We start from the raw sequence: 576,716 nt of genomic DNA, 5'->3' as shown, positions 1-576,716 counted from the left end.
TTAAAATTTAATAAACAGTTCTGTTTTTGTGCCATGTGTTAAAGAAAGCAATATAAATTGCAGTTTCCAGTTTAGCAATTCATTTGTTTGTAGTATCTATCCAACAGCATATAATAAATAAGACATTGCATATTCCCATCTCGAGTTAAAGGTGACCACAAAAAAAATCATTTGATAAAAAACTTAATTATAAAATGATTATAGAAAATATTATATGAATAGCCTACTGATAGACTCTGAAGAAAAAGATTTTAATTTATCTTTAAAAAGCAATCTTTAGCTCTTTATTCCCTATCCCCACCCTCATTTCCCCCACACCCTTTGCCTTTATTAAACACTGTCTTGGAATGATTGAAGAAAGAAACAGAGTGGTTTTTATCACCTACTCTACAAAATGGATAAACTGCCATGTAAACATTTGCTTTTGTTAATGGTTTAAAAAAAATGTTATAACAAAGGGAAAAAGAATTCGACGGTATTTTTGAAAGTGTATCCCTTAAGGCCACTACATATTCTTTTAAAAATCTGTGTAGTTACCATTAATGACACACACATATACATTTTTTTTTTAAGCATCAAAGCTTTGGCTGAAATCCTCTGAAAATTTTACAAAGGCAGCGCGTACAGGTCAGACTAACCTAAATGTTAATGTGTGAGTGCCATCTAGTGGCCATCTACAATGGCAGCTGGGAAACAAGGGCATTCACTCACATTGCTGCTTTCCACCTCCCTATTCTAGTAGGGATGGCATTTCTGCCTAAATAGCCAAGGACAATGAAAATATGTCTGAGGAAAAATATATATAAAAGGAACCTGGATCCTAAGAACGACTGGTTCAAAACTGTTCCCATATGACAATCTCTGCTCCAAGGCAATCCAATGGATGTACAGAGAAAAACAAATTATGGTAGAGATATGAAAGGTCAGCACCAAACGCCTCGTCCAAATCATGTGGAGAACTTTAAATGGGATTTTTCTTCAACACTACTATGCTCTGGCTGTCCCAAAGCTTCATTAAATTAAGTCACAGATCAAATGAAGAGGGGACTTGGGTTCCTAGATACTTCCTGGTCCTTGAAATCAAGCTCCATAAACTAGCCACTTGTGCCAATGATACCAGACTATTCCAGAAAGGATCTATAAAAGGGGAGGGGAGCTGTCAAGGCAAGCTGTAATCATATGTAGCACTGAAGAGTTTCAGGCACAATAATTACACAGTAAAGGTAATGGTCTGAACCAACAAAGAGTAACACTGTAGAAGATGGGAAACAATCTCATTTGAATATATAAACTTCTATCATCAATTCCACAAAATGGTATAAGTTTAAATTCTTGACCCACAAAGCAAAAATTTCACACACAGATTCCTTCATCGTTGGCTAACTACAAAATAAATTCCAGAGAAAGGTTCCTGACTCATCTCCTACAACAAAGAAGTTGCTTCCTAGAGTATTTATATTTATATTTGAGAAAATAAAGGAAATAGGGGAAACAAGGAAAGCTATAATGCTACTGGTGGCTGCTGATCTACCTTCATAATGAGTGGTGCTTTATACAAATGTAAAAAAAAAAATAAATGTTTCTTAAAATGTCGTTTCTGTCATATTAAATGACCCCTTTGGAGATACAACTGTCAACTCAGGTGCCACAGCCACAGCTACTGAAGGAAGACACAGAGAAAAACCATTTTTGCCACCAAGGTCCTTAGCATTGTCAAATGGTTCAACATCAGAAATTAATATGATTTCATTAATATCATTTCATTAATGAAAAAGCATTAACAGCTGCTTTGCTGCTCTACCTTAAGGATCATGGGACCCTTTCATTCGACTGGCAGCTGAAATCTTCCATTTCCATTGTCTCACTCATTTAAATGTGACCTCCTTGAGAAAAGGGACTCTTACTTTTTCTATTTGTATCTACAATGTTAAGCACAGTGCTCTGCACATATAAGCACTTAATTAATGTTTTGTGTATACATTCATGCTAACTATTGCAAAAATTTAGCACTCCCTCCGAATTAGCCCCAAAAAACTTTTGGGTAAAACTTCTATAGGCTTAGAGCCTACAAAGGAGAAAGATTTGGTCAACTGAAGCCTTCCAGATCAATTTCCTTCCTTGTTCTAATTTTTTGTGACTTGGTCAGACTTACCGAGTAATTCATTAGTTCACTTATGAGTCAACCCAACTCTATTACTTTAATTGCTCTATTAACAATTAGGCATTGTGTTAGGCGTTGTCCTCTCCCTAATTCTCTTAAAACATAATACTACTGGAAGGAGTAACATGCAGTCACTCACCCCTCAATGGGGTGACTTTTCTGGATGGTTTTCCTTAAGGGCAGAAGACTATTTGGTGCTTCGTATGAGGGCTGAGGTATATTGAATGGGATGCGAATAGAAGGAAGAAGGATGCCCACCTAACTACCAAGTTGCCCAGGGCTGGCTCTGTCTGTGAGAACATCAGACCTGATGATCATGAGAAAGGAAATGAAGGTAATAGTGATGATGATGCTATGACCAAAGGGAACAAGTAAATTAAATCTAAGCCATTGGTTTACTATAAGATTATTGGTGTACAGTAGGACTCTAGAGAATTGGACAAGTCTTCCTAGTCTAATAAAATCTTTCAAGAATGAAGAACTGTCAAGAATGTCAAGAGGAAGGAAGAGAAAAAAGACAGAATAGGAATTCAGTGACAAAGAAAATAATAATAGTAATGATAATATACCATGTAATACCTTATGCTTTGTAATTGGACCATAAATAATTACTGCCCTTATGTAATTTGCCCCAAATTGTTAGGATCATGATCAGGTTTGTGCATTTTCTAACCCTGTGCTTTTGTTTCCCACTAGTTCTGTTCATGTCCTTTGTTTCTGCATTTGTTATATATGAGACCTTTCTTTTTGCCTTTGAAGTCCTTGGGATATATACTCAATAGAAGGATCTCTGGATCCAAGGGTATATGATCCAACCCTACTCTTCAAACACTACTTTTACCATAGCACTTACCTCTTGAAAGCTCTTATTGGCTTCCCAATGCTTACAAAACAAAGTCCAAATGTCTTATCTTGGCATCCAAGGCCTTCTACAATCTGGTCCTAAGTCAAGTCAACAAGCCTCTACTAAGTTCCTCCTACATGCCAGGCACTATAGTAGGTACTGACCAACCTACTTGCGAAACAGTATCATATAGAAAATAGGGCCCTGGACTTGGGGTCAGGGAGATCTGTATTTAAATGCCACCTCAGATACTTACTTAGCTTAAGTAAGTAACTTAAGTGACTTAAAAAGTCACTTAACCACTGCAGGCCTCAGTTTCCTTTTCTATGAAATCAGAGAGTTGGTCTTAATGGCCTCCAAGGTCCCTTCTACCTCTAAATCTATGACCCTACTTCTCTCAAATTATATGTCCCTACTTCCCTACACAAACTCTATGCTTTTATCAAACTGTATCCTGACTAGAAACCTGCTTTCTTTTCCAGTGATAACAGCAATCACTGTCCAGGTTCCCCCAAGATATAGCCATAGGTTTAGATGATATAATATAGATATACACATATACATATATATTCTTTTATAAGAATTCACACATAGATGTGGTGAGGGGTTACATTTGAATAACACCTAAAAGATAGGTATTCAGCAGGTAGTCTACTCAAAATGTCACTCATAGTAACAGCAACCAGAGACAGTGACTGTGGCCTGAACAGACAAGATTCATAATAATACAAAAAACTATGGACTCATGCCGGGCCTGGAGTCAGGAAGGCTCGTCTTTCTGCATTCAAATTTGGCCTCAGACATTTAGTAGCTGTGTGACCCTAGGCAAATCACTTAATTTTGCCTCAGTTTCCTCATCTGTAAAATAAGAGGGAGAAGGAAATGGCAAATCACTCCAGTCTCTTAGCCAAGAAAACCCCAAATGGGGTCAGGAAGAGTCAAACACACTTAGAAGTACTGAACAACAAGATGGACATGTGTCTCCTGTGCCCTTAAACGATAGGGTGATAAGAGCAAAAAACAGTGTTGGGCTAACATTGGTCCAGCTGCTCCCCTTTCCCCTCCCTCCCCCACTTTGGAATACAGGATTCACTCAAAAAGATGTGGTATGAGCTCTCTGACAATGGGAAGGACAACAGCAGAAGATCAGTTCCTTTCCTTTTCTTTCCTTTAACCATAACATTGCCCCTTAGCGGGACTGAATCTCATTTCCCCACTTGCTTTAAAACGTCGCTATTAGGGATGAGAGACTAGTTCAGCTTGTACCAGGACTCCAACCACTCTTTCAAAACATAATGATACTTCTTTCCTTTTCCTCCCTCCCGCCCCAACACGTAACACCTTCCTTACAAAGACTCACATAGTTCTCTGCTACTATGCATTTTGGGGATGTCATTTAAGTATCTGCAAGGTGACTTACATTCTTTCAGAAACAGGGCCTGGAGCTAAGTCCTATCTTGCAGTACAAAAAAGGGGGTTCCAAGTGACTAAAACATTACTAAAGCTAGTTCCAGCCTATTGCTGTCTTAGGCCCAAACAACAAAGAGGAGCTATTAATAGTACAACAGCGAATGCAAGTGGAAAACTGAATTAAATTATGGGTTTTTTTTAATCCACTATTTAGTGCCTAGAAAAGGGACAGACTGTGCAGCATCTGTGCTAGAGGGGATGTGGAACCAATAAATAACTGCCATTTTTTACTATGCATAAGCAAAAAAATAGAGTCTATCAAAAGCCAAATACATTTGATGTCCCAAAACTATTTGTGTTTCAATTTGGGTATTTTGATTCAATTTGAAGTTTATGCCTCCAGCATACTATATGCTTACTGTATTAACCTATAATCCTATATTTCCTCTAATCACCAGACTTGAAGGGGAAAAAAATAAAGAAGTTTAAGTGACAGCTTAAAATATTAATAAAGCCTATAACTACACACGTGTAAAACAGATTCATTCCAAAGTGTACTGGCTCATGATTTGAGGGTACAAAACTGAGTAATACACAAAGCTAGCTTGAATAAAATGCTGTAATCCTAAAGCACTCTTTTTTTTACAAGCAGAAGAAGTTAGGCTGCTTAGCTTACCAACAAGACAAAGTAGGCTAACTTTCTAGTTTCAATGGCTAAAAGTAATGAGTATATGCAGGGTTTTTTTTTTCCACTGAGTTAATTTAACCAGAACATTAAGACATGTTTAAAGAGAGCCCTGATTTTTATACCATTAGCAAACATTCTTCTTCAATAAAGCCTAGACTAATAAGATTTCTCAATCTTTTGGCATGCTCAGCCTTCTTACCTGTCCACAAACCCATCATGAGTACAGTAAGACAAAGCTCCTAAGAGGCATACATGTAGATCATCTCATCAGATCATTCTCCTCACATACTCCTCACAGAAAAAAAGCCTGGCCCCCAAAACAAGACCTGTCAGTAATGTTGTTTTGGGACTCAAAGAACAATGAATCCTTAACCTCAATGTTTCTAAAAGCCTATACATTCTTATATAAAAATTGGGAGAAAAAAAATAAATCCAGGGCTTTTAGAAAGGCTGATACGTATGCGGAGCATTCTGAACAGTCAATTACTTTCAGATTTTTTGTCCCAGGACTTTAAAAGTTAAAGGCATAGCTTTGCCAATTGTGATATGCCCTCTCCAGCAGAGACCACCCACAACTACTGATTTTCCATCTGGTGAACAAAACAGACATCTCCCTAATTATTTTTAAAAAGGAATTTTTCCCCCCTAACATACTTTCTTTATTTGTCTGTGACCTGGAACTTAATGAAAACCTGGTAGATGCCAACTTCATTTCTTGTAATGAAACATCCCATTTTTACCATTTTAACTAGATTTGTTTAAAAGCTGTGAGATAGAAATCATTACTCCCACGACTCCCTAACAACCTAAACCACCCAAGACAATTCTGATGAGTGACTATTTTCTCCTGAAATACCCGGCACATCTTGTTTAAATATTAACCACTGAAGTTTTCTCTTACTACCAAGCAGGAGGGGAAATGATTTTCAGTCTCTTCAACTGGGCACCCATACTGCTAATGTCAAAATCTATGGCTTTTTCCAACAAGATGGCCACCACTGCCAACAGCATGCTCAGAAATGCCAATTGTAATTAAAATCTGGCACCTTTCATGGGCACCAAATTTGCTTCTAATATCTTCTCGCTGCAATGTGTCTCAGCTTACATGGGACATGAGATGCTTCCTGACCTCTGAACTTCTTAAAAGCTCCCCAAGTAGAGAAACTGATGGCTGTTATCCTGAAAAATGAAATTTTAACATCTTAACTATCATTACATTATCCCTTTCTTTCCTACCATTGATTTTTTAAAATTTAACGAGCCCCAAGAGAATCTGTACATATTCCTTTCGCATAATTCCTTCCATTTTGCTTCTATAAATCTTAGTAAAATTAAATTCTACCAAATAGAGATCAATATAGTGAAGCTAGCGATGTGACAATGACTACATTATATAGAATTATTGTGAAAGTAAGAGATAAACCTATGACATTTAGCATCCATTGCAAGGGTTCCCAGCAACTGAAACTATAAAACCAATTGTTTATTGATCATCATTTTAACCATCTCCCGTGATATATCCTGCCTTAGGGGATCATAACTCTCAAGCTAGAAGGCTAGAAGGGGATTGTTTCACCCTCTCATTTTATAGATGAGGAAACTAAAGGAGAAAAGTCAAGTGACCTACCCAGGGTAACACAGGGCAGTTAATGGCAACGTAGGGATTTAAACTTAGATTCTGTGATTCCATGCTCAGTACTCTTCCCATTGTAGCATGTTTCTTCCCAACTAAATCAATCTTCTCAGCATTGTGACCTGTCAGAAAGTTAGTGAGTTTATCTGTTTTTGAGATTGAGGGATTCCTAGGGTGTCTTATTAAGATAGAGTAACATTGCCCTAGATTTATATCATATAGGTATACAAATGGATCATCTTAGTGGCTCCTTAAGACCACCAGGATCAAATATAAAATCCATTTGGCATTCAAAGTGCTTCATAATTTGCCCTCCCCTGCACCTTTCCAGTCTTGTACCTTTCAATCCCTTTCCCCTCACCTCCCATACTCTTCCATCCAAGGACACTGGCCTCCATTCTGTTCTTTGAATAAGGCACTGTGTGTGTTTTCACTGGCTGTTTCCCCTGCCTCAAATGCTCTCCCTCCTCATTTCCTAGGTTCCCTGGCTTCCTTCATGTCCCAGCTAAAATCCCACCTTCTACAGGAAGTCTTTTCTCATCCTCATTAATTCTAACACCTCCCTCTGTTGATTATTTCCAATTTATCCTGTACATAGCTGGTTGGGCTTTTTGGAGTTTTTGTTTTTTCATATTGTCTCCCTCATTAGACTGTGAAAGCAGGGACTGTCTTTTGCCTTTCTTCTTATCCTGGCAATGAGCACAGGACTGGATGCATAGTATGCACTTAACTGATGCACTTAACAAATGTTTATTGACTGACTGCTATTGATAATTGTACTTAGGGCTAAGTTTGAATTGATGCAGAAAAGTGTGAATGATAAATGAATTCTGGTTTTGCCACTGATGGCTTGGGAAATAGGTGATGACAAGAGAGATGAGAAAGGGCACACAGGTATAACCATTCATGGTTATACAAATATCTCAGATGCAGAGGAAATCAAAGCACCAAATACACAGAGAACAAGGCTAGTAGGGTCAAGATGCCAACATTTGATGGCACTGAATGACTGCCTTCCATTAAGCTGGACCTACTAAAGAAAAGAGCCCTCTAAATTTGGAATCCAAAGTTTTAAAAACAAATGTTAAAAATTGTTGTCATATGCAACTGGGAAATAAGATATACAGGCAATGGGGTATAGAAATCTATCCTGCCCTACAGGAAAACTGAAGGGGAAGGGGATAAGAGAAGGAGGAAAGAAGGGAGGGCAGGTTAGAGGAAGGGGTATTCAGAATGCATGCTACCTTGGGGTGGGGGGAGGGACAAGATGGGGAGAAAATTCGGAACTCAAAATCTTGTGGAAGTGAATGTTGAAAACTAAAAATAAATTAATTAATAAAATCTGGAAAAAGAAAAAAGAAAAAGAAAAGGGCCCTCTAGTTAGATTTACCACTCTGTATTGCCTTGAGAACTTGGTATGTAAGTTGGTATAATTCTAGGGACTATTCGTGATACTATAAAATAACGAACCATTTCTAGGAAGTCTTGCTTTAATTGTCCTCGAGGAAGACATAAAATTCTTACAGGATAAAAAACTCAATTTTGAAAATAAAAGGCTGCATCACTTCTTTAGAAGGAGTTCTTTCCTAGCCTCTCTTTTGAGCTATTCAACAAGCATTTTGGGCTCCATCTTCATCTCAGATGGTTAGACTTCTTGTTATATGAAAGGTAGTCAGGGACATTAAAGGTACAATATACAGGGAGATATAGTGGAAAAAGTACCAGATTTGGTACTTTTTGGTACCTCAAGACCTGGGTTCGAATCCTAGTTTTCTTATTGCCTCATGACTTAAAGTCTCTGGGCCTTAGTTCCCTTATTTGGAAAACTAAGGGGTTGCATTTGATACTCTGTTTCCTTCTAGTTTTAGATCTATGATCCTATTATAAGAATTACAGAGAAAATATAGTAAGCGTCTCTGACTTAAGTTGACCAGAAAAAGCCTTAGGTAAGTTCTACATGCCCACGTTCATTTTCAGAATAAAAGTAACTAGTTTTTAGCATGACCTACATATCAGCTGCTAATGCAGCATAGATCCATCCTTAACTGAAATCTTTTTGCATTTAGCACGCAGGAATTCTCTGCTCTAGAACAGCAGACATTCTGCCTGTCCACCTTTCTCTGCACCTTCCGTTTATTTCCCAGGGTAAATTTTGTTCTTCAAATGCTTTGTTTTTTAATGTTTCCCCCTCAAGTATAAAGACTGTGCATAGGAACATAACAAACAGACTTAAGATGCCATGCATTTATGCTGTTAAATAATACAGAGATATAGGCAGTTTCCCAGTCAGGAAAGAGTTAAATTCATTTATTCATAACAACAATAATAATAACAATATTGATAATAACTAGCATTTATATAGTGTCTACTATGTTTCAGGCATTCCCAACAACTGTGGGAGGGAGGTTCTATTCTTATCCTCATTTTGAAGCTGTGAAAATTGAAGCAAACAGAAGTGCTTGCCCAGGATCATAGCTAGTAAGTTCTAAGGCAGGATTTGAACTCAGGGCTTCCTGACTCCAGGCCCAGAGCTCTATCCATTACATCACCAAACTTCTTTACTTGTAAGTCAATTGTGGACAAATGTTATAAAATGATAGCTAAGGTCCCAGGTTATTCCACAAAAGACCTACCCAATCTGTAAAGCACTTACATTATAGTATTAATAGTATAATTCAATTATACCTAATCAACATTTATAAAGCACCTTTAATTATAGTTAGGGACCCCAAGGGCAAATAATATCTCCCCAACTCAAAGGCATCAGGAAGAAAAAATTATGGCAATGAAGATGAAGGAAATGAGAAAAAGGAGGAAGAGGATGAGGAGAAAAAGAAGAAGGAGGAGGAGGAGGAAGAGAAGGATGAAGAAGAGGAGGAGGAGGAGGAAGGGGGGAAGAAAAGGAGAATGAGAAAGAGAAGGAGAAGGAAGAGGAGAATGAGAAAGAGGAAGAGGAAAAGGAGGAGGAGTAGGATGAGAAGGAGAAGAAGAAGGAGGAGGAGGAGGAAGAGGAGGTAGAGGAGAAGGAGAAGGAAAAGGAGAATGACCAGGAGGAAGAGAAGAAGGAAGAAGAGGAGAGGAGCACAAAGAAGAGGACAGAGAAGGAGGAGGAAGAACTAACAATTACAGAGTATTTTAAGGTTCATGAAATGCTTTACGTTTATTATCATTATTTCATTCTCAAATCAACCCTGTGAGGCAGATACTAAAATTATCCTTATTTTATGAGTGAAGAAACTGATGCTGAGAAAGTGTGACTGACTTGCCCAGGATCACACATGGAATCAAGTATCTAAGGCAAAACTTGAACTCGGGTCTCACTGACTCTAAATGTAGCACTCTATTTGTGCTGCTACCCAGCTGACTCTACCTTTCTCTTTTTTATGTAAAACAAGAAAACTCGAATAAAAGAAAAAAATGACAGAAAGTGAGAAATAAATAGCATGCTTCAGTCTGTATTTAATCAATATCAGTTGTTACTCTGGAGGCAGATGGTATGCTTCATCATTAGTCCTTTGGGATTGTCTTAGATCATTGTATTTCTCAGAATAGCTCAGAAAGGGCCCTCTCTCCCTCCTCACCTCCCTCCCCAAGATGGTGTGCAAGCTCATATAGGCTATACATATACATTCCTATTAAACCTATCTTCACATTAGTGATGTTGTAAGGAAGAATTAGAACCAGTAGCAGAAACCACAAGAAAGAGAAAACAAAACAAAACAGAAGAAAAAAATAGCAAATAGTATGCTTCAATCTCCATTCCAACTCCACAGTTCTTTCTTTGGATGTGGATAGCATTTTCTATCATGAGACCTTTGGAGATGTCTTAGATCCTTGCATTGCTGAGAAGGGCTAAATCTATCAAAGTTAGTCATTGCACAACACGGCTGTTACTGTGTCTAACCTTCTCCTGGTTCTGCTCACTTTACTCAGCATCAGTCCATACAAGTCTTTCTAGGTTTTTCTGAAGTCTGCCTGCTCATCATTTCTTACAGCACAATAGTATTCCATTGCATTCACATACCACAACTTGTTCAGCCATTCCCCAATTGATGGGCATCCTCTGAATTTCCAATTCTTTGCCACCACAAAAAGAGCTGCTGTAAGTATTTTTGTACATGTGGGTCCTTTGGTATCTCTTTTGGATACAACCCTAGAAGTGCTATTGCTGGGTCAAAGGGTATGCACATTTTTATAGCCCTTTGGGCATAGTTCCAAATTGCTCTCCAAAATGGTTTATTGAAGAAGGTTTTTTTAAGCTATATGTAAAGAAACAGAAAGAGTATTGAGATTTTGGAGACAATGTCTTACAAATAATAAAATGTAATGACTAAATGCAATTCTCAGTTCTCAAGCCTTCTCAGAGTGATCAATCTCTCAAAGAACAATGCAGGGTCACTAATGACCCTGTCACCTAAACCCCAGGCCATTGTAAATAAAATGGATGTGACTAATTTCTTCCACAGCCAATCTGACTGAACTAGTGATTTCATTGGCTGGGGAAATTTCTTGTACCAGTGCACCTGCACTGCAACTTAGCATCTTGGAAAATTTCCTGGGATACTTAAAGGTTAAGTGACTTGCCCAGGGTCACATGGCCCCTACCTATCAGAGGCTGGATTTTAACCTAGGTCTTCTGTCAGACTCTCAAAGATCTTATCATTTATTATGTCCCTGGAATAAGCCCACCATGGTACAATGCTTGGGGACTGAGATATGCTCAAAATTCAGCTCAAGCATCCTTTTTCTTTATCCTACAATTGCTAGTGTCCTCCCTCTCTCTCCAAATTACCAAATTAGCTGTATAAATTTTTATATGTCAATATAAGTACATACAAGAAGTAAACTTCTTAAGGACTCTTTGATTTTTCATTTCTGTTTTCGTCTAATTTACTTTTTGACTTTGTGTCCTCAGTGCCTACCACAAATTAAGTGCTTAAATGAATGACTGATCACTTGACTATAAGCTATACAAGAGAAGCACTGTCCCAGAGCCCAGTGTTCTACATAAAGAAGGCGTTTAATAAACATTTTCTGAAATGCACAAGTTGAACTGAAGTGTTGGACAAGAACCTCAATCTACATCCACTCAGGAAAATTGCTGAAAAAGCCTATTTCACCAAAGCATGGTGTCTATTGATTGACTGATTGATTAGAAGCAGAAGCTGAGTAACTACAGTCAGGTGGATAGCAACAGGACTAGGATGATTTAAAGATAAGTCAGAGCTGGAAAAAAGCCAGAAAAAAATTGTGTACAGAGTTCAAAGCTATCAGCAAAAATGATCATTTGCCATGTTGTTTAGCAGGGAACCACACTCTCTTATGCCTCTTAAAGGACTAGGGTGATCTGTCAGAAGTTAAGTTAGGGACCATTTAAAAATCACCAGTGCAGCGAGAAAGGCTAACCATAGGCCTATTCAAGACTGTAAACATGGGTATGCCCCTTCAGTAAAAATCATGCTTCTCATATCCAGATCACAAATGCAAACCAACTCAAGTTGGTGATAGCCAAGTCATTCACACTCAACAACTGTTATCACCTGTGAATGCAAGTTGAGGAGGCCTTGCCCTCATTTCACAGTAAAATGGAAGTACCTTGAGGGGAGGAGCTATTTTTCATTTCTCTATATCTCGAGCCTGATGAATTATCTGGCAAAATTGGGGCTTAATGAATGCCTGTTGAATTAACCTAAAAAAGGCAAGTATCCATTGTTTCTGAACTTCTTTTTGTTCTGTTTTGTTTTTTTTTTTGTTTTTGCTTTTTAGTGAGGCAATTGGGGTTAAGTGACTTGCCCAGAGTCACACAGCTAGGAAGTATTGTGCGTCTGAAGCCGGAATTGAACTCAGGTCCTCCTGACTCCAGGGCCTGTGCTCTGTTGACTGTGCCACCCAGCTGCCCCTTTTTTTGTTCTATTTTGTTTTTGTTTTGTTTCCAAACTTCTAATAACCGACTCAAAGAGCTAAGTGGTGCAGTGGATGGAGTGCTGGGCTGGAGTCAGGAAGAGTCCTCTTCCTGAGTTCAAATATGGCTTTAGACACGTCCTAGCTTATGTGACCCTGGGCAAGTCACTTAACCCTGTTTGCATCATTTTCCTTATCTGTAAAATGAGCTAGAGAAGGACATGGTAAACCACTCCAGTGTCTTTGCCAAGAAAATCCCAAATGGGGTCAAGAAGAATCAGACATTACTGAAATCGACTAAAAAACAACAACAAACAATAGACTCATTGCCATTTTCTCTGGATAAAGGTCAAAGCCAGTAGAGTTGTGATTGCCTCAAACAGTTCTCTGTTGAGAATAGTCCCAAATATTATCAGTACAATTTTCTTGGTTTCTGGGTGACTTTTTCACTGGGTGACATCTTTCACTAAAAATTTGCTGATAGAAACTATTAGTTTAAAAAATATATATAGAAGACAGACTCTCAGAATTCTCATACCTTTTCCTTAAAGGAAAATGTGCCAGTCTTGGCTATAACCTTCTTTGTCTTTAACTTCATATTTTTAAATAAAGGTGCATATGTGTATACATATGTGTATACACATATAGGTATATGTTGTTTATTAGTGTGTGTTCATATATATATGTGTGTTTGTTGTAGATTTAAGATATATGTGTATATATAAATATATATTTAAATTAAATATATGTATACATATAAATGCATATTTACTCATATATATATATTTTAACTGCAACAGATAATAGGAAGACAAGCAAACAACATTTTGACTTCAAAATCAATTCTCTTGATATTTAATTTTCTATGTTGAGAAAAAAGGAAAAATAAGGAAAAATAATACGGAAAAATTATATTCAAAATGTCTTCCATAAGACATATAGGAAGGAAATGTGCATGTCTGCCAAATTTTCCTATGTAACTATATAATTCTTTTCCCCTTTCAGATTATAATGAGCAACACTTCATATTTTTAAACTACCAAAAGCATTACATCGTTTGGGGTCCTAATAGCTATGATGACATATTATTGAAGGCTCTGAAGAAGTATCCTGGAAAAAAGACTTCCAGTAACTTCCAGAGGCTAACTCCAAGAGAACACACACACACACACACACACACACACACACACACACACAACACACACACTCACACAAGACAAAAATGTAGGTGTTGGATCATTTTTAAAAAACATTTTTTGCTCATTTTCATGCCCCATGGTTATCACCTAATGCAATAAATGCTGAAAAGATTTTAAAATTGAAATAAATTAAAACTAGTTGCAGGCATTTTCGCAGAAGCCCTACCCATAACAAAATAATTTTTTATTAATATGGAATGACAGTTTGGGTCCCTGTCTCCCCATATTGTATGTATGGCCATGTACCTCTCTATCTATGTATCTATCTATGTATCTATCTATGTATCTATGTATGTATGTATGTATGTATGTATGTATGTATGTATGTATGTATCTATCTATCTATCTATCTATCTATCTATCTATCTATCTATCTATCTATCTATCTATCTATCTATCTATCTATCTACATCATAAGCAATAAGGTCCTTCAGGCTTTCAGTAAATACAGGAGGGCAGGTAGTAGGGGAAAGGGGCAAAGGGTTATTGCCCATTAAATTATCAGTTCCAGGCCTTGCCTTTCTAATTGACATCTGCGGGGCCACTTTCATCACTTGTCAACTTCAAATCCACACTCAATTTTTTCCTTTTAGATGATGCCGCATCTGTACGATTCTGGTGTTTCTGACATACTGCAGCATGTACTTACTGCTTCCTAAGAAGTTTGCCTCAGTAACTTAGCTTAACTAGAGGACAGGAGAGGGGAAACCTGCTAAATGTATGTCTATGTGTATTTACATTTATCAATTACTCAAAAGAACTGCTAAGAAGAAAAAAATCAGATTTTATATTTTCAATATGGTATAGCTGATATCCTTACGCTGGCCTTAGCACTTATTCAAACTATTTTAATTAAGTAATTATGGGCAAATAAAACACAAAAGAGCATTTGGTACAATAAAAAATGGTTTAATTTTAAATATTAATTACTTAACGAATAAATTAATATCTATATATATTTTTAGAAAATATGCTAAAATAAATTTCATTTCAATCTAAGTGACTTAAAATGAACTAAAATCAGAATTAAAAAGAAGTAAATGTAAGACTCTGTCCTTCTATCAGATCTTTTTATGTGTAAAACACATCACAGGAGTTTAAGTAAGAAAGTACTTCAGGACTCTGTATTTTAAAGATCTCTACTTTTCTTTGGTGTGACCATCCTTCCCTCTTCTCCCCCTCGCCACAGGCTGCTATGCCTCTGTGACACAGTAAATGGCTTTTGAAAGTCACTGAGGTTGACAAACTCATTATCGTGTAGACAACCTGGAGATGAGCCTCTCCAAATTTAGCTAGGCTGGTACTCAGACAAGGCATAATCTATCACTAGCACCAAACCTACAGCTTTTCCAACTTTCTAACTGACAAATCTCCCCAGGCACCATTCTTCTCAGTGAACTAAATCTAAACCAACATTCTAAAAAATAAATTAAAGCCTATATTGCTTTGATAATAATAATAGTGATAATAGCTAGCATTTATATAGTGCTTTAAGGTGTTTTCACACCCCAGCTCCCAGCAGGGGTTGGAAGACTACAGCCAAATCCAGCCTGCTGCCTATTTTTGTATGGCTGGCAAGCTAAGAACAGTTTTTATATTTTAAAATAAAAGTTTTATTGGAACACAGCCATGCTCATTCATTTACATATTGTGTATGGTTGTTTTCATGCTGTAACAGGACAGTTGAGTAGATATGTCAGAAACCACACATGATGCTCTCCCACTGCTGCTCAGCCTGCTACAAATCCCAATGATGTAGTGTCTTATGTATGGCCTAATCATGATACTTTTTTTTTTATTACCAGTTCTGAAGAACTGCCCTCAGTCACTATTATTGAACATTAAACAGCTTTGGTAATTAACTTCTGCTGCAAACTTGATCATGTTTCTTAATGAATTCAACCTGAAATTAAAAAGCAAAACAGTGCTCGTAAGTGAGACTTATGCTGCGGTAAAATCAATTGAATAACAACTAAGGTTGTTTGAATAACCAGTAATGACAAGCTGCTTTTTACACTTCCTGTGTCATCAATAGTTAAAACAAGTGAGATCTCTATTCCCACACAAATTTGCAGTGGGATATATTTTTTGAGCTTAAACTACAGCGCCATTAGTGTTTTTCAGACCTTGATGCAAATGCTAAAGAAACTTCCATATTTCAAAATCCATTTAATTTTCAATTAAGAAGCTTTTATCTAATCTATTGGAAATGATTAAGTGGCAATGTAATGGCATGATAAAAAGCAAATATCAAAATTATACAAATGCCTTCCAAACAATGAATATGATCAACTAAAATCATATGCTCATGGACTGCTATCAACAGTTGGCACTACCTATTTGTGTGAAAAGACGTTTTCAAAGATAAAATACATAAAACCTCATTACAGATCAGCATTAACATATGAACATTTGCAATTAATTTTGATGATAGGGAACACAACACTGAAGCTCAATTAAGCAAAATGTTACTCCCAAAAAAGAATTCATTCTTCTGATTAGTAGACTGTATTGCAAAAAGCTGTACTCAATTGTTATTATTAAATGTTGAATCTTGTCAATAAAAATTCATGGAAATTTGTTATGTCACTTGTTCTATTAATAACTACATAACATCCTCGATTCTGCCTCTTGGCTCTTAAAGCCAAAAATATTTTCTATTTGGCCCTTTACAGAGAAAGTTTGCCCACCTTGTCTTAAAGTACTATGCATAAAGCACTTTGCAAAACTTACAATACTATATAAAAGTTATCTGGTATTATTTTTAGTGGATGAACTAACTACACAATCATCAGTTAACAAATGAGAAGGTTCTATCTTCTGTTCCCAGGCTAACGGTTTATTTAATTGTGTAAAAGATCTCTCAGCACTACAAATGGATTTGTTATTTAAAAAAAAGAATTAAAAAAGGCATTTAGTCTGGGAGGAAAGACACATGTTTATTTAAATTAAACACGAGTATAATTTATCAGACTGTCAGGCATAATTTTGGTGTGCTAACTGCCCCAATGGAGAGAATTAAATCAGTGACACAAACAATACAACAGGCATAATCTTTTAATTTTTTGAGAGTAGTTGTGACAGACATGATTACAAAACACCAACAAATATACACAGACTGCCTATAGGGATATGTACCCACATATAATGCCATATGTATATATGGAGTAGGTGAAAAAATAAAGCAATAATCTAGACTTACCAGGGGTCAGTTTGAAGTATTAAAAAGTCTGACAAATAATGCTGTTCTAATTATTGTACATACTTGAAAAACAATAGAACTTGGTTAAGTGTTGACTAGCAGTCAGTTCAGGTACAAATTGCAAAAGTGAATGGATAAGATTAATTCGTAATTACAGGATTCTGGATATATAAATGAATGTTCCCCAAATGATTGAAAACAGTTTGTTTTCTAAATACTTTAAACATTTTTACTATTTATATATTGACTTAGAATAGTAACAGTTTTGACTCACATAGAACTTAAAACACAAAGCCCTTTACATATATTTCTTCATTTGTTTCACAATAATGCTCAAAACACAAAAGATATAAAATCTAGTATATTATACAGCTCTGTCATTGTACATAATGAATTATTATTTCAGATGTAGAAACTTAGACTCCTGCAGTGGAATACTACTGTGCTATAAGAAATAACGAAAAGTTTCAAAGAAACCTGGGAAGACTTATATGAACAGTTACAAAGTGAAGTGAGCAGAACCAGAACAATTTATACAATAACAACATTGTAAAGACAAATAACTTTGAAAGATGTAGGAACTCTGATTAACTCAATATTCAATCACAACTTCAGAAGAGCGATGATGAAACATGCTCCCTACCTCACCCAGAGGAACTTACAGAACAGAATGACACATTTTTTTTGCATATTCAATATGGGAATTTGCTTTCCTTGACTATACATATTTGTCACAAGGGTTACAAAGTGAGAGCGCAACTCTGGATGAGCTGGCCACCTTGTTCAAATGATGGAAGTCTGCCTTAAAAACTACTCTACTGAGAACTCACACAAGACAGCACCCACATGGAGGTCAGAAAAAGTGATACAAGGACACTCTCAAGGTCTCTCTGAAGAACTTTCGTATCAATTGTGAGACATGGGAGACACTGGCAGAGGACCATCCTACAAGGTATGCCCGTATCAAAGAAGGCAGATTTTGGAGTAGCTCAAGACAAATGTGAGATGAGCAAGTTTAGAGACATCTCCTACCCAAATGTACATGTGGAGTATTTGTGCCCGACCTGGGGTAGAGCCTCCTGTTTTGATCAGCCACAGTCAGGTACACTGTACCTTGACCCCGACATAATGAAGTCATTTGGGGGGTTTGTTTTGTTTTTGTGTTTTCCCCAAGGGGACAGGAGAGGTGGGAGGAAGAGAAAACAGATCATTAATTGAAGAAAATAAAATTTAGTTTTAAAAAAGGAGCTTTGGGGAGCCAAGATGGCAGAGTGAAAGCAGTGACTTGCTTGAGCTCTCCCCCCAAACCCCTCCAAATACTCATAAAAAATGGCTCTAAACAAATTCTGAAGCAGCAGAACCCACAAAAAGACAGAGTGAAACAAATTTCCAGCCCAAGACAACCTGGATGATTGATCAGAAAGGTGTATCGCGCCGGACTGGGAGCGCAGCACAGCGTGGTGTGGGCGGGCAGGCCGCAGCAAACCTGGAGCAGGCCTCAGAGGACTGAATCTCGGGCAGCTGTGGAGGTTTCCAGACTCCTCAATCCACGAATGCCAAAGACAACTTAGAAGGTCGGTGGGAAAAGTCTGTTTCTGTCAGTGGTCAGAGAGGAAGGCGGGGTTTCAACTCCATTCCCCAAGAGCGTGGCCCTGGGAGGAGGGGCAGCTGCTTCCCGAGCTTCCGGCCCACAGACTGAGGGGGAATCCAGTGGCTGATCAGAGAGGGACTGCAGGGATCTCTTTGCCAGTGCTGAGGCAGGAATCTCTTGCTTTGTCCGTGCTTGGATCTGGGTCACAGTTCTGGGCGGCAGTGCTGGGGTGAGGAGGAGCGCTGGCGTGGTGGAGCTTGTAGTGGCTGTGGAGAGAAACTCCCCCTCACAGTTATGGGACAGAAAGGAATACTTGTGGTCACAGGCCAGGAAAGGAGTAAACACCTCACCCCTTATCATACCACCTTGGAAGAACTGAAAATTTACAGCTCCCTACAAGTATCTCTGAAAACAGCTACACAAACCCCTGAAGCTTGGGACAGTACACTCTCCACATTGGAAGCAGACTCTTACCTTAACAAAGAGTTTAAAACTCAAGTAATTGGCTGGGATCATGAGCAAGCAGCGTAAAAAGAGTCAGACTATATTATCTTACTTTGGTGAAAAAGAAGATCAAAATATACAACCAGAAGAAGACAACAAAATCAAAGCTCCTACATCCAAAGCCTCCAAGAAAAATATGAATCAGTCCCAGGCCTTGGAAGAGCTCAAAAGGGATTTTGAGAAGCAAGTAAGGGAAGTAGAGGAAAAACTGGGAAGAGAAATGAGAGTGATGCAAGAAAATCATGAAAAACAAGTCAACAGCTTGCTAAAGGAGACCCAAAAAAATACTGAAGAAAATAACACCTTAAAAAACAGCCTAACCCAAATGGCAAAAGAGGTCCAAAAAGCCAATGAGGAGAAAAATGCCCTAAAAAGAAAAATTGGCCAAATGGAAAAGGAAGTCCAAAAGATTACTGAAGAAAATACTTCCTTAAAAATTAGAATAGAGCAATTGGAAGACAGTGACTTTATGAGAAATCAAGACACTGTAAAACAAATCCAAAAGAATGAAAAATTAGAAAACAATGTGAAATATCTCATTGGAAAAACAACTGACCTGGAAAATAGATCCAGGAGAGAGAATTTAAAAATTATTGGACTATCTGAAAGCCATGATCAAAAAAAGAGCCTAGACATCATCTTTCAAGAAATTATCAAGGAAAACTGCCCTGATATAGTAGAACCAGAGGGCAAAATAGAAATTGAAAGAATCCACAGATCTCCTCCTGAAAGAGATCCCCAAAGGAAAACTCCTAGGAATATTGTAGCCAAATTCCAGAGTTCCCAGGTCAAGGAGAAAATATTACAAGCTGCCAGAAGGAAACAATTCAAGTACTGTGGAAACACAATCAGGATAACACAAGATTTAGCAGCTTCTACATTAAAGGACGCAGGGCATGGAATATAATATTCCAGAGGGCAAAGGAGATAGGATTACAACCAAGAATCACCTACCCAGCAAAACTGAGTATAATCCTTCAGGGGAAAAAATGGTCATTCAGTGAAATAGAGGACTTTCAAGCATTCCTGATGAAAAGACCAGAGCTAAACAGAAAATTTGACTTTCAAATACAGGACTCCAGTGGAACATGAAGAGGTAAACAGGAAAGAGAAATCATAAGAGACTTATTAAGATTGAACTGTTTACATTCCTGCATGGAAAGATGATATTTGTAACTCATGAGAACTTTGTCAGTATTAGGGTAGTTGAAGGAAAAAAATTGTATGTATGTATATATAGATAGATAGAGGGCACAGGATGAGTTGAAGATTAAGGGGTCATATCTGGAGAATAAAATTAAGGGATGAGAGAGGATGATACTGGAGAAGAAAGGGAGAGGTAGAATGGGGTAAATTATCTCACAAAAAAAACAGAAAAGAAAAGTCTCTCACAGTGGAGGGGAAACAGGGGAAGGTGAGAGGGAATGAGGGAATCTTATTCTCATAGGATTTGGCTTAAGGAGAGAATAACATACACATTCAATTGGGTATGGAAATCTGTCTTACCCTACAGGAAAATAGGGGGAGAAGGGGACAAGAGAGCAGGGGGTGATAGAGAGGAGGGCAGATTGGGAAAGAGGGTAATCAGAAGTAAATACTTCTGAGGGGGACAGGGTCAAAAGAAAGAATAGAATAAATGGGAGGGCAGGATAGGATTAAGGGAAATAGAGTTAGTTTTTCACAACATGTCTACTGTGGAAGTGTTTTGCATAACTGCACATGTACAACCTATATTGAGTTGCTTGCCTTTTCAATGAGGGTGGGTGGGGAGGGAGGAAGGGAGAAAATTTGGAACTCAAAGTTTTAAAAACACATGTTTTAAAAAAATGTTTTCACATGCAACTGGGAAATGAGAAATACAGGAAATGGGGTACAGAAGTCTATCCTGCTCTACAGGAAAATAGAAGGGGAAGGGGATAAGAGAAGAGAGGGGGGAGAGATAGAAGAGAAGGCAGAACAGGGGAAGGGGTATTCAGAATGCATGCCATCTTGGGGTGGGGGGAGGGGTGAGAAATTTGGAACTCAAAAACTTGTGGAAGTGAATATTGAAAACTAAAAATAAATAAATTTATAAAAAAGGAACTTTGGTCCAGTGAGGTGTAAAGCGGTTTGCCAAGTGCCATATTACTAGTAACAAATTGTTCTAGGAAGCTTCTGAATTCATGCAATGGCAGCTTTGGAATCTGAATTTTAACAACTGATTATCTGTGATAGGATGTGGCCCTCTCTCTCTCTCTCTCTCTCTCTCTCTCTCTCTCTCTCTCTCTCTCTCTCTCTTTCACTCTCTCTCTCTCTCTCTCTCTCAGTCTCTCTTTGGAGGCAATCGGAGTTAAGTGACTTGCCCAGGGTCACACAGCAAGTAAGTGTTATGTGTCTGACACCGTATTTGAATTCAGGTCCTCCTGATTACCAGACCCTCGCTCTATTCACTGGGCCACCTAGCTGCCCCTATGAAGATCATTTTGATTAATTCTCATAGAATACTATAGTTTCAAAAGAACTGAAGTTGAAGATCACCCAAAGATTAACACAGTTTGTTAAACAAGAGAAATAATGTAAAGGGTGTTATCAAAGACACCACAAAATCACAGAATTTGGATGTTGGAAGGGGCCTCTGTGACTATCTAGTCCATCATGGACCTGATAGGAATCCTTAGTATAACATCCAACAAGTGGTGATCTCACATCTGGTGTTTTAGTATCTGCATGAATAGGGAACCCATCACATTCCAAGGCAGTCTATTCCATTTTTAGACAAATCAAATTATTAGCAATTTTCCCCTAACATCAAGCAGAAATTTGTTTCTTTGCAACTTTTCAATATTCTTCCTGGTTCTGACTTCTGGGTCCCAACAGGACAAATCAAATCTTTCCTCTAAAAGACAGTTCTTCAGATATCTAAAGACAGTCCCCACAAACCCAATGAGCCTTCTCTTCCCAGAGCTAAAATGATAGTCAAGCCATATGTTCAGAAAAAGGAATAAGTGGTAGACACCTGGTGTGCCCCATAGTATCCATACAATGTCAAGGAAACAAGAAGAAGGCATTGAGCATTTTAGGAGGACCCACTAGGAGAAACTTATGGAAGGATCTGAACAAGAAAATCAGAGTAAGCATCCAAGGATAGACTGTGATCTGCATCATTCAAGTGGTACCAACATCCATGGCATCACAAATCTATTAGATTAATGATATTTTTATGCCTTTTCTTCTTTCCCTTTCATAACTGAGGAAATAAGAGTAGGACATCAGAGGTGACATTTGACTGAGTTGTCTTGGGACAGTGAATAAAATTGCCTGATATACTGCAGAAGAATTTCTGCTTTGGGAGGAAAGCAGCTTAAGGGAAGTCTATGTCTACTTCAACGTTTAGGTGAACATATTGCTGACTTTGGAACAATACTGTCACTTAGAAGGATGAAAGGATGGGACTGCCTGTTTGACTTAGTACCTGTTTCTAAGTTGCTGTTGTCACTATATTTGAATGGAGAAGAAAATTACAAAAATCTAGAGTTTTTTTTCTTCTTCTCACTAATAACACCAGCCCCCCCCCCAAAAAAAAGAACTACCACTATGGCAACAGAAGTAAAATCTATAGCCCATTTGCCTCACACTATGATAGCAAACTCATATGTTGAGATGACCTAAAAGTTTTCTGTTATTCCTTAGTTATACACTTGACCAAAAGTAGGGGATATGGCAATACAAAAACTCTTATGGCTAGAGAACAAAATATCATAATGAGGAGCAAGAAGGGGAAAGCTAAAGGGTTCAAATGGAGGACCTTAAAAGAGCAACTTAAGAGTTCCTATTTCATTTGGTAAATAATAATGAATCATCAAAGATTTTTCAGCAGAATGGTGACATGATCAGTGGAGTGCATCAGGAAACTTACTTTGGCAATGGTGCCAGGATTGGATTAGAGAGAGAAGGGTCAAGAAGACTAATTAGGAGGCTGTTTCAAGAGTTCAGTGAGAGGTGATGAGTGTTTAAAATAAGAGTAATGGATATAGGAGTAGCAAGGAAGAAACAGATGCGAAACATAATTTAGAGTTAGAATCAATAGAACATGACAACTGATTGAAGGTGAGAAATGAGGACAAAAGAAGAGTGAAGGATGACCTCATGGCTTCTGGCCTTGGTGGTGGGTAAATGGTGGTACCATAGACAGAAAATTGGGTTATGTCAGGAGAAGGGCAGATTTTGGAAGAAAGATCATGAGCTCTGTTTTGGATGTGCTGACTTTGAAGTGGCTCCAAGAAGCTGTAGCATGCATAGTGGCCACATTCCTAGTAAAGCATTGCAGCAGACAGGCTAGACCAGATTGAGGGTAACTGACAGGTCTCAAACCTGTAGGTGAATCAGGGAGATGTCTACCCCAAGCATGTGAAGACTTCCCCCAGCAGAATGGGGAGATGAGAACAATTTGTTCCAACAACCATGGAGCAGGTGTGGTGGAGTGCTTAGAGCTCGGTCAGACATTGAAGACAGCAAGGTCATCCACTGCACCCCAGGTCATCACCAATCATTCTGACTTTTGTCCTATCACTGGACTTCAATGACTGGAAGAAGGAGTGAGGCTGATAATTTTGCACACCTCTGCCTCACTTAAATCCAATTCATGCGCAAGTCAAGACATCACCCCATGGTGTCACTGGTCCTCTTCAAAAACAAAGGATAAACAACAATTTGACGGTGAGATAATGAGGATGAGATGTTTAGCAGGCAGCTGGAAATACAGGACTGGAGCTCAGGGATCAGTGGACATCAGTGATGGAGATACAGAGTTGAGAGCTACCCATATCAAAGTGATAATTAAAGTTGTGAGACTGGATGGTTACAAAGGTAGAAAAGGTGGAGAAAGAAAAGAAACTGAAGATCATACGCTTCCTGACTCTTGAGCACAGTGCAGGGCTGTGGATGATAGGGACACACGTTCCAACCAAGGAGACCTAGAAGGAGCAATCCGAGATAGGAGGAAAATCACAAGAGCATCATAGTAAGAGGCATTTGAGAAGAGTGTTTTAAGAAGGAAACTTGTCTAGACAAGCAGAACAACTTTGGAGATAACATGTTGAATGTATCATATACTTAGAAAAGCAAGTTGTTCCTAATACAGACTAGTGGCTTCATGAATGGTGCTTTTTTTTCTGTTCTGCTTTGTATGTAGAAATGCTTATCTTATTTGATGTTGGCTAAGTTCAGAATTTTTTTTAAAGAGGGAAGAAAAAAAGGTTTTCAACTGTATCAATTTCTTCAGAAGATTTGAGGTGGGTGAATATTGACAAGGAGCCATTAGATTTGGCAAATAGGTCACTAGTGATCAAGAGACAACATAGCTCAACATCATGAAAATGTTCATTCATAACACAGCATAACCAATTACACGTGATGCTCAATAATTCCTGAAGACAATTCAATCTACTTGTTCAATGACCCAGAGAATAGAAACATATTAAGCCTACTTTCTTTTTTGTTTGTTTTGTGTGTTTTATTTTTATTGATGTGTTTTGTTTTTACATTACATTCATTGCAGATTACTTCCACTTAGGAAGAGGTCTCTCATTACAAAGTAAAACAGTTAAGTAAAAATAATACAGTGATTTCATGCAACATTTCACATCTGTAATACCACACACACATACACCTATTTTTTAAAAATAGCAGAAATCTATTTTCTCTCCCTCTCACCCCCCTGTACCCTACTGGAGAAAAAAGTAAAGAAAAACAAATTTCATGTAATAAATATACTTGGTCAAGCAAAACAAATTCTCTAAACAGTTGTATACAAAAATATGTATACCTCATTCTGCACCCTAAATCTGTTACATCTTTGTAATATAAAGTATGTTTCATCATCAGTCCTCTGGAATCATGAATAGTCATTGTATTGATCATAGTTCTCACAGCTTTCAAAGTTGTTTTAATATAAATGTAATTATTATATAAATTATTCCCCTGGTTCTGCTCATTTCATTCTTCATCAGTTTATTAAAGTCTTCAAAATAGTTCATTTTTATGATATTGATGTTATAGTATAAACTGTTCTCCTGGTTCTGCTTACTTCATTCTGCATTAGTTCATGTAAGTCTTTCCATGTCTTTTTGAAATCATCTGTTTCCTCATTTCTGGAGCACAAAAGTATTCCATCATATTCATATACCACTATTCAGTCATTCTTCAATTGTTGGAAATTCTCTTAGTTTCCAGTTTTGTTTTGTTTGTTTGTTTTTTGCCACCTCAAAAAGAGCTGCTATAAGTACTTTTGCACATAAAGGACCTTTTTCTCTTTCTTTGATCTCATTTGAGTATAGCAGGGTCAAAGGACACAGACTGTTTAGAACACTTTCCTATATATAATTCTAGACTACTTTCTCCTCTATGCAAACTCTTTATGAGACTCATTTATATGTGAATCAATGGCATCTTCTATGAGGATGCTAGAAGGGAATAATGCTTTCACAAGTGACACTCCACAACAGACTATATGGTTGCCATTTCACAATTTACTGAAAGGTGTAGGGGACATCTTTAAGATTTCATTGTATTCCTTGCTAATTATGAAAAAAGAATTTGATTCATTAAAGCAAAATATTGCCTAAAAAGTCTCTCCTCCAACAAGGTATCTCATCCATAAACCAGAGTCATTCAAGAAAGACGTGGTAGAAATAATCCTGTTTGATGACCCTCTGATCCATAATAAAAACTAAGCAAGACATAAAACAGGGAGACGTTTATTTCTCATAGGTGTTCATCACTGTGATAGTCCATGAGTCCAAGTTGGAGAAGGATTCTCTGTGCATGGTGAGGTGGGATCTTCCTTAATGTTCCTTAATGACATAATGGCTTCATAATGCCCTAGAATATAATACAGCTTTCTGGAAGGGATTCATAACCACTCATAGAAGTTTTACCTGACCATCCACATGGGAAAGACTTCATGGATGAAAAATATCTGTTACTTAAATTAAGACATACAGTTGGATGGATGATATATAGCTTGTCCATCAGTATGTACATCTGGAATAAACAGCACAAATGGGCAGAATTGTAACCAGAACTGAACACTGTAGGCACTTAACAAATTTTTTGTAGAACTGGATTGAATTGAACCTCCTCACACTAGCAGAGATTATCTGGTCTGAACATCTTCCCACCATACTGGGTGACAAAAGAAACATGTTTATCTCTAGTAGGAACTTAATAAAATTTTGTAGGACTGAATTCAATCTCCTGGTACCTCAATTTTTTTATTTGCAAAATCTAAGCATTAATACCTGTCTTCATTATTTTAAGATTTTTTCAGAAAATAAAATTTGGAATAACTGATAAAAATTAAAGATATGAAAAACACTAAAAAATTTAAATTATATATTATACATATTTATACATATACATATATATGAGATTACAATTAATGTATTAAGCATGGTAATGGAGCAAGAGGTAAAAAAAATATAGGTAAGGGATTAGTAAATAAGGGGTGAGGGGAAGGATAAGGTGAAGCTCAGAATGGAGTGAGGAAGCAGGGCTGAAGTTTGGATGGTGACTAGGGAATTCATTGGAACGCTCATGAAGAAATTACCTCTATGCAGATTGGCAACTGTCAAGCAATTTATAATCTTAGAGAGTTGTCTGGGCACTGAAAAGTAAAATAACTTGCTCAGGACCACATGGCCAGCATGTACCAGAGGCCCAAGACTTGCCAGGTCAACACTCTCTCTACTCCTCCATTCTACCTCAAATAAAGCAAATGCACTGATGCATTTAGACTACTCTGAACTATATTTCATTTATTTGAAAAAAAAAGTGGTTGTACATGCATTTGCTAATTTAATTTACCAGATATTAATAATATTGCCCTTTGAAGATTTTTAATTTAACAAAGTACTATAACCTAGGTTACATATTAAATGATTTCTCTGACATTTACTGATGTGCAAAACTAAAAGCAAGTCATTTTTTTCCCTACCTTTATCAAATGTCAGGGGTGGAGGTGGCTTTGTTTTAATTTTTGTTGGTCTAAAATAGCCATGGTTGCAGTGGGAAGATAAACCTCAATTTTGCCAATGACAGTCACAAGTACTATCAGGTGGACAAGTTGTTTTTTGAAGGAATTAAAAGAAAAGATACAGATTTTGCTAAGTCAGCCTCTCTTGTCCTTTTTATCTATCTGGCAAAATCAAAAGGAATTGTGCCATTTCAACAAGCAGGAAGCAACTGACTGTTATATCAGCTTTTTATGGACATGTGTTTTATAGGGTTCTCCCCCCCCCAACCCTTAAAGGCACATTTGCAATTTGATAATCTAAGACTTTAAACGACATTACAAACTGGTTACCTTCTAGGGTATAAGTCTAGAGTTTACAAGCCTGTTCTGCCTTCCTACAGGCACTCTGTGCTTATAAATAGCACCTTCCAGTGTCCTTAAGTATGAAGGGCAGCTAGTCCAAATTCTCATGTCGCTAATGGCTTCGCATAAAATGAGGTCCATACAATTTTATTACTCTTTCGGTACAAGTTCACAGGTGAGGAACCACTAGGGAAAGGATGAGAACATGTCTCTCACGCCTGCTCTTCTGATTTTCCAGGTGCAAGGAAATTTTCCACTCAATTTTTAAATGATTACTTTAATTCTTGAGGCTAAAGACTAGTCCAAATAAACTCTAGTGTGTTACTTACACACTAAGTCATCAAAGAATTCCTCCAGGGAGAAAGTACCTAACTGATCAAGACTAGCTAACATGAAATAGAATTTTCAAAACACAGCTGCAAAACTAATTAAACCCAAATAATTGATACTTTATGCATTTTTATTTAAATACACACATAATTCATCTCTGTCATTACTCTAGGTTGAGCAATATCCAGAAAAAGAAAAAGAGTTAGATTTTCCTTTCCAACAAATTTATAAATCTACAGTTGTTTGAGCACCGATGACATTGTGGAAGCACTCTATACTTAGAAAAACGATCATCTTAGCAACACCAGGGGAAAAGCCCTGCTGGATTCTGTAAACTACAAATCAATGTACATCTGCAGTTGCATGAAAACATCATACACCATGCCATATAGGAGGATAACAAATTGCTTTTGAAAGAAAACAATTACTAGAAGCCTTTTCAATGGCTTTGACCAAATGATTTCTTATATATTAAAATATATGGAACTGATACTTTTACTCCAATTTGATCTTGACTAAACATATTTCTAAGTTTTCTGAGGCTATTGTTTTAGGCTATGTAGCCTTCTTACGTCATTTTGGGGTGATGAGTTATGATATTCCAAAACTATTTAACATGATTTCTAATGAGAAAATTTTAAATAATGCAGATAAACAATCTGGAAATCACAATTTCTCTATCTTAAAAATTTTCATGAGGGGATGTCATTTTATTAGTATCTTTTTAAGAAAATCTATATGGTAAAATAAAAAATGACCCAAATATAAAATTCAACAGAATTTAGCAAAGACATACATGATAAAAGAATTATAATACTGTCTCCTTCTTTTTAAATCACACTACCAAATAAATTAAAGTCCCAAAGACAAGCTACATTTTTTAGCCCCCAATATTGTTTCTCTCTCTCTCTCTCTCTCTTCTCTCTCTCTCCTCTCTCTCTCTTCTCCTCTCTCTCTCTCTCTCTCTCTCACATACACATACACATAAAATCTCACACCACATTCAAACAGGAGCCGGAAAAAAAAAAGAAACCTGAAACAGAGGAAGAAAGTCACAAAAAGAACATTTTCCGTTTTAGAACCAAAGATCTTCCTGGATCATTTGTCATAGTCTCAGAAGTGGTGAAAACTAAACCGCCTGCCAAAGGCACTTACTTTGTAGCACAAATGACTAAGGATGTAACACCCACTAACTGATCTGAACAGAAAATACGAGTTTAATTTATTCTGCTTGCATTTTGCCTCACTTTGAGGGAATATATACTTGCAAAACCAAGTCCCGACAGCTAATTCAAACCTTCTTTCACACTTTTATTTAAAACCTAAAAGGGGGATGGGGGAGTGAAGGTTGAGAAAGACAGCAAGACTCACACAGGGGAAAAGAGAAGGATGAAGAAAGGAGTAACATACTGTTTTAATTCAAGCCTTCTCATTCACAAATTTAATACTATCACATTAAATATGACTGAATGTGTGATAACAAAGCAACTCTACCATAAACTATTGTCACATCATTAACACTACTCTTTCTCTCTTTCTCCCTAAGAGCTTATGTCTACAAATCTAAATAATTCCAAACCTTAATATACCATCAGGATATTTTTATGCATATAGTAGCTTGGAAATCTTTTTTGCTCCAAAAGAAAGACAGAAAATATTGACAGCGTAAGATGAGTGAACAGAGATCTTTTAGCACCCAAGCTCCTAGAGAAAGCTATAATTGTACATATATAGTACTGAAAATGTAGCTACAACATAGCGTGACAGCTTGTTAGCATTGAAAATATATAAACTCTTTGTAATTGTGTCTCTGGAATGTCATCTGTCTTGAATTACACCCACCTGGAATCATGTTTCAATGACCAATATGGGCAGATTACTGAAACTTTAAAACCTCACTTTTTTCCCTTTCTCCCCCCTTTTTGGGGGGTAATTGACATTTAAACTGTTTGAAGTTTCTCATTAAGGTCTTTTAACAAATTCAGTGCAGATGTATAAAGCTAAGTGTACAGTACTAAGGGAAATTAAATCACCTGAAAGTTCAATATAAATCTATCTATTAACTGTTCAAATGTAGTAATAAGTACATTAACATATAAGGATGAATTGGATTATCTTTTATCCTGCAGTTTCATCGCTTTTTTTTTATTCTAGAAGAGTCTCCAGTGTAATTTAAATGAAAGCACATAAAGCTAAGAGGTTCAGCTAACCACCACCAAGAAGATTCTATATGGGACTAAAAGTGTCAGCTAGCCAGTGTGACCTGTAGAATTGACCGATTAGTTAGCTCAAAAAAAAAGCAAGAGATGGGTTACAGGTATCTCTGACTTAGAAGAATAGGATAACTATAGCAACTTTGGACTGTAAGACAAATGTCTTAAACAAATCATAAATCACATTTTTCTACCATGCATCATAAAATAGTGATGCATTCCAAAAGAAAAGTGTTTTGCTTCCATGGAAATAAAATTATATTTTGGAATGCAGCAAACTTTAAAATTATTTATTTAAACGAGAACTCTTTTACTGATGAAACTAATAATACACCAAAAATCAAGAGTTAGGAGGATAGGAAAAGAAATATGTTTATTTAAGAGGTTTTAAAAGAAAAAGGTCACTTTTAAATTACATAATCTAGGAAGGCATTCTAAATGAAAGTAGCTGAGAGTTACTGGTTTCTCTCTTGCTAATACCTTAATCTTGGAGGTCAGGCAATGGAAGGAAAAAGGGGGGACTTGTGAAAATCCTACTTCCCACTTTCCAATATTCCAAACTTTCTCTGCTTGCCTCAAGCCCTTACCTCCATTTCTATTCCCCTCCTTACTCAGGTCATCCTATATTACTAAAAAGATTCCTCATTCCTATTCCTCTATAGAAAGAGGGTTAACACCCTCTATCTATTCTTACCTCTCCTCCTCTGTTTCCTTCCAGTTTCAGAGGTTTTTCAAACCTGAAAGTCATCCCTTCTCTCTCCCCTCCCACATATGATCCAGAGCCAAGAATTGATTCCTCTTCCACTATTATCTGTTATTTGTCTCTTCCTTTCTATTCTCATAGCAAGAACCCTAGTGAAGGTCTTCATTACCTCTCACCTAAAGTACTGGAATTATCCTGAGAGATCTTTCAGCCACCAATTACTCTCATCCATCCCTCACAACACTGCTGAGGTAATCTTCATCACGCTTTTACATACCCTACTTTCCTTCAAAACTCATCTCAAATGTCACTTTCTATAAGAAGCCTTTCCTATTTGCTCTTGATGCCTTCCACCTCAAAACTCTGTGTGTGTATGTGTGTGTGTGTGTATGTGCATGCAGATACATATAAAATACACATTTTCTCTCTCTCTGTATACACATCCACACACACACACACGCACACACACCCACACACACACACACAGGTACTACATATGTGTGAGAGCTCTCTTTCTCTATGTGTGTGTGTACAGATACATATATACTGTATGGGTGTGCTCTATATACACATATATAGTATATACTTTTTAAATACATGTCTTCCTCAGCAGAATATAAGCTACTTGAGGGCAGAGACTGTTTCATTGTCTCTGTATCCTAGCACCAAGCATGGTGTCTGGCCAATATCACATACTTAATAGATGCTTTTTGAGTGACTGATGGACTGACTGCACCACTCTGGTCCTATAACCTCATAACTACTGAAAGAACTGCAGTGATTCCCCATTGACTACAGAACACATTCTTGCTGTTTAAAACCCCTCACAATTGGGCTCCAATCTACTTTTCCACCCTTTTTTTCTCACTCTATTCCTTCCCCTGACTCTACATTCTAGTCAATCTGAATGACCCATTACTTTGGTTCTCATCCTACCCAAATGGGCCACCAGATGACTTAGGGGTGGGGTTCATGGCACAAGATGGGGCTTTCAAAGAGGGCTTTCACAAGGGGGCTTTCACTTAAGTAACTAATGATCTAAGGAGAGAATTATGATACTAAATAGGGTTCTGACACACAGGAGCAGAAAGCCAGCAAATGGGATCAAACTTTAATATAAGGAAGGCCTATAGGAAAGGCCTTCATAATTTGAAGGTCATTGGAATGGTACCTTTCCTCCCTTCCTTAATATATCCCACATTGGCCATACTGATATAGGAAATTTTATAATTAGAGAGATAAATCTTGCATAAATGTAAATATCACTGAGAGGGGGTATTTGAATTACTGTCAGTCATTAATACCTTAATAATAATTATAGCTAGTATTTAAGGTTTCCAAAGTACTTGACAAATATTATCTCAATTGATCCTCATAACACTCTTATGAGGTAAATGCTATTGTTATCCTCATTTGACAGATGAAGAAACTGAATTAGGTTAAGTGATCTTCCCAGCTAGGATCACACAACAGGATTTCAACTCATCTCCCTGACTTCAAGTCCTACATTCTAGCCACTGTGCCACTTCCCAGACCCTTTCCAAAGAGTTGAAAATAGGATTTTATAGCTCAAGAAGGGAAACAAAACTAGAATGAGGCATTACTCTCCAGAGGTAATCCTGAATGTAATACCTTGGGCAGCTAAGAGGTGACATGAAGGTCTTTTGCTTTCTAAACTAAGTCTATTCACTTGATCTCATCTTACCTCCTGTTCTCCTTGTCAACCATTTTTCTCACTAATTCAAAAGGTATCCCCTGAACCTTACCCACAAAAATCTCAATACTTGTCTTCCCTTTGTTCTGAATACATGATGCCCTGCTATGTTTATTAGATTAGAAAGTGATATAACTGGAAACAGCTTCTGTTTTGTGTTTATGTTTGTTGTTGTGTGGGGGGAGGCAGGGATAGCGTTCCACAGCTGGCCAACCCTGGAAACATCCTAAGAATTTATGTGGTCTATTTTAGGGATGTAGATTGAATCTTGACCTCCAAGATGGAGGCTTTGAGGGTAGAAACCATGTCTTTATAAGGCCATAAAATACTCTATAGAGTTTAAAATACTATTGAAAGGTTGACATTTGGAAAGCTAAGTAAAGAATTAAAACATTTATCCAGGGCTAATAATACTGCATTATTTCAGGCTCTAGAGAGACACCATGTAGTAGTGGATAGGGTATCAGACTTGCAGTCACGAAAATTTAGATTAAAATCTTCCTTTGGCACAAGCTCTGATCTTTAGGCAACTCCCTAAGACTTATCTACTAAGTTATTGTGGCTTAACTTGGTGGAGAGAGTTCCTATATATTGAAATTCAACAGGCTCTAATAATTTACAGTTTGTGATCCTCCAGAGACTCTCACCAAGTGAAAAGATCAACATCTTTTCAACTTCCATGAATTTTCGAAATCCTAGTCTGCGAAGGCAACCAAGTCCAAATTCTAGAATTTTTTCAAAGCCAAGATGCAAGAAGTTTAAAATTTTTTTCAATATGCCTTTAGTCTCTGGCTCCAACAATTCTTGAACATCAATGAACTTTTTATATTTATGCCACATTATGTAAAGTAGGATTATCAGGGAATTATACTTTTTAAACTTTCTCTACTCATTCATTTGATCTTTTACTGTCCATTTATATTGTGGTTTAAAATATGCTCTGATGAAAATGCTCTAAGTCTCTGTTTTAAAACCTTGCTAATTTTGCACCTTAAAAATGCTCACTGGGGCAGCTAGGTGGCGAAGTGGATAGAACACCGGCCCTGAAGTCAGGAGGACCTGAGTTCAAATCCAGCCTCAGACAAAACACTTGACACTAGCTGTGTGACCCTGGGCAAGTCACCTAACCCCAACTGCCTAAAAAATAAAATTAAAATGCTCGCACTATAAAGTCCTCAACTAAAAGGAGCCTGCTCTTTCTGAAAGCACTTTGAATCAGAAGCTGTTGTAGCCAGGGAGAAGGGCATTCATTGCATTTACATTTCAGGTAATACATAGCCAGGAGTTAGCAGCTGGAAATACCCTATCTGAAGAAAGGAAAGGCCTTTCTTCTTTGAGACGGAAAAAGTTAGCTCTTTTTGATTTGAGAAAATTAGTAACAAAGGGGTTTCACACGGAAGCAAAGAGCTACTGTAATCTTATGCGACTGTAATCTTTCTCTTTCTTTTTCAGCCAAGTAGACCAAAGAGTCAGAAAGAACAGCAAAATTTGACTGGGAACTAATTTAATTAACTCAGCCGAACTAAGGGAGAGGATACATGGGGGATAACTGGTTCACCTGTAGATAGGGCAAAGAAGACTGAAAACTAACATGCATTAGGTTTTTTCATAGCCAACTGGCCTGGAGTCCCAAACTATGAATGAGTACAAGGCAAGAATTCTAGGTGAACTGGGAGAGTGGAGGTGGGGGCAGGGGGAAGCCATCAGGTCTAGAGATAAGAACAGATTAGTTGAAATTATAAAAGATGAGTGAAAAAGGTACCCAATTATAATGAGGTGCCTAATTATAATTTCTTTAAGTCTTGCACTGAATGTATTACTATATTGTAATATAAAAGGTATCTTCTTGATAGCTCTCCTCCCCTTACTCTCTCTCTCTCTCTCTCTCTCTCTCTCTCTCTCTCTCTCTCTCTCTCTTCCCACTTGTTGATCTGAAAAAAACAACAATTAAATCAATACTGCCAACACTACTCAAAAGGGCATGTCAATTAAGTGCTCTGTGATTTCCAAGATGGAAATATCTTACCCTGGCTACCACTGCCCTATAGGTACTGTCTTTCCCCTATTAGAATATAAGCACCTTGAAAGGAGAAAGAAAAGCATAAATGGGGGGGGGGGAAGGATGGAGAAAAAGACACAGGTAGTAATCATAACTGTGAATGTGAATGGAATTAACTCTTCCATAAAACAAAAGCGGATAGCAGAATGGAAAACCACAATCCTACAATATGTTGTTTACAGGAAACACATTTGAAAAACAGTGACACATACAGGGTAAAGGCAAAAGGCTGGAGCAGAATATATTATGCTTCAGCTGACATAAAAAAAGCAGGGGTAGCAATCCTGATCTCAGACAAAGCAAAAGCAAAACTACATCTTGCTACAAGAGACCACAGACAATGAAGTAATATCATTACTAAACATGTATGCACCAAATGGAAATGGCATAGTATCCAGATTCTTAGAGGAGAAGTTCAGGGAGTTACAGGAAGAAATAGACAGCAAAACTATACTAGTGGGGGACCTCAACCTCCCCACCTCTGTACTAGATAAATCTAACCACAAAATAAACAAGAAAGAAGTTAAGGAGGTGAACAGAACATTAAAAAAGTTAGGTATGACAGACCTCTGGAGAAAATTGAATGGGGATAGAATGGAATATACTTTTTTCTCAGTGGTACATGGCACATACACAAAAATTGACCATGTACTAGGGCATAAAAACCTCACAATCTAATGCAGAAAGGCAGAAATATTAAATGCATCCTTTTCAGATCATGATGCAATAAAAATTATATGTAATAAAGGGCCATGGAAAGATAGACTAAAAAATAATTGGAAACTAAATAATCTAATCCTAAAAAATGACTGGGTCAAACAACATCATAGAAACAATAATTTCATTCGAGAGAATGACAATAATGAGACAATATACCAAAACTTATGGGATGCAGTGAAAGCAGTTCTTAGGGGATGCTTTATATCTCTAAATGTTTACATAAATAAAATAGAAAAAGAGGAGATCAATGAATTGGGCATACAACTAAAAAAACTACAAAAAGAACAAATTAAAAATCCTCAATTAAACACTAAATTAGAAATACTGAAAACCAAAGGAAAAATTAATAAAATTGAAATTAAGAAAACTACTGAACTAATAAATAAAACTAAGAGCTGGTTTTATGAAAAAACCAACAAAAGAGATAAACCTTTGGTTAATTTAATTAAAAAAGAGAAAGAAGAAAACCAAATTACTAGTATCAAGAATGAAAAGGGCGAAGTTACCACCAAGGAAGAGGAAATTAAAACAATAATTAGGAGTTATTTTGCCCAACTATATGCCAACAAATTTGACAATCTTAGTGAAATGGATACATATTTACAAAAATATAAATTGCCCAGATTAACTGAAGAGGAAGTAAAATACTTAAATAACCCCATCTCAGAAAAAGAAATTGAATAAGCCATTGATGAACTCCCTGGGAAGAAATCTCCAGGGCCAGATGGATTTACATGTGAATTCTACCAAATATTTAAAGAACAATTAATTCTAATACTATATAGACTATTTGGGAAAATAGGGGAAGAAGGAGTCTTACCAAATTCTTTTTATGATACAAATATGGTGCTGATACCTAAACCAGGAAGAGTTAAAACAGAGAAAGAAAATTATAGACCAATTTCTCTAATGAATATAGATGCAAAAATTTTAAACAAAATATTAGCAAATAGATTACAGCAACTTATCACAAGAATAATACCCTATGACCAGGTAGGATTTATGCCAGGAATGCAGGGTTGGTTCAATATTAGGAAAACTATCAGCATCATTGAGCATATCAACACCAAAACCAACAGAAACCACATGATCATCTCAATAGATGCAGAAAAAGCTTTTGATAAAATACAACACCCATTCCTATTAAAAACACTAGAAAGCATAGGTATAAATGGAGTCTTCCTTAAAATAATAAATAGCATATCTAAAACCTTCAGCAAGCATTATATGTAATGGGGACAAGCTAGAAGCATTTCCAATAAGATGAAACAAGGATGTCCATTATCACCACTGTTATTCAATATTGTACTGGAAACTTAGCTTTAGCAATAAGAGAAGAAAAAGAAATTGAAGGCATTAGAATAGGCAAAGAAGAAACAAAGCTATCACTCTTTGCAGATGACATGATGATATACTTAGAGAATCCTAGAGAATCAAGTAAAAAACTACTTGAAATAATAAACAACTTTAGCAAAGTTGCAGGCTATAAAATAAACCCACATAAATCATCAGCATTTCTATATATTACCAACAAAGCCCAACAGCAAGAGATAGAAAGAGAAATCCCATTTAAACTTACTGTAGACATTATAAAATATTTAGGAGTCTACCTCCGAAAAAACCCAGGAACTCTATGAACACAATTACAAAACACTTTTCACACAAATAAAATCAGATCTAAATAATTGGAAAAACATCAGTTGCTCATGGGTAGGCCGAGCTAATATAATAAAAATGACAATCCTACCTAAGCTAATTTACTTATTCAGTGCCATACACAATCAAACTACCAAAAATTATTTTATAGAGTTAGAAAAAATAATAACAAGATTCATTTGGAAAAACAAAAGGTCCAGAATATCAAAGGAACTAATGAAAAGAAATGCAGGGGAAGGTGGCCTAGCAATTCCAGATCTTAAACTGTAATATAAAGCAGCAATCATCAAAACTACCTGGTACTGGCTAAGAAATAGGGAGGTGGATCAGTGGAATAGGTTAAATATGCAAGACACAGTAGTCAATGACTATAGTAATCTATTATTTGATAAACCCAAAGACCCCAGCTTCTGGGATAAGAACCCACTCTTTGAAAAAAACTGCTGGGAAAACTGGAAAAGAGTATGGCAGAAACTAAACATAGACCCAAATCTCACACCATATACCAAAATAAAGTCAAAATGGGTTCATGACTTAGATATAAAGGCTGATACCATAAGTAAACTGGGAGAACAAGGAATAGTTTACCTATCAGATCTATGGAGAACAGAAGAATTCATGACCAAACAGGAGATAGAGAACATTATGAAAAGCAAAATGGATAATTTTGATTACATTAAATTGAAAAGTTTTTGCACAAACAAAGCCAATGCAACTAAGATTAGAAGGAAGGTAGAAAATTGGGAAAGAATTTTTACAACCAGTCTCTCTGATAAAGGCCTCATTTCTAAAATATATAGAGAATTAAGACAAATTTATAAGAACACAAGCCATTCCCCAATTGATAAATGGTCAAAGGATGAACAGACAGTTCTCAGATGAAGAAATTAAAGCCATCTATAGTCATATGAAAAAATGCTCTAAATCATTATTGATTAGAGAAATGCAAATCAAAACAACTCTGAGGTACCACATCACACCTATCAGATTGGCCAACATGACAAAACAGGAAAATGATAAATGTTGGAGAAGATGTGGGAAAATTGGAACACTAATACATTGTTGGTGGAGTTGTGAAATGATCCAACCATTTTGGAGAACAATTTGGAACTATGCCCAAAGGGCTACAAAAATGTGCATACCCTTTGATCCAGCAATAGCACTTCTAGGGCTATATCCCAAAGAGATCAAACAAATGGGAAAAGGACCCACATGTACAAAAATATTCATAGCAGCTCTTTTGTGGTGGCAAAGAATTGGAAATTGAGAGGATGCCCATCAATTGGGAATGGCTGAGCAAGTTGTGGTATATGAATGTAAAATACTATTGTGCTATAAGAAATGATGAACATGCTGACTTCAGAAAAACCTGGGAAGACTTATATGGTCTGATGCTGAGTGAAGTGAGCAGAACCAAGAGGACTTTGTACACAATAACAGCTACATTGTGTGATGACTAATACTGATAAACTGAACCCTTCTCAGCATTACAAGGATCTAAGACATCTCCAGAGGCCTCAGGATGGAAAATGCTGTCCACATCCAAAGAAAGAACTATGGAAGTCGAATCGCTATCTTTTTTTTTTCCTCTTCTGTTGAGTTTTGTTTCCTCTTTCTGATGGTTCCTCCTATTGGTTTTAATTTTAACTTACAACATCACTAATGTGAAAACACGTTTAATATGAATGTAAATGTAAAGCCTATATCAGATTGTGTGTTGTCTTGGGGAGGGTGGGGGGGGGGAGGAAGGGGGAGAAAAACTTTCAACTCAAAAGCATATGGAAGTGATTGTTGATAAATCAAAATAAATTAATAAAATAAAAAAGAATATAAGCTCCTTGAGGACAAGTACTGTCTTCTTTTTGTATTCTTATTCCTAGGGTCTGGAATATAGTAAGTGGTTTGTTTTTTTTAAATAAATGCTTTTCATTTATTCATTCAGAGGCCTAGCCCTACTAACATCATTAACTGGTGTTGTAAAACATAACTATAGAGGAAATTTTATTGTAGTCATATCCATAGATAGTGGACCTAGGTAGCCAAAATTCAGTCAATCAATCGACAAGCATTTATCAAGCCCCTACTACATGCCAGATACCCTGCTAGGTTTTGGGAATACAAAGACAAAAATGCCAACAGTTCTTGTCTTAAAGAAGCTTATATTCTATTGGTGGAAGCAACACATATTTATATATACATATACAAGGTAATTTTGGGAAGAGAATACAATAATAGCTGAGGCTGTAAAAGGATCAGGAAAAGTTTCAGGTGGGAGGCGGCACTTAAGTATTGTTTTTAAGGAAACTAATAATTCTAAAAGACAGAGATGAAGATGGAGTATATTCGAGGCATGGGGACCGGTCAATGCGAAGGCAGAGATGGAGGAGATGTATTTTTGAGAAACAGCAACGACAGCTCAGTTGGACAGGAGAGAGTGGAAAGTGAGAAATGTATAATTCAAACCATAAAAGTTTAAAATAGGTCTTTTTTATAGAGGCTTGGGACTATCACAGAGAATGGGGAGAGAAGGGGCAGCTAGGTGGTGCAGTAGATAGAGTACGAGCCCTGGAGTCAGGAGGACCTGAGTTCAAATGTGACCTCAGACACTTGACACTAGCTGTGTGACCCTAGACAAGTCACTTAACCCCAACTGCCTCAAAAGAGAGAGAGAGAGAGAGAGAGAGAGAGAGAGAGAGAGAGAGAGAGAGACAGAGACAGAGACAGAGACAGAGAACACAATAACAGATCTGAGGTGTAGAAACCTAAGGCTCGAAGTCATTCAAAGCATCCCTGAAGTTTGCAGCTAGTGGCCAGATAATGGAAAGGGAGGAAATTTCATCTTAACATCTAAGGACAGAAGAACAGGGGCACCGAGGGGAGATGTCAACCAGTTCAAACCCCAACGGCAGACGTGAATGGGGTCTCTGGAAAGTGTACACTGAGTACGAGCAAGGGAAGTAAATAATCCCATGACACGGATTCACAGATTTAAAAGTAGAAGGAACCCAATCATCTACTCTAACTCCCTTATTTTACAGGTGAAGAAACTGAGTCCTAACCACTTGTATGTGGCTCAGAGTCACACAGCCAGTAATTAGCAGGGATGGCATGTGAACTCAGATTCTCTGACTCCAAATTCAGTGCTCTTTCCAAAATTCCATGTTAACTCTACATGGTCCTGGAAGGGGCCCAAGAAGAAGGACTAACCCTTTCACAGGATCATAGAGTGAAGAGCCTGAAGAGACCTAACAGATTTTGTACATAATGTCGATTTTATATTACAAGAGGGACTCAATGTTGACCTCCAAGTATATCCTAGGTGAGATGAGATGGTCTGTTTGTCATCATCATTAGCATTTGTGTATATTATCACCAAGCCTAGCAAGAAGTCTCACTTCTAAGATAAATAAGGAATAGATTCAAATTCACAAGATTAAGAGCCATTCCCTAATTTAAAAATGGTCAAAGGATAGAAACAAAGTAGTTTTTTAAAAGAAGAAATCTAAGGCATCAATAGGTAGGTGGTACAGTGGATAGAGCACTAGGCAGAGAACTGAATTCAGATTTGGCCTCGGACTCTGACTAGCTATTTGAGCCTGGGCAAGTCACTTAACTAACCTTTGTCTACCTCAGTTTCCTCAAATGTAAAATGGGGATGATAATAGCACCTATCTCCCGGGGATGCTATGAGAATAAAAAAAATAATATTTGTAAAATGACTTAGCTTTACAGTGCCTGACACATAGCAGGTGTTTAATAAATACTTATTTCTTTCCTCCCATACAAAAAAAATGCTCCAAATAACTAATAATAAGAGAAACATAAATTAAAGTAACTCTGATGTTCCACCTATCAGATTGGCAAAGCTGACAAAATAAGGAAATTGACAAATGTTACAGCAGCAGCCAGGAAACAGACATATTAGTATGCTGTTGGAGTACTGTGAATTGGTCCAGTCATTCTGGAAAGCAGCTAGGTATATTACTGAATGATACACACAGAAACTTTGTGATCCACTCATACCACCCCCAGGCCCAGGCTAAAGGCAAGTCTTTTTTTGCTATGACAAAGAACTGGAAAATAAAGGAGTGCCCAACATGAGAGAAATAAATGAACAAATTATGGCATATCAATGTAATGAAGTACTATCACACTCAACAACAACAAAAAAAAGGCAGGTTTCAGAAAAGACCAGGGAGACCAGTATAAACCAATACAATGTGAAATGAGCAGAATCAGGAGAATAATTTATGGTATAACAACAACATTGCGCAAACATAATTTTAGAAGACTTAAGAACTCTGATCACTTCAATGACCAACCATGACCCACAATGAATAACAGATAGCTGATGAACTAAATATGGAGAAGAAACATATTTTTGACAAGGTCAATGTACGTATTTGTTCTGTTTGATTATGCATATTTATTAAAAGAGTTTTGGTTTGCTGTATAGTGGCTGTTGTTTTCAGCAGTTGTGGGAGGGAGAAAAAATAAATGCTTTTAATTTTTAAATGATATTTTAAAAATTAATGCAATCTAGTTTACTCTCTTCTATTATTTCAATTGTGTCCAATATTTTTGTTTATTTGCCATGTCTTCCCCAGATGTACTATCTGTTAAATACATTTTTTTTGGTAAAAGCTAACTGAAGTTATTAAATGTAACTGGGCACTCATCACTGGCAACTAACAGTAAAGGCAGCCCAATTGGTGGGTATTGATGGCATTACAGAAGAAAAAAACCCTAACTCTTAGAGCAATCTCAGAACCCTGAGGGGAAGACATAGCTGGCCTCACCCTGGGAAAGTGAGCCATAATGTACTTGCTACATGTGGAGGCTCATTTGGGATAAAATGATCAGGTCCTCTGAATTTGCAGGACCCCTGGAAAAATCCTCTACCCAGGACTTCCTTTTTTAAATACATTGGTTTGTGGGATCATAAAGAATTTTTTTATTCTCAGTTGAGGCCACATGTGGCCTTCTAGGCCCTCAAGTACAGCCTTCTGATTGAATCCAAACTTCACAGAACAAAATCCCCTTAATAAAAGATTTGTTCTGTAAAACTTGTACTCAGTACAGAGAAAGAAAAGAGAGAGAGAGAGAGAGAGAGAGAGAGAGAGAGAGAGAGAGAGAGAGAGAAGAGAGGGGAGAGAGAGAGAGAGAGAGAGAAGAGAGAAAAAGAGAAAGAGGAGAGAAAGAGAGAAGAGAGAGGAGAGAAAGGGAGAGAGAGAGAGAGAGAGCTTTAAGTCCAAGTATGTAGGGTAAAGTTTGCCTGTGTGTCTAGAACCCTATATAATCGACCATTAGTACTTTATTCCTTTGGGAGGGGGAAGGGTACCTCACTTGTCTTTGAGCTTATGTGACCTTGTCTGATCTGAATCTGTTTGTCTTATGATTGGATGAGGTTTACAATTCCACTTGGATTGACCTTTCCATGGCAGGGGTCTACTAGAGGTAGTCAGTTGTTTCTGATATCAGGAATCTTACATTTTCTTCTATTTTTTTCAATTTTAAAATTTTGTTCTAATATTTCTTGCAGTCTCATGGAGTCATTAAATTGTTTGTCCTATTCTAGCTTTTCACTTCTTGGTAAAAAATTTTTTTACCATTTTTCTTCTAAGCTATATATTCTTCCAATTCTTCTCTCCAGGTCTTTTATTTTTATTTTTTTATCACTTGCTTCATTTTTTCTAAGTGTTCATGTAGTTTCTGTGGGAAAATCCACTATTTTCCCTTGAGTCTCTGTTTATAGTTGTTATGTAGTTAGATTTATAAACATTTTTTATATTGGTTGGTGTTTTATTTGATTTATTCATTTCTCCAGCCTTCGTGTCATAATTAGGGCTTTGTGCCAGGTCCAGGATCCAGCTCTACTCTACATCTGAGTGGGGTGATTGGCCTTGTTTGGTCAAAACCTGGGTCCTCTTGGTTCCGATAATAATAATAATAATAATAATAACAACAAAATAATAGCTAACATTTATATAACATTTACTATGTGCCAGGCATTGTGCTGAGCACTTCATAATTATTATCTCATTTGATCTTCACAACAATAGGTAGGCACTATTATTATTCCTATTTTACAGAAGAGGAAATTGAGACAGAGGTTAAGTGACTTGCCCCAGGGTCACACACCTTGTAAGTGTCTGAGGTCTTATTTGAACTCAGGTCTTCCTGACCCCAGCCCTAGGGCTCTATCCACTTAGCCACCCAGCTGCCCCATGGTAACACATGCTGCATGCATCTTTCATGAGTCTCACCATTGCCCTTTGGGTGATTTGTAACTTTAATTCTTTTAGAGACTGCAGTATTCCAGGACTTATTGCCTCCACAGCAACACCAGAAGAATACATCAAGAAAAAATATATATAATAAATATCTTCAGATGCTGGGCTCTGATATTCTACTTGTACTTGTGAAAACTCTCTCAAATGTACTAGAACATCAAGGAGCCTGAAAACAGTACTGGCTCATGTTCAAAAATTCATGCCAAGAAAAAAACCCTTTAAATTTGATACCTTAAATTAGCAAGAATGTTTAGACAAATCTATAATCTAGGGGAAAAAATACACCCACACATACACACACAATGTATGCCTTCTATCCTCTCATGTCAAAGATATTATTAGTAACGAATTTGTTTTATTTTGATCATATTATATATAAAATATTACTGTACTATCTTTCTAGGCAGCCTCCACTTTTCAGCACAATGCATTCCTAGAAACTACTTTGGGAAACAAAATGGTAAAAAAAAATGGATCGTTTTTGTTTATGTGTGTTATAAGCACTTCATAGCATTCACATTCAGTTACTCTCTTCTGCATCTAGATAGTACTTCTGTGTTAATGAGATAGAATGGGAATTTATTTTTTCCAATGAGGAAGGTAGGCAGATTCAGGATGCAGCACCTGACATTCAGCCACAAGTAGATCCAATTACTACCTGATATTTATGTATAACCAATCTCTCTTTCCTTATCCTGGGCCTACCTCTGATCAACAGTTCGATCACAGACCAATGACAGAGTTACATATAACCACTCACATTTGTATAAACATATATAAACACATCCAATCATCCCATGATACCAAAGAAATTAATAATAATAATAACAATAGCAAACATACAGTATAATTACTATGTGTCAGGCACTGTGCTAAGTGCTTTGCAATTATCATGTTAATAATAATAATAGCCATGCTGAAGGGAAGGAGAGAATTTGTAACTCAAGAATATTTTTAAATTAAGGTTTAAAATTATTAAATAATAACAATAGCTAATATTTATATAGCACTATGTATCTGGCACTATGCTAAGCACTTCACAATTATTATCTTAATAATAATAATAGTTAACATTTACATAGCAGTTACCGTGTACCAGGTACTGTGCTAAGGTCTTTATAATTATCCTAATACTTTATATTGCTCATTTTATTCTCACAACAACCTTGTGACATAGGTTACTATTATTATTATCCCCACTTTACAGATAAGGAAACTAAGCCAATGTGAGGTTAAGTGACTTGCCCAGGGTCACACGACTAGTAAGTGTCTGAGGCAGGATTAGAATTGAGGTCTTCCAGGGTGCTAGTCCATCCCTCCATCCACTAGCTGTCCCATGCGACTTTGGGCACTGTTTTTCCTGGTATTCTCCCCTATGAACCTTCACAGAACACCCATACACACACAGTACAGCACATTCCCTCATAGGCTAATTCCATTTAACAACCATACCTTAAGTATTTGCCATGTACAAAGCATCTTGCTAGGTGCTGAGAATACAAAGATGAAATGAGGCACAGACTCTGCCCACAGAAACTTACAATGTAATACACATGGACTAGACATGAAATCCTTATAAAAACTCCACTCTGATGCCCCATTGTGACATAGAGTGAGCCCTACCCCAGCCCGTTCCCAAATGCTGCGCAAGGGGAATATAAGCTTTAGCAGATGCTCCCAAGCACGTAATGACAACAGCAAAGACTGCACGTCTGAGGGGGGCTGAGTGTAAGAGAGAAAGAGACAGAGACAGAGACAGAGAGACAGAGAGGAAGAGAGAGAAAGCGAAGAAGAGAGAGGGAGAGACAGAGAGAGAAAGAGATAGAGATGGAAAGAAGAGGAGGAGAGAGAAAGAGAGAGATCCTTTCCACTGAAATTTTCAATTTTTTTTTGATAATGGTTATCTTTTTTAATGATTTAAATCATATTCTGAGAAGAGCTAAAAGAGTTTATCATATATACATAAAAATTAAGAACCCTGATCTAGAACCCTGATCTAGTCCAAGACCCTTATTTTGCAGAGGGGGAAATCTGGACTGAGAGAAGTTAGGAGACTTGTTTCAAGTCACATAACTAAAATTAGTGGCAGAACTAGGACTAGAACCCAGATTTCAAGGTCAAGTGTTTCTTTCTACTTTTCCATGCTATAAGAATTCCAAAGGGAATTATTCACAATAATGTTAGAGGTATTCCATTGAGGTTTTTAAACAAATTCCAACTCCTGAGAACAAAAGTTATTTCTTCTTTAATTAAGACAATAATCATTTCCCTAAAGGTGAGTCAAAATATCTTATCCATTGGAAAAACAAACAAACAAACTCATCAGGTTTGTTATTACCAATAGAATTTCACTAAGAAAATATTCAAAGACAAATTCAGCCAAGGATCAACCCTTAAACAATACACTTCTTTAGAAAGTATAAAATATGTATTATCTGAAGTGCGCCGTGGGCTCTTTACCTTTAAAAATGCTATTTAAATATCCTGGTTATCTTTAAAAGATTTTGAGGATAGCTGTCACAGACCAGATTTCCTTCCAATCTATGACTTTCATTTGTTTTTAACGTAACATTAGCATGGATACCAAATATAATTCTTTACTAAAATAAGGGTTGTGGTTTGTTGTTGTTGTTGTTTTTTAAAGAGGCATTTAAACTCCCAGGCCAGATTTAAGTCTCTCACTGCTTTAGCACCCTCCAGTGCTTCATCCATGAAACAGCATTTGGAATTAATTTTCTAAGACTCATTTCTGACAAGAAGGAAAGTAGAAATAGTTCCCTATTTGACAAAGAATATGGTGATATCAAGGAAGAAGAGTAAGTCAACTTAAAACCATAATACCATAATAAATTCCAAATGGACCATATAAAAAAGTTGCACTATTAAAAATTAGAAAATGGAGGGTTATATTCAAAACTATGGAAAAGGAAAGAATTCATAACCATACAAAGGACAGAAGAAATAAAAAAAAAATCTCTATTACATGAAACTTTTAAAGCTTTTGCATAAATGAAATTAATAGCCCTAAGATTGGGAGAAAAAATAAGGATTAGTGGGAAATTTTGCATCAAACAATTCTGATTTTTTAAAAATCTGACATATAAAATCTTCAGTGAGTTGACACAAACCTGCAAGATATTTAAGAGCCAAGTGGTCAAAGGACATGGAAAATTTTCAGAAGAAGAAATGCACACACTAATCAAAATGGCAGAAATGATAAGAGGCCTAAACAGAGTGGAAAGGACAGGCTGTCAATTGGTTCAACCGTTCTAGAAAACAATTTGTATCTATGCAAGAAAAGTGAACTAAACTGTTCAAACCATTTAAGCCAGAATTCCAGCTACTGTAGATCATGCTTCCAAAAGGACTAAAGCAGCAAGCAAAAGTCCAAATGCATAAAAATATTCATAGAAGCATTATTTATTATCATAAAAAGGTAGAAGCAAAATATATGCCCAGTGATTAGGTAGTAGTGGAATAAACTGTGGTATATGAATGTAACTGAATGCGTGATAAGGAATGACAAATATGTTGAAATCAGAGAAAGATGAGAAAATTTGTATAAAGTGATACATATTGAAGAAAGCAGAGTTCAAGAACATACACATAATTACAACAACAATGATAACAACAATAGCTAACATAGCACTTATGTGCCTGGCACTGTGTTATTATTATCTTCCCCACTGTACAGAGAAGGAAACTGAGGCAAACAGAGGTTAAGTGACTTGTCCAGGATCACACATTTATTATGCAATTAGTACAGCAGACAAGTATAAAGTGATATCAACTACTGATCACAATCACTTACTAGGTGGCCTTTCTCCACTGTTTTCAGAAAACATATTTTGGAATACAGCATATTTTGAATGATGGCTAAGAAGTGTCTGCCATTGTTTTAGAACAAAAGTTATTATAAATATTTTTAAAAGAAGAGTGAATCAAGCATAAGTAGTTATATTGAACAATGCATTATCCATATAAGTACAACATCCTTAATATACAAATTGCCAGACAAAACCACGAGTAGCCCATTTAAACTCTGATCGTTATCCTAAATTCTAATCTCATAGATGAGTTTTGATATAGAGCAAAGGCACAGGTTTCTAAGAGTTGGCAAAGTGGATGGAGTACTGGACCTGAAGTCAGGAAGACCTGAATTCATATCCGATCCCAGATATTACTAGCTGTGTGACCTCAGGCAAATCTAACCCTAACCTGCTTGCCTCAGTTTCCCTAACTGTAAAATGGGGATAAATAATAGCACCTACCTCACAGAGTTGTCATGAGGTTCAAATGACAGCATATTTGTGAAGTGCTCAGCACAGTGCCTGGCACACCGTAGGGACTATATAAACACTGATTCCCTTTCTTTCCCTTCATCTAGTCTGTCCTTTGCTCCTGATACAGACACCGACACCCGCCTCTGGACATAATGCACTAACTTTCAATTCAAACAACTTCATATAATTGGTGGAATAAAAAGAAAGAGGAAGAAAGGATAGCATCCTATCTTTGACACTCTTTATCTGTGTGACCTTGGACTTTCTGGGCTTTATCTCTGGGTTTCAGTTTCCTCATCTGTAAAATCAGAGGGCCTGTGAGGTCTCTTAGCAATAAATCTATGATTCCATGTTTCTAAAACCTTAAGGAGTTGAGGGTTGTAGATTCTAGCCCCTTTCTATGAAGCTGACTTAGGGACAACAGAAAAGTCATTAGACTTGGGGCAGGGGGCAGTTAAGGATGCTTGAATTCTGGTCCTAGTTATGAGGCTATCGACTAAGCCGTGTGCCTATTATATGGGCTCCTTTGCCTCTCTGGATCTCAATTTCCTCATAAGATCAGGAAGTTTAACTAGTCAACCTTAAATCCTATGTCACAGAACGTTAATGTTAGAAGGAAATATGAGAGATAAGTTTGTCCAATACCTTCATTTCCTAGACAGATGAGAAGCCTGTGCCCTCCAAATGTAGAGTCACTTGCTGTGGTTTACCAATTCCTGGAGTGGTGCCCTGTCTGTGGCTCCTCACTGACCCCATCATCTCTAATAGTCTCTAACAGGCTGGGTACAAGCAGGTATTACAGAAAAGTATACTCTAAGGAATCACAGTTCTATGGGGGGAAAGTAGAAAATAGAAGCTAAACAGAAGGAAAACCTTCCTGATGGGGTAATGGGACCTGGACCCCAAAATGCACAGACCATGTCTCTGGAAACAACACAGAATCTCAGCAAGCCCCTGGCAGAAAATTCTTTTCTTGTTACAGGACACAGAGACCTGACCCTGTAATTCCTCAGAAAAAAAGCTATCAGTGTAGGCACAGGGTGCCTGCCTAAGGACCACGCCTCTGGCAAACCTTTGTATAAACACAACTATCTCCCTGCAACAAAACTATCTCAGTTGACTCCCTGACTTTTCCCATACATTCCAGCAGCCCAGCACCCAGACTACTTGCATGTACTGACCACTCCCTAATCCCACCCCACCCTCCATCACATAATTAGCATACATGGCATTCTTTTCACTGTTCCTTTTCTTTTCTTTCTTTTTTTGGCTAGGCAATGGAGTTAAGTGACTTGCCCAGGGTCACACAGCTAGTTAAGTGTCAAGTAGTCTGAGGCCAAATTTGAACTCAAGCTCTTCTGCCTCCAGGGCCAGTGCTCCATCCACTATATTACCTAGCTGTCCTGGAAGTTCTTTATTCTTGCAGACATTTAGTTAGGATAGACTGGGGAAAGAGAGGAGGCTTGCCACCTAGGAATTCTGTGGGTCACTTCCAGGCTTAGTCTTTTTTTTTTTAATAGATTTATAATTGGGATAAACTTTTTCTTTTTAGATATTTTTGGTTTTGTTTTTTCACTTAATAGTACATTATTTTTTCCAGTTACATGTAATGATAGTTTTCAACATTCATTTTTATGAGATTTTTAGTTTCAAATTTTTTTCTCCCTTCCCCTCTTCCTTTCCTCCTCCCCAAGACGGCGTGCAATCTGATATATGCTATACATCATGTACAATCATATTGAACATATTTTCACATTAGTCATGTTGTGAAAGAAGAATCAGAACAAAAGTGGAAAACCACAAGAAAGAAAAAAAAAGGAGTGAGAGAAAATAGTATGCTTCAATTCGCAATTCAGACTCCATAGTTCTTTCTCTGGGTGTGGATAGCATTCTCCATCATGAGTCTTTTGGAATCATCTTAGACACTGTATTGCTAAGCTAAGTGTATCAAAGTTGGTCATTCCACAATGTTGCTGTTGCTATGTACAATGTTCTCCTGGTTCTGCTCACTGTACTCAGCATCAGTTCATGTAAGTCTTTCCAGGTTTTTCTGAAATCCTTGTGGCTTAGTCTTCATACAGCAGGGGTTAGCAGGCAAGTGGTGTGGTGGATAGAGCATTGGCCCTGGAGGCAAGAAGACCTGAGTTCAAATTAGGCCTCAGATGCTTACTAGTCATGTGACCTTGGGCAAGTCCCTTAACCCCAACTGCCTTCAAAACCAAACAAACAAAAAATAGAGTAGGGTTTACATTTTACTGCCAAGCACCCAGGAGCAGTCTATTTCCTCCAGAAGGTTGAATATCTTTGCTACTTAATGCCCTGTTGACATGATTCCAGTTCTCCCTTCCCAGCCTCTGGGGTCTGCTCACTCACACTCTCCCAAACTCTAGTAACCAAATAACTTTGCAGGATATCCATTAGAAATCAAATCCTGTATATTATTCTGGCCCTCATTACCTAGCTACTTGCCCTGCCTTTAATGCCACCTTCTTGCTTCTCAGGACACATTCTTTGTTCTTTGTTCAAAATGAAAACAAAATAAAGGAAATTATTAGAACATAGTTTACTGAATTATATGGTAAAAACAATAACTTAAGTGAAATGGATATTTACAAAAATGTAAGATTATCATTAGACATAGAGAATTTCCATATACCACTCTCAGAAGAAATTCAAAAAGCTATAAATGAACTTCCAAAGGAAAAAAACCAGTGAGACTTAAAGTTTATTGTTTATCAGACATTCAAAAAAACTATTAATTCCAATATTACATGAACTGTTTGCAAAAAACAGGGAAAGAAGGGATTCTACCAGATTTCTTTTGTTGAGAAAAACATGTTCCCAATAGTTAAATCAAGGAGTGGTAAAGAGACAGGAAACTATATTCCAATATCCCTGATAAATACTGTTGCAAAAAACTATCACCAAGGCAACAGCAATTGAAACTAGGCTGAATTTATGCCAGAGTTAGAAGACTGGTTCAATATTAGGAAAACTATGAACATAACAGACCACTTTAACAACAAACAATAATTGTTATTAACAACAAAAATTATAGGATTACATGAGTAAATGTAGCAAGATATTGTTAGAAAATGTAACACCTTTTTCTGTTAAAAAAAATATTAGAAAGCATGGGAATAAATGGATATTTCCCTAATATGAAAAATAGTATTTGTAAAACCAAAAGTTAGCATCATCTGTAATAAAGAAACACTAAACACCCTCCCAATAAGAGCAGGGGTCCACTGTTACTCCTATCGTTTGATATAGTTTTAGGAATCTGCCCTATTACAAAAAGACATGAAAAGGAAACTGAAGAAATAAGGATAAATAAAAAAGAAACTAAATTATACCTTTTTTTTCAGATGCTATAATGGTTTACTTATAGAACCCTAGAGATTCAACAGGGGCAGCTAAGTGGTGCAGTGGATAGGGCACTGTGCCTCCAGTCAGAAAGACCTGAATTCACACGTGACCTCAGACATTCACTAGCCATGTGACCTTGGGTAAATCATTTAACCCTGTTGGACTCAGTTTCCTCACCTGTAAAAGGAGTGGAGATGTCCATGGCAAACCACTCCAGGATCTTTGCCAAGAAAACCCCAAATGGGGTCACAAGGAGTCAGACATGAATGACCACCAACAAGAAAAGATTCAACTAAAAATTTAATAGAAACAATTATTAACTTTGGTACAGTATCTGGATGTAAAACAAACTCACAAATCATTAGTCTTTTTGTATGTTGCCAACAAAACCTTGTGAACAAGACAGAAAAAATTCCATTCAAAATAACTACAAAATGTATAAAATATCTTGGAATACACTCACCAAGACAGTCTCTGGAATTATATGAATAATACCACAAAACACTCCTCACAGTAATAAAGACAATGAATTAGAGCAGAATTAATTACTCATGGCTAAGCAATACTTATTAAAATATTAAGTTTTAAAATATTTTAAATTTTAAATATTGCTTATTAAAAATATTAAAAATGACAATACTACCTAATTTAATTTATAGATTCAGTGCTATGACAATTTAACTACTAAAGGATTTCTTTATAGAACTGGACAAAATTATAACAAAATTCATCTGGAGGAATAAAAGGTAACAGTCGCTGCCCTCTAGGAGCTAACAGGAGAGCTAAAAGGCAACATGATAGAGAGCTGTGGTTCTCAAACTTTTTAGTCTCACGACTCCTTTATACTCTTAAAAATTATTGATTATTGATAATTGATATTGATAATTTATAAATTATTATTATAGCTTGTTTTTAGGTTACATTTATCAATATTTACCATGTTAGAAATGGAAACATCTTAACATTATTATAAAAAATAGTTTTGACCTTGCAGATTATCCCTACACACACACACACACACACACAAGTCCTTAGACCATACTTTGGGAATTGCTGATTTTGAGAAGAACTCATATAGAGGAAAGAATGCTGAACATGGAGACAGAAAAACTGGATTCAAATCCTATCTTGAGTACTTACTAGTTGGATCATTCTGGGTAAGTCACGGAATCTTCCTGGGCTTCAATTTCCTTATTTATTAAATAAGGGAATTAAACTCAAAGACTTCTAAGGTCCCTTTCAACTCTAAATTCATTATTCAATGCACATTTCTATACATGTACAAAAAACATACAAGTATTGTTGTTCAATTATTCAGTCAACTGTTTGTGACTCTGGGGACCTGACTGTCTATGGGGTTTTCTTGCTAAGGATACTGGAATGGTTTAACATTTCCTTCTCCAGTGGATTAAGGCAAACAGATGTTAAGTGACTTGCCCAGAGTCACCCAGCTAGTTTGAGGCCAGATTTGAACTTGGGTCTTCCTGACTCCAGGTTTAGTACATCATCCACTAAGCCACCTTGTCGCTCAGTTGTGTTTGACTCTTTGGGACCCCATTTGGGGTTTTCCTGACAAAGATACTAGAATGGTTTGCCATTTCCTTCTCCAACTCATTTTACAGATGAGGGAACTAAAGCAAACAGAATTAAGTGACTTGCCCAGGGTCACATATGTCTGAGGCTGGATTTGAACAAAGGAAAATGAGTCTTCCTGATTGGAGGCACAGGACTGTATCCACTGTGCCACCTGGCTTCATTGATGAGAGGTAGTAGAAAGTTAATCCAAGATCAGGAAATAGGGGAACATGTTTGGGGCAGCCTTCTTTTTGGGAGCTCCCTCCTCCCAGGAAAAAGAGGCTCTCTACATCACAGCTTCTAGTTTAAGCTTATCTGCTAGTTTAGTGATCCAAAAGTAAATCTAAATCTCTATTATCTCCTCTTTAAAATGGGAGTAGTAGCATTCAGGGTTGCTTCCTGTACCCAGGCAAGAAAAAGCCAGGATCAACAGATAATAAATAGAAACGTGAGAACTCATCCATTTTAGAATAAGAGAAAATAGTATTCATTTGGTAGTCAATCCTACCTCTGACAACTTCCTAGCTGGTTGATTCTGGGCAAATCACTTAATCTTTCTGAGCCTCAGTTTCCTCATTTATAAAACTGGAACTACAGTACCTACCTCATGGTATTGTTGTGAAGATCAGCTCAGATAAAAATGAATGTTGAAATTGTTATTAGAGGCACATGAACAGATACGCATGCAGGATAAATTGAAAGGTAGGCTGCACGGTAGAAAAGTCAATACAATATGCAATTAATAAGCACCATCTCTGTCCAAGGCCCTACCTCATTATGGTGTGGCTTTGACCCTGGACTTTTGGAGGATTTGTCAATGAAGAACAATCTCTGGCAGAGTCTAAGAGGGCTTCACGTAGGGGGTAGCACGTAGGAGGTGAAGGATGAGAAGTATCTCAATAGGCAAGGATGAGGAAGGAGTACACCCTGCCACCCCAACGCATGGGAGACAACCCCCATGAACGCAAGAAAACTGGCCTGTACTGATCAAGTCGGTAGCTGTCACCTCAGCCCAGCCACTAGGGAAATGGAACCCAAACATTACATCAGAACAACGAGTGGGGAAGCTTTTCTCCATCTTAGAAGTGGAACTAGCCTTAAGAATCTGGTTCAAAAGTATGATTAAGACAGGCCAATTAGAACAGAAGGAGTGCACGGGGGTCCATGGTTGGGCCAAGGAGAAAACCAACACCAGAGAGATTGGATTTCCTGAGGCTAAGAATTAGAGGGAACTCCAATGAAGGATGGAGAAGGCATCTGTCCAAGCCCACAGCTGTGTTGCCTTCAGCTGAGTTGGGGAGGGGATGAAGCAAAAAAATGACAGGTTGACTATCTGCATGAAGTAAATCATCATTAATCAAAGCCCTACACTCCTCCCTTCATGTTTTCTTGACCTTGCTCTTTGCTCTCTTCCATCCCTCAGACAGGGTGATGAGTGTGGACCCTTTCCAGCAAGTTTGCTGACTCTCTCCTTGCCTTTTAATCATCCCCTAGCCCCTCCAGGGCCCATCCCTGAAGTATACGATAAGCATCTGCAAAAACAGCCCAGAAAAACTTGAGACTGAGGCAGTAACCTTGGGACTCAGATTTTTTTTAATCCTTTAGAGCTTACAATATGTTTTATTTTTAAAAAATGATCTTATTTTTTATTCTGAACCTAATCAACATTAAATAAGCATTTCTATATATAAATAAGCATTTATATATATAAATTTATCTATATCTATATCTATAAATAAGCATTTCTATATAGTTTCAAGAAAAAAAGAGTACATAAAACTATGAATCTACATAATGAACAGCTTGCTTTTATTTTTATGTATATAACAAATTCAACATGTTATTTTCAAAACTGTCTACCTTGTCTGTGTTTCCTACTTACCTTTGTTGTGTTATCTTTTATACAGTTTTTAAAAAGCAATTCAATGTATGGTCATTGCATTAATCAGTTCTAAAGTTCTTTAAAGCTGTTTTTCTTTACAATGTTATTGTATAAATTGTTCTCCAGGTTCTGCTCACCTTACTTTGCATCAGTTTATATGAATCTTCTCAGGTGTGTATGAAACAGTCCTTTTCATTATCTCTTAGTGTACAAAATATTCCATTACATTCATATGCCTGATTTGTTCAGTCATTCCCCAATTTGTGAGCACCTTCTTAGTTCCCAATTTTTGCCACCACAAAAAGAGATGCTATAAATATTGTGTGTGTGTATATATATATATATATATGTGTGTGTGTACATATATATATATATATGTGTGTGTGTACATATATATATATATATATATATATATATATATACACACACATATATATGACTCCTTTTCCTCTTTCTTTGAGCTCTGAGCTATAGGTCTAATAGTGGTATTGCTGGGTCAACAGGTATGTTCAGTTTTGTGACATTTAAGGCACAGTTTCAAATCACTCTTCATAGCTCCACTAGCAATGTATTAATGTTTCGCTTTCCTACAGCTGTTCCAACAGCTCTTTATTTTCTACTTTTGTCACTCCTGCAAATCTGATAGGTATGAGACAGAAACAGGGTTGTTTTAATTTGCATTTCTCTTGTTATTAGTGATTTGGAGAATTAAAAAATATATAGGGCTGTTGGATGCTTGGATTTTTTCCTTTGAGAACTATTTTTATTCATATACATCGCCCACTGGGGAAGAGCTCAGACTTTCCTCTACAAGGACCATGAACCAGAGTAAATCCAAAGAGGCAAAAAAATGATGACAGAGCTCAAGGACAGACTATCATGGCCACTAGAATCTGGTTTCCACCATTCCCACCACCTCTGTAACCCCAAAATGAAGATAACTATGGCCTATTTTTAACCTCACAATATTCAGAAGAGGACCCTCAAACTGTGCCCAGTAGCAGACTTTCTACAGATCCCAGATGAGGGAGTCATTTCATGGCACAAAGGCAAACTCCAGAAGGTGGCACTGGGTGATTTGGCACTGTGTCCCTTTCCTCTAGTGGGAGGCTCTTTGCCAGATACTTAACCCAGTTGATTAGGAAATTCCTGCCCATCATTAGGGCTGCCCATCTGTTTGCTCCCTCCCTCCAATGGTCTGAATTTCTGTTGTCCTTTTGAGGGAGATCTGTTGTCTCTACCCAGTCAATCCCTAATTTATGAGCACCCCCTCAGTTTCCAGTTTTTGCCACCACAAAAAAGAGATGGTATATTTTTGTACATATGGCTTATTTTCTTCTTTCTTCGACCTCTTTGAGGTATAGAGCTAATAGTGGTATTGCTGGGTCAACAGGTATGCACAGTTTTGTGACCTTTGCAGGCATAGTTTCAAGTCACTCTCCACAGTTCCACCAATAATGTACTAATGTCCCTGCATTCCTACAACTAGGAGATCCTACTCTTGTTATATTCTACTTGGCAACATACATTCAGACTCATCCCAGTAACCCCCAATGGAAAAAAACAACAGGTGGGTGTCTCTCCCACCCAAGGTTTTGTTGAGAGAGATGCTGTTCCTGCTACTCAAATAATGTATCCCCTGGCTCTTGTACAATCTTTGTAATCTCTTCTTTATTATTAAGGGTAGGGGGTGATGACTTTTCAATTTAATTCAACAAGCATTTATTAAACATGCACTCTGAGCCAGATACTGTGACAGTAGTTGAAGAAACTAAAACAAAAAGAGACAGGAGGTACCACCTGTGCTGAGCCTTATCAGGAGCTTGGGATGCAAAGAAGCAGAGGTGAAGAGGGAAAAGCATTTCAGGTATGGGAGACAGCCTATGAAAAGGCACAAAGGGAGAAACTGCAATGCTATGTACTGGGCCAGTTTAGTGGGAGTGTAGAGTCTATGAAAAGAGAATAATCGAAATCAGGGTGATGGATTCCTTGGGCTACTAGGCTAGACCTACTCATAATCTGTAGGCAGTGCTCACCTGGGGCAGTGGCTCTCCACTCTGGGCCAATTCAGGAGCATCCTCTTAGTTTTAGGAGTTCCCTCTCCTAGCAGGAGATCTTATCTTACTCTTCCAACACTGTGGAGTAGACAAGAATTTCCAAAGGGCTGTTAACAGATTCTTCATTTCGGTTTGTTTTGTTTGCATGAATATTGACTTCACTGTTTAGATTAATTCGCTGTCTCCTACCAAGTAATCACCTAATAGTCAGGAGCCATAAAGAGGCTATCTAACTTATTGACATTTACTATGTTCTGCCATTTTTAGGGGAGGGAATTACAAATTGACCTTGTATAGTTTTACTAGGCTGTTTCCTTTTATCCTGTTTTGATCCTCAGCCACAACTGGGTTTGAGGCAGCTAGGTAACACAGTGGACAAGAGTGTCAGACCTGGAGTCAGAAAGTTTCATCCTTGTGAATCTGACACTTACTAGCTGTGTGACCCTGGGCAAGTCACTTAACCCTGTTTGCCTTGGCTTCTTCATCTATAAAATGAGCTGGAAAAAGAAACAGCAAGCCAGTTATTATCTGCCAAGAAAACCCCAAATGACATCACAAAGAGTTAGACACAACAGAACTACAAATATCAGTTAAGAATTGTCCATTCATGCCATGTCTTCCCATTATCCAATGTGGTTTGAGTAACAGACTTTATGTTCAACCAGATGGGGTCTACCCTATTAAAGAAGGAAAACAATGGAGGTTCCAAAGAAAAGGCCAGCTATCACCTCCAGAAGGCTATTTCTCTAATCCTTCCCTACTGCTCCTGTATATCTACCTGGCATCCATTCTGTAAACAGGTGCTCCACTTAGAGCTACTCTCACAATTTGGGTATATCATTCATATAAACTCAGTAAGTAGTCTGTTGACAATCTCCTCTTGTTGATGGGCTGTGGAGTGATTCATCAGTATGTCTAAAACACAATATACTAATTTCTAACACCAATCTGGTCTCCTAATTCATTAAGCCAACTAAAATAGAAGTGTTTAATGCAGCAGATGAAAATCAAATCAATACAGAATCACAAGCCAATTGTAACAAGCAACTGTAGTCCAAAAAGAGTTCAGTTCTACTCTTTTCAATTATTTCAAGACAGACCAATCTACATAAATGTTAAGCTTATCTGCTACTTCTCCCCCACATTAATAGTAGTGTCTACATAGTTGACAAATACAGAATGACATGTAGCAATAAGTAGGCATTGTGAACACTGCGCCTGTCAAATATTGGATAAGTTTTCCCAAATTCTATTGATACAATACTAACAATTAAATAACTAGTTCTTCAAGCAAAGGAAAGAAAAATAAAATAAGAACATCTGACATTGATATAGTGATTCAAGGCTTAAAAAGTACATTATGTATATTACTAACTCAAGTTTCACACAATTTAGCTACTGAATTATCAAGACATGCCAGATGACTAAGGTCAGATCTTTCACTTTCCCAGTCTATTTTATAATATGTGGGGATGCCCTCCTGCACAAACATGGATCTAAACTTTTTTCCTCTCACTATTCATTACAGCTATTTTGTTTCTCTGCTTTTGTCCTGTTCTACCATTCAGATGCTTTTACTGGCCAACTCTAATCTCAAAATTCTAAGAACACATTTCAAGAAATATCCTAGAATTCCTAACCATTTCTCCAATAACACACAAATATGATCTTATTTTGCAATAGTTTTTCAAGGTAAAGTCCCCTAGAACCAGTTTAGAAACTTTTCAGTAATTCAGATTCAACTTTTTGTCAGAAGGGTCATATCAGGAAGGACCATAAAGATCCTCCAGAAGGCATGGTTACCTAATACAAAAATTACAAAATTAGGTGAATAGTTTTTTCAAATAAAATGGCCCTGGGGAGGGGCCAACTACCACTAATTATGACATTCACTGTTAAATTGGTTCCCCATAGGTCCAAAGGACTATAAAACTGTGCACACCCTTTGTCTCAGCACTATCACTACTAGGTCTGTATCCCAAAGAGATCAAAGAAAAAGGAAAAAGACCTATATGTATAGAAATATTTATAGCAGCTCTTTTTGTGGTGGCAAAGAATTGGAAATTGAGGGGATGCCATCAATTGGGGAATGGTTGAACAAATCAGGGCATGTGATTGTGTACTATAAGAAATGATGAGGGGGACAATTTCAGAAAAACAGCAAGACCCATATGAACTGATGCAAAGTGAAATGAGAAGAACCAAGAGATTATTATGTACAGTAACAGCAATCAATGTTGTAATGATGATCAACTGTGAGAGACTTGGCTACTCTGATCAATACAATGATCCAAGTCAATTCCAAAAGACTTATGATGAAAAAATGGTATCCACCTCAAGAGAGAGAACTGAAGAACTAATTGCAAACTGAAGCATAATTTTCTCACTTTCTTTTTCTTTCTTTTAAAAAAACAAATATGGTTAATATGGAAATAGTTTTTGCATGATTTCACATGTATAACTAATATCCTATTGTTTGCCTTCTCAGTGGGTGGGAGAGGAGGTGGGAGGGAGGAAAGAATTTGGAGTTCAAAATTTAAAAAGAAAAGAATGTTAAAACTAAATAAATAATAAATTAAAAAAAAACATTTAGTTCTCTCTCAGTCACAGCTCTGACATATTTAGATGGTATTACCAATTCTGACCCCTCATATACAATCACACATATACACAATCACACCTCTTCCCTATTATACAAAATAGGTCAATTTATGATAGTTATACCATCATACCAAAACTCAATTTCTATTCAATTGTAACATGCAATCCATCAAACTGTATTGAATAAATTCATGACTGTAAAAGAAATTAAAGGGGAAAACAAATCCTATTTTCATAGAGGAAGTTTAGAAAGCCAGATCCAAAGATCCTTTGATTACCTATATGGAAAGAAATTTTTCATATAAACTCATCCTGATCAATAAATATATCAAGTAAACCACCACTTTAGGCTGACCAAGTATAAATTGACTGAAATATTATAATTCTTCTAAGCAGTTACCAAACTTAGAAATGCCAAGTACCACTTGGCTGAGCAAAAGAAATAAATAAAACATAAATTATTTAAATCTACTGAGATACAGGACCGACTAATTCTATGATCTACCATGATCCAGTAAAAACAGCTGTAGCTCTGGGGTCAAAGGACTTGGATTCAAATACTGCTTCTGCCATTTACTTCCTCTGTGACTTTGGATAAGTCATTCAACCTCCTGAGGTTCAGTTTCTTCATTTATAAAATAAAAGTGATGACCCCTGAAATCCCTTCCATCACTGAATCTATGAACCAATGAACTGCGAAATTACTTAGTTCACAGCATTTTATCCTTCTACCTCTCCCTCTGTTAAAACTGATATATCTAAAACATAGATCTGAGTATGAAAATCCCCAACCAAAATTTTTTCCACCATTTCCAGTTGCTTCTAGGATAACATACAAAATCCTCAGCTCAACATTTAATGCTTGAATATAGCTCCCACCCAGACATACAGTCTTATTTCATGTTGTTCTCTTTCACATCACCTCCATGACAATCAAACCAGCCTACGAGCAGTTCCCCATACATGGCGTTCTAACCTCTGCCTCCACTAGTGCCTTTACACAAGGGGGCCCCCAAGTCTGGAATATTCTCCATCTTCACCTTTGCCTCTTAGAATTCCTAGCTTCATTCAAAGAACAGTTCAGCTGTTACCTCCAACACAAGATCTCCAGATGTCCTCCCAAGCTGTCAAGTGCCTTTCCCTCTTGAAATGTCTTTGCATATGGGTACAGCTTTGGAAAATGTTCTCTTGTTAGATTTTTCCTCTATATCTTCTCTACACCAAGAGGTGTAGAGGTGTTTGGGGAAGGGGATGACTCTGAGGGCAACCTAGGACATCCTAGCAAAGATGGTAATGAAGGACCAAGATACCTGAGATCTTAGAGATGCAAGGGAGAAGAATGAAGTAGCCAGAGACGCTAAATTTGAATAGCTACTACATACAGCTCCATAATAGCCAACTAACATTTACAGGGCAGCTCTAGTTCCCAGGTATAGTACTATGCCTATCTGAGTAATTCCTAGTACATGACCCCGGAATATCTAAGGATAGGTGATTAGGTTATGAGTCTGTGAAGAGTCTGGGCTACCTAAATGTGATTACCTCAACTTGGACTTCATTAAGTCTCCACCTGGGAGATAAACATGGAAAGACTTACAGGAAATAATGAAAAGTGAAATAAGCAGAATCAAAAGAATGGTGTATATAGTAACAGCAATATTGTTTGAAGAATAACTGTGAATAACATAATTATTCTGAATATTATAAATACTCAAATCAACCACAAAGGACCTATGAAGGAAGATGCTCTCCTGAGAAAGAACTGATAAATAGAAGTATGTATAGTATGGCTTTACATATATTTACAAATGTGTCAAATAGTTTAGAACTTAAAATGTAACAAAAAAAATTAATGTTTAAAAAAGTCTCAACCTGTGAAGGTTTCTTATCTGATATCTTTTTTGCTGAAACAGAATCTTGTTTTTTATTTCTAACTTTATTTCAAGCATGAGTGATTTCATTTATTCCCTGTACAAATGCAGTCTACAACTTTTCCATGTCTTAGCTAGGGATTTTGTGAGTTACTGGGGCAGGAAAAAACAAAAACAAAAACTCATCAACTCCATACCAGTTCAATGGAGATAAACTTTTTTTCATTTAAATTGGAGCTCGGAAGAATCTGCCAGAGTGTACACTTCATAGGCAGCCTCTGAAAGCACTGTTCACACCTTCACAGCACCCAAAGGTAGATTAGGCCTTTCATGGACCATCTATCTGACAATTGTTTGCGTGGATCACATAATTGATAACTGTCTGAGTTTGTTTTGCTTTCTGGCTTTTTAGGGTTCAGCTTCCCTAATTTTGGTGGGTCCTATTTCCAGGGCAAAAGACTCCTCATAATCATAGAATGGAGAAAGAGGCATGGGAAATGTCCATAAACTATAATAGCTAGAACACATAGGTAACATAATAGCTATAAAAAGTGCAATATCTCTAAACCTCATTCAGCCTCAGGGTCTCCTTCGGTAACATGATGGGCTTGGACTACAAGTCCTTGAAGGCCCCGTACTAGCAGTAGAGTTCCGCAAACGCCCATAATTGGATTTGAAGTAAGGAAGCAGGAAGAGTGTGTGGCTAGAAAGCCAAAGGCCAACAGAGCCAGGGGGCGCCCGGAGCAGGCAGAGCCGGAGGAGGAGCCTGCCAGGCTGGGGACACGCGGAAGGAGCTTTTTCGGGGAGGGGGGTGCCGGAAGACACGTGTGCGGAGAGCCAGGGCGGCTCTCTTTGCAAACTCGGGGAGCTGTCGAAAAGTGCAGCGAGGACTGGGAGGCGCGGGCGGCTGGGGGTGGGGGCAGAAACTCACACGTTGCGCAGGAGCCCCGCTCCACCTCCGGCTCCGGCTCCTGCTCGGGTTCCGGCTCTTGCAGCAGCAGCGGCGGCGGCGGCGGCGGCGGCGCGGCCGGCCCTCTTCAGCAGTCTTAGCGCCATCTTACCGTCAGGCTCTAGGCTCCAGCCCGGGCTCTCTCTCCTAGCGCTCGTGCCCCGGGCCTCCGACACCGTCCCCGCGCCGCCGCAGCTCAGCCTGCCCTGAGCTTCCCAGCTCGCGCCACCCTCCGCGCTGCTCCCGGGGCGCCGATTGGCCCGAGGGGGCGGCGCGGCGGGGCGCCCAGGCCAAGGTCGCGGGCACGGCCTCTGCCGTGGGAGCCGCCGCTCCCCGGGCACTTTTCAGGCCTTTTGTGTCTTTTCTGGCATTTTTTGTTGTTGGACTTCAGATAAGCCAGGCCACCGCCTGACACTGGTTGCTTCGGCACCAACTCGAATGGAAACTTTTTTTCTGAATTTGAAACATTTCTTTTCAGAATTTTTTCCGATATTTTGAACAGTTTTGCAGACTTTCCCCCTTTTACGTTTATTTGTATACTTTTTATTTTACATTTTTATATTATATATATATTTTAATTATATGGGTTAGTTCTCTGGAATGGAGAGAGAAATGTGTGAACTAAATCGAGAGTAAAATTTAGATTAAAAATAAAAGCTATGAGTAAATTGTAGTTTGAAAAATTTATTGGAACACATTTTTAGAATCGGCCTATATAAGTCTGTGTTGTGGATCGAGAAATCACACATATCTGTCTTCCCTGCCCAGGAATTTATTATTAAAATGCAACCCTTGCATTTTATTTTAATTTTATTTTACAGGCTTATCTTTAGCCCAGGTTGATTGTGTTTCAGAATTGGCTAACTGCTGAACCTAGGAGGAGATAGAATTTGCAGGGATGATTCTTTCCCAGAAAATGCTCCTAATAGCATAAGCAGGTGGTTTGTCTTCTAGATTTTTAAGAATGATAGCCCAAGAGACTTGAAGCTCTGGGTTGCTAATGCCACCTCTTCCTCCGCAGGAAAAGCAACAACAGCCTTCTGCTCTCCTGATCTGGGCTTCTAATTATAATCCAACTTAAAAAAAAAAAAGCTTGCCACCTTGAGCTGGTCTCATTTCTTCCTTTTCTCAGATTAAATTCATCATTTTAAAGGGCTGCACTAAACTGCACACTGCACAAGAAAGGGAAGAGATAGATGAATTTGTAATATAAATCACTTTTCCTGGCCACTTGGAGCTTACAGGCTTTTATGGAAATAGGATGGACATACAAATAACCAACAACAGACCCCATGGCAGAGGAAGCCCTGGGTTCAATTCTAGCCTCTGACTTACACAGACCTGGTGACCCCGGGAAAGTCACTTAACTTTTGTACTAGTCTGCATTTTTGTCTCTCCATAGAGACCCCATACAGAGCTGGCCTCCCTTTTAAGGAAGAAGTCCTGCTTTCAGCTCCAGCCTCTGACATGCACAGACTCTGGGGGAGTCACTTAATTTTTGTACACAGTCGTTTGCATGTTGTCACCCTCTTTAGACTGTAAGCTCAAGAGCAAGGCCAAGCTTTTGCCAATTTTTGTATCTCTGTTGCTTAGCAAAGTGCCTAGCACAGAGCAGTGGTTAAATGTTCTTTGACCAGCTGATGATGCTACAGATGTCAAACACACCAGCTCACAACACCCTCGAGTACTGTTGGAACCTCATCAAAATGCAATTAGAAAATGTTTTTTAAAAAATAAATAAAAATACAACAGAACATAGATAATATTAACATATGGTTTTCCAAGTCAATATGGGACCAGCAGAGATCTTATGTATGATTTGGTGGTCCTCTTTTCTACTTGCTAGGCACTTCTCTTAAACTAATAGGGGAAGTTCCTTCCCTATACTAATACAATCACAGGTCCAGTCCTTATACTCTAAATAATTATAATAGTGCTATTTGGAATCCAGGGGAGAAAGGTAGTTATGGTCTAGGGATAAAAAGGAGGGGGAGAATCAGAGAAGGCTTCCTGGGGACAATGTTTAGATTAGACATTAAGGGATGGGTAAATATTCAACCAACCATGGGGCTGTAAGGGGGACATTCCAGGCACTGGGGACAAAGAGCAAAGGCATGAAACAGAGAAGGTCAAAGCATTCTCTGGGGAATGAGATGAATGAAAAGCCTGAGAGATAGCATTTCTGTGTAATTAATAATCAATTTATTAATTAAGCTGTCAAATAATAAATTGATGGTCAGTGGTCTCTCTCTGTTACAAAAAATAAAACCATGGAGATCCCTCAATGCTTAAATACCTTTGGAAAAGAAAGTGCCCCTGGCAGGTAAAAATCAGCTCTGATTGGTGAACAATTGAAGAGGAGGTGTGTATATTAATGAGAAGGTGGGCCAAAAATCTTCAGATCCTTCTGCTGAGAACATGACTTGATGACATGACTCAGCCTACTTCAGCAATCTGGACAAAGGAGTCCACTCTATCCAGACCACTCTGGTTGGTTTTCTTTTTCATAAGCTAGGTTACCCTAAACTCCAGTGGGGGGGGGGGGGTTGCGGGGAGTCGCTACAAGGGCACATACTTACATCCTAAGGACAAGAATTAACTTAGATTAGATTCTGTTTGTAAGTTCTTCTAGTTGGATGGGGTCCTGCCCAAGAAGGCAGACCATGTACCCAGAGGATTTGGGCAATCACATCTATCAGCAATGTCCTTCAGATTCTTGCTGACTGATCTACAGGGACTGGTCCTTGAATGAGGAAATGAAGGAAAAACCTTAATCCTAATTTAGTAATTGGTTACTAATATAATAGAAAATACTCTGAGGTTGATGAGTTGCCCACTTGGCTATTCAAATTGTCAACATACTCATCACTCCAGTCAAAGTTTGGGTTGTGCCAGATTGTAGAAGTTTCCTATGTGCCAAGCAAAGAAGTCTGATGTGGTACAGTAGAAAGCCCATTAGATTTGGAGGCAAGGGTTCAAAAATCTCAGCTTCACCAGTAGTATCTATGTGGTACAGTAGAAAAAGAACAGGATAGGAAACCCCAAATGGGGTCATGAAGAGTCAGACATGGCTGAAATGACTGAACAACAACATGAAAGATTTTAGGCAGAAGAGAATCATGACTAGATTTATGCATAAGGAAAGTAAATGTGGCAATATGGTGAGGGATAGATTGGAAACATGAGAAAGGGGGAAAACAGGAAGACCTAAAAGAGGTCTATTGCAAGTACCTATGTATGGTCATGAGGAACTACATGAGGATGCTAGATGTGGAAATACAGCATCAGTAGGGCTTGATAACTGATAATATACAAGTTAAAGATAACACCAGAGTTTTCCAACATGGCAGACCAGGTGGTACCACTAATAGAAACAGTATAGTCAGGAGAAGTCAGGTTTAGGGGTCAAAGCTCAGTTTTCAATGTGTTGAGTTTGAAGTACTAGTAGGAAGTACAGGTAGAAAAATGTCCTGTGTTCTAGGAAGAGAGTTCAGGGTTGGAGACATGGACCTGGGGGTCATCTCTATGCAGATAGTCCTTAAAGGCATTGAAGTGAATGAAATTGCCAAGAGACATTGTGTAGAAAAGAAGAAGGCTAAAGGATAGACCCTTGGAGAACATGGAATTGGAAAGATAATGAGGAATCTGTGAAGAGAAAGGAGCCATTAGAAAGGTAAGAAGAGAGTGAGAAGACTCAAGGAAAGAGAGTTTATCCAAAAGGGCGGAAGGGCCAGTGGTTCAAATGCCAAGAAGGATGAGGGCTGAGAAAAGTCTATTAGCTATCCTCAAGATGGCGGCATGAGGGGCAGCTAGGTGGCGCAGTGGATAGAGCACTGGCCCTGGAGTCAGGAGGACCCGAGTGAAAATCCAGTCTCAGACCAGACACTTGACACTTACTAACTGTGTGACCCTGGGCAAGGCACTTAACCCTAATTCACACACACACACACACACACACACACACACACACACACACACACACCCCCCACAAAGATGGCAAAGTGAGCAGAAATTGAATAACCCAGTTTTCTCGAAATACTCCAACAAAATTTTAAAAAAGAAAGAAATCAGTAGAAATGATCAAGAAATCCAAGGATCTATATTATAAAATGACAGTCGTGAAAACAATCTGGTACTGGTAGATCAGTGGTATAGACTAGTTACACAAATCACAGTAGTAAATAGCCACAGTAATCTAGTGTTTGATAAACCCAAAGGGCCAAGCTTTTGTTGCAATAACTCACCATTTGACAAAAATTGCTGGGAACACTCAAAAGCAGTTTGGCAGAAACTAGGCAAAGACCAACACTGCATACCATATACCTAAAAAGGTCAACATGGATAAATTATTTAGATATAAAAGTTTTCATAAGAAAACTAGGGTAACATGGAAAATTTTACCTGTCAGATCTATGGTTAAGGGATCAGTTTATGACCAAACAAGAAATAGAGAGGATCATAGAAAATAAAATGGATCATTTTAGTGACATGAAATTAAATTAGAGATACTCTAAGCAAACTAGGAAACCAAGGAATAGTTTGCCTGTCAGATCTATAGAGAAGGAAAGAATGTATGACCAAACAAGAGATAGAGAACATTATGAAATGCAAAATGGGTAATTTTGGTTATGTTAAATTGGAAAAGTTTTTACACAAACAAAGCCCAATGTAACCAAGATTAGAAGGAAAGCAGAAAGCTGGGAAAGAAGTTTTACAGCCAGTATCTCTTATAAAGATCTCATTTCTAAAATGTATAGAGAACTGAGTCAAATTCATAAGAATACAAGTCATTCCCAATTGATAAATGGTCAAAGGATATGAACAGGCAATTTTCAGATGAAGAAACTAAAGCTATCTATAATCATATAAAAACAGAAGTTCTAAATCATTATGGCTTAGAGAAATGTACATCATACCTATAAGATTGGCTAATGTGACAAGACAAGAAAATGATAAATGTTGGAGAAGATGTGGGAAAATTGGAACACTAATGCTTTGTTGGTGGAGTTATAAACTGATCCAACCATTCTGGAGAACAATTTGGAACTATGCCCAGAGGCTATAAAACTGTACATACCCTTTGACCCAGAAATACCACTTCTAGGTCTGTATCCCAAAGAGATCATAAAAATGGGAAAAGGACCTACATGTACAAAAATATTTATAGCAGCTGTTTTTGTGGTAGCAAAGAATTGGAGATTGAGAGGATGCCCATCAGTTGGGGAATGGCTAAACAAATTGTGGGATATGAATGTAATGGAATACTATTGTGCTTTAAGAAATGATGAGCAGGCGGACTTCAGAAAAACCTGGAAAGAATTATATGAACTGATGCTGAGTGAAGTGAGCAGAACCAGAGAACATTGTGCAGAGTAACAACCACAATATGCGATAGCTAACTTTTGTAGACTTGGCTCTTCTTGGCATTGCGTGGATCTAAGACAACTCCAAAAGACTCATGGAAAATGCTGTCCTCATCCAGAGAAAGAACTTTGGAGTTTAAATGCAAACTGAAGCACACTATTTGCTTTCTTTTGTTGTTGTTGTTTTGTTTTGTTTCTTCTTTCTCGTGGTTCCTCTCGTTGGTCCTAATTCTTCTTTACACTAACATGAAAATATGTTTAATATGAATGTGCATGTACAGCCAATATCAGATTGCACGGGGGAGAAAGTTTAAAACTCAAAAGCTTATAGAAGTGAATGTTGAAAACTAAAAATCAATAAATAAATTTTAAAAAAAGAAAAGTATCTGGAAAGGTAGATGGTGGTAAATGGTTTTACAAAACAGCTCTTCAGTCTTTTTAATGATACTTTGGGAAAGCCTTCAGCAATAAACAAAAAATAAAACTAAAAAAAAAAAAGAAATTAAAAGTTTCTGCACAAACAAAACCAATTCAACCATAATTAGAAGGAAAGCAAGAAAGTAGGAGGGGAAATTTAAAGCAAGTTTCTTAGATAAAGCTCTCATTTCTCAAATATATGGGGAACTGAGCCAAATTTATAAAAACAAGAGTCATTCTCCAATTGATAAATGGTCAAAGGATATAAACAGGCAGTTTTCAGAAGAAGAAATCAAAGCTTGCGCGTGCCAATGACCCAGAGCAATGTGCTGGCAGGAGATGCTCCTGAGAACCTTAAAGCTCATAGTGATCATTACCAGGTCCACCGTCCCCCATAATATCCCAGATAGTATCAAAGAAAATTTCATTATTCCTTCTAGAAGTGCACAGAGGTTGACTCCCAACACAAAAGTTCCAATTCAAGAAGTAAGACTGGAAAAATGAATAAGCCCAAGCAAGTCTTTGGGAACCTCTGAGAAAGTAAAAGAACACACAAAGGGTTGAATGCAGCTAAAAAGTTTAGAGGGGCCATTGAACTTAACTCATACCAAGTAATATGGATTATCAGAGGACTGTGGGATTGAAATCGATTCCTTCAACAATTGTACATTATTTTCCTACCAATATTCAGTACTGACATCCTTGACATAGTTGAAATAAATTTCTAGATAAGCAAACAATGATACATTTATTTTAATTCCCACCTGTGGAATGAATGATCTCATAGACTAATGCTGTCTTCCTGAATTTGAGTCAGAGACTTTTTTGAATTCAACTTTCTCAGGAAATGGATAATTAAATACCTGTCCTCATTAATCTTAGGAATCTTTGGCTCCACAGCTATGCTTTTGACACATCAGTATGCTTAAAAGAGCCATTGGAGGAAAATGTCTAGTTAGCACCAACTTTCCTATAACTGTTTAAAAATTAAACAACTTTAAGCTCTTGGAAGCCAATAATTTTTGGGGGGCAAGCCACTAATGAATGACTGCATCATTCATCCATTGTAAGTACTCACTGTTAATACTATAAGCTATTTAGTATAGTCACTTTTTCCTTCCATATCATATTTACCTGCTCATAGTCTAAAACTGTCTTTTACAGCTGGTAACACCTGAGTTCATCTTTGCAAAGACGGAAAAGGGTGGCCTATAATGTTTATTGACTATGAAATTCAAAGCAGGGATCCCAAACCTGAGGCTAGGGCAGCATGGGGCTGCTGGTAGACACCCAAGGTATGTCATTATAGCCTTTTGGTGCTTTGTTCAGACAATATTTACCATTTTGGAAAAAGTCCACTTATTCCTATGCTTTTAATGTTTTTTAAAAAACATAAATAGGTATTGCATTTTGTTATATATGTTTATACATATGTTGTATATATATGTGTGTGTGTGTATATCAATTTTGTGATTCTTATTGTTTTTATTGTATAGTTTATTATGTTTCTAATTTACCTAATATTGAACAGACCCTATAATCCTGTTATAAAGTTCACCTGGTTAGAGTATGCAACTTTTAAAATATATTGCAGTGGTATCTTTTCTAATATGTTATTTTACTCAAAATCTTTGCATCAAAACTCATTAAAGATATCATTCTATAGTTTTCGTTCTAGGTCATATATGTCACAGAAGGAATTTGGTAAAATCTTTTCTTTCCCCATTTTTGTAAACAGTTTAAGTAATTGGAATTAATTAGCTCTGAGTAATCCTGGATTTTTTTGAAAGTTCATTTATGGCTCATTCAACTTATTTTTCTAAGATTGTACTATTTAAATTCTCTATTTCTTGTTCTGTTAATTTGGGTATTTTATAGATTTCGTAAATTTATTCTTCATTTCTTTTGGTTTTACCTCTTGATCTATAATCTTTCTTCATTGTGCTTGGTGTCTTCTTCTGTTTATCAATATTTGCAGACTCAGTTTCTGGTTCAAACACTCCTTCCCCCTCCTATACCCCTGGATGATGCGGTCTGAGTCCTCATTAGTCCTATCCTTGATTTTTCTCTGCTCCTACTTCCCTGGTATTTCTGCACTCAGTACACTGGTACTTTCTGTGTCCCTCTTGTGGCACAATGGATAGAGTACCAGGCCTGGGGTCAGAAAAATTCATCTTCCTGAGTTCAAATCTGGCCTCAGACACTTACTAGCTGGGCAAGTCACTTAACCCTATATGTCTCATTTTCCTCATCCGTAAACTGAGGTGGAGAAAGGAATAGCAAACTACTGCAATGTCTTTGCCAAGCAGGTCCCAAATGGGGTCATGAAGAGTCGGACACGACTAAAACGACCGGAGGACCACAAAGGATCATCCAGAGTCAGAGCTTTAGGTCTCCAGGCCCCTTTGAAGTCCCTTTGGTCAGAGAACTGTGGTTTTCAAGTCCCCTTGAATGCCTTTCTTCAAAGAACTGTGTTTTTTTTAAGCCTCTTCCAAGTATCTTAATCAGAGTACTGACAGCTTCCAGCCCCGCCATAGATTCCCCATTATAAACCTGTTGGTTCCTGACACCATGGAATCCTCCCAGTGGGAGTTCTGGAGGCTTCAGGTGCCCTCTCTTCTTCGGTTGCATCTGTGCTTAGAGCAACTGCAGGTCTATTTCTTTGTGTTCTTGCTGGCTCCCCTGGTGAGAGTCCTCCCTCAACACTCATAACCTCTGTTTTTATGGGATAAATGAATATACTTAATTTTTTTCCTGAGGATTTCTTGATCATTAGTCAAGCTAATCCCCTTTTTAGATATTTTCTGGAGTATAAATGGGAAGAAATATTTCATAATGTGTTACGTTTTGTGAGAGCAAGAATTTTGCTATTTTATGTGACAGAAATCTCTTCTGGGGTGTAAGGGCTTGAATTTCCATTGGGAGGATTCTTCGCATCTTCTCCCCCTTCCTGGGAAATCTGACAACTTGACTATATGGCAGCACCCAATGTGTTGTTACCCATTCCCTGTGCAAACACCCAGTTCACAAGAAGACAATGTTTATTTTTATGTCAAAGAAAAGAAGTAGAACTTATCAGAGCTCATAGGAAAATATCAACATCTGTCCATGAAGAGCCATTCTTCAGAGACCTCTGTGATCTCAGTCATTTACTTAGTAAGCATCCTAGCAGACCTAACTCTTCAGCACATGGCACCTGCTAAATCCTCTTCATGACTTCCAGAACTTGGTGCCTTTCCCTTTCCCTGTAAGAGAACTCCCTCTCAAGGCGGCAGTACTAGTATCATCTCTACTTTACGGACAAAGTGGCTTAGGGCTCAGAGAGTTTAAGTGACTTGCTAGTACAAGGTGTGTGCTGTGTAGTTATGTATGTCCATATAGGTTGTCTAAATGTGGCTCAGAGGGATGAACAGATAGGCATCTCTGGGCTCTTGCCAGCCCTTCCCCAAGAGGAGCTATGATTCCTGCCTTGAAAAGAGCTACCAGGTTGGTGTTCTTTCCTCTAGTCTCTGAGATGGGTAGAATTATGTCTGTTATACTCCTTAAATATTTCTGGTCTAAGGACACTATTTTTCAGTTCAGATCAAAAAAAACTTCTAGTTTTCTTGGTTACTGTTTCTAAAAAAAGGGTGGGGAGAGGAAACCGTTATTCTGAGCTTATATCATAGCCTTAACTCCCTGCAAAAAGACCATCAGAAATAGCAAATAATGAATAAAACCACTTATGCAAGCGAATAGCAAACAAAATTATACGGATTAGTTCTATAGATTTGAAAATACAAAGAGTGAATGAACCCTTTAAATGGGAGCAAAATATCTCAACTTAAACTAAGAAATATGCCTATTCTCAACCAAGGGGTTGAGATTCCCTTAAATCTCTAGGGAGACGAGCTGGAAAGGAGGGGCATGTTGAGAAGCCAGCCATGTCTGTGTTTCTAAAGTCTCTGTTTCTCTTCTGTCTCCGTCTGTCTTTGTCTCTTCTCTCTCTCTCTGTCTCTGTATGTCTGTCCCTGTCTCTGTCTCTCTGTCTCTCCTCTTTCTGTCTCCCTCTCCTCTCTGTCTCTCTCTCTCTTCTATATATCTAGAGTCAGTACTAGAAACACACTATGTATTTCCTCTTGAAGATGGCATACAGAAAATCTCTCCTCTCTAATGCTCTCCCAACAACTTCACCCCCTCATGAAGGCACATCAAAATTATCAATATTCTCTCCACCCATTTGGAGAGTCTTATGCAAAATGTCCTTAGCTCAAAACAAAACCCTGGTCACAATAGCAAGGGGTGGAACCAGGACTCAAATCAGGACAACAAGCATTTATGAAGTACTTCCTGGGTACCAGGCACTGTGCTAAGTGAACAAAAAAAATAAAAACAAAACAAAAACAGTTCCTGCTCTCAAGGTCCTCACTATCTAGCGAAAGAAACAACAGGCGAAACAACTACTTACAAATATGACATATTCAAGATATTTGGAGATAAGGAAAGGCATTAACATTAAAGAGGACTCAGAAAGGATTCTTGAAGAAAATGATATTTTAGCTGAGACTTGAAGGAAGCTAGAGAAGCTAGGAGAGAAGAGATGAATAGGAGACATTTCCAGGGCTGGAGGAGAGCCTACGAATTGAGTTAGGAAATGGAGTATCTTGTGCAGTGAACAGCAAGGAGGCCAGTGATACTGAGTCACAGACTATGTAGAAGGGAGTAAAGTGTAAGAAAACTGGACTCAAATCTCTGATTCCAAATCCAATGCAGTTAATTAGTTGTCTTTATATTAACTCTTTTCCTTTATTCTATAATCAGACACTTAGTAGCTGTGTGACCCTGGGCAAGTCACTTAACCTTGTTTGCCTCAGATTCCTCATCTACAAAATGAGCTTTAGAAGGAAATGGCAAACCGCTCCAGTATCTTTGCCAAGAAAACCCCAAACGGGGTCATAAAGAGTCAGATATGACTAAAAATGATGGAGCAACAACAGTTTTCATATACATATGTAAATGTTGCCTTCCCTAGCTGGATTGTAAGCACCTGAATGGTAAGGAACTGCTTCACTTGTCTTCATATCTCCACCACCTGACACTCAGTATACTCCTAATAAATCCTTGTTTGATTGAATATAATTGACTGGTGGGGTCTCTTGGCCTTTCTTATAAATTGGGTGGTTGGTAACACAATGTGACTATTTGACACAGGCTATTTAAAATCTCCCAGGTATTATGGAATCATCTTTAATGTGCCAGACAGGCTGTTAATGAGCCGTTTTACTGACAGTTTCTGATTCCAGTACCTGAGTAGATGTTCCGAGAATTATTAAGGTGCTGATAGGTCATTGAGAATCTTGGCAGTCTCTTTCAGAGAAAAACCAAATCTATGATTAGAATTTATTTATTGGTGAAAAGTAATATAAGCAAACCACTGCTTTGGAGGCATATATGCTCTGTAAGCTTTTTGAGAGAGGAAATAAATATTATAAGAGACTTGTTTATTTTTTAGTATCCTACAGGAATCAAACTATTCTCTTCAGGTCATTGAATTCTGATGATTTGAATATTTGGGGACTTTTAAAATTCTCTTTGTTTGTTTAACATCTAATTCATAAATGTTATGACCAACTCCCGCTCACCCTCACCCAATTCATGAACGTCCCAGATACATGCCAGGGTAGACAACGACATGTGCTATAATGGGGGTAAAGCAGTAAAGTGACAGTCTGGAAGCCTGGGTTTTGTTCTAGCTCTGTCACTACTTTAACTGTGTGACACTGGCCAAGTCAAGGGAAACAGAGGAGTATAGCGGAAACACTGCTAGATTTAGAATCAGGGAACCTGACTTTGAATCTTAGCTCTTCCACTTATTTTTGGTTGGTGTTAGGCCAATCCCTTAACCTCTCTGGGCCTCAGTTTCCTCATATGTAAAATGAATGGGTTGGTCTAGGTGGTCACTTTCAGATCTAAATCTATGATCTTATGATCTCTCTGGGCCTCAGTTTCCTCATATGTAAAATGAATGGGTTGGTCTAGGTGGTCACTTTCAGATCTAAATCTATGATCTTATGATCTCTCTGGGCCTCACTTTCCTCATATGTAAAATGAGGGAGGATGGTCTATATTAAATGATCTCTAAAGTCTCTTTCAGCTCTAAAATTGTATGATAGATAACAAGCCATTGTTTATGTATCACCATAATCTTTGGCCTTTTTAGTGTGGTCTAATAAAAAAGAGCATGGAATTTGATGTCCAAAGATCTAGGTTATAACCCTAGTTCTGCTATTTATTGTCTAAATGACTTTAAGTAAAGGCACTTAAGAGAATCGCAGTACCTTGGAGTTGGAAGGCCAACCTGAATGGTATCCTTCTACAATAACTCCAACAACAATTCTGACAAGTGGTCATTTAACTGTGCTTGAATTCCCAAATTTCCCATCATTGGTGAATTCAAGCTCAGATTAAAGCTCCAAGCTTGTTGTTCAGTCATTTTGTCAGCCATGTCCAGCTCTTCATGACCCTATTTGGGGGTTTCTTGGCAAAGATACTGGAGTGATTTGCCATTTCCTTCTCCAGCTCATTTTTACAGATGAGGAAACTGAGGCAAACACAGTTAAGTGATTTGCCTAGAGTCACACATCTAGCAAATATCTGAGGCCAGATTTGAAGTCAGGAAGATGAGTCTTCCTGACTCCAGGTCCAGCATTCTATCTACTGTGCAACCTAGCTGCCCCTAAAAGTTATAGATTCCTAGCTCCTTCAAAACTTGGAACATGTATCTCCTCATCTGAAAATAAGGTGGTTAGACTCTAGTCCTTTCCAGATCTCCTCCAGTAACAAATCTTCTGCTTATGAATATAAGCATAAAGATTTTTGTTTCCCTTCCTTTAATCTGAAATTAAATTATTAAAATTTTAATATCAATTAATAAATATCAATTTAATAAATTAATACTCCAAAAATGAAAATAAAGCTTCAGCTTCTCACTTTGCTCATTGACTGTCACAATTTCCCCAGTGAAATGCTCCCTAGGATATGGTTTCTAAAGCACTATGTTTAGAAAAAAAACCAAAGTTCAAATTAAAGCATACACCCTTTCAACATGGCAGAAACAAAAGCTATGTATAAAAACCTTCAAGACAAGACATGCCAAAAGTTTCAGGTCATGAAATTGAGTTTCTAAAAAATTAGAAATTCAGGTTCTTACTATCTGAAAACTTAAAAAAAAAATTCTCTGGCTAACTTTGAAGAGTATCTTTTACACCGTAAGTTTCTATATGAGAAGACATCTGAGCAGTTCTCCTATTTTATTCCATACTAAGCTAAAAGTTTGTGAAGTCTAGTTTTTGCTTCTTTTTTCCCAAAAAACCCTTTTAATTTAACTTATTGACCTTGGTATTTTAGCTCCATCCATTGCTAGGATCAAATCGTTACACTTTTCAAAAGCATTCCTTTAACCTAAGGTCGAATGAATGTGAAATTTGAAGAAGTTATAAAAGGACTTGAATCCAGAACAACTTTAACCCTGATGTACTTTACCCAAATTGTGATAGCTTTGAAGTATACTGAATGCAGAGCTTTTATTTTTTTGAGCCAGAGGGGGAAAAAAGAATAAAGAAAAGATCTTTCCCTTATTTCTTTAGTCAGTCCCTCAGCCCAAAAAAGGAAGTGGAGGGAGGTAGAGGGAGCCCAAGCGAATCCAACAAAAATAAACTGCTGCCACTATTTATTGATAGAAAGATTTCTTGAGATGTATTTCTTAGCCCAGTGGAACTTAGAAATCACAAAGAAGGTGCCTGACTCAAATCAATATATGTTGCTTTCATTTCCTCGAGGAAAGATTGTTTAAAAGATGTTTTATTTGTAGACACCACCAATAAGTATGCAAGGAAGCAGGCAAACAAAACACTCTTGGGTTTAAAAAAATTTTTTAAATTTTGTTTTGTTTTGTTTTGGTGTGAGTTGGCAGAGGAATCAGGATGGAAGAAGGGGTTTTACTGAGTTTTGATTATCGTGAGAATGCAATTTGAATGAATGAATAAAAAAAGCTTTTATGAAGCACTTATTTACCATGTGCCAGGCACGGTGCTAAGTCTGCTGCCTGTTAGCACTGAGCAGTCCCTTTCTGAGATATAAATCCCAATCCTCTGAGGCCCCCAGTGGTTTAGAATAGAGGTTTTATGTTAAAGAAGACTTCAGTGCTTCAAGGACTCTGCAATTTGTTGGTGTGCATTCCCTTCAAAGAAACAGATTGCTGCCCCTCCAGAAGATAGTCCTTAAGAAATACCGTGACGAAGAAGAACAGGCATAAAGACTCCACTGCAAAAAGCCAGGTGATAAAGATGGATCAATAGGATGGGACAAGATAAACACCAGGTGATAAAGATGGATCAATAGGATGGGACAAGATAAACACCAGGCAATTTAGACTTTATTCTGAGTGCAGTGAGACATTTTGTGTGAGGAAACTGATGTAATGAAAGTGGTCATTTTAGGAAGATTAACACGGTAGCAACAGACAAGACAGATTGGGGAAAATGGAGGCAAGGGTTACAGGATCACAGATTTAGAGCCAGAGGGAATCTCAGAGATCAGTCAGTCCAACTCCCTTATTTTCCAGATACCGTGTTCCCTCCAAGATATAATATAAAATTTTGTCTTTTAGAGCCCCTCATAACCTATCCCTTCCTACCTTCCAAGTCTTCTTACACCTTACTCTCCTCCACGTACTGAGATCCTGCAACACTGTCCTCCTTACTCTTCCTTACACATGATACCATCTCTCAGCTCCAGACATTTTTCCTGGTGGTTCCCCCATGCCTGGAAATGGCTTCCTTCTTATCTCCTCCTTCTGGTTTCCCCCCTTCTACAAGAAGCCCTTCCCAGTCCCCTTTGATACTAGTGTTTTCCTTCTAGGATTATCTCCATTTTATCCTGTTTGTATCTTATTTGTACATAGTTGTTTGCGTGTTGTCTCCTCCTTTGTACTGTGAGCACCTTGAGAGCAGGGACTGGGATTTCCCTCCATTTTTGTATGTTCAGCATTTAGCACAGTGCCTGGCATGTAATAGCTCTCAGCATATAGGATATGTCCTATGGACAGTAGAACCTGAGAGAGAAGTCAGGATGGGTGATAAATTGGAGGGTCAGCCACATGGAAGTCAAATCTGGCCATGGAAGTCAAAAAATGAAAGAGCTCTTCTGGAGAGATCTCAAGACAAGCAAACTTAAGCTTTGAGAGTAGGTGTGCCATTGGAGTGCTGATAAAGAACCTAGCAAGAGCCAAGAACTAAAGTAATGCCAAGTGACAGAAGTCAATGTAATGGCCAAGAATGTTATTTTTTTTTTAAAGGTTGTAAATAGCTAAGGGCCATCATTGGCCTCTATATCATCTCTCCTGGGCTCTACTCTTCCTTCCCAGCCTGTTGCCACACATGGGAGTATACCATATTTCCAAAGACATACGTTTCTCTCTATCCTGACTGTAAAGATTTTTTTTCCTTTTAGTTCTTCAAAAATGCAATTGGAGATTTTCTTTCTTTCTTTTTAAATAGATTTATTGCCTGGATGGACATCATTTTTTTAAAGACATTTTTGGTTTTTAAAATTTTTTTTCTACTTTATAGTATTTTATTTTTTCTAATTACACATAAAGATAGTTTTCAATATTCACTTTTATAAGATTCTGAGTTCCAATTTTTCACTCTCTCCCTTTCTTCCCCTCTCCCCAAGATGGCAAGCAATCTGATATAGGCTATATATGTACAATCATATTAAATATATTTCCACATTAGTCATGTTCTGAAAGAATAATCAGAACAAAAGGGAAAACCATGAGAAAGGGAACAAAGATCTGCATTCAGACTCCATAGTTCTTTCTCTGAATGTGGGTAGCATTTTCCATTGTGAGTCTTTTGGAATTGGCTTGGATCATGGCATTGCTGAGAAGAGCTAAGTCTATCAAAGTTAGTCATCACACAATGTTGCTGTTACTGTGTACAATGTTCTCCTGGTTCTGCTCACTTCACTCAGCTTCAGTTCATGTCAGTCTTTCCAGGTTTTTCTGAAGTCTGCCTGCTCATCATTTCTTATAGAACAATCGAATTTCAAATGTAGAATTGCCAAGGCTTGGTAACAGATTGGATATTAGGAGAGGGAAAGGATGAGAGGATTAGGGGATGAAACAAAGATTGTGATCCTAAGTGCCTGGAAGCATGGTGGTATCTCAACAGTAATAGGGAAGATAGGAAGGGGTGAAGTAGGAAAGATTTAGGGAGAAAGATAATGAAATCCATTTGGGACATGTTTAAGTTTAAAATGTCTACAAAATATTAAGTTTGAGATGTCTTATAGGCAATTAGAGGTATGACTAGAGATCAAGAAAGGTTTGGGGGGCAGCTAGGTGGCGCAGTAGATAGAGCACTGGCCCTGAAGTCAGGAGGACCTGAGTTCAAATCTGACCTCAGACCAAACACTTGACACTTACTAGCTGTGTGACCCTGGGCAAGTCACTTAACCTCAATTGCCTTTAAAAAGAAAAAAAGGTTTGGGTTGGGATAAATGGATCTGAGAATCATTTGGATAGAACAGGAGCTGGTGACATCACTAAGTGAAATAGTACAGATGGAGAAGAGGGCTCAAGACTGAGTCCTAAGGGACACCTATGATTAATAAGCATATCCTATGTGAAAATCTGGCAAGAAGCCCCAAAGAAAGGAGCTGTACAGGTAAGAGAAGAATCAGCAAAGGGCAGTGTTATGAAAACCTGTAGAAGGGAAAAGATTCAAGATAAGAGGGTGAATAACCAGAGAGATCAAAAAGGATAAGGAATAAGAAGGAATTATTAGATTTGGTAATTAAGAGATCATTCATGACTTTGGAAGGAGCAATTTCAGTCAAATGATTAGGTAAAAGCCAGATTATAGAGGTTTTAGAATCAAGTGAGAGGAAAGGCAGTGGAGGCCCAAGTATATAGAGAGTTCTTTCAAGAGGAGGAGAGACATGGTGATTGCTACAATAAGTGATAGGATCAATTGAGGGTTTTTTAAGATAGGGGAGATACAAATATGTTTATAGGCAGCAAGGAAGCAGCCAGTTGATATGGAGCAACTAAAGATTAGAGAGAGTGGGGCATGATAGCAGGGGCAAACTGCTGAAGAAGATGGGCTAGGCTGGGATCAAAGATACACGTAGAGTGGTTTGCCTTGGCAAGGTGAAGGCTCCTGTCTTTATGAAAGAGAGAGAGAGAGAGAGAGACAGAAAGAGATGACAGAAGAAAGTAGGGGAAGATGAGGAAGAAGGATGAAGAGAAAACTCTCAGAGAGTAGCTTTAATTTTTTCTGTGAAGTATGAGATGAAGTCTTCCGCTATACCATGACTCTGGTTCCTTTCAGTTCCAAAAGCCCATTATGCTAAGATAAGTTGTTTGGTCTGAAAAGCCCTGTAACCTATATACCAAGAATGTGATTGGAGCGATACAGAGGACCTTCCCAAAAGTAGCCCCACTTCCACTGGGATTTGGCAGCATCTCACTGATGAGTCAGATGTGTGCCCCGTCTATGTCAGCAGGAGGAAGTCACTCTAAAGGTGAGGTAAAGACAGATATTTCTGTAATTTGTAATGGAAGTAGATGCTGAAAGTTGCTAAAATAAAGAAAGGACAACGTGGTGACAAGATTCAGGCTGGAGGCTGGTGGTCCTTGTTCAGTATAGAAGAAGAAAAGATGGGAGTCAGGATGAATGAGAACATCTCCATAGCAACTGCTGACCTAACTGATTGAGTAGAGAACTCGGTTTCATTAAGAAGTAATGCAGATCCCTACAGGGGAAGGAGAGGAGGATCAGTCTACTAATAGCTTGGTGACACTATCCCTTTGTCCTGATGTCACATTTATCAAAAACATCCTGGTTTTATTTGAATTCTAAAATTCCCTCCTACTTAGGAGAGGAGGCACAGAACAGCTTCTTCCCAGATGAAGAATAGCTGACACTTCAATTTAATCTCCTCTATGGCCACATGACCTCCATGGCAGACGCCATTTTTCCTGGAGCCAGCCTATCTCTATCACATGAGCTCCCTCTGACAGTCAGTAAATAGATTCACTGCCCTTCTGTCTCAAAATTCATATTCCCTTTTGGGCTGCCTGCTAATTTCCTGTTTCCCACCAAAGGGACACCTCCGGCTGTTAGTTCATTTGCAGAACAGAGATGACTGATATGTCCTGAGCTCACTGAATAATTAAGTTAGCTCATGTTACACCTACTGACCATTTCCCTAGGTTCCCTTTGATATTAGGAAGGAGATATCATCACTCAGATATTTCTAAGGGAGGGGTGGAGATTTTCAGTAGGTCCTTTATTTACCTCCTTTCAGTACAAAATGTTTTAAACATTCAGGCCCTAGAACACGATTCCCAGAAAGAGTATAAGAGAGGACCATATTCAAAGACTCGAACGCATCTATGATCTTACTGATGTGGCTATTCCCACCAGTCATACAGATTTCAACCCATCCATGTCTGCCTATCCCCTGTATGACTCCTATCTCCATCCTACCAGTTTGCCACAGAGGGCCCGTAGGACATATGCTCCCTCACTTTCTCTTGACTTCACAAGGACACCAATGTAAGATATGAACTATCTAAAGGTTAATTCTTGCCTTTAGAGTCATATGACCAATCAATTTCCTTTTTTAGTTACATTTTGTTTTAATAGAGATAAGGATAGGATTGGATCTTCAGTTTAATTGGTATAGGGAATTCCTAGGTGAGGAAATTCCCTCTGCCAGTGCAGTTTGGCACCTTTCTGAAACTTAATCTCAGAGAGCTGCCTAGAGCATTGAGGTTAAGTAACTTATTCAGAGTCACACAGCCAATATGTGTCAGCATTAGGACTTGAACCCAGCACTTTCTGTCCCCCTGGCCAGCTCTCTGTCATCTTCTAATTCAATTCGTCTTCATAATTCTTTGTTTATTACATGTTGTAGCTGACTCAAACCCAATATGTATCTCTTAGTTGCCCTCAGGGTGATACCCACTTTCAGTTCTTCAGAGACTCTAATCTAGGATGCAGCTGAAATAGCAGACTTACTCTATTTTCTGAAGACCATTCTAGCTATGCATGGAGGACTCCATCATTGTTCATTCCTTTTTTTTTTTCAGAGGACCAATGACATCATGGGTGATGTCTTGACTTGCCTGTGAATTGGATTTAACTGAGGTAGAGTTTTGCCAAGTCATCAGTCTCATTCTCTGTTCTTCAGTCATTGAAGACCAGTGGCAGGACAGAAGTCAAGATGATCAGCAATGGCCCCAGGGGCCCGGGATGCAGTGGATGACGTTGGCATCTTCAATGTCTGACCTAGCTCTAAGCATTCCACAGCAACTGCTTGAATCACTTTCGTGGCTGGTGAAACAAATTGTCCTCATCCACCCATTCTATTACAGAGAGTCTTCACACGCTTGGGGTACACATCCCCAACAACTCACCAATGATTTTGAGACCTGTCAGTTACCCTTTCTCTGCCAAGATGGTTTTACCAGGGTATGGCCACATGCACAGCTTCTTGGAGCCACAAGTGAAAGTTGAGTGACGGGTGGACACCAAGGTGGATGAGCAGCCCTGAAAAGGTCTCAGCAAACCCTCCCACCAGAGATGCTAGTTGTCCCTAAATACACCTTACACCCTGGAGGATTCCATCACAAGTAGGCTGTCCACTTGATGAATTCTTTGGCCAAGGCAACCCATGAAATAAAGAAGAGGACCATTCCATTCCTGAAAATGAGCAATAAGGAAAGACCGCTGGATTTCTGCAGTATATAGAGCTACCTTAATTCACCAGTGTAAGCTGGTTATGCACCAGACAACTAAGAGAGTGCTCAGCTGTCTTTCGGTTCATGCTATATCATTGATCTTTCACCAGCAGCACTTACCTTAACCTAGTGGTAGCTTCTCACTCCTGAACAGAAGATCTCTCTGTCATGCCGAGAGGGTACTTCGCTGTCTGTGTCCCATAGAATTCTAGATTTTAGCTAAAGTTACTATCAAATACCTCTGATCAGAAAAGTAGCTTGGCTTAGTGCAAAGAGAAGTAGACTTATTTAGTTGGGAGACCAGGGTTCAAATCCTTCCTCTGTCATTTACAAGCTTTGTGATGTTGGCCAACTCACTTAACCTTTCTAGGCCTTATTTTTCTTCCCTGTAAAATAAAGGGGTTGAACGAGGTAGTCTCTGAGGCACCTTCCAGCTCTAAGTCTATAACTTAATAGAGGTGCTTGTGGCATGGCCCCCTAATTTAATGGGGACAGGACTCAGAATCACTAAATTTACTTCAAAAGGAGACCAAAAGAGAACTGTCTCCTGGGAATAGCTACTATTCATCTCTGATCCAGGTCAAATGGAAATTACTATCTTAGAAGTAAAAGGCTTTCTATTCCCCAAAGTAAGGTTTTTTTCTTTCTTTCTTTCAATAGATTCTCCATTATAGAACACATATTCTAGCTGACTAATAAAAGATCCCTGACATGCTATCCTCTAAGGCCAATTTGGCCAAGTTTTAATGGCTTGTCAAAGCTGGTATGTATGACTATCTTGATCATTGCAATTATCAACAGATATTTGGTGCCACCAACAAAGTACAAGAATCAACATTAGGCTCTTGTGAAATGACTAACAAGGTGAAGCCAAAGATGTGTGACCTAACACACTGAGCAGACGCTTTCATGTCAACACAAGGAGAACTGAAAAGAGGATCTAAGAAAGGGCATATGAGGGGCAGCTAGGTGGAGCCTTGGAGTCAGGAGGACCCGAGTTCAAATGCGGCCTCAGACACGTGACACTTACTAGCTGTGTGACCCTGGGCAAGGCACTTAACCCCGATTGCTTCACCAAAAAGGTAAAAAAAAAAAATTGTCATATACAGGCTCTTACCTATACCATGGCAGTAGCTTTCCGAGTGATCACATTGCCTCCAGTTCCCCCTCTTTCCCCAGTCCATCCTCCAATATACAACTACAGCACTCTTCTTACTGCCTCTGTCTAATCACATCACTCTAGTCCTCAAAAACTTAAATGACTCCCCATTGTCTAGTGTTTTTCCAGTCTTTTCTCAGAATATGTTCGGTGAATGTCTAGAGGTATGGCCGTGCCAAGTGCTATAGGAAAAGCACAGGCATACCCCATTTATACTGCTTTCGTGAAAATACAATAGAAACAATATCACAGGGGCTAGATAGTTCCACAGGGACTAGGTTTTAAAAGTAATAAGTGGACAATAGGGGAGACATTGCAGTGGGTTTTCACAACTTTGTGATTTAATTATAATCTAATAATAATGTTATTGGATCATAGACAGAGTTGGAATGAAATTTAGAGGCCACCTAATACAATCTCCTCTCCTTACAGATGGGGAAACGGAGGCCCAGAGAGATTAGATGGTTACATAGGTACTAATTGACTGAGGCAAGATTTTAACCCAGATCTTCTGACTCCAAATCCAATGTTCTTCTTTGGTTCTTTTCCACTGACTCTGGTTAAGTCAATGCTCTGAAAAGTATAATCCAAAACTATATAGTCCCTGCCCACTAGGACCTTATAGGCTATTATAAAAACAACAGTGAAAAATATCATTCAGAGTTTAAGGTGAGAGGACTGGAAGTAGGTGTATTGATTTCCCCGCCCCATCCTTACCCCAACATAATCTCCCCACTCCCATCTGTCACTTTGAGTTTGAGGGAGAGGAAGGAGAGGAGAAAAAGAATTAAAAAATAATTAGGAAAGGGTTCTCTAGAATAGTGTATATCCTTTGCAAAGTGAGAATGGGAGTAGGAAGAGAGAAATAGATTTAAGGAGGCTAGGATATAAGTTATGGACCACCTCACTTTCCACTTCTATCAAGAGGGGCATTTAATCCTAATATAAGTAGGGTAGGGAAGAAAGTTAAGATTTACTTCTAAAGTTGTTGATTTCTAAATTTGAGTAACTACTTGGCTGAATTTTTCCCCAGCAAGTGGATGAAGTTATATATGGAAAGTGGGAGGGAGAGAGCAGGAGGAGAACCAACAAAGTCATACAAAAGCTTCAGGGGGGCAGAAGATGGATAGAGAGAGGAGGGCAACAGGGAAAGGGACACATCAAGAGAAGTGTCCTCATTCTTCTAGCCAATTGTTCCATTACCCTTTAGAATGCTTCTCTTCTTTTTCACTTTCAATGCTTTTTTTTCCCTCAGTCCAACTTAAACAACTTAGGAGGCTCTTTGATCCAAAGCTAAAAGGTCATTCAAGAAGTTTCAAGAAAGACCCTGGGAAGAAAAGGGGCGATGGCCCCTGCATGACATGAATTGTGCAGATGATCTTTTTTCAGAACTGATCCTGCTATATGCTACAGTATCCCTTACTGTTAGCTAGATGTAGGAAAACATAGAAGAAAAGAACTTGAAAAATAAATGCTCAAGAAATATAGTTGATACCTGTGAACCACTGGGTTTTTTTGTTCACTAATATTAAGTTTAATTAATTTTATAACTTTAATAACTTCATAACTTTAATTATACATATGGAGAAGTAGAGGGGAAAAAAAGAATAATGCAGTGGAGAAAGGGGCTATACAGAAGATGTGGATTTAGATTCCCTAGAGGGAAGTTCATGCAGATGCTCCCAGGAGAGAACAAAAGAGGAAATCAGAGAAAAATTGGCTAGACATGTGCTGATTCAACCACCAGGTGGCACCGCTAGCCACTCACTGGTAGTCCCAAACTCACTGTGAAGATTTGCACGTGTCCCTCTGGAAGGAGAAGTGATGAGTAAGGTTGTGCTTTGTGTGATCACCAGAGAGTCCAAGACTTTCTATCTCTAATCTTTGGGCAACAACCACTTGTCTACAACTGTGCAAATTTGTGGATCTATCCAACAAGAACTTAGCTTCAAGCCCCCATACACCTGCTAGCCTATCTCTTTTTGAATATGCTCTCTTTTAACAAACACAGGCATGTGACCAGCTAAATGGCACAGTGGATAGAGTGTCAGCCTAGGGTCGGGAAGACTCATCTTCCTGAACTAGCTGTGACCCTGGACAAGTCACTTAACCTTGTTTACCTCAGTTTCCTCATTTGTAAAATGAGCCAGAGAAGGAAATGGCAATCCACTCCAGTATCTTTGCCGAGAAAATCCCAAATGGGGTCACAAAAAGTCAGATACAACTGAAACAATTAAACCGCAAAAGTCATGTGAGCGTGGTATAATGAAGTTGCTTCCCCACAGCAGTCACATTCTATACAGCTAGATAAAGCTTTTTTTTTTTTAACTCAGCACACAGTCAACAAGTCAACAGAAATAAATAATAACAAGGAGATGATATATAATAAAAATAGTAAACACCTACCTATAGAGCTGCTGCAAGCCCATCATTCTTTCAAACCACAGAAGGCCTCTCAGATACAGGATCAGTCTAGACCTAGGAGTTTTAGAAAACATACTATTTAAGCCTTCTCTCGAACAGGCAAAGGAGTGTAACAACACAGTTGTCATAGGATTTCCAATTCATACTTCTCATGGGACTGGTCTTCAAGTGGAGATGCAGAAACTCTAGAAACAGGTATAGCTCAGTTACGGCACGCAAGTGTGGAATACAAGAAGGAACTACCGTGACCAAATGGAATTCAGGAAAGTGTGAGCTATCTGGTTACTGGAAGGAGTCTTTGACCTTAACTGTTCAAAGCTAATGAACACGGTGAATAGAACTGGCATAAAGGTCTATCCAGTATCCATGACAGCATTCCTTGTTTTTGCATGCTTTTCAGATCTTCAGAGTAGTAGTATAAGGCTGGAAGACTGTAAAGATCTTGGTGCATCCACAGAGGGAAATATAATTGATTTGACTGTTTGTGGACTCAGGTACAAATCTTTTGCAGGGTTTTGGGTTTTATTTATTTATTATTATATATTATTAATTAAATTATATCACTAAATTAATTTGGTTTAATTATTAATCAATAACTGCTCTCCTGTAGTGGATGTTTTGTTAGCCCAAATGTTTGCATGAGCCTTTAGGGTCCTTTTTTTTCACTGAAAGACCAGACACAAGTCAAATTTCGATGTCACCAGGAGAAACGCTTGGTGGAGCAGGAGCCAAAGAGAGATTAAATTAGTCCATTCAAATCTAGAACTTAGTCTGGAATTATGAGTTACACCCTCCAAAAAGAGACTTTTTATAATTGGATATGTTGCTACTCTCCTAATTATTATATTGAAGCTGTTCTTTAACTCATCCTAGTTAGCTGGGCTTCCTGTTTGCCTCAGAACACTAAGAAAATTTAATCAAAAGCTACTTATGTTCTCCTGGTGTTAGAAGCCTGGGATGGCATTGAAGGACATCACAGACTGAATGCCTCATTGCAATGCTATAATGAAAATACAGCATCACAGCATTTTGTAATTATTCTTCTCATTTAAAACATTGTCTTCCTTGTTCTCATCCCTTCAAGCACGTGGCAGCCTACTCCTCTCTTTTCCCCCCAATCCAAACAAACGCCATGTGGAAGAAATATGCAAAACGTTGGCTCCAAAGGAAACAACAAAAGCAGCTTCAAGTAATGGCAAGTGGTTTAGCTTTAGATAATTAGGCCAAAGTTAAATAAAAAATAAAAATTACACAATCAGAAAATCATTGGGAGCAGGTGGTTTTATACACCTTTCAAAAAAAAGATTCAGCAAATGAGGAGGGGGAGAAAAGTAAAGGTAATGCTATATGGAGACTAAAGTTAGCAGCAGTGACAAAATCATGAAGTCTTAAGGAGCTACTTATAGAAAAAGAGAGATTGTAAAGGCGGCATGGTACAGGAGGAAGAATGTTGCATCTACTGTCTTTGGTTTTGTTCAGTTATTTTAGTCGTGTACAACTCTTCATGACCCCATTTGGGATTTTCTTCACAAAGATATTGGAGGGCTTTGCCATTTCCTTCTCCAGTTCATTTTACAGATGAGGAAACCAAGGCAAATAGGGTTAAGTGACTTGTCCAGGGTCATACAACTAATTAAGTGTCTGAGGCCACATCTGAACTGAGGGTAAGGAGTCTTCCTGACTCCAGGCCCTGCACTCTATCCACTGTGCCTCTTAGCTGCCCATTGTCATTGGACCTGGGTTCAAATTCCAGCTCTGCCACTTACTACCTGTGTACACTGGCAAATCACTTAACTTTTTCTGGCTCTGGTTTTCTCATCTGTAAAATTAAGAAGTTAGACTATAGGACCCCTAAGTTCGCATCCAGCTGTAAGTTTCCAATACAGATCACATTGTGGAAAATACTGATAACAACTATAAAGCACTTTTCAAGAGAATCATTTTACTCTACTGGCCCCAAATTCTTCTTTCATAGTATTAGGAATCATGAAGGCCCTCTCTGGAGGTAACAAGGTGATTCAGTAAATAGAGTGCTGGGCCTGGAATCAGAAAGACCTGAGTTCAAATCTAGCCTCAGACATTACTTAGCTGTATAACTTGGGTAAGTTACCTAGTCTTTGTTTGCCTCAGTTTCCTCATCAGTAAAATGGGAATAATGATTGTCTCTACCTCCAAGGGTTGTTGTGAGATTCAAATGATTTAATATCTATAAAGGGCTTTGAAAATCTTAAAGTATCATAAAATGCTAGTTATTATAATAATATTATTGTCTCTGTTCTAGAAGGTCTTTTGTAGAATTCTGGCCTAGCTCAGGAACCTAAAACTGAAAAAGAAATTGGTTTATGGCTTTTGTTTGCTTAAGTGGCTTTTTAATAATCTTTAATAATTAATATAATAATAATAATTAATAATTGATCTTTAATAATCTTTTAATAATCTTAGAAGGACCACGAGTAAGCAAGCTTTGAGGCTCTGCCTACTTGGGTTTGCCAGATTCTGTGACTGATTGATGAGATCTAGCTATTACCTTGGCTAATTTTTTTTCCACTAAATTGAAAGACTCTTTTAACATCCCATAGATATGTGAGCAGCTAGGTGGTGAGTGGATAGAATGCTGAGCCTGAAGTCAGGAAGACTCATATTCCTGAATTCGAATCTGGCTTCAGACACTTACTAGCTATGTGACCCTGGGCAAGTCACCTGTTTGCATCAGTGTCCTTATCTATAAAATGAGCTGGAGAAGGAAATGGTAAACTTTTCCAGTATCTTTGTCAAGAAAACCCCAGATGGGGTCATGAAGAGTCTGACATAACTAAAACAACTGAACAAGACATAACATGTAACCCCCAAAGTCAATGGAGTCATATGCCACTAATTTGATGACCCTTGCTCGATAAACTCCAGTTTATTACCTTCAGTATCAAACGTAAAATCTGTTGGGCATCTAAAGATTTCCATAATTTTGGCCCATTCCTTCCTTTCTAATCTTCTTACTCTTTTCTCCATACATTTTATCATATAGAGGCACTTAATGCCTCTTGATACCTAAGAAAAATTACTTTTAAGGGCTTTCCATAATTCTATAGTGTTTAGCAAGTTGAGACAGTAAGTATTTTGAATATCTGGTGTATGCTTAGTACCATGATGGCCATTGTGGGAAATATTAACAAGTATGAGGTATGGTTGGATACCTTGAAAAGCTGAACTTCTGGTTGGGGAGATAAAATATACATAGCCCCCCAAAAACCCCCAAATTTAAACTCCTAGAGAACGATATAACTCACTATATGATAAAATGCAAGAATACATATCTAGGAATTCAGAAAAAGGAAAAGTGCTTTTGATTTGCCTGGGAAAGCATCATGGCAAAAGCGACTTTTAAGGTTGGACTTTGATAAAGTACAGACTGGACAGGCAGAAAGAAAGGGAGATAAGGTATCTCCAGCCCAGAAAACAGCGTGAGCAAAGTTCATAGGGGCATAGATTCAGAACTAGAAAGGACCCTAGAGAGCTCATCCAGAGTTTCTTACCCTGGGGTCCACAGACCCTAAGAGGGCTATAATCATTTCAGAGGGCCTATGAACTTAGAAGAAAAAAAATTACATCTTTATTTTTACTAACTTCTAACTGAAATTTAGTACTTCCTTTAATATTATTCTAAGAAGGGTCCATAAACTTCACCACACTTCCAAAGGATTATATGACAGAAAAAAGATTAAGAAGTCTTGATCTAATCCAATCTCCTCATTTTATAGATTAGGGAACTGAAGTACAGGAAGGCCAAGGGTCAAGGTCACACAGCTAGTAATTGATAGTGCTTGGGTTTAAATGCTGGTCTTCTGAGTCCAGATCTAGTACCCTTTCCTGACACCAACAGATATCCATTCCATTCAATCTGACAAATGTTTATTAAGCCCAGTATAGCATATTTTTATAGTGACAAGATCTAGCTTTTATGCCACTGAGAGGTTGAGAACTGTCTAGTGCATGTTCCTACTATCCCACACCTTTCCATCCCCTACTTTAATAACTGGGAGTTAGCAATGTGAAGGAGAAAAGCCATTCCACATGTAGCTCTGAGACCCTTTCTTCCTCTCATAAGATCCCCAAATTCTTCTATACTCCTAGGCCTTTGTGTATATTGACATAGCATTTCATGACTCTGCATACATTCCAATACTAAAGCCCTTCTCTGATGCCTTATTGTGGTAGGGGGGTGACTTCCCAAAATCAGTGCCTGCAAACTCTGGCGAGTCTTACCAAACTTACAATACAAGTAGATAAGAAGGGGCAGATAGGATTCCTGAGCCACTACCAGAGATTTTTAACAGACTGTCAAGAATAGAAGCAGTACAGGTCTGGAGAAAGGCAGATGGTGACCTGACTTTTTTTTAAAAAGGGGGGGGCGGGGAGGAGAAGAGCATGTACTGTGAAAACTATCGACCAATGAATTTGACTTTAACTATAAAATTCAATAGCATATTATTCAAGTAATGGTGAATGAACATCTACAAAAGGAAGGGGTGATCACACACATCCAGAAGGGTTTCATCAAGAACAGGTCATACCAGACTAAACTCATTTCTGTTTTTTACAGTATTATCAGGTTGGTAGATTTCACTTTTTATTTTCAAAATTTTTTTTTAAATTCTGGACTTAAGAAATAAAACAAGCATCTCCATAACAGTAGAATAGGAAAAAAAAAGATTGCACATGAAACTACAGATCTATTATGTACAACTTGCTATTCCTTTTGAGTGTGTAATAAAGTTATCATGTAACTTTCTTATTTTCCTCTTCCTCCCCTCCCTAGAGATGGCTACTATTAGACCCAAATATGTGTGTATGTGTAAAACCATTCCATACATACTACTATTCATCAGTTCTTTATCTGGATGCAGATAGCATCTTACTTCATAAATCCTTTGTAGTTAATTTGGGTGTTTATAATAAGTCAAAATAACTTCACCACTCAAACTTGTTCTTAAAACAATATTGCTGTTACTGTATTCAGTGTCAGACTGGTAGATTTTAGCAAAACATTGCCATATTTTACATATGTTTGAACTGTGAACAGTGTGAATTCAAATAATGTGACCACTTCACTGGAACAGAGTGAACTGGAATAATTATGTCATTTCAGGGGAATTCATTATTTGTACTAATTGAGAGCTAGCTGTACCTAGTGTGAAAGTGTGAACCAGGATTATGTGTGGACTATGATGTATTTATTATTCCTTCATTTGCCTTATGTCAGTATGCATGATGTAATTATTATCACTTTGACCTTATTGTTGAGTAAAAGGTTATGTTTAAGATGGTAATAAGTGTCTGGGTTTGTGTAAACTGAAGTGCACTGATTATGAGCAGGGGGAATGTATTTTTCCCACGAAAGGATTAGCCCAAGTATCCTGATGAGGGGGTATCGAGGTGGTGAAGTAGACAGAACACAGGCCTAAAGTTGGGAAGACTCATCTTCCTGAGTTCAAATCTGGCCTCAGACACTAGCAAAATGACCCTAGACAAGTCACTTAACCCTGTTTGCCTCAGTTTTCTCATCTGTAAAATAAGCTGGAGAAGGAAATTGCAAACCACTCCAGTACCTTTGCCAAGAAAACTCCAAATGGGGTCTCAAAGAGTCGGATATGACTGAACAACAATAATATCCTGATAGAGTTTGAGTGTAGACACATGGTGATGATGCTTCTTTGGTTCCAAATTAAGGACAGGACCAAAAACTGAGAGTGGGGGTCCTTGCTAGAGGCATGTATGTAAGCAAGTCATAATAAAGTATAAATGACAACAGGCTTAATTTTCCTAGAGGAATTTACATTTTAAGAGAGGAACTTATTAACCAAAATATCTGGTAGAATATTTGTAAGATTTTTTTTTCTTTTGGTGAGGGAATCAGAGTTAAGTGACCACTTTCCCAGAGTCACGCAGCTACTAAGTGTCAAGTGTCTGAGGCCAGATTTGAACTCAGGTCTTCCTGACTCCAAGGCCAGAACTCTACACACTGCACCACCTGGCTGCCCCATGTTTGTAGGATTTTAGAAGTAAGCTGTCGTACCTCAACACCATAATCCCTGAAGAAAACAGGTCAAGTACTTGGTACCTTACTTCAGAAAGTTTGGGTCCCCATGGTACATGCCATAAATTTCTCACATTTTCCCAGTTAAAATGATTAGAAACCATCTGGGTAGCAGATCACTTTTGAACACCCTGGAGATATTTACTTGGGTGCTTTAATGGTATCCAGCGATGAAAAGGTACCCAGAAAGCAGGATATAACCTAGGATAGTAAAGGAACTTCAAAGAACTAAGGTAAAGGATGGCATCAGGGAAATGTGTTTGAGAAAAAGAAGATGGATAAGGGAAGGAGAAGGGACTAAGCATTTTTAAATGCCCATTATGTGCTAAGCTCTTTGCAAGCATTATCTCGCTTGATAACATGATAAAGTGGTCTGGTTTGGTAACCTCATTGTGTCAAGAAAAGCTGAGGGAAGGCCCTCAGCCCATTGGGCGGCTTCTTCTCGTGAACCTATGGGAGGCCATGGGAGAGTTGCACAGGATGGGCAGCCAGGCAGGCATGGGTGGACTTGGAGAGAATATCCCAAATCCATGAGAACACAGATCTACTGTAATGTTTAAAATGGTGCCTGGACTTGTGGAATAGGAAGACATAGCATAGCAAAAGGGTGCTCCTACCTCTCCCAGACCCTTCCACATTTATACCATAGATATTTGTGCTAGGAACAGCTCCTCCCTCTGTCTCTTCCCTGGAAGAAAAAAGCTGATGGCTCTTTTCCTTCTATTAGTGATAGTACTTATAGGGGAAATGATGGTCACCTTCCCCAACCACTCTTAATTCCCTTTTAATTATTTCCTATTTATCCTGTTTATAACTTGCTTTGAATATATTTGCTCCCATGTTGTCTTCCCCATTAGACTGTAAGCTCCTGGAGGGCAAGGAGTGTCTTTTGCCTTTTTTTGTGTCCCAAATGCTTAGCACAGAGCCTGGCACAAAGTGCGTGCTTAATAAATATTGATTGATTGACTTTTCCCTTTTATTTTCCAGTACTTCCTGATTTTCATGGAAAATTCCAGCAACCAGGGAAAAAGGCAAGGAATAGCTAGATGAGTGGGTAGTGAAAGAGCAGCACCTCTGAACCTCAAAACTCAGTAGGATATGCTCAGCAATTGGGAAAGAAGAGAGCACATTGGAAGAATTTATTCTTATTCAAGGGGAAGTAAAAATTCAGTACCTCTTCCCTTTTGCCCTCCCCATCCCCAATCTGGGGAATACCTTTGTTTCAGTGTGGATCTCTAGGCATGGAGAATTGTTATTGTGTCTCTCTTCAGGTTCTAGGGAAATGGTTCAGTATCCTAGAGGGGAGGGAGCATGTCACAGAGCATCTTCAGAAGTAAATAGCCCCGAGTCATTCTGGTTCCGGGAGAGAAGGAATCATCATTTGCTGGGAGAAGGAGCAAATGAATTCGTGGAAGGACAGCCAAACAGCAGTGAATGACAGGAAACAGAATCATGGCAGTAAATAACCAGAAAACATAATTATAGAGATGAGAACTGGAGCCCTACCCAAAGCAATATATGTTGATCCACACAGGGTCAACACTGCGCTTTGTTGTTGTCGTTCAGTCCTGTCCGACCCTTTGTGACTTCATTTGGGGTCTTCTTGGCAAAGATACTCGAGCGTTTTGTCATTTCCTTCTCCAGCTCATTTTACAGGTGAGGCAAACAGAGTTAAGTGACTTGCCCAGGGTCACATAGCTAGTAAGTATCTGAGGATGCATTTGAACTCAGGTCTTCCTAACTCTGGGCCCAGTGCTTTATCCGCTTTATCCACAGTACCACCTAGGTACCCAACACTGTGATGGAGGAAAGGAATCCTGGCTGTGAATTCTTTCTGTATTCTTCTCTCTCTGTGTTTCTGTGTTGTATAAATAAAGGCCATTCTATGTAAGATGTCTTGTTATCCTGGATACTTGTAAAAGGAAATGATGCCCCCCTCAGGAGGGGATGAGATCTCATGTAGCCTAGGGAGTGAGGTAGTTGGATGAGAAGATCTTGGCTGACCTTTTCAGTCCTATGGTTCTGTGAATAGTCAGCATGTGCCGAAACTGATGCTGCTGCTTGTATGAATTCAAACTTTCCTTTTTTCTAATTTCACTTTTTTCCTTCTTGTGATATTCGTAAAGTAAAGGTCTGACCATGTCATCCCCCTGTTCGAAAATCTCCAATAGCTCCCTTTTGCTTCTAGGATAAAGTACAAATGCTATTTGGCATTTAACACAGTCTGGCTCCAGCCTACGTATTACTCACCTTCAAATACTTTACATTCTGGAAAAAGCTGGCCCAGTTGCTATTCCTCATACAAAACCGTCTATCTACTGTTCTTGAGCTTTTACCAGTTGCCCCCATTCCAGGAATGTACTCCCTTCTCACCTGGGCCTCTCAGAAGCCCTTGCTCCCTTCAAAGCTCAGCCCTAATGCTACCGCCTACATGAAGCCTTTCCTAGCTGAAGCAGGGACTGTCTGACTGTTTTTATGTGTATCCCCAGCACTTAGCACGATGTTCTTTGCACACAGTAAGCACTGATTAAATGCTTTACTCATTCTTTTCCTAACTGATTCTTCCAGCTGATAGTACCCTCCACACACAATTGCTTCATATTTACTTAACATTTATTTTATGTTTTCTTATGTATGTATATATTATTTTCCACAACGAGAAGGGATCCGGTGCCTAGCACAGCTCTGGCACATAATAGCTGTTTAGCGAATAGTTGTTGATTGATTGGTCAGAAGAGACATAGACCTCATTGGAAAGGAGGGAGGGAGGAGGAAACAAGCATTTATTAAGTACCTGCTATGTGGGAGGCACTGTGCTATGCATTTTACAAACATCTCATTTGATCCTCACAACTCTCTGAAGTGGGTACTGGTAATATCCTCATTTTACAGTTAGGGAAACTGAGGCACATGGGTGATGTGACTTGCCCAGAGTCACACAGTTAGTAAGTGTCTGAGGCTGGATTTGAACTCGGGCAACTCCAGACCCAGTACACTATCCGCTGCACCATCTAGGTACCAGAGCTCTTTAAAGAATCACATTTGCCATGGGTCTATGCTCAACAGCGGTGAAAATGGATAGTAACCCATGTCTGCTCCTACATCTATCCTAGTTTGCCCAAAGAAGGTTAAGTCAGAGGCTCAGTTGCTTTCGTTCACTTCTCTCTAAACCACTGTTGTCTGGTTCAACCATAAGCAAAAGGCCACTACCTTTAAAAGGGCCTTTAAAACTGCCGGGAGCAGTTTTAAAAGTCATGCTCTAAACATAGAGATGATTCCCCTGGCTGTTCCATAGAGAGTCAGTGAGGTATGTAACGAGAACACTGTACTTGTTGTCAGGAAAGCCTGGGTTCCAATCCAGCCTTTGTCACTTATTAGTTGTAATTCCAATGGGAAAGTCATTTAACCTTTTTGTCTTAGTTTCCCCATCTGTAAAATGGGGATAATATTTTCATTATCTGCCCCTCATAAGGTCATTCTACAGATTAAATCAGAATTAAGCTGTAAATACAGCTTAAATGTATGTAAAGTGTTTTGCAAACCTCCAAATGTTGAACAAATAGCACCAATTGAGGCCGGATGGATACGGGGTACGCTTGTAAATGTTCAACATCAGGCTCCCTGGGGGAAAAAACATACACACTCCCTGAATTACTTTCTTAAATGCATGCAATCAATAAATCGAGCCCTGATTTGTAGCATTTGCTGATTTCTGAAGTGTAAATGCTCACACGAAAATTTAACAATTGGATCTCACTAGTGGTTACACCTGACTCCATGGTACCCCAAGTGGAGGGAAATATATGTTATTATGTAATTACCTTGGATTCTTGACGTTTCTGTCCTGGAAAAAAAAATGTTGTTTTCCTTCAATAAAACTTTTAAATTTCCGTACACATGAAAAATACTTACAACAGGGCCTCTAGGGACCTAATTAGACCAGGCAGCCTTCCTAAGGTAAACAGACTGGAAGTTACAGTGTCTGGGTCCCACCAAAGCCAAGCTTGCAGGCACCTCCATAGAGTCCCACAGAAAAGGCAAAAAAATTACAAAGAAAATCTTCCAGTCACCCTAGCTCAACAGATCAAAGGCCCCAGCCTGTCAGCAGGATGTCCTTTCATATCAGCCAAGTTGGTCACTTTGATCTGTTGCTTCCATAATGGGGGCCCGCGACACCCTTGGGGAGTTGCCAGGCAGGAGTGTAGGTTGAGGCTACATTCCATCAGCTATGACTTGGAGTTCCCCACAGGGCTTCTCCTCATATCCCACGCCAGGAGTTAGCTTCTGGAGTCACGCCTCTAACTGCTGAACTCATCAAATTCTGTTTGAAGACATGTGAATCAAGGAGGCTCGTGGGACAATTAATCTCTTCGAGGTCCTGTTGGACGATGAGAGATGGAAGGTTCGGAATCACTCAACAACAATGATGTATTAGGGCCTTTCCCTTTCAGCCTTCAAAGGACACTCACGGACTGCTGTTCATAGATTTCCGCCATCTCCGTTATGCAGACGGACAAACACTTGAGCATATTTTCTGTGGTATTTAAATAGGGCCCTGAGCCTCCAGTTCCATCATCACTTAAAGCAGAAGTTTGCTTTTTAAAGGGTTCACGCTTTCATGTGGTTGGCATGGTAGCAGGGAGTCAGGCACTTGGCTCTCCCTTGCTGGTGGAGCAGCTACTTTCATCCTTTTCCCTACCTTCTAACTTCCCACCCCATCCCCTCCATTAGGCTAAACTTTGTAGCCTTCTCTCTTCCTATAATTTTGGGTTTTCTGTTCATCAGACATTTAGAAAGTGATGCCAGGACTTTCCAGCTCATGATCTATCAGAGGATCTCTAATTGGTTGCTATAATAATAACAATAGCATTTACATAACATTTTAAGGCTTGTAAAACACTTTACAAATATTATTTCATTTCAGTCTCATAACAACTTTGGGAGGTAATAATGACAATAAGAATAATAGCTAACATTTATATAGTGCTTACCATGTGCCAGGCACTGTATTAAAATGATTATAATTATTATCTCATATATAATCATCTCATTATATATAATTATTATCATCAAAATAATACAAATTAATATAATAAAGATTTATAATTATTCTCTCATTTGATCATCACAACTCTGGGAAGTAGGTGTTATTATTATCCCCATTTTACAGATGAGGAAACTGAGGCAGACAGGTTAGGTGACTTGTCCAGGGTCATCTAGATAGTAAGTGTCTGAGGCTGGATTTGAAGTCACGATCTTCTGACTCCAAGTTCAATGGTCTACCCACTGTGCCACCTAGATGCCTAATTATTTCATCCCTCCTCCTCATTCTTAGGCCTAAGAGAATTTCACTTCTACTTTCCAATCAGCAGTTTGCACTTTCATAAAGAACTGCTGGGCTAGTTTGTGAGGTAGTTTAGAAAGTTGAAAGCTTATTGCCAATCATTCCCTTACCCTTTTTATTTTTTTTCCTTCCTTGCCCTCATAGGCTGTAGCTTGCATTAGGTAAATGAGGCTTTGCCCCAGGGAGCAGACTCATGTCTGAAAAAAAAGAATGCTTCCTGGGGGAAGAAGGGACTGCTATCACCTTAGCTTGCTCATGACCTTGATCAACCCGTGGAACAACCTCTCCCAGGCCACACACACACACACACACACACACACACACACACACACACACACACACACACACACATACACACACCCCATCCTATTAACGTGGCATATTCTCTAGGCCCATCCTCTCTCCTCCCTCAGATGCTGGGAAGGTGAAGATCTGGTAAAATTACGTCTCAAAATGAACTTTCCTCTGCACCCCTACCTATTGTCTCTCCCCATGGGGTGAAAACATCCCTGAGTCTATGTGAAAATGTTCCTAGGTAAGGATCATCACCCACCTAACCACCGTCCACCCCACCCCCCCTCTACTCAGCCATCCCAATTCCATGGACTTTCAGTCTCACAAAATTACTTCTGCCAAAAGACTTTGTGAATATCAGGAAAATATTAAGAACTGCTGGCCATATAGACTAGACAGCCTATAAGTTCAAGAAAGGAAAGAATGAAACAATTATGTTTCTGTATCTAGGACATCATGTTTCACAGAAGCAGTAGTGGTTTAATATATAAAAAAAGCATTTGTCCTCATTTCCCTGACTTATCTTTTCCTTATTTGGTGAAAGATTTTCATCCCATTTTACTTACATAATGAGAATATACACCTCAGAAAGCCAGTCAAGAAGCATTTATTAAGCACTTCTGTGTGCTAGGCTTTGATCTAGGCAGAAGAAATAAAACTAAGTTTTGTAAACTTTTTTTTTTATTACTTTGAACAAGGGCTCTATGTCCCGTAATAATATAGCTTCACACATACACTTATGCCATTATCATCTAGAAAAAAAAAAGGCTTTTAAATGAGTCAGTAAGACGTAGTGGAAAGGGACCTTGTGTTTTGTTAGTTCCTCCTTTTATTAGTGGGGGGATTGTTCTTTTTGTCCTCAGTTTTAGTTGTCAGCAGAGCTTTCCACCTGCTCTTGGGAGTTCAAGCCATGATGACAGAGCCAGGACTCTAAGGGGAATACTGTAGCCCACTATCAGGGCAGCCAGGGAAGCCCAAAAAAGCCTGAGTGCCTGGTTTTTGAGACCTGGAGTTTTGGACTTGCAACTAAGACTGCTCTACAGGAACTGAGCTGATCTATGAACCAGATCACCTTTCCCTCCCCGTGAAACTAAGGTGGTGCAAAAGCTGTGGGGGTGGGGGGTTATGTCTTCCAAGTGTTGTTGAGTAAGTTTGTACATTTGGGATTATCTCTTTTGTAGTATTTCTCTGTAAAAACTTAACTCTTCTGAGACTTTTTTCATCTGTAAGTGGGGATAGTAACTCATAGTACCAGTCTCATACAGTAATTATGAGGATCAAATGAGATAACATATTTGAAAGCACTAGATAAGTATAAGAGATGGGGAGAATGGCATTGATAGGCTTTTCAGCTCCCTTACATTCTAAAGCAACTTAACCTGCTGTTCCCTAAATTTACCAATCCATCATACTCCCTCCTCATACTCCTGCTCTGTCTCTTGGAGTCACTGGCTTCCTCCAAGGCTCAGGTTTGGATCTATCTCCTAAAGTCTTTTTTGACTTCTTTAGCTCTCTCTCTCTCTCTCTCTCTCTCTCTCTCTCTCTCTCCCCCTTTCTCTCTCCCTCTCTCCCCTCCCCATTCCACCCTTCTCTTCCCTTTCTCTCTCTTCTCCTGTTTGCTCCTTTCTTCTCTTCTCTTCTCCTCCCTCTTTTTGTCTCTCTCCCCTCCCAATCCCATCCCTCTCTTCCCTTTCTCTCTCTTCTCCTGTTTGCTCCTTTCTTCTCTTCCCTTCCCTTCTCCTCCCTCTTTTTGTCTCTCTCCCCTCCCAATCCCATCCCTCTCTTCCCTTTCTTTCTTCTTCTCTCCTTTCTTCTCTTCTCTTTTTGTCTCTGTCTCTCTCTTCCCCCACCCCCCTCTTCAAATCATTTTGCCCTTACCTATCTCTTTATTTGACGCAGCCCCATGTGAATAATAAGTTTCTTGATGGCAGAGACTGCATTTAATTTTTGTATGCTTACCTCAGTATCTAATAGAGTACATTGCACAGTGTAAGTACTTAATGTTTGTTGAATTGAATCAAGTCATCTTGGCTTTCTGATCTGCAGTCTTGGGACTTGAGGCAAATCTTTAAACTTCTTTCCTCAATCTGTAAAATGGGAATATCTGCCTGTGGGAGGAAGGGCTTTCTTTATTCCATAAAAAGCCATTCAGTAGTTTAGGAAATATAGGGTAGGTACACTGCTGTTACAAATTCTTATAGGAACTATAACATATATCAAAATGTGTAAATTAAATAATAAAAGTATATATAATAAAATATATATTATAAATAAGTAAAATTTTAAAAATTAAAATATATAATATATATAATAAAAGGAACAGTGACATAGAGGGATGACTACATATATGAACTTAAAAATCAAGTTGTCTGTCCATTATTGTAGTCACTGTGCATATGTTATTTCCCTGGTTCTGCTTACTTTACTCTGAAACATTTCCCACGCTTTTATGAATTCTTCACATTTATTATTTCTAATGTACAACAATACTTCATTACATTCATGTACCAGATTTCTGTATTTCCCCAGTCATTCCAAAATCTATGGGAATCTACTTTATCTTGTTCTTTGATACTATTATTATTTTGGTATATATAAGATCATTAAGTCTTTGACCATCTTAGGTGTATGCCTCGTAGTGAGATCTCTGGGTCAAAGGGTATTGACATTTTGGGCAGTTTCTTAGCATAATTCTTTCTGGAAAAGCTCTTCCCAAATCCTATATTTAAGGGGGGCACCCAAGGTAGCCATCTTACCATTTCCAAATGGATATAGAAGTCATGATTCTTGGGGATCATATGGAAGCTCATGGAGGGGGGTGGTGGGCTGCTTACTTAAGTCATGTATCTCTTAGCAGAAGGTATTTCAAATGGGATGTGACAAAGAATACCCTGATTGAGCCAGGGAAGCTGATGACTCGGTGGATGTAAAAAAAGGAGCGTCCTACCCCTCTGCCTTTCTTCCACTCTGGCTTTGAAGTGTAAGAACCATTTTGAGCTGGGTCCAGAGAGCAAAGTTAGATGGAGGAAAGGATGATTGCCCTGTCTCCCACCTGTCCTCTGTGCGGCTATGAACACATGGCCACCTCTACCTCTCTGATGTCTTATCTTTCTTGTATCTTAGGTAAATGAGTATACATTCAATGGCAGACATATCCAGGATTGATAGTGACCTTGTGAGTTTAAAAGGTCTGAAAAAGAGAGGTGCAGTGATGCAGCAACCACAGCAGAATGGTAGCAAGGGAAGCGTTTGTATCTGAAATGGAAGTCACCAGAAAGATTGACCCAAGTCTGGCCAATTTTGCCAGATGTGTAGCAGGAGTTATTTGCACAGTTCCAAGAGAAGATAAAATGCAACTTTCCTGATTAGCAGTATTACAACTTTGCTTTATATTCTGATAACGCTTAAATACTAGTCTTTTAAATGACTGTAGTTATTACTGAATTGTTAATGCACAGATTCTTTTGTTCTTAGCAAATTTTTTTTTGAGAGTGGGAATAAACAACCTGTCCCACGTTGGTACATCGATTACCTTTTTTTAACTATCTTCCTTTTGGAGAATCCCTAGACCATGATTAGCACTGTTCCTAGGGTATTGAGATGGGGGCTTGTTTAGGAAGCAAAGAATGTGAGAGAAAGGAGCACTTTCTCCCCTAAGGCCATGCTCCCCAGTACTAACCCTGATTTACAAACCACAATGATTGGGTTTAGGACAGGAAGGGGCAAATATCCAGCTCAACTAAGCAGTCTCTCTTTATGTCAAAGGAGGAACATCCATATTGGTGAGATCACCATTTGAGCACTGAAATTTTTGTTGCAATGACATTTGTTATGAGTTAGCTTCATATTAGAGCCCCAATATTAATTAATGTATGTAAAACAATAGTTTTATCAAACTCCTGAATCACATCCATTTTCCCTTCAGAGTCCCTTTCTAATAGGTATAAAAGGTATCATTTTAAAAAATTCTGATTCAAGAGAATGACAATAATGAGACAACATATGAAAACTTCTGGGATTCAGTGAAAGCAGTTCTTAGGGGAATTTTTATATCTCTAAATGCTTACATGAATAAAACAGAGAAAGATCAATGAGTTGGGCATGCAACTAAAAAAACTAGAAAAAGAACAAATTAGAAATCTTCAGTTAACTACCAAATTAGAAATACTGAAAACCAAAGGAGAGATTAATAAAATTGAAATTGAGAAAACTATTGAACTAATAAATAAAACTAAGAGCTGGTTTTATAAAAAATAAAACAATAGATAAACCTTTGGTTAATTTAATTTAAAAAAAAGAAAACCAAATTATCAGTATCAAAAATAAAAAGGGTGAATCCACCACCAATGAAGAGGAAATTAAAACAATAATTAGGAACTATTTTGCCCAAATGTATGCCAATAAATTTGACAATCTTAGTGAATATTTACAAAAATATAAATTGCCCAGATTAGCAGAAGAGGCAGTAAAATACTTAAATATAGCCCCATCTCACTATCCCCATCTCAAAAAAAGGAAATTGAAGCTGGTTTTATGAAAAAAAAAACAATAAAATAGATAAACCTTTGGTTAATTTACTTATTCGGTGCCATACTAATCAAACTACCAAAAAATTATTTTATAGAGCTAGGAAAAATAACAACGAGATTCATTTGGAATAACAAAAGGTCCAGAATATCAAGGGAACTAATGAAAAATGCAGGGGAAGGTGGCCTAGTTGTTCTAGATCTTAAATTGTATTATAAAGCAGCAATCATCAAAACTACGTGATACTGGCTAAGAAATAAAGTGGTGGATCAGTGGAATAGGTCAGGTACTCAAGACACAGTAGTCAAATACTACAGTAATCTACTATTTGATAAACCCAAAGACCTTAGTTTCTGGGATAAGAACACACTATTTGACAAAAACTACTGGGAAAACTGGAAAACAGTATGGCAGAAACTAGGCATAGACCAAAATCTTACACCATATACCAAAATAAAGTCAAAATGGGTTCAAGATTTAGATATAAAGGCTGATACTATAAGCATACTGGGAGAGCAAGGAATAGTTCACCTGTCAGATTTATGGAGAACAGGAGAATTTATGACCAAACAAGAGATAGAGAACATTATGGAACGCAAAATGGATAATTTTGGTTATATCAAATTGAAAAGTTTTTGCACAAAGCCAATGCCACCAAGATTAGAAGGGAAGCAGAAAACTGGGAAAGAATTTTTACAACCAGTATCTCTGATAAGGGTGTCATTTCTAAAATATATAGAGAACTAAGTCAAATTTATAAGAACGCAAGTCATTCTCCAACTGATAAATGGTCAGGCAGTTCTCAGATGAATTAAAGCCATCTATAGTCATATGAAAAAATGCTCTAAGTCACTATTGATTAGAGAAATGCAAATTGAAACAACTCTGAGGTTCTACATCACACCTATCAGATTGGCCAACATGACAAAACAGGAAAATGATAAATGTTGGAGATGTGGGAAAATTGGAACACTAATGCATTGTTGGTGGAGTTGTGATATGATCCAACCATTTCAGAGAGCAATTTGGAACTATTCCCAAAAGGCTATAAAATTGTGCATATCCTTTCACCCAGCAATAGCACTCCTAGGGCTGTATCCCAAAGAGATCATACAAATGTGAAAAGGACCCACATGCACAAAAATATTTATAGCAGCTCTTTCTGTGGTGGCAAAGAATTGGAAATTTAGGGGATACCCATCAAAAGGGGAATGGCTGAACAAGTTGTGGTACATGAATGTAATGGAATACTATTGTGCTGTAACAAATGATGAGCAGGCAGACTTCAGAAAAACCTGGAGAGACTCATATGGACTGATGCCGAGTGAAGTGAGCCGAACCAGGAAAACATTGTACACAGTAACAGCCATGTTGTACAATGACTAACTTTGATAGAGTTAGCCCCTCTAAGCAATGCAAGGATCTAAGACATCTCCAAAAGTCTCATGGTGGAAAATGCTATCCACATCCAGAGAAAGAACCACGGAGTTGGAATGCAGATCGAAGCATCCTATTTGCTCTTTTTTTCTCTTCTGTTTTGTTTCCTCTTTCTTGTGGTTCCTACTATTGGTTCTAATTCTTCCTTACAATATGACTAACGTGAAAATGTTTAATAGGAATGTATATGGAGAGCCTATATCACATTGCACACCATCTTGGGGAGGGAGGAGGAGAAAAATTTAAAACTCAAAAGCATATGGAAGTTTGTCAAAAACTAAAAATAATTTTATAAAATTTAAAATTTTTAAAAAATTAGAAATGGAAAAAAAAATTCTGCTAGTTAGGCTTTGGTTCAAATATGCTGACTATGCTAGTTCTTTGGTTACCTAAACATCATCTCTGCAATTATCTTTTTAAAACCCACATGCAATACTGTGAAATTTAAACAGCATTTGAAGATAGTTCAAGTATATAATTTAAAAATTAAGATAAAACATTTTTCCTAAGATGAAATACTGTGCTTGCTAGATATCCCTAAAAGAGGCTTTGTCCTAGAGCCCTCAAAACAGAAAACAAGCTGGTTGATTTTAAAGGTCTTGTTTGGATGAAGTATCTCTATCACATTTCTCTAACTATTTCTAATTCATTTAAAGGAATTGAATAAGTATGTGGAAGTTGAAAAATCATTCTTTCCCAAGTGACAGAAGTGTGGCAGGGAGTGCCATCTATTTGTTTGGAAGAGAAGTGACCCAGCATTCTTATTTCAATTAGCCTCTTTGTAGCTTTATGTCTGGGCTCATTCCATGAGTAGCAGTTCAAACTTGATGTAATGAAGAACTGCCCAACTTTTGCCAGTGCTGATTTGTTTTGTGCGACATCCTTTTAACAACAGTCAATGAACATGGAACAAGTGTGCAATACAACACTGCTTGATGTATACTAAAATGCATAATTTTACTAAATCAAAATACCCATGAGTCCCAGCTTCCTAGATCCAAACAAAACATGGATATAGTGTCCCACAGAAATATTTTAAAGGATACATTTTAAAATATAGTAATACGACTAGGAATTTTAAAACATATAATTTTATCAGCTAAATTAAGTGCCTAGTGTAAGACACTGTGGAGTCTACAAGGATAGAGAAGACACAGTCCCAGCCTTTAAGCAGCTTACAATCTAGTTATGGGGTGAAGCATTTTTAGAAAAATTCTAAAAAATCTTCAGTAACAATGTGAAGATTTAAATATTGATTCAAAACAATAACCCAGCAAAATCATTAGATCCCCCACTTGTCAAAAAGTCACCGCCATCCAAAGCAGTGAGAGATCACTTCAAGCTGATGAGATCAACTCCAACATGAATTATCTACTTGAGAGGCACTGTTATATCTAGAGACATAAAAAAACTAGACAGGATCACAGAAAGCTTTACAAAAAGAGGCCAGATTTGAGCTGGACTTTGGAGGATATTAAGATTTGGATAGCTGCAGAGGAAGAAGAGGATGTAAAAAATGAAGCCACAGAAGCAAAAACCCATCAACAGGGTACAAGACTAGGGGATAACTTGCACTACTCATTTCTTAGAGAATATTATTCCCTCTCTGTTCTTTTCACTCACTGCAACCCTCCACTCCGTCTTTTTTTTTTTCTTTTTGGTGAGGCAATCGGAGTTAAGTGACTTGCCCAGGGTCACACAGCTAGTGTCAAGTGTCTGAAGTCAGATTTGAATTCTGGTGCTCCTGACTCGAAGACCGAAGCTCTATCCACTGCACCATCTAGCTACCCTTTCCTCTAGTCAATACTTTATCATCTTATTTACTATACATAGACCCACACTCCTAATAAAAATCAGACCAATCCCTCACATTTCTATGGTTTCATACTTTTCAAAACACTTTCACCTCCATATTAAGTTCACATTAGCACATCACTTTCCAGTTTAATTTCCTCAAAACTACCTGGCAAGGTAGGTAGCATTATTGCCCCATGTTATAGATGAGATACAGAAGGCTAGTAATGATCTCATTTGAACTTCACAATGATATGAAGCGGGTAGAGTGACTGCCGTCTTTTGATTGACAAGGAAATTCGGGCCCTGAAGAAGGTAAATTAATTTCTTTAAGACTCTACATTAACCTGGGGACAAAGGTATTGTTCAGAACTTTTGCTGACCTGTTTAATCCCAGAATTGAGATTCTCTCTGATGTTCACAATAAACCAAACTGCAAACAGGCAAGCCACATCACATCTGGACCAAGAATTCAGCACAAGTGTTAATGCTTAGAAGGTCAGGAGTTGGGAAGATCTAATGAAAAAAGATTTTAGTCATCACTAATCTACAGTCCTAACAAATCATTACAAATTGATATCCATCAAATTATTATTCTTAACGCAAATACATCTTATAACTCATGTCCAACACTCACATTCAAAAAGTAATGTTTATGTCTAGATTTACTTGCTCAAAAGTTTATTGGGAACAATAGTGATTTTTCAAGAACTGAAGGTTTTCTTCCATGTAAAAGTGACAGAATTGATGACTGAATAGAAAATTATAAAGATGTGCACAGATCATAGAGAGTTCTTCCCTCCCCACCCTAGCCAAAAATAGGTCAAACATGTAAGCTAGAAAATTCATTTATGTTGTCAAAGGACTGTGTAGAATTGCAAAATTAGACAGATTACAGTTATATAATAGGATATACACTAAGTAGAAAGAATGCTAGACTTGGAGTCTACTTGTCGAATGTGACTGCCACTTAATACCTTGACCAAGTTATTTAGTTTCTGTAAGCCTCAGCTTCCTCATTCACAAAATCATGGGTTTGAACCAAATGATTTAATTTCCTTTGAGCTCTAAATCTGCAATCAGATTGGGGAAAAAAACAAGACTAAATTTAAACCTTTAAAGTTACTCTCAAAGTCAGAAGGAAAGATTCTCTCTACCTGTCTCCTGATATTTAAAAATCTATGTCCTGAATGAGGAATAGTAGGAATGAGAAAAAAAGATGTGTATGAATATGCTTTCTCTAATTATACAAGTTAGTGGTGTGCGAAACTAGATTGCTACTACTTATATGCAGGTCATGAATATACTGAGATAGGTTAACAAAAGAAAATGGCCTATTAAAACAAAAGAAAATGGCCTATTAAAAACTAAGAATAGATCACGAAAACACAGAAACAAGCTTTTTTTTTTTAGCAGAAAAGTATCTTTTGAGAGGCAGAAACTGAGTGCTAAAGAAGCCCAGTGGCTTTTTTCCAGTGGTGAAGATCTCCTCGTGTCACCATGCCTCTCGCCAAAGACCTCCTGCATCCTTCTCCCGAGGAGGAGAAGCGGAAACACAAGAAGAAGTCCCTGGTGCAGAGTCCAAACTCATATTTCATGGATGTAAAGTGCCTAGGGTGCTATAAAATCACCACTGTCTTCAGCCACGCACAAACAGTGGTTCTCTGTGTGGGATGCTCCACTGTGCTCTGTCAGCCTACTGGAGGAAAGGCAAGACTTACTTACAGAAGGATGCTCTTTCAGACGGAAGCAGCACTAATGACTGAATCAAGATAAGTGAGAAACTGTAAAGAATAAAACAAATTTGATACAAAAAAAAAAAGCCCAGTGACATGGCCAAAGATACACATTCCAGTTCAAAAGCAGAATTAGGACCAAAAACTTAGGTCCTACCATTGTTGGGCTAGTGTTTTAAAATTTCATTTTAAAACAACAATTAATTTTTCATACTGCTTGTAAGATTACCTAACACTCCAAGTTGTAATTAATTTAGACTGCTTAGAAACATCTTAAAATTTTGAGCGCTGAGTAACTAAAAGCCTGATGGGACAAAAATCTAATGTAATTAGCTACAATTTAAGGTATCTTCATTGATATCTACCCTCCCGAAGAAAACAGGTCTTCAAAGATACGTGATGGACAGTGGCATGCTATGATTTGTGGGCTACCAAAAAGCAGCCCAAAAACTTCCTTCCTCTCACCCCTATTTATTCCATTGACTGAAGTGTAGAGGGAGAAGAGTAACACTTTGATCCATCAGTAGCCATGAGAATATCAGCATCCATTTATCAGGTTAAAAAGCAGCATGGAGGTGGGAGCAACTCCCAGGAATCAGGTTCATAACTAAGAAATTCCTAGGACAGGAGAGCTGGGTAGAGTCCTTTGGGAGGTCTTTAACAATTGAGTTTGAAGGCACCTGAGAGCACAAACCTCATCTCATGCTAAAGCGTCTAAAATAAGGTCCAGAAAGGTAGCACTGCATTGGGCTCTCAGCCACTTTTGACTCTCATTTTGTTTTCTATTTACACTATACCTCATTTACCACGGCCTTTACGCTGAGACCTCACATTTACAGTAGGTAGGGGAAGTGGTTCTTCATTATTGGATTCATTTTGCTCTAACCTGATCAGGCTCAACGGGGGTTACAAAGACACATGAGACGCAAGGTGGCCAGCAGTTCATCTCAAGCAAAAAGCTCCTTTTGAGGTTTATGGAGCTTTAAGGTTTACATAAGCATCTATATTATTCTGTGGTGTTGCTCCTTTCCACAAAAACCTCTGGGATCAAACTGGACACTGTGAAAGGAAAGACACTGACCAGCACCTAAGCAGATTCAATGCAGTATGTCTGAGCCATGGCACTTTTCTACTTGTACCTCCTTCTGCTCCATCTGCATTTCCTTCTCTTTCTTCCCTTCCACTTCCTCATTTTTCCATGTTAATTGTAATTTCATGTTCTTGTTGTTTCTCCCTTTCTGTCCCTCCCCAATGACTAATATGAAATACCATCATTTTAACACAGTAGTAATAGACATAAAGTCAAAGCAGAAAAAATTCAAGACTTCTAATACAATTTATCAGTTATAAAGTTAATAGTTCTCTATTGCTTATACTTTTTGAAAAACACATTAATTCTTAGTTATCTATTTTAACAAGAGATTTCTAACTTAAATCCATGTATATGATGGTAAAAATAACAAGTTATCTTAGTCAACGGTATTTTATCTCACTACCCAACTAAATGGTCAATATTTCTTTAAAAGCATATTAACATGAACTTTACAGAAAAGAACACATTAACATCATGACAACTAATAATGTGAATTAAAAATTTAATGACAGTATCCAATTTGTTCTCATGTGCAACAAACATGCAACCCTTAAAAACACAAATGAGTAGTGTTCTTTAATAGATGTAAGCAATCTAATATCTCTGAAATTGTCTGATTGTATATTTCATATGAATTTTGATTAGTTAGTTTAATGAGAAAGTGCCTTTCTTTAATTTGTGAGAAACAGATTACAAGAGTAGAACCTATTAAAAAAAAAACACAACCCCTACCTGACACCAGTTAGCATATAAAATCCTCAATGACAATGTAGTCTTTAAAAAGACATTAAACACTGGACTTTCAGCAGAGTGCCCCGGCTGGATATATGGATATAATTATACTGCTACTCAATAGTTAAAAATTTTGGATTAGTCATGTAGTGCAGAAGATGGAATTTCAATTAGATCAAAAACCAAAAAATGCTACATTAGCAAAATATAGCAAAATTCAATAAAATATAAATCATTTCAAAACATTCTTTTCAACTAGCAATATCTGTATTTACAGAACTTCCAAGACTATAATTATAACAGGTAATGATGCAATGAAGACATTTTTACAATATTTATTAAGATAACAAATTTATAAATCCAAAGACTCAGAGGCACATAGTTTAAAAGGCCAATATCATGGGAATAATGAAGTCAACATAGAGAAATAGGAGTATATGAACAATTACAACTAGTACAAGATCTGTTTTTTTAAAAAAGCCACATCCCAAATAAAATTAACACATCATAGGAGTCATCCTTCAAAATTACCATGATAAAAAGTTATTTCGTTCAAAGAAAAATAATTCTTTCCACCTACTGAGCCTAGAAAATCCTATTTACAAATTAACTGTCCTTTATTTTGTAAGCATTAAGTTGCTTGATACAGCTTCCTCTATTCTGCTATTAGAAGTATTGTAAATATTATAGCTATTGTATTTACAAATGCACACAATATTTAAACTTGCTCTTCAAAGAGAACTGAAAACATATTTAAAATCAAATCACAATACAAATGTTTAGTGGAAAACACATTTTGTGGGAACAGGTGTATGGGAAGAGGCATATTTAGTAACATGTTGTTTCTGAAGGAATACTAGGGCCAATACTTCTGATAAACTCAAGGTATTCACAAAAACAGGTCTTTGTTGATGAAGAATTTAATTTATTTCTGTTTTAACTGGAGCACATTAGCTTCTTCAGTCAACCTTCACCACACTGTATATTTTGGTCACAAACCAAAAGCATGCAAAGAAGCCAATTGTTCCTACCAAAAAAAGGGAAAAAATTTAATAAAAGGTTAATAAATGAGAAAAACCACAAATCTAAAATGACTGAACATTCAAAGTATAAACAAAACATTTAATTGTTACAGATCTATTTAACTTTTTTGTTAAATATACTGACATCTGAAATCACCTGGCTTACAGTACAGGCTCTTATCCTGTGCTTTGAGGTTATTTTAAAAAAAAGTTTTGATAATTGTATTTCAATATGACTGATTTTCTTTGTAATCCTATGTACTTTATTTTACCCATTTAAAAAGTTACTCTGAAAAGAGAGTCAAAGGAGGTCTATGTCACAAAAAAAGGTTAAGAACCCCTAAGTCAGGGATTCTTTAAAAGAGCTTTCTAAAAATACCTAAAAGTTAGTTAAAATCCTCTTTGATATTTAACTTTGGTACCTTTAGGTCATTGTTTTGACGACTGGAAATGGAAACTACTGCTCAAATTTCCTAATGATTTAAAGCGAACTTTTACTGTTGTGGATGAGAAGCTGCTATTATCATAAAAAGTCCTATGAACAATAAGCCATGTGTTCAGAAGAAGGCAGGGAGTTAGTATGAATATTCTAACTGTTTAGGTTAGTGATGTTTAGATGGGGAATGCTGACCCTCTGACAATCCTCCTTAGTGTTATCTCTTTTCATAGTAGCACCTTAAGTTAATCTGATTGTCACTGTCTTTCTTCTCTATTGAGCCTAACCTTGGATGACAGTTTTGTAAAAACATCATTAATTTTGACACATTCTAAACATAAGATGCTTCTCTCACTCTTAACCATAGAAAAATTTTTTTTCTAATTTTAGTGTTTTGTATGCTTTGTGACAGCCTTCAAGAGAATGGCTAGATTAAAAAGCTTCAGAATCATTGGTCTGGTTTGTTTACTTTTTATAAAAAACTTTTGAACTAAGCTAGTATTATATCAATGACTGTCAGATTTTAATTCTATTGACACCATTCACTATATCTAACATACAAATAGGTAATTAATAAGTATTTATTATCGATGAGTATAGAGAGTGTGATTTTTCCCAGGCTCTGAACACTCCAGGATGGAACAGGACTGTTTAATTTTCTACTTTGCTGAGCTGAAAGGGAATTCTAAGGAATCTATACCTTCACAGATTCCATCTCCTACTCACCCTCATTTTCTCTTTCATTTACCAATGGAGAAAGTACCTTTCTATCCCAAGCTAGAGTACTATTTCCTTTGCTGTAAGGAGTTTAATTTAAAATGGTGGGTATATTCAAGTGGAGGTTTATGAAGAACGACTCCCCTAGTTCTGGAAAGTACTTTCGCATGCCTTCCATAGTAAAGCTATTTCTGAAAAGCTACAATTATCCCATCCCATATGATTCTCTGCCCTCAATCCTTTCAAGCCTGGTAGAAAAATGATTTTGTTAGAGAGTGGGAGATTTTGAAAGGCATAGGATAACAGGAACATATAAAGAGTTTTATGGATTTTACAGAACCGATCTGTACCACTAGCTTCAGAATAAACTGGAAAATTCCTAAATGAAAGGTGTTTTTAATAATTACCTGTGAAAAGGAAGAAGATCAAGACCATTATCATAGTGTAACCAAAGTACAAAATTGTACTGGCCGTTCCTATAATTTGCAGCTTTGAAAAGAAATAGTGTATAGCATATATTAAGAAATATACTGCAGTGAAGCCACTGGTAAGGAATGAACGCCACTGCCAATGATAATCCTAGGAGGGGAAAAAAAAAGCCATCAATGATAAGAAAAAAATTCTTAACTAACAGAATTCCATTAAACAGAATGAAGTTAGATAACTAAGTACAGATTGTCCATACACCCAATTTTAGCCCTCGGTTCCAACCTGCCAAACTCTTTCTTTAAAACAAATTTTACTAATTCCTTTTGTGTTTAGGTCACATTTCTGCATATAACCCATCCCTCCAGAATTGAACCCTTATTGTAACATAGAAAAACGATGAAGGAAAAAAACTCCAAAACAAAATAAAAAAAACTTCCCAAGGGCGGACAGAGTGACAGTATCTGACAACAGACAGAACTTCCTACCCCCAAGCCTACTGCTTCTCTGCTGAGAGGAAACAGTACTATTTCATTTGTTTGGGGGGGGGGGAAGACCAAACATTTTTCAAAAGTTGCTGAAAAAGATCAAAATCCTTTTTCCTTCTCTTGGTAACTCATAACCAGAAAAGAGTTTACAAGGCTGGCCAAATAAGGGGAAAAAATAAAAGGAATTGGCTAATAAGCCCATGAATAAATCTGAGATAGTTACATTCAAGCTTGAGTCCCTACCTCAAGATTTCAATATAAATATAAAAAAGTTACTTATATGGTTCCATATTATTCATTTATACCTTTTTAATTTTAGATTTTGAGAAAAATTAAGTTACTTAGGCATGGTTAGGACTGTTTTCAGTTCTCAATGACAGAATTAAGCTAATTTAGGTTTAAAAAACAATTTATTGATCTGACCTTTTATTTACTTTTTGTCAGCCATGTAGCTTGTAGCCCCATTGGAACACTTTTAAAAGGGGTAAAATCAAAAGCCAAGTTGACCACAATAAATCTTACTCTGGCCCTAGAAGGGATTCAATCTTCTGCAAAGAGTGAGGAATAAGAGTAGATGACAGAACTTGGAGGTGCCATCTCTAACAGAAGTTATCCAAATACAATTGCCAAAACACATTACAAAGTCAAATATAATACTTTTAGAATAATCTATGCCATAACTCCATTCTTCACATTTATTGTTATCTAAATAAGATAATGATGGAAAAAGTCATTAGAAATAATCCAGTAAATCAGGTGTCAAATTCTCCCTCCCTCCCCTAAAAAACCTTCCAAATGTGCCTGAAACAGATTAGAATGTAACAGGGAAATATTTAATAAAATAAATAAAATTACAATGCAACAAAGATAATGTTAATTTATGGTTTTCTAAGTCACTATTCAGCCTACAGAGATCTGTTTCTATTTGAGTTTGATACTACTGTAAAAAAAATAATACAGAGTCTTTAAAAAGGAAATTTCTATGCACTTCTTGACCAGTCTGAAGTAAAATTATCTAAACATTTCTCTTAAGGTACTATATTGAAATTTTTGGTAAAATTTTCCTTTCATCAGATAAGACTGTCCTTTTCTTCAGTGCAAATGGAACAAAAACTATACCAAGGAAATGGTGTTCAAAAAATACAAACTTTGGAGGCAGCTAGGTGGCACAGTGGATAGAGCTCTAGTGTTGGAGTCAGGAGGACCTGAGTTCAAAACTGACTTCAGACACTTAATACTTACTAGCTGTGTGACCCTGGGCAAGTCACTTAAACCCTACTGCCTCACCAAACACAAACAAACAAAAAAATACAAACTTTGATCTTTAAATATGAATCTTTGAAAATTAGTTTTAAATACTATCGCACAACTCACCCAAAGCTCCCTAAGTAGAGTGGTATGCAAATTAACTGGGGGCAAGCAATAATTCTGATATTATTTTACTTAGTAACAGCAAATGTCATGATTCTATAGCCCAGGCCTTGCAGCCATCATCCAGGGAAGCAATTTCTGAGGAGGAGCCAGACACGTCCACCAACTGACAACCAACTGTCACATACCAGGCAGATTAGCCAGCCTAGCTAAGGCAGCAAGGCTCCCAAGGGAGAGACAGGAAGCAGCACTTGTCAGAAAAGTTCAACCACTACCATCACTTTGATCACCATATCTCCTCTCAGACTCTAATGGAGACAACCCAGGGCAGAAAACACAAGAGCCTTGGGAACAGCAATGTTTGCAGTCCACTGCCTTTAGCCACCATCTTGGGAAGCATCATCCCCTGTGTAGATACAGCCTGGCATCTACTCCTATAGGGGCTATGGCCACAGCTAATAAAGATCCAGAAATAAAAGTTCTTGCTATCAAAGTCCTTGGCCTTGTCAAACAATTCAGTATCAGAAACTGATATGATTTTTTTTTAAAGTAAAACGACTTTAAAGAAGAGGTATTACTATCTGCTTTGCAACTCTACCCTAAGGGCCATGGGGCTCTTCTTCTGACTTGTGGCTGAAACCTTCCCTATGTGTTGTGTCCCTTGTAGAAAAGGAGCTCCTTAAGAAAAGGAACTGCCTGATTTTCTTATTTGCATCCATAGTGCTTTGCACACAGTAAGTAAGTGCCAAAGTAGGGAACAAATCTGCTAACCTTTGCTATGAAGAAAAGTGCTCATTATGGGCAAGACTAGAATACTGATGATGGGCAAAAAACAACTGATGAAACACACTTTTTTCATTCAAAACTATACCAGAGCCACTGTCCTAAGTCCAGATGAGCCTAAAAGTTAAGACGATCTTTATTCAATTATAAAACAACCATTAAAAATGCTTTGGGGATTTTTTTTTAAAACTTCCAGTGGGGCTAGAAGGCTTGTTCCTATTGAAAGAACTGATTAAAAATATACTTATTGACTGAGAAACAAAATTGTTCCAGAATTTAAATGGAGAGAGGATACTTGCATATCACACCATATCACACTCCACTAACAATTCTGAAATTAACCCAAGAGATGGATATAAATAACCTTCAATGAACTGTGAACTTGATGATGATGATGACAGTAATAGCCAGCATAGAGCTTTAAGGTTGATATAACACTTCATACAATTATTATATTAGCCTCACAACTCTAAGGGTAAGGATGAGATAGATGCCATTATTATCTCCATTTAACAAATGAAGAAACTGAGACAGACTGAGGTTAAAATGACTTTCCCAGAGATAAACAGCTAGTAAGTGTTTGTGGTAGGATTTGAACTCAGGTCTTCTCAACAAGGATTAATGTTGGAAAATGGACTCATCAAAGGTATACTTAAAGTAAATGTAATAAAAGTGTGGTTTTGTCGGGGAAAGGTGAGAGGGAATGAGTGAATCTTATTCTAATAGGATTTGGCTTAAGGAGGGAATAACATACACATTCAATTGGGTATGGAAATCTGTCTTACCCTACAGGAAAATAGGGGGGGAAAGGAATAAGAAAGCAGAGGAATGATAGAGAGGAGGGCAGGTTGGGAAAGGGGGTAATCAGAAGCAAACACTTCTGAAGAGAGACAGGGTCAAAAGAGAGAACAGAATAAATGGGGGGTGGGGATAGGATTAAAGGAAATAGAGTCAGTTTTTCACAACATGTCTACTATGGAGTGTTTTGCATAATTGCACATATATAACCTATATTGAGTTGCTTGCCTTTTCAATGGGGGTGGGTGGGAAGGGAGGAAGGGAGAAAATTTGTAACCCAAAGTTTTAAAAACACATGTTTAAAAAAAATGTTTTCTCATGCAACTGGGAAATAAGAAATACAGGAAATGGGGTACAGAAGTCTATCCTGCCCTACAGGAAAATAGAAGGGGAAGGGGATAAGAGAAGGTGGGGGGAAGAGACAGAACAGAAGACAGACCAGGGGAAGGGGTATTCAGAATGCATGCCATCTTGGGGTGGGGGGAGGGGCAAGATGGGGTGAAAATTTGGAACTCAAAATCTTGTGGAAGTAAATGTTGAAAACTAAAAATAAATAAATTTATATTAAAAAAAAAGTGTGGTTTCATAAAGAAAAAAATTAATTTGTCAAAATCTTGCAAACTCAATGTCAAATCATGCAAATCAAGCAACAATAGCAGAAGGACATGCTGCCGAGCAAAAGTTTTTAAAAGATGAAAAAATGTGTAATGTTTATGTTATGTCAGTAACTTTAATTTGTCCCTGGTAATTTGTATAACACTATGATTTTTAAATTTCATAACAATTATTTTGTGTAATTCCAAAATAGTTTAAGGCTATTAGATCTGTCATGAAGATAATATCTCATTTTTAACTGACAGACACAACCTAAGAAACTCAAATAGAGCCACTTCACTATCATATTTTATCGCAAGTCTATTTATTACATTTTAAAAGTCCTCATTGTTAAGAGCTAATAAAACTTATTGAATTAGAGGGTTATATTTTAATTGTTGATTCTTCCTAAGGAAATTTTGACTTTAACTCTGGAACATATACAGGTCAAATCTTGCTAAGATGACCTTAACTGGCACATACGATGGAATTTTTATAGAATAAGAATTATGTATATTTTTTTTAAATGAGCACAGGTGAAGATTACTAATACATACCTCTGCACACAGATGGAAATAACAAAGTAGTATAGTTGCCTCAGAACATGTAATAACCAAAATGATAAACACCAGAAACAGGAAGCCAAACATGTAATACATCTGATGAGACCTAAAATGATAAATGTCTTTTTGAAATTAAAATCATTGACTTCATTAAAAATGTCATATTAATGAGCCATTTCTCAAAGTATATAAAAAGTCTCCCTTAACTCTAAAACCAATCTAACAAGTCAAAATAGTATCATGCTCCAATAATATTGAAAAGAACAAGGAAGGGGAAAACACTGCAATTTCATTTACACCTTAAACACCTACTCAATCTAGGAAACTAACTTTCTGTTTTTTCTACCTTTGCCATGATTTAAAGTTGATAGCAACATTGTAAAAGTATATATAAAAATGAGAAAAGTTTATACTTGGCACACACACCAAAATTTAATTTGACAAATCAAACATTCTTAAAAATTCATTATTCACCTAGAAAATCAGGTTTAGTCATCATGTCATACCATTTTTGATAGCAATTATACCAGTGCAATTGATCATACAATGATCATAATAAAGGAGATCAGTTACATATTCAAGGCATATCAGAACGTATAGAACAAGAAATCAATAGCATAGAACTTTTTTCTGCATGGAAGAAGGTCAAAGATTTCTGATTACTGGGTAATTGCTTACATTCATTAGATCCACAATAAAATTTTTAATATATCAATCATATAGAAAAGATAGGAAAGTTATTGTCACATGTAATATTTTTGGGAATAAGGCCTTTGTAGTTAGCTTACCAAATACTATTCAGAATAAAGAAAAGTTGTATAAAGATGCACCCAAAGGGCAAAATTCCTCCCATAATAATACCAGGTAATGGTTTTGTGTAAAATGATTGTTCAGGAATCTGACGAGGAATCTGATTGGTACGGACTGGATGTTCAATGGCCTTTAAGGAAAGAGGAAAAGAATAATTACATATCCATTTAAAATATTCTCTGTACTAGACTATTTGCCAGCTTTTTCCTCAGCTTCCATGCTGACACTAATGGTAAGAGAAGTCTACTTAAGTCATCAAACTGAAATTTATATTTAAAAGCAATGAACTAGAGACCACTAAGTGCTACATTCAGATTTGGCCTATTGAATTAAGTCACCACTGTTTCCAGCAGCTATACACTGACTAATGGCTTTAGACAAAGTAAGAAACACACAGAAGTAGACAATGTAGTACTGTGCAAATAGTAGTTAATAACAGGGTACCGCTAGAGTTTTCTTTTTAATCATATACTAATTGAAGAAAAAAACCAGCTGGTACCAAAAACTTTGTCAATTTTTTTTTTAAATTTGGAGGAGGAATACTGTCATCTTTACTAAAATCGCTCAATTTTATTAAGAACACAGTAAATACAATGAGGCTGTATGAAGCTTTATGACCACAGGCTACTGGTGATACTCTCAATTACTGCCCCTTTCATAACACACTACATGATACCATGAAACTAAATGAAATTAAAAAGTACCTAAACATATTCATTTATGACTAGAAGTTCATTTTTTCTCTAAAGGGTTTTATAAATACACCCTATAATTTCAGTCCAAGACAGTGATGCCAAATTAACATGGTTTAACAAATGTTTTGAATATTGGCACTTTTATTCCATTTGTTGTTGGATGAATAGGTTGAAGAAAATTTAACATAAATTTTTATGTATGTATATATACATACATAAACATTAACTTCACTCTTCCTCATCATACAAATGGATAAAATTTATGAGGATATAATTTTGCAATTTAGAGTGCTTGTTCAATACATGAATCGCTATCATTTGGAAATAAACTTATTAACGGAAATGCACCATTACAGCCATAAACTATTCCCTCTATGAAAATCCCGATCAATGTGTAAAGTGGTTAGTGGTAAAAAACACTCCATAACTCTCATGCACATACCAATATATGCCTTATATACTTATATTTAGTTGAGAGTGGGAGCAGAATAGTACTCACATTCCACTTTTCTCCAGAAAAAAAAAAAAACAACAAACCTCCCCACAGGTTTATAGACAAATACCCTAAGAATTAATTAATTATGAGAACCTGATAACACAAAAAAGATAATAAAAAATTTGCCTCTTTTAAGGTCTCTCAGATCTATCTTAAGTTCTGAATATAAATTTCCATTGTTTATTATACATAAGGGTCTATGAACTCACATTTTTCTTAAAACCAAAGTAGGCACCAATAAATGTCAGCGGCACTGATATGCAAAACCAAAGGGCCAAGATGGCAACTAAAGTCCCAAAGGGAATAGCTGCTGAAGATCCTTCTCCCCACAGAATCAGGTTCATAATAAAGAAATCAGCAAATACAATCCTGAAAAACACAACAGTCTTTTTGATTAAAAAACATGAGAAAAGCAAAAATATGATTAAACCACTATATGAGTCATAGGTTAAACAGTTGAACCATATCATTCATAACTTTTTATAGTTGTAAGAAAATATCAAATGAAGAGTTCAAACAAACTTTGTTTACTGAGAATCATCTGGGAACGAGCTGTTCTAAATAATTCTATGCATTTTATTGAACATTTTTATGGAAATATTTCTAGCATGCTATGTTTCCTAAACAATAACATGCTAACATGCTTTCCCTTTCCTAAACTATATACACATGTCTGTGTGTACATACACACACAATTTTTAGTTTTGTTGATGATAAAGGATCACTATCATGAACAACTATGCTACTGTGTATAGTAGATATATAAGATATGAAATCAGGAATCTGCTTTTGGTCATTTGCGTTTTCTCAAGAGTGGAGTGGGTATGCACCTTTGTTCTTCTTTTGGTGGCGTAAAGTAGTTGCCTGCCTACAATACGGACTACTCAATCAAAGATCTGAACTGTCTTGTCCCAGGTGGTTTTCTTGCCTTCCAGAAAATCATCTTCAAGGTAGTTGACCAGTGTTCTTTGACTTGTCAGCATTTTCCAAAACAGTACATGTTATTTCTGCTTTGCTTGAGTAATAAAGTAACTGTAGGCAATTCCTTGTCAGCTGGTATGTACTCTTCTTTGCAAGGTGTGAAGGAAGAGCCTCATCATTTCAAGGATTTGTGCAAGTATGTTTTGGAACAAGCCTACTATAGAGCCTTACTATTTATCATCACTACATATACCAGGCCACAATTTTCTACATGAGAACTTACACAATAAGTTAATAATGCTTGACTTTGAACAGAATTCCAGGTACAAGAAATCTCAAAAATATCTTCTTTATGATGCTATAGCTAACTCCTTTAGAGTCAACATTCTCATGGAATCTTTTCTCTAGTAGCATTTGATATTCTGAACAACCTGGTCCTAAAATCAGTGAACATGTGAGCAAGAACAGTGAGCAAGAAAAGGGTAAAAATATTCATGGAGACTTCCTAAGGATGGACTCCACAATTTTCTAAAAACGGTAACAGTAATTACAAACCTCACATTTACATAATGGCATAATAATTTCCAATGGACATGTAGATACAGTATTTCATAACTACCCTGTGTAGCAGGGTGACCAACTATAATTATTACCATTTTACAGATGAGGAAACTGAGGACTGTAAAATTTTAGTCACCTGCCAACACAGTTAGTAAGTGGTACAACTGGAACTAAAACACAAGTCTTCTGAATTCTAGCTCAATGTCCTTTTTATTATACCACACTGCCTACTTACCTCCTTCTAGCAAAAAGCTGGCTTTGCTATCTTCAAATAAGCATATATATATCAGAATCATTATATTCTGAAATTATATTTCTATGAATCTACTGAAAAACTATAGAAAAAGTCTTTGCTTCATAATACATTAGCTTAATTATATAAGCAACAGGTAATGTGAATGTTAAACCCTCTGGAAACACATTAGAGGGAATCAGGGAGTTCAGGCAGGGGATGGAGAGGCTCTGATCTGTGATTTTACTGAAGTGGGGAACTTCAGATGTGGATACCTCCTGAACTAATGTAGCTCCTCAACTCATCTATAACTCAGTCTCAGAGACTTGGTTAGGACAACGAATGGTTAATTGACTTGCTCACAGGCACAAAGCTTGCACAATTTCAGAGGCAGGGCTTGAGAATCCAGATCTGTCTGACTCCAAGGCCAACTCTACTACGCCAGGCTGACTTTTAAAAATAAATCTAAGAGTCACTTAAGGTTTAATCTGTCATAACACTGACACGTAAGAATAGATAATCTATCCTTAATTTGTTTAAATTTGGGGGCCTAAGTTTGAGTTCTGGCTTCTACCCTTACAAGCTATGTAACCAGAAACAAATGATTTAACATGAGCACCAGTTTCCTTTATCTATAAAATGGGGAGAATACTTATATTATCTACCTTGAAGGGCTGTTGGGAGTAAAGTGCTTTATAAACTTTAAAGCATTATGCAAACATGAGACAGTAATATTTTTATTCTTCATTATTAGTTGCCAAGGCCTAAGTTGGCAAGCAATGCCAAAATGGTCCAGTTTCTTCAGCATTATAAAACTGCTCGGAGGATAAAACTGTAACCAGGGTTATGTTTTCTACATTTTTCTTGCAGAGTCATTTTTTTAAACAAGACTTACAAAACTGTGCCAAGGGAAAATGCTAAAATACCACTTCAGAAAATACACATACTAATTCAACTTTGGAAGTGCTCATAAAATCTTTTGCTATTCAATTGCCAATGGGCCAGTGAAAAGAGTACCCTCTAATCTTTTCACTGAGAACCAGTAATACTATACAAAAAATAGTATAAATGTTCTAATTTAGGTAGGTGCTTAGTATAGTTCAGCCCAACAGTTAAAGATGACTCATAATTTTTAAAATTTGAACAATTATCTTTATGAACTTTGCTATCACATAAGGTAAATCAAGTAATAATAAAAAAATCTATAGTGTTTTACAGGGTTCATCCACTTCAAGTCGTGTATAAACACTCATTTTTCTCTTAAGGTAGCACAACTTTCTTATACTTCTGTGCTTTGTCTTTTACTAGACATGTAGAATCTATGTCTTAAGATGCTTTCTACAATGCAGTGACAACTCTATCCTGTAACTTGTCTGTACACTATAGTGTACACTCGATGTATGGCTTCTCCGTATTACAGTAAAGTGAATGACACCTCTCCCCCAACACCCAATTGCTCAAATTATATGAGTTGGCATGCTGCTCGTGTGACATACTGATATCTTTAAGGGCTGAGTGGCAGGAGGCTAGCTGTCTGTCTTGCCCTCTACATCCCATCGTACATACAGTCAGAGATATCCTATCTATGCCTTTGCCTTCCAGGGCTTATTGAAGTACCAGTCACTGTTTGCTCTCCCACATGCTGCAGAACTATTCAGTTCTTTGTCTCTGTTGCTGGCTCTTTTCTTTTAGATTGTCTGGTGCTAGCTATCCTGGTTAACTGCTTGTGATCTCTACCACTGCTGCCACCTCTCATATAACAGGTGCCTGACAAGTGACTGTGGCATTGATTCCCTCTTCTCTGCTTTTTTTTCTTTCTTGTCTCTTCTAAAATCTCCTGTGGTCAAAGACTGGCCCAGGTTTTTACAAATACTGCCAGCCAATCAACCTGCTCCTCTCCTTCTGTTGAGGGAAAAGTCAATCACAGCCTGTTAGGCACAATCTTTAGCTCTTTTTGGCTATTTTCATTGTTGCTGGGAGCTTGGGAGTTCTTGCTTTTTTGCCCAAGCCTTGTTTCCCCCTTACTTCTATTCTAGTTTCATGAAGATGCCAGAAATTGGCTTTTGGAGGTTTTACTAGTCTTTATTCCTTGATCTAATGGTACTGGATTAGTAGGAGTTAATACTCTTACTCAGAAGGTACAAATGCATGTTTATCTCAACTACCTTCAGGAAGGAAGTCCTTATTATAATTAAGCAAAAATTTTAGACATAGGGGACTACAGACCAATTGTAATATGAGCAGAGAAAGAGCAACAGTTATTTTTAAGAAAACAATTCTTCCACCTAAAGCTTACTGCTGAACTAAAAGTATTTAATTTTTTCATAGATAAAAAACAAATGCCATGAAGGCATCCAAAAAATAGTTCCTGAATAATCTTCCCTTTGGGACTTAGCAACCTATAATACAAAGTAATCATTAAAACTATTTGTTACTGGTTAAAAAAACCATAAGTTGATCCAGAAGCACATAAACATAGTAGTACAGAGTTTGATAAACCCCAAAGTCCCCAAAACTCACTAACAAAAACTACTAGGACAATTAGAAAATAGAAGGAATTATGTATAGATCAAAGCTCAAACCACAGAGGAGGCCTGTACAACATACCAACTGTGGGCCACTCGTGGTCTGCCAAAAGATTTCGGGAAGCCCATGAAAAATGTAGGGTTGCTACTGAACACTCTCTCCTGTCTGTCATGTGACCTATGGTAACCAATCATCGTCAGTCTGTCTCTAGTCTAACCTATCTACCGCCCAAAGAAGTTTAGCCTATTTTAATTGTGCCCTCCATCTACCGCCAAGTCGTGCAGGTTTACCATAGACTAAATTAAGCTTGAAATGGATATATGACTTAAATATAAAAGGTGACATAATGAACAATTAGAGAAGTAAAGAAATATCTTTTTAACTATGATTGGTGGAGGAGTTTATAACCAAAGAAGACAGCAGATTAAAAAAGATAAAATGGATAATTTTGATAATATAAAATTAAAGCTTCTGAAATAAATCACTGCGGTTAAAATTATAAGGGAAACAGTTAACTGAGGAAGAACATTTTACTGCTACTTTCTCTGATAAAGGTCTGACATCTAAGATATATAAAGAAATTATTCAAATATATGAGAAGAGTAACCATTTCCCAAGAGACATTTAAAGGATATGAATAGGCAATTTTCAAAGGAAGGCATCCAAGCTATCAAATGTATATAAAAATGTCACAAATAATAAGAGAAATAAGAATTTTAAAAAAACTTGGAGGGTTCCACTGCCTATTAGATTGGAAAAATTACCAAAACAGGAAATGAGAGAAGGCATATTAAGGCACTGCTAGAGGAGCTGTGAAATAGTTCAGACTTTTCTAGGGGAAAATTTGGAACTATACCCAAAAAAATCACTAAACTGTACACATACCTTTTAACCCAGTGATATTCTTAGGCCTATACCCCAACGAAAGAAGAAAAGGACCCATATTTACAAAAACATTAATAGTAGCAACATTTTTTGTTATAACAAAGAACTCAAAACAAAAAGGCGTATCAAATGGAGAATGGCTGAAGAAATTATGGCATATGAATGTTGTGGAATATTACTGTACTATAAAATGATAAAAGGAATGGTTTCATAAAAAGCTAGTATTTCTTGTTTGTATAAACTGATGCAGAGTGAAGTAAGCAGAATCCCTGCCCCTAAACAACTGTGAAGGACTTAAGAAATATGACCAATGAATACAATGACCAACTACAACTCCAAAGGACAGATCATAGTCTCAGGATGAAGAATTAGGACCTTATCTTTGAACATGGTCAATGTGGGGATTTGTTTTGCTTAATTCTGAGCATTTTTAACAAGGATTATTGCCCTGTGTTGCCACCCCAGGAAGCAGAGTTGGAAGAGTGCCTACAGTTTCAGCAATCCCCCTCCCCCCCATCAGATGGTCAATGATTTAAATGTTTTTGGGTCTTTTTTAAAGGCACAGGGGAGAAAAAAGGAAAAATTGAAGGAAATGATAAATAGGGCACCTTTCAAATTTATAAATGAATTTATTACATATTTAAAAGTAAATGCAAAATGTATGTAATAGTTTAAGAGTTTCTTACACAATTCTTTCTGTTCTTTGTACATGAAATGCCAATTTTATTTGGTGTTAAGTTCATCAAAAGAGGGAAAGTTTTTAAATAAAAAAATTTTTTATGATAATTCCTGCTCCACCCCTTTTTAACTTGTTTATTATAGACAACGATAGTTATAGAAAGAATTCACTTACCCAGGACAAAGAAATGATGTCAGTAACACATTTGTTTTCCATTTCTCACCACCAAATGCTATAGAAAGAAATAAAATGGTGGAACACATTCTTTAAAAAAAAAAACCAACATGCAAGTCTTCTGATATTATGTTTAATATTTAAACAAAGCAAGCCACTTAAAGAATGTCCTTAGTAAAAAACATTTTGCTTCACTACCAATGGAGCGTTCAAAGTGGGAACAGCCTGAAGGTTCTACACTGGGGCTCACTTGTACTTAGGCATTTTTATTTCAGTATCACACGAAGTCTAAGATCAAGAATGGAAGGGAGCTGACTGGTAAGAACGTATGAGCTGGGATAGCACTAAGCAAAACCCTGTTTTTGTTTAAAAAATAAAACCACACCAAGCTAGAACTAGTTCTGTTCCTCCTAAGAATTGGCCATATCCTCACAGCAGATTTTGTCAAGTTGCCCAAGAAACTATCATAAGTAAAATGAATTTGGAATGTGTGAAGCTGGAAAAGATCACAAAAATTGAAGAATGTCTATCTAACAGAACAAAATAACATGTGGAAAGTTCTGCTGCCTTCAATCCCTCTTTCCCAGAACATAAGTCTATGTGGTTCAACCTGTAGCTGAATAAGAATCATTTCCATAACATCTCATATAAATCTATTCCATTTTAACAGCCTTAATAATTACAAGTTTTACCTTACATTAAGCCTAAATCTGCCTTTAACTTCCACCCATTATTCCTCCTACTTCGGCTTTCTGGGGGCCCAGAACAACAAGTATAATTCCTCTTCAACATTATGGCTATCAGAATACTTTAAGGTAGTTATGATGTTCTCCATAAAAATTAATCAGGCACTTTAAAATTATAGATACTGTTTAAAGGACAGGGATTAGAGAAAGAGCTTGTTGTGACCATATCCTAGGAAATTGTTGTCTTCACTGTACAGAAAATTATGTTGTGATGAGACTGTACCTACAATATTTTAGTAATGCTAACTTTAGCTAAGATCAAAATTCTAAAAGATAAGCTGTCTTCCCTTATCTTGAAATAATCATTCTACTGACTTGAATAAAATTGTGGGATGGGCCTAACTGCAGGAAAAATAAAATATTTTAAGTAATTTACAATTACACTCAGTGGTTTAACCATAGATTTAAATTTCTTTATATAAATTAAAAGCATGTTAATCCTTGAAAGGTTTTAAAAGTCTAATGCCTAAATAATTTGTCAACAGGAATATGAAATGAAACATACTGCACTTATATTCTGACACTGAAACCCAAATGAAACATTTTAACTTGCTTAATTTTAACAAAGCCTACACAGAAAAAACCACAAAGCAGCCACTCCAAAAAGCTAATCAAAATGGCCACAGAATATTTGACATTGATACTTCATTTACTTATAATTTACCATTTGTTTTTCTTTTTTTGGCTAGGCAATGGGGTTAAGTGACTTGCCCAGGGTCACACAGCTAGTAAGTGTTATGCGTCTGAGGCCGGATTTGAACTCAGGTCCTCCTAACTTCAGGGCCAGCACTCTATCCACTACGCCACCTAGGTGCCCCTAATTTACCATTTGTTAAAAGGAAACCTGTATGCTTAGTGGCAACTGGATTTAACCTTATATTTCCAACTACAAAATTCCTATCTTAATCTATCATAATCTATGCTGAGACATAACACAGCTGTTGATGAAAACATTCCAATTCCATGACACACAGATTCAAATATATAGAGAGAGTGTCCCAAAAGTCTCAGTGCGGTTTTAAGTTCAAAGAGCTTAAAACTTTTGGGACATCTGTATTTAACTTCTGGTGACTATAGTTGAAGAAACTTTAACCCTTGTCTTTTATTATCCTCTGAAAGGTAATTCTTAATATAACCTTTTATTTACATCTTAATTTGGGGATGACCACCCTTTTATAAAAAAAAAAAAGGCAACAGAGCTTCTAGAAATACTGGGTTTCCAGGGAATGTACTCTTTAGAGATATTTCACATCTTGACACAGAAAAAGCTAAAAGGTTAAGCAACTTAAACTTAACATATTAGGTGTTACTGCCAACTGAGGATCAATCGAAAATAAAGCCAAAGTATCTTTGCAATTATAAGGTAAATCAATGGAAAGAGAATCAGTTACTACATTATTAATAATTTGTTAAATATAGGACTTCAAAAAAATTTTATTAATTAATTTTGATTCATCAACAATCATTTCCATAAACCTCTGAGTTTTAAATTTTTCTCCCCCTCCCTCTCCACTTTCCTTCTCAAGACAGCATGAAATCTGATAGAGGCTGTACATATACATTCCTATTAAACATTTTTTAACATTAGTCATAAACACACAACTTTTAAAGAACAAAGCTGCATGCCAAAATATTTCCACATCATTCTTACAGAAAACTGCACAAATCTATAAAGGAAATACTATGATAAGTCTGGTCTAATGAACTTATACACTAGTTCATTTTAACTTTTACTTACATTTATAGAACCTGGCAGCAACGTAACCTGCTGGAGTTCCAAGCAGCACCCATAGGACCACAGCACAAGTCATAAGAGCTCCTCTGTTAGCAGGTGACAAAAATCCCAAACAAGCAAAAACTAAAGGCAAAATAATTAATTTGTTAAACATGAATGTTTGAATTACCTGACTTTCCTTAGCTATTAACTGATAAAACTGAAGACCCATTTATACAAAAAGGGGAAAGAATGAGAGGAGCTGACAAAGCATGCACTATGACAGAGTTGTGCTCAAGCTTAGCACTGTTTAGATGATATTCAATGTGACAAGACAGCTGTTTACCAATGGCTCCTTGTCCCAGACAAAACCACACTTTGATTATCCCCTGTGTCAAGGGTAGTCAAATTGAAGCCAATGGTCACTATTAATTTTATCAATTAAAAGTATTATTTCCTTTAAAAGAAATGAAATATTACAATGTAGAGACACATGAGGGCACTCTAACCAACAATTAATCAAGGGGAAAAAAACTACTTTCACAGTACCATGAAAATGTTGAAAAAGATTATTATCTTAATAACGATGGCTAGCACATGTATAGCTCTTTTAAGGTTTACACAGAATTTTACTTATATCACAGCACTTTGGCAAAGACAATGGTGAATTCTAGCCCAGCCTACTCTTTATAGCTGAGCCCTAAGAGAAGTGTGTTAACCACTATGGCAACAGTGATCATTCAGAATTCCTTCAAGACTCAAATCAAGCACCCACTTCAACATGAAACCTTTCCTGTTTGCCCCACTTCCACCCCCTCCCACGAGGTTGAATTTATTTATTTATTCTGTATATACTTATGTATCTACAGGCTGCCTTCCATGATAGAACAGGAGTTGCCTGAAAGCTGCAACAGATTCATTATTGTCTTTGCATCCCCAACGGCTAGCATCGTGCCCAGCAGACACTTAATAAATGCTGGATCGTTTCCAAGAATGGCTACTAGCAGATCAGGGACCCTGGAACACCTGACAGAAAACAGTAACTCAGCATTGCCCACTCGATGAACTGATTTTGGTTGTCAGAAAATCATAAACCAGGGCAGCTAAGTGGCGCAGTGCATAGAGCTCTGGCCCTGGACTCAGGAGGACCTGAGTTCAAATCTGGCTTCAGACATAAAACACTCACTAGCTATGTGACCCTGGGCAAGTCCCTTAATTCCACTGCCTCACCAAAAAAAAAAAAAATCATAAACCAAGACATCCCTGGGTTTCTATAAGCTTTCTCTCAAAACCAGTTTCAAAAAGAGATAGAAAGCGTTTTTCATATGGGGGCTACCACAAGAGGTCAGAGGAAAACAGCTAAAAAGATGCATAATGGACCCCAAACTTTCCTTGTATCTTTTTTCTAGTTTATTCTCTCCTCTTTGGTCACATTTTCTAAAATGAGAAAAACTTTCTCTAATATCTGGCCTTGATAAGGAAGGGAAAAGGAAGTAATCAAACTAAATAAAGTTTCAAAGCAGGAAAAATTTGTCTTTGACATTCTACTGCCTCCATTTTTTCACCACCATCCTTCCAGTACTCTCTATGATCCTTCTGGCTGGGGTAGATGCCCCCCCACATCTACCATGGCATCCCACTTTTCATTAGATATGATATCCCAAAATTGCCTCTCCCAACTCCTTACCTACCCCTGACACAAACATTCTTCTGCCTGGATAAAGCAAACCACCTTCTATCCCCACACTGATTTCAGTGAGGTGTCTGGTTAAACCACTTTCTTGAGGGTATTCAGTTTTTCAAAAAGGATACTAGGTACATACATTGATTTCTTTTTTTTTATTTTTATTTTTTAATTTAATTTTTTTCATTGTATTGATTTCTAAGAAGAGTTTCAAGGCAAGGTGGAGGAGAGATTAGGGGATAATAACAAGAATTTTTATTATTAAAGATAAGAATCCTTCACAGGTTGGGAAGGGAAGGAAGCTAGGCTACTACCTGTGTTCCCCTGGGCTAAGGGGTTCAAAAATTTTTTAATAGGACTGTCTTACCAATTTCCATATTATGTCCCATTTCTTTCAAAAATGGTTTCCTCATCCTCATTCCTACCATCTCTACAGTCTCTTTGTTCTCCCTGAGACCCAACTTCTAGCCTAATCCCTTATTCTCCTAGAGCCTAGATGATGTACAATTTCAAGGGGGAAATCCAACCTTGGCAAATTCATATCTAGCATGCTGTAAGGCAAATTCAAACTGACTACAGTTTGCCTCTTGAGAGTTTAAGTGTGATTGTATTTTTTTAAACCAATAGCTAAAATCTGTTCATGTATGTTTAATGTTACAGCTTAGACAGGTAGTTGGCACACAGAATAGAATACTGAGGGCAGAATCTGGAATGTCCGAGTTTAAACCCTGCTTAAGACACTTACTAGATATGTGATCCTAAGTCAAGCCACTTAATCTGTTTGTTTGAGTTTCCTCAACTATAAAATGGGGATATTAATAGCAATCTTAGGGTTGATGTGAGGATCAAATGAGATAATATTTATAAAGCATTTAGCACAGTACCTGGCACATAGTAAGCTCTATGTAAATAGTAGCTATTATTATTATTAGTCTTTTTTTGTTCATAATTTAAAGAGGAAACACTGGTTCCCACCAGGGAGAACAGGATCAGGCACTTAAAGATAAACTAGTTCAATTCCTTCATTTTACATATTACAAGATCACAGATTGAGAATTCAAAGTTGCCATAAGGGCCGTAATGGTCAAACCCCTCAATTTATAGAAAAGCAAACTTAGACCCAGAAAGATTACCTGAATAGTCTTGCAAGAAAAAATCAGAGCTAGGATCTAAACTCATTTTTAATGACTCTAAATCCAGCAAATTTTCTTTCATACTATGCTTTCTCTCCTGAACTCAGGGCTGCAGGAAGGGAGTTTTGGGTCAATTAGTCTAATTCTGTCATCTAGCAAGCTCCTTTTCACATAGTCAGTAAAACATTTCCCATTTTCTTTCTTCTTACTTAACACTTACATAGAGTCACAAAAGTCATAATTAAAATCTGTGTCCCTGATCCTAGAAAGACTGACAGCAGCATTCCTTTTCTTGGAGGACGGAATATATCACCATGAACCAATTTCCAGCCAAATTCTTCCTGAGCATCTTCCTAAGAAGCAAATACAATTAGGGTTAAACTTGCAAGAAAGTTCAATTCAGTGTCCAAATAATATAAATTAAGAAACAAAAATAATTAAAAGTATTAGTTATTCCAAATTTGGAAGCAACAAAATTTCAGCTAGGGATAAACGCTGTGACTTTGTTGATTTTTTTTTTCATAGTCAGAAGTATGGTTTTAAATAAAATGTGGTTACAGAAGAAATCCTGAAAAGATGATCTCCAAATCACTAATAATTAGAATAATACAAACTCAAGCAACTCATGAGTTTCTATCTCACATACAGCAGATTGGCAAGGATTACAAAAAAGGGAAAATGACAAAAATGTTTGAAGGGCTGCAAGAAAACAAGCAGATTACTGTTGAGTATAGGTCTGGACATCCTAGAAGGCAATTTGGAACTATATCCAAAAAGTTATTAAGCTGTGCATACTCTTTGACCCAGGCCACTACTAGGTCTAATCTTTGAAGAGATCAAAGAAGAAGAAAAAGTTTTTTATAAATACAGTACAGGAGAAACCTTGGAAAGATAATTTTCAAATAATTAATAATTAGAGAAATACAAATGAGAGCAACTCTGAGGTTCCACTTCACACTCATCAAATTAGCAAAGATAAAAAAAAGTAAAACTACCAATGTTTGAAGGGCTGCACAAAACAGGCACATTACTGCACTGCTATGAATTGCTTCAGCCATTCTAAAAAACAATTTGGAACTATACCTAACAGTTACTTAGCTGTGCATACCTTCTGATTTGGGCCATTACTAGGCCTATACCCAAAGAGATCAAATAAAGAAGAAAACACCTACATATAAAAATATGTATAGCTGCTCTTTTTATAGTGGTGAAAAACTTGAAAATAAGGGCATGCTCATGGCTAAACAAATTATGGTATATGAATGCAATGGATCATTTTTGTGCCATAAGGAAATGATGAAAAAGATGGTTACAAAGAAAACTGAGATTTGTACAAACTGATGCAGAGTTCATACAAGTAAGCAAAACCAGAACAATTTATATAGTAACAACATTACAAACAAAAACAACTTTAAAATACTTAAGAATTCTGATCAATGCAATGATCAATCAAAATTCTAGAGGACCAATGATGAAGCATCCTACCTAGCTCCCAAAAGAGAAGTGATAGATTCAAGGTGTAGAAAGATATTTATTCTTATACATGGTCAATGTAGTAATGTAGCAAATTGACTATGCAATTTGCTTTTTTTTTTTTTATAGGGCTATTTTTTTCACTGATGGGAAGAAAATAAAACTTTTGTTAATCAAATAACAAGAAAACCTACAGTTTAAAATCAAGGCTAAAGTTGGAAAAATGAACTGTTTGAAGATATACTTAACATCCAACGTGGTAAAAGTGTGGTTTCATGATGAAGAACCAAAAATGTGCAAAACAAGCAGTTGCAATAAAAAAGCATACTGCCTACTGAAACATTTAAAAATATGTATAAATTTATAAGCTGAAGGCAAGTAGGTGATACAGCAGATAGGACACAAGGCCTGGGGTCAGGAAGACCTGAGTTCAAATCTAGACTCAGATACTTACTAGCAGTGGTCACTTAATCTGTCAGCCTCAGTTTCCTCATCTATAAAATGGGTATAATAATAGTACCTACTTTCCAAGGTTCTTAGGAGGATCAAACGAAATAACATTTGTAAAGCATTTTGCAATTCTCAAAGTGCTATATATAAATGCTAGCTAGCTATTATTGTAAGATTTATTGTATTCCAATAAATTTATCTTACTTTTCTCCCAGTTAAACAAAATACATGAATTATTTATTTTGCCAATCCTATTTACTCTATTGGAATTTTATTACTTATCCCAGTCATTTAATTTTTATATAAATTTTATTCTTTTGTGGCTCAGTGTTGATTAAAAGATAAAATATATAGAAGTAAACAAATATATTATCTTTCAAATCTTGCTACTTCTGTGGGAAAAAAAAAGTATGGGACAGAAGAGATATTAGGCTGCCCATTAAACTGAAGGTCTTCAAAGCCACTGTGCTGACTTCACTACCGGATGCCTTGATAACCCAGACAGTCTACCAGCATCATACCAAGAACACTGAACCACTTCCATTAGAACTGTCTTAGGAAGATTCTGAAGATTACCTGGCAAGATAAGGTACTGGACACTGAGGTCTTCTCCCAAGCTTACCTGCCAAGCATTCAAACTCTACTGCAGAGAGAGCGATTCCAATGGGCTAGCCAAGCAGCCCAAATGCCAAACATACATTTATCTAAAAGGGTATTTTATGGAGAACACACAAGGCAAGTACCTAGAAGCAGTGCAAAGACACTTTCAAGACCTCTCTGAAGAACTTTAGCACTGATTGTGAGACATGGGAGACACTGGCATAGGAACACCTAGCATGGTATGTTTGCATTAAAGAAGGCACTGTGTTCCATGAACAAAGCAGAACTGCAGTAGCACAAAGCAAACATGAGATGTGCAAATCTAGAGACATTTCCATCCCAAATGTTCAAATGGACCTGGGGTGGGGAACCTGCAGGTGACAAGTTTCCTAACCCTGAAATGGATTATTTGTGCCCAAACTGTGGTAGAGCCTTCTGAGCTCATGCTGGATTAATCAGGTGATTAATCACCACAGGTGAACACACTGTACTTTGACCCCAACTTTGGTCCTCTTCAAGTACACAGGATGAACGACTACTTCTATGAAATATATTAAAAAGCTACTGAAGACTTAGCTGGACAACATACCAATAAAGCATTATGAAATGATGTCATATTTTAGGAAACAAATAGGTGGATGATTTTTTTTTAATCTGGATGATGTACGGTGGGTGGCAAGAGTGCTCCGGCAGAGAAAAATCATATATGACCAGTTTTCCAATTTGTGATAACAAAGAAAGTGAGATAAGAATATCTGAAGTTTCCCCACCATTCCACTACCAGAGCAAGAACTTCCTACCGTCATCTTTAGACAAATAATAAGTGACCCTATATTAAGGTGGCACAGAAGGTTAGCCATATCACAAGTCTCTTGTTTCAATAAGCTTGTTCTTCTCGAGTCTTACCCAAAATTTTCAAATTTTTTTGAAGTTATAATTCATACAATAGAAACCATGTCTTAATCCCTGTGACATCAAATGCTTTTTCTAGAATGAAAATAAAAATCCATTACTCTATTATTAGCCTTCCACTGACATATGTCATCTAAGTTTAGAGGAGTACAAAACAGAAGTGTCTATACTTGTTCTCAAAACCTGTGCTCCTGTGAGCTTTGCTAAGTGTGCCCCAAACTGTATGAAAGTTATGCTTGTAATCACATGTGCATGTCTGATTTTCCTCTCTCCCATGGCATGCCCCAATCTTCCAGGAAAAGGAAGACTCTGTGTGCCAAGATCAAAAAAAGTTTGAAAAACATTGATCTAAATCTTGTAATCAAATAGGAAGGTTGACAATGTGACTTTCAAAGTTTAATTTCAATAAATACAGGGTGTCCCAAAAGGCTTAGTGCAATGACTCTGTGACTGAGGGATTGCTCGCTCTCGCTCGCTCTCTCTGTAAAATGTACTGATTTATCTATATTGTCCCTCCAGCAAAATGTAGACTCTTTGAGGGCAAGGCAAAATGTTTTTGCTTTTTCTTTGTTACCATAACACATACCACAGTTTAATAAACAATTGCTGATTTACTCTGCAGCACTTGTCAGTGTTGTTGTTCATTCTTTTGAGTAACAAACTAACAGAGTACCCAAAAGACTTAGCCAGGCCAGTTTCATATATGACTGATGAATAGCAGTTAAGGGACAGAATGATAGGTCCTCAGTTGGAATAAAGTAATCGCTTTGGTTCAGACAGCAATGCTCTATTTTGAATTTGTTTCTGTTAGTAAACGTAAATCAATTGAGCTTTTAAAACTGATAAAAGTTTAGCAAGGCTTGCTTTTTTTTTTTCTTAAAGAAACCTCGAGGCCTATACGAATGCCTCATTATGGCATGGAGGTATCCTTATGTTTTTGAAGGCTAGAATGGGAGACTGCAACTACTGACAGGCTCTATTAAACTGCAAAGGCTTGTGATGGATTGAATGGCTGCTGCCCAGCAATTAGCCAAACAACAAATTTGGAAAGGCTCATTCAAGCTTGGCTTCAAGGTAACAGAGTTATTTTTTTAAATTAACTCTTAAGAAGACCTTCTAAGTAAGTCACAGAGCAACTGGGATCTGTGTTGGTGGAAGACATGCCCACACTGATACGATCACATCAAGTACAGCAACCAAGCAAGAAGAAAAGTGATAGTTCTTAAGAAATGTGCTGTCCTCATTTTTAAACATGCTAATGAGCTATGGTAAATAGCACATATGCTTCTCAATTGTTTATGCAGTAGTGGCAGGTTTAACATTGATCCTGTCATATTTCATCAGGTTCTCCTTGTGATAAATATCTGTGAGAAAGGTGATAGGAGTCAAGAATGCAGGGAGGTTAAAACATAGGGAGATAGAGTCAGAAGCAATGAAACAATAGCTCTATTACTATGGACTTACTTATACTGTATAGAATTGAGTGACAGGATCTCAGCAATGAACTTTAAAAAATGAAGCCAATACCCTGAATTATACTCAGAGGCTTAAAAATATTAGTGGAAAACCACCATCCAAGAATAAGTAAAAACAACTTGTTCCAGGCCCAACCAACTCCACCATGGAGCACATGACCTTAAGAAATTGATAACATATTTGTTTACATATCTATACCTATCGATGCCTGCTTCAAAGTGGAATCATAAGAATGAGACCTATAAAAGAATCAAACTACTAAGAAGGCAGAGGGAGATAATTAATGAAGCATTCTTTCACTGTTTACTGTTTTGTGTTTCAACTTTAAGAAGGTGTAAGATGACAACAACTGAGAGACAAGCTTCAATAACACTTAATTTTGAAAAACCAGTGGAAGAGAATATGTTATTTAATCAAATCTAATTTTAAAAAATCTACAACCTGTTAAATGGAGGTGAAGAAATCAGAGTAGGAAGGAATAAGGGTCAAAGGTGTAAAAACAAAAGTCAAGAATATACTTTAAAAGAATATCAAAGACGGTCTACACATAGACATTGGTGGACCTAAGGATTAGTACGTTAAAAAGACACTTAAAAGGCTTTAAGAAACAGAATCAAGACAAAGCAAGGATATATGGGAGATCCCTGATATAAGAAGCAGCTTCCCAAAAGAAAAGTATGGAAAAAAGGCAATACATGACCACTTATTCTCTAAATCTGCTGCAGTAAAATACTTTGGGCCAAGGTTTATAGGGGCAGGTGGTAGGAGGAGTAGGCAAGCTAGAGTTTATGAACCTTGTTAAAAAAGGAAATTAATTAGAGAACAGAATCATGAACATGAGGATAAAGATATTCTGGGAAAACAAAAATAAGGAAGCCTATGAATGTATAAAAATATTAAGGAAAACCTGGGAGAATGGTGACAACCAAACAAAAGGAAAAGTACTGGTTCTCAGGAAATGTGTTGTGCTTATTTTTAAACATGCTAATGTTTAAATGAAGATAAAATGAGTAAAAGCAAAACAATGAAAATTTGAATCTATAAACAACTTTCTATGAAATCAATTCTCTGTCAGTTCAGGCTTAGGAAAAAAAAATTATACATATATAATGTGAAGATAAGATAAATGTGTAGAAGATAAATGAAAAAGTATGAGATACGCTTTGAATACACCAAAAGAAAAGCAGCATGAAACTGCATAAATTTAAAATAAAATTAAAGCTGCTTTGCTGTCTATTTTCACTCTAAGATGTCTAATAAATAGGGCCTAGAAACTGGCACAGCTGATGTATGAGACAGGGATTGTTTTAAAAAGAATAAAGCCAAGACTGCTCCTATTTGTTATTTTTTCCCCAAATAAGCTAATGTAAGAGGGTCTTATATAGAACTAATTATACTTTTTTCTTAATGTTCTATAAAATATTGTGGACTTTTAAATGCTAGACATTACCACAGAAATATAATTGGTTATTTATTTGAAGATTCAAAATGCTACAAAGTATAAATTCATGAGAACAACCTAAAAGTAGATTCTTGGTAAATAACAGAATCAGGTTTATGAAAATGAGAATAGGCAAAAATAGGTTTCATTTTCCCTAAAGTAAAAATGAAAAACATCAATCAAAACTATATAGATAATGTTATAATGTTTTTACTCACAGTTGAATCCATCTGATTATATCTTGCAATGTCTTTATGAAGCGTTCTTAACATAATCATAGCTACCATTCCAGATAAGAAGAGAACAATCACGAGGGAATTCATTATGCTACAAGAAGAATAAGTACTTTAATTATCAATCTCACAAACTGGTTACTCTTCATAATACTGACAGGGTCTATATGAGGAGGCCATTTTGCGTTGAAGGTGGACCTTAAAAACCTAGGTCTTCTTGATTTTGAAGCCAACTCTCTATTCACTACATCTGCTGCCTATAAATCAAGAGTTTTTAAAATCTCTTTTAGTTTGGTGAAGCCTCGAGACCCATTCTCAGAATAATGTTTTTGGGTGCATAAAATAAAATATATAGGATTACAAAGTAAAGTAAATTATGCTGAAATACAACTATCAAAATATTTAAAAATCAAACCTACAGGAGACCTATGCACACACCTGAAATCAAACACATGGTTAAAAATCCCAGCATAAGTGAGAAAGGAAGGAACAAAATGAGGAAGAGAGGTGACTACAATCTTGGAACCTTTTTGAAGATTAGACATGAAACAACTGACAGAAAAGAGTCATAAATTAAGAAACAGGAGAGGAAAAGAAAAGCATTATAAGATTAGGGAATGAAATGTGCAAAGGCTGAAATAAGCAGGAGGTAACAACATAGCTCTGCTCTCTCACCTAAACCACTGAATGTGAGTATGAGGCATGGATTCCAAAATATAGTCCCATCTGGAAGCCCATCTAATATTTTTTTCTTCCTGAGGGGAAAAATAAAATATAAATAGCTGAAAGCAAAAGTACATTAAGAAAACTGCAAAAAAAAAATTTCAAGGAAGGATACAAAGCACATACAACGACAAGTCATCATATGTTATAATGGCAAAAATGCTGGACTAGATATCAAGAGACCTGGGTTCATATTCTATCTATGACATTTTTTGCTATATGACCAAAAGCAGGTCACTTAACCTCCCTGAGAGGATTGGGCAATATCTTATAAAATCTTATAAAAAATGAATGTTGTGGGATAGCTAGATGGTGTAGTGGATAGAGCTCTGGCCTTGTAGTCAGGAGGACCTGAGTTCAAATTTGACCTCAGACACTTGACACTTACTAGCTGTGTGACCCTGGGCAAGTCACTTAACCTCGATTGCCTCAGGGAAAAAAAAAAGGAAAGACCTTCCAGAATTAATGTTTTGGCATCATTTTCAAGAACCCAGACACCTCCATGCTCGAGTGAAGCATCAGAATAGGACTTCTGTGGAGAAATAACCATGACCTAAAACATGTACACTGAAATAATAGAATTTCAGAGCTGGAAACGAAGTTAGTCTCTATGAGGAAGGAAGGAATCAAGCATTTATTAAGCACTTCCTCAGTGTCAGGCACTGAACTAAGCATTTTACAATATCTCATTTGATGATGACAGCATCCCTACTGAGGAAACTGGGGCAGACAGGGCTTACGTGACTTGCCTGAAGTCACACAGCTACTAAGTGTCAGAGGCCAAATTTGAACCACAGTCATCCTGACTCCAGGGACAGTGATCTGTCCACAATGTGAGCTAACCACCTCTATTACACAAAAGGAAGCTAGAGTTCAGACAGGTTCAGATTTGGCAAAGATCATCAATGTAGTTTAGTAACAGAATAAAGATTAGAACCCAGGTCTTCTACTGTCAATGTTGATAAACAACGCAGAAGAGAATATAAATAAAATCACTGGTAATATTTCCAGGATAAAAGGTTTCTTTTGAATGGGAATTTTAAATATATGAAAAGTAAAGTTTTCAAAGCTATGTAATTAATTTTGCATATTTTCAGGTTGCATGAACTAGGTATTTAACCCTCATGAAACTCAAGTTTAATGAAACTTAAAGAGAATTACCACTGTTTTCTACAGCAAAAGATAATGCTACAAATCACATGAAAATGCTTCACTGTTGGAATGTCATACAATCTCTACCCACCAACTGTACCTTCTAATTAGAAGAACTTGAGTTAGAAAATTTTTATTGAGTTCTAGTCCCTCAGGTTTAAATGAATATCAGTTTCTTACCACCTCTTGAACAAACTAATGAAACTTTGAATGTGCAGAGTACTCATAAGCTAAAATTACTTGACATTCTGAGAAGTCATTAATCAATTCTTAAAAGTTTAGCTATTTGTAAAAGTAAAGTATTTTAGAATAATTTTAAATAATGAAAATTCAAAGGGAAATTTTATATTAAAATAAAGAATACTCACATGAAAAGTAACTGAATAAGTATAGGCAATTCTGATTTCTCCAGTAGCCTTATTGCTTATATCCATTGGAGGTCCAGAACAGTCAGGTTTATCTATATGTGTATGTTTGTAGCTGTAGTAATAAACATTTAGGCAAAATGTTGGGAAAAGTAAATATTAAAGAATATAATCAATGAAGTTTATAAAGACAAGCTTTTGGATATGAATACATTTGAATGGTACCAAAAATTTTAAGAATGTTGACATTGTCTTTTCCTAAAATTAACTTAACTTCTTATCATGATATACATTTCTTTACTATGAAAAGCAGGAGATAGTGGCTTAATCTTGGGCAAGGTAGCAAGTTTAGCACACATAGAAAATATTTTATATTCATATTTTATCTAAGGATTTCATAAGTGACCAATGAATGCCTTCTTATGCAGCACCAAGAGATATTCTTTCAATGTATCTTCAAAAACTAGGATGTGAACACTGGAGGTTTTAGAAATTAAGTTTATCCCATAATAATGGATAAAGTTATAAATACCCTAAATTAAGGTTAACTCTTAATAACGGAAAAAGTTGTCAATAGCCTCTATTCCAAAATGGCAAACTGGAAAAATATTCAAAGATTCCTGATGGGGAAAAAACAAAACAAAAAACACCAAAGAGCTACCTCTCCTTTTCTGGCTCCATAATTAGCCATAAAACTTTAAAAAAAATTGTACAATTTGTCAGCACCTCAAAACATAATGTGAAACCAAGATAAAGAGACTTTTAGCCCAAGTCATTACAAAAAACTAACTTATCATACCAATATAGGATGAAGCATGTTTTATCCTCTTTGATAAGCCCCAAACTATAGTTCAATCTATTTAATTTTATCTATTTTGGCTAATTACGTAATTACCTTTTTGGTTCAAGTTTAGCAGCCACTAATCTTGCTCCCATGGCCCCACTTTCAACAATATGATAAAATATCTTGATGTCAACATGGTTGAAGATGTAAAACGTATCTTTTTCATGGAATTCTGACTGTGGGACAGAATTTAAAGTTAAAGGAAGAAAACTAGGTCTGGAATAACATAAAAAATAAAATAAGACTACCAGTCAGGATTAAAAGCTTCCTCCGACATTTAACAAGAGGAATGTCTAGGTTCTAAGCATAAAAGTTTTCTCAATTAAATTTGAGGGAGAGATAATGCATGCTTACTTTTATGTATCAAATCTTCTAAAAATCTGAATATGTGGATTTTTAAAAAAATTGTGAAAAATATCTAAATATTCACTTAGAATATAACATTTTCAAAGAGAAGTGTCCAACTTCATATATATGGTTAAATACATATACTCTGAGGAAGTTTACCACTTGATCCACAGTAGCCTAGTTATTCAAGTATTTCTAATTAACAAGGCCATTAACGTACCCTGTTTCAAAATCAAACTACTGCCAATGTCTACAACTATATCTGTCAATACCAAATGAATTAAACTAAAATTTATTACAATTTTAAACCCACCATCTTTGCTGAATAACATTCAACATAAAGAAACAAACAATATCACTTCCAGCCCAACATTTCTATAATCACAAAGTTCACATCACAAAGAAAAGTAAAAAGAAAAATTCTTAGAAGAATCCAAGAGTCCAAGTCATAATAAAATTCTTGGGACCCATTTCATGAGACTAACTTAGAATGAATCTCTTTTGGTACTTACATATGCAAATCTCCTTGGACAGGATTTACAGTATGGGTCTAATATATTTTAAATCTTAAGTTAACATAATGCTTCAATAACCTGGTCAGTTCTAAATTAATTCTAACATACAATACTAAATTCTGAATTGTGGATAAATATTAAGGCAAGTTCCAAACTTTCACTTAATCACACAAAATATGAGCTGTAAGGCTAATTTTTTTTATTTAGAAAAGTGACCTTAAACATATTAACAAACTTACATTAATAACACAAGCATCCTTTGCACGGCCTTTATCTGTAATATAACAGCCAATTGGAAATCCAGGATTGCAGAACCTCTGTCCATCTTCAACATCATAGCACCATGTTACAGGCATGTTATCCACAATCCTACATACAGATAGATACACACAGACACACACAAATTAAAACAAAATTCCAAAGGAAACCACCACCATATATAACAAAGAGTTATTTACTGAAAACAATTACTTCATAAAGACTATCTTATTAAAACCTGGTTTTCAAACATCTACAAATTATCAAATTTGTAAATAACACTAAGCTGAAAGGAATAGCTAAGGCACTGGACAACTGAATCAGGATTCAAAAAGCTCAATTCTTCAATAGACGAAAAGAACTGGCCACATTTAATAAAATGAAATATAATATGGATATGTAAATGTACATTCCTACATGCAAATTTTAAAAAATCAAATACACAACTACAGGATGCCCAAAGGTTGACCAGTCAATCATTTACATGAAAAGAACCTGGGAGTCACAGCTAACTACAAGATCAACAATACCATGGGAACCAAAAAGGAGAATGCAGCCAGCCTGCATTAAGAGAGGTATCCAGAATAAGAGAAGTACTAGTCCTGCTGATTTCTGACCTGGTCAAACCAAAATGCAAATATTGTGTTTAACTTTGGGTGCCATACTTAAGAAAGAACACTGCCAAAATGAAGCACATCTACAGCGTCACTAAAAAGGTGTAAAAACTAAAGACCATGTCATTTGATGAAAGGTTGAAGGATGTTTAGCCTCCATTTAGTAAGTATTTATTAAACATTTACAATTTGTCAGGTAACAAATGTGCCCAGTGCCGAGAATACAATGAATGGTAAGCATAGTCCTTGCCCTCAACGAATACACATTCATATGGGTAAGATATGTAATAAATAGATACAAAATGTAGAGAAGAGGAAGGTAATCTGAGAGGTGACTCTTCAAACGTCTGTAAGGTTGTCAAGTAGAATATAAGTTCTTAGACATACACAGGCTTTTTTTGTCTTTGTATCCCCAGCCCTTGCCACAGTGCCTTGCACAAAGTAGTTACTGAATAAATAAATGCCCACTGAAATGTCATATGAAAGTGGGATTAAACTTGTTTCACTTAGCCCAGAAGCCAAAACTAGATATAACAGAAAAAAGGTACCTAACTAAAGATTTTAACTTGACAACCTGCATTAGAGTTGTCCAAAGTGAAAATGGACAGCCTTGAAAGTTAGTGGGTTTCCCACTGCTAGAGGTCTTTAAATGGAAAACTGATGACTTTTCAAGCACTGTAGAAAAAGATTCCTATTCAGGTTAGATAAGAGTTGGACCATGGGACTCCTTAGGTCCCTTACAACTCTAAGATATTATAATTCCTAACGAATGGATTCTAAGAAGTCAGATCTGAATTAAACCTGATATTAAGTATTCCATGTCCAATTTCTACAATTTCACTAATTTATAATTCAGTCTATAAAATGGTTTAGTTTATATCCTTCTTTAAGACGTACTCATACTAGAAAATGATTTTGTAATATGATTGCAAAATACCTGCAATACAGCTGATGATGTACTAATATAGTAAGTATTCTGGAAGCCCGAAACCTATTTTCCTCTGGCAAAATACCCAGTCTGAGGAACAGCCCAGAGAATAGGAAGGGAAAAAAAAGACTTTTTGTCGCTCAAATAATTCAATAATAGAAACAGCTGCTGAAGAAGGGCATTAACAACAGGGTGTGAAACTTAAGGTCAAGGTCAAGAAGAAAGTACAAATTACAGGATTATAATACTGTGCGTTTCTAAGCAATATTTCTTGAAGAAGCATTGCTTTGAACTAGAGAATCAAATCTCTCAAAAGACCTTTAAAACTCCTAAGGTTGTCAGCACCACTGCAGAGATACATATCCTATTTAAAGAATTAAAGACTAAGGGAAAAAAAAGTGGTTTAAAGAGTTCTATGGCACTGGAAAAAACAGAACCTAAAGCCCTAGCTTGCAGTTTCCTATATTCAAAGGACAATGTGGTGTTGCAAGTAGGAAAAAAAAAGTTACTAAAAATGTTAGCTATATTATGACTACATTAATTCACTCCAGGGCATGTTTTATTTGTTAATTAATGTATGCCTCCAGTGGTGAAATTATGAATCTGTACTCACCCCAAGGTACATATTAATGAACTAATAAAACGTCTCATCACATTTAAATGCTACGTAATGATGCAGATTCTACCAAATTTCAGAATCACCTGCACTATTCAGTTGCTTATTATTACAAACAGCAGGCTAGCAGTCCATGGTCATGCTATAAAGTATCTAGAAGCACAATGTCAAGGTTATATAAATCAAGAAACTCAAGACTTTCTAGAATAGTTCCTGAGAGGCCAAAAGAATTGGTTATTAACTGCTTTAATTTTTTATAGGGAATGAAGTACAGAGTCAATAACAGATTTTTTTCTTTAACACTTGGCAATCAGTATTACTATTACATTATTTATATTAGCTATATACGATTGTTATAGATACAGCACATTGGAAAAAATAAGATGCTATATATATGAAATGTGAAATCGGCAGCAGGCACTTTAATTACTATTGTTTTTTATCTTAAAGCCATATCTTACGTTTATTATCTAAGCTAACAGAAACTCATTTTGAGATGAAGCCTTAACACAGTAGTCTTCTCCAGCTAGCTACCTACATGAAATAAATATATGAAATAAATGTATAAGGGGCACTTAGAAAATACAAAATTTAAGTTAATAGGAAGTTTCAGAGACTGGTATGCACTTAAATAATATTTTACATTTTCATTTCATCACTGATTATTAAAAATACTTGCTCAGTAAAGCAAAATACAGCCTAAAAGGATCTTCTAGAAGGTATCTCACTTCCATTTTTAAAATACACAAGATTCCTTGATAGAAATAAGCAAAGACTATATCACAGTGTTCAGCAAAAACAGGTAACTACAAGTCAAGATCTAATTAGGTTCTGTTTTACACATTATGGAACTCTTTTAATAGTTTGATCAATACTCCAAAGAGGTCGAAGAGGAAAGAGATCCATATCTAGAAAAATATTTATAGCAGCTCTTTTTGCAGCAAACTGAAAACTGAGGAGACGCCTATCAACTGAAGAATGGCTGAACAAATTGTAATATGTGATTGTGATGGTTCAGAAAAACCTAGGAAGACCTATATGAATTGATATAAAGTGAAGAAAGGAGAATCAGGAGGGCACTGTACACAGTAACTGTAATATTGTAAAGATTATCAACTGTGAAAGATTTAGCAACAACTCTGATCATTACAATGATCCATGACAATTCCAAAGGGCTCGTGATGAAAAGGGCTATTCACCTCCAGAAAGAGAACTGATGGACTCTAAGTGTTGACTGAAGCATATTTTTCTTCTCTTTATTTTTCTTGGCCCCCCCCAAAAAAAAACCATGGCTAATGAGGAAATGTTTTTCATGATTTGATGTATAATGGGTTTTGTATTTCTTGCCTTCTCAACAGGTAGAGGAAGGAGCAGAGAAAAGAAGAGGATTTGGAACTGAAAATACAATTTAAAAAATGTTTAAAGAAATTTATTTTTGATGGGATGCCCATTAATTGGAAAACGAAGGAGCAAATCAGGGTATATGACTGTAATGACATTACTGCACCATAAGAAATGGCAAAAAGGGTAGTTTCAGATAAACATGGAAAGACTTGTATTAAAGGATGCCAAGAGAAGCAGAACCAGAAAAACAATTTATTCTATAACACTGTAAAAACAAAAAACTTTGAAAGACTTAAGAATTCTTCCCTATTAAAATGTAAGCTTGTTTGTATTCTTAGTGCTTAGCACATAATGAACATTCAATAAATGCTTTAACTATCATTGCACTGACCAACTACCACTGCACTGATTTCAGGTGATCAACAATGAAGCATGCTGTTCACATGTTTTTAGACACAGCCAACACTGGAATCTGTTTTGCTTGACAACACTTGTTAACAAGACTTTTCTTTTTTCTTGGGGGGAGGTGGAGAGGGTGGAGTGGGGACAGGGAGAAGTTGGGGGAGAAAATAAAAGCTTGTTAACAGAAAAAAGATTCTTTAAAAATTCCAATCAGTTCTTCTCTGAAAAGGGAGGGACACATGGTCATCAAAAGTATTTACTAGCTGTGTGACTCTGAGCAAGTCACTTAACCCCGAGTGCCTCACCAAAAAAAAGGATTTACCACTGTCACAGTGGATGTCCTGGAACTGGGGCGGGGAACCTGAGGCCTCAAGGCGCAAGTGTCTGTCTAGGCCCTCAAGTGCAGCCCTCTGACTGAATCCAAACTTCACAGAACAAATCCTTTTATTCATTATTAATATTCTAGGACCTGGAATGACTCTTTCAGATACTTTTATTTGCGGGTGACAATATGCTGATTGCAATGGTCTTTGAAATAATGCATTTGTGAAATTAAGCAGCACCATCAAAGATCCCAAGCTGATTCTTTACACAAACAAACATTACCCCAGTAATCTTATATGGCTGTGATTCATGGAATGCTACAATCTTGAATGAATCAAAACTGTGGTTAATCCAAAGGGCAATGAAAAGATGAATCACAGATATAAGGAGGGTATAGTATATTACTTATCAATGATCATCTGCCCACAAGAAATGGTGTTAAAAAATGGTGAATAAATAACCCATAAAGTCATGAGTGTAGTAAGACCTGTCACCACCTCAACTCATACATCATTTAAGTCCTTAATAAGTTCCCTATCAGAATAATTACTTGTCCCTATCAAACAACTAATAAGTGTTAAGAGGTGGAACTTGAAATCAGGTTTTCTTGACTCCACACAAAGTAGTCCATCCATTACACCATGCTATCTCAAAACCATTCAGAAGATAATATGGCCAGAAAAAAGGACATGGGCCTTCCATTGAGACTTGGGTTCTAGTTCTAGATGACACTCACTAGCTATCACTAAGCAAGTTCCTTCCCTCTGACCCTCATTTTCCTACTCTGTAAATGTGAGGATTAGATAAGATTATCAATGAGGTTCTTTTCAGTATTATGGTTCTATGACTTTGTGATTCCATGATTAAGTCATCAAATTATAGGTACTCTGATCATAATATACACAACTAAATAAATACTACATGTATGTGCGTATGTGCGACTGCATGCAAGAATGTAAAATGCCACAGACTAAGAAACTGAGGAGGAAAATAAGCTGATCCATTAAAGGAATTCAAATTGCCAAAGATAAACCAGTCACTAGAAGATTTTCAGTTCAAGAAAAAATAATTTTATATTTTTAACTTTTCAAAAAGCAGATTATCTTCACCTTGGTTATTCAAACAACATTTGTCTGGTCTGAGTTTTGTATAATAAGTAGTATAATTATATTACAAAATTTAAAAGTTCTGATTTTTAAAAATTACTCAATGAGTATCTGTTCTCCATTAATAAATAATGAGAATAATCAAGAATTAGAATGGATTGAGTATCTATCAATTAAGGAATGGCTGAAAAAAAGGTGGTATAAGAATGAAATGGAATATTATTGTGTTCTAAGAAAAGTTAAATATGATGGCTTCAAAAAAGCCTGGGAAGACTTGCATGAACTGGTGCTGAATGAAATTAGCAGAATTAGGAGAATAATTTATACAATGATCACAATAATATAAGGGAAAACTACTTTGAAAGGCTTCAGGACTGTGGTCAATATATGCTCGATGGTTTCATAAGACTAATGACAAAGCATGTCTTCTACCTCTTGGTAGAGACATGATGGACTAGAGGTGCAAAAGGACACAGATACTAAGATAAGGTCAATGTTCCACTTTGTTTTTTTTTTACTACACTCCTTTGTTACAAAGAAAGGTTTCGGGGGGGAGGGGACATTAGGGTATATGTAGGTGGTGAAAGAGATTCCCCTCCCCAAAAGGAGAGAATGAATAAGACATTACAAAAATACACAGACAAAAACAAAAAAAAGTTAAAGAACACAAATATAAAAATTCTGCTACCACCTTGGTAAGTTTAATATATACTTCATTTAAAAAAAAAGAGGTCATAGTTTCATGTACAACCCTCCTTCTTATTCTTCTTTGAGTACTAAAATGTTAACTGATGATCAAGCTTATAAAGAATTTTTTTAAAATAAAGTGCTGGCTGCATTTGCTAACTAATCTGGTGCTATCAGTAATTTATAAGATTATGATTATCCCAGAAGATAATCTTAGTGCAAAGGGAAAATAGCTCTATATTTATGTTAGTATCCTACAACGTATTTTTAAAATTCTTTCTGGCTCCAGAAGTTACAGAACATCTGTCCATATCTCTTCAACTCATCTATCTACTCTGAAGTTACATGATAAAACTTTGTTGAATTAGGCAGAAATAGTTTCCACTCTCATAGCTTAAATAACAAATTCAACAACTGGAGATAATATGAATCACTGTTCCTCAAAATTATGTCATGAAGAGCTTTGGAGAATGAACCTTTTGTCTCCAAAATAAGGACAATACATATGAGAATTAAATTCCTAATTCTCAGATTACATATTATGCTAGATCCAGCTGTGAAAACCTTAGCAGGCAAATTCAAACTTCTCAGGCAACAATAAAAATGACAAATTACTACCTACCATTTTTCAAGGTACTCTTTGAGAAAGACACATTTTAAGGCTGCAGCAGAGATCATGCTTACTATTAAAAAAAACCTAACAAATTTCATAGGCATTAAGTTTTAATGACTTTGAATTTTAAAAATTCTTTGTGATATTACAGTGATTCTTTAATTCTATAAACTTCTTGGTAAATAAATTCAACACACATCCATTAAGTGCTGACTATGTGCAAAGTACTTACCCAGTTCTGAAGATGGGAAGGGAGCTATAAAGTTAAGATAGCATGTCCCCTCTTCCTCCCTTCTCCCTTAAGAAACTTACAATCTATTTAGGGGATTATGACACATACTACAAAATGTTACGGACCCATAATTTCACTGATGGGGTTACTTCTCATACCTATGTAGACTGTAACCCCAATATTACTCAGGAACATAAATGTCAAGCTGGACAATCAAGTTCAATTCCCTCACTTTATAAGTGAGAAACTGAGGGTAAGGTGACTTATGTGATTTTGATTTAACCAAAGTCACACAGGTAACGGCAAAAGAGGCAGGATTTGAACTCAGGTCCTTTGATTCCAGGGCTTTTTCTGCTGTACCATTCTATTACCCTTCTCTATATGTGGTCTTTTAAGAGCTGCTCATAATGTAGTTACATTGGTTCTCATTTCCAGGTGTATAATCTAAGATATTCCATCTTGGTAAAAACCTGTCAGAACTTTTGCTTTGCTAGGACAGCCTTCAAGAACCCAAGGTCATCTCCACAACACAATAAAGTAGGAGGGAAGGGCCAGAGGCGAACCACACAAATAACTGCAAAAATAAAAAAGTCACACATGAGAAATGCGTAAGATAACCCTTCTGCTCAAAAGTTTTCAGTGGCTAGCCCTACTCCTTACTGAGAAAAGTTAAAAATACTTTGCCCAGCATTCAAGGTCTCCCATAAGATGTTTGTACTCAACCTCTCCAGCTGTGTCTCCTATTCCTAAACTGTATACATCCTGAGATTCAGTCACATTGGTCTACTATCTTCCCCTAAATCTGCTATATATTGTCCTGATACTTCAACTTTGCTCCTATGTTTGAACTGCTCTCTCTCTCTCTCTTTACTGTTGAATTCTTAACCATTCTTTGAAGTTCAACTTAAATGCTAACTTCTCCATGATACTAGAAGGGATCAAATAACCTTTGTATGAATCCAGAATAGGATGGGAATAGCACTTACTGAAACAGCCACCATGAATGAGCAAACTTTAGAGAGAAAGATTTACTAGTAAGCTACTGGGGTTTGTCTTGGCATATATCCTTATTCTCCTAAACCAAGTCTTTCCTCTCCTTGAAAACTAGAAAACCACTCAAGACTGTCAAGACATAATACTTGTCTGGTCTGAAAGTGAAAATAAGTAGTATAATTATATTATGAAATAAAAAAAGTATTGATTTTTAAAAATTACTCAATGAGTATCTGTTCTCCATTAATAAGCAATGGGAACAATCAAGAGTTGGAATGGATTGAGTACCTATCAACTGAGGAATGGCTGAAAAAAAATGTGGCATATGAATGAAATGGAATATTATTGTTTTCTAAGAAAAGTCAAATATGATGGCTTCAAAGAAACCTGGGAAGACTTGCATGAACTGGTGCAGAGCAAAATAAGCAGAATTAGAAGAAAAATTTACATAATATATATAAATAAATATTTTAATTTATATAATATGTAAATATATGTAAATAATAAATTTTTAAAATTTATACAACATTTATAAGTAATATAGAGGAACACAACTTTGTCCAGACAAATATTGTATCAAGACAGACAATGGTATTCCACATTCGTCCTTCATTCAATCCAAAGAAACAGGCCAGAGAGCAATCCATTAGAAAGGCACCTAGAAGGGAGGATATCTGTAACATGGCTCTTGTCCTTTTTGGTGGGGGAACATTTATTTTCTCTTTCGTGAGAAAAGAGGAGAGTAAGGAGAAGGATGTTTCTGCTACCAAGAGAAGGATCTGTTCTAGAAACCTTGGGGATCCCAGGTAGAAAGGAAAGGAGAGAAAGCAGGCTTAGGGGCAGCATTTGGCAGTTTTGCTTACTAAACTCTGGACTGAAAAAGGAGAATTAGGATCCTATTTAGTTTAGCCCCTTGTGGAAAATGATCTCAGACTTCTGAAAAATAATGGCTTCAGACAACAAAGGCCCCCTGAACCTAATGCACTTATTTTATCCTAGGAGAGGTAAGACATAATAAAGAGGGGTAAGATAATGAAAAGAATTTTAAAAGCCCCCTAAACATGTGTATTTGGAGGACCAGGATGAGGGAAGAGCTTTCCACATCCAATTCCATCCTCCAGATACCCACAAAGGCCAAAAAACAAACAAAACCCAACTCTTTAATAAAATAAGAATGTCACCCACTGAAACAACTCCTAAGGATTAATTCTTCTGTCAAAAACAAAAAGGACAGAATGGACAACAAGGGACATTAAGGATTTGTGAAAATCTAGCTCTAGGGCTAATTCCAACGCCCCTGGCATTTAAAGCCCTTTACAACCTGGCTTTCTGAGACTTTTTAGACAGGATTCCTTTTCTTTGCTTCAGCCATTCTTTCTGTTGCTGCTCACATGGTCCATATCCTCACCTCTGCATGAGTTGTCCTGGTCCATACTTAGAATGTATACCCTTCTCACCTTTGTCTCTTAGAAGGCCTAATTTCTTTCAAAGATCAGCTCAAATGCCACCTCATTATTAGTGGCAAGCTACCTCCCCTTCCCCACCTCATCACCTTACACTTATTTTGTATACACTTACATGTATATATCTTGTCTCCCTTGACAGAATATAACTTTCTGTCTCTGTATCATCAGTGTCTGGAACATCGTGGTGACTTAATGTGGTTTAATAATTGCTAAAGGATTGATTGGAACATTGGCTAGCCTCGGGGTCAGAAAGTACTGGATTCAAGTTCTGCCTCTGACGGCTATGTGATCACAGACAAGTCACTGAAGCTCACAGTACCCCAGGAAACTATATTATTCGCATTCCTGGAAGTTTTGACACTAGGAATTCTGATAGCAAAGAAGTGACAAAGGTCCAGAATTTTTTTTTTGACTGGGATGTAGCAGAAGATGGGAGAATCCTTAGGAGAATGGACAACAGATAGCAGAAGGGCTATGATTAGAAAATGTAAATTAATTTGAGATATAATTTGGAATTATTATAGGACTTTGAAAAAGTGAATGGTGTGATCAAAATCACAATGAAAATATTCTTTTTTTTTTAGTAAAAAAAAAAGTATGCTTCAATCTGTATTCATACACCATCAATTCTTTCTCTGGGCATGGATAGTATTTTTTATAAGTACTTCAAAGAGTTGCCTTGGATTATTGTATTGCTAATAGCTAAGTCATTCACAGCTATCTTACAATATTACTGTTACTTTGCACACTGTACATTTCACTTTGCATCAGCCCATGCAAGTCTTTCCAGGTTTTTCTGAGAGCAATCTGCTCATCTTTTCTTACAATACAGTAGTATTCCATCACAATCACATCCCACAACTCATTCAACTACTCCCCAATTGATGGGTATCTCCTCAATTTCTAATTCTTTACCCCCAGAAAAGAGCTTCTATAAATGTTTTTGGTTTTTTATCTATTTATTTTTTTTACAAAGATGTCCTTTTCCTTTTTGTTTTTTATCTCTTCTGGTATACAGACCCTGTAGTAGCACTGCTAGGTCAAAGGGTATGCATGGTTTTATAGCCTTTGGGCATAGCTCCAAATTGTTCTATAGAATGGTTGAATCAGTTTCACAACTCCAGCAACAATGCACTAGTGTTTCATTTTTCCCACACTGTATGAGGTAGTACTTCAGAATTTTTTAATTTGCATTTCTCCAATCAATAGTGAGAGTATTTTTTCATATGGCTATAGATAGCTTTGATTACTTCATCTGAAAACCGATCAGATTTTTTGATCACTTATCAATTGAGAAATGGTTCTTATTTTTATAAATTTGACTCAATTCTTTATGTTTGAGAAATGAGACCTTTATCAAAGAAACTTACTTCAAAATTTTTTTCAGTTACTATTGCTAAATGTATTTCTCTCCATTCTACCCCCCCATTTATTTTATTCTCTCTCCTTTCACCCTGCCCCTCCTCAAAAGTGTTTGTCTGCTGACTACCCCTTCCCCCAATTTGCCCTCCCTTCTATCATACCCCCCCATCTTTCTCTTATTCCCTTTCCCTCCCCATTTTACTGTTAGCTAAGATAGATTTCTATACCCAATTGAGTGTGTATGTCATTCCCTCTTTGAGCCAATTCTGATGAGAGTGATTAAGGTTCACTCACTTCTCACCTCCCCACTCTTTCCCACCACTGTAAAAGCTTTTTCTTGATCTTTTATGTGAGATAATTTGCTCCATTTTGCCTCTACCTTTTTCTTTCTCCCAGTACATTCCTCTTACCCCTTATCTTATTTTTTTTAGGTATCATCCCTTCATATTCAACTCATATCTGTGCCCTCTGTCTACATATATTCCTTATAAGTACCCTAATAATGAGAAAGGTCTTAGGAGTTACAAATATTATCTTCCCGTGCAGGAACATAAACAGTTTAACCTTATTAAGTCCCTTATGATTTCCCTTTTCTGTTTACCTTTTTATGCTTCTCCTGAGTCTTGTATTTGAAAGTCAAATTTTCTATTCAGCTCTGGTCTTTTCATCAAGAATGCTTGAAAGTCCTCTATTTCATTAAATTACCACTTTTTTTCCCCTGAAGGATTATACTCAGTTTTGCTTGGTTGTAATCCTAGCTCCTTTGACCTCCAGAATATCATATTCTAAGCCTTCAGATCCTTTAATGTAGAAGCTGCCAAGTCTTGTGTTATCCTGACTGTGATCCACAATATTTGAATTGATTCTTTCTGGCTGCTTGCAATATTTTCTCCTTGATCTGGGAACTCTGGAATGTGGCTATAATATTCCTGGCAGTTTTCATTTTGGGATCTCTTTCAGGAGGTGATCAGTGGATTCTTTCAATTTCTATTTTACCCTCTGGTTCTAGAATCCAGGACAGTTTTCCTTCATAATATCTTGAAAGATGATGTCTAGGTTCTTTTTTTCATCATGGCTTTTAATCAGTCCAATAATTTTTAAATTTTCTCTCCTGCATCTATTTTTTAAGTCAGTTGTTTTTCCAGTGAGATATTTCACACTGTCTTCTATTTTTTCATTCTTTTTTGTTTCATGATTTCCTAATTTCTCATAAGTCATTAGCTTCCACGTGTTCCAATCTAATTTTTAAGGAATCATTTTCTTCAGTGAGTTTTTGGATCTCCTTTTCCATTTGGCCAATTCTTTTTAAGGCATTTTTCTCCTCACTGGCTTTTTGGACTTCTTTTGCCATTTGGCCTAGTCTGTTTCTTAAGGTGTTATTTTCTTCAGTACTTTTTTGTGTCTCCTTTACCCAGCTGTTGAGTCATTTTCATTATTTTCTTGCATCACTCTCATTTCCCTTTCCAATTTCCCCCCTACCTCTCTTACTTGATTTTCAAAATCCTTTTTGAGCTCTTCAATGGCCTGAGACCAATTTATATGTTTCTGGGAGGCTTAGGACGTAGGAGTTTTGACTTCGTTGTCTTCTTCTGTCTGTTTTGATGTTCCTTGTCACCATCGTGACTTTCTATAGTCAGAATTTTTTCCCATTGTTTGCTCATTTTCCCAGTCTATTACCTGTCTTTTAACTCTTTGTTAAGATAGGGCTCTGCCTGCAGGGTAGAGGGTGCACTGTCTCAAGCTTCAGGGGTTTTGTGCAGCTGTTTTCAGAGATACTTCTAGGGACCTCCTAAGTTTTCAATTCTTCCAAGGTGGTGTGATCACTCTCCTGGTCTGTGCTCTGGTCTATGAGTGGCCACAAGCACTAGTCTCTGCCCTTGAACTGTGAGGAGGGTTTCCCCCTCCACTGTGGCCCCAATCTCTGCTATCCTAGTGTTCCTCCTTGACCTGAGACTGCCACCAACAGAGCCCTGCCATCTCCTTCTGACCAGCTGTTCAACCCCCTTACCATCTATGGGCTGAGAGCTCCGGAAGCAGCCACTGCCACTGCTGATTCGGTCACTCCCAAAGCCTGCTCTTGGTTTGCTGTGGCCAGGGTTGTGCTAGCGCAGCCTGCACTGGACTGCACTCCACTCTCACCCAGGTGCAACAGACCTTTCCTGCTGATCTTCTAAGTTGTTTTTGGCATCTGTGGGTCTAGAAAGTGCCACTACTGCCAATGATTTAGTGGTCCTGAGGCCTGCTCCAAGTTTTCTAGGGCCTGGTCTGGGCTGGCATGGTCTGTGCTCCTCTCTCACCCTGGTGCAACAGACCTTTCCTGCAAACCTTCCAAGTTGTCTTGGGCTAGAAATTTGTTCACTCCATCTTTTTGTGGGTTCTGCCGCTCTAGAATTTGTTTAGAGTCATTTTTTTAAAGGTATTTGGAGGGATGGGTCAGGCAAGTCCCTGCCTTTACTCCACCATCCTGGCTCCACCTCAGAAAAATATTAATTCTTGCTACTACAGAAGAGGGAACCAGGAATATGTACCAATGTGAAGTCTACTCATTACAGGTAACTGTGATACAAGGTGATTTAAGTCCCAGGCTAGTATCGCGGGAATAAATGGTGAGAAAAGGACACATGCAAAAAATACGCTATAAGAGGACAGTCAGGATTTAGCAACAAGATTGGACAGAAACAATGAGAAAGAAGAATTACATATTTACTTCAAATTTAGAATTCCAGGGGCATCAGGAATATAGTAGTTTTGCTGATAAAATAAAAATTCAGAATGACGATAGTTTGGCAAAGAAATAAAATTAGCTAACATTTAGACATGTTTAGTTTAAGGTGTGGTTATGACACTAAAAAAGATTTCCTGAAAGTAGCGTGAAACACTAAATTAATAACAAGCTTAAAGAAGTTATAGAGGTTTCAGTGTATTCTTATCATAAATTAAACGTATGGGGTATAGTAAGAAAACCAGCAGAAATTCAGGACTGAAAAGGTCAGGGCGCTTGTATAAAATAAGAATGGAGAATAAGACGACTCAGAAAAGAGTGGTCCAAGAATCATGAAGAGAACTGGAATACTGAGGTAGCTAACAGCTGAGTCTAATAAGACTGGGGTGGGGGGTGCCCCACCAGCAGAAAGAGTTAAAGGCAATGAATATGATTAAAAGAGGCTGCTGAAAAGGATCACAAAGATTTAACCAACTCAAAGAATAACTAGATTGCAAGGAACCCTGCCACCAAGAATGGGGAAAGAGTACATCAAACTATCATTATAAAGTCGATAGAACAAAGATTTTACTACTAACTTAGCCACTGTGATTCTAATCACTTTAGGTATTTGTTTCTTTCTCTATTTGCAAGTGTTGTGTATAATATACTACACAACTGTAGTGTAAACATAAATTACTTTCAAATAAAAATTCAAAAGAATAAATTAAGTAAATAATAGTCATAAGATCCTTTGAATGTCTCAGTTCTTGATTATTATGCTTATGTATCTATAAAGATTTCCTAGACTCACAGACTAGCAGGTCTGGAAGGGTCCTTGTGTACTCACTTTATTTACTTATCAATGTACATATTAAACTATCAAGAACCCTCCACTAATAGCTCCTTATGACATGAAAGTGACTGTGGGTTCCCAAAGGCAATGGCATCCAAATGCAAGCTCTCGTAGGTCGAGCTAGAAAGGTTTAGAGTGCAAGACCAGTGATGAACACAAGGACAAGTTTAGCTAAATTCAGAATAATTCACCATCAGTTTGGCAAATGCATAATTTGGCAAACTCATAACAAGTCTAAAAAACACAAAGGTTGTGATCATGATATCCACACCAATGATCCCTGAAATACACAACTGCATGGTCTAAAGTAAAACTCTAACAATTTTCACTAGGAGCCCTCTCTCAAATGCATAAATTATGAGTATGGTCTAGGATTAAAATGAAGGATTATTATGCTGTATGTCACAGTAACAAAGAATAATAAATTTATCTAAAGGTTCTCTTAAAAGTTGTATTAAATAATCATCCTTTATGCCAGAATTTTCCATCTTACATGCAGCTAAATGTTACTTATTAAAAATTTCAAGGCATAAAAATTGTTATTTTTCAAAGATTTTCATTCACCTATAAAATAAAATTTAACATCAGGCAGACAACATATCCTGAAAAAGGAAAAAGCTGGTCTACTAATAATTCCATGTCTTACCAATGATGTTGATAATTCAGTAACATACTTTTTTTCAAGAATTCTAATTTTTGCTTGTCTTCTGCTTTGTCAGTATGATACGTTTTTGTACAAACAAGCTTACAGACTTCCTCCTTCTTAAATGAAAACTGTATTAAAATAAAATGGAATATCAATTAATAGAAGATACCTTAGGTATACTTACAGCTATGTCTCACACACACACACCAAACACAAAATTCTTCCAATCATTTAAAATGAAGTTTAACCATAAATATGTCATACCCTCATAATAAGAAATACTTTTAGCAGATTAAAAAATGCAATCTTATTCTGTACTCTTAAAAAACATTCATCATCCACTTTGTTTTTCCTGTTTGGTAAACAATATTTTTCTGTCTTCTTTTTGACAGAAATTCTAGTCTGACAGCCCATAGATTTCAGTCTGTATGTCACAAAATCTGAATGTGGTCTTGAGAAAACAAAAACAAAAAGGTGGAAAATAATGGAGCATTACTCTATCATTAGTAAAAATAATCACAATCTTTTCTGAAGAATACTCTAATGGCTTTTAAAAATAAGCATAGTTGGTAATGTGGGGAAACCTCATTAATTTCATGCCAACATGTGTTTCTCTTTAACCCTTATGTTCAAAATACTTCTTGCTCTGTCAACTTTCAAGATCTTAATGCTGAGTAAACAAAATTTAAAATAAAAATCACTGTGTTGTTTTTTTTTTAAAAGGCTTCCCAAAATTTAGGGTTCTTCAACATTACTTCAACTTATGAGCCTAACAATCAATTTTTAAATGTATAATATGGTAAACTGTGATTAAAATAGTCTATAGTTTTTATAAATGGGCACATTTCATTATTATAAAACAAATTATAATTCAAGATAAGTCTCTGAATATACTTTGTCTTATTACTTTCTTCAATACCTATTTATAAAAATCTAATTATTGTCCTAAGGTGCTTTTAATCTTGGTGAGGGAAAAAAACCCAAGAAATCAGTAAAAAAAGTATGAGAATACATATTTAAGTACTTAGGTTTCAAATACCGCATTAAGACTTTAGGGGTACACTGTATATGATTCTGAACTGTATGTAAGCTATAATTTTATTGTATTTGAAAATAATAGAGGCAGCTAGGTGGCAAAGTGGATAGACTTCTGGCCTTGGAGGCAGGAGTAGCTGAGTTCAAATCCAACCTCAGATACTTGACACTTACTAGCTGTGTGACCCTGGGCAAGTCACTTAACCCTGACTGCCTCACCAAAAAGCAATAAATAAATAAATAAAACTAGGCAGTACAGTTTAACCTAAAGAACTCTGGGCAATCAAAGTAGAATGCAGTAATAGAAACTTTGTGGTATAATGGAAAAAGCATCTCACCCTAGCTTTGCCATAAACTAGCTAAGTTACCTTGAGCATTTAACTGCTCTTGGCATTTCCTCATCTATATGAGAGTTAGACTAATTGATCATTTGGATCCCTTCTGACCCTCCACGTTCTATTATATGATGGTCTGTTTTGGTCTAGCTTGAAACCTAAAGAGATCTGGGAGGAAATCAGATTCATATTCATAGTGCTTGATCCAGAATTCCTTTCTGTTCAACTTTGTTTCTGATTTTATTATCTGCCCCAGCACCTCTCACATATAAAGATTATGCTATTAATAGTGAATATTTTCTATTTGTGTAGTGAAGGAAAATGCAGCCACTTTTCATAAATAAGAAAATATTCTATATAATGTTTTATTTTTGAGAGTAATCTACCCTTCAAACCTATTTTTAAAAGATCAAAACACCTCCTTAGGTTGAAGGTTTTTGATGTCTTTTCCTCTGTGATTTTTGAGCTGTCTGAAGTCTGTAACTTTATTCTATATCAACAACTTAGGGGCAATAGTCAGCTCTCAAGAAAGACACTCTTTTTAGCCGCTTGTTAATCCGTAGGCAAACACAAAGGAGATCTCAGAATGGATGTTACAGCTCTTTCCTTGAAACACAAATTAGCCAGTATGACTAAAAATCTCTATACAACAGAAAGCAAGAATTTCTTAAGATACATGTTAGAAAAACATTTCAGCATTAGGATCCTCCACACTTAATAATACTGCTGCTTGTGCCTAATAGTGCCCTCATGTGCTGATTTATTTTTACACTAAATCATACCTTTTAATAAAATGTATACCAGTGAATTTTGATGTTGATAAAATTAAAGAATAATTAAAACATGTGCTTAATTTACAACTGTAAACCATAATGGTAAATACAAACCTTATATGGAGAAGTTTCAATTCTTTCCCCAAATAATACCTGACCAAGATTTTCAGATGGACGTTTTCCTCCAGCTGCTTGGCAAAAATCAAACCTAGAAAGGAAGAAAGTATTGGTTTTTCAACAAGAGAAAAAAAATAAAATAAAGAACATCAACCATCTTAAGTAACAGATTTCATGATAAGAGTAAGTAATGTTCAATGCTTCTACTTCAATGTAAAAACCTGATAAACCTTCTAGTCAGAATCCTGTCTGGGTTACTTATGTTCCTAAATTATATTATTCTATTATGAAATATAAACTATAAGATGTCTCTTTAAGCTATTATTTGAGATGTTTTTCTTTTAACGGTTTCAAACTATTTTCTCCTCTATGTTACCAAAAAGGGAGCATTTTTTTTAATTCCCAAGTTAGTTCTAGTTCCCAAAGGCATATGCATATATAGTAGATTGAAAATAAATTAGTGTAGTTAAAAGGCTATAGTGGATCATTGTTTCCTAACCCAGATTATATTCCAAACAAGTAAAATACCTAAATTCTCAACTGCTTTGTCCTGCAAGGGTTTAAAAAAAAAAAAGAGGCCCCAAACAAAAAAGCACTGAGGAAGGGTTTGGGAGGAGTGAGATAAAAGAAGGATTTTTTAAAAAGTTTATAGATTTTAAGAAATAAGTATCTTTATTAAAATTTATTTTTTTACAGATATGTAAAAAGTTATCAAGTACTGAAGATCAATAAACACTGGACGAGATAATGTTGAAATTCCTTCTAGCTCTAAGATTCTTTAGTTCTTTCTAACCGGGCAAGGGGGGAAACATCCTGTGTTTTCTAAGTAATTTAAAAAAAACCCCTTTAAATCCAGCTTCTCCATTTCCATCTGCTGACAAAATTGTTGGATATAACTGTTTAGAAAGCTTAAGAGATAATTTAAAATAAAGAAGCATATGTGACATGATAAAACACTCAAATAGTTTCAACGAAAAGTAGCTTGATTTCTAATGAGACAAACAAGAGGGAAATCAACATTTTAATCTCATGGAATAAGACAGACAAAAATGAAGTTCATATTTAATATTATATAATTAAAAATTCCTCCTTTTAAAAACTTTTAATGCTCAGCACATAAAAAGCCAAGTTCCACATGCTCTATGAGGAAAAAATTTCAACAAAAGTTTTAAAATGCAAACATCTTTTGATGAGACACAGAAAACTTTACATATAAACAAACTTTAAAACACTTACGCAGTATATTCATAAGGAAGAACAGATTCCACAGAGTCAAGCCTGTTCACAAACAGTTCTATTCCAGACTGAAAATGATGAAATACAGAATTAGGATAACAAACAACTGTATGTTGAAAATCTATGACAAAGATTTACCATGGCCAGAATTTAAAAATAGTTTGATGTGTTTGAAATATGGAACTAAACAACATGGAGTGTTCTAAGTATTTTATTTAAGTTAAAAATCATATATACTAAGTTTACTTAAAAGGTGAGCTTAATTTAGTTGAATTTAAACTGTATCAAGTTTCAGTACTGCTAAAAGTCCTAAATATTGTAAAAGCCTTTTCTACTTCCATGAACTTTAGAAACTGTATTAGCATATTTTCACTACAATTTTCACTTCACCAATATTGATGCTATTAACAAATTTTAAAAAATACAAATGTTAGTTTTCCAAATTCGGTATCTCATTCCTAAGCACTAAATTATTTCATTTTTGGATACGTTTTAGATTCAATACTTTCACCAGAGAATTTATTCATGTAAAATACTTACTGGCATTAATTCTTTTTTTGGCCTTAAAAATAATTAGTAAAGCCATTAACACTGAAAATGAAAATCCTAGTCATTAAGTAAGAAAGGAAAAAGAAGAAGACAATGACAACTTGGCATATAGGGGAAGTCTTATTCATAATGGCAAGTCTTAATACTGTAAAAAGAAAAACCCTGAATTCCTAAAATATCACTAATTTCTAAATAGTCTCTCCCCCAAGGGTTATTCTTAATCTTTCAGGATTCAAAACACCCAAAATATTTACTTACCAGCTGTTCATTACCATGATTATTAAATCATTTTTAAAAAGCTAACAAGGATGCTTGTTATTCTGCTCAGGACTGACAGGTGTTATTTGAAAATATCACGGGGGTTAAGATAGGCTCACCTGGGTAAAAGTACTGTATAATATGGATGCAAGTATGTTTGATACATAGTAGCTACCTCTAGTGCCTGCGGTCCTTATGGGCCCACCTGACTGCATGGAACCATATATGTAGCTTTTACTCTCTCTTTCAGCAGTCATTATATTGAGGTGGCATCTAACATGATAGGCAATTTGAAGGAAAGCCAAATAAAAGTCCAATATTTGGTTTCTTGACACTGGCCTCCACTTTGAGAGTAAACAAGATTGTGTTCCTTAGTAGTAGCAGCTTATACTATTTATACAGTGTTTTAGATACATTATTTCACTAGGAGAACCCACTGTGAATCTGGTCTTAAAACCATTATCTATTGCACATTTGAGAAAACAGGCATACAAGTTAAGTGATTTGCCCAAGGTCACACAGTCAGTTAGTACTAGATGGAATTACGGCTAGACCTCAGTTGTTTTTTCAACTCAATTTCCAAAATTTTAGGGTAAGACTGTGAGCTGGATGGGATCTTAAGGAATAAGTATTTCTTTCAATCCACTTATACTACAATTAAGAAATGAGAAGTTCAAAATATTAAACAATTTTGAGGGGGCAAAATAAAGGCAGGGACTTGTTTGAGCCCTTCCATATCCCCCTCCAAACAATGTTAAAACAACACCTCAAAACAAATTCTGAAGCGGCAGAACCAACAAAAGGATAGGGTGAAACAATTATCTAGCCCAAGACAGCTTAGGATGGCAGGAAAGGTCTGTCTCACTACAGTGAGAGTAGAACACAGTCCAGAAGCAAGTAGGCCAGCAGGGGAGGAGGGAGATGAACATTGACATATGACATGCTGAATCTGCAGTGTTGACATTCAGAGCTCTGAGCCCACAGACAGTGAGGAGGTCAGACAACTGGTCAGAAGGAGATTACAGGTGACCCTTTGCTGGCACTGGGAGCAAGACTCTCTTGCACTGCCCATATGAGGGTCTGGGCTGCAGTCTTAGGGCAAGCAGGAGCACTAGCCAGAGCAGGGATCCAGGACACAGCTCCAGGATGGAAAAGAGTGCTTGTGGTTACTCAGACCAAAGCACAAGCCAGGAGAGCAGTGTCCACATTGCTTTTTAGATCATACCTCCTCCAGAATCCCTAGAATTCATTCTGAAAACAGCAGCACAAAAAACCTGAAGCTTGGGACAGTGCCCCCTCCACCCAACTTTAATATCAATATTTAAATATTTATTATCAATTAAATATTTAATTTCAATATTTAAAGCCCAAGTTTAATATCAAGTTAAAAGTCAAGAAACAGGCTAGAAAAAGGAGGGGAAAAAAAGAACCTAAGCATATAAAGATAGACAGTGACAGGGAAGATCAAAACACATACTCAAAAGAAGACGACAATGTCAAAACAGCTACATGCAAAGCCTCAAAAATGTGAATTGGTCTTGGGCCCAAAAAAAAGAATTTCTGAAAGAGCTCAAAAAGGATTTTTAAAATCAAATAAGAGAGGGAGAGGAAAAATTGGGAAAAGAAATGACAGTGATACAAGAAAATCACAAAAAGAATAAGTCAACAGCTTGGTAAAGGAGGCACACACACATACACACAATTGAAGAAAATAAAACCTTAAAACACAGAACAGGCCAAATGGTAAAGGAGGCACAAAAATCTACTGAGGGGAAGAACTTGTTAAAAATCAGAATTGGCCAAATGGCAAAAGAAGTACAAAAATTCACCGAAAAACTCATTAAAAATCAGAATTGACGGAGCAGCTAGGTGGCACAGTGGATAGAGCACCGGCCTTGGATTCAGGAGGACCTCAGACACATAATAATAGCTGTGTGACTCTGGGAAAGTCACTTAACCCCACTGCCTAACAAAAAAACAAACAAACAAATCAGAAACGGCCACAAGGAAAAAAGACATACAAAAATTCACTGAAGAAAAAAACTTCTTGGAAAATGAGGTACAAAAGCTCACTGAAGAAAACAATTCCTTAAAAATTAGAACTGGTGAAATAGAAACGAACAGCTCCATAAGACACTGAGAAACAATAAAACAAAATCAAAAGAATGGGAAAATAGAAGAAAATGTAAAATATCTCATTGGAAAAACAACTGACCTGGAAAACAGATCAAGAAGACATACTCTAAGTAGCGAACTGCTTGAAAGTTATGATTGAAAAAAGGGCCTAGACATAATATTTCAAGAAATCATCAAGGAAACTGCTCTGATATCCTAGAACCAGAGGGTAAAATAGAAACTGAAAGAGTCCATCGATCATCTCCTGGAAGAGATCCCAAAATGAAAACTGCCAGGAATATTATAGTCAAATATCAGCGCTTCTAGGTCAAGGAGAAAATACTGCAACTGCAAGCAGCCAGAGAGAAACAATTTAAATATCGTGAAGCCAGTCAGGATAACACAAGACTTAGCAGCTTCTACATTAAAGGATCTGAAAGCTTGGAATATGATATTCCAGAAGGCAAAAAGGCTAGGGTTATAACCAAGAATCACCTCTCCAACAAATCTGAGTATAATCCTTTAGAGAAAAAAATGGAAATTTAATGAGATGACTTTCAAGCATACCTGATGAAAAAAATCAGAGTTGAATAGAAAATCTGACTTTCAAATACAAGACTCAAGAGAAACATAAAAAGATACGGAAAGGAAAAAAGGAAAGAAAAATCATAAGGGATTCAACAAAGTTAAACTGCTTACTTTTCTACAGAGAAATGATTATTTCTCTCTGGAATTAATAACTAATTATTCAATCAGAAACAAGGTCCTTCCCCTTTTCTACTTCCTCTTCCAGAAATCAGTGTAGGAAATCTGTCTGAAAGATTTACCCAGGTCATGATCTAATCCATTAGTAAAAGAAAATTATAGCTTGGGCTAATGAGTTCATTCCTGCTCATCGTGTTTGCTCAGACAGGTCTGGGAAGTGCTGATTCTCCCTTGTGTCAGACAGGTGATATAGAAATTGATAAGTCTAACTGACCAAGTGAGACTTTGGGTGACTCAAGTCATGCACCCCAATATCTTCACTGTAATATATATAGCCTATTCTCTCACGAACCAAAGTTGACTGCTACCCTCTGGAACACCCACTCTTTGAAAGGCATATAAACTGTGAGCCCACCACCATGAGGGGTCTTTGGTCTAAAAGAGATGGCCAAACGACCATCCTTTCATTAAAATGCTAGCATTATTAATAAAATGATTAAATTACCCAGAAATTATGTCTCTCAACCCTTTTAAAATACCACAATAGACAGAAGGCCTTGGGTGTGAGTTGATGACTATGATGTAATGACACACAAAATAAAGAGTGAGAAAGAGGGATGCACTAGGAGAAAGAAGGGAGAGTTGGAATGGGGTAAATTATCTGATATAAAAGAGGTGCAAAAAAGCTTTTACAGTGAAGGGGAAGATGGGGGTGGGGGAGGGGGAAGGAGATGATGGGCCACACTTGATCCTTAACTCTCACTGAAATTGGCTGAAAGAGGGAATAACATACACTCAGTTTGGTACAGTAATCTATCTTATCCTATAAGGAATTAGGAGAGGAGCAGAATAAGAAAGGGTGAGGGGAGAGGGACTGATGCACCAGACTAAGGGAGCTAGTGTTCAGAAGTAAAACACTTTTGAGGAGAGACAGGGTAAAAAGAGAGAAAGAAGGATAAATGGGGGAAAACAGGATGGAAGTAAATACAGTTAGTAATCATAACTGTGAATGTGAATGGGACAAACTCACCCATAAAACAGAATTGGATAGAATAGATTATATGATTTAGACATAAAAGGTGTTAACATAAGCAATTTAGGGGAACGTGAAATAGTGTATCTGTCAGATCTATGGATAAGAGAAAATTCATTCTCAAACAATAAAAAGAATTATGGGATATAAAATGGATAATTTTTATTACATTAAATTAAAAAAGGGTTGCACAAACAAAACCAATGCAGCCAAGATTAAAATGAAAGCACAAAATGGGGAGAAAAAAATTTTAAGTTTCTTTGATAAAGGCCTCATTTCTCAAATATATAGAGAAAGGAGTCAAATTCATAAGACTACAAGTCATTCTCTAATTGATAAATGGTCAAAGGATATGAACAGGCAGTTTTCAGATGAAGAAATCAAAGATATCTATACCCATGAAAAAATGCTGTAAATCACTACTGATTAGAGAAATGCAAATTAAAACAACTGTGAGGTACCATCTCATACCCAGCTGATTGGCTAGTATGACAGAAAAGGAAAATAACAAATGTTGGAGAAGATGTGGAAAAACTGGGACAATGATGCATTGTTGGTGAAATAGTGAACTGATTCAACCATTCTGGAGAGCAATTTAGAACTATGTCCAAAGGACTATAGTACTGTGCATGCCCTCTGACCCAGCAATACCATGAATAAGTCTATAATATCCCAGAAGAGGACAAAAAAAAAAAGGAAAAAAGACCTATATTTATAGCAGCTCTTTTTGTGGTGGCAAACGAATTGGAAATCGAAGAGACGCCCATCAACTGGTAAATGGACAAACAAGTTGTGGCATATGATTCTGATGTACTGTAAGAATGATATGCAGGTTGGTTTCACAAAAACCTGGGAAGACTTAAATGAACTGATGCAAAGTGAAGTGAGCAGAACCAGGAGAACATTATACACAATAACAATATTTTATGATGAACAATTACGAATGACTTAGCTATTCTCAGCAATACAATGATCTAGGACAATTCTGAAGTACTTATGATGAAAAATGCTTTCCACCTCCAGAGAAAGAACTGATAAAACTTTGAACATAGATCAAAGCGTGCTTTTTAAAAATCTTTATTTTTCTTGGGTTTCTTTTTTGTCTGTTTTCTTCTGTAACATGGCTAATTTGGAACTATGTTTTACATGACTGTATAAACTATATCAAATTGCTGAACTTATCAAGAAGGGATTAGGAGACAGAGGGGGAGAATTTGGAACTAAAATCTTTTTAAATTAATATTTTAAAATGCATTTTCATATGTAATTGGAAAAAATAAAATATTTTTTAAAAGAAAAAAATATATTTAAGGGGCAACTAGGCAGTGCAGTGAATGGAACATTGGCCCTAGCATCAGGAGGACCTGAGTTCAAATCCTGCCTTGGACCAGACACTTGATACTTACTAGCTGTGTGACCCTGGGCAAGTCATTTAACCCCAATTGCCTAAAAACAAAACAAAACAAACAAAAAAGATATTTAACAATATGATGAAAATGGGAGCTAGAATTCATACTTCCCAATTTGGACTCTAAAGTTTTTTCTACTAATCCATAGATACAACCCCAATAAACAGCAAAATATCATAATTTTATCACCCATAAATTAATCTGTTATTAAACCTATTTTTTTAGTTTGTATCACCACTTAGACTGCTACTTACTATATGAAGCAGTCTTATTTATCTTAAAACCTCCCCTTCAACTTTCACAATATACTCCTTAGTTCTAGTATTTAAAGATCTTGTTGAACACATTCTTCTCTGTAGTTCATAAGATTTTCTCAAGATCTGGATGGAAACAATAGTTTTTAGGCTAAACCATGATTTCGTACATGTACAGAATGTCTTATTTCTGGTATCCTTCAATGTTCTTAATTGTGGAAACACACTGAACCAGTATCTTCAAGGAACATTCTATTAAACCCCTCTCCTATGCATATATAAAAAACACAATGGATTCTATCATTTTACAAGAAAAGTCTGGATTAGTTTTCTTGAAATTTATTCCATGTACCCACAATAAAATTTACTTATCACTTTTTGTCTAGTACAGCTTTCTGTACTCTTCACAAAGCTTATTCCCATTGTCCTAATATTCTCGTAACTGAAATAGTTTAATATCACCTATACAACAGTGAAGCTAAGACTTGAACCCAAGTGCTCCAACTCCAGATACAATGTTCTTTTTCTATACCATACTGGTAGGAGAAACCTATTTCTTTAGCTACCTGATAGAGAGAGAACACTTGGACTTTCACAGCTTCTTAAACCATATATAAAGGGAATATGGAATTTGCTTTTTATTAATCAAGAACTCAAGCCTCAGGCTAAAATGAAAACAAAGGTCTTTACAGATGGAGAGCCAATTTTGCTCAATAAGAAAGCCCAGCATGAATGGCTTTATTTTTATATTCAATAGTTTTGAGAAACTACAGTCACACTTCTCTTTATGATCAATTTTACTAGGTTATGAAAGTTTAAAACTTTTTAATACTGCAAAGACTTATCCTAGATAAATCCTGACAAGTGATTTCTTGATGAAAAACCACCAGAATCTGAAATAAGCTACCCACCTCCCGATAATGGTGTGATGAACTTACGATGTAGAATGAGATATATATTTAGAAATGGCAAAGTTGGGGATTAGTTTTGTTCTCCTTCTTTCAAATATTTTTGGAGGGTAGGGTCCAAGTGATAACATGATCAAAAACAGTTTAAGAGAACAAAAAAGGGCCATTGCAGAAATCAGAAACACAAACAAGAGCACAGACTGAAGGTCTGCAGGAATACAAATAAACCAGACAATTTTGAATTTTACTTTATTGCATACTTAGCAGGTAAAGCAACCATTTTTGATGCAGATTCATAGATACATGTGCAACCTTATTTTTCTGTTTGACTTTGTGTATGGAAATGTATATCTCACTTATGTTTAAGTTCAAAATAAAAAAATTAAATTTTCATAAAGGAAAAACAGGTCTACTGATGTACTATTAGTGGAGTTACAAACTGATATGCCCAAAAAGGTACTAAAATGTGCCTACTCTTGACCCAGCTACAGCACTATTAAGAGTATATGCCAAAGAAATAAAAATATTTATAGCAGCTCTTGTCATGATACACAAAAAATTGGGAATTAAGGGGAAAAGCTAAGAAAAAAAATTTGTAGCCATAAGTGTGATAAAATACTGTGTCATAAGAAATGATAAAATGGACAATTTCAAAGAAAACTAGAAAGGCCTCTGTGAACTGACACAGAATGCAAGAGTCTAAGAGAACAATTTATACAATGATAATATTATAAGGAAAAACAAACTCTGAAGCCTTCTTAAGAACTCTGATCTTAAAACAGTTATATATCCCTTAATACAATGATAAACCACAAGTCCAAAAGAATAAAGAAAAAAAATCCAATCTTCCTGAAAGAGAAGTGATGAACTTATAGTTCACAGTGAGACATAATATTTTTGGGCATAGCCAAAGTGGGGATGGTTACCTAGGCTATTCAGTTATGTTTTAAGGGCTCTTTATTTCTTTTCTTTTTTTTTGTTTTTGCAAGAAAAGAAGGGAAGTGAGGAGAGATTAAAAGCAAAAACCAAAAAAAAAAAGTTACCAGAATTCTGGGTACAAATGCAGTTGCATTATACTGTATTTAACTTGTACAAATTCAATTATATTATTGGGCAAAAATTAAAAGGAGAGGAGAAAGTACAATCTAAATAGTACTTTCTCTGATACAAGTCTGATATTCAAAATATATAAGGAATTAATTCAAATAATGACAACCGTTCCCCAATAAGAAAAAGTGGTCAAAGAATATGAACAAAAGTTCTTTAAAAAGTCCAAACTATCAGGGGCAGTTAAGCGGTGCAGTGGATAGAGCACCGGCCCTAAAGTCAGGAGCACCTGGCCATAAGAAATGACAAAAAGCGGAGGTTTTAGAAAAGCTTGGGAATTTTTATGTACTGATGAAGTACAACAAAGTGAGCAGAATCAGGAAAAAAATACAGTGACATCATTGTAGAGAAAAACAATTTTGAAAATCTTAAGAACTATGTCCAATGCAACCTAAAGGATAACAATGATCTACCTCTTGATGGAGGAATAATAGACATGAGGGGCAGAATGACATATTTTTGGACTTGGGAAATATGTAGATCTGTCCTAATTGACTATACTTATTTGTCATAAGGATTATTTTTCCTTTTTTTTATTTGGAGCTCAGGGATTTGTGGGGAAGGGAGGATTTATTGCTAGTTGCATCCTTCCCCTCCCCTCCAAAAAGGAAAAGGAATAAAAGAGGGTTGTTGAAGCTTATTTTCTAAAATGTAAAGAAGGGAGGGAAGGAACTTCAGGGGAAAACACAAAAAGGAAAACTTTGAAAGTTAACATGTTGAATTTATTATGTACTTTTTTTTCCAAAGAAAGCTGTACATAATAGACATTTCACATATAATCCTCTTTTTCTCTCTTACTTTGTATATAGAAATGTTTTTTCTTCTGGGGGTGGGGTGGATGTTTATTACCTACAAAAATGTTTAAAATTATTAGGTAGTACTAAGGATTTGGCCTTCCATTCCACTCACTGAATCTATGTCTCAGAATGAGCTTTAGATAGAAAATATGAAATCTACTGTATTCTCAGTAGGTCTCAGTTCCTGTATGATTCTCTTAGTGTAAGCATCTCACCCCATTGAGTATGATTACAAAATCTCCTCTTCATCATATCCAGTTTTCTGCTTGTATGCTAAAGCTACAAAAGTGACCACCTCTGCTGGGCTTTCAGGCATCACTAATCAGCTGGCCCTGCCTACTGGACCTTCAACTTCCTGGTGGGACCCCTTGCCTCACAACGAGCAAGAAGAATTGCATCTAGTCAACCCATTAAAGCAATCTCCCAAATAGTTGATGTGCTGTATTTACCCTTTAATATCACACTTGGGTGTGAAGTTTTTTTCAAAAAAGACTTTCCTCTTAATCATTAGTTTGCCTGCCAGCTAAAGTCTTTACCTGTTCTTGTTTCTTCTGTTGAAATAGGACAATACTTTGAGGAATAACAGTTTAGCTGGGAGTACCAAAAAAATTAAATTTACATTCAATTGGCTCCACAGCAACCATATCAGCAGCATCTGCTCTGATACAAATTGCCATCTATTAAAGAGACCCTGGCCTAGGCCTTTCCCAGCTACAACTATCACTACTATTTCATTCACGAGGTCCAGTAAAAAGGAGTAGAGTATGGCCTTCAGAGTTTCCAAAAGCCCAAAAGGTTCTTTGGTATCCCATCATCCCAGAGTTCAGGTTAGTAGCCAATGAAGCACAGATGAACTGAGAAGCAAGGACCAAATTCTGGGAGTGACCTTTGGGAACCCAGTCTAGCTGTAGCTAAGATGCAGTCAAACTGCATCTGGCCATAAACTTGGTGTGATCAATGCTATGTAGGAACTGAGCTAAATACTGAGTCTAATCCATACCCTCTCTTTGAAGCACAGAGAGACTAAGTGCTTTGTTCAGTCAAACAACTAGTTAAGTGTCAGAACTCTGTAACTCCAAAATGCAACTCTACTTTATCACATTCATGTGCTGTAGAGGAAAATGAATCTGGCATTTGGGTAGATGATGAATTGGAAAAGGAAGGGACCAGAAGCAAAGAGACCTATTATTAGGAGGCCACTACAATAATACAGGCTTGAGGTCATAAAAGTATGAACTAGGACATCAGCAGTGAAAACAGAAAGCAATAAACTTTTTACTGGTTTGTCTGGAGAGGGTGATGGTCAGAGTTCACTGACTGGGTGGCTATCATGAACTGACTGGGTGGGGGGAAGGGCTACCTTTCCCCCTTCTCTCCTTTTGCCCTGTGGTCCCAAGAAACTGACTTGTGGTTGGCTTGAGCAAGGCCAATGTGTAAATTTGGCTTGCTTGACTATATTTGTTTCAAGAAAGTGCTTTTATTGGGAAATGGTGATAGTAATATTTAAAAAAATAAGGAAAACAATATTAGTGAACATTTTAAAAATACATAAAAAGAGACCAGAAGTCCAGAGAGAGATTACATTAAAACACACAAACACAGAGCATAAGACCAGTTCAGTTTTATATACACTCCTCTTCTGTTCTTTGTATATGGGCATGTTCATATGCCTCTCAAATGCATAATTTTTTTAAAGGGGGCGGAGAAAATTGTAGTACTACTAATAAAAAAACAGGGACGTAAAGGGAAAGGGGATGTAAGGAGGAAGATCTTCATCCTAGGGAAGGAAGAGATACCTCCTTGGGGCCTGTTCAGTAACAAACATTTTCCAATTGTCCTGCCTTGTCAATCTCCATCAATCAGTGGATTTATCTGATTCTTTATTGTAAATGTCTGCTTACAAGTGTCTGCACTGTGTATTTGGGTGTATAAAGGACCTTTAAGGAAAACATTTTGGTTAAGTTTCTCTATTTTCTGACATGATGCTTTGAATTGATCAATACTATTACAGAGCTTTTTATCACAGTTACTAAGCCACTCTGGTATACAGATTTAGAAAAAACTTCTCTTTTAAGTGCTTGTTCAGGTCAGATCCACCAATCTGGCTAACTCTAACCCTTCTTCAAGAGACTGAATAGCCTTTTTGTTGACCTGACTCCTAAGGATATACAAACTGACTATAACATACCCTGGCTAACAGAAAATCCTAGAGCAGCAGCATCAAAAATGAAACTCAGTCATTGAAGAAATTCCACTGTATCAAGGAATACACAAAAAGACACTGCCCTAGTAAAACATCAGAGTTGCTAGTTATCCCTGTCAGACTCCATTTTTAAATGGAGCTTTTAGATATAGATGAGCCCCAAGGCATATGGGGCCTGTAGTATGACCAGGTTTTTTGATGAAAGTCCCCATGTAATATCTACCATGAACAAAGTTATAAGTGTACTAGAGGAGATGGTACTACCTTTACCTCTAGACAAGATACACCAGGCCAGGCACTGGTAACCCTGGTGGGACTATGGTTTGTTCTGGCCAATAAGATCATCAGACCTATGACTATATTAGTCTAGCATTAGTAAAACTGGAACACTTACTCTCTCTCTCTCCTCTATGTTATGTTATTCTGTCACTGTAACCTATCAGAATCCTCTCTCTTAAAAGCTTGACTCCAGAGCACCATTCCCTCACAAACCTTTCCCTTATATTCCCAACTAAAAGTGTTTTCTCCTTAACTCAAATTTCTTGTAGCCTCTCATCTAGAAACCTCATCTCTGCCCTTCCACATTCTATCATGCACTTCACTTATTTGTGTACATATCCTAAATCCTCTTTAGATTTTAAGCTCCTAGAAAGCTAAGACTAATTTTCTCTGTATCTCAATAACACAATGCCTAAAAGAGAAGAGGTATTTAATAAATGCTAAATTAATTGAATTGAGATAGCTATTTGTGTGGTATAATTGAGAAGCATCTTATCATTTGGGGAATAACGTGTTAATGTATTAATATATAATAATGTGTTAACAGACATCTAGTTCAAACCCCTCATTTTACAGATGTGTAGACTTGAGAGTTCACAAGATGAATGATTTAGAGCTGAAAGGGACCTTGGAGGTCAACACTCTCATTTACAGATGAGTAAACTGAGGCACAGTGAGACTGACTTGCTCAAGTCATAGATAATAAGTGATGGAACCAGTATTTAGACTTAATTACTCTGATACTAAATCAGATGACCTTTCCAATACATCATGCTGCCACTCTAGATGATCACAAAGTGGTGAGCCTTAGCAAAGAAAAGGTACTTCTTTCTCCAAGACAGGAATGGAAGATAAAGAAGAGTGAAGATAGAAGTTTAAGTAAAGGAAACTTACGGGTTGCTTATCTCAGATGACCTAGGTCCTCCCAATAAAAGAGAAAGGAATGCTGCTGACAACAAGGGGTACAAAAGTGGGGTCAAAGCTTGAGTAGTAGAAAAGGTTTAGCAATAGATAAAGTGAACAAAAAATGAACATGAAGCAGCAGTGATAGTCCAGCTAAGGCTACATAACATAATTAAGTCAACAAGGTTTTGTGGTTTTCCCCAGCATCCAAGTAAAATTAGCAACAAAGGCTGACCCCAATGAAAAGTCTAAGGGAATGAGAGATCTGAGGGTGTCACTAAGCAGAACCCTGAAATGATTCACCAGTCTATATAGAATAGGGAGGCAAGCAAATTCAGAATAAGGGTGATGAACTGGAGTTTAGAATCAAGTGATCACAATGAGGATGGAAAACAGGTTCAAATAGAGTAAAAGAACAATAGAGATGAGAGGATGGGATATTATGGATAAAAATAGGAATTTCTGAATTTAAGGTCTCGGAGGTAATTTCAAATAAAAGAGAGAAGAAATGGGTAACAATTGTGACTTTGCCACAAAGTGGCTAAATTAGAATTCAAGCAGTTATCTCCCAACTAGAAGTGATTTATCTCTCACAGTATTTTATATTCCTCTCATGGATTTAGCATAGTCTGATTTATTTACAAGAATGTCTTCACTGATAGCATGTGTTGAATAGCAAATGACATGGAGGTCCCTAAAGTGGAAATATTAAATCCAACATTTATTAATCATCAACCAAGTTCAAATCACTGAGCAAGAGGAAAAGGATTTCAGGAAGACAGCTAATGGTGACATAAAAGTAAAGATAGATGCAATCTGTAGCAAAATGCTACAATCAATAATCAATTTCATAGCTTTTCCTAGTCTTGCTTTCTCTAAATGAAAGCTTTTCCTGTCATCTTGCCTTAAAAGAAAACAAATAAAAGGCTGAAGATATCTAAGAAAAGAAAAAAAGACTAAGAATTGGGACAACACCAATAATAGTGCAATTATTTGTTGAACAAATGTAATATTTGATATCTACTTACAAATTTTAACATATATAAACTAGATATAATAAAAAAGATTCAAATCTGTTTTGTCACTGCCACATAGCACTTCTTTTTGTGCAGGGAGGGTAAGAAGGAGACAAGGTCAAAGAATACAAAATCATGGCAAGGGTTTCAAAAACTTTGAGAATTGAATCTATTACTCATGGCATAGAATTCTTGGTGGCAAAATTAAAAAGTTGGACTGAGTTGGAAGAGACCTCAGCAGTTATCTAATCCAACATGTACACCAAATCCCCTGTCGACGGAGGCCTTAAGCACAACTCATTCCACTTTAGGGCAGCTCTAACAGGAAGTTTTTCTGGCTATCAAACCAAAAACTGACTCTCTGAAACATCTACCTGGTTCTGTCCTCTGGAACCAAACCAAAGAAACCTAACTCCTCCTCCTCATGACAGACAAATATCTGAACACAACCAGCACATCCCTCTGAGTCTTCTCTTCTGTAAGCTACATGTACCTAGTTCCATGTTCAATATTTTTTGGATCAGGAGTGCTATCTACTGCAAGATGAAATCAACTCTGAAATTCACACCTGTTCAGCAGCTCCTGCCTCTGGGGCCCCTTCCCCTCCCTCTGACTACAGAGGGTAAAAGTTAGACACTGTTAGACACTGGAGAGCTCCTCCCTAATCCTCTACCATTTAAGGAAGGAACTTTGGGAATTTACCTTATCAGTTCCTACCCAGATGACCTAGATTTCATACTCTCCAGAAACTCAAAATTTTGCAAGATGAAATCAACTCTGAAACTCACACCTCCTCAGATCATTTCCCACCCAGCTGTAGGACTTCATTATGTCCTCACCCTAGTGATCTACCTCATTCGCTGCTTTTCAGCTTCTTTTTTAAATGTTGTCTTCCCCCATTAGACTGTGAGCTCCTTGAAGGCAGGGAGTGTCATACCTTTCTTTGTATCCCCAGTACTTGGCACACAGTAGACAATAAATAAATGTTTACTGACTATTAATGACTGGTACTTCCATGTACTTCTCTCAATGATATGTCTGTGTGGGAGGAGAGGGGAAAAGATATAATTCTGAAACTCCACCTCTATTTTACTGTTTTCTGCCTGTGTATCACTAGAATAGAAGTATATAGCTAGGCATTTTCCCCAATGCATTCCAGCAGGATGATTAAGTCAGGTGAAGGCAGAAAGCAAAAGGGAAATTTGTGAGAGGCCTTCTCTAACCCAGGGCTTCTTAAACTTTTTCCACTGGAGACCTGAAGTTGCAACCCACAATTTAAGAAGTTCTGCACCTATGGATAAGAGAAATAGACTAAAGGAATACTATTTTGCAATAAAAAAAAGTGATGAACAAGAAGATTTCAGAAAAACCTATAAAGACTTGTATAAACTGATGCAAAGTGAAATGAGCAGAACCAGCAAAACATTGTACACAGTATCAGCAACATTATGAATGACTGAGCTCTTCTCAGCAACACTGATCCAAGAGAAGTACAATAATGCATTTGCAATGAAAATACTATCCACGTCTAGATAAAGAACTGATGGACTGTGAATGAACTTTTTTCACTTACTTTATTCTTTTTTGTGGTTTTATTTCCTTTTCATCTGTTTCTTTTTCTTCACAACTGTAACTAATATGGAAATATGCTTTACATGATAACACATGTATAACCTATGTCAAATTGCCTACTATTTTAGGAAGAGGGCAGAAGACGGAGGGACAAAAATTTGGAACTCAAAATCTTGTAAAAAATGAGTGCTAAAAATTGTCTTGATATGTAATTGGGGAAAAAATACTATTAAAAAAAAGCCAATGACTTCATGAAGAAACAAGAAATATTAAAACAAGGTCCAAAAGCTGAAACAAAAAATAGGAGAAAATGTAAGATATTTCATAGCAAAAACAAATGATCTAGAAAGAAGAAAATAATGAAGATTCATTGGACTATCTGAACACCATGACAAAAAAAAAAGAAAAGAAAAAAGGAACTAGACATCCTATTTCAAAAAATCTTCAAAAAAGAAAAAACTGCCCAGATCTCTTAAAACTAGAGGACAAAGCTGAAATAGAAAGAATTCTCTAGTCATTTCCTGAAACTCAGGAACATCATAAACAAAATCTAGAACTTCCAGTTTAAAGAAAAAATAATCAGAAAGAATGAATTTAAGTACCAAAGAGCCAGACAAGATCATAGTTTACCACTGTGGAGGAACAAGGAGCTTAGAATATGATATTCCAGAAAGCAAAGGACATTGGCTCATAGTCAAGAACAATTTACCCAGTAAATCTGAGTATAATGCTACAGGGGAAAATATGGATCTGAAATGGAGAACTTCCAAGCACCCATGAAGAAAAGAACTAAGCTGTGGAGAAACTGTGAAGTTCAAACACAGGAGTGAAAAGAAATATAAAAAGATAAATATGAATGAACAAGAATAAATTGCTTACATTCAAATATGGGGAGATAATACATGTGTGCCCTCTAAACCCTATCAACATCAGTGTTCACAGCACAAGTCCAATTAAATGAGATTGAGGAGTGGTTCTATTATGTACTGATGACCTGAAGAAAAGAATGGAAAGAGAGAGGAAAAGTAATGGGATGAAGGGAAAAATAAATTAGGGAAAATTAACGCATAATCTAGGAGCATAAGTAAACAACTACACAAACAAGGAAGGGGACATGTGACACTTGAACCTCACTTTCATGTGAGCTGGTCAAAAGAAAAATACAAACACACACACAATTAGATACAGAAATACATTTCACTTAACAGGTGAAATATCAGGGAAAGAGAAAAAAGGAGGGAAAAGGAATTAAGAGGGAGAATAGGTTAAAGGAGGGATAAGTCCAAAACAAATAAAACTCTAAAGTTATACAAAAATATTCATAGCTCCTTTTGAGATGGCAAAGAATGAGAATCTGAGGGAGTGCCCACAAACTGGTGAATAGATGGATAAGTTTTGGTATATAAATGTGATGGGATATCATTGTGCTAAACTCTTATCATTGTAATGACCAACCAGGATTCCAGAGGACTAATGATGAAATACTCTAGGCACCTCCTGATAAAGAGATAAAGGAATCAAAATGCAGAATGAGGTAATATTTTTTAGACATGGCCAATGTAGAAATTTGTTTAGAATGACTGTTCATGTTTATGAGTTTTGTTTATCCTGTGCTTTTTTTTTTTTGCTTTTTGGTGAGGCAATTGGGGTTAAGTGACTTGCCCAGTGTCACACAGCTAGTAAGTGTCAAGTGTCTGAAGTCAAATTTGAACTCAGGTCCTCTTGACTCCAAGGCCAGAGCTCTATCCACTGCACTACCTAGCTGCCTATCTTGTGTTCTCAATTGTGCTTCTCCCAGGTCCAAGATACAGCTAGGTGGGCACAAAACGTACTTTTATCTTACCCCTAGAGACTCTCAGACAGCTGAGGAAGCAAGGCTAAAGCTACTCTGGGCCCCTCTGGGTGTCTGACCCATACTGTAGGGAAGGTAGTGGTAGTTATTAGCAGCTGCTGTTGCTGTTCCCTGCACTAGGTAAAAGGGTTAGAAAAGTATCTCTCTAGCTCCAGGTTAACTAAAGAAAACAAAGTATTCCTTGAAAGAACAGGAAAGGTACTTCAAAGGAAAAATAAAACAAAAAGAAGAAGAGACAAAAATCTTAACTTCTAACAGGAGGCTGGAAAACTGTCACAATGGCAAGGAAAGAAAGAAAAAACATTGAACATTGTAGCAACTAAACAGGTATAAGGCTCTTCCCACAGAAGACAAAAAGTTTGACCCTCTAAGGAAGCACCAATGTTTTTTGTGCACCAATGAATGATAAAGATCCACAGGTAGCAAAGAAAAGGTCATCCAGTTCTGGTCAGAAGACTAATAAAGATGTCACTGGTAATGAATGACTACAGGATAGGAAGTACTAATGCAGCCAAGAACAAATATTTAAGCATGCTATTTGTAGTTAAGAACAATATCCCAACCCCTTCCAATTAGGTTTGTTTCTCTTTAAAAGGTATTGAAACCATCCTCAAGATATGGTTGGCTCAGGAAACTAAAGGCTCAGGCTGTTGCCATTATTCCATCACTTGAATAGGTAACAAGCTCTAGGGAACACTGATGGACCACTGTAGTAAGTGAGCTTCATTCAGGTGAATCAATTAGAGGTGTCCTCAATATCTTTAAGGAAAGCAGTCTAATTTGCATAGAATCAGGAGTCAGAATATTGCTCCCACTAAAGTTATCTTAGGGGCAGGTAGGAGGTACTTGGATAGAGGGCAGGGCCTGGGGTCAGGAAGACTCCTGAGTTCAAATCTAGTCTCAGAAACTTATAGCTATATGATCCTGAGCAAGTCACTTACCCCTATTTGCCTCAGTTTTCTCATCTGTAAAATGAGCTGGTAAAGGAAACGGCATAGTTAGATAAATTCAAAACTAGCTGATAGAACAAAACAAGTTTTCATTATGTCAATTTGCAGGTTTGACTCTACTGGTTATGTTCTAGGAATATGTTTCTGGCTTTGCTTCTCAACATTTTTATCAGTTACTGCATAGAAGATATAAAACAAATGCTCATCAAACTTTCAAAATGGAATAAATGCTGAATGACAAACGATCTAAAAAGATTTTGATAAGCTAGAACAATGAGCCAACTCTTAGAAGATAATATATTCAATAGGGACTAATATAAAGTCCTACAAGGGAGATTAAATAAGCAACTTCACAAGTATAGAGGGTAGAGGAAGAATTAAGGAAATGGCTAGACAGATAATAGTTGTTATAAAAATACATGGCAATTTGAGTGTACTGCAAGTTTAATGTGAATCAATAGTGTGATATAGTAGCCAAAACAACTAACATGATCTTTGGCTCTATGGTATCCCCAAAATCAAAGAGTTGACTATAATTTGTCCTATCAGGCTACATCCAAATTATTGTGCTCCATTCTAGCTGCTAGATTTTTAGGACACTGACAAAGTAGAATGGACCTAGCTGGTGACTAGGACAGTGAAGAGACTAGTTACATGCCATAGGAGAATCAGTTAAATGATGTTTAATCTGAGAAAAAGATTTTTGGGGGTGTGAGGGTGGGTGTTTGAGGGCAGTACCTCATAGATAACAGTCTTCAAGTATTAGAAGGGTTATTATGTGGAAAAGGGAATTAGTTCTTGTCCTGCTAGGTCACAAAGAACAGAACTAGAAGTATTCAGCAAAATCCGCTTAAAGTTAGATTCTGGAAAAACTTACTAACAATTACAGATGTTCACAAGTAAAACAATGTACCCTAAGAGATGATAAGTTCTAAGCTCTATATCAACAGAGATCTTTTAAAGGAAACTAGATGACTACTTCTCGGGAATACTGTATAGGATGGCTTGGAGCTGGACTAGGTGATCTAAATATTCCTTAAGTTAAACAGAAATCATTTGCTTCACTCCTACCTTAATACTGTTTTGTTACTTAGTAAGTATTACTATTGAGTACAGTGATTTCTTCAAACACTCAGGATTTTTCAGCATCAATTATCATCTATTTTTATTATAATTTATTGCAAACATTAAGGGATGCAGCTATTGATAAAATGAAGAAAGTAGCTCTCCTAACTGCCCCCTTCCTTTTACTCATACCACAACCACCCTAATTCAGGCTCTCTTCATCTAAACTATTAAAAACAGCATCTTAACTAGTCTTCCTGCTTCCAGTGCAGCTCTGCTCCAATCCATCCTCAAACTGCTGCTACACTGATATTCCTAAGACACAGATCTGACCATGTCACTCCTCTACTCAAGAAACTTTAGTAGTTCCCTAGTGACTCTATGATATTTGTATTTGAAGTCTTCCACAATCTGGTTCCAACCTTTCGAGACTCATTTCATATTATTCCTCCTCCATTAACTCTACATTACATGCCTGGCGTGCTCTCTCCTCTTCATATCTCCTAACTTCCTTCAAGGATAAACTCAAGTACCATATCCTACATGATTAAGACTCAGGTAAATGACACGGCTGGAATTTAAACTCAAGTGCTGTGGCTCCAAGTTCAGTCTTCCATGCTCAACACTGTTTCCACTGTACCACATTACCTCTCTGTGGAGGACAAAGATTATTTCATTTTATCTTCTTAGTTTTAACCAGCATGTGCCTAAGTGTCTAGCAAGTTCTAAGTACTTAATAAATGTTTAATGAATTGAATTGCTCCTTTAGTTATCTTCTATTAATTAACCTTTCCTCATCTAATAAAGGGATATCAGTTGGACTTGAACAAAATTTTTCTTTCTCAAAAGTAGCATCTATTTCTATCTTTCCAATCCTGTCCCTAAAATAGTGTCCTTCTTCATGCTACTCGATAGCTGGCTTGATTTCCAGTTTATCTTTTCTGCTTTCAAGTTGTTACTATTTTGAAAAAAGATGGTCTGAAGATTAAAAAATTCTTATTTTCTATTCAAAATATCCAAGATGATTATAGTAGGCTAACACCAAAGAGAATTCAATTTTTCACTGCAAGAGAATAGGAAAAAAAATCCTTGTGAAAAAGGCTATATAATGTAATACATGAAAAATCTAGATAATGAAACTTATTATCAGATACAGATATTTCAAATGTGTTAGGAAACACAAGTATATCCATAATATAGTCATACAGTATACTGCCTATTTGGCATATATGGATACATAACTATATCCTTTAAAAAAGGAAGTAAAAAAGACCCCAATTTAAAACAACTTTTGTGAGGCACAATAAAAACTGAGATGCAAAATAAAAGTAATTAGTGAACAGAGTCATATATAGGGATTCTTTGAATGAGCTATTTAAAATAAGTATGCTATCTCTTGAAGTAGCACTGAAAATCTTTAGTATAACGTTAATGTAGGATATATCAGTCCCTAGTTGAGAATTATTTAAGTGTATTAGTCAACTCATGATAAAAACATTTCCCCCTCTTTAACATAATACAATGTCTGTTAATTAAATGGCACCTCCCTCTCACTTTTTCCTATAAGACGTCTCTTATTGCTATTTCCTTCCCCATTTAAAAATCAATTAACTCTCTCTCCAATGTAATGAAAACAGCATTGCTGGTCCCTAATTCAAGTCCTACTTCTACCACTTACTTACTGTTTCACCTTAGGGAAGTCATTTCCCCTCGAAGGATTTGTATCCTTGTTTATAAAATGAGGGGGGTTGGGCTAGATAACCTAGATTCCCTTCAAACTCTAAAATTGCAATATCCTAAAAATAATCACAGATAAGACCTATCTAAATCATTGCAGATATAAACAAATGAAAAAATATTTAATGAGTACTCATTATGTTCCAAGCACTGCAATACAGACAGAAAAGCAAAGATACTCTTCTCTCAAAGTTCTACAATTTATTCCCCTTTTAAACACTTTAAGGAAACTTTCCTTTGCACAAGTCTTTCAAATACAATACAAAACATAACCAGTCTATTCCTAAGAGTTTTTATTATGGGGGTGGAGTAGAGTGATAGGGTTGAATTACATCATATCTAATTTTATTAGCTTACTTTTAAAGGCCTATGCCATCCCTTCTTTTTCTTTGCTTTCATCTACAACCTTATTTCCTGTTCAGCGTCATCCCATGTTTAACCTCAACTCTGGTCACAACTGCACTCTGTTTTATTACATGCAAGACACCTGGTCTATAATCTACTGTATTTCCCTTTCTATACTGTTCTCTTTCATATCTTCTTAACCAACACTTTTTTTCCATTCTTTTCTCTCATTTTCCCTTGTCCCTTTAGCAAGCAAAGGAGAGTTTTGAGGAATAATCCCAACTAAAAGAAGCAGATGATTCACTGAACACAATAGAATGAAACTAAGGCAAGGCTGCAGAAATCCTCTTTGCTTAAAAATTAAGAGAAGGGTCAAACATGACTGCCTGTATAGGCCCACAACACTTCCAGGTACCCCCCCAAACCAGGTTAAAATATCACTAAGAAATAACTGACCGAGGCAGCCAAGTAGTGCAGCAGATAGAGCACTGGCCCTGGAGTCTGGAGGACCTGAGTTCAAATTCCATCTCAGATACAAAGATACTCACTAACTGTGTGACCCTGGGCAAGTCACTTAACCCCAATTGACTTGCCAAAATAAACAAATAGATAAATAAGCAAATAAACAAGCAAATAAATGAATGAATAAAATATAATGTCAATATGTACCAGAATGGTTTAGGGGCCCTGTTTCTATTTGAGTTTGACACCACTGATTTAGACTACTTGGACCTGGTAGTAATATCTGTTTAAACCATTTGGACCTAGTAGAAAGGTGGCACAAATTAGAGGAGTCAAGAGGGCCTGCTTTGGAAATAATCTAAAACTCCAGAAGGAATGTGAGGTCAGAAATGGATATCCACAAGTCTACCACTGAGCTATGTTATGGCAATTCCCCAAATCCTATTCTTCTCAGAATAACAATACTTGGATAGAAGATGTCACTGAATTTTAGAGTTGGAGAGGGCCTAAGAAATTAACTAGCCCAACTCCCTCATTATATAAATAACCTAAGCACAGCTGAAAAATATCTCTAGTTCACACCCTGCTATGTCTGAGCAGACACTGTGTTTGTTTGAATACATGTACACTTTTAATAGTTAATTTTAGGGACTCAGTGCACTTACGAGACCCAGAAATAAGGTTGGAATGACAGATTATAAAATGTCCTATCATAAACAAATCAGAGTAACAAGGAAGAAATTTCCTTTCAGATCAATGGATGAAGGAAAAGTTCATGACTAAACATGGGAGAGGAACAAAGAAAATAACATGGACAATTTTTATTACATGAAATTAAAGTTCCTGCAGAAATAAAACCAATGCAGCTAAAGTTAATGAGAAACAATTAACTATAAAAAATTTTCTCTAATTTCTCTAATAAAAGTCTCATTTCCAAAATATAAAAGGAACTGACTAAAATTTATAAGAATAAGAGCCTTTAAAATTGGGACACTAATGCGTTGTTGGAAGAGCTGTGAAATGATCCAACCACTCTGGAGAGCAATTTGGAACTATGCCCAAAGGGCAATCAAATTGTGCATACCCTTTCACCCAACAATACCACTAAGTCTGTATCCCAAAGAGGTCATAAAAAAGGGGAAAAGACTTACATGTACAAAAATAGTCACTGCAGCTCTTTTTGTGCTAGCAAAGAACTGGAAATTGAGGGAATGCCTATAAACTGGGGAATGGCTAAACAAGCTGTGGTATATGAATGTAATGGAATACTCTCGTGCTATAAGAAGTGATGAGCAGGCCGATTTCAAAAAAACCTGGAAAGACTTACATGAACTGATGCTGAGTAAAGTGAGCTACACCAGGAGAACACTGTAAACAGTAATAGCAACGTTGTGCAATGACCAACTATGACTGACTTAGCTCTTCTCAGCAATACAATGATCCAAGAAAATTCCAAAAGACTCATGATAGGAAATGGTATCCACATCCAAAGAAAGAACTACAGAGTCTGAATACAGATTGAAGCATTCTATTTTCATCTTTTTTTTGGTGGCTTTTCCCTTTTGTTCTGTTTCTTCTTTCACAATATGATTAATGTGGAAATATGGTTACATGATTGCACATGTATAACCTATATCAGATTGCTTGCCACCTTGGGGAAGGAGAAAAAATGACTACAATGACTTTACACAAAGGTGCTGAGAAAAAAAATTGTTTTAAAGTGACACTTTTCATCTTTTTTATCTCATTTTGAAACAGTAAGTTCTAAAAGAAAATATGATACAGTATGCCTGAGGTAATCACATCCAAAAGAGATAAATGAATGCTAGAAAGAGCGCAGGACTTGAAAGACCTAAGTTGGAAGCCTAGATATGCCACATGCCAGTATGACCATATACAAATCATTTGACTTATTAAGGTCATGGTTTTCTCATCTGTTAAACAGGTATATTAATAATATGTGCACTCTGTACCTCTCAGGATTGCTGAGAAGAAAGTGATTTATAAATGTGAAGTACTATTATTGAGAGTGCCAGATTTTAGGCATTGACAAAAACACATAGAATTATTACATTCAAGAAGCCAGGAATTGAAGCTCTTGTCCAACAAAACAATCGACCACTGAAAGTTAAAAAAACGAAATTTTTCTCAAAAATTTTCTAGCAAAATATTAAAGGATACAAAGCTGAACTAGAGAATAAAAAACCCATTAAATCTTCAGCCCTATCATGGCAATACTACTGTATTCATCACTTTTACTTCTTATTTAAAAGTATCTGAAATATTTACATAAATAATTTATATATTTATTCCCTTGAAACATTTATATTAACATAAAACTTAAAGTCTGCAAGTGAACTACCTACCTGCAACCAAGAAACAAAAATAAAAATTCTTTTTGAGCAAGCATCTCTTAAATTGTGAAATTTTCATAAAGTTAGCCTATGTCTACTTGCCACTCCTTAATATCTAATTTATGTAAAACATTTATTCCTAGTTCTAAGAACAAGAGTGCATACTTGGCTGCTCTTATCTAAATAGGAAAGAAGTTCTGTTCATCTAAGAGAACATGTTCTACACTTCAAATATTGAAAATTTGGCACCATGTTTTATGGTGCTAGTTGGAATACTTGTTCTAAGATCTAAATTCATTGTTTACAAAGACCATAAAACCTATCATTAATCTCAGGAAATTAACTTTCCAGATTTTGCTAATTTTCATATTCTCAATATTTGATTTAATACTTAGCAGTATATCCAACAACTTTAGAAATCTGAAATAATAAAATTTTGTATAGTTTGAATTTCTGTATAACAAATTAGCACAATAGTACTTCACAGACATAGAATGAATGGTAAATCCTATTCACTTCTACCTACTCCTATGATCAGCCAACATGGAGCATCTTCTTGATTTAAAAAACTGGGATGGATCTAAAAATAAAAGGAATACTATGGCTATACTTACATCTACCTACCTTACTGTGATTACAGAAAATGAAGGAAAAGACAAAATGCAGAAAACAAATGAGAAAAGAGAATGATACTGAGAAACAGAATGACTTTGGGGTTTAGTTGAAATTCTTTCACTGAAAAAATCATCTCAAACACAAATATAGTATATTATCAAAATATTAAGACACCTAAATAATGAGACCACAGAAGATCTAACAATACAGATCTTCATGTTTCATCTCAATACAAAAAACTGTATAATATCAAAAGACTTGCATTCATATTGTATTTTCCCGCTAATTCAAATTACCTTGCAAATATTAAACATCACAATATTCTATTGGAATGATAGGTATATCCTGCTACTCTCATTTTGTAGATGTAAAAACTATCAAAAAGAATGTGGACAACTAGAAGACTAGTTTGAGGTAATAATGAGAATATAAACTGATCCAAGAAAAAAATAGGAAAACAGAAATGTTTAAATGAATGTTTAAAATTTTTGTTCACATGTAATTGAGGAAAAAAATAAGAATTAAATGTTAAAAAAAGTATCAAATAACTTGTCTAAAGGCAGTGAAATAACTAACAGAACCCAATTCTTCCTACTCTACACCTCTATGCCTAAGGTAGTAACTGTGATGCCTTCTTTTGGAAAAATTTCTTTCTAATTTTATAATACTTCTCTATTTTTTGAAGCATATTCTTTCAGTTGTTTACATTACTTATGATTGATCATAAGACTTGATACTCTGTTCCAAATATGGACTTGGTCACATTAACAGGTCACTGCGATAATAAAGTCAAAATTGACTCTTGCTATTTATAGGCTTTCCTCACCTTAAAGGTAACTTTGAATTCGACATGTCAGAGGGCTCAGGGAAGGACAGTCAAAGTTTGTTTCAAGTTTCATTAAATGGCATGGTTTAAAATAAAAAGAGAATTACATGAGCTATCTGCCACTTTTTAAACAGCTGTTTCTACTCAAACAGTATACCAGCAGTACTCCGTAATACAGATGACTAAAGATGGATTTCAGAGCACTGGTCCTCTCTGACTTGTTTTCTACCCACCTAAATCAATATTAAATGTCTACGAAGCATTTCCTGAGTTGACTCCATAGTTACTCCTGAAAGAGAATTCAAAACCATCTTATGGATAAGCCAACTGCTAATGTCACATCGAGGTATATTTCTTGTTTATTATCTGGTCATCTAGATTAAAGCTTAAGAACTGATTATTCTGCGTACTTAAACAACAGTCTCTATCCTCCACTTCAGTTGAGATCAGGACTTCCATTTTGACTAGGCAACCCTTGCACAAAAGTCACATGGTACTTAGTCAAATTTAAGTAAACCTTACCTATGTAAGTTTTAAAAGTTTTCTAACTAATCTATATATACAATACCCAGGAACCATTCAAGAAAGGTAACTAACATAAAAGGAAATACCTTTTATATAACAGAAAGAACAAACATATAATATTTGTATTATGCCAATTTCTTATAACATAAAAATAACAGAAAATAAAAATATTAAGTAATCTTATTTCAATAGGCCTGTGATTCTATCTATAGAGTATTCTACTATTAATACTTAAAAATCTTGTTATTAGATTATTAAAAGTTTGGGAGAAATCAATTTAACTTCTTAAGTCATTAAAAAGAAGAAATTGTGAGTTGTGAGCCCAACTGTAAAACGTAACATCTTACACAATACTACATATTATTATGTTCAGTTGTGTCTGACTCCCTATGACCCCATGTGGTTGTTTTTGTTTTTTTGCAAAGACACTGGGATGGTTTGCCATTTTCTTTTCCAGTTCATTTTACAGATGAGGAAACTGAAGCAAACAGAGATTAAATGACTTGCCCAGTGTTACACAGCTAAGAAGTGTTGAAGTCAAATTTGAATTCAGGTCTTCCTCACTCCAAGCAAGACCAGAAGCTCTAGTCACTGTGCCACCTAGCTGCTCCATACTATGATGTACTATTTTCCAATGTACGTTAAGAACTGACGGAACATACATTAATGCTTCCTTTACTGTTAACAAGTCAACCTGAAATACTTTAACCACTAAAGCTTTTAAGATTTGCCCGAGAAGGTCCCTCTTCGGGTTTCATCAACCACCTGCTTCTTTCCTATCTCTCAACTAGAAAAAATTTCTTGGGAGCAGTATGTAATTTTCTCCCAGGAGCTTATAACAAGAAAAAAAACCACATTGCTCTGAAAATGTGTAAAGGTTTCAGTGACAATAGTAATAGCAGTAGGAATTTTGTGCATTTTTTAGGTGTAACCGTCTACAAATAAAAAATAGTCTGTTTATAATGATGCAATTGTTCAGGGCTAAGACACTAAGGGTGGGCAAGAGTGCCTTGCACATAGTAATTCCTTTGTAAATGTCTGTCTCAGTAAACTGAATTGTGTGCAGGGATTCTATGCCCACATCTCTTAACTTAGAGACCATAAACTTCAAAAAAAAATTAACACAACTGGTTTTCTTAGTAATCCTATGTGCTTTATTTTATACTTTTAAAAACGGGGGGGGGTGTCTACGGGTTTCACCAGACTGTCAAAGGGGTCGTCCATTGCTCCTCACCCCCAAAATGAGGTTTAAGAACCTATCTGCCCTGCAAGTTCTTAAAGCAGCTAAGTGAGGCACTGGGCCTGGAGGCAGAAAGATCTAAGTTCAAATTTGGCCTCAGCCACTAGCTATGACTCTGGGCAAGTCACATGGGCAATGGTCCACGTTGCCCACCTCACTTTCCTCAACTGTAAAAAAGGATTCACACAGCACTTAGCTCCCAGGATTGTTGTGAGGACCAAATATGACAGCTGTAGCGTCTGACTCCAGGAGACCCCACTGACAAAGGTACTGGAATGGTTGGTCATTTCCTTCTTCGATGTGTCCCCATTTTATGGACAGACGGAGAATCGAGGCAAATAGGGATTAAGTGACTGGCCCAGGATCACAATGCTAGTGTCTGAGAGTGGATTTGAACTCAGGTCTTCCTGACTCCAGGCCCGGTGCCCTATCCACTGCACTACCTAGCTGGACACAGTAGAAGCTGTTTTTTGTTATTATTACCAGGTAATGTGCGTGAGTTGCTACAAACAGCACAAAAGTAAGTGGGGTGCTCCATGAGGACCTGGGAGGGTGCGAATCTTCCCTCCCTCCCTCAGCGGCGCCTAGTCCAGTGTCCAGGTGACCATCTGGTGCCTCGGACCCCGAGGGGCTTTTAAAGTCGGGATCGAGAGACGGGAGGTGGGGGAGGGAGGCCATCGCTCGCTCCAAGCTCCAGGGTCTGGGCCCTGCCCCCTATGAGGCCCGGGGCCTGGCCGGCCTGCTCAGTCCCCGGCCTCGGCCCAGCCCTCCCCTCTTGTCCCGCGCCAGCCCTCGGCCTCCCCCACCATCACCCCCTCGCCCACCTTGCACTCGGGGCTCTCCTTTCCCTCCTCGCAGAAATTGACGGGCGCCAGGCCCGGCAGGTAGAAGGCGCTGCCCGGGCCGGGGGCGGCCCCCAGCAGCAGGGACAGCAGCAGCCACCGCCACCGAGGCGAAGACGACGGCCGGGGCCCCGGACTCATAACGGCGGGCGGGCGACCTCGGGAGAAAGGCTGGCTGGGCCGCGGGGAGGGAGGGACGGGGAAGGCCCGGGCGGGGGGGACACACAATCTAGCGGCGCAGTAGGAGGCGGTGGCTGCCGAGCAGGAGGGCGGGTCGCCGTCAGACAATTCCGGTTGCACTGGGAGATACGACCGCCCTCACAACAGAAACCGAACCACGTTACGACAGAGCATGCGCGACTCCCCTGCGCAGGCCCAGTAGGAGGCTATCCCGGAGCCTCTTGAAGAGTTTCCGGGAGCGTGTGTAAAAAAGAAAATTCCAGCTTCCACGTTTTCCCTAGACCCAGTGAAGAAGGGAGCTGGAAGGAAAACGCGGTGGGCGGAGACAAGCCAGTAAGTGGGAGGGATTGGCTACATTGAGAGACTATAGTAATATGGCAACAATTCTTATCCTTTTTATTTCTGTCCCCTTTTGGCCCCGTGGTGAAGTCTATTGTTCAGAATAATGTATTTAACACATTTAAAGCCTATGTACTTTAATACTTTTAAAAATAATGTTCTGAAATGCATAAAGTAGAATACATAGCCTCCAAAAGGAAACCAACCATATTGAAATATATTTATCAATATGTTTTTAAAAACAAGTTCTTGGACCCCATTCAAGTTTGGAACTCCTGGACAAGAAAGAACATTAGCCTGGAGGATGGGGGGGGTGGAGGAGAAGGCAAGTATTTATCAACTACCCACTACATGCCAACTATTTTACAATTATTATCTTATTTGATCCTCAGGACAGACAACCATAGGGAGGTAGATGCTGTTTTTGTTGTTGTTCATCCATGTGCAACTCTTTGTGACTTCATTTGGGATTTTCTTGACAAAGATGCTGGAGTGGCTTGCCATTTCCTTCTCCAACTCATTTTACAGATGAGGAAACTGAGGCAAACATAAATGACTTGCCCAGGATCACATAGCTAGTACATGTCTGAGGCTGGATTTGAACTCAGGTCTTCCTGACTCCAGGTCCAACACCTTATCCACTGTACCACCTACCTGCCCCCTTATCACATTTTAGACCTCAGGACAGTGAAGTAGATAGAGGTTAAGTGACTTGTCCAAGGTCACAGTTATTAAGTATGTCTGAAGCCATTTTTGAATTGGCATCTTCTTAACAACCTGTTAACAGATTATTAAAAAATTCTTAATTTCTTAAGTAATTAACAGGAAGAGATTGTGAGTCACAAGCTATCTAGCTACATGAGGAAATCTAGGCAATGGTCCCAGATTGGCCATTTACTAGAAAAATGACTGTCAGTATCCTCATCTATAAAATATGGATAACAGTGGTAGTTAGTCTGGGTTTTGTTGTGGAGAAAGTGCTTTCATAAAACTTGACAGTTTAAGGGATCTGTGATATTATTGATGTGGTTACTTTCTTCAACAGTTTAAGTGACAGTTCATTCACTGTTTAGAAGTCTAGGTTTAAGAACTGGAAAAAATTGTAGAGGTCATCTAGGGCAAACACGGGCAGCTAGGTGGCATAGTAAATAGAGTGCCAGCCCTGGAATCAGGAAAACCTGAGGTCAAATCTGGCCTCAGACACTTAGTAGCAGTGTGGCCTTGGCCAAGTCGCTTAACCCTGTTTGCCCTAGTTTCCTCATCTGTAAAATGAGCTGGAGAAGGAAAAGGCAAAACTGCCCCAGTTTCCTGTCCAAGAAGACCTCAAATGGGGTCACAAAGTCGGACACAACTGAAAAACCAATGAACCACAAAAACATTCATTCACCCTACTAGCAATCATTAATCTGTGTGCCAGACACTAGGTATTCAAAGATGAAAGAGGAAAGGTACCTGCCCTCAAGACATTAGCATTTTATAAGGAGAAACAAGAAAATGTACACATAAGTAAATTCCAAAGAGATGCACAACAAAAACACACTGAAATGGGGAAAAGGAGGGGATTGTGAAAAGCAGCTGGGATGGGGGGAATCAAGAAAGATCTTTTTGCCAGTTAACACTTGAGCTGAGCTTAAAAGAGAGGAGATGGAAATTACAGAGAGAGTGCGTTCCAAATATGGCAAGTACCTGTGCAAAGGAATGTTTTGTGTGTGAAGTGGCAGGTAAGCCATTTTGTTTGGGATGAAGAATTCCTGAAGAGAAGAAATGAGTAAGAAGCCTTGAAAGGTAGGCTGGAGTCAGATTGTGAAGGGCTTTGAATACCAGAAGAGTTTGTACTTTGTCCTAGAGGCAATTGTGGAGCTACTAGCAGTTTTTTGATATTAAGTCCAACCACATGATTTTACAGATAAGGAGAGACAAGTAAAACAATTTGTCCAAGACATGCAGGTAGCAAGTAGAGAGACAGGTTTCAAACTCAGCCCTTCTGACTCCTACCTAGCATTCTTGCCACTGAACCTAAATGATTTTTCATCCTGTGTAGTTCTTTTCCGTGAAGGAGATACCCAAGTTGCTTGATGCCTCACTCTTGGACTTTTTTTTTTCCAAATGAATCTTGTTATTATTTTTTGTAACTCTATAAAATAATTTTTTGGTAGTTTGGTATGGCACTGAATAAGTAAATTAGCTTAGGTAGGATTGTCATTTTTATTATATTAGCTGGGCCTACCCATGAGCAACTTATGTTTTTCCAACTATTTAGATCTGATTTTATTTGTGTGAAAAGTGTTTTGTAATTGTGTTCATAGAGTTCCTGGGTTTGTTTCGGGAGGTAGACTCCTAAATATTTTATAATGTCTACAGTAAGTTTAAATGGGATTTCTCTTTCTATCTCTTGCTGTTGGGCTTTGTTGGTAATATATAGAAGTGCTGATGATTTATGTGGATTTATTTTATAGCCTGCAACTTTGCTAAAGTTGTTTATTATTTCAAGTAGTTTTTTACTTGATTCTCTAGGATTCTCTAAGTATATCATCATGTCATCTGCAAAGTCACTCTTGGACTTTTTAACATTCTATTGGTATATCCATCTGTTACACCTTATTCTCACTACATAATGATATACTTATTCAGTGATACCCTGTACAAGCTCTTTGCATAAAATATATGACAGTCCATTTATTTTTACCATGTATTTTTCCATTTCCTTTTGGGTCATCTACAATTTTAATTCTTCAGAGATTGCTGTATTCTATGATTTTCAGCCATATATAATAATGACAATAATAAAACTGAAAGCTAACATTTACATAGTGCTTATTGTATGCCAGGCATTGTGCTATGCGATTTACAAATATTATCTCATTTGGTCCTCAAAACAACCCTTCAGTAGGTGTCATTATTTGTCCTCATTTTACAGATGAGGAAACTGAGGCAAACAGAGGTTAAGTGACTTGTCCTGGGTTACACAACTAGTAATTGTCAAGGGTCACATTTGGTCTCAAGAGCTTCCTCACTCTAGGCCTGGTGCTTTATCCACTGTGTCATATAGCTGGAGAATATAAGTATTAAAAGATATGTTTTTGTGTCAGTGAGCTGTTTGGAATCATTGCAAGTAATAATAATAATAACAACTTACATTTATATAACACACATTTAAATAAGACTCATGGCAGAAACTAATTTTTGTTAAAGATACAGAAACAAAAAAATAGTCAACCTTGGATAAGTCCCTCTATGCCTTAGTCCCCTATTTGAAAAACTACAATATCTCTGTATTCCAGAAAAGCCAACATTTAACATGTTCTTATCTATTTTCAAGGGAAAGCTCACCTAGATGAACATAATCAGATTTTAAAACTAGAAGACAAAAGGCAATGCAATTTGATTATTTGAGTTTTGTTAAATGCTCACATGGGTAGAACATTATACTAGATTTAATGGCTGAATAAAAAAAAATCTTTAAGCATTCTCTAGTCCAAGGGGAACTATTTAAAGTTTTATTCTGTTCTTTCATAGGATTAGGGAAAAACCAGGTAAGCAAACTATCTCCATTTATGTAGGTAAGCTTCACTCTAAACTCTCTCCCCATCCAAACTCCCGTATTATTGTAGATGGTACACCATCCTCAAATTTCTTCAGACTCACAATGCTAGGAGTCATCCTGGATTCCTTGCTAGATCGCACCCCACCATAATGGATCTGTTGCCACAATCTGTTGATTTCATCTTTGCAACATCTCTTAAATAAGCCCTCTTCTCTCCCCTAACACTGCCATCACTCTGGTGCAGTTCTCATCACCTTAGACCTGGACTATTGCAGTAACCTGCTGGTGGGTCTGCTTGTCACAAGTCTTTGATCCAGTGATGCTGGAGCCTTCTTGATGTCCCAAGAAAAGACACTTTATTGCTCTGGGCATTTTCTCTGGCTCCCTGCCATACCCAGAATGCTCTTTTTTTCATCTCAGTCTAATAGCTTTCCCGGCTTCCTTCAAGTCCCAGCTAAAATCCCACTTTCCATAGGAAGCCTTTCCCAATCTCCTAATTACAGTGCTTTCCTTCTCTTAATTATTTCCTATCTGTCCTGTATATAGCCCATCTGTACATATTTGTTCCTCATGTTGACTCTCCCTTTGGATTGAGAGCTCCTGAAGGGTAGGGACTATCTTTTGCCTTTCTTTACATCTCCAGGGCCTGATACACAGTAGGCACTTAATAAATGCTTATTAACTTGGCTTATAGGGCAGTTAAGTGGCTCAGTGGATATAGTGAAGGTCTTGGAGTCAGGAATACTCATCTTCCTGAGTTCAAATCTGGCCTCAGACACTAGCTATGTGACCATGTTTGCCTCAGTTTCCTCATCTGTAAAATGAGCTAGAGAAGGAATTAGCCAACCATGCTAGTATCTTTGCCAAGAAAACCCCAAATAGAGTAATGGAGGGTCAGACATGACTGACATCGACTGAACAACAACAACAAAAACTTGACTTAGAAGTAAAGAATTGCCTGAGAGCTGTGAGAGGTTAAGTGATTTCCAGTGGTCACAAAGCCAGAACTCGAGTCTTTCAGATTCAGTAGACAACTCTCTATCCACCACACTGTACTGCCTCTTTAGCAGTAGAAAATCCATTGATCTGTGATCATGGTCCTAGAGTCCTAGATCAATCGTTTATTGAGCAGTAGTAATAACTTTAATTTCTATAGTACTTTGAGAGAAAGTGCGGAATTGTGAATAGAGGGCAGGGCTATAGAGTGAGGAGGCCACTGATACAAACTGCAAAACTAGGTGAGTCACTTTATCTCTAACTACCCTCAGGAAATCTTCTGAAATCATAAAAGAGTTATGGGTTTGGAGACCTAGATGAAATTCAGATTTTGCTCCTTACTACTAGCCTTGTGACCTAGAACAAATTACTTAAACCTCTTTGAAGTTCTTTTTCTTTCCCTCTAAGATGAAGGAGTTATACCAGATGACCTTTAAAACTTCCTTACAGTGCTAAATCTATGGGTGATTCCAAGTTACAAACCATTTCCTGATTTGCTCCAGCAACAGAAGTTCCCTATACTGATGAAATCACAAGTCCCAACCAAAAATATATAAACTGCACTTTGTTTTCAACAGAATTTTTCTTACAACACTCCATTGAATTGTAAGTTATTATCAATGTAACCTATGGTTTTCATCCTGAGTCTAAGCCAGACAGTAAATACATAGGCTCAGCTCAGTCCCTGGCACATAGTAAGCACTTAATATATGCTCATCTCCTACTCCTGGTTTCCTGCAAATCTCAGGTAAATTCCTTGCCTTCTGCAAGAAGTCACGTTTAATCTTAGTGCCTTCCCTCTGACTTTATCTCCAATTTATCTTGAATATAGCTTGTTTGTACATAGTCGTGAGCTTGAGAGCAGAGACAACTTTGTTGTTGTTATTTGTTTTTTTAAACTTTCTTTGTATGACCAATGCTTGGCACAGTGCCTGGCACACTGTAGGTGCTTAATAAATTCGAGTTGACTGACTCTTCCTATGCACTTATTACATTGTGGGTTATACTACAGTTGGTAAGTATTATTTCTCATTCTTATCCCCCTTCAAAGATTTTAAGCCACTTGAGACTAAAGATTATGCTGGGCATTTTCTCTGGCTCTCCCCTACACCTGAAACACTTTCCTCCCTCCGCTAGTGTTGCGGTCTGAGAGATTGAGACCCCTCAAAGACTGGGGTACAGGACAGGGTCGTCTGGAATGAATTCACAGACTCAAGCATTCCTTAAGTCAAGATGGCAAAGATTTATTGATACACTTTTCAGTGGGCAAGTATTCTTAAGGAACCTGCAAGAGAAGGAGGACGGAGCTAGGGTTTATATGGAAAAGGGCATGGGAAGGGAATGCCAGGAACACTGATGAGGTAATCCAAAGGTGCAGGTGTCTTTGGGGGCTATGGATGGGAAAGTACAGGGAGTATACCGGACAGGGAGGGGGATGGATCTTTGGAGTGTGGCAGGAGGAAGAGTCCTTGGGCTGGTCAAGGACACCCCTCTCTCTCTGTCTTGATGAAAGAATGTTCTGCAACAAGGGAAAGCTTTCTCACAAGACAGGAACTTACTGAGGAATTGGGAGGCTTCCAGAGACATGGTCTGAGGGCTGGGGCCTGAGCAGCCCAGCACTCTCTCACCCAGCTTTGTGTAACTGCACCAGGAAGAGAGATGCTGGGGTCCATGCATGAGTAATTGCTAGGCACAGTGACCTTGGGCTGGTGAGTGATTGTCAGAGACAGTGTTTCTGAGACTAGGGAGAAATTGGGGTCCAAGTACAAGCACCCAAAGACAAGCACCCAAGCACCCCATCACTAGGACCACTGAAGACTTTCCTGGCTTCCTTTAAGTTTCAGCTAAAATCCTATCTTTTATTGGAAGCCTCCCTTAACAACTATTATTTTAGTTTCTTTCCCTTGTTAACTCCTTCCTATTTATCCTTTATATAGCTCATTTTGCATATATTTGTTTGCATGTTGTCTCCCCAGTTAGACTGTAAGCTCCTTGAGGATAGGAACTGTCTTTTGACTACTTTTGTATCCCTGGTTATTAGCAGCACTGTCTGCACATAGTAGGTGCTTAACAAATGTTTATTGATTGTCAAGACCCCTGAATTACTTGTTGACTTATATCCCTATTTTATAGAGAAGGCCAGTGAGAGGTTAAGTAATTTTTATGAAGTCACACAACTAGTTCCATAGTACAATGGGAAGAGCACTACTTCATTTGAGGGCAAGAGGCCCTGGGTTCAAGTCCTTATTTTTCTTATCAAGGCAAGGAACTTCTCTCTCCCAGGGCCCAGTTTCTTCATCTGTAAAATGAGAGGTTTGGCTTAGGCCATCATTAAAGTCCTTTCCAGTTCCAACCCTCATAAGGTGGAAGGCCCTCATAAAATTAGAGAATGTTAAGAATTTATAGTCTAAATCCCCAATTAAACACAATGATGGGTGGGGAACCTGCAGCCTCAGGGAGGCCACATATTACCTTCTAGATCACTGGGTGCAGCCCTTTGACTGAGTCCAAGTTTCAGAGAACAAATACTTTTATTAAGGGGATTTGTTCTGTGAACTTTGGAATCTGTCAGAGTGTTGCATTTGAAGACCTAGAAGGCCACATTTGACCTTGAGGATGCAGATTCCCCACCCTTGAATTGGAAATCCTGAAAATCAAAGGAAAGGTTGATAAAATTGAAAGTAAGAAAATCACTGGATTAATAAATAAAAATAGGAATGGTTTTATGAAAACAACAACAATAAAATAAACCATTGGTTAAATTGATCAAAAAATAAAGAAGAAAACCAAATTATCATTATCAAAAATAAGGTTGAATGCACCACCAGTGAAGATGAAATTAAAATAGTTATTAGGAGCTATTTTGCCCAATTATATGATAATAAATCTGACAATCTAAGTGAAATGGATGAATATTTGCAAAAAATACAAATTGCCCAGATTAACAGAAGAGGAAATAGAATACGAAAATAACTCTATCTTACAAAAAGAAATTGAACAATCCATCAAAGAGCTCCCTGAGAAAAATCCCCAGGACCATACTGATTCACAAATGAATTCTATCAAACATTTAAAGAACAATTAATTCAAGTACTATATAAACTATTTGGAAAAATAGGCAAATTCCTTTTCTGTCACAAATATAGTGCTGATACCTAAACCAAGAAGAACAAAAACAGAGAAAGAAAACTATAGACTAATTTCTGTAATAAATACTGATGCAAAAATTTTCAATAAAATACTAGCAAGGAGATCACAGCAACATATCACAAAGATCATACACTATGACTGGTGGGATTTATACCAGACATGCAGGGCTGGTTCAGTATTAGGAAAACTGTCATCATAATTGATCATATCGATAACAAAAAACAACAAAGCTCATATGATTATCTCAAGACATGCAGAAAAAGCTTATGATGAAATACAAGACTTATACCTATCAAAAAACTCTAGAAAGTATAGCAGTAAACAGAGCTTTCCTTAAAATGATATGTAGTATCTATCTGAAACCATCAGCAGACATTAACTAAAAGTTTTCCCAGTAAGATTAGGGGTGAAGCAAGGATTCCCATTATCACCATTATTATTCAATATTGTACTAGAAATGCTAGCTATAACAATAAGACAAGAAAAAGAAATTGAAGGTTTTAGAATATGCAGTGAGAAAAAACTATCACTCTTGGTAGATAATATGATGGGATACTCAGAGAATTCTAGAGAATCATTAACAACTTCAGCAAAGCTGCAGGATATAAAATAAACCCACATAAATCGTCAATATTTCTGTATGTTACCAACAAAGTATAGCAGGAAGAGATAGAAAGAGAAATTCCACTTAAAATAACTGCAGAAAAAATGAAATATTTGGGAGTCTACCTGTCAAGACAAAACCAGAAATTATATGAACACAATTATAAAACACTTTTCACACAAATAAAGTCAGATCTAAAAAACTGGAGAAATATTCATTGTTCATGGGTACGCTAAGCCAATGTAATAAAAAATGACAATTCTACCTAATTTGCTTATTTAATATCATAACAATCAAACTACCAAAAATTATTTTATAGAACTAGAAAAAATATTGATTTTTTAAAATTTTTAATTAAATATTTTAACAATTCATCTGGAAGAGCAAAAGATCACGAATATCAAGGGAATCAATAAAATATGTGAAAGAGGGTAGCCTAGCAATACCAGATCTCAAACTGTATTACAAAGTGGTAATTATCAAAACAATCTGGTACAGGCTAATAAATACAGTGGTAGATCAGTGGAATAGATTAGGTGAACAATACACAGTAGTAAGTGATCATGAAAATCTAGTGTTTGATAAAGGCAAAGTTCCAAGCTTTAGGGGTAAGAACTTACTATTTGTCAAAAACTGCTGGGAAAGCAGTTTGGCAGAAACTAGGTATAGATCAACATCCCACACTATATGAAAAAAAAATCTAAATAGGTACGTGACTTAGATATAAAGTGTGATACCATAAGCAAATTAGGGGAGCATAGAAAAATTTTCCTGTCAGATCTATGGATAAGGGAAGAATTTATGCCCAAACAAGAGATAGACAGCATTATAAGATGTAAATACGGATGATTTTGATTACATTAAATTAAAGAGGTTTTGCACAAACAAAACCAACATAACCAAGATGAGAAGAAAAGCAGAAAGATAGGAAACAATTTTTACAGCCAGTGTCTCAGATAAAGGCCTTATTACTAAACTATATAGAGAACTGAGTCAAATTTATAAGAATACAAGTCATTCCCCAACTGATAAATGGTCAAAGGATAGGAACAGGCAATTTCAGATGAAGAAATTAAAGCTATCTATAATCATATGAAAAAAATGCTCTAAATCACTATTGACTAGAGAAATGTAAATCAAAACAACTCTGAGGTACCACCTCACACCTATTAGATTGGCCAACATGACAAAACAGGAAAATGATAAATGTTGGAGAAGATGTGGGAAAATTGGAACAGAGTTGGTGGAGTTGTGAAATTGCTCTGGAGAGCAATTTGGAACTATGCCCAAAGGACTATAAAACTGTGCATACCCATACACATGACACATCAATACCACTTCTAGGTCTGTATCCCAAAGAGATCATAAAGGGCAAAAGACTCACATGCACAAAAATGTTTATAGCAGCTCTTTTTGTGGTGGCAAAGAACTGGAAACTGAGGGAATGCCCATAAATTGGGGAATGACTGACAAATTGTGGTATATGAATATAATGGAATGTTATTGTGCTATTAGAAATGATGAGTAGGTGGATTTCAAAAATAATTTTTTAAAAAGAGTTTACACTCTAATTTGAAGCCAAAACACTGTTCCTATAAAAATAACTAATGTTGGAAGGTAGAAACCAAGTGTCAGAACAATTCTTTAGTGGGTGCTGGGAATGTTTTCAGCTTCTTTTTGTATCCCTAGCGCTTAGAGCACAGTGTCCGGCATAGAGTGGGTGTTTCATAAATGTTTATTGAATTGAATTGAATTTTGAATGTTTTCTACCAAACCTAATAGAAATATAGATACAGACTTTAAGGAGACCTCAGCACAGAGATAAAATGAGATATATGTAACGGGCTTTGCAACCCTTAAAACACCATCTAAAGGCTAGCTGTTATGATGCAGTCCATTTTGCAGTTGAGGAAACTGAGTCCCAAGGGGATTAAGTGAATTTACTAGTGAAACAGACATGTACCCTTGCCCTTCAAAACCTGAATAAAATTCCAATGTCTAAACTTTAATTAACTGGTTTAAATTTAATAGTTTAATTAGTAAATTCGTTGGTCTAATTAATTAAGCTTCCATCCACGGAGTCCCCCGATTCCCAAGGAATCCCCTTCCTTTCCAACCCGGGTGACAACATCCCGCCTCCTCCAACCCCTTTCCACGCCCTTTCCGAGCTACCACTAAAACCCGGAGAAGCGAGGATTTCTTTTTCCCGGAAAGTACGCATCGGACTCGAAGGAAAACAGCGGACAGTGATTGACGCGGGCTTCAGGCGCTGATTGGCTGGCCCACGCCTCCCGTGTGGATTAGGACACGCCCACTTCCGCGTTTACTTTTTCAGACACGTCATCCTACTTAGGAGGCCGGTAGGAGCGGTCATGAGGGAAGAATCAGCACTTCCGGATCCGGCGGCGCTAGAAGCGGCCCCTCTTTCTTAGGCTTCTCTAGCACCCCAGGATGGTCCTCTTCTTCGTCTCTTCCTTCCTCCTGGGCGTTTCCTCGAAGTTCTTATCTTTTTAACCCAAGTAGCCAGATTACAGCTAGGTATCCAGGAAATAAGAGACTTTAACAGTTAGGATGTGGCTGGGCCACTGGGTAAACTGGGTAGTTTTCACAGCGTGGAAAACTGTCCTGTGGCCAATTCTGGGGTAGGGTGGGGTGGGGGGAGGGAGGAATGTGAAAGAAAAAAAATAAAAGCCCTTTGGGACTCCAAGATGCCTCTGTGGAATGGAGGAAGAAAGGTTCTCCACCCTCCTTTTCCCTCCCTCCCTTCCTTCCTTCCTTCTTTCCTCTCTCTTTCTTGTTAAGTGATTTGATTTGCCCAGGGTCACATAGCTAGTAAGTGTCTGAGGCTACATTTGAACTCAAATCCTCCTAACTCCAGGACTGGTGCCCTGTCCACTGCACCACCAAGCTGCCCGGATTCCCCACCCCGCCTTCTGGACTATAATACTTCCGTTCTTCGAAGGACTTTGACTCAGCTATCAAACTTAAGGAAAATGATTTCCTCATTTTCGTAGCTGGATCAAACGCAATTTTACTTGGGGGTTGGGGGAGGGGGGAGAGGAGAGAGGGTATAAGAGAAAAAAATACATGTGTATATATATTTATATTTAAAGCTGAACACAATTGAGATTTAGACTTCTTTATGATCATCATGTCCAATTTAAATGATGAAGATGTTAGGATTTAGGTCATGCTGTACTTTGAGAGTGCTTGGTTTAGGAATGAGTTAACATTATTTTTGTTTGGTTTTGGAGGCAGTGGAATTAAGTGACTTGCACAGTCACACACATTCCAGGGTTAGTTGTCTATACACTCTGCCACCTAGCTGCCCCTGGAATCAATTAACTTTAAAGATTTTTCTAGAATAAAATGAGTGTTTTCATTATTCTTGTTTCCAAATAAAAATTTAAAAACCGCATTCAATTTTGTCAGAAAGTGTTCAGCTTTATTCAGAAGACTTCAGTAATAAAATATTAGTAAGTTAGTATTTGGCCAAAGCACTTGAATGGTGGCTTATATTTTAGCTAGAGACTGTAGAAAGAGTATGGAGCTGGAGTCAGAAGAATGGGGTTCAAATTCTGCTTCTGCTAATTTATTTCTTGTGTTGTTCCTCCCTCCGCTTTCCACACATACAAAATCCCTCTCCCACCAAACCTCACTGAGCCAGTCCACAAACATTTATTAATGCTAGAGTTACAGAGAAAGGCAAACTAAGAAAGCAGAAGTCATCATCCCAGTGCTCCCTTCATCTTTCCCCCTACTCTACATCTTAAAACCATTTGAAATCTTCTCTATTCTCAGATGAAGAGGTGGCCCTTCCTCTGGCCAAGGCCAACCCTTCAGTTCCCTGGATGTCTTCTTTTCAATTCTTCTGTAGCAATTTACCCCCAAATCTTCCCATGCCCTTCTCCACTTTTCAGTCTTCCTCAAACTACTGCCTCTTTTTCTGGTGCTTATAGAAAAAATGCAAATTTTTCACATTCAAAAAAAAAATCACTTGACTCCCTGCCCCTCAGACTCATCCTATGGCTCTCCTTCCATTTGCAGACAACTTCCTGGGGGTTGGGGGGGACCTTGCTAAAGTAATTGCCTTTACTTCCTCTCTTCTCACTGTTCAACCTCTTGCAATCTGATTTCCAGCCTCATTACTCAGCTGAAACTGGTTTCTCCACACCTAACATGCTATGTTAATTGCAAATCTAGTTTCTTCTCAGTCCTTCTTTACCTCTCTACAGTGTTTGACACTTTTCTAACCCCTCCTAGGTACTTTCTCTTTCCTGAGTTTTCATGATTCTGTTCTTCCCTGGTTTGCCTCCCACTTGTATGGCCGATCCTTGATAGATAGATAGATAGATATAGATGATAAAGCAATTATTAAATGCTTGCTATGTACTACACCCTGTGCTGAATCCTAGGAATTTGTTTTTCAGTCATTTTCAGTTGTGTCCAACTCTTTGTAACTCCAATTGGGCTTTTCTTGGCAAAAATACTGGAATGGTTTGTCATTTCCTTCTCCAGGTCATTTTACAGATGAGGAAACTGAGGCAAACCAAGGTTAAGTGATTTGCCCAAGCTCACAGAGATAACAAGTGGCAGGGGCCGAAGGTTTTCCTGATTCCAGGCTCAGGGCTCTATCTACTGAGGCACCTTCCTGCCAAACCTTGGAATACAAAAACTCAAATAAGCAAAATAATCTCTTTCAGGAAAAAACCCCCCACAAAACCTGTGTTCTGATAGGGGAGGGGGAAAGAAAACTCAGAAATGGAAGCAGGAAAGGGGAGAGAGGACCCATGCAGAGCGTGTAGAGATGGTCTCAAAGTGAGTGATTTGGAGGTCTGGTTCCTGGCAAGATGAGGTGAAATCTCATAAGAGCTGGAAAAGCCAGGGGAGTAGTCCAAGGGTTTTATTGAGCCAGATCTGATTGATAGCCTCTACATTATTATATGAACCTTAGGTAAGTGTATAGGAGTGTCTACTTGGTAAGCTATCCTATACAAGGATTGAAAGAAGAATTTCCCAGTACTGTAACTATCACCAGAAGTTTTTTAATAGCATTGTGAGATCTGGAGAGTGAGATATAAATGAGAAAATTAGTATGTGGTGGATTCAGTTAAACTCAGTAATTAAGAGGGTGGAGCACTACTAATCTAAGGTGGGAAGAAATACAAAGGTGTATCCTTAAGTAGATATCATTTACTAAAAGAAAGCAACCATACTTTGGAGGTGTATAGTATCCATCTGCATCATGAATCATTGAACTAATTCACACATGTTACATAGAAAATATGAAAATCATGACAATGTCTTTTACAACAGGTCGTATCTATAAAAAATGAACTTCAAAGAGCTCTTAATTCCTTAATTTCACTGGGTTTTTATTGTATCAAATATGTCAGAAATGAGTAAACCGTCACTTGGAAATTGAAGGTCTTTTAATTTTCTTTGAATTTTTTTTGTTGAACAGTAGCTGATTAACTTGTTAATTTATACCCATCTCTCTTGTGATTAAGACTTCATAACACCTATACATTTAACCAGAATTAAAGTGCCTTGCAGAATCCTCAAAGTATTTTTTAAAAGACATTCAACAAGAAAGCACACTAATAAGCACAAAGAAAGATATGAAGCCATTTCTTATAATTATTACAAAGCAGCTGCAAAATAAAACCTAAAAATTTCTTCAGAAAATGGTTGAAAGTAATTAAGAATAAATGCTTATTGAGGAGGGAAATCAGTGGGAAAGCTATTATATTGAGTTATCTGTTGTTGATGATGGAGTTGAGATCAAAAGTGTTTAAAAGTGAAGTTATAGGGACAGCTAGGTGGCTAAGCGGATAAAGTTCCGGCCCTGGAGTCAGGAGGACCTGAGTTCAAATCCAGACACATAACACTAACTAGCTTTGTGACTCTGGGCAAGGCACTTAACCCCAATTGCCTCAAATTTTAAAAAAAATGGGAGTTATGTAAAAATTGTATTACTGGCCTTAAAAGGGCCCTTGGTTCTGTGCAATGTGAAAACATAGGAAATAGGAAAGGACTCTAGATTATTGGAGTTCAATTAAATAGAGTTGTACCAACTCTAGATTTGTGATTAGGAGAAACTTGGGCTTGAACCCTGTAACACTAGCCTAATGACCTTGGACAAGCCATTATTCTCCTCTGGGCCTTAGTATAATTATTTTTTAAAAATCTCTCTCCCCAAACAGTGGCCAGCATCTATACAATTGAGGCTGTTACGAGGAAAGACCTTTATAAACATGAAGATACCATGGGAGTTCCGAGATACATGTGAGTTATTCGTATCCAAATTTTGACTATGTCATCATTCTGCTTTGGGACCACTTCGTGGAGTAGGAAGGCATATAATGATATGTGATAAGAGTATTTTTTGAAATGAGATATGGTTGTATTTTGTCTTTATTCTACTAGTAGGTAGAATTTAGATTTCTTATTACTGGTAAACCATAGTGTCTTTTCTCAAAATTCATATGGTCTCTAAAGTGAGCCTACTATCCCTAAGGAGAGAGTGCCTCTGAACCATCACACCAAACAAATATCACTTCTCTGTGTAAAGAATGTCTAGTGCATAAGCAGACTCCATCAGTTTACTAAACTGATTTAGTCTCTTCACAAGGAGGAGACTGGGGAACTTGCTTCCTAGAGAATCATGATAATGTGTAAGGGGAGAGCTATGGAGAGATTGTGAAACCTATGTAGACATTCCGTAACTGGTGCTAGGTGGCTAATCATGTGATTTGGGGAAACCTTTTTTGATTAGCTGAGTGGCCAAAACTAGCCATGTCTTAAAAAAGGCCTGAGTCAGCTTTACCTGTCTTGGCTTCAGTCAGTGACTCCTTTACCACTCACTTCATCCAGTCAGAGACCATGATATACAGGGCCTCCTGCTCTCTGGGACCCCAAGAAACACACCTCTGTCTTTGGCCTTTTTTTTTCTGTTCTAGAAGTGAAAGGTGCCAACCTTGGAGTTTCAAAAGGTCTTGAGAGCAAGTCAGAAATCTAGGAGTTGGAATCCAGACTGAGTTTTATAGCCAGTGTAGTATAGATACCCCAAAGAACAAGGAACAACCTCCACAAATAACTTTTGGGACCCTAGCCCAAAGATGAATGAAGTGAGTATTTATTTGACAGCAATACTGCCTTCAAAGCAATGCAGGAACTGAGCTAAATTTTGAGTTTATTTCTCTATACTCTGAGGTGGCTTTGAGAGTTTAAACCTGGATTTAAATCCCTAGAAGCATTACGAAGAATGTTTATATGACTGATTTTGCTATACATTTGAAGTAAATATCTCAAATTGATAATTTGTGAAATGGAGGAAGGTATACCTGGTTCTTTGAGCACTTGCTGGGAAAGCCCACAATGGCAGCAGGAAATGGAACTGCAATCACATTTTAATAAGGCACAGATGGTACAAAGACAAGCAGCAAAAGGGGTACTGAGGCAGATAGCAATGGGACAGGTTGGGGAGATGGTATGGTGAAGGGAGGCAGGTAGGGTGGGAACAAGTATGGGCAAGGGTTGAAGCAGAGATTGTCATTCACATAACCATGGATTAGAGTTGGGAGCACTAGGCAGCATGGGAGGTGAAGGCAGGTAGGAGTTTGAGGTCTCGTTTTTATAGAATACACTAACTCATCTGGACCACCTTGGGGTTAGTTCATTAACATATTCAAATCATGTTTCATCTCAAAGTTATCAGGACTTTTTGATATTTTGTTTTATTTGGAACTATGGAAGACTGGAATTTGTCTGGGATTTCCAAATTGTGGGACCAGAAAGCTCTGACAGCAGCACCTAAATGACTTCTATTGATTGAGCACATATTACCAGGCTGTGAATTTTGGTTAATATCTAATGCAATTTGTAAATTATGCATCTTTGATCTTTGAGACAGTTTGTATATGACTTCCGGCTTCCTCTTTGCAATCTTGTTTTCTATTGCCCCTTTACATTGGCTATTTAAATGTACTATATTGAGTAGAAGGGGGAGAATGGTCAGGGGATCTAAAACAAGATACAATTTTAACACATTCCTTTGTAGAAACTAATTGATGTTAAAGAGTTAAATGGAAATGAGATCTAGTCACAGGTCCCTAACAGTGGTGGGAATGCCACAAATGGGAACTCAAGCAGATGGCAATGGAGAAGAGAAAGATCCTCTAACTGGAAACAAACTATCATTCTTTGCAGATAACATGATGGCATACTTAGACAATTCTAGAGAGTCAACTAAAAACTAGTGGAAATAATTAACAACTTTAGCAAAGTTTTAGGATATAAAATAAACTCACATAAATCATTAGCATTTCTATATATTACCAACCAAGTATAGCAGGAAGAGATGGAAAGAGAAATTCCATTTAAAATAACTGCAGACAATATAAAATACTTGGGAATCTAACTGCCAAGACAAACCCAGGAACTATATGAATGCAATTACAAAACACTTTTCACACAAATAAGGTCAGATATAAACAAGTAGAAAAAATATTAATTGCTCATTGGTAAACTAAGCCAATATAATCAACATGACAATTCTACCTAAATTAATTTACGTATTCAGTGCCATACCAATCAAACTACCAAAAATTATTTTATAGAGCTAAAAAAAATACTAACAAAATTCATCTGAAAGAACGAAAGGTCAAGAAGAATCAATGAAAATAAATGTGAGGGAAAATGGTTTTGTAATACCAGATGTCAAACTGTATTACAAAGCAGTAATCATCAAAACAATCTGGTACTGGCTAAAAATAGAGTGGTAGATCAGTGGCCTAGATTAGGTACACAATATACAATAGTAACTGACCATAGTAATCTAGTGTTTGATAAAGGCAAAGATCCAAGTTTTAGAGGCAGGAAATTACTATTTGACAAAAACTGCTGGAAAAACTAAAGCAGTTTGACAGAAACTAGGTATAGACCAACACCTCACACTGTATACCATTATAAGGTCAAAATGGGCACATGATTTAGATAGAAAGATTAATACCATAAGCAAATTGTGGGAGCATGGAAAATTTTTCCTGTCAGATTTATAGATAAGGGAAGAATTTATTCCCAAACAAGAGAGAGAGAGAGAGAGAGAGAGAGAACATTAGAGGCTGTAAAATGGATAAGTTTGATTACATTATATGTAAAAGTTTTTATGCAAACAAAACCAATGCAGCCAAGATCAAAAGGGAAAGTAGAAAACTTGGGAGGGGGTGTGTGTTGACTTTATAGCAAGTTTCTCTGATTTAACTACTAAATCAAATGTATATGAATATAAGACATTCCCCAATTGAGAAATGGTCAAAGGATATGAACAGGCAGTTTTCAGAAGAAGAAATCAAAACTGTCTATTGACATATGAAAAAATGCTTTAAATTATTATTGATTAGAGAAATGCAAATTAAAACAACTCTGAGGTACCACCTCATAACTATCAGATTGCCTAATATGACAGAAAAAGAAAACAAATGTTGGAGGGGATCTGGGAAAATTGGGACATAATGCATTGTTGGTGGAGCTGTGAACTGATCCAGTCATTCTGGAGAGCAATTTGGAACTATGGCTTCAGCCCTATGGCTCGAGGGCTAGAAAACCGTGCTTACCCTTTGACCCAGCAATACCAGTACTGTTTTGTATCCCAAAGAGATCAGAAAAAAAAGGAAAAGGACACATATTACAACAATATTTATAGCAGCTCTTATTGTAGTGGCAAAGAATTGGAAATTAAAGGAATCCCCATCAACAGGGAATGGCAGAACAAGTAGTATGTGATTGTGATAGAATACTATTGTGCTCTAAGAAATGATGAACAGCATGCTTTAGGAAAAATCTGGAAAGACTTACATGAACTGATGAAAACTGAAGCAAGCACAGCCAGGTAAACATTGTACACAGTGATATTGTATGATGATTAACTGTAAATGACATAGTTATTTTCAGCAATACAATGATCCAAGATAATTCTGAAGGACTTATGATGAAAACTGTTATCCACCTCCAGAGAAAGAACTGATGGAGCTTGAATGCCGATTGAAGTATACTTTTTGAAACTTTCTTTTTCTTTTTTTTTTGGTCTTTTTTTCACCCTACAACATGACTAATATGGAAATGTTTTACGTGACTTAAATGTATAACCTATATCGCATTTCTTGCCACCTCAGGGAGAGGAAAGAGGAAAGGAAGAGAATTTGGAACTCAAAATTTAAAAAAACAAAGATTTTAAAAATTGTTTTTGTACGTAGGAAAATTTTATTTTAAAAAGAAAGATACTCTAACTCCTCATGTCTACCCCCTTGGAAACCAGAGGGACAGATACAGCAGCATGGCTTTGGGAGAGAGAGCCAGTACATACATATTGCAACTGCATCCTGAAAAAAATTTGTGAATAGTTCAGTGGTAGTGATGCAAACAGAAGTTAAATACACAGTCTTCCACATCATTTGGAGGGTGAGCAGATATGGCATAGTGGAAAGAACAAATTTAGAGTCAGAAGACCTGGGTTTGAGTCCTGGCTCTGCCTTTTATTAGCCATGAAGGTTTCCTCAGCCATAAAATAGGGGCAATACTTATATAACTTAGTAGGATTGTTGTGAGGCCATTGAATTTGATAAGGAAGAGAATTAGATGAGATCATATGTCCTATGTGAATATCAACCATTATTAATTCTAGCTTATTTTAAAAATAGATCTGGAATTTTCTCTCTTTATTAGGAAAAAAGTCTCTCTTTTTCCAATGATATCAAAACTTCTCTTTACAGAATTCTAAAACTTTATGTTCAGAACTTTTAAGGAATCAACTTAGGCCAAACTTTTTTTTTCTTTGTTAGTTTTTTCAGTATGCAATATCAATTAAAAAGTAACAATTCAAAAGAAGATAAAATGAGCTTTCATATATCTTGGCTGATACCCAACCATATCAGTTCATCTGGAGAGCATTTATAATTGTAGTTCTAACCAGTCAATCATGCCAACTACTATGCTAGGCACTGGGGACACAAATACAATAAGTAGACCAGCCTTGTCTAGAAGGAGCTTATATTCAATTAGGGGAAACAGCAAAACATATACACAAATGAGTAAATAAAAAACACACAAACACGAAGTAATTTCATGGTGTAGGGTAAAGAGGGAATTTAATCTTATTGGTGATGACAGTGGAATCAATCTAATTAAATTGACATGTCTTTTAAAACAAAGTCAAAAGAGCAGCTGACTAAATATATGAAGAGAAATCCATGCTGGAGGCAACTGAATTTATAGGGCACTGAGGGATCAATTTTCAACATATGGCTAAGAGAGGAAAATATCAACAATATGGAAAAGATAATAGATGTTATATTACAATATAAGGCAGCCTAAAAGACATCAGTGGCTACTGACTCATATGTCTACATGTTTATTTCTATAAAATCTTTATAAAAATGATATACTTTGTCTACGCATGCATCAAAGAAATCCTTGAAAATATGAGAAAGGAAGAAGTAGGTTTTCCCAAACTTTGGACCACTTCTTCATAGTCATACCTCTGACTTGTGATTAAGGGATGGACAATACAAGATTCTATTGTGTTTATTGTTTGTTAACTGCAAAAGAGCATTTGACTCAATAGAGCAAAATACAGCTTATAGCTCATCTGTAAGAATAAGAGGGGAGAAAAAGGGTGCCTCAGAGTTCACATGAGATTACAAAAAAATCAAAATTCTGATTCAGTCTGATGTCTTTAGAGACATAAATTTCAAAAATGGCTTCTATATTTCCTGAGCTATTATGAGTAAGTCACTTAATCTCTGGGAACCTTAGTTTGCTCATCTAAAAAGTGGGACTGGTAATATTTGCTTTATCTGTCTTACCAGGTAATCTTAAGGAAAGTCTTTTTAAAGCCCTGTAGCTCTATATAAATGAAAAATAAGGAAAAATAGTGCTAATGTACTAACTTAAAGGAGTAGCTATTAAAATGCATATAGAAATTAGGGTAATATGCACCCTTCAATCACATGAATTCTCCTGCATAGATTGCTAGGGCAGTCTCTTCTGGGGACTATGGCTCTAGTAGAGAAGACCTTATAGAGTTCCTGAGTTAAATGCAATCAGTACATCATCAAGGTACAAAAGCCTCTGGGCAATCTGACTAATTACAGGGAATTCCTGTTCCATTTGCATTCTACACAGCACATCTTCCATGCCATGAGATCATTTCACAATTTTATAACTCAATATTGATAATGAAAAGATTGTTGAAGAAAACTCTCTCTGTGGTTTCATCAATCAAGGAATCTTCCAGGCAAGTGATTTAAAGTCATACCTCTGACTTGTGATTAAGGGATGGACAATACAAGATTCTATTGTGTTTATTGTTTGTTAACTGCAAAAGAGCATTTGACTCAATAGAGCAAAATACAGCTTATAGCAAGGTGTGTTTTAATGCATACGTAAATCAGAGATTGAGAACAGAAATGGAGCTGAGGGGTCTTCTAGTCCAACTGCTTCATCATACAGATTAGATAACTGAGACCCAAAGACTTTTATGATTCTAGGGTCATTGATAACCTCTTAATTTTAGCCTATGGTTCTAGTGCCCACTGGTGTGCTTCCCTCTACAGTCTTCAATTGAGAATCAATTTAGTCAACTAGCCTTGAGCAGTTTTTTCCCCCAAAGAAGTATTTACTAAAGTGGAAGCGAGGCACAGTTGATATAAAATATCTCAACAAATATCTGTGACATATGTTTCCCTCAAGTATATACAGAATACACAAGAAAGTGGACTCAACATCAGAGATCACATGTGGCAAAGAGGTTACACAACCCCTGGTTGCAGGAAGTCTTTTTTTCCTATTCATGGGGTGCTCAAAAAGTTATCTTTAAACATGGTGAATCTCTGTCCTATTTGTTTTGTGCTACCAATGCAGACATTGTTGCCTGCTGATCTGTAGAACATAGATGAGAAAACGGAAAATCCAGTATTCTTTGAACCTTTAGAATCTGTAAGGGGTAGGGGGAGCAGGATACCAGGCCAAGGCTAAAGCAGAAGTTTTTCTTTCTTCCCAACTTTCCACCCAACTACCCCACATCCAAATATGCTAGAAAGCCATACACTAATTTCTGGAGTCCCCTTCCCTTCTCAGCTTGCTTGATAATTTATAAATGTTCCTGGAGTTGTGACTAAGTTTCCCACCCTACTGGAACAGACTTCCTCTTTGGCATCATTTTACTCCATTTAATGGCTTTCAAAGACCTTTAAGACTTCTTAGGTCTCTTGATTGATTGCTCAAGATTGCCAGGAGCACCTGCGCCCCTGGCCATGGTCTGATGCTGCCAGAGTGTGAAGAGAGAAAGAATCATGGGCCAGGTGGAAGATGTGAAGAACAAACTTCGTTTATTGATCTGAGGGCTCAGGCTTATGTAGTACTGGATCAAGCAATAGTAACATTATTTTCCATGAAAAGCACAAATCTAATTAAGTGATTTCCTTACTTCCTTGTTCCTTGTCTGTTACTTGCTTTCCTGCATGCTGTCCTGTACCCTATCTGTTTCCTCCCTTCCTGCATCCTGTTCTTAAGAGATGGAACAGGGGGGTGGTGAGCCGACATCCTGAGTTTCACAGCTGTTGGGCTTAGTACAATCTACAGGTAAGACCCGGGCTGGCCTAAGCCTTCCAACTCCCCAAAGTCAGCCTTCTACATCTCCCCCTTTCTTCTGTTCTAGCTTGAGAACATGGGATGCACATCAGGAGAAAACTCAAGAGTAACAAGAATACTATCAGGGTACAAAATGCAACAGCAAACTTGAAATATTCTGGAAAGTGTTAAGTTGCTTGATATAGTACAACAGCTTATAAACAATACCTTGAGGATCATTACCATACATGTTATATTTTTGGAATGCCAAGCGCCCTGAAGCTCATTCAATATTTGATCAGGAGTTATATTGGTAGTATTAGAAAGCAAATAGGGAGTTACACAAACAAAAGTATTGTGGTCAAGTTACAGGTTTAACCCAAAGTGGGGTAAGGCATATAAGTCCAATGTAATCATGACTCCTTCCCGGAGCCATCTGCGACATTCATCATTGCAAAAAGGACAGTCAGCATCTTATTATTGGCTCTTCGTCTTCTCGATCTTGCCTTCCTCCTCCGCTTGTCTCTCCGACCAGTTTTTCCTTTGATGCTCAAGGTCTCTATCCCTCTGGTCAGTATGCTGACAGGAGCAAATGTTCCTCTCGGGAACCCAGACCAGTTCTCCTGCATGTTCTGGAAAAACACAAGCATAACCTTGACCCCAGGTTAGTAATTTTACTGGACCATCCCAATTACCTGTCTTTGGATCCTTCCACATTACCATGACATCTGGTTGCTCATCTATCAAACTGTTCTTTTGTCCTGCAAAATATTTTTGTGGAGGAGTACATCCCTGATCATCTAGTGTCAAAAAATTTATGGTATATATTACCTGATCCAATCTCCTTTTTAAATTTATGGTATATATTACCTGATCCAATCTCCTTCTTACCCTATTTCTATTCTTCCTCTTTTTTCTGTTTATCAAGGAGGATTTTAATATCCTTGTTGCACCTTTCAACAATGGCTTGTCCAGTAAGATTGTACGGGATGCCAGTAGAGTGAGTGATATTATAGGTGAGACAAAATTGTGCAAAATTCCTGCTAGTATAGGTGGGACCATTGTCAGTCTTGAGGTGTCTTGGATTGCCAAGAACATTAAAGCAAAACAAGATATGATATTGCTTATGTCCTTTTTAAAATATGTAACTAATCCAAATTATCTGTTTGTCTTCATATGATATTCATCTTTACCCCACTTTTTTTTGCGCGTACTCTGACACATACATTATAATTACACTTAAAAAAACATGAATCACACATTGATATGAAATAAAGGAATTTTAGAATAAGACTCTCCCTAACATTGTGTAATTGTTCAGTAGAAAAATAGCCAACTAAATATGATTAAGTAATGTTTAGAACAGCATAAGTTTAAGTAGCTAAGAAATCAGGTATGTATAAAAATGTGTTTAAGGCTATGCTTCTTGGCAAAAAACACAGAAATAACTAAGTTTCCTATCTGTAGTTAAAAAAAGATTCCCTAATGGTTTAATTAATAAAAATTATTTTCAACTCTGAAATGTTGTTTTAACTACTGACCAGGCTATGATCAAATTTATGCTGGATTTTCTAATACAAGAGGGAAGTTAGGCAGTAGAACTCTGCAGCAAAGCAAAAGAATTTCTTTAGTTTCTACTGAATTCAAGAGGGTTTTGTTGGGCAAGGGTAAAAATCTATTTCTAAATATTCAAAGACAAATAAATGTCCCCTTTCCCACTCTTGCTTGTTTAATTTGCTTGCAAATCCTCCCAAAGAACCACCAGGACAAATGAAAGCCTAAAAATATTGCTATTAATATTCTAACAAAGTCAGAATGAATAATTTTTTAAATCAAAAAGTTCTATCAAAGATATGTTAAAAAGGACTTATGAAGTTATAGCCTTTTATATACTGTAAAATATATTAAGATTTTAGCTATATTATAACTAGTACTAAGGAGCTGATTCAGAAAATTTACAAGCTACATCTTACTGGAAATTTTAGTATACATACAGTGCATTAGACTGTGTTTAACATACAAACTGCTCATGTCAAATTTCTAAAGCAGAGAGTTTATTTACTCCTACCCTTGAAGTTTCCTCCCCACCTGATTAAGAAAACAAGTTGATTTGTTTTCTAATTATTGATATAACTTAGCTTCTTAAGTAATTTTCCTCTTTTTTGAATACCAATGTAATTTTTAAGTTACCTAAATGGTGGTTGTAGATAAAATGATACAAGCTTTGTTTTTGTACAATTACTGTAAGACAGAACTCTTGATTTACAAACTGATCTGAAATGAATGGAAGGTTGCAAAGGACATGTATCTACAAAAGCTATAAAATTAAGTATGCTATTTTAGCTCTAACTTCAATAAAACTTTTTATATATATATATATAAGGCAAATGTCCCATTTTCTTTGATTATTAAAAAGGATCTAAAATGAAATCCCCTTAACCACTGATTTTGGTTAGTCTGCTCATCTGCCATATCACATTTACCTTTGTTTTTTTTTTTAAATACTGTTTGGAAATGTAATGGCTGACAAAAAATGTTAATATACAATTTTCTTTGAGACTCTTGAAAACCACAAAAATTTCTAATATCATAACAACTACAAATTCTAACATTTAATGTAAAGTCATCATAACTCTTTGCATGCCACAGCGACACACACCTAAGGCCAACTTTTCCAGAATGTACTATAACTTGAATAAAATCAAATAGACATATATAAAACGGGAAATACAATGTAGCTTCACATCGCAGCTCTTGCTTGTCCATAAGGCATTATGGAGGGAGTAATAACTTCATTTACACACTGACTTTGTAAATGTGATCAGCTGCCAATGTCCTGAATATTTATGAATCTCACTTTAGTGTTTATATATGTTACATAAAATTGTACCCAGGAAACCAAAAAAGGCTTTCCAGAACTACTGGTAGATTTTATTTAAACAACTAAAAGTTACCAGAATTATGCTGTGTTTTAATGTTATGTGAAGAACAATTAATATTCACCTGAAAAAGGACTCTTGTACATGAGGAAACTCTACTTGTACACATGGGACTTTTTAACAAGAACAGGACAGCAGCATGGTAACCACTTTTCTAAGTATATTTTCTATACAAAATAATTCCAAGATATAATCATTAAGTTCTCATATAGTACTATTATTTTAAACAATAATCAATAAAATAGCAAATATGTGAAAATTGCAACACCACAAAGACTGAGCACTGCCATTTCCTAGTGTAATCAAAGTTGGTATTAGTACAGTCTTGGAATAGACGAGCAAAATAGCAGATTGAATCTTGGTGATACACTGGACTGATTTCAGCTATGACTTGCAGTGCAATGGTTGGACAGTACACGTATCTTATGCAGAGATTTCAGTAGCAGAATGGCACTTGGTTTGTTCTCAATAGAAATGACAAAGATGCAGTTGACAGTTTAAAGAAAGACAATGTTCTTATTTGCGTGCTAAAATTCTAGTTGTGTCCCCTGTATTTGTACACTTTCAAATAATATTCTCTGTCTCTCTGTTCTGCCCATGAGCTCTGCCCCATATTAGCTAACTATCTCATAGGACACTACTTAGCCAGTGCGGTTTGCTTTCACTGTAAATTGGAGACACGGGAAAGCGGCAGTCTCGTTCTGAAGTTTACTTTTGCTTTTAGAGACGCTGAAAAGCCGCAGTCTTATTTGTTCACCTATGTGGTTTACTTTCACTTTAAATTGGAGACACTAAAGCGGCAGTCTCGTTCTTAAATTTACTGTCACTTTAAGAGACCCTGAAAAGCGGCAGTCTCGTTTCTTTTTAATTCCCGCTTAACCTGGTGAAAATAAAAAGCTGTATAGAAAAATTATCGCCCTACCTTGTTAGCCGTCTTCTCTTGACGACCGGAGCTCCTTTTCTAGGGCTGTTGGCCAAACAGCCCACCTTGTCCAGGGCCACTCTGCCGGGGGAAGCCTTCCTTTCAGGTCCCCCCCAGCCATGGTCCGATGCCGGCAGAGTGTGAAGAGAGAAAGAATCATGGGCCAGGTATAAGATGTGAAGAACAAACTTCGTTTACTGGATCAAGTAATAGTAACATTATTTTCCATGAAAAGTGTATAAATCTAATTAAGTGATTTCCTTACTTCCTTGTACCTTGTCTGATACTTTCCTGCATCCTGTCCTGTACCCTATCTGTTTCCTCCCTTCCTGCATCCTGTTCTTAAGAGATGGAACAGGGGGGTGGTGAGCCGACATCCTGAGTTTCACAGCTGTTGGGCTTAGTACAAACTACAGGTAAGACCCGGGCTGGCCTAAGCCCTCCAACTCCCCAGACTGGCCCTCTACACAAGATGTGTTCATACCTAGTTAAAATGGGATGGAGGTGATTTCAGCTCCACCTTTACATTCAAGTTTGACCCTCTCACTTATAGTACCTGCCTCCACATTATTTGTTGTTGTTCAGTCATTTCAATTGTATCTGACTCATCATGACCCCATTTGAGGTTTTCTTGTCAAAAATATTGGAGTGGGTTTGCCATTTCCTTCTCCAGCTCATTTTACTGATGAAGAAACTGCAGCAAACAGGGTTAAGTGACTTTCCCAGGGTAGATAAGGGTAAATTATCACTTGCAGATGCAGTGAAGCATAATCTCTGATAATAGCTGAATGCTTCAGGGAAACATGAGAGACAAACATGGCACCTATATTTTATTGGTAAAGGGAGGTGGAGAGGTCTGTATATATTCAAAAGGATAGCTAGAAGTCTTGGCTTCCTTGTTTCAGTGGGGTGTCAGGATTTAACGTGCTGCTGCTGACAAAATGATTGTTTTAATTTTAGAAAAAATTAATAATTTTTTACTTGTGCTTTTTTATTACATTACCTTTATTTCCAAATATATCCCTTCCTTTCTCCCCTCCTAGCAAGACATACCTTATAACAAAGATTTTAAAATGAAAATAAAAATTAAAAAAAAAACAACAGAAGTTCAGCAAAACCAACCAACACATCCACCATGTCTGACAGTATTGTTGCCGTCTAAGAGGTTGTGACCCTTCAAAGACCGGAGTACAGAATGGGTCGTGTGGAATGAATTCACAGACTCAAGCATTCTTTAAGTTAAGTTGGCAAAAAGTTTATTGTTACACTTTTCAGCGGGCAAGGATTCTTAAGGGTCCTGCAACCTTAGAGTGGTACAGTTAAAGTTTATATAGGATAAAATACAATAAGACATGTGCCAAATATGCTAACAAGGTGGTTCAGGGTGGGCTTAAGGAGTGGTTAAGGAGTGGTCAGTTCTTAAAAGAACATGCACTTTTTGTACCTACCATGCTGGCGTTTTACCCAGAGTTCACTAGGAAAAGCCCACAAGGTGGGCCACATGGAGGTGTGGTTTTAGGCCTGCTATGTCACTAAGTTAACTAGAGTTCAGGGGTAACTGAGAGTTGTCCAGTCTGCCATCAGTCATTGTCTTGTTTGACAAGATAGATGTAGGGAATATACATATGTCTTAAGTCTAGAATACAGATAATGAGGAGTCCAGGATGTAGATAATGAAGTAGGGCGGTAGTATACATAGTCCAGTAGGTAAGAATGTCTTTATGAACCAGTGCAAAGCCAGTTCAAACTAATAATTCCTTCAGGTGATGTTTGTAACTGCAGCAGGGAAAGAGATAAGGGTCTTGCTGGAGCCCACTCATGAGTAATTGCTAGGCACAGTGTCCTTGGGCTGGGGAGAACTGTCAGGGACAGTGTTTCTGAGGCTAGGGAGAAATTGGGGTCCAAGCACAAGCACCCAAACACAAGCTCCCAAGCACCCCATCAGTATCTGCAATATTCCATACCAATAGCCCCACCCCATTGACCTTCCTAGCAGCATTTAAGAGGGCATTTCAATGATGATTAGCATGGACCCATTTTGTGTTACTTGTCCTGGGTGCAGAAATTACTAGTTATACTCTTCTTTCTACTATATCATGTTACTTCAACAGAGAGACTTTTCTTCCATATATATGTTAATATATCATAAGTATGATTTCTTTATGAAGAAAGTAAGGTTAGTGAGGTTACACAAGGACAGACTGTTTTCCCCAAATGCTTAGAATTATGGTACCGAAGAGGGTCCAAGAGTCGGCATAGCCCCCAGACATGAAAAAGGGAATGGGAGTTGCATGGGCAAAAGAAGATAAATTGGTAACAAAAATAATTTCCTTAGAGTCTTTGGGGGATCCTCTATTACATACTACCTGAGTACATTTATTGAACTCACTTCAACGAGCATTTATTTTTTAAATAAATGTATATCTATTTAACATGCATTTATAATCAATTCTTCCTACTTCCCCTCCCCATTTGAATTTTTTTTATAAAAGGCAAAAAACAGAATCTTCATAAATATACATAGTCCAGTAAAATGAATTCTGATATTGGCCATACCAGAAAATATGTTTCTCTGTCTGTCTGTCTGTCTCTCTCTCTCTTTGTCTCTGTCTCTCTCTTCATTTTAATTACATTAACTCTCTGGCAGGATGTAAGCAGCATGTTTCATCCTCAGTCTTTTGAATTAGGGTTTATTATTGAATTGATCAAATTTCTAAAGTCTTTCAAAGTTGTTTTTTCTACATATGTATAAATTGTTCTCTTAGTTTTTCTCACTTCAATTTGTATCAGTTCATAGAAATTTTCCTAGTTTGCTCTAAAACCATGCATTTTGCAGTTTCTTATAGCACAATAATATTTCATTACATTCATATACCATAATTTATTTAGCCATATCCCAGTAAGAAGATGCTCCCTTAGTTTCCAGTTTGGGGATAGCAAGAAAAGAGTTGGCATAAATATTATTGTACCCATAGATTCTTTTTTTCTTTCTTTGATCTCTATGGCAACTATACTCATCAGTGGTACAGTTGGGTCAAGGGCTATGCACAGTTTAGTAATTTTCTGAGTATAGTTCCAAAATACCTTTCAGAATAGATAGACCAATTCAGTATAGTATGGTGCTTGTTTTTCTGAAGCCCTTCTATCATTTATCCTTTTCCTCTTTTGCCATCTTTTCTAGTCTGATAATGTGAGAAGACCTCCAAATGGCTAGAAGTTGCATCTAAATATTTGTGATTTAGAATTTTTTTTTATGGTTATTGATAGCTAGGATTCAACAAGCATGTATTAAGCACCTTCTATGTAGTAAGTACTGTGTTAGGCAATGGGAATACAAAGGCAGAAGCAAACATCCCTTCACCTCAAGGAGCTAACATTCTACTTTGGAGGAATACAATGTATACTCAGAGAAGTAAATGTAAAGTAATTAATTTCAAAAAGTAGATAGTAATGACTACTGGGAAAGATGGTATCTGAGCTGAGCCTTGAAGAATTCTAGGTATTTCAAGAGTCAGGACTGGAGGTGGGAAATGGAATGTAGTTCATGGAAAAAAACATAGTAGCAAGGAGGTAGTTTGGCTAGATCATAGAAGTGTGTTAGAGGGAATAAAATGAGGAAAGGTAGACTGGAATCAGATGTGACAGACTTTAAAAGCCAAATAAAGGAGTGTGTTTTATCCCAGAGGCAATATGGAAGGAAGTACCTTCTTGAGCCATAAAGCTATGTGGTGAAACCTGAAGCTTAGGAAAATTGTGTTGACAGCTGCATAAAGGAAGAATTGGGGAAGGGCAGGAATCATTAGTAGATACTGCAGTTCTCCAGGAAGATGGTGATAAGGGTTTGAACTAGGATGGGGGCTATATGTGTAAAGAGGAGACTTGTGAAAAGATGTGGTGTAGGTAGCATTGATAAGACTTAGCAACTTATTGGATAGAGAAGTGAAAGAGAATAAAGAGCAGAAGATGATTCCTGGGTTGTGAATTTGGGTGACTAGAGGCATGGAGAATGGTTAGGAAGAAAGATGATAAATTTCATTTTGGACATTTTGAGTTTGAGATGCCTATAGGACATCTAGGTGGAGATATCTGGCAGTCAGATACAGACTGAATCTTAGGAGAGAGAATTGGGACCGATGGGTAGATTTGGAAATCATTTCCATAGAAATGATGTTTAATCCTATGGGAACTGATGAAATCATCAAGAGAGAGTGATAAGAGGAAAAAAAGAATAGGACACAAGATCCTATTTTGTGTAGTTCCCTCATGCTTAGGCAGCTAGATGGTACAGTGGATAGAGCACTGGGCTTGGAATCAGGAAGACTCATCTTCCTGAGTTCAAATCTGGCCTCAGACGCTTACTAGATGTTGTGATTCTGGGCAAGTCACTGAACCCTGTTTGCCTCGGTTTCTTCATCTTTAGAACGAATTGGAGAAAGAAATGGCAAACCACTCCAGTATCTTTGCCAAGAAAACCCCAAATGAGGTCACAATGAGTCAGACACATCTGAAAAACAACTGAAAAACAATAAAATGAATAATGATCCTACAAAGGAGACTGACAGGTACCCAGACAGGAGAACCAAGAGATTAATATCATGAAAATTCAGAGAAGAGAGAGTATCCAGGAATGTCTTACCAAGTTTTTTTTGTTTGTTTTTGTTTTATTTTCTAAAAATTTTTAATTTTTAATTTTGTTAAATTTTTATTTTATTTTGTTTTATTTTTTGTTAATTTATTTTGATTTATCAACAATCACTTGCACAAGCTTTTGAGTTTAAAATTTTTCTCCCTCTCTCTTCCCACTTCCCTCCCCAAGATGGTGCACAATCTGATATAGGCTATACCTATACATTCCTATTAAACGTATTTTCACATTATTACCAAGTTACTTTGATAAAGATATGGTTTACTATATCACTCAACTACTGCATCTTGAGTTGCAAACCTGCTGTAGCCAATAATAATAGCTGACATTAAATGGTGCTTTAAGTTTTAGAAAACACTTTAAATATTATCTTATTTGATCCTCAAAACAACTCTGTGAGGAAAGTGCCCCAGACATAATTATTCCTACTTTGAAGAAGGGGAAACTGAGGCTAAAAAGTATAAATTACTTGTCCAATAAGAGAAGAATGAAAGGATTTCTGTACAGCCATAAGGGCCTGGTTGAGATTTGATGACAAATTTATAGTGCACAGTCAACTCACCAAGTTTAGGTGATGAGCCTCCAAACCACATTTTGAAATAAATGTGACACTATTACCATTCCAACTTGTCTATGTAACAAAGGTATGAGATGTTCTTCCTGTTTTGTAGGAAGAACAACCGTAACATTTGGATAAATTGGAATGCTTGGAAAATGAACTTTTCTCTTTAATTACATTTTCTGATTGATTTCATTCACATCTTTACTGTGATTCTTTTTGCAAAATAAAAATCTTTTAAGTGCATTAATCCACTTTTCTGAAGTAACAGTATTTCTGTCATAACTGAATATTTCTTTGATGAGATAAGATCTTTCAACATATCTGTGAGTTGTGATTTTTAATACTATTTTTCATTGTAATTGCTATATATGAGAGGCAGCCTCTAAGCTAAGAAATCTGAATTCAAGTCTTACCTCTGACACAAACTGCCTGAGTACCTCTGGGCAAGTCATCTAACTCTTAGAGAGTTACTTAAATTATTCTTTAAGCAGAGTTGGTGCTAACATGCATGGGTAAAGGGAACTTCCTCACCCAGGAGATACCTAAATCATTGAAATCACAAGTTTGTTCTCTAGCTTTATAGGTGTTGTATATGTAGGGGATTGTTCTACAAGTTTTGTCCCCTGGACAGAAAGATTTGTCTTGTTTTGTAAATCCCTGATATTATTTTACTTGTGATTTATTTAAAAAACCCTACTTAACTGAGCATCATAGTTAGCTTGATTCTGGCTAACTGAGGCATTGTGACGTTTTAGGAATGATTCTTTTTTCAGGTCATTTAGGACCATATGTTAAAGAGACATCCAAACTAGATTGACCCCTACATAGTATTTCAAATGAGTTTCCAGGACCTGGTTTTTGTTTGCTTGTTTGTTTTACCCTACGTTTAAGGTTAGGAGAAATTACTAAATGCAAAGGGGGTGCTAGGGAATGTTCTTAGTCTTTGGTTTCATGAAATAGAAATGTAACACTTCAGCATACACATTTTTAAATTTAGTTCATTTTTTGTTCCATTTTAAGTGTTGAATTGTCTCCCATCCTCCCCCACCATGCAATAGAGAAAGCTACTATTTGACATAATAAATATATGTAAAACCATGCCATGCATTCTTTTATTTATCAGTTTTTTTCCTCTGGAGGTAGAGTGTCCTTTATAGTTGACTTGAGTATTTATAGTACTCAGAATAACTTGGTCATGATTATTCTTTGAATAATATTGCTGTTTCTATATGCAGCATTCTCTTGGTTCTTCTCACTTAACTTCTCATTATTTCATGCAAGTCTTTCCATGTTTTTCTAATATCAACCAGCTCATGATTTTTTATAACATAGTAACATTCCAAAACATACACATATTTGAATGTTATTTTCACTCTTGAGGGGAGGAAACTAAAAAGTAGAGACAGAAACCAAATCCACCTGGTAGGATTTTTTTTTTTTTTAGAGAAGGAAGAGCTAGAATTCTATGTTTATAGAGACTGGCATTATTATGGCATTAAAAGAAGTAGTTCTGGGAAAGCATATCTTCTTGAATGGAAATACCTGGTATTCAGTGAACATGTAGTTGCTTGTCCCATTTAGGTAATAACTCTGATTAGACCCCCAGCTGTCAGTAATATTTGTGTTTGGCTGGTTTTTATGTAGTCACTCATTAACTTATATATTCTGATTCAGTTTGTTCCTTCTGCACTTTTTGATGGGTACATTTTATGACTAGTGTCAAATTCCTTCTTTTACACATTTGCTTATAATTCCATTTTATATTTGACAAAGGAAATTAAATGATTCTTCTTTGTAAGTTCTCTGTATCTATGGAATGTAACTGTGTAACAAGCTAGGAAACATTAGAAAAGGAGGGGGAAAGCATCCTTTGAGAGGGGAAGTAATTACCTAAAATTAGATCAAGCAAAACCTGCTCTGTGTTGCTAAATTACACATAGCAAGCTGAATGAAGGATAATACTATGTGCTTAAAATACCTCAGCAATACAAAAATGTGATGAATAATGCCTGGCACTATCAAGCCTGCTCACTTTGCTCAAGACTCCTTTTTCTCCTATTATTTATCTAATAGAAAACACAATGTGACCCATTTTTATTAAAAGTTCTTCTGAAACCAATGCAAAACTAGTTACTATTAGATGATTCTAGGATGGTTTCTGAAAAATTAGTTAAAAACCTAATGTATATGACCATATTATGAAAACTACCTATTTACGCTAGTTATCCCACTTTCATGGTGTCTTTAGCACCTTTGTAATAAACTTGGAAGCAGCATAGGAATTACCTTTCTTTAAGTGCTCCGAAACAAGGAATATATTGGATGAGCAAACATATTGGGAAGGGGATGATCCTGTGGGTTATGTTTATATGGAGGACTCACCAGCTCTGGATTCAGGAGGACCTGAATTCAAATCCAGCCTCAGACACATAATACGCATTAGCTGTGTGACTCTGGGCAAGTCACTTAACCCTAATTGCCTCCCACACACACAAAAAAGAACTATGTGGAGGACTCAGCTCTCTTTTATACTAGCTAGACCCCCCCTTCCCTGAATCCTTCTTCTTTGATTGATGAGTATAGGAAATGTATTTGGTAGAGCAAATTTGGGGTTTGCATTCTAGGGCTTATCAATCAATCCATATACATTTATCCAGCATTTACTATGTGTCAGATACTATTTTTGGTGCCAGAGAGGCCAAAACAAAAATTAAACAGTCCTTATATTCAAGGAGCTTACATTCCTTTTTTCTTTTCTTTTCTTTTTTTGGTGAGGTGATCGGGGTTAAGTGACTTGCCCAGAGTCACACAGCTAGTAAGTGTTAAGTGTCTGAGGCTGGATTTGAACTCAGGTCCTCCTGACTCCAAAGCCAGAGCTGTATTCACTTCACCACCTAGCTGCCGCAGGAGCTTACATTTCATGGAAGGGAGACACATACATGTATAAGTATAATCAAAATAAATGCAAGATAACATACATTCTGCTGCATGTAACATTCAAATATTACATTTGACCAATGAGTATATTCTTCCAGGACATGTCCCTCCTCCTCCAATCCCCTTTTGATTGACCTGGAGTTTCCTCAGCTGATTGACTGCAAGTATCCTAATAAAAATCTTCTATAAGCCTAGGATATGCTGTGTCAACCTATAGGTCAAAATCAGAATTTGAAATGATCAGTTGCATATTGCTACTAGAGCTATACTTACAAATTCTGGAACATAAGTTAAATTCATTTGGGAGGTAGGGTGCTATGGGGAGGAGACAGAAGGGGCTGAGATATATTCGCTTCCTTGTATTGTTTAGGTAAACTAGAAATTGAAGTCTTGGACCATCAACTGGGAGGACAGGGTGTTCCAGAGATCAGGAGATTTGGGTGGAAATGGAGACTATGAGCTAGGTACTCAACTTATTGAAGAAGAGGGAAAATAATCTGGAGGTCCTTAAATGAAAACAGCAAGGATCCCGACAGGATGGAGTACTCTTTAAAGTTGCTAAGTGATGATGGGAAAGGAAAAGTCTGAAAAGCCAGTGCTCTAACTGTAAAAAGGAAGCCCTGCACCTTAGGTGATGGTACCTGGGACAAATGATCCACTATCCTGTGCTAGTCCCAGTTCTAGTCACAGCCTCTAGGACTACAGTCATCTCTATAGAAACCCAGTGAAGCCAATCCAAAGCTGATTACATGTCAGACACAAGTAAATGGGAGTACAGGACAACCTTTCAAGAATTCTCATCTAGGTACTATCTGATACAGTTAGCCTGTGCTGAAAAATACCCACTTGTAATCCTACCTGAACCATAAGCAGCCTTTCAATACCACATGTTGCTATATTGTATTCAACTCTAACCAACCTTGTAGTACTGACCCCTTCCTAACAAGCGAGTAATACATGTATATAAAGGTGGTTGGTCAGGGAAGGTACCTGATCATTTTGATGAACTTACAAGGAGATCTGTCTATTTCTCCCCAAAGGAATGTGGTCTTGAAGTTAATTGGAAAACTCCCCCACATACTTTATTGGAAAATTAAACATCTTGGAAAATCTTGGATGATCCCCCAAAGATGTAAGCCATGACTCAGGATTCCCAAATTTTGAGCTCACAAAGATTAGATCCAATCTTTGGGTCCTTCCTAAAAGTCTACATTCTCTGTTTGGCTTATTATACCATCACTTAGGGTTTAGCTTGGGAAAATCTCCAGACATAGCTTCTGTTTAGCTCATGTCTAGATTTCCATAAATTTAAGTAATAGGACCCCTATGTCCCCATACAAACATTCAGGTAACAAATGCATGTGAAGTAGAGTACAGACCTATTTCACACCATAGAAAATATAGAAGGTTCAGAGAACTCCCAGGAGCTCACAGACAGAAACAGAGGACACTCATAGTAACTCAAAGCAATCCACACAATTCTCTTCCCTTTGTAAAGAAGATGCATCTCACCTCAGGTGTTGATAGTTGGGACAAATGACTAGCTGCCCTGTGTTAACTCTAGTTCTATAATTATAATTATATGAAGTATAAATACATGTTACATATAAATATAATTATGTTATCAGCCCACATTTCCACCAGGGTTGTAGAGTAATACTTTCAATTCTTCCCAGTTATTTGAACTCTCCCTGAAAGGGAATTGAACATGGGTTTGCCAAGAAGATAGCATCTATAAATTACAGTGAATCCCTCTCTCCTGAAAAACACTTTTCACACAAATAAAGTCACATTTAAAAAATTGGAAAATATTAATTTCTCATGAGTAGGCCAAGCCAACATAATAAAAATGACAATTCTACCTAAATTAGTTTACTTATTCAGTGCCATGTCAATCAAACTACAAAAAAATTTATTTTATAGAGCTAGGGAAAGAAATAACAAAATAACTGATGGAATCTAAATGCATATTGAAGCATACTTTAAAAAAACTTTCTTAACTTTCCTTGTTCTTTTTTAATCTGTTTTCTTTTGCAAAATGGCTAATATGGAAATATGTTTTGCATGATTGCACATGTATAATCTATCAAATTGCTTACCTTTTCAGACTTTTCCTTTCCCATCATCACTTAGCAACTTTAAAGAGTACTCCATCCTGTCGGGATCCTTGCTGTTTTCATTTAAGGACCTCCAGATTATTTTCCCTCTTCTTCAATAAGTTGAGTACCTAGCTCATAGTCTCCATCTCCACCCAAATCTCCTGGTCTCTGGAACACCCTGTCCTCCCAGTTGGTCATCCAAGACTTCAATTTCTAGTTTACCTAAACAATACAAGGAAAAAGAGAATTTGAAACTCAAAATTTAAAAAAAATGTTAAAAATTATTTTTACATATAATTAGAAAAGATAAAATATAAAAGTTTTCACATTAAAAAATCAAATACATAAATGAATAATTCATGGTAATTTAGGGGGGCAAGGTACAAGTTTTTTCTCCCCTTATCTGAGCTCTTATAGATCTTCCAACTGCTGGGCCCACATGTGCTATTCTTTGTTCTTACAGGAGGCATGGTACTTTTACTACCTTCTTCTCTTTAGAAGGCCTAGTCTTTGAATTCTTGAACTTGGGCTTACTCTTAGGCAATCCCTTGGGTAGTGTTTAAGTCTGGCACTGCCAAGAAACTTCCCTTCTCTGGCTAGAAGACTAGGTTCCAGGATGATAATACCTGAGAAATCCTGTTCCTGTGACAAGGAGAAAAGGGAGCAAAGAAAGCTTCTCCAGCATTCACCAACATTTTTCTACTTGCTGCTATCATTGTAGCAGGTAAAGTATACTCATAAGAACTTTTCTCTTCTATTTTACAAGTGAACAGATGTAGCTCTATGTGCTTCTGCTCCAACACATCTATTAATGAAGATATCCTCTCTCTACCAAGTGATAGACTTGCTATACTTGGGAAGAAACATGTGAGAAAAAAAGTAGAAAATGTGTTGGTTTACTTCTATAGTATAGAACAAATAGGTTCTCCTGTCATGAGAGTCCATCCTCCCAAGAGCATGAGTCAACTAAATCATCTTGGCAGCAACTCCAGTCACTGAAACTTGTCCTTAAAAGGCACCAAGGGGTGGTTCTAAACCAACCAATTCATCTGGGAGCAGCCCTAGTCGCTGAGAAGGATCCAGAAGTTGATCTTTGTTTCCTTACAAGATTCTAATGTCCATGTCCATATTCTATTTAGAGAATAATGGACAATCCAATGCTCAGAACAAAGACTCACTTCCAGTAAACTCAACAAATTGATCAGGGACCTCTCCTGATCAACTCTTCTTTGTGTGTGTGTGTGTGTGTGTGTGTGTGTGTGTGTGTGTGTGTGTGTGTGTACATACACACGTGCGCACACACACACACACATATAAAATGCTTTTGGGATTCCTTTCACTCTTAGGAATCTAAATAAGAGTTGACAACTGAGATAGGGAGGTAAGATGGGCTGTGTGCAGAGTGCAGAACTCAGGTGAATAAGCTCTATTTTCTATTCCTTAAGGATAGCTCTGTCTGATAGAGTATTTTTAAATATATTATTTTCTTTTCCATTCACACACGTGTGTGTGTGTGTGTGGTGTGTGTATGTTCAAGAAAGGGCTCAGGAAAGTTGAGTTTAAATTCCATTATCTCTGGAGAAACTGCGTGCTTCATCAGTCATAAAATCACACAGACTCATAGAAGCGGAAGGGTTAACTCAGAGATTACCTAGTCCAATTATTTTATTGTACACTGGAATTACCTAAAGTTCAGATGAGGTTAACTAGCTTTCTTACTCAAAACTTTAATTACTCCTCCTCCCTCATTTTCAAAACATTACTCTTTGCTATTTGTACTAGGAGAACATCTTGAGAGCTTCAAATAAAATGATAGTAAAATATAAACCAAATACTGTTATTATATAAAAATAAATTACTGGTTCAAACTAGTTCTAGGTGAACAATATAAAACATAGGAATGATATATGCTTTTTTGTGCCTAGAGGAACTAAGAAAGCAAGCCAATGTTCTTCATTTGTGAAGGAAACCAGCATCTGTCAACTGTGACAGTGATACCTCAGCTAGGCCACACAATTCTCAAAACAGGTACAAAGGTACTGCTAGCACATTTCTTGCTCTTGTGTTCTCATTCTACAGCATTCTTTTGCTCATGCAAATTTCAATAGTTTCTATAACCTGGATCATTTGATCCTCTCTTTTCAAAGATTATGTTTATTTGTTAGGCAATCTTAAAAGTTCCTAGAATTTCTACCACAAAAATCTAAGCACTGATTTGCACATTATTTAACATACATTTACAAGTAAAATCTCTTAAATTTTATCCTGATAGTGGGACAAACATTACAATAGACCTTTGCACTTTTTTAATTAAATCATAAGGCAGACTCCCATAGACACTTAAGCAGAAATCAATATTGAGAAACACACAGAAAGAGAAAGGTAAATATATATAAATAATATCAACTAGATTACAAACTCTTAGAAGGCAAAAAACATTTATTTTGTATCCCTGGGGTGGGTTAAATAATTCAGCAAGCTTTTATCAAATACATACTATGTGCAAAGCATTGTGTTATGCTAGGGATACAGAGACAAAAATGATACAATCTCTAACCTCAAGGAACTTAAATTCTACTGAAAAGATACAACATTTCTGCAAGTAAGTAAATATGTGGTACATACAAAGTAATAAAAAGTAATTTCAAGAAGGAGGGAGTGTCGATAATGGGAGAGGTCTTGAGTAGGAGGTGGCATCTCAGCTGTGTTTTAAAAGAAACAAAAGATTCCACAAGAAGATGGCGAGTAGGAAGTACTACATTCCAAAATGTATTTCCATAGTGAATAGGTCCACAGGGACCTAGGAAGGAGGTGAGAGATGAATTTTGTATACAGGGAACAGGCAGCAAGCTAGTTTGAGTGTAATGGAAAATGGTGGGGGTGTGTGTGGGGTGTGTGATATAAAATACAACTGGAAAGGTAGGTGGGAGACAGATGGTGGAGGAATTTAAATGCTGTTAGGCTTTTTTTGGTAACAAAAACAAATGGAAGTAAATGCTGAATGACCTATGGGTGTCTCATTTTGTTTCAATACTGAACTTAAACTACCAGGGGACCGGCCTGAGTTAGGCCTAGCACAAAACATGCCATAAGAAAGTAATACGAGGAATTCAGAGAAACACAGGAAGGCTTGTTTGAACTTATGCAAAGTGAGGCAAAGATGAGAGAGCAATACACATGATGATAACAACAATGTAAAATTTAAAAATCACTAAAGTGAAGATGGACACTTAGTAAATATAATGTCTAATCTTGGCCTGAAAGAGGAGATGAGGAAATATTTCTCCTTTTAGGAAACAGGTGGGAGAATGTTGTACATGCATAGTCAGATGGAGTTGCGTCAGTTTGCTGTACTTACTTGTTTTTCTGTTACAGTGGACTGCTGTTTAGTATTAGTGGGGTCATATCTGGAAATAACTGTGATATAAAAACAAAAGGCATCAGTAAAATGTATTATGAAAAAACAATCCAAGCTGAGAAGTTTATGTTTTATCCTAGAGGAAAGAGAGAACCATGGAAAATTTTTGAGTAGATGAGTGACAGGGTTGGGTCTATATTTTATGAATATCAATTTAGTACCAATTTGTAGAGGATCAATCGGAGAGGGGAGAGACAATGTTACTCAGTAAACATGCACCTGATAACTGTTTGATAAATATTTTTGAACGACTTCAAACCATACCAGAGCATGTTAGGGTGACTTAAGCCTATTTTATAAGATCTTTTAAAATGGTTATGTCAGAGGGAGGTATTTAAGGACCTTCAAGGAAATTCTAAACCAATGCCAAACCTAACCTAAGGAGGTAATAGAGAATTAGAATTGAAATTGAAATTTAAGGACCATTAAGCTATGTATTGTCTAAAAAGGCAGCAGCTAAAAGCGTGCTTAAATGCCATTAGGCACAGAGCCTGTAAAGGAATATGGCAAGCATAATAGGGGAAGGACACATGCAGCTTAACCCCATTTACCCTGAGGTTTTTCCTTCCTCTGCATTTGAAATCTCTTTTAGATATTGGTCCATCTAAGTCTGGTTGCAACAAGTCAGTGCCTGGCTCCTGGGATCCTCAGACTTCCTTAAACTTTCCTAACCTAGTGTAAATAGAAATCTTTTTTTTTTCCTTTTAGTTCAATTAAGACTATGCTTGGGTTTCTTCAAAGGGAGATTTGTTAGGCAACTAAAGGAAAATAAAAATGAAACAGAATATAACCTTTGTGTCAGGAGCTGTTTCTTGTTGTGAATGGGTCCAGGCATACTTTTAGGCACTTGCTTCCTTTTCTCACCCAGATGAGACCTAGAAATGTTTTACTTGACATGGATAGTACCACCTCCCCTTACAGTCACTCAGGCTCACAAATGTTTGTATTTAGACACATTTAATTGCACAAAAGGCTTCATATCCAAGCCCTCTTTTATGGACTCCCCCCCTCCACCATTCCCTTCCAGGGATCTGTATATTATCCATGATACCTTGGATAGGGCTCTGGCAAAAGCTGGAGTGAACACTCAGTTTGGTCCTCTGTTACCACGTTGTCTCTCTAGTAATAGCTCCCTGATTTGTTACTGGTCGCCCTCTCTTAGTACTACCTCTTTCCCTGGCCTCTCTAGTGTTCTTCACCCCCCATGGGGGGGTGCATGTTTACTGAGTAACATTGTCTCTCCCCTCTCCAATTGATCCTCTACAAATTGGTACTAAATTGATATTCTTAAAATATAGATCCAACCCTGTCACTCATCTACTCAAAAATTTTCCATGGTTCTCTCTTTCCTCTAGGATAAAACATAAACTTCTCAGCTTGGATTGTTTTTTCATAATACATTTTACTGATGCCTTTTGTTTTTATATCACAGTTATTTCCAGATATGACCCCACTAATACTAAACAGCAGTCCACTGTAACAGAAAAACAAGTAAGTACAGCAAACTGACGCAACTCCATCTGACTAGATCCTGGCTTCTTTTCATCACTAACCAGATTTGGAAAAATCTCTATAACTACTAGGTCCTGCTAGTTCAAGCATTTCTTTTGGGGAAGAAAACCTGCATTAAGAGGAAGGGCTATTTGCAAAGCCTTTTTCAGTCCTCGCTAATGCTTTTACAGAGCACAGACATGTTATTTTAGGGTAGCTATAATCTACCCCAGAATTCACTAGCACCATGAAAAAGGGGGCACCCTTCTCCTGTTATGCCTGGTTATCCTTGTAGGTGCAGCTATATTCTAAAAAACCTACTATTCTAACTAGTATCAGGGCCTAGCTTGGATGCTATTTGATGCTATCTTCAGATATGGGAGGGAGGAAGGAGAGAGCGAGAAATTTTTTTTAAAATAGCAAGATAAAAAAACCTAAATAACAAAGTAGAAATGCTGTGGAAAACATTAAATATAGCTGTTCATAAAGCACAGATTGAAAATACAAAATTATTTATTGAGTTCATTCTTCCTTCCAAGCCTGAAAGGAAAGAAGCAGAATCTACTCAGACCATGGCTAGGGCCAGCTTAGGACAATACTCACCCTCTTAATCACTGTCCTCTCTTTCCTTCAGTTTTCCTTTTCAGAGGGTCATGAAGGAATTTAGCTTCAGGGGCTGCATTTGCTTTGAAAACACAATAGACTGCTCTTTGAAGTTTATAAAGGTATTTTAAAATATAGAATAAACAGCTCTTAAAATATCTCTAAGTAGCATCAACTGCTAAGCTGGAAAGGATGGACTCCTAGCTTTCTATGCCCTATAAACTAACCAACCAAAGAACACCCACTGCACACCCAGATGACAAGGAAAGCCATAACTTAGTAACTAGAGAGAACAAACTCTTTTATAGAAAGGCTGGGCTATACAAATATTATTGCTACAGTGAGGAAGTAGCTTAACAGGGAAATAGGAAACTTTGGGTTAAATTTCTTTCTGAAAAAAAAAATGGAAAAGGAGATGAGAGAAAAGGGTGGCTTCCTGAATTTTTGTGGTGAAATAGATGGATGCAGATTTTGGTTTCTAATCTATTTTACTGTACTCTTCTGTTTTATGGGTGATCTCATTCCATTTATATTTAAAGTCATGATTGTTAATTAATTGTGTATTCCTTCCCCATCCTGTCCTCTTGTACCTTTTGCTCCCACCTCTTTCTTTGCAAACAAGAAGGTAGCAGAAGAAAAGTTGTCCTAACACCAGTGATCTTGCAAATGAAATAGCCTGTTTCCTCCCTGTTGCTGCTCTTCTCTTACCCTTACCCCACCCTTGATCCCAGGTTTTTACTTTCTTCTTTTCCTTTTTAATTCCCCCCTCTTTATATTTCCCACCAGTGTTTGAGTTTGTTTTGCTTATGACTATTCACTTACCTCTCCTGCCTGTCCTCTTAGACCCCTCCTTTATCCCTGCCCCTTCCTATTTCCCTTTTGAGTGTGTGTGTGTACATGATCAATCTTCCTTCATCTGGTTCATTTGAAACTGAGAATCATGGGATGCTCATTCCCCTCATTCCTTCCTCCATGACTACATACTTGTCATCTTATGAACCTCTATTACACAAGTGATTTCCCTCCCTTTCTTCCTCTTTTCTCTCTTAGTTCATAGTCCCTCCCACTCTTATTTTCTCCTCAGATCACTAAAACAGAACAAAACTACTCTCTGACACACTATCATTATAACCTTTCTCTATGACTTTTAAAGATTTTAGACTTCTAAGAAGACATTGGGTTCTTATCCTTTTATTAACATATAAATAATTCATCCCTACATAATTCTTTCAATTAAACAAATATGCACACCTTTCTGTGTTTTTCAGAGTGCCTGAATTTCTATTTAAAAATGTCTACAGACAGTTCTTGCTTTACATAAATTTGCATTATACAAATTAGACTTTACTTAAATTCTGTAAGGCATGGGAAAATGTAACAGAAACATATATAAAGTGAGTTGGGGGGGGGAAGCGTGCCCTCAGTTTATTCCTGATTTTTGTGGATTTGATAAAGATGAAGATTTTAAGATATGGTTTTTTAAGAAGGTTTTAAGATATGAGTAACTAGTTGTAAAATTAGCACAAGAATTGGACCTAAAAGTGGATGAAAATGATGTGGAGGAATTGATTGCATCTCCTGGAAAACTGCTGAATGAGGATCTGATTGAGCTGCTAGCTGTAAAGATTGCAGAAGAAGAAAGGGAAGCTTTGGAACCTGAGGTCAAACCAAAAAGGTTCACAAGGACACAGTTGGCAGAAGCATTTCATCACTTGAGCGACTTTTTCTTGTATTGAAAAGATGGATCCAAATATTTCAAGATTTTTTAAAAGCTCAAAGATGAGTTGAGGATATTTTTGCTTGCTATTATCAGAAAAATGAAGGGAAAAAGAACCAGTATCCAAACATTTCACAATAGCTTCATAAAAAAAGCTACACAGCCAGCTGACAGTGATAAAGGGTAGGTACAGTGGGTGGGGAAGGAGCAATATGTGTCTAGTGACACGTATGTTAACTTTACTATATAATACTGTGCATACTTTATCATTAACTTTACCTTTCATTTCATAATTCTATTTATAATCATGGTACAGTATTTAACGTCTGCATTTTAGTACATTTTATAACTTGTGTAAAGGTATTATTTTGTGTATGTCTTTGTTACATAGAGTAAGTAAAGTGGGTGAGTAAGGGCAAATTCACATTATGTAAAAATAGCTTTATGTAGAGGTCTGTGGAATGGTCCAGTTACAGTTAAAGTGAGAACTGATTATATTCAGCTCTATCTTTTTCATCAGGAATGCTTGGAAATCCTTTATTCCATTAAAAACCCTTTTTAAAAATCATGTAGGATCATACTTAGTTTTATCTGATAAGTTATCCTTGGTTGTAAACTTTTATGTCTTACTTTTTGGAATATTGTGTTTCAAGTTCTCTTTTCCTTTTAAGTTACAGGTGCTAACTCTTGTGTGATCCTTATTGTGGCCCCTGGTACTTGAATTCCATTTTGACTGTTTCCAGAATTTTTTTTGGAAGCTCTGGATTTTGGCTCTGATATTCCTGAGAGTTTTTATTTTGGGATTTCTTTAAAGATATTATTAGTATATTATTTTTATTTTTACTTTGCCCTCTGGTTCTAAGAGTTTTAGAAAATTTTCATATATGTTTTCTTGAAATGTGGTATTTAGATTTTTTTTTGATAATTGTTTTCTTAGATCATCTCTCTTCAACCTGTTTGTTTTCCAGGGTGATTGTTTTTAATGTTATGTTTCTCATACTTTCTTTTGCTTTTCACTCTCTTGGTTTTACTTTAATATTTCTTCTTTTATTGTGTTGTGGCTTGGCTGAGGCATCCTTTGAAGGTCCCTTCCAATTCTAAAATCCATCTATAATCTATGCTCCTGTGATAACAGCAAAAAAAAGAAGTTATTTTTTTTACCCCAAATTCCTTGCTGAACATAGGACTATAGAGTTTAGAACTAAAGAGACCTTAGAGGTTATCTAATTCAATTCCTTCATTTTACAGGTAAGGAAACCAAGCCTTAGAGAGTTTAAGCTTCTTGATCAAGGTCTCATAGGTAATAAATAGCAGAACCAGAATGTGACTACAGGTCCAGGGCTCTTCCTTCTATACTACATTGTGTGGATGTCACTTCCAACTCAGCATATCCTAAACTGAATTCTCTTCCCTTCCCCCCTCAAACCCTTTCAACTTTTCTATCATTCTGCCAGTGGTGCCACCATTCATTGAGTCATCCATGATCCAAAGCTCTTGTCATCTTTGATTCCTCCCTCTCCTTCACTTCCCATATTTAGTCACTTGCCACATCTTGCCAATTCTTCCTTTACGATTTCTCAAATTATAGAATCACAGATTCTCAGAGTTGGAAGGGACCTCAGAGGTCATCTCCAATCTAAATCTGAGCAAGAATCCCCTCTGTAAGTAGTCATCCAGCCTCTTCCTGAAGACTTCCAGCAAAAAACCACCATCTCCTGAAGAAGCCCACTTTTGGACACCTCTTGGAAAGTTTGTTTGTTTTTACATCAAGCTAAAACAGTTTTTTTTCCAATTTCTGCTCATTCTGGGATCAAGAAGAGTATCTTGTTCCTTTTTCATATGTCAGTCCTTGAAATACTTGTTTACCCATCAGGTGATATTGGTCACTAACCTGACTAGGTATTCCATCCTGTCAGTGGACATGGCAGATAACAGAGGTGCTGGGGAGTCTTTTCACAGTGTTAGCCATCTTATATCCTCTCTCAGCTCTTCACCTCTGGACTGTCACCTTGAAGTTCGAACCTGTTTGCTTAATTTGAATGTGAAATATGTAGAATAGAATTTTTAAAAATTTATGCTTCCTTTATTAGTATACAAAAGTCATTTGCCGAAAAAGAATGTAACAAGCTCTTATATCAGCATATTCCAGCAAAACCAATTCCCACATTGGCCATGGCCAGAAAGATGTGTCTCATTCTTCATTTTAAGTTCATCATCTCTCTAGGAAAACCTGAATGGAAATTTCATCTTCCGCCCTCTGGATTAGCTGTTGGTCACTACGTTGATTAAAATGCCAAAGTCTTTCAAGGTTGTTTTTCTTTATTTTGTTGTTGATATTGTATAAACTCTCTTCCTTTTGCTCACTTCACTCTGCATTAGTTTAAAGAGGTCTTTGTAGTTTCTTTCAAATGTATATTTCATCATTTCTTATGGCACAGTAATATTCCGTTACATTTACATGCCACAGTTTGTTTAGACATTCCCCAAAAGGTGGGTACCTTCCTTAGTTTTCAATTTGAGGCTACTATTTCTTTTTTATTTGCTCTTTTTAGGTATAATCCTTGTAGTGATATAGCTAGGTCAAAGGAAATATATAGTTTAGTAAATTTGGGGGCATAATTCCAAATTGTTTACCAGGAGGGCTGGACCAATTCACAGCTTCATCAAAAGCATAATGTTCCTGTTGTCTGAACCTACAGTATTTGTCATTTACATCTTTTGTCATTGCCAGTCTGATGGCTGTATGATGGGACCTCGAAGTAATTTTTAAGTTGGATTTGTCTAATTCTTAGTGATTTGGAGCATTTTTATATGGTTGTCAATAGCTTGATTCCTTTGAAAACTGCCACACAGGCATTATTGGAGAATGGCTCTTATTGTTGCAAATTTTAATCAGTTTCTATTTATCCAGGCCAGGTGTTGGGGATCTGTAAGGATGTAGAGGGCCACAGACTGTTCATGAGGCCTCACTGATGGGTAGAGGCCCCTCTTTGGTGACTGGTCTATGAGCAAAGGTCATCTGGTTCAGAGCTCCATTCTATGGATCTTTGACAATCTTTAACTCTCCTAGTTATTGTATGGTCATTAGCAGTCTATTCTGGGATTGGAGTCAGATAAGTGCACAAGATGTGCATGCACTGTCCTTAGCACAGCATGAGCTCTACGTCATTGTAACTTGATAAGAAGTTCCTGTTACTTTACTACTTAAGTGAATGCTTTGCAAAAATTAAATGGAGTTGCTTCCATCTTGTCTCCAGCCTCATCAATGTGCATTCGAGATAGAAGGTTAAGCTGGCCTTATCCCTTCAAAGTTAGTATAGGATCCTGGCTCTTGTGGTGAGCTGAATTAGTTGTGCCCAACAGCCAGGGGTAAGGAACCTGCATCCTAGAGGCCACATGTGGCCCTCTAAATCCTCAAGTGAGGCCCTTTGACTGAATCCAAACTTTACAGAACAAATCCCCTTAATAAAAGGATTCGTTTGATAAAACTTGGACTCAGTCAAAACGCTGTACCCAAGGAACTACAAGGCTACATGTGGCCTTGAGGCTGAAGATTCCTTTCCCCGATCTATGTAATGAGACCTTTATCAAAGAAACTTGCTGCAATGATTTTTCCTAATTATCTGTTTCCCTTATAACTTTAACTACATTAGATTGCACAAAAACTTTTTAATTTTGTATGATCAGAACTGTCCATTTCATCTTTTGAGGTCTTCTCTATCATTCGTTTGATCATAAACTCTTCTATCTACAGATTTGAAAAGCTGATCTGCTTCCTTGATCCTCTAATTTTATTTTTATGATGTCATCTTTTATGTTGAAGTCATGTATCCATTTGGAGCTTATCTGGGTTCTCTGAGTTTATTGAACACTGGATACTGCATTTGTTTGCTTCTATATGCTGTATAGTTAATCTGTTCCATTGGTTATCCACTTTAATTTTTAATCATTACCAAATTGTTTTAGTGATTACTTTATTGTAATATAATTTGAGATTAAACATTGATAAGCCCCCTTCCTTCCCACTTTTTTTTATAATCACTCTTGAGATTCTTGACCTTATGTTCCTCCACATGAATTTTGTTATTATTTTTTCTAGTTCTGTAAAGAAATTCTTTGAGAGTTTGATTGGTATGTCACTGAATTAGTAAATTAGTTTACATAGTATTTACATTTTTATCATAATACCTTGACCTATGTATTGGCAATTAATATTTCTTCAGTTATTTAGGTCTGTATTTATTTCTACAAAATATTTTATAGTTGGATTCATATAGTTCCTGAGTGTGTCTTGGTAGACTCACAAATATTTTATACACTCTGTAGTTACTTTGAATGGAATTTCTAACTTTTCCTTTAGTAATATACTAGAATATTGTTAGTAATATACTAGAATATTGATAATTTATGTGGATGTGTTTATGTCCTGTAACTTTACTGAATTTAGTTTCAATTAATTTTTAGCTGATTTTTAGTGTTTTCTAAATCATATCATCTGCAAAAAGCAGTACTTATGTTTCTTCTTTACCTATACTTGTTTCCTTGAATTCTCTTTCTTATTGCTCTAGCTGAAATTTCTAGCAATATATAGCAGTGGTGACAAGAAGCACCCTTCCTGTACCCTTGATCTCGTTGGAAGGCTGCTAATTTTTCTCTACTACACATAGAATTAGTTTTAAATTTTCTACATGGCTGCTCTGTGGACTTCATCACAATCTCTAGAAAATTGTCATTCTGCCAAGATCACATCAACTCTAAAGCTCACACCTCCTCAATACCTCCTGAGGCCCATGGACCCCTCCTAAGGATAGACATTACAGAGCTTCTCCTAGATCCTCTATTTAAAGAGGATTCCCAGGGCAGCCATATCATAATTTTCCACTGTGCTGTATGCCCTATCCTAGGAACTTTCCCCACTCCTTTTCAGCTTCTTTCTATGTGTTATTTTTCCCCTTAGATTGTGAGCTCCTTAAGGGCAGGGTCTGTCTTTTGCTTTTCTTTGTATCCTCAGTGCTCAACAGGTACCTGGCACATAGTAACTGCTTAATGTTTATTGACTGACTTGGTTTTCAATAGATATTTCTTCTGCTAAGAAAGTATCCATCCATTCATACGCTGTTTAATATTTTTGACAGAAACAGAGATTTTGTCAAAAGTCTTTTCAGCATCTATTGATGTAATCGTGATCATGTGGTTTTAATTATTAAATGATTTTTCATATTAATTTCCTTTTTATATCAAACTAGCACTGAATTCCTGGTATAAACACAACCTAGTCATTGTGTATATTCTTTCTAGTATATTGCTTTAACTATTTGCCTATATATCTAAAAAAAATTTTTGCAATAATGCTCACTAGGGATAAACTAAGAATTAAATCATCTTTGGGTGGGTGATAAAAAATAGAATAATAATCATCCTATTTCATTCCCTTTGGCAAGTACAAAAAAAGTTCTTTTTTAAACCTGTAACTTAAAGAAATTTTTTCAAATAATTTGAGAAAAGTTATAGATACTTATTTTCAATAGATAAGCATTTCCAACAATTAAATTTATACTTAATTTGTTTCATCTTTTTTGTTGTTTTTAATTTTTAAAAATGAAATATGAGGAGAAACTGAAGATCACAGGCATTTAGTGATTTGCCAAAGGTCACACACATAGTAAGGAGCAGAGCTGGAATTTGAACTCAGGTCATGTGGCTCCAAGTTTAACACTCTGCCCACTATACCAAATTGTTGAGGACAGGACTATTTCATTTTTGTCTTTGTCCTGGTACCCACAACAATGCTCATTAAACTGAATTGCTATCTTAGGTAAAGTCTATTAACTTTTTTTCATCTAATAAAATAATACCAGTTATGGCTGAATAATATCTTTCTTTTTTTAATTCCCTCAGTTTTTTGAAAGTGCCATTTCTTTTTCTGATCCTACCCCTATCCTTATTCATACTCCTAATCAGAGAGCTGGCTTGATTTCCAGTTAATCATTTCCATTTTGAAGTTTTTACTGTTTTTAACAGGTATAATCTCAAGACCTAATTCTAACTGTATTAGTTATGTGTTCAAAATATGCCAGAGGTGCCTGTGATAAACTAAAAACAAGGAAATATTTTTATTACATAGAATAGAAAGAAAAATTATTATGAAAAAGGTTAATATTATATGTTAAGATTATAGACAGTGAAGCTTATTACAAGGTGCAAATATTTCAAATACATTAAGACAAATAAGATATTCCTTACATGGAGATACAGTCTGTAGTATCATGATAATGATGTACATGTGGCTCTGTTCTTAACAAAGGGAAGAAGGTAATAAAGATTCCAATTTAAAAAGCAATTTTCTGTGAGACAATGAAAACTAAGATCCAAGATAAAAGTAATTAGACACCAGTGAGTCACTGGTGACTGGGAATTCTTTGAATGAGTATGCTATCACTTCTGAAGAATCACTAAAAATCTTTGTGTTTTTTTGCCCAAGTTAGAATTATTGAAGTGAATTCATCAACCCATTGTCCTTCTCTCTAAATGTCATGCTCCTACACTTCCTCTCCCCCCACCAAATTGTTCCTTATTGCTACTTCTCCATTCAAAAATCAATCTCTGTGATGGACAAATACATAAAATGTTTGAATATACAATACAGTAGAGTAGCTGGAACCACTATAAGCAAAGGTAATAGAGACAATTTAAGTAGCAGAAATACAGAAACACAAAGTAAACAACTCAAATCCAGATAATGTTATTTTCTATATTCATTAATGGGATTTAGAAGTACATGCATTGATGGAGTGGAAACAGAGCTGTGCTTACTTTGTACAAATGCTTTAGCTGCAAAAAAGCATGAAACCTAATAAATTGAAATGGCATCTTAAAAGGGTAGTTGGAGAGAATATTAATAGGGCAAGAGAATTTTTCCAGATAAAATTAGATGCCTTTTATCTAAAGCATTTTTAAAAAACCATGTCGATGACATCAAAATGATTGTTTGCATCATGTAAGTTTGCTTACAGAATTACATTTTTAAAAAACCCACTCTATGTGAAAAAATGTTGGTACTCCCTGCAGCTACTGATATGGTTGAAACAATGCTTGACAGATCATATACAAAACAGCTTTGAATAGTTTCACTTGCATGTAATACAGTGAGGAGAATTACCCACATATCTAAAGGCCTTTGTGATCAATTAAATGAGAAACTAAAATCTTCTTATTTTTCCTTTTAAGTTGATGGATGTAACAGATTACAGGATCACAGATTTAGAGCTATAAGGAACCTTACAGCCCATCACATTCAACCCCCTCATTTTACAGATAAGGACTTGCCAGGGTCACATAGCTAGTAAGTCTTTCAGTTCCAGTGCTTTGTCCTTTACACTTGGCTATCTCTCAAGATGTAGTTAAATGTGTTGATTTGGTTATATATCTATGATATGTTGTTGAAAGCGATGCTAGGACAAATTGATTACTTTCCAAACTTATGATGGCCATACCACATCATAAGAACGTTTCAATATTGATTATAGATTGTTTTACGAAAATTATATATATATAAAATGTAAATCTATGTGTATACATATGTATATATGTGCATATATGTATACATCATATATGTGAGTATATACATACATATGTATATTTGATTTTGCAGATGGAACTTAACCAATATTAGGACTAAAAGCAGGTTTACAAACACTTGTTTAAAATGTCTCCCCATTCCATGTGGACACCTTGCTTGTTTTACATACATGTACTGAGAAATAAGAGTTGGGAGCTATATACAATTTTTCAAATTCATAAGATCATAGATTTAGACCTGAAAGAGGCATCAGAGGCATCATCTTGCTCAACTGCTTCAGTTTACAAAGGAAGTGAGGCCTAGAGAAGTTAAATAATTTGCCCAAGGTCATACAAGTAGTGTCAGAGGTGGGATTTAAACCCAAATCTCCTGACACCAGAACCAGCACTTTCAACTTTATTTAAAAAAATTCATTAAAAGGATAGCTTTTTGCAAAATTGTGTTATTCTATGGGGGCAGAGAATGGGGCGAAATATTGTGGACTTTCTCATACTAGAGTACTTTGAAAGATATTTTTTGAACCGAAAGAAGAAATTGTGGTTTTTTCTTATAATAATAAGGATGAAGCATATTCACTTTAGAACAGAATTTTCCTTCTGAAACTTGTGTAGTTGGAATAGACTTTAAAAAAACCACCTGAGTATTTGATTTGATTCATTTATTTTTGGCTAGGCAGTGGGGTTAAGTGACTTGCCCAGGGTCACTTGGGCAAGTGTCTGATGCCAAATTTGAACTCAGGTCCTCCTGACTTGAGGGCCAGTGCTCTATCCGATGCACCACCTAACTGCCCCAAAACTAAGTATTTTAAATAAATCAATCCATATCTTAATCCAGAAAGAGTAACCATATTTTTAAAATTAGAGCTATATATAATAAATTTCCAAAATAATATTTTATGTTTCCCAATTAAAAAAAACCCATCTCACAAATGAAATAGAAAAAGTCCTAGTTATTAATCATTTGACTTATCTGTAGAAGTAGTTCTCATTTCATTTTAGAGAGCTAGATATTTCTGAATATAAATGGATAAGAAGCCTATTTGCCATAAATAAACATGATGAATTTGGTTTTGCTACATCTGAACAAGAATGGTTAATAGATCTGTCTTACAACAGTATACTTAATAAGTATTTGAACCTGAAAATCTTATTATGTTTTGGCTGGATGAATAAAAAGTCTCTTGCAAAAAGTTCTCTTTCAAAGTCACACAAATTTTACTACTATTTATCACATCTTATTTATATGAAACAGGATTTTCTGCTGTAGCTACCATAAAGACAAAATTTCATTTTGAGTAGTGGTTGAAAAAAGAATTTCCAATACAGAAAATGTCTATCAACTGGGTAATGGCTAAACACATTGTGATATGTGAATATAATAGAATATTGCTGTGCTGAAAGAAACAATACCTTTTTAGAGTCTTTTCCTCCACTGATGCTTGAGAAGATAGCTGCCACCCATTAAAGATATTGTGACCATAATAACCAGAAGTTCATCACAAATGAACTTCTAAGATGTAAACTGTTAGTTATAAATGTTCTACATCCTAGGAAAACCAAAGTGCCCCAAACTGAAATTCAAGAAAAATAGGCTGAGATTTACAAGACAACTTTAGATGTCATTTTTGTCCTTAGATTCAGAATCCATTTTGGTAGTGGTAAAGCCAAAAAAAAAACCCAACAAAAAACCAACAACAATAACAACCAAGCTTTGGAATGATTTATGATTCAACGACACAGAAAAAAAATAAACTAAAATGCAGACTTTCAAGGCATGGCCTTTCATAAGAAAAGATACTAAGAAAACAGGTGCAGCAACTTAATGAAAAAATGAAGAAACTCAGGAATACTGCACAGGCAAATTTGGTGCTAGCAAAAAGTGAGCTGGTGATTGGATAACAGAAGCATGAAAAGGCACTGAAGTGATTGTTAGTTGTGAAGATAGTATGAATCTTTCATGAGAGCAGGGGCAGCTAGGTGGTGCAGTAAATAGAGTGCTGGGCACAGAGTCAGGAAAACTCATCTTCCTGAGTTCAAATCTGGCCTTAGATACTTACTAGCTGCATGACTCTGGGCAAGTCACTGTTTGCTTCAGTTCCTCATCTATAAAATAAGCTGGAGGAGGAAATGGTAAACCACTCCAGTATCTTTGCCAAAAAACCCCCCAACAAAACAACAAAATAACCCAAATGGGGTCATGAAGAGACAGACACTACTGAAAAATGGCTGAATATCTTTATCAGAGTAATAATAAGCTATGTAAAAGCTTTGGAATAAAAGAAATGATGATAGTAAAGAACATAGAGGAGAATGAGAAGACACATGAACTGATGCAAAATGAAAGAAGCAGAACCAAGTAAACAATACTTGTTGCGCATGTTTTGAGACTTTTTCCAACATATTAATCAATTATTCTGATTTTTCCTCTTTTTCTTTAAAACTATTATTTGTTATTTGAGATGGCTCTCTGGGAAGGGGAGAGAGGGATACTGAAGGAAACTATGGTAATGTAAAATAAAGACATCAATAAAAACTTTAAAAAATTTTAAGAGCAAAAAGAGGGTATTTGAGTGTTGGGAAATATGTTTGTCAAAACAAAATGTATTAATGAATTTTAAAACGTTTTCTGTATCTATTTTGTTTTTCATACTAAATCACTTTCTAATGACCCCTTCATAGGAACCTCTTTTTACCAAAACAAAAATTCTGCCAAAAGTTAAGCAAAATCATTCAATATATTGTCAGCTACTGAAAGCATGTAGCATTTTTTACCCATAGTTCACTAGTTCTTTACAGAGAAGAAGGGATTGTGTTCTAGCATCACACACTGGGAACCAATAATGGTCACTGACATTGGTTGACTTTGGTGGTTTTTTGTTTCCATTATTGTAATCTGGGTGTATAGTTCAGATTCTGCTTTTTTTGCTTTACATTAGTTAATACAAGTCTCCCTGTGTTTTCCTAGATCCCTCATAGGCATCATTTATTAAACATAATCACATTTCATTAAATTTATGTGTTACAGTGTAATCAGTTCTCAATCAATGGGCACCTACCTTATTTCCAATTCATTGGGACAACAAATAATGTTGTTATTGATATTTTGGTATGTACTGGACTTTTCAATCTGTCTCTGACTTTATTGTTATATACACATGGAAAGCAGGAGTTCTGGGCTCTGGCCTCTAGAAGGTTGTTCACTCTTGATCTGGGCAGACAGGAAGACAGCAATGGAGACATGATAAAAGGTAATTTACTTTATTCTTCTCAATCATTCCTCTCACACAGCGAGAATGGAAGCTCCAACACTTACAGCATCCTGTAATTATGCTTTTCACAGGGGCCAGTGAGAATGGGAGCTCAGCTCCTAAAGCATTCCCCTAAGCCTTGATGGCGGCAGGTCAAGGCAGGCACAGCTTTTCAGTGGGCACATTCCACAAATCCACAAATCTGTATTTACTGACCAGTGCCCACTTGATTTATAGAAGAGGAGCACACAAAGAAGGCATTTGGCCAACAGTAAGTTTACATTAACTTTGGCAATATGAAGGTGACTCAGCATAGAGCAGGCACAGTGGGTGTTTACAACTTATGCACAAATATTTATGTTATGTATGGTTATATAACAATGCACAAGCAATGGCATTGTTTACAAGCCATGGTCCCGGAAACTAGTAGATTGTTTGTGGCCATGGATCCTGGGAACTACTATCTTAAAAAAGAAAACAAATCCACTTTACATACAATACACAACACTGGAATTGCTGGGTCAAATGTATGAACATAACTTTTCTCATAAAACTTCAAATTTTTATCTAGAATGCTGGAACAAATTCACAGCTCCACCAACAGTGTATCTGTGTAATTTTCTTTTTTCTTTCTTTTTTTTTTTGTGATTGTTGATAGTCTGAATTTCTTCTCGAAACTGTTTGGTATTGGGGCAGCTAGGTGGTGCAATGGATAGAACACCAGCCCTGGAGTCAGGAGGACCTGAGTTCAAATCTGGCCTCACAAACATAACACTTACTAGCTGTGTGACCCTGGGCAAGTCACTTAACCTCATTGCCTAGCCATAAAAAAAAAGAAAGAAAGAAAAGAAAAAGAAAACTGTTTGATATTCTTTGACCTATAGCAATATACAATATATTGTATACATATACATACATAAATGCTTTTTTTAAAAAAGATCAAACCATATCAATACCCTAAACCTGATAAAGAAATTGTTTTAACCTAACCCCCAGCAACCACTCATTTCTATGCAAAACAACATTTATTTGTAAAATAAGGAAGATTTGATTAAATTATTTTGAGGACTTTTCTAGTTACAAAATCCTATGACTGAGTATTTAAGGAATCTTAAACAGTTTCATTAGACATTCTTCTCCTCCTTTTCTACTGATAGTTACTTGATTTCATGAGTTTTCATGACTTAAGAATTCATCACCTAGTGACCAAGATATTAGTGATGAGCCTTTCTGCACATAACTAATTTGCTCTTTGCACTGAAAACTTTAGTTGTTGGGACTGTATCATTGTTTTCTGCAAGAGTTTAATTGATGCAAAGAAGTTACCAGACTGAATAGACTGAAAGAGTATAGGAAACTGCCTAAGCAACACATTTTTGATCTCTTGGTATAGCCCACTGACTTCCTCCTCATTCTGTGACCCCAGTTAGCTACTCTAGGTTCTTGGTATAGGGCTGGTGGTGTTGGTGAGAATTCTCTTTTACCTCATGAGTTCCCACCACTCTATTTTCCTTTTATTAGTAATCCATAGAGCACACATTGTTCATAACAAAGGCATTTTAATTAAAATCATTTTAAATAATAACATATTTTTCCAATAAACCTTGAAGGTACTGTCTCATAATGATATATACATTTGATGGGAAGAGCAGACCCTATTAGGAATTATGTGTGAGACATCCATACACAGGCATTCAAACGTGAAAGGATGCACTCCCAGGAAACAAGTATGACCAAGGCATATACATGGAAGGACTTCATACTCCACACACTGCAAAGTTGCCAAAGTTTTCAGCTGATACCATCACTCTGTTCTAAGCTATACCTGCTTCTCAATAAGAATTTGTCCTCCCCAGTTGCTGTCAGAAATTGCTCTCTGATTCTCTCTTCCAAGTATTGTATCCTCCTGTTCTCTGCTAGGTGCTTTTCTCTCTTCTGCCTCATGATTAATTCTGTATATTTTCACCTGCTACCCTGAAACATCATCCAATAGGTTTGCTAGTGTTACAACTCTTTAACCAGCCTCTTTAGCTACCTCTGCCATCCACTAGAGTTTTTGTGCTGTGGCTTTTCTCTTCAAGGAAGAAGTCAGAAGCATTTTCAGTTAGCTGTGTCAGCCTTCTCTTTTAACCTCCTTCTGGGACTCTGCAATAGTCTTCAGCTGAGGTACTATCTTTGGAGTACCTCCAAAAGAAATTTCTCCTCCATCTACTGGTGGTGCTGATTGGTAATTGTCTCCTTGGCAGAGAGGGCTATAACTCTCTTCAGCCCGAATTCTCAGTCAATGGCTACAAAGCTCTCCCCAGTTTTCTTAGCTAGGCTCCTTAGCCAATTGCTTTAAAGATTCATTCAATTCTCTCAGTCAAAAAATATGGCAATTCTTTATCAGCATTCTCAGCTAATAGTTACAAAGCTGGCTTCAGCTCTTTTCAGTTAGGTTTCCCAGCCAATAGGCTGGACTTTATAGAAAGTGCAAGAGCTATATGGACATTAGGTTTACCCTTTGAGCTACTGTTTCTCTTCTTTTGAAGACTTCTTGTCTCAGAACTTTACCTTTATTTTCAACTTAGCTGTCTTGTCATCAACTATCTCCACTGCTGTCTCTCAGTTCAACTGTTAACCTAAGTTATGACTATAAGCTCATTTTAGTTCTTAGGTCTTATAGCCCCTAGCTTAAGTAAACCTCCCTATGGCTTTACTTCCTGAAACAAAAAAGGGCTTAAGAGACATCGTGGCAAGGTAATAGTTTTAACCAACCTATATTCCCCTCTATTCTAAACAAAATAGAAACTGCTATCCTGGTTAAAGAATTTTGAGAGGCTAATGACCTCCAGCTCCACTTTCTGCAACAATGCATCACAGCTTGGTGTATCTCTGTTATCACTCCATTCTTGCCAGTCAGAGGAACCTGTAGCCAAGGAAAGCATAAATGTAGAATGTACATTCATTTGTAAAACATGATGGAAGATAATGGCAGGAGATTATAAGCAGCAGAGCATCATACAGCAGCGAAGACAAAAAGCAAATCTATAGAAAGCTAATTATGAGGCCTGACAACATTTTCCCAAGAACATTTATAGACAAAACTAGCTGGAGAGCAACAAATAGAAAATGAAACAGTTTGTCACTGTTTCTATAGTGATCTATGTTCATCATCTGTAATAGTGAACCATCATATTTGGACTCTTTACATGACATCCCTGATGTGCTAAATGAGAAAAAAGAAATAGCACCAACATGATGAAGTTAAGAAGAGTACCTGGCAATTAATGACGCCCAATAGAGGAAATCAGTATTGGATATGACACAATCTCTTAACCTTCACATTTTCTTTAATTTTTTAAATTTACATAGTATGTGGCGTGTCTTTCTAAGTTAATTTTGAAATCAGATTACAGAGCTTTACACATTGCTGCTCATCTATAAGCAGAGCCAGGATACCTCTTTGGGCAATGCAAGAGTTAAGAGGAGTTATCACGCATGAAATGTGTGATAGGGTAGAATGCCAACTAATTTGAAAGACTCTGGGCTTATACATTTTTGTTTGCAAAATAGGTACAATAGAAGGAGTGCACGATGTAATTGATATTGTCATTCTGTAAATCAGGTATTTTGCTGTGAGTTAGAAGTCTGGGTTCAAATCCTGATTCTGACTTTTACTACCAGTGTGACCTTGGTCCAATCACTTAACCTTCTTAGGTCTCTATCTCCTCTTAGGTAAAATGAGGGGGTTAGATAAGGGGCTTCTGATGTCCCTTCTAGCTCTGGATCTATCATCCTTTGATACTATAATGCTTTTTTTAAAAAACATCATTGTTACTTTCCAATACTTCCCTCTATCCCCACTAGAAAATTCCAATGTAACAAAGAATATCTAAACAACAACAAAAATCTCAACGTGCTGACCATGCCTGTCGGTATTTTCCTTAAGATGCACCTCGAGCTTATCATGTTTCTCTCAGGAGAAGGAAGATAAGTTTCACCATCAGTCCTCTGAAGTCAAAGTTGATCACTAGTTTGATAAGAATTCTGATGTTTTTCAATATTTTATTCCTTTACATTATTGTGGTCATTGTGCAAATTCTTCTCTTGGTTCTTCTTACTTTGTATCTGTTAAAACAATATTCCCATGTTCCTCTAAATTCTTCCTATTCATTGGTTAAACACAATAAAATTCCATTATGTTCATATATCACAATTCGTTCAGTCATTTTTCAATTCCCAGTTAAAGAACTGAACACTTTTTTTCAGTTCTCAATTAGGGAGTCCTCTAATATCAGATGATATTTTGACATTTAAAGCCCTTCACAATCTAATTCAACCTACCTTTCTAGGCTTACTATACATTACTCTTCTTCATGCACTCTACATGCCAATCAAACTGACCTTCTTGCTAGTGCTCACACAATGTAGTTCCTGTCTCAGAGCCTTTGCATGGTCTTTTCTCCTCTGGGTTGTCTCTTAGAATCTCTAGTTTCCTTCAAAACTCAAATCAAACATTGCCTGTTATATGAGGCCTTTCCTGATTCCCCCATTTCCCCAGCTTCAGTCCCTCCTCCTCCTCCTCCCAAATTACTTTATATTTATTTTACACATACTTATGTGTGTATATGTAGTTTCCCTCAATAGAATGTAAGCTACTTGAGGGCAAGGATTGCTTGATTTCTGTCTTTGTACCTCATGTACTACTAGTTCAGCCCCTGGCACACAGTAAGTACCTCAGTGAGTGGTTGTTGATTGTTTGAACTATTCCTCCATTTGATGGGCAAATGCTCTAAATGTGGGTCCCAGAAGTAGGGGTGTATGTAAGGTAGATGTGGTTATTCTTTTTTAGATAGCAGTTCCCAGAATCCTAGAAACTAGTTCCCAGACTCATGGCTTGTAAACAATTTCTGCTGTCACTATGCAGTGAGATATAACGATGAGATAATGTAAACATTTGTGCTTAAATTGTAAACATCTACTGTGCTTTCACTGTGCTCAGTCATCATGATAGTGCTAAAGTTAATGTAAACTTGTGAGACTATTGCTGGCAAATTGCCTTGTGTGCTCCCCTATAAATCAAGTGAGCACCTGTCAATGAGTTGGGATTTGGGGAATGCTGCCAGCTGAATGCTGTGCATGCCTTGACCTGCCCCCATCAAGGCTTGGGGGGAATGTGACAGTGTAATGATGGGCTCGCCTTAATCTGCCCTCATTGAGGCTTAGGGGGAATGCACAAGCTGGGATGCTGTGCTGACTTGACTTGCCCCACTGAGGCATAGGGGAATGAGATAGCAGTTGCTCTCCTACATAGAAGTTGTTGCCCTATTCTCACCTGCCCTGGAAAGAAGAGTAATTAGGGGATGTCGTAGGAGTTGGTGCTCCCATTATCAGTGAGCCCCATTGAGAAGAATAAAGTAATTAAGTAACCCCTTATTATGTCTCTGTTCCTGTCCTTCTCATTGTCCAGGTCAAGAGTGAACCTGCTAGAAACTGGAGCCCAAAAGCTCCAGGGCTTCCTGCCCAACAGGGGGATACCTAGGGCCAAGAGGAAAGAAGGAAAAGTTTGAAACATTTGCATGTTGAATGTAACAGGGAACCTGAGAGCTAGTGAAAGGATTATAGAGCTGTTGATGGGACCCAACTGTGGTTTATATACTACGATTTTGGAGAGGAGGAGATGATCGTTTTCCCTATTGTTTTCAGCAGCTTGCAAGCAGGAAAAGAGGAATTAGATATTGGGAGTTACTCAAAAATGAGAATTTGCAGGTCAGGGATTCTATAATGGTACTTAGTGAAGCATTAAAGCAGCAGGTCTAGGTCAAAGTTGGGTGAATGAATCCATAATAAGGGAGAAGGAATGAAAAAATGGAATGCATCACAGACTGTACCAATCTTTCCTCCTGGCCCTATGTCTGAAAGAGTAGGACAAGAAATGACCTCCAATGAATACAGTTGCAAGGAATATGCCATGTTCAGGGGAGAGCCAGATTATTATTAAGATGAGAAGATCAACAGTGCTGGTTGAAAAAGTTTTAGAATTTAGAAGTTTCTCAAGAATAGATCTAGTTTAGGAGAGGAGGACCAGGTTGGAGTAGGCCTATGAAAGTAGGGTTGATTAGAATAGCAATGAGGATTCATGTATTGGAATTGCATGGGGGGAAGGGAGACACTGCCTGCTAATTTAGGCCCAAAAGTTAACTGTTAAATCAGTACCAAGTGATGAAAGGTTTGAATAACTAACCTGTACTTGCAAGTGAATTCCCCTGTTCAAGAAATCTTCAAAATCTCTATAACCATTTGTTTGTTTAAACTCTCCATTCTACTCTGCAATTTAAGAAAGTTTTGCTGTGGTCCGATGAAGCCACAAACACAAAATCTTTTTGTTTTTTTGTTTTGTGTTTTTGTTCTGACTTTTTTTTCTTTTCTTTTAAAGCTTAAATACTAAAACCTAAATATACAATAAGAAAAGAAAAAGAAACATACTATAAACTCAAATACTAAAACTTAGAAAAAAAGCATTGTCATATGCACAGCAGAACATAAGAGAGGTTCAGAATAAAAGACAGAAATCTTTCTTGGAAGATAGAAATTTCTGACCCCAGCCCCTGCTCCAGGAAAAGGAACTTGTGTATATATCTATAAAACTTTCATTTGTTTAGCAACATTCCTGAAAGGAGCCCCTTCGATATAAGATTAAAAATTTTGCCAAGTCCATGAAAGCTGGGCTACAGACCAGGAGACCAGCCCACAAAGCCATGCTGTAACTGATGGGGTGCTTAGGTGCTTATGTTTGGGTGCTTGTATTTGGACCCCGATTTCTCCCTAGCCTCAGAAATACTGTCCCTGACAGTTTCTCCCCAGCCCAAGGACCCTGTGCATAGCAAATACTCATGAGTGGGCCCCAGCAAGACCCTTATCTCTCTCCTTGGTGCAGTTCCAAACAGCACCTGAAGGATTTATTAGTTTGAACTGGCTTTGCACTGGGTCATAAAGATATTCTTACCCACTGGACTATCTCCTACTGCCCTACCTCATTATCTACATCCTGGGCTCCTCATTAACTGTATTCTAGACTTAAGACATATGTATACTCCATATATCTATCTTGTCAAACAAGACATTGATTGGTGGCAGACTGGACAACTCTCAGTTACCCTGAACTCTAGTTGACTTAGTGAAGTAGCAGGCCTAAAACCATACCTCCATGTGGCCCCCCCTTGTGGGCTCTTCCTAGTGAACTTTGGGTAAAACGCCTGTGCAGTAGGTACAAGAAGTGCATGTTCTTTTAAGAACTGACCACTCCTTAACCACTCCCTAATCCCACCCTGAATCCCCTAGTTAGCATATTTGGCACATGTTTTATTGCATTTTATCCTATATAAACTTTAACTGTACCTCTCTAAGATTGCAGGAATCCTTAAGAATCCTTGCCCATTGAAAAGTGTAACAATAAATTTTGCCACCTTGACTTAAAGAATGCTTGAGTCTGTGAATTCATTCCAGATGACCTATGGTGTACTTCAGTCTTTGAGGGGTCACAACCTCTCAACCTCTCACACTGCAACATAACCACTGAAAAGGCCAGAAGATCTCAAAGTGGATATCCATAAGCAGGGAATTGGGGACGGATCTTGTCTCTCCACTAACTAACCATCCAGAAAGTTGAAAAGGAGATCAAGAAGCAAGGTTTAGAGGTAGCAGCCCCAAAGAGAAAAGAAAGTAGCAGTTGGGGACAATTAGACACACACACCTCTGTTTACAGATGAGTGCTCCATATTAAGCATGGCTACTCAGGCCTGGGAGATAGAGCAATGAAGAACTGAATGGGCATAACTTAGGGGCCAAAGGAAGTCATGTCTTAGCCTTACTTGGACTGGCCAGCTCAGGAATATGTATATCTCTGTAAGAGTAACTGGATAAAAGTGAAATCAAGGATTTATATGTGCATGTTATTATTTCCATGCTAAGAAGAGCACAGTGCTTTTGTATGGAGTAGATTCTGAACGTGGGAGTGTAACATAGAAGCTTGGCTCCAGGTAGATTCACACTGGATTCAACCTGACCAAATAAAGACAGTGGAGCTATAGATAAGGGGTTCATGCCACTTTATTCTCCTGGTGGCAGGTCGAGACAAGGAGTAGGAGCATGCATGCCTACTGACTGGTACTTGTTTGATGCATATATAGAAACACACAAAGGAGGCAGCATGCCAATAATGAGTTCATAAGTTTACATTATCTTTGGTTACATGAGGATATGTCAGCACAGCACAAGCGTAGTATTGGTGTTAATGGCCCATGGATCCTGGCTACCTGCATCAATCCGTATCCATGCCACATCACTGGGAGGGACTGATCATTCCATTCACTTTGGCAGATAATTTTCAGAATACTTACTCATGGGGCAGCTAGGTGGCTGTGGGTAGAGTACCTGCCCTTGAGTCAGGTGGACCTGAGTTCAAATCCAGCCTCAGATACATAACACTTACTAGCTGTGTGACTCTGGACAAGTCACTTAACCCCCAATTGCCTTGCCAAAACAAACAACAACAAACTCAAAATATTTACTCAGCACCTTTCTAAATCCTGTGAACTTGACTCCTCACTCCAAACAGTTTGGAAGGAGGTAGTGTTAGAATATAAGATTCCTAGGGTAGGTTCACTTTTTCTTTGGATCTCCAGAGGCAAAGGATCAGTGCCTACAACATGATTGCTTAAATACCCACTGATTGCTTACTTGCTTAATAGAGAAGACACACCACTTTCACCGAAGGCAGTAAGGCCAGATGAATAGGATTGAAGAGTCAAAAAGGTGAAAGACAGATTTGCATGGCGTCTCTGTGGAAGAGTTACAGAATTAATTTGCTCCAGAGTTTCAAATAAAATTCAGATGCTGCTGCCTCTAGGAGGTTCCTTCCCTAAATGTTCTTTACTTCTTGATTGAAGGAGATAATTTTCAGGCGGGGAAGCTACAAAAAAGTATCAGGGAAGAAAAAGCCAAAAAACAAAACAAACAAAAAAAACCCCACAACCAACCGAATAAACAAACAAAAAAAGCAAAGGCATGAGGGTAGGACAAGATTGTTCATGAATGAATATGAACTTGACAAAGACGCCCAGGAATTCCTTCAACATCTTTTCCCCCACCTAGGGTTTCAGTTTTCTGTTAATCATTTTTCATCTAACCTTTCCAATCTGAAGGTCATTCTCTATGGAAGAAAAACACTTTTAGGAGAGAGAAAGTGTTAACTAAGAACTAAGAGGATCAGAAATTTTATGTAGGAACTGGTATGTGAACTCAGTCTTGAAGAAAGCCAGGAATTCTAAGGAGTGAAGTAGGGATGTCATTCCTAGGATGGGCACAGCTTATGCAAAGCATGGAGGTAGGGAATAGTATGCATAGTTCCAAGAACATTAATTAGGCCATTTTGGCTGGAATGTAGGGTGAGTGAAAGAAAATAATGTGTAATGAGCCTGGAAAGATTGTTGGAATTGGATTGTGAAAGGCTTCAAGTAGAAAGCTAAGGGATTTATGTTTTATCCTAGAGGCAATAAGGAGTCACTGATGTTTCTTCACCAGGAGGGTGATATGGTCAGCCATGCTTTAGATTGGTTGTTTTGGCAATTAGTGGAGAGTGGAAAGGGGTAAAAATAGGGTCTTGGAGTTCAATGAGGAGTTTGTTGCAAGGGAAGAGGTGAACTAGAGTGGTAGCCACAGCAGTGGAGAGAAAGGGATGGATGCAGGACATGTTGGCAACTGGCAACTGATTGGATGGTGGGGAGAGGAGAGGGAAGGGAAAGAGACCACGGTGATGCTGTAGTTTTTGTAACTTCCCCATCCCCCACTACCACCATGGGGTGGGGGTGGGAGACAAAGATTCTGGATTCACACAAATGAAACCACAGTGCCTGTCCCAAAGTGAGTCAGTTTCCTTATTTGGATCATTACTCCCAACCCCAAATTTTGTTCTGGGGAAGTCTCCAAAATAAAGCTTAGCTATATCTCATGCCTAAGAGGCAAGGAGGTGTATTGGATAGATAATCAGCCTCAAAATCTGGAAGATCTCAGTTTATGTAACCTCTTAGAGCCTCAGGCAATTCTCCAACACTAAAGGGTAAAAGGAGTTTCTTCTTTGTGAGCTCACGATCTCAGTGCTCCAGAAATTGAAAAAAAAAAAAGAAAAAGAAGAGGCCTGATCTTCAGACCTCCCACCACCATGATATGGCTCCAATCTCCCAGCTGTTGGGCTTGTGTATACCTCTTCCTTTTTCAAGAAGCATGCTGTTAAACTGTCTCTCACAGGGGTAGGGAACCTGCTCTAGGAGGTCAATGTCTGGAACTTGATGACTATTAAACTTTGGATTACCCACAAAGTAACTTCCAAGACTGGTGAAGTCCACTTGCAGAATCTCTCTTCTCACACCAGTTATACCTCTTTAGGAACTCCATTGAAGTTTTTTTTTTTAAAGCAATAAAGAAAAAAAAATCCAAACCCATATTGGTGCTTTGGGTGAACATTTTAAAACAAACCAAAAATACTTCCTAGTTTTGCCTTACTGTTGGAACCGGATTAACACCCTGCCAACAGGAAATGTGGTTAGATGTTTAATGACACAACATCATGGAATAGGACCTAGAAGACATCTGAAAGGTCATTTAATTCAATCCCTTCATTGTACCAGTGAGGAGACTGAAGCCCAGAGAGATGAAGTGATTTGCCCCAAGGTCAAACAAGTAGTAAGTGGCAATCAGGATTGGTGCCTAAATGCTCAGATACCAAATCCAGGGTTTTTTCCACTGCACCAATTTATTTGCGGTGAAGATAGGGTCTTAAGCATATAGCAGCATGGAGAATTACCCACCCACTGATGGGCATATGTTTTGTCTCTTTTTTTAGATGGAAAATAAGCAGGGATTTATCTATTTTTGCTTGATGCTAACTGTAGTTCAAGTCATGAGAAGTGATAACAATGCCAGCAGCTTTATATAGCACTTTTCATCTGAAGACTTCAAAATATTTTACAATTTCCCATAGTAAGAGAAGAGGGGAAAGGTCTTTGAAGTTTATGCTAGTAGGGAGGGATAGCCATGAAGAGATCAGAGAAAAAGAAAAAGGACCTGTAAGTATTAAAATATTTATGTAGTTGTTCAGTCATTTAGTTATGTCTAACTCTTCATGACCCCTTATACCATAGTACACCAGGTTCTTCTATCCTCCACTATCTCTTGAAGTCTGTCCAAGTTCATGTTCATTGTTTTCATGATGCTAGGTACTGGCAAAGAACTTGAAACTAAGGGGAATGCCCATCAGATGAGAAATGGCTGACAAATGGTATATAGGTGTTGTGGAACATTATTACATTGTGAGATGAAAGGAGTGGTTTCAGAGAAGCCTCGGAAGACTCATATGAACTGATGCCAAATTAAGTGAGTAGAACTAGTAGAATAATTTATTCAATAACAACATTGTAGAGAAAAACAACTTTGAAAGACTGAAGAACTTGGATTAATGCAATGAACAACCATGATTCCAGAGAACCAATGATAAAGCATCTATCCTGATAGAGAGGTGATGGTGTCAAGCAGGAGAAATACATTTTCAGACATGGCAAACATTTGGATTTGTTTGGCTCAACCATCCATACATATTTGTTACAAGGATTTTATTTTTCCTTTTTATTTTGATTTTTTTAATTTGAAGGGAGGAGTGCAATGGAGAAAGGGGTCATTAATTGTGTCAAAAAAGAAGGAAAGAAAAGAGGGTCATTGAAGCAAACCAATGAAGTTTAGAAGAAGACATAAATGAACAGAACACCTTTTAAAGTTAACATTGAATTGATTTGTAACACTGTCATTCTATGTGTGCTTAGCACAATTCCTGGTACATAGTAGGTACTTGATAAGTGCTTCTTTCTTTCCATCCTTTCTTCCTTTCTGTCCTTTCTTCTCTTCCCTTCCTTATTTCTAGCACAGTGTTTTGTACATAGGAAGTGCTTACTAAATGTGAATTGGATTGGAAAGTTCTCTGAAGTTTCAGAAATTTTCCTTTAAAGCCTCAGTCTTACCAAAATTAGAGTCAGGTTATTTTCAAACTCGTTGGTATAGCACTGCTCTCTATTTGTTTTAACTCACTAGAGAAACAGTCCTAATTTTACAGTCTTTTTGAATGATGTGCCTGGAGTATTTCAAGAAGAAATTTTAGGTAGAAAAGGAAATCCAAAAGCTCACTGAAGAAAACGCTTCTTGGGGGGGCAGCTAGGTGGCGCAGTGGATAGAGCACCAGCCCTGGATTCAGGAGGACCTGAATTCAAATCCAGCCTCAGACACATAACACTTACTAGCTATGTGACCCTGGGCAAGTCACTTAACCCCATTGCCTAGCCAAAAAAAAATGCTTCCTTAAAAATTAGAATGGAGCAATTGGAAACTAGTGATTTTATGAGAAATCAAGACACTGTAAAACAAAACCAAAAGAATGAAAAAATAGAAAACAATGTGAAATATCTCATTGGAAAAACAACTGACCTGGAAAATAGATCCAGGAGAGATAATTTAAAATTATTGGACTATCTGAAATCCATGATCAAAAAAAGAGCCTAGATATCATCTTTCAAGAAAAACTGCCCTGATATTCTAGAACCAGAGGGTAAAATAGAAATTGAAAGAATCCACCAATCACCTCCTTAAAGAGATCCCCAAAGGAAAATTCCTAGGAATATTGTAACCAAATTCTAGAGTTCCCAGGTCAAGGAGAAAATATTGCAAGCAGCCAGAAAGAAATAATTCAAGTATTGTGGAAACCAATCAGGATAACACAAGATTTAGCAGCTTCTCTATTAAGAGACCGGAGGGCTTGGAATATGATATTCCGGAGGGCAAAGGACATAGGATTACAGCCAAGAATCACTTACCCAGCAAAACTGAGTATAATCCTTCAGGGAGAAAAATGGACATTCAGTGAAATAAAGGACTTTCAAGCATTCTTGATGAAAAGACCAGAGCTGAATAGAAAATTCAACTTTCAAATACAAGACTCAAGAGAAGCATGAGGAGGTGAACAGGAAAGAGAAATCATAAGGGACTTATTAAGGCTGAACTGTTTACATTACTACATGGTAAGATGATATTTGTAACTCATGAGACCTTTGTCAGTATTAGGGTAGTTGAAGAGGAAAAAAATTATATGTATAGATAGATTGATAGAGGATTATACCAGGAGAAGGAGAAAGGGAGAGGTAGAATGGGGTAGATTATCTCACATAAAACAGACAAGGAAAGGCTTTTACAATGGAGGGGAAATGGGGGAAGGTAAGAGGGAATGAGTGAATCTTATTCTCATAGGATTGTGGCTTAAGGAGGCAATAGCACATACTCAATTGGATATGGAAATCTATCTTACTCTACAGGAAAATGGGGGGGAGAGGACAAGAGAGTATGGAGATGATAGAGGGGAGGACAGATTGGAGGAGGGGGTAATCAGAAGCAAACACTTCTGAGGAGGGACAGGGTCAAAAGAGAGAATAGAATAAATGGGGGGTGGGATAGGATGAAGGGAAATATACTTAGTTTTTCACAACATGACTACTATGGAAGTATTTTGCATGACTACCCATGTATAACCTGTATCGAGTTGCTTGCCTTTTCAATAAGGGTGGGTGGGGAGGGAAAAAAGTAAATTTGGAACCCAAAGTTTTAAAAACACATGTTAAAAAAATTGTTTTCACATGCAACTGGGAAATAAGAAATACAGGAAATAGGGTATAGAAATCTATCCTACCCTACAGGAAAATAGAATGGAAATGGGGATAAGAGAAGGGGCAGGGTGAGATAGAAGGGAGTGCAGATTAGGGGAAGAGGTATACAGAATGCATGCCATCTTGAGGTGGGGGGAGAAATGAGATGGGGAGAAAATTTGGAACTCAAAATCTGGTGGAAGTGAATGTTGAAAACTAAAAACAAATAAATAAAAAAGAAAAAAATCGTAATGTTAAAAACTGTTTTATATGTAATTGGGAAAAATATTGTTAAAATGTTTTCTTAAGCAGCTAACTTTAAAAGACATGAAAATTAAATAAACATATACATATAACTAAAAAAAAAAGAAGAAATTTTAGGTTCCTTGGCTCAAATTAAATCTTTCTTTTTCTTCAAATTCAATCTTTAATTGTTTTTATTCATGTGATTTAATTTGGAGTTTCTTTATCTTTAATAGCAGAATGTATTGTGTACCTGTACGTGCATATTAAGCATTACAGATATTAACAGAATCTTCTGAGGAATCAGCTCCTGATCTCAGTGCTTATAACCCAGATGTTTTCCTCTTTGAATTTTAACAATTGTCTTGACTATGATAAAGTATTTAATGACAGCATATGTTCTTAACAGTTTAACATTCTAGATATGAAGAATTTTGCAAGAGTTATCTTTTTTAAAAATACTTGTACATATTTCCACAAATAAACAGTAAGTATCTTTTCCACCTTAGCAATTTGAAACATCAAATCCATGTTAAGCATAAAAGAGATTGAATGAAAGGATGCCTGGGTGAAAATCCTTCACTGCATATGGAAAATCCACCCAAAGTAAATGTTCTAGCGAGGTAAGTGTCTTGTTTTAAGGAGCTAGGTGATGAAGTAGAGAGTGTCAGGAATGCATGAGTTCAAATCACTATGTAGCTGAGTGACCTTGGGCCAGTCACTTAACCCCTGTTTAATTCAGTTTCTTTATCTGAATAATGGGTATAACAATACCACCTATTTCCCAGAGTAGTAGTGAGAATCAAATAAGGTAATAATTGTAAAGCACTTAGCGCAATGACTGGCACTATATAAAGGTAGTTATCACCATCATCATTACTATTCCACATGAATGGGCCCCAAAGGGAAGCCAGCAGCACGAGTTAAAAGGTCCATTCCAAGATGGTCACAGGCTTTAGATGGGGTGTTGGGAGAGAGGAAAGGGAATGGGAAGGGTGGAGAATAAAGTGAGAAGGCTGAAGTTTCTCAATCCACTAAATTCTGGATCTGAAAACAGATGGCTGATTGGAATCTGGAGCAAGATGGCTCATCAGAAACATGTTAATGAAGAGATTGGTGCTAGGTTAGTAAAGGCAGAGGATGAAAGGGCCAGAGGCAAAAGGGCAAACAAGTCTTCACAGAATAGCTGGAGGCAAGCTACAGGTTTCTGGCCACAAAGTTTATAGTCAGCTCCGCCCCCCCAAAACGGGCAAAGTAGTATCAAAAAGCAGGAAATGCCTTGTGGGACCTGGGTTTGGAAGACTTTTAAATTGTAGAGCTAGCTCAATCCATCTGATAGACTGATGCTATGGATCAAGCCAGCTTGCCATTTTCCTCCTGAATTAGAGGCAGCTATGTTGTGGAAACAAAGGGCAGACTTAATAAATAAGTGCTTAATAAATCAATTAATGACCTCCCCTGCCCCCAAGCATATCTATTCAAGAGATCCTAGATATAATCATGCAATTAATTTTTCTAGTCTTTTTGCTATACTGCAGGGCTTCCTAGGGACAACTAGATAGAATGCCTGGCCTGGAGTCAGGAAGACTCATTATTCCTGAGTTTAAATCTGGCCTCAGAGACTTTCTAGCTGTGTGACCATGGGCAAGTCACTTAATCCTGTTTGCCTCAGTTTCCTCATCTATAAAATAAACTAGAGAGGGAAATGGCAAACTACTCCAGTTTCTTTGCCAAGAAAACCCCGAATGAGGTCACAAAAGGTCGGACACAACTGAAATGACTGAACATTAGCAACACAGGACCTCCTAAACCAGTAGATCAGAATCTTGTAGCTCTGGAAGCCATATCTTGTAAATACCTTAACTGACTGGTATGGTCATACCCTCTTTTCTCCATTCCTCCCTGTCATCAAAGAGTTGCCTAAATTCTTCTCAGCTATGAAAAGAATAGAAATGACAATAACGTTTTCCCCCCATTTCACTCTGTAATTTCATTATCGGCAACCCCTTGGACATTTCTAGCTCAAGGAGTTGATCACCAGAACCACATCTGGAGCTGAAAAAGTACCCTTGGGATGCATCAACTTTTCCTTGGGTGATTTCCAAGATTTAAGGGAATGAAAAAATTGCTTTTTCTCACAGAAAAGGTAAAAAAAAAAGTCTTCCTTTTCAGTGCAGAAGTAGAATAAAATCTGTGGTGCTAGGGGTCCAACAGGAGACTGAGCTAGAAAGACAAATGAGTCTTTCATTTAGAAACTGGATAAAAGGCCATTTCCCCCTGGAAAACAAAGGACAGCACCAAATCCTGGGTCCCTGATTCTGAAAGCTGTTTCCCTACCTTGTGCTGTACATGGGACAGTTTGGTTTTATGATTACATGCTGGGCAAAGAGTAGTGCTACTATCTGCCTTACATGGGGTGTGTGGAGAGAGTTAATTGGGGGCAGTTAAAAAACAACAATGTCATTGAGGCTGGAAGTATATAACTATAGTTTCTAAACCAACAATAAATCTCTGGCAGGAAGATGGGTAATGAAGTCAGAGAAAATTTCCCTGGTATTCATCAGTCCTGAACCTATGTAATAGGGAAGTGACCATCTGGCTGCATTTAGGACCCTATCTGGGACATATCTTACCCCTCCAGAGCACTGAATGACTATCCTGGGCTTGACATTTTAATGATTTGTGCCCAGGGTAGGAGGATGTCACAAAATAGACTGTGGACCTCTGATGGATCTCGGAAACTAGTAAAGGTGTTGTGAACAGATTTTTTTTTTTTAAGCAGGCCACCCTGGGCTTGAAACTGGGAAGTCCGTAGTGCTGCTCTGCTGGTCGGAAGTACTTTACCTGCTGTGAGTGAAATTGAGTAAGAGCACACTATACTTGTCAATTTCACTCCCAGCAGGCAGCCTGGGCAAAGCATTGCAGTGTAGGAGGGTGATACTGCCAGGAACCCACCTGCCTGACTGTGTGGAACAGAGAAAGACAGACTGAAAGAAGAAAGAAGAATGGACAGGAGAATGGGCACATTGGGGGAAGGGGAGAGAAGAAGATTGAGTTCAACCTGATAGGATTTGTGGCAATGCTTTTGACAGCAAGGCAATTCATTCACTCCTGTGTCCTGTTGAATTTTTTCAACATCTGGAACTTTGGTTTTATTGCATTGGGTTTCTTTTAACCCCTATTTAAAATGATTTGCAAAAAACAAAAACAAAATTTGTTTGGGGGGTAGGGGAGAGATACATTGGGAAACATAGGTAATATAAAATAAAAATGTCAACAAAATTTATATAAAAATAAAAATACAAGGATGAAAACAAACTGGTTCATTGTTATTTTAATCTTTCAAAAAATAACCCTTTTGTTTTTATATATATATATAAATTTCTGAAAATATCTATCCCTTCTTTCCTTCCCAGTAAGCCATCCCTTATGACAAAGATTTTTAAGGGGGGGAAGGGGAAGCAGTTCAGAAACACTAACACATCCATTGTATATGACAGTACATGCAATATTACATATCCATAGTGCCCCACCTCTCCAACGAAGGTAAGGAAATACATTTTCTCAATTCTCTCCAGGGCCAAACTTGGTCATTATAATTTCAACCTTTGGTTTGTATTACAACAGGACTGAGCTAAACACTGCTACTTACTCTAGGAGTCAGTAACAGACTGGATGACCTGCCTCATGCCTACCACATATACATATATACTTCCAACCTTCTCCTCCACTCCCTTCTCCCAACCTCTGGCAATACAGGCATTCTTATGTCATTTATTATGAAGAAATTCTTAATTTTACTCAAATGGTCTTTGGTCTCATAGATGTGGGTATTCTCTCCAAGGATACCAATTGAAACCTATTCTTGCTTGCCTATCTTGTGCAACACAAGGGGTCCACCCAACATCCTGTGGATCTTCCTCAATTTCTTTTTGATGTAGCAAGGATACCTGTGTTGTAATGGTGGACAAAATAAAACTGAATGGTAGATATATAGCCAGATTGTCCCTTTCAAAAAATAGGAAGCAGTCTGTGGCAGATTTGTTTCAGTTAGAGAATCTTTCTTTGCTGTATGCTTAGCCACCAGGCTGCTACCCATTGACTTTTCTCTAAACATAAGACAGGTTCCTATCCTAGAAAGATTCAGGGCCAGGAAGAAATGTGACTGGCTAGGCCTTATTTCTGTACCAAAATCACTACTACTACCATCCCTTTATACCTATTTTCCTCTAGCATCTTAAATGAAGGTTAAATAACTGCTTTTCTGATCTCCATAAAGAGCTCTGACTCCAGGCCAATGAAGTGTTCTCCTCCACTTCCACTTGTAGGGGGATTGAGGGCAAAACCTGCCATAGGCTTTAGGACTAGCAGTCTCTTATACTTTAGGCTGAGACTTCTTAAGCCAGAAAGCAGAGAAAAGCTGAGGCTGGGGAGGGAGGGGACAAGAGGCAATGAATGAGTGGGTAATGCAAAGCCAAGGGATGGTGAACTAAGATGGAAGGTTAAGCAAAGGGGCTGGAGGCAGGGGATAGATCTGAAATATGACTCAATAGCAGATAATAGAGTTTGACAAAGAGATGTGGTATAGAGTCAAACAGAAGGTTTAAGTGCTAGGAGAAGCAAGGAGGTTTTGAGTTCCATGAAGAATCTGAGATAATTAGATTCTTATGGGCATGGACAAGGAAAAAAAGATGTTCTGCTCTTCTGCAAGACCACCCAAATACCATTGATTACAAGCTATTACAGCTAATTCATAGTATTTCAAATGGAATTTCAGATGCTACGGTATGAGTCAAGTTATTTCACATTTATGTTAGTTTCTAGTTCATTCTATTCTTTGTGGATAATAAATTAAGATGATATATAGTTTAATACAGGATATGGCAAATAACGAGATCTGGTGAAAAATTACAGCATAGTTTGAACCATAGGATATGGTTAAAAATAACTTGGACGCCAGCTGTTCACATAAATATTTTTTAAATGGTATGGAAATTGTCAGTTAACAAAGAAGTAGGACAGAGTGCTTGCAAGTATTTTCATAGCCTGATCACAGTGCATACATTATTAGCATACTAAAAATTATGCAAATTTAAAGAGCACATTTCTACATTTGAAATCAAAGTGCAGTAGGTTTGTATTCATTTATACAAAGGTTTGCTTAGGTGCACTAGTGCCCTCTTATGGCAGAATGAAATCATTTCACTTCATATATGCAAAAGCTTTCATGGAATTTGGGAGACTGCGAATTAACTAGCGTTTATTAAGCACATATTGTGTGCCCTTCTCCTTCCCCAAACCCTCCCAGTTTGTACATTTAAGGAGTTCTCAGTTGGTTGGGCAGATAAGATATGTACATGAAAACAACTAGAGACCAATGAAATCAGCCAATAACTCAATAAGCCCTTTATTCCATGCTTATTTTGTGCTACTAACTGTGCTAGGTGCTAGGGATACAAAGCCAAAATTAAAGAAAAAAAAAAAGAAAAAGAAACCCAACCTCCCCCCCAAAACAAAACCAAACCAAAACGTGATTCCTACTTTGAAAGAACTCTCATATAATTAAGAGCTAAGTTCCTTTATATCAGCAGCATGGAAGCTCTAGCAGGTCCCAAGTCATAACTAGGGCTAGGCAACTGGGCCTTTGCCACAGGGCTCAGGAAACTATGCTTAACACCTAGTAAATAAGCATAACAGCTAGTTAAAATAGGCAGTGTTGCTGCCTTGGCAGATGGCTTTTTATACCTTGTTGCCATCATCATCATCATAGTAGCTAACTTTTATATAGTGCTTACTATGTGCCAGGTACTGTACTAAGACCTTTGCAATTATTATCTCATTTGATCTTCACAACAACCTTGATAAGGTAGGTTGTTATTATTCCCCCTTTACAGATGAGGAAACTGAGGCAAACAGATGTTAAGTGACTTGCCTAAGGGCACAGAGATAGTAAATGTCTGAGGCTAAATTTGAATTCAAGTCTTCCTGATTCTAAGGCTGGTACTCTAGTCACTGCACCATCTAGCTACTCCCACTGCATCTAGGGCCATCTCCAGTCATCCTGATCTATATCTGGCCCCGGGACCTAGATGGTTCTGGAGGAGAAAGTGAGGCTGGTGACTTTGCATAGCCCTCCCTCACTTAGATTCAATTCACTTGCAGGTCATGGCATCACCTCCCTGATGTCATGGTCCTCTTTGAGGATGGAGAACAAACAACAACAGCTTCCATACTCAAGGTGAGTTCCTCTGGGCCTGCCTCATTGATATCTTATAGTTTGTCTCCATTATTATGGAGCAGTGTCCAGATGTCTCTCCAACAACAACAACAACTCTTCAAAAGTTGATTTGAGAGTGTATTATTTCATTTTGTTTGTTCCTGGTGCTTTTTTTTTTAACTGCCCTTAGTACAAAACTGACTAGTTATGGATCTGGGCAGATCCTATCAAGCAGGAAGAGCTTTGAATATGGACCCAACTATGGACCTGTTGTCTGAAAATCTATCCCGCTAAATCTAGAGAAAGGCCCTTCAGAGGAGAAAGTACTGCTAAGAGCTCTCAGCCCCAGCATCTTAGAGGCATCTACTAAAAGGAGTAGAAGCAATTGTGATCTGCATTAATGGAAGAAATAGGCATTCTGGTAAAAGCAGGAATCCCTGAAGTGTAAGTACTAGAGAAAACAGGAGAGATCCTATTGATTGGAGTCTTGAGAAAGGCATCATCATGAAAGAGGTGGGATGACAGAGGCTGGGCTTGGAAGGATATGGTAGAGAATGGAATGCTTCCTTCTGTAGATTGTAAATAGATTTATTTTGACTTGCGCAGCACATTCCAGGCAGGATAAACAGCATGAGCAGAATTGAGCTCTCAAAGGCAGAAGGAATAGAACACAGGATCATAGCTGCAGAGTTTGAAAACCATTTAGTCTAACCCCACTCTTTTCCATTTGTACAGATGAGGAAACTGAGGCCAAGGAGGTGAAGTGAATTGCCCAAATTCACACAGGCATAAAGTGGCATAGTCAGGATATAAATTCAGACCCTTTGACTTTATGTATTTAATTCCAAGTGACTTAATTCTTTAAAAAATGAAAATGGTCCAAGTCACCTTATCTATGAATTCTCAAGTTAACTAAGGTACTGACCTTAAGGTGTTATATGGGCACTTGTGAATTTTTGAGTTTATTATTTAGGTTACATAACAGACCCAGCAACTCAAACCACAGGAATTTAATCACATCCTCAAATAAAACGAATAAAACACTTTGTTTGATAAAATAGAAATTCCTGCCATGCAAGCTCTTGACATAGTTGATAAGATATAGATTATTATGTGTATGTTTCCTGGAGATATGAAAGACAGCTTCATTTCTACCATAAATCAAGATAGTTTAGTCTTACTCTGCGCTAGCATTCAGTTTACATGATCGTGGCTATGGGAAGGTTTGAAAGAGGCTTAGATCTTATCTTGATAAGTGATTGCCATTTTCCATAAGAATCACTTTGGGGGGAAAAATTGCCCATCTGCTCTCAGTTTTTTTTTTCTCTTCTAGTCTGTACTTGTGATTTCATAAGTATAGAGGACCTCTGAGGAGGAAACTCCCTCTACAAATACAGGCCCACCACTGGGATGCAGTTTAGTCCCAGATAATTGCTTGGGGCACTGACAGGTTGCCCAAAGGTTATACAACCATTAAGGGTCAGAGACTAGACTTGAACTCAGATCTTCCCCCCTTAGAAGCTAGCTCTTTATCCACCATGCCAAACTGCCTCTCATTCTTTCTTTGAAGTCTTTAAATTCTGTATGCTGAGACAGAAATATTATGTGGCAATAGATTTCATGGCATCCATCTAAAGCAGGGATTCTTAACCATGGACACCCAAGGTATCTGTGGGTATATTCAAGTGGGGCCATGAACTTTAAAAATAATTTTTGACAATTGTATTTCAACATAAAAAATAGTTTCCTTTGTGATCCTATGTATATTTTTTGTGCATTTAAAAACAGTCTGAGAAGGGGTATATAGGTTTCGTCAAATAGCCTAAGAGGTCTATGATACAAAAAAAAAGTTAAGAACCCTTTCATCTAAGGAAAAAGACAGAGTCAGATAAAGATTAAAAAAAGAATGCAGAAATCAAGTTACCGTAAGTTAGAAAAAGCAGTGCAAATTCTCAAGAATAATTGGGCTCTGTGTTCAGTCCAGAGGAATAAAATACTTGGTCCCTCTCAATTTCTGTATCACCATAGGACTACATCACCTGAAAATGAATTCAATGAATGAACAGATACCTATGGTGTTTCCTATAATAACAAAGAGCCAAATTTCCTTTGGCCCTAGGTTTTATCAACTGGACTGTATGGGATTCCATTAGACCTTTAACCAGTAGACTTTCACACGAAGGAGAACTGTCCCACTGTCCCAGTTTTGAGTCCTATGACTCCTAGTAAGGGGGAGCTAAGCAGCAGGATGTGGCTGGACCAGCACAAAATCATCATTTCTGTGGGAAACAAACAAACAAACCCCACAACTCTCAAAGAGCATGCCTTAAGGAAGGCAGGTCACAAATCTTTAGTCTTTATACCCAATAGGTAATGTCATGTTGGATGTGTAATGTGAAGTTACCCTTGGCTATGTTTTTGTCATGCTTCATCCATAGGCATTATGACCTCAGGTCAAAGGCTAGGCTTTTGTCTATTATAACTATGTGGAGATGCATGAATATATTACTTCTATATTCTAAAGTAATTTTAGAATCTTTTGTTTTGGGAGGTTTTTTGTTTTGTTTTGGATTGAAATTATGATTGTATTGATGTGGGGAACGTCTCCTGTGGGGGGGGGAGCAATTTCTACCAACATCAATGGGTACCTGCTTTGTAGCTTTTAGAGTACTAAGTTAAGTAATTAGCCCAGGGCCACAAAGCCAGTACGCAGCTGAGGTAGGACCTGAACCAAGGTCTTGCTGATTGCAAAGCTGATTCTATAGCCACTACACCATACTGTTGAAGATAATAAGAAATAAAAATGGGAAAACAGAGCTGATAAATAGGATCTCACAGGGCTAGAGCCTGAGTAATAATTAGGCATGGCCCCCAAAAAATAGGTAAAGAAGGATAAATTTATAACCCCATTTTTTAGGTGCAGCTAGATGGCACAATGGGTAGAACACCAGCCCTGCAGTAAGGAGAACTTGAGTTCAAATCTGGCCTCAGACACTTACTAGCTGTGTGACCCTGGGCAAGTTACTTTAACTCTAATTGTCTCCAAAACAAAACCAAAAAATAACCCTATCCTTCCTCCTTGCTTCCACTTACTATATCGTTCCCTGCCCCTCCTCTCCCACAAAATGCAGGCTGAGACAATGTAGCTGAGTGAGTACCATACGCCCTCAAAGGTGAGAAGATGGAAGATGGAGTTCTGTTTCTGACACATCCTAGCTCTGTGACTGTGAGCAAGTCACAACCTCTCAGTGTTCTTGGCAATTCTCTAAGACTAAATTTCTTATAAGATGCTGAGCTATACAGGTAGAGAGAATTTCCTCAGCTGGGAGTTTCATCTCCCAGAGAAATTACAGTCCCTATCCATTATTTTTAAGCTGGAATAATCAGGTGTAAGTCTGGTTAGGTCATCCAGAGGCCTCCAAAGCTGATCAGTGTAAAGTGCCATTACAATGACAAGAGATAAACTCAGAGAATATCTGGAACCAGACCAGTAAAGATCCCTCCTTACTCTATGTGCATTTTTGGCGTTCTGAGCCAAAGAGCTCTAGAGTCCAGATCTGTAGCCCAGTCACTACCAGAGGAGAGAGCATGTGAACCTTTGCAATACTACTAAAAATTGTTTGGATGAGATTAATTTGCCTTCACTTACAAACCACTTAACCTCTTTGCTGGGTGCCCCTACTGACCTTGGCAAAGTACTGTATTAAGGGCAATTAGACAATTGAGAGGTGAAAAGGCGCAGGGCACAGATGGCTTTCCTATTGATTTTCTTTGTGAGACTTTTTCTGAGAAATTGTTCCAGTCACTGCTTGACATACTTGCAGACTCTGCCACTAGTTTCCCCTCAACATTATTAAAACTAGAATTACTATAATTCTGAATCTAAATAATAGTGTACAGAATTTAGATGTCAAGATTTTGTTTAAAATCCTCTAGAAACCTACGGAAATTATTTCCTCTGAATTAGTGGCCGGTACTGAGAAGAATTCATTGCAAGCTGAGGGCTTTAATGAATCCTGCCAGTTTTCTTAAAGCTTTATTGTTTTGTTTTGTTTGGAGCATAGAATTTTATTTCGTATCCACAGACCATGGATATTAGAGAGACCACAAGATACAGATGCATTTGTTCATCCCTACTGTGAAGATGGCAAGGTATTTAAATTTCATCACATTCTACACCCTCTTTAGAAGAAGAATCTCCTTCCTTGGATCAATAAGATCAGGGAATAAGATAATCAACAAACATTTTACTGACTACCTATATGAATGAATGAATGAATGAATGAATGAATGAATGAATGAATGAAAGAAAAAGCATTTATTGAGTGCCTACCATATATCAGGCACTAGACTCTGAGAATATAAAGACAAAAGTGAGACAGTCCAGATCCTTAAAGAGTTTATATTTCAACATTCTAATAGAGAGTTCCAGCACATGTGAGTGTCTGGGAAGGGAGTTTTGGTTAGGGAGTGAAAGAAACCTTAGCACATTCAGCTGTCAAATGCTTTCTGGTACTGGTTGATTATTATTTCCAGAGCAAGAGGTAGAAAGGTGTGGTAGGGTGGGATTTCAGGGGGGAATGCTAAGACATTAGGGCAAATGGCAAAACGTCTAGGTAGATCAGGGAGCTTATAGTTAAGGGTATGCTAGATCCATCTTGAAAGAGATTATTAGGGGCAGCTAGAAGATGCAGTGGATAAAGCACCAGCCTTGGAGTCAGGAGGACCTGAGTTCAAATCTGGCCTCAGATACTTGATACTTACTTAGCTGTGTGACCTTGGGCAAATCACTTAACCTGAACTGCCTTGCTTCCCCACTCAAAAGAAAGAGATTATTGAATTTTCAGTGTGAGCATATACACTTCAATAATCAGCTAATGGCAAATTGGGGGTTGATTTATTGTTTTGTTGATTATCTAGGCCTAGGAAAGTGATGGAGAAAATGTTAATAATGCATATTAAACTTTAAAGTGTGTTGTGAGTACTTCCCCCCTGCTTCTCCCCACTCCCAGCTTGTTAAATATTTGCCACCACAACCCTGCAGTTATCTAGTTGGTCATACATGATAGAAGTACATTAAAGGATAACTAATAATACTAGACAGTATGTGACTAACAATTTCATTAAATTCCTGTTCTGGTGCCTATTTTTAGGATCAAAGTGAGCCTGGTTTCTGGAAGGTTATGCTAGTAGAACTAGTTGGGCAAAAATTTTGGCAAGCTGTGTGTCTGTTGTTTGAGGTCAATGAAGTGTGGAGATGGTCATCTTTTGAAAGTGGGAACCAGGCAGGGGTGTGTTGATAAATGTCTAACAACCAGCTCTCTGGAGGGAAAATGTATTTCTGATACATGTTTTCTCAATTGCACATAAAATTTTTTAACATTTGTTTTTAGAAATTTTGAGTTTTGGTTGCCCTTTGGGCATAATTCCAAATTGCTCTCCAGAATGGTTGGATCAGTTCACAACTCCACCAACAATGTATCATTGTTCCAATTTTCCCATATATTCTTCAACATTTATCAATTTCCTTTTTTGTCATATTAGCCAATCTGATAGGTGAGGTGGTACCTCAGAGTTATTTCAATTTGCATTTCTCTAATCAATAGTGATTTAGAGCATTTTCCATATGATTATAGATAGCTTTAATTTCGTCATCTGAAAACTGCCTGTTGATATCCTTTGGCCATTTATCAGGTGGAAAATGACTTGTATTCTTATAAATTTGACTCAGTTCTTTATATATTTGAGAAATGAAGCCTTTATCAGAAACACTGACTATAAAAAATGTTCCCTAGCTTTCTGCTTTCCTTCTAATATTGATTATATTGGTTTTGTTTGTGCAAAATCTTTTTAATTTAATGTAACTAAAATTATGCATTTTGCATTTCATAATGCTCTCTGTCTCTTGTTTGGTCATAAATTCTTCCATTCTTCATAGATCTGACAGGTGAACTATTCCTTGCTCTCCTAATTTACTTATAGTATCTTCCTTTATGTCTAAATCATGCACCCATTTTGACCTTAACTTGGGATAGGGTGTGAGATGTTGGTCTACGCCTAGTTTCTGCCATGCTATTTTCCAGTTTTTCCAGCAGTTTTTGTCAAATAGTGAGTTCTTATCCCAGAAGCTGGAGTCTTTGGGTTAATCAAACAATAGATTACTATAGTCATTTACTTACTGTGTCTTGTGTACCTAACCTATCCCATTGGTCCACCACTCTATTTCTTAGCCAGTACCAAATAGTTTTGATGATTGCTGCTTTATAATACCGTTTTAGAGCCGGTATGGCTAGGCCACCTCCCTTTGCATTTTTTTTCATTAATTCCCTTGATATTCTTGACCTTTTGTTCTTCCAGATGAATTTTGTTATTATTTTTTCTAGCTCTACAAAATAATTTTTTGGTAGTTTGATTGGTATGGCACTGAATAAGTAAATTAATTTAGGTAGAATTGTCATTTTTATTGTATTGGTTCAGCTTACCCATGAACAATTAATATTTCTCCAGTTGTTTAGATATGACTTTATTTGTGTGAAAAGTGTTTTATAATTGTGATCATATAGTTCCTGGGTTTGTCTTGGCAGGTAGATTTCCAAGTATTTTATATTGTCTGCAGTTATTTTAAATGGAATTTTTCTTTCTGTCTTTTGCTGCTATATTTTGTTGGTAATATATAGAAATGCTGATGACTTATGTGAGTTTATTTTATATTCTACAACTTTGCTGAAGTTGTTAATTATTTCAGCTAGTTTTTAGTTGATTCTCTAGAGTTCTATAGGTATTTCATCATATGATCTACAAAGAATGATTTCTTTTTTTTTCCCTCTTATTGCTATAGCTAACATTTCAAGTACATATTGAATAGTAGTGGTGATAATCGGCATCTTTGCTTCACCCTTGATCTTATTGGGAAAGCTTCCAGCTTATCTCCATTACAGATAATGCTTGCTGATGGTTTTAGATAAATACTACTTATCATTTTAAGGAAGGCTATATTCATTCCTATGTTTTCTTGTGTTTTTTAAGAGGAATGAATGTTGTATTTTGTCAAGAGCTTTTTTTTGGTATCTATTGAGATAGTCATATGATTTTTGTTGTTCTTATTGATATGGTCAATTATGCTAATAGTTTTCCTAATGTTGTACCAGCCCTGCATTCCTAGTATAATTCCCACCAGGTCATAGTATATGACTTTTGTGACATATTACTGTAATCTCCTTGCTAGTATTTTATTGAAGATTTTTGCATCAATATTCATTATGGAAATTGTTCCAGAGTTTTCTTTTTCTGTTTTTGCTCTTCCTGGTTTACATATTAGCAATATGATACCTTTTAAAGTTTAATCTGCATTGCTAATATTTTTTTCATCACTTTTTTACATCTAGGCAATCAATAAAATAGTAAATCAAACTCTATTTTCTCCTGATATATAAATGCTCACACTGAAAATTGAACAATCAGTTATCCTAAGCATACCCCTGCCACCAGGTGATGATTTTTTTCAGCCTTAGAAACACATGGAGCCTACTTGGTAGTGGGGGGAAGAGGCAAGTACAATCTGTGCTGGTGGAGAAAGGACCCACATCAATTAAATTACATCAAAATATATGTAGTGCCCACTTTAGGGCTATTCCCCCAAATCAATACTCACAGGTTTATAGACAAGGTCCCCAGATGGATGACTACTATTTCAAGTTCAAAAATATTGTAAAACTATAGTTAAAGAACCCGTAGCAGTGTGTTCGCTTTTGAGAGTCCCTTCCCATCAGTCCTTTGGGTTCTTCAGCACTGGTGTGACAATGTCTCAGTGTCTTCACCCTTAGGCCCTTGTGCCCTGGAATTATTCCTCCTGCAGGGGAATTTGTATTAAAACCAACCATCAGTAGAGCCATGGGGAGGTCAAGTCCACACCATGATGAATAAAGTGATACTGAATTGCATCTTCAATAAATATCGCTGCCTAGGAGCTGCAGATCCAAGTGCTAACTTTCAGGGGTGTAAGGGAGGGTAAGAAGGAATTCATTAGCTCTCCCTAAACCAGCCAGGAGAACTGGGAGACTTTCTATTAAGGGAGACACTTGGGGTTCAAAAAGATCCAGAGTATTATCCGGTGGACCTGATTAATAAAAGAATTAAAAACATGTCGGTTCATCCTCAGGCATATTAGCTCAGGGAAGAGTCTAACACTCCTTGGAGGCATGAAGTTAAAGCATCAGATGACAGGTCCAGCAGATGGCAGCAACATCTTTAGAGGCAGAGAGGGGAGCCAACTTTTGTGCATCTTTACCTAGGAGCATGAGTTACCTGGGGGAGTGATCTCCTTGGTGTGATAGTCTGTGATGAAATGTACCATTTTGTAAATGAAAGTCAGAGAAAGATTCGTTGTTTGACTTCCCCTTGTTATAGTTACTTGCTTTCCTGGCTTAAACACACTTATTTGGGTTTAATGGCTCTTGTTTGATAGGCTGGTAGTGCCCCCTACCGATAGACACAATTACACAATTTGCACTGCCCCAAAGTATCTCCACACAGAACCTGGGGGGTAGTAAAGGCTTAAAAAATTGAAGGGGACCTTTCTTAATTCTATGAGATTGGTTGAAGGAACTGGGGAATAGAAGTCTTATAGGTAGGGAAGGAAGGTACCGGTTATTGAGAAGCAGATGTAGGATTGATATAAGTAATAACTTTCTACTAGTTAAAGCTAGCCAAAAGATAGAATGGGCTGCTTTGAGAGGTAAGGGGGTAGAATAAATGACCACTTCTTGAAATTGTCACAGAGGGGATTCTGGGTCAGGTCTAGGTTTGTATCAGGTGGCCCCTAAGGTTCCTTCCAGATCTGAGATTGAGTGATTCCGAGTGTTCTTGTTTTGAAAATCAACAAATTTTTGGATAATAAAGGGTTACAGATCAGGTATTACAATGCTGAATTCCAAAGTGGGGCAAACAAGAACATTGAGAGAAGAGGTTAATGCAGTTTATATCTTTCTGATCCCAGAGCAAGCCCTACTTGGTCCCTGTGTGGGCCCTAATTGTCTCAGAATGAATGTAAATAACAGTTGTTTCTGTTTTGGCCAGAAACCCGGAGCGTCTTCCCCTTCCAGATCTTTTTTTTTTTTAAGAGGCCATTCTTTGTCTCATTTTTGTATTACTCCTTAATCACTGAATATGTGCCGCCTCAGTCAAACTGAGACCTGTTAAAGACCTTAGCTTGAAAAGGCCACTGCATCCAGGGCCACCTCCAGCTGTCCTGATCCATACCTGGCCACTGGACCCAGATGGCTCTGTAGGAGAAAATGAGGCTGGTAACTTTGCACAATCCTCCCTCACTTAAATCCAATTCACTTGAGTGCCATGGCATCTCTTCCCTGATGTCAGGGTCCTCTTCCAGAATGAAAGACAAACAGCAAGCAGAAGCAGCATAATTTGTAAGTGAATGTATTTAAAATATACAGGGAGCAATTACTTTGCTGGAATTCAGCATTGATTTCCTTTTTTGTTTTCTGTGCACTAAAACATAAAATTTATTTCTAGTAACTGAGGTTTTCTTATTGTAAAGAATAAGACAGCCATTTCTTACCTAATTTGCATCAAGGCATTATGATTCTTAGATACACAAAGTTGACATTATTAACCTCTTCTGAGGTCAGTGAGAAGTAGATAGCATGATTATTGAGAAAGCAACTTTTACGTAACTTTTTTTTTTTTTTTATTGGCAATCAGGGTTAAGAGATTTGCTGAGGGGTCATGCAGCTAGAAAGTGTCTGAGTCCGGATTTGAACTCAGGTCCTCCTGACTCCAGGGCCGATGCTCTTTCCACTGCATCACCCTGTAGCTTTAACTGCCTTTAACTACCCATCAGTGTAGTTATTAAATTTCTGGCTATATGCAGGACCACTGAAGTTATTTCTTCTTTGGGATTGATTAACAAGGTGAGAATTACTTCTAGACCTTCTGAAGGTGAATTTTAAAGGCTTAGATGATCGTAAGATTTAGAGTTGGAAAGAACCTTAAATATTATCAGTCCAATTTATAGTATAGATCTACAGCTGGAAGGAATTTCCAAGGTTATCTGGTTCATCCGCCTTATTTTACAGTTGAGGAGACTGAAGCCCAGAAATATTGAGTGATTTGCCCAGGGTTACACATATAGGAAACATCAGAGGCAGAATCTGAAGCCAGATCCTCTCATTCCAAAAATGGGTGCTCTTTCCACTCTGCTAAGCTGTCTCTAACTTTTCAGTTACAGGTGAGGAAACTGAGGCCCAGAAAAGTTAAGATGTTTGTCCAAGGTTTTTAGACAAGAAAGGGTCTTAGAGATCCTTTAGTCTAGAAATATTTTCTTTCATCATTTCCCTGGCAAGATTTAGCTTCACTATGTCAGCCCTGCTATGAAAGGGTCCCCCCTTACTCACCAGGTAACTGCCTAAGAGTTCATCAGATGGTGAGCCAAGACAAAGATCTGGCATTCTCTTTGGAAAATGTTTTCCTATCTCTTTTTTGTACACCTGGAGACTCTTACAGCCAAAAATTTTTGATTGCACTTTCCTCCTCTGATGGCAAGGTGTTGGGAAGAATGGTCTGTAATCTAACTAGGTCACATACCATGTAGGGCTTGCTTAGCAGACCCATGTCAGCACCTTGAAATCTTCCAGAAAAGCAAAAGAGGTAGTTTACAGATAAGTGTCACAGGTGTTATGGGCTCTGTGTGCCTCAGCAGATAGCTTGGACCAGCTGGAGCTCCCAAAGGGTCTTTTAGGGTCCCTTAAAATACATTGGCACCATGGTGAAGTGGTGATATAAATATACAACCCCTGCTGGGTACAGATGAAAATAGTGGCTGAGTTAAGACTTCCATCACTCCTCAAGCTGCCTCTATAATTTTTTTTCTTTTTGAATTATCAAGCATTTATTTTTCTCCCTTTTCCCTTCCCTCTCCCCAGGAAAAATAGAAAACAAAACAAAACAAAACCCTTATAACAAATATGTATAGTCAAATAAAAAACAAATTCTCACATTGGCCATATCCAAAAACGTGTATCTCATTCTGCATATTTAGTTCATCACCTTTCTGTCAAGAAATCACCCCTATCGTTTATTAAAGTTGAAGATTCCTTGGTCAGGTGCTTCCCCATCTCCACCCCCACCCTCCAGACTGCTATAACAGATTCCATTCTAGGGAACCCCCTGTCCTCCTTTCTGAAGTCAGGGCTCCTCAGATATTTCCTGTTCAAAACCACAAGCTACAACATTGAGCTAGGGAATATTTCTGGTTTGACCAGGTGATAACCAAAGCATACCCCTTCCCCAACCCCACATCCTTAACCAGAGATTTCACAGGTCAAATAGAAGGCCTATGTGTCCTGGTTCCCTTGAGATTTTTCCAGCCCAGCATTAAATGTAACTGTCCAGATGTGGTATGACTATCACAGAGGCTGGCTGAACTGCTAACCTTCTTCATTCTGGACATTGTTTCTATTAACAGGGACAAAGATTACACCATCTTTTTAATTAGACACATCATACGACTAGCTCATTGTCACTTAGTGTACTTAGGTTGGGGGTTTTTTTTCCTACCAGAACTTCTGTCAAGCAGGATCTCCTCTAACGGGTGCTTGTATGGTTGATTTTTTGAACCCAAATGCAGGATTTTACCTTTTATTTTGTTGGAGTCTGTCTACCACTCTATGTCTGAATCATGATTCTGTCATCTAGCGTTATCAGTTATTCCTCACAGCTCTGTGTCATCTGCAAATCTGATAAACGAGCCTCCTCTGCCATTTTCTAAAATGACATGGAACTCCCCATTCCACTTTTTTCTTGGCATTTAAAGGAGAAATACTGGTTTTCAACCAGTCTTTGGTTTCCAAACCATTCTGGTTTCCAAGATGAGCAGTATGCACCAGCTTTGCCTTTTAACAAATGGGCTCCTGGGAAATGGCAGGCACCCTCTCTGATTAAATGAAAAATCAAACCATTTGCTTCTGCATATGAGCCAAAGTCTGCTGGGGAAGCAGGCCACTGTGCTACTCATAAAATATGTCAGACAGCACTGGAGCTGACTCAAGGTCTTTGAAGAGTACATTCAGGGCAATTTTACTCAGTAATCTGATCCTTGGCAGGGTGACTCTAAAGGAAAATATTTGTGGTACTTAAAAAAAAGTCATTGTCCATTGTAAAGGAAACGAGAACCCGGATGAATTTGGAGAAAGTGAAAACTGTAAGGCCAAAATTGGAACATGACTGCCCATCCTTTTCCTTTCAGAAGACCTAGGTATTAACTGTAAGGTGAGGAATCACTGGGATCCATACCAATGATGGGGTCTTCCTTAGCTGACAAAGTAGCACACAGTCATTTTCTAGGGCTGGCTTTTCAGTTAGGGAAAGGTTCCATCAGTCAAAACCTCTCATAAGCACAGCCAGCTAGGGTTGCATGAGGGACATGGCAAGGGCATCTATTCCCCATACGCTAGATCTGACTTGGAGAATAGTACTTCACTAAGTCAGAGGAGGGAGAAGGGTGATGGTTCATAAGGATCATAGGACACAGAGCTGGATGAGACCCTTGAGATCTTCTAAATTAACCCCTTTATTTTAATGATCAGGAAACTGAAGCCTAGAGTAGTTTATATGACTTGACCAAGATGACATTGGTAGGAATCAATCAATCAACAAATATTTATCAAGTGCCTGCTACATGCCAGACATCATGTTAGGCATTGTGATACAAGTACAAAGAATGAAATAATCCTTACTCAAGAGGAGTTTATATTTTAATGGAGTTGTGGGGAAGAAACAACAAATATGTACCTAAATGTATGCAGAATAAATACAAAAGAATAAATACAAATGTATGCAAGTAGTTAAATACAAATTAGTTTGGTAGGGAGGGCACTGGTAGTTGGGGGTATTAGGAAAGGCTTCATGCAAAAGAACATGCCTGAGCTGCATCTTAAATGAAGAGAGGGCCTCTGAGGCAGGAATGAGGAGAGAGTACATTCCAGAGAGGAGGATGGCCAGGGCAAAGGCCTGGAGATAACGTGTGAAGAACAGAGAGAAGGTCACTTGGCTGGATTGAAGAATGAGGGAAGAGAAACTGGAAACGGGAAAGAGAGACTGGGGCAAGATTAAATAGAACTTTAATAGGTAGAGGAATTTCTATCTTTCTTGGAGGCAAAAGGAAACTACAGCTATTGATTGAGTAGGGGAGTCACATGGTCAGACCTGTGCTGGGTGAAAATAATTTTGGCAGCTATGTAGCATGGACTGCAATAGTGAGAGACTTTATGCAGGGAGACCAATTGTTGCCATAATCTAGATGAGAGAAGATGAGGGCCTGAATTAAAGTGGTAGCTGTGTGGGTGCAGAGAAGCAGACAGATGTAATCAATGTTTTGAAAGTAGAAATGGCAAGATTCGGCATCTGACTGGATACAGGAAGTAAGAGAAAGTGAAGATTTAAGGATAGTAATGCAAAGGTTTCAGACCTGGGATACTAGAAAAATGGTGATGCCTTCTACACCAATTGGGAAGTTTGGAAGAGGAGAAGGTTTGAGGAGAAAGATGAGTTCACTGTTGGACATGTTGAGTTTGAGATGACTCTAGAACTTCCATTTGAAACATCCAATAGGCAGTTGGTGATGTGGGAAGGAAGCTCAAATAGGAAGTGTCAGAATTACTTATGCAGCTGGTAAAGAGTAAATGACAGAGCTGAGATTTGAACTCAGGTCTTCCGATAACAAATCCAAGGCTCTTTCCATCATTCGCATACTTCCTCCAATGTTTAGGGTCATAGGGGAGCGTGGAAGGAGGGGCTGGAGATGTGAATCTCAGTAAGGGCATTGTATGGAACCAAATCATCATCTTGGTAATGCCTATTTCTCCCTTGACTCTAGCATTGTGCTAGTCACGTGTAGGTATGGATGACCCAAGGAGTGAGCATCATCACTGGCTTAAGTCCTTCTCTTCCAGGACAATGGTTACTTTTGCCACATTATGCCCATACACCCAGCCCTCATTCTATGCAGCCCTCTGTTGCTTACTATCTCTTCGGATTTGGTTACCTTTGAGCTTTGGACATACTCAACATAGAATCTGACTTTTTTCTGTTACATCTTGACTATCCCTGGGGCCATAGTAATTGTTCTCTTAACTCCAATGGGCTTTGACCACTCTTCTTTTAGGAGTGGAGATTCCACAGGATCCTTTGCTAGAATGAAGTATGACTGGCTTATATAGCATTAACTTTATAACTAGGACTGAGGTTAGGAGGGGTAAACTGCAGACTCAAGATCTACCTGAGCTTAAGAATTCCAAGCAACAACCCTAGAGGCAAGTCTAATGTTGAAACAGGAAAGCAGCCTAGATGACTAGAAGGCCAATCTTGGAGTCAGGAAGACCTGGTTAAAGTCCCTCCTTTAACACCTATTAGTTATGTGACTATTGTTAGCTTCTCAGTGTTATGTTTCCCCCTTCCCTTCACTCTTTGAGACTCTAAGTTTCACATGAGTTCCTGATGTGCATTACTGGAGGGATTTTCCACCCCAGAAGTTCCCCAGTGCTGATAAAGTCCTAGGTCTAAAGCTCCCCAAGAAAAGGCTGGGGAGTTTGCTCTTTGGGGAGGGGAATATGGGTGACTTTAAATTTTCCCCTGGAAAAAACCCACCTAAGGCCTTGTTCATACAAGCAAGACCTCTGCTTAAAATAGACTTCCTCCAACCATGAAGCGGCTTCTTCCTCCTCCTTGGTCTGTTCTATTTATAGGGCTTTCTCTCTTAGATCAGCACATGTAAACTTTTCAAAAGTCAGAAAGAGAAAAAAAATCCCAAAAATGTTAAACCACAGATCCTTTCCCCACCCTTCCTTTGGGTTCCTAGGTTTTTACTGATAACTTTACAGGGTTACCCATAAGCCAAAGGGGCCAAAACGAGCTTCCAACAGCTTCAGATGAGAAACCAGATATTTTTGAGATCATTGCCTGTTTTGGGCCACAAGCACTTTACTAATGCTTCATTGCATGCTTCTTGGTGGCATCTGCATCTAAGGGATGGGTGCATCAGACACTTGGGTCCTCATTGGGCTTCTAAAAGAAGACAACAGAATCGGGAAAGCTCTGTAAACTTTGGAGCACTACATAAATGCAACTTACTGTTTTTGAGGCAAGACGGTTGAACACATAATGTGGTATGATGGGAAGAGCAGAGGATTTGCAGTCAAGACCCTTGGAGTTTGCCATTGATTATTTGTGTGCCTTTGGTCAAATCACTTAAGCTGATTGTACACTGTAGAACTTTAAGTGAGTTGCTTTGGCTTTCCAAGCCTTGGTTTCTTCATCTATAAGATGAGGATGTTGAACTAGATGACCTCTAGACATCTGGAGTCACCATTCTGTGATCCTAAAATAGGAAAAATGAATTCTTAACCTTTTTTATGTACTCCTTTGGCAGTCTGGTGATGCTTATGGATCCCTTTTCAGGATAATGTTTTTTTTTTCTTTTTGGCTAGGCAATGGGGTTAAGTGACTTGCGCAGGATCACACAGCTAGTAAGTGTTACGTTTCTGAGGCCGGATTCAAACTCAGGTCCTCCTGAAGCCAGGGCTGGTGCTCTATCGACTGCACCACCTAGCTGCCCCCAGGATAATGTTTTTAAATGCATGAAACACATAGGCTTACAAAAGTAGCCAATCATATTGAAATACATTTATCAAGATGTTTAAAAAAAAAGAACAAGGTCACTGACCCCAGATTAAGAACCTCTGATATAAAAGAACAATTACAGCAAAATCTTAATTAACCAGCATTCTCGAGGTCAAGGCAATGTGGTATAGCAAAAAGATAATTGTATTTGGAATCAAGAGACATGGATTCAAATTCGGGCTTTAGGATGTACTGTGTGACTCTGAGCAAATCATCCCTCTGTGCCTCAGTTTCTTCATCTGTAAAATGGAGATAATACTTTCAATAAATAAGGACTTCCATGTATAACCTATATCAGATTGCTTCTTTTTTGGGGAGGGGGTAGGAAGGGAGGGAGGGAGAAAAATTTGGAACTCAAAATCTTACAGAAATGAATGTTGAAAACTATCTTTACATGTAATTGGGAAAAATACTATTAAGGAAAAAAATAGGTACTTCACAGGGTTGTTATGAAAAAATGCTTTATAAAGTTAAAAGCACTATGCATGTATGAGTTATTATTGTTGTTATTAGTCCAGTTAATTTCATTTGTATGAGTGGTATGGCATAGTGAAAAGAATATTTCAAAAGGTTCATCCTCTCCCATGTTGTAGAAGACATGATATAGGATTACTCTCTAGTTGTCTGCACCATACAGTTTAGTACCGTTTTATATAAGGTGTTCCAAAAGTCTTAGTGAAGTTTTGAGTTATTTTTCAGTCATATTTTCAGTTGTGTCTGACTCTTCACGACCCCATTTGGGGTTTTCTTGGCAAAGATAATGGAATGGTTTGCCATTTCCTTCTCTAGCTCATTTTACAGATGAGAAAACTGAGGCAAACAGGGTTAAGTGACATTCCCAGGGTCACACAGCTAGTAAGTGTCTGAGGCCAGATTTGAAGTCAGGACTCCAGGCCTGGCTCTCTAGCCTTTGTGCCACCTAGATGCCCTATCAGTCTTGACTTATTTAAGCTATTTGAATTTATGTAAGCTCAAAGCCTCACTGAGACCTTTGGACATTCTGTATATGCCCTGTTGTTTTTTATTTCAAATGTTTATTTCTCATTTTCCCGAACAGATTATTAGTTCCTCACAGGAACTGTATTTTTCTGTATACCCAACGAGTCCTAGGTTACCAATATGAATAACAGATCCTCCAAAAAAAAATATTTATCAAAGGCAGCCAACAGGCCTAGGGACAGAGGCTCCTGAGATTCACATGTGTAGACAGAACAGTGGTACAAATTCAAAGCTGGGAAATCACCGAGAAAGTGGGTCTGGAAAAGTATGTGGGATGTCTTTTACAGAATTCAGAATTAAAAAGTCCCAAAATGGAAGGGTGGGGGAAGTCCTCTTGGGACATATTCAGGACAATAGATGGGAACAGAGAGGCACAAATTTTCCCCTGGAGAATGCTTGTAGCCTACAAAGAATCAGTTAATCCTAGAATCCATCATGGCTGCCCACGTGCTAACAGTGGTTTTGCCTTGTTTAGCAGAGATGTGGGCTGTATAGGCAGGACCTCATACAATGTTTAAGATGAAAATGGCGGGCAGAGAAATGGGGAGTACTACCAAATGTGATACAGAGGAGGGAAATGAGGCCCCAGAAGTTGTAGGGACTTACCCAAGATCACACAGCTAATGAGTGGCAGAGCTGAGACTCAAATCTAGGCTTGTTGACCCCAACTAGACTTGACCTCCTTGAGGGTTCATTCCACTCCGACACTCTATTGTACTTGTCCTGGGAGGTGCCTGAACGAATACAAGTCAAGGGCCAGATTTAATTCAATTCATCAAATATTTACTGAACATCTATTATGTGCAGGTACTGTGCCAAGCACTGGGATGCCAAAAACAAAAAAGAAACAGTCCCTGTCCTCTAAAAGTTTACAACTTATTGGGATGCAGTAGGGAAATAGTAAGATAAATGTGTACAAGATATTTGCTGAATAAAGACAAAGTAATTTTGGTGGTGGTGGGAGACCAGTAATAACTGGAGGAGAGGAGAGTGAATCTGGAAAGGTCCCCTGTAGGAGATTGTGCTTTAAAAGAAGATACAGACTCTACAAGGCAGAGGTGAGGAGGGGTAGCATTCCAAGTCTGGGGGCTGCCTCTGAAAGTGTACAGAAGCAAGAGATAAAAGGTTGTGTATGAGGAACATTAAGTACCACAGAAAAACAGGACTCAGGTTTGGAAGGAACCTTGCAAGTTCTCTAGTCCAAAACACACCATATGGTTCCTAGCACAATGCTAGGCACAACATAAGCTCCAAATAAATGCTTCTTCATAAAACCAACTCCCACTTAAAATATTTTGTTTCAGTAATTGCTTTTTTGTTTGTTTCCAAGCTCATTGACTCAGCAAAAGGAAGGGACAGTGACAATACTATGACAGATAATCATTTCTCACATCTATATTATGCCTTGCCATTTATAAAATAAATGCTTTTGCACATTTTTTTCCCCATTTGATCATAGACTTAAAGAATATTAGAGTTGGGAGGGGTCTCAAAGTCCATCTTGTCCATTCTATGCCTGACCAAGAATCTTCTCAGCCACATATCTAATAAATCGTTTTCCAACCTGTGGTTGAAAACTTACAGTGGAAACAACCCAGTACAGGCTTGGGGCAGCCAAAGACAGCTCTAATTCTCTGTTATCTGATTATTAGGAAGTTTCAAGCCTACATTTGCCTCTTCATAAATGCTTCTTCATAAGACCAACTCCCACTTAAAATGTTTTGTTTCAGTAATTGAATTTTTATTTTTATTTTGCTTCCCAAAGGAGTACCTAGATTCAGTGGACATTCCACATTCCACATTCCTACATTAGAAAGTACTTATGAAACTTGGATTTTCAGAACTTTTCTTTTGACAAGGTAGTGACATTCATTTCCACTTGGAAATACAACTAGCTCATTCATTCATTTGATCGAATTTAGGACTGGAAGAGACCTTAATAGCCAGTCAATTCGATGCCTTCATTGTATATGTGAGGAAGAAAGTGAAGTTCAGAAAGATGACCTGTCTAAGAGCCCTGGACTTAGACACAAGACACCTGGACTCAAATTCTAGCCTCAACATTCACTAGCTGTATAACTTCAGGCAAGCGAGTTAATGGGAACAGTACTCCTGCTACTCACCTCACTAGGCTGTCACAAAAATCACTATAAAACCCCAAGTGTCAAAAGAGTGAATTGTCATTGTTAAGTTCTCTTAGTAGAGCCATCCTTGTTCCCAAAGAGCCCTAATATTCCAATAATAATAAATAATAATAGCATTTATATAGAACTTTAAGGTCTGCAAAGCACTTTAAAAATATTATCTCATTTTATCCTCACAAAACTCCTGAAAAGTAGATGCTAATATTATTCCCATTTTACAGATGAGGTAGTTTGAATGGTTCTAAAGGGCAATGAGCAGTACAGGAAAGAGAGCTAGCCTCTGAGTCCTGATTGAAGTCCTTTGTTTGACAAGTACTGACCCTAGGCAAGTCATTTAACCTCTTAAATTCCAGGCAATTAGAAGTTGAACGGCAAATGCTGACCTGATTTGGTAGAGGGAATTTGTTCCTACAGAATTCCCTAAACCAATGAAATCATAGGTCAAAATGCCCACCTTTCCCATGGGCAATTTGTTCTGATACCATCAGCAACTAATCATCCAGTCAACTATCAAGCCCTACCTATGCATAAGGGCTAGGAAATGGAAGCTGCTTCAAGTAGATTAGGACTAATAGAGAGCACAGAGGCCAACCATCATGAATTTGTCCTTTAGATGGAAGGAAACACATTCACTGGTGGGTTTTAAGGAGCATCATTGTATGAACACAATGGTGAGGAAGATAATTTGGTGGCAATTCAATGCAACAAACATTTATTAAGATTTTTGTTGCTTATATTTTGTAAGATATCTTTCGGGGCTTGGGGGGCTAGACTAATATTTTTTTTCTATTTATTTTTCCAAGAAGCTGGGATAATTTACTCTTTATCTTTATGATTTTAATTTTTTAAATTTTTAAAATTTTACATTTATTTTATATTTATTTTATTTATCTATACTTTATATATTTATCATTATTTATATATTATGTAACATAATATATTTTTATTTCTATTTATGATTTCTTGAAATATAGCTCTGAGGGGCAGCTAGGTGGCACAGTGGATAGAGCTCTGGCCTTGGAGTCAAGAGGACCTGAGCTGAAACCTGGCCTCAGACACCTGACACTTACTAGCTGTGTGACCCTGGGCAAGTCACTTAACTCCAATTGCCTCACCAAAAAAAAAAAGGCAAGAAATATAGCTCTGAAAAACAGGTTTTTAAAAAGCTCATTGTGATTCAAATGGAGCTACTTAACTACCCCTTAAACCCAAATCACTCTGGCTTTCATTGAATGGCCAATAATAGACTCCAGTTTAAGCTTCTCATGTTCATTTAGGTGGCTTAGAGTGATTGTAAATAGCAATTTTCTGTTTTGGCCAGAAACTCTGAGTGTCTTCCCCTCTCAGACTCAAGTCTTCTTTGTCTCAATTCCAACCTAGCCCTTAGTCATGGAATGAGTGTTATCTCCAACAAACTGAGAGCTGGGAAAGACCTTAATTTAAAAAGGCCGAGGTCACCTGCACCATTGCGAATCCTCTTGCCACTAGACTCTGATGAATGGAAGAGAGAATGAGGCTGATGTCTTTGTGAAGCTCTGCCTCACTTAAATCCAGTTCACTTGCAAGTTGAGTGATGTCATTGGTCTTCTTTGAGAAGGAAGGATGAAAAACAACAACAAATAACTATGTTACAAGGCTCTGGGGATTAAAAGCCCAAAATAGAAACAGTTCCTACTTTTGAGGAATTTGTAGTCTACTGGGGCTCATAATCATATTCTATGAAGAGTGTTCAGAGGTAATAGGATAATTAGCATTGAGGATACAAGATCTGTCTTTGTATTTGATGGCATGTCACATGGAAAAGGGATTAGATTTATAGGAGGTAATGGGTTACCCTCATTGGAGGCCTTATAAAATGGTCACTCATCAAGTGTATTGCAGAAGGAATCATTTTTCAGGTCTGGATTAAAGTAGATAGACTTCAGGATCCATTCTTACTCTGAAATTCTGTGATTCTGTAAAAAGTTGTGAAGGCATGGAGGATGTGGACTGCAAAAAAGGCCTTTGGATTTAAGCAGTTAAGATGGGTAGGAAGCCAAAAAACAAGGAGTTGAAGAGTGAGGGAGTGGAAGAAGTAGAAATGGAGAGACAACTCTTTTTAAGTGTGTGATAGTGAAAAGAAGGAGAGACATAGATGATAGGTTGAAGTGGTAGCCAAAACATGAAGATTTTTTTTTTTAGAGGTAGAACCAAGCATGTTTGTAGAGAGCAGGAAAAGAGAGGCAGTAGACAGGAAGAGATTAAAGGAGTGTGTGTGTGTGTGTGTGTGTGTGTGTGTGTGTGTGTGTGTGTGTGTGTGACAGAGACAGAGATGCACTATTCCACAGAATTCAGTGTCCATGAGAAAAGTCCCAGATTGTAAAGCACATATGTAGGGAACACATGTGACCAGGGCAATTCACAACTCTGGAACAACTTTGGTATGCTCCTGCTGCCTCAGGAACTGTCCATAAAAGTTCCCTGATGACCATAGCTGCTGTGTTTAACAGATGCTTCCATTGCTAAGCTCAGCTGGTCCATACTGTGTTTACCTAACACATTACTGGGCAGAACATCTCATCCAGGATACTTCTCTGATTCTCTGATTTCAAGCAGACTTCTGTTCAGTTGTACTTACTCCTTGTCAGAAACTACAGTACCAAACAAACAAACAAACAACCAACTATAGTACCAATCACTTCCACCTTGGGGCTTAGCTGATGCCCTCAGCTAAAGTAGTATTATGCTCTTTTAAGAAATGGCAATGATATTTATTCTAAAGTTGGTAAAAAAAAAGACTTTCCAATTCTCTCCTTTTTTTAGGAGTCTTCCTGTCCTCTACCTTTCAGCCACAACAGAGTTAGGGTGGAGAAGTTAGCTTCTGTCTTCTAGAATCAAATCATAATAGAGAGCAGATTATATTCTCTCTTTTCCTTATTTTTCTGAGCAGCAAATCATAATAGAGAGCAGATTATGTTCTCTCTGTTCCTTCTTCCCATTCTTCTCAGAAGCAGGTGTCAATAGAAAACACACAACTTTGGATTTGCCATCAATTTACCTGGCAACAAGTGATATTGCAGAGAAAATTATGGTTTTCCACTCCAAAATCTGCTAGTTCGCCTTTCTTCAATCTTTCTTGCTTAAGCAACTGAGTCTTTCCATGAGTGACTTTACCTTAGTAACCAAATTATCATCTTCTGTCTATAAGTAGGTAAAATAAATTTATCCCCAAAATCATAGAATAATTCTAGTGTCCATGTTTCCCTAGTCATTAACCTAAAAATTCTCTAATTCTTAATTATTCATATGTAAATCCAAGGCATAGTATGTTTTCCGCTGTTCTGCAGCTTGTCATGGGGCAGCTAGGTGGCACAGTGGATAGAGTGCTGGGCCTGGAGTCAGGAAGACTCATCTTCCTGAGTTCAAATCTGGCCTTAGACACTTACTAGCTGTATGACTCTGGGCAAGTCATTTAACCCTGTTTGACTCAGTTTCTTAATCTGTAAAATGAGTTGGAGAAGGAAATCGCAAATCACTCTAGTGAACAGCAGCAGCTTGTCATATACAGATGAGCAACTGTTGTCTTGCTGTCTCTGAATGTAACTCTAAGTCAGATTTGAGTCAGTAATACTTCTCTAAGAAGTCTGAGGCAGACCTATGCCCCGTGCAAATGAATTGTTGAGTCAGATTTAACTCGGCAAAGGCTTTTCTGAGAAGTAGACACACCTCAGACAAGTGAAATATCAAGTGTCCCCTTTGACATCCTAAAAATCTCAGTTGGCTGGTGAGTTCCTTATGTTCCATGCTGCCTCTTCAGACAACTCCTGGTTTTCTTCCTTATTATAATTGCTTCCTTTTGTGACTTCAGAATTTAATTCCTGAAAATTTCTCAGTCTCCTCTGTTCCATTTTAATTCATAGACTCCTATTCTGAAGACTTTGGAATCTGCTTTCCCAAATCTAGGATGCATGTCACACTATGCCCAGATTTTCTCTTCATCTATATCACATAGAAGAGAGAGGTTACTTCCTTCCAAGATTCTCAGAATTTCCACCTCCAGAAACCATTTCCTTCCTGTTTGTGAAAATAATATCCTGAATAGAATTTCCTCTTGCTTCCTACATCTTTGATGGGTGACATTATCATTAAGGCATATCTGCTCTGCTTTTAGTGAAAACAGAGCTCCAACAGGTGTCTGGATAATTGAAGTCTCTTGTTGCTATTTAATTTCTCTGTCTTGAATCTGTGATCTGTTACCTAAACTCATCTATCTTTGCTTTTTCTCTAAGTGGCTTGTAGTATACTCTGATGAGAAAATTACCTGTTTCTTTCTCCACTGATCTTCACCCAAATGCTCATAGGTAAAGTGCCTATGTGAAAAGCTGTCTCATCTTCCATATTAGACCAACTACAAACATCTCTTCACAAATCCATGCTGAAGGACTGGTAGAGATTTAATTTTTGAGTGTAATAGGTATTTACGTATTTTACCCACGTAGGTAATGTGTGTCCACAATGTGTCTGTCTAGATGTGGTTCATAGGGAGGCAAGAACAGATACCTCAGAATCTCCTCTCTCTACCTTTTTCCAAGGGAGACTTTGATTCCTTCAGGACAAGAAGCAGCAGGTTGGGGCCAGAGGCTGGCTACTTTGCTTTTCTCAGAAAGAGGAGGGTACTGGCTAGAATTATATCTATCTACTCCTTTAAATATTATTAGTCTAGGGGAAATAACTTTTAGGTTCAAGCTGAGCTTCTGATTGCCATCCCTTAATGGAGAAGGAGTTCCCCCAGCTATATATCCAATAGTCTATTTCCCTTCCTACTAAATGCCAGTTCTACAATGAACATATATAATGCATAGCAAATAAACCCATTTATCCAAGTCAATAGCAAAACAGAAATCAGAGAAGGTATTCGCATATGAGAATATATCAGGCAGTAAAGAGCAGGTTCTCCCATTAGGAGCAAGATTACTCAATTCAATAAAGAGATGGAGTCTCAGATCTTACCTAAGGGGAAATTCTTTGAAGTCTCAAGTGAAGTAGCCTGGGGATAGGAATGTGGTTGAGGGGCTGACTCCTCTGCTATCAGCTTCTTCCCAGAGTTTTTCTCTTCCTTCAAGGATCTGAAGAGAATCTGGACCCACTTGTATTCTCTCTTGAAGCTGGAAACCAGAATACCAGGATCTCCCTTCTCTCAAGCTCTCACCAACTTTGCCCCTCACATGACTATGGAGCAGTGTATAATTAGTCTTCATCAATGAGGAGAGAGTCCCATACAAGTTGGTGTTATTATGTGGGTTACGTGAATTTTGCCTCTGACCCCACATGCTCTACTTGGGGCCCTATAGATCCTGAAGGCAGAGAAAACTGAGAGGAAACATCTAGTCCATGTGAGGAAATCAGGCTCCTTTTTGTTCATAAGGAAGGCCCAAAGTCTTTTTGGGGTTTGTTTTGAAATATGACAACCTTGAGAATTTGTGTCCCAGCTGCTAGTGCTTACATCACCAGGAATCAGCAACAGAGTAAAAAAGGCAGAGACCATCTGCAGATCTAGAGGAACACACACCAACTAGAAGAGTTAAAGGACCCCTTTTCAATAGCTATGTTTTTCCTTATTTGAAACAACCAACCAACTGAACTTCCAGATGTCACCCAGTAAATTTGGTTTCTGATGTAAAAGTTGCCTTTCACTTTTTGGTATGACGACTGATTTGCTACAAAAGTTACATATTTAAAAGAGCAGATGGTGAGGGGAAAAGATTACGCCTCTAGAACCTAGAATTTAGGAGTCAACAGGTGGAATGCTGATATCTAGGAACAGCTAGAAGTCTAGTTTGACTGTAATGTTGACTGTATAAAGAGGAATAATGTGAAATAAACCTGGAAAAGTAGGTTGGAGTTAAATTGTGGCAAGCCTTAAATACCAGGATGAGGTTTTTATATTTTATCCTTAAAGCAATAGATAACCGCAGTAGAAATATGAACAGAGGAGTGATATTGTCAGACATTTACCTTAGGAAGATTATTTTATCAGCTGTGTGTGGAATTGATTGAAGAAGAGAGAGATGGGAAGCAAGGAGAACAAACAGAAATCTAGGTGCATGGTTATTAAGGCCTGAACTATCCTGGTAACCATGTGAAAGGAGAAAAAAGGACAGAAATGAGAGATGAACAGAACTCCAGAGAAGTAAAGGAAGATGAGAAGTGACAAAAGGCCACTGGATATGTTATATTTTAATTACTTTTAAATAATTTATTGAATCCTTTTTCTTTTTTCACTTCCCAGTCATATGTAGGTAAACCCTCCCTGCCTGCTTTAAATAGCAACTACAGCAACTACATATGAAAATGTATGCAACATTTTGTCATCACAGTCCTTTATCTCCCTGACAAGAGGAGGGACATATGTTTCATTATGTGTTGTCTGGAACTGTTATTGACTTTTTAATTACTCAAAGTTTGACTTCATCTTAATGATCTTTTCATTTATATTCACGAAGATTGTTTTTCTAGTTCTGTTTATGTTATCCTTGATCAATTCATGTAAATATTCTCATGTTTCTCTGAATTCTTCTTTATCGTCACTTCTTATTCACAGTAGCATTTTATTACGGTCACATGCCACATTTTGTTTAGCCATTCCCTGAATGGGTGGCTCAGTCACTCCTTTTCGTTTTTTTTGCTATGACCAAGAGAAAGGCTATTAATATTATGGCAAATAGTGGGTCTTTAACTTCAGCTTTGACTTATTTTGAGTATATGCCTTAGACTATGTATAATCTTTGAGTCAAAAGATAGTGATTTAATCACTTTTTGAATAATTTCAAAATGATATCCAGAATGACTAGACTGTTCATTGCTTTCCCACTAGTACCTTCTAATAGCCCTTTCAGCATTGACTTTGAATGTTTTTTCAATCTTTGTCAATTTGCTTTAGGATTATATTAATTTATATTTCTTTTATGTAACCGAGGAGGTTTATGATTTCCTTCCCTCCTATCCAGCTAAGCTGATATAATCATAGTTGATGTAATTATAAATGATGGGGTTTAATGTATAATTAAGATGTTTCTATGTTTATGAGATACAGACATCTTTGGGTCAAGAAGGAAACTTGTCCATTGGCTCAGACCTTTAGGGATTTAAATAGCTGGAGGGCTTTCAGCAATAGTAGTTCAGGATTTTAAGAATCCCGGCTCTAGCATATTTTGTGGAGGTAGATCCCTTCACCTGTACTAGAAGACAACAAGGTGGGGGAAGGGACTTTCTCTCCTTTCCACCCCCATTGGCCATGTCATCAGAGCTACTGGACCAGTAAGAGACAATGTATCCAGCATGATCAGAGACCCTCACCTGAGGACAGGATATATAAGATATCTATCTATATCTATCTCTAAATATAGATATAGATAGATAAATATAGATATAGATATCTATAGGATGGATAGATAGGTAGATAGATAGATAGATAGATAGATAGATAGATAGATAGATAGATAGATAGATAGGAAGGATATAGAGAGAATTACCTAAGCTTAAGGCAGGAAGATGATTCAAGGAGCATAATATCTACAAGGCAAGGAAATGCCAGCTATGGACTCAAGGAAAGGATTTCTAGGCTATATAGTACCAAGAGTTGAATTACCCTTTGCCATAGGTGTTCTGCATAAGGGCCTTATTGCCTTTGTATGTTACGTTTAAGCCCATTCTTCCCATATCTGCTGTGTATATTTGTGTAAGAGAACACTCTAAATTTTGGTGGGGAATATTTTGTTCTTATGGAGTTATTTATTATTGCTTATTTATTATCTTTGCTAAAAGCTAATTAAATCTACTGCCTGACTAATAATGGGAAGTACACTGGTGGGGCTCATGAACTATTTCAGTAGGAGTACCCACCCAAAGAGTTACCCCTAGTACCTAAGGTAGTAGTCACTCCACTATGGACCCAACCTGCAGGTGTGAATGCAAGTGGGGTTGGGAGGGAGTAGCCTGCAGGAAGTATTATTCATACTGTTAGTGATTCAGAATATGCTTTCATATGGTTATTAGTAGTTTGCAATTCTTTTGAAAACTTTTCATACCATTTAGCAGTTATGAGATCACTGATAACCTTTTATAAAGAAGTTTCAATACAGTAATAGGGTCAGAAGTCAGATGACAAGGTTTTGAGAAGTGGGTGGCTGGTTATTGACCAAAATGACATCACTGTGTTAGAGTCAAGTTACAATGCATCCAACTGTGGCAGATCAGAACAATGTGAGCTCAGGAATGCTTTACCGCAGGTGGGGCACAAACAGTCCATGTGAACATTTGGAAGGGATTCTCTAAATTTGCACATCTTGTGTTTCTCTTGAGCTATTTCAATTCTGCTTTGCTCATAGAGCACAGCACCTTCTCTGATCAGGGCACGCCATGCTGGACATTCCTGTGCCAGTGTCTCACATGTCATATAGTCAATTCCAAAGTTGTTTTTTTTTTTTTTTGCTTTTTGGTGAGGTAATTGGGGCTGAGTGATTTGACCAGGGTCACACAGCTAGTAAGTGTCAAGTGTCTGGTCTGAGACTGGATTTTAACTCAGGTCCTCCTGATTCCAGAGTCGATGGTCTATCCACTGTGCCACCTAGCTGGCCCCCAATTCCAAAGTTCTTCAGAGTGACCTTGAGAGTGGGTGGTGGGGAAATGGAGACTGTCAGTAAAGATGATTCTTTCCAGGAGTCTGAATCTAAAGGGGGGAGAGATAAAAGATGATACCTATAAGGTATGGTACAGTCAAGAGAAAGCTTTACTTTGGCCAAATTCTAGAATAAATTATGAAAGGGATTGCTGGTCTCATTAAGATGAGGTCATACCAACTTCAAGTCATTTTTTTTTTTAACAGCATTCCCAGACTGGTGATTCAGAGGAATGCTTTGCACGTAGTTCACCTAGATTTTAGCAAAGCATTTGATAAAATCTTCCTTGCTGTCTCTGTAAACAAGATGGATAGGTGTGGGCTAGAAGACAGAGCACTTGGGTGATTTAGGACTGGTTGAAGGTTTACAACTGTTGAGGTTTAGGGGTGCTAGGACCCCAAAATAACAACGCTGGTCCTGCCTCAAATGAATTTGACCCAAGCCTTCTTTCAGTCAAAGACAAGGTTTATTAGACTAGTCAGGGTGGGCATGATTCTAAAAATCTGCACTGGGTAGATGAGACTGACTCTTTTTATAGAAAAAAGATTTTGTTTTGAAGAATAGGCAACCAGCCTGAGGTCAAGTCCTAAGGACTGGATTAGGACTCCCAAAGCCAGTCTTCTCCTTTTATCAACATATAGAGTGAAAGGTTTATCCAAATTGGGTAGAGCTAATGCTGGAATGTTGATCAATTTAGTTTTCACAGTCTCAAAAGCTTTAGCCTGGTTGGGGCCCCACTCTAGAGGGAGTGAGTCAGGGCCTTCAGTAGAGTCATAAAGGGTCTTAGCAATAAGACAAAAATTAGGGATCCAAAGTCCACAAAATCCAGCCATGCCTAGAAAAGTGCTAAGTTTTTTCTTGGTGGCTGGGACAGGGATAGGCAGGATTATCCTTTTCTTCTCTGAGGTTAAGGAGTGAGAGGTGTTAGTTTGTGGCCCAGATACTTTACAGACTGCCATGCTATCTGTACTTTGTTCAAAGAGACTCTGTAGCCTTGAGTGCCCAAGAAATTAAGAGCTCCTGTGCCAGCAGCCAGAGAAGCCTCCTATGTGGGGCTACAAATAAGAATATCGTCCACATACTGAATTAAGCTACTATCAGTAGTTCCAGGTCCCTTAAATCCCTTCCCAAAGCCTGGCCAAATAAATGGGACCTGTCCTGAAACCCTTGGGGCAAGACTGTCCATGTTAGCTGACATGGACTTGATTTCCCAGGGAGTGTCCATTCAAAGGCAAAAATAAATTGTGAGTCTATGTGAAGAGGTATACAGAAAAAGGCATCTTTGAGATCCAGGGTGAATAACCATTGGGTATCCCCAGGGACCTGAGTGAGTATAGTGTATGGGTTAAGAACTATGGGGTGTATTGGAATAACAGTTTCGTTAACAGCCCTGAGATCTCACCATTTGGCATTTTTTATGGGAAAGATAGGGGTGTTATACAGGGACTGGCAAGGGACGAGGATTTTATACTTAAGGAATTTTTCAATTAATGGTTTCAGTTCCCTTCCAGGCCTTGGGCTTAATTAGATATTGACAGAGATGGGGGAACACATTAGGATCTCAGAGGCAAACAAAAGCTGGGGTGGCATGAATAGCTTGCCCAGGAATTCCCTGATCCCAAACAATTTGCTCAACTGTCTCCCACACTTCCAAGGGAACATGGGGAGATCTGGTGAACAGAGGGAAAAGGGAGACTTCTCTTAACTAGAGAAAATTCGCTCCCCATTTTCACCAGCAGATCACTTCCCAACAAGGGGGTGATAACAAAGGAGTGTTCAAACAACAGATCCTCAAATAGGCAGGGGAGAGGGTATGTCTCTGAGACATCTTTTAGTTTTCCCTTTGATACCCATGACCCGACCAACGAGTTGAAGGGCGAGTAGGGCCAAAGCAAAAAAGATAAAGCAGGTAACCTTACTTTTGGCCTCAAGAGAGATGGAGAAAGTTGGAGCACTGCCAAGCCCTAGGCCCTCCCATCATTCTCAGTCTTGAGAAGACTGGATGCTGGGGAGTGACTCCACCACTTTTCCAACCTCCAATGTCCCTCTTGGTCACGTGGGCACAGTCCCAGAGGTATCAGTCCTGGGGGCTTCCTCCCTGGGATGTGCCCTAGAGGAGCTCTGCTTGGACCAGCGGCCCTCCTTATGGCATTAAAAGCAGATTTCCTCACTGCCTGAGTCACCAGGAGCACCCTTGGGTCTTTTCCTGGCCATGGCAGCAGCCAAGAATTGAGCATATTCTCTGTCTCTGGCCCATTCCCTGCATTCTTTCTCCTCTGCTGTGACTAGGTCTCTGTTGTTAAAGACTCCAAAGGCCCTCTCCAGTAACTGGGCTTGAGGTGCTTGGGGTCCCATTGCTAATTTCTGCAGTTTCTTCCTAATATCTGGGGCAGACCGATTAATGAAATACATGCTAAGGATTGCTGCCCCTTTTAGAGAGTCAGGATCTAAATATTTATACTTCTTAATAGCTTCTACCAGCCAGTCTTGGAAAAGGGCAGGGTTTTCCTTTTCTCCCTGAGTAATTTCCTTAATTTTTTGAAAATTTATTTGCTTTTGAAATGCCATTCTTAGGCCTTCTAACAGGCAAATTACTATATGGTCTCTCTTTCCCCTATCCTCACTCTTTTGATAATCCCATCCTGCTCCAAGGAAGCAGCTGTTCCTTGGGGGGAGGGGGTGGTATTTTATGGGGTCAAAGCTAGCCAAACAATACCCATATTTTTGGGCTTTCCCAGAATCTCTTCTCTTCAGTGGTACCACACCCCCAAAGCCCTCAGTAAACTTTGTGGGATCTTTGGAATATCGCCTGTTTCTCTTTAACCTAAGTGAGGTCCAAAATGCCAAGATGGAGAATGGAACATGCACTCTAATTGTCCCACTAGGTGAAGCAGCTATTTCCCTTAAAGGAAAAAGTCTTGAAGGTGCTGTGGGAACGGGGCCTTAGAAGGGAGATAAGAAGTCCCACTTCTTGTGAGGGAGGAGCTGGGGAGTGCTGCCTGAACTAGATTGGACTTCAAGGCCAGGGAAAGATCAGCTGGCACCTGAGGAGGGGGAGGGGATCAGAGGTAGAGATACTTCAGAGACTGCTGTGGGAGCGGTCCCATAGGCTGGGACCTGAGTGAGCGTTGCCACAGGAGGAGGGACCAGGGCAGGAGATGCAGGGTAGGCGATGTGATGGGTGAACAAGGCAGGAAACAAGGAGGGATGGGCTAGATGAAAAGGGAAGGAAAACTAAGGGAAACAGGGAGTGGCCAAGGAGGGGGTCATGGGAAACAGGGAAGACCGGGGCAGAATGGGGAGCAGCAGGAGGGGCCAGGGGGAGAATAGAGTGGGGAGAGGAGCTGGGGAGGTAGTGGGAATGGAGGCAGGGAAGGGGAGGGTGAAGCCCTGGGGAGGGCACAAGAAGGGGGTAATTTATTTGGCCCCCATTCCTCTTTTGTGGGGTGGCTCTAGCTATGAGCATCTTACAATCTTTTCTGAGAATAGGGTCCCAAGAGAGATCGATGAAGACCATTATGTAGGGTATTTCAATCCATTTTCCTTATTGGTGACAGACAGTACAAATCTAGCTATAAGAGAGTATTTGTATTGTAAAGACCCAAAAATGGGCCATGCTTCATGGTCCTCAGGTGATTCTGAGGCTAAGCTGTGTTGCAAAAGAACACAAGCCTTTTCTTTTTAAGTTCTTTAGAGAAACTACTTTTTTCCCCCCAATTTTGTAAGACAACCCAAAGGTGAATTTTTGGGAATTGCAAAGGACTGACCCATTATGGGCATGGGGGCTGAGAGTTCCTCTGTAAAGGAGAAGCCTGGAGTAAGCCTCAGGAAACAAACGAACAAAAACCCTAACCTTCCAGTCTTGGCTGGAGATGAGCTGGAGATTAGGCAGTTTTTCCCAGTCTCAGGGAGCTATAATGTTGAGGTTTAGGGGTGCTGGGACCTCAAAATAGCAATGCAGGTCCTATCTTGAATGAATTAGACCCAAGCCTTCTTTCTGCCAAAGACAAGGTTTATTAGAGCATCAGTCAGGGTGGGCGTGATTCTAAAAATCTGCACTGAGTAGATGAGACTGACTCTTTTTATAGAAAAAAGATTTTGTGGGAGTGGCCAGTAGGCTGGGGTGACTGTGAGGTAACAGAGAAGGGCCAGTTGCCCCAGAACACCAGGGACCTAGACCATGTGGCCAAGGGAGAATGGGTCCATGGCCTCAGGCGAACAAGAGAGACTTGGGGGGGAGGGACCCGTACCCCACCACAGCCAAAGAGTGGATAATAATAGCTCAATCTCAGCTGGGAGAGAGTCTTTAACGAGAAACCACAGGGATCTGGCCTTAGCTGTCTTATCTTTATTAATGAAGCAAGAGAAAGATTGCTAATAGAGGCCACAGTCAAATTCCACATCCCCAGTTTGGTTCCCATTATCTTCTAATTATTACCTTCTAAGTCTGTTCATCCCCTGTACTTTATTTCTGTTGAAGGTGACATTATTCTTTAAGTCACCAAAATTTACAACCTTAGAATCATCCTTAACTCTTCCCATTTTCACAACCCTCATATGCAATCAATTACCAAGTCTTGTCAATACCATCTGCATAACAAACCTTGTATCCATCTTCTTGTTTCCACTCAAAGCCACCACCCTAGTTTAAGCCCTCATGACGACACTATTGTAACAGCCTCCTAATTGGATTTCTGGCTCATAATCTGTCCCCCCTCCATCTCATTGCTGCCATAATAATCTTCCTAAAGCAAAAGCCTATGTGGCTCCTCTGTCCAAGAATCTTCAGTGGTTTCTTATGACTGGTAATATAAAATAGGTAAGATCACAGAATTAAAGGCGAAAGAGACCTCAGAGGTCATCTAGTGCATCTCCCTCTTTTTTATCAATGAGGAAACTGAGGCCAAGACACTTGTCCAAGGTCTTACAGGTAGAGTTTGAACCTAGGCCATTTGACTAAGATACAGCAACTTTTTTATAACATTGTTTTTGTTGAGCTGTTTCAGTCATGTCTGACTCTTCATGAGCCCATCTGCGGGCTTTTTTTTTTTTAGGCAATTGGGGTTAAGTGACTTGCCCAGGGCCACACAGCTCATAAGTGTTAAGTGTTTGGTCTGAGGCAGGATTTGAACTCAGGTCCTCCTGATTTCAGGGCCGGTGCTCTTTCCACTATGCCACCTAGCTGCCCTCCAATCTGGAGTTTTCTTGGCAAAGATATTGGAGGGGTTTGCCATTTCCTTCTCCAACTCATTTTACAGATGAGGAAACTAAGGCAAACAGGGTTAAGTGATTTGCCCAGAGTCATACAGTTAGTGAGTGTCTGAGCCTAGAGTTGATTCTAGGTCTTCCTAACTCTAGGGCTGGCACTCTAGATCTGACTTTATTTGTGTGAAATGTGTTTTGTAATCGTGTTTATATAGTTCCTGGGTTTGTTTTGGGAGGTAGACTCCTAAATATTTTATAATGTCTAGAGTAACTTTAAATGTAATTTCTCTTTCTATCTCTTGCTGTTGGGCTTTGTTGGTAATATACAGAAATGCCAATGATTTATGTGGGTTTATTTTATGGCCTGCAACTTGGCTAAAGTTGTTTATTATTTCAAGTAGTTTTTCACTTGATTCTCTAAGTATATCATCATATCATCTGCAAAGAGTGATAGCTTTGTTTCTTCTTTGCCTATTCTAATACCTTCAATTTCTTTTTCTTCTCTTATTGCTAAAGCTAATGTATCCAGTACAATATGGAACAACAGTGGTGATAATGGACATCCTTGTTTCATCCCCCCCCCATTTTATTGGAAATGCTTCTAGCTTGTCCCCATTACATGTGATGCTTGCTGAAGGTTTTAGGTAGATGTTCCTTATTATTTTAAGGAAGATTCCATTTATTCCTTTGCTCTAGTGTTTTTAATAGGGATGGGTGTTGTATTTGTCAAAAGCTTTTTCTGCATCTATTGAGATGATCATGTGGTTTCTGTTAGTTTTGTTGCTGATATGATCAATTATGCTGATAGTTTTCCTAATATTGAACCCAGGGCTGGCACTCTATCCACTGTGCCACCTAGTTTCCATAACATAACTGTGTTTTCAAATGCCAACTCATCTTGGTATTGATCTGGCTCCAGCCTGCCTTTCCAGCATTATTTCATATTTTGCCCCTTCATGCTCACTGCATTCCATCCAGGCTGTTACCTGAATCCATCCCTATCTCCCACCTCTGTGCCTTTGCACTTGGAATTCACTCCCTCTTTATATCTGCATCTTGGAATCCCTACAGCTTCTGTCAAATTTCAGCTCATACACTACCCTCTATGGAAAACCTTTCATGAATGTCTATTATTATTATTCTATCTCATCCAATTTATTGTGTGTATACTTATCTCTCTATGTTATTTTCCCTCAGAACATAAGCCTGTGGTGGACAGGGATTATTTTTCATTTTATTTTTGTTTGGGGAGCCTTAGGGTTTTTCACTAGCCAAAATAAAGCAAAGCAACCAAACTTTGCTGCTGACAGATATACATAATTAAGGCACATGGTAAATGTTTATTAAATGTTTGTTGATTGATTTCATTCATGTAAGTACTCCCTTCAGTGATGAAAATAATAACCTATCCATGCTTTTTCATCCTATGAAATTCTTGTCTATGCCCTCTCACAGATCCTTCACAAAAGGTCCACCCAATATGGGTAACTTCTAGGGCAGCTACCAAGTGACATCATGGGGGTGATGTCTTGACTTGGTAGCACAGTTCACAGAGTGCTGAGCCTAGAGTTAGGAAGACTCCTCTTTCTGAGTTCAAATATGACCTCAGACACTTACTAGCTGTGTAACCCTGGGCAAGTCACTTAGCCCTGTTTGCCTCAGTTTGCCTCAAATATAAAATGAGCTAGAGAAGGAAATGGCAAACCACTCCAGTATCTCTGCCAAGAAAACCCCAAATGGGGTCACGTAGAGTTGGACATGACTGAACAGCAAGAAGATCCCTGTCATTCCCACTTTTCAAAATTATTTCCCTGGAGATTCTTGACATTTTAATTTCTTCCACATGAATTTCTAGCTCTGTGAAGTAATCCTTTGGTAGTTTGATTGCTATGGCACTGAATATGAGTAGAATATTTTAAATGCAAACGGAGGAGACAAGAGAAACCTAGAAAGGTAAACCTATTTGAGCAATTTGAAAGGAAACAACTGAGTTTCCCAATGGAACCATCATTTCTTCAAAATGTCATTGTTTTCACAGCTAAAGATCAAGCAAAGAAACATAAACTCAGGGCTTGGGTTGGGGTAGTTTTATGATGTTTTATTTGATTAAAAAGAGTTAAGAAGGAGGAAGGGGAAAAGGAATATACCAGGGAAGAAGTGAAGTAGGAGAGAGAGAGAGGATGGAGTATTACACAAAGTAATGAATTTGGGGTAAGGAAGACCTGGGTTCTAATCTTACCTACACATCTACTAGTAGGATGATGGGAGCAAATCACTTAGGTTCTTTTTGCCTTGGGCAATTTTGTAGGTTCATAGGGTATTAGATTAAGAGCTAGAATGAATTTAGAAGCTATCCCACCTTTTAGAAATAAAGAAAACTAAATCCCAGAGTGGTTAAGTAATTTGTCTAAAGTCAGTGAGATTTATCCAATTAACCCAGTGATGTAAACTTCTCTGGTGAAGGGAGATTCCAAGTTCCCCTATCTATACTGATATATTGGCAGCTAGGTGGCGCAATGGATAAAGCACTTGACCTGGAGTCCAGAAAACCTGTTTTTAAATCTAGCCTTAGACACTTATTAGCTGTGTGACCCTGGGCAAGTCACTTGCCCAGGGCACTGAGGCAGATTGTAAGATGGGGATGACAATAGTACCCCCCTCACAGGGTTGTTATGAAGATCCAATGAAACAGCTTAGCACAGTGCTTATGTAGATGGTTAATAAGTATTCCAAAGGACTCATGAAGGAAAATGTTATCCACATCCAGATAAAGAACTGATGGACTCTGAATACTGATTGAAGCATATTTTTTCATTTACTTTATTCTTTCTCATTTTTTTCCCTTTTGATCTGTTTCTTTTTTCACAACTGTGACTAATATGGAAATAATTTTACATGATAGCACATGTCTAAACTATATCAAACTGCCTACCATTTTCAGAAGAGGGGAGGGGAAGGAAGGAAGGAGAAAAATTTGGAACCCAAAATCTTATAAAAATGAAGGCTAAAAATTTTCTTGACATGTAACTGGAGAAAAATACTATTAAAAAAAACAACTAAGTGTTGGATCTCTCCTCTTACCTTAAAAAAGCATAGATCCTTTCCTACTACATTTACATACTGCAATTTATCCAACTATTCTGCATTGTATAGACATTTGAGTGTTTCTATTTTTTGCCATTAGAAATAAAGTCACTATGAATAATTATGTACAGAGTGATCATTTTTCCTTTTAATAACATCCATACGATGTAATTTTAGGAAAAAGTCACCATGTGAAAGAGGTTTTTATTAAAGGTTGCATTCTAAAAAGGTCACACCAATTCATAGTTCCATAAACAGTGTAAAAAGGATACCTATTTTTCAATAAGCTTCACCAACCTAGAATTTTTGTTATTTTTAAGTCTTTTTTTTTCTGCCCATTGGATGGATATAGAGTGGTACTTAAAGTCTGCCTCAATTTGAGCTTCTCTGATTGTTAGGTATTTTGAACAATTTTCCAAGTGATTATTAATAATTTTTTTTCTTCTCTGAGAATTGTTTCTTTGATTCAACAAACTTTTATTATGTGTTCACTATATGTAAGACATTTTGGATAACTACTAAGTCTGTATCTCAAAGAGATCAAAGAAAAGGGAATAGGAAACCTATTTATACAAGAATGTTTGTAGCAGCTTTTTGTGGTAGCAGGCAAGGAATTGGAATTCGAGAGGCTATCCAGTATTTGGGGAATGGCTAAACAAATTGGGTATATAATTATGATGGAATACAATTATGCTAAAAGAAATGACAAGCAGGATGGTTTCAGAAAAACCTGGGAATACTTATATGAACTGATGCAAAGTGAAGTGAGCAGAACCAGGAGAATATTTTATACAGTAACAGCAGTACTGTGAAGATATTCAACTGTGAAAGACTTAGCTACCCTGATCAAGATAATGATGCAAGACAATTCAAAAGGACATATGATGAAAAATGTTAACCATCTCCAGAGAGAGAGCTGATGAACTCTGAATGCAGATTGAAGTATACTATTTTTTACTTTCTTTATTTTTATTGTTTTGTTATATTTGTGTTTTCTTTTGCAACATGGCTAATATAGAAATATGTTTTGAATGACTTTACATGTATAATCAATATCAAAATGCTTGCCTTCTTAAGGACAGGGGAGGGGCAAGAGGGAAGAAGAGAATTTGGAAACTAAAATTTAAAGAAAGGTTGTTAATTTTTTTATATGTAATTGGTAAATTTTTAACAAAATAAATAAAAATAATTTTAAAAAATAAAAAATGTTTAAATGGTCAGTTCCTTCCCTGAAGGAATTGATTGGAGTCAAGATGTGAGGTGGGGGAGGAGATGTGGAAGTAAATAACATGACATGCATACAAATATATGATAGGACACTGGACATGGAGTTAGGAAGACCTAGCTTCCAATTCCATATCAAACACTTAATAGCTATTGGACCTTACGCAAGTCATTTAATTTATCTGGGTCTCTGTTTCTTCAATGGTAAAATGAGGGAGTTGGATTTAATTACTTCTAAGATAGTTTCCAGCTCTATATCTATGAGTCTATATGGCCCTACAAGGTAAAATGAAATGAAAGTAAAGGAGAGCTCCAGATAAAAATGCCTTAGGAAAATCTGAGGAGAGAAAAACACTTTTAGCTGGGGGGGTGGGGTGGGGAGGATCCGTAAAGGCTTCACAGAATGAATGGTATCTGAGGCTGAAACTGGGTGTAAGGAAGAGAAGGATTCTCTAGCGATGAAGACGAAATAAATTCTGGGGATAGTGGACAATTTATACAAATGCACAGAGCCATCTTGTGTTTGTGGAGTAGCTAATAGTCCTGTTTGTTTGTAGAGAGCATAAGGAGAATAGTGTAAAACATGGCTGGAAAGGTGGGATGAAGCCAGATGGTACAAGGCTTTAAATGATGGAGAAGAAGAAGAATGGCTAACATCTACATACCGCTGAGATGCACAAAGTGTTTTACATATGTACCAAGTCTGTTCTGAGTCACTTTCCCCAAACTAAGATATCTACATCACCCCCTCAGGGATCTGGATCCCAGGAAACCCTGTGGGGTTTTAGGGTATGTTTTCTCTAATGCTATTGACTTTTATTTATATTTATTTTTTAAATTTTTTACTTATTTATTTATTATTTAATCTATTTCAAATACTTGTTTATTTATTTAATATTTAAATTTTCATTTACATTTTTAAATATAAATATATTTGTATCTTTATATAATTGACATTTATTAAGACCTACTATGTGCCAAGCACTGTCAATTAGCTTTTATTGCTGTTTTTGGAGGCAATTGCGGTTAGATGACTTGCCCAGGGTCACACAGCTAGTAAGTGTCTGAGGCTAGTTTTGAACTCAGGAAGGTAAGTCTTCCTGATGTCAGGCCCAGCACTCAATCCATTGTGCCACCTAGCTGCCCACCTTAACTTCATATTGTCCATTAATTCACAGTCCTGCTATTAAGTCTGAGGTTCATTAGACTCAACAAGTCAATCTTTCTCCCTACCCTCACTGTCTAGGGCAAGTGGGCTCAAACATAGCTCGGTTTCTACAAAGCATGGTTCTACCAAGCTTATGTCCAAGGGCAACATCAATGCCAGATGAGTCTTCGGCTCAACTGTGCTGGGTCTCAAAGTCAATCCTGAAGGTTATTCCTTGCTCTTCATTGATGTTGGGCTGGTTATAAAATCCAAATACAAGATGCCAAGATGCCCTCTCCTGAACTTTTAAAACTTACAGGTAAGAGTTTTCAATACTTTCACCTAAAATGAACAAAAGTGGAGGTAAGCAAAGATTCCAGGCCTGTATTCGCAGGTCACATGTTAGCTTAGTAGGGAGAGCCCGAGGCTCACAGCATTGCTCTTCATAGGATGCCATCACTGATGGAATCATGGCAACACACCAAGATCAAGCACATAAACAGAACGGTTAAGGCTCTTGTTGCTAAGGCTTTTTTGAAGGCACCTCAAATTCTGGCTATGCAGTCAATCAACTTCACCTAGATATGTGATTATCAGACTAGGACCAGTTACAGAATGTCTACACATGCTCCAGTGTCTCTCCAAGGCATTTCTATCACATGCCATCACAGCTTCGACATATAAAAAGTTCAAGAGACATAGTTTCTGGGTAATTAATAATTTTATTAATTATTCTAGGAATAATTAATAAAAAGGGTCAGCGGCACTCTTGAATGCCAAAGATCCCTCATGGAATCCGCTTAATGCTTATTTGCCCTTGGAAGAGTGAGTGTTCCTGAGGGTGACAATCACCTCTGATTGGTTAAGAATTGATGAGAGAATGAATATTATCATGAGAAGTGGGCTTATTTTAATGAAGGTTTGGGGGATGTACCTCTGATCATTCAGTCTTGGTCAAAGCGATTTATCAATACTCATATCACCACATCCACGGTGATCTAGACAAAAAGGGGAATTCACTTTTACCCATGCCTGTCTGAGTAAAACACAGTGCACTGGAATACATCAATTCACCTAAACTAAAATTTCTTCACCTTTTGATAAGACCTGAGTTTTCCAATTAGGTCAGTTTCATCCAAGATTTCATCTCATTATGGGCCCTATATTTCAAAAGCTGCCTGAATAACCTACAGGGGTTGATTTCTAAATGAGGAAAGAAAGGGGAAAAACCTTAGTCCTCATTCAATAATTGGCTATATTAATATAGGAGAGAAATAATACTTTTTCTTACAGCTCTCCCCAAATCAGGCTCCCTTGCTTCTTCCATTTGTCAAGATACCATTAGGAGCACTCAGTGCATATACCAGTCCTAGTTACTGTATACATACAGCACCTCATGTGAGCCTCTCAAAATCCCTATGAGATAAGTGCTATTTTTACCCGCATTTTACAGAGGAGAAAACAAGGCTGAGAGAGATTAAGTGGCTTGCTCACCATCACCCAGCTAGTCTGAGAAAGGATTCAAACCTAGGTCTTCCTGACTCCAGGTAGACCATTCTATCCATTATTCCACACTACCTCTAAGTTTGGATTATATCCTAGAAACAAGAGAGATAAAGTGAGATAATATTTATAGAGCACTTTGTAAGCCTTAAAGCACTATGCAAATACTAACTATTTATTATTATTATTATTATTGTTATTATTACTGAACATTTTTGAACAAGGGAGTCGTATCCTCAGGCTTTTGGATGATTTTGCCAGGTGTGTAAAGAAAGGAGCAGTTAGGAGAAACACTGGAGGTTGGGAAACCAGCTAGAAAGCCATTATAGCAGTTCATTTGAGAAGTTATGAGGGCCTGAGTCAGGCCCTGAACTACCTAGTGTTCATGACTTTGAGTGCAGAGGAAGGGACAGATGTGAGAGATGTTGAGGTGGTAGAATTGATAGGATTTGGCAACTGGATGTGGATAATGAAGAAGAGGTGGTGGAGGACGAAAGATGACTTCAAGATTTTGAGTGAGGGTGACTGAGAAATGGCAATGCCATCAATAGAACTCAAGAAGTTAAGAAGAGGGGTAGGTTTAGAGGGAAAGATACTGAATGCTTAATTTAAGGAGCAGATGAAAGGTCCAGGGGAAAGTAGCCAGGAAGCAAATGAAGTCTGAGACTAAAGCTTAAAGGAGAGATCAGAGTTAGACATATAGATTTGGGAGATGTCTGCATAAAGGAGATAATTGAATCCATTTCAGTAGATGAAAGGACCAAAAATAAAACAGAAGAGTAGAAGGTTCGCAACAGAGCTTTGGGACACACACACACACACACACACACACACACACACACACACACAGAGAAAGTGGGAGGACAGCAAGATAGCAAAAGAGTCTAATAAGTAGTCAGACAGGGGGGAGCAGAACCAGGGGACAGCAGAAGCCCAAAGAAGACGAGGGGGGGGGGGGGGGGTGATCAACAGTGTCAAAAGTTCCAGAGAGGTCAAGGAAGATGAGGACTGTTTCATTATCTGTATCAGCAATAACTTCTCTCTACCTCAGAAGTACAGACCACTACCTACCTAGGCCCTTGGTGGCAATAAATGAAATATCTACAAAACAAAAATAAAAGAGACAGATTAGAGAAGACAGGTTCAGAATCTATAAGTGTATCAGTCTGGCCAACAGTTCTTAGGCATTAAGGTTTGAGCTAAGGAAGACAATACCACACTTACAACCCCAAGTGAGGCTAAGGAGCTGCTGGCCAATGGCAGATGAGAGGAGGTGTTTTCTTACATCCTCTGGATCTTTATATCTCTATTTTAGAGCCCCCAGAAAATCACTTAAAAGTCAGGTTAGGTTCATATCTGGGATTTTCCCAAAGGGAGTAGAAAAGTGTTTGATAAACAATGTAGTTGAGGAATACGACAGTTATTTATTTCTTCCTCACAGAAGAAATGCTAAAAAAAAAAAAGATACAAAAAGTGCAATTTGACAAAGAATCAAACACAATACATTAACCCATAACTACTATTATACTCTCTTGAAAGGTTGATACTTAACACATTAACACATGGTGTTAACACATTGACACATGAGACAGTCTTACCTCACCTCTGCATTGTCTGAACAACTCCATCAAGATTCATGTCTTCTGACCATCAATGCTGGATCTTGGCCTCATCATCCCTTCATGGTCATCTTCTTTGAGAATGGGGCAATTGTAAACAGCACATTGTATCCTGCACCCATCACCAACTGAGGGACACAAGGTCTTCTAACCTCTCCCAACTCATGAAGTTGCTTCTCAGGCTGGAAACGTCCATTTCAGGGTTAGTTTGGTCTCCTATGCTGGGAAATAAACATTAAAGCAGAAGAGGCATCCAGGGGCCCAAGGGCCAGGGCTCTGGCTTGCTTAGGCAGCATACTTGCCTGCCATGTTCAGGCAGCTCCCATCACAATTACTTAGGAAGTGATGGGGAAGAAGCCCTCTTCCCCTCACAGGAGATGCCAGATTGATTTCCAAGCCTCATGTTCTGGAGACAGGAAGGAAAACAGCAAGAGCAGAAGTTTTCTCTCCCTTTGTCCACTCGAGGGAGTGGACAGCTGTCCTGGGTCCTTTGGTCTTTTAATGCCTCCCTCTCCTCCTGTTGCTATTATAGAGACCAAGTGTTATCCCAGAATACCAAATCCTTCAACACTAAGCCCTCCCAATTGATCCAAAAAACAAAAACAAAAAATAAAAAATAAAAAGAATTACATGGATCTTATCTGTTCCCGTGAGTTCAGTTATCATCTTGATATAGATGATTCCCAACATATAAACACGTGTGTATATATGTGTATATATACATATGTGTGTGCATGTATCCAACACTAATCTCTCTCTCTTGACCTCCAGTCTTGCATCACCAACTGTCTTTTAGATACCTTTAAATGGAAGTCCTGTAGGCATCTCAAACTCAACATGTCTAAAATTGAACTCATGATCTTTTCCCCAGAACTTTCCCCTCTTCTGAACTTTCCTATTATTGTACAGGGTACCACCATCTTCCCATTCACTTGAATTCTCAATCTCAGTGTCATCCTTGACACCTTTCACAAATTCACCCCACATATCCATCTGTTTCCAAGTTCTATTGTTTCTACCTTCACAATATCTCTCAAACTTGTCCCCTGCTCTCCACTGTGAGCAGCTAGGTGGTGGAGTGGATAGATATCCAGGCTCAGAATCAGGAAGACCTGAGTTCATATTTGGCCTCAGACACTTACTAGCTGGGCAAGTCACTTAACCCTGTTTGCCTCAGTTTTCTCATCTGTAAAATGAGTTGGAGAAGGAAATGGCAAACCACTACACTATTTTTGCCAAAGCACACACACACACACACACACACACACACACAAACTCCCCCCCAAAAAAAATCCTAATCATATCATGAAGAGGCAAATACAACTGAAATGAATGAACAACAACTCTACTCACACAGCCTCCACTCACACCTCATAGCAATCTTCTGATCGCTCTTCCTGCCTCAAGCCTCTCCTCACTCTAATCCATCCTCCACTTAGCTGCCAAAGTGATTTTCCTAACAGGAAGGACCATATTACCTTCCCTGCCCCAATAAATTCCAGTGGCTCCATATTACTTCCAGGGTCAATTATAAAATCCTTTGGCATTTAAAGCCCTTTAACACCTGGCCCCTTCCTAATATTCTAGGATTCTAACACTTTATTCCCCTCTACATACTCTGGGATCCAGGGACACTGGCCTTGCTGTTCCTAAAACATGACATTCCATTTCCCAACTCTGTCTACCAACTCAGTGCCTGGTAGGTTTTTCCTCCTCACCTTCACCTCCTGACTTCACTGATTTCTTTCAAAATTCAGCCCAAATCCTACTTTATACAAGAAGCTTTCCCTGTATCTTTCCATTATTAGTTCCTATTCCTTTTAAGATTATCTCCCATTTATGATATATACACACATACATATACATATAAATATATATTTATATATGTGTGTGTTTATGCACACATACATATATAGTAGCTAGTTATTTACACACTATATTATACTAATTACATACTAATTATACTAGTTATCTCCTTCACTCCTTGAGGGTGGAGACTGTTTTTGTCTTTCTTTGTATCCTGGTGCTTAGCACAGTGCCTGGAACATAGTATGTGCTTAATAAATGCTTGTTGACTGGCTAAATGACAGTCTCTCTGATCTAGAAGCTTATAATCTAAGACAGATAGCATTGATCCAGACAGTAATGTAAAACGTACATGGAATGAGACACAACTTCTTTTGACTGGCACACACCACCAAAGCTTGAGAAGAAAGGCCCAAGGTCAAAGACATGGTGTGTATACACTTAGGAGGAGCTTTCCCTCATTGCTGTCAGAATACCACCACATATGGAATCAGTTCTGGCCAAAGCCAGCTGTGTGAGGTATTTCAGTTTAAGTTTCCAGAAAGAGGAAGGTTCTTAGGGATCTGAAAAAGGGACGAGGTCAGTTGGTGGGTTGTTGTCCTTTATTCTTGAAGAGGACCAAGATGATATCACTATGTTGGGGTCAAAGTATGATGTGTCCGCCTGTGGCTGATTAGGCCAATATGAGCTCAGAAGGCTCTACAGCAGGTCAGGCACAAATAGTCCATATGAACACTTGAAGTGGAGATGTCTCTACATTTTCACATCTTACATTTCTTTTAAGCTACTACAATTCGCACGGAACCTTATTTGATGTGAGCACACCATGCTGGGTGGTTAGGTTAGGGTTAGTTGATTAAGGAAAGGAGTGGAAACCTTTTCACAGTCCATAAAGTACATGTAAAAATATATTGATGTGAGAAAGGAGAAAACCAAAACAAAATAAAAACATGCAGAAGACAACTGATAGAATGACTATTTCCATTTTGTTTTTTAAATCTAGAACTATGATTTCATCAGGCTAAGGGACTCCCAGTGAAGGGTCTTCTACCAAAGTAGATTTTTTTTGTTGTTCAGTCATTTTTCAGTCATATCTGACTTTTTGTAACCCCATTTGGGGTTTTCTTGGCAAAGATACTGGAGTGGTATTCCCTTCTCCAGCTCGTTTTATAGATGAGGAAACTGAGGCAAAAAAGAGTTAAGTGACTTGCTCAGGGTCACACAGCTAATAAGTCTCTGAGGTCAGATTTGAACTCATAAGGATGAGTCTTCTTGATGCCAAGCCCAGCACTCTACCCACTGTACCATATAATTGCCCCAAAGTAGATTGCTCTTCTACAATTTATAATGTCAATGTATAGTGTCAGAGAGTGTCTTGAGGCACTGAGAAGTTAAATAACTTGATGTAGGCTACTCATCAGCTGTGTAAGGGATGGAACTTAAACTTGGGTCTTCCAGGCTGCTTTTCATCTGTCTCCATACAGATAGGAATGTCATATGAATCACAGAATATGAGCTGGAAGGTTAGCTAATCCACTCCCTCATTTTACAAATGAGGAAAAAAAGGCACAAAGAAAGTAAAGCGATTTGCCCAAGGTCACACATCTATGGAGTGGCAACATCAGATAGGGAAGCCAGGTCTAAAATTCAATGCTCTTCTTATGACATTGGATGGTAAAATGGTAATGGGATGTCCATGCCCAGTTTCTGGTTCTGGGCTTCTCTTTCCTCTAACCTAAATAAATCTTAACTTGCTGAACCAGGGCAAACATCCTTCTCCTTACAATTGTTGTTTGTTTGTGGATGTGACATTCAGATGTTAAAAGGCTGTTTACAAAGGTTCTTTTTTCTTCCTTCCTTCCTTCCTTCCTTCCTTCCTTCCTTCCTCCCTCCCTCCCTCCCTTCCTTCCTTCCTGTCTCTTTTTCTTTCTTTCATTCTTTCTTTCTTTCTTTCTTTCTTTCTTTCTTTCTTTCTTTCTTTCTTTATTTATTTATTTCTTTCTCTCTTTCTCTCTTTCTCTCTTTCTCTTTCTTTCTTTCTTTCTTTCTTTCTTTCTTTCTTTCTTTCTCTCTCTCTCTTTCTTTCTTTCCTTCCTTTCTCTCTCTCTCTCTTTCCTTTTTCTTTCTTTCTTTTTTTTTTAAACTAGATTGTAATGTTGGGAACTCCCAGTGAGGAAGTTCCTTTTAGCAGTGCAGATCAGTACTGGCTCCACAATAAATGTTATCAGAGAGTTTCCTGGGCACTTCTTACTTTAAAAAAAAACAAAAAACTTCAAATTAAATGAAAAAAAAAAGAAACAAACAACTCCTTAATCCTTTCACTTCCTCTTATCCTCACTCTCTATTCCTCCCTTCCTCCTCTCTCCATATCAGCTAGATAAAAATGCTTTAGGACTCAGGCTGTTATTTTGAATTAAAGTGACAGTGACTCCCCATGTGATTTAGTCACAGGAGGTACTCACGGGACCAAATGTGCACAAACCACAGAAATCAGATACAAACATCATCTCTGCTAGGATTCTGCCAGCACAAATTCATGTCAGAAATCAGTGCCCGGTGAAGTTGTTTCAGAGTGTGAACTGCTGATGCCAGCAGGACGTGGTCTCCAACTTCACCAACCACATGATCTCAAGATCTGAATCACTGTACCCGGAGATGTATTACCAGAAAGACTGTTTGTGTGCTTGAGCTTTCTGGGACTACTGTGGTCTTTAGCCAACTCTGTCACTGCTATCCCACTGATCATTTATCCAATTTCAATCCATAATCACTCATTCCTCTCTTCCCAACCCACCAAGGGACCTAGTCTGTGGCAGAAGTCTGCTTACACTTTTTACTCCCCTGGGTATAAAAGACCATCAGAGGCCCCCCATTCCCTAATAAAGGGGAGGCTAGTTCATGGAAACATTATATCATAGATCACATTATATCTCAGTCCCTTTGATCTGACTAGTAGGGTGCAAAGGAAGCCACTAGACCATAGGAGATTCATTCATTCATTCATATAGTCATTCAAACATTTTTCTCCTATAGAGTCAAACTCTGGAAGAAAAATGGCCCAAGCAGAAACAGAGTCAGTTAATTAATTCATTATCAGATACTCATCTAGGGCCCACTATATGCCAATTGCTGTGCTAGGCACTCAGGATATTTAGACAAAAATGAAACAATGCTTCCCCTTTCCCCAATCGATTATAGGCACCAGCTTTTTCAGGAACAGAGTGCCACTCCTAGCAGCTGGGCGGGATCAGGAAAGGCTTAACATAGGAGGGAGCCTGAGCTTTGAAGGAAGCTAAGTATTCTAAAAGGAAAAGCTGAGGAAGGAGTATATTCCAGGCATGGAAGGTACGAAGACATGGAAACAGGAGACAGGATGTTGTTCATAAGACAGAACAAATGGGCCCATTTAGCTGGAATGAAGACGAATGATATGTAATGGCCCCAGAATCGTAGTTTGGAATCAGGTATTGAAAGGCTATAAGAACCTAAAAGAAGTTTATATTTGATCCCCAAGGGAGTCATTAGAGCTTTTTGAGTGACATGGTCAGACCTATGATTTAGGAATATCACTTTGGCAACTGTGTGGAAGATCAAATAAAGATGGATTGGAGGCATGGAGGCCAAGTAGGAGATTATTTGCAGTAGTCCTGGTAAATGGTGGTAAATAAGAACTTGATCTAAGGTAGTGGCTGTATAAATAGAGAAGGAGTCAGATGCAATAAATACTGGGTAGGCATAATTCACAATGCGGGAGCTAGGTGGCGCAGTAGATATGAGCCTAGACTCAAGTCAGGAAAATCTGAATTCAAATCCAGCCTCAGACACTAGCTATGTGACACTGGGCAAGTCACTTAACCTGAAGAGTTAAAAATTAAAAAAAAAAGAGAACCAAGTGATCAATAGCACAAAAACCCCGAAAAAAGAAAGTATCCAGGAGCATCTTACTTTGCTAAAGAAGTGGGATACTATAGCAATCATTAGCAAGTGTATTTCGAGTATATAACCTTGTGCTAGCTAATAATTATAGTCAGCATTAAATACAAAACACTTTAAATATGATATCCTAGTTGGTCCTGGGAGATAGGTAGATCAGACTGAGGCAAAGGAAGATGAATCAATAAATCAATAAGCATTTATTAATGCCTCGCATATGCCTGGCAATTCAAAGACAAAAATGAAACACTCATTCCTTAAGGAACTTACATTCCAGTGTGTGTGTGTGTGTGTGTGTGTGTGTGTGTGTGTGTGTGTGTGTATGAGAGAGAGAGAGAGAGAGAGAGAGAAGAGAGAAGAAAAAACCCGAGATATACATATATACATGGGACAGCTAGGTGGCAAGTGGAAATAGTACCATGGAATCAGGAAGACCTGAGTTCAAATGTGACCTCAGACATTTACTAGCTGTGTGATCCTGGGCAAGTCACTTTAACCATATTTGCCTCAGTTTCCACACCTGTAAAATGGGCTGGAGAAGGAAAGGGCAAACCACTCCATTATCTTTGCCAAATACCCTGAAATGGGGTCATGGAGAGTTGGACACAAGTGAAAATGATTGAACTAGAACAACATATATTCTTCCTAAGTACCTCATATTTTATAGATATATGCATATGTAATATTATATAATATAATACATGTGTATGTATGTGTATATATGGATATAGATACAGGCATAGGCATATAGATATAGATATAGATATAGATATAGATATAGATATAGATATAGTACTTAGAAAAGCACTAGTAGATGAGGGAGAACCAGGAAAGGCTTCATGTTGAATGTGGAATTGGAGCAAAGTTTTGAAGGAAACAAAGACTTTGAAGGGGCAGAGGTGAAAAGAGAGTGCATTCTAAGCATGGGGTATAATCAGTGCAAAGACAGATATGGGGTGGGGGAATGGCTGAACAAGTTGTGGTATTTAACTGTGGTGGAATACTATTATGCTATGGGAAATGATGATTGGGATGCTCTCAGAAAAGCCTGGAGAGACTTGTCTGAGCTGATGCAAAGTGAAATGTACTGTATACAAAGTAACAGCAATATTGTAAGATGATCAACTATAAATGACTTAGCTATTCTCAGTGATACAAAGATGCAAGAAACTCTGAAGGACTTATGATGAAAAATGCTATCCATCCCCAGAGAAAGAACTGATGGTGTCTGAATACAGATTGAAGCATGCTTTTTTTTTTTGCTTTCTTTATTTTTCTTGAGGGTTTTGTTTTGGTTTTTGTGTGTGTGTGTGTGGGTTTTTTTGCTCTACATGTTTTTTCACAACATGACTATTATGGAAATGTTTTTCATGACTACACATGAAAACTACCTATATACTATCAATAAAACTGCCAATATACTACCGATATTTAATTGTTTGCCTTCTCAATGGGGTGGCATGGGAAGGGAGGAAAGGGTTGGAATCGTTCCTGGTTCTGAGGTCCTGGCAGTGGCAGATGACAACTCCAGTAACTGTTGCCCCCAGGGTCTGGACAAATGTCGTGCTTGATGAAGGCTACTCTTTCCGATGGGAGGATTCGCTTAGGAAGTCAAGGCTGCGTCAAACTGACAAAGAAGAGACATTCAGAGAAACGGTGGGAGATTCGTAGGCAGTAAAACAGGAAAAAGTAGAAGAGAAAGACAATATATACAATGACTACAGCGATGTAAAGGAACAAATCATTGAAAGGAAGACAAACTGTAATGACTGAAAAAGCAATAATGGTACTGGAGATGAGATAATGAAATGCCAGCCCCTCCCCTTCCCCTCTTCCCCTTAGCAGAGGCAGAGGACAAGAAGGGCAGCATGGCACGTATTGTCAGATATAGTCACTCTATCTCTTGTTTTTACTGAATTGTTTTTCTTTGTTACAGGGGAGTGTTCAGGTCTGGGGTGGGGAATGTAACTGATGTGACTGATGTAAGAACAAAAGGCATTGATAAGACTTTTTTTTTCTAACCAAAAAAAAAAAAATGAGGGCTCATTATGGAAATGGTACCCAACAAGTTTAAAAGACCTTTTGAAGCTTCTAAGAATGCCTCATTTTCACCCTGGAAAATTTGGCCTATGGCCTTAGAAGCTCATGATTTTTGAAAGATGAGTAGGCAAGGATCAGGAACTATATTTTTAATGGGGAAACTGAGGCAGGGATAGGTCCATGCCTGGGATAAAACAGGTTAAAAATAAAAACATGTTCCAGGTAATACTCTAAAAGACGGAGCTGTCCGATGCTTCATTCCAGTGGAAGTCAGATAGAAAACACAAGAATTCAGAGCTGATGGTTCAGCTGCTTCATGAAGCAAGAGTCTTAATCAAAGAATGGTTGGAGCAACTCATTTATTTTCCAGCTGTGTAGAAGGCAACATCTTACTGTGGGAAATCAGAGAGGGGAGCCAAGCTGGGGAACTGGCTATGTCAGCCTCCTGCTTCTTCCTGCTGGGGAAGAGGCATTGCCTCTCGTTTGTAATCAAGGTGGGCTAGTGCATTCTCTGCAGAGTACTTTTGGCTCCCTAGCTTTCTGAGCTGCAAATGGAGTTGTTCAGGAACCATTAAGGCTCCTTCCCAGGATCCCCAAATCCCAGAAAGTCAGACAGAGCCCAGGCTGAGTCTCCACTCATCCTTAGCCTATGTCATCTAAGTAAGTGGAGATGTCCCTAGATGGTGCTCATTGCTTTACACAGCACATCGTTCACAGTCAGAGGGGGAAAGGTAGAGGCTTTTGAATTTCCTGACTCTGGTGGGTTTACAAAGCAGGCTCTTTGATAATCACATTTATAGTTTAAATCCCAGCCTTCAGGGAACACAAGAAAAAAATGGAGCAAGAAAGGAAGGAAGGAAGAAAGAGAGAAAGAGAGAGAGAGAGAGAGAGAGAGAGAAGAGAGGAGAGAGAAGAGAGAGAGAGAGAGAGAGAGAGAGAGAGAAAGGAAGGAAGAAAAAAAGAAAAAAGAAAAGAAAGAAAGAATCTTGATCTTTTTCTGGATTCAGCTGTGGGTTGGTGGTAGGTTCACAAAGGCATTCTGTTTGTAGCTGGGAGCTGCAGCTATGAAGATCATGTTGGTTGCTACCTGTTTTCCCCCTCAAAGGGTGTAAGCTCAGTGGAGGAGGAGCATGGCACTCAGTGTGGGTGGCAGGTACCTTGAGTTCTTGCTTGAGGGCGCATATGCTGAAGCAAGCTTCCATCACTTCTTCTGGTTCACATTAGAGAACAAGTGGCCGACTGGACCAAGTACAGCTGGCTTCCCTGTCTCTTTTCCTTGGGTCATTGAGGTGAGTTGAAAGCTGAGGACTGTGCTGGCATCAGGACTTCAAGTAGCATTCAAAGGGAAACATTAGCAAAGAGAATAACATCTGCTGATGTCGCTCTATGTCTGCTAACAGATCAACTTAGATGCCAGATCAGGGCCTGGCAGCCACTTCTGCCCATTTTCACCCCTGCCTATTCTCTTGGTAGAGTGAAATACACAGAATAGGGAGGACTTTTTAAGGCAGCTTATCCCTATGTTGGTTTGTGTTTCAGAACTACAGAATTTAGCAGGACAATAGGCAGGAGGGAGATAGCTTTGCCATTTAAATAAAATAGGCTATCACTAATATGGTGGCATTTCATGTACATTTATTTGCTCACTCCATTCACTCAACAAACAGTTGGTAGTACAATGCACTGTCCTGGATATTAGGGGGGATTAAAGACAAATATATCCAGACCTGTGACTGCATCTGTAAAGGGAGCTTCTGGTGTGGAAACTCTATCTATTGACAGAGCTGAGCAACTTAGAATCTTAGAGTTGTCTCAGGGTATTGAGAAGTTAAATTACTGGAATTACTTGCTCATGGTTCCAGGCAGGATTTGAATCCAGGTCTTCTCAATTGCATGGACTTTATTTGCATTGACAAGTCCACCTGTACCTTATAGTCTTAGAGAGTTTCCTGGGGCACTGAGAAGTTAAGAGATCTGTCCAGGGTCTCATGGCCTGCCTGTTTCCCACAGCTAGGATTTGAATCCAGATCTTTCTGACTTCTGATATTCCATCTGCCTCAGTGAGTCATCTATCAAGACTTAGGGGTCAATATGAGTTAACAAAGTGGCATAATGCTAAGGGGTTTTAGGCTAACAAAAGTAGTATCCAGAGTGAGGGAGGTGATGATCCCATTGAACTATTCCTTAATAGACTCTATCTGTTTCTATTGTGTCTCCAATGCTTGGCACATAGGATGCACTTAATAACTTTTTTATTTAAAAAAAAAAGAGCAAATCATCTGTACCTTATAGTCTTAGGGAGTCACCTGGAGCACTTAAAGTTTAAGTGACTTGACCAAGATCAGACAGCTAGTATGTGTCCAAGGCAGGATTTGAACCCAGGTTTTCTTGATTTCAAGTACTCTATCAGCTATTCAATACTCCCACTCAGGATCAGATCAAATCTCTTATCTCATGGGGCTTACATCTTGATAGGAGGGCTAGGCATGTACATCAATACTCCAACTACCTGCCATTTTCCTTGTTATTCTATCTGCAGCTATAGATTCTAACTCCTCTCCAGTTTTCAATAGATGGGTCTTCCAGAATTGGCTGAAAAAATTAGTCACCCTCCATTCTATTTGATGCTGAGCCTCTCAGAAGTTAGGCTGGTCTTTAGACTAAGACCAGATGTCTCATCAATGCACCTATATTTGAAGGATTTCATCTTGCTAGGACTTGCCATAGCTTTCTGCTCTGCTTTGTTGGTTTTTGAGGGCACAAGGTCAGCTCCATACCATGATGAGGACTCTGGTGGAGAAGCTATGTAAGACCCATACATGAGCCATTAAGATATTAGAAAATGAGAAGCAATTAGAAAGGTCATTTTAGACCAGGAAAGGGGTTTGTAACATGGGGTCTATAAATTGTTTTTTGTTTTTTTAAAATGTTTCAACAACTGTATTTTAATATAACTAGTTTCCCTTGTGACCTATTATATTTTACTTTTTGCATTTAAAAACATTACTCTGAGAAGGGGTCAATATTCTTCACCAGACTGCCAAAAGGATTACATGACAAAGAAAACTCCTGGCAACAGGTTACAAGGGAAGGCTTAACAGAGGAGCTGGCATTTGATCTGGACTCAAAGGATTGCTGGGCATTGGGAAGAGAGGGCATTGTGGGAGTTGGTGAACAAGATAGGCAAAAGCATCAAGGTGGGAAAGGGGAAGATGTACATAGAGTTTGGGAGTAAATATAGGGTGATGACAAGCTAAGGAAATTGGATAATGATAATAACAATCAGCATTATATATTATATGCAACATTATGTCATATATGATATATTCTTATATACAATTAATATAATGATAATAGCTGACATTTATGTAGCACTTACTATGTGTCAGGCACCATGCTATTCCAACCAGGCTCTGCTTTATACTCCTATAATGCTCCTTTCCTGGTAATAATGCCACATGCTTCATTTTTATGAAAGTGACCATCAGCACTGTGGTAAATTGAAGAGGTTTCTAGAGGAAGCCCTACAATTTCTAGAACTAATGTCACCAGCAGTAGCATTCTCATCTAATTGAGAGATTTTGGGGGGGGTCACGTCTTCTCAAAACAGCAGCAATAATCATGTTCTCACTGTTGTGCGGAGCCAAGGTTATGGTCACTTTCCAATCTGGAGCTCATTTGGTTGCCGTACCAAACAGTGAAGGTGCAAGTAATTCTAGAACCATGAGTATCAAAAATACAAAATAAAACAAAAAAACAAAACTCTTTTGATACCTTAGTTTCCCCATCTGTAAAACAGGGATAATAATGTCTATCTTTACTCACTGTGTAGGAGTAGGGTAGATAGACCTGTACTCCTGCCTGTCCTTATCTCTTATAGTTTAGAATTGGTTTGGCTCTTACCATATGCACTGTAGCTCCTTTGTGTGTTACCTCCTTCAATTAGAGTGTGAGCTCTTTGAGAGCAGGGACTATCTTCTTTTTGTATTTTTATATTCGTATATTTTTTGTATTTGTATCTGCCTTTTCATTCATTCATTCATTTAGGCATTCAGTGAACAGAAAGAACATAGTTGATCAAAATGGAATTATGTAAAAGAAATCAATGTTAACAAAGACGAATGACATAACAGATTTAAATGTTTTTCTGCTTTAAAGATTAAAAAAAAATTGTATTTCCTCAGCAAAATTTCTTCTCTGACGACCTGCCTCCAATGGCTTCCAGTTTGGTGAACACAAGTAACTTCCCACTCAATGACAGTTTCTGCTCCATTCACCATCCCTCCTTGGCCACAAGAGTGGTTCTGTCAGTATTCTACATGGTCCTTTTGGTCATCGGTGCCTTTGGGAACATTCTTGCCATCTACATCACCTCTCAAAAGAAGAAGATGAACTCAACAGATCTCTACTTGATCAACTTGGCTGTTTCCGATGTCCTTTTTACCCTGGCTCTGCCAGGAAGGATCACCTACTATGTCTTAGACTTCAATTGGCCTTTCAGTGACTGGTTCTGCAGAGTGACAGCATTTATGTTCTACATGAACACCTATGGGAGTGTCTACCTCATGACATGTATAAGCATTGACCGCTATATTGCTGTGGTCCATGCCAACCAGAGTCACAAATTCCGCTGTGCTGGCTGGGCAAAGTACATCTGTGTAGTGGTCTGGGGGTTGGCATCCCTGCAGACAATTCCGTTGCTCTTTCTGCCCTTGACCAAGAAGATAGGAGTTAAGTTGAGCTGCATGGAGTACACCAGTGTTGAAAGAATTCTTAGCCTGCCCCTTCTACTCCTAGGGGGCTGTGCCCTAGGCTTTTTTGGGCCAGTGGGGATCATATTATTTTGTTATGTGAAAATCACCTTAAAGCTATGCAGGATAGCTCAAGAAAACTCAGTGAGGAGCAAGAATGGTCACCATAAGAAGGCCTGTCTAGTTATTCTGCTGGTGCTGATGGCAGTGATCATATGCTTTAGTCCTTACCACTTCAATATTATCCGGTTTGTGATTAAAGGACTGCTTTATCAGTCTACCTGCACTGAGCAAAAGGCTTTTAAGGTTTCTCTTCAAGTCACAGTATGTTTTATGAACATGAACTGTTGTATTGACCCCATAATTTACTTCTTTGCATCCCAAGGCTATAAGAAACAGTTCCTCAGGATTTTTAAGCCCAGAATTTCAGCATCCTTTTCCTCTACTGGAAAAACTTCTTCAGAAACAAACAGTAACAACCAAGAAGGAGACTCTGTGCTGGCTTAGTGAAGACCATGGCCCAGTACGGGGATTATTAACCCATTTTGTTTCATGGACACCTTTGGCAGTTCAGTGAAGCCTATGGACCCCTTCTCAGAATAATGTTAAAATAAAAGACATAGCATTACAAAGGATACAAATTTTTATTGAAATATAGCTATAAAATGTTTTTAAAAATACAATCAAATTTATGGACCTCAAATCAAGAACCTCTGGCCTAGCATAGCCTTAGCTTTTAGGCAGCTAAGTGACACAATTCAGTGTCAGACTTAGAGTCAGGAAGGTCTGACTTCGAATCCTGCCTCAGATACCTGCTAATTGTATGACTCTGGTCAAGCCTCCTCTTCCCTTTCAGCCTCTGTTTCTATATCTGTAAAATAAGGACATGTACTTCACAGGCTCAAGTGAGGTAACATGAGTAAATTACTTTGCAAACCTTAAAGGGCTGTGTAAATATTGGCTATTATTTTAAGATGGCTGTCCTCAACATAAAATACCACCAGATTTGTGCCCATGTCTGTGCTTTTTTTTCCACAGAGAATTACCCGAGGCCTGCAAAGACTTCCCTCCTAGCTTTTCCCCTTAGCATCCCTGGTTTCTTTTGCGGCTTAGCTCATGCCACTTCCTTCCAAGAGGAGACCCTGCCCCATGCCAAACTGTTGTTGTTCAGCCATTTCAGTTCTGTCCAACTCTTCATGACTCCATTTGGGGTTTTCTTGGCAAGGAGACTGGAGCAGTTTGCCATTTCTTTCTCCATTGGATTAAGGAAAACAGAGGTTAAGTGATTTGCCAAAGATCATGGCTAGTAAGTGTCTGAGGCTAGATTTGAATTCAGGTCTTCAGGACTCCAAGCCCAATGCTCTATCCACTGAGCTAGCTAGCTGCCCCAAATTACGATTACTTTGTATTTAATCTATAGTTATTGAATTTACTTATCTGTAGAAACATTTTTTCCTTCTCCAGGAGAATGTAAGCAACCTGAGGGCAAGAAGAATTTCATTTTCTTTCTTTGTGTCTCTAGCACCTAGCAGAGTCTGGCCCAGAATAGGTACTCAAAAATGGACAAATGAACCAATGAATGTTGAATGAATAAATGGGGCAGGTGACATTATTACCAGGAAAAGAGCATTACAGTGGTATAATGCAGAGCCTGTTTGGAATCTTTATGAAAAGCAACATTACTCCTTTAGCTCAGAGGTAAGGGGTTGAGAAGAGGAGACCTTGGGGAGTGGAGGTTTGAATATTTTCTCCCAAGAGACTGGTGCTGATCAAGAACATTCCTTCTTTCTCTAGAAGGCAAAATTCTGGAACTTTTGAACTAAAGTTGCCAGCATGGCAACCCAGGACTGTTACTGTCCAGGAAATCTCCCCACAGGAAGCTGGGACCACTTGGCCCCATGATGCTCCTTTCCATGGTTATTATCTCTTGAGCTAAGAGGTTATATATCATTACCTCTCCAAGGCTGGGTCCAAGAACTGTTTTCTTAATTTCCATGCATGAGGGCATCTGCATCTCTGCCTCAAGCACCCTTAGGGAGAAATCACATGCCTCACTGCTCTCCATTGCTAGTTGAGTAATGTAATGATGGCCCCAAAGAACCCCAGATGAAAGATCATGACGTCTTGGTTCTAGTGTGGACTCCAATACTAACTGGATAAATAATTTTTCCTTGGTAGACTCCTATTTCCTCATTTGTAATCTGGGGTTCAAGTAATTTTATCTGCTTTATGGGATTGTTGTGAAGCTTGGGTCAGCTAATGGTGTCAACTCTCATTACAATTTCCATTAAATTTTTTTTAATCAAACATTGAGGTCTGTGATGTTTTGGGCACTGTACAAATTGAGGTAGGTGGCCACCATACTCGGCCTTCAGGAGCCTCTCAATTGAAACCCACGATGTTGACAAATCCAAAGACTCCCAGACAAAAGGCTCATAACAATCTTAGAGGAACCCAAAAGGTTACAAGAATTCACAGGTCAAATCTAAGAATTCAATCAATGCACAATTGAGTACACATGGATCAAATTCTGAAGAATGAGTTTACTAGGGAGTTAGATGGAAGGGGGGAGGGAAAGCCCACTCAGATATTCAAAGAAGGAAAAGAAAGGGCCTAATACAATTTCAATTCAGTTCAACAAACATTTATTAAAGGCTTATAAGCATTGCCCTAAGATCTGGGAGACACAAAGACAATAGAAAGTACCTGCCCTCATTAATTTATATTCTTCTGGATGGAGAATATAAGTTTGAGTCAGGGAGGTGTGCTCACACTTTTATAGAAATATGGAAGGTAGGATATGGGTAACTCAGAGCAATGGCAGAAAGTAGCGGAGAGGGAAGGTAGTGGAGAAATGGAAGATACTTTATTTATCCTCCACACTTACAGTCACTACTAAAAAATGACCTCAGACTGGGGAAAATCAGCCAAATTAATGTCAAAACAGAGACATCAGCATCATATTTAGCTCCCATCATTTTACTAATCGGTTAAAATTGCATAACTCTTAATCTGTTTTCTTATCTGCTCTTCCACTGCAAGCAAGGTTTGTTATCTCTATATTTCATTTCATCATTTAGTGCCTACATTTATTCATACCTTCACCATACTGAGATGAGAACAGATAAAATTGTCCCTGCATTGCAAAATGGCTTAGATGGCAAAGCAGCTAGGCGATAGAATCTGAAAGATGCTATTTAGGCTTATCAAAGTTACAAAGGATTTAAAAAGCACATGCAAGAGGCCTCCAAACTACACAGCTGTGTGTGTATATATATATGTATATATATATGTGTATATATATATGTATATATATGTGTATATATATGTATATATATGCATGCATGCATGTACATATGTTCATATGGACTATATTATGTTATATATATGCATGTACATATATTCATATGGACTATATTATGTTATACATTATGTTAAATCAACATTTAAAATATTCATTGAATAACCTTTGACAGAGATGTGCAACTAGGTGGGGGAAATCAGATTTGGGGAAGTTTAAGGGGATGGCTTAGGTGGTATAGTGGATGGAGCATTGGACCTGGAATCAGGAAAACTCATCTTTCTAAGTTCAAATCTGGCTTCAAACACTTACCAGTTGTGTGACCCTGGGTGAATCTCTTAACTCTGACTCAGCTTCCTCATCTGTAAAATGAGCTGGAGAAGGAAATGGTAAACCGCTCCAGTATCTTTGCTAAGAAAACCCAGAAATAGAGTCACAGAAAGTTGGAAAAGATTGAACAGCAAAAATTTTCTCTCTCTCTCAGGCACCTAGGGGGCTCAGTGGGTACAGTGCTGGGCCTAGAGCCAAGAAGACTTACCTTCATGAGTTCAAATGTGGTCTCAGACACTTAATAGCTATGTGACCCTAAGCAAGTCACTTAAGCCTCTTTGCCCTCTTCCTCATCTGTAAAGTGAGTGGGAGAAGGCAGTAAGCAAACCACTCCAGTATCTTTACCAAGAAAACCCCAAATGGAGGTCATGAAGAGTCAATACAACTGCACAACATCAAGGAGTGAATAGACTGGTGGAAAGGGCAGACTTTAATACAGTACAGAGAGTTCCTTCCTTAGCTCTACTTCTTCCTTCCTTCCTTCCTTCCTTCCTTCCTTTCTTTCTTTCTTTCTTTCTTTCTTTCTTTCTTTCTTTCTTTCTTTCTTTCTTTCTTTTTCTTTCTTTCTTTCTTTTTTTCTTTCTTTCTTCTTTCCTTCTTCCTTCCTTCCTTCCTTCCTTCCTTCCTTCCTTCCTTCCTTCCTTCCTTCCTTCCTTCCTTCCTTCCTTCCTTCCTTCCTTTCTTTTGGCTTTTTGTTGAGACAATCGGGTTTAAGTGACTTGCCCAGCGTCACATAGCTAGAGCTCTACTTCTTTCAATGAAGGTAGAGATGACATGTTTCTGCGGGGATTAATCAGTATGTTGCAATTTCACCACTTACTCTTCAAGTTTTAGCACAATGTGTGTGTGTGTGTGTCCTATGGAGCAGCACCATGACTGCACCCCAGAAAGGGACAGAAACCCACAAACACCCACAGGGAAGGGAGGCAGTAAAGAGAGAGCAAAGAATACCGGCTCAACAGTCAGATGTCCTGGTTTCACACGCCCCCTTTGACACAACCTAGGTGACCTTGGGCAAATCACTTAAATTCTCAGGGCCTTAGTTGCCTCATCTGTAAAATGAAGAGAGGGGACTAGTGTGGCTTCCCAAGTCCCTTCCAGCTCTCCTTTGGGGATCCCATGATTCATACTCACCACAGTAAAGACAAGGGGAAGAAGACCCGGGCCCCGACAGAACAGGGCTGCATCCTTCCCCCTTCTCTCAGCTGCCACAGCACTCGGCTTACTATTGCGAATAAACTTTCATTTATTTATTTTTGGACTGGACCTTTGATTTCATTGTTATGGGGAAATCCTAATGCAGCAATTTCCCCTACCATTGTTGATCAGAACCAGTTCTTGGGCTTCGAGGCTTACAGAGTTGCCCGGGGGCACTGAGAAGTTAAATGATTTGTCCAGTGTCACACAGCCAGGTCTTCATGGCATCAAGGCCAGCTTTCCATCCCTCCAGGGTTCTTAACTTTTCCTTGTTTCATGGGCCCCTTTAACAGTCTGGTGAAGCCTATGAACCTTTCTCAGAATAATGTTTTTAAATGCACAAAATAAAATATATAGGATTACAAAGGAAACCAATTATGTAGAAATAATATTGTTATATAATATATATTATTAATATATTATGTTACATATTATTAACAGAACATCATTCTATATTATTAACATAACATTGTTATATAATATTATGATATATTATATATTATTAACACAATATTGTTATATAATATATTACATAATATTATTAATATATCATGTTATATATTATTATTAACATAATATGTTAATATTATCAACATAGTATTATTAATATATCATGTCATATAATATTAACATAATATTTTATTATATATTATTAATATATTGTGTTGTATAATGTTGTTATATATTGTTATGCATAATATTCTCTTATTACATTATCAAAATATTAACATAACAAGTTTAGAAATCATAGTGTAAGAGCCCCCGCCTTGACTCTTACTCTGTATATATTGGTAGGCAGTCTTAATATGACATCCATGAAAGCTAATGTGACCTTAGCCTGAATTAAGAAAGTCATAAATGTCAGCAATAAGCAAATGACAGTTCTGGCTATTCAGAAGAGTGCTGCATACGTCCCATATTTTTAAGAAGGACAACAGAAAGTGAGAGCATCCAGAGGAGAACAACCAGGGTGGTAGGGCAGCTAGGTGGTTCAGTGGTTACAGTGCTGAGCCTGGGATCAGGAAAACTCATCTTCATGAGTTCAAATCTGGTCTCAGACACTTATTAGCTTTGAGACCCTGGGCAAGACTTAACTCTGTTTGCCTCAGTTTCCTCATCTGTAAAATGAGGTGGAGAAGAAAATGGCAAACCACTCTAGTATCTTTGCCAAGAAAACCCCAAATGGGGTCATGAGGAGTCAGACATGACCGAACAACAATATTCAGGGTGGTGAAGAGCTTCAACTTCATGCCCCATGAGAATCATTTGAAGGAACTTAGCCTGGAGAAGAGAAGACTGGGGAGGGGGGCGGAGATTCATGATAGCTATCTTCAGGATTTGAAAGACTGTTACCAGGAAGAGGGATTCATTAGACTTGTCAGTGGGCCAAAGCAGGAGCAGAAGAGAAGATTTTTGATATACAAAAACTTTCTAACTTCCTATGTTGTTGCCGAGTTGTTTCAATAACATCCAACATTTGGAGTTTTCTTGGCAAAGATACTGGAGCGGCTTTCCATTTCATTCTCTAGCTGATTTTACAAATGAGGAAAATGAGGCAAACAGGGTTAAGTGACTTGTCCAAGGTCACACAGCTAGTAAGTGTTTTGAGGCTGGATTTGAACTCATGAAGATGAGTCTTCCTCACTCCAGGCCAGGCACTCTAGCCACTTCACCACCTAGCTGCCTTATCTTCCTAACCAGGACAATTCAAAAGTGGAATGCACTATTTCAGAAGGCAATGGGTCACTTATTATTAATGGTCTTCACACCAAAGCTTGATGACTGGCTTGTTGGTACACTTGATTATAAATGAGTAGCACTGAATACTCTCTAAGATGCCTTAACTTTGACATTCTGTGATTCATTGAGTTGCTGAAGTCATTGAGGATGTTAGCAATGTGTTCATAAATTGGGACCTCAGAAGGTAGCTAGTTTAGAGATTTTCATATTTTACAGGTGAGGAAACTGAGGCCCTGACAGGTCAAGTTATTTGCTCATAAGTAGCAGAGTGGAATTTGAACCCAGATTCTCTGACTCTGAATTTAGCTCTTTCCACTTCACCCCATGTGTTGTGAAGGATGGCAGATAACAATAAGGGACATGTGGAGAAGGTGACTTCCATTCACCTCAAACATTTATCGTGCCAACAACCAAAATAAAATAATTTCCCACACAATTGCTTGGAAAATTGTTTTTCAACCCCAAACTTTCGATAACCTTTGAAGACTACCTTAACTTGACCCAAAAGTAGGAATGAAAAGAGAATAGTTGAAATCATTCTTATTTCAGAAAGATAATCTATTGTTTTCTGAACAAGTCTTGGCTCAGTGACACTGACCTGGAACTAGACTCTGATTTTGATAATCATTTGCAATATTCTAGTTTGTTCTGGTCCTTTGACACATACTGGCTGTATAACTCTGGCCCATTCACTTAATCTCCCAGTGCTATAGGCAATTATATAAGATTATAAATTGCAGAGAAAGCAAGGACTTGCATTGGTAGAGACGATTTCCTTGTCTGGGAGTTCCCTGTGCCAATGAAATTACAGGTCCCAGTTCCTAACCCTATCCCTTCTCTACCCACATATCCCTGTCCCATTGACTACTTTATGAAAACTAAATAGAGTAAAACCTGTGTTAGCAAAGGGGCTTTAATATGTTTTACTATTTCTGTCTATATCTACCTACCTATCTATACAGTTGTCTCGTCTACATCATGACTTTTCCCATTGTGGTTTCAAAATATTGCAGGTTGGCATAAGAAATTGAATAGAAAGTTTTGGGGAGTTTTGCTGAAGCTGCAGACTACACATAAAGTTTACAAACTCAGAAATGCACAAAATATATGTATAGTATTGTATAATATCAATATATTTTGTCTTTTAATACTATAATAGTCCAGACTTCTTCTTTGGTACGAAGGGAGGGTCAAAAAATTTCACGTGGATCTTCCAGATCATGCTGGGGCGGGGGGGGAGGGCGGGGAAATGGGAGCATGGCATACCCCTAATGCCTAAGATGTGGAAGGGATATATGTATATCTATTTATCTACTTATCTATCTATAAAAATCTCTATCCTTCCTCTACCTATTTACCTAACTATTCATCCTCCATCCATCTATCCATCTATCTATCTACCTACTTATCTTCTTAGATCTTTCAGTGCTATGGTTGGGGTCAAGAGAGATAGGTTTCAACCCCAAGTATGCTACTTTTTATCAGCTTTGTGACTCTGGGTGAGTCATCTGACATCTGGACCTGTTTCCTTGCTCATGCAAAGCAGCATGAAGCGAGAAGCTGGGAGGTTGTTAATACACTGGTTTTGTGACTTTTGCTAATTCACTTAATCTGTCAGTCCTGCCAACCTATGTTTGCAGAGGGAATTTCTTTATACTAAAGAAATGACAAGTCTGGCCCAAGAAGAATGATGATGATACATCCTTACAGGATTTTTATGGGGGTGCATTTTATTATTAAAAACTTCACTCCCAAGGGTAGAAATACTTCAGGAAGCACAGATGGGTCTTTGAGGAGTTTTCATTATATGAAAATATCATTAGATACAGACTAAAATGACATGAAAGGTGCTAGAAAAAACAAAACATAGCCCAGAGAGTCCTTGAATAAAGGAAAGGTGAGTCTCTATGGTCGTCACATTGTTTATCTATAAAAAGGGAATAATAATAATAATAATAATTATAGCACCTATTTATAAAATGCTAAGTACAGTGCCTAGCACATAGTAAGCACTTAATAAATTCTTTTTCCTTCCCTTCCTTTGGCAGGGAAATGGAAAAGGAGGCTCTGCAGGGAAAAGAATTACCAGTCATCTGGTATTAGAACAAGATGAGTTCCAGGTCCTGGCTAAAGGTGGCGAGCTCTGTATCACAGGAAGTGTTTAAGCAGAAACTGTGTGACCACCTGTCATGGCCATTGTAGAGGGTATTCCTGTGTAGGGTGGGCAGTTGGATTTCCTCTCCTCTCACTTCCTCTTTCCATTTCCTCTCACTCAGCTCAGCCTTGTGCAATCTGGATTGTAACCTTATTACTCAGCTAAAAGTACTCTGTCTGATGTGATCTAATTCCTTTAATGATCTCCAATACTACCAAAGATCTCTTACTTACTGAATGCTGTGGTCTTTTCTCCAACCTTCCCCTTCCTAACCTCTCTGAAGCATTTGACATTCCTGACCCTTTTCCTGGATATTCTCTCATCTTTGGGTTTTTGTGACATGTCTCTCTCTTGGTTTTCTCCTCCTACCTGTCTGACCACTGCTTCTCAGTCTCCTTTGCTAATTCATCGCCCATAATGTGCCCCCTAATTACAGATGTTCCCTGAGGCTCCATCTCTTCTAGTCTTTTTCTTCACTCCCCTTTGTGACCTCATTAACTCCCATGAGTTTAATTATCACCTCTTTGCAGATGACTTCTAAATCTACATATTCAGTTCCACTCATGCATTTCCAACTGTCAAGGATATATTTTCAAAGTAGATCTCTCAATGGTCATCTCAAACTTATCAAGTATATAACAGAATTCATTATCTTTTCCCTAAAACCAGTCTCTCGTCCAAGCTTCCCTATTTCTTTTGAGAGCACCACCATCTTTATAGTCATCCAGATTTAAAAGGTTGGCACTATCCTTGACTCCCCACTTTCCTTTACCTTACTGTTTCTACTTCTATAACATTTCTAGTATTCAGCCCTTCTTTCCACTTAACTGGCCATCATCCCTTTCCTCATCTCCTCTTGCCTGGACTTAATGAAGCTGGCCTAATTCGCCTCGCTGCTTCAAGTTTCTTCCCTGTCCAATCCATCCTACAGAAAGTTGTCAGTGATTTTCATAAAGTGTACGTCTGACTATGATGATATGATGAATTCCAATGGTTTCTTGTCATCTCTAGCATCAAATTCAAATTCCTCTGTTTGGCTTTTGTGTGGTATGGTTTGTCTTTAATTCTCGAAGACGACCATGACATCAGGAAGATGATGCCATGACTTGCAAGTGAATTGGATTTAAGTGAGGGAAGGCTGGACAAAGTCACCAGCCTCATTTTTTCCTCCAGAGCCATCTGGGTCCAGTGGCCAGCTATAGAGCAGGACAACTGGAGATGGCCCAGCATTTGGCTTTTAAAGCCTTTTACAACTTGGTTCCAACTTCACCTTTCATACCTTATTATACATTACTCCAGTTCCTGCATTCTGTCTTCTGGTCAAATTGGACTTCTTGCTCTTTTTCACACTGTCCATATTGGCTCTCCACTATGCCTGGAACACAATCCCCTCTTATCTCTGCCTCTTAGAATTTCTCACCTTCAAATCCCCTCAAACACCACTTTCTACATGAAGCCTGTTGTGCTCCTCGAATCTGCTAGTATCCACCTGACCACTAAAAAATTACCTTATATTTATTTTGTATGTGGCCTAATTGGGTAGAGAGTCAGGAAGACCTGGGTTCAAATCCTATCTGTGACATATACTATGTGACCTTAAACTCTTCATGTTTTAGGCATCTCTTTAAAACGATAAAGTCGGCCCAGAACCCAGACTGGCCTAGTTAACATTCAGCTCAGTGTGAACAACTGAAAGCCATATGCCTGGGCACAGAATGGTGGTTGTTGTTTGTCCTTCTTTCTCCAACAGGACCAATGACATCAGGAGGGTAATGTCTTGACTTGCAAGTGAATTGGGTTTAAGTGAGGCAGGGCTGTTCAAAAACATCAGCTTCTCTTTCCTTCCAGAGTTATCAGAATCCAGCAGCAGGATGCAGGTCTAATGACTGGTGATGGCCCCAGATGCAGCAGGAGACGTTGCCCTTTTTAAGCTAAGGTCTTTCCCATGTCTCAGCTTGTACATCTGTAAGGAACCTTAGAGATTATAGTCCATCCTACTACCATTCTAGCTGGGTGATTCTGTGGCTAGAGTGCTAGAATTGGAGTCAAGAGGACCTGGGTTCAAATCCAGCATCCAATACCTCATAGACTCAGTTTCCTTATCTATGAAGTGGGGATAATAAATGCACCTACCAGAATGTTGCTGTGAGATATGTATAAAGGAAACCTTAAACACTATGTAAATGCTAGCTATTAGCCATTATAGGTAAGGAGAGTAAGGAGGTATCCTTGGCCTGGGCAAGATTCTAGCTTAGTGGAAATACTGCTTTGCACTTGCCATTACTGTTCCATGTAAATTATGCATGAGATCAGTAGTGGACTTATTATTTCATTGGCATAGACAACTCTTCTAACAATTTAGGGCAGCACCTTCCCTGAAATTTATAGTCTTTGAAAAGTTGCCCAGAGGACTGAGAGCTCTGTACCTTGCCTGGGTTGACACAGGCACTATGTCAGAAGTAAAACTGTTAGGTCTCCTTGGCTCTGAGGTCAGCTCCCGCTCCACCATGTCCCAATGTCCTCTTGGCTTTCACTCCATACATCTATGCCAATGAAGGCAGCTGGGTGACATAGGGGATAGAATATTGGATGTGGGGTCAGGAGGACCCGAGATCAAACACAGCACTAAAGCCAGCCTTTGTTTTGGTTGTTGTTAGTGGTAACAGATAAACATAATAAAAGCAGGAATGTGGGCCAGGAGAGTGGAGGGCAATGCCCTTGCCTCTTTATTAGTGTTTGTTCTTGCTTAGATGGATCTATATGCCAGTCAAAGAGGATCTTAGGAATAATCTGGGTTTCTTAATCCTAGACTACATGAAGTAGGATTTTGGGGGGGATAGAATCCCCAGAATGAGTTTTTAATGAGCACAACCCCTAATCAGAAGTTAATGGGATTTACAAGTGTGTGTGTGTGTGTGTGTTTTAACCCTCAATCAAATAGTTGTCTAGTATATTGGACTTTAAATCAGCACCAGCTACAAGGTCAAAAGAAGATACTTAATCTTAGCATGGCCTGGTTGGATTTTGTTCAGCTACCCTCAGCTGGGGGTATGGTGGTTCAGTGTCCATTAACCCAGACCATACTTTTTAGAAAGGTGCTTTCTAGGCACCACACCTATAGTAGATAAAAGTAGAGAATCAGTAGATGTCTCTGGAGAACAAAAGCTCAGTAGATGGGAGCAGATATGGGTGACCATGAAACCAGCATTGGTTTCACAATACCCACTATAGACACGAAACCCAGCACAGACATAAAGCATCCAGCAGAGAGCAGGGCTGCAATACCTGCCTGAGAAGAGCATGATGGCATCACAAGCAAGCTTACAATAACGTTGATGTAAATTGCCCTGACTGCCAACATTCCCATGTGCATGCCATCAACATGTGTGTTGGTCCCATCAGTACCTAGCATGTTCTCTTCATGCATATTGTGACCACACATACCCTCCATGTGAGCTCCTTGGACACACATTTTCTCTGCAGGTATGCCGTTTCCCTATAAGTAGTATGGTAACTCATGGAAGAGGATCCCATGTGAGCACAGGAGGACCTAGTCTTGCTACCTTATTGATGAAATGTTTTATTTTAAAATAACGTTATCTTCTGGCTGACTAGCAAAAGTAAACACACTACTTGGGGCCTGTGAATTATGTTCTGAGTAGGTATTGACTCAGAGAGTTTTGAACCTTAGCTGATTTTTCTGGTGGTCCACATATGAAGAGTGCTATATTAAGCATAGGAATTCTGCAGGGGGACAGAAGAGATCAGTATGGACCAAGAAGTAGGAAATCAAGTTGCTAAGAAGTTCATTTCAAGAAACCAGATAGAACATGTCATTAGCGGTTAATTGTGTTTTCAATTTCACTTCTCTATGTATAGCGAGAAGTGGATAACTTCTGGCAGGTGGCTCTGGGATTTGGAGATTCCTTGGCTTTCCATTTCTAAACTTCCAGTACAGAGTAGGGGGCACACTCCAAGAAAAGATTCCCTCACTTTGTTTAATATTTGGCGATAGTGAAGTGCTCGCATTCAGTAGTTCAAATATTGAGCAGTTTTTGAGACTTTCTAGGGAGCTGTAAGTACACAAAGAGGCAGACAGTCTTGGCGTACTATATACAACCAACAACTATTTAAAAAATATTCGTAAGTAGCTGGCGTCTCTACGGCACTTCAAGGTTTACAAAGTGCTTTATATGATCTTGTTTGGTCCTCCCAACACTCCTGTGAGGTTGGTGCTATTACTATCATCTTTATTTTATAGATGAGGACATGGGGGCTGAAGGTTTTAAGCCCAGAGTCACCCAGCTAGTAAACGTCTTAGGCAGGATTTGATTTCAGAGGTTAGATAGGCCCTTCCAAGTTCTATCTAAATTCAGTTCTTCGGACGTTCTCCTGGGACTCTTAGGTTGGCAGCTTTGGAATGCTGTAATGATCGCCCAATGGACAGCACCTTTCATAAAGTCAGTGGCTTCAGGCCTTTCCCAATAGCTGCTTCTGGCTGCCTTTTTGTTCTCCTTCATCTTAACTGTCAGGGGCTATGTTCAAATTGTACCCTCTACTTTGGAGCAAGGACAGGTACTCCCCATGACCGTGCTGGAAGGATAGGTTTTGAGTGGAAGAAATTGTTGTGGGCCAGACCCTACGCCTGGATGAGGATGCAGGAGAAGAGTTCTGGATCTGGCACTTGAGGTAGGAAGTTCCTACCTGTTATCTTCCTGGGTCCCCAGGGATAATATCAGAATCCACGAAGAGGTTCTTGGAATCACTTCCCTCTCTCCAGAACTTTCTGGGGCCAGGGGCTGGCCTGGTTTCAAAAACTACCCACTGAGTGTGTGCTGGCTTTCGTGAGCCAAATTTAGTTAGGATTGTGGGTTAGTATTTGGGGCTAGGAGGGGATCTTTTGTAGTCCAAGGGTTCTTAACCTAGAACAAATTGGTCCATAAACGGATTTCAGGGAGGTTGTGAACATGGATGAGAAAAAAAAATTATATTTGTTATTTTTTACTAATCTCTGACAGAAATGTAGCATTTCCACAATTATATATTATAAAATATAATACATAGATATATAATATAAACAATATAAATATAGTACATAAATTATATAAAATATATACTTATTATTGTTTTTGTTGTTGTTATTGTTATGAAAACATTATTCTAAGAAAGGGGTCCATTGGAATGCCAAAGGGTAGGGCTCACAAAAAAAAGGGAAGAACCCTGATGTCCAACCTCTTCCAAATGAGGCAGCTGAGGCCTTCAAAGGAGGATTAAGTGCCTTGCCTATTAGTACATAAGTTGTAAGGAGCATCCCAGCTCCAAAACAGCACCAGTTCCTCTGGAAACAAATGAAGAACTGGAGAGATAGACCAGGGCACTGACCATCTGTCGGAGCTGTGTGTGTGTCAAGGTGTATGTAGAGAAACCAACCTAATGGATACATTCTGCAAATGCTAGAAGATGGGCACTTTTCCTTGCTACTTTGAAAGTGGTAGGTAGCAAGACCCTTTAAAGAAGTGAATCACAAATGTATCTGACGCGCAAACTTACTCAAACGCTAGAAATAAGAAAGACTGAGCCAGGAGATAATGTGATTTAACTTTCTTTTACCAAACCATTGTTCTAGTCACAATTAGGTCATCCAGAACACAAACCACATTGTCATAACTCTACCTAGGAAGTGGGTCAGGGAATTTCTTGTAGCTCATCCAGGATTTGGCTTTTTTTTAGTCCAGCTGTTTGCTTAATTTTAACAAAATAACCGCTTTTTTTTTCTTTTAATAGGTCATTAAGGCATCAATAGGCACAAAACACCACAGACATGTATGTGAGAATCTAAACGCAATGAGGTCCCGCCTCTTGAGCAGTTAACGCACATCCACTGAAATTTGGGCTGAAGACATTTAGCAGTTTGATACCTTTTGAAAACAGCTGCACAATCCTGAAAGCTTTATTTATAGAGAAAACTTGTATTTCATAAACAACAAAAATGCAGGTTTTATAAGTTGCCCCATGAAAAAAGCTGCATAGACAATATCAGGCTGGTTGACCATTTCTTAGCTATGCTCTAACACTTCTGTTTACCATTCTATTGTATCCTTCTGATGAATACTGCCATACTGTTCAAAGATTTGAACCAATAAAGAATGAAATATACCATGTTCCCATGGGTTTACAATTCTAATCCTATTACACAGAAAACCCTTGAACAGCCTTCAAAATCGTAAAAAGAGGCTCCATCCTCTTGGAGGGAAGTAGAGGTCTTAATGCCCGATGGTAAACTTAACCAACTACCAAATAATCCTAAAACAAGGATGTGACCACGTCCATTCCTCGCCTCCTCCCTCACCTCAAAATTCCATGGTGCCTCTAGGGTATAATACAGACTCCTCAGACTAAAGCCTTCCACAATCTGTTTCTCGTTCACTTTTCCAGTCTCATGAAGACTTCTTATCAGTCCCATTGTGAGAGATTGCTAACCCACAAAATTATTCGATATTGCTTTGTATATACTTGGTATTTACAGGAGCTTCCTGGAAGGCTGTAATTTAAGCCTAGGGCACAGTGACAGGTTCTGTTTTGTCTGTATCACCAATGCAGCGCCCTGCCCTAGAAGGAGCTTAATAAATGCTTATTGGATTGAACTGAACTGAATCAAGTCTCAGGAAGCCTACATAATGGTACTAGGCCAGATTCATCTGAAACAGCTTTTCTACTTTTGTTACTTACAGATGGATAATCAGGGGTTCTTCAGAGTGGGGTAAGGGGCGGATGAGTAAATGACCTTGGTTGTTTTTTAAATTTGGATAATCGTATTTCAATATAATTGGTTTCCTTTGTAATCCTATGTATTTTATGTAATTAAAAACATTATTCTGAGAAAGGGTCCGTAGGCTTCACCAGACTGCCAAAGGGGTCCATGAAATAAAAGGCTAAGTAATCCCTTGGTAGTGATTGTGCGTAGTAATTCATTTTTCATCTTCCTGCTGTGGAGTCTGGTTGCTCGGAGGCTGCCACACGGACTTCCTCTCAGTTTGGGTCAGAACCATCCTGTGCTCCAGGGAGGAGGCTGAGAACTACCCCATTGAGAATTATCCCCAGGAATTGATTCAAGGTTCACTGCCGGAAGTCCCAAAGGGCTCTGGGGGCAACTTTTCACTCCCTCACTTCAATTTTGTTTAGTCTTCATTTAGGGCAGTTCTGAACACCCTGGCATTATCACAGAGTTGGCCTCTTGTGGGTGGCCACGCTATGCCTGCATCCATTACACTTCCAACCTGAATCCTGGGGTGCTCCTAAAATGCCACAGGCATTCACGGTCCACCTCAGAATGCCCAGAAGACAAAATATGCCCCGGGTGACAAAATATCTGGAATTTTCTGGCCTGTACCAAACTGGAGTGTAAAAGAGGGCCCCTGTATCTATTGCTCACATAGATAGATCCCTTTGAACATTTCCTTGTATTTAAAAGATAAAAAGAGATTATTGTACAACACCCCAAAGTACACAATGATTATTTTAAAATGGCATGCTAATATTGCAAGAAAATATGTTGATCGAAGGAGGTAGTCTATAATACCATTTTCAATTCAGAGTGCAAAAGCTATCTCTTTGGGGGACTGGGGTCCCTAGATCCTGCTGCTTAAAAAACAAAAGATATAGTACACTTACAGTGGTCTGAGCAGATTGCCTTTATATTTGTTCTGACATAGCTTTGACATAAAATGAAAAAGAAAAATCTTTAGTCAAAGCCATAAAACTGCAATGAGAAATGCTGATCCCTATTTATGACACTCATTTAATCCCGTTCTTTTATTTCAAAATCACTGTGTGAGTTGAGGTCAAGGGAAAGGTGTGAGATGCAGAGTGAAGATAATCAGATCTCTTTTGATCAATACATATTAGTTAATGCCTGAGACATCCAGTAAAATAAACTTTGAACTATACTGTAATTCCCTCCAAAACATTTTAGGACATGATCCTACGGAGGTGAAAGGACTATTGCTGTAGGAATAGATTACAAGTTCAGGTATTAAAAAGTGATTTCATTTCATAAATGGCACTTGGGTATTTTCATAACGTGGGGCTTAGTTTACCAATCAGAGTTCTGATGTTCCTTCCATAACTTCAATGTAATTTATGCTGAGGCGGTTATCTGGGGCCCTTCTATCAATCAGGGCTTTACTGATAAAGGTTCTCCCTTAGGCCAGGTGAACCTACTAACAAGGTTTTTGCCTCTCTCTGGAACCTACCCACTTAATAATGAAAATCAGCATGGTATTAATTCAATAATCCGCAAACACTTTTCTAGGCTTAATGACAGATCAACATGGCTCTTTGGTGCCCTCCTCTGGCACAAATCATGACAATGGGAGGAAAATATTGGATTTTCTCAAAGATCATGTTATCTACCTGAATGAGATTTTCAATGTCTGATGGAAGGTGTGGGTGTGCATATATTTTTCCTGTACTCAAAGCCCTTGGGACCTAAGCTTACTTGGAGCAGATGATTAGCTTGCCATCTGGTGGGAAACAGCTGATTATCAAGGATGGGGTAGAGCAAGGATGGTGAGTGCTAGAAGCTCTTGGTGTGGAATAAGATGCCAGGAAGGAAAGTAAAGTACTGGTATTAAGACAGGGGTGGAGATTTACAGTCTGGAGGTGATTACAAAGAAAAAGATCCTGAGGCCACAAGCTGTGTGAGTAGAAGAGGGGAAAAAACCCAAACCCCAAGGGATAACAAGGAAGGCAGTGCCTTATCATTTATGGTAGAGAAGAACATTAAGTATAAAAACTGAATTGGAAGGGTTTCTCAAAACACAGTAACAAACAACAAACAAAACCACTCAGTGATTAATCCTTTTTAAAAGGAAAAAACCCCCATATTTAATATATGAGAGGCAGACTGGCATAGTGGATTGAAGGCTGGTATTGAAGTCAGAAGGACCTGGGCTTCAGTCCTGCCTCCCAAATAGATTAGTTGTATGACTATGGGTAAGACACTTACCCTCTCAGTGGCCTAGGCAACTCTCTAAGACTATGAATCACATGGGAGTTGCCAACTGGTACTAATGGAAATGGAAGTTCCATAAACTGATGAAATAATAGGTCCTGACCAAAATAGTCTCATGTGTAGATGCTGATAATGTTGCTTCAGATGACCTTAAAATACACACCTTTCTTTAAGATCCTGATTTTCCAGTTAAGTGTTATTTAAGATAACTGGGAACTTAGAAGAGAAATTCTCTCTGCCTCTCTGATGAACTGGTTATGAATTATTTGACTATGTACACAAAAATAACACATGATGTGAATATGTATTGCACTTTTTTTTTTGAAAGTACATTAAATGTGTGCCCCTCTTACAATCACTCTGAATTGCTTCAATACCGTCTACACGTGAACATGCTTAATGACTTGGCCTCAGACCTCTCCATCAGGATTACTTGTTCTTATTACTTTACTAATTAGGTGCTGCTGATGGAGCTTTGAGCCAGAGGGACACAAAGTTCTTTGGGCCCTACTAGGTCCTAGGCACTGCAGTGATGCTTATGAGCCCTGGAATCTGGCCTTAGCAACACATTTATTCTTTTAGGACATAGCTACTATTAACTAGACAGTGCTAGAGTGAACAAGAGCTCTCTCCAACCCTTTTCTCCCATAAAGCTCTTCATCCAAAGAGAGACAGGCAGCCTGATAAACATTTCTGTATTTCATCATTCAAAGCCTAGGAGAAAGTCTTCTTTAGATTGAGTCAATCCTATGTGAAAAATACTAAAAAGGTAAAATACATTTTAAACTTTATTATGATGAGCATCATGTACCTAAATTTGCATCAATTTGATACATTTCTGCTCACTTTGCAGATGACAAATGGAGTTGCATTTCCTCCCTTATTTTTACTTGTTCTGTATCTGATAAAGATTTTTTTCAGCCTTCTCTTTCCCCTTCCGTTTTCCATTCCTTTCCAATCCTGATTTCTGTTTTCTCTGCTTATGGTGATAATTCTGAAATGTTATCCATATCCTCTCCATTGCCCTGGGTTGGCCCTTTGAGATGCCAAGCTTCCCAGCTTTGTGGCTGCCAGGAAGTGCCACTTCTAGAGAGGCTAATGCTGGTGGTGCAGCCAGGGGACAATCAATCTAAGTTTTCAGCAGGCGAATACTTAGCCCAAGAACCAGACACAAAAGGTGGGCTAGAGTTCCTCATCTCCACTTCCTGAAAATAATGGATAGCTTATTCACAAATCCATCACATGTCAACTATAAAGTATTCACCTAGGCCATCATGAAGATCCAGCAGGTCATTCTGATCCTGTTGAAGCCGGCTGGATGCCGTCGAGCTGGTTTGTTTGGTTTTTTTAGCTCCATTTTCATTCTTTTGCTGTCTGAATCACTTCCCCATTACGGATCTACTTTGGATTTTCAAGGGAGAGTTAACACTAGATCCTTTTTTTCCCCCCACAGCTTTTTCATTGTTTTGGAGTCTCTTCTAGGTTTTTTTAATTAGTAGCTTTTTCTGGAGGACAAGGGGAGAAAGGCTTAGAAAATCTGCCCCGGATTGGTAATAATGAGGAGTGCATGACTCAGTGCTTCCCTAGTTAGTCCTTACTTAATACGATTTATAATAGATATAGAAATCATACTTCTGGTATCCAGGTGGTATTGGGTGTGGCTTGAATAGCCCTTTAGGTTTAAAAATAAATTTGAGAAAAAAAAACTACAATTAAAAAAACTTTTACAAAGAATAATCTGATATGTCCTTATTGAAATAACATTATTCCCTTTTCCCTTCAATATTATTATTGCAATCAAAAGATTATGCGGGATAATGTACTATAATAAACATAGTATAACTTACAACAGCTTCTATGTCCCCTCTGCAGTGGCCCTGAGCTGCTGCATAAGTTTGTACTCTCTCAGCATTTTATACACATACTGTAACAAATTCTTTACTGTTGATTCCCAAAACTAAGGAAAAGACCCAGTTTTTCAAAATGAAGATAAAAAAGAACATGCTAGCTAATTCAATGGCAAACTTATTTTCAGATAGTATAATCATAATGACCTTGGGGTTTAATGGCATGGCAGCAACAGGCCATACCTACCCTCTACCCAACATTATAACTTAGTTTTTGTAGACATGGCTTTGTTGCCTTGGATTCATTTGGTAAAGATTTTTCAATGTCATCCAGGAGGCAGATGCTGCCTCCGCCTCAGATGGTAAGCCAACCATGTCAGCTGAATTCCTCAAGCTCCTCAGTGCTGCAGCAGAAAGTTGGTAGCTACATTAAGGTCGTTATTTGAAGCTCTCAGGGCCTCCAGAGCATCCACCCTAGAAAATCCCATCTCCATGAGTCGGGCAACCTGAAATAGAAAGCAATGCAAAGATGTTCTTTATTGGTGGGCAAAAGACAAAAATTGACCTATTTTTTCATAGGATAATACTTTGATTTATTAAAAGTAATTAAAAAATCCTAACTACTCAGAAAATCATGTTTCTATAAGCTGTAAATTATACATAGGGTATTTTCCCCATTCAAGGAGAGGAAATGGGGAGAGAGGGGAAGACACACATATTTTAGAGATCCCTGCAAAGAAAGGACTTTGAATTTTATACAGGTCTACTTATAAAGGTTTAAACACAAAGGAGAATTTGTTCCAGTGTGGACAACTAACCACATTTCCTTACAAAGTTTTCTTTTCTTTTTATTTTTTTCAAGAAGTCTTCTCCTTATTCAGGGAGGGTATCTCTACGAGGTAGAGGTAACATAACAAATTTTAGCTTATGATGACTTCCAACCAAGAAAGACTTCTCATATCTCTTTTAGTGAGGAGAGTCTGCACCTACTTCCATCTTTTATGAATAAGCTCATTAATGAGAGATGAAAACAGGTCTGGGGCTACGGCACCCCAAGGAAGCCAATGGCACCCAACCCATGGTGGGTAAGCAGAACAAAGCACAAATACTCCAAACCAAATGCAGATGGAAAATATAAAGTTTTTTTGTGTTTACACAAACGACTGTAGATTCTGTGTTTGGAACTCATTTTCCCATAAATATATTATTAATGATTATAATATAATATAGTATATAGAATAATATATAATATAGTATAATTATATATTATAATGTATTACATATGTGTTCTACCCCATATATCGCATATAATATATAATGTTATAATAATTATAAATAATTAATTATTTAGGATCTCAAGCCAGTCGACTAAGAAATTTAAGGCATTTTGCTAAGCAGTAGGGATACAAAGAAAGGCAAAAACAATCTTGGCCCTCAAGCAGTTCACATTCTAATGATGGCATGGGGTGACAATGACCAAACAACTATGTACATACAAGATATATACAGGGGAGATGTAAAGTACTCTTAGAGGGAAGGGAATGGGAGGAGAAGGACCAGGAAAGACTTTTTGCAGAAGGCAGGTTGGGATTTGAATGAAGCCAGGAAGCCAGGAGGTGGAGGTGAGGAGGAAGAGCACTGCAGGCATGGAAGGGCAGCCAGTGAAAATGCAGGTAGGTGTTGGAATGTCTTGCATGAAGAACAGCAAGGACACCAGTGTCACTGGATCACAGAGTCCACGAAGATGTATAAAGTGTGAAAAGACTGGAAAGATGGGGAAAGGCTAGGTTATAAAAGGCTATAAAAGCCAAACAGAGAATTTTATATTTGACTCAGGGGTCATATAAATAGCTCACTATAATCAATTCATCCCAGAATGTGTCTGAAATACCGTACTTTTGCAGAACGATAGAAAAAAAAATGATCACAAATAAGCAATATTTCCATCTTTTCTGCTCTGTCTTTACTTGCTTTCACACCCAGCCTTGACAATGTAATCTGCCATACAATGTTCCATTACCTACCACCCTAGAATCACTTGCTTCCTAGATGTTCCATAGTTCCTAACCTGTGAATCTTGTTCCCTGGGTAACTACAATGGTCCAATTCCTCCTTTTAGCCTCCTGGGCTGCTGAATGTTACTGGAGAAAGCCATACATTCTTCTTATTACTTTCACCAGAGAGTCACAGCAAAGACAAAAAAACAGAAAACAACAGATCTCCACTCCATCTCCCCCCCCCATTCCAATATTACAGTCTAAACACAAACAAATATAATTCAAGAAGGATGCCATAGGCAAAGTAGATGTGGGGAAAAAAAAAAGCAGTGACATACATAGGTTTGCTTCCATTGAGACTCAGCCATACACAGTAGTACTTGGTATGTATTAAAAATTCCAGTGACCTTAACGTTTCCTTGCTCAGAGCAAGCTTCTGTTAGCTTCGGTTTACAAGCTGTACTATGGTGTTAAAGGCCCACACTTGAGATATAAAAAAATTTAAATAGCAGAATAACAATGCCAACTAGCCACTAAACAGACATGTAGGAAAAGTAGAAATGAGATACCAGGAAATGATACAAGAAAGGCTATCTTGAACCTGACACATGACAAAGAAGTGGTGACTTTGGAAGCTCATCATACTTGAAAGTCCACAAGGGTTTTATTAGTGATAAAACTTGTCTCTGAACTTGTTCCCTTAGATCAAGGTCATCTTTCATCATTCACTTCAAAAGCTCATTCACGCTCCTTATTTTTGTAATCTTTACTGGCCATTCATCCAATAATATTTATTGAGTTTCTGTTGTCTTTCTGTGACAAAAGACGCCATTCTGAAAACCTGATTAGTGACTTTTTTATGTATTTCTAATGAAAGGTGACTTATATCCATCCTCTTTCTCCACTTACAAGACTGCTGCCCTAGTTCAGGCTGTCATCACCTCTTGCCTAGATTCTCGAAACAGCCTGGCCTGATTAAGTCTCTCGCCCCTAAGTCTTCGCCCTCTCTATGCCATCCTTGGTATAGTTGCTAAAGTGAAATTCCTGAAATGTAGGCCTGGCCATGTCATTTTAGCTCCCTCTTGCCTCTAGGACCAAACACAAACTCTTCTGGTTGGCATTCAAAATCTTTCATGATCTAGCCAGCTGGCATTTCCAAGTTTACTACTGCATGTTACTTCCCTTCATAAATTGCACCTTTGAGTCAAACTTACCTACTTGCTGTGTTTTAATCACATTTCATCTCCTACCTCTGGGTCTTTACATATGTATGTCTCCCACCTCGATGACAATTCTTTCTCAATTCTCCCTCTTAGAATCCTCCCCCCTTTCCTCAAAACTCAGCTCAAGTGCAACCTCCTACACGAGATCTTTTCTGATTTCCCCCAGCCACTAGTGTGCCCTTGTCTTGAAATTACCTTAAGCATATTTTATCTATATTGTGAATTTAAGTATATTTTATGTGGATGGCTAAGATGGCACAGTGGATAGAATTTTGGTCTAGGAGTTAGGAACACCAGAGTTCACATCTGGCCTCAGCCACTTCCTAGCTGTGTGACCCTGGGCAAGTCACTTAACCCTATTTGCCTCAGTTTTCCCATCTGAAAAATGAGCTGGAAAAGGAAATGGCAAACCACTCCACTATTTTTGCCTAGAAAAAACCAAAAAGGTCACAAAGAGTCAGACACAACTGAAAATGACTAAACAACAACATATTTTACGTACTTACATATGCACATGTTGTTTCCTATGATAGATAGGAATGTGATATGATAGATAGAATCCTCAGGAGCCCAAGCTGCTTCACTTTTAGCTCTGAATGCTTAGCACCCACCAACTCTGCCTAAGAAAATTAACCTTCGTAAGAGACCACTAAAAGTAAGACTTTTAAAAAGTCTTCTGCTGCCTCAATACCTCCTGAATATACCACACTTTTTATCTTGGTTACTTCTTGAATATACCCAATTTTGACTGTTTTTATTTACTGAAAAAAAGTAAATGTGTTCAGATAGTCTCAGTCAAAAAACAAGTTTGTAAACTTGATATATACAAGGAGGATTCAATAAAAGGCTATACTAGTTTCTTTTTTCCAAATGTGCAATGGCAATAGAAAAGATATCTGTAATCTGATCAGCTAAAATTGCAATGTGTTATAAACAATTAAAATGGTAACTTTATTGAAACAACTTACTGGTATTAAAGGCCCCATCCCACAAGATCTAACTTCAAAATAAAGGGAAATTTTTAATAAAAAAAATACAAATCTATTTCATTGGAAGAAATCCTATTTCATTGGAACCCTCCTTGGCACTGTTTTAAATCAAATGTCAAATCAATGTATTAAGGATAAAATGAAACAGTTTGCAAAATACTTTGAATTTCCCAACAGTTGTACATTATGTATACAATTTTTGGATTTAACAAAAGTTAAATACAAAGGTGAATGCTGTCTATTCCCAAGGTGCACAGTATTGACAGGACTTACTATAGCCTACTTGGAAATCTGGAAATTCCCCACAACCAATCTCATGAATACTTACTTCATACGGCCAACTTACTTCATTTACAAGCACGCTGAGCACTTACTTCTTCCAGTTGTGCACTAGAGGGACTCTTCTCTAAAAATTCTTAACACATGAACTTCCTTTTTTAAAATATGATAAAAAGCTTTTGGTGTATGAAAATATTTTTTTCTTTAGCTCATTTTAGCAAAACCTACCATTGTTTATCAAATGTCTAGGGGCCCATGATTAATGCTGTGTTTATTTAAATATTTCCCCACCCCCTTTCATTAAAAAAAAAAATCCAGCCATTGCATTTAAACAGGTCCAACTCCTGTCTTCCAGGGCAGAAATCCAGTCCAGAAAGAGATAAGAAACCAGACTTGAAGGATGTGAGGGAAGAACCTGGGTATTGTTGTAACATTAAATTCTACCGTTACAGACAAAAGCCTAGAGATGAAAACACAGCCACAGAAATATCCAAGGTGCCCCACAGGGATCATGCTGAGACAACCCCGGCTGCTTTTCATCCATATACACCTCAGCCACAGGCATTCAATACACCCCCTCCAGGAGCCAATAGAGATCAGCTCTGTGGCTCAGTAACTCCAGGTACGTGAAATCTCCCCAAGAACAGGCGCTTTTACAGCAGCAATATTAGTGACATTTAAAAAGCTTCCAGGAAAGAACAAGATGAAATCGGTGCTACTTACAACATGTTTCACAAAGAAAGAGACCATACTGGAAGGGTTCAAGAGACACAGAGACATGACAAAAATCCAAGCCAGAGTTCGGTTTGTTTGTTTTTAACCTAATTTCATGTGAAGTGAAACAGTCTCCTGATTATTTCTTAATGAGTTTCTAACTTGATTGTTATCTAAAGGGATCCTGTTTGTGCTGTTCTTCTACCACTTGAATTTAACCTTTTCCCCCTCCTTGCTTTTCTGTACAAATAACACAAGGGCATGGATTCAAACAAGCCTTAACTTCTAATGAAGATTCCCTGTCTTTTTTTTTTTCCCCAAATCAGTCTGTGGTTTGTCAAGCTTCCCTTTAGCTGAGTGCGTCAAACGCCAGTGTGTTTTTAGGGTTCTTACTTCTCCAATTTCTACACATGCAGAAGCTGGTGCTGCCTTTCTACCTAACTATACTACCTCCAACCTCAGTCCATTTTGTGACATCCATTAACGTCAAACAAATTCCCACGTTCATTTATGAGCGACAGCTTCTGGAACCATCCTTGGCAATTATCTGTTCTCTCGCAGAAGCTTTGGTTACTTCTCCCTTTCCTCTGTTACTACTGCTACATGTTCATCCAGACTGGTAGCGCTTCTCTACTTGCCAGCACCCTGGGGTCACTACTGATGCAAGAATGATGTGCACCAAGCTCCATGTGATTCGATCCTTTCTCTGAACTCCTATGGCGCCATGTGTTTTGGTCTCACAGCATTTGGCACTTCTATGGTCTGGCTGCCCTCTCCTTTTTTCATGCATATGTCCTTATCTTGAGTCTAACTCTGATTTATGGAAACCTCTACTCACTGCTCCTACTTCTGTCTTCTAGGGGTAAGCAAAATAAATCTAATCTTTCTTTCACATGAGAGCCCTTCGAATGCATGAAGATAGCTGTCTCCACCAAGTCTTCTCCAGGCTAAACCTTTCCAATTCCTTCAACTGATCCTCAGATATCCAGGATTTTAACTATTCACCATTCTAGTCACTATCCTTTCACTGTGCTCCAGTTTCTCACTGTCTTTCCCAAAATGAGAAGCTCTAAAATGCATATTTTAGATGCAGCAGGACCATGGTAGAGTGGAACTATCCACAGCTTTGTCCTAGATGCTCTATTCCTATTAATGTGCATATTAACGTTTCCAGACTGTTGACTCACTCTGCTTTGAATCCTCAAGAACCTCTAAGTTCTTTTCTATCAACTGCTGCTAAGCCACATCTTCCTCAAGCTGTAATTGCACTGTTGATTTTTTTTTTAATTACTGTTCAACCTTTTAAACCTGACTGTCATCCAGCATATCAATTTACCCTCCCAACTTCTCAAAATTGGTTGATTTCCTATGCGCACTGTGCCTTCATTCCAGTTACTGATGGACCATGGCCTCATCCCAGGGGCGACTCCAGTGAAAACCTCAGTCCAGGGAGACATCAATCCATTGCTAATCTTTGGGTCTGGTCATTCAACCACTTCTAAATCTGTCCAACTGTATTGATCATGACTCCGTTTCTTCACCCCATCTCCAAGGACACCAAGAAAGCCTGGTTTTAACTAAGACAACTGCTTCATCACTTCTTCTGGGTGTAGTTGGGGATTCTTTTTCAGGTATGGGTTGGACTAGAGAACCTCTAGGGTCCCTTTCAACACTAACATTCTGTGATTCACCAGGCTAACAGTCTGAAGGCTCTACTCCCAGTCCCTTTTTGAAAACTGGGACAGTATCTATCCGATTCCAGTCTTGAAGAGTTTCTTCTATTTTACATAATCTTTTCAAAGATTTCTGTCAAGTGGCTCAGCAGTCACATCTACCAGCTCTTTTACTATGTTAGGATGGGCCTGGTGACTTCACCTTATCAAAGGAAACTTTTTTTACCCCTCTCTACTTAAATCTTGAATTTCAACCCTCTATTAACTATTTCTCTTCTGTCTCTTCCAGTCCAAAGATTATTCTTCTTGGCAGAGAAATTAAATAACTTGGCCATCCTCTCAGCCTGTGACAGAAGCAGAACCTGGACCTAGGTCTTCTGGTTAGAAATCTGATGCTTCTTCCACTACATCAAAACTACTTCCTTAATGATGCATAAAATATTCCTACCAGGCTAATGAACTGTAATGCTAGTCAAATGAGATAAATTATGTAGCTAGGTATCCCATTCTTGTTGTTACACAGATCTTTTTCAGGCTTCTTTTGGGAAGAATAAAAACAAAACCAAAAACAAACAAACAAACAAAAAAACACCAAACCAGTAAAAAATGGTCTGAAGAATCCTTTTGTCTCTCCAATCTCCAGTTCTCTTTCTAAAAACCCATCTTTCAACAGTTTAACCTGTATTCTGCTTTGCTAAAGAGACTGAAGCCACCTCTCAGGTGCTCCTTCATCTCCTCTCCTTCATACCTTGAAACTACTCTACTCTATATGGCTTTGTCTGAACCTCTTTGCTGTCCCTTCTCAGAGGATGAGGTGATCTTCCTCCTTGTTAAAGGTACCTTGTGCATCTCTCTCACCCCCAATTCCCTCCCATCTCTTGCAGGACCTCACTCTAACAGTCGTTCTCGCTGTCATTTTTTAACCTTTCTGTCACTACAGGTGCTTTTGTTTATTCTGTACATTCTTAAATTATCAGTTTATCTTGCTCCTTGACTGCTAACCTTTCAATGCCTGCACTATCTACTTCCTTACCACTGACTCAACCTCTAGCAAGATGACTGCCATCCTCATGCATCTAGCATCACCATGCTAGTGAAACTGCTCTCTCAAAGGTCACCAACAGCCTCTAAACTGCCCAATCCATGGCCTTTTGACAACTGACATTTTTTTTAACATTTCTGAAGCAACTGATACCGCTGACTACTCTCCTCCTTCTTTCCTCTTTTGACTTTTATCACATCACTCTATTTCTTGGCCTATCTGGTTCTGTCTTATTCATTGGTTCCTTTTTCTCCTCTAACTCTACAAGCATGGGATGCCCCCAAAGCTCTATTGTTAGTCCTCTCTCTATACACTCTCTCCTTTGATGAGCTCATCTACTTTCATGGTGTCAAGTATTACCTCTAGGTAGGTATTTTCAGTTCTCTTCTCTTCCCTAGGCTGTATGCCCCTCTTTCTAACTGCCTCTTGGACATCTCCATCCAGTGTGTCTTAATGATACCACAAACTTAACATGTTTCAAAACAAACTTATCTTCTTCACAAAAACTCCCCTTCCTCTCTAACATGGTTATTTCAGCTGATAGCACCCTCATCATCTGAGGTTCATAAGCTCAGATCCATCTTGGATTGATTCTACTTCTATAACACTTATCTGGTTGATTCTACCACCCCCATCATATTTATCTATGCCTAATTTTTCTTTAATGCTTCTACCACCTCAATTCATGATCCCAGGACTACTTGACTATATTTTTTATCCTAAAGCTTTTTTTTGCATTTAAAAATGATATTTTATATTGCCCATTAGACCATAACTTGCTTGAGAGAGGGAACTTTTTCTCTTTATATACACAGTGCCTAGCATAGTGCCTGATTTATGGCAGATGTGTAAGAAATGCTTATTATATAAATGACATCGCTGAAGTAAAGAAAAGACAACATTTCTTAGAATAGATGCGCCTCAAATTAAATATGCAGTAGAGAAGAACAAGGACAATATCTGCCTTGAGACCATGTGCCCAGAACACCACTCTTATTGGGTAGGGAAAGATTTCAGGAAAAGAAGTGTTTTGAGGAGCATCCCAGAGTGTGTAATGGTGTAATCCCAGGTACCTAGGAGTCTTGAAACCTCCTTGGCATGCCACAGAGCAAGTAGAGAAAACATTCAAATTGTGGAGACTGGGGAAAAGTTTCAGTGGAGAACACAAGACCTATGTGTGTATAGTTTCCCATCCCACACTCCGGCTATAAAGAGACTTTGCCCATACCTTTCCTATTAAGATACATGAGTCTGGAATGGTTTGAGACTCAAACTACTCTTGGGAAATGGGGAGTGAAGCTCTAATAATCGCCAGGAATGCAAGCTGAGATTGTTTGCTATTATATTTTTTAACTTCTTTAGTGAATTAATATTTTTTCTGTTTCAGTGTTGTTCCTCGCCTGGGTTTGGTTAATATAATGGGTAACTGAATTTCCAAACCTTTGTTAATAATAATAATAACAGCAGCTAACCTTTATAGGTGTTTACTATGTGTCAGGCACTGTGCTAAGTACTTTTTAATTATTATCTCATTTTATCTTCACAACAACCCTGGGAAGTAGATGCTATTATCATCTCCTTTACAGTTGAGGAAACTGACACAAACAGAAGTTAAGTGACCTTGTGCAGGGTCACAGCTAGTAAGTAACTGAGACTGATTTGAACTCAGGTCTCCCTGACTTCATGCTTAGTGCTCTATACACTGTGTTCCTAGTTTCTTAGCTGGATAGAGGCAAAAAAGGAATTAAAAAGGTAATTTACTGCTGAGAAATCCCTGTGATATGAACTCCAACTTTTTGGAATATACATGGCTTTGATGACTTTCTAATGGCCAAAGAATGGAAGGACTGTTGTTCAGGTGGTCAGCAAGCACTTATTAAGTACTTACTATATGCCAGGCAACTTCTAAGTGCTACGTATATAAACAATTTCTCACCTCAAGGACCTTGTATTTTAATGGGGGAGGGGGTGTGTGCACACACACACACACACACACTGAGGTAGAGAGAAAGTAGATGCAGCTATTATGAGAGTTAATTGAGGGAATAAAGCTTTCTATACATGGAGGACGTTGTGGAGATGGGTAATTAAGTGCCATGTTTCAAATTTATTATAGGAGCCATTGTGTGAGATTTAGGATATGCCCAAAGTATAAAAAACCCCACCCCACCATGACCCCCACTATTTTTTGAGAGTGGACTTAGAAAGTTGTTCTCTCTGAGATGAATAGCATTCTGGGTGGGTCTGTATCAGCTACTAAAGATTCGTGAAGAACTGTTTCACCATAGACTCTCAATGATTTCAGCCATGGACACAAATTTGAGAACTATAAGCAGCAGAAGAAAAAGGGGTAAAATGGCCTAAACCAGTGGTGTTAAACTCAATGGCCTCAAACTGGCGTAGAATATTGTATTGTATTTGTTGTTGCTGTTGTTAAACATTTCCTAATTACATTTTAATCTGTTTTAGGTGGCTCTTGGAAGTTTTTTCTGGGCATGCCTTTGAGTCTGACACCTCTGGCCTACACCTTCTGGTACAGTTTAGAGACCAATGGGACAAGGCCTTTACGATGTGGTTAATGCACTTCACATTAATTCCACGTTGGCTTTAGCTCAATGGAGCAAGTCTTTTGTGTTTCTTACCAAAACCAGCTGGGATAACTAACTGCCTTTTCATAGTTTGTGTAGGATCAGTTAGTGCTATTCAAGACCTTTCAATCTATGGCTATGAAAATTCTCTGATCATTTTGGACACTTGGCATAAGAGAAAATGATCTGCTGCAACATAAATTCTACTGGCCCAGAATGAGATGTGTGTGTGTGTGTGTGTGTGTATGTGTAAAATGTAAGAAATGTGATAGATGTGCTTGGTATCTTCAATAGAAAGTGCTAGCAAAATGTATTGCTTACAAGACTAGCATAATTTGGTCCTTGCATGCACAGAATCAGAAAAATTTCACAGTAGTTAAGGTGGAACATGAGAAGTAATTTTCAGCACGTGGCTTTCTTTCCAGGATCCATTCTGACTGAATTGAGATCTTGAGAGTAAACTACTCAAGAAGGTTTGTAACTAGATAGGAATCAAAATGCTTAGAAATACATCAAACCATGCTCAAGGAGATGTTCTAATTATATACTATTGAAAGTGCTGAAGACACTGAGGCCTGAGAAGAATCAGCACATGGCCTTTAGGAACAACACCACAGATTCTACTCCATTCCTGTTCATGTTTGGGTGAGGATTGATGGCTGTCCAGGTGAGGGAGGCCTACAGTCCAGCTGGAGCTTCAGTCCGGAAGAGTTCAGGGAGGTACAAGCAATAGTATCTTATTCAAGTTCAATGTTATGAACTGCAGCCTGGGTCTAGGGCCCTGCTACATAATCTAGGTGCCCAGGGAGGTAGCAGACCAGTGAAGAATCCTCAGATTTACCAAGAAGACCAGGTATTCTGCGAGTCTACAGCAGCTGGTACTACTAGGTACTCCTCTAGCCTCGAAGAGGGGTCAGGACTCTGCTAAGATTATGCACTGCTGCCAAGAGAGGAATTAGTCGGTTTTTCCAGTGAACAGGAAACAAAAAGCAAGGAAAAGTTGAGGCATCAAGCTTTAAGAAGGGCCCATCCACAAGTTACAGTTATGGCTGTAGTTAGCATCTGATGAGAGGCCCAAATGTGGAGGACAAAGAGGAACCTGCACACTGGTGTACTCTTGAGTATTGGGGTAATTTTCCAAGAGACCTATGTCCAGACTAGTGTTAAAGCTAGTTAAATCTAGAGGCTATCCCTTTCTTGCTTTATACTGTGAGATAGGTCTTTGTGATGGTTCTAAGGGAACAAAGGCGTCTTTATAAAGCCTTGCTACTGAGGTTCTACCTAAAGAAGAGCATCAGATAGTGATAAAATGATGCCGGAGGCTTGTAAGGTAGAACCTGTCAGAGCTTATTTCCTATAATGGACAGTACGTTTTGCAAGGAACAGCCGAGCTAAGAATGGAGAGGCTCATCACCAACAGGCTGGCCATGTGGTGATGAATTTTTGGTCATGGCAACTCACGAAACAAAGGAAATACAAAATGGACTTCAGTCCCATTAACTCCTTTTCTATCTGCAGTGACAGTTGCAACATATGCTAAGAATCATACAGTTTTCTGACCATTTATAAACTTTAAATTGATAGCTGGTACTCTAAAAATGAGATACTTGTCAAGTGACCTATGAATGGATATGCTATTAGAGGAGAGGAATCATTTACATTTTTAATAGTCATGCAATAATTGAAAACAATGAAGGAAGTTGAAGAAGCTAAACGAAAGGATGGGTCACAAGTATTCTCTGGAGAGGTGAAGAAAGGATTAGGCTTAGAATAGGTTTTACTGCATATCCAAAGATGACCTCATTTTATGGTATATTTGGCAATTCTGCATTGCAGTAATAATTATGAGCACTTGCAAAAAGACCATCAAGAAAAAAGCCTACTGTCTACGTATCAACATTAGTTTCTGAGGATCAAAGAGCTGAGAAATTCTAGTAACCCTCAAAATTAAAGCAACAAACACTCTGATACCTGGAGATTTCAATGAAAAAGTGGGGAAAGGTAGTGAGAGATCTACGGGAATGCATGCTTCAGGAAAAAGTATTGAGAGGTGCCAAAGACTTGTAGTCTTTGTGGAAGCCTCACACCTTTCTATTATGGACACTTTCTTTAAATAAAAAACAAAAAAACCCCAAACGGTAGGCACTGGATATGGCAGGCGCCATTACAAAAAGTGAAATAGATTATGCTTTAACAGACAAGAAAAGACTTGTTACTGATGTGGGAGTTATCTCTGAATCAGAGGCTGTTTAACTATCTATGGATGGTCAGACCACTCACTTGTTAGGGCAAAGATCAAAACTGGCAAAAATAAAGCACAAAAATAATAATGAAAAAAAAAGAACCCATGTATAATTGAAACAACTTAACTCCAAACTATTTAAAGTAACTGTTAGCTAAAAAATGGGGAATGGACATCAGAAATTACTTTGGCACCAGTTATAATAATATTATACAGTTTAGACAGAAATCTATTGTTACCAGAAGACAATTAGAAGAACCCAGAAAGTACCTTAAACAGCAAATATCTTTTTTTTTGCCAAATGGAGAAAGGTTCCAAGGGCAATGCCAGTTTCTAACATAAACATTGATAAAATCTTATGAAGAAGGATAATGGACAATCAGGTACACTATCATTCCATAAAGGAGAGTGAAGCAGTAGAGGATAAGACCAGTTTAAAGAGTTTGACAAGACATCCATTTCAGCAAAGTCATCCTATGCAATGGGTTCTTAAGGACAGGAATGGAAAGAGGACAACAAATAGAAGAAAAATTGAACAGATCTGTAAAGATCAGTATAACAAACTTTTTACTATTAAGGATGTGAAGCTATTATTGTACTTGGATCCTGACATTACAGTGCCAGAAGTGCTTATAGGGAGGGAGAAGTGAAAATAAAGAAGGAATACAGGAAACATAGCTGAACCGAATGAAGTATATATAAAGGAGATCTGTGCTGGAGGAGACATAAGCATGCGTGGGCTGACGGGAAAAGTATCTGGAGGGGAAGATACCAAAGGCAACCCCCCCCCAAAAAAAAACCCTAGGGGTTTCTTAATATGAAAAAAAATAAATGAGAAAACATAACTATGTCACATATTAAGGGTTTCTTAATCAATTAATTTATTAATGAATTAAGGCTATTATTAGGTAGCAAGCAAGCTTTCACAAGCGATAGTCAGATATAGACCATATCTTTACCACTTCTTAAATGACTGAAGGATGTAAAGAATACAAAATCCTACTGCCCTTGTTATTGATCATGAAAAAGTATTTGATTTGGTAGAGCAAAATGCTTCCAAAAATGATCTTCCTACACACTGTCTCATTCACACTTCAAAATCATTCAAGATTCCTTGAAAGGAATAACAAGGGAAATAAGTCAAGTCAATAAGCATTTATTAAATGCCTGTTATGTACCAGGCACTGTGCTAAGCAGTAAGGATACAAAAAAAGAAAAACAATGCCTGCCCTCAAGGAGCTTACAATCTAATGGAGGAGACAACAAGGAAGCTGTTAAGATACATACAAGACAAACTGGAGATAATTTCAGAGGGGAGGCACTAGCATTTAGGAGCACCGGACAAGATTCCTTGCAGATGATTTAAGCTGAAGGTGTTTTAGTTGAGATTTGAAGGAAGCAAGGGAAGTTAGAAGGCAGAAATGAAGGAGAGAATTGTAGGCCTAGGAGATAGCCAGTAAAAAGGCCCAGGTTGAGAGATGAAGTATTTTGTGTGAGGCTGAGAGGAGTAAGGTGTGAGAAGAAGATTTGATAGGTAGGAAGGGGCCAGGTTATAAAGGGCACTGAAAGTCAAACAAAGGATTTTACATTTGATCTTCAGATCTTCTAATAAAATAAGTAGCCTCTAGAGTCTACTGAATAGGAGATTGGCATGGGGTCAGATTTAAGGCAGGGAAACCAACCAAAAGGCAACTGCAGCAGTCCAGGTGCGAAGTGATGAGGGCTTGCAGCAGGGTGGTGGCAATGTCAGAGGACAGTAGAGGGTATATGAGAGACACTGTAAAAATAATCCTGTTTGTTGACCTAATCAATGAACATAAATACCAGGCAAGGCACAAATTAGGCAGACAGATCCTTGCTGAAGCTGTATGTCACTGTGAAAGAGGAGACCCAGCACAGAGTCCAAATTGAAGAAGGATTCTTCGTGGATAATAAAGTTTTCCAGATGCTTATGGATTATGTTGTGCTGATTGCATCAAACTCTGAAACATCACAGATCTCTCCCAGAAGAAAGCCATAAACACCCCAAATAGTTTGGCCTGACTATGCACACAGGAAAGATGAAGTGGATGAAGAATGTCTACTGCCCTGGTTATGACACTTGTGTGGACAAATTATGGAGCTTATCCATCAATATGTATATCTGAGACAGATATTCAGTACAGATGGTCAAAGAGTTGGGCCCAAGAATAAACAAGAGATGGAAAATGAATTAGACTACCTTCTAGAATAACAAAGATCCTCTGATGACTCCAGTTTTCCAACGAAAACAAAGGTTCATCTTTTAAAGACCAACATTCTGCTGCTGTTGCTTTATAATAATAGGCCATGACATATAGCAGACTTGAAGATTTGAAAATGAGTATGACTTAGAGGGCAATAGAAAGGCCCTCTATGGGTTGGGTGAGAACAGGCTGCAATATATGACCAGTGATGAACTTCAAAGACGAACAGCCATAAAAGATGTCATTGAGAGATATATAGCAGGAAGAGAAGATGGCTTGGTCATGTGGCAAACACAATGAATGATGGTTGAAAGCTAGAGCTCTCTACTGATACCCTCACAATGTTAGGAGACAGTAATGATAAGCTGCAATTTGTATCCCTGGAGGGAACTCCCATTTCAGTGATTGAGTACTGATAAAGTGAAACACATGCAGAAGAGGAGGATCAGGTTGGTGAAGGTATATGAAATTACACAGGGATATATGATGACTATCTGCCAGTACTGGAAGGGGTACCATGTTGAAGGAGTATACTTATTCTGTGTGGCTCTAGAACACAGAACAGGGAGACAGACTTGAGTTCAATAAAAGGAAGGACTTTCTAATAATCAGAATTGCCTAAAAATGTGGTGGCAGATGAATAACCACTTTACAGGTATGTTGTACAGGAGATTTGAAATGTGGACTCAATGATTTCTGAGGCTCTTTTAAGCTCTGGGGTTCTACATATTATCAGTTCAATCACATTTTAACTCCTAACTTAAAAGACAAATAAACAAGTAAATAACAGTCTTCTAAGAGGAAAGTTTTGAATAAAACAGTTTTTCTCACTTATTTTCTTCTTTTCACAACAGGTCTCTGAATCCTTTTCAATGCACACTGACAATGACTAGCTCATCGTAGGGTTTGTTATTCTGACAGGATGAAGAAAAGTGTCAAAAAACAACCATGTAATCCTCAATAGGCCCATACATGTACATGTATGTATATATTATGCTTAGGTAATGGTGTCATTTTTGGACACATTAGGAAAAGTGACAAAACCAAAAATCTCTCACCCTTTAAAGTGTGTCACGTCTATAATGGCTCCTATCAAGATTATGAATCATAGTTTGTATGTCAAACAAGCAGTGATATAACGGAATTCATTTTCTTCTTTCCCTGTGGCTGCCTACTGTGCCACATTTTTTCCCCTAAAGGACACCTTGATTTCTACCACTAAAAGCTTTGTGATTATAGAGAGTTTCCATTGGGAAACTTACCCCCAAACCAGTAGTCTGTTAATATGACTTATGTAATATATTCCCTGGGTCTAGGAGATTCTTCATACAGAGAAAAATTTTAGCCAGGGCCCCATAACCTTTTTTTTTTTTGCTTTTTGGTGAGGCAATTGGGGTTAAGTGACTTGCCCAGGGTCACACAGCTACTAAGTGTCAAGTGTCTGAGGTCGCATTTGAACTCGGGTCCTCCTGACTCCAAGGCCAGAACTCTCTCCACTGTACCACCTAGCTGCCATTTGCCCCATAAACTTTTTACTAATGCTTCTGAGTAATTGAAATAATTGTCTGAGATGCAGAGTAATAAAGCATGGGGATGAGGAGGACTTACTGGTTAATATTAGCAGACTACTCTCTGCCCCCAATCAAACCAATAGCTGAGGTTTTGGGCAAGACTGTCCTTGCAGAGTGAGAGTAAACAATCAATCAATCAATCAATCAAGAAAATTTAAAATAAGGTTCTCCCTCTCAGACCTCACACTCAAGATACTTTATATGGGGGGAAGCGGGTAAGGGTGGCATACAACACTTTCAGAAATAAGCAAATACAGACATACAGAAAATAAATACGCTGTAATAAGAAAAGTGGAGAGCACAACTGCCCTTAGCTCTCCATAACCTACACACCAAGATCCCAACATTATAGTCCTGGATGTAGTTATAGTAGGTGGAGAAATTACACTAAAGAAAATGAAGATAGGACAAGCCACAATCACCTAGTCACCCAGACCAGCTCCATACAGCCAAGTTCCCTGGACCAATCCAAGACCAAAGCTTGACTGAAGGTGGGAGTGGGGGGGCAAGGAGGTTAAAAAGCGTGAGGAAATCATATCAGCAAAAATTATCTTACTGTGAGGAATGACTGAACAAGTTGTGCTATATGAATGGAATGGAATACTATTGTGTTATAAGAAATGATGAGCAAGCAGACTTCAGGAAAACCTGGAAAGACTTGTATGGACTGATGAGAGTGAAGTGAGCAGAACCAGGAAAATGTTGTACATAGTAACAGCTACCTTGTGTGATGACTAACTTTGATAGACTTAGCCCTTCTCATCAATGCAAAGATCTAAGACACCTCCAAAGGTCTCATGATGGACAATGCTATCCACATCCAGAGAAAGAACTATGGAGTCTGAATGCAGATCGAAGCATACTATTTGCTTTCTTTTTTTCTTTTGTTGTTTTGTTTCTTCTTTCTCATGGGTCCTCTCACTGGTTCTAATACTTCTTTACCACATGACTAATGTGAAAATATGTTTAATATGAATGTATATGTAGAGCCTATATCAGAATGCATTCTTTCGTGGGAGGGGGAGTAGAGAAAACAGAAAACTCAAAAGCTTATGGAAGTGAATGTTGAAAACTAAAAATAATTAATTAAATAATTTTTAAGAAGTTATCTTGCTGGTTCACAGTCAAAAGTTGCTTTGCCTAGCAACCACTCTCCCCTCTCTCACTCCCATTCACTTCATTCCTAACCTTCCTTCCAATATTAACAAACTTTTTTTGTATTAGACTTTTTTCCTCTCACATTTCCTTCACCTTTTTTGCAAACATGGATGTTAGCTCCCTAACAACAGCATGCTTCCCTAGCCACCCTCTCCAGTATCGGGTCCACCTTCTCTCACGATTTCACCCTGGCAAAACTCACTGGGAAAGAAGGTGGAGTAGACATATTCAAACCCTCTACCTGCTACCTTCTCCTCCGTACCTTCAACAGCCCCTCTCTCCTTTCCTTATCTTCATTATCCTAACTCTTATCCACTGGCTTCTTTACTGCTACTTATAAATATGTCCGATCCTTAAAAAAACTTCCTTTGACTCTACCATTATTTCAAGTACCACCTTACACTCCTTCTCACTGACAGCTCCTAGAAAAGTTTGCCTCACTTCCCATTCACTTCTCAACCCCTTGTGATTTTCCTATTCTATTGTTATTGTTTAGTTGTATCTGACTCTTTGTGGCCCCAAGGATCATAACAGCACACCAATACTGTCCATGGGGTTTTCTTGGCATGGATACTGGAGTGGTTTGCCATTTCCTTGTCCCGTGGATTAAGGCAAACAGAAGTTAAGTGACCTGCTGATGGTCACATAGCTACTAAGTGTGGGAGGCCAAATCTGAACTCAGGTCTTCCTGATTCCAGGCGCAGCACTCTATCCACTGAACACCTAGCTGCCTCTTTTCTTATTCTACCATTTGACAAAAACCACTCTCCTGAAGCTCTGACAACCATTTAACTGCTAAGCCCTAAAGGCCTTTTCTCAGTTCTCATTCTTGTGGACCTCTCTAAGAAATGTAAAATTGATGAGCACACCCTCCTTCTGGACACTTTCCCTTTCTTCTCATTCTCCTCTCACCTGTCTGACTTTTCCTTAAATCTCCTTTGCTAGATCGTCAAGCAGGTCCTGCCTCTCTGCACAGGTATAGTTTGGATCTTTGTGTTGGCTTTGCTTCTCTTTTCTCTCTGTACTTACTCTTGGTGATCTCAACAGCTCCCATAGGTTCAAATATCATCTTTAGGCAGATGACTCCCAAACCTACATACTTGGCCTTTATCTCTCTCCTGACCTTTAGTTCTGTCTCACCAACGGCTTCTTGGTTGTTTCCACCTGGGTGTTCCACTGACATCTTGAGATCAACATGTCTAAAAGATAGTTATCTTTCCCCTTGTATTCACCCTTCCTCCTAATGTCCTTATTTCATCTTAAGGGTACAACCATCCTTTCAGTTACTTAGTTTTACAATCTAGGAGTCACTGGTGACTCTTAACTCTCCTTTGCCCCCCTGACTCCAACTCCTCAATATTTCTTGTATTTGTCCCCTTCTCTCTACTCATACCACAAATAACCTAGTCCAGGCCCTCATCACCTTTTGTCTAGACAACTGCAACAGTCTCTCACTGGTGTCCCCCCCTCCAGTCTCTCCTGCCCTTTCCCCACCCTGCCTCCCACTCAAGGAAAAAACAGCAAGAAGAAAATCAAAACTCTTACACTAAATATACACAGTTAAGCCAAATGTCTAACTAATATTTCCAGACTGTTTCTACATTGTGAGTGCTATGTTCCAGCAATACTGGCCTGTTTGTGGTTGACTGTGGACAACATCCTGTCTTCTGCCTTTGGAAGGCTGCCTGCCAAGCCAGGACTGCCCTCCCCCTCTTTCCCTCACTCCCTCTCTGCTTTTTGGAATTTAGCTCTCTTTAAGACTCACTTCAAGGGAGCTCAAGTTCTTAAGCAGGCCCTTCCTATCTCTCTCACCCCTCTGAAATTTCTCAGTGGCTGTATTTACTTCTCTGTGGACATGTGGTTTCCTCCTGAGCAGAAGCTAAGATCCCAAGAGAGATTTTTGTTTTTCTGTCTCTAGCATGGTCCCTGGACTATATGAAGTACATAATAAATGCTTACTGAATTAGAGAAAGCAGTTTCTTTTTGCAGCAATTTTTACAGTCTAGTCTAAAAGTAACCAAGCATGTTGGCAATGACAGGATAGGACAGAGGTGTCAAATTTACTGTTTGCAGCCCTCAAAATTCCTGAGAATGGCCCAAACCAGATTAAAATGTAATTGAGAAATGTTTAGCAAAACAAACAAAAATATAATACAACAAAGATAGTGTTAATTTGTGGCTTTCTAAGTCAATGTGCCTTCATCTAAGTTGGACATCAATGTCACGGGGTGTTTTAGGTTCTAGTCAAGATGTCAAAATATGCTCAAGGTGTCACACTGTTGCTTCAAAGGCTAGGTTCCTCAATTAATGTCTGGATGGGGGATGTAATGGACACAGAAATGTAGGTAAAAGTTCCTTGAACTTACTCTACACAGTGACTATCAAACACCATACAGGGAAGGAAGTATCAAAGTATTCATTGTGATAATGGTCTACGATAGTTGTAGACTATTTTTTTCAGTTAAACACAATTCAAAATTTATCAAGCTTTTCTCAAACTTGCCAGCACATAACAGGAGTCAAACTGCAATGCTAGGGGCTGCTGGTTAAAAAAAAAATTTGATCAAGATCCGCACATTTTACTTTCAGGTGCTGAAAATCACTTTCTCTCTGTAAGGGCGCACTTAGTCTAAGATTACCTGCTCCTCAGAAACCTCAAGAGGAGGTGCTGCTACTTCTTGTTCAGGCCGTCGAACATCTCGAGCATTTGCATTCCGTCTCTGACGTACATGAGGAAAAAATCGATTCCAGTTAATCCTCCCACCCTAAAAAGAGATCATACATATACTGTTATAACACAAAAATGAACAAGGCCATCTTATGACTGTCTCCATCATAAACCCAAACAAAATAGCAAATTATGAAATATACAGCATCATGTTTACCTTCATGCAAGGAATAAAAATTCTAGAGTAATATGGCCTATTTTTCAATCAGTATGACATGCTAATAAAGAATAATATCACTCAATAGGTAATTTAAAATGAGTTATCTAATACGGTTTTGGAATTCAGTTACAGACATAAATTCACACATTTATGTTTTCAGCTCCTCAATCTGTTGACTCTGTTCCCTGCTCAGTCTTATTGTTAGCAGTCTAGGCTTTAGACATTATCAGGAAAATGGAAGAAAAAAAGTAAAGGAGGCCTGGGTTGCTATGAAAAAGACACAGGTATGGAAAATCAGGAGTCACTGTAATTTTCTTTAGCAGTTTTTGAAAATTTATACTATTACTGTTTCCATTTTCTACTTGGAAACTAAATTCTAATCTCTATATGATTCCAATTTTAGTACGTGTGCAGCTGAAGCAAATAGTCACCATAATAAGTAGGCCAAAAGAGCTTATAAACTGCATCAGAGAATACATACTTAGTCTCGCCAAAAAATGGAAATGAGAGCCAATATTGTTTCAGAGTACAAACTCATTTCAAAACATCATGGAATAGACTGATGATGGATTATAAGCAGTACTGCTTTGCAAGACAATGAAAAGTAGTTAAGGTGACAGTGAGCTTGTAAAGAGCCTGACTTGAGACCATACAGTAAGCCAGATCATCTTTAGAACATCTATCAGTGAAACTGAAAGGATAACAAATACATGGAGAATAGAACAGATTTGTGAGCATTTTTATAATGATCTAGTCTGGTCAGTAATGACAGTGAAACCAGCACTTTTGTATTCGACCACATCTCAGTTTTCAAGCACTATGATTACAGTATCCAAGTTGTATAAAAAGTGACAATGGCAGCTGGGATGAACAGATGGACTTTATCAAATATACATAGAACAAATCTGTGTTGGAGGTGACATAATTTTAAAGTCATTTGTGAACAGATTTATAATGAATGAAGTATTTATTAAGCTCCTACTATGTACCAGATACTGTGCTAAAAGAAATAATCTCTACTGACATTGAACTTACATTCTAATGGAGGAGATAACAAGTAAATATATACAGCACACGTGTAACATTAATACATAAAAAAAAATATACAAGGTAGTTAAGAGGATTAGGAAAGGCTTCATGCAGAAGATGGTAGCAGGGCTGCATCTTAAAGGAAGAGAAGGACTGTGAGGTGGAGGCAGAAGGAGTGTGCATGAGAAGCATGGGGGAGGGCCAGGACAAAGGTAGAGATGGGGTCTGAAGCAACGTGTGGGAAGAATACAGAGAGGAACAATTTGGCTGGACTGGATTGTGTAGCATGAGACAGGGGAATAATGACCAATGAGGCTGGAAATATAGGTTGGGGCTAGGTTGTGAAGGTCTTTAAAATCTAAACAGAGCTGTTGATATTTTATCCCAGAGGGCAGTTGGAAGCCATTGGAGTTGTCCAAGTAGGAGAATCACATGGTCAGATTTAAGGGTAAGGAAATTATTTTGGCAGCGGTGTGTAGGATGGAATGGAGTGGGAAGACACTTCGGGCAGGAGGACGTTAGGAGGTGATGAGGGCCTGAACTAAGGTGGTAGCTATGTGAGTGAAGAAAAGGAGTCAGAGATGAGAGATGTTGTGAGGGAAGAAATGGCAAGATGTGGCAACTGATCAGATATGTAGTGTGATGAAAAGTGAGGATAATCCAGGATAATACCGAGATTACATTATACTATAAGGACGGTAATACAAATATACTATACTATACTTATACTATAAGGATGGTGACAAAAAAATATAGGGACATTTGGAAGAAGGGAGCATGTAGGAGGAAAGATAAGTTTAGTTTTAGATATGCTGAGATCTTAAAAAGAGGAAGATTCTAAAAGAGTGGAACAGATCACGGATGGTACCATTATTATTACTGTCATTTTTTTTTTTGAAGATCAAGAAGGCATCAGCAAGTCATTACTATAAAATCCTTTTGAGGATTATTTATGTATATGTACTGATGATATCACTGATGAAAAGATGAGAAGGGTAGAGGTAGAATTTAGGAGACAATTTTCTGCAACAAACTACAGCCTTAGCATCACATGCCTGAGAGGTATAGAGAACATAAGAGCTATGTCAAGTGTTTGCTTATTACAAATACACTTCTGACTTAGAAGAACAAAACATAGCCCTAAAGGCTTTCCTCAAACAAGACGTTTCCTTTGCACATGGTACTCAAGAGTGATGATAGATTTATCCAGGGGCTAACTTTTTCCAATTATTTGCTGTGTATCCACATCAAAGAGTGTAAGGAAACATAAGCTCACAAATGAATTTGTGAGTGCCATGGGGTTTCAGGACATTGAGATATTATGAGGTTGAGGGAAGACAGATACAGATACTCTTTTGTGAAGGAAGACTCTGTCCTCACACGTCATCATTGGGGTGGCTGGAAAGAAGGGGCAAGAATTACAACTGTGTGATAAAATATATAGGGGCCATAGGAAATAGGATTGAGGAGTGCTGTATGCAGGCTAGCAGTGGCTGAGAGCTAACCTTGGGCGCAGTGAATGCTAGATTGTGGAAGGAAAGGCAGTGGTTGTGGTGAATGTGTGTACTGGGCATGTATCTTGGCTTAAGAACAGAGAAGGAGGCTATGACAGCGAGTTTGTAGGCTGGGAGCCCACAGTTCCTGATATGCATTTTGGTTTAACAGCAGAGAGTGAGAAAGGGTTGGTGTGGAGGTAGCAGTTGCAGTGAATATGTGTTTTAGATAGGTTTTGCAGCACACATGCCGCAGAGTATGTTTGGCCACGCATTGTACATTTTAGAAGTGTGTTTCAGTGTGACAGCTGAACATGGGTATGGGTGGAGACTTAGAACCTATGGGTATGGTCATTTTGATGTGTGGGTGTGTACATGACTATTTGTGGGTCAGGGCTTGTGGTCTGGTTGCTGGTTCCCCTATCGATATCCCAGTGCAGAGCAGTCATTGTTGATAAAAACTGTAAGATTAGATTTTTTCCAGTACATCTGAATCTACAGCCTAACTGAGCCAATGTTATATTGTGGCAGATTATTAACTAAACCTCAAGTTGACCAAGGCACAACTCCTGCCCAACCCTACAATGACCATATTTATAAGCTCCCAGACTCCCTGCCTGCTCCCGTATACTCATACTCTACTCTTAAAATAGAATGCACACCAAAACAATTGTTATGGATGCCTAGCCTCTGAACTCATAAACTACCTGATCTCATGCCAAAACATACTCAGTACAACCATGAACTTTTTAAATGTTCTAATACTGCCCTCAGGTTGGCTTCCAACACAGCCTATACTATACCAACTCTCTGCCTATGTCTTGATATTGCTTTTCGAAATGCAACCAATCCCTCACATTTCTTGGCATTTTTTGAAAAGCATAAAGTAGGGAAGGAATATCCACTTGTATGTCTTCCTTTCTCAGCCCTGCAGAATCTACCAATATTGAAGATATATTGGGCTGACTGCTTGTAGAAAAGAAATTCTATAGATGTACTTGTTTGTGGGTGATATTCTACTGATTTCATTAAGCACTGGAATATTTCAGTGCCTCTTCAAAGAGATATAGTGAAGTGGAACCTTCAACTTAGAGTCTGAGGATCTGGGTTTGAAGTGGTGCTCTGCTCTGCTGATACGACCTGTGAGACTCTGGGCAAATCATTTAATCTGTCTTAGTTTTATCTATAAAATGAAGGGATTGGATTACATGATTTTTAAGAACTTTTCTGGATCTAAATCTATATTCTTATGATACTCAAAGAAGATTGACGTAATAATCCACACTGGAAAAACAAAGTGGATAAAGGATACATTGCAAAGATTGAGCCTGAAGATATAATTCAGCTGAGTTAGTTCATCAGTACAGATTTTTTTCTTTTTATATTTCTTTTTCTTTCAATTGAGAAAAACAAAATCCCAGTTACAATCTTGCAAAGTCAAGCAAAACACATTTCCATAACTGACCATGTCCAAAAATATATGCATCATTCTGCATTCTGAGTCCTTAACCTTTCTATCAGGAGGTAGGTGGCATATATCACCATTAGTCTTCTGCAGTTGTGGTTGGTCATTATGCTGACCCTCACACTTTCAAAATTGTTGGTCTTAACAATATTACTGTCCATGTATAAATTGTTTTTCTGATTCTCTTTACCTAAGTGCATTGATTCACATAAATCTTTCCAGGTTTCTATGAAACTATCCCTTTCATCATTTCTTACTTCACAACAATATTCCATCCCAAAACTTGTTTAGTCATTCCCCAGCATGACACCCTCCCCCTTCCCACCCAGATTCCCATTCTTGTCTCCTTAAAAAGATCTATAAATATTTTTGTATATCCTTAAGAGTCTGTTTTGTTTAGGACTAATGCTACCTTAACGTACTCTCTCTCTAATTTCCCCTTCTCTTCCTATTTCCTTGTTGAGTGAAATGTGTCTTTATACCTAACTCGTGTGTGTGTGTGTGTGTGTGTGTGTGTGTGTTTGTTTGTGTGTGTGTTTACCTGGAAGCTCTGAATTTTGGCTATATTTCTGAGAATTTTCATTTTTGGAGGTGTCCAGTAGATGATATCTATTTCCATTTTGTCCTCTGGTTCTAAGAGATTTGGGCAGTTTTAAGATTTTTTTTTCTTGTAAATATGATGTCTATCAAGGTTCTTTTTTTGTTAATGGTGTTGAGTTGGTCTAATTATTCCTAGATCAGTTGTTTTTGTCATGAGATACTTTATAGTTTCTTCTACTTTTATAGTCCTTTGACTCTGTTTTAATATTTCTTGTTTCATTGGCTTCTTACTTGGTCCATTTTAATTTTCAGGGAATTTGTAGCCTGTGCAAGGTTTTGTCCCCTTTGTGCCAAGCTATTAATTCCCTTTCCAATTCTTTCTTCCATAGCTCTCATTTCTTTTCCATTTCCCCCATCTAGTATTCTAATTTAATTTATAAAAACATTTTAAAGTAATTTTTAAATTCTTGCTTTAGCTCTTCTAGGAATTCTAGTTGAATATGTACCCAAGCTACATTTTCTTTGAGGCTTTGTTTGTAGGCATTTTGGAGTTACTCTCTTCTTCTGGTTTTGTGTCTTGAGCTGATCTGTCACCATAATAATGTTTCAAGGTGGGATTCTCTTTTTGTTTGCTTGTTCTTTCAGCCTTACTTCCTGATTCTGGATTTGATATTAGGATCTGGCTTTGACCCTTCTGGAGCGAAGGTATAGGACGGTCTTGCTGCAGCTTTCTTGGGGGTACTGAGTGTTGCGTTATCCCAGGATCACAGAGGCAGAGGACCTGTGAGCCTTTTGTGCTTCCAAAGTGGTCTGATCTAGGGTAAAGTCTGATTACTACTCCTAGTTTGAACTCTGCAAGTTCCTGACCTGCATTTGGGTCTGAGCAAGAGTAGAAAGTTGCTGGATTCAGCCACTATCAGCTGGCTAGGAGGCTTTGCTGATTCCGAGTGGCAGAAATGTAGGCTCCTCTTTGTTCTGGAATTCCTGCCTTGATTATTCCTCTGCAAGCTTCAGATGGGCTCGAAGCTGGAACTAAGACTACATTCTGCTCCTGCAATCTGAGCCAAGCTGCTGTTGCTTTCATCTGAACTTGCTCCTCTCTTGGTATACAGCCTAGAGCCTGTGATCACTGTATTCCTAGACAAAAGTGGTCTTTTCTGTCCACCTTGGACCTGTGACCCAGAACTGGCTAGTAAGTGACAAGGCTGCCAGTCACCTATTCCCAATGGCATCCCACTAGGAGTCTTGGACCTCCTCTTGCCCTGGTGGCTTGGGATAGCAGAACACACTATTTCTGGTGTACTCCTTCCTGGCCAGACCCCATCTCCAGTGATTGTAGACCTCTTGGTCTATGTTCCTATCTAGACTTTGGCTGTAACTTTTTATTGGATTTCCCCATTAGGGAAGTCCATTAGGATTTGGTCTGATGTGTATTCTAGATCTCTTTGGAGTTAGAGGGGGGAGAGAGTGAAGAAGGGCTGTATTATCTCCTGCTGCTCTGCTATCTTGGCTCTACCTTCCAGGATATAGGCTTAAGAAAGGCACTACAGCCAGATAACTGGGTCCAGTTTTGAATCGAAGGAGATCAGACTAGATGGCATTCGGGAAACTATAGCATTTTTAATGATTTCAAGCTGGTCACTGCACTTAAAGCCCATTTTTAAAACATCAATAATCTCCTGGCTATAGAATTGTGAATCTTAGAACACCACAATCTCTGAAAAATAAAAATTGCAGGTAATTCAATAGTCCAAGGAAAAATGTACAGTTGTATAAACAGGCTTCGGCATACTGTGAATGATTATATACCCTCAAGGAATGGCACAAAAGACTTTCAAGAACATGTATGATCAGAGAAAGAGGGAGACAGATCATACAGCGTGAATAGCACATAATAATGGCACCCTGAGCACTAACACATCCATGAAATATTAAAAGCACTAGAGGAAGACTTCCTCTATATTGGCAGATCCTCTGGAAGTTTTACAAAAAGACACTGACAAAAACCATACAGTATGAGAACATAAGGCATGCCCCCAGCAATGAGATTACGGCTCCACTGAAGGAAGAAATTTAAGTGCTAAGTTTGCTGCATTCTCAGCCTAAGCAAGAGCCAGCATGTCTGGACCAGGAGACAGGATATATCATAGGACACTCTAAAAAAGTTCCTAGAAAAATGATCTATGACCAATTTTAGACAGCCTAAGGATAAATGAGTGAAGTAGCATGATTCCTTGCTTACCTTATATCACCTCTAGAAGTTAAAAAAAATCAATATATTTAGTTAGAAAAGCACATACTTAAAAAAATTAGTGGGATCTTATTTGCAATTAAATTGTTCAAGTATAGCTTTTTAAAAGCATGCCTTTACAGACTTGGTAACAGCCCCCCTAAATTTTATAATGTAAAATCTTAATTACATTTATTACAGTAAGAAAATGCCTTAAAAGCAGAAAGTTTTATTAAGTACTAATTCTAAGATGTTTTTGGCATTGTTCTCCTTTTTTGTAGGGTTTAATATGGACTTGCCATCTGTCTCCACAAACAGGAAACATTTCCTTCACTTTGTCTTTTTTAAATGCAATAACCACATATTAAAAAAAATGGAAAAAGGAAACCACTTGCATTTTAAATAGTGATCAACCAAAAAGCTTGTTTTGCATGTTTAATATACTTTTTAGGATTCTAAACAGTCATTTTACATGATGTCTGCAATAGACATGAAATTTTCTAATGAAATAAAGGACTCTTGAAAAACATACCTATTTGAACTCCTTGAAAATAAAATTGAAAATAAAATTTCAAATTGAGAAGTATCTCAATTCTAGTATGGTATGTGAACCACAAAGCTGACCAAAGAGAAACTGATAAGGAACATGAAAAAGGCACACAGAAAATTTAAAAGGCTTTTTGAGGTCGAACACAAAATTTATAGTAAGCTAGCACACGGCATTTTTCAACCAACCAACCAATGTTTACTGAGTACTTGTGATGTGTCCAGTACTGCTAGGTATTAAGGAGGAAACACAGAAGCGTAAGATGTGATTCATGACCATGGGGAATTTACAATCTATCTCAGGGGCCAAGATTTACGCACAAGAAACAAAGAAATGTAAGACAGCGCACAATTACGTACAAAACTGTGTAGCAAAGGTTTCAAATGCTACAGCAATTGGAAGATTAGAGGGATCAATGTGGGCTGGGGTACCTGAGGGGAGCTTCATGGAGCAACTGGGACTTGAGATGAGCTTTGAAGGCTGATCAGGATTTGGGAGGCAGAGAAAAAAGGGGAAGGCATTCTAGGAAGTGTGAACAGTTTTCAGCAAAAACAGGAAACTGAAAATAAGCACAGTATATGCTTATTACAGTTAGGAGGCAGATGACTGGAGCAGAGAAGGTTTATGTAAGGGACTTATGGGAAACAAGAATGTAAAGTGTGGCTTATTAGAAAAACCACTCGATTTGGAGTCAAAGGATTTGGATGTGAATCTTGGCTCTACCATTTACTAGCAAAGAAACCTTGAGCAAGTAATTTCATTCCTCTGAGCCTCCTCTGTAAAATGAGGATAGCAATATTTGCCTTCCAGTGTTGTTATGAGGAAAATAATTTGTAAAACTTAAAGAGCTCTACAAATGTGAGACACCAACTAGATGGAAGGAGAAGGCCATATTATGCCTTTTGCCAGACAGCAGAATTTAGACTTGATGGAAGACAGGATTTTTCTTACTCAATTTGATACTGAATCAAACATTGTTTTTATTTTTTGTTATTTATTTTGTCACATGTGCATGTCTTTACTTCCTAAATAGGTTGTGAGATTCTTGAAGACAGGGATGATGCATTACATTTCTTTGTATTACTTGAAGACCCTAGAAAAGTCCTATACTGGTTAGAGTATGCTGGTGCAACTGATGGACAAATAGTCTTTGGCAAAAGGGAGGAGAGAGAAGAGAGGTAGTTAAGGTTCTGGTAGTTTAGAATTATTGAACAAGATCATCTCACATTTCCCCCCAAGTCTTTGTTCTGGGTTCTCTTCACTTCTCCCTAAATACAATCTCACTTGGTAATGTCATCATCATCATGAGTTCAATTATTATCTTTATGCAGATAACATTCTAACCTCTCTAGTGACCTCTACTCTTGCATCACCAAATGCCTCCTTGGACCTTGTACCACAGACATTTCAGACTCGGTATGTTTAAAACAAAATTCATTATCTTTCCCCCAAATCTGTCCATCTTCTAGAAATCCCCACTACTGTTGAGGACACCATGATTCTCAGTCACCCAGGCTCACAACCTTTGTGTCAACCTCAACTCTAGGCTAGCACTCACCATACATACACAATCTGTTGCCAAATCTTGTCATTTCTACCTTCACAGCCCTCTTGTATATTCCTACCTTGTTCCATACACAGAGCTGCCACTTTCATCATCTCATGCTTGGACTACTGCAATAGTCTTCTGGTTGGTCACTCTACCTCATGTCTCTCCCTATTCTGCTATTCAAGTGATTTTTCCAAAGCACAGGTCTGGCCATGCCACCCCTTCCGCCCTCAATAAACTCCACTGGCTTCCTATTATCTCCAGAATAAATTATAAACCCCCCTCTTTGGTTTCACAGCCTAGTCCCTTGTTATCTTTCCAATCTTCTAATCTTATGCTTTCCTCCCCTCTGCATACTCTACCTTCCTGTTCCTTTCACAGGACACTCCATCTCCTGACTCTGTGTTTTCAGTGGCTTTCCCCTATGCCTGGAATTCTCTCCCAAATTCACTCACAAGTCAAGACATCATCCTCATGATGTCACTGATACTCTTTGAGAATGAAGGACGAACAAGAACAACCACAACACCACCACTCTCCCTCCTCACCTCTGGCACCTGGCTCCCCTGGCTTGCTTCAGATTCAACTCAAATCCCACTTTTTGCTGGCACTCCCCCCCCCCCCCCCGCCCTGACCTACTGCCTTCCTTCTCAGATTCCACCATTAGAACGAGGGCTCCTTAATGGTAAGGCCCATATTTTTGTCTTTCTTTGTACCCCCAGTGCTTAGCACAGTGCCTGTAACTTAGTAGGTGCTTAATAAATGCTTGTTGATTGACTGATTAGGATAAGGGTTCTTAAATTGAGGTCCACAGATTCCCTAAGAGGTCTATGGATAGATTCCAGGGGATCTGTGTACCTGCATAGGAGAAAAATTATATCTTTATTTTCACTAATCTCTCATTAAAACTTAGCATTTCCTTCAATTATTTAAAAACATTATTCCAAGGACGATTCTATAGGCTTTACCAGACTGCCAGAAGGGGCCAGGACACAAAAGGTTTAAGAACTGCTGCCATCAGGACAATGGCGGGAGTCTGCTAATTACTGAACACTAGCACCTGGACAGAGTAATGCTAGCATATTTAATAATAATTAATAATAATAGTCAAAGGTTTACAAAGTGCTTTACATGCTATCTCACTGGACACTCAAAACATCCCTATGATGTGGCTGCTATTATTATTCCCATTTTACAAATGAGGAAACTGAGACAACGAGGTTAAGTGACTTGCTCAGCATCGCACACCTAGTAAAGAGGTAAAATTTGAACTCAAGTCTTCCTGACTTGAAGGCTAACACTATCTACTAAATAAATTAGCCACCCCCTGAAAGCAGTGATCTCCAATTTTTTTTTTGGTTGTTCACCTATCATTCAAAACTTTTAAGCATGCACTTCTAATATGCATATATTTACTTGTTCATATATTATATACATGTATTACTAATTATCTTATGAAGTGACCTGAGGGAGAGAGGATGGGGGTAGAATTTTTCCAGTAGTGAGTGTCTGAGTAGCAGCTGCACATGATTTAGGCTACAGCTGTCCTGAGAGGTGATGGAAGGTTCAAAGAGGGGCAGGGAGCTTGCGTAGCAGAGTGAAGGGGTACAATGCTGGAGCATAAAGTTAGGTAAGGTTGTGCTGGAAGGAAGCCCCATGACTATCAATTGCAATGAGGCTGGTCTACAGCCTGCAAATGCAGATCACACACCCCTTTGGGGGTCAGGCCAAGCCTACCCCCTTCTCCTGGGAGAAGACTCCACTTTGGAGACCACTGACTTAGAGAACTATGGGCACAGGCGTCTTCAGTGACTCAGAGTCTATGGAACAATCAACAGGCAATTTGCCATAGTAGCCAGTGGTGAGAGCAGTGAGGGCACTGAGGAGTCAGATTTGGAGCAATTAAAGAACTAAGGATTTTAATTTCAGCAGGTATGGAGGAGAGTGAGAGAACCCTTTCAGTAAGCTGCCGAGACTGCTTTCAGGTTTATTTCCCTGGTAAAGGTAAAGTAAAAGGGCCTCTTTACTCCCAAACTTAACAGAGAGGATAAACTGTTCTTTCTTAACAGAATGGAAGAAACAATGCAAGAGAAAAAGATTTTGAAGACACTCTATCCCGCCTTATGTCATACTCACGTACATTATGTCGCAGCTCTCTTTACTAAACTACAGATTCTCTGAAGGGAAGGACTATTTTATTTTTTCATCACTGTTTCACCAGTATAAGATATAGTGCCTTTCACATAGTAGAAACTTAATAAATGTTATCAAATGATTGCTTTCTTCCAAAATTTGAAGGTTTGTCATTATGAAAAGGAATCAAAATTGTTTCAACAACAATAACAACAAGCATTTATTAAGTGCTCACTCTGTGCTAGGCACTGTGTTTGTTAAGTGATGTGGGGATACAAATACAAACAGAAAGAAAGATGGTCACTGCTCTCAAGGAGTTTACTTTCTAACAAGAGAAGACATATAAAAGGGAGCTGAAAGAGGAGAAGGAAATGGAGAATGAAGGTACCCTGTGTGAGGCATGGTACAGGAAGTCCTGTGGGGAGTAATGAGTGCACATGCCTAAAGGGCTATAAAACTGGGCATACCCTTTGATCCAGCAATAGCATTTCTGAGTCTGTGCCCCAAAGAGAGCAAAGAAAAAAGGAAAAGGACTCACATGTACAGAAATATTTGTCGTAGCTCTTTTTGTGGTGACAAAGAACTGGAAATTGAGGGGAGGCCCATCAATGGAGAATGGCTAAACAAACTGTGGTATAAGATTGGGATGGAATACTATTGTACTTTAATAAACAACAAGCAGAACGCTTTCAGAAAAACCAGAGAAGACTTACACGAATTGATGAAAAGTGAAATGAGCAGAAACAGGAGAATATTGTGCACAGTAACAGCAATATTGTATGATGAACCACTGTGAATGATTTAACCATTCTCAGCAATACAATGATCCAAGATTATCCTGAAGGACTTGATGAAAAAAGCTATCTATTTCCAGGGAAATAACTTATGGAGTCTCAATGCAGACTGAAGCATACACTTATTATTTATTCTTTATTATTCTTGGGGTTTTTTTTTTGGTCTGCATTTTCTTTTGCAATATGGCTAATATGGAAATACTTTGTGTGACTGCACATAATCTATAATCTATAATATAATACATAGCAAATTGCTTGCCTTCTCAAGAGAGGGGTAGTGAATGGAGAGAGTGAGAGAATCTGGAACTAAAAATTACAAAAAAATGTTAAAAATTTTTATTTACCTGTAATCGAGAAAAAATTAAAATCAAGTAAGAGAAACCAGTATAGGCTAGGAAGGAATGAAGCTATGTTTGGCCTGGGCCTCCTCCTGGAAAAGAAGGCTACGGGAGGAACTAGTCCAGGTGGAGAGGTCACAGGGGCAAAGAGTACTTCCAATGTGAGTAGCCCAAGGGTGGAGTAGGCTTCCAAGGAGAAGAGGTTTTATGGCACAGTAGACAAAGCCCTATGGAAAGTCAGGAGTGCAGCCTAGTTATGAATGAAGAATTGGTCCTAGATGGTACAACCAGAAACAGCAGGTGTAAGTCAGAAGAAGTTAGAAGAAAGGAAGATTTGGGTTCAATCTAAGGAAACAACGACAGGTTTCTCAAAGCACAGTTATAGTATGTAGTAAGTTGTCATTTGAAAGCTTCAAACAGAAGAGATATATGATAGGTTCAGAATACGTGAGCACTTGTTAGCATGCAGGCAAGGCTCTCTTTGCTTTAAGTAGTAATTGGACTAGCTGACCTCCAAGATTTTGTCTAATTCGCCTATGATTCTAGCGAATGTTTAATAAATATATGTTCTATTAAGGAATGGATGAAATTAGAAAGCACTATAGATTCTTTAGTACACAAATGTACTGATAAAAATAATGTCTCAGAAAGATTAAAATGATTGTCCTGAACCATATCATATCAACAGGAAAAGTCAGATTTTTCTCTCTTTTTGAAAAAAAAACAGACATCCTTACGTTCTTGGCTCTTAGGGACTGAGCATGTAAAAAAATGCAGAAATGTGTACCCATATCAGCCATCCAGTTGCTCAAAGTGCTTCAAGAAAAAGAATCATCTTGTTCAATAGCAACTTAAAGGTTACTACTCACTAACATATTGAGCTTGATATAGTAGGGTTAAATGCTTGGACTTTCGTTCAGTTCATGACCCCATTTGGGGTTTTCTTGGCAAAGATACTGGAGTAGTTTGCCATTTCCTTCTCTAGTTCATTTTACAGATGAGGAAACTGAGGCAAATAGGGTTAAGTGACTTACCCAGCTAGTCAGTATCTGAGGCTAGATTTTTAAGTCAGGAAGATGAATCCTCCTGATTCCAGGCCACACGCTGTAGCCACTGTGCCACCTTTTGCTTACTTTTTTAAGTGTTCCATGTAAAACCTGACTAGAAATGGAGTTAAAAAAACAAACAACCAACAAAAACAAAACCTTGAAACCAGACAGCATGAAATACACAGAGAAATCAATCAAAATTCATTATGTGCTAAACTGTATGTACTACATGCAGTTATGCGTACAGTTCTAAAGGCATTAAGCATCATAGTACTAGTAGAAACACTTCCCTTTAAGGACTGGGGAGATCAAACAAATGAACGACAACAGAATCAGAACAGCATCATATAATTATACAGTGTTACAAAATCTTTAATAAAGTAATTAATAATGTTACCTATAAAGTTATCCTAATGAAGTCTAAAGCTTTTTAATTTAATTTAACCATTAATACTCCTCTTGAAATAGAAAAAAATTAATGCATTTTTTGCACAGGTCGACTACTGGCCTCAATTTTTATCTGTAATAATGGGGGAAAATGGAGATTATAGGTAACAACAGGGTGAGGAAACAATCACCAGGTCCTACTGCCAATACCTCTTCCACTTTTCCTGTTTAATACCACAACTTCATTTCTAGCACTGGGGGACACTGCAACCATGGATGCCAGGAGAGTAAAAAACAAGCCCCAGACCTATGTAAATGAGCCTGCTTCATATACATGCTTCTAAATAGCTCTATAAAGAGATTTTATATCTCTTTTAAAAATATTTTAATCTAAATGTTTAATATTTTTATTTAATTCAATATTTAATTTAATATTTACCTTATTTAATTTCATTTATAATTGATTACATTTATAATATATAATTATATTTATAATTAACAAATCAACAATTATTTAATTTAAGTATAAATATTTTAAATCTTAAGAGATCTACCTACTATGTGTCTAAAAACTCTCCCCCACCACACACAAATTTACTTAACTATAGAAAATCATGTAAGAAATTTTTCTGGCTAGTGTTGTTAGATACAAAGGCAGATTGATGGAGCAAGTTTTATAGGCCTTGCAGGCAGTTCACAGAATCACGAAACATTAGATTTTCAAAGGATCATAGCATCATCTAAGGTTGGGACCTTTTGTGGAGGAGGATTTTACAAAAAGGGGAGGTGGAGGTGGGAATTGTTTAGAACAACCTCATCAAATGATTCTGCCCAGGCTGGTTGATGGAATTATGGAAGTAAAAGAGAAAACTAGGTGTTAAGGTCCTAACTGAAATATAAAGAAATCTCTACACTCTGTGCCTTTTAAAAGACGGAGAGAAATTTTTTAGTTAAGCTTGATGGAAGTAGAGGGTAACTAGCCACTAGTTGGCTGAAGAAATGGCCACACCTCTGATGGCCCTATAAGAAGAAAGACACTCTCTAGTAATTTGACTGAAACAAGAGGTACCTTTGGAGGAGTGTGTGTGCTGGCTGTAAAGAAAAGAGCCAGCTATGAGAGAATAATCTGGCCCTTAAGAGGAAGTCATTCTTTGTCTTTTGAGGGGTAGGGTTTGGGGGTTCTCTTTCCTCTTCCTCTTCCCCCCCCCATAAGCCATGAAGTCTTGTAGGCTTGCCTAGTAAAACATACCACACCCAAAAGGAAACTGGTCAGGTCAGTGAGGGCACAAGGCCAAAGCAGTTTTGTTTGTAGAAAGAGCCTTAGCTCTGGCCAATGAGAGATAACACCAGGGAAGTATAGGAAGTATAGCTGAGTCACCTGCCCAGAAGAGCTGCTGTGCACAGAGGAAACAGAACAAAGACACTATAAGATGGAAATTGACACGAGGGCCCTCAAGTCCTAGAAGTGTGAGCTAGCTAGGCCATCGGTGTTCCTTATGTGTGTGTGCCTCTCCAATAGCGCAAGTATGGCCCACTCTTTCTACTGACACAGAGTATGTGCAAGGTTTATAGGAGAGGTGTCTTATAGCTGCTGTTCTTATATTTTACAATGCCATTTCAGTAAATGCCTTTGCTTTGAGCTAATTATATCAACTGGATGACTGTGGGAGTTTGAACCCACAAAGTATCCTAAACCTGGAGGAAGTTGCTCCCTGGGAATTGAGCCCATGAGTGTGACTGGGGGGTAGAGAGTAAGCTTATAGGGAGTGCTGCTACCAAAAAAAAGTTTCACATCCATAATCTAGTCTCACCCCACATTTTACAGATAAAGGAATTGGGGCTATAGAGGTTGCAATGGTTAGATCTGACTCAGGCTAGTCTCCTATTTGTTGCTGGAATGAAATGAGACCCTCACAGTTCATCCGACAATTAAAAAAGGGAAGTCTGCTTAGCCCTAACAAATAAAGGCTACTCACAAGAATACAGTAGCAATTAAAGGACAAACACGGCCCCCTCACCTCCTTATGGAAGACAGTCTGGTCAGCAAAGCAGGGTGTGGTGATTCCCATGGCTTCAAGGTGCTGACTTCAACTCCATGGGGGTGGGTCTTTTTAAGTCCTTAGGTGACCAGGACCTGGTCAGACATTGGTCAGACACCACTAGAAAGCTATCAGGGGATGCAGCAGCTTGAATCTCAGTAGCCTGGACCAATCAAGAATCAAGAAAAGCTTTGCTGCCATTAAAGAGGGGAAAAACTAGTCTAATTCACATGCCAAGAGAGGGGGAAACCACTGGTGCTCTCCTACCGAATTTTTTTTCTAAGGTCAAAGGTTAGTCTGCTTGTTCAAGTTTGTTGCCCATACTGTCATGCTATCAGGGTCTCATCTGCACTGACCTTTGGGGTAAGTCTCCTAATTTCTAAGGTTCTCACAAATGTTCTAGAGGAGGAGATAGATAAGAATCACTGACTGAGAAGCCTACAGCCACCCTTGTGAGAGGGTGGGGTGAGTAGATGTGAGGAGTCTTCCTTTACTCAGAAAGGCTGATCTGCAGGACCACAAAGATGTCCTGTGCTAGAGGAGCAAGACGGTTCTGGAAATGTCCTTCTGGCATTTCCTTATTAAAAACTGTACTGACGTTAGGACTTGTGCCTCCAAACTCATTCACATTTTCTTCGTGATAACACAGATTAATAAAATCTCATGAAACTAGCTCATATTCACTTTTCCCGTGGGAAAAAAGATGACACAACCAGAACAAAATAACTTTCTCAAGGTCACTCAATGAGCTATTCTAAGGGTGGGAATAGAATTTGATCCTATCTTCCAGTTCTGAGCTTTGTCAAAAAGGTCAGTACTACATAGTACAAAAGCAAGGAAGCATAACAGTAATTTCTGAATGTAGGTACATATTAAGATGAAAAAGCTCAGTTTATGTATCTTCATTTCACTTGCAGAGAGAGAGTTTTTCAGTCAGTTCCCATTTAATGTGCAGATCTGTATCAACTAAACATTCGTAATTTGTTCCACATCTGGAATCTATACAATTACCTACTGAGATAAAGAAAGGATGTCATAAAAGACTTAACGCTACCTGTTCAGATCACTCTGTTGATAAAACAGTTTAATCAACTTGAAAGAAAAGTTTAAAAATAAAATTGAACTACAAAGCTATATAAAACATCTAAAAAGGAAAGTTGTGGGGAGTGTGCAGAGCTGTCTTTAAGGTTATTTTGGTAGGGTTGGGTATGGGACAGCTAGAGATGGGGGCCTCCCAGAAGTCTGTACAAGGTTGGTTGCACAGCCCTAGTTCTTCCATGTATTGATAATTAATGGCTCATTCTAAGCCATTAGAGCCCAAACAATGACCAAGTGAGGCTTGGGCTGAGACCTATTGCTGGCCAACCAATGAGAGCCAGAGTGATTTTAAGGTATGGTCTTTAAAAGAAATCTAGCTCTTAAACCTCAAGATATCTTGCAAGGTTTCAGTGATTAAAATTTGTATTCCATGGGTATGATTCCATACGTGGACAGAGGGAGAGGAGGGAGGGAGGGAGAGAAGGAAGGAAGGAAGGAAGGAAAGAAGAAAGGAAGGAGGGAAGGAAAGAAGGAAGAAGCTGCACTGACCAAATGGAACTGGCCAGTTGGGTCCCCAGTGGGTCCTTCATTCTCCAAGAGGATCATGACATCAGGAAGGTGATGTCATGACTTGCAAGTGAACTGGACTTAAGTGAGAGATTATTCATTTACAAACATAAAAATACTTTCAAATGACTGATAATTTAGCTTACTGAAGATATGTTAGCTTATCTTTACGCTCTTCTCTCTGTTAGAAAGCCACTCATCTATCCATTCATTCATCTTCTTAGTCACACAAGCTTGTAGTACTGAAGTCATCTTTTACTCTTATCTGGTTCATCTGTACTGTAACCACCCTAGAACAGACCCTCATCTTCTCTTGCCTAGCCTATTACACAATTCCCCTTTTCATTTTTTGCTTTCCTGTCCAATCCATTCTCCATACTGTTCTCCAGAAGTCTTCCTAATGCAGCTACATAAAAAACTTCTGTAGTTATCCAATTAATATTCAACAAAGTTTGAACTCCTCACTCTAACATTCAAGGTCTTCTACAATCTGGCTCTAACCTTCCTGTCCTGTCTTAACCCATCTCACTCTCTTTCAGGTGATCTATATTCCAGCCATCCTCATCCTGCCTTTTTCTCTAATAAGCCTTTGTGTATAGCCCTTGCTTGTAATAAACATTTTTTTTTCCAACTGACCATTCTCTTTCTTTTTTCTTTATTCAAGACAGATGCTGGGGCAGCTAGGTGGCGCAGTGGATAGAGCACCGGCCCTGAAGTCAGGAGGACCTGAGTTCAAATCCAGTCTCAGACCAAACACTTGATGCTGTGTGACCCTGGGCAAGTCACTTAACCCCAAATGCCTCCAAAAACAGAAAAGAAAAAGAAAAAGAAAAAAGAAGACAGATGCTATCTCCTGCATTAAACATTCCCTAACCTATCAGGCAAAAGTTATCTCTTCCGAGGAGGGATAGGGTCAAAAGAGAGAATAGAATAAATGGGGGGCGGGGGGGGAGGTGGGACAGGATGAAGAGAAATAGTTAGTTTTTCACAACATGACTACTATGGAAGTGTTTTGCATAACTACACCCATATAATCTGTATCAAGTTGCTTGCCTTCTCAATGAAGGTGGGTGGGAAGGGAGAGAATTTGGAACCCAAAGTTTTAAAAACAAATGTGAAAAATTGTTTTACATGCAATTGGGAAATAAGATATACAGGCAATGGGGTATATAAATCTATCCTGCCTTACAGGAAAATTGAAGTGGAAGGGGATAAGAGAAGAGGGGAGGTGATAGAAGGGAAGGCAGATCAGGGGAAGGGGTATTCAGAATGCATGCCATCTTGGGGTAGGGGGAAGGGAGAGAAAGGGAGAAAATCTAGAACTCAAAATCTTGTGGAAGTGAATGTTGAAAACTAAAAATAAATTAAAACAAAAAAAGTTATCTCTTCCTCCTTAAATTTCTATTATATTGTGATGATTCAAAATTAGAAAAGCAAATAGGACTATATACTGTTCTAGGTTTCAGGCTATGGCTATAGCTTTTTCAACTTAGTTTTAGTGCAGTTTTGGGCATTAAGTGTAAAACTGTGCTAAGAGTTTTGGGATACCCGATATGGAGATAACGTATGGTATTATAGGGTAGTTATTAAAACTTCTACATAAGGCAGCCCCTCAGTCTTGCCTCTCATACAAACTTAAAAAGGAAGGAAAGGGGGGGGTGATAGAACATGTGAGTAAAATGTCAAAGATCAGGGTACCACAAAAATCCAAGGCAAACAATATTCAGAGAACTCCCACTTTGGAAACATGATAAAATGCCAAACAGGAAAAGATAAAAACAACAGACTTGGCTTTTCTATATTTCAGCAAGGACATACTGCTACATTTGCAATATCCTATATTAGGACATCTTAACCAACCTCAGCCTGCTCACTCTCATTGTACAATTTTTTAAATAAATTTTCTCAATCTTCCTGAAATTAGCAAACATTTTTTGTTGAGTTTGTATTAGATCTACTCTTCACTGTGGGGACTTTTCAATCATCTTTCTGGTCCTGCTGACTACAGAGACATTTGCAGTTAAAAATACTTACCCAGTGCTGAATTGTGTTAGGATAATCTAGCTCAGTGACGATATATTAATTCACTTCTCTCTTTTTAAAGGTAGAAAATCATTTATCCATTCATTCAATGAAAATTAATAGAGTGACTCCTTTGTGCAAGAGTATAGTGATGTTATAGAGGAAGGAAATATTCTTATTAGCTAGCTGAATGATTAAATTTGGGTGTGATCTCCTGGACCAAATGTTATTCCTTATGTTGAGGTACAAGTGTTGGTCTTGGAGTAAGAAGACCTGGGACATTTATTCAACCTTAAGGTGATTAAAGTGATTTAGAAATTAGTTAGTGGAAGGTGTAGAGACTTAACTCTGAGCTGCCATAGCCACCCATCACTACTATCACTTTGGCAAGTCACTTAGTTCCCAAGTTCCTGCTTTCTCTTTTTTTAATTTTTAATTTTTTAAAAAATTTTTATTTTTTAGTGGAGCAACTGGTGTTAAGTGACTTGCCCAGAGTCACACAGCTAGGAAGTGTTGTGTATCTGAGGCCGGATTTGAACTCAGGTCCTCCTGACTCCACGGCCGGTGCTCTATCCACTGCACCACCTAGCTGCCTCTTCTGTTTTCTTTATCTATAAAATGGAGATAATAATACTTGTCACCTTCTGTTTCACACAATTGCTGTGAAGAAAGTGTCCTTTGTAATCTTTCACATGCTATATAAGTAGCAAGTGAATTGTTACTGTGTTTTCTGGTGAGGCAGTGAATATTTACATGACTTCTGTCTTTAGAAGCATAATTCTATATCTCTGACATTCTTTCATTGTCTTTGTAGTTGCATAGAGTGAAAGAGACATCCTTATAACTCCATACTGTTGTCACTAGCAAGTTTCAGCAATGCCCTCATATTTAGATTACACATTCCCGAAGACCATGAGCTGTGTCAGACATTCTTATTTTTCTAAGCCCCAGAGCCTAGTACACAGTAAGGGCTTAAAAATATGCATGCAGTGTGGTAGAGAGGAAAAAGCAATTGCTGGTTTTGGAGTCAGGGACCTTGGGTAAGTTTTTTAATGTCTCTGAAACCCCACTTGCCTTTTGATGGTGGTGATGGTGGCTACCATTAACTAATCTCTAAATTACTTTAATTAATAATGCTAGTTAGTCTTTGTAGTATTTGAAAACTCTCATCTCTTTTGGCCTCCCAACATTACACTAAGCAGGTTCTTTTCATTCTTCTCTGACTGGTGGTCATTCCAAGGGAAGACAGGAAAGGGAAAAGAATACACATTAAGTGCCTACTACATGCCAGGCTCTGCGCTGAACAGTTTTGTTTTTTTTTTTAAAAACCAAACATTTCACTTGATCCTCATGACAACCCTGGGAGGTTGGTGCTACTATTATCTCCATTTTATAGCTGAGGAAACTGACTCCAACAAGATTAAGTGACTTGCCCAAGGCCATACAGCTAGTAAGTATTTGAGGCTGGATTTTAACTCAGGTCTTACTGACTCTATATAGCACTCTATCTACTGCATCATCAGTGGCATCTGACGGCATTGCAGGATGAAAATGGAAGAACAACAAATAGTAGAAAAATGGAAAAGATCTGACAAGATTTTTATAACAAACTGTTCTCACCATCAAGGGAAGCAGAGTCCAAAGACACTTGGACTTTGACATCACAGTCCTGGTTTTGCTTACAGAGGAGGTAGAAAAGGCACTAAAGAGAACAAAGATAGGAAAAGCAGCCAGATTAGACCCAGTCTACATTAAAGAGATTTGTGTAGGAGGTTACACAATTGTGAGGACATTGAGGGTTATCTGAAGAAAGGGAATGTACTAAAGGAAAGGCACAGGACAAAACTTAAACCATGTGCATACTATTCTATGTAAATTTTATGAGAATCATTTATTCATGGATAAAGGATATTCTCAATGAAATGTTAGTAAGAAACAGACAGGCTTTGCAAGGAATATTCTATAGTAGACCACATCTTTAACATCATACAATTGACTGAAAGATATAAAACATAAAATTCCATTGTACATATTGTTTGCTGGTTATAAAACAGAATCTGATGTGGCAAAGCCGAATGCTAATTCTGTGAAAGATATTAACAGTGAAAATAACCTTATTCAATGACCTTCTGATCATAAACATTAACAAGGCATAACACAGGGACACATATGCTCAGCAAAGGTGTGCACCAATATAATGGAGGAAATCCAAAAAGGAGAACCATCTGAATAAGGACTTCCTACGCATGGTGAGTCCTTTTCATATGTTTCTATTTGCAGATGACATTATGCTCAATGCATCAAGCCCTGAAAACATTTGTAGCTTCTTGGAAGATATATGTAGCAACTCAAAACTCTACCTACACAAGAAAAACAAATGGATAAAGACTGTGCCAGATTATCACATGCAGTTGGATGAATACTTGATAGAGTTCATATAAATATCATGGCAGAGGCACGCAATAATCTATAGAGCTTTTGTGGATATACACAAACGTGTATACTCACACATACACACATCTTGCATCAGTGTGCATGTGTGTGTATATGTATGTATGTATGTATGTATGTATGTATGTATGTATGTATGTATGTATTTGGGAGTCACAGAACACATGGGCAATACCTTGTACCCAAAATTAAATAGGAGGAGGAGAGTGCCCAGGTTACTTTCAGGAAATTGCATTTTGGGTTTTTTCATGATCACGAACTTTTCCCAGAAACCAAGATGCATATTCTTATTTTTTAATTCTCAACTTGACAAACAGTAACAAAATGTTTTCATATAGAATGAAAAAATGAATATGAAACTGTGAATCTCAGTTACAGTTTTTAAAAAGTATACAATATATTCAACACATTAGTTTCTGACTCATTCTCTAAATTTCCTTCTGTTGTTTTCTTCTGTGAGTTTTATAAAAATGCTTCAATAACTTTCTTTCCTTCTTATTTTGCCCTCATTATTGCTAGCTTCTAAATTCGTTTGCCTATAGATTTTGTTACCTAATCTGTTCTACAGATCAATTCTATTTATTTTATCTAGTACCAGATAACTTTGATGATTACTGCTTTGTAGTATGATTTGATCCCACTTTTTTCATTATTTCCTTTAATATTGATCTTTTAAAAAAATTCCCCCCTCCCCCCAGCTTTATAAAGGCAGCTAAATTAGTATGGTAGATAAAACACATAAAGCTTCTGACACTTACTAGTTATGTGACCTTGGGCAAACTATTTATTGTTTGCCTCATTGTCCTCAACAGTAAAATAGGGATAACAATAACAACAATAATAATAATAATAATAATAGTAATAATAATAATAATAATACTTCTGAGGGTTGTTGTTAGGATCAAGCACAAAAAATATTTGTAAAGCATTAATTAGCACTGTTCCTGTCACATAGTAAGTGATACACAAATGATAGCTATAATAACAATTATTATTAAATCTCTGGTAGGTTAGTTAGTATGGCACTGAATAAGTAAATAAATTTAAGTAGTACTGAGATTTTTATTATACTGGTACAGCCCAACCATGGGCAATAAACATCCAATCATTTAGGCAGGTCTTTATTTCTGTAAGGAATGTTTTATAGTTGTATTCATATAGTCCTTCTGTGTGCACTGGCAGATGGACTACCAAATATTTTCTATATTGCATAGTTTCTTTAGATAAAATTTCTTCCCCTACCTGCTGTGTTGTGTTGGTATTGTATAAAAAAGCCAATAATTTCTGTGGGTTTATTTTAAATCCTGCTTCTTTGCTAAAGCTACTGTTTCAACTAATTTTTATCTGACTCTATAGAGTTCTCAAAGTAGAAGGTATCATCTGCAAAAAGTAATAATTTTGTTTCTTTTTTGCTTAAACTTATATACGAATTTCTGTTTTCTTGTTACAGCTAGCATTTCTAGACTATCAAACGACAGAGGAAATCTGTGCTTTATCTCTGATCTTATTTGAAAGGCTCTAAGTATATTTCCATTGCATAGAGTATCAGCTCTTGGTTTTAGATAGATACTATTTACCATGTTAGAGAAAGGACTATTCTTTCCCTTGCTTTCTAGTGTTTTTAAAAGAAATGAGTATTGTATTTTGTTGAGAGTTTTTCTGTATCTTTTGATATATTCAGATTTTCATTGTTTTGTTGTTGTATTGTTTTTTGTATGAATTGTTTTACCTAACATCGAATCAACCTTGCATTTGTGACAGGAATCCATTCTGGTTATAGTTTGTAATTTTTCTTCAGTATGTTGTCATAATATTTTGATAATATTTTATTCAGTATTTTTACAACAATATTCATAAGAAATATTTATGTATTTTTTATTTGTGTTTTGTCTCTCTCTTTGTTTCACTGAAGGAGTTTGGTAGGGCCCCCTCTTACTCTGTTTCTGCAAAAAGGTAACAATGGAATTAGTTCTTGAATGTTTGATAGGATTCATCTGCAAATACATCTACTCTTGAATTTTTTTCTTTGGGAGTTAATTTATGACTTATTCAATTTCTTTTTTGTAGATTAAGATACTTAAAGTTTCTATTTCACTTAATCTGGATGTTTTACATGATTTTAAATATTCATCCATTTTAGCATACCTTAAAATGATACATAATATTAATCTAAAACAAACATCAGCAAGCATTATCTGAATTGAGGATAAGCTAGAAACCTTCCCAATACAATCTGTGGTGAAGCAAGGAGGCCCATTATCACCTCCATTATTTAATATTGTAGAAATGTTAGCTATGACAATGAGAAGAAAAAGAAATTAAAGGAATTAGAAAAGGCAATAAGAAAACAAAACTCACTCTTTGCAGATGATATGATGTTATACTTAGAAAATCCTAGAGAATCACCTAAAAACTACTTAAAATTATTAACAACTTTAGCAAAATTGCATGATACAAAATAAACCCACATAAATCATCAGCATTTCTATGTAGTACCAACAAAGTCCAGCAGCAAGAGATAAAAAGAGAAATTCCATTTAAACAACATAACATACTTGGGAGTCTACCTGTCAAGACAAACCCAGGAACTATATGAAAATAATTATACAACACTTTTCACACAAATGAAGTCAGATCTAAACAAGTGTGAAAATATTAATTGTTAATGGGTAGGCCGAGCCAATATAATAAAAATGACAAAGTCTACCTAAATTAATCTATTTATTCAGTACATACATACAAATCAAACTATCAGCAAATTATTTTATAGAGCTAGAAAGAATAATAACAAAATTCATCTGGAAGAACAAAAGGTCAAGGATATCAAGGGAATCAATGAAAAAAAAAATACAAAAGGTGGTCCAGCTAAAATACAAAAGGTGGTCCAGCTGTACCAGATCTCAAACTGTATATATGGTACTGGTTTAAAAAAAGGGTGGTGAGGGGGCAGCTAGATGGCGCAGTGGATAGAGCACTGGGCCTGGATTCAGGAAGACTTGAGTTCATTTTTGGCCTCAGACACTTCACACTTACTAGCTGTGTGACCCTGAGCAAGTCACTTCACCCCATTGCTTTGCCAAAAAGAGAGAGAGAGAGAGAGAGAGAGAGAGAGAGAGAAAGAGAGAGAGAGAGAGAGAGAGAGAGAGAGAGAGAGAGAGAGAGAGAGACAGAGAGAGACAGAGAGAGAGAAGAGAGAGAGAATTGTGGATCAGTGGAATAGATTAGGTACAAATTACATATGGTAAACGACCACAGTAATCTAGTATATGATAGACCCAAAAGGCCAAGCTTTTGAAACAAAAACAGCTGGGAAAACTGGAAAATAGTATGGCAGAAACTAGGTATAGACCAATATCTCACACCATATACCAAGAAAAGGTTATGGTACATGATTTAGACACAAAGGGTGATACCATAAGCAAATTAAGAGAGCATGAACAGTTTACCTGTCAGATTTATGGATAAGGGAAGAATTTAGGACCAAAGAAGATATAGAGAGCATTACAAAACGTAAAATAATTTTGATTATGCAACATTAAAAAGTTTTTGCAAAAACAAAACCAAATGCAGCCAAAGTTATAAGGAAAGCAGAAAACTGAGAAAAAAAATTTTTTTTGCAATAAGTATCTCTAATGAAGGCCTCATTTCTCAAATATATATGGAGAAGTGAGTCAAATTTATAAAAATACATTCCCCAATTGATAAATGGTCAAAAGATATGAATAAGCAGTTTTCAGACAAAGAAATCAAAGCTATATGAAAAAAGATAGTCCTATGGAAAAAAATGCTCTGAATCACTATTGATCAGAGAAATGCAAATTAAAACAACTCTGAGGTAGACCTCACAGAGTGGCTAACGTGACAAAAAAAGGAAAATGTTGGATTTTGGAGGGGATGTGGGAAAATTGGGACACTGATGCACTGTTGGTGGAGTTGTGAACTGATCTAACCATTCTGGAGAGCAATTTGGAACTATGACCAAAGGACTATAAAACTGTGCATACCCTTTGATCCAGCACAACGACTACTAGGTCTATATCCCAAAGACATTCAAAAAAGGTGGAAAGATCCTATTTGTACAAAAATATTTATAGCAGCTCTTTTTGTGGTGACTAAGAATTGGAAATCAAAGCGATGCCCAATGATTGGGGAATGGGGGAATATTATTGTGCTATAAGAAATGACAAGCAGGATGATTTCAGAAAAAACCTTGAAAGACTACCTGAAGTGATGAATAGTAAAGTGAAGAGAACCAGGATAATGTTGTACACAGTAACAGCAATAGTATGCGATGAAAAACTGTGAATGGCTTAGCTATTCTCAGCAATACAATGATCCAAGACAATTCCAAAGGACTAATGATGAAGCATATTATTTACCTCCAGAGAAAGAACTAATATTGACTGAATATAGACCAAAGCTATTTTTCACTCTTTCACTTTTTTCTCTTGAGTCTTCTTGTACAAAATGACTAATATGGAAATGTTTTACATAATTGCACATGTATAACTTACATCTGATTGCTTGCCATTTCAAGGAGGAAGGAAGGAAGGGGGGGGAAAGAATTTGGAACTCAAAACTTTAAATAAAAATATTAAAAAACTGGAAAAAATTCATCAACTTTATTAATGTTAGCAATGGGGAAAATACTGTCTAATAATTTCCTTTATTTTCTTTCATGTGCTGTGAATTTTCCTTTTTTATTTTGGTGATGTCAAAAAAATCAGATTAGCTAATAGTTTGTTTGTTTTATTACTTAAAAAAAACAGTTCCTAGCTTTATCTATTCAAATATGCTTTTTTTGCTCCTTTCAATTTTGTTAATTCCTTATTTGATTCTTAGGTGTTTAGTTTGGTATTTGGAGATTCGTAGTTAAATGCCCACTTCATTCATCTGTTCTTTCTTTTGTTGATGAAATTATTTAGAGAAATTTTTTTTTCTCCCACGGACTGCTTTGGCTGCATCCCAAAACTTTAGCTTGCTGTCTCATTTTCTTTGATAAAATTATCTATTGTTCTTTGGCCTACCAACTCTTTAGGATTAGTTCCCATTAGTTCCCATTTATGTTTGAATCCTTTCTTCAAATGCCTTTTGTTATGATTTTTATTTCTCTGTCGTCAGTAAAAGGATGTGTTTATTTCTGATCTTCTGTATTTATGAGGTTTTTATGCCCTCCTAAATGGTATATTTCTGTAAAGGTGTCATGCAAAACTAAGAAATATGTATACTCAAGTCAACAGCATGTAAGAGCCCGCTATTTGCCAGGCACTGTGCTAAATGCTGAAGATAAAAAGAAATGCAAAAACAAACAAAACAAAACAAAAAGTCCTTGCCCTCTAGGAGCTCAGAGTCTTGTGGGGGAGACAAATGCAAACCATCACATACAAACAAAATATTTATAGGATAAATTTGAGATAACCTTAGAGGAAAAGCACTAAGCATATAGAGGACTAGGAAAGGCTTCTTGCAGAAGGTGAAACTTTAGCTGAGTCTTAAAGGAAGCCAAGGAAGCCAAGAGAAGGGGATGAGGAAGGAGAGAATTCTTGGCATGGGAGACAACCAGTGAAAATGCCCAGAACTGGGGATGAAGAGTTCTGTATGAGGAGCAACAAGGAAGCCAGTCATTATGTCACAGAATTCATGGAGGGGAGTAAGGTGTTGGAAGACTGGAAAGGTAGGAAGAGGGCAGGTTATGAAGGACTTTAAAAAGCAGAGGACAGCATTATGGAATAAAGAGTAACATGGTCAGACCTATGCTTTAGGAAGATCCATGTGACAGCTGAATGGAGGATAGAACAGAATGGGGAGAGACATGAGGCAAAGGGACAAACCATCAAGCTACTGCAAAAGTTCAGGTGATGAGGTCCTGGTGATGGCAGTGTCAGACAAAAGAAGGGGGACATATGAGAGGTTATGAAGGTAGATAAGAGGACTTGGCAACTGACTGGATATGTGGGGTGAGTGACAAGCTGAGGAACATACCTTGGTTGCAAGCCCGGGTAACTGGGGAAGGGTAACCTTGATAATAATATGGAAGTTAGGAAGGGAAGGAGGGATGAGAGGGAAAGAAAATGAACTTAGTTTTAGACAAGTTAAGTTTAATATATCTATGAGAAATATAGCTTGTGAAATCCAATAGACAGTTGGAGATGTGAATCTGGAGCTCAGGAGAGAGGTTAGCACTATAAAGAGATCTGAGAATCTTCAGGATAGAGATAATAATTGAAACCATGGGTACTGATAAGATTACCAGTAAAATGTTAAATAGAGAGAAGAGGGCCTAGCACAGAGCCTTGGAGGCCCCCCATAGCGAGTGGGTATAATGTGAAGGAAGATTCAGAAAGTGAGACTTAGAAGGAATGTTCAGAGAGCCATAATAAAGCAGTGAAACAAAAACATAGAGAAAAGAGAGTATCAAGGAGAAGACGCTGATTGACAGTCTCAAAGGCTGAAGAGATACCAAGGAGCACAAGGACTGAGAGAAGGCCATTAGATTTGGCAATTAAGAGCAGTTAGATAGAGCAGTTTCAGTTGCATGACGAGACTGGAAACTAAACTACAGAGTTATTAGTCGAGTTCAATGTAAGTATACTGATGAATTAATTTAATGGGCTGCCTGTCCAATGGTACATCAATACGTATTTTTAATCTCATTGATTCTTCCTGGGTTAATGACCACGTCATTCTCTTTTGAGTGGCCAGGAAATTCACCATAAGTAATCCTCCCTTCCATTTGGACATTGTTGTAGAACATGTTCCATGTGAAGGGCTCATGTGTTTGGTAAATATATACTTCCCTAGGTTTATATCTCTACTAATATTGATAATCAGAAAGTCTTGTGAGAAGGAGTTTATATATACTCTGTGGTTCTTATTCGATCAAGGACCACAGGTATAAAGCTGGAAGAAGGCTTAAGAAGTTATAAAGTTCAATTCCCTCATTTTATATATGAAGAAAATGAGGCACAGGGATCCTGGGTCATCTGACTTCAGACGAGTCAGTTCTCTTTTTATTGTCCCACGCTGCCTCCAATGTGACCTGAACATATTGACATGATACAGTCTACTGAAGAAAATTCCTTAAGGTTGCTATTTCATGCTCCTAGGACAAATGCTTTAAAATCCCCTACAAATTACATATGCTCAGAGAGCTTGTATTTATTTTCTACACCTCCACCTCCACATTTTCTTATAGAAAATCTTATGTGAAAATCTGCCTACTTGCTTCTCATATTTTCACCAAGAATAGCTTTTATACATGTGTAGAACATTCTCATAAATATTTTATGGAGATGAGAAAGCAGGCATGTGGGTAAGTAAATGCTTATGTCTGCTGAATCGCTTTTGTGTATGTGTACAATAATACCATCTGTGATCTTCATCACTTTATTTAGAATTCTCCCTTCCTTATCTTTATCCTTTGTTTTAATTTGGCATTGCTTTCCACATTTTTCTACTTAGCTGACAATCTGATTACCTCAAACAGCTGGTTTACATTCTGTCTGAAACCAGCTGTATCCTTTCCATTAAGATATAGTGATTTTGAAGGTGCTGGACATATCAGTAACACCTAGTTTAAAAATTTTTTATTCTGAATCTAACAAACATCAATTAAAGTAGGCATTTTCCATACACAGTAGATCAGAAAGAGGACTGTACATGAAATGGCAGGTATTATTATGTATAATTATTTATTCTTTTTTAAAATACATAACAAGTTCAACTTGTAGCTTTTAAACCCGCCTTGAGTGTCTGTGCTTCTTTCTGTCCTTCCACCTGTTTTTACATACATACATACATACATACATACATACATACATACATATATATATACACACACACACACACACACACACACACATACATATACACAAATAAAACCTCCACCCCCACTGGAGAAGAAGGAAAACAAAGCCTTTCTAACAAAAATGTATCGTCAAGAGAAGCAAATTTCAATGTTGGCTAAGCTGGAAAATGTATGCCTATAGGACTTATACTAATCTTCAGTCTGTTGACTCTTTGTCAACAGATGGGTAGCATACTTCAAAATCAGTTTTCTGGAAGTGCAGTTAGTCATTGCATGGATCAGTCTTCTAGTCTTTCAAAAGTGTTTTTCTTAATAATTTTGTTACTGTATAAACTGTTCTCCTGGTTCTGCTCACTTCATTCTGAATTGGTATCTCTGAAACTGCTATTCTCACGATTTCTTATGGCACAATAATATTCCACTATATTCATAGACACATAGGTGGTAGAAAGGATAGAGGGCTGGAGTTCAAATCGTCTTTCAAATACTAGCTGTGTTATCCTGGGTAAATCATTTAATTTCTATCTGCCTCTTCCTCATCTTGTAAACCTTGAAGTACTTAAGTGCTAGTAAAAAACCAAACCAACCATAATTTGTCTACCAATTTCCCACTAGACCAGCACTCTTTAAGTTTCCAGTTCTTTACTACTACTACTACTACTACTACTACTACTACTACTACTACTACTACTACTACTACTACTACTACTACTACTGAAAAAAAAAGATAGCTATAAATATTTTTGCCCATATGAGTCTTTTTCTTCTTTCTTTGATACATTTGGGGTATAGACCAAGTAGTGGTATAAGTGAGAAAAAAGGATATACATGGTTTAGTGATTTTTGGTGCATAGCTCCACAGTGCTTTTCAGAATGGCTGGACCAATTCACAGATTCATCAACAGCGTATTAGTATGCTTTTTTTTCCCACTGTCCCACCCAAAACTGCTATTTCCCATTTTTGTCATCTTTACCAATCTGATGAGTGTGAGGTAGGGCCTCACAGCTTCCTTATTTTAATTTCTCTATTAATGATTTGGCACTTTTCCCCATATGTTTTTTGATAGCTTAGAGTTCTTTCTTTGAAAATTGTTTCTGTCTTTTGATCATTTATCAATTGGGTAATGGCTTTTGCTTAGATAGGAGGCCTTCATCAGAGAAACTTACTGCAAAGTCTTTTTCTCAGTTGCTTTTTTCCCTTCTAATTTTAACTACATAGGTTCAGTCTAAGCAAAAATGTTTTAATTTTACATAACTGAAACTGTCTTTTATCTTCTATGATGCTTTCTATCCACTGCTTGGTCATGAATTGTTGATAATCTCTTTCTTGCTCCTCTAATTCGCTTATGATATCACTATGCCTAATCACGTGCTGACCTGGAGTTTATCTTAGCATACGGAATGAGATGTTGGTCAACGCCCAATTCTAACAGATTGCTTTCTAGTTTTACCAGAAGGTTTTTTTCCCCCCCAAAAGTGAGTCCTTACCCAGGAAATAAGATCTTCGGGTTTACCCAAAGACTGCCTATAGGCAGCTAGATGGGGCAATGGATAAAGGGCTGGGCCTGGAGTCAGGAAGACCTGAGTTCTAATCCAGCTTCAGCATTCAATAGCTGTGCGATCTTGGTCAAATTACTTCATCTCTATTTGCCTCAATTTCCTTGACTGTAAAGTGGAGATAATTCACCTACCTCAGAGGGTTGTTGCAAGGCTCAAATGAGATGTTTGCAAAGCTCTCGGCACAGTGACAGCCACATAAGTAGTATACATGCTTATTCCCTTCTCTTCTCATCCCCACCAAACGCTATGGTTCTATGATTGTTTGCTTCTGTGTCCTGTGTACTCAGTCTGTTCCACTGATCAACCTTGCTGTTTTTTAACCACTGCTGAACTGTTTTAGTGATCACTGCTTGGTAGTGTAGTTTAAGACCTGGTATTGCTAGATCCCCTTTCCTTGCTACTTTTTCCCACACTTCCTTTGAGATTCCTGACCTTTCATTCATCTGGATCTATTTTGTTATTTTTTTCTAGCTTTAAAAAGTAAACCTTTGGTAGTCTGATTGGATGATACTACATAAGTAAATTAATTTAGGCAGTACTGTCAATACTCAATACTTCTCCTAATGAAGTTTTTGCCTAAATTATTTTCTGTTGAACCAAATGGCCCCTGTTTTAATTTGGGGATACTTGTCATCCCAGAAGAATATAAGCTCCTTCAAAGGCTGGAGCTTTTTTGGATTGTCACTGGAGCGTTAGCACATAGTATAGTATAGTACAGGTGAGAGGCAGTGAAGAAAGAGGGATGTGGGAAAGCTAACGTGTCCAGAGAAGGGCAACCAGAACAGTGGACAGCCTTGAGTACACATCGCATGAGGATCAGCTAAAGGAACTGGACATTTTCATTCCAAAGGAGAAACTCATCCAGGGCAAGAGAGCTCCCTTCAAGTATCTGAAAAGCTGTCATACAGATGATAAATTAGTTTTGTTCTATTTGGTCTCCAAGGTGAGAATACGGAGTGATGGGTAGAAGTTGCAGTGAGACCAAATGAAGGCTGATGTAAGGAAAACATTCTTAAGATTCCCCTCATTGGCGGTTTTCAAGCAAACATCCCAAAACACTGAAGTGTGATACAGTGGAAATTCTTTTTTGGAGTACGAATTGAACCAGGTGGCTTTGGGGCTACCTTTCAACTCTGAAGCTATGATTTTGTAAATGAGCATTTGGTAAATTTATTAAATTTAATTTAGTTGTTAGTCCCATTAGCTATTCAATAACAGACACTGACAGCTATTCAATTCCCAGAGATCCTTCTCTATATTATGAGGAGATACCATCCAAAATTGTGAAAAAAAAAGTTACTTTACATTAGTGAGGTAATCTAAGGCATAAATATCCAAAGGCATTAATTATACAAAAACGTCCCCATCCCCTGTGCCTACCAGTCCTTCTTCTGATTATTAATATCAAATGAGACAAGAAACGGGGCGGGGTGGGGGAGAGGGCGCAATGCACTTGCTAAAGTATTTAACATGGAGAAAATCCTGCATAGATTCTCTAAAGATGGTCCTTCAGATGTTCCTATCTGTAGGTGCCACTGTGCTCACACAGCTCAATTTAAGTTGCTCTGCATAATTACTCAACAGAGTCCAACCTGGCTATCCACACATGAAAGACAAAGTAGATGAAGAATGCCTATTGTTCAGACTATGATATGCAAGTGGACAGAAAACCTAGAGATGTGAAAACCTTTGGTGAAGAAGAGTGTTGGGGCAGTAGCACAAAGAATGTTATCAGATATTCTGTTTTGCCACAGAAGGAATGGTCATGTTAGAAGAGAGAGAAAAACAGACATCTTGTATGCTCACCTTTTTACATGCTATGAGATCTAGAGGAAAGCTCTCAGGTTGTTGTGTAGGTCCCCAAAGGACAATTGGGGTAAGGAAGAAATGAACAAGAGTTTTACAGGATAAGATTGTATAGGATCTGCAGCAGAGGAGAGAGTAGCAAAATCCATGCTGTCTCATCTAATAAATACAAAGCTTTGAAGAATCAAAATATATACCACAGTAATACTTAGTAGCATCAAATGAATCAAGTACAAATGATGTGAGGTGATACTTTTTCCTGATTCTTTATAGTATTCTTTATAGTTTTCCCCTTGTAGTGGCTAAAGTACGAGCAATGGGTATATAGTTGAATTTCCACAGACACTAAACTACACAGGGATGGCTACATATAAAGCAATTACATTGATTTCCATATGCCCTAAGAAATAAGAAGTCTTAATAATTTGTAGTCAAGCAGTACTATCATAACTTAAAAATGACATATTTGTATTAATACTGAGACAATGAAAAAATAATGACAAGAATGCTTTACCTGTCCCTTCCCTGCCCTATCCCCAACAACCGCGGCTTGTGAAAATACAGGAGAGAAGTTATTTCATGTCATGACTATCTACCTATTTAAAGAAAAATCAGGCTGATGAGAACAATGAACACGGCTCACCAAGAATAAATATAGTAGGGGCAGCTAGGTGGCACAGTGGATAGAACTCCAGCCTTGGAGTCAGGAAGACTTGAGTTCAAATTAGGCCTCAGACACTTGACAACTTACTAGCTGTGTGACCCTGGGCAAGTTACTTAATCCTGATTGTCTCGCCACAAAGATTTAAAAAAAAAAAAGAAATACAGTAAAATCCCATTACTTCAGGAATGTCAGGAACCAAAAAAAGGTAGGGAATGGGAAGGGCAAAGCACTTCTGAAGTAATATGCTTGAATTATTCAGCATTTATTAACAACAAAAAAAAAGACCCAGTGATGTTGTTCAAATTATTCTGAATCAATATTGGTTTAATGAGATTTTACTGTATTTTAAGCTCTTCCTGATAACTAGCAAATCACAGCATCTGACTTCTGTCAGCACACTGTCATATGAAAATGAACACTTTATAAACATTTTCCAAAGAGAAGAAAACAGTGAGATTAAATTGGTATTTGGACAAGTCCTTATGAACTTTCTCCCCTTTGTGTCTTCTCCTTCTCAATCAAGGAAAATTAATAGTGGTTACATTTGTCTATACAAGCAAGTTAACAGGAAGACACTGTGGCTTTTACCTGATAGAAAGCCAGATAAATATCACTTCTTGCTAACTAGGTTGGTGTTTCTCCAAGAACTTATACTTGTCTGAAACAAACAGAATGATGTATGGTTCACTCAAGCAACAATTAAGTTACATACATGTTTCTCTTTCTGAAAAGGCTGACTAGCTACCAGGGAAAATACATATCCTATCTGACTGACGACACAAAATCTACGTTCCACGGTGACTCAAGGGCCACTCGAGCACGAAGATCTACGATCCCATTAATCTGCAGCACAAATTTGATTTCCAAATTCTACAAATCATATAAAAATGAAAAGAAGCTTAATAGTCTGATAATCGCCTCCTTGTTAACTACTAGGTTAAAAAAAAATTAAGTACCTGCTGCTGTCGGTGCCGCCTCATGTGTGCAAACTGAGACAGCATAAGCTGACGATCAAGCAATTCCATTCTTTGCTGTCTCTGAATGTCTACTGTTGCTCCCATTCCAATTCGGATTTCATTGGCTGGTTCCGAAGAAGAGAAGATGGGTTCAAGTGTCCAAGAAAACAACTTTGCCATCCAGCGGGGTATGCAAAGAACCTGATGAACTTTTAATACACTACTGGTATAACACATACCAGCAATCTAAAAAAACAAAAATAAAAACAAAAACCAACAAAATTGTTAAAATACAATAAAATTTACAAAAACGTACAAATAGAGGAATCTTTTAAATGTCTAAATGTCGAATAGACACAGAACTGAAAATGGCATTCTTATATATCAGACTATTTCTTTTCCTGAGATTCAAAGGAGTCAACAAGAAGAGAAGTCATTTAAAAATATAAGCCATTATACATAAAGTTACTACTATTTTAGCTAATTTGTAATCTCCTTTGGGGAGGAGAGAGTGAGGCTGGTGACTGCACAACCCTGCTTCACTTAAATCCAATTCACTTGCAAGTCACGACATCTCCTTCCTGATGCCATGGTCCTCTTAAAGAATGAAGGACAAACAAAGATCTGTGAGCAGTAGTAGTTGCCCCACTGGGGACCCAACTGGCCAGTTCCAGTTGAGCAACACCGCTCCTTCCTTCCTTGCTTTCTTCCTTCCCTCCTCTCCTTCTGTCCACATCGGGAATCATGACCCTTAACTAGTGCTCTGCCCAAAGCAATATAAATCTTGATCGCTGAAACCTAGTAAGATATCTTGGGGTTTTTGTCCTAGATTTGTTTTTATGGACCACACCTTAAACCCAAATCACTCTGGCCCTCATTGATTAGCCAACAATAGGTCCCATCCCAAGCCTCATTTGGTCACTTTTTGGATTCTGATGGCTCAGAGTCAGTATGAACAACAATTGTTTCCATTTTGGCCAGAAACTCTGAGGGTCTTCCCTTCCCAGACTGATTTTATTTTATTGACTGGGTAAAAGAAGTCATTTTTTGCATCATTTTTTTACCTAGCCTTAATCATTGAATGGGTGTTGCCTCAGACAAACTGAGATCTGGGAAAGACCTTAGCTTAAAAAGGCCAAGGCCTCCCACTGCATCTAGGGCCATTTGTACTCGTCCTGATCTATATCTTGCCACTGGACCGAGATGGCTCCTGAGGAAAGAGTGAGGCTGCTGACTTCACAGCCCTGCCTCACTTAATTCCAATTTACTTGCAAATCATGACCATCTCCTCCCTGATGTCATGGTCCTCTTCTAGAATAAAGGATAACAACAACAACAATTTCTTTTAAGAAAGTGACTGTTCTATTTAGCCACTCTTTCCTTCAGTTATTAATGCATTATATAAAAGGCACTTAATTAATATTTGGCAAATGTACTAATGTATATTAACAAACTCTATCAAATGGGTGAATATTTATTGTTATTATTAACAATAATAGCAGATCACTTTTACATAGGACTTCAAAGTTTGCAAAGGTGATTTATTATTTCATTTGATTTTCATAACAAACCTATGAAATAGATTCTATTATTATTCCCTTTTTACAAATGAGAAAACTGAGGCTCATAGATATTCTTTTTTAAAAAACTGTCACAATCAGATAATATTTTATTTTTTCCTTCAATTACATGTAAAAACATTTTTAACATTTGAGTTTTGTTTTTTTAGGTTTAGGTTTTGATTTTCAAATTCTATCCTCTCCCTTCTTGAGAAGGTAAACAATCTGATATAGGTTACACATGTACAATCATATCAAACATATTTCCATACTGAGTCCCAGTTCTTAAGTATCTGAAGTGGAATTTGAATGCAAGTTTTCCAGATTCTAGGTCCAGTACTCTTATTCATTCTGCTGCGCTGCCTCTTAGTATGTGATTAGGAGTACAAACTAAGAAAATATCAAATTAACTCAGTAAAGCAAAGTAATTCGTCAATTCTTAAGATGGAAAAAGGAAGTTCTCACTCTTCATTTTAAGTACTAGATAGAAAAAACATGAAAACAATTTCTTTATTTAAGAAAAACCCACCAAAATAAAAATATTTTCCTATCACAAGCACTTTCACATTCTATTAATCCTTGGCAAATGGCCAAACACAGACATCAATGCTAGAAAACATTTTAGCTTAATCATCTGGGTGGAGCACATAACTGCTAACAAAAACCACTGATATATATTAAGAGGTTGTACAGTGACAGAAAAGTCACCCTTTCTTTAAAACCAAAGATACTTTATTGTCTTTATCCAGTGGTAAGATTTTTAAAAAAAAATCAAAACATCAATATGATACACTTTGATTTTTCTCTATTTAATTTCCATACCACACCAAAATGATAAAAGATAACAGCTGACATCTCCCTCCAAATGATCTCAATAAGAATTTAAAAAAACAGAAACAGCTGATATTTATATAGCACTTTAAAGTTAATAAAATGCTTAACAGTCATTATCTTACCTGATCCTCATAACATTTTTGAAACAGATACTACAGATATATTAATTCCACTTGCCTGATGGTGCATCCTCTGGATGTCCAAAGACCACCCCAGGGAACTTGATCCAATTGGTTACAGAACTCTAATCTACCTTCCCCTCCCCCACACCCCCCCAGGTTGTCCTTATAAGAGTGTGAGTGCAAACTCATCTGGCAGCCTCACTCATGATTCACATCCTATCTAGCTGTCCACACTGGGCATCTTCTTGACATCCATCTTGTTTCCCATAGACATATCCCACTCCCACCCCTGCCCACACCAGATAAGATTTCCTGGCCATTCCCTTATTTATATTGTCTGTAGGTGTCTTAAGGGCAGGAATTGTTTCACTTTTGTATCTGTAGCACTTAGCAAAGTGTTTGGCACGTCATACATGATTAATAAATGATTTTCATTCATACATTCCCTCATGTTTTCTCTGGAGCCAAGACTGGTCATTATAAATTCACAATTTAGCTTTATTTGATCTTATTTTTATTTGTATTATTGTTGTCATTGTTTATGTGGTTTTCCTGGTTATGCTTACTATATTCTGCATAGAAGTCTTCCCATACTTCTCTGAATTTCTCTTATTTGTTGTTTCTTGGAGTAGAATAATATTTCATGGTATTCATATACTATAATTTGTCAAGCTATTCCCCAGCTGATATCCATCACTTTCCTGGTTTTTTTTGCTACCAGAAAAAGTATTGCAATGAATATTTTGGTATATATGGATCAGCAATTCCTTTCTGCCTTTGACCTCTCTGGAGGTACATGCCTACCTACCAGTTGGATCTCTGAGCCAAATGTATGAATAAACTAGTGTCTTTTCTTGCATGATTGCAATTTTTCTTCCAGAATGTACCTGCCCATTCACAGCTCTCCCAACAGCACATTAATGTATTTCAGCAGCCCTTCCAACATTGTATCATCTGCTATCTTTATCAGTTTGGTACCAGGGTAACCTCCCGGGCTAGTGCAGTTGTAATTCCCTCTCCAACTACCTTGTACTTAACCGTTTCATATTTATTCTGTGTACATTTATATATGTCCTTGTTGTCTCTCTGGTTGGAATTATATTGTAATACAAGCTTATTGTGATTAACAATTATTTCATTCATTGTTTTTTGTATCTCTAGCACCTAGTACAATGCCTGGCACAGAGTCAGCCCTTAGTAAATACCTGTTGATTTACAAATTTGGAAAGTGTGAGGCAAAACCTGAAAGCTATTTTAATTAAAATCTCTCTTATTATTACTAACGTGGAACAATCTTTTATATAGTTCTTTATAGTTTTATTTTGAAAGTTATTTGTTCATAGGCTTTGACCACTTAACTACTAAAAAAATGGCTCTAAGGGTCTTGCCATTACACATTGTCTAGAAACACATATTGCTATTTACAAACAAACTCTCATTTCATATTATGGCCTTCTTTTTGTCCACTTTCACAAAGCTTTATCTCTCTGAGCATTAATTACATTAACCAACTGGAATGTAGTATAAGAAGGCAGCCAGGATAGTGGGGGAAATTAAAATCATGCCATGTAAAGATCAGTTGAAATGAGAGGGAAAAGATTAAATTTAAGAGATATGTGATTACTGACTATTTTATAATTCCTTTTTTTTTTAAGACATTTGGGGTTAAGTGACTTGCCCAGGGTCACACAGCTAGTAAGTGTCAAGTGTTTGGTCTGAAGCCGGATTTGAACTCAGGTCTTTCCACTGTGCCACCTAGCCGCCCCAATTACTATTTTAAAGACTGCCATGTAGGAGACAGATTGGACTTGGTCCTAAAGGACAGAAATAGGGATTAATGGCTGGTTGTTAAAAGGAGAAACACTGTGGCCCAGTATGAAGAAAAGAACTATGGAAACTAGAGTTCTCTAAAACTGAAATGAACTACTTTAGGAATTAATAAGTCCCCCATAACAAGTGACCTTTAGTAGAGGAGAGATGACCATGTATCATGCTTCATTTAGGAAGGGATTGGACTAAAAGACTGTAAAGGATGGTTTTTAGAAATTCAAAGTGCTCAGTTTATATTTTCCAGATCAAAGTGGTTTTCTTACTATGCCCTAGCTCATTATTCATACTAGATTTGAACTTACCTAACATTTCCTTCATTTCCTGCTCTGATGAAAAAACAGTTCTGCAGTTTAGGAACACAATTTTAACTGTTTTCTAGCACAATTATGCTCAGTATATTTGTACTTATTTTTAAGCAGGATAATCAAAATGTCTCTAAACAAAAGCTCAAAACAAAAGACAACTAGTGATGACTAGCAGTGGAAAATACAGATCAAATCACAACAGGGAGATTTGGGTCAGAGCATAAGAATAAGTATTTTTATTCTCACAGGACCTATTTTTTACTGACCACAAAACTGAAAACAAAAATTAAGCAGTACGACACAAAAGCCTGAATGTCATCATGAAAAGCTACTTAAAGATTCAATGTTACTACTAAAAAGGAAAGCAAAAGAGTTGTTACGTAAATATGCTTTCTTTTCCTTAGTGTGCTTTATCCTATGTCCCAGCCTAAAAATACTTTATTGACTTTGGATGTATTCCTGGTTTCTTACTATAAAGTTCAGTCAAAAAAAAAAAAGAGGAGGGGGAAAAGGAGAAGGCAGTGGTGGAAGGAAGAAAGGAAGGGAAGTAGGAAGTAAAGAAGATTATTTTTGTTTCAATGTTGTATGATGTGTGAAAAGAGGCAAATTATAGGGTAACAGCCAGAAAATATACACTAGTACCTTCACATCTTATTACTAAGACTTCATCAGGGAAATGGTAAATTAATTTTTGTGGTTGTTGTTCAGTTGTTTTCAGTCATGTCTGACTTTGTGACCTCATTTGGGGTTTTCTTGGCAGAGACACTGGAGTGGTTTGCCATTTCCTTCTCCAGCTCATTTTACAAGTGAAAAAACCTAGGCAAACAGGGTTAAGTGACTTGCCTAGGATCACATAGCTAGCAAGTGTCTGAGGCCAAATCTGAACTCAGGATGATAAGCCCTCCTGACTCCAAGCCCAGGACTCTACCACTTAGCCACCTAGCTGCCAGTAAATTAATTATCCCATCCCATGTTCTATTGATTTTAACATAGGACTACTAGGTCTGTATCCCAAAGAGATTACACAAAAGGGAAAAGGGCCTACATGTACAGAAATACTTACAGCAGCTCTTTTTGTGGTGGCAAAGAATTGGAAATTAAGAAGATGTCCATCAATTGAGAAATGGCTGAAAAAGTTGTGGTATGTGAATGTAATGGAATACTATTGTGCTATAAGAAATAATGAGCAGGCAGACTTCAGAAAAAGCTGGAAAGACTTATATGAACTGATGTTGAGTGAAGTGAGCAGAACCTGAAGAACACTGTATTGATTCTTCTCAGCCATGCAAGGATCTAAGACAACACCAGAAGACCCATGATGGAAAATGCTATCCACATCCAGAGAAAGAATTATGGAGACTGAATGTAGATTGAAGCATACTATTTTCTCTCTTTTTTAGTTTGTTTTTTCTTTCTCTTGGTTTTTCCCTTTTGTTCTGATTCTTCTTTCACAACATGACTAATGTGGAAATATGTTTAATATGATTGTATATGTATAGCCTATATCAGATTGCATGCTGTCTTGGGGAGGGAGAGAGGAGGAAGGGGGAAAATTTAGAACTCAAAATCTTATAAAAGTGAATACTGAAAACTAAAAATAAATAAACTTTTTAAAAATTAAGAAAAAAAGAAAACAACATAGGAGGAAAACATCTGAAAGATTCTATATTATCATTTCAGTTTATCCTCAAAGAGTAATTAAAAATATATGCCAGGGGGGCAGGTAAGTGGCACAGTGAATAGAGTATTGGCTCTGGAGTCAGGAGGACCTGAATTCAAATCTGGCCTCAGATGCTTACTAGCCGTGTGGCACTTAACTCCAACTGACCTCTCTCCCTATACATACATACATACATACATACATACACACACACATACATACACATACACATATATATGGAGAGATATTTATATATGTATATCTACACACATATACATACATGTACATATATATTATATGCACATATATATACACATATGTATATATGCCAGTCATGAATTTCTAAGCCACATTAATGAATAATTGCAAAGAGCCCTTGGTGTACTGTACTACCCTTGAAGAGAGAGCCCAGTGTCAAAACCTTAGTTAAATTGATAATTTGTCCTCTCAATTTTTTTTTTGCCTTAGTAATGGAATCCTGTGTCAGTGGTCTGCTAATTTACTACCTTCTGATTTTTTCAACTTCACATACTATGCAATCAGTAAATCTCAGAGGTTACTCAGGAATTTTATCAGTTTGATATGCTGCAAACACTACTCTAAAACTCTAGGAAAGAGAGGTAAGAAGAAGAAAAACAAGGATGATGTGTTAGTGTTAGCCTAACTACTTAGAAATAGGTCACTGTTAGTTCTTGCCCTTACTATAAGGAGGTTTACAGTGCCATGATAAAAATAATAAAACTGATGGAAAATACTACATTAAAATAATGTGTAGCCTTTGTGAAACTGTGAAACAGCTTTGTATGGGAATAAATTACTGGAGGAAAAAACCTGAAATGATCAACCTGTACTTTGTCACAAATTGACTACAGACACATTTGGTTGAAAATCTTTCCATATTCCCACATCATATAGAAGAATGAAGCCATTAGTAACTTTCTCCTATGACAGTATCAGAGTATGGACATTCTAAAAATATATTAATTAATGCTTAGAAATAAGAAGTTCAAGTATTTCTTCTTTTCTTATTCTGGCTTTGCTTCAAATAGATTATGCTTGAGAATTATACAAGCATCCTGAAAAGTTGTGATAAGTTCTAGATTCTAAACTTGATGTAGGCTTTCTTGCTCTTTTGAGTCACCCTCTTCTAATGTATCATGCTTCTTTAATAGAGTTTCAAATTCTCATTTCTGAGCAAAATCATTAAGGCTGTCTTCCAGACTGATTTTCCACTTTGGTTCTCATTATAATGTTTATCACATCACAAAGTAAACTAAGTTGCCTTGCTTAATGACAAATCACAGTTTGGGTTTATTTTTTTTTTAGTTACCTGAGGCAAGATAGGAAGCTTTAAATGGACCTTTGAGGAGTTAAGCAACTGTGCCCAACAGTATGTTTTGTAACACAATAACTTTTTATTTGTTATCATAGGCTGACCATATTTTTTTCCATTCGTCCTTCTTATGGATGACAAATCCTTTGGGGCAGAGAATTAATGTGTTTTTGCAGAGCATTAATAGTTTTGGCATTGAGTGTCTCACAAATAATGATTTTGTTCATTCAAGAACATTTTGATTATTTCTAAAGTCACTTTTTTTGAGCCTGTAGTCATGCTATATGCATATACCATTCACTAACTTATGACTACTTTTAACTACTACTACTGTTTGGGACTTAAAGCCTCACCCAATCTGGCTCTAGTCTGCTTCTCCAGACTTTTTACATGTTATTCTCTGTAACACACTCTATGTTCCAGTCAGACTAGCCTGTTTGTTTCTCATCTACAACATCCCACATAGCACAGGCTGTCTGTCACGGTGGGAGTGCACTTCCCTCCTCATCTCCACTTGGTAGAAGTCTAACTTCCTTTCAAGCTCAGCACAGGGACTGTGTCCTCAATGAGTCCTCGCCTGATCTCCCAAACTGCCAGTATCTCCTACCCTCCCCAACCCCCTTTATCCTGCATTTACTCTGTTGGTGGAGATAGTTCCAAGGAAGAAGCTGAACTGTGGTAGGAGTCCTTGCAACTGGCTGGGCCACAAGGCAAACAATAAGCAGGCTCTTAGAGAATCCATTGGATCTATTAGGGAAAACAGCAACCTCAGGAGAAAGGTAGATTATTTGTCCTGAAAAAGAAAATTCACAGTATTCTTCCTTATATTTAATACTAACACTCTTTAATAAATCTCTAACCTCAACAATGTGGGTAGACTTTCTAATAGTGCAGACACACATCTCAATTACATCTTCTTATAGCCTACGTGACTCTTGTCCTTATCTTTCCATAAATCCTTCACAAAAGATGTCCCCAACACCTTCCCTTTAGAGCTTTTAACATTATGTTGTATGGCACTTGGGCTGTCTGCCCGTTGTCACTCATTCTCAATACAAGACAGATCCACCTCTCTTTTCAAACAAATATTTAATATATTATATATATTGCACATTATACATTCAAGTTCTACTTCAGACACACACTTAAATACTTAAATACAATGGGGTATTTTATGCTTTTCACTAAATCAAATTTCACATTATTTGAACACACATTAATTTCCACATAGCTGTAGGCGGTGCAGGGGGACAGAGTGTTGGACCTGGAAGCAGGAAAACTCATCTTACAGAGTTCAAATCCAGCCTCAGATACTTCCTAGCTGTGCAACCCTTATGGTGGAAGAGGGCTTCCACTGAGATTTTACACAGGACAGCCTCCATGATTATGACAAACACCTTTGGCAAACATGTGTCTCTCCGTTTCAGACTTTGCTTTGATACCAATATTCAGCGGATTGCTGAAAAAAGTTACATCTAGCAAGGATTCTTTGTGATCTTAATATATACATCAGAGACCCAAAGTGGAAGAGACACAATAGAGCAAAGGTGGGGAACCTGCAGCCTCGAGGCCACATGAGGCCACATGTGGTCCTCAAGTGCAACCCTTTGATTAAATCCAAACTTCACAGAACAAATTCCCTTAATAAAAGGATCTGTTCTGCAAAACTTGGACTCAGTCAGAAGGCCGTACCCGAGGACCTAGAAGGAAGGCCACATGTGGCCCTGAGGCCGCAGGTTCCCCACTCCTGTTAAAGAGCTACATTTTGTTCTATTGAGTTAAACATTTACTTATGATACAGTAATAGCAGGCTAGTATTTAGCTAGTAGTTTGAGCTTTGTAAAGTAGTTTATATATGTTCTCTCATTTGATCCTCAAAATAGCCTTCTGAAGTAGATGCTAATGTTATCTCCATTTAACAGATGAGGAAACTGAGGTGCAGAGAGGTTGTGATTTGCCTAGAATCACACTAGTAAGTGTCTGAGGGAGGATTTGAACTCAAGTCCAACATTCTATGCCTTTTGGGTACAACTTCTACCTGAAGCAGATGGTTAATGAAGACTTAAGAAAATAACTGATGATAATAACTTACTTATATTTTATTTAGAGTTTTACAAAGCCCCACATTCACTGCTAGGTCTCTCCTGATTATTTCAAATAATGAATCCTGTGAAGTGCTCTTATTATTCAAATTCACACCATTTGAAATTAAAATGAAAATATGTTAATTTGTTCCAAACCAATGGAAATATGCAATGAAAAAATTTTAAATAAGACTTTATCTGTTTACTAATAATATGATAGCAAAGAATAAGAAAAATCTATTTCTGACTCAGGTTTATTACAAAGTAATAGTTATAGAAATTTTGTTCTAATGTAAAAACAAGCCTCTTCTTTTTTTTTTGCGCATGTAGTTTTTCCTTCCAAAGTATTCTCCTTTTTATTAATTTTTAAAGGCCTCTTGAAAATAAAAATTAACACAACTATTGGTAACATGGTAGGTAGGAATATATCGCAACCCTCAACCAGCTCACAAGTATCACATTAATTGAATTTTGGCCTGGCATTAAATACAATGTACCCAAAGATAAACTTACAGTGATGATATAGTAAAAGCATTGTTGTCATTTAAAATATTTTAGCAGTACAGACTGAATTGTCTTTTCTCTCTTTAAGTTTCCATACATATGATGCTAGGGGCAGCAGAGAGCTTTAGCCACATCTTGGTGAATTTGCATGCTCACATTCTCACACAATGAACCAAATGTAGTTGGATGACCTGGGGTGTTATCTAAAATCAGTAATGCTTTAAATGTGACTGTTGTCTTTACAATATTTTTCAAGAGTTGGGCTAAAATAACTTGAAAACTAGTCTCTGAAAACAACTTTAGTCATCTATGCTTTCTTAATTAACCACGAAAGAACTGGAAGTAATTGATGATTATAGCCTCTCAGAACATGAGGATTTTAAACCAATGACTGGTTTTAATTTAAAATTTCCTTCCATATTACCTCCCAATAAAAGTGTTAGGTAATCTTAGGCACTTTAAATTCAGTTTCAGTTTTTTTTCTTCTAAGAAATGTTAAGTTCTGGAAGACAATCTTTCCCCAGAACAAGCCTATTTTATCCAAATTAAAAATTTGTTGATCAGTGTATAAACCTGCTTCAATTATTCTGTGTAAAACATCAGGATATTTAGCATCCTCATCTGCACTGGCTGTCTTTCCAATAATATTAATGTTATCCAAGTGAACTCGATTTTTAAATCGATTGATCCAGCCAACAACTGCAGTGAAAGTTTCTTCATCATCTGCTTCACTTCTGTTTTCTTTCACTGCCTTAAATGAACTGGAAGTTTTTGTTTGAATGGCTGCTCTGGTAAGAGGAATGCATTTTTTAATTATAATCTTCAATTCATGCTAAAAGAAGCACCATTTCTATGACTTTAACACTTCTATTTCTTGTAGTTATTTGTAAACCCTCAATTGCTGATGGAATTTAGCCTTTTAAAAAATTCATCTGTGCATTTTACAATATTCTGTAATGTAGATAAATTCTAGCATCTTGGCCTATTTTAAAGTTACTATGACCATGATTATGCCATTTAATTATATTAATTTTTTGTTCTAATGTTAAAAACAAACCTCTGCTTTTTTTTTGCACACACAGTTTTTCCTTCTGAAGTATTCTCCTTTTTATTCATTTTTAAAGGCCTCTTAAAAAAAATTAACACAACTGTTGGTAACATGGTACATAGGAACATATCACAACCCTCAACCAGCTCACAAGTGTCACATTAATTGAATTTTGGCCTGGCATTAAATACAATGGGGTATTTTATACTTTTCACTAAATTAAATTTCACATTATTTGAACACACATTAATTTCCACATAGCTGTAGGTAGTGCAGGGGGACAGAGAGTTGGGCCTGGAGGCAGGAAAACTCATCTTACAGAGTTCAAATCCAGCCTCAGATACTTTCTAGCTGTGTGACCCTGGGAAAGTCACTCAATCCTGTTTGCCTCTATTTTCTTTTCTGTAAAATAAGCTGGAGAAAGAAATGGCAAACCACTCTAGTAATTTTGCCAAAAAAAAAAACCAACCCCAAAAGGTGGCATGAAGTGTCAGACATGACTGGAATGACCAAATGACAAAAAGCTGGACATTGATCTGATCCTCAAAATAACATGTAGCAGAATGTTGAAATCAGAGTAAAAATACTTGGGTTCAAATTTATAATCAGGTATGTATTAGCTGTATGACCCTGATAGCTTCAGTTACCTCATCTGTAAAACCGGGATAACAACAGCACCTACCTCACGATGTTCTGAGAATCAAATAACAATGTATTTTGCAAACTTTAAAGTGTTAGATGTTAAAGTGTCAGATACTATTGTTATTATGCAAAAGAAAGGTTTTCTAAAGAAGTTTAACACCACATCTTTTTGATAGAGAAAAAGACATTTGCTAGCACCACTGAGATACAGTCTATGTCTATGAGCAAGTTACTTTTATTATATACAGTCTGCTAATTCCATTTTCCATAAACCAACAGAGACTCATGAAACCTCCTGTATGCCCTATCATGACCCTTTTACCCAAACCCATCAATCATCTTCTCTCTTAGCACAACTTTGCTCAATGTTATTCCCAGGCAGGTTTGACTGTCTATACCAGTGGTATGGAAATAAGCAGCTGAGAGGAAAAGGGAAGAGGAGATAAACTGAAAAACCAGGGAACACTTAGGAAACTCCTGCTGACAATGAAAACAGCTCTAGTTGTTGTTATCACCAGTAAGAAGGGAAACTGCAGAGTGACAGAAGTGTGAATGTAGAGTGGGGGAGGATAGAAGGGGGAAAAGGGAATAAAGGTGTTTCCTATTAAAAAGCTCCAAATTTGAACTAATGAATTGTCAACAACCTGCTTTGCTACGTAAAGTTTAGAAGAGAGGAATGCTGTATAGAAGAGGAAGTATTATTTTCAGCTTCATACTGAGGACAGGAAGATAGCCATGCTATTTCAACATTATTAGGAGATACTATCAGGCTACCATTTTATTATCAACCAAAATGCTACATACCTCCAAAGCAACTCAGTGAAACAGCTAAAAATTAGCTTTTAAATTACATAATAATTCAGGAAAGCAAACAACACTAACACTGCACTTATCCGGAGGTCAAATGTAAGGCATCTTTAACCCCACTGATAATGCAACTGGAGTAAGGGATAAGTAAAAATACGTCTCTGAATATTTGACCTAACAGTCACAAAGTCAATGAAGTTAAACCATATATTGTTGCTTCTGAACTCTCTGACTCAAGTTACCTGACTCTAATTTGCCATAAGAAAACTCTCTCTACCGATCAGTGCTGGTCAGAACCATCTCTGCAAATTAAAGTCTTACAGGGTAGGGTTCCCTTGAGCAACAAGATGTTAAGTGATTTGCCCAGGAATGATACTTGAACTTAGGGTTTCCTGACTTCAAGGCTCACTTTCTATCCGTTACGCCACACTGACCCAACTTAATTTTAACACGTAAACCTTGAATTTGATTATATATTTCCTCAGCCCACAACAGATTAGAATCACCAAAACAGAAGGGGCATAAAGAGCACAGACTAAGACAGCTACAGGGGAAGGAGCTGACAATGCGACTGCAGCAAGTTCTGGTTTTTCCTTCCACCTAGAATGCTCTTCTTTTCTCAGCTCAAATCCTGCCAATCCATCCCACTAAAATCCCATCTCCTCCACAAAGCTTCCCCTGACTTTCACTTCCCTGAAATAACTTTACTATTCTTACCTCTTACTGCACTTTAACATTCTAATAATAAGCTTATATTTATAGAGCATTTTTATCTAACAACACTGTTAAATCAGTACTACATTATGATCTCTAATTTACAGATAAGAAAGTGAGACTCAGGGAAGTTAAGAAACTTGTATGACTATAAAGCAAATATGGGATTTGGGATTTGAACCAGTTTTCTTGATTCTATGCATAGTGTTTTTATATTAATTTTATACAATTATCTACCCTATTACAATGTAAATTCCAGGAGGGCAAAAAGATCTATCAATTATAGCATTTATCAGAGAGCCTTACATTCATTAATCCACCCACTCATCTCTCTATCTAAATAATTAGGTAACTCACTCTACTGCAACACACTGTTCTAGATGCTACAGGGGATATAAAGATTTCCTTCAGAAAGCCTGAAGTCACCAGGTGTTCAATAACCATGTGCTGAATGAGAGAGAAAGCAAAAAATTAGAGGTACAGTGACACAGAACCGTGCTATCACACAGTAATGGTGTTCATAATGATGATCTTGAAACATCAAGTGATATTATATTAATTAATTCAACATTATTAGGTGCCCACAATGTGAAATGATACTCTAAACAGCCCTTGTGCCCTCTTAATTTTCCTTTTCCTCAAAAGAAAAATAAAAGCTCTTCCTCATAACAAATAAGTATAGTTATGCAAAACGAATTCACATATGGACCCAAGCTGCACCTCTACTAGCTTATCATTTGTCAAGAGGAGGGAAACATGGTTTATCATTAGTCTTCTGGAATTGTAATTAGTCACTGAATACATCCGAGGTCTTAAGTCTTTCAAAGTTGCTTTTCTTTACAGTACTGTTCTTGTTCTAATGGTACTTTATTCTGTTTCAATTCACACATATTCTTCCACGTTTCTCTGAACTCATCCCTTTCATCATTTCGGATGGTATCACAATTATATTACATTACATTAATATACTATAATTTGTTCAGCCATTCTCCAATTAATGTGTTTCTTTGTTTCTAGTTCTTTGCCACAACAAAGAGTCCTTGTATACAACATTTTTGAACATGGGGGTCTTTCTTTGTTCCCTTTGAGGTACAGGCCTAGCAGTGGTATTGTTGGGTCAAAGAGAATGCACTGTTGAAAGACTTTTAGAGTATGGCTCCACACTGATTTTCAAAATGGTTGGACCACTCAACAACTCTCCCAATAGCTCATTTGAATCTCTGTTATCCCATTGCCCCTCTACAAACCACATTCTACTTTTCTTGTTATCTTGCCAATCTGAGGGGTGTGAGGTATAAACTCAGAGTTGTTTTAATTTGCATTTCTTTTATTATTAATGGCCTAGAACATTTTTTTTTCATGGTGTAAACAGATTTCCTTTCTTCTGAGAAATGTCTACTCATACCTTTTGACCATTTATATCTCTATTGGAGAATGGCTGTTCTTATATACTTATATCAATTCCTTAAATATCTCCTATATTAAGCTTTTATTAGAGAAATCTGCTTCTCTTTTAATTGCATTGATTTTCCTTTTGTAGAATCATTAACATTTTACATAATCAAAATTGTCCTTATCTTCAGTGCTCCTATCCATCCATTGTTTGGTCAAGAACTCTTCCCTAACCCACAGTAGTTTCAATCAGCATCTCCTTTGCTCCTCTAATTTGTTTATGACACAGTCTTTTAAGTCTTTATGCCAGCTGCTAGTGTCCAACTATGCTTGATTGCTTCTGGGTCCTGCTTCAAGTTCCTAAATTGAGAGTTGAGTCAGTCCTCTTTCCTACATTCTCTGAGGAGCGCATGCCTGGGCCTGTTTTCCCACTCAAGAAGCTATAGGACTAGGTAGGTTATGTGCTCACTTCTCTTATAACTGCCTTGCTCAAAGTACTGGCTGGCTGGTTTTAAGTCCATTTGTGATAGTAGTTCATGATGGCTTCCTTGGCATTGCTTCGCTCTTAGCTACTGCTGGGTAATATATAATAGTGTACTGCTGCCGGCTTTCCTGGAGCAGCTCCCTTCCCCAACTCTTTCAGCATCTGCATTTACCTCTACTTATGCTGGGCCTGGTGAGACTCCTCTCTGTCTCCACTGACTTCTGTCTTTTTGTGCAGTAATGAATGATCTTTCATGTCACCACCTTAACCAGAAGTCCCATGACAAGAATTTGTAAAAAGAACATCATGACAGCAATTGTAGCAAATGTAACACCTGCTGCAGAGAATAAGAAGGCAAAGAAAGTCTACAAGTAATTCATTAAGATATTCCAAAATAAATTAACATGTCCTTAACTATTTGGAGACATTAATGAAAATGTGCGCATGAGGGAGAATGCTGAAGAAATGTTTTGGAAAATATAGCTCTGAAAAGTGAGAAATAAAAAAGACCAAACAAGTAGTTGGCCTAACTGGACACATACAACTGATTTCAAAATAACTCCTAGATCAGTCACTAATCATTTCCTGTCTGCTAAAACATAGTCAATTTTATTTCTGTGATGTTATCTGGTGTTTGTCATGTTCAGCACTTCCTGACTTGTTTTCTGAACTACTCTTCTGGGCCATGAGAGATGCCATTTATATAGTGCTTTAAAGTCTGTAAAATGCTTTACATGTTATTATTTCATTTGATTCTTACAAAAACCCCAGGAAGCAGGTTCTATTATTACCCTCTTCTTAAAGAAGATAAAGAAACTGAGACAGAGAGAGGTTCTGTGACTTTCCCAGAGAGGGTCACAGAGCCAGTAAACGTCTGAAGCAGGATTCAAAATCTGATCTTCTTGACTCCAAGTCCATCTTTCCACTGTACCATAATCCCCATTATAATATTCAGACGTGAGGCTTCCATGGAGCCTACAAACTTTGGATCTCCCCTTTCTGTCACTCCTCAACTACGTTTTCCAATACCTTTTTTGCTACCTTCCCCTACGATGATGTTAAAAGGTTCACGAAATGTCTCATTTCCTGCCCATCTCAAGCCTGAAACACCAGACAAGAACAATGGTCAAGAACAATGGTGACAGCAGGAACGCACTGGAATGACCTCATGGTTGACCTTATGAAGAGGAAGCAGAGCTGAGATGATGAGATGGTCTGATATAGCAGTCTGTCACTCTGTGGGTTTTAACATTTCTGGCTGCACATGGCAGTGAGTCCTCTCACTGAGAATGGAAGCAGGGTAAAGAGAATACAAGAGGGTTGTTAACTAAAAGAAATTCATTTGATTTGGTAGAGCACAATGAAATCTCAGCAGCTATGAGGAAGATCTCCTAAACATAGCAAATCACATGAGATTCTTTGAAAGATTTAACAACAATGGCAGGGCACAGAATCTCTGCATAGATTTAATTACACAGTGCTCCTTAAATAAATAAAAAGCAACATAAATAGCTGGAGCAATATTCAGCGCTAATGGCTCAGCTGTACCAATATAACAAAAATGATAATTCTACTAAAGTTAATTTGTACTCTCAAGGCTATACCAATCAATTTACATAAAGGATACTTTACAGAACTAGATAAAATAATTACAAAATTTGTTTGGAAAAATAAAAGATCTAGAATATCAAGGGAAATTATGAAAAGAGGATGAAGGGAGAATAGCAATTCTAGACGTCAAAAGCAGCAGTCATCAAAACTATCTAGTACTGGTTAAAAAACAGGGAGATCAATGGAATACACTAGACAAGAAATCAGAAACAATGAAGCTCAATAACCTAGTGTGTGATAAACTGGAAACATAAATTACTTAGGAAAAAAACTCATTTGATAAAAACTGCAAGGAAAACTGGAGGAAAAAAAAGTCTAGCAAAAATTAGACTCAGACAACATCTTACCCCACATTTCATAATATAGTTTAAATGGATATATACCCTTACTATTAAAGATCACACCATAAAAAATTTGGGGGCAGCTAGGTGGCACAGTGGATAGAGCACTGGCCCTGGAGTCAGGAGGACCTGAGTTCAAATCCAGCCTCAGACACATAACACTTACTAGCTGTGTGACCCTGGGCAAGTCACTTTACCCTGATTGCCTCGCCAAAAAAAAAAATTTTTTTAGAAGAGAGTCAGATCGTATACTTCTCACACTCCTGAGAAGATGTATTTTTAACCAAACAAGGGATATTACAAAAGGTAATATAAATAAAATTCTGATTACAAGAAACTGAAAAGCTTCTGTGAAGAAAAAAATTAATGTACCTAGAATAAGCATGAAGTGGTTGAATGGGAAAAATCTTTGTATCAAATTTCTCTGATAAGGATTTGCTATCTAAGATATATAAACAATTAAGACATATGTGTGTATGTATGTATATATGTATGCATGTGTGTTTACAAACCACACACACACACACACACACACACACACACACACACACACACACACGCATGCGCAGCCATTCCCCAACAGATAAGTGGTCAAAAGATATGAACGATAAGTTCTCAAAAGAACAATTATAAACTATATATGAAAGAACACAACAAATCACTAATTATAAGAGAAATACAAATCAAAATAACTCTGAGCAAATCAAAATAATTCTCACTCAGCAATCAGTTAATAAACATTTATTAAGTGCCTACTATGTGCCAGGGATACAAAGAGTGGTAAAAGATAGCCCTGCCCTCAAGGAACTGGCAACTAGCAAATATGTGCAAACAAACTATATTTAGTTTAAACAGGAAATAATTAAAAGCAGGAAGGCACCCGAAACGAGAGGGATTGGTGAAGACTTCCTACAGGAGAGGGGATTTTTAGTTGACACTTAAAGGAAGACAGGAGGTAGAGGACAGAGAGCATTCCAGGCATGGGGGATAGCCAGAGAAAATGCTCAGAGCTGAGAGAGAGAGAGAAATGCCTTGTGCATGAACAGTCAGGAGGCCAGGGTCATTAGGCTGGATTGTATGCGGTGAGCAGTAAGATGTAAGATGACTGGAAAGGTAGGAGGAGGGGCTAGGTTATAAAGGGCTTGGAATGTCAAACAGCATTTTTGTATTTGATCCTGAAGGAGATACAGAGCCCCTGGAGTTTATTGCGTAGGGGGCTGACATGATCAGACCTGCATCTTAGGAAAATCACTTCGGTGACTGAATGGAGGAGGGATTTGACTGGAGAGAGACTTGAGGCAGGTAGACTCACTAGCAGGCTCTTGTAGTAATCCAGGCATGAGGTGATGAGGGCCTGCACCTGAGTACTGACAGTGTCTGAGGGGAAGAGGGGTAAAGGGGACAAATGGACCTTCATAACAGATTGGATATGGGGGAGGGGGAAAGAAAGTAAGGAGTCAAAGATGACTCCTACATTGGGAGCCCGAGGTATTGGGAGGATGATGTTGCCCTCTACAGTAAGAGGGAAGGTAGGAATTGGATTTAGAAGAAAAGATAAGAAGTTCCGTTTTGGACATAATGAGTTTAGAATGACTACTGGACACCCAGTTAGAGATGTCTGAAGGGCAGTTGGAGATGCAAGATTGAAAGTCAGCAGAGAGACTGGGGCAGAAATGGTAGGTATGAGAATCATTAGCACAGAGATCGGAATTAAATCCATGGGAGTTGATAAGATCACTGAGTGAAGTAGTACAGAGAGAGGGAGAAGAGAAGAGGGCCCAGGAGAGAACCCTCATGGGCATCCAAAGGTGTGATACAGAGGAAAACCCAGCAAAGGAGAAAGAGGAGTGGTCAGATAAGTAGGAGGAGAACCAGGAAAGAGTGAAAACCTGAAAACCTAGGAGAAGAGAGTGATCAACAATGCCAAGGGTCACAGCCACATCCATAGAGAGGTCAAGAAGAGGACTGAGAAAAGGTCACTGCATTTGGCAACCAAAAGATCAATGGTAACTTTGGAGAGAGCACTTTGGGTAGAATGATAAGGTTAGAAGTTTGATTGTAAGAAGTTAAGAAGAGGGGCAGCTAGGTGGCACAGTGGATAGAGCTCTGGGCTTGGAGTCAGGAGGACCTGAGTTCAAATCCCACCTCAGACACTTGAAACTTACTAGCTGTGTGACCCTGGGCAAGTCACTTAACCCCAATTGCCTCACCAAGCCAAAAAAAAAAAGAAGAAGAAGAAGAAGTTAAGAAGAGAGTGAGAGGAGAGAAAAATGAAGGCAACTGTTGTAGACAGACTTTTCAAGGAGTTTAATTACAAAGGGCAGAAGAGATCAAGGGTGATAGTAAGCAGGGATGGAAGGACAGAGTTTGGGATTTTTCAGGATGGGGGAGACATGGGCATGTTTATGGACAGTAGGGAATGAATTAGTAGATAGGGAGAGATATTGAAAATAAGTGATAAAGAAGATGATAGAGGGGGCAATCTATTGGAGGAGACAGAATGGAATGGGACTGCTTGAGCAGTTAGAGGGATCATCCTTGATAAGGAGGAAGGCCCACTTCATCATGTGGGATGGGGGTGAAGGAGGAGATAGTGGCAGAAGATACATTAGTAATATGAGATGGGGAAGAAGGGGGGTAGATGGCCTCAATTTTTTCTGTAAAATATTGAGGCAAGGTTCTCAATTGAATGGGGTTAAAGGGAGCCATGGGAGGTTTGATGAGGGATGAAAAGATTTGGAAGAGCCACTGAGGACAGTGGGATAGTGAGTTGATAAGGCAGATACAGAAGAAATGCCTAATAGCAGTGAGAGCCCAAATAAGGTTGTATAACATGAATAAAAATAAAACTGGATCTGTATTTATAGTGGCCCCAATCAGAACAGTTTCATGTTTGTCTTCACTTCATTCAGCAACAGCTGTATGAGGTGGGTGAAAGGTGGTTATAATAAAGATGACAAAAGATGGGAATAGTCAATTCTGGAGGAACTGTGGATAGATAGACACATTCACGCATTGTTGGTGGAGCTATAAATCAGAACAACTCTTTTTTAAAAGCCATTTGTAATTATGCAAATAAAGTAACTAATATGTACATATACCCTCTGATCCAGAATTTCCATTACTAGGCTTATAACTCACGGAGGTTATTGATGAAATGAAAGCCCTCATATACCCCAAATATTTTAATAGTGTTTTTTTGTGAAAGCAAAGAATTAGAAAGAAAGTAGATGCCTACTGATAGAGGAATGTGTGACTAAACACATCGTGGTACATGAATGAAGATGAGTATTAATGTGCTGTAAGATATGACAGACACAAAGAACACAGAGAAGTATGGTCAGATCTACATGAACTGATGCAGAGTGAAGTAAGCAGAGCCAAGAAAACAATATATACAATGACTACAAAAGAATCATTAAAAAGTTGTAAAATTATAAAGAATAATCACAGCCAGAAAGCAGACACATTAGAAGATGCTCCCACCCCACCCCTTTGCAGAGGTGGGAGGTCTACAAGTATTTTACATTGCGCGTATTTTCAGACTTTATCAGTGTATTCAATTATGCTGATTGTTTTCTCTCTTTTTTTCTTTGTCTTAAAGAAATATTATTTGTTATATGAAACGGCTCTCTGGGAGGGAAATAGGAAAGGGATGTTGTAGAACCTATAAGTGATATTTTAAAAAAGACATGAAAGAAACATCTTTAAAAACCAACAAAAGGAATTTTGATTGGCATTCTGCTGAATATTAGTATCTAGTGAGACAGACAACAGGGACACACACACACATGCACATCTATACATATGTATATAGGCATGCATACACACAGACAGACACACAGACACACACGTGGAAAAAGACTTTGCCGCTATCACGAAGGATGCCATGACATATATAACGCTTTGTCCACTGAAGTATAATGTTTAAAGAGCTGAACATTATGAGATGTGGTTGTACAGTCAAGAAATATGAAATCTAGTCCCAGCGACTAATATGAAGTAAGGCTGAAACAGAGCCAGATTATGAAGGGATTTTGAGCAGTGGATTTATATGATCAGGCAGCTGATCGGAAAGTACAGAGATTGCAGGGGACTGTTTAGTAAAATATTTAAACTGTCCAGGTCACAGGTAATCAGAAATATGCAGTATCATTAGAAATTGTAAAGAGGACAAATTCAAGAGAGTGAATCAATAAATTCAAGAGGCAAATCAATAAGGTAAGATAAAGGACAAAGGAGGAGGCAAATATAACTCAGGCATTTCAAGTATGGGTGATTGGGAGAATGGTGACATAACAAACAAAAACAGGAAAGTGAGGAAGAAAGACAGGCTGGAACAAAAATATCATTCAGTTTTAGTCATGTTGCACTTTAGGTGATGGTTAGTCAGCAAAACAGTAGTTGATTCAAAATCAAAGTTTTGGGACTCAGGAAAAACTCCATGGGTGAAGAACATAAATTTGGGAGGTAACTGCATAGAGGTGGCATTTGAAGCTGTGAGAGCGAATGAAGACAAGGGAAAGATGCATAGAGAAGAGCAAAGAGGATAAGGGGAAAGCCTTGGGAACCACTTTTGCTGGTAGAAAAAGAAGGGGCCATTAAAGAGGCAGGAAGAAAATCAGTAAAGTATGGCACCATGGAAGTCAAGGAAGGATGGAATACCAAGGAGAGTGAGGGCAGTCAACAGCTTTAAATACTACAGAAAAGATATGGAACTAAACGACTGGGGAAATCATATTTAGTATCCACAGAATAAGAAGATTTTCATTTGCAATCCATTTTGTAAAGATGCCATGCAAATGGCAGCCAGGGGTCAAGATCAAGAATTCAGACTCTAGGGAAGGAATATGAGTAATAGATCCTAGGCAGTTAACAATGAGAATAGAGCTTGATGCGGTCACCATAGGCCTCCTGCCTAGGGCTAGAACTGGTCTCATGGAGGCAGGGATATATATCTAGCCAAGATGGAAGAATGAAAGGATGAAAATCAAAAGCAGGTGCTGATGCTAAGAGTTCAAAAAAGATATAGTATGTAGCATGTACGCTTACCATGCAAATAGAACTGAGAACGTAAAGATACAGGAAGCATGATAATTTTCACTTTCCAGCCACCATAACCATGGACATAAGATAAATATTTATCCAGATTTTTTTAGACCTTTTGACCACCTCTGAGACAAAGGATCATGAGATGGTGCTGATAAGCCAACAAAGGGGGTTTATTTTCTGGAGGAAAACATTATTCTGAAATCTTGATTTCAGAAAGCTAAAGGAAGCCTCAATTAGTGCTTCATTACTTTTTAGCATTCACGCAAAACCACTGAAAGAAAACATAAGAAACCATGACCTGACAATGACACCCATTTGTGTATGTCATTGTAGTAAGGCAGCCGATACTTAAGGCATGAATACTACGTGCTTGGGCTTCACCCCACGGAGTGTGATAAAGGAGACAAAAGGCACGGTCTAATATGCAATTAAACAGTTAAGGCCTACAACAGGACAAACACAAATAAATATGGGTGAGGGACAGAAACAAACTTATACACAACCAAAAACAGTAACACAATGTTGGCATAAAAAACCACATTCAATAACTGTTTATTGACTAATATTGATAACTGTTAAGTATTTATGGGAGAGAATAAGAAGGAATAAGGACAGAGACACTATTGGAATGAATGGAAGGGTTGTGAAGATAGGACATACGATCCCAACTGATGCTGTCTCTTTCTTCAAAACTCTGCTCTTCTACACAGACTGTTGCCATCACTTTGCAACATTTCTTTTGAGCTCAAAACCACACAATGATATATCCCTGTCCATACCCTAGTTGTATCAGTCTACAAACTTTCATTTCACTCTTTTTCTGAGTGAAAAATCTTCCTCTCTACTTTATCCCTTTCACTTAATTCTCAGTGACTATAACATCAAGCTGATGACCCTTTAAATACCGAGTCTACTCAATTCATTGACATCTTTCATTTCCATCCCTTCTGCTTCCACTGAACCTTGGCCATTCCAGGGTAATTATACTTTAGAACACACTTTGATTTCAAACTATTCCCTGCATCTCCAAGTTCATGACCTCTGAAATTTCTCACTTTGGTCACCATCCCATCTATTTTTCCCACCATCTCACTCCTCCTAGACCTGCCCTTTATCCTCACTGAGACCTTAGTCCTTCCCTGTTCTCCTACTCTACCACCTCTTCTGTGCTTATTTCCCCCTTTTCTAGTTAAAGAACCGTTCTCCACCAACATATCCCAATTCCTTATTCAGCTGTTCATACTCTGTTACTCCTTAGTCTTGGTTTGCTATTAGTTTTCTTTTTTTTTTTCTTTTCTGCTCTTCATAAATTTGTCTTTTCCTGGGCCACTGAACATCAATGAAGTAATAAAATTAATTAAGTATGGTGTGGGTCCACTAAAAACATATGAAATCTAACCTGAACTGAGCCCTTATCATATATAGAAATCCTTTTAAGACACGTATAATTGTCTTACTATCTACTTCCCAAATAATTATTCCCATTTGATAGATGAGAAAACTAAGGAAGAGAGACATTAAGTCACTTAACCAACACTGATGAAAGAACCATGTATAATAAATAAATGGAAATACACTTAATGAGAACTCAGACCTGTCACCTATCAGGTATTTCTTTTTCTTTTTCTACTGACAAAGTTAAGGAAATAATCATTTCAAAAACATTCCAAAATATTCTACCAACTATCCATTCATTCATTCAGAATTCAAATTAATTCACCTATTATTCACCTATTCTGGGTCCTAAAGACCACTGAAGTAAAAATTGATTGCTACAATTTGGAGCTAATTATAAAATTATATCTTCTCATAGACATACAGACAGACTGATATGTCTTTGATAGAGAAATATGATACAGAAATATTATTGGTGTTTTCATAGGCAGTTAAGTGGTATAGTGCAGTGGTGTCAAAATCAAATAGAAACAGCCTCCTGTGGGCTGTATATTGACTTAGAAAACTACATATTAACATTGGCTGTGTTCTATATTACATTTTTACTTATTTTGTTAAATATTTCCCAATTGCATTTTAATCTAGTTCCTGAACAATCAGAAACATTACAGCTATGTGCATGTTTGACACCTCTGGCAGAGTGGACAGAGTGATGGAAATGGAGTCAGGAAGAGTTAAATTCACATCTTCCCTCAGACGTTTTCTAGTTATGTCTGCCTTGATTTCCTCATCTGTAAAATGGTGATAATAATAACACTTTCATGGTGGTTGTGAGGATAAAATGAAATTATATATGTAAAATGCCTTGTAAACCTTCAAGCACCAGATGAGTTATTATAATAATCTGGAATGAAGCATTTAAATATCTTGTCATCCAATGTTACTAAACGGCACAGAAATATACACACACACACACACACACACACACACACACACACACACTATCAGGCGGGAATCCCAGAAGACAAGAATCTTTTGCAGTGCCACACTGATCATTTTAATTTAACTAGGATAGGCTGGCAGTTCTGCTATGACCAAGCACATCTTTGGCCTCTTTTTGCTCACTGCCAAGTGGTGCTTTCTCTTCACCCTTGTTGCTGGGACCTACTGAATTCCATTCTCTCAACTTCTCAATGACCTAAACTCCTGGCTTTCCCCATCCTCAGGACTAACTGCTATTCATTCCTGACTTAGTCAATATAGTCAATAAACATTTATTAAACATCTCCTATGTCCTAGGCACTATGTTACCTGCTAAGGATACAAACAGGAAATACAGTCCTTGCCTTTAAGGAGCTTGTAGTCTAACGGGAGAAGAAGCAGAGCAGGGTGGCACCAGAGTGAACCCAGCACAGACAGATGATGTCTGTGGTGTCAAAACCAAGCAGAGCAGCTGACGGGAAATGAAGAATTGGAGAGAAATTCTGAGCCCTTTATAAAATGGAGTCTTTGGATGGATTTTTGGCTCTACTCTCTAGCCCTTCAATCAGAGAGGCGACTCAAATCTTCATTTGATTATTTTCCTGCTGCTCCTGAGATGCTTAATGTTTTAAAGAAAATCACAATATTGGCCTAATTTCAAACACTGAAATCAAACAGAACATAGTATGCCTGGGGTCTGCACATCTTCAATGAATTATTGCACTTAATCATATTCTATGAATTTGGGGGGCAATGAGGCGCATAGTGGACAGAGTACCGGGTCTGGAGTCAGGAAGACTCATCTTCACGAGTTTATATCTGGATTCAGACACTTCCTAGCTATGTGACTCTGGGCAAGTCACTTAGCCTCACTTTACTCATCTGTAAAATAAGCTGGAGAAGGAAACTGCAAATCATTTATTTCAGTGTCGTTGCCAAGAAAACCCTAAATGGGGTCATGAAAAGTCGGACACAACTAAAAAAGACTGAACAACAACAAATGGAATTTGTATAAAAAGGAGTAACTATCTCAGAACCAGATAGGGGTCTGAGTGTTTGTTAACTAAGAGGAAGGAGTAGAGTGATTGATAACTGAGCCAAGAAGAGTAGCCCAGGGGCAACCAATAAAAAGAGGAAGAGAAGGTGGGACTGATCTGTGGCAAGAAAGGGAGATAATAAATTGGGGGCCTCAACAGGCTTGTTGGAGCAGAAGACCTCGGTGGACACCACTTAGTGTACCCACCTACACAAGAACTGAAGGAAGTCCTGAGAAAAGGTCTGCTCTTTCTTCATTTTCCCCTCTTGGTGCCTGTTTATCCATAAACACTATAATATAATCTATTGTTTCATTACCAGATGTTTCCAATAACCTGAATTTTGCCTCAACCACAAATAGGCCAAGGCCAAACTACAAAGAGATATAAATGTAAATTTATTCAGAGAACCCAATCTAGTCAGACAGCCTAAGTGTTAGGAATTTTCCTAACCAGTAAGCTCACAGTGATTGTGATTGAACTTACAACTTTTCATCTAAAATAAAATCTCTAAAACTGAAGAAGAGAACCATGTGGTTCTGAGGCTAATTAAATGCATTACAAATCATGGTAAATAACCTTTACTAGGCTTTTCCTGCTTCCACAATCCTACTCTTTCCCTGAAGTGACTCTTTCAAAGCTTTTCTCCTCCACCACCACCACCACCACCACCACCAGACTAGCTTCCTACATTTAAATCAGATAACCATATCTTTTTTGGAAAGTTTGAGGTTCACTTCTCAGCTGCCTTCTCTACTCCTCATAAGAGCTTAGCCTCATCCTTCCTTCTCTCTGACTACAATGGAAGACATACCTCTGACCTCTCACTAAAGCAAATCCCCACCTCATACTAAATCTAATTACCTCCCAAATCAACTGAATGACTAACCAACCAATGAACCTTTATTAAGGACTTAACCATGTGTGAGGAATTGTCCTAAGCTGGTGGAAGATACAAAATCCTTTAGGACTTTACTCCAGAAACCATTCCCTATCTTTTATGAATCTTCAATCTCTTCCTTATGACTGGCTCCTTTCTCTGAGTTTAAAAATATGTTTAGGTTCCTCTAGTCCTAATAAAAGCCTTTGCTTGACCATTCTAGCCCATTCAACTATCCCCACTCCTCCATCTGCTATTCTGAAAAACTTGTGGACATCTAATGCCTTGATTTCCTTAATGTCTACTTGTAGGACTTCTCAAACTCCTGTGATGCATCTCCAAATGCCTGCTTTGTAGTTTTTAATGACCTTCTTATTATGCAAATAAGACTATGTTTACTTTTTAAAATTTCATCCTTCACTCCCTGTAAATTAATTGCTACTATGTGTCGTACATGTATACATATTTATATGTAGCTATATTAATAATGGAGGCCTTTATTCTCTTATTAAGATTTTTGCGTATTTATCTACTTTCTAAAGAATCTTAGCATTCTTTTGTAGAATTTCAAGGAAAAAAGTCACAAGCATCTCCATAAAGCCTCTGATCCTAACTCTGAAAGAATTACCCAAGGTCATTTTTCCTGCCTAAACTCTCCTCACTCTAATCCATTCTTCATCCTGCTGCCAGAATAATTTTTACTTACCACTGGCCACGAAATTATGGGACAGAATTCCTTGATAAGTCTAATATCCAACTAAGTACCATTGGCTATTACCCTACACAGTTTTAATTTTTTGATATTTTCTATTGCTTTTGCCCCTAAAACTAGCCAAGAAGGACTTCATTTCCTAGTTATAACTTTGTTGATTAAGTATTGGCAAGGATTCAACATAGCCCCTTAGCACCAAGTATTTTAGATAAGACCTTACATATCCCCCTTGTTTAGTCAACTTTGAATTAAATTGGGAAACATTCCAGTCCTATATAGTCATGCCTCTCCACCAATTACTATGATATAAGATCCCAAAGCACAGTTTGGGAAGTAGAGGTAATAAAACCTTGCTCCTCACTAATCACTACACTGCAACCTGGGAAAAGAAGGGTGACTCTCTAATACAAGTCTGAGATGAGACTTTTCAATATGAAAAGGAAAGCCTCGGAAGTCAACTTTGGAGGAATTGCCAACACACACTCTTTTTTTTTTTTTTGGCTAGGCAATGGGGTTAAGTGACTTGCCCAGGGTCACACAGCTAGTTAAGTGTCAAGTATCTGAAGCCAAATTTGAACTCAGGTCCTCCAGACTGCAGGGCCGGTACTCCATCCACTGTGTCATCTAGCTGCCCCAACACACACTCTTAACCTAGACATAGATTTGTAGGCCCTGTAGGATCCCTAATGCCACATCCAGCTGGTTCTAAAGAAAATCCCCTAATAAATTTATTTTGAACATGTAAGTCATGTATGGGCTTCCTCATTCTTCCATTTCTAGGGCAGATGCTAGGTTACTACATGTTCCTTCATTTGGAGAAGCATTTGCCACCAAATGTAGGAATTGAAATGGGTCAGAGAAACTGCTGAAGTCTCCTTTTCATTTTAAAACTCTTCAAACTGAGAGAAGCTTCTGAGTAGTTGCCTTAGTGAGTGGCCCCACCTTACTATTCTTTTCTCAACCCTTTGCAATTGGCTTTCTGCCCCCACCCCACTAATGAAAATGTTCTCTGAAAGGGCAAGAACGAATAAGCTTCTAATAACCAAATCTAACGGCCTTTCATTAGTCCAGTACTCATCCTGTTTGAACCTTCTTGAGCTTTTGATGGTTGACCATCCTTCCTACTGAAGATTCTCTTTCCCCCTGGCTTTAGAAAAACCGTTCTTTTCTGGTTCTTCTCTTTTCTCTCAAAATTCTCCTCTATTTCCTTTACTGACTTTTTCAGCCCCTTCCCAATCAATTTAGTTTTTATCCTGGACTATCTTCTCATCACTCTCTCTGCTTTTCCTTCTATTGTCACCGAAAACCAGGAAAAATTCCAAACTGGGCTCGTTATTGTTCTACCTAAGCCTTCTCTTCTTTACTATTTCTCTCTGTGGTACAACTATGCAGTCACTCCCATGTTTACAATATTGGCATTTTCTTTCACCTTTCCTTCTCCCTTACCTCTCCTATAAAATCAGTTACCAAGTTCTGCCCACTTCACCTCTGTCCTATTTACTCAGTTTTCACTACTGCCATGATTACCTGCCTCATTACCACTTGCCTTAATCAATCAATTAGTCAGCATCTATTAAGTGCTTTCTGTGTTCCAGGCCTTATGCTGAGCACTGAGGACACAAGAAAATAAAATAAAAACAGATACTGTCCTCAAGCAGTTTACCTTCTAATAGGGCAAGGAAAGATATATATGGTTACCTAAAACTCATATACAGAGTGGAGGTCTACTGTGGAATGTGGATTTTTGACATGAGTCTTGAAGGAAGATAGAAATTCTAAAAGGCAGAAGTAAAGAGGAGAACATCATAGGAATGAGAGACAGGAGGTACAAAAGCATGAAGAAAGGAGATGGGAGTGTTGTGTGTGAAGGCCAATAAGCAAGCCAGTATGGCTGAATGTGCACTGAGAGAAGTAATGTGTAAGACTAGAAAGCTAGGAAAGGGCCAGGTTGTAATGAGCTTTAAATGCTAAACAAAGGAGTTTGTATTTGATTCTACAGGTAACTGAGAACCAGTTACTGGAGCTTATTGATTTGGAGGTGGAAAGACCTATGCTTTGGGAAAATCCTTTTGGCAGCTGAGTAGACAACGGAGTGGAATAGAGAGAGACTTGAGCTAGGGAGACTAATTGGAAGGCTATTTAATACAGTAATTCTATGGACTCTGCCACCTTGACTCAGCTGTCTTCTCACCCTAAAACTTTCCTCAGTGGCTAGGACCTTCTCACCATGCAACGATCCTCTGCCATACTGGTGGGTTCCTTCTGGGGCTTCCATTTTGAGAATGACGTGCTTCTGAGTTTACAGACTGTAACCACCATACCCCTCATCCTCCCACTCCTTTCCAGTTCCCTTTTAAGTGCTATCTTCCCCCTTGAGACTATATACTCTCTGAGGGAAGAGCAGATATCCCCACTGCTTAGCACAGTGCCTGGAACATAATAAGCACTTAATAAATGTTTGCCACCTTGCACTGCCTTGCTCTAACATAGTGGATGAAAAACTCAAAGATCCCAGCTCCTGGAATAAAGACTATCTGACAAATACTGCTGGTAGAAATCAGGATTAGACTAAGACCTCACATCATACACAACAATAAGCTCTAAATTAAACAACTGAGGAGCAAAGAAAAAAAAATTCAAATACATATAGACGAAGAGTTTATGAAAATACAGCTGTGGAGATTGGTGGGATCTAATGACAGTTTTTTAAGGATAGGGGACACATGGGCAATAGAAAAGAAACCAGGGGGCAGCTGGATGGTGCAGTGGATAGAGCTCCAGCCTTGCAGTCAGGAGACCCTGAGTTCAAATCCGGCCACAGATACTTGACACTTACTAGCTGTGTGACCCTGGGCAAGTCACTTAACACTGATTGCCTCACCAAAAAAGAAAAAAAAAATCAGTAATTAGGAAGAGACTGAAGATTAAAGGGAGAGGGGGATGGTATTGGATCAATCTTCTGGAAAACACTAAGAGTTGTGGTTAAGGATACATGTAGAGGTATAAGCCTTAGTAAGGAGAAAGAATATCTCTTCACCAGAAACATGAATAAAGTAGTAAAAGGGATAAATGATAAGAGATGAGGAGGGGAAAGAGGGAGTTCTTAGTGAATGATCTAACTTTTTTATGAAGTATGAATCAAGGTCCTCAGGTAAAAGGGCTGAGAAAGGGGATGCAGTGGAGATAAGAGGTTTAGAACAGCCACCATGGTTAAGTGCAAGAGAGGAAATGGCAATAGCTTCCTTAAAATTCTTCCTAACTGTACTGTCCGGCCCAAACTACATTTACATTACATACAAAACAATTACATACAAAAAACAATTTTTAACATTCATTTAAAAATTTTTTTGGAGTTCCAAATTCTCTCCTTCCCTTTCTACCCCTCTTCCTCATTGAAAAGGCATGCAATTTGATATAGGTTATACATGTGCTGTCACGTTGTAAGAAAAAAAAAAACAACAAACAACAACAACAAAAACCACACAGACAAAAAACCCTAAGAAAAATAAAGAAAGTAAAGAAAAAGTATGCTTTTGACCTGAATTCAGATTTCATCAGTTCTTTCTTAGGAGATGGACAGAATTTTTCATCAGAAGTCCTTCTGAATTGTCTTGAATCATTGTATTGCTAAGAACAGCTAATTCATTCACAGCTCATCACTGTACAATACCGCTGTTCTGTATACAATATTATCCTGATTCTGCTAATTTAATTTTGAATCAGTTCATGTAAATATTTCTAGGTTTTTCTGAGAACATCCTGCTTGTCATTTCTTACAGCATAATAGTATTCCATCACAATCATATAAAACAACTTGTTCAGCCATTCCCCAATCGATGGGCATCCTCTCGATTTCCAATTCTTTGCCATCACAAAAAGAGCTGCTGTGAATATTGTTGCATATATAAGTCTTTCCCTTTTTGTTTTATATCTCTTTGGGATACAGACCTAGTAGTGGTATTGCTTGATCGAAGGGTATGCATGGTTTTATAGCCCTTTGGGCATAGTTCCAAATTGCTCTAAAGAATGGCTGAATCAGAATACAACTTCACCAACAGTGTGAGTGTCTCACTTTCCCATACCTCCTCCAACGTTTGTCATTTTCCTTTTCTGTCACAGTAGCCAATCTGATAGGTGAAGGTGGTAACTCAGAGCTGTTTTAATTAATAATTTATGGGAATAATCTATGGGAACAGTTAGGTAGTGCAGGGGATAGAGCACCAGCCCTGGAGTCAGGAGGACCTCAGTTCAAACCCAGCCTCAGAACAAATACTTGACATTTACTATCTGTGTGACTTAACCCCAACTGCCTCACCAAAAATAATAATAATAAAAATAATAATTTATTATTATTTAATTCATTTAATTGATTTTAAAATAAAATAAATTTTAAATTAATTTAATTAATAGTGCTTTAGAGCATTTTTTCATATGACTATAGATAGTTTTGATTACTTCATCTGAAAACTGCCTGTTCACTTTTCACCATTTATCAATTGAGGAATGGTTCTTATTTCTACAAATTTGACTCAGTTCTCTATACATTGAGAAATGAGGTCTTTATAAGAGAAATTTGCTGTAAATTTTTTTCACAGTTATGATTACTACATATTTCCCTCTTTCTTATTTTACCTTTGTTTATCCTACTCTCTCTCATTCTCCTTCTTGTTTCACTCTGTCCATTCTCTTTGCTTCTGATTTTTACCTTCCCTAATCCACCTTTCCTTCTATCAGCCTCCCACCCCCCTTTTCCATTTGGCCAGTTCTGCTTATTAAGGAGTTATTTTCTTCAGTGAATTTTTGTACCTCTTTTTCCATTTGGCTGATTCTGCTTTTCAAGGCATTCTTCTTTTCAGTGGATTTTTGTGTCCCTTTTACCATTTGGCCTCTTTTGTTGCTTAAGGTGTTATTTTCTTCAGCATTTTTTGTGCTTCTTTTACCAAGCTGTTGACTCTTTTTTCATGATTTTCTTGCATCACTTTATTTCTCTTCCCAATTTTTCCTCTACCTGTCTTACTTGATTTTAAAAATCCTTTTGGAGCCCTTCCATGGCCTGAGACCAATTCATATTTTTCTTTCAGGCTTTGGATGTAGCTGTTTTGATTCTGTTGTCTTCTTCTGAGTTTGTGTTTTGCTCTACCTTGTCACAACAATAATTTCTATAGTCAGGCTCTTTTCTGCTGTTTGTTCATTTTGCCAGTCTATTCCTTGACTTTTAACTCTATGCAAAAGTGGGGCTCTGCTTCTGGAGTGGAGGGGGGCACTGCCCCAGCTTCAGAGTTTTTTTTTAGTACAGCCGTTTTCAGAGATAATTCTGGGGACCTGTAAGTTTTCAGTTCTTCCAAGGTGGTATGATCTAAGGAGAGGTGTGTTTACTAACTCTCCTGGCCTCTGCTCTGGTCTGTGAGTGACCACAAGCACTCTTTTCTAATCTGGAAGTGTAAGCAGGGTCCTAGCTCCCCTGCAGTTACAAGCTCTGGTTTGCTAGTGCCCCTCCTTGCCCTGGGACTGAGAGCCAGGACTACAATCCAGATCGAAGCATGGACAATGCAACAGAGCCCTATTCCCCAGTGCCAGCAAAGGGAACCCTATAACATCCTTCTGACCAGTTGTGTGACCCCATCACCATCTGGGCTGAGAGGTCTGGAAATTGCCACTGCCACCACTGATTCAATTGCCCCCAAGGCCTACTGCTGGTCTGTGCTTCACTCTCACCCTGATGCAACAGACTTTTCCTGTCAACCTTCTAAGTTGTCTTGGGCTAGAAAACTGTTTTACTCTGTCCTTTTGTGGATTTTGTTGCTACAGAATTTGTGTTGAGGCATCATTTAAAGTTGCTTGAAGGTGTCTGGAGAGGGCTCAGGGAAGTTCCTTCCTCCCGGCTCCCCCTCCCCATCTTAGCTGCACCCCCAACAGAATATGTACTACAGACTATTCTTCAATCTTTATGATGCGTAGATCTGGCCAAGCCATACCTTTTCTTACAAATCTGACAGAAGCAGTATGGTGCAGCTGATAGAGCACTAGACTCAAAATCGAGAGACCTGAATTCAAATTCTCCCTCAGAAATTTACACGCTCTGAAAAATGGACAGATCACAATCTCTCAAGCCTGTTTCCTCATCTCAAAGATGAGGATGCCAATACCTGCACTAGCTATCTCATGGATGGTTGTGATGAAAGAACTTTGCAAACCCTCAAGTCCATATGTGCTTCTCTAGCCGAGAGTCAGTACTGAGGGGTAGTAGGCAAAGCACTGGAGTAAGAGATAGGAGAAATAGGTTTGATTTCTGTCTCTGACCACCTGGTGATCATGTGGCAAGTCACCTCACCACTGTGGGCCTTAGTGTCCTCCCATAAAAAGAGGATATTAGTAGCTTAAGTATTTAACTCACAAGCCTGTTGTAAGACGAAAAAATAAAGTGCTTTGAAAAGTACTACGTCGGGGCAGCTAGGTGGCGCAGTGGATAGAGCCCCAGCCTTGGATTCAGAAGGACCTGAGTTCAAATCTGGCCTCAGACACATAGCACTTACTAGCTGTGTGACCCTGGGCAAGTCACTTTACCCCACTGCTTAAACCAACCCCCCAAAAAAAAAGAAAAACAAAAAGAAAGAAAGAAAAGTACTATGTCAATTATTATTGTTAGGGTTATCTTTCCTCCCATACCTACATCTACTTTCTAGGGCAGCTAGGTGGCACAGTAGATAGAGTGCCAGGACTGAAGTTAGGAAGACTTGAGTTCAAATCCTGCCTCAGAACTTACTAATTGTGTGACCCTGGGCAAGTCACTTAATCCTGTTTGCTTTAGTTTCCTCATCTGTAAAATGAGCTGGAGAAGGGAATGGCAAACTACTCAGTATCTTTGCCAAGAAAATCCCAAAAGGGGTCATGAAGAGTCAGACACAACTAAAGCAAGTGAACAAACCTATCCCAAGTCCTAACTTCCTTGTTTCTTTCAAGGCTTTTTCTAGGTGCCCAGGTTCAAACCCAGGAGCTATCCTTGACTCTTTGCTCTCCTTTGCTCCCCCACCCAAATCAGTTGTAAAGTTCTGTCATTTTCCCCTCCTTCCTTGACATATCTCACACCCATTCCCTTCTCTCCAGTCACCTCACAACTGCTCTAGTTCAGGTCTTCAATACAGCTCACGTGGGCTATTCCAACAGCCTCTTGGTTGGTTTCCCTGCATTAAGGCTCCCCGTTCTTCAGTGTATCATCTACAGAGATAACAAACAGATATTCTTAAAGCAAAGGCTTGACCAAATCACCAGCCTGCTCAAGAAACTCCAGAGACTCCCTACTTCCTCTAGGATGAAATAAAATAAAAACCGCTGTTTGGCACTTAAAGCCTTTCCCAGTTTGGCTCCTGCCTACCTTTCAAGGCAAGTAAAACATCATTCCCTCTGCTGTCCTCTGTGCTCCACCTTCACATTTCCTACTCTGCCTGGAAGTCTCCTCCTCTTCACCGCCAAACCTTGGAACTCTGAGCATTTCCTTTAAGTTCAGCTGAAGTTCCACTTCCTTAAAGAGGTTTAAAAGAAAATTCCTTTTATTGTTGGTCAGTCTTCTTCCCCTCTTCAAATATACAATCGTATTATTTCTTAATCTATCCCTTACCTACTTGATATGGTCTGTCACTCTAGGAAAATATAAGACAGGGACTATCTCACTTTTGCATCTTAAAAAAAAAACAACCCAATTTCTAGCACAGGTGCTGAACAAATATCTGTTGATTGCATGACTTAATGGCTCTCTTCTCCTTACCGAGTACAACTCAGATCCCCGTACCTGGCGTTCAAAGCCCTCCAAAATCTAGCTCCATCATATATGTCCAGCCTTATCTCATTTCTTTCCAAGAATTAACCCATATAAACCAACTGGATTATATCATCTTTGCCCTTTGAGCACACCCAAGCCTTCATGACTTACACTGCGTTTCTTCAGGTTGTTCCCTCTCACAGGAATGTCTTGCCTCCTTCTTTCTGCCGGCTGAATTATTCTTTAAAGCCTAATTCAAATGGTACCAACTGCAGGAAGTCTTCTCTGATTACCCTTCATCTCAAACCTCATTTAACCCTTTATTTCTTCTCATCTGAATTCTATAATTCTCCCAGAGCCCATTGCAGTTAGGGGCTTAACAAACATTTGTTTTAAAGAGGCTGAGCTCTCTCAGCCCCTAGATAATAACCATGTCCTTCTAAGGGAAGAAAAGAGAGTTTAATAAAATGAGCATTAGCTTAATAAGAACATCTTAATGTGTAATGCTACATGGCACTCACAGGAATTATATTCATAGATTTAGAGCTGGAAATGACTTAGAAGTTATTTAATTCAACTTCCTTTTACTTACAAATAAAGATTCTGAGGCACAGGGAAAATACCTGTCTTGCAGTAAGTCACAAAAGGATTGTGGCCTAGATTCTTTACTAAAGAGCCCGGGTGATTAAAAAACAACAACCAACAACAAATTCATGACTTTTTTTTGTTCAAAGTGTAAAATAACTTTCTACTAAGGCTTTCCTTTCCAGTTTTTATGATTATATATTCTTTTTTTTCTGTCTCTGACTCTTTCATTAAACTTCCACAGGGGGGAGAAAAAACCTTCCACAGAAGAATACGTATTTTTAACATGACAGCTGATTCGGGACAGTCCAGATGTAAAAACGAAGCAAGGGACGGTGCACTTCACCAGCATCTTCTCTCGGTCTTTCATTGTTCCTATCATTTTTTCTTGATTCCTGATCACTGAAGACTCTGCTTGGCTTTTTCATTCGTAAATCTTCTACCAGGTTTGGTAAACTTTCCAGTCTGTTCTGTAGCTTCCTCTATGTTTTCCAGTTGTTTCTACTGGTTGAGTCTGAGAAATCTTAACATCAGATGTATGGATATGTTTGGCAGCTCTGCAATCTGATTTGGAAGACAGAGAATCTTCAGCTGAGCTGGTCAAGAGGGGGTGCACTGAAGTCCTTTCTGTGTTCTTTGGCTCCTCGGAGAACATTTTAGGCAAAGTGCCATAGTGACTCCTACCAGTTGTAAGTGAAGGACTTACACTGGATGGAAAACTGAAAGCACTGGATGTGTCCTAATGGATCTTATAACCTATCTTTTGCATTTATTATACCGGGAAAGAGTATACCAGTAATGTGTAAGGCTAACACTCTATTTAACACCTATGAATCTCTCTCTCAAACTAAAAGCTCTGAACCACAGAACAGTGCAATCTACAAAGAATCACAACTGTAGGTAATGGAGAGATATATGACAGGCTTAAGTATATTGTGCTAAGAGTATAATAAATGTGGTACCAAAGATAAAATCTAAGACACGTATGATCAGAAAAGGAGGCAGCCTGATCATATGTAAAGTGAACTATAACACATTTGGCTTTCAGAATTATATGTATTTTCATGAATTATCACAACGTAAAGAGACAGACTGACAGCAGACTAAACACACACACACACACACACACACACACACACACACACACACACATACACATACACACACCCTCTAACAACATTAACAATATTGCTAGAAATAAAAATCACAAGATAATTAAAATATTAAATTTCTGGACATTAAGTTCCTTGTTGTACTAGGGTCTTAAAAATAATTAAAAACAAAAATACTGGAGGTCCCCTTATTCATAGGTTTTGCCATCAAGACAGAAAATATCATTTCAACATTATCACCCCAAAAGGAGAACAGACATTGAACACTTACATTTTTTTAAAAACATTAAAAGCAACATCTGGCTAAAAAGATAAGTAAAACTTTGATATGAAATCTCTATCTATACAAGGATAAGAATCTGCAGGAAAATTCTCCGTGGTACAACTGCCACTTAGTCTCTTTTTTGTGATCTAAAACGAACACTGATACTTGAATTTTCTCTTGACAATGTTTTTATTCTTTTCTTCTTAGCTTTACATCTAGAGATGAATTCTTGAATTATTTAAACAGATTTCAAAGTTTCATTTTCTTTAAGATATTATTTTAAAAATACATTTCTCCTTTAAAACTGACAGAAAATAAATCAGTAAAATTCAGTGAGGTATCAGACAGAGAGCACTGGTTTTGGAGGAGCTTGGTTCAAATCCAACCTCACTCCCTGCGTGACCTGGGCAAGTCATTAAATTAAACTCTTTAGATCTCAGTTTTCTCATATAAGGTGTTGGACTAGAGGGCCCATAAAAGTCCCTTCTCTATGTAAATCTGTGATCCTGCGAAATATGCTGTCTCGTTGCCTTGAACATAACCATAAGCCTTAACCTTAAAATTAAGTTCCAAAGAAATAAAGTTTTAAGGTTAAGCTTCACAAAAACTTTATACGGCAAATTACACAAAATCATCTCTCCTCTTCTTTACTTCAAAAAAAGTGATCGCCTTCATTCTCATTCTCTGTATGAACTTGGACAAGTCTTTTAATCTTTTTGTGTCTCTGTTTCCTCATTTGTAAAAATGAAGAGGATAGGTCTAGATCAGGGATTCCTAATTTGGGTTATGTGAACCCCCCCAGGGGTATGAAAAACTTTCAATACAGTAATTTTTTAATGAGAAATCAACCTCTGTATTTATCTCTCATATGTATGTGGCCAGTAAACTCCAGAAATTATTTAATATTTCATATTATATAAAGAATAAGGAAGGTTTACTTAAAGCCAAAGAACATAGGCACTGAAAATGGTTGGGAACCCCTGAATTACATGATCTCCTAGACACCTGGTTTTAAAGGCTATGATCCTGTGAGATCACCCAGTCACTGAATCCCAGAATTAGAATAATAATAATGACAGCTAACATTTACATAGCATCTACTCCGGGTCAGATGCTGTGCTCAGGACTTTACAAATATTACTATCTCATTTGATCCTCACAACAACTCTGGGAGGTAAGTGCTATTATTATCTCCATTTCACAGATGAGGACTCTATGAGAGAGGTTAAGTGACTTGCCCAGGCTCACACAGATCGCATCTGAGGCAGGATTTGAACTCAGCCTTCCTGACTCTGGACCAGCATTCTATCTACTGCACCACTGAGCTGACTAAAAAGACGTCGTGGGCCATTTGGTCCAACTCCTAACTGAAGAAGCCCTTCTATGACATAGCGGGGCCTCAAGTGAAGGTAGCCAGTGAAAGGAAACTAACTCCCTCCATAAACAGCCCATGCCACTTTTGGATACCTTCTACTGCCAGGAAGTGTTTCCTTATATCAAGTCTTGTTGCTTCTTTACAACTTTCACCAAGTTCTGTGTTGTGTGGTCTAATCTGTTTTCTACATGAAAGCTCTTGGAAGACTTTAAGACAACTACTGTGTCCCCCCTCTTACCCCCCAAGTCTTCTACCCTGCAGACTAAACACGCCCATGTTATATATACACACATTTTTCTTTCAATGGGTCCTCATGTGATACGATCTGTTCAGACCCCAGCTTATCAGTGTCCTTTCTAAAACGTAGCACTCAGAACTGAACACGATACTCCAGATGGGCCTTGATCAGGATAGAGTACATCTGGATAATCACTTCCTTATTTCTGAAAGTTGTACTTTTCTTAATGAAACCCAAGATTAAATTGGCTTTTTTAAAACTGCAGTATCACACTGAGGATGCATAATGAGCATGCGGTACACTAACCACCTCCCTGGCCTGATCTTTTTTCAGGTGAAACCACTCCATCTAGTACTTTGTCAAGGATTACTTAAATATTATTATCGTTATTATTATTATTATTTCATTCACACAGGAACAATAGACTCTCAGCTGGAAGGACTTCAGAGGCCTTCTAGTTCAGTCCTCATTTGAAAAATTCAACTCACTTTATCAACCATTTATTAAGTACCTACTTTGTTCCAGGCACCATGCTGGGCACAAAGAAAAAAATGAAAACGACCTATATGGAAAACATTTTCATAGGTAAATAAATATAAAATATGTACAAAGTAAATATAAATTGATTTCTGGGAAAGAAGACCAATAAAAGAGTGGATCAAGAAAGACTGCATGCAGATGGTGTTATCTGAGCAGAGCCTGGAAGTCAGTTAGGGATTCTAAGAGGTAAAGAAATGAAAAGTGTTCTGGGTGTGTACAGAGATGGGAGACAGTGTGTGGGGAGGACCAAGGAGGCCCATTTGTCTAGAACATAGATCCCATGAGGGGGGAGCAATGCAGAACAAGTACAGAAAGACAAGTAAGAGTTTTAAATACTGAAAGGAGACATTTGTATTTTATCCTAGAGGTGACAAGGAATCACTTAAGCTGCTTGAGCAAAGGAGTGATGTGGTCGCAGGATCATAGATCTAGAGTTGGAAGAGACCACAGAGATCACCGAGTTCAACTCCGTCATTTTACAGATGAGAAAAGAGAGGCTAAGTCACTTGCCCAGGGTCAGTGTGTCTGAAGTGACACTTAAACCCAGGTCTTCCTCCTTACTCCAGGCCCAGAACTCTGCATGTAATATCAGTTTGGCAGCAGGATCGATTAGAGAGGTGAGAATGGACCAAGGAAAAGGCGATTAGCACAGACAAGAAATTATGAACAATGAAGTAGGATGGATGTGGTGAGAGCAGAGAGAAGAGATGCTGGAGATTTTGTGGAGACGGAATCCACGAGACTTGACCAGTATGAAGACGAGGGGGCAGAAGGCTAAAGGATGAAGCCAATCGACAAGCATTTATCAAGACCCTACTGTGTGCCAAACAGCACGCTTAGTGCTGGGGGTACAGAGATGAAAGTGAAATAGTCCCCGCCCTTAAGGAGTTTACATTCTAATGGAGGAAACAATATGAACCATATAAAAATACACACACACATATAACGTATACAAAGCGAATTTTGTTGCTGTTGTCAGTTTAGTCCTGTCCAACCCTCCTTGACTCCATTTGGGGTTTTCTTGGAAAAAATACTGGAGTGGTTTGCCATTTCTTTCTCCAGCTCATTTGACAGATGAGGAAACTGAGGCAAACAGTGTTAAGTGACTTGTCCAGGGTCACACAGCTTGTAAGTGTCTAAGGCCAGATTTGAACTCAGCAAGATGAGCCTCCCTGACTCTAGGCCTGGTGCTCTATCCACTGTGCCACCTGGCTGCCCTATGCAAAGTGAATACAAGGTAGTTTTTGGAGGGGGTGCACTACAAGTTCAGGAAAAGCTTCATATAGGTGGCACCTGAGCTGAGACTTGAAGGAAATCAGGGATTCTGAGTGGTATGTGTGAGAAGGCAGTACATTCCAGGTACTGGGGCAATGGGGAGGAGTGGGTAGCCAGTACAAAGGCATGCAGATGGGCTGTTGTGTATGGAAAAGCTCTTAGGCCAACATGGATGGATGCTTGAGTGTGAGGGAAGACAGTAAAACAGCTGTGAACCTGGATGACCATAAGTGTGATGATATGATCTATAGGAATACATATGTTTGGAGGAAGGGAAATATAAAGAATTCCATTTTGGATTTTTAAGTTTGAAATACCTATGGGCTGTCCAGGCAGCTGGTGATGCCTGTGAGCTTAAGAAGAGACTAAGTTTGGACACAGATCTGGGAGTCACTGGACAACTTCCCAACCATCGCCACCTCCTACAGTTGCTACTTGATTCATTATCTCCATCTTCTCTACCACCGGAACTTTAGACTACACCACTGAGAAACCAGGTATAGACCAGGTCCCCATACCACTTCCCAGGCATCTCCATACCATGCCATCTCCTCTCAGGCCCCCACCACATCCTTTTCAATTTCCCTCTTTGTGTTATCTTCCCTCATTAGAATATAAGCTCCTTGGGGGCAGGGACTACCTTGCTTGCTTGCGTTTATATCCTTCATAGTTATCACAGTGCCTGGCACATAGTAAGTGCTTAATAAATGCTTGTCTGTCTCCCCCTACCTACAGCTGATAACTGAATCTAAGCGAATTGACCAAGTTCACCAAGACAGAGAGTGCAGAGACAAGAGAAAAACATCCACAACAGAGTCCTGGTATATAACCAGATATAGGGGACAGTACGTGGTTGATAATGGATGCAGCAAAAGATATTGAGAAGAAATGGTACAGAGAGAAGTAAGAGACAAAAATATAAAAAGCCAAGGAGAAAATAATCAGGAAAGAGGGTGGAAAGCATTAAATGCTATAAAGACAGACACTGGATTTGGCAACTAGGGGCCCTTCTACTGGAACGGGTGTTGTGAGTTAACTACAGAAGAAAACAAACAGAAGTTTAGAAGAGGATACAAATGAGAATTTTGTTATTACCGTGTTAAATTTAATATATGCTTTTCAAATGGGTACTGTACACAGGGAAAATAAGTTTACAGTTTTGTTTTGTATACAATCCTTTTTTTGTTCTTTGTATATACTTCAAGGTTTCTTGATGATAAGTTATGAAAAAAAAAAGAAAAAAAATTTAAGTACTTTGAAAGGGATCACTAATAATTGGAAAAATGAATCTCAGGCAGGCAGTTGGACTGAAAGCCAGATTGTAAGACTTAAAAAGTGAGTGGGAGGTGAGGGAGTAGAAACAATGAGCAGAGATATAAGATAACAGACCGAGAGAATGGTGGCCTCAAGTGAAAGGTTTTTGAGCACAGGGAGATCTGATCGTGTTTTTAGATAGCAAGAAAGGAACCAGTGGATAAAGAGAAAATGAGGGAGGAAGAGATATGGCAAGATCCTTGGAGGATGAGGGAGGAAATATATTTAAAGGATCAAGAACAGAAATGACCTGGGCAAGGAAAAAGATGATTTGTTCGTCAGAGGCTGGAGCAAAGGAGAGAGTGGGGGCTGGGGGGATGAGGGCTTTTGAGGCATAAGATAAAGGACATGAGGAAGCTCCTGTCAGATGGCTTCCATAGTCTCAATCAAGTATGAATTGAAGTCAGCTGGAAAGAGGGACAGGCAGGGAACTGGTACAGCTGGTTTGAAGATAGAAAAGATTTAGAACAGAAGCTGGAGGAATGCAATAAGAAGGCAATCAAAGAAGCATAAGAGCATTGCTGTTCAGCAACAAGAGTCCAATGGAGATTATACAGATAGGTTCCAGGCAGCACAGCTGCATGTCTTCCAAGCAGCAGGAAGGAATGAAGAAGGTAGGTGACTGATGCAATGCAAGGCTAAGGGGAAAACAGATTCAAAGAGTAAAGGACAGCATACACTTAGACTGGTTAACTGTAGGGTCAACTTACTCTCGTCTGCCTCATTCTCTTCAACTGTAAAATGGGAATACCAGCACTTGCCTCACCGAACTGTTGTGAGGATCAAACAAAATATCTGTAAAGCGCTTAGCACAGTGCCTGGAGTGTAGTAAGAACCATACAAATGTGTATCTGCATTCCCTTCCTCTCTCCCGTACCCCACAAGACGTGTTTACCTGCTCCCCACCTCGCTTTTAACTCCTCACTCCAGGAACACTGATGAAAGTAATACAGCCATTGCTACTGCAAAGGGGATGCCAATCAGCTGCTCTCCACTCCTCTACTCCACTCACCATTCCTGTCATTTCCTAGGGTGTAACTCCCTTTCTGGGCCAACCCTTCCCTGAATGGGCTGTCTCTTGTTTGAGACAGTGTTCTTGTTTGAACACTCAGAATACAGCACAGTGAGCGGCCCGTGGTAAACATTTACTACATGTTTCCTTATCCACTCACAGATTCACTCATTCATCCAAACACCCAGTAGATAAGATTCAAATACCAGTCACTGTGTCCCAATTCTAGCATAAGAGAAAGGGCAGGCGACTTGGGTTTCAATCTTGGCTCTGCTAACTTATTAGCCATGTAATCTCAAGCCGAGTCATTTATCTTTTTTTCTGAACCTCAATTTCCTCATCTATAAAAAGAGAATAATCATATGTGCATTATTTACCCCATGAAGTTACAGTAAGGAAAGCCCTTTGGAAGCCATAAAGGACTGATGTCATTCTAGTCGTAGTTCTGCGGTCTGAGTACATTGGGCACTACACAACCCAACAGAGAAGGGGGTGGGGTACAGAAACATTGCCTCCACTTGTATGTAGTCTTATGGGAATTTGGTTAAATGATGATAAAATGACCTCTTATCTCCTACTTTCTCCCTAGGGTTTCATACACTGAGGTAGTACAGCACACACTGTGGAGAGAGAGCCAGGATAAGAGTAAGGAAAACTAGGGTTCAAGTTCCTCGTCTAACCCATACTAGCTATGAAACTCGAGGCAAGTCACTGAACCTTTCAGTGCCCAGGGCAGCTCTCTAAGACTTTAAGATGCAGAAGAGTGGTCTGTCTGCTCTGGTAGAGGGAGTTTCATTACTCGGAGTTTGCTATGCTGAGTGAAATCACAAATCAGTGCATCATGCAAATAACATGCTACCCAAAACAACTGGCATATGGAAGGATACTTTCCTTTTCCTCACAACATCAGTTTGCCCAGTTTAACTGGATTTTAACACCAAGTTTCAGCAATTTGCTGATAAGTCTAATTAGAATCCTCTCCAGTGGTTCTAAGGCAATCAATTTATTTTGCAGAATTTTAGACCAGGAAGTAGTCACCCTGTCCAACCCATAATTGAAAAGAATTCCTAGGTATAACACAACTGACAGGTGGTCATTCAGCCTCTGTCTGAACCCTTCCAACGATGGGATACCTATTCCCTGCCAAAACCGAACAGGGTACTTTTGGATTGCTCTAATTGTTAGGAAATTCTTCCTGATGCCAAATCTCAAACTGTCTCTGCACCTTCCACTCATTCATTACTCCTCATTCTGTCCTCGGGGACCAAACAGAACAAATCTCATCTGTCTTTGACATAATTGATCAACAAGCATTTATGAATCAGCCACTGTGTGTTGGGTACCACACAGGCACTAGGAATACAAAACAAAGAATAAAATAATCAATCCCTATTTTTAAGGAACTTATGTTCTAGCAGGACAGACAATGTGTACATACGTAAGTATACAAAGAATAAAAACAAAAAAAAATAATAAATTCTTGTTGACTTAACCAGACAGTTAAGTTTGAGGGCTGTAGGGCAAATTAACAGTCTGGAGGAATTAGAAAAGAAGGTGATATTTAAGCTGCATCTCAAAGGAAGACAGGGATTCAATGAGACAGCAGGGATGCAAAGGCAAGGAGAAAGGAAATGAAACTGTGTGTTAAGAAGGGGAGTAGGGTGTAATGAGGCTGGATACATAGGTTGCAGCCAGGTCATAAAGGGCCTTAAAAGCCACACAGAGGAGTTTATATTTTAACCTAGAGGCAGAATTTATGTAGGAGGGGAGTTGCAGTCAGCTCTGCACCTAAGGAACACTACTTTGTCAGGTGTGTTGAGGATGGAGTGGAGGACCAGAGGATTGAGGAAGGAAGCTGAATTAGGATGCCATGATTAGTGGCATTAGCCTAGATTAGTGGTATCAAACTCAAAGAGAAACCTGGATCACTAAACCATCCATAAGAATCCTTGCAGGCCACATATTGCCTTAGAAAATCACAAATATTTATATATGTACATTTTGTATTAGTACATCAGAATATTAAAATCGGATAGGAAATACATCTTAAGCTGGTTCAGGCTGCACTAGGGAGTGTTGTGGGCTGTATGTGGCTTTGTCTTGCCACTAGACTTCGATGACTGGAGGTGAGAATGAGGCTGATGACTTTGCCCAGCTCTGTCTCACTCAAATCCATTCACACCCAAGTCAAAACATCTCCTTCATGATGTTATTGGTCCTCTTTGAGAATGAAAGACCAACCACCACCACCACTGTCTCAGGTCTAAGTGAGAGATGATGAGGGTCTGAACTAAAGTGGTGGCTAGAGAGAAGGAGAAGCTGGATTGGAGAGACGTTGTGGAGGTAGAAAAGACAAGATTTGGTTACTGGCTAGATACGTGAAGTGAGGACAGTGAGAAGCTGAGAATAACGCCATGGTTATGAAACTGAGTGCCTGAAAGAATGATAGTTTCTTTAACAAAAATAGAAAAGTTTAGAATAGGAGTAGAGGTTTTAGGTTAAAGATAGCAAATTCTATTTTAGACACGCCAACATTGAGATGTCTCCAGGATATCCAGTTCAAAAGGTCAAAAGGTTGAACAAGCTGTTCCTGATAACAGACTGAAAAGCTAAGAAGAGAGAATGGGGGTGGATACATAAGATCTAGAAGTAATCAAGTCAATTCAACAAGTATTTATTAAGTGTTCACTATGTGCCAGGCAAAGAGCTAAGTGGTGGCGATAACAAAGGCAAAAGAGAAATGGTCCTTCCCTACGTGGATCTTTTAAAGCATTTAAAGCAAGAAGAGGGCCTGGGACATCCACAGTTAAGGGAGGTATGATATGGATGACGAGCCAGTAAAAGAGACCAGGAAGGACTGGTAACCCCATCAAGCACGTAATGCATCAAATCCTTTGAAAACAGCTATCATGTTCACTGAGTTTTCTCTTCTCCAGGTAATACACCTCCAGATCCTTCAAACAATTCTCATGTGACAAAGATTTAAGGTGCTTCATTATTCTGATTGCTGTCCTCTGGATGCACTATAAACTACTGCTTAAAAAAAATACAACATTTTAGTTGGTCTATTTAGGAGAAAGATGGAAAAATAAAACAAAAACCTTCAGCAAGAGATTTTGAGGACTGGTTGTCCCATTTCAATTATTTTCCAAAGGGAATTTGGGAATTCTGATGCTAATAACCACATAGTAAGAATAGTCAGTGATGACAAAGTCAGTACCAAGTTACTTCCACTATCTATTCTTTAAAATCCAAGTCTCAGGGCTCCTAAGGTAGTATGGTAAATATAAAATACATCTCCATGGTAAAGAATTATTATTATGATCTTAAAACAATACAGAAAATGAAGAAGTAGAAGATATCTTCAAGTTTTAAAAATAATACTATAAGCAGAACCAAGTAAAACTCTAAAGGAAGAATAAAGTTTTCTGTAAAGAATGGAGAATATTAATACAGAATAACTGACTATTTAAAGAGAGAAAAATCTTTCAATAAAGGCAGTGAAGTTTTATGTTTATGAAAAATGGCCTCAATCTCTGTACTTCTCTCCTTAAAGAAAGTAACAGGGGGTCCATTAACATAGGTAAATCAGGTAACACTAATATCTTAGAGAACAATTGAATCTAAAAAACTTGAACCACCTGCCTGATGAAAGCATACCATTATATACAATAACCAAGCTTTTCAATTATAACTTCACAACTAATATAAGGGCAGATATATTTCCAACATGGAATACTGTCAAGGAAAAGGAGTAGAAAATCACATCAAACTATAAAAGGAAGAATTGGGTAAAAAAGATTTGTAGTTAGAACATATGAGCAAACTCAACAGCAGTCCTTGATGGCAACCAAAGTCCCCTTTATCCTTTTTCATGTAGGAGCTAAAATCTCACTGATTGAGTGCATAACTGAAGAGTGACAGTGTTCCTAAGGGAGACTGGCCCATTATTATTCTGGCTAAGATGAAAACCATGTTCTCCTTCAATTCTAAAGAATTATTTAACTTCCATTCTTTCTTTAGTTGTTGTTAAAGACAGGAAGTGGACTCCTGCTTAGTAAAATACTGATGCAATTCACCAACCTCCTCTTTCAATCAGTGGGACTTAAGCATTACATACTGAAAAATATACTTATAGACAAGTAAGGATGAGTGACACATCTACGGAAAAAAGCAAAGCTAGCCTGGGAAGGAAGTATTTAACTAAAATGAACCCAAAGTTGCCCAATTTTAAGAGAAAGTAGCAGTGAATCTTTTGGTTTCTATGGTAGTAGATACATGACTCATGTTTTATGTTTCTGCCTAAAAGACATTTTATATATCTTCATATGAGCGTCTGTGTATATATATATATATCTTTATATACACACACAAATAGACACAAACCCCACTCCTGCCAGTTCTGAAGTCCTCTCAACAAATGTGATAAGCTTACGTTATTTGCATTTTTATTTCTTAAGGCTAAAAGGTAAAATATCAGTAGGTTTTATATGATTTCCCCAAAAACCAATTTTTATTTCTATTTTCTGTAGTAAAGAATTACACTTTCTTTAGTACACAAAAAGGGAAGTTACTAGTCATATATGGGAGGAGAAACTGTGTTGTGCAAGCGACATCTGCAGCAAGGATACTGTGGCTTTTAATACTTCTGACAGTGTTCAGTACCTCACGGACCACTTTTTTTCACAATGAATTTTTATTTCCTCATACAGTGACCAAATTGAACTAGCTATCTTAAATCAGAGTTCTCTGGACAAAGCTCCAAAAGATAAATTAAATGTAGATTTTAAACTTTATTAAGACAAAGCAGACGTTAATAATTGTCATTCATAGCATGATCAATACCATCAATCATTTGTATGGGTTCCAAAAATATTTCTTGAACAAATCCACATACAATATAAAAATGTTAGCGTCAAGGAAATGTAATTTTGCACTGAACCTTTTTCAGCACCCTATTCAGCTGGAATCATATAAAAAAGATTATAGCATTTGGTCTACTTCCTTTATCACTAAAATAGCTATTTTTGATACTAGAAACTTAATGAAATAAGGGGCTGAGATTGCAGCATTTGCATTGCAGATAAGAAAGACTACAAATATACATAATCATAGAGAAACATGAAAAATATAACCTCAGCAGAAAAGTAATGCCTTGGGGCAGCTAGGTGGTGCAGTAGATAGAGCTCTAGCCTTGGAGTCAGGAGGATCTGAATTCAAATCTGGCCTCAGACATTTGACACTCACTAGCTGTGTGACCCTAGGCAAGTCACTTAACCCCAGACTGCCTCACCAAAAAAAGCCAAAAAAAAAGAAAAGAAAAGAAAAGAAAAGAAAAGGAATGTCTTAGAAAAATGACTGATATAGATCCTAAAAGAAGCATTTGCCTACTAAAAGGTAGCAACCTAATACAAAAAGAAAAAAGTATACCATCATTCTCAATTCTTACTCATTTGAATTTTTGTACCCTAAATTTGACTGCTAGGACATTTTCTTTTTCAAAAGAACATGGTGGAGAAAATACTGACTTTAATTTTCGTTTTTAAAGCTGTAAATTCTCACTGCTAGTGCCAATATATTTTTAAGCACCTGTCAATGTTTACTCAATAAAACAACAACAAACAATAAGGATTAGACTAAGATGAACTTTAGCAGATTGCCTCATAAAGTCAACCTCCAGTTCTGAATGACCGAGTCAACCCAGGACCTACAGACAACAGATACTCCAGACTGGCCTCAGTTCTTCCAATGAGGTTCACGCCATTTTATGATGGGTGTTATGGCAAGCAGTTCAGGATCAAACCTACTAGAAAGTTCCATGGATTTTCAAAGTTTAGGAAGGGAGGGGGAAGGGGAACAAAAGAAAGGAAGAAGTATTTATTAAGCACCTACTATGTATCAGGCACTGTGCTAAAAGCTTTACAAATAATATTCTCGTATGATCCTCACCACAACGCTGGGAAGTAGATAATATTATTATCCATTTTACAGTTGAGGAAATTGAGGTAGACAGAGGTCAAATAACTTGTCCGCAGTCACACAGAGACTGGATTTGACTCAGGTCAGCCTGACTCCACATCCAGCACTCTATTCGTTGTACCACAAATTAATTATAAAGAACAAACTTGGCTCCCAAGAAAAAACATTAGAAGACAACACCGTCTGCTACTATGCAGGTGTGGTAGTTCCATTCAGTGTAGGACTTTACTGTACTGATTGACATGGTGTAATTTTACATTTTCTTCCTCTTTTCTTTCTCTCTTTTAAAAAAATTATTTGATATGAGGCTCTTTGGGTAGGGGTAAGGGGAAATCTAGGCAATACAAAAAAAGATATATACACACACAGTATTGAATATTCAGTGAGTTAAATAGTAATTTTACTTCCTACATTGAATTCTTCACAGGTTGGCATAGAGGAGTACAGCTCAGGGATGAAGGAACAAAAAGTATGCTAGAGAAGACAAAGGTCACAATATGGAAGTAGGAAAGGAATGGAAAGAGATTCCATTGTCATTCACAAAGGAAATTAGGCTGAGGGCTCTGAATTCAGTGCTCAAGAGCCTCTTCAGAGTGAATTTAAAACTTCTTAGGTAGCATATATTACTTTCATGTTCTATCTCTTTATGATACATACTGGACTAGACAGCCCACAAATTTTCTTAGATTTTTTTCTCTCAGAAACTCATGATTAGATGGGCTGGAAGAATTTATTTTTCAAAGTTACTCAGGGGTTTGCAACCACCATATATGAAGATTAAGACATAAATTTCATGCTCCTAATTATTCAGAAATCCCATTAAGTGCAAATAATATAAAATAAGAAATGTATCTGATGTTTTATTAGAGCTACTGCCATAGGACATGGTCTTACTACCTAAAAAAAAAAAAACAAAAACATTCTGGCATGTTAAGGAAATTCAGCACATGTAGTGAGTAATCCTGATTCCTCCAATTGCTCACTCTTCCCGTTCCTCCTGTCTGGTCACAGACAAAGATGAAACTTCTGTAATCTTTCAACCCATCTGACTTTCCTACTACCCTCATGTTTTTCCTCTATATGACTATGTCTTCTTTAAAAAAAAACACCACTGTATATTTAGTGAAACCAACTTCTTCATTTTCCTTTCCCACCACTCTTTCCCTACTGCTAATTCAAATACTTTTGTGGTCTTACTAACAATTTAAAAAGAAACAACAAAAAAATCCACTATCGACTTTCACTGGAATTACCTGGGAAACTGAGGTGAAATATGGGATCTTTTAACAAATGTTTTAAAGTAATGAACTCACTTCTTAGGTTGGTTACAGACATCTAGGTCACTCCTGAGTTTTTATGTTGTGTAGCAAGACTAAAGTTTTGGCAGGAAAAAGGAATATGTGAAAATATGACATATGATTTGTAACATACTTTGAAAGCCTTAAAGTGCTATGTAAATGCTAGTCATTCTTATTACGAGACGACTATGTAACTTCTTTATTGCTATTTCTCAAAAATTAAGGATTTTTATTTATCGTTCAGTTTTTTATTTTAATTATTTGGAAAGCTGATCGCACACATTCAAGTCCACTTAATGTTCAGGTTAAAATCCAGTGTTTCTAAATTACATGCATCTAGACTTGTAACAACTTGAAGAATTAGATGTGAATTGAAAGCTGATGGGAAAAATTATGGATTATATGGGATGGTTCCCTTGGGAGGGATACAAGGGGAAACCTTAGTAATGTAAAAACAAAAGACATAAAAAAAAATTATCTTTAAAAAGTTGACATATAAAAAAGCATGAAGACAAATTGGGTAATTTTATGCAAAGGTGAAAATAATTTCAGATATTCTACTTTTCCTAGGCTAGTTTTATAGGCAAGAAAATCATTAAAAGAAAATTAAACACTTACCAGACCACTTGCGGCTACAACCCAAATGTAGGTACCAGAGGTTAAAAGCTATAAAAGAAAAAAAGTACTAATTTTAAAAGAAATTCAACTGTATATTATAAACTTGCTTTTTAAAGGTCCAATTTTAACGTAATAACAATTATTTTCATTACATATGTGCTACATTTGAGAGCAATAAGCAAACTAATGAATTGCTATTTTATTGGTTTAGAATAATTTCTTGGGCTTAAGAAAGACCTTATTCTTTGATCCTCCCACAAGAAAGTGTTGGTTAATCCTGAATCCCTTCTCTGAAGTACAAGATATGTTAAATTCTAACATATTAATGAAAACAAATACAAATATTTATTTATGCATGGGTACTACTGGTTTTAATTAAAAAACACTTTTTAAAAAGTAATTGGCTTTGCCTACCAAAGTATAAACAGTAACCTTAAGTGAAATTGCTAATTGTTCCTGTCTACTTCAGTGACTAAGCAGTATTTGATCTTAAGACATAACATATCTATATAATTTCTCCCCTTTTCCACTTGTATTTTCATTCTAAAATGGGGGAAGTGAGCATTCTGAATACATAGAGGTCTTTGGTTTACTGTTCTAATGATGGCCCTTCATTATTCACCAAGATTTTTATCCTCACTTTCCAAAGAACAGAGGCAAAGTAAATTCTAGGCAATCTAGGTCTCACAATTACTTTCTTTTACATTTCACATTTCCAAAAAGTTCGACCTATAAAGAAAAACTGCGTGAGACTTTCCAACATGGAAAGAGGAGAGAGTCTGTGACTTGAAAGTTGGTGTTCACATTTAGTATTGCCTCTTCACTTCAAGTTGCCTCTTAAAGTCTTCAACACCTTTGATTTCAGAAGGGAAAAAGCACCTTTTATTAATATTACCCTAGCCTAGATCATACAATACCAGCAATCTTAGATGTCATCTAGTCCAGAGGCATATGGGAAATAGGGGAACTTAAGGTATTAGTAGATAAAGATTGAGAGCTGTTAGAGAGGAGTTAGAAAAGTGATTATTTTTTAAATATACTTTAATTGATCTTTCATTTTTATATCACCTAAATTTCTCCTAGCATACCTCCCCTCCTCCCTGGAAGAGTATTTATTAACTAGCTCTCTCTCCTTCTTCCTGTCAGTTGGGAGCAAGCACCTGATTACAAGGTTAAATACAATCCTCTATCTAGTCTGCCAAGAACAAGACTTTCAAGTTTTTATAAGTCTGTTAGTAAAGTTTTTGTTTCAAAGGAAAAGAAAGTAGCATGTGGGCATGAGAATTACACAGGGAAAACATATTTCTAGGCTTCCTTCTCAAAAACATCAAGAAAAGAAGACAAATATAAAGGGTAGACACATACAAGGTGGATCTGGCAATTCCATTAGAAGTATTTACTAAATATCAACTACGTACAAGGCACAATTAGTCTTACACAACTTTGCAATAACTTTTGTATTGTAATACTGAACTGTTCATCTCCTACCATGTTTAAATTTTCAGGTGTTTATACAAAGCATGTTAATCTAATTAGAGTGAAAGCTCCTTGATGTCAGGGCCATATCTTATACTTCTTTTGTATTTTCCTATGTGCCTACCCATGAGATTTCCCATATAGTTAACACTTTATGTTTGTTGATTTAATTTTAGATAGAAGGACTCTAGAGCCTACATACGTATTTTTATAACCTTTCCGTTGATTTCCTATTAATGGTTTTTCTATATAAAAGTGAATCTTAAATGGAAAATGCACTTGCAAGTCAAGGAATCTTTTCAAAATTGTATAAAAATGATTTTCTGAGCTAACATAAAGTTGGCTGAATTTATTAAAGCCTATTTTTCTTGCATCTTAACTTTTGGTCATTCTCCCTTTAATTAATACTTCCATATTAAAATGGAAGGAGGAAAGCAATGTGACCTAATGGAAAGAATAGTGGGTTGAAAGTCAGTTGTCCCAGTTTTACCATTAGCTAGCTATTTGAATGTGGGCAGGTCATCTCCTCTCTTTGCATCTGAGTTCCGCCATCTACAAAATGAGGGTCATCCTATGTAAGGATGATCTGAGTCTCTTACAGATCAAGTCAAATCTCCTTATTTTACAGGTAGCTATGTAAACTGAAGCTCACCCAGAGATGCTAAGCTACTTCCCCACAGTAATAAAATGAACAGAGGCAGAAATGGGGGAGTCCATCCAGCTCAGGTCTGACCAAATCTAGTGCTCTCTGCTACACGCTGCCCCTCAATGTATTTAGTCAGAGTTTGGGTTTGAATCCCATTTCCATCCCTTACTACAGATGTGACCTTAGGCAAGTATCTTTCTCGGCCTCAGTTTCTTCATCTGTTAAATGAGGGAACTGAACTATGACCTCTGAGGTTTCTTTCAACTCTAAATGGATGATCCCATGATGACCTTATCCGCTCAACTAAACTGTGAACTCCTTGAGGGCAGGGTCCATGCCTTAAACTCCCTTTTTTTCCATATTACACTCAGCATAATATCCTCTCTTTAACAGGTATTCACCATACATACACACACACACACACACACACACACACACACACACACACACATATTTAATTAACTGATCAACAATGAAATTGCAGGGGATGTAAAGGGAGAATGAACTTTCTCAGGTACTGTATAATACTTATGGAAATCAGTGGAAGATCCCTGATTCTGTCCACATGAGGAACCTCTTCCATGTACACTCCCTTTATAAGGGTCTCAGCCAGACAAATTGAATGTAAGTACCTTCGTAAGGGTCACATAGCTAGTAAGTGTCAAACGTAAAATCTGAATGCAAATTTTCATGACTTCAAGTACAGCAATCTACCAACTATGTCGCACTGCCTTCTATAATGCTTAGTATTAAAATACTGAAATATACTGCTTCTTAGGAATACAACTAGAATAACTCTTTAACTAATTAGGGTTCTTTTTCCAGAATGAATAATCTTCATAAGAAAAACTTTGAATTCCAGAAAACAAAGGCAGTAAATGTGTGTTTTATAAAAATATATACATATATATATATGTATGTGTGTATATGTATATATGTAAACACACATATGATATATACATGTATGTGTGTGTGCATATATATATATATATATATATATAAATAAAACAAAAAAAACACACAGGACTCAAAAATACTACTGAATAAATTAGTTAATGTATTTATTTCCCATTAGATTTCTAAAAATTTAATATGATTTAACATGGGAAAGCAGAACTTTTATTAGCTATACAAGGTTAGGAAGGCTAAGAAGGAGTTAATTCGTGGAGGTGAGGAGCTGAGGAATAAGTTAGCTGTGAAGGTGGCAAGAGAAGGCCTGTGCAATGTAGACAACAGATACAGTCTAACAGCAACTCCAGAAGAGGTTTCAATAGGAAGAACGGCCTTTTTTAAGTGATGTTAGTCACAAGTCGGGAATACAGGGGGAAAGAAAATCATTAACCTCAGGTTCAAAAGTCAAAGGTATACATGGTATCAAAAAGCAGCACAGAAAAAGTTTAACTTTAGATAATCGAAGAGAACCAAGAAAAGAGACAAGTGATAAGAATGGGAAACCTGGAAACATTCTGAAATTAAGTTATTTTAGACCAAGTGGGATGGCAGTACAACTTTTTGAATGGACTAGCTCATAAACTTCTCAAAGGGAAAGACCAAGTCATCACCAATATATTTTTCCTGATTGTGTGTAAGCCAGTGTGTAAGAAAGACACACTTCATTTGGCTAATTAAGTCACATGAGGGGGAAAAATGATTAATCCCCTGCATTTCATTTGGTGACCTGCCCCTACTAGGCACTTGTTTTTGAATTAAGTGAGAATTTAGATGAGCATTCTAAAGTATTCCATAAGACATAATTTAAACTTAAAGATAACACACAAGAAAAGTGAATAGACATAAAACATTTGTTTGTGAATACAGAAGTTACATAGCTTGCAAAGTTTTCTGAGAAACTTGAAAGCTCAAGCTGGTAAAGAACCCCTGAGTTTCTCACAGAAAGCTTTCTTCTGGACCTCTTACTTGACGGTATTCAACATATTAGTGCACTACAAGATCAAAATATTTCCGTAAGTGTTGGTATATAATCCAATTCCAGTGAAAACTATTATCAGATTGCTACTGACCATGAAAGCCTTCTAGTAACTGTTCTGCTTTGAGGTACCTTTTCAGAAACTTTTTCTCTGAATAGCCAACACAACCAATGAGGCCAGGGTTATAGGGAAAGGTTTCATTTTTCAGAGATTAAAACAGAGAAAGATAAATATGAATAAAATCTAGTTAAAATAAAAGTGAACATAAAATACATACTGTACCTGTAGCCCCAATATATAAATCAATGTCTTGTTTGTGATGGAAAACTGGCCCAGAATTTGTGTCACTTGAACTCTTGGAATGGAGCAGTAAAATGGTACAAACAGAGCAAATACAGGCCCGAGACTATGAAAACAAACAAAGGTGGGATTACTATGTTTGAAAAAAAAGAAAAGAACTGACATTACTTTCTGCTAAATCATTAACTTCTCAATTTCTATAAGGTTAATTATAAGCACAATATTTTTTCTAGAAATTCATTTTTAAAAGCTAATTTCTCATACTTAAAATTATATTTTTCTATTTTAAAACTCATCTTTTATGTGTATCTAAGTTTACATGTATGTACAAGTACCCCCAAGTATTTCCATTAGAAAGTAATGAACAGCACCAAAAATAGCAATTTTAGCAAATGGTAACGCACAGTTACTGAACATATTGAAAATTGTTTTCATTAAGAACACAGAAAATAAGTATTTCAAATTTTCTTTTGTGGTAGTTAACATCCATAACAATTTAATCTCAAAGAGATCAGTGCTTCTAAGTGGGACAACCCCATGACCTGATTTAAGCATGGTAAAGTAATGTGACTGAGGCGCTATGAACTCACCACTAGTCTTCTGATGTATTTTCTATTTGCCATGCAATCTCTCCCAGTAATTCAAATAAAATGCTGTTGCACCAAGACAAGTAAAGTAAAAGACTGCCTCCCCATCTGCCTCACTCTCACTTCATGAATTTTATGCACTGATATATAAAGAAACAGTTTGCAAAAACTGTGTGTTCCTAGACGATGACCTGAGTAGGTTAAAATGCAGAGACACAGTGAAAAACAGACCCAAGACTGTATTTGAATAAAAGAACTAGGTTACTCAACTCAAGGGACCAGGTGCACATAACTCACTGCTAAAGAAATGAGTATGCATCTCAAAAAAAAAGTGCCTACCACGACTGGGAAAAAACCTGCAATGACACAAACTAATTTGAGTTCAGAAGGGCATTTCTAAAATAGCTACCAAACTATCTACTTCAACTGACACTACTTAACTATTTCCTCTAACAAAGCTGATTCAAAATGATTTATAGACTGTATAATTGTGATGCCACATATAGCTGGCTATCTTCACCCTCCTAAATCATGGCTAATGCCTTTATCCTACTACATAGCATTCTCTGTTAACACTGTATTTTGAATAGACAGAAGTGCTTAAGAGACATAAAATTTCCTTCTCCACATCAAATGAGTCCTCCTTGAGAGAAATTACAAAAGCAGATTTCAGAGTCTCTGACTTTAAGGAGTTCAAAACCTCTAACGAGAGGGGCCTAACAAATAAAACTGAGGATATGGAAAGCCATACAAAATAAACAACCAATGAAGTTTCACAGAAGACAAAAACACAGATTCTTAGTGGTCAGTGAAATCATGGGAGGGACTAAGGGTCTATCTAACAGGGTTATTTAGGAAGGAAGTCTTCACGGAGAAGATGAGTCAGACACTTTTTAAAGAGGAAATGGGTGGTGGTTGGGCCTAAAGGACAGGTAAGGTCATTTTAGGGACAGAGACTCTTATTTTTTTACCTTCATATCCCTAGAGGCTGGTACAGCACATTGTACACAGTAGGCACTTAACATAATATATATTTATTGAATTTAATTGAATTTAGGAGAAATACCTTAAAAAGTAGGGATAAGTAAGTTGCTTATAAGGAAGAGTAAATAGGTTTGGGTGGTTTGAGAAGGGGGAATCCATGGAAGAAAAGACTGGAAGAACAGAGAAACAGAGTGAATGAAAGGAAGTAACCAATGTCTGTGCATTTTAATTTTACATAAAAGGTAACTGGAGTCACTTTAGGTTTCTAAGAGGTGAAAGAAATGGTCAAAATTATGCTTAAGAAAGACTCTCAATATTGTTCAGGAAGTTGCAGATAATGCAGACCCAGAACATCTCCTCATTTCTCACCTGGCTGCACTACTTTGGGACTTCTCTGACTTTCTCCACCACGTCCCAGGAATCTCATTACTGGAAAAATCTCTTTACCCGACAAGCTCATTCTTGGTTTTCTACCTCATCACCCTCCTCTGCCCGTCTGACTTGGAAGTGGAGCCATGAACTTCATTATCTCCATCTGAGGGGGGGGAACTCCGCTTAGAACATCTCGTTTCTCCTCTTGGGACTCCTCTTACTGCCTCAGCATGCTCCTCAGTGCAGTACCTGCCCCTAGCGGCACCCCTACTCCTTTTCAGAGCTTTCTTCTCTGTGCTGTCTTCCCCCTTTAGACTTTAAGCAACTTGAGGGCAGGGAATATCCTCATTTGTATCCCCAGTGTTTAGTACAGTGTCTGGCACATAGCAGGCACTTACATGTTTACTGACTGACTGACTCTAAAGGAAAGAGATTATTGTAGGCAATACATGATGGTTAAGGCCTAACAATCCTGGATTCTAGCTAATGATGGAATACTAATTATATGAGATTGTAATAGAAATATCTGTTAAAATGAGCCCCATAAGAACAAGATCTCATTTAAATAGTTGTCGATGCAAAAAAAAAAAATTTGTCTCAATTCAAAAACACAACCACCTAAATCTCTTTATTAAACCATTAACTACACCACTAATAAAGTTAATGACAATGCTTTATAAATATAATCAAGTTTTCCTTTAAACTTACCATGTGTAAACAGGTAGCTTAGCCGAAGGTTTTTGTTTTTTGAACAGGAACATATTTGATGAGCTAAAAAATGTATGGTTTTAAATGTACACAAAATATTAACTATGTACAATGACATTAAAGTTCTATTTTTGTTAACCAATTCCACTTGAGATCTGCCACCGCAGGATTTATCCTCTGAGGAACTTACTTAAGGTAGTTCTTTTCTTACGTACGATGGCAAATTACCAGATTGTGACTTTATTCACTGAACAGTTAGGTGGAATTAATTTTTGAGGTTGTATTTCAAACACAAACATAAACATAATGTTAACAACCTTAAAGACCAGAATGTATATTATGTACTTCAGTATAATAAGTTCAAGATTATTAATAACTGCAAAATTCTAAGTGACTAACTTCCAGAATAAGAGCAGACCACAGAGCACTTGTTTAACAACAACAACAAAAAAAAAACACTTGAAATCTGAGACTAGCTGTGTTTTCCCAGAGAGGGGAAACAGAAGGGGAGGAGAGAGAGAGAGAGAGAGAGAGAGAGAGAGAAGAGAGAGAGAGAGAGAGAGAGAGAGAGAGAGAGAGAGAGAGAGAGAGAGAGAGAGAGAGAGAGAATTTTATAAAATACCACAGCTTTAGTCACTGTCCAATCTTTCCTCATGACACTCCTTCCTTCCTCATGGAGCGTCATGGAGTCTTCCTTCCCTCAACTCTTGCCCTCATAAGTCAGCCTACATATTGATATATTCTTAAATACCCTAGCCTCCCAATCCCCCAATTTACTCATTTCCCATGGCCTCTCTACCCTACTACTGCTACTTGCACACGGTTATATCCCTGATCTTTTGACATCCTCCAAAAATGTTCCACATGTATATTCATAAACTCTGAAATTCTTATTATTCTACCTCATCATCTGCCTTGCAACTTGAAACTCTGTCCTTATGTTTTCACTATGGGCTCCAACTAAGGGATGGACCCTTAGGTCTTTCCCAGACCATCAGCCCCCACCACGCCCCATACTGGCTACACTGTATTTCCTTCCCTTCAATTCCACACTTATCCTCCCCTCCAGTCCTTTGCCCTTCATTCTACTGAAGATCTCACTCTGCCAATCCCCAGCCCCGGATTACTCCCACCTTTCACTGTCTTTGCTACTACTTACATGCTACGGAACAAAGTGAAGAAAATCACTAACCCACGCTGACTGGGTCCATTATGAGTTTATGTTACATAATCTCAACTGGGACCTCACTGCAGCAAGGCAGTCCTTTCATTCCTCCCTATTTGTTTCACTATCTCACGCACAACAGTGGCTTTTCATCCTTCATCAAACCTCCCATGTTCTCCCTTCCCCTATGTAAGGCAGTTGTTTGTCTTGCCCAGATCACTGCCTAAAGGAGCAGCAAATCATCTGCTCTCAAATACCTACTCAACTAAAACCTTAAAATTCACACCAGACTGAACTGTGACTAAGAAATCTAACGAGAAAATATGGTAAGTTACTCTTTTCAACCTAGAACTTCACAAAAAGTCTGCCCAAAGCCCACAGACGATAGGAAAGGCGACTCTGGCAAAGCTGCCACCAGTATGAGGTCATTCTCAGTGTGACCAGAAATGGGACACCTATAGCCAGTAAAGCTTGGTGACAGGAGGTGGAATGAGTAGAGGGCTACCCTGACAAAGCTTCCATGTGGTCAGAGAGCCCCAGGGTGGGGAACAGCAGCGGGGAGGGCTGCCGTGCTCAACTGTGCTTCCAAACATTCTGTCCTGTGATGCCAGAGAGGGTCCTAAAGATTGATACTCAAAGATCTAGTGGGCCTAATCATGGGAGATGGAGGTCAGCTCAAGAGACCAGTAGACTTGGAGCAAGACCAAGTAGGGATGACCAGGCCATTCAGAAACACAGAAGGGAGTAGAGATTGGCCCTGGTACAAAAACCTAATTTGGGAATTAAAGCTGGATAAGTGACACAAAGAAAACATTGACCAGTATCAAAAATTACTGCAAATCTACTGATTGCCAAAAAGAATCATGTATCCCCATAACAATAGCAAGCAGAAGCTCAAAGAAAAAAATGGATTTTCTGCAAGAACTATAAGTAACCCTGCAGGGAAAACTTCCAGGAATGTCACAGACAAAATCAAACATTTCTACATCAAAGAAAGACACTTAAACATCCAAAAAAACCAGTTAAGAACCAAGAAACTATAGTAAGGATCACATAAGACCAGACAGCTTTTACTAAAAACCAGGAGACCTGGAATGAAATACTGGAAAAGGCAAAAGAGACAGGCGTACAATTAAGGATAAATTACCCTACAAAGCCAAGTATAATTCTATTGGGGAAGAAACAGACCCTTAATGGAATAGAGGACTTTCAATTAGTCTTGATGAAAAAACAAACAAAAACCAAAACAGAGCTAAGTACACAGAGCTCTGAACACAAACACATGAGTCCAAAGAAATTTAGAAAAGTAAATTTATCTGAGCAATTGAAAGGGGCTCTATGATGATTAGAGCTAACACTCTAATAGGGGAGAAGAAGCAAGTGTCCCTTCAGAATCTGTCTTGAAAGGATAGAGGGAGTTAAATTTAAAAAGGAGAAAGAAGGGGATAGAACTTGGTATTTCTCATAATTGAGGTACCTAAAAAGAACATGGGAGAAAGGGAAGGGGCATGGCCATCGTTCATTTGAAATGAACAAAGGAGAGTTAAACATTCCTGGATGCTTTCTTGCTCTCTCTCTCTCTCTCTCTCTCTCTCTCTCTCTCTCTCTCCCTCCCCCCCACTCCATCTCTGTCTCTGTCTGTGTCTCACACACACACACACACACACACACACACACACACACACACAGAGTCATGGTGTAAAAATACATCAAACTTAACAACTAAGGAATGTGTTAAAAGGAAAGATAATACTGGGGAGGGAATAGTCACACACAAAACAAACTTCCTGATCCTGAAGAGATAAATAAAAAGTGTGTATGTGTAAATAATAGTAATGATAACAATGACAGCTAACATTTATATAGCACTTACCATGTAGCAGGCACTGTGCTAAGCACTTTACTATTGTTACCTTATTTGATCCTTACAACAACCCTGGGAGGTGAATGCTATTAATATCTCCATTTCACAGATGAGGAAACTAAGGCAAACAAAGGTTAAGTGACTTGCCTAGGGTCACACAGGTAGTAAGAGAAAAGCAAAGAATTCAAATATAAGGGAGTGCCTTAGATTGCGTCTTAGACAACTAGAGCATGGCTGAACAAACTATGGCAGAGGAATGCAATGCAATATTACTGTGCCATAAGAAAATAACAAAAGATGCAATTGCAGAGAATCCTCAATAATATAAACTGATGCAAAATGTAAGTGAGCAGGAGAAAAATTTATACAAGGACAGCAGCAGCGGAAAACAAAAACAACTCTGACTTCAAGAACTCTAATTAATGCAATGACACTTTTCTCTAGAGGACCTAACATAGGGAATGGATTCAAGGCACAGAGAAATGCATTTCTGGACTTGACACAGTTTATTTGTTGGCTACGTTTATTTGTTACTGTGTTTTTTCTTTTTCCTTTCTCTAGGCTGTTGATTGTGGGGGAAAGGTTGGAAGGGATTAGAAATAGTGATGCCCTTCCCCCTAAAAGCGGGCCACTCTAATGGTTTTTAAGTAGAATGAAGTTCTGAAGGAAGCACAGACAAGCAAGACAGTTTTGAAAATAACAAGTATAATTTATTATATACTTTTTAGAAAAGTTGTATGATGTAAGAGATTCATGGTTTTAGAAACTCCTTTTTTGTGTTTTGCTGTATACATGGAAATACTCTTTCTTATGTGTTTAAATTCAGAATTTTAAGCGATATTCAAAAAATAAGTCCCAAAGAACAGTGGGATTAATTTCACATGCAATACGGACATTACACCTTCTTCCTAAAGCAGCCTAGGATTTCATTCGGCTTTGATAACATCATCACACTCTTGATTCATTCTTATTCAACCAATTCCTAGGATATATGGTTGCCTGTTGAACTAATTCTACCTCCAATCCCAATCCAATTTTGTAAAGCTAAATATAGGATGTTACAATTACCACTGAGTTTCATCTTAGTTTCAACCTAGTTTCAGCCTGCCAAGATCTTGATTAAAATCTTGTTTTTAAAACCTATTAATGATCCTTTGTAGCTTTATGTCAGATGCATATTTGATAAGTATGCCTTTTTCTACACTCAGAAGTCATTTGTACCCATTATGCTTGCCTCATTTTTTAAAAATACAATTAATTTTCTTCTTCAAATGGAAATGATTTGACAACCTCAGGAAAGAACAAAATAAGAGTCCTTAACAAAGTTAATAATGATACCACATAATAACAGAAAAGAGACAAGATAAAATTTAGTACTTTTTAACAAGATGCTATCTGCCTCCCTTATAGTCAAAATGACATTGTGATTGATTATCCCTAACTTAACATGAGACAAAATAGATTTCTCCAAGGGGCAAAAGTGATGCTGGACACATGCTTCAGAAAGCCCTGATGGGATCCTCTTCAGTCATCAGTACTACAAGAAATCTCATCCCTTTCTCTGTTTGCTTTTATTCCTAAAGTGTATCTTCCATGGACTTCGAGTCTTCACTCTCATACCTAAAAAACTTTGCCTAAACTACTCCTACATACTTGGAACAATCTCCCTTATTCACTTCATAAGCTCTTAATAATTAACATATTCAACAGAGTTCACACACAGCAGATTCCTAGGCAGGCTATCCAACATCTTTTTTAAAAAAAAATACATTCACATATATGGATAAAATACATAAAAATGACCCATACTTCACTTTCAGGTTGTTATTTTAGTCACTTTCAAATAAAATTTTTAAGGTCAAAACTAAAAATTTTTATAAAGTTCCACCCTAAAGAAATCAGCAATTCATAAATTCCAAGGGACTTTTGCTAGATATTCAAACATCAGCAGGACAAGAGCCATTTCACTTCCCATTTAAAACTATGCACATGTGTGCGCTTCAGGGCAACAGACAGCTACTATATATAAAATCAGTAACAGGATGATGAAAAAAAAAAAAAAGGAACACCATAAAAGGATATCAGTAGATGATCTTCCTTCAAACAAATATGACAAGAGCAATGAGCTTCAGTTTCCTACAGTCACTCTGCCAAGTATCACTGCCTCACAAAGGACCTAAGAAATCACTAACAAGTAAGTAGAAATTTATTGTGTTTTATCAATTATGTAGGAATTTTACAAAGCTAATGCTTTTGAAATATTTAGTTTCTCAAATAATTGAAAGTGAATTTAATTCACTGGTTAGCTATGTGCACTTGCTTGAAAATGTTATCATACTATTCATTTACACTCTTGCTGTAGGGAAGCAACTGACAGTACTAATAACCTTTTCCTGTTAACTCAGTATAGAAAAGACAGAGAAACATACCAAAAATGTGTTTGCTTCTTTTTTTTCCCACTAATCATTATCATTTAATCTTTGTAGCCATATAAACTGATAAACTAATAACAGCTTAATAGGTAAACCAATAAAGAAATATAATATTAAATTGATGTTTAGGACATGATATGTGATTTGTGGACTGAGAACTAACCATTGAACTTCCTCACTGGAGGAAGAAAGCCTTTTTAAAATCAATAATCAAAGAGCATAATGATTAGTTTAGGACAGTGATTTTTCCAAGATTTTTTTCTGTTAGGAATGCAGTTAAGAAGGTTCTTTCCCAAAACATGAACTCCTGAGGTCCAGTTAAGTTCTTTTCATGCCTTTTAAAATCAATCCTTAAAATACTTAAGCATTCTCAAAATGCATATATTCTTCTAAAACAAAAATCAAACTTACTTTTTCTCTTATATTTTCTTCTGTTGTTACTGAAGTAAAAATATTTTTGGATGTTAAATAATTTTCTCTCTCCCTTTTTAATCTGATTTATCTTATTTGAAGAGAATATGAGAATTTGCGGCAGAAAATATTCTACATTCAGCTTTCTAAATAATTTTATCTTTATTAATCAAATTAATTCTCTTCTAATCTCTCCATGTATGTTACATAGCCATACCAATTAAAAGAAACCAGAAAAATTCACTCTTTCTTCTTCATTCTAAAAACACTATATACAAGATTCTGCATTAGGTACTGGGAGGTTTGCAGAGTTGAACAAGGGATTGTTCTGCCCTCCAGGAGTTTATAATCTAGTAGAGGAGATAAGAAATGCAGCATAGAAGATTCAATACAAAAGAAGTACAGTAATTGCTAAGAAAGTGGATTAGGTTTAACAGGAAATCAAAGGATAAACTGGAGTCTCAATAGAATCTACATAAATCACCAAGACTTGTAATAAGATCTATAGTATCAGCCCAAAGGAAATAATTCCTGGCAAGCAAGACTATGTGGGTACGTATGCATGTGGTTTTAGGTTTCATTAGGGAACACCTCAAAGAAAGAAAAAAGGAAAGATTAAATGATCAAGACTTTTGGAATCTATTTGAAAAGATAGTTTTCATAGAATATTCCTATATAGGAAAAATGTACATTTTTAGCAATGGATAGATGTCAAGCAAAGTAAAACAAAAGACATTTCTAGACACTCAGCAGGCTCTCTATAAATACCTGTCGATTCTCAATTTAAACATTTTTAGCACTTGTCACTGCTGCACACTGAAAATCCCAATGGCCTTGATAGTAAGAATTTCTAAGTTGAACCACCCACCAGCTTAAGTTGTTTTCACCAAAAACTTCAGGTAAATATACCAAGAGCATAAGAGGAAATGTAATTAGGGACCTATACTCAAACATGCTAGGCGTATCAATACTAACTATCCACTTCAGAGAATCACTGGGACAACCCAGAATGGCAACATATCTTCAAGAGAGTTCTATCTTTGATTCCAACCTGTGGTCTTATGCCCTCTCTACTATCAAACTTCATGTGCCCTCCTCTAGCTATAAGAGACTGTCTGAATTATTTTTACTATTAAGGAGTTAAATATTTAAAAAATCAAATTTGCTTACAAAAATTGTTCCATCACTACTTGTTATTTAATTCTTTGTCTTTTCCTGGCTAGGTGTGACTATAAATCAAAATTTGAAACTGCTTCTTGATCTCAAATCATAATACAGTTTGGGAGTAGAAATATAATTAATGGCAATGAAAGTGATTAATTTCAATGATATCCCAGTACAGTATTTATAAAGTCTCATAAGAAGTAAATATATATAAGAAGAATTTTCCTCTTAGAAAGTATACAAAATGAGGGGGGGGGGGAAAGTATCTGCCTCAAATAGCCATTATTGGATAACAGAAAATCTCAGCTTGAAAATCATGCAAGCTGGATTCTTTTCTGGTTACACAGCTCACAGTTCTTGGGCAAATCATAGAATCTTTCTAAACTTCAGTTTCTATGTAAGGAAAACAGAAGCATTTAATACCTGTCTCTGTCTACTTAGAGGGAGAATAAGTAAGCTAATAGGTGGAAGGGTTTTAAAGAGAGAAAAAATTATTGTGTAATTAATATTTATTGAAACACTCTGAGCTTAGATCACAAGATGGACACTATCTTACTATACTTATTAGACAATGTCACACTACAGATCACATCATGTCCCACATATAGGGCATCCCTTTTATGAGATAAGTCTATAACTCTGATAATAAGGTTGGCCACCAGACAAATCAATCGTTTTGGTCATAAATCATTAACAACTGAATATGATAAGTTGACATTATAAGTACAAATGGGAGAGGGTTGGCCACAAAGCAGTTTATCAGTATGCACTGCAGTATAGCCATCGTAGTCCTGGGCTTGTACTGAAAGGCATAGTTTTCAAGAAAAAGGTGACAATCTGCTAAACTCTGCCCACATCAGACCACATCTGGCATACCTTGTTCAGTTCTGAGCGACACTTAAGAAGAACACTGATAAACTGGTGACTTCCAAAGGAAGGCAATTAGGATGGCAAAAGGCCTTGAATACGTGCTAGATGATGATCAGGGGAAGAAAATGAAGATGTATCTAAACAGCTGTCACATAAATAAGCAATTAAAGTTGTTCTGTTTGCTCCCAGACAGCAGCACCAGGAGTAAAGGGTGGAAGTTCTAAAGAAACAAATTCAACCTTGATGTTGGGAAAAACTTCCTAACAATTAGAGCTGTTCAAAAGTCTAACAGGCTACCTCAGGAAGCAGAGCTTTCCCCTGCTCATAAGGGTTCTTCAAGCAAAGGGAAGACAACCACTTTTCATGCTTGGCATAGTGGAAATTCCCTTTTTGAGGGCACTATAGACTAAATGCCCACTGAGATCCCTTCCAACGCTAAAATCCTGTGATTCATATTATCTGTGCTAGAGCAAAGAATGGCTGTAATCTGTGCTAATGGAGAGAGTACCCAATCCCGATGAAATCACAGATCCTTGAGGCAGCTAGGTGGTGCAGTCAATAGAGTGCTGATCTGTGAGAAAAAATGAGCTTAAGTCCTACCTCAGATACTTAAAAGCTGTGTGACCCTGGACAAGTCACTTAACCTCTCTATGTCTCAGTTTCCTAATAAGAAGCACTTAGCTCATAGGGTTGTTGTGAGGATCAAATGAGATAACATATGTACAGTGCTTTGCAAACATTAAAGAGCTATATAAATGCTATTATTAAAATAGGAATGAAGAGTAAGCTTTTAAATTTATGGAGTAGTTTCCTTACAACAATTCCAGGAGGAAGGCAACATAGATCCATTTCACAGGTGAGGAAAGGAAGACTTGGAGGGGTTAAGTGACTTGCCTGTGGTCAAACAATGACTAGGTGCTGGACAGAGCTAGTACCTGAACCCAGGTCTTCAGATTCTTGGTCTAAAGCACTTTCTTGGGAAAGCATCATATTGGCATTCTGCTGTATTATTACATCTACTTTAATAGCAAATGACAGCAGGCCTTCATTTATTGGCCTTTTTGTATTAAGGTGGATCAGTACTTTTCATACTATAGTCTCAGGTTTATAAAAAAGAAATGACAAAAGAATCAGTTAAGAGGAGAAGAGAGCAAGGGAAGCTACACACTAATTGGACTTTGTGCTTATCAGGGCAGATCTGTCATGCTGAGTTCCTTTCTGGGTACCACATTTCAAAGGTTTGTTGACAAATTGTTGTAAGTCAAAACGAGGAAGGCCAGGATGGCAAAAAGTCTAGAAACCATGCCATATAAGAAATGGTTAAACAAACTGGGAAATTTTATAAAAAAGAGAAGAATCAGAAGGAAAATAAGAGTTGTCTTCAAATTCTTATTGGGATAAAATATGGAAGCAGTAGCTTTTTCCTATGTAAATCTAGGCAGAAAAGCAAGAACCAAGAAGTGGAAATTAAAGGGAGATTCATTCTGGCTCATTATAAGGAGAAATTTGAACTGTCAAAACTGGAATGCATTTCTTTTTGAGGTAATAAAGTTCCTATCTCTGGATCTGTTCAAGCCTGACAACCACCTATGTGAAAGGAGCTATGCAGGTGGAGACAGGGATGATTTCTCAGCTTCTTTCTAAATCTGGAATTCTAGGAAATGCAAATTTCCCTACTCAACTAGGTGTTTAAGAATATGATTAATATAAAACATTTCACATTCTGCTTTCCTTATAATCCTTTCCTCATAGTAAGCTTTCATTTCTCCAAGGAAAAGTAATAAATAGTGTCCTGTGATAGAAAAAGCATCAACTTCAAATCAGAGGAGCCAGGTTCAAAGGCTGCTTTTGCAGCTGACTGCCTATGTGACCTTGGACAAATCTCTTAACCCCTTGAGTCTTAGTTTCCTAAAGTGTAAAGTGAGGGAGTTGGTCTAACAGCACCCTGTGTTCCCTCCAACCTCTAAATCCTGTGAAATACAAAATATAAACATAACTAACAGTACACTTATATTGAGAATATACTAGATATGGGGCGTTAAGACAAGTGACAAAAGAATGGAAAAGCCAGTTTTTGCAATAGGAAACTTATTTTTCTCCCAATGTTTTATTCTATACCTGATGATTTCACAGGCAGATTAGTGACTAGCTACAAAGTTACAGGATGAATTATTTTTAGAAAGAAACAATTGGGCTTATTTTAATAAAGGACAGTGCCACTACTTCAATGTTTGCTGTACATCTACAGACCAGAGAAAAGAAACTTCTGATACAGCATTTAAATTGGACTTCAGAAGTCTAACCCATCTACTAGCTTTTCAGTCCTAGGGAGGTATATCCTCACTGGACTGTCAGTTTTTCCTGAAAACATTCCCTGTATTTTTTTTAAAAAAGAAAACAGGCACAGATAAAACTGTCAGTCAGAATGCAATCGGAGAAATGAAGAATCATCTCATAAACAGTATGAAAAGTTGATTTAATTCAATTGTCCTAGTTTATCATTATTAGTGTATTTGAATTTCATTCTACTCTGGTCAAGGCATTGTGCTAAATGCTGGGGACACAGAAATAATAACTGACCTCAAGGAGTTTACATTTATTGGGCTGGAGGAGAGGGGGAGATCAGTGGCATTTTACCAAGACAAAACATACAGTCCAATGGATAGAGAATGGTTTTGTTTTGTTTTTTAACCAACTTTGCCAATAAAATGACAGCAAGTAGCCTGTCGTTTAGCTACTTGTTTTTGATTTCTTGTTTATAAAAGGTGTTAAGGCTTCTTACGAGGAGATACAAAACACCATGGGCCATTTTACTGAACAACAAATAAGGAAACTTGGTGTTGCTGAATTCTCTTCTATTGAACTGTGTTGAGCCACTGGATGTCACTCAACTGCCTCAAACGTAAGAGAAGATAGCCTATGGAAACACTGGACAAATACTAGACCTTAGAAAACCAGGTAATTAGAGAGGGGCTAATGACAGATTCCTTTTGCCTTTTTACCTAGTATATTGTGCTCAAGGGAACAGAAGTGATTGAGACCTATTGCTGCAAACTGATCAGCATACTCTCTGGTCACTTTCTGTACTTCCCATCAGTTGCACAATAAAATAAACTTCCTGTGGCTCCTATTCCACCTAATTTTCCAAGTTTCTCATCCCTTCCTACTGAGCTTTCCTCAGACAACATTAGTTTCCTCTTCCCTGCACTGGCCCCAAAGAACCAAGATTATACATGAACAAAAGAAGCTTGATTAAAAAAGAGCAATAATTATTTGGTAAAAGACACATATAACTTCTGCCTATAAATCTGATTTTGTGCTTCTGTCTTTTCAAATACATGTTCCTTGAAATTCCCTTGTATGACACAACATTTCAGATCCTTAGAAAGCTAGCTTTTCCAAGTGTGTAAGCTAGAACTGGGGCAGGGCCAGCCTCAAAGGGAGGACAGCAGGCCTACGTGATATCATTTCATAAGCACCTGGGGAGGAAAGAAAATCATCCCCCCTCAACTGGATTTGCCAGTTCAAGATTAATTCTTTTAATTTCTGGTTATGATTCTTGCTGAAGTACAAATATATCTGAAAGGGTAACATTTATAGCTGCTAGTCATTTGATCCATGATATAAATGAATAATTTCATTAGACCTGGGTGAAAAGAAAGAAAGAATATGAGGGCATTAGGAACATTTTTGATGTTGTTTAATCACTTTTTCAGTCATGTCTGACTCTCTGTGACCCCATTTGGGGTTTTCTTGGCAGAGATAATGGAGTGGTTTGTCATTTCCTTCTCTATCTCATTTTACAGAGGAGGAAACTGAGGCAAACAGGTTTAAGTGACTTGCCCAGGATCACACAGCTAGTAAGTGTCTGAGGCCAGATCTGAACTTGGGAAGATGAGTCCTTCTGGCTACAGGCCTGGCATCTATCCACTGCGCCACCTAGCTGCCCCTATTAAGAACATAAAGGGAGACAAAGAGTAGGCCACTAAAGGCAACAAAGTGCACAGAATTCAGACATTGCAGACACAAAAACAAACTACTGACTTCAAAATTTACCTAAGGACTGGTCCTGACTCTAGGTACTTTAGAAAACTGCCTTAGCCTTTTTAGAAAATTAGTGTTCCAGTTGGTGCAGGCCAGAGTTAATTTATAAATGTTTTAGTATTTTATTTTTTGGTTGGGCAATGGGGGTTAAGTGACTTACCCAGGATCACACAGTTAGTAAATTTTATGTGTCTGAGGCCGCATTTGAACTCAGGTCCTCCTGAATCCAGGTCTGGTGCGCTATCCACTGCACTACCTAGTTGCCCCTGTTTTAGTATTTTTTAAGTGCATGTATTGAAATGAAAGTAATAACATATTCTAACTGCTGAAGTAAAGAAAACAGGATAATCTAATAATATATATCCAAAATTACACATGCTCAGAAGCCGTTTCACCAAAGAAAACTATTTCTAAGAGATAAGTTACCTTAATCCTTAGTTTCTCTTAAATTCTAGTAAATTAAGTTTTTGCCCTTTCTTTTCATGTGGCTGAAATAAGTATGTCAGTTATGCAAAAATGAGATGATAAAATCAGAAGAGATGTGAGCAACTCTATTAACCATTGCCTACCAGGCATACATAGATATAAATATACACACACAGCTTCCCAACCACAGAACATTTACTTACAAATAATTCTACAGATGCTTAGCTTGGAGAATTTTATGTTTTTTTCAAACCAGTATATAGAAAGAAGTGATTTAGAAGCAACAAGCTTTGGTAAGGAGACAGAAATTACATTTGTCACCTTTTTGCTCAAGGAGGCAATAGACTAACTATGGACAGTTTCAAGAGTCTGTTGGTTAGAGGCGGTACTACTTCAGTGGAGAAGGTTGTTTTGAGGTACAGAAGAAATCTGCAATTTCCTATAACACTCTTACCAGTCTCACTGAGCACTCTACAAGCACAAGAAAAATGTACAGATTATGGTGGCTATTTTTTCTTTAGCTAGAAAATACCACGCCCACAGCAACATTTGTACATTCTCAGGAAAGAAGAGTCTTGAGAAAATCTGTTAGTTTTTTCCCCTATCTATTCAAAATTATAAGGTACCATGCCTTCAAATTCAACTTGGTATAGACTGCCTAAATACATGAATTGGCCAACAGTCATACAATTAGGAGTATCTGAGAATAAATTAGATACAGAACAAATTCAGACCCGTAAAACAGAGCATAAACATGAATGACTCGGGACCTAGGTAAGGGTCTAGGAGGTCAATCCCTATCAAACTGCAGGCAAACTATTTTGAGAAAAACTGGTATTGGGTAAATTGATTTGTTCTCTTTCAACAGTATGTTAAGTGGCAGGATTGTGCAGAGGGACAGTTGGACCATAAAAGTATCCACTTTCCTTTGACTTTTTAAAACTGAGAAATGTGGAAAAGTATACTATTTCTGCTTCTAGTGGACATGTTTGGGTCAAGCTAAGAAGTTGAACCTGTATTCACTCTAATAAATGACTACCTGGGACAAACAAATATTTAGTCCTGATTCCTATAACTTTCATTTTCTCAGTCACCATAATAATGACTTTATATATATAGAAAACCATCAGACTAATAACTCCATAATGCTGTTTTTAAATGACATTTCCCAGGAGACTGAGTTTTGAAATATTTTGTAAATAATATGAATATTATAAAGGATGCTATGGCTACAATTTTTAAAAAGCAATATTTTACTCAGAAATGAGATTATAATAAAAGGAAGTTCAAATTTTCACAATGTCTTTTCCTAAACTACACCCCTTGTCTGGAATCCTCATGCCACCCCACCAATTTCCTAGTTTCATTTCCTTAATATATCTTGCATGTAGCCTTTCCCCTAAAATATACATGCTGTGATTTTCTCATCACCTTATTTTTATTGCACAAGATATAACTGCAACAAACATTCATTAAACACCTACTACTAAGCACTGTTTTAATCACTGGGGAAAATATGAAGGTTAAATAAGACATGGTGAAGTCCTTGGTTTTAAAGAGCTCACAATCTAGTTGAGAGATATGTCATAGACAAATAACTAGACTATAGAAAGATACAAGTTTAGGACATATCAGAAGAGAGGTACAGATCAAGCAATACACATGTTTGGAGATGAGGAGTATCATTAATGATTAGAGAAGAATATGACAATGCTTCATGGAAGAAACTGCATGTAAAGTAGCTTCAAGGATGGACAGGACTCTTAACAAGTCCAAATTGAAAGATGTGATGGAGACATAAAGACAAGACACAGAGTAAACATTAACAAAGGCATGGAGGTGGAAGAACCCAAGCTGTGTAAAAAAAGAAAACAATCCAATTTGTTTAGAGCATAGCACAAGTAAAAGGGAAGGCATGGATGTGCTAAACCATAAAGTTGCTATGGACATTAACACACAAAGGTAGATGGATGTTGGTGGTAGTATTTATGATCTGCTAGATGTAAAGCAAGTAGTATCCTTGTTGAAAATAAGAAGTTTTCTGCTAATGTCTTGGTTTCCTTGACAAAACATCTGTATACAGAGATTCTCCTGATAGATAACTGGACTGCTTTCAGAAGTAACTGCAGGGAATTCACTACTCTGCCATTTCCTCAAATACATGCTTCTCTGGTGTCTCTTAGTGTTTTTCCCTTTTCCTTTAGAACTTAAAAACACCATCTTTAGTTTATCAAGAAGCTTTTAGCTTGCTTTTCACACTTTTCTAACACAAATCAGATCACTGTGGTAACCCTCACAGTCTTCTAAATGTATGACTAATTTCATTTCCTGGCAGTGATAGGCACCACATATTAAAAATGTCCAACTGAAATTCAGCTTAAAACTATATTTCTATGCTTGCTGATGTAGGGGGCTTCACATATCATTTTATTTTAATCATACAGTGATTCACAAGGAAGGAGGGGAATTTCAGACTAAGAAGTCAGTGCTTTCCTTATACCATAAAATAGGCTTGGTCTCATCTACATTGACAATAGCATTTTCTCTTGCCCAGGACTTCTCCAGCTTTTTACTGAGCTATGATTGTGGCAACATGAAATTTTAACTTCAGACTTTTAAGCTCCGTTCATGCCCCTAACCTTCATTTTACAATTGCTGAATTTTATATCAAAGGGAATAGTTGTCAAGCATAACTAGAGACTTCTCTTAGGAACAGATGATTTATGATGCTTTTAACTAATTATCTGCTTTTAATTTTCCCCCCCAGGGAACCTCAACTCCAGCAAAAATGGAAACCAACTTCACAACCCCTCTTACAACTTTTCCAACAAATATGTCACACTGTGACCTTTATACACACCAAAGTGTAGCAAAGACCTTAATGCCTCTTCATTACAGTATTGTCTTCATCATTGGACTCCTTGGCAACCTATTAGCCTTGTCTGTCATTTTTCAGAACAGAAAAAAAATCAATTCCACCACTCTCTATTCAACAAATCTCGTCATTTCGGATATACTTTTTACTACTGCTCTTCCAACCCGGATAGCCTACTATGCAATGGGATTTGACTGGAGAATTGGTGAAAGCTCCTGTAGGATAACTGCTCTTATATTTTACATTAATACATATGCAGGTGTGAACTTCATGACTTGTTTGAGTATCGATAGATTCTTTGCTGTGGTCCATCCTCTTCGATACAACAAGATGAAAAGAATCAAACATGCCAAATGTGTGTGCATTTTTGTCTGGATGCTTGTATTTGGTCAGACACTCCCGCTACTCATACATTCTATGTCAAAGGAAGAAAATGGAAGGATAACATGCATGGAATATCCAAACTTTGAAGAAATACAAAATCTTCCCTGGATTCTTCTTGGTGCCTGCTTAATAGGTTATGCTATTCCACTTGTAATCATACTGATTTGCTATTCTCAAATATGTTGTAAACTCTTACAAACTGCCAAACAAAATCCACTAACTGAGAAATCAGGGGTAAACAAAAAGGCTCTCAACACAATTATTTTCATAATTATTGTTTTTGTTGTCTGTTTCACACCTTATCATATTGCAATTATCCAACATATGATTAAGAAGCTACAAAAAGAACCTGACTGTAAAGAACAACAAATATTCCAGATTTCCCTCCATTTTACTGTATGCCTGATGAATTTCAACTGTTGCATGGACCCTTTTATATATTTCTTTGCATGTAAAGGTTACAAGAGGAGGGTTATGAAAATGCTGAAACGTCAAGTTAGTGTGTCAGTTTCAAGTGCTGTTAAGTCAGCTCCTGATGAAAACTCACGTGAAATGACAGAAAATCAAACAATGATCTACTCTAAGTCTTCAAACGGAAGGTAATGAAGCATAAAAGCCTGTATTTACAAGAAAAATTTCTGTTCAATTAACTTTCAGAATCTCTCTCACTGGGTAATATGAATTTTCAGCATTCAAAATGGGATGATTACTTACGAAGTAATAGGTATGGAAAAAAGAAAAACCCCAAAGCACTACCCCGAAGAGTGAATGCCATATAACAAAGGCTCTTCAAGTAGATGTTGAAACAATGATTCTATGACATGATGAATCTAATAAATTACACTCTCCAACATATTTTGAGAAGTGGACCAAATGAGCCAAGAAAAGAAAAAAGTAACTTAATAAATGAAGAAGGATGAGTGTCAACAACAGAAAAACCAACAATGAAATATTGTATTAAAGTAAATTATATGAATATCCCCAAGATCCACAATGTCCCTATTGTGGGGAATTCCAGTTGTAAGAAATCCCTCCACCTAAAGTCCATCTACAACTCAGTACGTAGTTCTAGGGAATTGTTTGAGGAACTGAAACGTTATGTGACTTGTCCAAAATCACTGAGAAGAGAGGCTTTCACCAAAGTCTTTCCTGACTCCATGTTCAGACCTCAAACCACTATGCAATTAAGGTTTACTTGCTAATTAAATAAGTAAAGTATGTAATTGATCACTTACCTTGTTATAAAATAATAAAATGGAATTCCATTTGCATGGAATTAAATGGCATAACAATTACTGATGACATTGTTATTTGTAAAATTTAAACAGTTAGTATAAAAACATTTATGCAAATATTAAAAGTCTGATGAAACTGTAGTCAGAAATTGTGATTTCTTTCTAAGATAACTGTTATCTCACATGTATAGACCTTAAACTTTCAGATAAAGAAATGACTTATATAGCTCAAAGCAACAATACAAAACCTTCAAATGAACCATGATAATTAAAAATTCTACTTTGTAAATAAGAAATTATGTCTGTAGGACAGAATATCTCTATTATTGCCAAATACATTTTTGTATTATTGAGGACTAGGAATTAATATGCCTTACCAATAACATGCAAAAATTTAGAAGACTGATTAAAAATATATGAGATCACAGGAAGAATTAATTGCCCTGCATGGACTAATTCCTGATTGTGTTAAGAAATATTTTATTTTCTTTTAAAAAAGATGTTATAAATATAACAACCATCAACAAAAATAAGTAACCAAGTTAAAATATAAAATAACTAGAAAACTCAGTATTTTAACAAGAACGAGACAAATCAATTTTAAAAAAAAACAAGCAAAAATGCTTTAATCTATATTCCCTTCCAGGTACCTCTTCCTTTATTTCCTTTCTCTCTAATATATTTGTAGTTAATATGTAAATCTTGTATATTTTAAATGTAAAAATATTAATATATCTGCTTTAAAATGTATCTTTTTATAATCCTGGATACTCACTCAAGAACACGTCTATTTGGCATTTTTTAATCACAAAACTTTATCTCAAACCAGTGTTTCAGAATAAAGAGCTGAATGTTTCAAAATTAAGATTCTGTTCCTTAGTACTTCCAATTCTCTCTCTTCCTGAGAGCCTTTCAGGAGCATGACATCAGCAGAGGTAAGACTAGCAGCAACAGCTAAAGAAATGATAAGCAGGGAGAGCTTTAGTTATAAGCCGAGCAGCCAGCCCAGGGCTTGGGGAGGGCAGTGGAGAAAGGGAGGGTGGTCACAAGATGTTCCTCATCTGTAAAATGGGGATAATACCTACTTCAAAGGCTGTGAGAAAATCATGATAGAAATGAGGGCAAATTTTTTTTTGTTTTGCTTTTCTCATGCTGGGGATAATTTTATTCTCTCACTGGCGAGTAGGAGTCTTTCATTTTGTACATTTTCAATTAGGATTACCAGAAGTAGAATAGACAAAAAGGATGTCATTTGTACAATCATGATTCATGAAATTAGTTTCTATGTCAGTCAACCAGAATCGATTTTTCGCAGAATGCAAAACAGGAGTAGGACAAAGGAGCTGTGATGGACAGATGAAGAATCCTGTTACTTTTAAGTTCACTAAAATGACAGTAAATATCAAGTAGCTTGAAGAATTACTACAGGTCATATTTTCAATATGAAAAATTAGAAGTCTCATTCCTCCTGCTGTATAATTTAGCACAACTGAGTTAATGTGCATAGACTATTTCTGGATGGGTAAAACAGAATAAAATGTGGAACCTCAAAAAAAGTCATAAAGTCACTACCTTCACAATAGACTGAGGAGAAAAGCAGAGGCAAGAACTTTAAGCAAAGAGTAAAGACAACCAACTGCCCAATGTCTTTACCTCGTTCCATCTAAACATCTTGCTTTTGTTTCTACACACGATCAAATGATAGGTGATAACAATAATAATGATAACAGTAGCTGACATTTCTGCAACACCTTAAAATTATTTCATTGGAACCTCACAACACTCCTGTGTAGTAGATTCTATAGGAATTATAATTCCTATTTTTATAGATGTGGAAATTAAGGAAGTCACTTCCTAAGTCACTTTAAGTGACTTGCCCATGATACAATTAAAGCCATCTGAAACATCTATGATGTTCTTAATACTAGTGCAGTGGATGGGGGATGTGATTTTCCCTCCTCCTCCTTTAGAAGGACATAAGTTCCTTGAGGGGTTACAAGAGATATTTCATTTTTTTACTTTTGATGCCCCAGTGCCTAGCATAATGCTGCCCTACTATGTGTGCTGAACTGATGTCCAAGTTCAGCACACTTTCCATTATCCCCACTCTTCTACAAACTACTTCACTAGGGTATTGTTAGAATGCTATAAAGCAACAAATTACACCAAGAGACCAACGATGAGAAGTTTTTATGAAGTACGAATAGCACAAAAGATCATTCACTTCTGTATTGACATTAACACAAAGCTATCTGAACCATGTGTGATGTTAACACCAGCACAAGGAACGAGGGATTTGATTTTTTCTCTTCCTACTCCTCTTCCTTCTCTTCTGTCACAGGATTTAGTCACAGATGATGAAGTTTTAATATAGTAAGAAGGTTTTAAATCAGCTTTAAAATTGTGACTATACTTTTATGAGGTACAAGCAAGTCCTTTAAGGAAATGAGTGGGCACAATTGAACTGGCTGAGTAAATTTTTAGCCACACCCGTGGGGGATTTAAATAGTTAAGCCTGAGAACTGCAGGCAGTACAGGATCCAGAGCACTTTGTGGAAGAGGAGGCTGCTAGAAAAATCCTTTTCTTCCCCAGCTTTCTATGGTGTGCAACAGACTTGTTCACAGGAAGACGGTTCTGCCAGCTCTTTGTGAGTTCATTGGTTAGAGAAATTTCAAGCTATACTACAAGGAACAGAGAAAGATACGACAGGCAGATATACCTAGAAATGCAAGTTAGAAACAGCTACAAGGAACAGACTTTTGGCCCCAAAGAAAGATGGTTAAGGCCTTGAGAGAGCACTTGTCCTAGCAACTGGGAGTTGTACAATGGAGAGGAGCAGACTGAGTACCAGCAGAGATGGACTATATAAAAGCAACTCTACAAAGGCTCTGTGAAAAGAAAGTATTTCCAGGCCTTGCAGAACCAAGAGCTCTGAGTCACTTTCATCACACTTGTATTCCACACGTGCGCTGCTATATTCTAAATTTAAACTTCCTCTTCTCACTGGTACAGTATGTATTTGTGAGAGAGTGTGTCCCACAATTATGAGGGGAACGTTTTATGGCTATTATCTTCACTCTGCCATCTGAGTAAGTGACTTTTTAAAGAGTTAAATGCATCAACTAGCTGACTATTAAGGAGTTCATAAGCTAGGATTTCAGAAGGGCAGCTCCAAAGGGTAGCCCCTAGAACTTCAGTAGCAGTTGCCCCTGGGTGCCCAACCCATGAGGGCAGATTGGAAGATTATCCCAGAGAAGATACTATAGTAAAATCAAAAGAAAGGGATATATGATAAATAATGAGAGATTTGATTTAGTAAGTACCTAACTGCATATGACAGCATACTAGGTACTGAACAAAATTATATGTACATTTTGCCCATCCTCTTGCTTACAATTTAATTTGGGCACTTAAATATATATAAAATGTCAACAAAATAGTAAAATTAAAACAATAAGTCAATGAAGTTAGCTGATAAAATAAGTCAATTTTTTCATTTTCAAAATCTTATTCACTTTCAAATTAAATTTAAGAAGACATAGGCTCTCTTTTTTAGAAACAATTCTCTGTTTCAGGAAATTAAATATAATTACTTCCAGAGTATCAGTTTAACACACAAACACACACACACACACATAGCTTTAAAAGGGGAAGTACATACCTTAAATTAGCTTCTAAAAATTCTATTTCAGTTACTTTTTAGTTCCATGGTAATTTAAGGTATTCTATAAAAACATTAAGACTTTTTTTTTTAATACTGAGGTAAAAAAGGAAGAAACAACAATCATAAGGTTAGGAAGTTATCTTCGTAAGATCATTCAGGCAGAATTACATTCTTTTTCTTTCATTAGGTATAATTATACTCAAATTTTCCTAGAAAAGTTGCTGATCTTTTATCTTGAAAATTTCCAAAAGACAAGTAAGTTCCACTTTCAATTAGTCAAACGGGAATGAAAAGGAGCCAAATTCTATAAATTGTAATTTTGATTATATATATGGTTTCTAAAGGAGTCATGCTTTTCATTATAATCCATCCTTTCTGGGACTGATTCCTGCCCCAGAAATTCATCCTTGAAGATGCACCACAATTGCTCTGAAATACAATTATGAAATTCACTATATGCTACAAAACTGTTATTTACATTAAAGAATCCTGCCCAATTGCATCCCCCTCATGTGGGCTCCTCCTATCTACAAGACATTTCACCAGCCCTCAAACTCCTTATGTCCAAAGACAAACTCATCATCTGCTTCCTTGCTCTCCCTCATCTCTGTAAATGGTAATATCACACCCCGATTTGAAACCAGAGGTTACCTTTCTTTCATCTGCCACATCCAGTTAATTACCAGATACAACAGATATTTTTCTGTGTTTCTCCTATCCGTCGTATTATTTCCGTTCCCATTGTCATGGCTTAGTCCAGTAGTTTATCACTTCATTCCTTGATAACTCTAAGAGTATACTGGCTTACCTTCTTGTCTTTGACATTTCTACTTCCAATTATATGACCATATATTTAGAGTCAGCAGGGACTTTAGAGGTCACCTAGTCCAAACCCTTAAGGAACATGAGGCACAGAAGAGTTACGTGGATTCCCCAAGTTCACACAGGTGGGCAGTAAAGAGACATACCTAGAACGCCAGCCCAGTGCCTACAGCTCTAGATCCAGCACTTTATCCCTCACTTTCTTAAATCCTTTCATTGACATTTTCCTGCTAAGAACCTGGAATAACACCTCACAGTTTATATCAAGGCCACATTCATCTACCTGGTTTTCTCTGCCCTCCATTATCTAACCTCACCCTACCTCGTCAAACTCATTTTCCTTGAAACTTGAGGAAGTTCCTACTAGTCTAGTCTGCTGGTTTCCTCTCTGTCCCTTGAATATAACTTGTTAGTTCCTGCTTTACTTCCTGTTATTACCATTTGCTGAAACACTCTGCCTCCACCTAGCCAAACCCTACCCATCCTTTAACGTCCCAGTTAAGTCCTGCTTCCTCCATGATGCTTTCCTTGATGATTTCAAGTGAGTGAGGATGAATATCCTTTAACTTATAATAGCCCCTTAGTACCTGGACCACAGTTAAGGGAGAAATTAGCACTGTGATATAGTCTCATATGGCTTATTTTTTTTAAATTAAACGTACATTTTAAAATTTTGAGTTCCAAATTATCTCCCTCCCTTTAGCCCCTACCCTATCCACCCATCGAGAAGATAAGCAATGATACCCATTATACATGTGAAGTCATCTCATACGGTTTAAGAAGCCTTAGATTAGTAGCCAACATACACTGGTTCTACTTTTGATGTAACCTTGGGTAAATCAAAGTATCTTTGATCCCCTGCCTGTATAATCTTGAACATGTCTTCCAGATCTTATTTAAATAACTCTACATTTTAGTACTTCATGTATATTAGTCCTATCTCCCCAAAACAGAGTCAGCTCTTTAAGAACAGGAATCATGTCTTACCCATCTCTTTATTCTCTCCATAGACCCCAGTGCAGTCCTCTGCACAGAGTAAGCTCACTTAATCATCTGCTGATTAGTAAGACACTTTAACCAAGGAAACTCCTCCAAGGTGATAGAAATCACAAGGAGAGAGCAGAATCAGGAGAATGCTGTACACAGTAACAGCTATGTTGTGCAATGACTAATATTGATAGACTTAACCCTTCTCAGCAATATAAGGATCTAAGATATCTCCAAAGGCCACGTGACAGAAAATGCTATCCACAATGAAGAAAGTACTGTGGAGCATGAATGCAGATCGAAGCATACTATTTGCTATTTTTTTTCTTCTGTTGTGTTTTGTTTCTTCTTTCTGATGGTTCCTCCTATTGGTTCTAATTCTTACAACATCACTCATGTGAAAATATGTTTAATAGGAATGTATATGTATAGTCTATATGAGATTACGCACTGTCTTGGGGAGGGAGGTGGAGAGGGAGGAGGAGAAAAATTTTAAACTTAAAAACTATGGAAGTGGCTGTTGATAATTCAAAATAAATTAATTTTTAAAAAATCACAAGAAGAGTAGTTTTATTATATGCTTTATGATAAGCAGAGCTAGAGTAAAACTGAGGCACACGGTCCTTTTTTTTTCCTCTCTCTTTGGCAATGGGGTTAAGTGACTTGCTCAGGGTCACACAGCTAGTAAGTCTTATGTATCTGAGGCCAGACTTGAACTCAGGTCCTCCTGAATCCAGGGTCAGTGCTATATCCACTGTGCCACCTAGTTGCTCCCTACACAGTTTCTTATGATGGAAACCAAAGTATCCTGTTAACCCATTAGTATTCTTTTTTTTCCTAAAAATAAAAAGAGAAAGTATTTTGCCAACAGTGAAGAGATTCTGTGCTCTCTTTCCACCATAGCCAAGAGAAAGAAACTTGAAACACCTTTAAGGTGTTGTCTTTCTCCATTAGAATGTAAGCTCCTTGACGGCAAGGACTTTGATTCTGCCTCTTTGTAGTCCCAGCACTTAGCTCAGTGCTGGGCACACACTAAGCACTTAAATACTTCTTGGCTGACTGTTAGCTGACTAATGCCAAGTACTATAATAACTACTGAGTATACAAAGATAGACTTTTAACAACAGTCCTTACCTTCAAGGAGCTCATATTTTAACGACAGAGATAACATACAAAAAACTGTACATTAAAAATATATACAAACCAATTGGAAATACTTAAGAACTGTAATCAACAAAATGACTGACCATGTCTCCAGAGAGCCCATGATAAAGGATATTACCCACCTCCTGAAAGAGAAATAATAAGACTCAGGATACAGAATGAAACATTTATTCATTGACATGGCAATGGAGGAAATTGTTTTGCTTGTTTATACATATTTATTACAAGGATTTTGTTTTTCTTTCTTTCAATGGAGGAGAATGGAAGGCAGAAAAACAGATTTTTAAGTAAAAAGAAATAAAATTTAAAAATATGTCTACATATACGAATTTTCATAATGGAAGAACAAGGTAATTTCAGAATCAGCAGTAGGAGAGGGAAGAAGAGGAATAGAAAAAGATCTGATGAAAGTGGGATTTTGTTACATCCGTGTAACTCTCTCTCCTTTCAACTCCCATAGCTATATTACCACTCAAATTCTGTGATTCTTGGTTCAAAACCTAGCTCTGCCTGTGCAATCTTGGGCAAGTAATTTAATTCATTTGGATTTAGTTCCCTCATCTATAAAATGAGGGGGTTGGGTTAGATGATCTCTAAGGTTCCCCCCAGATCTAAACTTAGGGTCCCATATATAGCGCTTTACAATTCACAAACTGATTATACTTACGTTGTCTTCTTTCTACCACCTAGACTGTAAGCTTCTTGAGGCTAGAAATGGTGGCACATTTCTGTTTACTTTGCATAGGGCCTAACAGTGCTACAGATACAGTAAATACTTGATTGGATTGATGAGCTTTCACACAGTGTGGGAAATGTTTGGTTTCTAGCTCTGGTGAGAAAAACTCTTCACAGGTAGTTTTTGAGAAAGAAAATGCGCCATCAGAACGAAACTATGTGATATATGAGCTTTAATCCTACTCTTAAGAAAAGTCTTACTTTTGATGTGTCCTTATTGTTTGACAGCGTCTGTACCACAGTGTTTTCCTTCTCTATCAGTGTGATAAATTTCCCATTGTGTTTAGTGCCTCTTGTATTATACTGCAAAAATAGATAAGGTGGTATTCTGTTTGATTCAACAAACACTCATTAAGTATCTCTCTTCTGTAAGGTTCTGGGCTCTGAGGAAGAAATTACAAAGACTAAATGAACCATTGTAACTGCCCTCAAGAACCTTGTCTGCTCAAGAAGGAAGATAAAAAGCATCCAGGAATAACCATAATTTAAGACTGAGCAGGGGTACCAATCCTTTTTTGTATGTGTGTCTTGGATCCGTTTGGCAGTCTGGTGAAGGCTATGGACACCTCAGAATGTTTTTAAATAGCTGGAGGAAATATTCAATTTGGATTAGAGATTACTGAACATAAAGATGTATTTTTTTTTCCCACCATCCAAATTGAAGAACTTTCTGAAACCTATCATGGACTCCTCGGGGGGCCATGGGCTCCAGATTAAATGGAAGTAGTGAAGAGAAAGAGGGAGGATGGAAGAAGAGGAGGAGATGAAGAATTCCTACGTGATGTCTGAGAAAAGAAAAATAATTTGTAACTAATGGTATCATGAAAAGCACCTGAGCTAGGTCTAAAGGATGGGTACAAATTTTCAAGCAACTACAGTGAGAGAATGGTATTTCAGACAAGACATGGCATAAAAAAATGCTCCACATCACCAATAATGAGAGAAATGCATATTAAAGCAACTTCAGGGTTCTACCTCACACCTCTCAGATGGACCAAGCTGACAAAAAAGGATAAAGGCCAATACTGGAGGAGCTGTTGGAAAACAGATACATTAATGCACTGCTGATCAAACTGCGAATGGAGTTAGTCACTCTGGAAAGCAATTTCTAACTATGCCCAACACATACCCTCTCAACCAGTGATTCTAGTACTACATCTATGCCCCCACAGAGATTGAAGAAAGAGGGAAAGGTCCTACGTGAACAAAAACAAGGAAGCTCTTTTCGCAAAAAAATTGGAAAATGAAGGGGTGCTAATCAATTAGGGAATGGCTAAACAAGTGATATTAATGCTATGGAATGCTACTGTGCTAAAAGAAATGACTGAAACAATTTCAAAGAAATCTGAAAAGACCTGTATAAACTGATACAGAGAGAGCAGGAACTGTCTTTTGCCTTTCTTTGTATACCCAGCACTTAACACAAAGCCCAACACAAAGTGGGCATTTAATAAATGTTTATTGATTGAATGACTGAAGTGAATAGAATCAGAAGAACAACTTATGTAATAACAATACTGTAAAGACAACTTTGAAAGACTTAGGAACTCTGTTCAATCCAATGGAAAAGCATATTTTAAGAAGACTCATGATGAAACATGCCACCCACCTCAGTTGATGGATTCAGACAGAGAAGTCCTTATTGTAATTATTATTATTATTATTATTATTATTATTATTATTAGACATGGCCAATGTGGGAATTTATTTTGCTCAACAATACATGTTTATAACAGGGGCTTTCTTTTTCATGCTTTCACAATGAGGAGAAGAAAGGATGTAGGAAGGAGAGAAGAAAGATTTTTGTTGACTGAAAAAATAAAATTTAATTTAAAAAACCATGAATACAGGCAGCAAATATTCTGAGAAAGGATCCATGAAATAAAAGCAATGAAGAACCCTTGACTACTCAAGTGAAGTTTCAGGTTATGTGACCAGCACTGAAAGTATGAGATTTTTGTTCAAAAATCTTTTGCTGCCATACTAAATGGCAACAAAGAAACTAAATGATATTATTAATATTTTCACTATAATTCTCATGAATTACAAACAAGTGGTAATCAAAGATATCTGATAACAGAAAAGGGGGGTAGGCTAGTCATGCAGTGAGAGCAACAGATGATATATACATGGCCTGTGTGCCATACTGTAAAGGCTAGGGACCTAGAGGAAGAACTCCAGCATACTGTTTGGACTCTGTGGAGGATTTATGAGAACATAAGGAGAGGTGTATAAACAGGACGAGAAGGTGACGTGAAACAATGAAGGTGAGGGAGAGAAGAACCACAATGATAGGATCACAGCCCTGAATTCAGTAGTGATGTAACCAGCACTGAACAAAAAGAAGAACATTATTTTAAAGGCCCAAGTTGTCAAAACAGAGCCTGCATTCTACGCATTAACCACGGCTAACAAAGACCAAGAAGGTCACTGCCATTCTTTCAGGATAAGCCGAGAAACAGCTGACAGAGGAGCAGCAGCTTGTTACCGGACTCCCAATCTTTATGAGTAACCAGATGACTCTATAGGCCCTGAAGCTCAGTCACAGAGGTAATGGCAAACATGGTAGCTTGCCTGCCTCCTGCCTGGATGTTTTATGGAGTCTCCATCAAGCATACCCAACAGATGCTTAACAATCCTAATCATAAGGACTTAATATAACATAGGATCATAGATTAAGAATTAGAAGTGGGATGTTAGGGGTAAGCCAGTGCAACCTCCTCATTTTACAGATGAGGAGAATGAGGCCCAGGGAGGCAAAGGTGTTGTAGTGCAAAGAACTCTAGACCAAGAGTCAGGAAGACTTGAGTTCAAATTCTGCCTAAGATATTTATTATCCATGTGACCCTAAGTCACTTAACTGTTGTCTGCCTCAGTCTCCTCCTCTGTAAAATGAGGATAATAGAACCTACCTCCCAGAAACCTTAGATGGCACAGATACAATTTGTCTGGCTCACTTGTGGGATTTGTTCGATGGGAGTTTGGATTCAAAGGGCCACACTTGAGGACCTGCAGGGCCACATGTGGCCTCGAGGCCACAGGTTCCCCACCTCTGGTCTAGATCTTTTAAACAAGCATAATTCTTCATCTAAGAATATAATATGTTAAGAGATAAAACGTACTACTGCAAGAATAGTTAATCCATCAACTGTAAACTTTCTTTATCGCTTCTTTAAGTTGCCACATCTCTTCCCTGAGGAATTCTGACTAGTGAAAGCCTTTCAATACTTAATAATTATATACATACATAATATAATAATATTTCAATATTTAATCTCTTCCAAATTTCCCTCTAAAATACGAGCTGTAAAAATTCCATATAAACACAAGGGCACCCTTTCAGCACAAAACACAAAAAGATATTAAGTAACCTTGTGACGGGTTTGTGCACGATAGTTACACTGGAGAATCTCTGTGAGATTCACTGGCTGTGGGAGCTGTGAGTGACTTAATCTCTCAGTGTTCCAAGCAAGTCTCTGAAACTCTAGGTGCCTATGGCATTGATAAAGGAAGTTTCCTCACTGGAGGGGAACCACAAAGGAATGGTTTTAAAAGAAAAAGAAAAAACATGGCTTGGAATTAATCCCTAACATACAAAGTGATATAAGAAAACTGTTCTCAAAAGAAGAACTGCAAACTATTAATAACTATATGAAAGACTATTAAAAAGATGCAAATCTAAACAAGTTTGAGATTTTACCTAACACACAGCAAAGATGACAAGAGATAGAAATAGTCAATGCCATAAGGGCTAGGAAAGATAGGCACACTAAGTCACTACTGGTCTATCAGTGAGCTAGTCCGGCTATTTTAGAAAGTAACTAAAATGTCTATGCCATTGACCTAGAGATCCAATTCCTACACACATACCCCAAGGTGGCTAAATACTGAAAGACAGTTTTTATGTACACGAAAACATTAAAAGCATTTTTTGTGGGAGAAAAAAACTGTAAACAAATAGATGCACATTGATTGATAAATGGCTAAACAAACTAGTATATGAATATAAAAGAATATTATTGTACCTAAGAAATTACTGTACCTAAGAAATGATGACTATGAAGAATGGGAAGACTAAAATGAATTGGTAATAAATGAGCAGAATCAAGAAAAGTTAGGAATATGCACAAAGACTACAATAACATAAATGGAAAGAACAACACTATAAATGGAAAGAACAATAAAAACAAAACTGAATGCTAGGTAATGATAATAACTAAGCTTGGCTCTGGAAAAGAGGAACTTCATGTCTCTCCCCAAATTGTAGAGAGGAGGGACTATAGTTATAGAATACTACATATATGGTTGAGTCATATGGAAAGTCATTTTGTAGACTGGCTTTCTTGACCTTCATTTTTTTTTTGCTTTATTTTTTAATCTCTGTTACAAGAGTAACAAAGGATTGTCCAATAGGGGTTTAGTCCTGTAGGCATGTACAATTTGTTCTGCCTGATGCCAAAACATGTGACTGCTTAGGGAACCTGTTTTTGGAAATGTCTGATGATGCACAATTAGGGGCCTATTTCTTCTCTACATCAGAGCATACCAAGTATTCTGAAACCAATTTCTGTCTAACCACTGGGCAATGAAAAAAACTTTTTAATTGGCTGCTGAGGCAGAACTCAGTGTGTTTTCAAAAGGAACTAATCAGCTAAATTGTTCACTCTTATAGTTCGAGTGAAGAGGAAGAAATACTATAAGCCTTCCGGTGGGGGAATTCCTCCTCTACCTGTATATCATACAGCTTTGAAGACATATGGTGCCTTGTGTTCCTTCTGTGCCTTTTCAGCAAATTTTTCCTGCTCGAAGGTAAAGGAGTACTAGAGACAGAACGACCTTAAAAAATTTAAAAGGGAAGGGGAGCTACCAGACTTTCAATCACTGTTGGAAGTCTATGGCAGGTTCTCAGGTAGCCACTGCAGGCATGCCAGGTGAAGCATTAGCGTAGCCCTAAAGAGCAACCTGTGGGATCCAACTTCATAGCAAATCAACTCCACAGACAAAAAAAGAGGGACAAATTCATAAATGAATATGATGCATCAATACTTAGTTTAAAACATTTCTCTTTAAAAAAAAGGATAAAAAAGAATGTGATCTTAAAAACAAAAGACATCCCTCAAAGTAAGAATAATCTGTCACTCCTTCACTCCTCTCCTTGCTCTGTCCCTGACTCTCTGCCTTCTGACACTGGAAGATACCTCTACCCTTGTGGTATCTTCCTCTGATTGGTAAATCCCTCTCAGAATCTCCATTGTGCGGAAGTGCAAGCTATGCTCACTATTACTCCTTCCCTTGCTCTAATTCTGACTCTCTGGTCTTCTCCACTATTCGAGGTCACCTCCTTTCTCTCTCATCTCATTCTTCAGCTCTCTTTTATGTGTTGTTTTCTCCTGTTAGAATGTTGGAATGTAAGCTGTCTTCCTTGTGCTTGTATCGGTATTTCTTGTATTTGTATACTAAACATAGTGCCTGGCACATAAGAGGTGCTTAATAACTGCTTGTTGACTTGTAAGAACCGAGCCATTTAAATCACAGAATAATGCTTTGTTCTTGTGTGTGTGCGTGTGTGTGTGTGTGTGTGTGTATGTGTGTGTGTGTATTGAGAAGACAGTAACAAATACAGAGTTAAGTCTCTTAATTCCCAATATAAAATGTCACACTAAGAGACATATACTAAAGTCATTTCACCTATGTCTGTATTACTTCTCATGATGCTTTAAGAATTTGAAATAGTACTGAGAGTAACAAATAATATATGAAATATTAAATAGTACTGAGAGTAACAAATAGATGGAAACTGAAATATATTTTCTTCTATGTGCCTATTAAAATGCTTAGATTGTCAGTGATTTAATAATCGACCATTTAGAGATCCTGAAGTACCCTGGGAATTTTCATACAATAATATATCTACCTTTTTTCTAAATTTAATGAGGAAATCTGAATGAAATTCTAAAAACTGCCATGGAGAATTTTTACTGACTTTTACCCAAGCTGTCATGATTAGAGTAGAAAACATTTATAAGGGGAGCTTCAACGTTCTAGTAACTCTTGTTTGTACTTCAGGTATAAAAATACAATGTGCTTCAATGAGCATTTCACCTAAGATTTCTTAAGAAAAAGGTGTAAATTTTGTTACTGTAAATTCAAATGTAACGTAAACAAAATTCCTATCTATACATGTGATATACAACATTAACATAAAATACACTTGATTTTACCTCTGTGTAATAACTACAGATAACTTCATTAATATTTTTATTGTCAATTTTAAGTAAAATTTTATATATTAGAACCTTTACCCCCACCTTCTCCAAAAAATTAACTGATGAAATTTCATTTTGACTGAATATATATTTGGGCATAATTTTGTCTATTCAAAAATATCAATACATAAATGGTTAAAGGATATGAATAAATTGTTCTCAAAAAGAGAAATGCAAGCTATAAAGTCATATGAAAACTGTTCCAAATCACTAAAATTAAATCACTAAAATCAAAGTAACTCTGAGGTTTTACCTCACACCCTGAGAATTGGCAAGGATAACAAAAGATGGAAACAGTTGATGCGAAAGGGCTTCAAAAAAAGCACGCTGTCAGAGCTGTGAATTGTCTCCCCATTAGACTGTGAGCTTAGCACAATGACTGGCATTTAGTAGACACTTAATAAATATTGATTGATTGATGGAGCTTCTTGAGGGCTGAGGCTATCTTTTTGCCTCTTTTTGTATGCCCAGCACTTTGAATAGTGCCTGGCATACAGTAGGTGATTAATAAATGTATACTGATTGAATTATTCCAACCATGCTGGAAAGCAAATTAAAACTATGTTTTAAAAAAATGATTAAAACTTCCATGCCTTTTCACTCCCCCAAATCATGAGGCTAGACATACACTCAAAGGAAGTCAAAGACAGAAAGGGCCTGTATATAATGAAATAGTGGTGGTAATAGTAGTAGTAGTAGTAGTTATTTTGTGGTAGGAAAGATCTGGAAACAAAGTAGATGTCTACTGGTTGGAAAAATTACTACAGAAATTGTCATACACAAATGTAATAGAATATTACTCACTATGAGAATTTACAAATGGGAAGAGTTCAAAGAAAAATGCTAAGATACAAACTGATTTAGAATAAAGTAAGTATAAGGTAGAAAATTATATACAAAATGATAACAATGCAAATGTAAAAAACAATAAAACAAAACTGAAGATAGTGGAATTATAATGACCCAGCTTGGTGATGGAGAAAATACTGTATATACTCTCAGAAATGGTCAAGGAGTTGGTGGGTTTTGCTGCACTTTAACCTTTGTTATAAGGGAAGTTTATGCTAAGGAGGGTATGGATGAGGGAAATATCCTGAAATGAATGTGATGTAAAAACAAAAGCATCAATTTTTTAAAAAGAAAAAAGGACATGCAGATTTACTGTTAAGAACCAACATTTAGGAAATGCTTTTTCCATCCATCCCCTACTTTTCTACATTCATCAGGAGAAAAACAATGTATATGCTGTTAACCAGGCACAACTGTATTTGAGTCAGCTGAAGCCAAAGATGGGCAAAGGGGAAGTATGTTTATCATTTGCTAGTTTCAGTGTTGCTTTCTTCAAATGTCCATCCCTGACATAGGCAACTATAGCCCACAATATGCTGGAAATTCCATAGAAAGCTTGGTATCAGATGGCAAATGCTTTGCTAACTCCAAAATGACAAGCTTATTTCAATCCAGTTGGAATTTGTCCTGAGTTGGCCTCAGTTCATAAGTATATTCTGAAACTACAGTAGGTAGCATTTCAGCGCTGGGGTCCACTTGAGTCAACCTCAGAAATATTTTGGTGTCTTGGGATTTCCATGAATCAAAGTTGACCTTGGGTTTGAGCCAGAGCTTTTAGAACTGTTCTAGAATAAAGGGGACCTCAGTTGGTCCCAGTTTAGATTTGCATCTCTGCATATACTAAAATCAACTGGGCTCTGAAGTTGCGGATTCACTAAAGGATCAGTGGTTTATTTGGACTACAATACGCTTCCATTTGTGGGAAAGATAAAGGCCCAGTAGTTGTAGTGACAAAGCAGATGAAAAAGGCTCCACCAACATTTTACCAAGCAGTCATCTAAACAGGCTACTTATCTTCTGACTAAGCTACTTCCCATTTTCATACTAGGTTTGTAAAGAAAGCCAGTAGATATGCTCTCTTATCTGCCCAAGTAACCATTCTTCACTGCATCTAATTTGGATAACAATGGCTTCTCTGGATGTTTAATTAAAACGTGGCACCTTTCCTATCAATCAGTAATTTATATACATGAAACATTAGCTCCTAAGAGTAATCATGAGGCTATTTTATATGCATTGTCTATGTTGCTAAGGTTACTAAAAACATGGTTAGCATTTTGAAAGTTTTCTCAGAATAGCACAATGATCTGAATCTAAAATCTTTCATAAGGTACAACTTTCCAATGATAAACAAGAAACAGGAAGTGAATTGTGAATTCAACTACATCTTGAGTTCCCTTTGCTATCAGCAGATTTAAAAAAAAAACTTTGTGGTAGCAGAAATTTGATTTAGCTAACATGAATTTTCAAATTCCACTAAAAACAAGTACGTGTCCCTTCAATGACTACCTGAAAATATTCCACCATTCTATTCTAATCTAATTATGTAGGTGTCTGTCCTGCAGTCTCTTCTCTTCTTTCTCTACACTACTTCACTTGGTGATCTCTTCAGCAACCTTGGGTTTAACTGCTATCTCTATGCTAATGATTCTCAAATCTACCTATCCTACCCAAAACTCTCTGCTGACTTCCAATCTCACATCTCCAATTGCCTTTCTGACATCTCAGACTGGATATCCACTTCACATCTTAAACTCACTATGTCCAAAATAGAACTGATTATCTTTCCTCCTAAACTCTCCCTTAAGCCTTTTCCTTATTACTTTACAGGGCACCATCATTGCTTCAGTCCCTTAGGCTCACGATCTAAGAGTCATCCTGGATTCCTCACTCTCTCTCACCCCCTCATATGCAAGCTACTGCCAAGGCCTGTAGAATTCATCTTTGTGACATCTCTCAAATATGCCCCCTTCTCTACTCTGATACTGCCACCACTCTGGTACAGGCCCTCATCCCCTCACACCTGGATTACTGCAGGATCTGCCTGCCTTAAGTCTCTCTCCACTCCAATCTATCCTCCATTCGGCCACTAAAGTGATTTTCCTAAAACTGTCACCCCCCCCCAACAATTTCCAGTGGCTCCCTATGCCTCCAGGATCAAATACAAAATGCTCTGTTGGTATATAAAGCTCTTTATAATCTTGGCATCTCCTACATCCAATCTTCTTATACCCTACTTCTTGACACATACTCTTCAATACTGTGACACTGGCCTCTTGGCCATTCCACAAACAAGACACCCATCTCTTGGCTCTAGGCATTCTTTTTTTTTCTTTTTCTTGGGCGAGGCATTTGGGGTTAAGTAACTTGCCCAGGGTCACACAATTGGTAAGTGTCAAGGGTCTGGTCGGAGACTGATTTGAACTCAGGTCCTCCTGACTCCAGGGTCAGTGCTCTATCCACTGCGCCACCTAGCTGCCCTTGGCTCGAGGCGTTCTTTCTGGTTGTCTCCCATCCCTAAAGCAGCCTCTCCTTCCTTTGCTCTGACAAATGAACTCCCTCATTTTAAGGCCCAACTAAAATCCCACCCTTTATAGGAAGCCTTCCTCAACCCCTCTTTAATTCTAGTGCCTTCACTCTATGAATTATTTCCTTTTTATTTTGTATCTAGCTTGCCTTGTACATATGTCCTTGCATGTTGCCTCTCCTAATCAACTGTAAGCTCCTTGAGAGCAAGGACTGTCTTTTGCCTCTTTTTTTCTCCAGTAGTTAGCACAGTGATCGGCACATAGTAGGTTTATTGATTGACTGATTATAAAAAAATTTCACGTTTTGTTTGAATGAAAGACATTTCTTACGTAACGCATCACTTTGACACAAGCAATGGAACTCTTCTGAGAGGAAGATGGTAGTTGAAATAAAGGAAGTGAATATCACAAAAGTGGAAATTAAAAAACATTCAACTTCTAAACCCATTTTGACTTATAATTTGAAACAAAGCTATTTCAATTAACTACTGGAAATATTCTGCCTTGCTTCAATGGCTTGTAAGCTTTTAGGCTGTATATCACCAGGTGTGTAGACCTCTTTCTATGTTTTACCACAGTAACAAATATTGTAAGAATTCAATAAATAAAGCCAATAACAATGAACATAGATACATATCGAAAAATAAGTATCTTATGTACACATGCATAAAACATGTATCTTCTTGAAAGTCTGCATGTGTCTTTTTAATATATTATTAGATGATCAAGCCACTTTTCCATCTCAGCAGCACATTTCTCTAAAATCTCATCTTGGATATTTCAGAGGTTCACAGACTTAGAGAAAAGGACCTTAGGGTCACTGAGTCTCAAGTCCTTCATTTTAAAGATGAGGAAACTGAGTTTGAGAAAGTTTAAGTGTCAGGGTAAATGTCTGAGGTAAAATTTGAACTCAGGTCTTCCTGACTCCAAGCCCAATCCTCTATCTAATGCATCACCTAGCTTCAATGTTAAATAAAAATATTGAGAGCCTTTATTTTCTCCTTCTAAATGCCCAATAGTTGTCCATTTTCCTTAGCAACACCTGATGAATTTAAAAGCAGTTTGTAAAAATGATTGGATAATACCTCCGTGAGAGGGCTGAAGTAAAATAAGGAGTAGAATTCTAATCTAAGTAGAATCCAACAGAAGCAAAGCAAACAATCTATTAAAAGGCAAAAGGTATTAGCTAGAGAATGACCGATAAGGTATAAAATATACAGGAAACCTCTGTAAGACCAAAGCTTTGAAAGCTGTTGATGTTCACATGCAAAACCCCATCATTCAGACATTAGGGGCTAAAATGCGCATTTTCATTACTCTAAAATTTTAAGCGTATTACTGAGGTCACTCATGTTTTGGCATCTTGGGAGCAACTTCTTTATCTGAAGTTTCATTCTTTCTGAAGACTTTCAGATGAGGGAGTTTGGATGGCCACTGAAGTTTTAATAATTATTATTAAGATGAAGATTTGCTCCAAAGATCAGGAAGATATTTCATTTAGAAGCCTAACTGTAACTTATTGCTAACCTTGGCCACAATACCCACTTCCCTTGAAAACATGACAACAGTTTGATGTTTTAAAAGGCCACAGATGCCTATTAAGTATAATCACCCTTCCAAATGACTTTTACCTCTAGAGAACCCAGCTATTTGGCACTTCTGAAACAGTTACTATTCAACATAACACTGTCTTTTGCTATATTCCAGAATAGGGAGTAAATAACATTGTTACCAACAAGAAATTCAAGAAGTAAAAAATAAATAAATAAATAAAATTCAAGAAGTATGTATGTAATATATGTATGTAATGATTATGGAAAAAATTTAATAAAATATTTGTGACTGATTATTCTAAAGAGCTCTGAAAAATAAAATTTGTAACAAACAAAATCTTATCATTTGGTTGCAATTTTAATACAAAGTGAGGTATAATAGGATGCATTCATGACAAAGGGTAGCTAAATATAGAGAGAAATACTGTGATTAAACTAGCAAATTTACTTTACTCTAGCCAGATTTCCATGTACACAAAGTTGAACACACACAACTCACTACACAGCTCTAGAGACCAACAATCAGCATCTTAGGCACCATTAACATCACCAGAAATCACCAAAGCCACAAATTCCACCTACCTCATATATGGGAACCAAATTTAGATAATATGCCTAACCCATAGAAAAGCTCAGTTTTGATGGAGGATAGGTAGGATGGCATGGTTTTTGGCAGATTTATTTGTGAACACAGACACACATACACATACATACACACACACACACACACACACACACACACACACACACACACACACACTGTTTTTAAAACAGTCAGTGGCCTATGTCTCAAATTCACTTAAACTCTGTCACCCTAGGCAAGTCACAATCTTTATGAGCTTCAGTTTTCTCATACGTAAAACAAAGATAATAATAACAATTATTTCTATAGGGTTGTTGGGAGGACAGAATGAAAAAAAATATATGTAAAGAGCCTTACACTGTCAACTATTACACGTACCCTCACATTTCTCTTTACACTCTTGCCACCACACCAGTAAAGGTCTTCAACTACCACCATGTTCTTTCAGATCTTTTACCTCCTTTCTTTTTATGTATTTTTTCCCATTTTATTGATAGCTTTTTAAAAATTTGTTATTTCTTAATGTCCCTCTGACCACCCCTACCAGGAGAGCCAACCCTTATAATAAACAGTAAAGAAAAAAAAAAGCAGTTCAAAGCTAACCACCATGTCAACCAAGTTTGATAATTTATGCAATGTTCCACACCCAAGGTCCCACAGCTCTGCAAAGGGAGGACGGGAAGTACACTGAGCATCAACAACCAACAACATAGATGTTTCTTTTCTTATTTCTATTCTGGGACAAAACTTGGTCGTTATAATTATACAATGTTCCCCTTTGTATTTATTGTTATTCCCATTTCCACTGTTGCAGTCCTTGTGGATAGGTGATACAGTGGCTGTAGGACTTGGATTCAGGAAGACTTGAGTTCAAATTGGGCCTTGGACACTTACTGGCCATGTGACCCTGGGAATGTCACTTAATTTAACCTCCCTGCACCTCAGTTTCCTCATCTGTAAAATGGGAATAATTTCACTTATCTCAAAAGGCTGTTGTGAGGATCAAATGAGATCACATATGTAAAACATTTTGCAAATTTTGAAGTGATACATAAATACTAATTATCATTACTTCTACCAATTCATAGAAATCTTCCCATGCTTCTCTGAATTCTTCATATTCATTATTTCTCATAGTACACTAATATACCACTATGTTCATGTACCACAATTTGCTTAACATTTCCTTAACTGATGCTGCTTCTACTTTATTCCCCCACCCTCACCCAGCCCTAATATTGCTAAATGGAATAATATTTCTTATTCCTACATTGTTACAACCCTGTTTAAAATGTCTGGTGGGTCTTTCCAATCAAGATGATAGGAAGAGGGTTCACTGGAAATCAGGCTCCTCTCATATCCCCCTTGTCCCCATGCCTAAAAAAAAGGAACCACCAAGGAAAAGGAAACAACACTCAATAAAAACAGAAAATGAGTATAACAATGATACCTCTACAATCTGGCTACTCTTTTCATTTTCGTTCTCCTTAGTGCCGTTTCTACTTCTTCTCTAAGCACCTTGGGGACTATGATGTACAAGTCTGATGGTTCTACTATCCTTGATGTAAAAAAGTTTCTTGTAATAACTTTTGAAAATCGTTTCCATTTTTTCTTCTGTTTGAAGTTTGCTTTCTGTTTGCATCCTTATAATGTCCTTGGTATGATTTTGCTTAGTTGGTTATTTTTGCCAAGTTTTCCTTAGCTTGATTTTTACCCACCTCTGCTTCTCTCATTTGAGATACTGTTCGTAACGGTCCATTATATCCTCCTTTGGAAGATTTTGCAGGTGAGTTTATATTCTAAACTGGGGCCTTCCTTAGCAGCCATCACCCTCCATTTGGCAAAAAAAGACAAATGTTTGCTGACTAAGGTGTTTTCTGGGCTCTTTTGGTCTTCTTGAGCTCTAACAATTAATTTTTATTGACAACTTCTAGATGGAATTATAATTATTTCAGTGAATATCAATGTATTGCCCATTTCCCATTCTTAAATTTAGAATAGCTTGTTTGACTAAATCTTACAGGTATCTAAAAGAGAGGAACATACTAAAAGTATAGAAAATATCTCAATGATTCCAAAAAACGGTGGTCTACATAAGTAGTTTCCCACATATAAAAATATTTTTATGAGGGGTATCTATACACAACTGAGGCTATCCTTGATAAAGCTGTTATTAGGAAGCAAGCAAGCTTTTAAAGAAACATTAAATAATGGACCACATGGTTATAAATGACTGACAGATATAGAAAATATAAGATCCCATTGTGTTTTATTTTTTCTTGATTTTGGAAAAGCATTTGATTCATTAAAACAAAATGCCTTACAAGCTCTTTTACCACAGGTTATTTCCTATCTACATGTCAAAATTATTCAAGATTCCTTGGAAGATATAACAAAATAACCCTATTTAATGACCCTCTTATAAATGACATTAGTGCCTTTTATAAATGACATTAGGCAAGCAGTCTGGCCTGTTTATCCACATAGAAAGACCAAATGGATGAAGAATGTCTATTGCCCAGATTTCAACATGGATGTGAATGGACACACAATAGAGCTTGTTGAAGAGAATGCATTTATGTGACAGATAATACAGATGGGCAATGAGCTGAGCCCAAGGTTGAAAAGGAAAAGGAGAGCAGGTGGCATTTCTTTCAGGAAATAGCAAAGCAATTTTTATTGATCCAGAGCTTTCCCTACAAGTAAAGATCCATCTTGTCAATGCAAACTTTTTACTAGAGCTGCTGTACGGCACTGAAACTTCTGGAACAGCATTGACTCTGAAGGGCTACACATGAGCATCATATTAAGGGCAACTGAAAGGTGTATAATAAGTGAGCTAGCTGCACTATATAAACAATAAGGAACTCTGGAGAACAACAGTAAAGGATGTAACCAAAGAATTACATGACAGAAAAAATGACCTGGTCACATAGCAAGAGTAGCTAACAATTTATAGCAAGAAGGCTTCATTCGTAGCCTGAAATGTCAGGAGAAAGCAATGAAGTTCTCCAGTGGAGGTGAACTCCTGCATGGATGAGTTTCAATTTCCATCACTGGAGAGGATGCCTGGAAATCACAGGCCCATTTGGATATCTGAGTATGTATCAACACTGGCAAGAAAAAAAACATAAGAATAATTCTATAAAAAGAACTCATGAAAAGTAGGAAAACAAAGCAGGAACTGAAGATAGAAACAGATTGAACCATGGAAGATTGATAAAATGACCAGTATAGAGAAGACCACAAAATATGTAAAAAAATAAAATAAAATAAAGACAACCAACAATAGACACTGTTTAGTGGAGAAAAAGAAAAAGAATCACTGATTATACAGCAGTAGTAAAAAGCAAGCTCAGAAAATTTCTTGATTACTGAAGGAATGAGAAATCCTAAAGATTCAGGTGGCAATTCTAAAAAATGTGTAAAGATACCACTTCAAGATTAATTGCATCCCCCAAATTTAGAAGAACAAGGACAGCAAGGTGGTATAGTGGATAAAGCACCAGCCCTGAAGCCAGGAGGACCTGAGTTCAAATCCAGCCTCAGACCAAACACTTGACACTAGCTGTGTGCCGCTGGGCAAGTCACTTAACCCCAATTGCAAAAAAAAAAAAAATTAGAAGGAAAAAAAAATCTGAACACATATTTAAGGAAATAAAGAAAACTTCCCACAATAAATAATTTGTTTTTTTCAATAAACAAACTGAGAGAATACACAGGGCCCTGACTGGGAAGAACCTAAGAGTCAGCTCTTCTAAAAAGATTACAGTTGAAATCCAACATTGTATTATCAAGGATGTTAAGTCTACAAGCTTCAAGGAAAAACAAATAAGCCATTTAGGGAATATCGGTCAGAATCACAGTTAACTTCTTAAGGAAGACAAGACATGATCAAATAAATGAAGTTTTAAAAGTATAAAATTAAAATCATGAGTCAAGAACCCATAATTATTTACTCAGGAGAACTCAGCATGTTGTCTGAAGACAAGAGATGGATATTCAAAAAACATTTCTCCTTTTAAAAGTTTTTAGAGAAATATTTACTTCAAGAAAATGAAAAACCAGCAAACTCTAAGCCAAAAGATATATATGTAAAACAACACACATTTCTGAAATCAAGATAAATTTGAATGCCACAACAATGAGAACACATGGTACTGCACTGGCTAAACCACAAAATTTATAGAAGAGTGCTTTAGAAAAACAAAAGAAAAATAAAATGAAAAAATAATCATAAATAAATGTTGCACTGGATTGAAAAATAAAGGAACAAGGGGAATACGGGCAGGGTAATCCCAAAGTGACATTCCTAACTTTGTTAATCAATAACAAAACAGGAGATATTGTTTACAGTGGCTTTGTTAAATCTGGGTAAAGAAAAAAGTTTGTACTAATGCCTAACTGAGGAAGGAGTGAAGGGAATAAGCATTTATATGATGCTAACTCTGTGCCAGGCACTAGGCTAAGTGCTTTGCAAATATTATCTCATTTGATTTTCACAATAACCCTGAGGGGTAGGTGCTGTTATTATCCCCATTTTACAGTTGAGGAAACTGAGGCAAACAGAGGTTAAGTGACTTAGGGACACTTAATGTCTGAGGCTGGACTGGTCATCCTGACTACAGGCTTAGAGCGCTAACCACCACACATTTTAAAAAAGAAATATAGAAGACATGTAACTACAATGAAATTTTCAATAAAAAGAGTTAAAGAATAGGTTAAAAACTAATATCCAACCTTATTCTGGATGCAGAAAACACATTTAATCCAAAAGATTTGAGCAAGTCCAAACTGAAGGAGTAGCCAAAAGTTGATCATGCTACCACTCAAAGATAAAAAGCAAGAGTAGCATTCAGAATAACTAGAGGAAGGTAAATTCTAACCAGAAACTACTGACAGGGAAAAATAAGGGGGGGCAGCTAGGTGGCGCAATGGATAAGCTCCGGCCTTGGAGTCAGGAGGACCTGGGTTCAAATCCGACCTCAGACACATGACACTTACTACCTGTGTGACCCTGGGCAAGTCACATAGCCCCGACTGCCTCACCAAAAAGGCAAAAAAAGGGGACAGAACACTATGCAAAAAGATCCCATGCAAAAAGAAAACAGAGTAGTTCCTAGGTTTTAAGTAAATACGGACCTCCTAATTCTAAATTTATAAAGGAAAAGTTCAGTCACAAAGAAGTGCTTTACATAAGTTATCTAATCAATAATCATTTTTAAAGTGCCTCTTATGAGCACACACTGTACTTTGCACAAACTCTACAAAGGCAAAAATGAGAGGCCCTGCTCTCAAGGATGTTCTCTTCATATGGAAGAGGAAACAACATGTAAACACAGAAGTAAAAACACAATGTACACAAGTTATGTATCAGGCAAATAAAATAAATGGGGGGGTTGGCTCAGCAGCTCAAGGGATCAGGAAAGGCCTTAGGCAGGAGATGGTCCTTCTGATGAGCTTTAAAGGAAACTAGAGATTGAAGAAACAAAGGCAATGAGAGAGCTCATTCCAGGCCTGTTGGAAGAACTCCTGCCAGGGAATGGAGACTTGAGATGGAATGTGAGAGTCAGCATTATATACTATTATATACTAATGCCTAGTATGTAAAAGAGACTTGTAAGTCTGAAAAAGTAGGCTGGTGTCAGACAGCAAAGGGCTTTAAAATGCCAGGAGTTTCAATGGTATCCTACAAGCAACAGGAAGACACTAAAGCTTGCTAAGAACAGGGACATGATGAGACTTAGGCTTCAGAAGCTGTGTGGAAGACGCACAGAAGAGAGGACTGGAGGCAAGACCAACCAGGAGGTTATTAACAGTCCTGGCAAAAACTGATGAACATCTGCACTAAGTGGGGTGCTGGCTACATGAATCTAGAGAGCGTGGAAGGTGTTATGAAGAACCAACAAGATTTCACAACTAATTGGACACAGAGGTGAGCGAGTATTAAGTTTCACATCTTAGCACCTTTTTCTCAAGTTCTGCCCCAGCTGAAAATGCTCTCCTGCCCCTTCTTAGACCAGTGAGTTAAATCTATCCTTCAAAGCACAGCCTTCCTTGATTCCCTGTTCTCTTCCATCTAGGCGGAAAACAACTCCTTTTCAGACTTCTCAGGGCACCGTTAAGTAACTTTAGATCATAATTAGCTGTCTCTATATTTTACCCCTCACTCTGACTATACTACTCCTTGAGGACAGGAAAAGTTAACAAGCCCCTTGAGGACTGGAACTCTCTCATTTGATATTTGTTGGTTGTGAGAACCTGTGCAAGTTATTTCCCTTCTTTGAGACTCAATTTCCTTCTTCATAGAAATAACAATGCTTCACTATCAGCTTCACAGGCTAAAGTACAGTGCTTTCTGAACCCTAAAGCACTCTTCACGTGAGCTATTTGTATTGTCTAAATCTGGTTCTCCCTACCACCTAGAACACTGTTCTGGACATACTACAGACACTAAATGTTTTTTTTTTAAATAGAATTGTTAATTCTCCTATTATTTGTCTGACAGATAACAAAGGTGATCTATCTAAAAAAGATCTGGGTTTGTGGCATTTCAAGTACTTGTTCCCCAATTTAATCACTCTTCATAACTGCCTTATTTCTACATCACCACCCATCATTTTCAACACCATGAAGATGACTTAATTTTGTTAACTATTGCATTAGTGTCTAGTCCCTCTTTATCTGATCACTATCTTTGACTATGCATTAGGTTGTGACTGTTTTTCATACTAATACCCTAAGACACAAAGACAAAATGTCAGATTGTGAAAGAGACATTTTGTTACAATCTGCCATTTGCTTAGCCTTCCAACTTAATTAATTTTAAAAAACAATCCTTGCTTTATCTTCCCCCAGAATTCTAGCTGAATCTGTGTCCAAGAGCCCAAGGTCGCTCTCTCTCTCTCTCTCCCTCCCTTACTCCGTCTATGTGTATATGCTGTGTGTGGTGTGTGTTTGTGTGTGAAGACTCTATATTTTGTAGAATCATCTTTTCTGAGTTTGTGTCTTGAGCATCCCCATCACCATAAAAAAGCTCTTTACGGTGGGATTCTTTTTTGTTTGTTTGTTTGCTCATTCTTCTAGTCATATCTTGACTTCAGATTTTATGTTAGAACCAGATTCTGAACTCTGCTAAATGAAATGTTTTGTCTCAGCTTGTATCTTTTCTTCGGTCTGTCTGCTTTCTTGGGGCTACTAACTGTTGTTATTCCATGATCTCAGGAACAGCTCAAGCTGGAGACCTACAACTTTTAGTCCACTTAAAGCAGTCTCTTTCAGAGCAAAGTCTAAATGCCACCCTCTTCGTGTAAAGTTCTTGACCTGGGTTGGTATCTGTGCAACACACCTGTGGACCTGAACCTGGATGGACTTCCAATGGAATGCTGCTGGATTCAACCGCTATCACCTACTTGGAAAGCACCGCAGGGTTTAGATTGTAAGAACTGCAGGCTTCCCCTTTGGTTTGAGATGACCATTAATTATGTCTTATTTGCCAAATCTAATGATCTTCCCTCAGATCTTATCCTTCTTGACCATTCTGCAGCTTATGACACCGACATAATTACCTTCTTTTGTTTAATATTCGCTCTTCTCTAGGCTTTCATGACACTGCTCTCTCCTGGTTTTTCTCCTTCTTTTCTGAAGTCTCTTTCTCTGTGTCCTTTGTTGGACCCCCATTAACAATGACGATCCCCCAAAACTCTGTCCTGAGCCACTCCAGTCCATCTTCTGAAATGCTACGTCTCACTCTGCACCTTAAAGTGCAGAAGAGGTGGTAAGCATGATTCATCACTGGTCTTCTAGAGCAGTGGCTGTTTACTGCATTGATCAAAGTTTTTAAGGTTTTTTTTATATGTTCTAATCATTATAGAAATTGTTCTCATGGCTCTGATACTTTGCATTGATCCATACAAGTTTTCTCAGGTTTCTCTGAATTTATCCCTTTCATATTCCATATTTGAGGCATTATTGCCTCAAAACAGTATCCAAACATGTTAGATCCAGGAAACATTTAACTGAGACAGATTTAAATATCTTACTGAAAGAGCATGTAAAATTTACTATGCTACCACCAAAATCATGAAAAGCAATAATGGCACTGATTATGTTGGCTGAAGGCAGTCAAATATTACACAAATAATATTATGATACCACTAGGACAAATGGTAGGCATGATTTTTATAGTATAATGCCAAATTACTTTCCAGAATGGTTGGATTAATTCATAGTTGCATCAACAGAGAATTAGTGTGTCTACCCTTCCACAGCCCCTCCAACAATTGTCATTTTCCTTTTGCCCATGGGCGAATCTGATGAGAGTGAGGCACAACTTAAAAAGAGGTTTTTTAAAATTTGCAATATTCGCTATGCCCAAAGGACTACAAAACTGCATATCTTTTAACCCAGAACACCACTTCTAGGTCTGTATCACAAAGAGATCATAAAAATGAGAAAAGGACCCACATGTACAAAACTATTTATAGCACTCTTTTTGTGGCAAAGAATTGGAAATTGAGGGGATGCCCATCAACTGAAGAATGGCTGAACAAGTTGTGGTATATGAATGTAATGGAATGCTATTATGCTATAAGAAATGATGAGCGGGCCGACTTCAAAAAAACCTGGAAAGACTTACATGAACTGAAGTTTAGCAGTACCACGAAAACATTGTACCCAGTAATAGCAACACTCTAACAACCAATATGACTTAGCTCTTCTCAGCAATACAACGATCCAAGACAATTCTAAAAGACTCATGATGTTAAATGCTGTCCACATCCAGAAAAAGAACTATGGAGTCTGAATACAGATTGAAGCATATTATTTGCTCTCTCTCTTTTTCTTTTCTTTTCTTGTTTGTTTCTTCTTTCTCATGGTTTCTCCCATTGGTTCTAATTCTTCTCTACAACATGACTAATGTGAATATAGGTTCAATATGAATGTATAGGTAGAGCCTATATCAAATTGCACGCCGTCTTGGGGTAGGGGGGAGGAGAAAGATGGGAAGAAAATTTGGAACTCAAAATTTTATGGAAGTAAATCTTGAAATCTAAAAATAAATAAATAAATTTTTTTAAAAATTTAAAAAATTTAAAAAATTTTTAAAAATTTCCTCTTATTATTAATGATTTGAAGCTTCTATTTTCTCATACAGTTGTTCATAGCTTACATTTCTTTTAAAAATTGCTTGTTCATATCCTTTTATCACTTATCTGTTGATGAATGGCTCTTGTTCTAATGTATTTGAATCAATTTCCAATGTATTTTGGAAATTAAATGTTAACTGGAGAAGTTTGTTTCAAAATATTTTCCCCCAATTAACCTTCTAACTTTCCTTCGACTTCTAAATCTATTACTCATATGATTCATGTTTGGTCAAGAATTCCTTCCCTGTCCATAGAGATAAAAATTATATCTTTTCCTGTTCCTTTGATTTATGGTATGATTTTTTTAAACATCTAGGTTATATATACATTTGGATCACTTTGGGACATATGTATAATGTGATATATTAGTTTACACCTAAAATTTTCCAAACCACTTTCAATTTTTACTAACAATTCTGTCAAAAAGTGCAATCATTGGGTTTATTGAACACTATAGTATTATGTTCAATTGTTAATTGTATATATAATTGTATATGTTGTATATAAGATATTATTTTATATAATATAAATAAGTACATTCATGTACTAAATGCAATATCTTTCCATGCCTCCCATCACAAATGTACACACACACACACACACACACACACACACACTCTCTCTCTCTCTCTCTCCTCTCTCTCTCTCTCTCCTTTTTCTTCTCATTCAATGATCTAAGTTTTCTAAAATTCTATTCAGGTCACTGACTTCCTCCTTATTTATCTTTTTGTTAGGACTGTGTTCTAGAGGTACGTATCTATTAACAATTAACTGTGGTGCCAGTAAGGATAATGTAGTTTCCCTACCTGTCTATTCTAATCATGTCTATTTTTAGTGCTGCCTAGTCTAAGATCATGACAGCTACCCCTGTTTTTTGAGTTCTCCTAGGGAACAATATATTTTGCTCTAGTCACTCCTTTTAACTCTGTGAATCTTTATGTTTTAAATGTGTTTCTTGTAAATAACACAGTGTTGGATTATGCTTTCTAATCCATCTTTTGCTTCATGGGTGAGTTCCTCCCATTCATGTTCACAGTTATGATTATTAGTTATATATTTCTCTCAATCATATCCTCATCCTTTCCTCTCTCCTGCCCTCCATAATAGCACCCTTAAAAAAAAAAAAAGAAAAGGCTGTAAAAGAGAAGGAGTGAAATAAACTCACATCACTAATACCATGCTCCATAGCAAACACTGAGAACACCCTCTCATATACAGAAAGGACACCAAAGCCCTACAATTCCAGAGTTGTGAATTGGCTACATCACTGCACTTTAAACAAATGCTCGCTTTTTCTACCTTCTGTACTCTGGCTAAATTTGTGGGAAAGTATGGCTTTTGGGTTTGGGGAAATGCTTTTTAACCACTATTCTTGCTATGCCATTTTAATAAATTTCCTTGCTACAGGTAGGGGAAAAAAAGATGAGAAGAGATTTCTGGTTAAGATAACCAAGTGAAAAACAAAATAAAGCAATAAAAAATGAAAATATGAAACATTATAGAGGAGCCCAGTTTTCCCATACAGACTTCAGCAAATATCTTTAAAGGACACTACATGAAATAACAACTGAGCAATATCATGAAAGCAGACAGAGGGTGCTCTCAAATACTCACTATGGAGCATGGTACTGGTGATGGATGTATTCTCATTTTTGTGACAGAGTTCAGACAGAAACGATCCTGGAATAAGTCACTAGGTAGTTATTTTTCTTTCAGGTTGTAGATATAAAATGAGATAATATTTATAAAATGCTTTGCAAATCTTAAAGCATTATATAAGTGCTAGCCAAAAATAATAATTATCATTACATTCACTATTCTACAGATTACTGCGCAGGCAGATTTTAAAACTGCCTTTTTTTCTTTTTTTGATAATTGACTAAAAATAGTAGAATGGGAACACATCATCTGTTGGGTCACTGAAAGTATTCAATATACAGCTCTAGCAGTAGACAGAACAAAAGAGATGATACACATGGCATCCTGTTCCTATGTGATTTTGATCTCCTCTGCTAGGTTTCTATATTTTAAAAGCTTTTTCTCTGCAAAGGTTGGAGATTATGAATACTTGGTAAGGCATATTTTTTTTTCTGCATTTATTTCTTCCTCTTCTTTTTTTAATTAACAAACATTTATTTTGCCTCCCTCTGACTTCTCTCTTCCTTTAGGAAAGAAAAACAAAATCCTTGTGACAGATCTTCCAGCAGAACAAATTCCTATTTTTAGCAATGTTTCAAAATGTTTATCTTAGGCTACATCCTGATTATATTACCTCTTCATCAGGGGGTCATTAGCATAAATCATTGTTGATCCTCTGAAATTACAATTGGTCATTGTATTGCTCAAGTCCTTAAGTCTTTCAAAATTATCTTTACAGTGTTGTTATTATATAAATTATTTTCCTGGCTCACTTCACTCTGCATCAGCTCATACAAGTATTTCCAAGTTTCTTTGAACTCATCCCTTTTGACACTTCTCTTGGCAATATAGTACTCCATTGCATATTTTCACCCTAATTTTTTCTGCCATTGCCCAACTAATAGGAACCCCCTTGGTTTTCAGTTTTTTGCTACCACAAAAAAAGCTGCTATAAGTGTTTTTGTACATATGGGTACTTTCCCTCTTTCTTTGATTTCTCTGGGGTATAGGCCACCTAATGGTATCACTGAGCCAAAGGGTATTTATAGTTTAGTAACTCTTGAGCATAGTTCCAAATTCCTTTCCAGAATGGCTGCTTCAGTTCACACCTGTAACAATAGTACATTAATGTATTGTACTGAAATGGATTTTGACATGTATGAAATGACATTTTTCTTAATCGATAACTTTCTTAATTCTTAATGAATCTGTTATGTTCCAGCAATTATGACCAACAGTTTAGTCCATAATAATGGTCTGATTCCAGGACACTTTGTTGTTTTGAGTTCTCTAGGATACTTTGAGGTCTGTATTTGCAGCACGGAGATTTGTTGTTGATTATTATTAACATCATTTGATGTTGCCTATTGATATTATTATAAAACAAATGGCCAGGTCATAAAGATTTGCTGATTCAGAAGGCATTTATAATAGTGATTCAGGATCAAGTCACTGCCACTATAAATTACAGAAAGTAACCTAAAAGAGCCTCAACTGACTGGTATAAATTTTTGTTTTTGTTTTTATTTTGGCTGTACATTTTTGTAAGGAAAAGGCTAAAATTGTGCAACATATCACAAGATATCACACATTATTCATGTTTTTGAGGTACAAGATGACTACAACTATAAAACATGCACATTTTTTGCTGTTCAAGTCAGTATATGTGATTCAACATTTCCATCTCCTTTCCAGAGAAGTATTTTTAATAACAAAGATGTTGCCTGAATGCCTGACTCACAGAGGCTGATAAATTTCTTTCGGGCTGAAAAGTAGCACCTCTAGTTGAAGAAAATTAAAGCATCCTTGCAAAGACCTCAACTTTTCACTGTTCCCCAGCCCATCTCTATCTCATCCTGGTTGTCTTCCTGCAGTCTCTCTGTCTTCTCTCCTCTTTACTCTCACAATATTTTCACTTGCTGGATGAAATATGATTAGAACCAGTTTGAGAGGTGGGGGGAAGCAATAAAAATAGGAATGGGATCCAGTCCTGGTGTCCTTCTGTGGGATCTAAAGGACACTGTTAGCTCACAAAGACTTAGCAGCTATTAAATACCTAGACACTATCCAGTAATCAGAATTATATTCTACAAGCTTGATAGTCTTCATACACTAAAAGATGACATATCCCTCTACCACAAATACAAACCCCAAAACATTCTGAAGAATTCAACAAATAAATGGTACTATCAGAGAATTATCACAGACAAAACCATTAACCACAATCAACTACGTTTAACATTGACCTGTAATGACTTAAGAACATTTTAAACACACATCATTGCACTGAATACTCATAACTTTCAGATTACACAGCATGATAAGCTCTTAAAATACATAGCTTCTTAACAGTCTTAGTGCAGTTTTAAGCTACTAAGGATTAAAAATGCTGTAATATTTTTAGGACATCCTATACAGAAAGACTTAGTGAAAGAAATCAAAACCATGTACAAACAGGAAGAAGAAAGTATCAATCCTGTCATGCCATCTGCAAGTAGCATAATCCCAAAGGTACCTTCAGAGAGTCTGACGTTCATCGTATACAACACTTACATTCGATTATAAAAACAAATTTATCTACTTGCACAACAGTCCATCAAACATTAAAGGCAAACAAACAAACAAAAACCAACAGGAATATTACTAACTGAATTCCATCAAATATAAAAAGAATGTGATATAATAATGAGACAACAATAAAATATAATGACAAAATGATAATAATTATTATTAGTTGTTTTTTGGCCAGACCTATGATTTCATCAGTGTAAGAAGTTCCCTATAAGTAAACTCCCTCTACCAACACAGACTGGGAACTTTTCTGCAACTTATAGTACTAGAGAACTATGAGGGGCAGTGAGAGGTTAAGTGACTTACCCCAAATCATGTCTAAAGCTGCACTTGAAACCTCATGACTCCAAAGCTGACTCTCTACTCATTATACCCAAATTCCTCTACTGTAAAAATACTAATTATGATCATTATTAAAGAAACTGAGGTTCAGAAAATTCAGGTGCCTTACCAATGGTCAAAGACTAGGATCTATAAAACCCTAGTGATATATACTCTAGCAAAAGCTGAGATCATCAGAATTTAAGAAGACTCAAGGTTAGAACCTCTAGGTTTTCACAAAAGTTGAAGCAAAGGTGCTTTCAAAATGATCCTCTAAATCATTACATAAACAGTGCCATGAAATGCTTCAACATTCCAACAGGAAATTATGAAATAGTACTTAATCTGTTTAAGACTTCTGGTGTGGCATATGTCAGATTTTATTATAAAAACATTTCATCTCTCCAGTAACTAGAGGGAAAGCCCTATTTAATCACTTGCTTTTCAGAACAATTTTGTTGTTTGTAAATTTTTGCCAATACAGTCATCTAGTGGCTGATAATATTACTGCAGATAAAGCCTTTAATCCGCAAAACAAAATAAAACAAAAAGACTGCTCAGGTTCTTTTTTAAGGGGGAAAATATCATTTTTATATTTCTAATAAATGGCTCATATCTAAGTGCCATAAGAAAATACTGCTATATGTGTAAATAATTAACTCTTATGTACAAGTGCTTGAAGAAGATGGAATGGCACAGGCTCAAGGACACAGATGTAGTGGTTAGTCTCAGCAAGAAGCATCACCCTCATCTTCTGGGTTGGAAGCCCATCAGCAAGAAGTAGATAAAGAAGCATACAGATGTTATTTGAAGTGTGAAAGAGAGAAATGTGGGTGATCACAATGAAAAGCTTTAGGAAGGCAGGTCATCTGCTGGGTAGGCTGGAGTGAAGTTGGGGGCCTGAGAAATTTTGAACAAACTTCTCTCAGAAATATGATATGAAGTCAATCAGAAATGAATAAAGAAATTGTCCTACAGTTTTGAGGATCCTGTAGAAGTTTAATAATATGAATTTATAGTAGATGCAACGCATGTGCCTTTGAGACTTCCTTGAACTATTCAGTGTTTCAAAAGGAGGAAAAAGAAAGACAGATGCTCAAGATACATTAACAGTAAAAATAAGCAAAGTGGATGAACAGCAGAAGACTAAGGGGCAAGCAATTTAAGAGTGAATGCCTTGTTGAGCCAGTTAACTACAGGATCAAGATTGTTAAGGGAAGTAAATGAGGATGGATAAGGAGTGATCACCTTGGAGAGCTGGAGAGATCTTGAGAGGCCACGGGTTGTGCTGAAGTAAGAATATATGGTAGATTTAGGAGGAAAGAGGCAGTTGGAGGAGAAAGATAGGCAACAGTAACAAAAGAGGAGCATTTCAATTAATCAAGTATTTAATAAACACATACTCTGTTCAAAGCACTAAGAATGCAAAAACAAAAATCCCTCAACAATCTCTGTACTCAAGAGCTTATGAACAGTTCGCACACATATAAGTTAATGAGTCTGGGTCTGGGGTGAAGTCAAGGGATACATAAAGTAGCTATAAAGTCCTTTATGCAGCTTTAAACTGTGTAACTTCATAAGCAGAACCACCAAAATAATATGTTGACCACAGCAATGAAAATGGAAAGAATAACCTCAAAACAATAAAAAAATGAATGTTGCAAAATTACAAGGAACAAAAAGTAAGAGAAGACAGTTCCCCTAACTCTTTTTCATTGGAGGGATTGTGTAAAAGACTAAATATCTTTTCAGATTTTTTCAGTGTATTGATCAGTTTTAAAACTGTCTTTTCTTTTTTTCTTTTCTCTAAAAAATATTGTTTCTCACACACACACACACACACACACACACACACACACTACAATTAGGGTCAGATTTACAAAATATGTCATGTGGAGTTGCAGTGTGAGCTTCTTTAAAAAAATATATATACATATATATGTTTGTAAAAATATATGTATATGTGTGTGTGTGTATAAATAAAATTCCCTTCTCCAACTACTTGTAACTATAAAATCATACTGTTATAAAAATTGTCTTATCTTGACATTAGTAGGTTTTTCTTCTGACAATTTGACAATTGTTTCTTTTTAAAACTGTTAAATTCAATAACTACATGACTTAGAGTTTTAAAGACAGGCTGTCCTTCCCTCCCTCACCTCTACTGATCTATTGATTTGACACTTTTGTTGTCTATTTTCAGAAGTTCTGAACCTTTTTTGGTATTATTTCCGGCATTATGATATTCAAACTTTTTAAATTGTCATGTTCTTCTGGAAGACCTGTGATCTTTATGGAATCTCTGCACATCCTTCCCCAAAGGGGGCAAGCAGGGCATGAAGAGGCAGACGGCAAGCTTTGGGCCTGCAGAGAATTCATGTGTTCTTTTAACGTTATTCGGTGCTTCCTGTTGGCTAAATTTTTCTCCATCTCAAAATTTTTGAGTTGCAGATCTGTTATTCTCTTTCTCACAGCATCTACTTCAGAGAAATTCTCTACCCATCATTTTTCCAATTCGGTTGTGATTTAAATTTTTTCACTGAGGTCTCTAATTTATGACCTAAATTGATTCCTAATTTCTTCTTTTATAAATTATATTTCTTTTTTGAACTATTCTGGAGTTTGTTGCTATTGTTTGTGATCTCTGGGGTTCTGTCATCAGGCAACACTAGATCACTTTCCTTCTTGAGTATTATCAAGTATTAGGGTATTTAGGTGTATTAGTTTGTCTCTTCCAGCCAGGGGATCAGAGAAATGCCATTCCATTATATGCTGGTCTCCTGGGCTGCCCCCTTCTCACTTGCAGGATCCTGCCTGTGCAAGGAAGGAAGGACATGACATTTCTTCCTTCTATCTTCTGGCCTGGCATGGTCCAGCCTACTGCAGATATTGGAAGGAAACACTATTCCACTCCCTGGGACCCAGTGGTCTCCTAGCCTGAGATGCTTACCACCCTGAGAAGAAACCACACTAAGGCTGACTCCCTGAGAATGCTAACAACTTTCCTGAACTCAGTGATTAGCAAACTCCCACCTGGTCATCCTTTCTTCTTCCCAGGGACCCTGTCTTTATACAAATCCCATTCTCCATTCTTAAAAACAAACAAACAAAAAACTCTACTAGCTATCATTCTCTGTCTCTTCTCATTCCTACCTAAACTCCTTGAGAAGGCCATCTATAATACATGCCTCTACTTCTTTTTCTCTCACTTTCTTTTATGGCTTCTAACCTCATCATTCAACCAAAAAAACTGGTCTCTCCAGCTACTAATAATTTCTTTTCTTTTAAAATAAGTTTTTATTGATGTCTTTTTTTTTACATAGCCATATTTCCTTTAGTATTCCTGAACTTCCCAGAGAATCATCTCATAATGTTAAAAGACAAAAGAAGAAAAAGAGGGAAATTAGCATAGCTAATCAATGTACTGAAAAAGTCTGAGAATACGTGCAACACTTATAGACCTCCTACTCCTGCAAAGGGTTTGTTGGGAGTGTCTTCTCATTTCTCTTCTTTTGGCCCATGATGCTTCTTTGTCATTTTACAACATTCACGTCTGATTGTTTTATATGTGCGGCTGTTCTGTTTACATTGTTATAGTTCTCTTGGCTCTGCTTACTTCACTCTGCATCAGTTGATACAGTTTTTTCCATGCTTCTCTATAATTTATCACATTTATCATTTCTTATATCACAGTAATATTCCATTATATTCATGTACCATAATTTGTTTAATCATTGCCCAATTGATGGGCATTTACTTTGTTTCTGATTTTTTGCTATCATAAAAAGTGTTGCTATAATTATTTTGGTGTTTTTGAGGATCTTCTTTTTAAAGCCTCCCTTGGAGTATAAGCCCAATGGGATTTCTGGATTAGGAAATAGGAACATTTTAGTCATGTTATTTGCAAAGTTCCAAATTATTTCCTAAAATGATTGTGCCAATAAATAGCTCCACCAAAAATTAATCAATGTGCTTATTTTCCAAAGCCCCTCCAATATTGACTATTGCCACCTTTTGTCATCTTTGCCAATTTGCAGAGTATGAGCTGAAACCTTGAAGTCGTTTTGATTATACTTCTCTTATTAGTGATCTGAAGCACTCTTTTATGTGGTTGTTAAAGCTTTGCGATTGTTCTTTTGAGAATTGTTTGTTTATATACTTTGACACTTACCTACTGGGGAATGGCTTATATGTGTATAAGTATATGTGGTTTACAAGTGTGTGTGTCTGTAACGCATTTTGGATACCAAACCCTTTTCAGAAAAATCTGATACAAAGTTTTTTTTCCCCATTTATCTGTTTCCCTTCTCATCCTAATTAATGTTGTTTGTGCAGAAGCTGTTCAGTTTCATGTATAGGTGTCTGCCAGACTGCTTTCTAGTCTTCCCAATAATTTTTAATCAAATAGAGGGTTCTTTCTGAAATAATTTACATTTTCTCCTTTATCAAACACTGGGTTATTGAGTTCCATTGGCCAACAATCTCATAATTGTCAGTCCTCATTCTTTTGGGCCTGGTGTCAGGAACACTTGAATTCAAATCTGACCTCGGACCCTGAGAAGCTGTGTGACCCTGGGCCAGTCACTTAAGCTATTTTTACCTCAACTGTCTTAACTGCAAACTGGAGATCATAAGAGCACCTTCTTCCCAGGGTCATTGTGAGGACAACATGAGATCACATTTGTGAAACACTTGGCCCACTCAGTGCCTGGCACACAGCAGTCCCTTAATAAATACTTGTTTCCTTCCTTCTTTCCCTCTTGAGCTCACTGCACCCTTTGATAATGTCAGTCAGTCAGTCAGTGAATGAACTTCTATTAAGCTCCTACATAGCCAGGCAATGTGCTAAGTACTGATACAACAATAGTCAAGAGACAGTTCCTGTCTTCAAGGAGATCACAATCTAAATAGGGAGACAACAAACAAGCTGTAATACAGGATAAATAGGAAATAATTAACAGAAAGAAGGCACTAGAATTAAGAGGGGTTTGGAAAGGTATCCTGTGGAAGATAGGATTTTAGTTGGGACTTAAAGAAAGCCATAGGGGCAGGTAGGTAGCTCAGTGGATAAAGCACTGGCCTTGAATTCAGGACATACTGAGTTCATATTCGGCCTCAGACACATAACACTTATTAGCTATGTGACCCTGGGCAAGTCACTTAACCCCACTGCCTAGTGCCCCCCCCAAAAAAGCTAGTAGGTGGAGATGAGGAGGGATAACATTCCAGGCAGGGAGGATAGCCAAAGAAAATACCTGGAACCGAAAGATAGGTTGTCCTGTTCATAGAAGAGCCAGGAGTGATCACTGTGTCACTGGATCAAAAAGCATGTGTCAGGAAGTAAGGTGTAAAAACACTGGAAAGCCAGGAAGGGGCTAAGTGATGAAGGGCATAGAACACCAGAGGATTTTACATTTGATCCTATGGACAAAAGGGAGCCACTGGATTTGTATGGGTGGGGTGCAGGGAGGCGATATGGGGATCTGAGCTTCAGGAAAATCACTTTAGTGGATGAATGGATGATAGTGAGATGTGAGGCAGGAAGACCCACAGGCAGGCGTGAAGTGATTAGGGCCTGAAGAGGCATATATTCAAGATGACAGGCCTTAGCAATTTAGATGTATGTGATAGGGCAGGTGAAAGACGGTGAGGAGCAGATTGCTTGCCTGGAGGACTGGGAAGATTGTATTGCCCCTTACAGTAACAGAAGAGTAGGGGAATTAGGGAAGGGTTTAGGGACAAAGATAATGAGTTCCATTTTGGATATGTTGAGTTTAATATGCCTTCTGGATTTCCAATTCAGAATGTCTGCAAGGCAGTTGGAAATATGAGATAAGAGGTCAGCAGAGAGAAGAATGCAGGATAGGCAGATCTGCAAATCATCAACGTAGAAATGGTAACTGAATCCATGGAAACTGATGAGATAATTAAGTGAAGTAGTATACAGAAGAAGAAGGTCCAGGACAGAACCCTGTAACTAGAAGGTATGATTCAGAGGAGGATCCAGTGGTGCAATCTCCAGTCTTCTCTCTGATATTCTTTTCTCTCCAGGTTTCTGTGACAGAGTGGTCCTCCTCCTGTCTATTTCCTTCTTAGTCACTTCTGATGAATCATCATCCCTATTGCTGTCAATAGCTCCATGGGCAGCACCATCCTCCCCGTCAGCCAGGCTCAAAAACCTGGGTGTCATTCTCAACTCCTCACTCTTTCTCATCCTCCATCCTCAATATGTTGCCAAGACCTGCCAATTTTACCTCTGCAATATCTTCTGCATACTCTCCCTTCCTTCTTCTGACATTGGAAATTGAGGGGATGCCAATCAACTGGGGAATGCCTGAACAACTTGTTCAATGGCTGAACAAGTAGATGAATGTAATGGAATACTGTTGTTCCATAAGAAATGATGAGCAGGTAGATTTCAGAAAAACCTGAAAAGACTTACATGAACTGATGCTGAGTGAAGTGAGCAGAACCAGGAGAACACTGTACAGAGTAACAGTAACACTGTGCAATGACCAACTTTGATAGACTTAGCTCTTCTCTGCAATGCAAGGATCTGACACATCTCCAAAAGTCTCATGATGGAAAATGCTATGATGGAAAATCCAGAGAAAGAACTATGGAGTCTGAATGCAGATCGAAGCATAGTATTTTCTCTCTTTTTTTTTTCTTTTTCGTGTTTTTTCCCTTTTGTACTGATTCCTCTTTTACAACAGGACTAATGTGGAAAGGTGTCTAATATAATTTTACATGTATGGCCTATATATCAGATAGCAGGCCATCTTGGAGGGGGGGGAAGGAAGGGGGGAAAATTTGGAACTCAAAATCTTATAAAAATGAATGCTGAAAACTAAAAATAAATAAAAAATAAAATACCACAGACAAAGACAAGAAGTCTTTTCTGATCTCCCTTAATACTAGTGCCTTCACTCTGTTAATCATTTCCAATTTATCCTGTATATAGCTTGTTTGTACACAGTTGTTTGCATGTTGTCCCCGCCATTAAATGATCAGCTTCTTCACAAAAAGGGCTATCTTTTGCCTTTTTTTTGTGTCCCCACCCCTGGTACAGTGCCTGGAAAAGAGTAGGTGCTTAATAAATGTTTAACTGATTCATTTTTGAGGTTCTACTCACTTTTCATTCTACTTCAAGTATTGTATAAATGTTAGCTATTATTATTGTTACTATTGTTGTTGTTCCCATGGCCCTTTCTCCTTCTATTTTCTTTTCATTTTCTTTTTCTAAAACTTCAAAATTCATTTTTAAAAACCAAGTTTTTACTTCTAAAAAATTTTTATGAAAAACACCTAAACAAAAATTGGTCTTATTGGTTAATCTTTGTTCATACATAGCATATGAAAATGCTATAGAATGATGGTACATTTGGCAAATACAATGATTTCTTATGGTGCTGCAGTAGATACAGTACTGGGCTTGGGGGTAGTAATACCTGAATTCAAATCTGGCCTCAGATACTTAGAAGCTGTGTGAGGACAGTTGTGAGAATCAAATGAGATAATATTTGTAAAGCACTTAGCAAGTGCCTGGCACACAGTAGGTACTATATAAATCCTAATTACTTTCTTTCCCTTCCCTTATAATCTAAATATGGAAGCTAATTAATCATTGTCTATATAGTTACTACCTGCATATAAAAAGTATATGCATATGTACTGCTTTCCCCAAAATAAAACAAATTGTTTCTACCACTTTTATAATAGTTTCACACTAGTTTTCAGAAGGATAAACTCTTGAAAAATTCCCCAAACTTAAAAAAAATGTACAACCTCTTTATATCTTACTCTTACTTATTAGTTTTGAAGTTTTTATTTTTTGTATATATTTCATAAATATGGGTCTCATAAACGGTCCTCTTTTCTATATTCTACATTCCTAGCAAACAGTAGCTCTGTTTAAAAAGCCAGGTGAATTACAAAGTTGAAAAAAGTATTTCTTGAAAGATTGATAAAGTCATTTGTTTTAAGATGAACATATATGTAGTGAAATCTTTCAGTATTTCCTAATCATGTTTAATCTTATTTAAGGTTTTGTTTATGTTATAAGAGGCCTTTAAAATTTTCCAAGCTACCTCATTTATGATTACTTTTTATTTAAAAATTTCATCAAAATTCCTTCTATTAGGGAAAAACAGCATAGCCCTTATAATATATCCTCTGAACCCCAGTATGTTTATTGAATGGGAGAATAGGTCAAGAGGTACATGACTGCCTGTAGGTGGCAGTACAGCATAAAATTTATCTTTCCGAACACGAAATTAAAATCCATGTGTTATAAAGCTTAATAAGGTACATGAAAAATTTCAAGCAATGTATGGTTAACTAATTGTACTTATTTATACAATAAATTCCATGCAGTAACTTTGATAACAAAACTATCTTGCTTCCCTTACATAACTGTGTACCATCCTTCACAAGGCATAACTGTCCAGAATGAAAAAGGATGGAGGTATTGTGACCTATACTTCTACTGTAGGAGTACCTTCATCAGTAAAATGACAGAGCCTTGCATTGATTCAAATACGTGCAAGGCATTTTAAGAAAATAAAAGATAATTAAGACATGGTCCCTGACATGGAACTCACATAAATATATGATCATTATAGTACAGTTAGGTTAATAATTACCAAGTCAAAGAGAATATAATCAGAGAATAAGAAGAGTTCAAAGTACTATGAAAGATCAAAGAAAGAATGAATACCTTGAAGAAAGGAGAGAGGGCTTTTTAGAAGAAGGGACAGGGGCTAGGCTTTAACTTAAAAGATCAATCAATAAATTAGCACTTACTAAGCACCTACTATGTGCCAGGCCAATGGGAATATAAGAGTGAAATAATTTCCGCCCTCAACAAATTTATGTTCTACTGGATGTAATAGCTAAGATTTCAACAAGAGTAAAACCTCAAAGCTGAAAGGGATCAAAGGATCATATTTATTCATCATCAAGATCATCATTATTCCCATTTTATAGATGAAGAAACTGAAGTTTAGAGAATTTAAGAGATTAACGAAAGTCCCACTGTGTAAGTACTGAAGGTGGCCCAGGGTGTAACTTAAATCTGAAGAGTATTCCTTTATGATAATAAAAATCGATACTACAAAAACTTCACCTATCAATTCACCAAGGCAAAACAGTCTTGGGGGGAAAAAATTAAATAGATGAATCTTACAGGTTCCTAAGGATGCAGACTCCTATTTCTAAGAAATTTAGGGAAAAAATTCTGATCAGAATATCACTGAATCATTTAATGACAAAGTCCAAAACTACCAAAATAAAGTAAAATACTTGTAAACTAAATCACAGAAAAACCTATAAATCTGAAATCATGCCTACAATGTGAATATCCATAACCAAACTTTGGCCACTAGTATACATATTATAGCATCACTCAACACACTGTCCCATATGCTTCCTTTTTTCACTTAAATAGAAAGCGTATTATGGGATACTATCTCCCTTCTAGTCTCCAAGGCCTGCTAAAATAAAAAAAGATATTTTACAAATGAGGAAATTTAGGCCCAAGAGTGATTTGCTCTAGGTTGCTTATCTAAGTAGTGGCACAACATACTATATCATTCATATTTATTAGTAGTCCAAACTTTTATAAGGTAGAATAGTACTTATTCTCTAGAAAGCATTAAATAGATTTTTATCACAGTACTATTTTTTTTAAATGGGAGAGGATCACAGTCACAGAGAAAAGGTTATCTTTTTTTAAAAAAAATTTTTCCTAAAAAATTTAAAATTTGTGACTTACTCTAAGAACATTATTGAAGAAAACATCCTATTCTATTTGGCTGATAGTAGATAAATGCCATAATTTTTTTCTTTTCCCTTTCATTGATAAAATGAATAAAAAGTTAATAAAAATTACATGGATAGCTATATATTTATTCCAACCTAAAACCTGGAACCTATTAGCTATCACCAGTAGCTATAATTACAAGATCAGTGATTTGGAGGACCAATATATAACTCATATTCTACCTAATATTCAAGTACAAAAAGGGGCATTGTGTATGCAGGTTCTAGTCTATAAATTATTCTGTGAATCCTAATTCTGCCACTATGACATTAATGAAGACTCTTACTGAATGCACCTGACAAATAGCCACAGTAATATTCTTCAATTCAGTAAATGCTTTAAAAATTATATTAAATATAGCAATGCACATTTACATAGCACTTTGGGGTTCACATATGAAGAAAAAGACTCAGAGAGCCTGCTGGTCACACAAGTAGTAGTAAGAATAGGAGCTAGGATCAAAACCGTATCTTTTAATATCAAGTCTAAAGCCTCTTGCGCTATATTCAATGATGGGGTCAAAAAGATAGCTCTGGTTCTCAAGGATGAAAGCACCACATACACGAATAACGTTTATACAAGAGAAAAGCATTATATGTACAAAGCCAAGGACTAAGGAAAACTGCTTTGAGAAATTTCAGGGGGAACAGCTAGGTGGCCCAGTGAATAGAGCACTGGCTCTGGAGTCAGCAGGAACTGAGTTCAAATCTGGCCTCAGACACTTGACATTAGCTGTGTGACCCTCGGCAAGTCACTTGACCCCAATTGCCTTAAAAAAAAAGAGAGAGAGAGAAATTTCAGGGTTAGGAGAAGTTTCATGGAAGAACTAACATCTGAGGTGGGCCTTCAAAAAGAAGTTCCTAAAGGGAACACAACTCGAATGCTACCTGTGTTTTATCTGTGTGCTATTGTATTTGGTTCTCTTAAAACAGGGATCCTTATGTCTATAAATTTTAAATGTAAATAGTACCTGGTAAGGTACATAAATGTTTAACAATAAGTTTTATGAGTTTAATGGGAAAATGAATAGAGTCATTTCAGAGAAACTAGGTTTTTATGGATTTCTGACAATTCCATAGAAGTCGTGAATTTTTAAAAGCATACATTTAGAAACACAATTTTTGATCTTTCATATACAGAGGTGACACTGAGGGAGAAAGGAAGAGGAGAATGAAGTCCAAAGCAATCAACCCAGGTGCAACACTCAGAGGCAGAGGAGGCAGGGACCAAAGACAAAGATTTGTCAGGTCTCCACTTCAAAAAGTATTTGTTATCATGGGCAAGGTATATATCATAAGGCAGTAGTTCTCAAAATGTGGTTTGAGGATCCTTGTAGGTTACTGAGAAAATTTCAGGAGGTCTGTGAGATCAAAACTATTTTCATAACAATACTGAGACATTATTTGCCTCTTCAAATACTCCTCCCTTTTTTTACCAACATGTCTGTGTGAGGCCAGATTTTCTTCATACACTCCAACAAAAACACATCGCAAGAGATTTATTACAGAAGCAGAAATAAGAATCCAGCTGCCTTGTATTAAGCCAGATAGTAAAAAGATTCGCAAAAACATGCAAATGCCAGACAACGCCAGTCTTCTCACTATCTTTTTTTTTGTTTCGGAAAAGTTATTTATCATAAAAATGGGCTTGTTAGTTAATATGTAATGGGCTTATTATTGTGCTGAAGTTTAGAGAAGCAATGTATTAGCTCTAGTAAGGAAAAGAATCAGACAATTAGTAGCATAGCAGCTTTTCATTGCCATCAATCAATCAATCAATAAAGATATATTGAAAGGGCCTACTATTTATCAGATCCTGTGCTAAGTGCTAGGGATACAAAAAGAGGCAAAAGACATTGCCTGCCCTCAAGGACCTCACAATCAGATAGGCAAGACAACACGCAAACAAATAAATACAAAGCAAGCTATACTATAAATAGGATGAATACGAAATAATCAACAGAAAGAAGGCAATGGAATTAAGAAGGGTTGGGGAAGGCTTCCTGTAGAAAGTGGGACCTTGGTTGGGGCTTAAAGAAGGCCAGGGAGGTCAGAGCAGAGGAAGGAGAGTATTCCAGCCAAAGAAAAAACCTTCAATCAAGAGATGGAGTGTCTCATTTGTGGAACAGCCAGGAGGCCAATATCACAGTATTGAAGAGTACATGTCAGGTAATGGAAAGATTACATGTTGTTAAGAATAGAGAAGTGGAAGGGGGCTAGGTCATGAAGGGCTTGAAAGGCCAAACAGAGCAGTTTGTATTTGATCCTGCAGCCCTTGGAGTTTACCAACCAGGGGAGGGACATGGTTGGACATATGCTTTAGGAAAATAAATTCAGTGGCTGAATGGACTGGAGTGGGGAGGGCCTTGAGGCAGGAAAATCCACCAGCAGAATACTGAAACAGTCCAGAGGGGAACTAATAGAGGCCAGCACCAGGGTGGTGGCAGTGTCAGAGGAAAGATGTTGCAAAGGTGAAACTGACAGTCCTTAGCAAGACATTGGAATGGGAAGTGAGAGATGTTGAAAAATTCAGGGTAACTCCTTGGTTGTGATTCTGAGGGACTGGGAGTATGCTGTAGCCCTCTACAATACTTTGACACTGTTGATCACTGTCTCCTCCTTGATTGGGAGGGTGGGAGTGGGGTGGGATTAGAGGAAAGGTAATGAGTTCTGTTTCGGACATATTGAGTTTAAGATGGCTACTGGACATCCAGAGTGAGATGTCCGCAAAGCAACTGGAGAAGCAAGATTGGAGGACAGAGGGGCAGCCAGGTGGCACAGTGGATACAGCACTGGCCCTGGGGTCAGGAGGACCTGAGTTCAAATCCGACCTCAGACACATAACACTTACTAGCTGTATGACTCTGGGCAAGTCACTTAACCCCACTGCCTAGCCAAAAAAAAACAAAAGATTGGAGGTCAGCAGAGGAATTGGGACAGGAATGGCAGATATGAGAATCATTAGCATAAGCTCTTTCTGTGGTGGCCAAGAATTGGAAATTGAGTGGATGCCCATCAACTGGGAAATGGCTGAACAAGTTGTGGTATATGAATGTAATGAAATACTACTGTGCTATAAGAAATGATGAGCAGAAGATTTCAGAAAAACCTAATCTAAGACAATTCCAAAAGACTCATGATGAAAATGCTATCCACATCCAGAAAAAGAACTATGGAGTCTGAATGCAGATTAAAGCATACTATTTTCACTTCTTTATTTCTTCCTCGTGGTTTTTTCCTTTTGTGTTGTTTCCTCTTTCACAACATGACTAATATGGAAATGTTTAATATGATTGTACATACATAACCTACAAGGGGAGGGTGGTGGGAAAGGAGGGAGGGAGAAAAAATTTGGAACTCAAAATTTTATAAAAGTGAATACTGAAAACTATCTTTACATGTAATTGGGAAAATAAAATACTAATAAGTGTTTTTTAAAAATAAAGAGGTGTCCCAGGCCAGCTACTTCTTCATTTAAAAAAAAAGAGAGAGAGATCAGATGGCTTGAATTGAGGAAATAAATACTGCAAATGATGAATCCTGAATCCTGTCCTTAGAAGAATTTTCTGAATGCTATAAGATGAACCTTCAGTAGAATAAAGCCGTTTCCTTTAAAAAAAATTTAGGGGCAGCTAGGTGGCGCAGTGGATACAGCAATGGCCCTGGAGTCAGGAGGAGCTAAATTCAAATTCAGCCTCAGATTAGACACCTGACACTAACTGTGTGACCTTGGGCAAGTCATTTAACCCCAACTGCCTAAAATTAAAAAATTAAATAAATAAATACAATTTAAAAATTTTTTTAAAAGAAAGGATCATTAGCATATAGATGATAATTAAATCCATGTGAGCTATCACCAAGTGAAGTAGTATAGAAGGAGAAGGGAAGAGGGTTGAGGACAGGATCCAAAGGGATACCTACAGTTAGAGCATATGATCCGGCGGAGGATCCAGCAAAGGAGACAGAAGAATGGTCAGACAGGTAGGAAGAAAATCGGAAGAGAACGGTGTCTTGAAAACCCAGAGAGAAAAGTATCAAGGAGGAGACAGTGATCAACAACGTCAAAGGATACAGAGAGGTAAAGGAGAATGACAATTGAGAAAAAGACTGGATTTGGCAACTCAGCGATCCTTAGTAACTTTGGCAAAAGTAGTTTCAGGGAATGATAAAGTAGGAAGCCAGACTATAAGGGGTTATCATGGTTAAGTAGGGCTATGAAATAGTGAGAAAATTTGTAGGAAGAGGAGCAGACCTGAAGCTGGGTAGTTTTAGCCAGGCTGCTATTGTGTGGTCCTGTGGTAGTCTTTGTTTTCAGAGTCACTTGGGCCTAAGTGATCTCTCAGGATTTAAGAATGGGCATTATAGGAATTCCTAGGAGTCTTTCCTAATGTAGGCATGTCTTTGTGTCTCTTTTGAAATGTCAACCTTGAGGAGGCAGCCAGAAAAGCCATATGTCTGGTTTGACCTCTCTCAGGTATCCACAGTGCTCTGATTTTTGTCTAGGTAGTGACTTTGTTGACTTTGGACTAATATGTACTGAAAAGCCTTTCTGAAACTGACCAGGCTGCATCTCTGACACTATCAGAGCTTGGGAGAAGTCTAACAGTCCCAGACATAGGAAGTATACTTAATTCTTCTTTGAGTCTGAGTTTGAAAAGCACAGGTAAATAGAAGTATTAAAATTCTAGCTAAATAGTAGCTAACTCCTGCACGAAGACTTTCTATATTAAACACAGGTATACTTGACATTTTTTGCCACTATTTTGCCTACACTAACAACAATCTCCAAAATAGCTTTATTTTACTGTACACAACCTAGTAATTATAATTTTTTTTTTAAAGTTCTGTCACTGTGACTTTAAGAAACTAATGTTAAACTTTAAGGTGAATTTATACTGTAGTCACTCTTTAGTGCCTAGAGTCAAAGTTCAATAAGGGGAAGGCTTTTTAGGTCTAAAAAATAGATTAAAAAGTTGGGCTGAAATACTGAGCCTTCACACTAAGCAAAAGGAATAAATTCATCTTATGTAAGCAAACAGGACTTTCTCTGTCAGCAAATAATATGTTCTTTCTAACCTTATTATTTAACAAGCCAATATATTAGAAAAAAACAGAGCACTGTTTGGAGAATCTATAAGAGAAATAAGCAAGTTCCTCCCTAAAAGGGAGGCACGGCATAAGCATCAAGCAAGAGGTGAGAAACCACAAAATTTAATAAGGAGGATTACTTATCAACAACAATTTAAGGAAATGGCGTATTTTCATATATTTTAAATGCCATTAAATGTTATTCTTACCATTTATAACTAGAAAAGACCTTACAGAAATCATCCTGTTCCATACCCTTATCTGTAGGATAAGGAAACAGAAGCCCAGAGAGTTTAAGTGATTTACTTGATGCTACAGTGACTGAATAAAATGCAAAACTGGAATTCAAATCCTGGACTTCCTGTGTAAAATCCTAATATTGTCATTTTCACTACACCCCTGACTTCTCTTCACATAACAACGATGCACAAAAGGTAACATCATTAAGTCATATGATGTATCAAGGTCAATGGATAGTTAGATTATCTGAAAGGAAGTGGATTTGATTTTTGAGGTCACAGTCATGTGATGGTAAAAATAGATGCTAACTGCATGCAGGAGTAGTAGTGACAGCCTTACTGTTGTTTTGTCCTAGATTAAAAGGAGTTTGTTTTTTTAAGACAAAAAACTCAGCTTAATTCAAATAACTGATTAACTTTTAAAACAGCCTATTTAATTAAAACAACCTGTAACTGACTATAGTAGTTTTTTTAATAACTGACAATTATACTTATTTCAACGTAATCAAGTTTGTGTGCAGATATAGCCTTAACCTTTTTCAAAGAATCAAACTGTGTAACTCCACTTAAGAAAATATAATGTTGAAGGATTTCAAGAAAGAAATATGAAAATGAATTTATTTCAAAACAAAACAAATGAAAGGCTTAAGGGTTATATACAATAAGAAAATAATCCTTCCTCGTTACCAACCTCCTCTGTGAAAAGGAAGGGGAGGGGGTGGAGGAGAGCAGGAGGAAGCAGTAGGCTTCTAGATGCCTCATTTGGGGCCATTACTTCCCTTATTATCAGTTTCAACTTATTTTTTTCATTAGCATACCCGGAGTATGTAAATTAATACAGTAAAGAATCCCAAATGCTTTTTCTTTTTTTTTAAAGCAGCTTTTGGGGAAGTCAAAAGTTATTTATTTTCTCATATAAAGGAAGAAGAAATGATGACTGCTCGAGAAGAAAAGTGAAAAGTGGTGAGTGTTATACAGAAAACAGAGCTAAGAAAGAAAACAAATGTTGGTGGTTTTACCGTTTAGTAAAAACCTCCTATATGCCAGACTCTGTGCTAAGCACCGGGGGATACGAAGAAAAGGCAAAAGACAGGTTCTTGGCTAATGGCGCTCACAGTTTAATGGGGGAGATGATATGCAAACAATTTTATACTGGTAAGTATATTCGAGATAAATTAGAGATAATGAACAGAGGAATGGCACTAGAATTAAAGAGGACAGGCAAAGTGGGTGTTCGTTTTAAATTTGTTAGAAAACTTTTAAATGAAAATATAATTTATAAGATTTACTTTCACTTTTCAGATCTCTAAATGTATTTAATTTTCCTGAAGTCACTGATACACATACTAAATAGCACTGTTTTTTCTGTTAGCAAAGGCATCATTCAGTTTTCAAAGGAAACATTCATTTTTCTCCCATTTCTTACTCAGAAAGTCTCTCTTAAATACTATTCACTTTTCTTTTGTGGGCTAATGTTACATACATACTGTATAACAGAATCTATTTATGAAGGGGAAAAAATACATCCATGATGATGTCATGAACAAAAAAAGAAAAAAACACCTTTACTTCAAAGAGTATTTGCTAAAAGAGGCAAAGTAGTAAAAAACAGTCTTACAAGTACTTAACCTTGGACTTAGCATATAAGATAAACTGTTAAACAAAAAGCCTAAAACTTGAAAAATGAAGCTGTATTTCTTGACCTAGACTGGCTTATGAACAACTTATTTTAGAGCAAGTTAAAAAAAAGCAACAGAAAGACTTCTCATCTTTTACAGATTTGGGCACACTGAAAAAGGATTACCTACATATAACTTTAATGCACAGAAGGTAAGGAATATTTGACTTCTTATATGATTTTTAATAAAAAAAAATTAAAAATTTCAAAGATACATGTTTAAATATGTTATTTAAAACATTGCTAATGAATAATCTTAGAATATATAGATTATAACCTACTCATAAATTATTTACCTTTTTTCAAGAATATTAAAATGTATAGCAATCACTGTTACTTTATTTTCATTTTAAAGAAAAAAGGTTTTTGTAACTATTCTCTACTATTGGTTTAAACTAGTTTTTCATATGCACATTAAAAAAATCTAGAAACAAAGTCAGATAAATTCTGAGAATATGTACTTTAAAAGGACTCTAGTTTTGAAAACGTAACAATGTTCTATACTTAAAGACATCAAGTGCCTTTTAAAATCCATTTGTACCACTTTTTTTTCCCAATTCATCCTTCAAGAGATCTGTTAGCTTGCAAAGCTTTAGATGTTGTCCTTAATAATATAAGGAGAAATCTGCTAATCTATTTAACAGTCATTAATTAAGTACATACAGATCCATAAGATCATACCGACTGTAAGCTGGAACATCTATCTAGGTTCCTAGACCTACTCACTCCTTTGGATAATCTCTTCCAAGGGTAATCTGGACAGAGGACCCCCGCGTAAAGATTGCCATACTATTAGCTCCTGCATGACCCTGGTTAGGTACCAGAAAAGCACTTTATTCTTTTTACCTCTAAGGAATCACTTTATGAGACATCATATGCCCAGCAGATAGACAGAGTTGAGAAACTGGAGTTAAGAAGATTCCCTAACAGCTGCTATCATATGTAAAACATTTTGCAAACTTTAAGATGCTATAAAAATATCAAACAGTAGTTAGCAGTAGCAACACTAGCAGCTATGTGATCATGAGCAAGTCACTTAAACTTTCCTGAAATTCAGTTTTCCTCATCTGTAAAATGGGCACAATAATACCTGTATTATAACTATTTCACAAGGCTGTTGTAAAGCTTAACAGATAATTTACGTAAAGTGTTTCATAAACCTTAAAGTGTATTATACTGTCTTACCTCTTTAATAAGTTCAATGTATACACACACATACCTCCCTATTCCACTTACTATCATCCCACACCATCAATTTTCTCAGATTGTATGTATTAATAAGTTTGCACTTACTTATATAATGCACTGGTTATAGCATGATGAAGAGGAGGAGGATGATGATGATGATGATGATGATGATGATGATGATGATGATGAAGGCAGCATGGGATAGTGGATAGAGAGCTAGTGTCAGCTTGGTGTTAGTAGGGCCTGGATTCAAATACCATCTCTAAAACATAATGGATGGGTGACCCTGGTGAAATCACTTAATCACCTAGTACCACAGGCAACTCTCTATTGCAGAGAAGGTACCAATCTGCATTGGTAAGAGGGAGTTTCTCTACCAACAAAACCCACAAGCTCAACTAAAATTTTTTTTAAAAGTTCATTTTTTTCTTTTTTTTTTCCCAATTGAGCCCAGTTGAAATAGTTGTGGGACAACTCATTATCCTACTACCATTCTTTTATGTTTGATGTTAGGTGGACTGTTGAACAAGTAGATAAAATAGCTGCTTTTTTTTTTTAATAATTAAAGCATTGGGATGTAAGCTTATATTCCGTATTCTCAAAGAAAGCATCTTCAGAACAAATTAGGAAGAAAATAGGTTGTCTCTCATCCTATAAATCCATCATTCTATTTCCAAATGGTTTTAATTTCTTCTGTTATGTCTCTATATTTTGAAAGCTTTTCATTCCATGTAGCTTGGAGATTGAGTATTTGGAATAGCAACATCTATTAAAAACATTCTTAAATTTTATGGATCAATGATATGTTCAGGCAATTTATAGGTTAACAGCTTTGCTGTTAACGCTCCAGTTCAATTTATTGTTGAATTCTCAAGGATATTTGAAATCTATATCTATAGCACAGCAATTTATTGTCTTAGCCACCAGTCAGGTCTTGCTGGGTATTCAGTAAGTGCAAAATCTTTGTGACCTACAGTGACACACTGCACATTTTAAAAACATCTCTTTGCATAATCTACACTGATCAAAAGTCTAAGACCCATAAGTATAACTCGTCTGTAATATCTAGTGGCAAGGACCTGAGCCTGAGTTGCCTATAAACCCCTCTATTTCCATTAACAAATCTGCAGGACTCAGCCATTTGTTTTGGTATTAGTTCAGTTCATGTGGATTTCACTCATAGAGGTCCCTCTGATTCTCCTTTTGGGTCTTAATCATTTCATAGACTCTAATATGAACATAAACTCTTCTATCATTCAAAGCCATATATAAATTGGCCCAAACCCACCTTTTTAGTCTTATTTCAGTACTACTTCTTTTCATGTACCCTTTATTCAAGAAACTCTCAAGTCCTCTAGTCTCATCCTACCCTCTCCTTTATTCATGCCTTATTGCACTATGTAGAATGGCCTCTTCCCCCAGATCCATCTACTGAAGTCAAGGTGCCTCCTTTCTTTCAAGTACAAATCATATGCTATCTCCTCTATGAAACCTTCCCTAACTTTCCTCCATCAAAGCCCTGTCCCACCTCTGGATGAAAGCGATCCTTTACTCCTAAAATTTCTCGTGGAAATTGGCGTGGGCCTTTCCTCTATACTTATCCCATTTTTCCTGTATCAAATGTATATACACCTCTTTATATGGTTATATTGCAAGCTTCCTGACCTGAGCATCTGTACAGAATTTGTCTCCGGTGCCCAATTTTGTGGCTTTGCACAGAACTTAATAAAAGAGTTTAAAAGAGCTTAATACAAGTTTACTGAATTGGAATGGAATTACTCAAGCCAAGATAAAGGTCAAAGGAACTTTTTATTTGTCTAAGGTTTGGTATGTTAAAAAAAGAAACAAAAGGCAAAATAAATAAAACATCAAAACAAGAAAAGTAATGTTGAAATGCATTGTTATTGGACTGCAGACTTCTAACTCCAATTCTGTAACACCCTAGAATATCAACAGAATTGAAGTATTATAAAATTCTCCCCTAAAAAGTTCAAAAGCACTTTACATTTTCGGTGAAAGCAAAGGTGGCCATGAGAAACTAGAAAAGTAAGCACTACAACTTCCTAAAAGATGATAATCACTCCCAAGTCAATGCAAATTCAAATAACCAAAAAGCTTTTGGTTTGAAAGATGTCTTTCTTGTCATTAACTGATACATTGAGCAAAAGTAGTTCTTGTTCTGAATTTTTATCCTATCAGGGTTGGTTGTGACCAGACTAGTTTCAAATAATGTTGAATTCTGGAGTCAGGAGAAGACCTTGGTTTGAATCTTACTTGAGCCCTTAAACAGCTGGTAACTATGAGTAAGTACATCACTTAAGCTCTATAAATCGAAGTTTTCACACATATAAAATGCAAGGAATAATGTCTCCATTATTTACCTCATAAGGTTATTAGGATGAAAAAATGAGACTATGGTATGTAAAAGCTTTTTGCAAACCATAAAGAGTCACATAAATGGAAGCCATTATTATTATTATCACTATCATTCAGTAGTAATGAGCATTTCAAGATTTTAGTCAGGATATCATCTAGCAAGGTTAACTGAAAAAAAATACAGAGAACTATGCTCTGAAGCCTGAAATGAGAACCTATTGGTTAGGCACAGAATTCATTTTATTGACTGTCTTCTCAGGCTCTATAAGCTTTGATAATATCTTTTCCAATTTGATTCAATAAGTATCCACTTGAGTACCTGTATGATACATCAGTGTGCTTTGGAGGTAAAAGAAAAATGACAGATCTATATCCTTGTCCTCAAAAAATTTGTAATCCTGTTACAGTCTACATAACATCATAGAAATTAACATTGGCTATAGATCTGCATGACATTTAAAATTTAATCTTGAATCGGGTTGAAGTAAGATTGCTACAATAATCCAAAGTCTCTTGACCTTCAGAACCCTGTACAAAATATTTGGGGTTTTTTTCCCAGAACCTTGACTAAACAAAACATTTAAAGGAAATAATACTAATGAAAGTCTTGACTAATGAATGTTTTCATAAGACTGAATTGTAAACTGTTGCGGGTAATCACACCTAAAAGTACTTTTGAAAGGGCTGTTTCTAGATCATCTGTGCATTTCTGTAATTAGTTTTTCATCTGTACTTTGCTGTATACGGAAGTATTACTTAGACATGGTCATATCTAGCTAATTTAGATATCATTATTTTGTAATTTGGGATCATTTGGATGGGAACTACACTATGCTTAACTTTGTCTAATAAATCTCTGTTTTTAACATAAATAATGCATATTAATAATGTAAATAAAGTTTCAGGAGAAATATTTAAAATACTTTGATGTTCAACAAATGATCCTCAAATACTATTCATTTACATAGAAGAATTTTAATATTTTTGTATTAAGGTTAACCTCTCCCAGAGCCTTTGCTTGCCAAAAACCGTTAACCTAATTTTAGTTACTGAATGTACTTTAAAGTAATAAAAGCACATTGTGAAAGATTCTCACCTTCACTATCTACTAAGCCAAACTGACCTCCCCACTTAGTTCAATTAATTTAAATTATTAATCCTTGTTGGAAGATAGTGTATATGCGTGACCCATCACTAATAATATGAGAAAGGCAAATTAAGGAGATGCAAAAAACAAACAAAAAAACCTGAGGTTTTACCTTAAGACCTAGAAAACTGGCTAAGATGACAAAAGATAGGAATAATAAATGTTGGAAGGGCTGTGGAAAAACAATCAACTAATAAACTATTGGTAGAGCTATAAAATCATCCAACCATTCTTGAAAGCAATTTAGGATTATGCTTTTTAAAAAAAAAGTGACTAAAATGTCCATACCCTTTGACTCAGTCATTGCCCAGAATATATGGTGCCCCAGGAAAGTCAATGATAAAAAGAAGTTCCAATTCACACCAAAATATTTTTAGCAACACTTTTTTTTAGTAGCAAAGATCCAGAAACAGAGTGGTTGCCCCATCATTTGGGGAATGGTAAAACAAACTGTGGGCTAATTAACATATTAGAGATTCATGAGAAGACTTATATGAACTAATACAAGGTGAAGTAAGCAGAAACAGAAAAGCAAAATAAACAATGATAATAACAACATATATGGAAAGAACAAGTTCAACAAAAACTGTTAAGAAAACTGGAAAGCAATCTAGTAGAAATTAGGTATAGATAAACATTCACATCATAAAGTGAGGTAAGCTCCAAATTGGTTAGTTGGCTTATTGTTGTTTGCCCTTATTGTTCTTGAAGAGGACCATGGTATCAGGAAGGTGATAACATGACTTGCAAGAGAATTGGATTTAAGTGAGGGAGAGCTGGGCAAAGTCACCAGCTTTACTTTCTCCTCTGGAGCCATCTGGGTCCAGCAGCTAGCCATAAATCAGGACGACTGGAGATGGCCCCAAATATAGTGGGAGACCTTGGCCTTTTTAAGCTATGTCTCACCTTGGCTTATACATAAAAGGTAACAACATAAACAAATTGCAGCAGCAAGGAAGGAAATATCTTCTAAGATCTATGGAGAGGGGAAGAATTCATGTTCAAACAAAGGACTCACAAAAGAATCACAGAAGAAAAAATGGAAAATTTTTCTTAAGTAAAATTAAAAGATTTTTGGACAAAGTCAATGCAGCTAAAATTAGAACTTTGCAGCAAGTTTTTTTCTGACAAAGATATGTAGGGAACTGATCCAAATGTATAAAAATAAGAGCCATTCCCCATATAACACATGGTCAAAGAATATAAATAAGCAGTTTTCAGAGGAAGAAATCCAAGCCATTAATAGACATATGAAAAAATGTTCTAAATCACTAATAATTAGAGAAATGCAAATTAAAACAATTCTAAGATTCTACTTCACTCTCATCAAATGGGCTAAGTTGACCAAAAAAGTTTAACAATTTATACAATAATAACAAAATTTTAAAGACAAACAATTTTGAAAGGCTTAAGAACTATGATGAATGCATTGACTAAAAGAACTCATGATGAACATGCTCTCTCTCTTAAAAGAGGTGAAGGATTCAGGATAGAAAATGAGACATTTTTTAGACATGTTCAATGGGCAAACTTAGTTTGCTTGTCTATACTTATTTATTACAAAAAATGTGATTTACTTTTTCTATCTGGGAGACAGGATGAAGGGTGAGAAGAAAAGTAAATTTTTGTTCATTGAAAAAAATGAAATTAGATTTTTCTTTTTTTTGTTTCATTTTAATTTAGCATTTTCTTTTTCCCCAATTACAAATAAAAACAATTTTTCAACATATGCTTTTAAAATTAGTTCCAAATTCTCTCTTTCTTTGCCACCCCCCTCATTGGGAAGGGAAGCAATTTGATATAGGTTACACATGTGTAGTCATGCAAAACTTATAAAATTAGGTTTTTCAAAACAGAAGAGATATGAGAATGTATCTCCTTCCTTTATTTGAAAAGGAAAGGGTATTTAATACATAATTAAGAAGTTAGCTGATGTGTTAGTTTTGCTGAACTTTTTCTGCACTTATAAGGGAAACATACTGAGAATGATGGTGATATGAAAACAGAAGATATCAATAAATATTTGCTTTTTTTAAAAAAAGCCAAAAAACTCCACCTGTGCTTCACAATACTGAAATAAGTTCCAATCAGTTATGATACATCTACAATAATCTCTTACAAATATATCCTTATCATGCTCTAAAAGTTTAAAAAAAAATTCTCCCAAGCTCACTAGGTGACTGATTTATATCAGGTTCAGAATTCTGTAAGGATACATTTAATATATTTTTTTTCCATTTCTAGGTATCATGTTCAACAATAAATAAGATGGCTACCCAAAATAATCAAAATCATTCTGTTTCTACTAACTTACAACCAGAAGAATACAAGATTGCAGCACTGGTATTCTATAGCTGTATCTTCATAATTGGATTATTTGTTAATGTGACTGCTCTATGGGTCTTCAGTTGCAGCACCAAGAAGAGAACAACTGTAACTATCTACATGATGAATGTAGCATTATTAGACATAATCTTTATATTGTGCTTACCTTTCCGTATGGTTTATTATGGAAAAGGTAAATGGATCTTTGGGGAAACTTTCTGTCACATTCTTGGAGCTCTCACAATGTTTTATCCAAGTATTGCCCTTTGGCTTCTTGCTTTTATTAGTGCCGACAGATACATGGCTATTTTGCAGCCTAAATATACCAAGGAACTTAAGAACACAAGCAAAGCAGTGCTAGCTTGTGCTGGAATTTGGATAATGACTCTTGCAACCACTACCCCTCTGTTATTTTTAAATGAAGATCCAGATAAAGACACAAACCCTGCCAGCTGCCTGAAAATTTTTGACATAATCCACTTGAAAGCAATTAATATGCTGAACTTCACTCGTCTGATTTTTTTTTTCTTGATTCCTCTTTTCATCATGATTGGATGCTATTCATTCATTATTAATAGTCTCCTTCGTGGCCGGACTTCTAAGCTGAAACCGAAGGTCAAGGAAAAGTCCATAAGAATAATTCTTACTCTCATTGTACAAGTGCTTGTCTGCTTCGTTCCCTTTCATATTTGTTTTGCTTTTCTAATGCTGCAACGTGAGGAAAACAGCTATAACCCATGGAGCACCTTTACCACTTTCCTCATGAATCTCAGCACATGTTTGGATGTTATACTCTATTACATTGTCTCAAAACAATTTCAAGCTAGAGTCATCAGTGTCATGCTATATCGAAATTATCTTCGAAGCGTGCGCAGGAAGAGTTTTCGGTCAGGCAGCTTACGGTCACTAAGCAATATAAACAGTGAAATGATATGATCGGTCCTTTTTAAAAATCAAGTATTAAAGAATTTCTTTTTGTTACTAGCATGGTCAAATGGTACGTTAAATATACTATAAAATGACACTGTAATAAACCCTCCATTTATAACATATTTTAGGAATGTTTTATACTGTACTCATTATAGGATAAAGAAAAAATATCCTTAGCTATTTTAGTAACTATTATATTCATTCTTCCATACCTAAAACCTTTATATGAATTCATCCTGAAAAGACATATGATTTTAATTTAATGTTTATATTGAGGCAGTTAGTAATCAAATGGAATCTCAGATTTGGAAGATGACATCTAGTCCAGCCTATACTTGAAGACAAACCCCCCAACAAAACATTTTTCCCAGATGGTCAGTCATCTAACCTTTTTCTGAAGATCTGCAATTAGGGAAAACCAACTACTTTCCAAAGCAGCCCATTCCACATTTGGGCAACTCAGTAGGAAATTTTTCCTTGTATCAAGACCAAATTTAACTCTTTGCAAATTTGGTTCATGGCTTCTAGTTCCATCCTCTGGTCCAAGTACAACTAGTTCATTTATCACACCAAGTCGGATGGCTGATTCTGTCAAACAGTTCATTTTAATGGAGGGGAAGGGGAAAAGTATCTGATTAAGCTGATCAACTAATAGCTTTTCATCTAGCTAAACTTCTGTAAATAGAATTTTTCCACTAGGTAATCTGGAACTGAAGATTTCAATACAATATCCAGAACAACTTACAATCCAAACATCCACTGGAAAGGATTCTGATACTAGCAGCTGTGTCTTATCTCTGGTGTAATGGAAAGAATATTGGACTTGGAGGCAGAAGACCTGGGTCAAGTAATTTATTTTCTCTGTGCCTCAATTCCTCATCTGTCAAATAGGACTAGGACTAAATGGTCTCTGAAGCCTATCATTCTAGCTCCTCGCTACCCCATTTACCAGCTGTGTGACTTTGAGCCAAGTCCCTTATTTGCTCTGAGCCTCTCTTTCCTCATCAGTAATACCGTTATTTTTAGTTATGTCTGACTCTTTATGACCCCATTCTGGGTTTTCTTGGCAAAGAGACTGGAGTGGTTTGTCATTTCCTTCTCCAGCTCATTTTACAGATGAGTAATCTGAGGCAAACAGGATTAAATGACTTGCAGGGTCACCCAGCTAGTAAATGTCTGAGGCCAGATTTGGCCTCAGGAAGAGGAGTCTTTCTGACTCCGGTCCTGGCACTCTATTCCCTGAACTACCTAACTGCACCTTATCAGAAATATAGGGATAATCTGGGTTGTTGTGAGGAAAGCACTTCATAAATTGTAAATGACTATATAATTATGGGCTGTTAGTATTATTATTCTAGCCCCTATTTCTATAAATTAAGTATGATGGAGAATACACCCCAAAGAAAGGAGGGATTATAAAAGCCATGACTATTTGAATCCATTTTTCCATAACCTTATAGGAAAAAGGGTGGCAACAAGGCCTCCAATGTTTTGACCCATATTATGTAATGCTATAATTTCTTTTTCTATCATTAGAAAAGACTACTGCTATATGAGGGAATTCCTTTTGCTAGGTTGAGTAGAACACAAATTTCTTAAGGGCGGAATTTTTTTGTAACCCGGTATGTAGCACAATCCTTGAGCTTAGCAAAGGATTAATAGATATTTACAGAACTGAATTTCAGCAACTGAAGCTGATGTATAATACACCAAACCACTAAAATAGCTTAATTCATTTGCAAGTGCTATGGAGAGAAAAAAGTGATTCCACAATTTCTCGACTAAATCAATTCTCCAATCCAAACCACATTTCTCCCTAGAAGACAAGTAACTTCAAATTAAAAAACTGTACTGGTTGCTCTAATTTGATAATGGGTCAGTTTACATTCAATATAAACAAATGAGAGACAATAAAAATGTTGAATCCATTGATATAAACTCTTCAAGAACTTACAGAATGATCAAAATAACATGTCTGGACCAATAAAGAATCAGCCACGGTTATTATGAAATTTAAGAAAAATGTTTCTTATTAAAATGATAATTTTTAAATATATGGAAATTAGATTTTATTTAAATATTTAGCTGGGTATAAATTAACAATATCTTCGAAAATACTTGAATTATCAAAATGTAAAATAACAGTTCTTTCATTTCTTATATATTTTCATTAAAAGTATATCAGCATGCACAATTAACTCTCTGTTATTCATTTTTATCTACATCTGGGGACCTGCCATCAAAGGACAGGTCTAATTACTAACATTTTTGGTAAAAGACCATTCCCACCCAAGAGCCACAAAGTTATCTGTGGAGGTGCTCAAGCACGTACGACATACGCTGCAATTCAGAGTCACAGTTTCTGAATTCGAATCCTGGCTCTGCTACTGACTACCTTGATCAACCTGAGAAGATCATTCATCTCTCTGGGTCTCATTCTCCTTGGCTGTCAGACAAGAAGTTGGAACTGCACTGTACTGTAATACCTTCCAGCTTCAGATCCATGACCTCATTAAAAAGGTTTTACAGTAATCCTCAGAACAATCTAAAGTCACGTTAAATTGTAAAAATGTTATTTGAAACAATTTTGTTTGTTTATTTGGAACATGTGAATATTCTAGAGAAACAAAGTTCAAATAAAACAAGGAAATCTTTTCATATTTGTGAAGGTTTTATTTCTCAAAAGCAGTGTGAATACAGATTCTTCATACACAAGATAAAAGCTTAGAAGAAAAATGGGATGAAATTAGGATTCGAGGTCATGTGACCAACCAGATGGAGGCTTTCTCCAATCCTCATACTCTCTCAACTTCTCCAAAAGAGAAATTATATACAAAAGATAAAGTAATTTGAGCCACCTTCAAGGTCTTAGACCTCAAAAAAGCTAATGAGGTAACAACCCTTCAACGAACTAAAATCAGACAATGAGCTTATTGAAAAATCTTTTATCATTACATTCTAGCAGGGCAGTGCAAGTCAACCCACAGGCTTGCAAAAGAATTCAACTCCTGTCTGCCCTCCCCTCAACTCCATCCCACTCCCAAAAGCTGGTTCAGGCTTTGTATGCTATGTTCCAGTAGTACTGAGCCAGAGAACTGAGGAACAGAAGAAACTAGGACAGAATTCTAGTATGCATTATTTGCCTGGGAGGAGGACTGGCATCCATCTGTGGCCAGCTCTGTTTCCCCACCCCACTCCTGCTCCCCTACTCACTTGAGGCAGAGATCAAGGCCAGTGAAAAGTGAATCCCCCAGAATGGGAGGAGACTTTGATAGCAGAAGTGAGTAACAGGGTAACAAGGGGAAATGATTGAAATTACTAAAGATCTTAGGAGGAAGAAAACTCAGTTAAAGACTTTAAGCACAAGGGATGGAATTAGGAGAATGAACTGCCCCAAAACTACCTGCCAGGTACACTTGTACACTTGTAGAGTTCCCCTCTAAGAACTTATGGACTATAGCTACAATCACCATATATTCCCTACCCTGTCACTTTTGATAAAGTGAAGAATAATTAGATCACTCTTCATCAAATTTTTAACAAAAACAAACTTTTTTTAGACATTAATTTAATTTAGAGAAGTATACACATTACAAAAGTTTAACTATCGACATGGTATATCATGCCAAACTATAACCTACACAAAGACATTTGGCTATTTCACTTATTTCTATCAAAATACTAGTCACCATTACAGGCTTTATACAATATTTGTGGAGGTGAATTCTGGGCTCCATATATAGGTAGGTTAAACATAGCTGCCTTTTGAGCAGCAGGCTCATACTTCACTTCAATTTAAAAAATCTTTACAGACTACTGCATCCAAGGTGCTATGATAGGTGATGGAGTGTCAACACAAGGTTGACAACTGGCACTTTCAAGTAGAGGGGGCAGCTGTATAAAATGGCACTGGCAAGAGAATGAATGAAGTATGCTCAACAGAGCTAAGGGTGAGAATGCTCATCTGCATCTCAAACCTAGAGATATTGGAGCAAGTCATGGAAAGAAAATATAGGAAAAAGACGTAGGTATCATCAGCAAAGCAGATGAGTGGGGGAAAAGGTCAGAAGTATTTTAATAGGCAATGACAACTAATGAAATACATAAAGTCAAGGCTTTAGAAAACTAAACTATCACTAGTACTAATTTGAATACACATTTTGAGGCATTTATACACCATTCATCATTTTGAATATCATTATAGATAAGATTATCATGAAAGTTAAGAGCTTAAGGAGGGAGAGAGGAGCTTCAATTTACTGACTGTTGCCTCAGATATGAGCCTACAGTGGTGGTGAACTACAGTAATAAACATAACTTCTGCTACATTCTAACCACATTCTGGGCACAGCATCAAGCTTTAAAGAAGGAGTTATCTGAGGGAGAGAATTACCATAACCATTGAATCAGATGACCATGTCCCCGCTATGCACCATTTTGCTCATCTTCCTTGACCCAGCCAACCAGATCTGCTCCCACTATGTGCCTGAGAGCACACACCCAATCCCCAACCTATCACTGTCCACAAAGTAACACACTAAAATGTGTTGAAACTTATACCTTGCTCTGAAAGGTCTAATCATGAAAACTTCAAAAATTATCATTTCTTAGAAATTACATTTTGGAAAACTTAAATCATATTTGGAATTTATGTGTTTAAGCTTTAACAGTTCTGCAGGAAGAAAAGCTCACAAGTTTTAAAACAGGTATACTATGCTACATGCTAACGTAAAGAATTAATTTTTCCTACAAGAATATAATGAGAGAATTAATAACTAACATCTTAACTATGGAAGTTAAAAGTTGCAAGAGAAAGTAACTCAAATTAACTATGCTTCCAGAACATACTGAAAATGTGAAAATACAAGGTGTCCCAAAAGTCTTAATGAAGTTTTAAGCTTTAAGGACTTTTTGGGATAACATGTACTTAAACATGAAAGATTTTCTTTTTATATCATCAAATGAATCTACATGGGAAAAAATAAAATACTTTTTTTCTTTTACTGAAACTTGACATTAACCTTTTAGGACACCTTGCATTTAAACACGACTGACTGGTTTTTTAAGCATCAAATGAATCTACACTGGAAAAATTAAAATGTTTTTCTTCTTTTACTGGAATTTGACAACAAAACTTCAGTATGATCTAATTCTAAATTACGCAAATCTATTAGGAGTTACTTACAAACCAGAAGGCAAGTTAGTGGCTGTGATACCAAATGAATACTGCATAGCTTCCACAAGGATAAAGTCAAACAAAGCTGACAAAATCCAGGAACCCAATAAAAAGGACTGAAAAGAAAAGAAGAAAAAATTTCACAAACAAAAATACTTAAGTCACTAACTTAAAATCAGTTCAACATACTACATTAAGAAACCTAACTTTCTGTTATTTTCATATTAATATTTAAATATCTGTGACAGGCCCTTCTTCTACAGAAGCAGATAGTAACCATTCCAGATGGTTTCATGAGTCACTGAGGGTAGAAAAAAACAATCATCAGGCAGCCACCCCTCTGGTTGATGAGCTTCTCTGAAATTTGCTAGCTAGGCTTGTCTTTGGAAGATAATCCAACAACCCATTGGTACTTCAAATATTTTCAGCTCAGTAAGGCTTTCTAAAACTTCGATCACCAGGTATAACTTTCAACAACCCAAGGTTACCTGCATGTCAGAATGAGGCATCACTCCGCAATCCACCAAATGGACTTTCATTGGCTCTTCACACAAAGATGTTCCATCTTCAACATCTGTGCCTTTACACTGGCCATGCTACATGGCTGAGTGCCCTCCCTCCTCATCTCCACCTCATATAGAACTCCTCTTCCCCTTCAAGATGACATTCAAGCACCATCTTCCACATGAAGCCTTTCCTGATCCCCCAACCACTAGCGCCTTCCCTCTAAGCTCCCTTAAAATTAACCAGTTTGTACTTATTTTCATTTTATTTACTGTGCATATACTTTGGTGTATGCTTGCTGCCTCCATTATTATTAGAATCAAAGTTCCCTGTAAATAAGGATTGTTTTATTCTTTCCATCTACATCCTCAGCACCTAGCAGAGTACCTGGCATGTAATAGGTACTTAACGTAGGCATGTTAACTGATTAACTTTAACAGATCAAAGTTAAAGAATGCAAAAAAGCATACATATGTAAGACCAGAGCAGATTTCTGACGTGAATGAATGTGACAACTTTATTAAGTTCCCAATTCTCTAAGATTTTCTAGAGTTTATTATATTTTTTGTTCTGAGACAAGAATTTTTAAAATATTTTAATTAGCCTTAGTAATGTTCAATTTCCAAATAATATATATAAGAATGTTTAAATGAACATGCCAACAATGAATTTAAAAAATGAAAACCTGAGTTTGAGAGCTCATAACTAGCATGGGGATGACTTTACCCCAAGATGATCTGGGAACATACTTCCTCCTCCACAGAGACCCATTCCTAACTTTGCAGTTTTCTGCCAACCTGCTACCCACAAGGTTCTGTTGCCCATTTTCTCTTCTAAATTCTGTGAGGGCACAGGACAGACAATGGGGATCTCCTGCACTTCTGCACCCATATTTGGACTCTGTTCTGAAACACCATCTTACCACTCTCCAATCACAAATATGACTGAGTGGAAACAGCACTATATATAGTTAGGGAACCTAGATTTTAATCCATTCTATGCTATATATCTCCCTGGGGCCTCAGTTTCTGCATTTATAAAATGAGTTGGACTAGATCCTCTAAGGTCTCTTCTGACTCTAAAGCTGTGAATCTATCAACTGACTTTGTCCCAGATGCAAGAAGTCCTTGTTATGGCACTGATGATCTCAAATAAAAGAACACTGAGTCTATCCATCTTTATCACAAAAATCAAAAGATACCACTCCCTTTTCCCTCACACTCATAAATGTAAGATGGTACATTGTGATTCTGAAAGAGACCGTTGAGCAAACAAGCTCTTCAGTGTATGGATGAGAAAACAGAGGCCCAAAGTAGGTGGGGTTTACCTGAGCTCACACAGGTAGTATCAGGGTCAAGATCCAACCCAGATACAATATTCTCAATGCAGAGCCACAAACTCCAGCACAAGGCCTTTATACAAAGAAAGCACCTGATAAATGGTTGGTGAAGTGAACATTCATAACAGACTTACTGCAAATTTCCTGCTGCCATATCTTCTTTCAAATATTCTAAAATTATATATGAGCAGGCTACTACAAAATGTATCTTTCAAATCAAGGCAAATTATTCTTCCACATATCAATCTCCAGACCTAAAAAGCAAAAAAAGCACAGAAAAAAGTCAGGATATTTCAAGTACTTTTCACAGAAAATTTATTACATTTAACTCAAAATATTTGTTTCATTTGAATACTTTGTAATCTGTTTTAAGAAAAGAAAGGAAGAAGTTCTTAAAGGTTGAGGTTTTTCTGTCAAAGAAAACTGGCTAAAACATAGCATAAAACTTTTTTTCATAAAACAGAGTATGAGGAACAAAATGGTTATAAAATTATATTTGAATGAAAGGCCTGAAAGCTATGTATTCTTACACAACTGATTGTGGCAAGGCATGCTTTGCTCATGATCTATAATTTTGAGTTAGCAATATGACTCATTCTTGATATGTAGAGTTCTTTTAACTGTTAACAGCACATTTTCTCTCATCTTCCTCCTTCTCCTCAGTAGGACTCTTCTCTACATTACAAGACTGTATTGTAATTACAATTACAATACATTACAAGACTCATCCTGAGTTTATAATCTATGACAACTCCCAAGTCACAGGATCACAGACTTACAGCTGAAAGAAAGCCTAGGTCATCCAGCCAGGCCCATTTTACAGATTAAGAAACTGAGGCTCAGAGAGATTTATTAACTTCACAATGGGCCACAATCTAATGGGGGATACAACAAGCAAACAAATATGTACAAACAAGCTATATACAAGATAAACAGGAAATAATTAACAGAAGGAAAGTACTACAATTAAAAGAGCTTAGGAAAAGCTTCCTGTAGAAGATGAGGTTTTAGTTAGGACTTATAGGAGGTAGAGATGAAGAAGAAGGACATTTCAGGCATGAAGGACAGCCAAGAAAATGCTCAGAGTTGAGACAGAGTATCTTGTTTGTGGGGCAGCAAGAAGGCCACTGTCACTAGATTAAAGAGTTTGTGACAGAGGGAGAAAGATGTAAGAAGACTGGAAAGGTGGAAGGGGTTAGGTTATGAAGTGGTGTTTTATATTTGAACCTGAAAATGATAGGGTACCACTGAAATTGACTGAGTAGAGGTGACATGTGGTCCCACCTGTAGTGGTTAAATGGAGGGTGAATTTGATTAGGGAGACCTGACGTAGGCAGACAGACCCACTAGCAGGCTACTGCAATAGTCCAGGTGTGAGGTAATGAGGTAATGACACCAGGGAGGTGTCAGTGTCAGAGGAAAGAAGTGGGTATATTCAAGAAATATTGCAAAGGTGAAACAGGGAAAAGACTGCAAAGGGAACAGACTGGATACGAAAGGTGAGAGATAGTGAGGAGCTGAGGATGGCTCCTAGGTTGTGAGCCCAAGAGGATGGTGTTGCCTTCTATAGTAATAAGGACAGATGTTGTTTGGACATGATGAGCTTAAGATGTCTACTGGACATACAGTTCTAGATGTCTGAAAGACAACTGGAGATGTGAGATTGGAGGCCAGCAGAGAGTCTGGGGCATGATAAGTAGATTTGAGAATCAGAAGCTTTGAGATGAGATCACCAAGTGAAGTAGTATAGAAGGAGTCTTCTCCCTCTTCTTTTGAACAGGGCCTAGGACAGAACTAAGAGACCCCTACAGTTAGAGGTTGATGAGGATCCAGCAAAGGAAACAGAAGGAATAGTCAGTTATGTAGGAGGAGAACCAGGAGAGAGTAGTATTCCGAAAACTTAGAGAGAAGAGAGTATTGAGGAGAAGGTAATCAACAATGTTAAAGGGTACAGAGAGTTCGAGGAGAACGAGGGCTGAGAAAAGGCCAAAGGACTTGGCAACTAAGAGATCACTGGTAAATTTGGAGAAAGCAGCTTCAGGGAAATGATAAGTTCGGATTGTCCACAGACTGTCAGACCGTCCACAAGAACTGCATGATGCACTTGGTTAAATGTCTTGTTGAAATCCAGGTCCACTGTCTATAGAATTCTTCTGGTGTACACAAATCATTTATCATTACCCTATTATTAATATATCAAGAATAAGAGGTTTAAAAGGCATCTAGCAGAGCAAGGTTAAGAGATTAGAAAGGCAGCATAATATAGTAAAAAGGAATCATTAAAAAATAAAACTCAGTTCTTAAAATCAAAGAAAGATAACCCAGACCTCAAAGGTCAGCTACTCTAACCTGTACCTGAACAGAAGTCTCCCAAATAGCAACTCTGCCAAGTGGTTATATGGTCTTTACTTAAAGTTATATCCAATAAAAAGGAACGTAGGACCTCTCAAGAAAGCCTTTTCTACCTTCCAAACTGCTAACATACATATTTAAGTGCATACTATGTAAGACAAAGAGGCTACACTAGAGTTCTAACATCTTTTCGTGCTGGAGGAATGTATGATTTTGCTCCAGTGTCATAATGTGCTTTCAGGCCACAACATAGTACAATAAAAATTTGCTATAACATTGGAGGTAGCAACAACAACAGACCACATCAAAACTTCTATCACATATGCAGTGGACTTATAAAAGCATTCACCCAAGGCCTAAGTACTAGGAGATGCTTGATAAGCCTGCAGGCCTAAAGATGCTCAATAAAATGTGAAGGCTACTACAAAATACAATACAATCCAGCTTGAAAATAACCATATCATGATCATTAGTGAAGGAAAACTGCTAAGTAAGATTTTTTATAATTTACATTATGCAACTATGCTCAATGTCACAACTGGAAAACTTGAAGCTGAAGTTAAGCATAAATCTCCTATCCACCTCAACAGAGGCTCTTTCAACTCAACAAATGGTAAATATCATCTGCAGTCTATGAGAGTGGCCTAAGAATCACTGACCCATAAAGTAACTTTTCTGTGTACCAAATTCTGATTGCTCTGCACTCACCAAATGTTCAAACACTGACAATTACTCTAAAGAAGACTAAAGCAGCCAAATTCTACAGATCCTTTTTTAAAAAGAAACAAAAGTCTAAAATTCTAAGCTATTCATTAACTGGCTTCATATCCCTCCAATCTCACCTCACATTACTCCCAAATATGATCATTTTGGCAGGGCTTCAGTGCTTCTCACATCTGCCTTACTGAGCCACAGCCTCATGTTCACCTTTTCTACTGACGAAGAATGTACTTCCGTGAACTATGATTTCCACAACTTTAGGACCTGGAACAAGACTTCATTTTTCCAAATACTGTTTCTCAGCTCAAACGCCTGTTGAGGGTTCTTGCTAACAGGGCTGAAGGAACTTTAGATGAGCCAGTCACTACTAAGAGCAATAGGTCCCTTTATTTGGCATATTTAAAGGAAAGCCATGTGGCTTAACTAGATACGTCCAAGAGAGCAAGGCGGTAAAGAAACAAGGACAACAAGGGCATAGCACTAGAGTAGTCCACTCTAAAAACTCCAAAAAACTGGGGCCAGTACTGACATCCTCAAAATAAGGCAGGGTGGAACCCTTCAACCTCCATATACTAGGACCTGGCCTAATAGAAAGATAAGAAGGAGCAGGGCAGAGATATAGCCAGGGATATTGCCATGAAATTTTGAGCAGAGGGGTTTTCAAGCCACAGCAGGAGGACGGCAAACGCACTAGAACTTAGCACCTGTTCTTTATACTAAGCTCTCCCTGGGACTCCTGGGTTCATCTTCACAAGTGCAGCCCTAGGTTAGGACAGCTCAGAGATCAGGGCAGCTCACGTGTTTTATAGGAAGGGGTAGAATACTACTCAGGCTGGTGTGACAGGTTTGCCTCCCATTAAGTTCACACAGGCAAGGAGTGGTTAATTACTCATGAAACTGGAAGTTTCTTGACAAAGACAATGTAGATAAGGAAGACACCAGAAAAGGGGAAGGGCAGGGGAAAACAGCACCAAGCAGGAGAGAGGTATGGCTGGGGCACCAATAGGTTGTGAAAAAAAAAAGAACAGAGGTTTTTCATGACTATAATAATACTCCCAAAGTAATCACTACCTTATTTTAAACTACAATATCATTCTAAGTTATACCGCATTTGTTTGTTTTCAAAATGAAAATGCAGGCTCAGATTCTTATATAATCTAGCCACTGCTCAGATTCTTAGGATCTAGCCATGGGCTCAGATTTTTACAATCTAGTCAGTGGCTCACAGGTGCTCAGATTTCTTAAGAGTCTGGCTAACATGGTGGATCTTTAATAAACCTTGTCTTTGGCTGAAAGAAGGCTTGGGTAGAATTCTCTCAGACAGGACTCGTGTGTCATGATCTTGGGGTCCCAGCACCCTAGCACCCCTAAACCTCAATATTTTGGTGGCCCGTGCGGGGAAACTGCCTAACTCCAAGCTCTTCTTCAGCCAAGACTGGAAGGTACGTAAGCCTCCCCACTCTTTCTAGCCCTTCAATTGGGGTCGCTCTCCAAGCACCAAGGCTTGGAGGTGCTTTTTGGGCAGACAGTTACGAGGCTGTCTCGAACTCAACCTGACTCTCTCAGGCTCTCAGTCCACTGGGTCGGTTCAAGGTCATGGACCTGGGCACACCTTCCGCAGCACAGAGGACAAGGACGGACGCCCTATCCAGAAGTTTATGCCCAATTCTGTCAATTCTCTTGGCGCTAGGGAATTGGGGAAAACTGCAGTTGCTTTTTGATTCCCTGAGGCTTACTTACTCCCTTCTCTCTACACTCCTGAATCCTCCTTCATGGAGGTTAGAGGGAAAAGTTAGAACAGCTAAAAATATCTTGGCAGATTCTGGAAGTTTTGCGACTGATCATTAAGGAGTTTTGAAACTCCTCCTTACAACCCTGGTCACTCCTTTCTCCCACTCCCCTCCTTGAGTCAATAGGGTATCTGTTAACCCCTCTCATAGGAGAAGAGAGTTTCACCCTTTCCCCCTCACCTTTGATTTCACCCTCCCTCACCTGGGGAAAGGAAGGAGGGGGGAGGGGCAGCAGTTACAGCATGGGCCCCACTGGCAATGGCCTTGGGTCCTGGAGCAACCTTTGTCTGGAAGCATCTCCCAGGTTCGGCACATCCTGCTCAAGGTAAAGAAGCTGGCCTCTGAATCTGAGTAAGCATGCTCTTTTAAAGTTGTAGTTTTAACTGTTAATGATGAGATGTTGATTCTCTGTGTAGAGTAACTTGGAAATGAATTTAACAAAATTGAAGTCAGCTGATTGGTAATAGGTTTGTTTCAAATTTCAAATTGGTGAACTTTCTGTATCAGTTACATCAAGCAATTTTTCATAATTTGGTTATCACTAAAATAATTTGGCTATTGTTGGTTATTGTTTTAATGTGTAAACTTGCCAAAAAGCTTGTTTGGGTTTTGTCTTGCAAGTATATAGAAATACTCTCTAATGATTGGCTTTTTACACCAGGACAAATTTAAATTTGAGATGTAAATCCTGGAAGTTTTTCCTAAGCTGTAATTAGGGAAACTTGCTGTTTGAGGTAAAAAAGCAAAATGAAAATGCAACATCACAAACGCAGTTACATAGTCTGTTGGCCAGCCAGAATTGAAGCTCCTCAAGAAATTTCCCCTTCTTTTGTATTCACAGTAACACCTAACTAGCACAGCTAAAGAGAAACAGAAAAAATTCCAAGTGACCTGAATGCAGAAGGTACTGAGCTGAAAACAGTATAAAGAAAAGTTACCTGTGGGCCTAGTAAGGAAATGGTTGAGTGCCATACATCACACTTTGCTCTCATATCTTTACTCTCACACCTTTACTCACAGATAAGCACACCATCAGCTGTGACACTTCCACATCTAAGAGACGAAAACATATCCTCCAAATCTACAGTGCCATATTCTTTCTAATTCTAATATTGGCCAAACGTTTGTAAATTACTTTAGCTCAAGACGTAGATTATAATAGGTCTTTAATAAAAGCTTGTTCCCTTCCCTTCTAATTGTAAAACATCAAATTAATGTAACTTTTCATTTCCTTTAAATTAACAGAATCAGAGATTTGGAAAAGACTTCAGGGGCAACCCAATCTACTTTTCGATAGGCTTAATTTCACTCTATGGAACTTCTACCCATTACTCAGAAGCACAGAATCATCTGGTCTAAACTGTACCTGTAAAAAAATTCCTCTATAATACATTCTATAAGTGCTCATCCAACCTTAACCACTGGTTCTGAAGTCAGGGCACCTAGGTGGCACAGTGGATAGAGTGCCAGGTCTGGTGTCAGGAAGACTCATATTCCTGAGTTCAAATCTGGTCTCAGACACTTAATAGCTGGGTGATCCCGAGCAAGTCACTTAACCCTATTTGCCTCAATTTCCTCATCTGTAAAATGAGCTGGAGAAGGAAATGGCAAACCACTCCAATATCTTTGCCAAGAGAACCCCAAATGATACTATGTTCCTTTTTCCAAAGACTGTACAAGGTAAAACCCACAGCCTCCCAAGACAGCCCATTCCACTTTGTGACAGTTCCAATTTTTAGAAAGTTTTTCCTTAAACCAAGTCTAAATTTATCTCTGCAATTTCTTCCCATCATCCTTATTTTTGTCCCATGAACCCAAGAACAAGGCTAATGACCTCCCATAACAACTAACAAGTCCTCCTCCACAGTCTCTTCTCTAGGCAAAACATTTCTCTCCCCTAATCTTCATATGGATCTCATCTGACTTCATCATCCTGGTCACTCTCCCCTAGACATTCTTCAACTTCTCTAAAATATATTACTTAGGCCAAAACACAATAATTCAGACATGTTTTGACCAGAGCCTAGTAAAACCATTACCCTGGCCGTTACAGCTCTCAAAGCAAGCTAAGATAGCATTAGCTTTTGGGGCTGCTATATCACACTATTGACTCATATTGACCCAGACCATGTTTTAGATGAATTGCTGCTTAGCTATGCCCCATTCATTATATATTTATTGATTTTTAAGCAAGTATAAGACCTTATATTTATCTCCATTAAATTTCACTGAGTTTTATTCTCCCTAAATCTCCCCTTTTTCAGAACAAATGCCCTCAGCTCCTTCAGCCTGTTCTTGTATGACACAATCTTGAGGCTCTTCCCCATCCTATTCCTCCCCAGTGGGATGCTCTCCAGTTTGTCAGTCCTCTCATTTCAGAGATGAAGAAACTAAGGCTTTGAGATGTTAAACAACTTGCCAAAGGCCACACAGCTTGTCGGTGGCACAGCAGAGGCTGTATCTTCCTAAGATCATGGATTTAGAACTGAAAGGGCCATTTGGAGTCATTTAATCCAGCCTCTTCATTTTACAGGTGAGGAACCTGAGGTCCAAAAAGGTTACGTGACTTTCCCTGGTGGTAAACTGCAAAGACTGAATTCAAACCCAGGCCCTAAGATCCACTGGTCCCATCCACTGCACCATGATGCTTATAAAACTGAATGATATTTTCTTCATATAAGGGAATAAGTATGCTGTAAAAATTGATCTTGCTAAAAATATCAGTCAACTTGATTTGGAAAATCATCATAACAACAGATAATAAATGACAGCTTTGATATATACACCACTTTTCTTATAAGTGTGGTATATACAACAAGGCACTAGTTCTATTGTATATTTTATCTGGACACACTGGTAGTAGAGGGGACAGGAAACAAATCCAAAAAAACCAACAAGTGCCCCTTCACCCTTCACCCTTCCCTTTTCCAGGTCTTAAACAAATGATCAATTACTCACCTGCAAATCATTCTTTACAGCTTGTAGATTATACACAAAGAAATTCTGATAATGTTGAAAGAGCAGTGCCAATAAAATCGAAAGGGCGCTGGGTACTAGTAAAAGGCTCTTTGACAAAGGTGCCTTATCTTTTAAAAGAGAAGAAAAACAAAACAAAACAAAGTCAATATTCTTTTTCCTTGGATAAAACAGTATCAAGACAAAAAAAAACCCAAAAAACAAGAGAACACAGAATTTCTCTCTCAGTTACTGCTAAAACTAATAAAGCTTAGTTTTCTGCTAAAACACATTTTCCCCCCAATTTATTTATTTATTTTTAGTTTTCAACATTCACTTCCTCAAGATTTTGAGTCCAAAATTTTCTCCCAGTCTCTTCTCTCCCCTCATACCATGATGGTGTGCATTCTCATTACCCCTTACCCCAAACTGCCCTTCTATCACCGCCCCCCCATTCCCTTCCCCTTCTATTTTCCTGTAGGGTAAGATAGATTTCTATACCCTACTGCCTGTAAAAACCACTACTAAAACATTTTTAAAGCTCTCCAAATTCACCTGTAGAAGAATATTATCAATAAACATTAGGAAGCAATTCTCATCCACCACCTAGGATTTGAATGCCTTACTATTCATTATCTCCTTGTATGTACTCAACATATATGGACTATAATTTCAACACAATCCTTTTGCAAAAGGTTAACCTACAGAAAGCAGGGGTCCTTAATCTTTTTCTGCATCATAGACCCAAACCAAAAGGTTATGGACTCATTCTCAGAATAATTTTTTTTTCAGAATGTTTTTAAATAATTGAAAGAAATGATAAATTTTCGAGATTAGTGAAAATTTTTTTTCCCATCCAAGTTCATAACCTCTCTGAAATTTCTCCACAGAATCTTTAGGGTGAATTCCCAGGTTAAAAACCCTAGTATAGAGGGGGAAAATAATACAAAGGCTTACTTCCTACCAAATCTAACAGTTTGCAAATCATGATGTATTTATATGAATATGTGTCATATTCCATAATCCAAGAGAAAATCATTGGCTATCAGAATAAGAAGGGACCTCAAAGATCACTCTAGTCACTCCCTGGCCCCCATTTTACAGATCCAGTTCAGTACAACAAGCACGTAAGCACTTACCATGTGTAAGGCACTACGCCCTTACGGACACCAAGACAAATATGAAACAAGTGCTGCCCTGAAAAAGCTTACATTCAACTGCAAGAAACCAAGCTCAAAACATCAGCTGGTCACTATTCACTCTGGCTTCTTCACAGGACCACAGCACAAGTCAGTCTCGCCAATGATGGATGGTAGCTACTAAAACTGACATAGTAAACTAGTTGAATGAAAACAGAATGTAATTACACCATGTAAGACTCACATTCCATGCTGGTTAACTAGTTATAAACAAATTACTTTGGTCTGCACTCTCTTAGTGCTATTGAATTGCTGAGTGACAAACACTCAGCACAGTCTTGTGTAAAATGTGAACATTTTGCACTATCTTTGTCTAAAGCTTTCTACACTCAACTCCTTGTAACAGAGTCAATTTTATTTTCCTTTTAGAAACTGATTCAAAACAAAATATGTTTTTGATCTGTATTAAATGCAGTGATGATTTCTAGCGCAAACTTTAGGATGAACATGAAGGTGTTGTTCCTCTTGCCCTTATTAAATTAATATTTTTACTTGAATCTCAACCACTGTACTTGGATGCTACTTGATTAATCCTGCTTTTACATATATATACATATACATATTATATATACATATACACACACACATATACCTATATACGAGCTCCATCTATAACAATGTACTCAGTGCAGAGACTACGAGAGATTCAAAGTTCTTCACAACCTTATGCAATGTCTGCTTTGTTCTTTCCAGTCAGACCTGCTCACCTTGTTTGTAGGTCACTATCTAATTAGGACAGCCAGGCACGTCAAGTTGGATGTAGATCAAAACAACCCACTGGGAAACTCTGCTTACGTAACTTTTAAATTTTACATTTTCAAATTTTTAAATCTTCAATCCTTTTTTCCCTTCTCTCCTGATACAGAAAAAAGTAAAAATTAACTTTTCAAGCTCTTAATTATTTTTCCAAGAGACCTCTGCCCCATATTTCAACTTTTTCTCCTTCAAGATTTGATTCCCAAGCAAACTGTTATACAAAAATGTACACTTTGTAGACTTCTGGACTAATTTCATTTTCTATCATCTGTTCCCTTTTATTCAGTTCTCCTTTTCTTTTTAATGCTTTCCTCTTTCTTGATGGCATACAAAACGTGTATACATTTTGCTTTAAAATTGATGGTACTCATACAAATGAATTTCAAGATAACAATTGCTGCTGTGAGTGTAACTGCAATACTTGTCTTCCCTCAGAAATAACAGCTTCAAATACGGCACTTTAATATCCACAGTATTAAAACATGATATTTGGAACTTGCATAGTTTTGGTATACTTAGTGTATAACTTCACTTAAGATAATTTCCTCTTCTATAAGGAAAATGAAAAACTAACTATTTTACTTGCCATCCTCCCTCACTTGAGAATCCTTCACCTCATGTTCAACCTTTGTTAACTCCCCATCAACAGATTTCTAATTCAATGTCTTCAAATGGGGTGGACAGGTTGTTGGACACATCGGGCATAATATTCCCGTTCACATATAAACTGAAGGTGATGATATTTGAAGTTATTTCTAAGTCAGATTCCAGTATTCTCTGCTGTTACACTAAGAAACTGAGTCCACTGTAAATACATAACTCCCTAACTTTGGCTGGGCTTTCAGTGTTGCCTGACAATCCTTTTGTTCTAAAGTATTTTTTCCCCTTACCATTCCCCACAGTAGCTGTTCCTTCCTATTCTGTCACCTCAAATCACCATAATTTCAATCCCTGTGGCAAATAATCCCATCTCTTACATCACTAAAATCAAGGCCATCCACCCCTCTTCATATATATGTTTAAAGACATCATTGTATTTTCCTGCCATTCTCTCATCTTTCTCCCTTCCTATATCAGAAAAAAGTAACTCTTCTTGTCACCTTCTGCCTTTGGTATCCTTCTCAACTTCCTTCTAAAGGTTTTGTATTTTCTTTCTGATTTCCAATCTTTCCCTTGCAATGGGAGCCTGGAACATGGGAGACCCCATCAGTTCCACCCAGGACTTTCAATTTTGGATACTTTTATTTGTGGGATACTAGAGAAACTGGTGCAAAAAAAAAAAGAATGTAATTCTACAGTTAGTTTTCTGGTGTATATTCCCTCACAAGTAATTTCTACTAAAGTAAATTTTTTAAACTTCTGCATTTGATTCATTTAGTGTTTAAATATTAAAATTCACTGTACTGGTAAATCCTATATAAATATGGATAGAGTCTAACACGAGAAATAAAGCATTTGGGTGCAGCTAAGTGACACAGTGGATAGAGCTTCAGCCTTGGAATCAAGAGGATCTGAATTCAAATTCGACCTCAGACACTTGACACATACTAGCTGTGTGACTCTGGGCAAGTCGCTTTAACCCCCCTGCCTCACAAAAAAAAAGAAAGAAAGAAAGAGAGAAAGAAAGAAAGAAAGAAAGAAAGAAAGAAAGAAAGAAAGAAAGGAAGGAAGGAAGGAAGGAAGGAAGGAAGGAAGGAAGGAAGGAAGGAAGGAAGGAAGGAAGGAAGGAAGGAAAGAAAGAAAGAAAGAAAGAAAGAAAGAAAGAAAGAAAGAAAGAAAGAAAGAAAGAAAGAAAGAAAGAAAGAAAGCAAGCATTTGAATTACTAGATCACTAGTACCTACTTGAAAAACTTTCTTTTTACATTTAAAAAGATTCAGATTGTTTGGCTTATAGTAATATCCTCATGCCTCACAAGTTCCTAAGACAGAGTTTACCTGTTTGCTTGAAAATCCCAAGTTAGTGTTAAGAGTGCTTAGTTCCCTTCTTGGGAGTTTCACTCATCTTTGGGCTTCTTATGACCTTGTTTTGTCACTTTTCTGACTGAAATTACTTGTCCTGACAGGTGAGTAAGCAATTCCATTTGGACTGTCCTTGAAGACGCAAAGATCCACTTTTGGGTGCCATTTAGAATAAGGATCCAAAGAAAATTTGCCTGGGCTACTACAGGGATCGTTTATGGTACAGGCATGTCTAATGCAATTTTGGTATACCCCTTGTAGAAAGGGACACTTGGAAAATCTGTCCAGACCCCAGCTGGATGACTGTATGTGCTGATAAAATCTTGGAAACTGAGTTTTCACCCAGGTTAATTTATCAAGGGGGTGGTGACTTCCAATTTATCCCACATCCATAATTACTAGGTGGAGAGAACACCACATGATCTGGGATTAGGGTAGGGATTTCGTTTTCCTGAGACAAGAAGCTTCATTTTCTTTTTCTTTAGGTATTATTCAAATATTGAACACAACTCTGTGAGGGTGGGTCCAGAGTAGTGGAACAGGGAGGGGGTGAGATATCTCAGCCCTTTAAGAATGAGGTCATTTTTGCAGGAACCAAGTCAAGTCTGGTTGGTGAAAGTGAGAGGATGATTCCTAGTCAATACCAAGATCTAAATCTGAAATGGAGAGAGCATCATGTCATCTGGAAAGCTCTGAGGGGACTACATTTCCTTCTAAGACAGGAAGCCAATTTTCTTTGCCTTTTTGCTTTTGGGTGCAATTAAGGCCAATGCTGAATCTGTAAAACTTTGTATTTGAGGAAAATTGTGATTTTTATTTTTTGCCTGCCATAAGATTGTGCCAGACTGACTGTTTTGAGACTTTCTTGTATGGCACTGGGGAAGCAAATGAAAGGCTAATGTTTACGCTTCCCAGAAACCTGGAGTGGGGATACAGATGATGTGTTCAAAATGCACTCCTACTCATCTGCCAAGGAAGCAAATTTTTCAAACAATTGAGAGAGTATAATGAGAGCATAGTGCATTCACAAATCCCATCAGCTTGCATGATGCAATCCTCTACACATGAGGAAGGTGGCTCCCAGGAAAATCATAGGGAAGTACTTTGGAGAAACTGAGGAGCACGTGTGGATATGCTGCAACTAATTCCAGCTGGCTAACCATGTGGTTGGGAGGGGATTTTTCTGACTGGCTGTGTAGGCAGTCTAGGAGAACTAGGTAGCTCTTTTGCTCATAATACCTGATAACAGAGATTGGAGCATCCAACCCTTTAGGTTAAGAGGTCAAGTCACAGAAATCCAGGCCAGATGTTACAGCCAGCACAGCATTAGTCCCCAAAGAAACAGGGAACCATCTTGGGGGAGGGTTGTGATCTCCTGGACCCATGCCAGTAAAAGTTGAATAGAGGAGTCCTCCAGTAGCAATGCCACCTTTCGGATATAAACTTGGTAGGACCAATGTTATTTAGGAACTGAGGTAAGTTTAAGCTGACTTACCGGAGAATAAAGTGATACAGGAGAAAATGTGTTTAGATATATGGGTAGAAATGTTTATATGTTTGTTTTTGCTATTATCTTTGTAGTAAACATTCTTTCATAAAATATACCATGTTAAGTGTTTAAATGGAACTCAGGTACTCGTTACAGGCCCCTGACAATAAAAGCAGCATCACTGGTGGGGGCTCAAATGATACCAGTAGAGGAGACATCCTACAAACACCCCAGGGTACCCCAAAACCCAGAAGGGTTGATGTAGCATCCCTGGCCCTGAAAGAGTGAGGACAGAGAGCACACACTACACCCTTTTTCACTGGCTCCTTCCCCTAGGCCTACAAATAGACTTTTTTTTTTCATCCTAAAACAACTCAATCATGGTAGTCATATTCACATGTTCAATACTCCTGACAAATTAAACTACTCACATTTTTAAAAATGATTCCGCACTTTACCACTTCTATCCTTTTGCTGTTTTATATACCTGGAATGCTCTCCCCTACAACATCATCTTTTGAAGACCTATCCACACCGTGACATCTAGGTTGCATCACTTTTTCCATATGGCCTTTCCTGAAGGCCCAGTTAAAAATAATCTCACCTTCCACTCTGTATCTCTTAGGGATCTAATAAGACTTCCATTTGTTTTAAAAAGCATTTATACAGACGTCCTCTAGGCCCCCTAGACCACAAGCTTCCCGAGAACAAGAACAAGCCTATACTTCACAGAGCCCCATTCTCACAGTCAGAAGGAACTTCACATGCCACCTTGTCACAGGTGCTTGTTCATTTGTAACAGAGTAAAGGACTCCATTATGATCAGGGAAGTGCAGACTTTACCCAGCACCAAAGGTTGGTCATTTTGGAAGAGACACTTAACTTTAGGGGATACCAGCTTCCTCATCTCTGAACTAAAGGGGGTTAGCCTCTATCAGTGTGTCTCAACTCTGGAAGCAGGCCACAAAGGAATCTATCCCCCTCATCCGTCAGTGTTGCTCAATTAAAACTGATCACATGGGGCAGCAGTGGATAGAACACCAGCCCTGAAGTCAGGAGGACCTGAGTTCAAATCCTACCTCAGACCAAACACTTGACACTTACAACTGTGTGACCCTGGGCAAGTCACTTAACTCCAATTGCCTTGAATGAATGAATGAATGAATGAATGAATGAAATGAAATTGATTACATGATCAAAATGTTGGCTTCTTCCCAGTCTAGAATGAAACACTAAAAACACCCAGAGTGTTCAATTGTTGGAACATATTGGTAGATTGTTGTTATTGTTGCTGTTTTACTATAAATTCATCCTGTTGCAATATCCATTATATATAAATCAGGAATTTGAAGAGATAAAAAAAATATAAAGAACCAAGGCCCACAAACCTAGTTAAAAAAAACAAATCCCTTATATAGGAAAAATGCCAATTTGATATCTCTAATTTGTACGTATAAGTAGTACACATGATGCAGTGTATTCAATGATACCAATTTTTTTTTAAGTTATCTAGTTCTGGGATTTAACTAAGTGATTCCTTAGGTCCCTTCAGTTCTCAATTTATCCTATAATTGAATATTGTTCCTGATTATAAAATACTAATCGATAAACAATTACATCCATCTCTCCAAGTAAGTTATTTATAGTATTAGCATATTCAGAATATTTTTAAAAATTTTACTCTTCTAAATCAATGGGTCTAATTGTTACTTGATACCATTAGTAGCAAGCATTTTAAAAATCATGTTAAAAGATTTTATCCTAAGCATTACATCAAAGTTTTGTTTGAAGCAAAGGGTTCCACTACTAGAAAGAGTATGAGAGTCACTGGGCTAATAACTCTAACATCCCTTCCAGAACTAGATTGGTTTAGGTTCATGTGATTTTTCCCTGGGGGTGACTGCCACATTTACAACCGTTTCTGTGGTTTATGAACTTGCTGAAGTATATAAAAATAGCCAAGTTATTTCCTCTACGTTATGGTTTCCCAAACTTCAAAAATGAAACAATTAGAAAGGTGGTTGACTACATTCTTCATAAGAAACACATAAAACAAGATTTTAATAAAAAATAAAAAGAGGCAATAGCATTCCCATCACCAACCAAGGAGCTTTCTATCTCTAGTATTGGAGATAAGTACCAAATCTATGATGTTGTTCAACTGAAGTCTAGGACAATATCCTAAAGTACATCATTAGAAGAGAAAATTTAGGGGATATGACAGTCATATTATAAATTATTTATGTTACATAAAGTAGTCATTATTGGAAAAGCCTAGGAACCCCATGTAAGACACAAGATTTAAGAAGTTCCTGAGTTTTAATCTTATGGGTTAAATGGTAGCAGCCAGATTACTGATCATATATGAGTGCGCATATATGTGCTTTCAGATATGCAAAATACTTTACAAACATTATCTCTTTTGATCCTCACAATAATCCTGTGAAGTAGATGTTATTATCCTCCTTATTTTATGAAAGAGGAAACTAAGTCTGAGAAAGGATATGTGACTTGGCCAGAGTCATTTAGCTAAAAAGTGCTTGAGGCAGCATTTAAACCTGGGATTTCTGAAAGCCAAGCCCAGTGCCCTTGCTGTGTTACCTCTACAGTGGTCCAAATCGCTGTGGCAGGTCAATCACTGACCTAGCACACATAACTCTCTGGGTTTCAGAATTCTCATTGTAAAATTATGGGTTGGTTTTCAGGATGCTTCTCTCTCCTGGTTTTCCTCCTACCTCGTCGACTGCTCCTTCTCTGTCTCCTTTGCTGGGATCCTCCCTCCTCAAGATCCCGTCCTGTAACCCTAGGTATCCCTCAGGGTTTTATCTGGGGCCCTCTTCTCTTCTGCCTTCACATGGTGATATCATCAGGTCCCAATGATTTCATTACCATCTCTATGCTGACCATTCTCAAATCTACCTATCTTATACCAATCTCTCCACTGACCTCCAACCTTGCATCTCTACCAGCCTTTCAGATATTTCAAAGAGGATGCCCAGCAGACATCCTAAATTAAAAACAGAACTCATGATTTCTTCCCTTAAACACTACCTCACCCCTGACCTTCCCTATTACTGTAGAGGGTAATACCATCCTCTCAGGCTGCCATGCTAGAAGTCATCCTAGATTCCTCACTATCACTAATCCCCATATCCATGCTGTTGCCAACACCTGTCGATTTTACTTTGTAACACCTCTGGAATAAGTCTCCTCTCCTCTGACACTGTCACCATTCTAGAGCAGGCCCTTATGCCTGGATTACTGCAATAGCCTACAGATGGGTCTGCCAGCCTCAAGTCTCTCCCCACTCCAACCCATCCTCTATTCAAGCACAAAAGTGATTTTCCTAAAGCACGTATCCAACTGTCACCACCCCCACCCCCCAACACTGTTCCCTATGGCCTCCAGGAGCAAATACAAGATGCTCTGTTTCACATTCGGAGCACTTTATAACCTGACACTCCCCATCTCCCACCCCACAACTTTCCCCTGGACACATACTCTTTGAACCCGTGACACTGGCCTCCTGGTTGTTTCCATGCACAAGACATTCCGTCTGCCTGCTCCAGGCATTCTCTCTGGCTGTCTCCCATGCCTAGAATGTTCTACCTCCTTCACTCTAACTACTATTGACCTCCCTGGCTTCCTTTAAATCCCATCCTACCTTCTATAAGAAGCCTTTCCCAACCCCTCTTAATTCTACGGCCCTTGTTAATTGTTTCCTATTTATCTGTAATAGCTTTTGCTTTGTATATATTTGTTTGCATGTTGTCTTCCCCATTAGATTGTAAGCTCCTTGACGCACTGTCTTTTGCCTCTTTCTGTATCCCTAGCACTTAGCACAATTCCTGACAGTTAATAGTGGACACTAAATAAATATTGACTGATATCTTCCCAACTCCTTTGTAGGAAGTGGTGGGGTGGAGAAGGTTCATGGGTGGGAAAAACTGCATATAATATCAGATTTTTTTCCATGTATTGATTGATTTGGCTGATGTTTTCTTCTCTTCCTCCTCTTTTTCATTTTAAAAATTCTTTGACATAAGAGATGATTGTCTCAGAGGAAAAGGCAGGAATACAAAGGGAAATTTACATGTTAAAATAAAAGACAGCAATAAAAACTTAGGACCCAATCAGCACAGTTTTGTGACTTTCCTCAGCTCTGTTCAGCAGCTATGAGTAGGAATGTACAAGGCAAATGGTGGCAATTATCCAAGGTAGAAGTATATCGTAAGGTGTGACAGATGACAGGCAGGGGGATCTATAGATTTTAGACTACAGAAGTGAACTGATTCACTAATGGGTCAGGTCTGGGAAGTGATGAGAGTATAGCCAGTGCAGGATTCAATGCCTGGGAAAGTACTGATAAAGAACAGGGTTTACAGTCATAAAGGAATAATGGGAAGATAAAAGATAATGATCAGTTAAAGAAATTCCAGAGCTCTTATCAACACTGACATCCCTGTGTACAACTGAAGTGGAGTGGAGGGGTAGGTCTTGGGAACTGGATAGATTGATAAGTTGGGACGTTAGGCTATTAAAAGAAACATTAATACATATGCTGAAAATCCTCTAGTATTAGGAAAGAATTAAGGTAGAAAATGAGACTGTTTCTGACACTAAGGAATGAGGAAGAATGTTCAGGAGATAACTAGGATCTGGAACGGATAATAAATTTGAATAGTGTGAATCTCAGAGAGCAAAATGTCGCCTGAGTGACAGTGGCAGAGGGTGAACTTCAAAGTGTCATCGTCAATGAGGGGCAGATAGTATTCTGAATTCTTCACCAAGGCCAGTGACAGGATATGAGAGAAAGTGTAAGCCATGGAGGAGGAGCTGGATAAGAATGAGATGGGTGGGATTTAGGCATCTAACAATTGGGGTTAGGGAAGGAAGAGTATTTGTTCTTCAGCAGCTAGGAATTCAGTATCACAGGGACGGGGAAGGTAAAAAAGGGTATGTTATATTCAACATCATTTTAACTGCCCTAAACTTTGCCTGCTTGTCTCACATTCGGTTCAGTCCTACTAATCTGAATCATCTTGAATCTGGACTTTCATTTAAAAAAAAGAAAAGAAAAACACAAAACAAACACAAAACAAAAACCAACCTTAATTTGATTAACTTTAGACTATCTCAAAGTGTTTATTTCTACCTTTAAGTGAATTCCACCTTAGCTATCAGAGCTTCTGGTTGTCCTATTCAGTGCAAAGGAATCCAATCTTCTTATTATTCCCAAATATTATGCTCAGTAAAAGTTGCCCAAAAAATACCCTTTGATTCAGCAACTCAGGAATATATTTATATTTTCTATATCCCAAAGTATTAAGGACAAAAAGGGGAGGGAATGCTTGCTCTCTTTCTTCAAAGATGTCCATGGCAACATTATTTGAAATGAAAAAATGAAAAGCAAATTAAGTGTCTAACAAAAGGGAAATGTTTAAACTAATTGTAGTACAGTAATGTAATAGAATTTGATAATGTCACTAATATTGGCAAATATGAGGAACATAAGGAAATACAGAAAGACCTTTATGAAATAATGCAAAATAGAATCAGAAGACAGTATATGTATCTTACCTCCACCAGCTCTGTGATCATGGACAGGTCATTTAATTCCTCTAAACTTAGGTTTCCTCATCTGCAAAATGGTGATAATATTTGGACTAGCTACCTTAAAAGGCTGTTGTGGGTTCACAATCACCCATTTTAGACTAATGGAAAATACCCAAACTCATTTTTCTTTCTCTCTTGCACTTCTCCCTAGAAATAGAATTCTTAAGTAGGTACTATAAATGGTTAAGACATATGAACAGACAATTCTCAAGGAAAGAAATCCAAGCTATCAATAGTCATATGAAAAAAATGCTCCAAATCAGTAACAGAGAATTAAAGAAATTGAAGAATTATATTAAAGAAATTCTGAGAGTCCACTTCACACTCATCAGATTGAAAAAAGGAAAATAACAAATACTAGAGGAGCTGTGGGAAAGAGTCACACTGAAGCACTATTGGTGAAGTTATGAATTGGTATAACCATTGTAGAAAGCAATTCGGAATTGTAAAAGCTACTAAACTAAACATACCCTTCAATCTAGAGATGCCACTGCTAGACCTATATTCCAAAGAAAACAAAGAAAGAAGAAAAGGTCCTATACAGGCAAAAATATTTATAGCAGCTCTTTTTGTAATGACAAGGAATTGGAAACTGGGGGACTGCTCCTCATTTGAGAAATTATTGAAAAATTTGAAATTATTGCCCTATGGCTCCCATAAGAATGTAATGGAATATTATTGTTCTGTAAGAAATTATAAGAGAGAGAGTTTCAGAGACACCTGGGAAGACTTGTATAAACTAATGCTAAGTGAAGTAGGCAGAACCAGCAGAAGTTACAGTATAGCAAACAATGTAAAAGTGAACAATATAAAAAGACTTAAAAATGCTTATCATTGAAATGATCAACTATATTCCAGAGGATGGATGATGAAGAATGCTACCTACCTCCTAACAAAGATATGCAGAACATAAAAATATGCAGAATGAGACACATTTTTGAATATGGCTAATATGGGACTCTGTCCTGCTCCACTACACATATTTGTTTCAAGGGTTTTGGGGGGGGGGGGTTTGTTTGTTTTTCCCCCCCGAGGGTTGGGGGTGAGAGATAGGAGGGATAAAAAAAAATGGTTGATAACTGAAAAAAATTAATTTAAAAAATTTATATACACTTTTAAAAAACTTATCATACATAAAAGAAATCTACCATTTTGTATACAATCTTTCATTCTTTGCATACAGAAATGATGTTTGTTGATAATTAAGTTTATCATAATTTTTTTAGAAGGTGGATTCATGACATAGGGATGAGAAATTTCTGACTAGTATAGAAGCCTTGGACTCCTTTCATTTTTTAATCTTGAACTATATTTTTCAAATGCATTTTTTGCCATTTCCCCCTAAGGAACATCCTCTACCTTTGCACTGAATTCAACAAGAATTAACATAAATGTTGACTTAGTTTAGAAGATCTTGCTAAATTCTTTATAGAATTCTTCTGTCTCATCTTCTGCAAAAGACTTTGGCAGAAACATAAACTGAAAGTATGTTCATAGTGCTCTTTTTGCTTATGTTCATCATAAGGATATAAAAAGAGACAACCAAGTGAGCAAGAAATGACATTTTTTGTTGCCTGATTAAACCAACTACACCCACTCCTTTATCTGCCTTTCCAAAGAGAACCTGTAAGCCATTCTTCCTTTCAGATGCAACTACCTTATCCCTTCTGATTTCATTTATCATAATAATATCAAGACTGATATGGTTCAGCTCCTCTAGCAATATATTAAGTCAGTCAATAGACATGGATCTCCAATGACAGAGAAAGAGAGAGAGAGAGAGAGAGAGAGAGAGAGAGAGAGAGAGAGAGAGAGAGAGAGAGATTAGTGAAAATCAACTTGTTTTAATTGCTGATTGCCAATTAGAAATTGAATATGTGGCAGAGGAAATAAGAGAGTACAAGAGCTATTTTCCTGACCCTCTCTGGCTAATATTTTACCAAACTTTAATAACTCTGTATCTGTACCAAGAAATCTTAAATATCCACTTGCCGTTTCTTTCAACACACTTTTTAAGTTTGATGTACACTATCAAAATCTAAATTACAAATTGCATTTCCTGTTTGAATCAGTGATATATTAGTCATGAGTCGTATATATTACATATAATTCTCTTTTTTTTTTAAGTGACATTTACTCTGTCCAAGAGAAATATCTGATCATGCTTTGATTTCCCAATCTTGCTACTTGTTTTTATTTTGGAGGAAAGAAGAACAAAGAATATCATAAATGTCTACACCACAGTCCTTCCTGCTGGCTCTGCTTCATATAATTTGAAGACTTCCAAAGCCACAGAGTTCAACTGCATAATGTAGATAAGGAAACTGAAGCTTAGAGCAGTTAAGTGATTTGTTCAAGGTCACACAACTAAATAGCATGAATTAACAGGGAAAAAAAATACTGGACCGAGAATAAAGAGACCTGAGTTCTATTCCCTGTTTTACCATTAAACAGAATGGTCTTGGAAAAGTCATTAATCTTCCATAGACCTCAACTTACTCTTCACCTATACAAATGAGGCTGGATTACATAATAGCCAAGGTCTCTTTTAGCCCTCAAATTCTACTTTCTATAACTAGAACCCAAGTCTTCTGACAAGGCCTAGTGGCGCGGATTTTACCAATGCTCAATGAAATACTTATCATCTGCTCATCTTCTGAACTGTCTTCAGAGAGAGTTTACAAGCCCTTGCCCTACCTACATGAAGTCACAAGACTCCGAAGGGTAAAGGATCCTCACATGGTTCCTTCCCCACACTGTGGGGTGACAGCTCTCCAAGCTGTTGTTGTTCTCCTTACCCCTGTGACTCTGAGTCCACATTTGATGAGGCAAAAAACTTTCCCCACTATAATCCACATAACCATTGCTGTGCTTTTATCTTTCTTTGTATCGCCAGCACCTTGTGCCACACTTGGCACAAAGAAAGCAATTAATGCTTCCTTATTGACTGATATCCTTTCCTCCTCCTGATATTTCACTGTGCCCTCTGTAATATCTGCTCCATTGCAGAGGAAAACTTCCATTCATCCTGAGACTCTTCCCATCTTGCACTAATGGAAAAGTGTCTCTCTTCAACACACTGCATCCCTGGCAATCATTTTGACATTACCAATGATCTCTTAATTGCCTTTTCTCAGTCTTTATCTTTCTTGACCTCCTTGACACCTCTGGCATTGTCATTTTCTATGATAGTTGACTCTATCTTCTACCTATCTGACCTCTTCTCAGTTTCCTTTACTTGATCTTCATATAAATCACACCTGGGGGTCCCCAAGGGTCTATCCAGGGCTCTCTTCCTTTTTCCCTCTATATTATTTCACTTGGCGATCTAATCAACTCTGATGGCTTCAACTATCTTCTCTATGCTGATAATTCTCAAATCCACTTCTCTGGCCCTAACCCATCTCCTAACATCCAGACCCAAATCTACAATTGCCTGGACATCTCAAACTAGATATCTTGTAGACACCTAGTCCAAAAGTGAATTCATTATCTTTCCAACCAAAACCTCTCCTCTTCCTAACTTCCCACCACCAGCCTCTCAGCTATCAAGTAATCTTCCTAAAGTGCAGGTCTAGGGGCAGCTAGGTGGCACAGTGGATAGAGCACCGGCCTTGGAGTCAGGAGGACCTGAGTTCAAATCCGACCTCAGACACATAACACTTAACTAGCTGTGTGACCATGGGCAAGTCACTTAACCCCATTGCCTAGCCAAAAACAAACAAACAAAACCCAAAAACTAAAGTGCAGGTCTAACCATGTCATCCTCCCCATTCAAAGTATTCCAAGAGCTACTTATCACCTCCAGGATCAAATTCAAAATACCCCAGCATTCAAAGCTATGAATGACTTGGTTCCCTCCAACCTTTTGTTTTCTTAAACCTTACTAACCCCAACTTACTCTGTGATCCAGTGACGCTGGCCTCCTTGCTGTTCCTCACACAAGATACTGCTCCTAACTCTGGACATTTTCCTGACTGTTCTCCCTACATGGAATTCTCTCCCTCCTATTCAAGTTCTTGCTAAAATCCCATCTTCTATAGGAAGCCTTTATTCCTTAATTCTAGTGCCTTCCCTCTGTTGGTTATTTCTAGTCTATCCTGAACACAATTTGTTTATACATAGGGTTTGGGTTTGGGTTTTGTTTTTTGGGGTATTTTTTGCATGTTACTCCCCCATGAGACTGTAAGCTCCTTGACCATAAGAACAGACTGTCTTTTGTCTTTGTATCCCCAGTGCTCAGTAAAGTGTCTGGCACATAGAAGGCACTTAATAAATGTGTGTTGACTGACCCTCTCCTCTCATGTCTCCATGAAACATTAGGACAGAAGGAAAACTCAACATATTCCTCTCTTCTCATTGACACTTCCAGACTGTTCCTCAGCCATCATCACTTGGCAATATCTTCCCCTCTGAAATACATATCATCTCATTCAGATTCCTGTTGGAGTCCAGTAAAATCAGAACATCATACCTCTAGATGAGTCTTGTCATCTAGCTCAATACTGCTATTTTATAAATGAGCTATTATATAAGCTGCCCAGTCACAGGTGTGGCAAGTGATACCTCATTTTTTTTTTACCCTAATTGATATTTGTATTACCCTAGATTCTATCCTAACTGGTAATTTTGGGATTGCTTAGCAAAATCATCTATCTTACTTACTTGGCTTGACTTCAAAAGACATTCAACTTTTTCCAAAACATAAATCCAACCTCAAAGACAGAGAATCGTCAGTACTGAGGACTTTCAAAAAAAAAAATTCAGATTCTGAAACCAATTCCAAAGGAAGACTTGCAGAAAGGTCCTATGTAAATCTTTCCATGCTTCTCTGTATTCATATCTGTCATTCTGTATAGCACAGTAATACTCCATTATGTTCATGTACAATTTGTTTAGCCATTCTTCAGTTGACAAGCACCTAATTTGTTTTCAATTCTTTGCTACCACAATAGACACTGTTATAAATATTTTGTTGTATTGTGAACTTTTTTTCTTTTCAAATACCTCCTTAGAGTATAAGACTAGCTATGGACCCTAAGTTAAGGAGGTATGGATTTTTCAGTCACTTTATTTATACAATTACAAACTGCTTTCCAAAATGGTTTTACGGATTCACAGCTCTACCAACAATGTACTAGTGTGCCTATCATCCCACAACACTTTCAATGCTATTATAATTTTTTGTCATCTTTGTCAATTTACAGAGCGTGAGGTAAAACCTCAGGGTTATTTTGATTTGCATTTCTCCTATTACTAGTAATTTGGGACATTCTTTCATATAGCTATTAATATTTTGCAATTCTCCTTTTGGAAATTGTTCATATCCTGTGGCCATTTATCTACTGGGAAACGGCTTTTGGTCATATGTGTGTGTGTGTGTGTGTGTGTGTGTGTGTGTGTGTGTGTGTGTGTGTGTGTGTGTGTGTGTATATATATATATATATATACATACAGTTTTAGTACAGTTTTAAACTATTAAAACTTTACTTATTAAAAATTATGTTTCAATAGCTTAAAACTACATTAAGACTTTTGGGATACTCTGTGCCTATGTGTGTATGTATATATACACATGTATATATATGTGTGTGTGCGTGCGTATGTGTGTATAAAGACGTATATGTATATGTGTTAGGGGTCTATATATTATATATATATGTATGTGTGTGTGTATATATATATGTATATATATATATATATATATATATACACATACATATAAACCTTTATCTGACAAATGATATAAAAATATTTTTTTCCATTTGACCACTTTCCTCCTTATCCGTGATGCATTAATTTTGTTTGTACTGAAGCTTTTCACTTTTATTTAATCAGTTATCTTTCTTTTCTTTTTGCAATTGCACCGATCCCTTGTTTAGTTAAGAATACATTTCCTTCTTATGGCTGCGATCAAATAATGCTTTGTGTAGTGGTAGAATTGCTGGAATAGATGACATTCACAGAGTGCTTTAAGGTTTGCAGCGTGTGGCACACACATTACTTCATTCAGTCCTCCTAACATCCTTATAAATATAGGTACTATAAGAATTATTATTTCCATCTTACACATGAGGCTCAGAAAGGTGAAGTGATTTGTCCACAGTCAAGTTTCATACAAGTTTTAGAGGCAGAATTCCAGTCCAGGTCTCTCCAGACTCCAAGTCAAGCATTCTTTGTACTACACCACACTGCCTCTCTATACATATAACCTCTCAACGAGAGACAATTCAATACCTTGGTTACTCAGATGTACAAAATCTGTTAAGTTTTTTTTAAGGACTCATGTTATACTTATACTTTCCAAGATTTATTTCCTTATTTGTATGGAAGAAGAAAACCTTTCCACAGCTGATCCTGCTGCTGCTGGATGAAACCTGTAAAAAACACTATGGTAACTTGCTTTCATATAATGTTGCCACTGGCATAATATTATGGTGATTAATCCAAAGTAATTCATCTACCTATTAAATTTTACACATAAGGCACATATAAATCTATCCACACTAATGACATGTAAATCAAAATAGTTCTCAAACTACTTTGGAAAATTAATATACATACATACATGTGTAACATATATAAAAGAATGATTGAAATATGTTGAATGTGTTGTTGACATTCTAAAGGTTACTGAAAAAGATAAAAGTTTCACTAAACTCCTTACTAGCATGCACTCATAGTGATAGGGTGAGTCAATGATCTTAACCAGTGAAAAAGGAAGTGGTTCAAACATGAAGAAACCAAGTAGTGATCGAGTGGAAACTAAAAAAACTATTAGCCCACCTTTCTGCCATAAAACTTCCCACCCTCTAAACAAAAAGTAACAAATAATGCAGTGTCTAAAAGGAGAAATGCAAAAAACCAGATATTGTAACAGCAAAATACATATGCCTATATATGTATATATACTCTCATAAAGGTTTACGTATTCTTTATATACTGTTCAAATATTATAATCACATATAAATATTTAGGTACACATTTTATATACTTACTATAATATATACAGAGTATCCCAAAATTCTTAGTGTAGTTTTAAACTTAATACAGCTGAATGACCAGTCTTTGGGTCTGGTCATTCAGTAAGCCCCAAAACACAATCACCTGCCTACAGTTCTCCATCTGATCTATGAGAACAGCATTACAGACTTGGTCAAATACTTTGCTAACATCTAGGTAAAGCATATCTGTTTCTCTGATCTACCAATCTAGTAACCTCATCAAAAAACAAAATGAGGTTCGTCTGGTATGATCTGCCTGCTCTCTACGGTCACATTCTATTAAAAGATGGATAAATATAAACATTCTATCTCAACAACACCTACACCTAAATTCTTGTAAAAGCCTTCTAATTAGTCTTCATACTTCTTTTTTTTTTTTAAGGCAATTGGGGTTAAGCGACTTGCCCAGGGTCACACAGCCAGTAAATGTCAAGTGTTTGGTCTGAGGCCACATTCGAACTCAGGTCCTCCTGACTTCAGGGCCGGTGCTCCATCCACTGCACCCCCTAGCTGCCCCTACTCTCCATACTTCTAATCTGCACTATCTTGAACCTATTCATCACACACTGCTGCTAAAATCTTAAAGCAAAGGTCTGACCAAGTGAATCACCTGTTCAGGAAGTTGCATCAGCTCCCGACTGCCTTCCAAGATAAGATGATGATGATGATGATGATGATGATGATGATGATGATGATGATGATGATGATGACGACGATGACGACGACCACGACGACGACAACAGAGCTAACGTATATGTAGTGCTTGCCAAGTACCAGGCACTGTGCTAAGTGCTTTACAATTTTCCTTGCTTTTGGATAAAATATAAACTTCCTTGGCACTTAAAGTTCTTATAATCTGGCTCCAGCTAACTTTTCTGGCCTTGTTTCACATTACTCCTCATATAGCATTTTAAGTTCTAGTATTCTGCCTCCCCCTTCTGACCCTTTGTACATGCCACCTTTCATATCTTTAATGTTTTGTCTATGCTTTTAATCCTGTAATCTTCCAGGGTCAGCTCAGGTATCAGCACTTTCTACATAAAACCTTCTCCTGATTCCCCTTCTCCAGTTACTAGGGCCCATTCCCAAATTATTTTGTCTTTATTCTGCATACTTCGTACTCACCTATAAACATAATGAATGCTACCAGTACATTTTTAAGTTCCTTGAATGGGGAAGAGGGGGGACCATTAGGTTTTATATCCTCAAAAACTTCCAAAAAACAGGTAATGTAAAAAAATGATTGCTGAATTAAATTGAAATGTACTAAATATGTACTACTTTTAATCTACTTAATAAATTTTAGACGTGGTTCTTAAATCTAAGTTTAACTAATAAAAATCAATTGCCACAGTACTGTTATAACTCAATTCTGAAAAACTGTAATAATGTAAGAACATAACTTTCCACAAAATCATTTTCCACAAATGCCTCACTGTGGCTGGAACTGGCCCTACCTATGCCAGAGGCAAACAAGTTCTGGCCATTTCCACCACAGTAAAAAGGCTTCATGAGCGCTTTCTGAGGAGCAGCCTCGCCAGGCAAAGATAAGCTCAGCAGCAGCAGGCTGCCCACTTAGAGAAGAATCCTTTGGTCCTGGTGACCCATGAAACAAAGAAAAATACAAAGTGCCGTAGTCCTCTGTAGCTCCCTTTCACTTGTGCAGTGATGGTGGCAGAGGGGCAGAGTATTAAAAACTGCAGTTTTTAAACTGTTTATAACTTTGAACTTGGCTGTTAGTATTATAAATATAAGTAAGGTGCCTGCCTGATGAGCAAGGAGTGGACATGCTACTGGAGGAGCTGAATCATATTGACATTCTCACCAGCAGAAGGAAGTTGTAGCTAAATAAAAGGATGATTCACAAATTCTCCTTGGAAGGACAACAAAAGCAATAGGTGGAGGAGCTGGTATGCCCGAAGACAACTTTATAATTTTATGGATAACTGATTTTATATTGCAGTGGTTACGATAAGTCTTTGCAAAAGGACCACAACAAAAATAAATGCAGTTCATGCACCAATATCTATTGCTGAGAATGAAAACAAAGGAATTCTATGAAGAACTTAATAAGTCCTTCTGAATGAAATCAACACATAACTAACATTAAAAAAGTTCTTTTATGTTCCAGGCACTGTGCAAAGAGCTTTACAATTATTATCTCACAACAACCTTGGGAGGTAGGTGTTATTATTATTCCCATTTTACAGATGAGGAAACTGAGGCAAACAGGTTAAGTGACTTACCCAGAGTCACACAGCTAGTAAGTGTCTGAGGCTGGATCTGAACTTAGGTTTTCCTAAGCCCAGGCCCAGTGCTCTATCCATTGGGTCACTTAGCTGTCCTAGTGCCATGCACTTTGATACTCGGCAACTTCACAACAAAACTAGAAATAAGTGAGGATGGTGAAAAATATATCAGAAAGTATGTGGGCTAATAAGGGAAGCCAAAACTCAGACTACACAGACTCATCCCTCTGTATCATGAATACTATGGCACTAGACACAGAGATGACAGAAGAGTATCACCAAAAAAAAGTGAGATCAATATTTTAGCAGAGGAAAAGACTCATGATTGATATGGAAGTCATCCCTGAAGCAGCTGGGAAAGAGTCAAGACCACTCACTAGCTCAAACAAGGGCAAAATTAGTATAAAACTAGAAGAAAGAATAATCACAAGAAAAAAAATATGGCATACTAACTGAAACTCAATTTTGACCCATTTAGACAAGTTATTAATAATGAAAAATGGGTAATAAGCAATTAAAATGACATCTACGTCAATTACAGTAATCTTATACCTAAATTTAACTAATGTAAATTAATTGCCACAAGAAGACCAAAATAATCTGGAAAGAACATCAGTCAGCAGAAATTTAATGTATTTCCCAAATACGAAAAGACACAGGCCAAAGGCAACACTGGTTTATAATATAAACTCATTTGTAACATCTCACCAAGAGGATGATAATAATATAATAGTTAACATTTATAAAGCACTTACTATGGACTAGGCACTGTGCTGAGTGCTTAACAATTATCATCTTATTTGATTCTCACAACAGCCCTTGGAAGGTGTTATTATTATCCCAATTTTACAAATGAGGAAATCGAGGCATATAGAGATTCACTGGTTTGCCCAAGGTCAAACAACTAGTAAGTGTCTGAAGTTGAATTTGAATTCAGATGTTCCTGACTCTAGGCCTGCGTCACACCTAACTACCCTAATGATGGAAGATGATGATCAAAAAGGCTTCGTAAAGCTGAGAAACTAGTTCAATTAAAGTGTTGCAAGACCAAGCAAGATCTCTTCACTCTGTTCTAACCCCTCTGCACACTGCTGTCAAATTACTTTTCCTTAAGCACAGATCTTACCATGTCACTCCTACACAATCAATTCCAGCGGCTTCTTCCAATGGTCACTGGGATCTACATAAGCTCCTCTGTTCAGCTTTTAAAAGTCCAATATGACCCTTCCCCAACTTATCTTTCTAGCCTCAATGGGCATTACTTCCACACTCTGAGAATCAGCCAAACTGTCATTACTACATTCCACAAACGCAACACTCCATCTTTCATTTCCAAGCCTTTTTTCCATAGTCTGTTTCTTCAAGACACTGCTCAAGAAACATCTTTTCTGATCCCACCCAAATGCCAGTGTTTTCACTCCCAAAGTACTTTGCATTTAATTACTTGGCATATATTTGTATTTCGTCACTTTATATCTACGCTGTATATGTTTTTGCTTGTGTGGAGGGCATGTTTTCTTCAAACGTTATTGCTTTTTGCCTTTCTTCTTCAGGATCTTCCTTCAGTTCATTTTGCATTCCCAATCAGTTGTCCTTTCTTTTGTTCCTTTACTGAGATGCACCACCATAGATTCAAGTTTTTCCAGTCTGTCAATCATTTCTTCAGTGCAAGTCACAAATTCTTCTCCAATTCTCATTTCTCTTTTAAACCATTCAGGAAGAGCATGCTGTGGTTCCAGCTACTCAAAATTCACAAGGCACTCTGCCTCATTAGGTGCTGAATCATTTTCCTTTGTTTCAAAGTATTTACTCATAGGATGCCAAAATTTGTTTACTAGACTGGAGGCTATATATTCCTGCTGCTTTAATGTTCTCCCTGTTGGTTAATCTGCTTATGCTCAAAGTCTTTGAGTTTTCTTCCTCCTGAGATCTTTTGTAATTTCAGCGTTTTGGTTTTTTTTTCTCCCTTATTTCCCCCTACTGCTTACTATGTGTTGGTGGTTTCCTTGGGGGCTGGAACCAAAGCATCTCAGCCACTGTCCACACTGAGTAATTCACAGTTTATCACCAGCCTTAGTTTCTAACCCAATTTGACTTTTGAGTAGACAGAACCAACCACAGCTAGATGCTGAACTTTTCCCCACAGGGAGTGCCACATAGAAAGGAGGGCCCTCCATTTCCCCCCACCCCAGCCATGATATCCTGCCCTGTTTCCTCTGTTCCTCAGTTCTTTGGCCCAGAGAACTGCCCCTCTGCGGCTATTGCTGCTGGGGTGTCGGGGTATAAAGCTGAGCTCTCTTACAAGGTCAGCCCCATTTCCTCTGTTCCTCTACCCTTCTGCTGAGCTCTATTGCAGCAGAGATCTCTGCTGTAATGGTGGCTATCTTGTCCTCAGCAAATTTCTGCAGTTTAGGGGCTGGATCTCCATGGCACTGGAAAGAGACTGGGGGGGACAGTGGGTGGAATGGCATTCTGTGGCAAGCCCGTGGGTTGGACTGGTTTTTACCTTCCTTGGATTCTAGGTGTCCTAGATCATGGAGATAACTGAAATTATCTCTTACGCACTTTATCTCTGATGAATCATTTGTTTTGGAGAGGCTGGAGAAATTGTGAGAATCAGAGAAAAATTTCTGTCATGTGAACCAGAAGACCTACTGTATATATTATATGTACTTATTGTCTCTTTAGATTGTAAGCTCCTTTTGTGTAGGCAATATTCCATTATTTGTATTCTTACTGCCTAGCAAAGTTCTTAGCGCATACCAGGTGCTTAATAAATGCTTATTAAGGATAAAATGAAAGAACAGAAAAATTTTAAAGTTCTAGAAAAATTTTTATAACAAATTGATCTCACTAGCAAGCAGAGTAGAGCCACCATAAGACTCAAACTTCACAGTCCCAGATGTGCTTGTAAAAGGAACAATAAATGGTATTAAAGGGAATAAAGAAGGTAAAGCAGCTGAACTGGACTAAGTGGCTGTAGAAACCAGTGTATGTAGAAGCAAAATATGTGAAGGCACTTACGCAATCATTTACATCTAAAGAAAGGGAAGACACCACAATCTCAGACTTTACTAATACTTAAAAAAAAGGCAACTGAGAAAACAACTACCACCTACTTACCCATCTACACGAAATTTTTATAAAAATCATGCATATATACTCATTGGTAGCATCCTCTATGGACTGATCAGCTGGGAATAGGCAGCCTTTCACAAACAATATTTTTCAGTGGAACACCTCTTTATCCTCAGATAATTGACTAAAAGTTGAATAGTCCACTGCAATTATTGTGTATTATTTTTTTAAAAACCGATTTTGCAGAGTAGAACACTGCTTTAAAGGTCTCTTCCAACAACATGTTGCCTATCCACTTATGGATGTGACTGTATCAAGATTATGAAGAACAAGCCAAGAAGCTGCTAGAATTAATAGAAAACTAAATCACAAAGATTCCTTGAATGATATGAAATAGTCTTGTTAAACAACTCTCTGATCACAAACATCAGATAAAGAATAAAAGGGTGATAAATGCCCAACAAAGTTGACCGCTCCTGTAATGGAGGATCCAGTTCAAAGTCCAAAATGAAATGGGATTCACTGCACATGTTATGCCATTAAAATGACACAGGCTGCTCAAACCAAGTATCAGTACAAAGCAGAGCCTCCTGGAAGAGATCTGTAGCCACTCAAAAGAGTATCACCTAAGCATCCACAGTTAAGACCAAATGAACAAAAAAAATACGTATCCATTGCCCTGTTTCTGGTACGAAGATAGATAGCAAAGCACACAATGAATGCAGGAGACAACATTGCAAACAACAATGTACAACAAGATATATTCGTGATAAACTGAAGCTAAGCTCAAAGGGAAGGCACTAACATTAAGGAGGATCAGACAAGGCTTCTTGAAGAAAGTAGAATTTTAGCTGATACTTGAAGAAAGCCAGAAGGCACTGACAAGGGGTGAGAGAATTCCAAGCATGAGGGACACCAGCGAAAATACAGAACTGTAAAATGAAGTGTCTTGTACAAGGAGAGCAAGGAGGCAAGTGTTATGGGATCACAGAAGACATGGAGGGGAGAAGAAGGGGGCCAGATGATGAAGACCTTTACAAGCTAAACAGAGAACTTTACATTTGATCCTGGAGGTAACAGGAAGCCACTGGAATTTATTGTTTAGGGGAGTGGGTGACATGGTTAGACCTGTGCTTTAGGAAGATCTCTTTGACAAATGAGTAGAAGATGGACTGGAGTAAGGGGAAATCTGAGGCAAGGAGAACAACCAGCTGGCTATTGCAATAGTATAAGCCTGAGCTAAAGAGTACCCGTACCAATTGGTGTCAGTGTCAGAAGTAGGAAGGAGGCATATGTGAAAGATGTTACAAAGGTAAAATCAACAGGATGTAGTAACAGATTGGATATGGGGGTGAATGAGGTATTGAGAAGAACTAAGTTTCCAACTGGGTAATTGGGAGGATGGTGTTGCCCTTGACACCAAGAGAGAAATCAGGAACAGAGAGGAAAATATTAAGTTTAGCTTCCGACATATCAAGTTTAAAATGTCTACAGGACATCCAATTCAAGATGTGGAAGACAAACAATCAGTACTCTAATGATCTACTTGTAACGTGAGAAGAAACTGAGGAAGGCTTCAAGCACGTTGGCTTACTTTTGTTAAGGGTCTTGCACGTTTCCCCTTCTCTCTTCTGACACTGCCACCACCCTGGTGCAGGTTCTCATCACCTCACGTCTGGACTATTTCAACAGCGTGCAGATGGGTCTTCAGGGCTCAAGCCTCTCCCCATTCCAGTCCATCCTCCACTAAGCCACAAGTGATCTTACTAAGGTACAGATCTGACCATGTCACATCCCTCTTCTAATAATCCCTATAATAAAATCCAGTACTTCTGTATCACCTCCAGGATCAAACATAACATCTTCTTTTTGCATGTAACGCCCTTCATCACCCGTCCCCACCACTTTCCCTTCTTCATGCACTTTATACCTCATTATCCATTACCCAATTCCCAAACTCTTAGTCCCATTCCCTCCAAACCCCCAACGACCACCACCACCAATGTCATGCACTAAAGCTACCCATTCCATTCCACTGGATGCTGCTCCACAGCCGACAAATTTGCTTTAACTCTTTTCTTTTCCCACTCCTTCCATCTTTTGAATCTCATTGAGACTTTGCTCTCTCCTGATGACAACGTCTCCCTGGCCACCCTTTCCAACGCTGGCGGCAGTTTCACTCATTCCCCCTGACTCAATGGTAAAGATTGGGTGGTTGGAATATTCTTTGCTCCCCACTGCCACTTTCAGGCTCTCCCTCTACCTCCATCCCTCAATAACCTTTACCCTTTGGAGATTCACTCAAACCACATCTACTCCCCAATCAAAATTCTGGTAACTATTGCCTACCAACTTTCAGAACACTCTCCTTTCTTCAACAAGTTCAGTGTCTAGCTCACATTCTTACTCTACTCCCCAACTGCTGCCCTGATGTGAGGGACCTTCAACATACATACTGATACTCCCTCAATCACCTTAATCTCAGTTCCCTAACTTACTCACTTCCCATGACCTCTCTAATCTCACATCTCCAACTAATAGACATCTTGAACTGGATGTCCTACAGATAACTTAATGTCCAAAACTGACTCAATATCTTTTCTCATAAGAACCCAGTGAAGTAGGTATTATTATTATTATCTCCATTTTACAGCTGCAGAAATTGAGGCTAGGAGAGCTTAAATGACTCACACAGGGTCACACAGTAAATAGGAAATGCCTAAAATGGACATAAAACAGAAACAGAAAATTGAAAGCACAGGTCTGACCATTTCCCTCCCTTACTCAATAAATTTCACTGGCTCCCTATTCCTTCTAGGATCAAATAGAAAATGTTCTGTTTAGTATTCAAAATCATTCATAATCTAGCCCCTTCCTACCTTTCCAGTCTTCTTAGACCTTATCTTCCCTCCTGACACATTCTCACCAATCCAGTGACACTGGCCTCCCTGGATGTTTCATGAACAAGATACTCCATTTCTGGGCCCTGAGCATTTTCTCTAGCTATTCTCAATGCCTGGAATGGTCTCCCTCCTCACTCTGCCTACTGATTTCCTTGACTTCCCTTAAGGCCCAACTAAAATCCTACCTTCTACCCTCTTAATTCTTGTGCCTTCCCTGTTCATTATTTCCTATTTAATCTGTGTATTACTTGCTTTGCATATATTGGTTTGCATGTTGTCTCCTCCATTAAACTATAAGCTTCTTGAGGGCAGGGGCTGTCTTTTGCCTCTTTTTGTCTTCCTAGAGCTTAGCACAGTGCCTAATACATAGTAGATGTTCAATAAATGTTAACTGATTGGTAACCGAATGTAAATAAATGAAAAACAGGAAACTGAATAGATATAGAAAAGTTAATATCGTGAATGACACTGGCAGCAAGGTACTTGGTGAGTTTCTTAGCATCAGAGTGAGTCAGTGAAAAAGATGACATTTCAAATTTCTACAGGATCACAAAATTTAACAGTTATCTAGTCCAACTGTCTCCCGTTACAGATGAAGAAAATGAGGCCCCAAAAGGCTAAGTGATTTGGTGAAGCTCATGCAGATAGCAAGTGAGCTGGGATATAAACTCAGGTATTTTCACTCCCAATCCAGGGCTCTTTCCATTGTATCAAGGGCTTTCTTCTACTCTTGAACCATCCCTCCATCTTTGCTGACCAAACCATATCTTTTTTTTTAATGTTGAAATATCTGACATGACATCAATAAAGATTATTCCCATGTGATTAGAACATGTCTAGTTTTTGAATAATAAGTTTATTTAAACATGTCATCATATTAGTAATACATAAGGTTTAACTTGTTTGCAGAATCATGATAATATTAATAATATTAATGGTGGGGGGCAGCTAAGTGGCACAGTGGATAGAGCACTGGCCCTGGAGTCAGGAGGACCTGAGTTCAAACCCGGCCTCAGACACTTGACATTTACTAGCTGGGTGACCCTGGGCAAGTCACTTAACCCCATTACTTAGCATCCCCCCTCCAAAAAAAAAATACAGATATAAAAATGGTGATGAGGAATGTCTTGACATGAATTTGGATCCAGGCAATGTCCCTGACAACTTTTATCCAAATGAGACCCCTGAGGTCCCTGAATCAACCAATCACACCCTGGCCCCTAATTATCAACCACAAACCAACCACAGAGGGACTTTTCCAACTTAATGCCTTCGAAGTACCTGCCATTGCTTGCCCCATAGTAACCATAGAGCTAATTAACATTTTTCCTGTCAGCCAGTTCTAGGCAACCTTACTCCATAAAAGAACCACTTTCACCCCAGCTACCTGCCTCCCCCTAAGGAGAAGAGTCCGCTGGGTGTGTTACCCCAAAAAATTAGTTTACGAGATCTGGAAACAGTCTGAGTCTGAATTCTTTTGAAATGATACATGCCTTGTACCTCAACAATGGGAATATGCTAAACATTAGGCTCTAAAACTATTAGAAAAAAAGATCATTTTATTTTATTTTCCATTAGGAATGGAAAACATTATTTGTGTAATGCAGTTCTAATACAAATTCCAGAAATGAAGTCATTAAATGGACATGGCATGAAAATTAACTTAAGGCTCCCTGCCTTATTAATGTGGGTACTCCTTCCTCCACCCATGCAGATAATAATTTTCTCTTCAACATAAAAAGAATCTTCATGGGTTGCTACAGCTAAACATATTAATCTCCCAGTAGCCAACCTTGTGGAAGTCTCTCCCTGTTCAGTATCCTGGCCACCTTTTCTAAATGATAGCCATTCAAGATACATTAAGCTCCTCCTGGAGAGTATGTGCTCCACTGATGTCCTCAAGAAACCAGGGTCACCTCTATAATCTGACAAGATAGGCATTGGAGTATAAAATTTTAGTGGAAGTAGCATTCTAGAGCATATAAGAAAAATATAAAATGGGAGTAGGTGGGACGAATTGTCACAACTTTAGTAACTTTCTACATTTTTGCTCAAATGCTCAAATAGATGCTTCATCTAATCAGTATGGCCATTTTCAACGTTAAAGATCACAATCCATACTTGCTGGGGCTTTGTAGCTCTTGTCTACAGCATACATCACATAAGGTCATCACAATCAATAAGTCAATTAAACACCAGTTACTGAATGCTGTTCTAAGTATGCAAAGAAAGGCAAAAGACAATCTCTGCTGTCAAGTATAATGTATAATAGAGAAGTATAATGGTATAGTACAATAGGGAAGACAACATGAAAAACCTATGTACAAACAAGTTATATGCAGAATAAACTAGAATTAATTAACAGTGGGAAGGCACTAGAAAGAAGGAAGAAAGGCTTCCAACAGGTGAGATTTTAGCTGGGACTTGAAGGAAGCCAGGGAGGCCAGGAGGTGAAAATGAAGAGGGAGAGACTTCCACACAAGGAGACAGCCATTGAAAATGCCTGAAGTAGGAAGATGGAATGTCTTGTTCAAGAAGTGTCCAGGTGGCTGGTGTCACTGGATCACAGAGTATGTGGGAGAAGGATGTAAGGGGTAAGAAAACTGGAAAGTTGGGGGAGGCAGTTAGTGCTAGGTTATAAGGGGCTCTGAACACCAGAGGTTTTACATTTGATTCTGGAGGTGACAGGGAGCCAATCCAATTTATTTACTAAGTAAAGGAGGGTGATATGGCCAGACCTGCCCTTTAGGAAGATTACTTTTGACAGCTTAGTGGACAATGGATTGGAATGGGGAAACACTTGCAACAAAATGGACAACAAGGAGATTATTGCAAGAGTCCAGGCATGAGGTGATAAGGACCCACACCAGGGTTATGGCAGTATCAGAGAGGCGCAGGAGGAGTAAGTAAAAAATGTTAAGAAGGTAAAATTGACCAGCCTTGGCAACAGATTGGATGGCACAAGGATGAGAGAGTAAAGAAGCTAAGGATGATACCTAGGCTGTGCCCCTGAGTAACTTGTAGGATGGTGGTACCCTAAACAGTAATAGAGAAGTAATAGAGAAAAGAGATGACATGAAAAATGCTTAATGCACTATATAATGTTAATTATTATTACTGCAAATCTTAAAATAGTTACTTAAATGCTACTATTTTTTATTGGATGACCTAAAGTATCATATAAATAAATGAAGCATTTATTAAGTATTTACTATGCACAAAGCACTACTAAATTCTGGGGATACACAGAAAAGTCAGACAGTCCTCCACATTCTAATGGAGAAGACCACATTTCCGTTGCAAGTTAGATAGAAAAATCCCATGGTCCTTAGAGTGTATTATTATCTCATTATTCTATAAATGCTAGCTATTATTATGTCAAAGCTTAATTAGAGTTTATTAAACAAACAATATACCTCTGGAGAATCCACGAATCTAGTCCTGCAAATTAAGAGTAAGCCCTGCACACATACTTGCAACTGTTAAAAGGCTGTCCTCCTCTGCCCTCTACCTGCTGACCACTAACATTCATTCAAGTGAAAATCTACAATGCATACTTAGCGGCAAAAATCAGTTTGCCATCTCCCAAGAAGTGTCCAAAACACTCCCCTCACTAAAAAGAAAATGTCAGCTTTTAATCTAAGTATACAAAAAGCAAAGATCGTGGTAAAGAGGAGCGGGAGGGAGAAGATACAGGGGTGGAAGCATGCCCGAACTAGGGAAGGACAAAAAGTAGTCAGTGTGGTGAAGAAAAAGGACGGCGCAAACACTCAGTGGGGGTCTCTCAAATCGGGAGGCCTGCCGCAGCACCTGTGCAGCCTGGTGTGACAGGTACTGGGCAGGGCACAGACCGGCACACAAACTTTGGGGCTGGGGGGTCGGGATGCTCCGCCAGGCGGCCAGCCAAGCTCACGCTCACGCTCCCGGTCCAGCCCCACCCGCCGACCCCAGCCCAGCAGGGCCGCACGGGAAGGCGCCCCCTCCTCCCGAGGCGCGGGGCAGCGGCGGGTCACGGCCGGGGTCGCGGTCGCAGGGGCTAGGCCAGCGGCTGGAGAGGAAGCGGGGAGCCCTGGAGGATTCCGGGAGCTCCGAGTCACGGAGCGGAGCGGGACAGAGTCACGCCCACCCCGGTGCCCGCGAGGACTACCCCTCCCGCCCCGCCCCCAGTCCCAGTGGAGGAGTGTGTTACCGGGGTGCTAGAACTCTCCGCCCTCCCACCCCCCCAAACCACACACCCACTTCCCCTTCCCCACCGCCCACCCCAAGTCTCCTCCGGGGCGGGGCCAGGGGGGCGCGGCCGGTACTCACAGAGCCCACTAGATCCGGTGCTGGTGAACATGGTCCCGCTCCAGAACCCCCGCTGGGGGCTAGGTCTAGAGATAGGGCGGGGGGGAGGGGGTGAAACGGAGAAGGAATGGGGGAGGGGCGCCTGTCTCGTGGGGGAAGGGAGGGGGAGTGGAGGTGGGGAATAAGGCGCCTTCAGCGCAGGCGCACACGCAGCGGGAGCTAAAATACCACACGACTCCGCTACCCGCGATCGGAAACACGAGATGCCGGCGGCCGGTCATAGCGCATGCGCAAGCGCCCGGGCGCACATAATCCGTCGGCCCGCCCCTCTTTCTACCGGGGAAGGTGGAGCTCTATGTTTCCGGCTTCTAGCTTCAGTGAATAGGAGAAGGGGTTAGGGTGGAAGTGTGGGAAAGAGGGTTGAAAGGGGCGGGACCTTCCTCGACTAAGCCTCCGAAGGGAGGGGCTGGGAAGTGAAAGGGCGAGGCAGGATCTGATTTGGGCTGATCCTCCTACCTGGTTCTAGCGCTAGACTCTTCTAGTACGATCGGCCCCACCCTTGTTAAAAGTAGAAAAGATCCCCTTCTTCCCTCCCTCCCGCTTCGCGTTTTGGTATATTCGGGACCGCAGGTTCGCCTCGCTTACCCCCCCTCCACGCAGGTGGTAGCGCCGGTTCGCTCGGCGCATGTGCCGCGGAGTTTAGTCGTGTTCGTTCTCCGATGAGAGCAGAGGCCCCTTCAGTTCCGGGGTTAGGCCGAGTTCAGGAGGTTGTTATGACTCGCCTTCCTAAACCAGAGCTGATGTTGCCCTGCTACCTTTTCAGACCTGGACATAATTTCCTTCCTCTCACTGCGGTGTCTTGCAACGTCTCAGGGCTTTGCGGGCTGCTGGGAGAGCCTTGTCTTCCTGCCTGCGTCTAGGCTTCTCTCACCCCAAGCAGCCACACTCATCCTGGCACTAGCCCGCCGGCCCCCACCCCACTGACGCCGGAGAGGTGGGCTTCGCCGTGAGCTCCCCTTTTAAAGAGGGGAGCCCCAACTCCTTGAAACGTCGTTACGAACGCCGCTTCTTCCAGAAAGGCCTCCGAATCCCACACCCTTTTGGAACGTTGGTCATGAACTTGTACAAGTGCTGAGTTCTCCCGGAGACTTTTGCATCTCTCATGGCCTGTCAATATCTTGCATTACTTTGTATCAAGCCTAATAGCTGTATGCTTTTGGGGGTAACTCAGATTCTCTGGGCCTCCCTTTGCTTCATCTGGAAATGCACTTAGCGTTGTGTCTGGCCAGTAGTAGGCATTTAATAAATGCTTATTGAATTGAAAATTAAGAGAGTTGGACTAGATAACCTCAAAAGCTGCTTCCAACTTTAAACCTGTAAACATTGGATGGCCAGTCTCTCCTTGCTTAGCCGCTGCTCCTCTCATAGTAAGTCATTAGAATTGTTGAGCAGTTGGAATTTCGGCTTAAGGATGTATACCAAAGGATGTCCTCTCATAGTATATAGCGTTCTTTAATGTTTTAATCTGTGAATTTTGAATACTACTTAGGAGGGTTTATTTTTTAGTTTCCATCAGACTAGAAAAGAGCCTTCGATTTCATTGACAGCTGACTTCCAAAAAGAACATTTATACAACTAATACAGATCAACAGACGCTTTGCAAATAAAGCTTGAAGAGTTGGGTGGGGAGGGGTAGTACTGTGAGGTTAATTGACTTGCCCAGAGTCTGGATCTGATGGACCTTGAACCCATGTGAGAAGTTGAGTGGTTTTTTCGAATTTGATAATAACCTGAAAAGAATTCAATTTATTTTAGCAGAGCAGTTTGAAAATTACTACCTTGAACTCTGGAAATACTTTTTGCATCTAAATCTAACCTTGGAGATACTTGGATATAATGCATAGCCATTCAGTTGTCTTTTAAATTTAAGTTTTTTCCTCTGAAGAGTGGTGGTAGGGTGTATGGGAGTTTGTGGCTTAACGGCTGAAATACAGATTCAGAGCTGGAAAAAACAAAACTTATATATCCAGTAGGACGTGTGTGTGTGTGTGTGTGTGGTGTGTGTGTGTGTAAGTAAGTTCAGGGGACCATGTCTTTTCCTTTTAGGGTCCAGGTGCCATCCCCATCAAAAATATTTGTAAAACACTTAGTACAGTATTTGGAACATAGCACAATACTTATTTCCTTCCTTCCTCCTGCATTCCTTCCCTTATCCTCTATTGGGGAATTTTAATATCAGCTAGCTGCCAAATCCCACTATGATTTCCCCAACTGGAGTCAACCCCAGGTCTGACCTCACAGCTCCCTGCCCCCAGTGTCTGGTCCTGTTTGACCCTGATATGAACTCTTTAAATCCACTGGGCTTGACTCATGTTGGGGTGCCCAACTCCATCTAGGACCCCTGCATGTTGCCTTTTGTCCCTCTACCATGACCATTTTTTCATTTTCTTAATATCTCTCCTCAATAAAGCTTACTTGCTTCACTTTCTCTGTTTACTGATGGGGTCTACTGATCTGGACCCCAGAAAGGAAAAACCTTGGACTTTCCCACATGGCCAAATCTCTGGCGTTTGCCTGAGATTGTAATCCCATCAACTGGTTTTTTCATTATGGCTACACCCAGTCTCCCAATTCAGTTACCCTTAACCTAACCTAGCCCTCCTTTGTCTTACCTCAGGCCCCCGGCCACTTCCCACCCGGCCACTTCCCACCCTTAATCGTAGCTAGGCTCATTCTCTCTTGGCCTCCTGGTCCAGGTCCCTGGCATTCTATTACCTCACAGTCCCTGGAGACTACTTGATCTCTCAGATCTCTCCCACAGTCTTTCTGTACATAAGGTCCATCTTGTCTCTGTTAAGGTACTCAGATTCTTAAGATTCTGGCCAATACGATTGATGTTCTAAAAACCTTGTCTTCGGCTAAAAGAAGGCTAGGGTCGAATTCATTCAGGAAAGACCTGTGTGTTGTGATTTCGGGGTCCCAGCACCCCTAAACCTCAACATACTACATTTGCAGTGGCCTCAGAGGCATGAACTATGACCATTGTCCAGAGCTGTGACTATGTCCCAAGATTTTTGAGTTAGGAAATGTAGTCAGCATGAGCTGGATTGCTGCCCTATGAGCAGAGCCCTTTCCTTCTTCCCAACACCAGGGCTGTGACTAGGGGTCCTGCCCCAAAATGTATGCCCCTTGCCTTTTTCAACCCTGGCAACAACGTTCAATTCAATAAACATTTATTAAGCGCCTACTATACACCAGGCATTATGCTAAGCATTTGAGATACAAATAAGAAAAAGATAATCCCTGCCTTCAAGGAGCTTAATCTAAAGGGGGAAGGTACTAAAGGAAGCTGGAAAGTGGAAGGAGGATGGGGGGGTGGGGCCGGCAGCAGAGCTGTGGGAGAAGTTTAATGCTTCCCCCTCCAGCCCTCCACGAGAGAGAAGAGGCTAAGGGAGTTGGGAAGGTGTTGAGTATACAAGGCTGAATTAGCAGCACTGTGATGAGATTTGAAATGTTCAATTTATCCTGAAAGAGGCGTCTTGTTCAGGGGAATTGAAACAGAAATGGCAGGTAAGGGAGATTACCTCTTTTCCCTGCATTGGACTGCCGGGTATTCCAAACCTTTCCAGGTCTATATTAAGGCACTTCCTTTTGCAAGGGATATTGATGAAATGCGTAGAGTTCTTCCTCTAATCTTGCCCCAGATACTTTATAATTATAGAAACCAGCAAATCACATAACTTCTCAGCCTCGGTTTTCTCTCTTGTGAAATAATTGAATTGAACTTGATATGATACAGTGGATAAAGCACAGAGCTTGGAATCGGGAAGACTTACCTTCTTGAGTTCAAATGTGGTCTCAGATACTGCACGACCCTGGGCAAGCCTTTTAACCCTATTTGCCTCAGTTCCTCATCTGTAAAATGGGCTGGAGAAGGAAATGGCAAATCACTCCAGTATCCTTGCCAAGAAAACTTCAAATGGGGTCACAGAGTCAAAACAACTGAAATGACTCAACAACAACAATAAAGTCCTTTCCAGTGCTTAAGTCTATGATCCTGTGACCCAGTTAGGCTCTTTTAAAAGTATAGAAATTATCCCTGGACTGGGAACTGTTCTGAAAGTGTACTAATGATGCCCCAGGAGGGCTTTGTAATGAGAAATCAGATGAGTCACTAAATAATTGGATGATTATATTCCCCCTGCCCTAGATTACAAGGTCTTTCAGGGCCCTAACTACTGTTGGGTTTCATTTTTATATTGCCTTTACCCAACTGATGCTTCTTTGGAATCAAGAGTCTCATTGACATGAATATTCCCTCTAAGAGATGAACTATGGTTGTTTAATATTGTATACAGTGTCAGACAGAATCATGGTGTTGGTTTTGCTGAATTTTTTTTCCTTTTTCAATCTTTGTAAGAAAAAGAGAAGACTTGCTTAAGGAAGGTGAAGTATATATTTGGAAATGAACGTGGTGTTAAAATAAAAGGTATCAACAAAACACTTCAAGTTGCTTGTTCCTGTCTAATGTTTTCATGAAAGATACCCTTGATCATATATGAAACATTCTTATAAAATGTTTATAAAGATGACAACGTAGGCATATGCATCACTAGTTGTTGATGTTTTTTCAGTCACTTGTTTTGGTATCTTCAGTGGTACAGAACTGGTTCCATCAATTATCTTTCCCAATCTTTTGAAATCTTCTCTTCCTCTAGATGTCTTATAAATCAGTGCCTCTGTGTTTTTAATATTGTCTCCTCCAAAACAGATTTCTTCAGCATATATATTTGATCAGCCATTCACGTGCCATTGCTATTTCTGAGCCGATAAGATACAAATGTGGTGGTTTGAACTCTGGTTTCATCACCAAGGAAAAAATACTTTAATACTTTATGACTTAATTTATGTAAGTGCTCCCTCCAGTGGTGCTGATCCAATCCGTCTTCAGTTTTACATCCTTGTGTATAGCCAGTTTTCACTCTGCCACGAAGGCGTACTCTAATCATGGCACAGAGATGAATCTGGGTCCTCAAAAGTTATGCTAGTAGGGCACAAGCTCTGGCAGGTTATACTATACTGGAAAGGTTTTAAAAATGGTCTTGTACTTTTTTTTAAGGACTGGCCAGGTTGAGCGTTCAGATGTTCATCACCAGTACTCTGGCCACCTGGTAATAAATTCTTTGGCCATAGCAACAAACATGAAACAAAGGTTTCAGAACACTATAGAAATAAGCATTCCACATCATTTGTTCTATTTATATCCATTTGTTGGCCTTCCAGTTTAATCTGTAAATGTTCTCTTGGATGATACAGTTTAGCTGCCAAGCTTTCTCCAGGCTTCTGTTCTCATCAGCAGCTTACCACTTTTATGAGATAATAATACTTATAATCTTTCATCCTCCTCCTCCTCCAAAGTGTTTTGCAAAAGTCTTTGTACTCTAAAACAATGCTTCCCAACTTGTGTGCTTTGGATATCCACCTACAAATCCACAAATAAGAAAACATAATTTCTATAGACTAAATAATGTCTCATATGTGTTATAATTGTATATGTAATTACTATTATGATTAATAAATATTTTAATAAATTAATAAAAATAATAATATTAATTATTTATAGCAGTCATATTGATATTTATAATTAATTTTATGGATATATTAATAATACAATAATAAATAATATTGATAATAAATTAATAAGTTAATAAATATATAATATAATAAATTAATGAACATTAATAAATACTTTAAAATATCTATGTCAGCTCTTTAAATGTATTTGTTCAACCAACATAGGTACTAATAATATAAACAACATGTAAGGTTCTACAAAAATATTGATATTGCAAAGGTGTCCACACTTCAAAAGTGCTGCTCTAAAACTCTAAACCATGGCTCTGAAACACTTATTGCCTATGACTTCTATGTCTCTCCAGCTTTATCCCATCTTCTAATTTGATACTGTTTTGACATTTGTTCTTACTAGCCTTATATTTACATACATACAGCTAATTCTGAAGTAATAGTTGTATTTATAACCAGTAACTTGCTGTCAATATATAGTCATTTTCATAGCCTGCATTTAATGTTTGTTAAATTGTTAATACCATTAGTTCCTCTATCACATGAATCCTACCAAGTTCACATCTAGATGCAGCATGACTACTAGATGAGCTACATCCCAAAGGTCAGTCCTGCTGATCACTCCTTGCTCCTTGGGGCATCACTGCTAGCTGGAAAACTAGATGCCAGTATAACCAGATATTTGCTCCCTTGACCTTTCAAAATCACAAGATTGGAGGCTCTAGTCTCTACACTTAAAATGGCAAAGAACAAACAAAGGCCAAGACCCATCTCAATGAGCCAAACATCTTAGGCAGAGAGAAGGCCTTTCCCCATACAGCACATTTCTCACCACATATCACCAATGAAGGGATCAAGCTATCCAATCACCCAAAGAAACACAGAGGATCAAACAGCTTTTGGCTAGTAGACTGGCCCATTCACAGAAGGTCTACACTTGCTTCATAGTTTCTCAAAGGCACTTCCATTCCATGACCTCATGATTCTTCCAGAAGCAGGATCCTCAGCTGCTCCACATAGGTAGATGCCACCCGAGGTACCGTGCGCTTGTGCCACACACCCATCATGTAAGTGTAATGGAGGTTAGATTGGACAATACCCCCATAGACATAGCATGTGTGACAAGATGGGCCTAGGTCACTTCTAGTGACACACGTCCTGTCCAGGATACTTCCCCAGAAGCTGAGCTTTCCCCTTCATCATTTCCAATGAGATTCCTTTTGACCTCCTGCAGAAGAGCATATACAACCAGAAGCTTCTTAATAGTCTTTAGGCCTTCATGATTGGGATAGAAGGGCTGTGCCAAGGAAGACTGGCTAAGAGCCAAGGAGAGGTGCCCACTCAGTAGATTTTAAGACTGACTCTGCACATCCTTCCCCCTGTGCCCCCATGTCCCTTGCCCTTTCCTGTCGAGGTAATACTGGGTTTATAGGATCTCAAATCTAGAGCTGGAAGGTACTTCCCATTTTACAGATGAGGAAACTGAGTCCCAGAGAGGTTATATGGCCCCCACATAATAATGACTAAGGCAAATTTTGAACTGGGGTTCTGTGACTACGTGTCAATGGTCTTTTCCACTGTACCTAACCTTTCCTGCCTCTCTGACAATGTAGCACAAATTCTAGGAGATCTTACCAATGCTGGAAGGGCTTTGCATATAGAGTAGCTGCTGACTTATGTGAGGACCAGTCCATCTAAGTTCTAAAATGTTCTTCACCAGACATTCGCCATCAGAGGATGAATTTTTTTGGTCCTAGAAAATCACAAAACCACCTACTAAGGCAAGGAGGGCATTCCATCATGAGCAAAGTGGAAAAGTGTAAGATGTGTTTGGGAATTACAAGTAAACCAGTTTATCTGGAAAGTAGGGTTTGAGTAGTAAGTTGTGAGAGAATGAAATGCTGTCTCAGCCCTCTTCTATGAACAAGTATCCACCCATCAACTTTGACCTTACATTTTTTGGCAGTTAAGAAATATATCCAGGTGCCTGCTGGGCTGTCACTTGGCAGTTAAACATACTGGCTGGTTTTAATAATCACCTGGTCAGATCTCTTGGTGTTTTCCATGACAGCGCAGTAATAGCCAGTACTGATCTGCGGCTAACCAAGTTAACTGCAGAAGCCAAATTACTTGAATTGTTTCAAGAAGTGCACGCGAGTTCACACGCACTGAAGCTGCTTAACCATATGTTTCCTATCCAAGAGCCTTTTGGGAGGTGTAAGCCTCTGTTTATTCAATTTTGCAACATATCTTCCCTGATCCAGTACCAAAAGACTACATCATATATTTATTTTTAAACTACAGTTCTTTAAAATATATTTTGATTTGAAGCCTTTGTGATGGCCCTGAAATAACTGGAGAGCCCTAGGGTGTCATAAAGTTATAATCGGAATCCCTGCCTTAGAGTCAAGAGCTAAAGATGTGGGGAAAGTGGGAAGGACTATGCGAAGATACAGTTGCCTTGAGGTCAATGAGAGAGCTGCACACACATACCATTGGGTCTAAACAGAAATTAACTGATTTTTGGTTTTTTGTTTGTTTTATTTTTTAAGTAGCTTAAATTCCCAGTGAAATTCAAGCCAGTCACTTATTGATACCCTCAAGTGATGGGAAACTACTCGACCAATGGAGCCTTTGGGGGAGTCATACGTATATCATATATTAGCAATTGATTAGTATTCCTCATCCTGGAATGTTTTTTTCTAGTTTGTCAGGAATTACTTTTTGGCATAACAGTCTATTTATATTATATCTAGCATATTGTTTACTGAAATGGGAGATCTGGGCTATGATTTATTTAGTGTAGGGAACTCAGTGGTATGGAAACTTCTCCCACTTTAGATGAGCAGTTTATCTTCAGCCTCAGTGTCACAGAATTCCAGTCCTTCCCCTGACATGTGAAGAATTTCCTAGTGCTGCAGGCAAAGCTCCAAGCTACCAGTTGCTGCCGAGCATCATTGGTAGGAGTCCCTTCATTGGGAGTTCCAGCAAAGAATGAAATCACAGGTCTGACCTTCCCCCATCCCCAAAGAAAAATGAAAATAAACATCTTGTGAATTTTTTTAAATAAAGAGTTTAATTCTTTTTACATTTTTTGTTAATTTATTTTGATTTATCAACAATTACTTCCATATGCTTTTGAGTTTAAAATTTTTCTCCCCCTTCCTCCTCACCACCCTCCCCAAGACGGTCCACAATCAGATATAGGCTATACATATATATTCCTATTAAACATATTTTCACATTAGTGATGTTGGAAGTAAAAATTAGAACCAATAGGGAGGAACCACCAGAAAGAGGAAACAAAACTCAACAGAAGAGAAAAAAAATAGCAATTCAAATTCCATAGTTCTTTCTTTGGATGTGGATAGCATTTTCCATCACAAAGAGTTTAAATTCTTAATAGAAAATAATTCCTCTAATCAAGAAGCTGGTAGCTTATAGTGTTAGACACACATCTACTATAGTTGTTACTTAGTCCTCGACTAACTTTTTAATTATCCTTCAAGAGCTAGAAACCCAAAAAGGAAGAATGGATGATAGCCCTATACAAGTTGGAGAGGTAGAGGGGATTCAGATATAATATAAAAGAATATTAACAACACATGTTAGTCCCATATTCTTTAAGTCAAGTAAAAAAAAAAAAGTATTCATTAAGCACCTACTAATTGTGTTAAAGGTTGGAGATTCAAAGAAAGGCAAAAACATGGTCCCCTTCCCTCCAGGAGCATGCATCCTAAAGGAAGAGACTTAAGTTCTACAAGAAATATACAAAGCAAATGAAAGATAATCCTGATAGGGAAGACACCAGCCACTGGGGGAACCAGGCAAATCAGGGTTAGAATGTTAGAGCTGGAAGGGATAGACTTTCTAATCTAAGCCCCACATTTTGCAGATGAAGTTGCTGAGGCCCATGGTTATACAGCCAAATTTCACACCAGAAACACAAGAACCCAAGTTTTCTGCCTTCCAATCCTAGCTCCTCCCTGGCTCTGTCTTTTAATCTTCCAATAGGCACTGGCTTGCTTGATTCAATTTTCTCTATTGTTGTCAGTCAACTAAAAGTATACAGCCCAAGGGCGTAGCTAGGTGGTGCAGTATATAGAGCACTGGCCCTGAAGTCAGGAGGACCTGAGTTCAAATGAGACTAAACACTTGACACTTACTAGCTATGTGACCTTGGGCAAGTCATTTAACCCCAATTGTCTTAAAAAAAATTTTTTTTTAACATATATGACCCAAACAGCAGATTTCAGCAATAACTGTTCTTTATAACTTTTAACAACTTAATCCCTAGGTTCTCTACCTAAGGATATATTTGTACTTGAATGAAATCCCATAACCTGAAAGAATGAAGTTCTAATGGTGAGTTTTAGACAAGAGAGGCCAACTTATGAAGGAGACAAGTAGATTTACTTATAGATCTCAGATCACACTGAAGGGTCACCTTGCCACAATGTATTAGTAATGAGATGTGCTTTAGCCAAGATCAGCGAGGTTTTTAAAAGAGAGAGACTATAGAAGCTGAAGGAAAGATGAGCTAGGGAATGAATGAAGAGGAGCCATGTTTCTAAATATCAGTAGCTGAGAAATGGCACTGAAGAAGTAGCTAATAATAGCAGAACAGAAATGGAAAATTCAAATATATTATTTCTGGACTTCTTTGCTTTGAAATTATATTTTTTGCTTCTATCTTTGAAAAAATATCTTGGTGACCATAGTAGATGATATTCAAATATAATTTTAACTTAGAGCGTCTAGTTAGTCAAAGTACAAAACTTTTTTTTCTCCCTAATATGTACATAACATTTGGTGGGAGGGAGAGCAAGGGTT

General features: G+C 37.7%; 5 protein-coding genes, 3 long non-coding RNA genes and 1 pseudogene across 14 annotated transcripts; 4 read left to right on the top strand and 5 right to left on the bottom strand.

Annotated features, from left to right (window-relative positions):
- Window positions 1-46,636: 46,636 nt before the first annotated feature.
- Window positions 46,637-62,114, bottom strand: LOC144454770 (uncharacterized). The gene is made up of 3 exons (XR_013483295.1): window positions 61,744-62,114; window positions 51,004-51,118; window positions 46,637-49,581 (listed from the first exon to the last, which is right to left on the bottom strand). It is a non-coding gene; the product is annotated as an uncharacterized LOC144454770 (long non-coding RNA).
- A 43,770-nt stretch (window positions 62,115-105,884) lies between these two features.
- LOC110192669 (small ribosomal subunit protein eS27 pseudogene) lies at window positions 105,885-106,219 on the top strand (annotated as a pseudogene).
- Window positions 106,220-108,283: 2,064 nt separating this feature from the next.
- TM9SF2 (transmembrane 9 superfamily member 2) lies at window positions 108,284-185,849 on the bottom strand. Its single transcript, XM_020963966.2, has 17 exons — window positions 185,498-185,849; window positions 157,595-157,662; window positions 156,356-156,449; window positions 154,099-154,226; window positions 139,190-139,319; window positions 138,139-138,263; window positions 137,247-137,358; window positions 135,679-135,758; window positions 134,989-135,097; window positions 128,639-128,771; window positions 125,626-125,745; window positions 123,142-123,199; window positions 117,373-117,532; window positions 115,951-116,102; window positions 115,157-115,268; window positions 110,547-110,718; window positions 108,284-108,991 (listed from the first exon to the last, which is right to left on the bottom strand). The coding sequence occupies exons 1-17, from the start codon at window positions 185,654-185,656 to the stop codon at window positions 108,924-108,926; spliced, it is 1,980 nt and encodes a 659-aa protein (XP_020819625.1). The 5' UTR covers window positions 185,657-185,849; the 3' UTR covers window positions 108,284-108,923.
- Window positions 185,850-207,692: 21,843 nt separating this feature from the next.
- Window positions 207,693-222,277, bottom strand: LOC144454768 (uncharacterized). Its single transcript, XR_013483293.1, has 3 exons — window positions 222,062-222,277; window positions 211,819-212,015; window positions 207,693-208,589 (listed from the first exon to the last, which is right to left on the bottom strand). It is a non-coding gene; the product is annotated as an uncharacterized LOC144454768 (long non-coding RNA).
- Window positions 222,278-241,655: 19,378 nt separating this feature from the next.
- On the bottom strand, window positions 241,656-287,958 carry LOC110192670 (uncharacterized). 2 transcript variants are annotated; one of them, XR_013483290.1, is made up of 6 exons: window positions 284,120-287,958; window positions 277,593-277,720; window positions 275,439-275,685; window positions 267,946-268,143; window positions 244,023-244,226; window positions 241,656-243,024 (listed from the first exon to the last, which is right to left on the bottom strand). It is a non-coding gene; the product is annotated as an uncharacterized LOC110192670 (long non-coding RNA). The 2 variants fall into 2 exon arrangements; XR_013483291.1 differs by lacking the exon at window positions 267,946-268,143.
- Window positions 287,959-310,504: 22,546 nt separating this feature from the next.
- On the top strand, window positions 310,505-316,400 carry LOC110192693 (G-protein coupled receptor 183-like). The gene is made up of 2 exons (XM_020964040.2): window positions 310,505-310,637; window positions 313,533-316,400. The coding sequence occupies exon 2, from the start codon at window positions 313,563-313,565 to the stop codon at window positions 314,604-314,606; it is 1,044 nt and encodes a 347-aa protein (XP_020819699.1). The 5' UTR covers window positions 310,505-310,637; window positions 313,533-313,562; the 3' UTR covers window positions 314,607-316,400.
- Window positions 316,401-328,408: 12,008 nt separating this feature from the next.
- On the bottom strand, window positions 328,409-566,584 carry UBAC2 (UBA domain containing 2). The gene is made up of 9 exons (XM_020964054.2): window positions 566,319-566,584; window positions 535,761-535,888; window positions 528,075-528,194; window positions 526,107-526,213; window positions 443,759-443,882; window positions 439,427-439,474; window positions 388,736-388,981; window positions 354,023-354,148; window positions 328,409-334,188 (listed from the first exon to the last, which is right to left on the bottom strand). The coding sequence occupies exons 1-9, from the start codon at window positions 566,347-566,349 to the stop codon at window positions 334,081-334,083; spliced, it is 1,038 nt and encodes a 345-aa protein (XP_020819713.1). The 5' UTR covers window positions 566,350-566,584; the 3' UTR covers window positions 328,409-334,080.
- Window positions 451,514-464,162, top strand: LOC110192716 (G-protein coupled receptor 183-like). Its single transcript, XM_020964053.2, has 2 exons — window positions 451,514-451,650; window positions 461,571-464,162. The coding sequence occupies exon 2, from the start codon at window positions 461,592-461,594 to the stop codon at window positions 462,663-462,665; it is 1,074 nt and encodes a 357-aa protein (XP_020819712.1). The 5' UTR covers window positions 451,514-451,650; window positions 461,571-461,591; the 3' UTR covers window positions 462,666-464,162.
- On the top strand, window positions 512,033-523,579 carry GPR18 (G protein-coupled receptor 18). Of its 6 annotated transcripts, none has more exons than XM_020964058.2 (4): window positions 512,033-512,240; window positions 513,056-513,107; window positions 516,343-516,446; window positions 519,911-523,579. In XM_020964058.2, exon 4 carries the CDS (start codon window positions 519,935-519,937, stop codon window positions 520,925-520,927), a length of 993 nt encoding a protein of 330 aa, XP_020819717.1. In that variant the 5' UTR covers window positions 512,033-512,240; window positions 513,056-513,107; window positions 516,343-516,446; window positions 519,911-519,934; the 3' UTR covers window positions 520,928-523,579. The 6 variants fall into 6 exon arrangements, with proteins under 6 accessions (XP_020819717.1, XP_020819715.1, XP_020819716.1 ...); XM_020964056.2 differs by having other exon boundaries at window positions 512,033-512,432; XM_020964057.2 differs by lacking the exon at window positions 516,343-516,446.
- Window positions 566,585-576,716: the final 10,132 nt, after the last annotated feature.

The sequence above is a fragment of the Phascolarctos cinereus genome, unplaced genomic scaffold (genome assembly GCF_003287225.1).
Source record: "Phascolarctos cinereus isolate Bilbo 61053 unplaced genomic scaffold, phaCin_HiC Scaffold_7;HRSCAF=346, whole genome shotgun sequence".
NCBI classification, from domain to species: domain Eukaryota; kingdom Metazoa; phylum Chordata; class Mammalia; order Diprotodontia; family Phascolarctidae; genus Phascolarctos; species Phascolarctos cinereus.
Note: the sequence above shows the minus strand (reverse complement) of the source record. Positions and strands in the feature narration are given on the sequence as shown.

Excerpts from the sequence above, each read along its gene's own strand:
- LOC110192716 (XM_020964053.2), top strand. The coding sequence starts at position 461,592 with ATGGAAACCAACTTCACAACCCCTCTTACAACTTTTCCAACAAATATG.
- UBAC2 (XM_020964054.2), bottom strand. The coding sequence starts at position 566,349 with ATGTTCACCAGCACCGGATCTAGTGGGCTCT. Across the intron at positions 526,214-528,074 it reads ATGGCAGCAGGAAATTTGCA|TCCTTTTTATTGGGTTCCTG; the intron begins GTAAGTCTGTTA and ends TTTTCTTTTCAG. Across the intron at positions 354,149-388,735 it reads GGCGGCACCGACAGCAGCAG|GGTGGGAGGATTAACTGGAA; the intron begins GTACTTAATTTT and ends ATCTCTTTTTAG.
- LOC110192693 (XM_020964040.2), top strand. The coding sequence starts at position 313,563 with ATGGCTTCCAGTTTGGTGAACACAAGTAACTTCCCACTCAATGACAGT.
- GPR18 (XM_020964060.2), top strand. The coding sequence starts at position 519,935 with ATGGCTACCCAAAATAATCAAAATCATTCTGTTTCTACTAACTTACAA.
- TM9SF2 (XM_020963966.2), bottom strand. The coding sequence starts at position 185,656 with ATGAGTCCGGGGCCCCGGCCGTCGTCTTCGCCTCGGTGGCGGTGGCTG. Across the intron at positions 135,759-137,246 it reads CTTATTCAGTTACTTTTCAT|GAAGAAAAAAATATTAGATG; the intron begins GTGAGTATTCTT and ends TTTTCCCCTCAG. Across the intron at positions 135,098-135,678 it reads ACTCACATTCAGTGGTTTAG|CATAATGAATTCCCTCGTGA; the intron begins GTGAGAGAGCAG and ends TTCTTCTTGTAG.